Source organism: Pelobates fuscus, chromosome 5, assembly GCF_036172605.1.
Source record: "Pelobates fuscus isolate aPelFus1 chromosome 5, aPelFus1.pri, whole genome shotgun sequence".
Taxonomy (NCBI): Eukaryota; Metazoa; Chordata; class Amphibia; order Anura; family Pelobatidae; genus Pelobates; species Pelobates fuscus.
In genome coordinates, this window is record NC_086321.1 from 153,480,940 (window position 1) to 154,006,555 (window position 525,616).

A 525,616-nucleotide genomic window follows, 5' to 3' on the forward strand; every position below is an offset into this window, starting at 1 on the left:
CGGCTGCTAGTTCCCACTGTTTAGTGAACTCAGGGTTCTCATTGTAGGTTGTTGGAATATTGCGTACTCGAAGACCCCTAGGGATCATTTCTTTTTTTATGTAATTATCTAGTGAGGAAATCTCCCAACATGTTTTTATTTGTTGTTTGTATAGCTTGGTAACTGAATTAAATGAGTGATAGATATCAGTCGATGTCTGGCCTCTTTCAAGGTTTTCATTAGAGAACACATTATCCGCATCCTTACACCAAATATTGAAGTCCTGTTTGTTTGACAAGAAGCCTGCCATTGTGTTAGTCAATTTGTTGATTTTTGATTTTGTAACCCAGGTACTGAAACCTAAAAGACAATATATAGAGAAGAGAGGAATACTATGGAGTGGGTTAAATCCACACCTAGATTCCTGAGGGGTTACAGAGATATCAGGGGGCATGAACCCCAGACATTAAGAGAGAGAAAAGACTAGAGTGGGACAGTTGCACAACTACAGCCAAAGCAGTAGGGTGTCTATTCCACAGGATGATATCTCTAAATATAAGGTAAAAATAATTAATTGTGGGATATACCCTTTATTAAGCCGCTTGCGGACAAAACAGACATACAGTGATGGTGAAACACTCGTGTAAACTAGAAGTGAATTAAAAACTAGGTGGATGCGGTATTGGATATTACCCAGTAGCAGTAAAGTTAGTAGAGAGGGATATCTGAGATATAGTATTAAGTAGATGCGGTGTACCATATGTTCTATATTTGATCAGATATTTCTACCCCCTCATCCATACATGCACGTAGGGTTTAGTAGATATCCTGGCTTTTTAGACTTAGAATGACAGTTCCTATTATTGACTCTGTTTAGAGATACATATAATTAAGAACGGACCCACAGAGTCTCTGTGTGGACGTGTCCGTCCAAAAATGCTACTCTAAATATACAGCAGTATGGTAGTGCGTACGGAACTGTTCAGTCGATGGGGACAAGAGTCAGAATCCATTAGTTTGTATATATCTCTAATGGGTACACAGTAGAAGCCTTAGTATCGGGTAAAGTCAGGTTTAGAGTATCACAGAGGCAGACGTCATATATTGTCTAGTAGCCTCCGGATGGTAGAGGAGTAACCTGGTCCCCACTAGCCTTTATAGTTGTTCAGATCGGAACACAGATTGTGAACCCTGCTGAACAGCTGATGCTACAGGGTATGCCTGGGCAGCTTATACGGAGCACATCTATATACAGTCTCCTTCAAGGAGGTCAGCAATAATATTTGGCAAATAGAGTATATATACATATGTACAGTTGTAGAAAAAATGTAACGCAGCTGGTCCAGTGCTAATGTGCATTAAGTAAAACTGCTGCTTCGAGGCAGCCTGCCGCTAAATTGTGCAAAAAAGCATTCCAGCTAGCTAAAATATCCTCACTCTCCGGTCTGATTCATGGGTATATTAGATTCCACTAAACTGCTGCTTCGAGGCAGCCTAGCGTAAAATAGTCCCCACTGTCTACCTGACTAAGGAGATATGAGCTGCCTCAAAGGTCGTCTAAATATATATATAAAGGCATAAACTGCAAGACCCCCTAGTGCCATGCACTGCCAGGACTGGATATTGCTGTTGCTGATTGAGAGATTACTTATCGCTCTGGTCGAAGTCCAGTCACCCAGTCCAAAACATTAGCAGGCTTCCCCCATTATTAAGTTAGCCAAAAGCATCCCCCAGTATTAAAAACAAAATACGGCAAAAACGCTCGACGCGCGTTTCGGCGTGCTCACACGCCTTTCTCAAGAGCTACTGGCACAGCTGAGGGGAAATGAGTATATACCGAGGCAGAACCCGCCCTCCTACCCGCGTCTTCCAATTAGCATGGTTGCAGGCGGACCGGGGGCGGGGTTACGTCTCGATATGCATACTCGTTACTCAAAGGTCCATTCATTAGGGAATCGAAAGTCTCTAACCTATCAGTTGCGTTTGCGGTCACCATGGCGACATACGTCGCTTTGTGATGTGCGCGCGCAGTGTCTAATAGCTGCATATAGTCCTAGGTTTTAGAGACTCGGTTCCAACCTTCAGTCACCACTAGATTTGTCCTAAGGAGATAGCGAGATAGCTGAACTGACTCTCGATCTTTCTGGGGGAATTAGTTCAAAGAGTCGATTCGCTTGTTTTTAGGGGAATATATAAATTGTGGTTATCCCGATCTAAATAAAAAAGTTAGATCGCTATATCTATTCCAGATAGAATTCATTCCCGATAGGATTCCGCTTACCAGGGCAGTCGCTCTAGTGGAATGCTGATGTGTGTAGATGTACCTTACTCACTATTACTAGTGAGTTTACTAAAGTCTAAGTCTAAAAAGCCAGGATATCTACTAAACCCTACGTGCATGTATGGATGAGGGGGTAGAAATATCTGATCAAATATAGAACATATGGTACACCGCATCTACTTAATACTATATCTCAGATATCCCTCTCTACTAACTTTACTGCTACTGGGTAATATCCAATACCGCATCCACCTAGTTTTTAATTCACTTCTAGTTTACACGAGTGTTTCACCATCACTGTATGTCTGTTTTGTCCGCAAGCGGCTTAATAAAGGGTATATCCCACAATTAATTATTTTTACCTTATATTTAGAGATATCATCCTGTGGAATAGACACCCTACTGCTTTGGCTGTAGTTGTGCAACTGTCCCACTCTAGTCTTTTCTCTCTCTTAATGTCTGGGGTTCATGCCCCCTGATATCTCTGTAACCCCTCAGGAATCTAGGTGTGGATTTAACCCACTCCATAGTATTCCTCTCTTCTCTATATATTGTCTTTTAGGTTTCAGTACCTGGGTTACAAAATCAAAAATCAACAAATTGACTAACACAATGGCAGGCTTCTTGTCAAACAAACAGGACTTCAATATTTGGTGTAAGGATGCGGATAATGTGTTCTCTAATGAAAACCTTGAAAGAGGCCAGACATCGACTGATATCTATCACTCATTTAATTCAGTTACCAAGCTATACAAACAACAAATAAAAACATGTTGGGAGATTTCCTCACTAGATAATTACATAAAAAAAGAAATGATCCCTAGGGGTCTTCGAGTACGCAATATTCCAACAACCTACAATGAGAACCCTGAGTTCACTAAACAGTGGGAACTAGCAGCCGGAACGTGCTCTATGAAATTCATGGAGATAATCTGTACCTTTGAAAAAGAGAAATTAGGTAATGTGAATCAGAAACTAGACGAAGAAATTGACAAGCTTAATCAGTTCAAAAGTGAACTAAATTTTGTAACTCTAGAAAGTAAACTTAAGAACAATCTTGATAGATATCAAGAATCCATCAAAACCAGAAAACACCATAAATTCATGAGGGACCTTAACGACTACCAATCGGGTAATGTGTACAGATTTCCAAATCGACGTCTGAGAACCAACTCTGAGAATAATCTGACGTCAGACTATGACTCTTCCGATACAGACTCTAGTACACAACAGGCATCTGTAGATTCACAACAAACCACCTCAACCCCCAACCCCAATAACCCCCGAGGCATCCTGAAGAAAGGCGTTAATTTTTTAGAGTTGGGCCAACAAGAGGACACCCCCAACTACCAAACACGCTATCAATTCAGGAACCAGAGCAGGGGGGGAGGAGGGAGGGGAAGAGGGAGGACACGCAGGAGACGTTACTAATCAGAAACGTAAAGACCCCACCAACCCCATTACAAAAACAACATGTGATAAATTTGTCTACATTTGAGCTGAATATACATCACATTAGGGTTCTGGAGAGGGGACTGTCATTTGTACCAACGCCCTTTTTCGACAAATTCACTTGGATAAAGGACCTACATTTATTCGTACGTAAATTAGCTTTACACAAATATCACATCATCAACGAAGAGAAAAAAGCAAGAGCCTACGGTCTATCTTGTAAAGACCTAGCACTGGTGAACACACTAGTATCTCTTTTGGACGAAAACGATGTCCATTTACATACCGACTATACCAAATTGAAACCAAAGAGCCGATTCACTCCAAACTTCTCTAGCTTCAGGAACCTGGATCTTTTCTTAGAAGCAGTAAAGAGTGAAATCGAAGGTATAGATAGCAGTAATTTTGAATCCTTTCCCAATGATAATCTCTCCAGAACTGAGTATACAGCTCTGAAGTCACTGAAAGAAAATGACCAGCTGGTTATTAAACCAGCGGACAAGGGAGGTAATGTGGTGGTCATGAATACATCTGATTATGAAAACATGGTGCAGAAAGTGTTGGGAAATGATGACACATATAACCTGCTGAAAACTGACCCTACAAACCTCTTTCTGTCTAAATACAAAGAGATACTGGATGAGGGCCGCAGTGGGGGGTTGCTATCCGGGGACGAATATGGATTCATTTTGAACCGTTGTCCCAGGATAGCAACCTTCTACTGCCTGCCCAAAATCCATAAAAACACTCAATATCCACCGGGCCGTCCTATCGTTTCCGGAGTTGACAACTTAACTCAGAATGGTAGCTTATATATTGAGAAAATACTAAGACCCTTTGTGGAACAACTCCCCTCGTATATCAGGGACACAAAACAGGCATTATCACTATTCTCGACTCTACAACTACCCAACTCAGCAAGACTATGTAGCCTTGACGTTGAGGCATTGTATTCTTCAATTCCTCACGAACGAGGCATCGAGCACACAGAATATTTTCTAGATCAGAGAGGCCCAATCCATACCCTACACACAAGATTTGTATTGAAACTATTAAGGTTTATCTTGTCCCATAATTACTTTTTGTTTCATGATAAATTCTTCCATCAAATAAGGGGGACAGCGATGGGCACGGCGTGTGCACCCTCCTACGCCAATCTCCATCTGGGCTGGTGGGAGTCGCAAATCATGAAATCAGACATCCTCCTAACATACATACCTAAAATACACACATGGCTCAGGTATATAGACGATGTCTTTGTGGTCTGGCTGGGTACAGAGGATGAATTTAATGAGTTCGTCTCCCTCCTGAATATCAACGAGGAGAACCTTAAATTCACAGCAGAATTTGGGGGACAATCACTAAACTTCTTGGACATAACCGTCTCTATTAATACTAATGGCTCTCTAAAAACAACTCTCTATAAGAAGCCAACTGCATCAAATGCATTCTTGAGATGGGACAGCTATCACCCGAGGCCTCTGAAGCAGGGCATACCAGTTGGGCAATATCTAAGGGTACGCAGAAATTGTACAGACCTATCGGATTTTAAAATCAAAGCAGCCCTACTAAGGCAACAATTCCGCGAGAAAGGCTACCCAAATAAATGTCTGAAAAAGGCATATAGACGAGCCCTGGAAATGGATAGAGAGGACCTTATCCTAGACCAACCGAAACATACACCATCTAATACACTCATTCGTATGATTGGTACTTTCGACACAGGTTGGAATACAGTGAAGAACTCTATTGAGAAATTCTGGCCCATCCTTTTGAAGGATGTCCACTTGAAAGACGTCCTCAGCTCTAAAGCAACCATCACAGCGCGTAGAGGCAAAAACCTCCGCGATATGCTAGTACCAAGCCATTTCTCAATAAAACAAAGTAAAACAACATGGTTAGGACGCAATCCCCCATGTGGCTCTTTCGGGTGCGGCAGATGTGTCGCGTGCAAGTATATCTTACGCGATTCAAAGAAAATCCAGGATAGTGATGGACAACAAGAGTTTGAGATTACCCATTTTTTCAACTGCAACACAGCTGGTTTGGTATACCTTCTAGTTTGTAGTTGCAGTATGCTATATGTGGGTAAAACCTTCAGACCTTTCAAGGAACGGATAAAAGAGCATGTAAGGTCCCCAAAAAACCGCATGGAAACCCCAATCTCCAGACATCTGAAGAATTTTCATGAAGGTGTCTCGAGTGGGATTAGGTTTTGCGGATTGGAATGGGTAAAACGCGATCAGAGACGAGGCGATTTTGACAAACTCTTACGCCAAAAGGAGTGTAGGTGGATCTATAAACTCAAGACTCTGAGCCCAAAAGGCTTGAATGAAGGCTTTTCATTCTCCCCTTATATATAACCATCTACACAAGTTCCATCTACCTCCAGCTCTGTGACCTCTCTGATCATGCAACACATATATGTAAAACACCACCTGTCCAGTCAACATGAATAATGATAAAAATAATGGAAAATGAAGGGAACCATTCTGTTTAAGAATTAACCCTCACCTGTATATATTGTCAATGTGTAAATATAATAACCTTTTGATTTGTATATAATAATTTCATATTATATATACCCTATATCTGGCACAGGTTCAAAATACTAAGATAATGATAAGTAGATAGATAGATCAACGTACACTTGGGTCCATTACTGAAAAATGATTCTAGTAAATTCTGGCCAAATCTACCATACCAGTTAACGTATGCAAATGACTGATATAATAATATGTAAAGTTATCTTCTATTTTTCATTTTTTTGAACTTTAGTAAACTCACTAGTAATAGTGAGTAAGGTACATCTACACACATCAGCATTCCACTAGAGCGACTGCCCTGGTAAGCGGAATCCTATCGGGAATGAATTCTATCTGGAATAGATATAGCGATCTAACTTTTTTATTTAGATCGGGATAACCACAATTTATATATTCCCCTAAAAACAAGCGAATCGACTCTTTGAACTAATTCCCCCAGAAAGATCGAGAGTCAGTTCAGCTATCTCGCTATCTCCTTAGGACAAATCTAGTGGTGACTGAAGGTTGGAACCGAGTCTCTAAAACCTAGGACTATATGCAGCTATTAGACACTGCGCGCGCACATCACAAAGCGACGTATGTCGCCATGGTGACCGCAAACGCAACTGATAGGTTAGAGACTTTCGATTCCCTAATGAATGGACCTTTGAGTAACGAGTATGCATATCGAGACGTAACCCCGCCCCCGGTCCGCCTGCAACCATGCTAATTGGAAGACGCGGGTAGGAGGGCGGGTTCTGCCTCGGTATATACTCATTTCCCCTCAGCTGTGCCAGTAGCTCTTGAGAAAGGCGTGTGAGCACGCCGAAACGCGCGTCGAGCGTTTTTGCCGTATTTTGTTTTTAATACTGGGGGATGCTTTTGGCTAACTTAATAATGGGGGAAGCCTGCTAATGTTTTGGACTGGGTGACTGGACTTCGACCAGAGCGATAAGTAATCTCTCAATCAGCAACAGCAATATCCAGTCCTGGCAGTGCATGGCACTAGGGGGTCTTGCAGTTTATGCCTTTATATATATATTTAGACGACCTTTGAGGCAGTTCATATCTCCTTAGTCAGGTAGACAGTGGGGACTATTTTACGCTAGGCTGCCTCGAAGCAGCAGTTTAGTGGAATCTAATATACCCATGAATCAGACCGGAGAGTGAGGATATTTTAGCTAGCTGGAATGCTTTTTTGCACAATTTAGCGGCAGGCTGCCTCGAAGCAGCAGTTTTACTTAATGCACATTAGCACTGGACCAGCTGCGTTACATTTTTTCTACAACTGTACATATGTATATATACTCTATTTGCCAAATATTATTGCTGACCTCCTTGAAGGAGACTGTATATAGATGTGCTCCGTATAAGCTGCCCAGGCATACCCTGTAGCATCAGCTGTTCAGCAGGGTTCACAATCTGTGTTCCGATCTGAACAACTATAAAGGCTAGTGGGGACCAGGTTACTCCTCTACCATCCGGAGGCTACTAGACAATATATGACGTCTGCCTCTGTGATACTCTAAACCTGACTTTACCCGATACTAAGGCTTCTACTGTGTACCCATTAGAGATATATACAAACTAATGGATTCTGACTCTTGTCCCCATCGACTGAACAGTTCCGTACGCACTACCATACTGCTGTATATTTAGAGTAGCATTTTTGGACGGACACGTCCACACAGAGACTCTGTGGGTCCGTTCTTAATTATATGTATCTCTAAACAGAGTCAATAATAGGAACTGTCATTCTAAGTCTAAAAAGCCAGGATATCTACTAAACCCTACGTGCATGTATGGATGAGGGGGTAGAAATATCTGATCAAATATAGAACATATGGTACACCGCATCTACTTAATACTATATCTCAGATATCCCTCTCTACTAACTTTACTGCTACTGGGTAATATCCAATACCGCATCCACCTAGTTTTTAATTCACTTCTAGTTTACACGAGTGTTTCACCATCACTGTATGTCTGTTTTGTCCGCAAGCGGCTTAATAAAGGGTATATCCCACAATTAATTATTTTTACCTTATATTTAGAGATATCATCCTGTGGAATAGACACCCTACTGCTTTGGCTGTAGTTGTGCAACTGTCCCACTCTAGTCTTTTCTCTCTCTTAATGTCTGGGGTTCATGCCCCCTGATATCTCTGTAACCCCTCAGGAATCTAGGTGTGGATTTAACCCACTCCATAGTATTCCTCTCTTCTCTAAGCATACAATTGTGTCTGATTACCTGTTTGGTCCTTGAGACCCAGAACACCAAAGCATCAGTTGGGACAAAAGATGCGATCACAGGAGATGGGACTCCTCATACGTGTTCCCTTATTTGTACTTTGTTTCGTCTGATATCCCCCTGCATTTGAATGGAATCACTACCTGATAAGTGTTCCTTTGTTTTCGGCTATCCATTCCCTTCTGTTCGGTTACCGCACAGACTGTGTGGTCCCCTTGTTAACACCTCGTAATCACCTACCACCCCTGGCTGTTAACCACAAACAAGCAATCACCTCAAGTGCTTCCCTTGGTTGCCGCCATTTGCATATACAAACACACGTGCTATCAGGACTGGCTCATCTTGTCTCCCCAATGCAGGCAGTGGTACATGGTCGTCGACGGAATGCATCTCTGAGTCGGCTACGCAAGCTCGAGAACCCTGCTGAAATGTGTACCCCTGCCCGTGCAACTTCCTGACCAGCTAGGAGAAGGGTGTTCGGGAGTAAGAAACTTCCAAACAGGGGAAGAATAAATAAAAGGGAGGCATTCGTCAGTGTACGCACAGGAACCCACGAAAGTCGACCTGACCAATTCTCTGGAACTGTTTTGGGCTACCACCTCATGGCCGGTCGGTTAAACCTTTGTTCGAACCTAATTCACATTCAACCGAACTGAGTGCTTTTTGTACATGTTGTGCGCTCAGATCGGGGCTATTCAGGAATATAATTTTTGTGGGGTTCCTATGCTGTTTTCATGTATTTTCATGATATGAAAAAATTGTATGCAAGTTTTCCTATTTGAGAGATAATTGAGTTATCTTAATTGGAGCTCAGTTATCTCTCAAACACAATGGCACTGTAGGGGGCACTGTATAAAAAGCAGAGTGTGGCCTAATAAAGCTCAGATTGCTTCTTCTACCCAATACGACTGGTTGCGTCCATTATATTAGGGAAAGTCTACCCAACGATAATATTACCACCATATTCAGCACATCTAGGATTGAAGGAATAACAGCAATAGACTAGCGAACCCGTGCCACCTAGAATGGAGCTACAACACCCTCTTTTGCAGATTGTGTACCTTATATTTTCCTGCTTGGTGGATCCTGTATCTGGACTCTTACTGTTCATAATGTGTTGTATCAATACCTGCCATGTAGTGCCCTCACGAGTCACCACGTGGGAGAACAGCCAGAGACAGATTTCCTACTTACATCATTGTCATGACCTCAGGGTGACAACCAATGATGTATGATTCTCCTTTAAATTGAGCCAGTCCAGTTGTACTGAGGCCATACATGGAAAGAAAGGGAACTGATTGGGGAGCTGTGACTGTGGAACCTCCCTACTTCGGAATTGGCTGTGTGACCTGAAGAATATATCTTTCTCACACAACAAGAAATATCTTTTGCCGGAATATGCACTCAGAGAGTGTTATAAGGCATATGCAAATGGAGAGGAAGATGAAAATATGCAATGGATTGAAGGAAACAGGAGGAGATGAATGTGGGAATCAATTTTGATCAGAATATGTAAAATTATTGTAATGGAGAGGAAAACTAAGGGAAAAGAACACGGAGACCGGACATTATGGTATTATGGTAGTAGCGGAAAATTGGGAGGAAAGACATGGCTACAGAAGAACAAATTGAGGAAATATGATTATAGTGGTGTAATTGGTAAAATAAAGATTTTTAAACACTAGTGATTGAAAGGACAACCAGATGAGGAAAAATATCCTCACAAGTAAAACAAGGGGCACAAGAGAGATGTAGGTAAAGGATTAAGTCACAAGAAATAAGAAACAAAGAAATGGCATAGGACACATTGACAGAGGATTTGACTGACAGGTTTGGTATTCACCAAAATGGGAGTTCGAGGTGAACTTCAACTTTGAGGCTGCTGTACACAAACTGAAAGCACAGCCGACTTAAATTTGAAATTCCATTTGAGTTCACTTTGAATTGTTACTTTCATAAACAGCTCTGAAAGGAAAAAGAGGGGAGCAAAACTCAAACAAATCACATCTGTTACTGTGCTATAAAAAAGTATAAATGGTACGCAAGTAGTATAAAAAAAAAAAAAATCATATTCTTATACACTTCCACAGACACCGGAGGAAGCCTCAGGAGGATGGGGAAAACTAGTGCCGTCAGTCTCCGGCAGCATGAGATAGCCTGTCCATTTGATGCAGTGCACAAACTCTGCAATGGATACATAGTAGTGGGCAAGTTGACAAGAATTACATAACCGCTTTGCAACATGGTTACTTTTAAATTGTAAGATTGCGGACAATATTTTTTTCGGCTGAGGACTGTACACCTTCAACTTGGCTGTTTTTTTTTATTTATATTGGTTTTAAAATAAAGCTTGTTACTAACTGCATTCTGCCAATTTTGTCATCTATTTTTGGGGATGTTTTCTTTGGATCCAACAATCTCCAGGGCGTGATCCTCCCTGTGCTCAGCTGTTTGAGTGTCACTCAATCCTTTTGTGAGATGATCCATATGTGTTAGCAGGGCACATACTGTTAATTATATTGTACTATATATCTGTTTTAGGTTAACAGAATATTCTGATCAGTGTATAAGTATCTGTTTTTTATATTACTTGCACACCATTTATAAAAAAGAAAACCACTTGTGATATTCACTTGTTGTTGTAAAGTACGGTTGGTTGCTTCATGTTATTGCAAAAACTTTCTTTTCTGTAACAAGATTTATCTACAGTATTTGCACTAATCGTATAATTAGCACTTTAAATATTGAGCACATAGCACTTTACATAATAGTAAGTGCACTTTAAGTCAGCACCCTTTTTTCACTTAGTTTAGTACTTAATTAGTAACTATCCTATTGTCCAGGGCTAGGCAACCTTTGGCACTCCAGATGTTGTGGACTACATCACAACTGATTATTTGCCATCATTATTGCTGCCAGAGCATTTTGGGAGATGTAGTTTACATCATCTAGAGTAGACTAACCTTGCTATAATCTCTGAGGTTGCATACTATTAACAAAGGTATTTCTTAACATTACAGGTTTATATTTAACAAGGCAAAACTGGGCTAATTCTACATATCTACAGCAACCACCTGTCAGGATTACTATATGATCCAGCACGTAGAATTGTGTTACACAGATGACTAATAGGTAACGTATTACTGGGCCTTAGAATGGCCGGACTAACGTACCAAAGAATAGTCAGGGTGCTAGCCGAGGTCAGGGGACACAGAAAGGGACACAATGATACAGGAAAGCCAGAGGTCGGGGATACCAGAATACAGGGAAGTCAAAATCAAAGCCAAAGTAAAAAAACAGAATAAACTTGAATAAGGAATGTGCTCTCGGACAACCACTAGGGAAACCATGACCTGCTTTACCTTTCTGATTGGCCGGGATCGATCTTTGACCCCAAAAACGTGCACGTGGTGCGTTCGTGTGTGCATGCGTGACGCCACGTGCACGTGCACTCTGACGTCATTAGTCACGTGAGCGGATGTGGGGGTAAAAATAGCCGTGGATCCGCAGCAGCCGGCGTCCATTAACATGCCGCAAGTGTTAGTCATGCAGATGCACGGCCACTGACCGCAAGGTGAGAATGAATGTTACACCACCATAAAAATCATCTTGTAAATAAAGAACTCCACTTTGAGTAATCGTTTATAATATTAGATTTTCGCATATAGATTATTTTAAAATATCTGTATATGCTGGTATTATTATGGCATCATCATTTTATGCGAGTACAAAAATAGGGCACCGATTCTCGCAGGATACCAACGCCATGACACAGCATTGCAAATTATTAAATAGTTACATAAGCAATTAAAATATACAGGCAGAGCAAAGTCATTAGATTAAATACTATGTTATCTAATATATGTCTATACTGATGCAGTATAGTTAATAACTGCATCATATATGCAGCATATATAGCCTAATAAAGATAAAAATAGGGCATAGTAGTGCTTGTAGATATGCTGTATATACTAGTTACTGTCAGTAAACACAGATAATCTTCAACTATATCATAGTTTATGATAATAATTTAGTATTTTACTGTCATTTACAATTAACTTTGCATAATCATGTATGCTGTATATTGTACTATGAGGATAAAGTGATAAACTTTACAAAGTGTGTGATACTTTATTATGGTAATTATGTATTTTAGTGTCATTACCTATATAATAAGTAGGGAGTTGGTAAATCCATTCTTCCTGTCCCAGTTTTAATGCACTGTGCTATAAATGAGATTTAATCAGGGGCTATTAATAGGGTTTTACACTATAGTATCATAAACCTCCATTATTCAACTGCACACAGGGGTTTGGGATTTTGCACTAGCAACTTTTTTTTGTCTTAGCATTTGGGCTCATGATCATAATAACCATTGTTACCCAAGAGTAGTGGGAGTTTAATTGCAGGGCTTATTTGCTTTTATGTTAAACTGATTTGTTACAGTGCTACTGGCCACCCAATGGGTTTGTAGGAGTTCTTCAGAACACACTATTCTGTCTCATTAGAGATTTTGAAGCAACAAGGTCAATTGTTAGTCAAAGAGGTTTGCCGTGATGCAGCAAGAGAGCTAACACTTTACCATTGCATTGGTACTAAAAACATCTGTTTTTTTAAATGTGTATAGGGATTTGGGATAGTAAGCATGTAACCTTTTTTTTTTTTTTTAATTCTTTATTTTTGCACACGATAGGTAAGGCAAGAGGAATACAACTGTGAGGCTTGCGCAGAAGCCGAAATACAAAGAACAATAGTGTAAACATAATAATTAACATCAGCACACCTGACAAGCCACTTTATACTTCCTGTATCACTTGCCTCCCATCGAGGATTTTTAATTTTTATAATTCTTCGTTTTTACACAAGATAGTAACAGCAAGATTTTAGTAATGTTTAGGCTTGCGCAGAAGCCCCCTTTGGAGAGAATCTTACAATGATGTAGTGAACATAAGTACATATAAATAAGCCTCTCTTTGGTTTCCTCATTCCTTGCCACCTATCTAGGGTTTTATAATTATTCCAGGCTACGCAGCTGAATAAGGAGCTCTAACTCTGTATACGCTAGGTCTACCTTTAGGCATCCTCGTTTCTCCGTTTGTTGGAACATGCCCGGGAGGCAAGAAAAAATAATAATAAAAAAAAAATACTAAAAAGAATGAGACCTAAAAAAGAAGTATACCCCTTTATACTAAGGGGCTGCAGCCCATACAGGCCAGGTCATGGCCTGAAATAGGACTAAACTAGAAGAAAGGAGAAAAGACTAGGAAAAGAAGAATAGGGGGAAAAAAAAGAAAAAGAGTAAAAGCAGGTGGAGGCAGGAAAAGAGAAAAGAGGGGGGGGGGGCCCGGGGAGGGCCGGTCAAGGCCGACAGAATCCAGGACACTGTCGGTATCCCGCGGCTCTGGTGTCCAGCTATTCACTCGTTCGTATCCCCTCAATCGCTACTGGAGCCCACCAGACTGTTATCCCATGGTTCCCAGGTCCTCTGAAAAGATATAGCCGTCCCCTTCAATCTTGTGGTCAGGTCATCCATGACCCTGCCTTCCCGTATCCTGGATATGACCCCTCGGAACTCTGGTCCCTCGGGTGAGAGCCATGCCGTAGCTATCGCTCTGCGCGCGCTTAGAGTTATCGTGTGCACCAGTTTCTGTTCTCTCTTCGTCCACCCCTCGATGGACCTGTTGAGTAGGTAGATCCACGGGTTCATGACCAAAGGCTTACCGAACGTTTGTTTCAATAGGTCTTCTACTGATTTCCAAAAGCCTTGTATTTTCGGGCATTCCCACCACATGTGGATGTAAGTGCCTCTTAATCCGCATCCCCTCCAACAGTCGTCCGTGTCTAAGCATGTAACCTTTTGATTTTGTTCTGTTTATCATATACCTTGTTATTTTTTTCAGTAATTGCCACTGAGGCTTTGATAAGGATGTCAGTCAAAAAATGACCACATCCTCTTTGAAATACTTCACAATCTATCAAGGAATAATTCCAGTTCAAAATGCTGTAGCTTGGTTAGATACAAATAATATTAACCAAATCATTTTGGGAAATCATTTTTCAAGTAACACTGATACTTTCAAAACTGAGGCTAACATGACTTATTGCAGCTCAGTAATGGAGCTCACTTTCAAGGGAAGAAACTAAAGTTAAGCACTGACTGGTCTGTCCATTTTTCTGTCCATGCAATCGGCAAGAACTCACAGAGCTACAATTAGGAAAAGCAGGCCATTAAAAGCAGAAGTGGGACCAAGTCATTGGTTTGCAAGTCAAAAGTAAGTCATGAGCCATGAAAGGTAATCCAAGACAAGTCACAAATCGGGGCAGGGCTTGGTAGCCAACTGAGCAAGAAGCAAGCTGGACACGTTTCTCAGCAAAACAGCTGTCTTGGCATTTTAACAATCAGGACTAATTAGTGAATCTAGTTTGAGGTAGTTTTCTCTTTTTGCACTTGGTGTGTATAAATTATTAAATGTAAAACTGAGAATGAAAATATATATATTTTATTCCTATTCCTATTTTATGTATACATAAGGGGTATCAAAAGAATGCTCTATTGCTCCTTAAAAAAAATGCATGGGTGCACTTAAACAGAAAGGGGAAAATTGTAGTTGAATTAACACATGGCAAAAGTATCAAAAAAGCCTTGGTCCTTAAGGGGTTAAAACAAAATAATTGTCAAGTTAAACACTTGCTCACTTTGTGCTTTATGGGATCTTTTCTCTTGTGCTGCCAGAAGCAGGACACCAGAGTTAAAATGATGGGGCATAGGTCCCAAATTAGGACTGTCACACCTGATCCAGGACAGTTGGGAAGTATAGTAACCAACATTATTCTTAGAAACACACTATATATTGACATATCTACAGTAATCCAAAGTCTCAATTTTCAAAGTATATTGGCAATTGACCTCACATTTGCATTTATCTGGTAAAAAGTATTAAAGGATCACTATAGGGTCAGGAACACAAACATGTATTCCTGACCCTATAGTGTTAACACCACCATCTAGCCCCCCTGGACCCCTCATGCCTCCATAAATATAGCAAAATCTTACTGTATTCAAGCCTGAAGCTGTAACTCTGCATGCTGTTAGACTCAGAAAAACAAGCAGTCTGCTGACATCAGCAGAAGTGGTAGCCTGATCCAATCACAATGCTTCCCCATAGGATTGGCTGAGACTGACAAAGAGGCAGATCAGGGGCAGAGCCAGCATGATTCAAACACAGCCCTGGCCAATCAGCATCTCCTCATAGAGATGAATTGAATCCATGAATCTCTATGTGGAAAGTTCAGTGTCTGCATGCAGAGGGAGGAGATACTGAATGTTTGGATGCATTTTAGGCAGCCATGACCCAGGAAGGATCTGAGGAGTGGCCAGTGAAGTTATCACTAGGCTGTAATGTAAACACTGCATTTTCTCTGAAAAAAACAGTATTTACAGCAAAAAGCCTGAAGGTAATGATTCTACTCACCAGAACAAATTCAATAAGCTCTAGTTGTTCTGGTGATTATAGTGTCCCTTTAACTAGGTATTAGGTACTAACTTATTGTTTGTATTTGTAACACTGCGGCTTTTGTGAACTCTTATTCTAACTTATTGTTTGCCAGTAAAATGTATTTAACTTTATCTAATTTACAAGCATGTCCAGGGATGAACATGATATTATCAGCCAACTATTTGTTCTCAACATTATTGGCTGATGTTTAACCCCTTAAGGACCAAACTTCTGGAATAAAAGGGAATCATGACGTGTCACACACGTCATGTGTCCTTAAGGGGTTAAGCAGTTGATAGAGAGTTGGAGCATTGGTCATTGAGCTGACCTCTGATGTCACAATGATGCTGACGTCCTAGTACAGAAAATACTTTTCTTGTAATCATTTGCTTGTTTCCCTTTATAACCATACACAACACATCATTACATTAGGGTTTGCACACAGAGAAAAATAACATTGAAACATAGCTTTTTTTTTTTTAAATGTATTTAAAAAAAGATACAAAATGTAGTTTGTTTTGTTTGTGTTTTTTTTGTTTGTTTATTTATTTATTTTGTGGGGGAATTTTGCACAGGGATATTCATGATTTATTTTTCTTCAAAATCCAAAAAATAACCCAAGCCCACGCGACAGCACAAAAAGACATAAATAGGGGATGCTGAGGACAGTCTGGCCTTGCAATAGGGTCTGCTTTGGCACACCTATCATTTGGATGCACACTTTATTTCACTTCCTGAGTATCATGAAAAACAGTCACATATATCTTAGGATCCAAGTGTCCATCCTCACTTTGCTTCAGGATTTCCTCTGAAATGAAACTTTTAATATAAGCATGTCAGTTGTGTTAATTGAACAATTATTGCTTATTATTATATTTATTTATAAAGGGACTCAGTATTCTGATCATTGCACTATGCATCTTGGGCAAATGTGAACCAACTTTAAGTAAAAAAAACAAAAAAACTGAAAAAAACATTCCTGGGGTTATTTACTAAAGTGAGAATTTAAAGTGACTTTGAAATTTAAGGTCACAATAGGCAGGCAGGAAAATGCTCTGTCAGCTATGCTTTGAGTTTGGCTACTCTGGCCTTAAATTAGAAATTCACTTTGAATTCTAACTTTAGTACATAACCCTGTCAGAGAACCTGAGGAACAAAATGTATATCTCTGAAAGAGTTAAACTTAAAGGAACATACAGAGATAATGTTTAGACAGGTACAACAGCTTATGTAGAAAATTATTGGTGCTGCAGCAATTAGCCAAAACCAGGTATCGATTTTAACTGGAGACCAAATCGCTGAATGCCTCTACGTTTTTGTTTACGTGGCTTAACCCATATTATATTGTAAACATTCTATTAAGAACATTAGTACAATGCGACGTATACCCTAAAATGGTCCAGTTTCCCTCCCGGAGGCCATAAAGAGAATAATCAAATAATGTTTATGAGCTGAGATAATAGAAAATCTGAGTTATTTTTTCCACTGTAATATGGATGGGAGATCCAATTTTAATGGTTGCTCTGCAAATTATGCAGCTGTAAGGAAGAAGTAATTGACTCTGTCGTTCGTAATGAGATTTCAGAACAGCTTTGTTCTCACTTTATAGGGCCTTTTATTTAATTTTGGCAAAAGTTTCTTTGGAATGATGTTTTGAGTTAATGTCAACGATTTGTCATGCAAACTCCCACAGCCAATGGAACAGAACCCAGTGCTTAAAATGAACAAACATATTGCAAGTGTGTTTATATAATATAAAGTATAATTCTTCAGTATTGCTTATAAAAGAAAATACTTCTGTACAACTTCAAAGAGGGGTGTAATGGGCTTAATTTGTATTTGCAATGGTGCACACACTATGACATGTTAAATGACTTAAGTGTTATATATTGACATATACGTGTGTGAGTTCTGCTGGTGGTATATACCTTGTGATAAATATGTAGAAAGGCCTATGCAAGGGGTTTATTCACTAAACATTGAACTGTGGACATTTGAAAAACAAACTTAAAAATGTAACTCAATAAAGCCAGTTTGGAAATAATTTGGCAAACCAGCTCGTTTCCTAATGTCGTCTAAAGTTTGCAATCTAGTTTCATTTCACTTTATTTTAGTAAGTACACCCCCATGTTAGGGATAAAAAGGTTCTTTTTATATATTATGGTACAGAATATTACCAAATGCACTGAAACACACATTATAAAATAGGTCTGTATTAATTTTACCTAACACTACTAGAATAAGCCATAGTTTTTTGTTTTTGTTTTTTTTAATAGAACATTCTGATGTAGGATAGCTACATTAGCATCAATTGCAAGGCATGTTCCGATTGAGGGATTTATTCATTAAGCTCCATATTGTAGTCAACAGATAATGTAAGCTAAAATAGCCAAAAGCTGAGACTATAGTTGAGTTGGGATTTTTTTATACCAAATCAGATATTGTTTGATAGAAAGCTACTGTGTTTCCCCGAAAATACACTCTACCCCGAAAATAATCCCTAGCTGAATTTTCGGGGTGGGCTGCAATATAAGCCCTACCCCGAAAATAAGACCTAGGCATTGCACCTTTGTGGCCCGGCGGGACTTCCTTCTTCTATGAGGAGGAGGGGGAGGAGCGTTGCGGGCCGCGGCATCGCGCAACGTGATGACGACGTGCGCAGCGCCGTCAGTCTGCCTTCACAGATCTTCAGCGCAAGGATCCATTTCCGGGCGGTGAGGCACCCAGTGGTCGGACTCGGCGGGCAAGGAAGGCATCTTTGAAATGTGAGTAGATATTTTATGTCTGGGACTGAATTAATTAAAGGGGGGGTGAATTATTTAAAGGGGGGGCTGGATTAATTAGAGGGGGGGTGGATTAATTAAAGGGGGGGTGGATTAATTAAAGGGGGGTGGATTAATTAAAGGGGGGTGGATTAATTAGAGGGGGTGGATTAATTAAAGGGAGGTGGATTAATTAGAGGGGGGATGGATTAATTAAAGGGGGGTGGATTAATTAAAGGGGGGTGGATTAATTAAAGGGGGGTGGATTAATTAAAGGGGGGTGGATTAATTAGAGGGGGTGGATTAATTAGAGGGGGTGGATTAATTAGAGGGGGTGGATTAATTAGAGGGGGTGGATTAATTAGAGGGGGGTGGATTTATTAAAGGGGGGTGGATTTATTAAAGGGGGGTGGATTTATTAAAGGGGGTGGATTTATTAAAGGGGGTGGATTTATTAAAGGGGGTGGATTTATTAAAGGGGGTGGATTTATTAAAGGGCGTGGATTTATTAAAGGGGGTGGATTAATTGGAGGGGGTGGATTAATTAGAGGGGGTGGATTTATTAAAGGGGGGTGGATTAATTAGAGGGGGTGGATTAATTAGAGGGGGTGGATTAATTAGAGGGGGGTAGATTAATTAGAGGGGGGGTGGATTAATTAAAGGAGGGGTGGATTTATTAAAGGGGGGGTGGATTAATTAGAGGGGGTGGATTAATTAAAGGGGGTGGATTCATTAAAGGGGGGTGGATTAATTAAAGGGGGGTTCAATTTACATACCGGTACCGTAAATAAATAAGCCCTACCCTGAAAATAAGCCCTAGTGTGTTTTTTGTGACTAAAATTAATATAAGACCCGGTCTTATTTTCGGAGAAACACGGTACTAAACAGTGATCATGCGGGCTGACATGTCCTGAAATAGTTCTACTCTGCATTGCATGCATTTAGTAACATACTTGCACTACAATTTAAGGCAACTTTTTTCCTGTCTTCAGGAGTAAGATACCAGATTGAAAACACAGGAAATTAGGGCAGTGGTCCGAAAGTGATACTTCATTGGGTTTGTGGAGAACTGACAAGGGAATGGCCAATTTAAGTCACATTAAAAAAATCAGCATTTTTTTTTCTGGCAACACTAAAGTTTGTTTCAACATTGTACTCCCCTAATTACACTAGCCATCTCTCCCTTGCCTTCTCTCCCTTGCCTTCTCTTGTCATGTTCAAAGCTGTTACCCTGGGGAGAGGGAATGTTTAGAGTTATTCTTCTCTTCTTTAAATTATATATTGAAAGACAATAAATGGTGGTGAGTTGAAAACAGAATTTGCAAAGTTCATGCTAAAATAGCAGATTTGGGAAATTTATTGCTATAGTTACATCTTGGCTATTTAAGCCTAAATGTAAAAACGCATTGTTTAGTGAATTATCTCAAATGAATTGTCAGTGTTTGATGAAGAAAATTAGCATTTTTGGCCAATTGGAAAAATTCACCCATTCAGCAATTTTTTTTTAATATATATATATTTTTTTACCTCCACTATTTTGTACTCACATTTCATATCCCCTGATGAATTCTTACTGTTCTATGTTTACTGACAAACCCTATACATGTTGTGTTTGAGCATAAGGATTGTGTAGTGATTGTTTGTAAGATTTTGCACGTTACAAAAGCCTCTATTTGTAACCTTTCTCATTAGTTGACAAAGAAGAAATTCTAAGTCAAATTTTGTTTATTTGCATATGATTATTAACGGTGATTATGAGGAAATTTTGTGTATTTTGGTCACTGGCGCTGAATATAAAGCACATTGGCACATTGAGTTTCAGAAAATGTTCTTATTTCTTTTTTTGGACACAGAGCTGAAAATCTTATCACATATTTTTATTTCACTTGGTTTGCTTTTTGTGTAGTAACACAAGTAATTTGCATAAATTATTTGACTGAAGGGAAACTGAAAACATAATTGATAGGAAAAATCACTTATCTTTAGAACCCAAATTTTTTTGCTTTATAGATTTTGATATTGAAAGAGACATCTAATTCCCAAGAATTTGCCATCATGAGCTAGGACAAACGTCCATCACTGTAATTTGGTATCATAGTATAATTAAAGGAAAAAAAATGGACACAATTAAAGTAACACAAAACAGTCAAAACAAAATTTAAAAAAAATGTTGAAATGTCAGATCTAAGTGTTTATGTTTCTGTAAGTGAGTAAAATAATTAAAGTTCCATTACATAAGTACAATTTAGGGATGTTACAAGAGTACGGGGAATTATACATATAGTTGCAAGAAAAAGTATGTGAACCTTTTGGAATGATATGGATTTCTGCACAAATTGGTCATAAAATGTGATCTGATCACCTAAGTCACAACAATAGACACTCACAGTCTGCTTAAACTAATAACACACAAAGAATGAAATATTGCCATGTTTTTATTGAACACACCATGTAAACATTCACAGTGCAGGTGGAAAATGTATGTGAACCCTTGGATTGAATAACTGGTTGAACCTCCTTTGGCAGCAATAACTTCAACCAAACATTTCCTGTAGTTGCAGATCAGCAATATTCTTGGGATGTCTGGTGTGAATCGCTTTCTTGAGGTCATGCCACAGCATCTGAATCAGGTTGAGGTCAGAACTCTGACTGGGCCACTTCAGAAGGCATATTTTTTTTCTGTTTAAGCCATTCTGTTGTTGATTTACTTCTATGCTTTGGGTCATTGTCCTGTTGCAACACCCATCTTCTGTTGAGCTTCAGCTGGTAGACAGATGGCCTTAAGTTCTCCTGCAAAATGTCTTGATAAACTTGGGAATTCATTTTTCCTTCGATGATAGCAATCCGTCCAGGCCCTGACGCAGCAAAGCAGCCCCAAATCATGATGCCCCCACCACCATACTTCACAGTTGGGATGATTTTTTGATGTTGGTGTGCTGTGCCTCTTTTTCACCACACATAGTGTTGTGTGTTTATTCCAAACAACTCAACTTTGGTTTCATCTGTCCACAGAAAATTTTGCCAGTACTGCTGTTAAACATCCAAGTGCTCTTGTGCAAACTGTAAACGTGCAGCAATGTTTTGTTTGGACAGCAGTGGCTTCCTCTGTGGTATCCTCCCATGAAATCCATTCTTGTTTAGTGTTTTACGTATTGTAGATTCACTAACAAAGATGTTGGCATTTGCCAGTGACTTTTGTAAGTCTTTAGCTGACACTCTAGGATTCTTCTTCACCTCATTGAGCAGTCTGCGCTGTGCTCTTGCAGTCATCTTTACAGGACGGACACTCCTAGGGAGAGTAGCAGCAGTACTGAACTTTCTCCATTTATAGACAATTTGTCTTACCGTGGACTGATGAACAGCAAGGCTTTTGGAGATACTTTTATAACCCTTTGCAGCTTTATGCAAGTCAACAGTTCTTAATCGTAGGTCTTCTGAGAGCTCTTTTGTGCGAGGCATCATTCACATCAGGCAATGCTTCTTGTGAAAAGCAAACCCAGAACTGGTGTGTGTTTTTTATAGGGCAGGGCAGCTGTAACCAACACCTCCACTCTCATCTCATTGATTGGACTCCAGTTGACTGGCATCTCACTCCAATTAGCTCTTGGAGATGTCATTAGTCTAGGGGTTCACATACTTTTTCCACCTGTACTGTGAATGTTTACATGGTGTGTTCAATAAAAACATGGCAACATTTCATTCTTTGTGTGTTATTAGTTTAAGCAGACTGTGATTGTCTATTGTTGTGACTTAGATGATGATGATCAGATCACATTTTATGACCGATTTGTGCAGAAATCCATATAATTCCAAAGGGTTCACATACTTTTACTCTTGCAACTGTATAGAATAAAGGTTTTAGTAAGAAAGATGGAAGGTGTAGAAGTAAAGAGAAGTGGGAAAGAAAGAGGAAATGGGGACAGCGGACAGAGAGAAGAAGAAGGGGGTGGGGGACTGGATGGACTTAATAGACTTACAGGTTAGTTACTAAAGTGAGATTTCAATGTTAATTCTAAGATTTAAGGTCAGAGTAGCGTAAAGGGAAAATTTAGGGTCAGGAAAACAAAGTTGTTTTTCTGGCTCTATTGCTCCCTATAGTGCCCCCTCCGTTGCGGTTAAAAACAACGTCTGTCACGTACTTGATTCCAATCTTTTCCTGGCACTAAAGTTTCTTACAGTGCCCCCCTCCGTCGCTTCCCACCTCCCGTGGTACTGAAGGGGTTAAAACCTTTTCAGTCACTTACTCGAATCTAGTGCCGATGTCCCTTGGCGCTGGGTCAGGCTCCGCCCTTGCTCTTCCTCCGCCAACGTCAGCCGGAGGGGGAAACCTAATGCACATGCGTGGCAATGGCTCTGCTCGGATTAGGATTTCCCCATAGAAAAACACTATTTAATGCTTTCCTATGGGGATTCTGGTGACGCTGGAAATCCTCATGCAGAGCGTGAGGACGTCCACCGTCATTTAGATGACCAAAAGTCGTCTTAAGCGCCCAGAAGTCCCTCTAGTGGCTGTCTGGCAGACCCCAGTAGTCGTCCCCAAAATGACCCAATTCCTCTGTAAATTGGGGTGGAACCCTCACAAGGGTCTGGATAAAGATAAACATCTGGACATATTTGGTCTCTTGTCAAAATTGTTCGACCTGGCTGAAGAAGCCAGAGCTGAGAACAGGCAGGTTGACCCAGAAGAACTCCGTGGCTGGGTACAGAGAGCAATCTGCATAGCGGGCAGTGTTAACACCTCCCTGTCCATAGAATGGCGCAAAGCCATTCTCTTTAAAATAGAGCCAAAATTGTCCAATCCCGCCCTCACCGAGGCAGGCAAGGACGCCCAGGACCTCTTGTTTGGGGACTCCTTTATAAAGGACCTGGGGCGTTTTGTAGGAGCTTTCACAGCCCTGAATAAAGCAGGCGATAAAGTAAGTTACATCTGATTGAAAGTGAAACCAATTTTTTGACGCAGCCTGTGTGACTCACAGCCAGGGAAGGTATGACTAGGACTGCATAAATAGAAAAAAAATTTAATTAACCTAAATGGCAGAAAATGGAGCAATGAGATTCCAGGGGGATTAATCTATACAGTATAACTCCTTCATTAAGCTAAAGTTGTTTTGGTGACTATAGTGTCTCTTTAAGTTTGAAATTCACTTTGACAAAATCAGCATAAAGAATCAGTATGAATGTGCAGTGCAAAGCATCTAGCATGTGGTTAAAAATAGACCCTATGTTTTTTGTTTGTCAAATTTTAAATATTCTTTTTAATGGCACTCACTTATGGGAGTTAGACAAATTATCAAGCTGGGGGCTTCTCTCTGTCACTCACAGAGCTTAATAATACTCTCTTCGAATCACTATCACAACTTGGTAATTTCTCACTCTAGTTTAGGTATAGGCAACCTTCGGTAGTCCAGATGTTGTGGATTACATCTCTAATAATGCTCTTACAGCCATAGTACTGGCAAAGCATCAGGGAAGATATAGTACTGGAGTACTGAAGGTTGCCTCTGCTCTAGAGACAGTCGTGGATCCTTCCGAGCTACTAAAAAAAAAAAAGGCAAACACTGTCCTCGCTCATATATTGCAATGCCATTGAATATCACCCACAACACTTAATCCATGGTGTTAATGAATGTATCAAGGAAACATAGAACATCTACAACATTCTGTTAAAGGAACACTATCTCTCTGTCTCCGTGGCCCCCCACCCAGTGATTAAATGATTAAATAACCTTTTTTTTTCAACTTACCTCTTCCTTCTGAGCAGGATCGATCTCAGTATCCCACAACGTCACAAACATGCAATTCCTTTTTTTTTTTTATTAATTTTTTTTTTTATTAATATATATATATATTTTTTTTTAAATTAATATATATATATATATATATATATATATATATATATATTTTATTATACATTTTTGTTTTCCTAATTATTATTATTTTTTTTTTAATGCAGTGGGAATGAGAGATGTACTTCCTCATCCTCTTGTGATATCCTGCTGAATTTGAAACATGGTATAATATCTATTTCTGCATGTAAAACATAAAACATGTAGCAATTCTGTAGTGCGTCAATTTACATTCAGTTTACAAAAAAAAGTGAATGGACCACACCCAGCAAAAAACATCATGCACCTCACACTCTGTTGCTCAAGATAAGGGCTTTACTCATCCCCTATTTTTCCAGTTATAGAAAGTAATGGAAAGTAGTAGTAACTCTCTTACTGTTTAGCAGATTGTAATGTAAGGCAAAACAAAGCATTTCAGACAGCAGAAGGAATGATAAAGACTGAAAACCTGCTTTACCGCTTAATAATGAATAAATTATGGAGTACATGAATGAATGAGAGCACTCCAGCTGTGTATTGAAACCAAAACAAAGGATCAACGTTTCGACCAACCGGTCTTTATGAAGATATCTTGATAAATACTGGTTGGTCGAAACGTTGATCCTTTGTTTTGGTTTCAATACACAGCTGGAGTGCTTTGGTTTTACACTGTTTGAAAAATCCAACGAGTGCTCTCATTCATACATCTATTACATATCCTGCGCTGAGCAACACCGTGGTCATTGTTTACTATTTTTCTATATATTTGGGCAGAGTGCAAGACTTTATATATATATATATATATATATATATATATATATATATATATATATATCCCTGATAATGAGAACTATATATACATTCTCGTTACCAGAGGCCTGGGATTCTGAGGGTTCTGCGCAGTATCTTACCTGCTCCTTGAACTGCACTCTTCTGGACTGCTATCTCAGATGTCCCACTTGGAGTCTACTGAATCCACTCCTGGAACTTGGGTGGTTACAGCCTCGAGTGCACTTATTATGACTGAGAAAACTACTGCCTTCAGTTTCCACTTCCTTTCTAGCTCCTTTTTCAGTCCTTTGTATTTGTCCATCTTCTTATGTTCCTACTTCTTGATGTTATGGCCATTGGGTAATAGACATGTTCAATTCGTACATGGCCTTTGACCCAAAAATGTGCGTGTGTGTCGACATTGTGACATTCCAGCGCACTCCCATATCTACTAAACAGCTACTGAGGTGCTGACAGATTTTGCTAGTTTTATTAAAAACACCTAATCTAATCTGGGGGTTTAGTTACATTACATGATCATACATTGCATAAGCCTGCCACAACGTCAATGTACCCCATCTTTGGCAGCTCCTACTCTCACTGCCAACTGTCTGAATGAGCTACTCACTTGACGAAATCCTTCCATCTCGAGTTCTCTGCAGTACAAGGCTAAATAGGGTCCTGAGATGAGGCACCTGTGACAGAGGGGTGCAAAAGCAAGGAGCTAGCTAGACTCCTAAATGTATATATGGGCAAGCAAGGGGCTGGCTACACTCACCTGAACATGCTTAAATGGTGTACTGCTGGGGGCCAATAAGTACAGTAAAAATGAAAATCCAGCGCACTCCCTTATCTACTAAACAGCTACTTTGGTGCTGACAGATTTGGCTAGTTTTATTAAAAACACCTAATCTAAGCAAAAAATAATGGAGGTTTAGTTACATTATATGATCATACATTGCATAAGCCTGCCACAACGTCAATGTACCCCATCTTTGGCAGGTCCTACTCTAACAACCGTCTACTAAATGAGCTACTCACTTGGGGAAATCCTGGCCCATATTCTGTGCAGATATTTTGGTACACAATCCTAGCAACTTAGTTGGGCTTATCAGTGCATGCTGTCCCTGATAACATATTGTACCTGGCTACTTTGTGCTGGGTTGTCTCAGAGGCCTCTTTGCACAGTCTGCATCTTTGGTAGGATCCCGCTTCCATCGATCTGGTGCTGAGTGCCTGTTCCTGTGCTAATAGGATTAGTGCCTCAGTGCTGTCTTTCAGTCCTGCAGTTTCCAACAACTGGTAGGATTTTTTAATGTGTGCCACATCCACTATCTGCTGGTTTTACACCCCATGGAGAGGTTTGTCTAGCCATGTAGTCCCCTCCTTTTCTGCATCATCTATGTCTTGGATTTCCGGGGGAATCCTCAATTCATATTGAATAGTCTTGACATCTATGGTTACCAACTCTTCTCTTGTCAAGGTTATTATTCCAGCTGGGTTCCTGATGACTGATAGGGCATATGTATTTTGGATTGGGTCTTTTTCTTGTTATTGAGCTGGGACTTAAGGACCTGTCTGACTCTCTAGAGGTACTTGCATTTTGCTATCCTCCTTGCCTCCACCTCATGGTTGCCATGTGTTTGTGAAACCCCCACATCTATTCTCTACATCTCCTATCTGACCTTCTAGTACTTGAACTCCTTCCATCCTGATCGCCTTCACTTATTTTGCCATCATCCTCCCACACTTACCTAGTCCGAATGCCATTCTGATGTCCTTTTTGTATATTCTAGTTAGGTGGATCAGTGAGTCAATATCCTGCTCACTCTTGGCATACAGCTTGATGTCGTCCCTGTAGAGTAGGTGGTTGATGATAGCTCCACTCTTAAACTTCTACCCGTATATATACGCTTCATGATGATCTGGCTATAGGGGTTAAGGCCTATGCAGAACAGTGAAACAATTAAAATAATTCACACCCACTTAGAAAAATATACAGAGTAAAAAGGATATACCACCTATTGCAGATATAGATATGGTGGTTACATCTGTAAAACAAATGAGACATACATAGTGTTTTCCATATAGGTAAAAACAAACAATTGTATCATATGAGGATTGAACTCACAAGGATGGAGCCTCTTAGGCTCTATGTACTTCGCTCTCGGGTGCCTATTCAGGCTTTCGATAATTTTCAGTTGAAGACCCAGACTCCACGAATTCAAGAGTAAATAAGGGTTTATTAATTGATAAAATATTATATTAAAATATTAATAATATAGGACAAAAATAGGCAGATATATGTATAAAATACAGCGTGGTATGGTACTGCAATAATGGCCAAAATTAAAAGCAGCAAAGCACCACAGCATATACACAAAATAACAATACCGCCAAATGAAAGTCCCAGTAAAGTGCAAACGCGTTTCAGCCCTAGATAGGGCCTTCCTCAGTGCTAAATTCCTGGAGAACCTTCAGGGCTTAAATAGCCCCCTTGATAAGTCCAACTGCATCCAGCTGTGCTTGAGAAATCCCGCCAGCCATATCACTTCCGGTTTTGGAAAAAAAAAAAAAAAAAAAATTTCCTTTTTTTTTTTTTTTTTTTTTTTTTTTTTTTTACTTAAAAAACATGTGACTTCCGGTTGGATGCGGTCATGTGATGTATTTGTGTTCCACCATGCGTTCCACACTCGGGCATGGTGGAATTGACTACAGAAAATGTTCATATTGAAAGAGGGCATTTGCCCAAACAAATAATACAATAATATAGTAGAGTAAATAAACAAATTGAGTAAGCTGTGAATAAATAAATCGGAATAGAAATATAAAATACAAAATATTTGTTAATATAGGTACATATAAAACATCATATATAAAATAGAAGAAATGTAACTCAGGGGGATGTGGAAGGGAGAGGAAACATCCTAGAAGAAAAGATATTAATATAAAAATGTAAATATAATATTTAAAAAATATTTTAAAAATATTTTAAAAATATATAAAATATTATATTATAAAAAATGTACTAACTCAAAATCTATGTTGAGACCTTTAGGGCACATAGTGTCCAAAGTGAAAATCCATTTACCCTCTAACTTACTAAGTTCTCGGACATTATCCTCTCCTCTCCAATTCATCCGCTTCTTCCCAATAACCATAAAACTTAAGAGAGAAGTGTCACCATTATGAAATTCAATAAAATGTGCTGACACACTATGTTTAGTGTATCCCCTCCGTATGTTCCCCATGTGCTCCATAATGCGAGTTTTTAGGCTTCTAGTGGTCATGCCGACATACTGGAGCCCACAGGGACACCAGAGGAGATACACCACATTAGTGGAGTGGCATGTGACAACATCACGTATTTTGAAACTAGTTCCTGTAACATTGGATTTAAACGTGCTCTGTGTATCTTTCTTAAAAGTAGTATTCTTGCACGGTAAGCACATTTTACATGGATAAAAACCTGGTCTTTGGTTAAAAACATTCTTGTCTCCCTGTTTGCAATTAATAAAGCTTTTAACCAAGTGATCTTTAATATTTTTAGCCCCTTTAAAAATAACCTTCGGTTTCTCACCTATGATATCTTTAAGATCCCCATCCGTTTTTAAAATATGCCAGTGTTTATTCACTATGTGTTTAATTTGTTTAGAGTTGATATTATAATCTAAAATTAAAGGTACATACTCTTTATCCCTACTTATTGTATCTTTCTTTGGTTTAGGTTTTAATACCTCAACTCTATCCATGTTCTTCACTTGTTGAATCTGTTCTTTCAGGACTGTAGGATCATAATGTTTCTCTTTAAAAAATGACGTCAATGTGTTTGCTTGGTTATCAAATTGATGGGGATCTGTACAGTTCCTCAGCATTCTTATATATTGTCCTTTTGGCATGTTGTTGATCCAAGGGGCATAATGGCAACTGGTTGTGTCAATGTAACTATTGACGTCAACCAGTTTAAAAAACGTTTTGGTTTTAATACAAGAATCCTCTATATAGATAACCAGGTCTAAAAAATTTACATGGGAGGTACTATATTCACTGGTGAGAGTGATATTTCTAGAATTGTTATTTAAAAATTGAAAAAATGAAGTAAGGTGCTGTTCTCCCCCCCTCCAAATAAAAAAAATATCATCTATGTACCTGCGATAGAGGACCAAGTTCGCACTCCAAGGTACATCCTCTGAGAGGAAAGATTCCTCCCAGAAGGACATAAACAAATTTGCATAACCCGGTGCGAACTTGGTCCCCATCGCAGTCCCAATCAGTTGTGGTCACAACTGATTGGGACTGCGATGGGGACCAAGTTCGCACCGGGTTATGCAAATTTGTTTATGTCCTTCTGGGAGGAATCTTTCCTCTCAGAGGATGTACCTTGGAGTGCGAACTTGGTCCTCTATCGCAGGTACATAGATGATATTTTTTTTATTTGGAGGGGGGGAGAACAGCACCTTACTTCATTTTTTCAATTTTTAAATAACAATTCTAGAAATATCACTCTCACCAGTGAATATAGTACCTCCCATGTAAATTTTTTAGACCTGGTTATCTATATAGAGGATTCTTGTATTAAAACCAAAACGTTTTTTAAACTGGTTGACGTCAATAGTTACATTGACACAACCAGTTGCCATTATGCCCCTTGGATCAACAACATGCCAAAAGGACAATATATAAGAATGCTGAGGAACTGTACAGATCCCCATCAATTTGATAACCAAGCAAACACATTGACGTCATTTTTTAAAGAGAAACATTATGATCCTACAGTCCTGAAAGAACAGATTCAACAAGTGAAGAACATGGATAGAGTTGAGGTATTAAAACCTAAACCAAAGAAAGATACAATAAGTAGGGATAAAGAGTATGTACCTTTAATTTTAGATTATAATATCAACTCTAAACAAATTAAACACATAGTGAATAAACACTGGCATATTTTAAAAACGGATGGGGATCTTAAAGATATCATAGGTGAGAAACCGAAGGTTATTTTTAAAGGGGCTAAAAATATTAAAGATCACTTGGTTAAAAGCTTTATTAATTGCAAACAGGGAGACAAGAATGTTTTTAACCAAAGACCAGGTTTTTATCCATGTAAAATGTGCTTACCGTGCAAGAATACTACTTTTAAGAAAGATACACAGAGCACGTTTAAATCCAATGTTACAGGAACTAGTTTCAAAATACGTGATGTTGTCACATGCCACTCCACTAATGTGGTGTATCTCCTCTGGTGTCCCTGTGGGCTCCAGTATGTCGGCATGACCACTAGAAGCCTAAAAACTCGCATTATGGAGCACATGGGGAACATACGGAGGGGATACACTAAACATAGTGTGTCAGCACATTTTATTGAATTTCATAATGGTGACACTTCTCTCTTAAGTTTTATGGTTATTGGGAAGAAGCGGATGAATTGGAGAGGAGAGGATAATGTCCGAGAACTTAGTAAGTTAGAGGGTAAATGGATTTTCACTTTGGACACTATGTGCCCTAAAGGTCTCAACATAGATTTTGAGTTAGTACATTTTTTATAATATAATATTTTATATATTTTTAAAATATTTTTTAAATATTTTTTAAATATTATATTTACATTTTTATATTAATATCTTTTCTTCTAGGATGTTTCCTCTCCCTTCCACATCCCCCTGAGTTACATTTCTTCTATTTTATATATGATGTTTTATATGTACCTATATTAACAAATATTTTGTATTTTATATTTCTATTCCGATTTATTTATTCACAGCTTACTCAATTTGTTTATTTACTCTACTATATTATTGTATTATTTGTTTGGGCAAATGCCCTCTTTCAATATGAACATTTTCTGTAGTCAATTCCACCATGCCCGAGTGTGGAACGCATGGTGGAACACAAATACATCACATGACCGCATCCAACCGGAAGTCACATGTTTTTTAAGTAAAAAAAAAAAAAAAAAAAAAAAAAAAAAAAGGAAATTTTTTTTTTTTTTTTTTTTTTTTTTTTTTCCAAAACCGGAAGTGATATGGCTGGCGGGATTTCTCAAGCACAGCTGGATGCAGTTGGACTTATCAAGGGGGCTATTTAAGCCCTGAAGGTTCTCCAGGAATTTAGCACTGAGGAAGGCCCTATCTAGGGCTGAAACGCGTTTGCACTTTACTGGGACTTTCATTTGGCGGTATTGTTATTTTGTGTATATGCTGTGGTGCTTTGCTGCTTTTAATTTTGGCCATTATTGCAGTACCATACCACGCTGTATTTTATACATATATCTGCCTATTTTTGTCCTATATTATTAATATTTTAATATAATATTTTATCAATTAATAAACCCTTATTTACTCTTGAATTCGTGGAGTCTGGGTCTTCAACTGAAAATTATCGAAAGCCTGAATAGGCACCCGAGAGCGAAGTACATAGAGCCTAAGAGGCTCCATCCTTGTGAGTTCAATCCTCATATGATACAATTGTTTGTTTTTACCTATATGGAAAACACTATGTATGTCTCATTTGTTTTACAGATGTAACCACCATATCTATATCTGCAATAGGTGGTATATCCTTTTTACTCTGTATATTTTTCTAAGTGGGTGTGAATTATTTTAATTGTTTCACTTTACCTTTAGGTGTTAAGGGATTACACCTTTCTGTCACACTTACTTTTATTGTCTATTTTAAGTTGGAAGCGCCTACACAACTATACACCTTGTGTATATTTTGTTTGCTATGCAGAACAGTATTAGTGATAGCGCAACACCTTGGTATATGCCACATTTAATGTTTACTTGTGTTACCTGAAACTGGCTTCTAGAGTTGTTTTCCACTTGCCTATCGAGTTCTTGATGAAGGTTCTTAGTTGCTCTTTGGTCTCTCTGGTCTCAGAATCCTTTGTGACTGCTTTGTCTACCAGCAGTTGGTGTTTTGATCCTAGATTAAACAAAGAGATGGACTACACAAAAACATATACATATTTGTGTGTGCATGTATGCATATGTATATATGTGTATGAATATATATATATATTTTCATTGTTAATACATCTCATCAGCGCGAGGTTGGTTACTGGCTTGCTATTAAGGCTTAGCGTTACTTGAGGAGCACAAACCAAGAAAGTTATGGTGGGGGGAAAAAAGTGATTGAAAACCCCTTCCACCTGAAGTCAGTGAGTAGTCAATACATTGTTAAGCACAGATCTGCACACCAGTCAAGCCATAAGACTTGCTTTTCCCACAGAACTCTTAAACTTGCAGTGATGTTACTACTGCAAGGGATTCTGGGTGGGCATATGCAAATTAGTTCAACACAGAATTACATTTTTGCCTCATTATTCCATTTTAAACATGGATTCCTTTAAGTTTATAATTGCTATATAAAACAGCTTTGAAGAACAACTCAGGAATAGATGCAAAATCAGCGAATCACTCACGGACAGCTGTTTCATTGTTAATCAGCATGAAGCTGGTTGCAGGCTTGCTATTGAGGCTTGGCGTTATCTGCAGGGCACAAACCAAAAACATGATTATTTGTTGAACTAATTTGTAAATGCCCACCCAGATTTAATCAATGTAATTTACTTCACCTGTCAGTGGCTTTAACCCCTTAAGACCACAGGGCGTTCTATGCCGTCCCCATTTTGGTGGCTCTAAACGCCGCAGGGCGGCATAGAACGCCCTGCGATCTTTTCTACTTACCCGGTCTCCGGTGATCCCATGCCGGCGATCGCGGTATGGGGGACTTACCTGGGAGCCCAGGGAGTCCCCCTCCGTCCTCTTCAGCCCCCCAGGGCCATGTGATCGCGAGGTCCTTGCGAGGACCGATCACATGGACGGCATAGCCGTCCATGTCAATGCCAGCAGGGGGAGTGCCTGTAATGACAGGTACTCCCCCTGCTGTCTGAAAAAAATCAATAAAATGTTAAAACAGTGTAAAAATAAGATTATATATACTTAGATCATATATATATTTATTATATATATGATCTAAGTATATAGATGCACATATACACACATACACATAAATATACATACACTGTCTACGTGTATTTTAATATTAATATATACATAATTATATATATATATATTAATATCAAAATACACGTACAATGATATTGATTAAATATATATATAATTTTCATTATATATATATTTATATATAATAAAAAATAAATAAATATATAAATACGTAAAAAAATAAAATGAAAAAAATAATAAAAAATAAATAGATAAAAAGTATATAAACATGCGTAGTTTTGTTCTAACTGTATTTTAAAATTAATATATATATATATTGATATCAAAATACATGTAGAACAAAATAATATATATATCTATATACATAAGTATATACGTATATATATACCTATATATAAACAAAAATTATTTAAAAAAATTATATAATAATTCTACGTATATATATTTATGTAATAATTTTACATAATTGGGTCATTTTATTAATTACAATTTGCAGGACCTGCCTGACAACCCAGGCCGAAAGTTCAGGGAATTTAATTTGCTAGCACTATATTTAAAAATTAGGAGATAATGAGTAGGCGCTTCTCAAGATGGAGCAGAGGTAAATATAAAACAGGGATTGATACAACAGTGTTTCCCAGACACTAAATCAGAGTGAATATTAGTAAAGAGTGTGTATCAAAACCACATAGGAAGGGATAGTCCCAAAAACAAGTGTAGTGGTAGACAGTAATCATAAAATACAACCTGAACATAGGCGGATGTCAGAGTCTTATCTACAAAATATAAGTATAAAACATAACATAGTGTATACTGTATAGTACAAATATGTATTGAATAAGAATGGACTACCACTCACATTTCACAGAGCCGTACCAGGCTCTGTATTGCAGGCTCAAAGGTGCCAATTCAGGCTAACGAAACTCCAAGGAAAAGATTCCGTAGTAAAAAAGTGTATTTATTTAAATGAAGATAAGTAAATAAATAAATATATTTGTCTTATACCACACCTATGGTTAACATTGTCTGGGTAAGTGGATACCTTTTTTTTATATTACCTGTATTTGGGTTCCACCCCCTTATAACCAGGAGTTTGTTTATTTTATCTTATCTTCATTTAAATAAATACACTTTTTTACTACGGAATCTTTTCCTTGGAGTTTCGTTAGCCTGAATTGGCACCTTTGAGCCTGCAATACAGAGCCTGGTACGGCTCTGTGAAATGTGAGTGGTAGTCCATTCTTATTCAATACATATTTGTACTATACAGTATACACTATGTTATGTTTTATACTTATATTTTGTAGATAACACTCTGACATCCGCCTATGTTCAAGCACTATATTTAACGCTGTAACTTTCCAAGACACCATAAAACCTGTACATGGGGGGTACTGTTTTACTCGGAAGACTTTGCTGAACACAAATATTAGTGTTTCAAAACAGTAAAATATATTACAACGACGATATCGTCAGTGACAGTGAAATTTTTTGCATTTTTCGCCAGGTTGCCTTTGAGACCGTATGGTAGCCCAGGAATGAAAATAATCCCCATGATGGCATACCATTTGCAATAGTAGACAACCCAGGGTATTGCAAATAGGGTATGTTCAGTTTTTTTAGTAGCCACTTAGTCACAAACACTGGCCAAAATTTGCGTTCAAATTAGTTTTTTGCATTTTCAAATATTTACACTAACTTTGGCCAGTGTTTGTGACCAAGTGGCTTCTAAAAAAGACTGGACATACTCCATTTGCAATACCTTGGGTTGTCTACTTTTGCAAATGGTATGCCATCATGGGGATAATTCTTATTCCTGGGCTACCATATAGTCTCAAAGGCAACGTAACCAATCTGGCGAATTTCAATGTGAAAAAACTGAAATATGTAACACACTATATTTGACCCTGTAACTTCCCAAAACACCATAAAACCTGTACATAGGGGGTACTGTTTTACACGTGAGACATCGATGAATACAAATATGTGTATTATATTGCAGTAAAAGCAAACAGTATTTTAACATTCACAGTTAAAATGTCACGTAGAACTACAATTCTTATTTTCTCCCATTTTTTAAAATATTTTTTTCATATTAAATTATGTTCCATACCTAAATATTTGATGTTAAACGAAAGCCCTGTTTCCCCTGAATAAAATGATATATAATAAGTGTAGGTGCATTTAATATGAAATAGGTGAACTACGGTTGGACAGACATATAGCGCAAATGCCAGGTTTTGTTTACGTTTTTTTGGATCACAACTTGTACATTTGGCTGCAGTCTTAAGGGGTTAATGTTGTGTCTGATCATTGTATGTATATAAACAAAAAGAAAGCATTTTGAAGTTTGCCAGACTGTCAGTAAGCCTGGCTACCATATTCAGGGGCAGACCCATTGAGCACAATGCACTGTACAACCTGCTGTTGAAAGGTGGGCAGGCAAGATTAGCAGGTATGCTTTTAGAAACATAAATTTGCATATGTAAAATGTATTTTTCTTGCTCTTGAAAGTGCTTAAAGCATATGGGACTGACAATTATATTATAATCTTTATAGTTTTTAGTCACTACTCAACGTTTTGACGAGGTGGACTTGATATTTATAATTATTTGAAATAATCTCAACTTGCAAATTGAGAGAGTGGAAGTGCTTAGTTGATAGCACCCACCTCTTGATCTTTGGGGTAACCTGAGAGCCGCATGGGTGCAGTCTACGGGCTATGGGAAATCCTCCCCTTCTGTAGAAACCCATCTTCACCCTTCACCAGCCTTCATGGGTTGAAAGAAAGGAAATAAACATCTGACAGTGAGTCCTAATTGCAGTGAGGAAATGTCCCAGCACCATGGAGAATATGGAATGAGATATTACGCTCACAACAGTCGGTCCTCTTTAAACTGTTGAATGCCTGGAAATGTATGCAACTCAATACGTATGCCGTCCCATGCACTGCCCTATGACTTTGGGACAATGGCTTCAAGTCATTCTTAATGTCACGCAATCTGAGATGACCTGTGGATACCTCTCCACTATTTTCACATCTCTCAAGAATTACTATAAAATGGCCTGGTGTATGATGTCCGGGGCTCAGCATCTCCTCAGCCATTAACATACATTGCCCCTGCCATGGTCTGAAACATTTAGTTTTATTACTGAGAATGGTGGGGGCTTAGGGTGGTTTGTAACGCAACACATGCCCAGCAGTGACAGAACTACTGCCAGGCACCGCAGGCTTTCTGGGCTCATTGGGTACCCATACACTTATGGTAAAGCCCCTAGGCAGGCTGGTCTGATCAGTGGCCACATCGGCTGCTGTGGCCCTTTAGCAGCAGAACTGGGCCCCTTTAATGTCTGCAGCCAGTGCTGGGATGAAGTGAATTCCTGTCACTTCCTCCCAGTTTAGAGATTGCTTGGAGGCCAACAGTACATGCAGTCACACTGTCGCATATAAACACACTGTTGCAATCAAACGCCAACACCTCATACAAACACACCCCTGTATTAAAACCGCAACATTGTATACAAACACACCCCTACATTCAAACACCAAAACTACACACAAATGCAACCTTTCATTCAAACACCAACACCTCGTAGAAACACACCCATGCATTCAAACACACTACGCACAAGTATGCTACTGCTTTCAAAAAAACTGCCCACAAATAAAACCCTGCAAAGATGGTCAAATTGTAGATTCCCAACTTTGGGAGATCTATGACAGATGGGAATCTAGCTTTTGGCCGCCCTTGTGCTGGGGAGAGACAAAAAATGTCTTGCTCCAGGACGCTCTCTACATTAGTTCTGTCACTGCTGCCCAGTCAATACTCTTCAATAATAGTGAGCAGCTACTAGATGCTCACTGTTTAATCGGCAATGGCATGCCTTCATTGTTTTGTAGACATGCTTTCACAGTTTAGGTGACATGCCCCCCACCCCCATTTAGGCGACGTGAACTCCGTGTTTAGGTAACATGCCTACACTGTTAAGTGGATTTTTAAAATGTTTTTATGAATGAACCCATCTATCAACAGTGCTTTGTTGATGAATTAGATAAACCCATTTCAGGGTCGGTAAATACTTGATAAATTATATTAACTAACTCAATAAGATACTTTTACTGGAAAAGATGCAAATGGTTTAGAATGTTTTTGAAAATCACCCAAAAAATTTAAGTCACTTAAACATTAATTTATTGGCTACCAATACTACTAAAAGTACTTATATTAAATCACTATGAATCATTAAAAGGCTTTTTGGCAACTGAAAATCCAACATAATCACTGATGGCTTGATATAAAATACAACCCATTAGTCACTAAGAGAAAGAATTCAGGTTCAATCCAGCATACCATCCAACTGTCCTATTTAGGATGGACAGTCCTTTTCTGAACACTAAGTCCACTAATAGCATTAGCCTTTTTGAAAGGTCCAAGCAAAATGCACCAATGCATCTTCAATATTATAAATACCAGGCATGGATTCAACTGAGCCAAAAATACCAGCACCGCATTGTGGTACCTTTTCTGCCCATCAAGATTATTTTCAAGAAAGACTGCAATTTAACAATGTTTGTTACATACCAAAATTTCCCACAAACATCTAGAATGAAAAAAATCTTGGCATTAACCCGAGAACATGAGGAAAACACTTTAAAATAAGCAAAGAATATATTTACAACATTATATTGATAGAGTGTGAAATTGTTGCATCAGTAATGCCTTAATATGGTGTTTATATGAAAGTACACAATAGGAGCAGTTCAAGTATGCACAGTATGCAAAAGTTAGGGGATTTTACGGTTTTGTTTACTGCTACGCAAACTCTGCGGGCTAGAGAGACGATAATAAAAATGAGGTAGAGACACAGTCAAGTGAAAATTCAAATTTAAAGCGTAATTCTTAGTGGCTGTATTATGTATTTAGACAATATAATACAATAACAGCATTTGAAATCAATCATGATTGTTGGGAAATAAAAGAACAGTGAGCATGAAATATCCAGTGGAGGTAAATATACTTACTGCTGCTGCACTTCTGGACATGGAGGACCCAACTGATCCATGATGCTCCAGTTGCTCTCATGGGCACTTGGGCATCTGCAGAGTTAACATTAACAGGATGGTTCACTAAAGTGAGAATTCAAAGTCATAATATCTGGGCCGGAAAAAAATATTTGAGTCAAATTCACTTTAAATTCTAACTTTAGTAAATAAACTTGTGAATAAGAGAAAACGAATGCAGAGAAATGCCAGAAGCTAACGCACGGTGTGCAGTAGCTACTACGGTCATGCATTGCTCCCTGCATGGTCCTGGAGGCTGGTCAGGCAGCCTGTCAGTAGGCTCACCTTCTATTGACAAATTACTTAGGGAGTATTCGCTTTAGATGGACCATATGGAATTCAAACCTTTGTATTATGTAAGTGATAGGTAAGGGGTTTCACTGTTGGCATCAACATACAGGGGGAAAATGTTAGTGAGCTAAATCCAGATGACAACTTTGAGGCTAAAATAATGACAATGACTTTAGCTGAGCTGGAGAATACTTTTGAATAAGCTACTTTAACCGGGACTTTACCATTTCAATTTCTCAGTAAAATTTGGTGTTTAGAGAATAATCTAATGTTTGCTACTTGGCAATTTTAGTCATAACGTTGCAGTCTCTCTGCCCTCAACTCATTGCGGCTTGTTGTTAAGCATATGTACCCCAAAGGTTTGTGTTGGTTTCCCCCTCCCCTCCCCCCCCCCCCCCCATAAATATTTTTTCCTCCTCCCAATGGGAGATGTCACTAAAGCATTTATGGTTAACCTCGAAGACTGTTTGTTTTTTATAGATCAAATTGACATAAATAAATGAAGTAAAATGTGCAGATGATGACTCCCTATTTTATAAAAATAGTCATATTGCTGTAAAAATATGAAACAGCTGTGAATTCTGTTTAAGTAAAAAAATAAATTGCAGTTCTTCCCCTTTAACCACTTAAGGACACATGACATGTGTGACAAGTCATGATTCCCTTTTATTCTAGAAGTTTGATCCTTAAGGGGTTAAAAGTATTTTTTAATGTTCTGTATCCACTACGCAGAGCTTGTGAATATGTTAGCACGCTAAATAAATTATAATAGCATTAGCTGCACAGAGTTCTAAGAACACATTGATTTCAACTGTTTATGTGCCTATCTAATCTTATTTAATTATAGCATTGCAGTAAAAAATTACATTAGCCAATAGAACTTACAAACTACATCCATATATGTAGATATGTAGCATTTCTTACAAATCGAGTCGATGGTACGTTCACCTTTATGTTGGTATAGGTTATATCTATTGTGATAGCAAGTTGATTGAAAGACACACTTGGCTTAACAAAAATATTTTTCTCAATTCTTCACAGTTGCCAGTCTAGTGAGTAATTTAGTGGGTGGTAGGACCAGCGGTAGAACTACCACCGATGTAACACCGGGGATCGCACACTTGGTGGGCCCATCGGGTGGCCCATGCTTTTAGGGCCACCTGACGAACATATGTTGTCATGGGCTCGGTTGCACAGCACAAACAGGCCTCTTTAATATCGTCATGAGGCAGCTCTGAGAGGAAGTGAGAGCCTGTCACTTCCTCCCAGAAAACACATACCGAGCCACATGGGAAGGAAGACAGGAGGAAAAGACAGAGAGGTGGGGGACACAAACACCTACTGCCAGGTTCTAACTCTCAATAGCCTCAGCCAGCAGAAGCCAGCCTCCTGCACAAAAGTATGTGTGTATGTATGTGTGTTTCTGTGTCTCATTGTGTGTCTGTCAGTGTGTTTCTGTGTTTAAATGTATGTATCTGTGTCCTTTTATGTTTCTGTGTATGTGTCAGTATGTGTACCTGTTGTCAGGATCGGGACAGGGATCCAACACGCAGAGTACAAACAGTAGCCAGATACGTATACCGGACCTTAGAATGGCCGGACTAACGTAAGTAGTACAGTATAGAATGGTCAAAGACAAGCCGAGGTCGAGGGTAACAGAAGACAGGTAAGCGAGAGACAAGCCGAATCAAGGGTAACAGAGATAAGCAGAGTAAGGTAAACAAGCCGGGTCAAAACCAAAAGGGATAATAGAATACACAAGCACTGAGTGACTAGAACAAGCTAGAACCACGACAGGGCAATGAGCTAATGAAAGAAGCTCTGTTAAATACCCTGTTCAGAGCAGTAACCACGCCTCCGAGGCGTCCTGATTGGTCCTGCAGCAATTGACTGACAGATCGTTCCGGGGGAGTGTCCTGATGACTACTTCCTGCCTAGATGCTGTAAAAGGCAGTCACTCCCTCGCGGCCGGCCTAGCATGACCGGATAGACCGCGGGGAAGGGAGCCATCAGACCGTCTGGATGAAGGAACAGCTAAGTCTCTACCTCTTTCGGAGGTAGAGACCACAGGTACCCTGACAGTACCCCCCCTCTCAGATACGCCCACCGGGCGGAATGAACTGGGACGAGATGGGAAGCGAGAGTGATACGCCCTGCGGAGACGGGGAGCATGAACATCCTCCTGAGGTACCCAACTCCTCTCCTCAGGACCATATCCCTTCCAATCAACCAGATATTGTACTCTCCCCCGGGAGATTCGAGAATCAATAATAGAGTTAACCTCATACTCCTCCTGACCCTCCACCTGAACGGAGCGAGGAGGGGCTATTGTGGAGGAAAATCTGTTACATATGAGTGGTTTCAGCAATGAAACGTGAAACGAGTTCGGGATGCGTAAGGTATTAGGAAGAGCTAAACGATACGCAACTGGATTGATACGGGTCAGCACCCTGTAGGGTCCAATATAACGAGGAGCGAACTTCATGGAGGGCACTTTTAAACGGATGTTCCTCGTGCTCAGCCATACCCTATCACCTGGAACAAAGATCAGAGCCGCCCTTCTACGTTTATCAGCGTGTTTCTTGACCAACATAGAGTTGTGCACAAGGATTTGTCGAGTTTGATCCCACAACTTCCTCAAATTGGCAACATGAACATCAACCGACGGCACCCCCTGGGAAGGAGAATCCGAAGGAAGAATAGACGAATGAAAACCATAATTCATGAAGAAGGGGCTTGAATGAGTAGAATCGCAAACGAGATTGTTGTGTGCAAACTCCGCCCAAGGAATCAAACCGACCCAATCATCCTGGTGTTCAGAAACAAAGCATCGTAAATATTGTTCAATTTTCTGGTTGGTACGTTCAGCAGCTCCGTTAGACTGAGGATGATAGGCAGAAGCAAAGTTTAATTTAATACCAAGTTGAGAGCAGAAGGACCTCCAAAAGCGGGAAACAAATTGGGAGCCTCTGTCCGATACAATTTGAGAGGGTATCCCATGTAGGCGAAAAATCTCCTTAGCGAATATCTCTGCCAATTCGGGAGAAGACGGGAGTTTAGGCAGGGGAATGAAGTGTGCCATCTTAGTAAACCTGTCAACCACGGTGAGGATAACAGTCTGTCTTTTAGAGATAGGTAGATCGACAATAAAGTCCATGGCCAAACAGGACCATGGTTTTTCTGGAACCTCCAAGGGTTGCAGGAATCCACATGGAAGCGTATGGGGTTGTTTGGTTTTAGTACAAACTTCACATGCAGCGATGAACTCCTCAATATCCCTCCGTAAAGCAGGCCACCAGAAGTCCTTAGAGATCAACGCGTAAGTTTTGCGAATACCAGGATGTCCCGCCATCTTGCTATTATGTAAACACTGTAAAAGTTCCAGTTGAAGAGCAGGAGGAACGAAATGACGTCCCGCAGGAGTCTGTTTAGGTGCTAGATGTTGCAACTTAATGATCTCGGCCAGTAATGGAGAATGAATCCTGAGATTCGTATTAGCAATGATATTGCATTTCGGAACTATAGAAGAAAGAACTGGTTCAGGTACAGTAGAAGGTTCATATTGGCGAGATAATGCATCGGCTTTAGAGTTTTTAGAACCAGGTCTGTAAGTCAGTACATAATTGAAGTGAGTCAGGAATAAGGACCAACGAGCTTGTCTAGAGGATAAGCGCTTAGCCTCCCCAATATAGGACAAGTTTTTGTGGTCCGTCAAAATCGTAATAGGGTGTAGGGTCCCCTCCAACAAATGTCTCCACTCCTTTAAGGCTTTAATGACTGCTAACAGTTCCCTTTCCCCGATGTCATATCTACTCTCAGGCCCAGAAAATTTCTTAGAGAAGAAACCACAAGGGTGTAACGGTTTATCCACCCCTAACCTTTGAGACAGAACAGCCCCAACTGCTGTCTCAGAGGCATCGACCTCGAGCAAGAAAGGCAGAGTCGTATCAGGATGGACTAGAATGGGAGCCGAGGCAAAAGGTTCCTTGAGAGTCTTGAAAGCACCAAGAGCTTCCTTAGACCAGAACTTAGTATCAGCCCCTTGTTTGGTCATATTGGTAATAGGCGCAATGATAGAGGAGTATCCTTTAATGAAGCGCCTATAGTAGTTGGAAAAACCAATAAACCTTTGGATAGCCTTGAGTCCTTTGGGCAAGGGCCAGTCTAAAATAGATTGGAGTTTTACAGGATCCATTTTAAAACCTTCCCCAGAAATCACGTATCCAAGAAAGTCTACCTGAGACTGATCAAAACTGCACTTCTCCAATTTGCAATATAGACCATGTTGCAGCAGCTTGTGTAATACCTTTCTGACCTGTCTATGATGAGTCTCAATCTCCTTAGAGTGTATTAGTATGTCGTCCAGGTAAACAATAACACAATCATGCTGAAACTCCCTAAGTACCTCATTAATCAAATCTTGAAATACTGCAGGAGCATTGCATAGTCCAAATGGCATAACAGTGTATTCGTAATGGCCATACCGGGTATTGAATGCCGTCATCCACTCGTGACCTTGCTGGATTCTCACCAAATTGTAAGCCCCTCTGAGATCTAACTTGGTGAAGATTTTGGAGCCCTTAAGACGATCAAATAACTCGGTAATCAGTGGGATAGGATAGGCATTTCTGACAGTTATTTTATTCAAGCCTCGGTAATCGATACAAGGTCTCAGCGTGCCATCCTTCTTCTTAATGAAAAAGAACCCAGCCCCGGCCGGAGAAGAAGACCTCCTGATGAATCCCTTTTCTAAATTCTCCCGAATATACTCCTCTAGAACCGAGTTTTCCTGAACAGACAAAGGATATACATGGCCCCTCGGAGGCATAGTGCCGGGTAGAAGCTTAATCTTACAGTCAAATGACCTGTGTGGAGGCAAAGAATCGGCATTCTTCTTGTCAAACACTGCCCTTAAGTCTAGGTAAAGGTCTGGTATTTGTCTTTCTGTGGACTGAGTAGGATTCTCCGGTATGTTAATATTAGCTAATGGAGAAACCTTGCACAAACACCGATCCTGGCAGCCCATGCCCCACGAGAGTATCTCTCCTAACTCCCAATCGATAATAGGGTTATGTTTTTTCAACCATGGGTACCCCAGAACTATGGGAACGGAATGAGACGAAATGAGCATAAGAGATAAATTCTCCACGTGTAGGATACCAACATTTAAATCAATGGGTATGGTCTCACGAAAGATAACAGGGTCTAGTAGTGGTCTACCATCTATGGCCTCAACGGCCAAAGGTGTCTCCCTTAGCTGGGATGGGAAATTGTTCTTACTAGCAAAGGCTTGGTCGATAAAATTCTCAGCAGCACCGGAATCTATCAATGCCATAGCCCTTACTACTTCCTTCCCCCAAGTTAAGGAAACTGGTAGCAGAAGCCTGTGATCTTTATAATCGGGAGTAGAGGACAAAATAGAAACACCCAAGGCCTGTCCTCTAGAGAGACTTAGGTGCGAGCGTTTCCCGGGCGGTTAGAACAGTTCGAGAGTAAATGACCCTTGGCTCCACAATACATACACAAACCCTCTCTTCTCCTGTGCTGTCTTTCCTCCTCAGAGAGCCGGGTATACCCTATCTGCATAGGTTCAGTAAGCAAAGATATCGTGGAGTCAGGACTTGGAACAGCGGGAGCTAACCTAAAAGAAGGTCTCTGGTTTCTCTCTCGAGTGTTCTGTCTCTCTCTTAGACGTTCATCTATACGAGAGATGAACGAAATTAAATCCTCTAAATTCTCAGGGAGTTCTCTGGTAGCAACCTCATCAAGGATTACATCAGATAGGCCATTCAAAAATACATCCATATACGCCTGCTCATTCCACTTGATTTCTGCCGCCAGAGACCTGAACTCTAGTGCATAATCCACCAGTGTTTGGTTCTCCTGTCTCAGGCGCAACAGTAATCTGGCTGCATTAACCCTTCTACCTGGAGGGTCAAATGTTCTTCTAAAAGCAGCTACAAATGCGTTATAGTTATAAACTAATGGGTTATCGTTCTCCCATAGTGGGTTGGCCCATCTCAGAGCTTTCTCAATGAGTAGGGTGATAATAAATCCTACTTTTGCCCTATCTGTAGGATAAGAGCGAGGTTGCAATTCAAAGTGGATACTAATTTGGTTTAAAAAACCACGACACTTCTCAGGAGCCCCACCATAGCGTACTGGGGGGGTAATGCGAGAAGAAGCACCCACTGTGGCTACCTCTAGACCTGAACCGACAGGAGAAACAGGGGTATTACGTATCTCCTCTGGTGGGTTATTGGCACAAGCTAATAGAGCCTGTAGCGGAAGCGCCATCTGATCCATCCTGTGATCCATGGCTTCAAACCTAGGATCAGGAGCAGCCAGCTGACTGTTTGTACTTGCAGGATCCATTGGCCCTGTCGTAATGTCAGAATCGGGACAGGGATCCAACACGCAGAGTACAAACAGTAGCCAGATACGTATACCGGACCTTAGAATGGCCGGACTAACGTAAGTAGTACAGTATAGAATGGTCAAAGACAAGCCGAGGTCGAGGGTAACAGAAGACAGGTAAGCGAGAGACAAGCCGAATCAAGGGTAACAGAGATAAGCAGAGTAAGGTAAACAAGCCGGGTCAAAACCAAAAGGGATAATAGAATACACAAGCACTGAGTGACTAGAACAAGCTAGAACCACAACAGGGCAATGAGCTAATGAAAGAAGCTCTGTTAAATACCCTGTTCAGAGCAGTAACCACGCCTCCGAGGCGTCCTGATTGGTCCTGCAGCAATTGACTGACAGATCGTTCCGGGGGAGTGTCCTGATGACTACTTCCTGCCTAGATGCTGTAAAAGGCAGTCACTCCCTCGCGGCCGGCCTAGCATGACCGGATAGACCGCGGGGAAGGGAGCCATCAGACCGTCTGGATGAAGGAACAGCTAAGTCTCTACCTCTTTCGGAGGTAGAGACCACAGGTACCCTGACACCTGTGTGCCTGTGTATCTGTATGTGTGTCATTATGCATACCTGAGTGTCTTTGTATGTGTGTCAGTGTATGTATCTATATGTATTTCGGTGTATCTGTATGTGTGTCTGTGTTTGTATATGTGTGTGTGTATGAGCATGTGTGTCAGTGTGTTTCTGTGTGTCGTATGTCATTGTGAGTTTCTCAGTGTGTGCCTGTGTGTCTGTGTATCTGTATGTTTGTCAGTGTGTGCATGTGTGTATCTGTATGTGTGTCTGTGTATCTTTATGTGTTTCATTGTGTTTCTGTGTGTCTGTGTATCATTGTGTGTTGCTGTTTGTATGTGTGTCTGTGTATCTATGTGTCTGTATTCATTTCAGTGTGTATATGGGATGTCAGTATGTGTACCTGTGTGTCAGTGTGTGTATCTGTGTGTTTATCAATGTTTCTACCTGTGTATCTGTATGTGTGTCAGTGTTTATATATATATATATATATATATATATACATACACACATATGCACACATATATATGTGCATATATATATATATATATATATATATATATATGTGTGCATACATATATATATATATATATATATATATATATGTGTGCATACATATATATATATATATATATATATATATATGTGTGCATACATATATATATATATATATATATATATATATATATATATAGATGTGTATCTGTATGTGTTATTGTTTGTATACGTGTGTCTGTGTATCTTCATGTGTGTCAATGTGTGTGTGACAAACTCACTACTTCTCACCGTCTATGTACAGTTCCCCCTCGTTAATTTTCCCAATTTCCCTAAAACCAAGTACTTTTCTCCATTCGGTACACCAACCACCCCCCTGGCTCATTAACTACAAAGTAACCATCGCCATCTTTTCTCAAAAACACAGGCAGCGACACTTGTTCGTCGAGCGTCTGGAACTCGAAGTCGAATACATACACGTGCGAACCTCGGTGACTTTGTGTTGATGCCTGCTTCTGTTCATTCGCTACCTATGAGCCAGGGAAAACATTTGTTTGTTTTCGAATGGGAACTCCTAAAATATGACCGACCAAAGTACCAAACGCCCTGGAACTGTTTTGGGCATGGGACCATTTGCGCGGCCGGTCAAGATTTGACCCCGGTGGCGATTTGGCTACAAACCATGGATCTGAGCACTATTTTGACAACGTGTGCATTCAGATCGTAGCTATACGGGGATATATTACTTGTGGGGGTTCCAACTGATATTCTGTGTATTTTGGGGTGATGTATTGTAAAATTCTGTACCTCTAGTGCCTTGGATATAATTAGGTTAAGCAAAAGCAAGCTCACTTATCTCCCAGACACAGACACGCCTGGGCAGGCTTACTGTACAAATGAATGGAGACTCCATGCTGGGGATCTGTGTATATAAACCGGTCACTGGGCCATAATACAACATTCTTCTTGTACTCTTCATCAAGTTTTGGCTGATGTTTGGGTAGCTCAGAGCTATGATTACTACTTTACTTCAGGTCTTGGGAGATTGACAATGGATATACTCAGTCGGAGTATAGGGGATCCGTTACAGTGTGTTTCTGTGTTTCTCTGTGTGTATATATATATATATATGTGTGTCAGTGTTTGTAACTGTGTGTTAATTTATCTTCATGTGTGTCGTTGTATGTTTGTATGTCATTGTATGTTTCTATTTGTATGTGGTGTCAGTGTGTGTATCTATGGGTCAGTATATTTGTAAGTGTTTCAGCGTGTATATCAGTTTGTCAGTGTGTGTACCCGTGTGTCTGTATATCAGTGTTTTTTACCTGTGTATCTGTATGTGTGTCAGTGTTTATATCTGTATATGTGTATATATATATATATATATATATATATATATATATATATATGTGTGTGTGTGTGTGTATCTCTATGTGTTAGTATTTGTAAAATCAAGATTAGAAACGCACAGGGCCGGCGCTTCATATAAGGCGAACTAGGCAGCTGCCTAGGGCGCCATATAGGAGGGGGCGCCCTGCGCCCCCATCGCCGGCCCTTTAAATGCTGCAGCCACCTGAGCGCTCTACAAAGAGCGCTCAGGCGGCTGCCGCTCTGCCTCTCCTCCCCTCTCCTGTAGCGTGGCCGAGCTCCTCTCCGGTCCGCGGTCCCGGCCGGACTGACAGGAAGTGCACACTCAGTGCACAATCAGTCCGGCCGGGTACAGGAAACAGAAACTACTGAACCGCGGACTGAAGAGGAGCTCGGCCACGCTACAGGAAGGGGAGGTGAGGAGAAAAGGGGGGGGGGAGAGAAGAAGAGATTACAGGGAGGGGGGAGGGGGAAAGAAGAGATTACAGGGAGGGAGGGGGAAAGAAGAGATTACAGGGAGGGAGGGAGGGGGAAAGAAGAGATTACAGGGAGGGAGGGAGGGGGAAAGAAGAGATTACAGGGAGGGAGGGAGGGGGGAAGAAGAGATTACAGGGAGGGAGGGAGGGGGAAAGAAGAGATTACAGGGAGGGAGGGAGGGGGAAAGAAGAGATTACAGGGAGGGAGGGAGGGAGGGGGAAAGAAGAGATTACAGGGAGGGAGGGAGGGAGGGGGAAAGAAGAGATTACAGGGAGGGAGGGAGGGAGGGGGAAAGAAGAGATTACAGGGAGGGAGGGAGGGAGGGGGAAAGAAGAGATTACAGGGAGGGAGGGAGGGAGGGGGAAAGAAGAGATTACAGGGAGGGAGGGAGGGAGGGAGGGGGAAAGAAGAGATTACAGGGAGGGAGGGAGGGAGGGGGAAAGAAGAGATTACAGGGAGGGAGGGAGGGAGGGGGAAAGAAGAGATTACAGGGAGGGAGGGAGGGAGGGGGAAAGAAGAGATTACAGGGAGGGAGGGAGGGAGGGGGAAAGAAGAGATTACAGGGAGGGAGGGGGAAAGAAGAGATTACAGGGAGGGAGGGGGGGGAAAGAAGAGATTACAGGGAGGGAGGGGGGGGAAAGAAGAGATTACAGGGGGGGCGAGATTACAGGGAGGGGGGAGAAGAGATTACAGGGAGGGGGGAGAAGAGATTACAGGGAGGGAGGGGGAAGAATAAGAAGAGATTACAGGGAGGGAGGGGGGAGAGAGAATATTATGGGGGGAGAAGAGGAGAACATGGGGGAAGAAGAAGAGAACAAGAGGAGAGGGGGAGGAGAACACAGGGAGGGGGGTTGAGAAGAACGTGGGGGAGGGAGAGACCACTAAAGGAGGGAGGGGGTGGTGGAGAGACCACTAGGGGAGGGGGTGAGGAGAGACTGATAAGGGAGGGTGGGGGTCGAGCAGAGAACACTAAGGGAGGGAGGGGGGGGTGTGGAGGATAGACCACTAGGGGAGGGTGGGGGGAGAGTAGAGACCACTAAGGGACAGGGGAGGGGAGGAGATGAGAGACCACTAAGGGGCAGGGGAGATCTCTAAGGGACGGAAGGGAGAGCTTTATAGGACAGGGGGCAGGACAGGGAGCTCTTTCACACTACGCACACACACACACACAATGCATCCCTATACATACTCAGAAACACACAATGCATCCCTACACACACAGAAACACAACATGCTTCCCTTACACACAGAGAAACACACAATGCATCCATCACACATACACACACACACACAATGCAACCCTTACACATAAAGACAATGCATCCTTTGCACACATACACAGAAACACACAATGCATCCCTTACACACACATGCATAAACACATTGCTTCTCTTACACACACACAGAAACACAGTGCATCTCTTACACACACTCAACGCACCCCTTACAGACACACACACTGCACCCCTTACAGACACACACACTGCATCCCTTACATACACAGAAACACACTTTGCATCCCTTATGCATGCAAACACAGATTCACACAATGCATTCCTTACACACAACGAGAAACACACAATACATCCCTTATACACAAACACACACTGCTTTCTATCCCTTACACAAAAACAAACTGCTTCCACTACACACAAACACACTGTATCACCAACACAAACTGGTATCCCTATACACTACATTCCATAAGCACACACATTAGATCCTCTACCATAACACATCCCCTACACACTCCACTTCTTGTGAGCGAACATATAGGTGGACTTATGGGTGGGGATTATGGGCATACTCACCGTCAGGCCCTGGGGCCCAGACCTTGAGCTGTGTAAGGGGCCCCAAAAAATGGAGCTGCTTGCCGTTCTCCCAGAACATTGAATTTTGTTATCACAGTTATAAACAGCCTCCAGAGATCCTGTTCTACACCAGACCAGTGGAGCCAGACTGCAGCCAGAGCACATCACCATCCTCATCTGGTTGTAAGTAGGCAATCTAGTATATTATTAGTGACACTAATCTCTAATGTACCTCACTTTAAAGGGACACTTTAGTCCCCAGAACCACTTCAGCTTAATGAAGTGGTTCTGGTGTCTATAGTTTGTCCCTGCAGGCTTTTTAATGTAAACACACACTGTGTGCAGCACTGGCGTTATTTCATATGGCAGATCATATGGGTAGGGCATTGTGATGTCACCTGGGGGGGCGGCAAATCTTTATTTTGCCTAGGGCGGCAAAAATCCGTGCACCGGCCCTGGGAACGCACTCTCGGATAACCATACGCATGAAACCACGACAGGGCACTGAGCAAGAGGAGAATTGGGTTTAAATACCCCTCCTGTGGATCCGATTGGCTGTAACCGGCTTTTGACCCCAAAGGCAATTACCAGTTTTCCATGTGCATGATTGCTGCTCGGCACAACTTTTTCTGTCAGGACAGTAAATGCCATTAACCACATTTTTATGTGCGGATGAATACGTAACATTAATGTCCTTTGAGCCCCAAAGCCATATGAACAGCTCTGGATTGCTGAAAACATGAGCAATGTAATAAGTAATATGGGCTTGATATCGTTAGTGTATTCAACCAAGCAGGACCTCCCAGGTGTGCATTCTGACCAGACCTCAGGAACATTGCTTCCAACCCTTATTTACCAGTCCCAAACTCTTGCACAACCCAACCACTGGCCCATCACCACTCCAAATCTAACACCTCACCTAATGTCAAGATTTACCACCTCAACATGCAAACAATAAGGTGAATAATATCTTATACTAATAAAGTTTGTATTACCGAACCTTTGCGTACACAAGCTTGCCTTGACGTATAGGAGTATAGAATTCAGTCTCTAGAGAAAGAGACAAGAATAATTAGAAAAAGACCAAGAGACATAAGAATAGTACACCGGGGGCGGAGCCTAACAGCGGAGAGAAGCAGACGCACATCTTAGGAGCTCCGAACCAAACGAAAGAAAATTAACATAAAACCGACAGAAAATACCCCAACACCCATTAACCGAAAGCGGGAAACCCTCCAGCCCTGATGGGACGAAAACACAAGAAGCAGATGCCGGATAAACCGGCCCCAGGGCTCACGATAGGGGAAATGTGGCGGCAAGCGTGCGGCCCGAGCGGATCCAATATGGCGGCGCTCCACGGAGGCTGCTCAGATTTTTCAGATGATTACTCCGAGGGTGCTGGAGATGAATACCTCCCAACCCCGGACCCAAAGCCGAAGGCAAAACCCAGCGGACCAAGGAAGGACCCAGACGCCGACCTGGTGACCACTGGGGTGTTAAAAACCCTGCTAGCAGACCTCCAAAAAAACATCCTCGCAGACGTCACTGCGCTAAGGGGAGAGCTGCAGGGCCTGACAAGTCGCATTACAGTACTGGAAGCCTCTTCCCAAGAACAGCAGAGTACCATCGCCTCACTGCGAAGCGACATACAGGGCCTACGCGAACAAAATACGCTATATGAACGGCGCTTCGCAACCCAGGAAGACGCAAGACGGAGACTCAATATCAAGGTCAGGGTACTCCCAGAGGGGTTTGACGGAGACGGACCTACCACACATGGTCAAGCGCCTGCTAACCACCATACTGCCCACAGACCAAGCCAACGCCATAACACCCACAGAGCTCTTTCGGATTCCGAAACCGGCTGGGGCCCCAGAAGTGGCCACAAGGGACACCATACTCGCCTTTAAAAACGGGTCTGACAAATCGAAGGTCCTCACGGCCGTCCGAGGTAAAGCCCCCATACAATTTGAAAATACCAAACTAACCTTTTATGCCGACCTGTCCAGTGGAACTCTGGCGTGGCGCAGGTCTCTTCGGCCTCTCGCCTCCACACTCCAGCGCAACAACGTACCTTATCGCTGGCGATCCTCGCACACGCTCCTGATACAACAGGGTGAAACAACGCACCAAATCCACAGCATGCATGAGGCAGCGGCCCTTCTCCGAACCCTGGGCCTACCACAGGACTTACCCCCCCAAGCAGGACCCGGTACCCCCGCCACCCCGAGCCACAGCTGGGATCCAGCAAACACCGCCCCTTTCAGACCACGGAGCACCACGCCGGTTACCTACGCCTCGGTTACCACATAGATGGAGCCGAAGGGCGCACCCTCCAAGCTCCGCAATACCACGACCGACAACAAGACACAGGCTCTGGAACAGGCCTGGGGTGGGGGGGAGAACCTCGCTCTCGACAAGCGACAGGGACCACCGAAAAGGACAACACAAGTATGTTAAACAGAAGCCCAGCCAGGGCACCGGTTAACTTTCTTTAACTTCCTAACTTTCTCACTCTGGGATATGGCTGCAGGCCAAAACAAGCCGCTGAACAGAGCCTCAAAATCAAGACGGCTGACCCAGCGACATAAAAGCGTAAAGACATGATAGTGTGAAAGCGAGTCTGTTTTGTTAAAAGTCCAAGTTGTAGACCAGTTTTTACCACAAGTAATAGATAGCCTTTTGAACTATTAAAACATGTCTTAGCTAAAGTTACATTACCTACTATATAGCTACATAATTAACTAAGCCTGTTTACGTTACAAGCTCCAGGTTAGAGTTGATGTTCTAGAAATAACTGTCCAAGCCGGTTTACAGCTTATACCCACTTTTGGTGATAACGCCTTTATTACATGTATATTGAGGTCATGCCACTCAGGAGCAATAGATGCTACATATCTAAAGTCGGCTAACCACAAGAGTACCATAGCTATAGACATCACCCTGCTCGTACTTAATGTGTTTTATTCATTTTCACGCAACAGATTATACCCAACGTAAAGGCGACTTATAATAATTTTTAGTATACAAATGATTACTATTTGCTCTGAGGACATGCTAGAGGCCGTCTGTGACTCGCCGTGCCCTTATAGCGATTGCCATATGCGCCCCCGTTTAAAGTGGCAACTATTTTGTTATGTTCTGCAGTTGTAATGCACTTAAGTCTTACATGTATACCACTCACGACTCCTACATCAGATAATGTGCGCAGTTTGGCGTACATGCCACTACTATAGAGTTTAGGGTTAAACTTTGACTCAATGCCGCCGTTGTGGCAAAGTGAGAGGGCTCATGACTAGCACTTACCCCTCTTACCTGTGAGACGGCGATATGTTCCATTCTTTTAACGTGCTGTGCTCCTAGACAGCCCGCTATGTATACTGTAACCGCACTATGTTACTAGCTAGCCCTATCTACACCTAAGCCCAACTAGCAATGTTTTATAGACGTATAGCCTAGCATGATGTACTCTAAAAATTGATGTCAAGCATATCCTAACACAAACAGTAAGTTCTGTCCAGCCTGTTATTATTGACAGTGTTAATGTCGAAAATGTGCATACATCCTTAATAACATACCTGTCCCTGTACCTCAAGCAATGCATAAAAATGTGCTGTATAATAAGCCACATGTTGAACTGATGACAAACCGCTTGCAGCAGCTGTTGTGGCGCTGTACGCTTTACTGTTACTCCATGCACGAATAAAAATAAAGAATTAAAAAAAAAAAAAAAAAAGACCAAGGTCAAGAATTTGAGAAAATCGTATTATTGCATAAGCAGTAACAGTGTCAAGGATTCCAAAAAACGGCATCAGGTAAGTACTGTTAGGTGTAGAGGACTTAGATTGGGTGGATGCCCACTTATGGTGTGGCTTTAGTGTGTGCAAATATAGGATTTGCAGCACAGCGCTCTGCCGATGCCCGAAAGCCTGATGTCATTGCGCACACTGTGAACATACAAATAGCAAGAAGTGCACGATGGTGCCTGGTCTGAAACCCACCAACCAACACAACTCCTCAGCAATGGATGAGTAGTGTTGGTCTGTGTGAGTGCATTGAGACTCTACCCATCAGTGTCCGATGGAGATTGAAAAAATGTATTTTAATGGGGGATACGTGCTACTGCACAGAGTGGCAGAGAAGTAAGGATCAGCCCTGCAACCAACTTCTGGAAAATGTGTGGACAAATAAAACCTATGGCAAATCAAGTAACAAAACATGTGTAAAGTTTGATTTTGATACCCAACTCAGTAAAACTGCCTGCGGTATCATTGTTATTAAAGGCTTATTTTTTAATCTCGAATTACAATCATTATTTGTTTAATTATTTCCCATTACTGAATGTTTCTTCTCCAGAGTCCAGTATCAGAGCTCCCACACCTGACCTCATGTACTTTCAGGAAGCCAACATTTTCTTTATAAGGGTTGGCCGTGTCCCAAACAGCCATTTGCATCCTGAATTATTCTGATATATATGGCCCGCCTCCGGATAACAAACAGAAACTTATCTTCTCTTCACAATGAAATGCTAAGAACATTTTTCCGCAGTATTCAATAAGATTTAGTTTGATCCAGCTATTTAATTAAAGGGCTGATAAAATATGATTATAAACACTGGGCATGTTTATGTAAGTTCTGCCTGAAAGGACATTGTTGGTTACAATTTGTCCAGCAGTTAAAGGGTGCAATAAGCCTTAGCCCTCCAGTGCAGAGACTATGGAAAGCATTGAATATATAATTACCCAATGTGGGATAAAGGGTTAACCATGGCATTGGCTCCCAAAAATGTTTTTGCATTTGGATATTTTGATTACTACATGTAAGCACAGAGATGTAAGCCAGCTCCCCACCCTACACTCCACCGGTAGCCAGGAGTAATTATGATGTACTAAAGAATTACACAACTTTATATTGCTAAACAAATACAATTAGTTTAACCCTGCAATAAGGGTGACTTAGGTATTCCCCGTCCTTACAGAGCGATACTGGCATTCCATTGTGAACAGCGACACACATACAAGATCCCAAAGAATGAGCTGTTGCTGTTATCCAGGTCATGAATAGTGGATGCTGCCTGCTATGTAGACCGCTAAAGGCAACCAGACCACTTAATCTCAATGAAGTAGTTTTGGTGCAGTGGCCCTGTAGTTTGGACCCAGCAATGTAAAACACTGTAGACTGCAGAGGCATAATCTATCCACCCAAACTGCTTCATTAAGCTAAAGTTGTTTTGGAGCCTTTAGTGTTCCTTTAACATACCTAGCAGATGAACAAATAACCTCTTGTTCTCCGTTCACAGGCTTTGGGGTAGGAATTATTTAATAATGCAGGGGCCCCTATGGTCTGGTGTCAACCATTGGCAACTCCTTTATCATTCCCAGTCAGAACGTTCAATAAACTTTTTCTATCTCTTTTATGTGCAATTAGTACGGCTGCAACAATTTGCAAAACATTGCTGAAGATATATACATTCCCTTTACTCTGTAAAGTCATAGGGAAGAAAAGCTTGACTTGGCTCTGTACAAGACCTTGTATGGTGTATGCCTGAATCCAGTGGCACATGCCGGACAAATCCTAAGTAACACGAATGAGCCCACACTGTAAATTGATAGGGGTGGCCAAGTGGCTTCTTCTAACTTGCTAAGTACAGTTGTTCATGAATGAAAATGCTCTTCTAGAACTGCCACAAATTGCACAACTTTTAGATGAATGCTGGTATCTGAACTAAATATCCCATAATCCCTTTCCGGCATGGGTGCATACACAGCACTCACTTTTAAAGAAAGTGGCTGGCCTGTTTCCTGGTTACTTGTTATTTTCCATAACAGAGGGAAATGCAGAAGCATATTTTATGTTTTGTTTTTTTGTGTTTTATACATGATCTCTACTTTGCATTAAATAGGGGCGAACATCTAGTTTAGACTCCCATAGACCTATAATAACCAGAAGGATGCCTTTGGTGCCCTCCTCTTTGGACAACATGGTATCCTCCATAGATAGAGCCAATTCCCTTCGTCTCAATATGTCATTCTATTATTCCATTATGAAATTCTAAAACAGTCAATATGAGTATTTCATATAAGATTCTCTCTTTAATAAATACTCAATTTGCGGGGGAGGAGGGGGGTGGGGGGAGGAGAGAGTAACAGTGATTCTTTAAAGGAGGGTCTGGTTGGCTTAAGCAAAAGATACCTTGGCTGGGAGCCCAAGGATCTATGTGACAGGCCTGCTTCAAATTGAATTGTCTCAAAATGTAAACTTGTGCAAACATTTTAGCTAGCACAATGTATATATGATATTTTTAGCTATTTTAATAAAGCAGAGGTCAGAGTATCCATGGAAAGCATAATTTAATACATTTCATTTACATCATTGCAAGTCATGTAAATAGCCATTCTTTTATTTTTAGTAACTGTATGGAATTTACTTACCAGATTTTACTATACACATGATGTAAAGTCATGATTTTATTAACGACACGGAGGCGAGTATTATGCTGCACTTTTTCTTTATTTCCCTCAGCAGCAAAGAAAAACTTTAACAATGAAATGAACACAGGAAACAGTAACATATATCTTCCATGGCAACCAACAGCCAATCAGGTTCCACTCTCCAGCATAATAAGCGATATTCACTAAACTATTTCCTCTTTCTAGCGATCCTGAACTTGTACCGCCATCCAAACGAAAAAGGAACTCCAATAAGAGAATAATTCCAACCGCAAATGGGTTTCCAAGTCAAGCTGTAAGACATAGTAGAATATGGTAATATCCAAGTATAAAACTGTATTCATGCATAAAATAACACAGTGTAAGTGACTAGGCAATGTCTGAATTAAAGTAGTATTCAGTCAACATGTATGAGCAAACCTGAGCCAAAGAAACTTACTGTAAGTAACTTACCCAGGTGAAACCACCATCCAGGGAAGGATGGGAGGGATAATACTGGCCTCCATGTCGTTTATAAAATCACATCATGTGAATAGTAAAATCTGGTAAGTTTATTAAGACATGGAAGCTCCTATTATGCTGCTTTAAAGCTGTGACATAGCTGTTCCCGCAAAGTGTTCAATCGGTTTGAAGTAAAAATCACAAAATGTGGATACCGAAGACCAATCGGCAGCTCGTAAAATATAATCTAGTCGGCATCCTACCGCAGAGGCTTTAGAAGCCATAGCTCGTCGAACAGAATGTGGAGAGAATACGGAAGTAGCAATGCCTGCCAACGTCATAATTTGACCCATCTGGCCAAAGTTGGAGAGGATACTGGAACTTGTGGTTTGCGGAAAGAGATAAATATTTGAGGTCTCATAGGATTCCGGAGCGAAGCCGTACGGCATTCGTATTCCCGTAGGCATGCCACTGGGCACAGGAGAGGCTTCTGTGGAAACGCCGGGTATAGTACAGACTTTTTTGAGGTTTTGGTCCTTCTGGAGATATCGAAGAGGACGCCTTCTGGTGTAAAGGACCAAACGTCTGTGTCCAAAGCTCGTACATCAGAGACTCTCTTGCATGAGATGAGGCAGAGAAACATGACCAGTTTTGCTGACAGTTGTTTGAGGGATAACAAAGCATTTTCCGGCCATGACGCAAAAAAATGGAGGACAAGAGAAACATCCCAGAGTGAAAAGTAACTAGGTAACGGAGGGCGAGAAAATCGTACTACGCGCAGTCGGCAACAGACAAAGGGATGTCGTCTGATGGGGGCACCATCGATGCTTTGATGTCCAGCAGAGAGCGCCGAACAGTAAAGGTTAACCATGCGGTGCGCTTTCCCTGCTTCAAAAAGGGTAGTCAAAAATTGTAAGATGGCTGTTAGAGGAGCCGATAAGGGATCCAGATTTTTTCCCAAGCAATTCTATTGTCCATCTTCAATAGAATTGTGCATTGAGAGTGAGTCGGAAATAGGCTGCCTACTGCAAAGGATCCGGCCAGAAGCTCCAAGCAATTGATATGCAGCGTCATTTCCAGTTCTGACCATCTGCCTCCTGTAGAGGTATCTCCACAACGCGCACCCCAACCATGCAAGCTTGCATCTGATTCTATGATCAGGTCTGGGGTTGTTCCGAAGATGGCGTGTCCATTCCACGCTTCCATGTGGAGAAGCCACCAGTGAAATTCGTCTTTTGCCTCTTTGTCTAATGTCACCATGTCCTCGTATGATGCCCCGCCTCTGAGGTAAGAGGCTTGTAACCGTTTGAGAGCTCGGTAGTGGAGCGGGCCTGGGAATATGGTCTGGATGGAAGCTGTCAGGAGCCCGATGACTCGTGCCAAGTGTTTGAGGGAGAGTCGGGAAACGGCCAATGTGCGTTTGATTTCTTTTTCAATGTTTAGCAATTTTAATGCTGGGAAATGTAACGTCTGTGAGGTTGACTTGATCACTAGTCCTAGGAATTCGATATTTTGAGCCAGCGTCAAAATGGATTTTTCCCAATTGATAAGGAAGCCCAGGTTTTGCAGTAACGCCAGAGTCCATGTCAGATGTGTGTGGAGAAGGTCAGCAGACTGGGCTAGAAGGAGGATATCATCCAGATAAATGATTAGCCGCAAGCCTTGACTTCGTAGCAGAGCAACCACGGGTTTCCTGACTTTGGTGAAACACCACGGGGCCGATGACAGGCCGAACGGGAGGCATGTGAAACTCCATTTCCTTCCTTGCCACGTGAATTGGAGAAAATTTTGGTGTTGTTCCGTTATAGGGATCATGAGATACGTGTCTTGTAAGTTCATGCAAAACACACTAACGGTGAAAGTACCGAACGTGGCTCGCATGAAAAAAGAAGGTACATAAAACCAACGAACAGCAAAACTACCGAACGGTACTTATGCCCGAACACACGAGCAGAGAAAAAAACGTTAAAACAACGAAAGAAAAGGGCGCGAAAACGCAGTGAAGACAATAAAATAGCTGTAGGTTAGAATTTTAAGGATTTAACCGGAGATAAGGGAAATGTCCTCCCTGTATACCATAAAATTAACTACAGGGGACCTGGAGGGGAAAGGTACCATAGGAACTTATGCACAAAGATATAAATATAACATAAATGAAATAAAATGAAAATAAACAAATACAAATACCAAACTAATAAAACCAATTATAAGATAACATTATAAATATATAACTAAATATCAGTATATAAGTAAAATAAAATTAAAATGTAGGTATAAATATATAAGATAACAATCCCACAGTTAAGAAACAATGCTGGAGAGTGGAACCTGATTGGCTGTTGGTTGCCATGGAAGATATATGTTACTGTTTCCTGTGTTCATTTCATTGTTAAAGTTTTTCTTTGCTGCTGAGGGAAATAAAGAAAAAGTGCAGCATAATACTCGCCTCCATGTCTTAATTAAATCATTGAGTGTTTTCCTCTCCTATGGTACAGACAAATAGGTGGAGCTCTCCTATCCTCTTTTCGTTTGCTGATCAGTTCTTCAGTGATTAGTAGAAAATAGAAACAATTGTAACCAGCGCTTATTAATACTAATAATTCAATAAATCAATGTCACAGCAATTAAAATTTAGCCGCTATACATTCAGGTGTTCCTTTCAATAACACCGTAACAGAAAATGCACAGAAAAAAGAATGTAGCGCTTATTTTAATACAGATGAAAAAAAATTTCAAATGAATCACCTTTTTATTTTGTGATTCCGAGTGGAGTTTTCTCTTTTAAAAGGACGAAAGATATGTTGATTTCTATAGAGAATATACAAACATAGTGCAGATTATGCAAAATAAATTTTAGAATCCTAATATTGAGGAAATATTGCACTCACAAACAGAGAGCTGTTAACTCAGCTCTAGTTGGAATCGCTTCCAGGTCCGTTTAGGCGACCTACCCCTATTAGCGATGAAATTTTTCTTTCTATGTGGGAAAATAGAAATACACAAAAATTGCGCAGTATTGCTGATACAGTGCCCAAAATTATAAAGGAAATCCCAAGTGGGTACTTACAAGATTAGAGTCATTAAGTAATGACTCAGTTTTCAAGCGATATGCAGACTGAGGGCTGCACTCCCTTCTTCTTTTTTTTTTTTTTTTTTTTAAATTCTTTATTTTTGAGTGCATAAAGAAGGGTAACATTCACATTTGCGTGTGCCTTGCCCCAACGGCAGGCACCCGCTATACAGCAGTAAGCAACATTGCTGTGTGGCATAACATAGAAATACAATGCACATTTTATTTTTTGTTGTAAGGGACTCTTGGGAAAGACATGGTACAATGAGCAAAGATGCAGAACAAGGTCATGGTTCTATGGATATATAGTGGTAACTCGGATTGTTAAAATTGCAAAATAACTAAATTTGTCAACAGTTATATATTAAAGACAGCTTCTAAAAATGAAACGTTCTGAGCTTTAACAGGACATTCATACACGTGGATTCGGGCTGTGCTTTAAACACCTCATGGAGCAGTGTACTGCAGTGCTCTCGTGTGGTGTATGGCTAATGGCTAAGTGGAGCGGTCAAACAACCATATCATTGTATTCACATTCCGTCATAAATGCTTGGCGCGATGCCACATATCGGTCTAAATATTGCATTAGGGTAGGTGTGAGGGTCTAAAATTTAGAACTAGTTAGGTATAATTAAATGCAGTTTGCATAGGGCAGGTGATGTGGCGAGGTTACTTGAAACTGTTGTATTCGTTCTGAATTAAAGGATAGGGCTATCGCCCCAGCTACCTATCTGCCGTAAACAACATTGGGCGAGACGAGAGGTTCAAGGTGCCCCATTCGGTATATTGCATCACCCAGTATTGCAACGATTAAGAGCACTGCAGATCCACATTGGGAGTGCGGGAAGAGTCCAGCCCCAGCAGGGATGTGGCAGGAGGTTTACCTGATCTTAAACAACAAAAGTACAAATATAAGATATATACATAAGTATGAACCCTTTCTCGATATGCGAGAGAGCAACCGAAAACATTCGTATAAAGCTCCCACTGGCCCAAACTAAGTGGAAACAGTATAGCCCAGAAGCGACAGCCCCTTATAATATGAGGCAGTGGTAAGTGTTTCGTGGGATGAAACATGTAAGGAGATGGGAATAAGATGAGCTTGTAAGAAGCCATGAGATGTAGACCGAGTGGCTAAATGTGAATCTCATGGAGTGATTAGGAGGACCATCGGGGTCTATAGGGTATGTCGGAGGAAGTATTAGGGATTTAACTGTGAAGGCATGGGAGACATTATTGGGTGTGGTTGCATGCCACTTCGTGTGATGTGTCGTTAAAGGCCAGAGTATTCGGGAGCCTTACACTAGTTCCCTTCCTTTTCACTACGTGAGCGACATAAGACGTACCTCCCCCGCCATCTCAAGGTACAAGTTAACAAGGCGTTTAGGGTGGTTCCCCTTCTCTTAAATCTCAAGTTAACTACATGAAAGAGAGGTGCTACACCTGCTTCAACTAGTGATACCATGATTCTTACGGGATGCTGTTACACCCCTAGTATCCCTCGTGTAAAACTAACTATGTCCAGCAACACATTCTCATTTGGTACGGACGATTTTAAACCCCTTCACTGCCCGAGAGGGCCCCGCAACCTTGGATCTCCATGGCAGAGAAGGGAGCACATGTCAGGGAACGAAAACATTAATTAGTAGAGTACTTGAGCGGGTGATATACATCTGGCCGTACTTGCAGCCCGAAAAAGTATGGCAGATTTAGTCACTGTCCCGTATCCTGCGGCAAATGTCAGCAGCGAAGTCGAGGCATGTGGTCATGTCTCCCAAGGCATTAAGATGTGGGCCCCGCTCTAGCGTTTAACGCTTTGTCTCTGGGCACAAAGATGCGGGTAGCCCCTGGGTCCCATCCGTGAGGGTTAGTTGGGCTCAGCGAGTCCGGTGAGAGTCCCAGTGCTTGCAGGTGGCTTGATGCATCCGTTAGGTCTCGTATGGTAATGACTGTGTCTCCGCGTGGGATCTGTAGGGATCGAGACTGGCTCCATCTGTAACTGATGGTCTTCGTGCGTAGGAGGGAGGTAAGTGGTCGGAGCGACCGTCGCCAAGCAAGGGTTCCCCCTGACAGGTCCGCAAAGAAGGTTAATGACATGCCCTCGAAGTTATAGGGAGTTTGTCCCCTGACTGCCGCCATCACTGCCGCCTTGTCCCTGAGGTTCTGGAACTGCATCACGATGTCCCCGGCGGCTGCGGCCGGGGCCTTAATAGGCTTCTGCAAGCGGAAAATGCCTTCCAGAGATATTGATTTAGCCTGCTTTGGTGGAAGTATGGCTGTCAGGAGACGCCTTGCGAGGTGTGGGAGTTCTTCTGGTGGCACTGTCTCCCCGACTCCCCTTAGTTTTATATTCCTATGTCTCCTCTTATCCTCTAGGGTGTCGAACCTGCTCTCGTAAGTTGCGCCCTGTTTCATGAGCTCCTCTACCTGCCCTGTCAGGACAGTGATTTGTTGTGAGTGGGCTTGTGTCTTGTGCTCTATTTCTCCGAGGCGGCCTGTCAGGCCCCGCAGGTCCTCACGGATCAAGGCCATGTCCGCTGAGATTTTAGTGTGGAGATCCGCCATGATCTCCCGGATAGCCGTTAAGGTTACCGGGGCGGTATCTGGTGATCCTTGCGGAGGTGCTGCTCGTGGTGCCGGCTGCCGCGCCATTGCAAGCATTTGGTCGTCGTCTCCTTCCTCCGACATTCCATCGGAGAAGTCGGAACAGCCTCCGTGGAGAGACGCCATTGCAGGCTCCTGGGCGCCATGTGCCTGCCGCCATAGGTCCCCTATGCTTCTCCCCTGCTGGGGTCGGTCCGGCTTCAGTTTTTTCGTTTTCTTACCCATTGGTAAGTGTAAAGCAACTTATAGGTGCCTTTCGTTTGCGGGTCACCCCTAGATTTTGGGTTATTTTTCTCCGTTTAGCAGGAGCTCAAAGGCCGTGCGACTGTCCGCTTCGGTGGTTAGGCCACGCCCCCGCACTCCCTTCTTTTGAAGTATAAAAGGTGGGAACCAGGATACTGAATAAAAAGTAATACATTTATTATAAATAAAATACACAAATAAAATTGCAATGTTTATTTTATGATTCATTTTAATTTTTTTTTCATCTGTATTAAAATAAGCGCTACATTCTTTTTTCTGTGCATCTTCAGTGATTAGGGCACTTTATCTCTAGGGGACAGCAGCACCTTTAAAAAACACTTATTTTTAGAAATATATTATGCAATTCAGTTTTTTCTAAATAACTATGCAATACAAAATACAACATTCTGCATAATCACTTAATGACCACGCGACGGTCTGTGCCATCATTCAGTGCAGGGCTTTAATGACCAGTGACGGCACAGTCCGAGCTTAGGTCTTTTGATAGCGGGGGTCCCCTCAGTCAGCTGGGGCCACTATTAACACCACAGCGGAACAGTCTCGCTCAAGCTCTGTATTTCTATCCCTGTCCCAGCCTCCTGCACCAATAAAAGGTGACCCGCAGGTATATTTCGATACCTGTGGATCTCCTCAGTAGGGACCACAGTTAGTTCACTTTGAGCTCTGCCCACAGCCCTTTAAATGCTGCAGTAGTGCGATTGTGCTTCCACAGTAATTTAAAAAATCACAGTCAGGGAGACCCCTATGGTCTGAAAAGATCCTGGGGAGGTCTCCTTGCATGTCCCATGCTGCAGGATCGGTGCTGGGCTCTGCCAGCTACCAAGCACCAATCTCTGTGTGCCGCAGCTGCATTGTGAGAGTGAGCTCTCCCTCGCATGTTGTGCAATCTTGCTAACCTCTGTACTGTGTGAGCTAGGATATCCTTCTGCAGTCGTCAAGACAGTCAGGGGGTAAGATTGGGACTGGGATTATAGGTAGGATTATGGGTGTGATTAGGGTTAGATTGTAGGTAGAATTAGAGTTGGATTATGGGTAGGAAAAGGGGTTAGATTATGAGTAAGATTGTGATGAAGCCTGCTCTGATCACCCTTCAAATGGCACAGGACTCAAAGTCTAACCCCCCACTAATAGAGCTTAATCACTCTCCCTGTGTCTTTCCCCTGTTCCGTACACCCCCACGCACCATAGCACTATATTTTCCATCCCTGTGACTGTTCAATAGGACCGAGACAGCCTCAAGTCCTCCAGCAGGAGGCTGTAACCCTAAATTGGAGTACGGGGCGGCTGCCTGGTACAATTAACACCTATTGCCACTCAGTTACCCAGTCCCCAGGAGAGTGCTAATTGGATGGGAGGTAGAGAAAATGAAGAACAATCAAAGCACTCTGAGAGCCAGGTGGTCCCACTTCTCCAGAGTCAGGAGAAGATTATTTTCTGTGGACCTGTCATTAACCAGAGGCAGCCTGAATCTCTGCCCTGGATTTGAGAATGGCCACAGCATGGCTAAATTCCAGTCGAGGATTACTCTTGATGAGAACATCCGATCCAGGGACTTTTTGGACATTTTACTCATGGGAATTAGCCCTGTCCAGTTCTCAGTATACTGTTAAAGAAAATGATGTTTTGGAGTTACTGTTGTAAGGCGTCCTGTTGTCTGGAAGTTAATGAAACCATTCCCAGTTAATTGAATTATCCACCAAGCACAGCGGCGCCAGGGAGGGAACCTTTTGTCACAGTTGATGACCCCCCTTTGTGACTGTCCCTATAAATGTGTGCCTGTTCTCCCAATAATGTGTGTTTGTTGTTTACCCCTTTCACCAAGTTTTGACTGGTGTTTGGGGAAAAATTATAATCACTAAGCAAATCTCTTTTCCAGCGACAGGTACTCTGTCAGAGTACAGGAGCTTCTTTCCAAGGATTAGAGTTTAGGTTATCAATAGGATTGAGTTGGATTAGGGACATTATTAGGGGAAGGACTAAGGTAAAAGGTTTACATGTAGGGTATCAATGTAATTCAGAACAGTAGCTGAATACAAATATGATGTATTTGTAGTTAATAAGACAAGTGTGGTCTGTGAATATACCAAAATACTTGAGGGGGGAAAAGCAAACTAGTTTGTTGAATTTCCTCGTCACCAGGATTTTTTTTTTTTTAAACTATTTGTATACATAGTATAGTTTAAAAATCCTGTCGAGGAGGAAATTATATTTACCAAATAGGCTAAGAAGAGATGAAGTAGGTACCGTATATACTCGAGTATAAGTCGACCCGAATATAAGTCGAGACCCCTAATTTACCCCCAAAAACTGGGAAAACTTTTTGACTCGAGTATAAGACTAGGGTGGGAAATGCAGCAAATGGGAAATGTGGGCTGTCAGGCAGTCCTCCCGAAGAGGATCGCGGTGGAGGTAAGTACCGCGGACCTCCTGGGGGCCTAAGCCGTTATGGTGTTCTATGCCGCCGCAACGGCTTTAAAGCCCATTAAAATGGGGACGGTAGCTCCTCCCTATCCCTAATTAGACAGGAACTAATTAAAATAAATATAAAAGTACCTCCTCCTATCCCCTCCTCCCTCAGTCTTTTTGTTCCTGTCCTATCCCTATAGGACGTGTTTTTTCCTTGGAACTATTATTTTTCTTTTATGGCTTACCTGGGAATTTGTTCCCCTGGTCCCTTGGGAGTTCAGCCTCTCTCCCTTGTGAAGTCTCCAGTTACACTGCCTTGCATAAAGGTGACCCCCTGGAGAGTACCTCTTTAGTGACCGGGGGTATCGTACTTGCTGTAACCCATGGGGTAGCAAGCTATTATGCCTGGTTCCCTAATGCTGCAGTGACCCTAGGGGTAGCAGTGGGCAGGTGAATATGGACCTGGACGTGAACCTTGCTGGTCTGGACTTCTCCCTGTTTCCGGCTTTCTGCCTTTCCCGCCGTACTTCTGAAAGGGTAAGTCCCTGTGGTTTCTTTCATTTTCACTTGGCGTTCCTTTTTTCGAACGCACATGCGGTCGTATGGTTTGCTGATTGTTTTTGTGTCCATTTGTGCTTTTAGCCATTCGCCTAAAATTTTGCAGTTCGCTTGAATTTTGGCTGTTCGCATGAATTCTGGTGAACGTTAGTTTGTTCACACAAATCGTTTGTTCGCCTGATTCACTGGTTCACACACTTGTGGGAATTGTTCTGGCGAATGCTTTATTGCTTCCTCCTATCTCCTGTTTGATTTTCGTTTAGTCTGCTTTTCATTAAGGATAAATTTATTTTTATTCTTTTAAAGTGGTATCCTTCAATTTGTTCTGAATTTCAATTTGAGATTCTTTCTTGAATGTGGTTCTGCAGATGGATATGGAAGCCTCAGATTCCTCTAATTCTGATTCTTCCCCACCAAACAAAAGGTCACAACCTAAGTCTTATAGGTATGCCATGTTTTATACTGGTTTGTTTTCTCTAACATTTAAAAAGAGTGTGGATCACTGATACACTGTTCTGTCCCTGTTTCTGCAGTTCTAAGGGGAAAAGAGCTTCAGTGTTTTTCAAAGGGAAGTCGCCCAAAACGACGCAATGTGAATCCTGTGAAAACAGAGCCCTGGAGGGGAAACATCTCTGTTTTTCTTACCTATCTGTGGCTGCAGGCCCATCTCAAAGGCAGTCCTCCATCCAACCTGCTCCTGACATATTGCTGTATATTTCACAAGCAGTCGCTCTCGGCATTCAGGAAGCTGTGAAGTCCCGCAAGCGACCAAGGTGTTTGGAACCTTCTGAGTGTTCTCCAGACATCTCTTATGTCTATGGAATCCCTGAGAGATCTGGGTTCTTCTTCTGAGGATGTGGTGCTTCCAGCTCTAGATTTCCTGGAACCTGCTGAAATTGACCATTTGTTATCCAGGGTACGCAAGACTCTCAGTTTGAAGTAACCTTCTAAGAATGGGCCTTCCACATCCAGTCACCACTTCCACTTCTCTGACCTTAGGAGGAAGAGGGCGACTTTTCCAGTCCATGTGACTATAAAATACCTCATCAAAGAGGAATGGTCCAGATCGGACATAAAATCCTCTGCAAAAGGAAAATTTTCCAGACTGTATCCTTTTGAGGACACTGACGCTGAAACATGGGATTCCGCTCCCAAGGTACATGCAGCCGTGGTTAGATAGGCCAAACGTACCACTTTACCTGTTGATGATGCTGGTTTCTTCAAAGACCCTATGGACAGAAAGATGGGCTTCAGTCTTTCCGTAGCATATGTGGCTTTAGGTACTGGCCTGCACCCGGCGGTATCCAGGGCGCTTAAGGTTTGGATGGAGAATTTGGAGGAGGATATTAAGATCGTCAGGAGCCGGCCCTCCATACTGGACAGCCTAAAAGATTTGAAATTGGCTGTTGATTTCTCATCTGAGGCTGCGGTGGATCTGGTGAGGTCCTTAGCCAGAAATATGGCTCTCTCAGTTTCGGCCAGGAGAGCGCTATGGCTCAGATCATGGTCTGCTGATGATTCCTCCAAAGGCAGCTTGTGCTCCCTTCCTTTTCATGGTGACATGTTATTCGGCAAGAATCTGGATGATTGTATTAAACGAGCAGCCGAATGTAAAAAGGCCTTTTTGCCTCAAGACAACAGGCCCAAAGGTTCCTTTCGTGCGAAAAGGGATTATTACCCATTTTGTGATAGCAGATCCTAGAGCCCGGGTAAAGAATATGGGAGAAATCAATCCTAGAGGAGTGGTGAACATGGTGCTAGAGGCGGCAAGTCCCGAGGTTCTGCACCCTCCAAGAACCCCAGGAATCTGTGACTGGCTCATCTTCCTGTCAGGCGTTGTTGGAGCTCGCTTGCTCAAATTCCGTGTGGCATTGGAGGGATCCGTAAGCAACAACTGGGTTCTGGATATCATCAGAAGGGGATATCTTCTAGCATTTTGCACACACCCTCCTTCCAAGTCACAAGGTGGCCAGGAAACGAAGTAAAAAGGCTTGCTCTTCAGGTCTTCATTTCTTCTCTGCAAGAAAAGGGAGTCATTGTACCAGTCCCGGAGTCAGAAAAGATTCACGGCTTCTATTAACATCTATTTCTGACCGAAAAGTCCTTGGGAGGGTAGAGACCCATCCTAAATTTACAGACTGAATCTATACTTGCATATCCGCAGATTCAAGATGGAGTCCCTTTAATCTATAGTGAAGGCTGTCTTTCCCAATCAGTGGATGTTATCAATAAACTTGTTGGATGCGTATTTCCACATCCCTATAGCCCTAGCACATCAGAAATACTTTTACGAAGTGCTTGTTGTTCTCAGAACTGAGAAAACAGGGCATATCCATCTTCCATTACCTGGACGACACGCTGATCGTTGCGGAAGACAAGGATACTGTGTCCTCCCATGCAGCTGTTTGCCTTATGTTCCAACAACATCACGGTTGGAGGATCAATGTCAAAAAGACTAATCTCTGCCCGAGTCAGTCCATGACATACCTGGGTGCTCTGGTCGACACTTCAGCTGGGACGGTTAAACTCTCCCCAGAGAGGATCCTGAGAATACAGAAACAGGTTCTGTAGATGTTGGCATGCATGGTGACTTCAGCGAAAAAGGCGATGAGTCTCCTGGGTTCCATGTCCTCCACGATAGGACTGACAAGGTGGGCACAATGGAGAATGAGGAGCTTTCAAACAAATTTCCTTCTCCAATTCTTCTCCAAGAGTCTACTCCAGCCCATCAAGATTCCGTTGTCAGTTCACAATTCCCTGGTTTGGTGTCTGAACAGTGGCTCCTTAGCCAAGGGCTTCCCTTTGGGAGACGTTCCGTGGATAGTAATAGCGACGGATGCCAGCCATTGGGGTTAGGGAGTCCATTGTCAACGCGACTTCGCGCAAGAGGAGGGGAAGTTCCCTGCGGACAGCTTGCCTTCCAATCTGTCAGGGTTTCTTTGCTGTTTTAAACAGCAACCCTTTCTGTTTCAGTGATTGAGTTTTCAGCTGCAATTACTATGAGCTGCTTCTGCTTGTTGCCACGGTTACTCACCTGTGAGTAGTAATCAACCCTGCTGCTAATCAGTTCTGCCTATTTAAGCAGCTAAGCCCAGAACCTCCTTGCCCTTGCGTGGTTTCCTGTTTCCCAGAAGTCTCCTTGTTCCTGTGTTTCCTGTTTGCTCCTGGTTCCTGACTCCGGCCTTGTTCCTGACTCCGCTGCTCTCCGTGCTCCTGATCCTGGCTTGTCTGACTACCCGCTCTGGTGACTGACCCCTGCTTGATTTCTGGACTTTGCTTTTGTTATTTATTTGTTATTTATTAATAAAGGTGTGTTTGCATCTACTTCTGTCTCTGTCTGGTTCCTGGTCCCTGACATTACGCAAGGGCCATGAATACAGATGGTACAGGCAAGACACCTATACCTAACCTGCTTACCCAGTGGGACCAGCAGAACCACCATTTGGACCAGTATGCCCATCTGGATCCAGTACCCGGCCAGCCTGCGATTGCGGCCGCCTCTGCCTCTTCCTTACCCGCTGAGTACCAAGAATTCCAAGATGTATTTGACAAGGGTCAAGCCAGCGTTCTGCCACCACACCGTCCGTATGACTGTGGTATCGAACTCCAACCGGGTACCAATCCTCCCCGGGGCCGGATTTACCCACTGTCTGTAGCAGAGAATCGAGCCATGGAGGAGTATGTTACCGATGCACTGTCTAAGGGTTTTATTCGGAAGTCATCTTCTCCTGCCGGGGCCGGCTTTTTCTTTGTAAAGAAAAAAGATGGCGAGTTGAGACCCTGTATTGACTATAGGGGTCTCAATCGCATTACTATTAAGAATGCCTACCCCATTCCATTAATCACGGAATTATTTGACCGCCTCAAGGGAGCAACGGTCTTCACCAAACTTGATCTGAGAGGGGCATATAATCTCGTCCGGATAAAAGAGGACCACGAATGGAAAACAGCATTTAACACCAGGAGCGGCCATTACGAATACCTAGTAATGCCCTTTGGTCTTTGCAATGCTCCGGCGGTTTTCCAAGAATTTATAAATGACGTCCTGCGAGATATGCTGCAGCAATGTGTGGTGGTTTATCTTGATGATATTCTGATCCATTCCACATCTCTCGAGAACCATCACGCAGACGTTTCTCGTGTATTACAGAGACTTAGAGAAAATAATCTGTTCTGCAAATTGGAGAAATGTGAGTTTCACTGCAAACAGGTTACATTCTTGGGATATGTTATCTCAGATGCTGGATTCTCTATGGATCCGGAGAAACTTTCGGCTGTACTAAAATGGCCTCGACCTACGGGTCTTCGCTCTATACAACGGTTTCTGGGCTTCGCCAATTATTATCGGAAGTTCATACGCAACTTTTCTTCCTTGGTTAAACCTCTCACGGACATGACCAGGAGAGATGCTGATCCACAGCATTGGTCACAGGAAGCCATTACTGCCTTTGAGTCTCTCAAAGTCGCCTTTGCTGCTGCTCCTATACTGTTGGTACCGTTGGTTTGTAATCGCTACACCACCTCTGTGCCACGTCCACGTCCTGTTCTGATTGACAATCATGAGGAATATGAAATACGCAGCATCATTGACTCACGGGTCTTCAGAGGACAGATCCAATACTTGGTGCACTGGAAAGGTTACGGTCCAGAGGAACGCTCCTGGGTTCCAGCCTCTGATGTCCATGCACCATCCCTCCTTCGTTCCTATCACGCCCGCTTCCCCATGAAGCCCGGACCCACCAACAGAGATGGGGGGAGTCGTTGAGGGGGAGGTACTGTCAGGGTTTCTTTGCTGTTTTAAACAGCAACCCTTTCTGTTTCAGTGATTGAGTTTTCAGCTGCAATTACTATGAGCTGCTTCTGCTTGTTGCCACGGTTACTCACCTGTGAGTAGTAATCAACCCTGCTGCTAATCAGTTCTGCCTATTTAAGCAGCTAAGCCCAGAACCTCCTTGCCCTTGCGTGGTTTCCTGTTTCCCAGAAGTCTCCTTGTTCCTGTGTTTCCTGTTTGCTCCTGGTTCCTGACTCCGGCCTTGTTCCTGACTCCGCTGCTCTCCGTGCTCCTGATCCTGGCTTGATTTCTGGACTTTGCTTTTGTTATTTATTTGTTATTTATTAATAAAGGTGTGTTTGCATCTACTTCTGTCTCTGTCTGGTTCCTGGTCCCTGACACAATCTCCTGGAACTCTTTGCTGTTCTCGAAGCCCTGAAACATTTCTCTCCGCTAATTCGTCACCGTTGGGTGAAGATTCGGTCAGACAGTGCTGCGGTGGTAGCCTACATCAACCATCAGGGTGGCACCAGGAGCTGCAGGATGATGGTGTTTATGCATCAGTTGATGTCATGGTCTTAACGACACCTGGCAGGCCTCACAGCAGTTCATCTCCCAGGGAAACAGAATCAGATAGTGGATTTCCTCAGCAGATCCAAAATCGATCCGGGAGAGTGGTCTTTGTCGGACAATGTGTTTCGAATGATAGTGGACAGATGGGGCCTTCCTCAAGTGGACTTGTTTGTGACATGAAAGAAGCGGAAGGTGGAGTGTTTCTTCACGAAGGACAAGGATCCTCTAGCCATGGGGAGGGACTCCCTTTCCAGCAACTGGCGATTTCGAGAGGGGTATGCTTTCCCCCTTTTCCCCTCATTTTTCCCATTCTAAGGAGAATGAGGATGGTTCGCGTCTCCCTCATACTCATGGCCCCGTTTTGGCCGTGCAGACTCTGGTTTCCTCTCCTGCAGAGCCTTTGTGTAGAGCCACCTTGGAGTCTTCCGAGAATCCCAGACCTTCTGTGTCAAGGTCCTGTTCTCCACCCAGACCCGTCCTCCCTCAACCTGATGGCATGGAGGTTGAAAGGGAAAGGCTGTTGAATAAGGGCTTCTCTCATGCGGTGGTTGACACCCTGCTCAGGGCTAGGAAACGTTCCACTTCTAACGCATACTATGAAATCTGGGGCATTTTCTATTCCTGGGCTTCCTCGAGGGATGTCTCAATCCAGAGTCCTTCCACAGTGAACATCTTAGACTTTCTTCAGTCCGGCCTCGAGAAGGGTCTGAGCTACAACACCTTGAAGGTTCACATATCTGCCTTGACAGCTTTAACTAACCACAAATTGGCCTTTGATTTGGACGTGGCCAGATTTCTTAAACCTAAAAATCAGACCTCCGATTAGGCCGTTCGCTCCACCTTGGGACTTGCCTCTGGTTCTCCAAGCTCTAAAGTCTCACCCCTTTGAACCTTTGGATTCAGTGCCTTTCCATTTCCTCTCTGTTAAAACTGCCTTACTGGTGGCTTTGGCCTCAGGCAGAAGGGTCTCGGAACTTCATGCTCTGTCGGTCAAGGAGCCTTTCACAGTCGTCCATAACGACAGGGTCGTCCTTCATACTATCCCAGAATTTCAGCCTAAGGTCACCTTCGCCTTTCATATTAATGAGGAAATTGTTCTCCCAGCTCTGCATCCGGTTCCACAAGTAGATGGTGATGACAGATCTTTCCTCTTTGGATTTGGGGAGATACCTCAGAATCTACATTGACAGAACTACCCCTTGGCATTCATCTCCAGGCCTCTTTGTCCTTTTATAACGGATGTAGAAAGGGCAGTCAGGCTCCTAAATCTACCATTAGCAGATCGATTGTATCAGCCATCATCCAAGCTTATCAGGCCTCGAAAGCTCCAGTCCCTCATGGACTCAAAGCTCATTCCACGAGATCCCTTTCCTCCTCTGCCAAGGTCTCTCATGAGCTGCTTTGTAGAGCTGCCACTTGGTCCTCTGCCAATACTTTCATCAGACATTACCAAGTAAATGTCAAAGCCGGGTTATTCGGACCAATTTGCTAAAAGTGTCCTTTCTGTGTGAAACCCTTGATTCCTGAAGACTTAGTGTTTGTCACTTGGTTTGTGGTACCAATACACTTTGCAAATGATATTTCGAAGTCTGTGGTTTTTTTTTTATTTCTTCTTCCCTCGCTTGATTATTGCTTGGGTATTGCCCATCATTGTGCTGCCATGGATATGGCCAGGAAAAAGGAAAATGTATCCATACTCACCGTAAATTTATTTTCCTGGTCATATGCCATGGCAGCACAAAGGTCCCGCCATGAGATATTGCTAGTAACAAGACTGAGGGAGGAGGGAATAGGAGGAGATACTTATACATTTATTTTAATTAGTTCCTGTCTAATTAGGGATAGGGAGGAGCTTCCCATCGTTGTACTGCCATGGCATATGACCAGGAAAAGAAAATTACGGTAAGTATGGATACATTTTCCTTTATATATTTTGTATTTTGATGCAACTTCTGGGACACTTAATTTTTTCGTGATTTTCGTCAGATATAATGTTTAGGTGATATACCAGAAAGTTGTGGACTGGGGGGCGTGGCCTGACAGCCGATGAGACCGGTCGTGCTTCACTAGAGCTCCGCTCCACCGGCACCATAAACTACTAAAGCGACCTTTTTTCAGTCAATTCCCTCTTCCCTAACACTGAATTATGGAGAGAAGACCCCCCAAGAAACAGGCCAAGAGGGTTACGGAATCCGGGAGCTCCGTTCTGGACCTCCTACCGCGCCCCGGCATGGCAGGGTTGGCAGCCAAGATGGCGACGGGGGATCCGCGCATTCCTCACCTGGCGCTGACAGGGTACCCTCATCCGCAGACCAGCACACTGTCCTGGCCAAGCTGGCGGAGGTGAAAACCTTCCTCGCGGGGGAAATCGCCAAATCCACAGCCGTACTGCAGGCCGACATAAGCGCCCTGGGAGAGCGCACGGCCAAACTAGAAGACCGCATGGAGGCGACCACTCAGGCCCACAATGGGGTAACTGATAGAGTTACCCGCCTGACTACCCACGTGGTCGACATGGACCTGGCCCTGGAGGACATCACCAACCGCTCTAGGAGGAACAACCTCCGTCTGAGGGGCTTACCTGAAGGCCCGGACGAAAACCTGCTCGAGCTCCTACTTTCGATCCTTAAGCCTCTCCTTCCAGATATCCCGGAAGAACAGTGGCACATCGAGAGGGCTCATAGAGCGATGAAAACGCAAAGGACTGACGCCAACACCCCGAGGGACGTTATAATAAACTTCCTCTATTTCAGGACGAAAGAAGCCTTGATGAAGGGCAGAGATGGGCCTATCCGGCACGACGGAGCCCTGATTTCTCTTTATCAGCACCTAGCACCCTCAACGCTTCAGAGGAGGAGGGACTGGCGGCCCATCACTGGGGCTCTGCGAGGTGCAGGCCTGAAATATGCCTGGGGTTTCCCATTTAAACTAATGGTCTTCCGCGACGGCAGAACCCACATCTTGACACCGGGAGGTGACCCGAAGCGCCTGTTCCAGGGACTGAGAATACCACCACCCCCAGACCTACCAGACCTGGCAATGGGACCGGAGGAGCTTCCACACCTTCAGAAGGAATGGCGTGGTGCGGGGACCAGGAGCCAGCGTTGATTTCTTGTGGTATCGTATACCTTCCTGTCTCTACGTTCCCCTTTTTTTTCTCTCCTTGGCTGGTAGAAGATCCTGCGGTTTGTTGGGCGGGGGGCACGGGCCTGGGGTTTTTTAATGGTTATGCTACGCCTGGGATTTTTCTTTAATTGTTCTTTAATTTTTTATCATCCGCTTTGAAGGCCTTCTGCCCTCGAGTATTCGGAGTGGGACCCTTTTTGTTAGGGGTTACATTAGCAGTGGATTTGTTTGGGCGGGGGTCCGGGATCGCGGGGTTTGACACTGAGTCTCCTTTTATAATCAGTCATTCTGTGGGCTCCCCTTTGTGAACTGTACCCCCGTATCCGATTGTTCCCTTTGCCTCCATTTTCTGGCTTTCGCTACGAGACGGTGGCCCACGATTAGGCCCCCTGGAGGCCCTCGTCTCCCCCAGCCAGACTGCCCTGATGGATGGCAGCTTTTTCCTAAAGGAGTCAAGGCTCCTACACCCAGGGCTGGGCCTCTGGCGCTTGGGGTTTCCTCCAGATGGGGACTGATCTAGGGGTCGGCCTGCGGAACGTGGGAGGCCCGGGACATTCTCCGCTGTTCACGGACTCTAACATCTCGTTATGGTATTTGTAATACATGTTTTTGTTACTACCTGGTGATCGTAGGGCAAGTCACCCGTTTGTCCATTCCCTAAGGGTTAATCTTCATTACAAAAAAAAAATCATTATAAAAAAGGGAAAAACACACCCAAAAATAACTAAAAAACACCCCCCAAAATAAGACTTAAAAATATAAACAACTACTTAACAATACTGGAAAACAAGGTACTGTAGTAAATATATTGACAAAATTGAGATACCACAAAAAGTAATTAAAACTAAACTAACATACAACAAAACGTTAAACAAAACAAAAAATAAAAATAAAAACAATGTAAAATTAACAACTCTAATTAAGAGTCTTGTAGGGTGCCGTGGTAATGAGTGGGGGGAGGGACAGTTTGTTATTGCTTTCATAGGGGGGAATGGTAAGCTGGGGACGCAGGGGTAATGGGCGAGGAAATCATGTACAACCCATGATAGATACTGCTACTACACTACTCCTGTTGGATAACCCACACCGTTGTGGCTAGTTTGAGAAGGGAGGCATGTCGTTTGCAGATTTTGAGCCAACGTACACCACTAAGCGATAGCATCTAGAATGGAACACTGTTGATCCTGTGTAATTTCCCACGGGTGGGGCTTACCCCGGGTGGTTCGATGTCCGCGGGGTCGCTTCCTGTGCGGTTGCTTGCTTCCTGTGCGGTTGCTTGCCCCCGTCGCAACCTGTGCGGTTGCTTGCCCCCGCCGGCCGGTCCGGGGTCTGTCCCATGGTATACCCGGGAGGCGCAGCCGTGAGTGAGTGGCGCGATTAGTTATGTATATTTGTATTTTGCATAGTCTCTTTTTTTATCTCCTGGGCTATATGATAGAGGATATGGGTGGATTTGGCGGCTATCTTCCCGCAAACATGTCAGCCTACCCCCCCCCCCTTACAAAACCTACGACCGCAGGTAGTGGGCAGAGAAAGCCACATGCTCCGTGTGGTTAGACTGCCCCTGTTGGGAATGTTGAGCCGTCTTTAGATACGGATAGGATTTAACTGAAGGGTGGATGTGGAGGTGGATTGGGGACGTGGGCGGGGCTGTATATATCCCAGACAGCGAGGAAGGTTGTTGAAATCAAACCAGTAATTTATCATTACACGTTTAAAGGTTTAGAAATTTGTAACAAACGTATTACGATGTCAAACAACAAGGGAATGTGAAAAACAAAAACAAAAAAAAAGGAAAAAACAAAAATTATTATTAAAAAACACAAAAACAAACAACAAACCCCCCCCCCCAAAAACTCCCAAAAAAACAAAAACGAAAAAAAAAAAAAGACCAAAACCAATAAAGCACGAATAAGGGGATAGGGCTACTTAGTGGGACCTCCCATGACCCGCATAAGTTTTCTAATGGTTACACGCTTAAAATAACACGACTACAGCTGTAGAACGTCTACATATGTAAATGTAGTTTAAAGCATACAGATGCAACCATCTTTGACAAACTGTTGCTTTTCTTTTATTGAGAGTTCCGTACCGAATGTTTTGGGAGCAATGTCCTAACGCTATATAGCAATTACCTGTTTGAGACATGTTGTGAATTGTTCAAGGTTTTCCACACGAGGTTGCGGAGGGGAGAAGGGCATGTCTAGAAGGGCGGTAATGTAATGCCGAAGGGCAGCCGGGGTAGACATCTATTGACCCATTTTTGGGCCCAGAGGAGGTGGCGGTATGGCGCTGAGGCACCAGACTAGAGCTAAAAATGGTGGAAGGGGAGAAGGGGATACTTACAGACCGATTAATACGATTGCATTACCTGCTGATATAGAGGTCCAAATATCACGTAAGCGGTGCCTAGGTGGTGGAGCTCGGGAATCCATTGTTCCTCCCAACGTTGATCGTGGCAGGGAAATGGGACGACGTTCCCCATATCGTTCTGGCATTTGATAAGACCAGAATCTCTGTGCATCGGACTGTGTCCAGATGCAGTCTTCTTCCTATACTTTACCTTCTCTTTACCCCTCTCTCCATTCCATTTCTTCTTCTCCGGAGGGCGGCAAGGGCGGGGGTCTAACAAAAGGTCTCTCACGGAGCCCTGGCAGGGGACGTGCCACGACGAGAGGCATCGGGGGTTTCCATATGGCCCTAAACAGACGGCATGATGGAGATTAAGATACTCTCTCTGAACGTTAAGCGCTTGAATGCCCCAAGGAAGCGCAGACTCCTATTCAAAGAACTGAGACGAACGAAATCGGACATTGCATTTATACAGGAGACTCATTTGCCCAAACAGGCCAAGTTCAGGTTGAAAGACCATGCTTTTGCCGGTTCCTATGAAGCTAGGACCCTTCACAAACGCAATGGGGTGGCGATACTTATTAGAAGTAGTTGCCCCTTCCACGAAACGCATTACGAGGCGGACACGGAAGGACGGTTCGTTTTTGTCTCAGGCGTCCTACATTCCCATAACATACATTTGATCAACATCTACGCACCTAATCAGCCGGATAAAGAGTTCTGGAGAGGGATCAAGGAGAAAATATCAGCGCTACCTCACAGAATGGTATTTATGGGAGGCGACTTCAACGCAGCACCGTGCCCTGCCGTAGATAGGAGTTCGCGGACGGGCATTCCTAGGTCGCAGGGTAGGGGCGGTCCGGACCGTCTGCTTCAGGACTTCATGGCTGACACGGGTCTGGTGGACATATGGAGAGGTCATCACCCAGGGGTTAAGGACTACACTTTTTACTCGGCTCCCCATGGGACATACTCTAGGATAGACCTTTTCCTGACTAATGCAGCTGGCATGTCCCGAACAGCCAGATCGCAGGTGGGCAACATCTCTTGGTCAGACCACGCAGACGTTTCCATCACGCTGGGAAACCTATGCGTTGCTTCACCGTGGACGTGGAAACTAAACACGTCCCTGCTTCAGGACCCGGAGATTTTGGAAAAGACTAGGCAAGGAATCGTTGAATACTTTGCATTGAACACCACCCCTGATGTGAGCGCAAGTACAGTTTGGGCGGCACATAAAGTGGTCATTAGGGGGACCTTAATTAAATTGGCCACCAGGAAAAAGAAAATGAAACACCTGGCACTTGAATCTCTGCTGGGTCACCTTAGAACCCTTGAACACAAACATCAAATGGCGCCATCGGCTAGCGTCTTTGCACAATTGGAAGCAGTAAGAAGGGACATCTGCACTTTAATGCTGGATGATGCGGCTAAGGCCATGACCTGGTCAAAACTGACCTTTTTCGAAAAGGCGAATAAAATGGACACCCTCTTAGCGAGGACGCTTCGGCCGAGGCAAGGAAGGTCCCATATAACAGCGTTAAAACATACTGACGGCACGACGAGAACGGGACCTGCAGAGATTGCTAAGATCTTTGAAGAGTTCTACGAGAGGCTATACAATCGCACTCCGGAGGGAAGTCTGCACGGGGTGCACGAAGAGGAACATATTCTACGATACCTGGACGGGCTAGGGTTGGCTAAACTGAGTGGAGAGGCAGCACGTACCCTGGCGGCCAACATCTCGGAAGAGGAAGTGGACAGGGCTATTTCAAATCTACACGGCAATAAGGCACCGGGACCGGATGGTTTCGATGGCTCTTATTACAAAGCATTCAGGGAGGAGCTCACACCACAACTGGTCCGACTATTTGACGGCTTACAGCAGGGCGGACAGCTGGAACCTGACATGTCGCTGGCGACTATAGTACTCTTGCCTAAACCCGGAAAAGACCCTCTTTACCCGGAAAACTACAGGCCCATCTCGCTGATCAACCACGACCTGAAGATCTTGGCGAAAATACAGGCCGACAGACTCAACCCACTGTTGGTCTCTCTCATCCATGCAGATCAAGTTGGGTTTATCCCTACTAGACAATTGTTTGATGTCACCTGTTTCCATATTAGATCCACATTCCTCCTGGTATTTTCAAAGATCCCAACGTTAGTGGTGTCCTTAGACACTGAAAAAGCTTTCGATAGAGTCCGGTGGCAATTTCTATTTCCAGTTCTCAAGTGCATGGGCTTCCCTGAAGAATACATAACTACAACGAAAGCAATGTATAACAACGTGCGGGCGCAGATACGGATATCGGGTGCCCCATTACACCCTTTCAAACTGTATAATGGAACGAGACAGGGCTGCCCGCTCTCGCCCCTTTTGTTCGTCTTGGCATTGGAACCCCTGCTTCACGCGATACGTCAACATCCGAATATTGCGGGAGTCAGAGTGGGAGACAAAAACTTTAAGGTATCAGCTTATGCAGATGACGTCCTCTTAACCATCACGACTCCGCTAGCATCGATGTCGGCGCTTCAAGAAGTCATTTTAGAATACGGCAGGTTATCGGGATATAAAGCGAACATTCAAAAGTCCAGTGCGCTCCCGATCTGCATGTCACAAGATGACGCGGCTAGGTTGCGCGCGGTATACCAAATTCGTATGGAAACAGACTCCCTGAAATACCTAGGGATTAATATAACGGCTGACCCGGAGCGCTTATTTGAAGCTAACTATGCCCCTATGCTTAGAGTGCTGATGAGGGATCTGGACAAATGGACAGATATACCCATCTCCTGGATCGGGAGGATACACTCGGTAAAAATGAACATCCTCCCGCGCCTATTGTTCCTTTTTCAGGCGTTACCCATCAGAGTCACGAAGACGCAATTGCTCCCCTTGCAAAGGTCAATAGGGAATTTTGTATGGCAGAACAAGAGGCACAGAACTTCCAGACAGATTTTATACAGACGTAAAGATAGAGGGGGCCTGGGCCTGCCAAACCTCTTCTTCTATTACCTAGCGGCGCAATTGTCGCAGATAGCCATGTGGCACTCTGCTCCTGAGTGGGTGGACATAGAATCCATGATGGTGGAAGGCATCATCCCCCAGTTTACGATGTGGGTCCCTAGGGAACACAGACCGGAGATACGGAGTACAAGCCCAGCGATTCTCAATTCGATTAGGATATGGGACTTGTGTAACACCAAATATAAGCTGGCATCGTCCCCATCCCCCTTGACCCCACTTTTTGGAAACAAAGAATTCCCGCCTGGTATGACCCCCAGGGACTTCCGCAACATCGAACGAACTGGATTGCAACGGTTGCATCAGTTGTTTCATAATGGAGAGGTCGTCCAATTTGCGGATCTTCAGTCGGGTAACCACCTAACGCCGGCGGATTTCTTCCGGTACATCCAATTGAGGGACTTCGCTCAAAAGCCACATATTAAAAAGGCTGCCTTGGAGACACGCACCTTCTACGAGAGGATATGTTCTGACGGATTAGCCCCCAAGGGGTTGATCACGCTATTTTATGCTCATCTCAGTGAAGAAAATAGAGAATGGGGGGGATTGACATATACTGTTCAATGGGAGAGTGACCTCGGGGAGACACTGGAGGGGATAGAGTGGCAGGAGATATGGGAGGCTAATTCTAAGGTCTCAATGTGCGTCACTTTACAGGAGCAGGCTTGGAAAACTATGTTCCGCTGGTATACTACCCCGATCCAATTACATAGGATGCACAAACTGGAGAACGACGATTGCTGGAGGGGATGCGGAACCCAAGGTACGTATATACACATGTGGTGGGAATGCGCTAAGATACACGGATTCTGGAAGTCAGTAGAAGACCTAATGCAGCAGTTATTTGGTAGGCCTCTGCGATTAAGATCCATGGATCTACTTATTAAACAGATCTGTGGAAGGATGGACAACACAGGAACAGAAATTAGTACACAAGATTACTTTGTGTGCACGCCGAGCGATAGCGACAGCATGGCTCACTCCGGAGGGCCCAGTGTTCACTGGAGTTATATCCAGAATTAAAGAATGTAGAATTATGGATGATCTGACGGCAAGGGTGAGAGGGACGACCGTGACATTCCAGAAACTCTGGGAGCCTTGGGACAATAGCGCTACAGGCTCGAGAGGCAATTGAAGGCGTACCTCTGTGGTTACGGACCAGTATGTTATCCCGCTGGAATAGGCTCCGCTGCAAATGGAGATTGTGGACCTGCTTTTACTATTTTATACCATACAGTATTATACTATATTTTTTTCCCCTTTTTCTCTCTTTTATGCATTATGTTCCTACATATCCCTGGAAGGATTTAGGAGATTATTAGTAAGTTTCTCTAGTAGACTTATCACTTTATGAACTTGTGAATTTGCACACTTCTTTAATTGATTGATTTTGTTTTGCTGGCATTATATTGTGCATTGCACTGACACTTTCACTGTGTTGCACTTTTCAGGTGCACATTATGTAGTATTTTAAAAGTATAGCGCACCTTTTTTAAAAAAAAAAAATTAATGCTTAAGGTTGTTTGGGTGTTTTTGAGCTATTTTACTGGGAAGGTGCAGCTCTACCTTTTTGACATTTATACATTTTATCATTGCATTCTGAATTTTAGCGCCTTTTTGCTTGTTCTTTTTTTGTATAATTCAAGGAAGGAAGATCAACCTGGCGGCAGCATCCATTGCAGATTGTAGAGTTGCAGTATGGTTTCTGGGGAGACCTATTATGAGAGAATGACAGTAATCCATGCAAGAGATTATCAGAGCATGGACAGCATCTTGCGTAAAAAAGGGGCATGTGCAGGCAATGTTTTTAAGGTTGAATCAAAAGGTTTTTAGGAACAGACTAAATATGTGGTGCAAAGGTGAGGCCAGGATCAAAGATAACACCAAGACAGCGAGCTTGCAAGGATGGGCTGATGCAGTTACCATCAACTTGCAGGCAAAGTGAAAGGGGAGGATCAATATTATGAGGAGGAAAAATAAGAAACCGTTTTAGGGAGATCGAGTTTCAGTAGGCGGGAGGACATCCAACCAAGGATTGAAGAAAGGCAACTAGTGACCTGTTGTAGGACAGTGGGGGAGAGATATATCTGGGTGTCATCTGTGTACAGGTGTTAGCGGAATCCAAAAGAATTAACAAGTTTGCAAAGAGAGGTCGTATAATCAGAGTACAAAAGGGGACCAAGAAAAGAGCCTTGGGGGACTCCGACTGAGACAGGACAAAGGGAGAAGGTGTCATTGGAAAAAGAGACATTAAATGAGCACTGGGAGAGATAGGAGAACCATGAGAGGACGGTATCACAGAGACCAGGGTAGTATTGAAGAGTTTGGAGAGGGAGGACAAGATAAACAGTGTCAAAGGCGACAGAGCGGTCAAGAAGAACTAGTGTGGAGTAGTGGCCTTTGGATTTAGCTGTGGTTAGGTAATTTGTGACCTTAGTCAGAGTTGTCTAAGTAGAGTAGAGGTGGCAGAAGCCAGATTGATAAGGGTCAAGGAGAGAGTTGGAATTGAGGAAGCAAGCCAAAACATGTATTTTTAGAAGGTTGTGATGAAGAAGGGAGCAGGGATATGGAACGTTAATTGGAAGGGGAAGATGGATCAAGTGATGGCTTTTTTTTTTAGGATTTTTAGCATATTTAAGAGGAGCAGGGACAACACTAGAGGAAAGAGCAGCTGAAGATGTGTGTTAAGGATGATACAAGGGGAAAGAGATCGGATACAGTGAGAAGGGACGGGATCAAATGGACAAGTGGTGGGACGAGAGGAGAAGCGCATACACATCCCGTTCAGTAGTAAGGAAAAAGGCCTGATGGGTTAAGAGAGAGGAGCAAAGGGGGAGAATTATTTCCTTAACGATCTAATCTTGGCCATAAAGTAGCATGCAAAGCGATCAGGTGAAAGGTGGGTTTGGGGGGGGGTGGCTTCAGCAGAAAGAGAGAGAGTTGAAGGAATCTGAGAGATGCCTGGCATTGCAGGAGCATGAACTAATCAGAGAGGAAAAGTATGATTGTTTAGCAAGCGTGAGGGCTGCACTGTACGAACACAAGATTAATTTAGAATGGAGAAAGTCTGACAACGTGTGAGACTTACTCCAATACCGTTTAGCTGAACAGGAGCATCTCTGCAGATAGCTGGTCAACTTAGTGTGCCACAGTTCGAAGAGTGTCTTGCTTGAGGTGCAGGTTTGCAGAGGGAAGCACTATATGATATAGCCAGAGAGGGACAGGGGAAGGTAGGGATGGATGAGAGTTCGGAATGGACATCTGCTGAGAGTTGCTGGGGTCAAGAAAATTCTGGTTTCTTAGTTAAGGGGGTTCTCAAGAGCAAATAATAAGAGGTGGTGATCTGAGAGAGGAAATGGAGTGTAACAGACATTCAAAACCGCGCATGCATCAGAAAAATTAAGATTGAGGATATTGCTAGCTACACAGCAACATTAGCCCACTATAATATCCCAAGGGAAGTGTTAATATAAATAAGTTTTGGGGTTACTAAAGTCAAAGGTGGGTAAATGGGAATGTTGAAATCCCCTAGAATTAGGGATGGAACATTACTTGAAAGAAAAATTATCAAAGAAGAGAAGAGGGGAACCAGCGGGGGAGGGGAGAGGAAGCGATATATAACAGCAATTTTTGATGGATTTGAATCGACGAAGTGAGTGAATTACATATGAAGAGAGAGAGGGTGGGTAGAGGTTTGAAGGAGCAGAGGGGTGAAAGCACCTTTACTGTCAGACTGTCTTGGTTGTGTGTAAAGTGAAGACCACCAAAGGACAGTGAGGCAAGGATTACAGTATAAATGGGAGAGAGACACGTTTCAGTTAGGGAAAGTAAGATGAATAAGTCATGGATTGAAGTTGATTTAATGATGTTGCACACAGAGCGTGCATTTCGGAGGGCAGTGTGAAAGGAGGATTTAAAGGGAGAGTTACATGGGATGCATATCAGATTGTTGTTTCTTGTTCGCACAAGGTAGGTTAGTGGAGGAGAGACCAGGGTTTGGAGAGATATCGCCAGCTGCCAGGAGCAGAAGGATAGAAAGGAAGAGAAGGTGGGAGTAAGATTTAAATGTTTGGTGGGAGAGCATGTGCTTGGAAGGCTTAAGAGGAGTTTGTGGAGAAAAGCTGGTATGAGTCAAGTGCATGGGATGAACAGAGACAGAAGGCAAGTAAAGAGGGAGCAATGAAGGTGGTGTCAGCAGGAACAGGTAAGCAGAAAGATTGTGATATTTTAGTACATAGAAGTGAGGGTGAAAATAAAAAAATAGAAGGGAGAACATGAAGAAAATCTGGATTTTCTTTTGGTTTAGGGCGATTATATAAGCAATTAAAACCATAGGAGAGATTGGAGGGGTGAAGGGGTAGAAAGCATGCAGTGTGGGAATTGAGGTACTTCAAGTGAGGAGAGGTGGATGGTCATGATTGGTGTGTTTGGAAAACCAGGTATATATAAATGTAGTAAGTATCCTTGGGAGGGTGGGTGGCAATTCATTTTCTAGAAATGCTACCTCTGCTGTAGGGTTTAGCTGCAGTGCTTTGGAGTAAACTTACATAGGCTGCAAGAAAATGTCTGGGGTGAAATAAAACAGCAATTATGGGTGGGCACACATGTAGATATTGACGTGAGAAAGGTCAATGAAAGAAAAAGCATTTGAGATTTAAATAGTGAACATAAATTAACAAGACCCTGAATGCAATAACAAACAAAACTAAACATTTAACAACGCAAGAGTTGAGGATGGAAGGTACAATAGTTATCAATTAAGCAGTAATCCTGTAGGGTAAGGAGGTAAATAGGAAAACGACTTAAAATTCAGAAATGGAGGAAAAATAAGTAGTATAGGTATTCTTAAATAAATCTTCCAGATATGCTGCCTCTGCTCAAGGCTTTAGCTGCAGTACGTTAGCTGTGAGTTCTGGGAGTAAATTTATGAATGCCGTTATATACACACACACACGTATGTATGTGTGCACTTAAACAGAAAGGGGGAAAATTGTGGAAAACTAAGCGCATGGCAAAAGTTAAAACCCCTTCAGCCAATTACCTCCCCCTCCTGACGTCAGCTCCGAATGCACATCAAGAGCCGCACGCGCATTCAAACCACCCATAGGAAAGCATTACTCAATGCTTTCCTATGGACGTCCAGCGTCATTCAGTGTGATTTTTACACTGAGATTTGCGGAAGCGGCCTCTAATGGCTCTCAGGTAGACAGCCACTAGAGGCTGGATTAACCCTCAATGTAAACATAGCAGTTTGTTTACAGCTGCAGGGTTAAAACTAGGGGAACCTGGCACCAAGACCACTTAATTGAGCTGAAGTGGACTGGGTGCATATAGTGGTCCATTAATACAACCTCTAGCTTGCAAGCTCGTTTGAGCAGGGTCCTCAACCTATTGTTCCTGTAACATTTTATAATTGAAATTGATCCCGTTACAATATTGTGAAGCACTGCAGAATCAGTTGGCTCTATATAAATACAGATAATTAGAATCCAATTTTTTTGTAAGCTTTCCTAGAATATTGGTTCTTGCTCTGATATACATTTACAGCTATGAGACCTTTATATAGACAATTTTTTGCCTTTTCATTATGGAATAGAGTGTTGATTGATATTTTTTTTTGGGGGGGGGGGGGAGAGAAAGAGGAAGATTGACAAATTAATTTAAACAACTATAGCCTAAAGCTGCTACATCAATGTGAAAGGGTCTAAACTTTTTGAATGCACTGTATACACAATGTTAGTATTATTCTACTGTACGATAAGACTTTGTTCAATATGGCTCTTTTTAGACTGGATGGAGTCCTCTGTTCTATGCATCTGCTGTTTGCCTAGATGTTCTTCCTCCAATTTTCCAAACATTTGACCCTTTGGCCTTTTTTATTCTTTATTTTTGGTGCGCAGAGAGTACATACAATAAGCCTGCGTCGCCACAATAGCAGAGCAAACCATGCTTTTTTAAACAGTTGATAACAGTGGTATGGCTTTTATATATCATGCACACATTTTTGTTTTAGTTGAGTAAAACTTGCTATTCAGTTACTTTTAAGTGAGTAGAGAAGGTACAATATAGTATGCAGTATCAAGCAATAAATGATTTTTCTTTGCGTTTGCAAACGAGTTGTGTCTATTGTGAGTGCCTTCCACTGTGGCCTGTGCTTGGCAGTTTAGGAAGACAGACAGTTAGATGTGTTGAACGAGTAAACTAACTTGTAGGGTGCTTTAAGTTCTACATGTTAAGTTAGGCTAAAATAAAATGTAAACATAAGCATAAACAAACAGATAGGTGGGTAGCTGTGTTGCCCTCTGTGGACGGGGGGGGCGCCTTGGAGGCAGCCAACTAAGTTGTCAAGTCCCCTAGAGTCCCACAATACCTTTGCCTCTGCCAGTGCCACTCCCGGTCACCACCCCCCCCCCCCCCCCCCAGCTTGCAATTTGCCAATCATCTAGGGGCTTTATTGGTCGGTGACCTGAACACAGTCAGCCAATTCCTGAGTCAGGAAAACGGAACCCCTGGAAGTATGGGTTTGTGGAGGTCCACCAGGTGAGCCGGGGGTGAGGGTAGGTCTGGTGTCTTACCGAGGTTCTTTCCCCGTCGGTCCGCGAGGGGGGGCCCTCTGCCTGTTTCGCTCAAAGCATATAACTCTGACGTGGCCCGGTCAGAAGCACGGCGAGCATCACTAATTCTGCTGTGTGGGGTTGCACTCTGCTGGTCGATGGTTGTCTGGGCCCCTGAGCGGTGAGCAGGTCATGCATGCTGGCGGGTCCCGCTCTGATGTGTGGGAGCGCGGGTGCTGGTGCCCGAGGTTTCCTGCCATTGCTGGTGTCGGTGCTTGCGTGGCAGGATGGCCTCCTTGAAGGCCTGCAGGGGAAGTCCATAATGGCGTCAGCGGGTCTCGGGACGGATTCACGAGGCCACCATTCAAGCCGCTTGAGGGTACGGCACTCCCATGTCACACAGTGCCGTGTAGAAGCTCGCGCTGAGCCGGTCTAGGGCTGCCAGTGTTCTCCCTCCCTGGCCCCTGCTGGGCGGCCATCTTGGATGTGCTCCGGCAAGTCCGTGCTTCTGCAGGCTGTATCGCCGTAATCTCTCGCTTTTGGTTTTAGTCTGCTTGTCTAGTGTAGACCGGGATAACCCCCACCGGTCCAGGGGGGGGGAGGGGGTGGTGGGAGATCAGGAACGATTCTGGAGGGATCCAGTGTCTGAGAGAACGGCCGCCTCTCCCCGGCTCCAGCTCCCGCAGGCTGCGTTTCGGACTCTGGTCTCCGGCAGGCTGCAGCAAGGTAGCTGTCGATTCAGTGGTGCACCCCCTACGTGGGTAGTGCACCCTGGTGTGTCTGAGGGCTTTGTAGTCTCCGATTTAGCCTTAAATCTTTCCCACCCGACAGGAGCTCTTTCCCTGCATGTCTGTTCAGCTTGGCGGTCAGACTCCGCCCCCCGACCCTTTGGCCTTTTACCTAACATTTCCACTGATTTCTGATACATTTCTTGGCTTCTTTTGTGTCTTTTCTTTTCCTTCCTCTCCACAAAATCCAATCTGAACCACCATTGTTTCTTTGATGGTTTTCTAGATGTGATAATCTATCCACGTAACTAACTTATACAATATTGGGTGGGAAGACACCATATATACAACAGCTGAATACACACAAAAGCTCATTCGAAGTCATATCTTTGTTTTAGTTTTAGAAAAGAGAGTGGTTTATGCTTCTGGCACAGAGTGTTAAAGGAAACAGATCAAAAGTTTGGAGTACATTAGAAGGGTGAATTGAGGTCATGCAGTAAAATGCACTACATCCATACTGCCTTTCGATTGAGGTTCTTTTCTACAGAAACATACTAAACTATTACAATAGTTTCTGTATGTTTATGTTTTTATGCTGTATAGCTGGCAACCAAGATAAGGACAACAGATAAACATGTTTTCCATTAAAATAAAAGAAAACAAAATAAAGCAAACCAAAGCTTTATTTATTAATTTATAAAATGCCCATTTGCATTGTAAAGCAAATGCATATTATATAATATTTATACTGTGAATAATAAGTAATAAAACATTGCTTAGTATTGAATAGTGCCATAAAGCACACAACTCTTTTTAAGGGCAACACATTTTACAGTCCCTTTAATACAGATTGTTAATCACAATCACATGGCACCTTCTAGGCTCCCAAAGGAATGAGTTTGCTCATCCTAAGTAATGCTGGGATTAAAATGGTTTAGCTTTCTCCAAAGAACAAGGATAATTGATTGACCGGCAAAATAGTTGAAAAATCACTTAGAAATCGTAATATCCAGTTGTTAGTCAAAACATTACTCTTGTCTAGATGCAAGTCAATCAGGTGGCAGCTATAGCTTAACAATATCTACAGGGCGGGTAAAGAACAATTTCAAAAACCACACAATAAAATAAAATAAACATGTCACGTCTGCCACACCTGGGACTGCAGCTTGATTGGATTTTACAATTTCTTTACTTCCCTAATGGATGCCCTACATGCAAGATGAGCATAGCGCTTTAGAGTCATAATTCCTTTGCTGATGTCAATTGGGAGTTAAAATGACGATTAAAGAAAGATTAGCTGATTTCTTCAGTCTTGTATTTTTCGGTATATATATATATATATATATATATATATATATTATTTTACCACATGGGCTACTCTATTTTTCACAAGTAATAGTAGACAGACTCAGACAAGCAATGGCCAGATGATTGGCTAGAGAAGCACATGGAGAAATAATGGCAGTTCTGTGCAAGGTTTTAACTTGAGTGATCCTCTCACTAAACAGCTTTTTGTTCTTGAATGTAAGCCAATAAAAAAAAATAAAAATAAAAAAAATGTAGAATTATACTGACCAACACAAAAAAAGAAGATTCACACACAGTGGCCGGTGGCATATACATACACCTTTCTTTGAATCAGAGAAAAATAAAGCATTTTGTAACTCGGAAAGGTCTATTTACATTAATTCTATTTTTCTGCTGAAGCTCAACACAAAACTGAAGGAATCAGTTCAACTTTCAAAACAATTTATCAGTATTTTAGAACACATTTACTAGTCTGAATTATGTTGCTTCAAGTGAAGACATTAGTGTTTTCTGCTTTTAAATGTAACACACATATATTATGTAGATTATATTGCAGAGAATAAAGCGATTCAATAAAAAAAAGTTTGGCAAACTTTACATGTTTCACAACTGCATTTAAAAAATAAACATTATATAGGAACAAAATAAATAGAGCAGAACATTCTACAAAATAGAATTGTTTGAAGTTGTTAGTGATTGAAAATGTTACTTATCAATGAATGCCCAATATATAAATGACCTTCTCTTACACCCCAGAACCTGGCACAAAAAAAACTAAATTGATCATTCCCCAGATTTAACCACTCTGAGACAAGGGGTGAATTGAGTCTTAATTGTTCATATGTAACAGCAGTGAAGAAAAGCAGATAATGGTCACACTTTATTACAGTAAAGCAGCAGGTAGGAGTCTTCTTGGCAGAAAGGTGAGGCTCTTTTGCTTAAGGAGTGCTTGATAAGCAGCAGAATCTATTCAATGGGGTTATGGAAAATGCACCCACAAAGTCAGCTCTTTTTGCCCAGTGCAATATGGCTCACAAGCAACCAACAGGAGCCCTGCTGTACATATTCTGTATGTCTATGGGGATCCTGTGCAAGAGCTTAAAGCATTGTGAGATTTCAGAATCCCTAAATTCTTTGCTTGCTGTGGTGCTAATTAAAACCATATTTGTGCTGTTCTATTAGAAAGACATACTTTGCGAGAAAGTCTTTTAAAGCAGTGTGTGCTGGCATTTAGCAGAGCAATGGACAAGAGATGTACAGTCATATTGGGCTGGCAGCCCTGTATTGCAATTGTCATATATGGGATAGGAATGTCTGATGAGCCCTTTTTCTCAGCTTTCCAATAACTTTCAACCATAAGGCAGGCAAGAAAGGGCTTGTGCTGACAATCCCATAGTGGACAGCCTCAGCATGTAATTCTCAATGAGATTATTCAGGTAGGGTTTTAGAATGTCTTGGAATGAAACACACATTGTCTTTAATAAGCTATCATACCACCACAGCATGGCAGAGATAAATATAAATCTTCACAACATTTGGTCCCTCCTCTAGCAGCACCCATCCAGAAAGTGTCTCTTCAGAGCTAGCACACAATATGTGAACGTGTGTGAATTACACCATTGAAAGAGGCCAATACTTGTACAGAAAGTGACCTGAGGACATTTATAGATGGTAGCACAGTTGAAGCCTTTGACACTGTGCAATGTATTCTGTGTATTCCTTGGTGTTTGAGAGATCTGTTCACACTTCTAACAGGCCAGCAGCCAGGTGAAGCTTAACATTCAAATGGATCTTCAGATAGTGTTCTAGGCACAAAGAGCAAGAGACAATCAGGAGTCAGAAGGCAGCAGCTAAGAGCTTGTCACAAGATGTACGTTATTACATGGCCATCACTTCTATTCATTGTACTTCTTGGGAACAGTTAATCATTCCTAGTGGAGTTTGAGAGCGGTGTATAAGCAGCAGCTGTAAGGCGCACACCTTGCTAAGGCACTAGCGTCAGGGTAATGAAAGCATGACTCAAAGCCAGCTTCGGTCCAACCGTTTTACACTGTTCTTGCACCAGTAGGGAACTGCATTAGATAAGAAAATGAAATGGTCTGTGCTTCACGTTTCATGTGCTGTGAATGAGGCACGGACACATATCGCATAATGTAAGTTACAAACAGAACTTTAAATTTGTAAATGCCTGTAACACATCATCAGGAACATGTGTGAATCTTGACAGTTGATGATGAGCATATCCACAAGTCCAAATAAAAGCACAAGGTGTGCCATGCAGCAGATGGTATGGTAGGTTTTAGATCAACTGCAGTTCAGGTTTCAAAATATTTGTAGATGGAGGTAACATATGTCATGAGACACTGCCAGTCTGGACGCTCTGTGCGCACCATCTCATTAATGTCCTGTAGAAGATTAAAATACCAGTTAACGTTTACACAGACTTCCACAGGAAACATAAGAGACTCAGCAAGTTCTATTAAGCAAAAAAGTAAAAACTGTGCTTGAGATTCCCCGAAACTTACCAAGGTAGATTTTATCCCCACACTTTCAGCTGCTTGAAAAGCCAATGTAAAGTTTCTCCTCTGTACAGAAAATATAAAAAGAAATATATTTACAATGGCAACACCCAAATGTCTTCAGTCGTTGCGCCAGGCAGTAAAGTAAATGTGGACATGGCAGCAAAAGGCAAACAGCAAGTGTTTGATTCCTTAAATGCTGGCTAAGCATCAAATAATGGAAGTCCTATAACACTGGGATGGACTCCATAGCCCAACCCTATAGGAGAGAGGTTGATGGGAAAGTGTATATGTGTACAGTATGTTACCTTGTCCTGGTTGCCGAGCTCTTGGTAGGGGATGTGCGCTGGTAGGTAGGTGTGGAGTAATGCGCAAAATGCCAACCCATCATTCCAACTGCTGCTGAAATTTGTGATATCAATGTTCTGACAAACAAAAAAAATACATGTGACAATAACCAAATGAGAAACATACACAAATGTATTAAGACAAACATTTTTATGTAGGGTAGTAATATGTATCCAGTGTAGTGATTTGGGGCGAGAGGTACCAGATTTCTAAAGTATGTCAATCATAAAGAACAGGCCTACAAGACACTAATGTGGTAGTACCACACAACACCCTAAAACTTAAACAGATGGGGCTCTCTACATCAGACAGCTGCTGGAAGGGATGCGGACAAAAGGGGACATACTACCACCTTTGGTGGGTATGCCAACACATAACACAAATCAGACATAGTGATCCTAGCATCGAAAATCCTACACAACACCATCCCAAGGGACCCCTGGTTGTGGCTGCTCTCCAAACCACAGAGAGACACACCCAGAGCACAAAACAAATTACTGGCCAAACTAGCCATAGCAACCAGGAGATCCATAGCTACTCACTGGGGCGTAGCCACAGTCCCGTCTATAGAAGACGTTTAAAAAAAAAAAAAAAAAAAAAAACGTGCGGCCCCAGAGAACCCGAAACTACCCGCCCAACTCCACCACTCCCCCTCGCATTCCCCCCTACCAACCCACCAATGCAGATACAGCATCACTACTCACAATAACTCCACAATACTTCTACTAACAGAAGAGTGGAGAACAACCCCATTCGACCAGCTCCCAGAGCATTGAAACACCTCCACCCATGCCCCACCCCATTCCCCACATAGGGGAGACCCAGTGCAACCACTAACCCTTACAGCGCACCACATACATGAAAACACAAAGCCCGCAAAAAGCCTAAAACAGCCCTAGAGCAGATATCACAAGTACCAGGTGAACGGAACTCAACTCGCCCTAACCTAAAATGGGAGAACTGGCGAACATCAAGAGATCACACTTCCGACGACCTCCACCAAACCCCCCAATAGCTTGCTTCTGCACCAAGCCAACGACAAGGGCAATGAACAACACCTTAACAGCACTACATACGATCATCGGCCCAATATCCAAGGCAAGGTGGGTACATAAGGCTCTTGCCCAGAAATAGGACGCTGACGACAATGTCTGTGTTCTGTAACACTTCTGTTCCCACCTCTCTTTTTTTCTGCACCCAACAATTTTTACGGTGCGTATCCACCGATAACATGCAATATATGTGACATTTGTAAAACTTAAAAAATCTACTTAAGTTTTGTTGGAGGATTACAGGTTTTTTTATAAGCAAATTTCCCGTGAAAATCCAAAATTCAGATTTAAAGATTAAACTTTTTTGCATTAGGAGTGGGAAAATAATATTTCCCCCCCCCCCCCCAAAACGACTACACAGGTAACATAGATCAGTAGGCTTTCACAAGTTATGTTTTTTTTTCTAAAATACACTCTTGCTTGCTAGTTGATAAAACCTTATATAAAGTTATCATCCCTGGGAGAATATACAATTTTAAGAGGAATTGTTACATTTATAATTCTAAGATAAGGTTATTAAGATAAGGTTAAATGTTATGTGTGAAACTTCTAAAAAGATAAGACCTATATAAAACTGATATCTCAGTCTAAAACTCAGAGATACGTCTATTCTGTCTGCAACTTATCTAACTGTGTGTGACTCTCCAAGTCAGAAAGAATCCTCCTTACTTCACATCAGGAAGTGCCCTCCCACAAGTTTTGTTCACTCCTTCTCCTCCCCCTCCTCCTACCCCCCCCCCCCCCACCCCCCACAATCCTGGGGTCAGATTCATTTCTGGGAAGAAACTAAAATAATACCAATAATAATAAAGAATTCATTTCCTGCCACTTGTACAGCTCTACGTGCTGAGACACACATACAAACCGTCCACTGTCTGTCTGGGGGTCTCAACTTAGAGATCACATTAACGAACATGAGGCTGCATGTCGTCCAGGAAGACAGGTTTTTTTTTTTTGGTTTTTTTTTTTTTAGGGGAGAGATTCAGAGTCGCACGTATGATGACTTTTCAAAGTCTTAGCTAATTTAAATTAAGCCAGGATAGTCAGTGATTTGTACAAGTAGACATTGATCTTGCGTTTTCCCTTTAATCACTTGCTCTGCACTTTAACACAATTAGCCATGCTCATTGCAGGATACACAAAGACTTTGAGGTTTCAGGTAGTTCTAATGAGAAGTTTCAATTTCAAAATCAGTTCTGGTCAGTTTTACATGAAAGCTCTATTCTTGTATTGTGGAAGGCAGTGCTTCTTGGTATTAAGAAGAGTACTTTGCATTGCGTTCATTTAAAAATCTATATACAGCCCTTTGCTATAAGGGGACTTTACCCACTTGGTACATACTGTAAAATTTGATAACTGATAAATAGAGGCCCTCTTATAACAATGTATGCCCACCCCCCTAAGGTCTGTAAAACTTAAGATGAATCGGTTTTAAAACACTTCATTTCCAAAGCTGAGCTTCCTCCACTGCAGCCTTTAGCTCTGCCTTCATTGCTGTTAGCAACTATTCTCAATCTCAGACAAGCATTGGGGACTAGAACAAGCACAGTACAACGCCACACTCTGTCAATCAAATGTGGCTATCAAAAAGCATTTGATTGAAGAAGTGGGTTTTACTCTGTTATAGAGGCGGAAGCGCCTATAGTGCCAGTCAGGAAGACAGCAACGAGAGATGTGCTTAACCCCTTAAAGTAGAAATTACCGTTTTTACTGCATGAATGTAATGGTGCATCATTCATTTATGGCTAATACGGTTTGTGATAGAATGTCTCTTAAAATGGTTAAAATGTGAGGTGAACAATGATTGCATTTATAGCCCCTCCAATACTGGAATATATGGTACCATAATAGGGTTTTCCTCTTAAAGGGACACTCCAAAGCCCTTATCCAAAAAATATAAATAAAAACCTGTTTAGTAGGTATTCCCCCAATGAAAACGTGTGCAGAAAGAGCTTGTACATGCTGCAGATCTCGTGATTAAGCATTTGCAAACCCTCCCCTTCTTCCCTAGCCCAGACTTCCTGTAGCTGTCCAATCACAGACTTCCCAATGCAGCTCAGTGTGAAGTATTTCCAAGGCAGGTGCTCTGGGCAAACAAACCAGGAAGGGCTGGTTTACGGACTGATAGACAGGGAGGTGTAACAAAGTTAATTCATAAAAGTACCAATTTCTATTGAAATCTGCACTTTTGTTAAAAAAAAAAAAAAAAAAAAAAAAAAATAAGGACAAACATCACAAATTGTTTCAGCAAGCTAAACTACTTTTAGAGTTAGGGGTTAAACAAATCAAGCCATGACATGTCAGTAATCATTACTGGGTTAATATGTAAAACATCTGCTATGGTAAACAGTAAGGACTCTGTTTTGCTCATTGGGCAATGTTATTGTACATTCCACTAGCCTCTTGTCAAAGTAAAAAACAAAAAAAAACAAAAAAGGGGGGGGGGCCCTAAAGAAACTTCATAGGAAGATTCATACGCACTTCAACAAAATTGACATAAACACTGTCTTCCTCAGAAAGTATTGCTGTATTATACTACTTATCTGTTGAAAACCAATCATGTGACTTAACTCTGCTTTACACCTGCTTCAAAAAAAAAAAAAAATACAGCACTGACCTTTGTCACTTTATTGTGCCTCAGTGAAAGTTCTTAAAGCATGAACAAGTGAAGCATCTATTATTTCTTGGGCCTATAAACCATACACAAAGCCAAACCCCAAAACAATTACAATTCATCAGGGCACTAAACAGGCAAAGGGAGGAGCTAGGAAAAGGGAGGAGCTATTGGCAAGCTGGGAATTTATGACCAGAATTGTTTGTTTGTTAATTCCTTCCTGACTGTGGACAGATGGAGCTACAGGTATCCCCAGTAACAATCCTTCATTCGCTCCCAGGAGGGAGAGTGCTGCCTAATAACCCAGGATCTAATTAGCTCACCTAACGATCATCCTACGCCTACCAAGGGTCAAATCCACTCTTGTGTAATAACCCTTGCAGTGCCAAGTGCAGTTTTGCAACAGAACCCAATTATTTCTTGCTCTGAACTCCTAATTCCTCACATGCTCCCCCCGCACTCACCGGGTATCCTTCGGTCTTCTTTTGACACCACTTCAGTAGGGCATTCCTCTTAGAGCCTCCATACTCCCGAGCAAGGGCTGACAAAGGGTCCTTCCTCTCCTCTCTACAGGGTACAATGTGCAACAAGTCACACATTTGTCGGTCACCCTGAAGGAAGGAGTTGGGTGGCGTGCTGGGGGTGGCAAACACACTTAATGGGTCAATAATGGAAAGTGGACTTGGAAGAAACAGTAAATGGGTCTCCGTCATTGTCGTAGTTGGAGACCAAAACAATACAAAAAACAAAACAAAAGCTAGCAGTTGGAGATTGAGCAAGGAAGCTCAGACAGTTCCTGTCAATCAGTGATAAAAGGTATATAAAAACAAAGTTTAAGCACTTCTGTATATGCATTTTCATTCACAAAAAGACAATCAATAATAGGGTTAAAATGCGAGGACTAAAACATAACTGGCCTCATTCATTTTCCTTGTTGATGAGAATATACAAAAAGCCTGGTATTTCTATTTATCAGATTAATTATAGAACTTGTCAGTGTCTTTTTGACTCTACTATAGACCTTTGTTCTGGAGACCATGGTAAAAATTTTGGTTAGCAGAGTCTGAAGAAACGCAGGCAACACTCCAATAGTACGGATGGTATATTTACTGATAGGTGAACCACCCCATAGAAAGTGCGACTTTTCGGCTCAACGGAGCCTTAATCATGGATGATGATTGCTGAGCTGAAACTTCGCACTTTCTATGGGGTGGTTCACCTATCAATAAATATACCATCCGTACTATTGGAGTGTTGCCTGCGTTTATTCCTTTTGAAGACTGGTGGGTCCAGCAATGTCCGCTTGACACTGAGCACCTCCACTGTGGATGGGCGGAGCATTTACACGGTATCAGTGTGCAGGCTTCTTTGTTTATTTCAGAGTCTGAAGAAATCAGTGTGGTTTTATTTGGATAAGAACAGATCAAGATCAGACTGTTCACGGTCATCAACTCAGATAGATAAAAAAAAGTTAGTTCAAACTGGCACATATTACATATAGGTGACATGTCCCTGATTCTTTTGTACCTGATACGACTTCGAGCAGTAGGAGTAACAGAAGCAGTGGGGGAGGATGACGAGAGAGACAACTGTGGTGAAGGTGAGGTCATGGCCATCAGAGGAGAAGCAGAGCCTCCATCAGGCACTGTGATATCCCGTTTCAGCTCCTCACTGCTGCGACGTGACACTGAGGGGACAGAAATACACAAAATCTACTTATAAAGAATAATACAATAATGGCATACCAGGTACTTCAAATGTTATCAGAGCAGATCCTCTCTTTCCCAACTGTGCTTTCTGACAGCTATAAGAGGAGAGATTATGAAACCCTCTCCAAACCTGTTAAGTTGTGTGATACTTAAAAATATCACAATTTAAACTAAAAATAAAAAATCACCATCCTGTGCTCATTTTGGTATTTCACTGGACTTTCAAAGCCATCTCAGCAGATTCCAGACATGGGCAGGAAGTGGACAGGATGCGCCTGTTGGAGCTCAGGTCAGACACTTCCGTTTAGAAGAGTGGTATTGTATCTATTCCAAAGAGAGGAAGTATATTCTCATATTCTCAGAGCAGAATTCAGTGGTGAGTGTAAAAGATGGTTTCCCCATCATCAATTTACAGAGAGCAACCAACAATTCTCATTGTACATCTATACACTAAAGTTAATGTAATAATTTTATGAAGTAAGATTTTGTTTTATAGAACATACATACAAAAAATAGTGAGCGCTCAGGGGGCGTGGCCTGACCGCTGAGCCGAGAGGACGCTTACCTCGACGGCTCCTGCAAACTGGGGCAACAAAACGGAGGAAAACATCCCTAACAAGGCATCAAATCACACACAAAAGTCCTCCCGGCGAAGGGGGGGGGGGGACGACACCGGGGCGCACAAAACGACACCCGATAACCGACATCAGCTCCGGTACGTACCGATAACCCCAGAGAGGCCTACCAGCATGGAGGAGAAGGCCGCTCTCCCGCCGCCAAATACGGATGAAACCCCACATCGGAACCCATGCCCCCTTCCCCCCCCGGCCCCGGGTCACCCCCACAAGATCCCCACACCAAAAGACACCCAAGCACCAAGCCCACAGGGCCCAGAGAGAACCAGTACAGCTCTCAAAATGGCGGATGGCTCACGCGACGCAACCCTAAGCACAGCATGGCGGGTTACAGAGCAACGACTTAACCACATATTCAGCGCCTTCTGGGGAAAAATGGAGGCCCTCACTTGGCCCACAAAGCAGGAACCCCCACCGGACCACACAACACGGTGCCTGCCGCGGGCAGATCCAGACCGGGACACAGCAACCCCAAGGCACTTCTTCCCCAAGCCGAGCAGACACAAAAAAACAAACCACTCTGCAAGCAGGGACCGGGCACCGCAACAAGAATAGGAGCAGCCAACAAAAAGCAACCAAAGTTAAAGGGGCACCCACAGCCATGTGCCAAAAGTCACTTCACCCAAGCGCAGAGATCCAGCGCGGACCCAGGACCGGTGCAACCTACGGAGCTAGTGGGGAAAGACGGCGCACCGAGACCCCTACATCAACGGCAATGGCTGCTCACCTACACCGGCTCAACAACAGACCGCGAACGCACCGACCACTGAGACAGCTAAACGGGTCCACACAAAGCCCGCCAACGGGACTGCCTCCCCGCAAAGGCACCGCTCACCTCACCACCATCTGTCCACAGAGGACGAAGCACCATCCAACGCAATGGGAGACCAACACGAGCCCACAGGGCATAGGATGACTCATTACTGGGACAGCCGCACAGAGGCCAGGACCACGGCCACACACATATTAAAGATTCACCACGTATAACACCACAGACCTAACATTGTACACAGCCACCCTCCACGCACACACGCACCTGGCCTCAGCACGAACCCACATGCAATCTAACACAGGGGAACAGAGGGGGGTAACACTCTTATGCCACTCACATGATGAACCTTCCAATATCACTAACAATAGACCCAAACAGTGTAAACAGAATGTAATGCCTACTATACCCGGTCGCACCTAATAGCTAGCGCAACACTCCACGTAAACTGTTTACTTAGCATCGAAAGACTCTTATACCTGCTGTATTCCTGTCTAATAATGTTCTCAAACTAGCGACACACAATTTGTTACCTAATCTAGACCATACTGTACAGCATGAAGTACACATAAAATATAATAATTGTGCACGTACTCTCAACGCCATGTTACCGTTAACACATGTATGAAACTGCTTTGTTTGCCCCGCTGTTGTGGCGATGCAAGCCGAATATGTTTATTCTTTGCATAACAAAAATAAAGAATACAAAAAAAAAAAAATAGTGAGCGCTCTACTCCTTGACAAAGGCAGGGGCCAAAACGTTGGGGAAACTTGTTTACCAGCCCTGGGGTCACATTTATGGGTATCCTTGGTGCACTTTATTAATGTATATTTAAGGTGTACGTAGCAGCTACATTTTTGTACATTATTTGTATAGTGTTGGCTATATTGAATGTATTCAAGTAATAATAAAAATAAATAATTTTGCATGAATTGGTGTGCTGTGGGTTTTTTGCGATTTGTTTTATAGAATACAGACAATCTAGAAGTTATTGTTATCTCAGATATAATATCTTTACATCTTGTCAAAAAGACACTGGTCAGCCCTCCCAAAATGGTATAATACAGACCTGTATCATCCATTACCAATAAATCAGTCTGCCTTTACTGATCAAACCCTGAACTTCTATCAAAACCTATAAAAGAGACCTCCCAGGCTAAAAGTAAATCTAGTGTTTTAAATTTATTATATAGGTAGATCAATAATACTGAAAAATGTCTACCCTCTAAGTTATTAGAAGAGGACACCTCCCAGGCCAGGAAGAGAATCCACCAATCAGAAGCTTTTAGGTATAAACCAGGGTTTATAGGTGTCATTTAGCCCGAATTACGCAGCTGCTATTAGTTAGAGAAGAACATGATGGCATTAAGATTGCAAACATGCATTCCCAACCCTCACCATGTATATTATCTAGCCCCTCTGACAAGTGTGTAAAAAAAAAAAAAATATATCTCGATGGCACTGGTCTCCATGCTGCTGGTCCCACCTCCTTGGCTAAGATCTCAGCAAACCCAAAGCTTCCCTATAGGGAAGTATTGGAAGGATAGGGCACATGTGCAGTAAAAGGAGTATGGAAAGTGTTTAATGTCTCCATGCAAAGCGTGAAGACACTGAACATAGTCCCTCTAAAATCCCTCTAGTGGCTGTCAGAGTGTGCATAAAGTGTGTGCTCAGTGCTACTGCAATCTATTTGTGGGGGGAAAAAATGTTCAGACACTTTCTGGTTGATGGCAAGTTGGGGGCTGATATCCAGCCTTGAGAGCTGCTTGGCTAACAGTGAACATTTCTGATCACTCTATCCTAAGGTGGCACCTGAGTAACTTAAAGGGACAACAATCGCCCTTCAAACTATTTTATCTTAATGTGGTTGATTTGAGGGCAGAAGTCACAAACAATACCGTAAGCGGTTAAACCATTTTTCAATAGTTTCACACCAAATATGCTATCAGAGCTCCTGTCCATGCTCTTCTGTCTTTTCTCTGCTTGGCCACCATACTGAGCAGAGAAGGTATTCACAGAGAAGCATTAGTTGCCAGTGACTGGTTGAGAGTATCAGCTGACGGTATAAGTCTTTCACTGGCCACCTACTGTGAGTAACAATACTAAATCTTTCAGCGGGTGGCTGGTGATTTTCAACTAAAATCATGTAAACCTCAGATAACATTTGGCTAGTACCAGCTTTTAACAAAAGCTTGAGACCTTCCTGTTCTAAGCAGTATTGCTGCTTCAATAGCTGTCAGACACATTTGTACACATCTATTGGATTGAAGACAGAAATGCATTCTAACGAAACTCATCACATCCATGTAACTAGCAGTTCTTATTTCTAATTACAATCACTGGAAGTGATGTAGGACTGGTAAATCTCTTCAAAAAGACTGTGGTTTCCATTAAACACCAGAAACTGGGTATAGTGACCTAAAGATATTGGTAGCCCCACTGGTTTAACTACGAAAATCTGTCATGGATTTGCACATATTTGGGAGAAGGCAGACTGGCTGCAGAAGCAGGATTTGAAACATTTAAAAATTACAGTATATTTAAAGGTACCAAACCAGCACACATTGTCAACATGTCATATTCCTTACAAAATAGTTTGGGTGGTGGAGGCAAATCAAACTCTTACCTACATTAGTAAGAAAATGGAAAGGATATGCTTGGTAACAGTCTTCTTTATTAATTAAAAGGAGGGAGCAATATAATGAAAGATATACGAGAGAGAACACCGTTCATAATTGGTACAGGGCAGACTTTAATTGTCTGGTCAGACTAATATAATCAGAGGAAGATCTCCTTCTTTAAATGTTCAACCATTTCCTATTTTAGAATTCCCAAATACCGGTTCTACTTTCCTACTCAAGATAGTTTGGTACATACACCCTGAATGTATATGTGCTATTGGTGCGGGAAGCCCAGACTTTACCAGAAATTGATTTGGAACTGTCCATAGATGGTACCCTGGGTAAAGATCCAGCACCTCTACCACTGGATGATGTCCTCAGGAGATGCTCTGCATAAAGGGAGTAGAAAAAAATATATGTCAACATATTTTAGCTCCCTCTTTAGAACACAATGTATCTTCGTGGCAGTTTCGGGTCCTCTTATTACATACCCTGCACTGGGATCTCAGCATAGCTTGGTCTCTTTTCTGACAGTCCTGGTATGGATTTGGCAGATGATATTGGTCCACTGATGGAATGTCTCTGCAAGGGGTGGAAAGAGAAATGAAGTTATTATTTTAAGCACATTCTGACAAAAATGTAGCAATAATAAAAAAATAAAAAGTTGAGATCACACGTTAAATGTAAGTGCATAAAAATATACAGATGTACAAACAGTTGTTCAAATGCCAGTATAAGAAAACAAAAACCTTGTTACCTGCATTGGGGAAACTGCGGCAGCAGGAGGGGTCTTCATTGGGCTAGGGCTTAGAGGGGTTCGGGGAATGGATGTTGCTGCTGTTGTGGGTGCTGTTGGAGATGGACTTGGGGCTGAAGAGCAAAATACAATCATGATTATGAGACTATAGGACTACAAAAGAAACCATTACTTCAGTGAGGTTCTCAGGGTATAACTTTGCATATTTACCGGTTGAGGATGCATTGTCAAAGGATTTAATAAGGGTCTTGACAGTAGGTGTGGGCTCAGATGAGGTAGATGATCTGCGGCTAAGACCCATCCCTTGCCGTAGAGCTGCCAAATCCCTTTCCACTGCATTCATATAATTGTAGACCCGGCCACGTTCCTCCTCCTGCCTGAAGAGACATGAGAGAGAGTGTTAGCATATACGTGTAGTTCTTTACTCATTAGATTGCTAGAGTTTGTACATACAGGTCCCTTATTCATATTCACTTCTTCTGTTAGTGCCCTTACTTGCGAGAGGCAGCATTTTCCAGCTCCTTTGTAAGCTTTTCATTTTTCTCCAGAGCTTCCTGTAGCCGCCGTTTGAGTTCCCCAATTTCCTCCTGCGCTTCTGATTTAATGTCATTAGCGATCACCACAGCAGTCTGCAAATCAGCCTGAAATTGGCGCCACTCAGCAGACTCCTCCTGTAAGGAGCAGCAAAAATGGACTGGTTAGTCTGGCAATATTCTACATAAGAATAAATTATATATATACCACAGATCTTGACGCGTAATTATCCTCTGTAATCAGTAATTAATAAAGCAATAATACATCGATCACCTTCACGCAGTCTGAGCGCCTGTTTCATACATACTTCCTATTCGAAGATTATTGGGAGTTACACTACTGAGCAGTGCTGGCACTATTTTACTGATAGCCACCTGGTAAAGTAACTCCCACCAGGTGAGACTGAAACATAGCCTTCACGGATAATCCTTTTTGTCAAAATCACATACCGGAAGTAAAAGACCAGAAAGGCACGGTCCCACATGGAGGAGTAATCGGCTTTTGTTATTACTGGCATTTCAGGTCTTTCGTGCCTTAATTATATATTGTATAACTTACAACAATGCCTTAGACTTGTCACAAAAGTAAACTTAAACAGTTCTATAGCATCACCACCCTGTAGATATAAAGGACAGGAACAATTTGTGGGATGTAGGCCTAAGATGCATTTTAGTTTTGCCCACAGGTTTTAAATTCACATGAAGCAGCATTCACCTTTCCATACAGAATGTAGTGACTGTCAGCACATTACATGCTCTGTACTTACACGCAACTTTCGGTTTAGAATTTTGATCTCCCGTTCCATATCGTGTTTCTGATCCTGCAGTTTCTTAACTGTGTCTGGAACAAAGACAGAGATATGGCATAAGAGTTAGCAGAAAGAACGCTGACTGAAGAGTGGTAAAAAGAATGCCCAGGTTGCTTCCCAATAATTCCAAGAAGTGAGTTCATTGCAGAAGTGAAACCCAAGGGGCAGATTTGTAAAGCTATAAGGTTTAGACGGAAATGTGAGAAATATGCAGATGTAATTTAAAGCTCTCACACCCAGACTCCATGTGAGACGTGTCCCCTGAAACAGCACTACCCTAACACCTCCTTTGAGGATGATTTATGGCTGCGAAGGAAAGGCCTTGCTTAAGCTGTAGCCTTATTGTTTAAGGCAGGAAGACAGAGTAGCTTGCAGGCGACCGGCACGTAGAGTACAGGATGCCACCTCCAGGCTCTTTGTAACCATGACAATTAAAGCGCCTCTGGCTCTGCAGTTGTGACATTCTGTAATTAGGACATAGAGCCAAAGTTCACATTTTGCCACAGATATAATTTAAAGTATGCTTGCAATGATAATACCAGATTTAAAAAAAAAAAAAAAAAGATAAAAACAACAGTATGTGTCCAGGGCAATGACATTGTTACAGCTCTTTAATAGCCATTAATAGCGGACAGTGGGATCTGGCTGGATTTGTTAGAAAATTAAGACATGACACAATAATTGTAGTTGAAATGAAGAAAATAAACAAAACCAAAATTATTTATAAAAAAAAAAAAAAAAAAAACAGACCACACCGCAAAAATAAAATAAAAAATACATAACAAGAGAGAAGAGAAGGAGGAACGTGCATAGAAAGTAAAGAAAGGCAAAATCAAAAATGAAAGTTTTTTAAAAGGTGGTACAAAGGGGGCTACAACAAGAACATAATAGTTTACTCCAGAAACACTGAGGGAAGTTTAAAAACAGGAAAAAAATTAGCTTACATTTGTTCTGAACTCACTGGTTAATGCTTCTATACGGGTTTATTTACTAAACAGAAGTGAAAATCAGGGACGGATAAAATGGCGGATAAGACATGAATGAGAAATTAGATACATGAGATGCAACACTGGAAATAATTAATGTTTTTCTGAAACACTTTCTCGCTTTGTTCTGAGTGTTAATACTACTACCAACAATTCCAGCAAGAAACATTCTGTGCTGTACCATCTATACAATTTCAAAACTGGTACCAATATTTCCTCTTACAGACAATTTTCTATATTAGGCTGTCAAACATGCACAACCTCTACCATAAGCTTTTCCACCCACACAAATAGTAGCGTTTAGGCAGTTGCTATAATCTACAGTTTCTTTCAGAGAATGGACAGAACGTTGTCGGCGTAACAGTGCCCTCTGCTGGCAAATGAGAAAAGGTTGCTTACTCTCAAGGTCTGATATTATGAGGTTGTCATGTAGTTTAACGGCTCTGTGTTGCTCAACTTCATCCTCCAGCTCAAATATGGTTTCCTTCATGTCACTGCGTTCAGTCTCTTTCTCCTCCAGTTCAGACCTCACCTTTTCCAATGTCATGGTCAAATCGGACACCTGCTTCTGGGCCTCATCTCGGAAAGCTCTGTACTCATCCTCCATCTAAATTGAAAAATACCCAAATAAGAAACAGATCTAACTGTCTATACACAGACCTTATCAACTGTAATGGGACCCTCCACACAAAAGAGTCACAGTGTAGTAGATATACCCCCAATAAAAATATGCAGACATCTCTTGTCTGCTGCCTTTGCAAGTCCTCCCCGATTTTCTGTGGACGTCCAATTACAGACTTCCCACTCAATGGGACATCTTTGCCTCAAGATTACCTCCACTGAGCTAACCAAACCAGGAAGTAAAAGGACTTCTTGTCTGACAGCCAGGTGATGTAACCAGGTTAATTTCTAAAAGTGCCAATTTCTATTGAAATCTCCACGGTTTGTAAAATGAAAAAGAGAACAGAGGAACACTTTTCACACATAAAGCACTTCATCAAGCTAGCATTCTAAGCGTTTGGAGTGTCCCTTTAAAATGCATTCATTATCATATGAGCAAGGTCTTCCCACATTGTTTAAGCTCACCTTTCCGAAGGCATCCTGCATGCGGCTGACATCACTTTGAGCATGTGACAGCTCCTCCTGTAGGGTCACAGCTAGACTTTCTGCTTTCTCTTTGTCAGATCGCACACTTTCCAGAAGATTCTGAATGTGAGAAGAGTCACCAGAACTGTGTATGGAGTAAAGCTCTGCTACTCTTTGTATCTCCTGCTCTAGCTGTGCTTTCAATCGACCACATTCAGCCTGTTCCGCACTGAGTGTGGCTTTGTATTCCTCAAGTGTGACAGCCAGAGTTTGCTTCCCAAGTTGCTCAACCTCAGCAATGCGTTCCAGGTGGTGGTTCCGCTCTTTAAGTGCGCGGATAACGTCCTGGGCATCCTTGTTGTCCTGTTCTGCCATTTTTAGAGTGTTGCTCAGGTGCTGCTGTACTCCCAGAAGCTGCTCCCGTTCAAAACGACCACTGTCTGCTAATTCCATATAACGCTGCTCGAGATCCAGGTAGCGGCTGCTCTTTAGGTCTTCGTCCAAGGAATAGGAAATATGATGTTCATCCAGAAGTGCCCGTGCATACTCTAGCTGGCGGCTGAATAGCTCTAGTTTGTCACTTTGCTGGCACAATGAATCCATCAGAATGACCTTTTCTTCACCTAACCGCTCATTCTCACTGTTTAGCTCTTGTGTGATCTGTTGCAGGTCGGCCAACTCCTGGAGTGTGGCCTGAAGCTCCTCCGATGTGCTGTGTTGGTTCTCTTCCATCTGATGGATGCGTTCAGTCAGACAAGCAACGGACACCTCGCTAGCATTACCGCTGCTTCCCTTTCTGGATCGTTCATTACTTGGAAGGCCTTCTGACTCTGAGGATGACGAGGGAGCATCCAGGGCATCATCACTAGAGGTGAGTGGCTGGTAAACTTCACTGCACTCACTGTCCAAGTTATCAGCAGAACTGCTCCTCCTTTCTCCAGTTAGCGTATTCTCATCCTGGCTCAAAAGATCCTCCATTGAACCAGGTGCTGAACCTTCCACAGAGGACGCCAGAGTGCCTCCTCCACAATCACTGTGGCTCCCTGCAGTAATGCTCATGGACTGGTAGCCATAGAGCTTCTCTGTGACATCTGGCTGCTGACCCAGTGAAAAGCCCAATGCGTTCAGGCGATCCTTTAGCATTCGATTCTCGCTCTTCAACTGTTGCAATTCTTCTCGTACAACAGCATTTTGCTCCTGCAATTGCATTAAAGGAGGCTGCTCTGTATTCTTGTCAGGGATATCCTGACCCAACTGTAGCCGGGTGTCCCTCAGCTCTGTACGGAGTACCAAGATCTCTGCATCTTTACTACTGGCAAGGCTCAGCAAGTCCTTTACTTTTGCCTCCAGAGCTGCACGATCATTAATTTGGTTGTCAGATTTGGACTTGCTCATGCGGAGCATGTCTGATTCTGTTCTACCTCGGGATCTCTTGGTTGGGGCTGAAACATCTCCTGTGCCAAAACCAAAACCCTGTGGCTTCTTACTGGCACTTAGACGAGAACGTTCACGTGCCCTCTCCCGTGATGATCCAGCCTCTTTAGCTCCCGTTGAGCCACTTCTTTTCGTGTTGGTGCTGTTCCCTGTTAGGAAACAATAAATTGATTTGAAAATAATAGCATGGAAAGGGTGGGGCTTCAATGAATGTGTGTTCAATTCTACTTAAAGTTATATTTCATAAAGCTGTATTCCTTGATGTCATCATGGTAAAAAAGGAAAAACCTGCAAAATGACATAGTAAGACCTTAAACTGGTCTTGCCTTCTGTAAAACCTCTTTACATCAATCAATAGAACACAGCAAACCGTGTATATGCTGTGTTCACCACTTTCAAAATGTCTCAGTGGTACTCTTTAATAATATATTTCCACTTATCGAACTAGAAGCTTTTTGTACTGCTGGAGTTTGCACAATTCCAATCATGTAATATTCAGCAGCATGCATTGGATGTCTACTTTGTGACAAGATGTCATTTTCCTTTTTTAGGTCAATTTACTAAACCCAAAGCCCAGATTGATAATGGTCACATAAATATCTGACAAATACAAATTCACTAAAGTAGACTGTCCTGCCCCACTCCAGAGTTTGAAGTTGAACGCAGCAGGATCACTGGATGGTAAAGATGAAAGACATAGCCTAGAGAAAAACGTTAGAATTTATAGGTAATAGAGGACTCTGCATGAAAAAGGGTTTTGTCAGACTTGATAAATGTCAGATCTGCAGAGAAATAAAAGCAGAGATCTGCTCAATCTCCATTCTGTTATGATGGATATAGCGAACTCAAAACTTATTTTAACTTGGACTGTGAACCAAGAAGATTATCTTGCCAGTGACACCAGGTAATCCTATGGCAGGTAGGTTGAAGGTTTTAAAAATATTTTATTAGGATTAATTTAATTTTTTTGATGACTTAAAATGTGTGTATCAGAGTCTATATGAACACTTATATTTGGCAACATGCTATGCAGTTTTGGAGTAGATGCATATTGCTATTCATTCACAGACTTCTAGACTATCATGCAAAGAATGTATGCTCAAAACCCTGCACACAGTTGCAGACTTTTCCTGGTGCATCATTGTAAAGGTGTGAAAGGACTGTCTGCTTTCTGGTAGAAGTGAAAGGGTTAGAAACTGAATTTGTGAAGCTTGGTTTTATTTAACTGTGTGTGTGAATTCTAATATCTTTGTGAACGGATATGCAAAATATGGACAAGGTGTGATAATGACATAATCAAAAGTGCCTGTAGCACAACGGTTTACTATGAAAATGCCAAAATTAAAATGTCTCTGAGTATCTCCTGTCATATGTGTACTGCAGACAATTGCTGGTGGTTTGGTATTAGGTCTCATACTCTTTTCTAAAAAAACGGTAAAGTATTTTAAATGAAGATCTATGAGGGGGATAAATCTCATGACTTTTTAATATCTCACAAGAGCTCTTACTTCATTCTCTCACCTGTCACGGTGCCTGACCGCCAGAGTCTTTCCCTCCATGCAGCTTGTGGATCAGCGACCAAGTCCAGCATTGGGAGGGACGCCGCAAGACGGCGCTAAAGAACACCGCCCACAGTGACGTGAATATGCGTACAGCTTCGCGTTTTCGCTATGCACGCACGTTCTGGGGTCATGGTACCAAAATTGGCCAATAGCAGGATTTACTGGGTTATTTAAACCCAAATCTGCAGTTGTTTAGTGCCCTGTTGTGGTTTCCATCCTGTTGGTTATCCGAGAGCGCATTCCTGATTCTGATTATTGGTTTTTGATCTTGGCTTGGCTTGATTTCCCGTATTTCTGGTATCCCTGACCCTTTGGCTTTGTTCTTTCTGTATTCCTGACATCGACTCGTTACGGTTTGTTCTATTAAGTTAATTCCGGCCATTCTACAGCCCGGTGATTGTTACTGTTTGTATTTGTTATGTGTTTTACTTAAAGGGACACTATAGTCACCTGAACAACTTTAGCTTAATGAAGCAGTTTTGGTGTGTAGAACATGCCCCTGCAGCCTCACTGCTCAATTCTCTGCCATTTAGGAGTTAAATCCCTTTGTTTATGAACCCTAGTCACACCTCCCTGCATGAGACTTGCACAGCCTTCCATAAACACTTCCTGTAAAGAGCCCAATTTAGGCTTTCTTTATTGCAAGTTCTGTTTAATTAAGATTTTCTTATCCCCTGCTATGTTAATAGCTTTCTAGACCCTGCAAGAGACTCCTGTATGTGATTAAAGTTCAATTTAGAGATCGAGATACAATTATTTAAGGTAAATTACATCTGTTTGAAAGTGAAACCAGTTTTTTTTTTTTCATGCAGGCTCTGTCAATCATAGCCAGGGGAGGTGTGGCTAGGGCTGCATAAACAGAAAAACAGAAACAAAGTGATTTAACTCCTAAATGACAGTGAATTGAGCAGTGAAATTGCAGGGGAATGATCTATACACTAAAACTACTTTATTTAGCTAAAGTAATTTAGGTGACTATAGTGTTCCTTTAATTCTGCGTGTTGGGTCACTGGTCCGTCCTGACATCCCTCTCTTTGGAACATATTTTTGTAGAAATAAAAATGCAGAGAAACATCTGTAGTGTTCATTTTATTAGCCACGGACATGAATTGTTATTTTGTATACTTCTTGTCCATTGTGTTTATCTTGAGAAAAATAGCACTGGAGGTCTGTTGAGCAGAGCAGCATTGTTACTGCTCTCAGCACAGATTTAAAACAAACTCCATATGAATGTTAATGATTGAGATTATACAAGCATTATGGGCGATAATGACTCGGACAAGCATATTATAGCATTCCAACTGATTGGAATACATGGTATGTAGCAGAGCTTGATGGGAATTGCAGTCACAGTAGCAACGGTGAGCAATTTACACTATTCCCACAGTTGTTGATGGCAACATTCATGATGTTTCAGGGCTGCTTGTGTTTTATGTCAAATTTAATCTACAGCAGCTTAATGGTAAATTTGTGGCAAAGCTTGATTTGAGTTGTGGTGCACATACATTGTGGCAGGAAAAAGAAGCATCTGGGACTTTGGCTGGAGTTATTTACAACTCCCATGATGAATTAATACAGCAGTGCCTCCATGTTACAACACCAAAAAAAAAAAAATGCATGCCATGTGTTTGTAAATGAGTACCATTATTTTACAATCCACCATGCATGCAACTAGAGGGATTTACTATCCCACTGATGAACCCCATAGCTCTAAGAATGAAATGATATCTCTCAGCTTTCCATGGCTGGCTGGGGCCTCAGGATAAGTCAGTATTAGGGCTGAGGGTTAGTGAATCATTCCACCCCTGCACAGTATTTTTTTAGCCAGTCACCACAGGACCTTGTGCAGCCAACTAATGGTGGTTTGGTACTCCTAGGTCTCATACTCTCTTTAAAAATGTTAAAGTATTTTAAAAGGAGATCTATCAGGGTGATATATCACATGACTCTTTAATATCTCACAAGAGCTTAATGTATTACTTCATTCTCTCCTCTTTGCATTTTTATTTCCACAAAAAGATGTCCCAGAGAAACATCTCTATTGTTTATTTTATTAGCCCAGGACATTAATTATTATTATTATTTTATAATCCACATGACATTCTAGTACCGACTCATTAATTTATCCAGTTAGTCATTGGCTTTTACAATGTTTCCTTTTCAAACATTTGAACACAGTTGTGCTATGACATTAAAGTAGGTTATGAGTTACACACTTAAGTAAACTGTATTTGGTTTCAAAGTACTCAGGAGATATGGCATGCTTTTTTGTGAAAAAGCAAATACAACTCTACCCTTTCAGACTAAATTTACTGTAATCTGGTTTACTGCGCATACCCTTGAAAGTTTTGAAAATTCTAGTGTGTTCTATAAAATGTATGCTTTTACAAGTAACTTTAGATTTTGACAAGTTTTTACTTTACGAAAAACTATTGGGGATTCGATTGCAAGCTCTTTCAAACAGGGGTATTATATTATTTTTCCTGTAAAATGTCTAATTTATTGTTAAAAGCCCCCATTTATAATAATGTAAACTGCAATAATAGAGAGGTAGAAACAATTATAAATGCATTAAATAAAATTTGGCCAAAATAAATAGTCATGTGGGATCTGCTCATCATGTCTACCAACCTAAAAATAGGTCATCAGTTTGGAGTGTCCACTTGCTACCGTGGGCAGAGGAAGGACAGGAGCCTACTTAATTGTAGAGTGGTCATAAAGTCCAGGGGGGACCCCATTATAAATAAATGTGAAAAAAAGCTAGGTATGCAACCTAGAAGGGCTCTGAACTCATTTCACATATACCCTGATGTTTTATCAACATGTGTTAATAAAGTGTCAGGATAGAAGTGAAACTCGTTCAGAGTCAATATTTTTGCAAGTGTTGCTATATTTATTGTGGTGTGGCTGGCCTCCCGAGCTGCACAACATTTAACAGCGTGTCAGCCGGTGTTCTATCAAATTTTCCTACCCGTGAAAATCCCATACCCTTGTCACTTCCGGTGAGGGGAATCAGCTAGAGCCTGTGCTGCACATGTGTGCTAGCACTCCTGCTACTCCTCCACAGTGAGGTCCTGGAAGGTAAGTAAAACTAGTTTTACACTTTCATTATAGTTCGTGCATTCACTAAGCTTAAGACATGGGACATTTAGGGTTATTGTTAGGGTTCAAACCGGCAGCCCTGATCACTAATTCATGCTGAGCAGGATTAGAGAGGGTGTCTCTAACTGCCCTCTCCCTGCTGCGAGGCAGGAAGGATTAAAGAGTCATGCTTCTTGCTACAGATGATCAAGGCAGCATTTAAAAAATAAATAAATAAATACCGGTATATGATCCGTTTTGCCATAAATGGGCTGGTCTGGCAGGTGACTGATGTTCTCTTCCAGTTTGCCCTATTTGGTATGGCACCAATCCTGCAGCAGCATAATATAGTGGTGTGTACTTTACTTGCAGTAAGGGGGACTGTGAAAGTGTAAGAGTTTGGTGTTTTCGAGTAAGTGTGTAAATCTGAATGCCTGTAAGTCTGAGCATCTATATGTGATTTTGTAAGTGTGCCTCTGTGTGGACAAGGTCTAGAGCACACTGTAGGCAGGGCCATTCCTAACTCTTAACTCCTATGCACAGTAATGCCATTTAGTGTTCAACCATTAAATCATCATTATTACCATTTACTATTAAAGGGGATTTTATAGGTTTTATTAATTTACTGACAGTCCCTCTTAAAATGAGATGGTTACCGTTTATTACAGAAGTGCCCTTTTTAGTAAATGTCATTTTAAATTGGTACCTAAAGGCTTTTGATGAAACCCAAGACTGACATTTAATGGTATGACTCAATATTATTTTAGCATGTTAGTAATGGAACCCAAATAAAATTGTGTGTGGATAGGGGGATCTTATCTTTGAAGGTGCATTTAAGTGGTTTTATATATAAATAAATAAAAGATAGGTTTTGTCATTTGACAAATTCAAGTAAGAAAATTTGATTTGATAATATGTTTATAGATTCCCCTCAATGTAAAACTGTTATTATTTTGCTTGCGACTGTTCAGCTTTTCCTCACTCCAGTAAATGTTACTCTACTATTTACTAGTTACAAATGAGCAGTGGAAGGAAGTACAAACAAACACAGTTTCCTCTGCGGTACTACCTGGAGTTAAACCTTTACATGATTTTGCACATGCAGAGCACCAGCTTCCTGTGATTACTTGTGAGCACTCATGCTCTCAAGCAGACAATCATGGAAATCAATCATTTGTATAGCATGCCTGGCTGTGCCAAAAGTCTCGCATTTCTAAAAAAAAAAAAAAAAAAATTAAGAAAATAAAAATTAATTTAATAAATTAAATGAAATTAAAAAAATACAAAAATAAAAAAACGGGATGCACTCACAGGTCTTCATATGGGTGAAAAATAGTGCTTTATTAATACACAAGGTGTATACAAAAATTGACCGACGTTTCGACCCTGCCGGGTCTTTTTCAAGAATATATACTATTTTTTTTTTTTTTTTTTAAATGGCATAACTTAGAGTATTCAGCTAGCTACTAGAATGTGCCATTAACTTGGATTAGACCGTTTGCCTTTTAACTGAAGCAGCCATGTTCCTGATTATAGTATTCGAATACTTGGGTCAGGTCGGTGTAACATACTAGGGTTTTGATCACCCTCGTCCAGGGTCAGCATATTTACCTGCACTACTTCTTGCTCTCCCTTCCTGGCCACTCATCACTGCCCCGGAGTTAGGGTTAGATGTGGTGCTGCTTTTCTTTATCTTCACACCGTTGCTTGTGGGTGGTCCGCCAGCCATCCCTGCTAAGAGGTCATCGTTGCTTTTAGCCTTGAGAGAGAGACATGCCAGGTTAATGAAAGGAAAGACATCCTATTTTCACACCCAATTTTCTATTGCCATTGGATATCCTATGACCTTGGGACACACAGACATCAGTGTAAATATGTACCTCTGCTGCCATGTTCTATCACTGTGAAAATGTATCTACAAAGTGGGGTTATGATATAAATAATTAAAGGACCACTATAGTGCCAGCAAAACATACTCGTTTTCCTGGCTCTATAGGCTCTTTGGGTCCCCCTCACCCTCAGGGCCCCCCTCCCGCAGGGCTCTAGGGTGAGGAAGGGGTTAATCCCTTAAGTTTTTTCCAGCGCCGAGCTCTCCCGGCGCTGGGGACTCTCCTCCTCCTTTCCTAGTGCGCGGCATGAGCCGCAAGCACATTCAGCCAGTCCACAGGAAAGCATTCTCAATGCTTTCCTATGGACGCTGGCGTCTTCTCACTGTGAAAATCACAGTGAGAAGCGCGGAAGAACCTCTAGCGGCTGTCAATGAGACAGCCACTAGAGGCTGGATTAACCCATATGTAAACATAGTTTCTCTGAGACTGCTATGTTTACAGCAGAAAGTGTTAATCCTAGATGGACCCGGCACCCAGACCACTTCATTAAGCCGAAGTGATCTGGGTGCCTATAGTGGTCCTTTAAAGAAATGCTCTATTGTTTTGTATTTTCACAGTGTAACTTTCAGAACTATGCCCACAACAGCACTTTATAAAATAACGCAATATGTGCTCACAGAACAACATACACATTTTTTTTTCATAATTTCTCTAGGGCAAGAAACCCCCCCCCCCCCCCCCCCCCCCCCCCCCCCCCCCCCCCCCCAAAAAAAAAACAACAGGAAGTCCTATGCTGTGCATGCAACCAGCTACACATACGGGTATTGCTATATATAAAAAAAAAATCTCAGTCAGTTCTAATTAAATTAAGATTCCCTTAATTTGTCTGCTATGGCAAAAACACATTTGTATATATAGTTACTGGACAAGCGTACATTTCATCACAGGAAGCTCAATTTCATGTTCTGTAAGATTTTATGTGGAATATCTTTTTTAAAATAGTGTGTAAATGTACATAAATCCTCTGCGAGGGTGGGTGCAGTGATTCGAATGTTAATATATGAATAGTTTGTTTTAAGTGTAGCCCTTATAACCTGTCTGTGTTCTCTTTCTTTCTAACGTTACAGTAAAAGTACAGTCAGTAATTTTCATTCCATCTCCTCATGGGGCCCTTCTATTTTGACAATTCCATATTAGCTCTTTAAACTAATGCAGTCTCGAAGATATCGTTCACATGGAGATTGATTCCATTTTACAAGCATGGAGTTGCTTTTATTGCTTGAGAAAACGCAGTAGTAATAAAGAGTTTGCTTTGAGAGCTGTAGTGAAATGGTCTGAATGGAATGTAAAGATACAAAGTCTGTGTATCTCACCTTTGCCAAGGATGATCCTGGCCGTGAGGTCTTCGATGCTGTGCACGTGCTGATGCTTTCTGATTTCGCCTTCTCTGTGCCCAAGGATTTGTTATTAGCAGGTACCTTTGCAGCTGAGCCTGCACTCCTGTTTGCTTTCCTCATCCTGTGCTACCTGTTTATGATGCATTTACGGCTGAATCTGAAAAAAAAAAAAAAAAAGGAAGATTCAGTTAGACGAATAGATATTAAAACCATTTCTTTCAACTTGCAAGCCAGGAACATACAAAAGAATATTTGACTAGTCATCTGAAATCAGCTCATTAAATAGAAGCTGCAGGGTATTTCTGAATCTGGGTATTGATAAATGTATTATTTTCTATATTGTTCAGCTCTAAGGATTGTAGTGATTATGGTGCAACGAGTCAGTTTCATATAACAGTTTCTTTTGTCAAACTCTTTTAGAGTGGCTTAGGTTTGAAACTGACATTAAACCAAATAAGGGCACTGTACGAGTTGTGGTGACTAAAGAGCTTAAAGTGACTCATTTTCACTCTATATTTGTTAACCCTCTGTGGTTACAGGATTCTAGTTCATTTGATTTTGATGCAAAAATAGCGTAAAAAAAAATGGAATGATTCCCTACTGAAGTCAATCTGTATTTATCTCCTTGTGCTAACACAACTGAAGGAACGTGACAAGTAATAGCAGAATCATGCTAAATGTAAATAGGTATGCATAATGTATTCTTAAAAATGGCACAACGCATACTATTCAATTTTATTCATTAGACAAAAACACTGTACACTGCAGTGTTCTAGGTTCAGGATCTCCTTACAAGAACACCTTCACTAGTCTTAATGAGACATCTGTACTTCATGCATGGATTCTAAAGACTTGCTCTGTTGTATTCTTTAAAGTGGACTGGGGTTCCAAGCAATAGTACACATAAATGTATACAAGTCATAACTATGTGCAAACACAAGCCCTCTTTTCTGAATTATGATGGGTAACTGAAAGGAATCTGACATTTAATTACAATCAAAATGTATTTGCTAAACAGTGAAATAAACAGAAAAACTAATTGCAACAATCAAGCTAAAGTAGCGAAGCCACATCTAAGTTGGAAATTGTTCCCAAATGAGCTACTTTGTAGGGATCGACCGATTATCGATCTGGCTGATTTTATCGGACGATATTCTGTATTTTCAGCAATGATACCGATAATGGAGACCAGGGCCGCCTCAGGGTCCTGGGCGGCCCGCAGCACACTCTTACTTACCTTCCCAGCAGCTCCCTTCGGCTCCCCTGTCTAAATCTTGCGAGTTCTGTGGCTGTTAGAGCGTTGCCACGGGTTACCATGGCAACGCTCGGTGCAGCACAGGCCGCGAGAGTTAGGCAGGGGAGCTGCTGGGAAGGGAAGTAAGAGTATTGCTGGACCCACCAGGACCACCGTGGGCCCCCCAGGAAATGCCATCCCTCCTCCCTGGCCAGGTAAGAAGCAGGGAGGGGGAACTAAAACAAAATGTAATTTTTTTTATATATATATTTAAAAAAATAACAAAAATAAAAATGCTCCCCCCCCCATATTTTACACACATTACATACCTACACAAACACTCACTGCGCACACACACACTGCATTCACTATACACACACACTACACAAACATACACTGCATCCACCAAGCAAATACTCTCACTGCATCCACCACACACACACACATTCTTGAAAACAAAAAATCCAGACTGGCATGTATATTTTGTGAATTTACCGTAATAATAAAAAAAATGTAAAAAAAAAAAAAAGACTTGCAAAAAAAAATTACAATAAATAGTAAGCATGTTCAGTTAACAGTAGATTTGTGTAGAAACCGTACAGAATATCGGTATTGGTAAGTTATCGGCTATCGGCCTGAAAGTTCAGATAATCGGCTCTAAAAAAAAAATCAATATCAGTCTATCCCTACTACTTTGACCTAAAAATTGCATGTCAATGTGATTCAGTGCACTCTTTAGTGGATAAAGCTATAATAGACTGGAATTAATGTGCATCTTACAAAGTTCCTACAATTATGCTGTGTTTAATGATGCAGTAAACAGATTCTAGGAGCACCTTACATACAAGGCTAATTATAGGATTTCATGGCATAAAAATCAGATTAAATATATATGGAAAACTCGTAGGATCCAGACAGCACAGAGATTCATAAAGACGATAAAAAGCGTTATTACATGTACATAACGTGTAGATAGCTCAAACACACTTGATCAGCAAACACTGGCAAAAAGCAGGTTCTATGCTATGTACATGAGAGACAAGACTAAATGAAAAGATTTTATATCAGATTTAATATCACACAAACACCTTTCATGACAAAGTATAACACCCATAATTAACCTGTCACTTCCTGACACTGTCTCATCCTCATTTCACATACAGAAATCACACTGCAGGGCTATGTTTATTGTGTATCTGGCTTTCAATGGCGTTTAGCGCATTACAAATCATACCCAGTGTGAATCTGTGTTTTAGTTGCATCCTTACCCCAACGCCCTGCTCACCTGTTGAAATATAAGAGCAGCCCAACGGTTTCTGTTACTGGACACTATTCGGTTCCTCCAGAGAAAGTCCTCTCAATGATTTACACTGATGTGGACGGATCAGAGCATAAAGCACACATCTGAAGCTGAAATATTAAGGAACGATCTTCCTTATTTGGAATATCACCTAACACTGCAGGGATCCTGACAGACGTTAAACGGCTCCTAATATTTGGCATTCTTTGGAAGTGACAGACAAGAGTTGTGTCTTGTGTTCCTTCCCCCTACAGTGCATCCATCCAATAGTAAACATGCTTCATACACATCTGGATAACCAGAGTGGAAGAACAGAGGCTTTTCAAACTAGTAACAAAGGCCGAGACATAAACACATTCTCACTTGTCGCTTCATGCTTTTATGAAAGTATGTAACCTGTCCCCTTCCCCCACTTTAAAAGGACTAAGGTCCTAACTGATACTCTGCAGTCCACAAGGAATGCTCCCTAGCCCAAATGTGCTGTAACCAGTATTTTAAACACAGTGATCAAGTTCATTGGACAGTGAAAGGGTATGGGAATTCCCATAAAAGCACGGCACTGTTAGAGTAGCACACCACTGACAAAGTACTTTGAAATTTGAGCTTAACCGTTATATTACTCAACAATGTAAACCAAACTCAGCAGAGCCCCAGTCAATGTTTGTTCTCATGTGTTAAACTTTTGGTCACAGTTACTTGTATATTTAAAGACAATTGCAGAATTGCTCAGTGCGCTCTCTTCTTTATACAACCAGGGCCTGCTTTAGGCTTTTAGGCACCCTGTGCGAAAAATCTTCACAGCAGCTCCCCCTCCCCAGTGGATATGCTGATCTCTGGTCCAGTGTGCTGGGAATCTGGTCGGCACCTCCTCTGGGTGCAGACCACAAAAAACTGTATCACAAGCTCAGGCACCTCAAGTGTCAGAGCTTTCCTGTGGTAATTCACGGCAACATTCTGACTGGCCGGAGCTTGGAAGACAGCTACATATGGCATTTTGTATGACAGAGCTCCGCTGTAATTAATCGCATAATAACATGATGTAATGTGGGTGTGCGATAAGCATGCTATGTGACTGTGTGTGTATTGGATGTGTGTGATATTTGTAATGGGTTTATTGGTGGTGTGTGATTGGTATTTAATTTAGATAAAAATATGTAAACACAGGTGGAGGGAGCAGGGTAGTGTGGAGATGGATGTGGAAGCAGGGGGCATAGTAGGGGTAGGTGGGGGAGCTGGGGCAGTGTAGTGGTAGGTGGGGGAGCTGGGGCAGTGTAGTGGTAGGTGGGGGAGCAGGGTCTTCTTCCTGCTTTAACCCACTTACCAGTCAGAGGGTTCGGCCGCATTTAGCCCCTCCTCTGCTGTGCTCTCTGATAGACCCGAGGGGAGGATAATGAAATCCTCCACCCGGGTGCCGTGCAGCCATGCTGCACAGCGCGCCCTGCATTATAGGAGTGCTCAGAGTACCCCTCACACCTGTCACACGGGGCATGTGTAAGCTGTGTCGGCTACATGGTGGCCTGTGCACCGCTCCATTCTGAGACTGCTCTAATTAAAGTAAGCAACAATCCAATTGCAACTAAACCCAAAGGCCACTTCTCCATACTAATTCTTTTAGACCATTCTGCTGCCTTTGACACTGTTAATCATGTTCTCCTTCTCTAAACATTTCACTCCATTGGTCTCTGTGACAGAAACAATAGGTGCACAGCCGAGTTTACAAACTATTCCACAGTAAATGGGATCCTTCTTAAATTTACATTTTTTTCCTGCAAGAAGCTTCTAGACTTTCCACTTCCTTCCCCTCACAACCAGACAAATACACAAGCCTTATGGTCTTCATTTTAGGCTCCCTTGCAGACTTGATATAAAACCTTGTATACGAGCAGATTCTGATGTCAAGGTGCCTTAGACTTTTCGCTTGATGCAGGTTTACTGTTTAACTATATAGGTATGCCTATCTTGTATAACTCAAATTGCAATCAAAACTGTAATTCAACTGCAATAAAACCAAGCTCTTGTCTAAAATTATTGACTATAATCGATTTAAAGGGACATTACAGGAGTGCATTTTTTTTATATATATATTTTTAAAAAACATTTTAGGAACTTGTGTCGGGTCATTTAGACAAATTAAAATAGCCCATTATGTACCTGAATCCTACATTCAGAAAGCCTAATTTCCATCAAGTTTTGTCCAATTAATTGCTTCTCACAGAAAAGCATTGTTGACTTAAGGTGAAATTGCCGCAATGTGCCAATCAAATGCTTCTCAGAGAGAAGCACATAATACAATGTTTCTCTATGAGACGTACTAACGCATTGACTCGGCTTTGGAAGCATCACCTAGTGGCTGTCAGAGTGACAGCATTACCTCATCGCCAAAACAGCAATGGTTTTAATTTGTGGGAGTGAAACGACAAGGCCACTGCACCCACACCACTTTGAGATGAATTGATCTGGGTGCCTATTGTGATCCTTTAATATGCTTACTCTAAAAATTGTTGTTGATTTGTATGCTATAGTGTAGACTACTCTTGACATTAGACCTATATATTTGGCCAGCATAATTAGCATTTTTATTGTCTCTTATTTTGTATGTCAACCACTTGTCAATTATCCCTATTCTAGGGATTTTGTTGCTATACAAATAATAATCCATGAGAACTGCAAGCGTCAGATTTTTCCCCTATAGGAAAGTATTGATTTAATGCTTTCCAATGGGGAGGTCTAATACGCTCACGCTGTTTGCCGCGCATGCACATTAGACCCTGCTCATCGCAGAGTGTCAGAGGGGGCGGGGCTTCGACCCAGCACCGAGGGACATCAGCGCTAGGATAAGGTAAGTAAACAAAGGGTTTTTAATCCTTTATTTACCCGGGAGGGGGGCGTGAGGAAGGGAAGAGGCATAGGCAATATTTACCAGAACCTTTATCTAGGGTTCACTGTGGGGACTGAAATATGGTCTTCCTGTGTTGGTAAACAAAGTCCCTTTTGAAACTACTTTCTGAGAAGCTTGAGAAGTCTGCTATTAAGAGAACACTCCATAAATTAAAAATGTGTGTATGCATGCATAATAATTTGAGATAGATATCTCAAAACAAGATTATATTGGATACAGAACTAGTAGCTCCTCCTCTTCTCGTCCTTACTGAGAATTCTCATTAGAAATTGTGTATGCATTCAGGACTGGCCAATTATACTGGCCATTATACATGTATTACAGCTCATTAAGGAATGAATGAAAGGCAAATGCGGAGATTAGAACAATTCTTCATTTCTAGCTGTCTGGCACAAGGTGTGACAAAGGTTTTATAAAATGTGCGGATTTTATAGAATGGGCCTGCAGGGACACCAAATTTAAACCTAGCTGGACTGCTTTAACTACTTACATAGCTTGCTTGCCCAGTGTACAACATTTTTGGATAATACTGAGCAGCCCTTCTAAAAGAAAAACAAATATGCTCCTCTTTTTATCCCATAGTAAGCAGAACTGCCACACAACATGCATTCCTAAACACCACTCTTGTGGAGAAGAAATTCTAGAATTCTGGGAGATTTTTTTCCCCGTGCATTCATGCTCTGCTAAACACTTCATAAATCATAAGGTCTAGTGACACATTTCTAATAACTAGAAACAGAAAATGCGCATCCAGTATTATTAGCGGATGTTGATATTTGCGTTATTAACCACGGTCTCTGAGAGATGGAAAATAGTGAGAGAAATTGCACCGACGTCTACAAGTGATGATAGTGCAGATCCCTACATTGTTTGCAAACAATAAAAAAACTGCATAATGTAGCAGACAGGCTACTAGCTAAAGAGTAATTAGAATTCTGAAGAAATCAGTTACAGCTGTGTGAAACTAATCAAATGCCAGTTAATGTATAAAAGAAAGCGATTTGTTAGTCAATCCCTAAACCAAGCCTCAACAAATTTTTGTCCTGCCGCCTGGGTGTTGGTTAGCTCATTCAGCCCCCAAGGTGATCAACTGAAGGAAAGCGGAACAGGAGGCAAAACGGAGGCGGGAGAGCTGTAATCTTCTTGCTCTGCTCCCTCACACACTGTGCTGTGATACGGAGATCCAGAATATGACGCCATTCTTGCCCAAGCATCACTAAACAGCACGTGAGGGAGCAGAACAAGAAGACCATAAAGAGCAGCCCCACTGGACCCAAGGGAAAGGTACTTTCAAAATTAGGGCGAGCTAGATTGGATTGGATTAAATTAAGTGGAGTGGATTAAATGAAAACAATTTGTGACTGTGTGGGAAGGTGTGAGTGTCTGTCAGTGTGTATCAAAATGAGTGTGTGCGAGTGTCAGTGTGCGTTTAGGTGACCAGCCAATCCCATGGTGTTTTTATTCATCTTTTTTCCCCCCACACTGTGCCAATCAATCTTGATGATCTCATCCCGTAGGAAAGCATTGGGAGACTATTGCGCATAAACTGCAAAATGCCACGCTGCTCAAATCAGCATCACCTCAGATGCATTGAATCAATTTCAGTTCCTCCATACAGAGTGTTGAGGTGCTGCACACAGTGCAGCAGTGGACGAGGAAGCACCTGTAATGGCCGTCTAAGTGACTGTCACTAGAGGTGTTCCCAAGCAGCAATGTAAACACTGCCTTTTTCCTGAAAAGTCAGTGTTTACATTGAAAAGAATGCAGGGACAGGCTATAGACTCCAGAACAACTACATTAAGCTGTAGTGGTTCTGGTGACAATAGTACAATAGTGTACATTTAAGAACCAGGCTCCTAACTTTTTTTTAGCTGGCTCCTAGATTCCAAGAAAAATTTGTCTAGTCCTGCCTTAACCCCTTAAGGACCAAACTTCTGGAATAAAAGGGAATCATGACATGTCAAACATGGCATGTGTCCTTAAGGGGTTAAACTAATCAATTATTTTTTCATTAATTTGACAGGCATTTAATTTGTTTACTTTTCCTTCTTTAACTCCTTAAGGACGGCAGGCGTTCTATGCCGTCCTTTTTGGGGCGGTCCTAAACGCCTGTGGGCAGCATAGAACATCCCTGTCGTCCTTTGTACTTAACGGGTCCCCGCCTTTCTTCCGACGGCGGTAGTGATCCTGGGGTCTGCCTGGGAGCACAGGCAGACCCCCTCTGCCTGATCCGACCACTCGACTGGCCATGTAATCGCGGGGTCCTTGCGATCACATGGCCAGACTAGCTGGCTTATGCAGTGCCTGCAGGGGGCCTGCCTGAGCTCTTAGGCAGTCCCCCTAATGCCTGCAAAAAAAGTTAACAAAGTTTAGCAACACCCATAGTAATACTTGGATGGCAAGGTGGCCGCATACAGGTAGTACGTGACTTATTGGATGTATTTGTAGATAGAGTGCGGATTCAGTGTTTACTGTACAGATGTGTGGTACGCACACCCAAGTAAGCAGAATAGTAATTGAACTTAATGCACTAAGGAGGGGCTGAGATATGTCTTAGTACTGTCTGGATGTCGTGTGGATAGTTTAAGCATGAATACGGAACGATCAATTATTAAAGGACCACTCTAGGCACCCAGACCACTTCAGCTTAATGAAGTGGTCTGGGTGCCAGGTCCAGCTAGGGTTAACCCATTTTTTTTATAAACATAGCAGTTTCAGAGAAACTGCTATGTTTATTAATGGGTTAAGCCTTCCCCCAAATCCTCTAGTGGCTGTCTCATTGACAGCCGCTAGAGGCGCTTGCGTGATTCTCACTGTGAAAATCACAGTGAGAGCACGCAAGCGTCCATAGGAAAGCATTGTAAATGCTTTCCTATGCGACCGGTTGAATGTGCGCGCAGCTCTTGACGCTCGTGCGCATTCAGCCGACGGGCGGAATGGAGGAGGATCGGAGGCAGAGATCTCCCCGCCCAGCGCTGGAAAAAGGTAAGTTTTACCCCTTTTCCCCTTTCCAGAGCCGGGCGGGAGAGGGACCCTGAAGGTGGGGGCACCCTCAGGGCACTATAGTGCCAGAAAAACGAGTATGTTTTCCTGGCACTAGAGTGGTCCTTTAAGTGAGATATTATGGGATTCGAGAGATTGCAAAGTAACCAGTTGAGTGACTCCATAAGCACCTAGTGTACTAACCAGCGGGCACAAAAGAATGCACGTGTTAATGTAGGACTGTATATTGTACATATCCATGTGCAACCAGAATCTAACAAAGCCGAGGCTCCAAAACCCAGACATGCATATGGTGGCCGAACATAAGTGTGAACCTAGCGGCCTTATTGTGCATATTTGGAAAGCGCTAACCTAGTAAAGTCGCAATAGTCAAGCGATGCGCATTTGTAGGAGGATATTTAGCGCGTTGTTTAGGAAAAAGAACCCTCCAATTGGGAAGTGGATTAACATATACCTATATGAAACCACAGAATATGCGAATGAGTTAAAGCTAATTAAGAAACTTGCTGTGTGGGTACAACGTCACTGTAAATTTGACTGAACACGACTAAGTAAATAGCAACCCTTATTGTAAACTAAGGGACACAATCATGCAATGTACAATGAATGACGAGGCTGTTATGCCTGGCTGTCTGTCAGGGGGCAGTATGCAAAGAACACTGAATGTCGATATGTAATGTGTGGCTGAATTGGCTAAGGTGGTCAAATCGTGGACCGAATGTAAAGAAGTTACTGACCGACTGGAATGTATTCGGTGGTTTAAATAAGTTTGGTCAGTACCTAGTGAATGAACCAGTAACAAGAGAGGCTGTACGTAGTAATTTAGGACGAGGTTAAAAAAGACGAGGTTTAAAATCATGGAATGCAAATGGAAACAGAACGTAAGTGTGAACATAACGACTATCCTAAGCGTGTTTGGAAAGCATTAGTACTGTAATGTCGTATGACAACAAGCAACGAGTATGTGTTGGAGGAGAGATAGCACTTTGTCTAAGAAAAGAACTCGCCTAATTGTGGTGTAGAAAGACCTAAACAGTTATGAAACCACTGAATATGTTATATTTTGCTTCATTTTACTAATTTATATTATGTTTTACATTTATAATTGACAAGATTGTCATGCCTGGCTGTCCGTGAGGGTAACAAGGGGTGTGAATATGTAACATGTGGCTAACTGGCTGAAAGGTGGTTGAATCGTGGACCGACTATAAGGTAAGAGACTGACCGACTAGAATGTATGTGGTAGATAAATGAGTCAAGGTCGCCCCCGTTCGACTGTCAAATGCATAATGTGTGTAATGCCCAGCATGGTCAAACTCACGATTTGCGGGGCGAATGACCGGACTCAGGAAGCAAGAAGCAGAGACCCGGGAGCTGAAGGGAAGGTTGGAGATCGGCGTGACCAGAGTACTGGCGGTGACTAGGAGCGGTAACGAGTAAGTTGGCCATCTATCCGTAGGGAGTTAAGAGGCCGGGGGCTCAGTGGGAGTTGAGCCAGATGCCAGGAGTTGAGGAGAGCCGCGCTGATCTAAGGGTACTCACGTTACCGTTGGAACTCACGGCCTGAATGTAACACCATAAAGCGGCAGCGGGGGCAGAACGCAGCAGTTTGATTGCGGTTGGCTGTCTTGATCGCCTGTGGGGAAGTGTGCCCTCCGTGAGGCTGGAAGTTACCCATGGCTGCGGGTGAGGGGTGGTAGTCTCCCAGGATTAAGTCAGTGTGGTACTTAGTTTCTGGTGGGAGCAACGCTGAGGCAAACCGGAAGTGGTCGCAAAGGAGTCTGGATCAGTGTCGGCCCTGAGTGGAGGTAAGTCTGGGTATAAATAGGCCAGTAAACCCCTCCCACAACTACAGGCTCCGCCTTAACATATCCACGTACTTTTATCTACTTTATTAAATATAAATTATTAAAAAAGTACTAATATATATATATATATATATATATATATATTTTTTTTATATTCTAAGTACTTTTATATCCACAAACATACATAAACCATTAATAAGTAATTTAATATATATGTATAAATATAATTATTTATCAATATTAAAATACACATAGAATGACACACACACACACACACACACGGGATCGACCGATTATCGGTTTTACCGATATAATCGTCCGATATTCGGTATTTTCGGCAATATCGGTATCGGCCAATAGGGATACCGATATTGCCGATAATACCTCCCAGGACCGCCAAGCTCATTACAAGCCCGGCGGTCCTGGGGAGAGCGGGCAGCAAGCGTTTACTCACCTCCCAGCCGCTCCTCCAGCTCCCCAGTGTAAATCTCGCGAGACCCGCGGCCAGCTCTGACGGCCGCTGGTCTCGCGAGATTACACTGGGGAGCTGGAGGAGCTGCTGGGAGGTGAGTAAACGCTTGCTGCCCCCCCCTCCCACAGCTAAGCCAATGCCACTGGACCACCAGGGATTAACATATCCCCCCTCCCTGGCAAGGCAACAAGCAGGGAGGGGGGACAACAAAAAACAAATAATAATAATTAAATATATATATATAAAAAACATTTTTTTATATAAAAAAAAAAAAATTTTAATAAAACAAAATGCTCCCTCACACATACACTCTATTATACACATACACTACACAAACACACTGTGTATATAATTCAATAGTGTGTGTGTGTATAATAATGGAGTGTGTGTGTGTATATATAATTCAGTGTGTGTGTATAATAATGCAGTGTGTGTTTGTATAGTGTGTGTATATATAATTCAGTGTGTGTGTGTGTGTGTGTATAATAATGCAGTGTGTGTTTGTATAGTGTGTGTGTGTATAATGCACACTATACAAACACTGCAATATACACACACACACACACACTATACAAACACACTGCATTATACACACACTACAAACACACACTATACAAACACACTGCATTATATACACACACTATACAAACACACTGCATTATATACACACACATTATACAAACACACTGCATTATATACACACATTATACAAACACACTGCATTATATACACACATTATACAAACACACTGCATTATATACACACACATTATACAAACACACTGCATTATATACACACACATTATACAAACACACTGCATTATATACACACACATTATACAAACACACTGCATTATATACACACACATTATACAAACACACTGCATTATATACACAGTGTGTTTGTGTAGTGTGTTTATATAATTCAGTGTGTTTATATAATTCAGTGTGTCACTACACACACACTCTGCATTATATACATACACTATACAAACACACACTCTGCATTATATAAAGACACTACATTCACTATACACACACACACACTACACAAATACACACACTCTGCATTCCTTATATACACACACACTACACAAACACACACACACACTTTGCATTTAGTATATACAGCATTCACTTTACGCACACTACCTACACACTACACAAACACTCTGCTTTCATTATATACACACTAGACAAATACACACTGCATCCACTACACACACTAGACAAATACACTGTATCCACTACACAAACACACACTGCATCCACAACACTCAGACTGCATCCACTACACTGCATCCACTACACACACACTGCATTCACTACACGTGGCATGTATATTTTGTGCATTTACCTTTAGAAATAGTTTTTATTTTCCAAAATGGTAAATGTACAGAATATCGGCAAATTATATCGGCTATCGGCCTAAAAGTTCACAGAATATCGGTATCGGTATCGGCTTTAAAAAATCAATATCGGTCGATCCCTAACACACACACACACACACACACATACATACACACACACACACACACACACAAATAAATAACTTTCCACGTGTCCCGCACTCACTGCTCCCGGTCTTGTTAATGCCTCGGTGCAAACTCCGACCATAAGTATATATAGGTTCTTGTTGAAGTGCACTCACAGGACTCAATAATATTTCTAATCGTGCTGTTTATTCAAGCATCAAGTACTACAAAGAAGTGTCGACGTTTCAGTCCTTGCCAGACTTTTTTCAAGACCTTATATTATTGAGTCCTGTGAGTGCACTTCAACAAGAACACACACTAAATATTAAAAAATGAAAAAAATTATACACCAGTTTTAATTTGTTATAACTTTATTTTGATATAAATACATTTAGAATGACATTATAAATACATATATATTTTTAAATTCTACAAATATATTTTTATTTTTACATAATCAAGTAAATTTTATTAATTATAATTTGAGGGACCTGTCCGACAACCCAGGCTTTAAGTCCAGAGAATTTGGCCCACAAGCCCTATATTTAATCGTGGAACTTTCTAGGATACCATAAAACCTGTACATGGGGGATACCGTTTTACTCGGGAGACTTCGCTGAACACAAATATTAGCGTTCAAAAACATCGTCGGTAAAAATTATTTTTTTTTTTGCACTTTTCACACACAAACAGTACTTCCACTGATGATATAATTATTGTGATACGTTTTTCTATTTTGAAACACTAATATTTGTGTTCGGCGAAGTCTCCCAAATAGAACAGTAACCCCCATGTACAGGTTTTATGGAGTTTTTAAAAGTTACTGAGTCAAATATAAAGCTTGAGTATCCTTTTTTTCCCACACTGAAATTTGCCCAATATGGTTATGTTGCTTTTGAGACCGTATGGTAGTCCAGGAAGGAGAATTACTCCCATTATTATTTATACTGTATAGTGCCAACAAATTCTGCAGCGCTTTACAGTGGGTCGCCGAAAAAACATGTAGTTGTAACCAGACAAGTTGGACACACAGGAACAGAGGGGTTGAGGGCCATCCTCAATGAGCTTACATGCTAGAGGGAGCAGGGTAAAGTGACAAAAGGTAAGGATAGTATTAGTCTAATGACAGTTGCAACAGAGGAATCAGTCGGGAGCTATTAACAGTGTGGCGGAACCAGCCTCGCCACTGGGCATTGGAGAAGACTGATTGCCAGCCTCCTGCCCTGTGACTATGGCCCCATGTTGAAATGCTTCATTTTGCCCTGCAGGGACCCAAGAGCCGGGTCGTTCGGTGCTTTCCTGTGTGAGCAGTGTTACCCCAGATAGCTATGCCATGGAGCCCATTTGTATAACAAAAGACTATGTGAAAGACTTTGGCTCCATGGCAATTGAACTGTATGTATGTGATCTGAGCGCCATTCAGTAATAATGCTCAGATCTAAGCTATCTGGGGAAGTGTTGAATGTGCCTGTTTTGTGCAGTGGCTGCACAGTTATATACTTTTATGTATTTTGTTGTATTTTGCTACCATGTGGCTAATGGAGTTTTGCCTCTGTCCTCGGAGATAATTGGATTACTTCCCAATTATCTTCAGGATAGAAGACTCTGTGGAACTGGTTTTGGGCAGAAAAGCCATGCTTCATTTGGTCACAAAGGACGTTGATCTAACTTTTGACCCACTGGACCAATTTGTATGATTATGATGTATGTTGGTATTTGGAGTATGCAGATTCTGGAAATGTGAAGCATACTTTTAAAGTTATGAATATTGTGTAAAACTGTATTTTCCTGCCTATGATAATTAAGTTAGACCATTGTGTTCAGTAATTATATCACAGGCAGAGTGGAGGATTTTGTGTGGGAGTGTCTGAGATTATTGTACATGTTTATTGGTTGTTTTACAAAACCCTGTGGGTGGTCCTAATGTGTATACAAGAATAATAAACCCACAGCTCTGTCAGTTCTACTTCACCCTCAATTTGGAGTGCCGTCTCTTATTGGGGGAATCTGCTACAAGGGATTGCATACTCCCTTGCTAAATCACTACTAAGCTCTTGTAAGAGCTTGTTCCTGATTTGCTCTCTGGAGGAGTCTATGGTGGTTATTGTGTCTGCTGCAGTGCTTGGAGTCCTCAGGAAGCGCTAGGAGCATCCTTCAACGGAGGTACCCAGTCGGGGTGCCAGGTGATCCGTTACAAACAGTTTAATTGATACGCTTTTATGAAGAAATGGGTTTTTAATGATTTTTTTTTAATGAGGGGAGACTGGGTGAGCATCTAACGGAGGAGAGAAGTGAGTTTCACAGGAACAGTGCAGCCCTCGAAGGCGAGCATCGGAAGTTGGAGTACAGACAGAAGATAGACGCAAATCTTCAGCTGAGCGTAAGGGGCTAGACGGGACATACTTGTGTATTAGGGAGGATAGATAGCTGGGAACAGCATTATGTAGAGATTTGAAAGCAAGAACCGGAATTTTAAAAATTGAGCCCTATATCTTACAGGAAGCCAATGTAGGGACTGACAGAAGGGTGAGGCGTGGGAGGTGGGTCGGACAGGATGAGGAGTCTCGCCACCGCATTCATTATGGACTGTAACGGCGCAAGTTGGGAGCACGCAAGACCACTGAGAAGCAGATTACAGTAGTCAAGGCGAGAAAGGACAGAGGAACGGACCAACACCTAAGTCGCATCTGGCAATGTTTTTGAGATGGAAGCGGCAGGATTTGGCGATAGACTGAACATGAGGCATGAAGGAGAGATTGGAGTCAAAGATAACACCTAGGCAGCGTGGTGGAGCTGAGGGTAGCACTGTTGACTTGGAGGGAGACCGACACAGGAGTAGCAACACTTGAGGGAGGAAAGACCAGAATTTCAGTTTTGGTGAAGTTGAGTTTAAGGAAGTAGGCAGTCATGCAGTTAGAAATAGCAGAGAGCCAGTCAGAGACACTAGTTAAGAGGAACAGGGAGAGATCAGGAGAGGACAGATTTGCGTGTCATCCGCGTAGATATAATGTTGGAGCCAAAGGAGCTAATGAGTTTACCAAGGGAGGCAGCAAAGATGGAGAACAGTAGGGGACCAAGGACTGAACCTTGGAGGACACCAACAGAGAGGAGTTGGGGAGAAGAAGCAGGGCCAGAAAAAGAAACACTGAAAGTGCCCTGGGAGAGGAAAGAGGAGCACCAGGAGAGAGCAAGATCTTGTAGATATATTGCGGAGGATGAGAAGAAGCTGTTGATGATCAGTGTCGAAAGACGCAGAAAGGTCAAGGAGAATTAGGATAGAATAGTGACCATGAGATCTTGCAGCAAGTAGATCATTGGATACTTTGGTCAGTGCAGTTTCCAATAGAGTGCTTAGCGCGGAAACCAGACTGAAGCGGGTCTAGCAGAGAGTTGGACTTGAGTAAGTCTGTCAATCTCGCATACACAACGCTTTCAAGGATCTTGGATGCAAAAGGCAGTAGCGAGATAGGATGGTAGTTGGATGGGGAGTTAGGGTCAAGGTTGGGCTTCTTTAGAATTGGGGTTATAGTTGCATGTTTGAAGGGTGATGGAAATATGCCAGAGGGGAGAGAGATTTTTTAATTTTAGTGAGAGGTAGAGAAAGAAGAAGACAGAGTACGGATGAGATTCAAGGGAATTGGATCTAGAGAGCAGGTGGTGGGGCGGGAGGACTGGAGCAGAGCAGAAACCTCTTCCGCTGTAGCGAGCGCGAATGAACATAGAACAGCAGAGGGAGTGAGGTTAGGGGGAAGTATTGTAAGGGGAAGAAGAACGATGAGAGATCTCTTCCCTGATTGTATAGATCTTGTCAGTGAAGTGAGTTGCAAAGTCTGAGGCGGTCAAGTTAGTAGGTGGAGGAGCAACAACAGGGCAAAGAAGAGAGTTAAATGTGTAAAATAATCATTTGGTTACGCAGGAGAGTGTGGTTATGAGGGTATTGAAGTAATTTACTTTTGCAGAGGAAAGAGCCAAGCTGTATGAGCGCAGCATAAAAGTTATAATGGAGAAAGTCAGACGCACAGTGAGACTTTTTCCAACAACGTTCAACAGTTCTGGAGCATTTTTGGAGGTATCGAGTCATCTTGGTGAGGTTGTTGTTTGGGGCGCTTGCTGCAATTAATTGTAGGAGGTGCCATGATGTATAGTTTAGAGGAGAGGGTAGAATTGTAGAAGGAGGTTGCAAAACTAGGACTGGTGAGGTTTGAGATGGGTAAAAGAAGAGTTTGGAGATTAGTGGAGAAATGCTCTAAGTGAAGACATTGGAGGTTTCTGTGAGATTGAGGTTTAGACGGTGGTGTCAATTGGATCCTAGGTATGCAGATGTCAAAAGTCAGCAGATGGAGGTCCGATAGAGAAAAAAGGAATATTGGAGAGATGAGGGGTGGTACAGAGTTTGGTGAAGGAGAGAACAAGAGTGTTTCCTGCTGTATAGGTTGCTAAATTGGACCATTACGCAAGGCCAAAGGAGGAGGTTACAGAGAGCAGACTAGAGGCATCAGCACAGTTGGGGTTGATTGGGATATTGAAATCTCCAAGTATAAGGGAAGGAAAGCTAGATGAGAGGAAGTGGGGAAGACAGGAAGAAAAGTGCTCAATGAATATCCTAGGATGACCAGGGGGCATACCATTTGAAAAAGTAGACAACCCAAGGTATTGCAAATGGGGTATGTCCAGTATTTTCTAGTAGCCACAAACACTGGCCAAAATTAGCGTCTAGTGTTTAGTTTTTTGCATTTTTCACACCCAAACAAATATGAACGCTAACTTTGGCCAGTGTTTGTGACTAAGTGGCTACTAGAAAAGACTGGACATACCCCATTTGTAATACCTAATTGACATAAGTCAATTCTTTCGGCATCAAGTCTATAGAGAACTGACTGACTGTTGGGGAAGAAAAAAAAAAAAACTATTTTGAAATGGTTTAAAAGCCTTTTGTCCCAAACTATACATATAAATAATGTTTTGGACTAAGAGTGTTTGAAAACGGTCTGTTAAAGAACACCCTTGTGCCCAAAACAACTAAATTTCATCTATGTAAATGTATAAGTTGGGAGAAGAAAAAAAAAAATGAATCATTTAAAAATAGTTTTTCTCCTTTTCTTCTTCTGGACATATTATAGGGACACTATAGTCACCCAGACCACTTCAGCTCAATGAAGTGGTCTGGGTGCCAGGTCCCTCAGGTTTTAACCCTTCAGATGCAAACATAGCAGTTTCAGAGAAACTGCATGGTTTACATTTGGGGTTAAGCCAGCCTCTAGTAGCCGTCTTCCGAACAGCCTCTAGAGGCGCATCTGCAACGCTGGAGGCATATTATGCCTCCATCGCGCAGAGCGTCTATAGGAAAGCATTGAGAAATGCTTTCCTATGGACACTTTCAATGCACGCGCGGCACTTGCTTTTTCTGACACTATAGATCCTTTATGCAATATATGAAGAACAAACAAAAAACAATTTAACCACTGTTAGCCAGAACATACAACACCTACTTATAAAAGTGTGCCCTCTAAACACGAACCAAGAGAAACTAAAACATACAAATATCGGCCAGACCGATAATCGGTGGATCCCTAATTCCTACCCTGGGATTTATCTGTTCGCTCGGACTGGAAAGAACGGAACCCCAACCCCATGTATCTGGCTATGCTTTGCCGCATGCCACGACGAGGTATTGGCTAAAATGTCGATTCTACCGCAAAAAACTCTTGCCTTAAGCTTCTCTCTTGGAATGTGACGGGAGCGAATACGCCTATCAAGAGGAAAAAAATCTTAACATACCTTTCCAAACATCATTCTCAGATTGCCCTACTCCAGGAATCACTGACAACACGCAACTCAAGACTCCATGGATTCAATCCTGCATAGCAGCCAAATACAACTCTAAGGTTAGAGGTGTGGCGATTCTATTACACTCCAGCTTGCAATATGTGATCCACAGCTGTTATTACATAATCAATGTTTATGCCCCAAACTCCTCTACCGCCCCCTTTTTTTACTAAGCTCCTCACATTGCTCACTCAGATAGAGGTTGATCAGATTATAATGGGGGGAGACTTTAACGCGGTCCACCTGCTCTGAGACAGATCCTCAGCAGCATGCCTCCCACAGACAGTGATCGCAGACTCCTTTAATTCACAACTTCCTCTAATTTGCATGACCCCTGGAGGATACTCCATGGTAACAAGAGAGATTACACATTCCACTCTCCAATTCACGACTTCTCTCGAATTGATATGTTCCTGGTTACCCCAACAGTTTTATCACGTCAACTGCTCCACTATTGAGACAATCACTGTCTCTGATCACGCTACTTATCCCCAGACAGCCCTCACACCCAATTGACGCACATTGGCGTTTCCCAGCGTATCTTATTAAAAAATAATCTTTGCAGGGTCACTTACAGACTCGTTGGGCTAGCTTTGTAGATGATAATCTGGAACATGTGGATGACCCTAAATTGCTGTGGGAGACATCCAAGGCGGTTATGAGGGGACAGATACTGTCATATACGGCATCAGTCAAAAAACAATGGAGGAAGGACTTCACTTTACTTGAACAGGTGCTCAAATTAGCTCATAGCCACTACATAGGCAGTCATACCAAGATTCCCAACACACCCTAGATACCTTTACAGCTAACTATGCACAAAATCAAAGCTAGACTTTCAAACACAACATTTATTTTGGTAGGGTGGAAGATCTGTGAGACTGTTGGCTCGAATGCCAACCCCAAGTCCAAATTCAAGCCTATTACAGCAAATCAACTCCCCAGACGGGACTAGATGTACCTCCCATGTGGCCATCAACAAGCTATTCTATGATTACTGCAAAACAATAACTGGAGCACAGCCAGATGATCATGGGCATAGCATGGATTCCCTTAACAGCCTTTACCTTCCCCAGTTGAGTGAGGAGTCCAGGGAACTTCTTAGTGAACCTATTTTGGAAAGCAAAATTCACATAGCGATAAAGACCCTCAAGACTGGGAAAACACCAGGCCCCGAAGGTTTTACCTCAGAGTACTATAAATGATTAAAACAACAGCTTAGTCCCACTCTCAAAAACTTGTTCACTAAAATATATTTAGAAGGCCTGCCAATAGATGAACTTAACCCCTTAAGGACACATGACATGTCATGATTCCATTTTATTCCAGAAGTTTGGTCCTTAAGGGGTTAATCAAGAAATAATAATTCTGATACCCAAACCCAACAGGGATGCTGAGAATTTGGCTTCCTATCGCCCAATATCACTACTTAATCAGGACGTCAAACTCCTTACCAAAATCATTGCTCTGAGGATTCAATCGTTTTTGCCGCAGCCACTCACCTCTCACAAACTGGGCTCTGTGCAGGGCTGGCAGGGAGTGACAGGGGTCAGCAGAGCTCTTGCGGCTTATGCCACACGTGGGGACAGGACTCATGCTCCCCATCCCTTATTAGCCTTGACATAGAGAAGGCTTTTGATCGCATATCCTGGCAGCACCTGATTAGGGTGGTAAAGTTGCAATACTTCGGTCACACATTTGTCCATTTTATTCAAAATTTACAACATCACCCTACTGCCTATAATACCACAAATGGCCTGGACTCACCATACTTTGCCCTGGGGAGGAGTGTGCGCCAGGTTTGCCCGCTCTCGCCTCTCTTTGTTTAATCTTGCTATCGACCCATTATTGAGAGCTATTGAGAAGCTACAGGGGTTTAGGGGCATACCGATGGGTGATGTTACACTGAAAGTCACAGCATTTGCTGATGATCTGTTACTCTTTATAACTGACCCACGGCACTCTCTGCCACCCCTTGATGACTTGCTAGAGACATTCAGCGACATGACAGGCCTCAGGGTCAATTGGGTCAAATCAAGTGCCCTTCACTTGAGTCGGCGCCCTCCGCCGCCACTCCCTCAAAAGGGCTTCCTTTCCGGTGGCAATCGAGGGCCAAAATAGCCTGGCATTGGGGTCCATAGAGATCTCTTCCTTTTATATATATATATATATATATATATATATATATATATATATATATATATATATATATATATATATATATATATATATATATATATTTCGCCAATCTTAACGCCCATCTTTGCAGAGTTTGAACATTGGCACAAGTTGCCTTTATCTTATATTGGAAGGCTCAATCTATACAAATTGGTCGGTTTTCCTAAACTATTATATCCCCTCCAGATGCTCCCAATACTCCTCTCGAAAAGTGACAAGTGTTTGTTAAACAAACATCTTAGACAATTTCGCTGGCAGGGGCGTAGGGCCCACCTAAGCCTTAATAAGCCCTAAATTATACCAACACAGGGGTGATGGTGGTCTAAACCTGCCTAATGCCGGAGAATACAGTTTGGCAGCACAGCTTAGACATGCGCTAGACTGGATTCAATCTCAAAACAGATTTTCTAACTTGTCCTTGGAGTCCTATTTGGCATCACCGAACCCACTCGTGGCTCTCCTTCACAGGCCGCACCACCTACTCCCCAACTATCCTATTTAATCCCCTCCTGGCTACCCCTATCAGGGCCTGGAAACAGTCTCGCTCCAAAGTAGGTGCTGACCCAATACGCACCATTCACCTACCTTTAACTCATAACCCAGACTTTTCTTCAGGTGTTCCTCACCCTTTCACGGTGTGGGCAGAGAGTGGGATCACCACCCTCCGGCCTTTTGTAGATCATGTCGGCCAGAGGTTTCTGTCCCTTGCTAAGCTATGGGAGCGTTACACAGGCCTTCCACTTCCATGGTTCGCTTACTTTCAAATACGACACTACTATAACACAGTTACTCAACTTCACGCCTGTTGACTGGGAGAACCATCTAGACACAATATTCTGCTCTTCTGACTCAAATTCCTATTCCATTTCCAAACTCTATAAGATACTGCGATTTATCCTGGACTGTAGCACCTTACAAACAGACATTTTCCGAACATAAGCCTGGGAGACATGCTCACTGCACACTTTACCCACAGCCAGACACTTCCAATGGTGTCCAATAGGGACATGTTCCTTAAAACTCTACACTATGCTTATTACTCCCCTCACCAACTTCATCTCATGGACAGAAGGGAGACTGACATGTTTCAAATGTACACACACCAAGGCTGACCTGTATCACTGTATGTGGGAGTCCGCTCTAATCCAATCTTTCTAGACCGAGCTAAACGGTTACTTAAGATAGCGGGGGCATGCCTGTCTTACCACTTACCCCTGATTTTTTGCTTTTGGGACCCTTACCAGGACCCCCATTGCCTAACAAACGATTCCTCCTTAACGTAGCAGCGGTGGAACGCAAAACCATCCTGCAGGTCTGGAACCAGCCGCACACCCACCTTGGAGTTATTTCTAACCAAGCTTGCGTTCGTACTTAAAATGGATTGGTTGGACACACTAACTAACAAAGAACCTCTCACAAAAAAAATTCTCTTGACCTGGAGATTATATGTACTCACCCTAGACGAATCTTTCAAGACCAAGGTGAAAACCACTTTGGCATACACGGCACGGTTCTCGGACGAGGTGGTGGCAGGTCGAGATCCCCTGGCAGTAATTCCTTGATGGGCTTATCTCAATTTATTCTCGAACACTGACTTACCACTGTGTTGGAGGGCAGGAGGTTAGGGCAAACCTGCAATTAGTTTACTATGTTCTGTTTAATTTAGTTTGGTCTTTCAATTCATGCTTTGATAACAGAGCACTTGAACCGCAGACCTTCTTTGGTGTACCTTCTCTTGTCTTTTAAAATGCAAACTATTGTATGTTTCATTGCACAGAGCAACAACTGATCCACGCACGTGGTATCTTGGGAGAATTGACAGTGGCTGAACATGTTGGACAACCACATCTAGGTAACTGTCAAAGCTCAACCTCTTATCAACAATGACCTATTTGGTTTTGTAACTCTTATTTGGTTTTGTTTATGTTGAGAAAACAACAAAATAGTAAATGTAACTGACCGAATAACAGCTTAAAAGCAGTCTTGATGGTTGGAAAATGATAACGTCACTCGTGCCATATTCTTTTATCATGCATTCACAATAAAAATGGTTTTGGAAAAAAAAAAAAAACATATAGGTCACCCCGCAATATATAAATTGCACTCACAAGAATTTGGATCATTTCAAGCCCATCATATATGTATACCGTATATACTCAAGTATAAGTCGAGTTTTTCAGCACATATTTTGTGCTGAAAAACCCCCCACTCGACTTATACTCGAGTCAATGTCTGTATTATGGCAACTTACATTGCCATAATACAGACAAGGACCGCCGGGCTCATTACAAGCCCGGCGGTCCTGTTGGGGGCTGGCAGGAAGCTGTTACTTCCCTTTACAGCAGCTCCTGTCAGCTCCATTCTCTCTCCTCTGGTCAGGTCAGCTACCTTTTCCTCCAGTGTAAGTCTCACGAGAGTCGCGGGGTCAGAGCGTTGCTCCGCGCGGCCGCAAGACTTACACTGGAGGAGAAGGGAGCTGACCGGACGAGAGAGAATGGAGCTGACAGGAGCTGCTGTAAAGGTAAGTAACAGCTTCCTGCCAGTCCCCTCCTACACATCCCATGCCACTGGACCACCAGGGAATGAGAGCCCCCCTCCCTGGCCAGCTAACAAGCAGGGAGGGGGGACGAAAAAAAAAAAAAAAATTTAAATAAAATATTTAAAAAATAATAATTTATTTTATTTTTAAATAGTAATATTAAAATAAAATAAAAATGCCCACCCCCCACCAAGGCTCTGCATCACACACACACACACACACCGAATTCATTATATACACACACACACACTGTAAATAAATATTCAATTAATATAATTTTTGGGGGATATAATTTTATTTAGAAATTTACCAGTAGCTGCTGCATTTCCCACCCTAGTCTTCTACTCGAGTCAATACGTTTTCCAGTTTTTTTGGGTAAAATTAGGGGTCTCGGGTTATATTCGGGTTAACTTATACTCGAGTATACACCGTAATTCTTCGTGATGAATCTGTTTCCAATAGAAGATGCTTCCTTGGAACTTGTAATAAAGAAAAAAAATGCAGATTGTATATAAAAAATTAAAAAAAAACAATTAAGATTGCACTTACAGACAAAGTAAAAGCAGGCATATCTCCGAAATATTCAGATCTAGATGGAATGGATACCCAGCCGTGTGTGTAAAATAAAAATACAAAGTCCCAGAACAGAATAAAATAAGTCAAACAGGAACCCAAAAGTTCCCCTAGCTGTGTTCCTGTTTTACTTGTTTTATTCTGTTCTGGGACTTTGTATTTTTATTTAACACACACGGCTGGATATCCGTTTCATCTATATCATCTAGACCCGAATATTTTGGAGATATGCCTGTTATTACTTTGAGTCTGTAAGTGCAATCTTAATAAATCATTTTTTTTATATACAACCTGCACATTTTTCTGTTTTTGTTTTTTTGCTTTATTACAAGCTCCAAGGAACCATCTTCTATTGGAAACAGATTAATCACGAAGAATGATACATAAATGATGGGCTTGAAATTATCCAAATTCTTGTGAGTGCAATTTATATATTGCGGGGTGACCATTATTTGACGCTATTTTTAGTCTCCTCCACAGATCTCTGGAATTATATTTACTGTACCTATTCATTGTGATGTTATCTCCCATTTGTAGAGCTATTATATTTCTCATTTTTCAACCCTACTTATGTGCATGTTTTAATATATGAAGAACGTCATAATCTTAAAGGCTTTTCCATTCATTTTTAACACCTGCATTGTTTTGGTTTATTTTGTCACGTGAGGGGAAAGAACACTAGGGGATGAGAGAGTGGAACATTAAGGGAGGGCACTAAAGTACAGGGAAGGGAAAATGAACACTGGGGTGGGGGCCCACTAAAATATAAGGGGGAGGAGCATTAAGGGAAATGGGGGAGGAAAGTTCCTACTGCACATATTTACACACAAACACTACATAAACACACACACACACACTGCATTTGCTAATCAAATACTCTTACTACATCCAAATGTAAATATTCTTTAAAACATAAAAAAAATCTGACTGGCACGTATTTACTGTGCATTTACCACTTAATAAAAAAAACTGTATAACATTTTTTAAAAATTTAAAAAAAAAATAGGTAAAATAAATTAATTAGGTTTTCTCTCAAAACGGTAAATGTACAGAATATCAGTATGTTATCGGCCTGAAAGTTTGTGCCATATTATTGGTTGATCCCTTAAAAATATGAAAAAAATTCCATTCAATTTCACATAGAAGTGTACTGTAAGGGATTCTGGGTTACACAGCAGTGAGCTCTGTGTGCACATTGGGTGATGCTGTAGGACAACGATGGTGAACCTATGGCACGTGTGCCACAGCTGGCACGCCGAGCCCTCTCTGTGGGCACGCAGCTGCAGCCATAGGTCGCCAGGAGGAGGGGCAGATTTGAGTGACCGGTAGGAGGGAAGCACACAGTGCTCCCTCCTGCCAGTCACTGTGAGTAGCGTGGCTGGGCGGGGATGGAAGAGCAGTGTGTGTGTGTGTGTGAGAGAGATTGCCATGTTGACACTTTGAAGGGAAAACAAATTGGTTTGTATTGCGGTTTGGGCACTCAGGCTCAAAAATGTTCACCATCACTGCTGTAGGACTTCTGCAGATTGGAAGAAATATAGCTGCAACATCTACCTGGCAACACAAATTATAGGAAAGTTGCAGCTTTGTGAGGCTACCTAGCCCGTGTAATGTTTCTACTACTGTCTAAGCAATATAGAAAATCAGTACAGGAAACCAGCAGGGTGTTGGGTTATGCATGAATGAAGAATAATAAAGTGGAAGTATATTAAGGACACTAGTAGTATGTAGACTGCTCGTGGTGGTCTGCTTGTTAATTCCCACTCACTTCCTCCCACCCTTATCCCTGCAGGACAGTATTATTTAGCTTTACCTCACTGTACAGTGTATTTTCTGGAATGCAACATAAATAAATTATGGGGTGTTGAATATCTGAATTAAATATCCAGAATATACAAATCAAAGAAGGTTAAAACAGCACTCCTTGTCTTAAGTAGAAAAAAACGTTTGCATTTATTTAGCTTAACATTTTGACCTCCAGAGTGGACTTTACCAAAAGCAAAAACAAACGATCCAGGAGAACAAGCATTTTTAAAAGAATCTCTGGGCTCACAGAAGAAAGTTAGAGCAGCACACTGGAATGGCACTTTACTTTTTGATTCAAGTTTAAAGGGGCATGCCATGCTGAAAATGACTTATTACAACTATCAATGATAAATGGTTGATTTGATAAGTATGAGCCTCCATATTGGTACAGCCAATATGTTCATAGGAACCACATTCAATGCAGAAAAGCCAAGGGTGCTAAAACTTGACCATGGGCCAGCACAACCCCACCAACTGTAGATACCAGAAATAGGAGGTCCAGGCACTCCAACAAATTTATTCGAACAGAAAGTACACAGCAACATTTTGACCCACAAATGGGTCTTTGACAAGCAGATCATTTTACCCCTAAATTTAATATACATGAAAGTTATTAAGGTACTTAGTGCGTGTCCATATTTATATTTTAATAATGTTTTACTGGAAAAGCTTAAGTTCTGTCTGACACCATGGTGTGGAAGGTATACTCACTCCTTTCTAATATCATAGGTTCAGCAAATGAACTGCAATGGGTTAAATGTCCACCTCACTGGAACATTTGGTCCATCTCAGTTTATAGTTTAACTTGCTGTCCACAATAAACATTTGCCTTATGGATGAAACTATTTTACCTAAAAGAGAAAGTTTTGCCAAGTTGTGAACAGCAGGAGCACAAATGGATGAAAAGTGACAATCTTGGGAACATAGAGAGAAGGAGGTTAAATAGATGGGTGAAACGTTCCCAGGTTTTTTTTTTACTATCCCTTGTCAGGAAGGGGTGGAGAAGCGCTCTGTATGGAAAGTCTTACTAATGCTTAGACCCATGGGAATGACAGAAAATAAAGTAAAATCTGTATTTGCTTTTTTTTTTACACCCATTATATAAAATTCTAGGAATGGCTGCTCCTTTAGGTGTTTCTATTTTTACAGTGAATGCCTGTGCTTAGACATGAATGCATTGCAAGTTATACTATTGTGAGCTTTCTTTTCACCTTTGAAGATCACATGTATTGAATAACTGATGTTGATTCCTGGTCTATTTGCAGATGCTTGTTAGACAGGTTTCGGTGAATCCTAGATATCTGGTCACTAATATGTTGCAATTCCATCACACTTGGTCAACTATTAGATGATAGGTGGGAATTGTATTTTAATATCTGTAGACTTATCAACTGGCTACACCTGCAGCAGAGTTGTACTACTCGAATAGACAAGCTACTGAAATGCAATGCCCTCGCTCAAACAATTGAGGTGCCGCATTGGGTTAATTGTTATAAACACCATAGGTAGGAGGCGCTTAGCACTTTCCCAGCACAAAAATAGGTGCTAAATCAATCCCATTGTCTACATTGGATTCTGCTCATTGAACGTGCAAAGAACTCTGTATTGAGATCAGAGAGTGAGGGGAAAGCCAATCTTAAAGAACAACTTCAAATAGAGCAAAAAACAGGCAGTAAAATACCTAAAAGAAACTAAGGAAATCCAACAACATAAGAACCCACAACAAATGAACGGAGATTCAGAAAAATAGATCAAAACATTATTTATGTCTGAATATCAAAGTCTTAAAGTTAATACATTTACGATCAGGTAAGACAAACAATTAGAGCATCAGTAAACACCACAAAGCTTGCTATACTACAGGTAATCATATCTTTACTTTGCAGTGTCTGTAAACCATTATTTGATGCATTCAATTGCTATTCTTGTCTGCATCCTGTACAAGTACTATTCTAGTAGAACATTCCTCTTGGAGAAGCCTCTAGATCACATCCCAAGAGGCAAGAGGTCTTAAAGTGCGCTAGGCATGCTCAATACGAGTTTAGCGTGTAAGATTGAGCATAATATTTTATCTATACAGTTTTCTAGCAGACTTATAGGATTACGATAAAAGCCTATTTAGAAAATAGTGTTTTCTCCCAGCTGTAAGTCATTACCTCGGCGTGCCGAAGCATTGACTAAAAAAGGGAGAGCAGAAAAGAACCCCCCACAGGAAGTCTGCTCTTCACTCATACCAACCACAGCACATGCTTGGAGTGTAGTGACGGAGTGGCGTAACATCACTCCATTCCAAAGCCAGCGTGCTGACGTCACAGACAGGATTTGCCCTGTTTGGGGATGAGTCTCAAGCAAAGCAAATCAAAGACTACTTCAAGAAGAGCGCAGGTGGAGCAGAGGACGGCCAGGAGGTGGTTGTAACAAGAACAGCAACACCCGCGAAGCAGCGATGGATCGGAGGAAATGTGAATAATTCTTTGTATTTTACATTAAATACACCATGTATATTTGTGATGTATGGTGTATTCAATGAATATGGGAGTTTTAGGTAAGGTTCACTTTAAGAAAGAAATATTCGTACAGACAACAGAAGGTAGGTCACAAGCACTAAGATCTGGAACAATACAAACAGAACAAGGCCATGGCCACTGAAACCAGTTTAGAGTAACTCAAATGAACGAGTCTGGGATAGCATTCCTACCCTTCTATACACTGCAGGTAGTAACATCTAAGCAATCTTATATAACTCACAGCTCGCAGTGTTCCAACGCTCCAACATACCAGGAAGATGTGGTTATGTGCAGCAAATACTTGGCTCTCTTTCTTGACAACTTAAATACATTTAAAGTTTAATTCACAAAAGAAGATATATCAACTTCTCAATTTTCATGTATGACAGGACTAGTGCAGTCAGTCTCTCTGTGTGTTGTTCTCTGGCTGCAATGAGACAGCAGTTAATGTTCCATGTGACCCACATTATTCTGCGGTTGGATCAGTCATGCTTAGCCAGTAGGTAAACTTGTGCAGTAAAAACAGATGAAAGAGAAAAATACTTTCAGAAGAAAATAGATACAGAGCTTGCAGCTAACCTTTTGTTTGTAGCAGGATAAACAGGCAGGACAGATATTTTGGAATACAAACGGTCTTTGGCTCCCCCCTCTCTGCTACTTAACTGTCTGGAGTTGAGCTCTAACAAGTCCTGGCTCCAATCTGGAATGCAAATAGTAGGAAGCTGCTGGTCTATGACTCTTTATAGACCCCCAGAGCAATGACCCTGACCAGGGTGGACACTTCTCATAGGGCAAGCCAAGTTAGCTCATGTGACAGCTATATCTGATGATTCTCTTGGGATTGAGGTAGTCGACATTAGTTAGCCAGTCAGACTACAATACTCATGGTCTTTACCAAGCAAGAGGATAAATAAAAGCACAACCGGAATCTCAGCTGAAAAAGGTCTCCAAATAGTTCTCTATGATGATAAGAAGAGAGTTTCAAACTAGATACAACCATGTAAAATATGGCACTTATTTATATTTCCAGCAAACAGCAAGAGGGTTCATCAGTTTGCAACAAATTAACTCACCTCCTGTATCTGGATAGGGGATCACCAGTAGATAATATTCCATCAATAAAAGATGGCAGTGTTCATTACCTGGCAGTAAAATATAGAGGGGCAAAAATAAATAAATAGAGACCTCCTCTCTGTTCCAGCAGCAGCTATTTGAACTATCATTAAAATTGCAGCAGGTACTACTTAGGAATGTAACTCCCAACAATCTAAGGCAGAGCAGGCCCAGCTTACCCGAGATTAGGGTCACCGCACTACACAGAGGTGATCCATGCATTATTACTTGTTCATAAAGGCGAATGATTGTATAAATGACACCATTGTCCATGCAGTACGGGACTCTAAAACATGAACTGCCAGGTAAAATAACAGGCAGTTCATCTAAAAAGCGGCTCTGTCACCGTCTGGGGTCTATGCATAATTAGCAAAGACCCCTAACAGTGACATCCATGCTGAGAGTTTAGAGGCCATGGGGGGCAGGGGAAAATTATGTTATACTTACCTGAACCTGTCCATCGCAGGTGCTACCATCCTCTTCCGCTCGGTCCTCTTTAGCTCATGACACATCAGCTGCCAGGAGCTGACTTCAGCGCTGTACTTATGTGTATTTGCATGGGTACAGCATTGAGGTTTATGGAGCATCCCTTAACACCTACTGTAGAACAAACGTTTTTTTCCCTACACGAGTAACTGGTGACAGATGGGGGAAGTGACAAGCTTGACAAAAGGTAGTAGACAAAGTAGTAGTACTTTGCATAAGTATACGTTTTGACTGGGTTGGAATTTCAGTGAAATTCCTAAGATGGTCAATGTGAGTATTTAATGAAGATTTTACATATTTATATACAACTGCAACTTTTCAATACTTTTATATTTAAATTATGTCTAGATTATGATGCTCTTAGGGATTTTTGTTAGAACAAGTACAAGAACTTTCAAAGTTATGACACATGACGGTGATAGAGCAGCATGATAAAGCAGCTGATCTTTCCTATAACTGCAATTTTTTTTTTTTTTTTTTTTAAAGGAACATTTGAAACATCATCAACACTACAGCCCACTTGTGTGCACAAGGGGTAAGTAATCAAGCTAAGACCAGTTCTTAACGGGGTCTTGCCTCCCCTGGTGCCAACTGAGCTAAGCACGGCTGGCAGCAGGAGTGATGGCCACCTGGCAGAACTAAGGTAAACTGTCAAGCTGTCATTAAAAGGTTCCACAATTTACTCCGGGATGGCCCAAAGCACTCCTAAACATGGTTAACACATGTAGACCCCTGAACTAACTTGTATATTGCTGCCACCTTTCTGACTCACTGCACATTAATGTCTCCACTTTTTAGATTGACTTGCACAATGTAAAGTTTAAAATATTTTAATACATTACGGTCTACAGGACTGAATTCAGATCCCTGAGAAAACATCAGATAACTAGAACCAAAACCATGCTCACTTAGCTAGATCGCCATAATTATATCCTTTAATGGCTAACAAGATCTCATCATTTGAGGAAATGTGGAAAAACAGCACATAGCAGGGATGCCTTAAAATCAACGAGGCACAGCTGGACACATCAGTGTTGCTATAGTCACAATGCTATTCAATAAATATCTAGAATCCAAAGTGAATTTTAAATTATAGGCAAAGAAGATGAACTGTAAACGCACTCGATTTTATTTTATTTTTTGTGCTATTCTGGCAGTTCGTCTACTTATGCCTTCAAATTTTACATTTACTTCAGAAAATTTCAAAATGTGGTGTGTTGAAAGCTGAATTGCCAAAAATTCTAATTTATCCAACTACATTATCATTACAGCTTGGCTATTTAGCCCGAACTTTTGAAGTAGATCTTAAATTCAATGATATTAGCTATTTAGTGAACAAACTCCTTTGAATTGTGAATTCGTTATTTAGTTAATAACAGCATATTTTTTTCCTATTTAAACTTGTATGTGATCACCAGACCAATTGTATGCATTATTAAAGACAACTAAATGCAATTAAAGGTCCCCCTGACAGGCACTGACATATGTACTGTATAATGTTCATTAGTGACTGACATCAGAAATGTAAATATGTGCCATAATTTATGCAACCATCCCATTCAACCCATCACTTACATAATGTAATACTATCAGTTAGATGCAAATTGCATTACACACAGCTCCACACACACACACACAATGCATTTTACAATTTACTACAAACATTTGAAGAAAAACAAACATACTAAATATTTCTACACGTATTTAGCTGATAGTAAAAGTTATAAACACACACACTGTGAATATACACAGCCTTTATATCTATCTATATTCACACATATAACGTGCCTGTACTATATATTACACTCTGTATCACACGTCATGAACGCACAACCAAACTACACAGAACACGTCATCACCGATCCCTTGTTCTCACCGTGAATCTCCCCCGCTCCTGTCGGTGATGAGCCCAGTGGGCTGCTTCCGGTTCCGGTCTAGCAGATCACGGACTAGAGCAGGGCACAGCGGCGGAGAATTATAATGCGCATGCGCGTCAGTCCGACCACCGAGCAGAAGCTCCGCCCTGCGGCGCATGCGCAGTTAGTAACTGGGATTCCCTAGCGAAGTGATGGGGCCAGAGCCCCCCTGTCGTCAGAGAGAGATATATGTATTTTCATATCTATTGAAAATAGCTTAAAGGGGACACTATAGTCACCCAGACCACTTCAGCTCAAAGAAGTGGTCTGGGTGCCAGGTCCCCCAGGTTTTCACCCTTCAGATGGAAACATAGCAGTTTCATAGAAACTGCTATGTTTACATAGCAGGGTTAATCCAGCCTCTAGTGGCTGCCTTGCTGACAGCCGCTAGAGGCGCTTCTGCGACGCTGGATGCGAAAATCGCATCCAGCGTGCAGAACGTCTATAGGAAAGCGTTGAGAAATGCTTTCCTATGGACTGTTTGAATGCGCATGCGGCTCTTGCCGCGCATGCGCATTCCACTCCTCTCGGGAGCTGACATCGGCGGGGAAGGAGAGGTCACCAGCGCCGAGGGAGCTCGGCGCTGGATTAAGGTAAGTAGCTAAAGGGGTTTTAACCCCTTCAGCGCCAAGGGAGGGGGGGGGGGGGTCCTAAGGAGTATATAGTGTTAGGAAAACGAGTTTGTTTTCCTGACACTATAGCGATCCTTTAATTTTGTTCGACATAGAGTCGATTAATCGTATTTGGCAAATGTGCCCTCATTCATGAATTCTGTGGCTAGCATTCATGATGGATGGCTGTTTAGTATTGTAAGAAGACTTGTGTGGGTTGGTGAGAAAGTATTCTTAACTAACCTACAAACTACTAGAGAATTTAAATGCACGCTAAAATTGTAGAATTGGAGAGATTGTTTACCTTCCATAGTCACTGCTTGGCTATTTTATTCTGGATTTCTCACTTCACTAATATTCTGAGTTTAGTGAATAATCCCCAGAGTCAACAATTTGCAGTTCCCTGGCCAACTCTCCATGGTTCTCGGTATGATGAATAACAATTTCTGCAGAGTTATTAAGGAAACACTATAGCAGCATTTCTAACACACTATAATACCCTACTAACTTTTTAGGTCTCCCCTAGTGCTCACATGAGGGTCCCAGAGATAGTCCGTTTAATCCCTCATGCCATGCATAGTCTTGTGATGGTTAATAATAGAGTGACCCTGAATAATCTATTAACTTCAGCTACATTACACTCTCACTGGGTAAATAAACCCCAGGGTGTATTGACAAGTATTTCACCATAGGAAGAAAAATCTCAATGAAATGGCCTGGGTGCCATGTCCCTCTCATTATAACCCTGCATTGTAAAAGATTGCTGTCTGCAAAAATGGCACTGTTTACATTGCTGGGTTTAAATGCCTTTAGAGGCTGCCACTCTGACAGATACTAGAGGCATTTCCGACAAAATAAATCAGATTAATCGAGACCATATGATTGACGTAGAGTGGCGTTTTGCTGCACATGCGCGCTAACCCCCAATGCTTTCCTTTTGGAAGGCATCGGATTGGCTGAGATCAGATACCGATGATATCAGCCAAGGAGAAGGGGCCAGCTGCAGAGAGAGCAGTGGGAGAAAAGGCAAGTTAACTATTTGTTTACTCCTTACTGGGATACATTTGTATTCCTAACACTACAATGTTCCTTTAAATTCATTTTCCTGGCTCTATAGCTTCCCCTTTGTTTTCCTGGCTCTATAGCTTCCCCTTTTGTCTAAGGCCCACCCCGATGTTGCAGAAGGGGTTACTTACCAGGGTCCAGTGCTGATGTCCCTCGGCAGTGGCTCAGCTCCGCCCACGTGGATGTCGGCGGGGGAGACGTAATGCACAAGCCTGCCAATGGCCACGCTCTCATTAGGGTTTTCCCATAGGAAAGCATTATTCAATAATTTCCTATTGGGATTCCAGTGACGCTGGAAGCCCTCATGCATTGCGTGAGGACGTCCAGCTTCAAAAGGCGACCACAAGTCGCCTTCAAGCCCGGAAGGAGGAGTTAACCCTAGCAGGTAATTATTGCAGGTTATAAAAACTGCAATAATTACCACTTTAGGGTTAAGGGTGATGGGAGTTTTCACCCAGACCACTTCAATGAGCTGAAGTGGTCTGGGTGCCTACAGTGTCCCTTCAATCCTCAAATCACTTTAAACACTGGTCTTAAAATTTTAGCCAAGATCGAGTCCTGCAGCCACTCAAACTGCCTACCATGATGTCAGTCCGACGCTTCTAAAAGTCCAATCCAATACTCTTCATAGAGTAGCATTGTGGACGAAAAACGGGTTATCTGCGAGAACAAAGATTGTTCCCACAGTGGAAGCGCCTACAGCGGGTGTCATGTTTAAAATTTTAGGGTTAAAGCTCATTGAGTAGTCTGCGTGCCATCTGTGGTGCTTTAACCATATTACCAAATATTTATACATTGTTTACTGGGAAGGGAGAGGAAGTTTTAATATAAAGTTTGAGTAACAAGCATCAACCAATGAACCAATATGATGGCTCAGAATATTGTAAGTTGTTAGACAACAAGAATATATTTTGATTACTGTTCAAACGGTATACAACACTATGTGTCATTTGGTATATCCTACAGAATAAAGATTTAAAACCAGTGTTTAAATTAATTTGAGGATTAAGCATTACATTTGTTTTATTTCTGTGCATATATGATGTGTTGGTGTGAGGGTGCACACTTCATTTTTTTTAACATATCAATTTTTATAGAAATATTTTTTAAAGGGAAACTCCAGTGCCAGAAAAACGATTCGTTTTTCTGGCACTGGAGGGACCCTCTCCCTCCCACCCACCAATCCCCGGTTACTGAAGGGGTGAAAACCCCTTCAGTCACTTACCTGGGACAGCAGCGATGTCCCTCGCCGCTGCCTCCGCGACGCTCCTCCTAGTGATTACGTCGGCCGGTGGGCGAGACTAATCTCGCTCACCGGCCGAGGAGACCTAATGCGCATGCGCGGAAATGCCGCGCATGCGCATTACGTCTCCCCATAGGAAAGCATTGAAAAATCATTTCAATGCTTTCCTATGGGGTTTTTTTTTTTTTTTTTTTTTTTTTTTAAATTCTTTATTTTTGTTGTGCATGAATAACAACCGGTTGTCAGCAATGCCACAACAGCATATTACATCATATTGAGCATACAGATTTGTCAACTGTTATATAGCATTTAAATGGAACAAGCACAATTTTTATGTTAAGGCAGGCTTGGTACACATATGTTATTCGCATTAGTTATAGTAAGTTACATCATCGCTCGGTAACAGTAGCTTAGGGTGAACGTTGCTGTTGCATATCTTCGCTTATCAGTAGATTGTATGTTAATGTATGCTTTGCTACGCTTAAGTCTGATGTGTCATGGAGGATTGCACGTGCAGGAGTACATACAGATAGACTTAATGACATATATCGAAATAGTATGGTAACTAGCGTAACTGAATCAGGTATTTAAAGGTATACAATGCCAAAAGTGATTTCGTCTATAAGCAGCCTGAGCGCAATTTAGTGTATATCAATACAGGGCTGAGAAGGTGAGAGGATGAGAAGAGAAGAGAAGGCATATTAGCAGAGACATGTTTCAACATATTCAACTTGCGGTCTAAAATGCCGATATAAGCCAATGCACGTAGGTAAAAAATAAACGCCTATCTGGGAGAGACACAAATAGCGTGGAAAGTTCTAAGAGAGCTAGGTAGCCTATTGGTTTTGCTCAGTGTCATACTATCATGCCATCTAGAGGCAAATGTCCCCAAATGTCCCCTTTTACCCTACGCCCGTGGGCGGCAGGCTGATGGCGTGGGTTTGAAAGCGGTCCGAGGCTTGCCACATGGGGGGCACCACTTGTGTTGGGGTTGTACTTTGCCGGCTGAGAGCGGTCTCTTGAGCTGGCCCCTTAGCTTGTCTGCTTGCTTCGGGATATTGTTGGGGCTGGGTTGTTGCTCGTCCGCAGGCTTTCTTTGCTGGTCGTGGACGCTTGAAAAAGTGAGTGTTGGCGTCTGAGTTGTGAGCCATCGCTGCTTGCTGCTTCGCCTTCTGTCTTTGTCCCTTACCAGAGGCCGCCCTGGGGGCTCGTTGCGGATATTCACACAGGTGCCGCCGGGTAGCTGGTCTGATCCATGCTGCCACCGCTCGAGCTGCCTGTTTGAAGGCCCGGACCTTGTAGCGAAGTTGTGGCCAAAAGCTGGAGCAGATTTGGTCAAAGAACTCCTGGGGGTGTCTGGGTGGGGTGACTAGGGTGTCCCTTGTGCCATGTTTCGTCTCCCTTATCTTCTTCGTTGCGTGTCTGTCAGTGCTGCGTTGTGGTTGCAGCAGGCCACGTGTAGTGGTATTTGGCTTGTCCGCCATCTTGGGCTCTACAGCTTCCATACTGCTTGGGGGAGCATCTGCTTTGATGTCTCCGTTTGGCGTTTCTCGTGCTGGTGCAGACCGGGATATCCCCCACCGGTCCATAGGGGGGGGGGAAGCGGTGCGTGAGTGTCCCCTCTTTAGCCTGAGAACCGGGAGAGCGGCCGTCTCTCCACGGCTCCCACCCGTGCAGGCCGCGGGTTGTGAAGCGGCCGATTCTGAGGCGGGGAGTCCCGAACCGGGTATCTCCAGACTCCGCTTGACCTCCTGGGTGTGAAGGTGGCTGTCCGCCGTGGGCACGTTGCGGTGGTCGGGCGCAATGCCCAGAATCAGGGCCTCAGATGCGGGAGCTCCCGCCATGTGCGACTTACTCGTTCGGCTGGTAAGCTCCGCCCCCCGCTTTCCTATGGGGTTTTAAGCGACGCTGGAGGTCCTCACACAGCGTGAGGACGTCCAGCGACGCTCTAGCACAGGAAACCTGTGCTAGAAACAAGGAAGTGACCTCTAGTGGCTGTCTAATAGACAGCCACTAGAGGTGGAGTTAACCCTGCAATGTAAATATTGCAGTTTATGAAAAACTGCAATAATTACACTTGCAGGGTTAAGGGTAGTGGGAGTTGGCACCCAGACCACTCCAATGAGCAGAAGTGGTCTGGGTGCCTGGAGTGTCCCTTTAAGTACACACATGCACATCATAACAGTAAGGTGACTTTAAAGCCCTGTTGGCGAAACGAGTCTTGGAGAGGACAAGGATAAGGAATAGACTTTTTAATTGTTTTCACCCCATGAATATACTGTTTTTATTTTGTTTTGTTTTATATTGGTAATAAACCCATTTAAAGTCACCTTACTGTCCATCCTTTGAAGCATCCTGGTTTTCCTGGTTCCAAAGAAGTTCCAGCTTAATGAAGTGGTCTGGGTGCCAGGTCCCTCAGGTTTTAACCCTTCACATGTAAACAACAGTTTCAGAGAAACTGCTATGTTTACATTCCGGACAGCCACTAGAGGCACATCTGTGACGCTGGAGGCGAATTTTGCCTCCATCGTGCATAGCGTCTATAGGAAAGCATTCAGAAATGCGCATTCGGCTCTAGTGATGTCGGACAGGGGAGCTGACGTCGGATGGGGAGGAGAGGTCACCAGCGCTAAGGGAGCACGGCGCTTGATTAAGGTAAGTGGCTGAAGGGGTTTTATCCCCTTCAGCACCACATGAGGGGGACCCTAAGGGTGGGGGCACCCTCAGGGCACTTTAGTGTCAGGAAAACCGCTTTGTTTTCCTGACACTATAGTGATTCTTTAATGTTGCCACCTACTTAAAGACACGGAAGCTACACAGTTTAGAGCCTATACCAATAAAAGGCTCTACTGCATGAGAGTTGGATATATATTTAATATTAACCAACTATATACATATTAACAATACTTCACTATATTGTGTTTATCCTATTTTTTACATGTACATGGAATATAATCTTATCTATAAGGGATAAGTCTTTTAACTTTTAAAGCGCTGCACTCACACTTACAAGTTTTAGGTGGTGGGGTAGATCACCTAAATTTTAAGTCACAATTTCTTTTAAGCAATATGATTCGACTATATCCCAAATCTTGCCCTTCCACCTGCTAACCTGTGCCATAAATACAAAAGTCATAGAACCTTAAGTAGTCCCCTCCAGCGAAACAAGTAGAACCAGAAGGTGGGATGTATATAGAAGAGGCATAGAGAGGAGAAAAAGAATAGCAAAGAGTAAGAGATGGACAAGATAGCTAGGATAATGAATTGGAAGATGGGAGGTTAGGGGGGTAACCACAAGCTTGCACACTTCATTTTTATTCATTACTGATCTGGTGTGTAATGTTTTAGGTGTAGTGCACACAAAGCCTCACTTTATGGTTTTGTTTCTTTTTGAGAGATTCTTTTACAACATTTGTTTTGTAATTGAATTATTTCACCATGCAAAAACAAAGCATTAAAGGCACTCAGACCACTTCATCTCATTGAAGTGGTCTGGGTGCACTGTCCCAATCTACCCTAGTCTACCTGCAAGTGAAAACATTGCAGTGTTCCTATTCCCTGTCCTACTGTGTTTTTATACCCCACCTCCTCTAGACTGTATGCTCGTTTGAGCAGGGTCCTCAACTACCTATTGTTCCTGTTACATTTTGTCATTGTCTCATTTGGTAAATTTCCCTCTTATTGTAAAGCGCTGCAGAATAACCTGGTGCTATATAAATGCCAATAATAATAATAATAATAATTGCAGTTTTATAGAAACAGTAATGTTTATATTGCAGGGTTAAGACTGCTTTTAGTGTCTAACAGAGAGCCACTAGAAGCTCTCCCTGCTCTTTCAGGCATGTTTTTAAAGGATTTTTAAACCCTTGAATGCCATGGTGGTGAGGGGAGAGCTGATGGACACTATAGTGTTACGAATACAGGTTTGTATTCCCAACACTATGGTGTTTTTTTTTGTTTTTTTAAATCATCTTTATTTGAAAGAGGACTTGGAAACGATAATCTATAAGTAAGGGCAGTCGTTATACCTTGGGTCTATTTAGTAAATCTACTACTGTGGAAAATCGACCACAGAATTGTAAATATTAGGCCTAGCAGCTGTATTGGAATTCCAGATCAGCTCATTTCCCACTGATAATTTTTCATCTAAAATTTGCAATTTCCTTCTTAGTTCTACCCAATTTCAGTTATATAAGGGTTATTTACAAAATCAGGAATTTCTGGGAATTCACTATTACATTTAACATTTTAGGCACAATAGATGTGAAAACAAAAGTCCAACACAGCTCGTTTTTTTATGCAACCACAAGTCAAGGTATCTATTTCCATTGTGGAACCAGAACTTCTCTCTACAGACTCCATTTTATCACTAACCCTCCCCCTCCTTCTTGTACATCCCTTTAAGATGGCCATGGCTCATTAAGACTACAGTCTCAGTGAAATCTAAAATGTAAACTTTAACATGTGCAAGCATGCACAGTGAAGTATACAGCAGCAATGTAAACAAAGGAAATAGCTAACTTTATAAGCGAAAGGGATAAAATAATATGGTCAGGTAAAAAACCTAGACTAAACCATGAAACAATGTCAAGGAAAAAAGACTAAGGAGGCCTAAGCATTCCAATTATTCAGGATATTGCTCAAGCTAATTTATTGGCACATATTTTAATTGTAAATAAGAAAGACTCTAAGAATGAAAACTGGTATACCAGCGAACAGAACATGACCATAGGTAATAAAGATTATAAGTCCTTTCTATGGTTAATAGATAAAGAAGATACACATTATATTAAAACCTCAAATTCACTGATAATCCAACAAATTTTCCCAACTTGGTTTCTTAAGAAAAAAAATTGGTATAAAATAAAAAATAATACCAGCTTTACAATTAAAAATATTAACAAATTTAATGGTAAACCTAGAAATTTGGATTTATAAAGGTATAAAAAAGATCTCTAACCTAATAAGAGGAAATATTTTTAAATCTTTCGACCAACTCCAAGACGAATATAGCTTACCATCCAGGGAATGGCTCAATTACATAAGATTAATCTCTTTTCTAAGGTATTTAAAATTCAACTTTCTTGAGCCCACAGTTAAAACTTTGAATAACTTGCTTGAAAAAGCAGACTATACCGATCTAGTCAATAAATGTCAAAAACTAATTTATAGAATACAGGTAAAGCCAGCTCCCCTGGCAATCACAAAATGGAACCATGATCTGAATATAAATATTAGTATGGAAGAATGGAACAGTTTTTTTGCAACTTTGTATAAAACTTGTCTGAATATGCATGAAACCCATTATAAGATATTAAACAGGTGGTATAGAACCCCTCAGAAAATTGCAAAAATATATCCCACAGCTTGCTTGGCATGTTGGAGATGCCCAGAACAAATAGCAGATTTTAACATATATGGTGGGATTGCCCGATAATCCAATATCTTTGGGAAGTAACAAGTCCGTATTTGTCTGCTTTATTAACCCCTTAAGGACACATGACATGTGTGACATGTCATGATTCCCTTTTATTCCAGAAGTTTGGTCCTTAAGGGGTTAAAAAAAGAAGCTTGACTCTGAATATGGCTTTGTGTCACTACAGGGCAATGAGTAAAAGAAAAACTGCGTTTAAATAAGCCCTTTACAAATCTCACAGGCCGAAATCGGCCTGTGACCCGAGACGCCGACGTCGTTATCAACTTGAGCGGACATGGGGTTATAATTTGGCGTGGATCCGCAGTGGCCGGCGTTCATCAACATGTTGCAGGAATCATGTACACAGACGCAAGGCCGCTGAGTGCAAATACCGCAAGGTGAGGATGAATATGTCACACTTTGTTACATATGGATATGAAGGCCATCGATAGAAGTCTCGGACCGGTTGCCCTCCATATATTAATGGCTGTCAAATTATCAACAGCCAGGAATAGAAAGTCTCCTTTGGTGGACAGCTGGCCCAAGATTCATTCACAAATTATTATTCAATGTAAGATGGAACAAGCTATTACTAGACGATCCCCTTTGTTGTTCCATCAATATAATTGGACTGGGAAAGATGGATTAAAATATTAACAGCTTAATAATTCTAGGTATCTTTATTAGTCCCTAGCTATAAAATTACTATTATTAATATATATTATTCCTTTGTTGCACCCGTTCCAGCGGCTGCCCCCTATAGCCACAACTTGATTTTGTCATGGTTTTTTTTTTTCTTCTTTTTATTTTTGTTTCCGTACTTTAAATTTGTATGTCCTAATTAATAATTCAAACTGAAATTAAATTAACGAAAAAGAAAAGAAAAGGTTTGAACAACAAATGATGATTTGGTATTGGATTATGCTGACAACGAAGTTTAAGGGCAAACACGTAATAATTAATAACAATTTTTGATGTGAAAAAAAAGAAAGGGATAAAATAATAATAATAACTAGTATTTATATAGTGCCTTTCTCCCAGTGGGACTCAAAGCGCTTTCCAAATTGGCAGCTGAATGTTATCTCTAGAGTGTAAGCTCATTGAGCAGGGCCCTCCACCTCTATGTTCCTGTACGTCCAGTTGTCTAGTTATAATTACATGTCTGATCACCCATTGTACAGCGCTACGAAATCTGATTGCGCTATATAAATAATAAAATAATAATAATTACCCATTTTGATGGTACTCAAATTTTATCGACCTCAGAAGGAGGAAAGGCTGAGTTGACCCTGCCAGGATTTGAACCTGTGACCTTGCATTTTTGAACAGGCTTTGTAGTCACAAATATAAAAAAAAACAAAAAGAGAAAAGCAAATACAGTTGGATTTGGACTTGCATTCCCCCATAATTTGTTTACCTGTGTTTTTGAATGGCATACACTCCAAACTTTCGCAGATCAGAATTTTGTAAAAAGGTTTATCTTGGCCTGCTTGCACACATTATAGTTTGGCATTTTAGATTTAACTTACTATTCACATTTCATACCATTAATATGGTATGTTACATGAATACAAGAGCTTTATGATTTACAAATTACTTCCCCCCCCCCCCCCCCCCCTACACTTATCTATCAAATTGCTGAGTGTTAACACCTTTACTGGTTATACATTACCCATATTCCTATATATTGAAAATGTGAAATATTTTGTCTTCATTATATGTCTGTTTTAAATTATTATACCACTATATTATGATACAGAGTGGTGATACATGCAGTGTTTGGTCAGTGCTCAAAATCTCAAATTTCACACTACTAGCAAGTAGTCTAAATGTTACTTGCCACAGGCAGACTCACCAGGTGTGAATTTTTGCCCACCAGGGCTGAACGTTCACGTGTCAATGGCTAGTGGGAGATTATAAATTTTGAGTCCTGCACGGAGACAGCGTTATCATCAACAACTGTATAGATCAATGCCTTTATTGATCCTCACCTCCTATCTGTTTAGCATGTATCATAATACAGACAACTTTAAAAAATGATAGCACACTAACAATCATTGTCAATTAGCATGATGGTTCTTGCTAATTGAAAATGCAGATGGCTCAGTAGTGCACAGAATCCTACAATACAAATAAATGTGAATACCTAACCATTATTGTTATTAAAACATAACTAGTGATATTGGGCTTAACATATAACAAAGTCTATCCAGTTTGAGAGTGTAGATAACAGAAATAAAATGTCTCCATCAGCATATTACATTAGGTATTTTATTGAACAGCTTGTGTACAAACAGAGGCTAAAAAGGCTTTTGAATATTTTAACAAATACATAATAATTCCCTTTTAAATATTATTTGTCCATTTTAAAAAAAGGTAGAAACAAAAAGCAGTGTTTCTGGGAATCGTTTTGTTGTTCCTGCTGCAGCCATTGAAGTCAATGAAGATTGTATCAGCCAGTGTTATCAGAACAGGAATTACATGCTAAGCAGCTCCCAGAATCCGTTCATGCAAGCCACGATTATTTGATCTCCAGTGTCCCAACCTTGGCAATGCACGTACCAGAAAGTTATCAACTACTCCCAGCTGCTGGTTTACTTTGGAAAGGCATATGGTTTGTTTTTTTTTGTAGTATTTATTCTCTGGTAAGTTTACCTGATCAAAACATATTCAACAGACTTTAAATATACTTTCAAACCTTTCATTTAACCCTCAGTATTCTATGAATATTTGTATTACATACTGGCACCAAGGACGTTACCAACAGTCGGGCAATAATAAGAACTGCCAAGAGTTGAAGACACTAGTAGAAGAACAGAGAATGTTACAATTGTGCACGTTCTACATAAAAAACAGATGTCTTCAATAGTCCAATTTTCAAGGCTGTGTGATAAGATCACTTGTACATGATGATTTAGGTTCCAAATAGCATTGCATGGTTTACGGCATACTGCAACTTGTATGCTCAGCAGCATAACTGCATCATGGCACATTGTGGATTTCAATGACCCCTTAACAATTCCACAGATAAAATACAGAACTTGTCCTATCAGATGAGCATGATGGGAAGAGGAAGTCCATGTTTCTGGCCATATACGGTATCCCTTTTTCCCCCCCAATATGTATTGCACCTGAACACAGAGACCAGCTCCATGTGCAGAGTCTGGCGTGGCCCAAGTCACAAGTCTCTCCAGGAATTAAAATCTTTATAAAAAGTCAATAACTAATTGTTATGGCTTTAGATCTCCTTGCAGTGTTTGAGAGGGTGGGTTGTAATTATGGTCAGAAGCTCTCCACCACTGTTGTGGAGTCACAAAATCTATGGCATCAGTGAGACTATACCATTTTAATGACAGAGTGCAAATATCTCTGCATATGCAGGGATAGCTAGTAAGAGTGATGGTCCAACAGGAGAGGGTCAGTTGGAACAGAAGGCATAAGAGGATTATTTTTTGGTAAACTGAATGAATGCAATAACTTGTATTTAAAATTTAGTAAATAATGCCTACATTTTTTTCCATTATAAAACTTGAATCTGATAAGTTCTGTAATAGAAAGGGCTACATCCTTTGAAACATATAACCCTTTTTAAACATCATGCCAATACCACAGACAACAAATTCTACAAACTATTACATAAATACCTTAAACGATCGCATGGTAAGCCAATTGGCTAGAATTCCATTTTCAGTGCAGCTAGGTCAATCAACTAGTCCAATAAAATAAAAAAAAATAAAAAAAACCTTTCCCTCTAAAAAAAAATCTAGGTGTAGGCTTCCCTGCCACGATTCATTTTTATGAATGCAGCTGCAATCCTATCTTATATATCCAGACATGGAACAATACAAGGCTACAGTGAACTGCTATCTTACGTGATATTAAGTAAATGATTATATTTCTGGTACAGTAATATATATATTAAGGAGATCACTTAGATTAGATCGGTTTACACCACATATTACAGCACCTTTTTTTTTTAAGTTAATTTTACGTATCATTTAGTTTTCTAACTCTTTTCTCCCTTTGCCTTTATTATCATAGTTGATCAGACAAATGCATCGCTTCCCTGTCTGATAGTGAGATTTTATATTTGAAATTGATTAAGGACACCTGCAACAGGCAAGATAATTTTTCAAAGCAGGTAAGTGACCACTGAATAGATTATTTCTTTTTTTCTTTTTAAATGGCTCCTTACAATAAAATCAGATTGAGAGCCGTTGTCACTACAACTGCTCTTGAAAATTCTCCGCACTAGTATGATGGCCAACTAAAGTCAGCCACCCACCTGACATCTAGTGGCTAAGTGAAGAAATGCAATGGCTAAAATCTTTTTCCTTTTTCTTTTCTTTATAACAGAACAGGCTATGTGTGCGAATGAGTTTAAATTAGGCATTTTAGTTGTGAATTGTCTTCTGTCATAGGGGAACATGGCAAAGGACGGTGGGAAACCAGTACACTATGAATTCACTCTGCTCATATGGTGTGTCCAACAATGATAGATTAGCAGGGTACTTCAGTTTGACTGTCATACATTAATGACTAAAATAGATTGTGCAGTTTTTATTTATTTGCATTGCTATATATGGGAGCTAACAAGAAAAAGTATTCTAGTTTTGTTCCCTCATAAAAATACCTCCCTTCATTTTTTTTTTTTTTTTTTTGTCTTTAACTTTTTTCTTTAACACTGTGCAAAAAAAAAGCCAGACTGTGCGCTGTAATAGTGTAGAGTCAGCCATTCTGCACCTACCACATCTACTCGCGATACATAGACTGTGTGGTTTAAATAAACTTGCATGAGAATTGCAAATCTTGGAATGTTAAGCTCAGTTAGATAAATATTAAAAATGTCTATCCTGAGACTTTAAACATAGTGACCTCTAGAAAGTTCCAGCATGGGAAGTACAAGTAGCTATACATACCCTCACAAAGCTACCTGCATTAATATATAATGTTTTGGTCCCTGACAAGATACTGACATGTGAACATTTTACTGCAGTTACCTAGGGTCCGGATCCCAAAAAAGAGACGTCCACGGACCTGCAGCTGCTATACAAATTAATTACTAGCTAATAAATAAATAAATTAAAAAGCACTCCCCTTCAGTCATGATCTAGTACTGGGCCAGACACACCAAAGAGCCCTTTTTAAGACTATATCACCCTGAAAATGCAAGGTATAGGTGCTCCATGTGTCACATTCCACCAACTGAGGCAGAATTCATGGAGTTGAGCAGAATAACCCCCAGAGAGGATGTTGATGGTTACACCTCAGTGGAGAAGAGAATGCTCTGACGCTTGCTGTCTGGAGTGGGGATAGTGTCTAACTGAAGAAAGTACAAGAGTACTTGCACCTGGAAGACAAAAAATAGAAAATAAAGGAATATTATTTATCAACACAAACATCCGTGGTAATAACCCCCTAACCATGTAGTAAAACGTTATCATCCACTTATTGACTTTAGGGAGGTCCTGTAAGTATCAAAGAAATTGCTTTTTTGTCTGTGCAAGAAAAGAAAAAAGACGTGTTGCTCACCTGTGACATCACTTCCAAACTCCAGCTGTCAGCCATGCTGATTGGCTGAGTGGGATTGGTTGGGATCTTACTGTCCTTCTCAGAAGGCCGGAGCAAAGTGGGACCAAATACTGTTGCCAAGTTGTGCAATGACATCTTGTTCTGACTCTCCTTCTCTGCCACCCTAAAAGATGGGAATATCCCTGTTAGAACCACTACAATCCTCATGCAAAAGGCTATACATTCCAAATGTTAGGAAAATCGAGTGACTTGTTTTATATCTACCAAAGGTGGTATAGATAAATGATATGTTCATGGAACAGTTTGAAAAAAGATGGGTTAGTCAAGGTACATATTTGGTGGTGGTGGAAAACTAGAGTAATTTGCACAACATATTGTCCCTTAAAGGAAAATAGGTTACCTCTTGAGGTGGTCAAGTAAAAAGATAAAGGTGAGCAGATTGGGCTCTGGCAGAGACAGCAGCAAGTTCAACATACAGCTCTCCTTGGCTACCGGGTCAGACAGAGCTGCAGGAGGAAAAAAGATCCTGTGTCACTATACAAACCAACAGGCAAATGGTATGGCATGGCATATTTACTTTTCCAATTTAAATGTTATTAAACTCAGTTTTGCCCATATTACAAAATTATGCATTTGGAGTCAAAAGTTTAAAAGTGATACAACAAAGATTAAGTGCAATTACAAACATATAATACAGTAATAAATAATAACATAATTAAAGGCACCTAGATATAAATGGCGTATCATGAGATCCCCTGAGATTGTACTTTTTGGTATTCCTTTTTGTCAAGAGTGTGGGCAGGGGACACAGAAAGCAAAGAATATGTAGTGTAGATTGTATATATACACACATAGAATAAACAAATATATATATATATATATATATATATACACACACACACACATAGTGTAGATTGTATGTATACACACACATAGAACAAATATATATATACATAGTGTAGATTGTATATATACACACAGAGAATAATCAAATATATATATATACACATAGTGTAGATTGTATATATACAGAGTTGTATGTATATTGTATGTATAGTGTAGATTATATATATATATATATACACACATAGAATAAACAAATATATATATATATATATATATAGTGTAGATTGTATATATACACAGAGATTGTATGTATAGTGTAGAAAAAAACAGCTTGCACTCACGGACTTGAAAAAGTGAAAAACAGGAATTTCTTTATTCAATAAGATGTCACACCATCGTCACACCAACGTTTCAGCCCTTGTCCGGGGCTTTCCTCAGTATGAACTGACAATATATATATACACACACACACACACACACACATACATACATATAGAAAATGTTCGACAGAAGGTGTCTCTAAAACAGTTATGGGAAGTATGCAGAATTCAAGGCACCTGCACTCTGGAACTGTGATATAAATTGGCAACAACTCACCAATTCCCTCTGCAAAGTTGGGGTATAGTTCATCTGTGAACAAAGGGGCAGGAAGCTCCCGAAAATACAGCTTCAGAGTCCCAGCAATAGCATTGACGTCCATCTCACTCATCATGACAGATACATCCTTATTATCTAACAAGGGTTAGAAGAAGATGGAAGACATATATAGGGTTAGAGCGACAATCTACTTTGGACTCAAAATAATACTCTGTATCCCTGTAGTTTTATTTCTCCTATTTCTGCAGCTCATAGTACATATAGGTAAACAAATCCATTACCGTATTTATTCGAGTATAACGCGCACACGTGTATAACGCGCACCCCTAATTTTCAGAGCGTCAGAGCTGGCCGCGGGTCTCGCAAGATTTACACTGGGAAGCTGGAGGAGCTGCACGGAGGTGAGTAAACGCTTGCTGCCCGCCCCCCCAGGACCGCCGGGCTTGTAATGAGCCCCGCGGTCCTGGGAGGTATATTTATTCGAGTATAACGCGCACCCCTAATTTTAAATTAAAAATCGGTTTAAAAAAATGCGCGTTATACTCGAATAAATACGGTAGTTACTATATATACACAACCCAGCACACTCACTCATTCACTAAATAGCAAATTCAAAGCTCACAGAATGCAACAGTTATTGAAAAAACAAAACAAAAAAAAAACTAGGCAAAAGTAATAGCAGTTTAGTTACCGTATATGATGATCATACATTGCATAAGCCTGCCTTAACCCCTTAAGGACCAAACGTCTGGAATAAAAGGGAATCATGACATGTCACACATGTCATTTGTCCTTAAGGGGTTAATGCCAATGTACTCCATTCTTGGCAGGTCTTAACCTAGCAACTTATGAGATTTATTCACTTACTTGGAAAATGCTTCCTCCTGGGACTCTCTACAGTGTAAGGTTAAATAGGGCCCTGGAATGAGACACCTGTGACAGGCAGGGGTGCAAAACCAGGGAGTTGGCCTGGACTTTCAAATATATATATGGCACTTTACATATTATAACCAACTGTAGCACTTTTACAGAATGGAATAGTTGTTTTTTTTTTTTTTTTTTTTTTTTGTAAACATCTAACCTAGGCAAAAATAATAGGGGTACAGTATATGATATATATTTCCACCTAACTATGATATACAGCCATGACAATACAATATCATTCAGTGTAGATAAGTGTGAGCGGATGATAGCAAAAAGAGGGAAATGAAAGGGACTGCAGGAGTTTAAATTCCAGAAGGCAAAGTAGGAGACTGAGAACAGCTACGAATACCTGGATACCATAAACACATGGGAACCATGAGGTAGAGGCAAGGAAAACAGCAACATCTAAGTAGCTCCAGAGAGTCAGTCAGGTCCTGAAGTCCCAGCACAATGGGAAGAACAAGATCCATGGCATCAATAGATGTGCCCTATCAGTCATCAGATACCGAGCTGGAATAATAATAACCTGGCCAAGAGAAGAGCTGGACACCATGGATATCAAGACTCTGAACACCATGGAATGAACACCAGCCGGAATGGATGAGATCAGGGCGTGATGAGTGTCAAGGCCACAGTCCTGGATGAAACAGGCTTAGATTACAAAATCCTAACAGTGGCTGGAAAAGCAGGACAGCACTGAGGCATTAATCCCAGCAGCACAGAAACAGGCACTCAGCACCAGATCAACAGAAGTTGTGGTCTATCACATGAGACAGGATCCAAGGTGCAGATTGTGCAAAGAGACATCTAAGACAATCCAGCACATAGTAGCCAGATGCAAGATGTTAGCTGGGACAGCATACACTGAGAGGTGCAAAAAAGTGGCTGGGATTGTGCACGGAAACATCTGCATAGAAATTGGGCTGGCCATGCTTAAAGGGACACTCCAGGCACCCAGACCACTTCTGCTCATTGGAGTGGTCTGGGTGCCAACTCCCACTACCCTTAACCCTGCAAGTGTAATTATTGCAGTTTTTCATAAACTGCAATATTTACATTGCAGGGTTAACTCCACCTCTAGTGGCTGTCTGTTAGACAGCCACTAGAGGTCACTTCCTTGGTTCTAGCACAGGTTTCCTGTGCTAGAGCGTCGCTGGACGTCCTCACGCTGTGTGAGGACCTCCAGCGTCGCTCTATTCCCCATAGGAAAGCATTGAAATGATTTTTCAATGCTTTCCTATGGGGAGACGTAATGCGCATGCGCGGAATTTCCGCGCATGCGCATTAGGTCTCCTCGGCCGGTGAGCGAGATTAGTCTCGCCCACCGGCCGACGTAATCATTAGGAGGAGCGTCGCGGAGGCGGAGACAGCGGCGAGGGACATCGCCGCTGTCCCAGGTAAGTCACTGAAGGGGTTTTCACCCCTTCAGTAACCGGGGATTGGTGGGTGGGAGGGAGAGGGACCCTCCAGTGCCAGAAAAACGGATCGTTTTTCTGGCACTGGAGTTTCCCTTTAAGTCCAGATAGAACCTCTGAGGGTAGTTGAGAATGACAGGGATAATTCAGAAACACAAGTAAGTGCTGGCCAACCAACCAGACATTGTGGTGGTAGACAAGGAACCGAAGACTGCAGGAACATCAAGAAGAAGGAACCTGACAAGGTGGACAATCACCAAGGGCTGAATAGGGAGCTAGAAAGGATGTGGAAAGTAAAGGTAGTAGTTCCAGTTGTGATAGGAGCATTCAGGGCTGTAACCCCAAGCTGAAAGAGTCGCTTCTGCATATTCCATGTGGAACATCTGAGATCTCTGTCCAGAAGAATGCAGTTAGAGAAACAGCTAAGATACTGTGCAGAACCCTCAAACTCACAGGCCTCTGATTGAGAACTGTAAATGAGGAACACACTAAAAATACCACCAAGAAGGGTGAGAAAGTTTCATGTATATATATATATATAATTCTAGAATGTTAATTTGCTATGTACTCATATAATTTCTTTGTATAGATCTCTATTATTCCCATATAGATTTCTCCATTCTTCTTGATTCTGCCCAGTATATCGATCTGTCTTAATTTCCAGGGTATCCAACACATCTCTCTCTGTTTTAGAAACGAACATATTCAGTATAATCCTTTCTTTTCCCAGTATGTACCTGCAATTCAGATTTTTGTCTCTAGCTCAGTGTGTGTTTGCCCCACCGTACTGCAATGTCGCAGTGCCAACTGATCTATACAATGTATACCTTGCTTAATGCATAGTACATCTCTGCCCACCCTTGACTATTTCACTGGCCACTATAAATGCATCAGTAGCCTGTGTACATTTACCACCAATGTATGTCTGTACCCAATGTGTCTCTGTCCACTATTTTATTTTGTGTATTCATCTTAACCCAGTATTTTTCTATATCCCTCAATTTCACTCAATCATCTCCTTCCACAATTTCTGTCTCAGTGCCCAGAGTCTCAGCGTAGCACAACACTGTATTGCAATGCACAGTCTGTCTGCCCACTATACATGAGTATCCGTTCCAACTGTGTCTTGTTAACATATCTTTGTTTTTATGCCAATATGCCTCAACCCACCATGTTTCTGTCTCGGTGCCCAGTACTTTTCCACACTATATCACAGCATCTCAGAGCAGGTGTGTGTCTGCCCACCATATATATCTCTCACTGCCCACCCCCATGTCTCTTCTAGTGCCCAGTGTGTTTATGCCAGCTATATTACTTTCAAAGTACCCTGTGTGTCCATGGCCACCCCATTTATTTCTTTGTCAGTGTCCAAGATGTGTTTCCAGATCACAGGTGTCTCTGCACAATATATCTCAGAGTATCTGCTGGGTCCCTAATCACCACATCACCGTATCAGCATATGTTTGCCCAACATGTTGTTTTGAGTCTTCCTATAGAGGTTTCCTTTAGCTACTTTATTTCCTTACCCACATCATCAGACTCTTGGTATCTTCTTCAATATCTCGGTACCCAGCCTTTCTCTGTCCACCACCATAGCCCTGTCCCAGTTCTAAGTGTACCCCTACTCAAAATGTCCCTGTCTCAATAGCAAGTAGAATTTTGCCCATGAATAATGTGTATCACTAATCCACATCTCCTGGTGCCTCCACTCACTTGAATCAAAGGCATTCTTCAGAGCTTGAATGTCAGTGGCCACTCCAGATACCCGGTAAATACCAACTTCCTCCATACCACGACGCTCAATTTCCTCCACACACTGACGCACAATGTACGGAACTTTAGAACGCTCCCTTCTGCGGATAACAGAAAGACTGCATTGAACGTAAGTAAACATTACAGCATTCCCATTGTTATTTCAAACTCCCTTGCTGTGAGTGTGTCACCATACTATGAGCGTGTGGTGTGTCCATGCAAACATAGTGTAAGTGCTCTGGGTGTTTTTGAGTGTGCAGTAAAAAGTTGCACTTACTTGGTGACAACGCTGATTTTAACTCCAAAGACTCCTGTCTGTTTACGCGATGGGAGACGCTTCAGACTGAACTCGCGACTTGTGAACTTCAGTGACAGCTTGACCTCAATCTGCAGAGAAAGGGGTCAGGATCCTGGGGAATGAGGGGAGGGTCCCAAATATAAGGGGTGGGGATTATGGAGCAAATTAAAGTAAGCTGTGCGTGGGACTTGGAGAATAATGCACAGCAAGAAGTGTCTGTGGGTTTAGGTTACTGAGACTTGGGAGGAAGTGTGAAGCAGTGCAGGGTGACAGAGTTGGAAAATATCAGAGAGGTAACGATCTCTGTTTTCATTATTCCTTAAAGTATTCCAACTCTTATTTACTTACCCCATTCATGGACACAACGGAGCGCTGCCAATCCTTCCCCAAGACAGGTTGAGGCTCAAGCTAGAGTAAATGGCAAAGAGAGATAGTCAGTCTCCTAAGTGGTAAGCAACAGGGTGTAAACTAATTATATATGTTTTATATCTTATGCATGAGAAGTTTCAATATATAAATAATTATTTTAGAAAGTTTACACTGCAGCCTAAGGCCACAGATACACAGCCACTAGAGGGACTTCCTGAGTTAGATCTGGTAATGATTGCAGGACCTCTGTTCTAAGTCTCCACCCTCTGCATGTAGACACTGAATGCCCCCCCCCCCCCCCGAAATGCATTGATTCAATGCATCGCTATAAGGATATGCCGATTGGCTCAGTGCAGAGTTTTGCAGTGCATACGCACAAGCCTCCCAAGCATTGGATTGGTTGAGATCAGCCCTGAAGGTGAGAATGGATGGGGAGAGAGAAGCCAAGCCACAGAGCAAAGATAAGTAAAAGTACTTTTTTTTACTCAGTGGTGTGGGAGGCTGTCCATTAAGTGCTCCACTTTTACATTTTTTTTACTTCATATTATGTTTATTGCATAATTCCTCACTACATCACTTTCATCCACCTCGACTTTTTGTCCAACTTTTTGACTCCCCCATACCTGCACTTGTCCCTTTGCCACCATGCGCTCACTGCTTTCCCCTCCGTCCTCTCGGATGAGTCGATTCTTGTTGTAGCTCTTCTCATAGCAGAGGATGCGGAGAGTCTGGGAACCCTCTAACTCAATCTCAAACTCCTGTGAGAAGGGAGAATACAGAAATGTGCAAGGTGAATTGAGGATCAGGAATAATAAACTGTATGGCAAAGAAGTAATAGGATCCCAGGGAGGGGAAAATCTCAGCACCCCATAAAAGTGTTTAATATATTTGTAAAGAGTATTCAGTGGGTGTGGCGGGGTACTAGCTTTCCCAGTTTCCTATTCTGCTTTCTGTGTAATGGAAAAAAATTGTAATGTGAATGCTGGTAAAAAAAATCATAAAACTAGCATAGGAGTAACAGTTTGCAGGTTATGCATTATGAATGTTTGTAGGAATGGATTGGACACAAAAGTTCCATATAAAGGCAGTTCTGGGTTAAAGTTCGAAATGTGCACTAATCAGCAGATCCATTCCATTGCCCCAGAATTTCTAATTATTTATACACTCCTCTACGTTCTTTCAAAAACACTGTACATTTATGCACGTGTGTAAGGCAATAAGAGTATGCCATCAAAGAGTTAAAAATGAATGACAAAATGTATGATGGTTCAAACCTTAGAATTCTGGAGCTATTAATGCCCAATATTAACCTATTTAATTGGAGCAAACAAAAAGATTATGTAATACACAAGTTATGTGTCAATGACCATCTACACTGCCCTTTGTGGAATTGAGACAGAAACTAGATCTCCCCCACAGAGAAATATTTCATTATCTCCGGGTTCAAAGCTTCCTTAAAGAACATTTGTTGAAAGCAGACAATAATATAGTCAAATTAATTGGGAAAATATTCAACGGTATAATTTTAAAATGACCTAATACTAAGGCAATAGAGCTTTTAAGATTAAAAATGCCAACAGTTAAGCCTTTAGCAGTAAGGCAATGGGACAAGGATTTAGATATCACTATACAACCCAAGGTTTGGGACACATCACTCATAAAACTTAAAAAACATATCCACTGTCTTAATATTCCTGAGACACAAGTAAAAGTTATTCACAGATGGTATATGGTCCCACTAAGGCTTTCTAAGATATCCCCTGCAAACTCCCCGGTATGTTGGAGATGTCTTCAACAAGAGGGCCCTATGAAACACATCTGGTGGATTTGCACAAGAATAGTACAATTCTGGGATTTAGTATTTACATTTATTAGAGAGGTTGTAAACATATCATTGAATAAAAAAACAGAAATCGCCCTACTAAATCTAAACAGCGTAGCACGATCAAAAAAATCAGATATTCTGATTATGCACTGTTTGATGGCAGCCAAAATACTAATTGCAAGGCATTGGAAACAAGTGGTAGTTCCTAATAAAGAACTCTTTAAAAAACAACTGCTCTTCCAGCTGGAAATTGAAAAAATATCTGTATATATAATTACCATCTATAGAGAGCTTATTGAACTGATTTCTCCTTATGATATGGAGGGCTAAGAGTAGTTTTCTTTTTTAGTCCGGCACCATGAAAAGTACAGTGGTTTTGCTCCGTAATCGTAACGTGTGTTTGTCTGATGTCTGATTGCTAAAGTAGTATGGTTTTATGCACTTTATTGAGAGAACAAAAGTCTGCATATATAAGCCTAAGACTTTGTTATATCTTTGTAACGTCCTTTAAATGTTGTGTTTTGTATTGTGTATTTCTGTAAAAATAAAATAAAAAAATCTGAATAAACTAGAAAAGCTACAATTTCTGGGGAAATTGTGTGAAGTGTTCTTGCCTCCACCAGTAGTCTACAACTGGAGTGGGCGGAGTAACTGTTATCATTTATATAGCACATTTAATTGCAACTTTGTTGCACAGTTACATTAAACCATACATTTATAAAAACTCTAGCAGGTGTACAAAAGGCTTTGTCTATGACATCACTTGCTGCTGCAGCCTGGCACAGGTCAGAGTATTTTGGTGGTTGCCATCTTCAAACGGTCGTATTTTAAAATCTATAAATCCTACAGTGAAGAGGTTTATATTGTGAGAATCACAAGACCCATACCTACATTTCGATGCATAGTATGTCTCTGCAATATTAACAATGAAGGCACAGTCGCAGTTTAAAAATTGCCCTTCAAATGTGAGCTTTGCAGAGTGGAGTTTCAATGAATGTCAATGGATGGCGTGAGTTGCAAACAAATGGTCATATTGTGAAAAATATCAGGACTATGGCTTAGCTGTGGCAGCAGGGATAGCTGAATGTTTTGATATAAGATTTGTGTAGGTGGGCCTGAAAATGAGCAGAGTGGTGGCAGTTTAGAAATCATGTCCTGATTTTTCAGCTTTTGCCAGCTCCCACTCTAGCTTTGCCATTCATTCCAATGGGACAAATTTCGCCACAAGAACGACGATATTCCGAGAACCATTCGCCGAAACGTTCCACAAAGTAATAGCAATCCGATCGGGAACAATCTGCACGTTTTGGTATATTTCTGTCTATGTAGTGTAAAAACTGTAGGAGGAGTTAGGGTGGCAAATTTGGCTATAATAATAATAATAATGCCTCCACCAGTAGTATACAACTGGAGTGGGCGTAGTAACTGTTATTATTTATTTATATAGCACATTTAATTGCACAGTTACATTAAAACATACAGTTATAAAAACATTAGCAGGTGCAAATGGCCCTGTCTATGACATCACTTGCTGCTGCAGCCTTGCACAGGTCAGAGTATTTTTGCGGTTGCCATCTTCAAACGGTCGTATTTTAAAAACTATAAATCCTACAGTGAAGAGCTTTATATTGTGAGAATCACAAGACCCAGACCTACATTTTGATGTATAGTATGTCTCTGAGATATTAACAATGAAGGCACAGTCGCAGTTTAGAAATTGCCCTTCAAATGTGAGCTTTGCAGAGTGGCGTTTCAATGAATGTCAATGGACTGCGTGAGTTGCAAACAAATGGTCATATTGCGAAAACAATCAGGACTATGGCTTAGCCGTGGACATTTTTAGTGGCAGCAGGGATAGCTGAACGTTTTGATATAAGATTTGTGTAGGTGGGCTTGAAAATGAGGGAGTAGTGGCAGTTTAGAAATCATGTCCTGATTTTTCAGCTTTTGCCAGCTCCCACTCTAGCTTTGCCATTCATTCCTATGGGACAAATTTCGCCACAAGAATGACGATATTCCGAGAACCATTCAGAGAAACGTTCCACAAAGTAATAGCAACGCGATCGGGAACAATCTGCACGTTTTGGTAAATTTTTGTCTATGTAGTGTAAAAACTGTGGGAGGAGTTAGGGTGGCAAATTTGGCTATAATAAGAATAATAATAACTAGAAAAGCTACAATTTCTGGGGAAATTGTGTGAAGTGTTCTTGCCTCCATCAGTAGTCTACAACTAGAGTGGGCGGAGTAACTGTTAGTATTTATTTATATAGCACATTTCATTGCAATGTTGTTGCCCAAAGTGCTTCACAGTTACATTAAAACATACAGTTATAAAAAATTAGCAGGTGTAAAAGGCTTTGTCTATGACATCACTTGCTGCTGCAGCCTTGCACAGGTCAGAGTATTTTGGCGGTTGCCATCTTCAAATGGTTTTATTTTAAAAACTATAATTCCTACAGTGAAGAGCTTTATATTGTGAGAATCACAAGACCCAGACCTACATTTTGATGTATAGTATGTCTCTGAGATATTAACAATGAAGGTACAGTCGCAGTTTAGAAATTGCCCTTCAAATGTGAGCTTTGCAGAGTGGAGTTTCAATGAATGTCAATGGAAGGCGTGAGTTGCAAACAAATGGTCATATTGTGAAAACTATCAGGACTATGGCTTAGCCGTGGACATTTCTAGTGGCAGCAGGGATAGCTGAACGTTTTGATATAAGATTTGTGTAGGTGGGCCTGAAAATGAGGGAGTGGTGGCAGTTTAGAAATCATGTCCTGATTTTTCAGCTTTTGCCAGCTCCCACTCTAGCTTTGCCATTCATTCCTATGGGACAAATTTCGCCACAAGAACGACGATATTCCGTGAACCATTCGGCGAAACGTTCCACAAAGTAATAGCAATCCGATCGGGAACAATCTGCACAATTTGGTATATTTTTGTCTATGTAGTGTAAAAACTGTGGGAGGAGTTAGGGTGGCAAATTTGGCTATAATAAGAATAATAAGAATAATAATAATAATATATATGTGAGATAACATTAAGTGGTCTTGCTATGCAAGAACACTTAATAATATATATGTGAGATAACATTAAGTGGTCTTGCTATGCAAGAACACTTAATAATAATATATATGTGAGATAACATTAAGTGGTCTTGCTATGCAAGAACACTTAATTACAATTAAAAAAATATCTTTCCAAAAAAAAAAAAAAGTATGCCATCAGTGCCTGTGAGTGTAAATAAATAATATACGATCTCAGCTAGTGTGTTGAGAAGTCCATGTGTTTATAATATACTGGGAGCTCTGGTAACAGAGGTTAGTAATGAAGGAGACTAAGAATGTTCATGTCTTCTTACCTCATTCCAGCTGGGCTCAGTAGTGTTACGATATACACGTGTTTTCGCCTTGTTAACAAAATAACCAAAAGAATCCACCTCCAGTGTGCAGAACAAATCTGGAGAAGGAAAACCAGACACATATTGAGAGTTTGTATAGAAAGTACTCATGATTCAAAGTTATTAGAGTGGTGTAATCACCATGGAAACCAATCTTGATGTACTCCAAGCATTCCTCTTTATCCATAGCCAGCCACCAATGTGTACTCTACACAACAAAAAGTACACGCTTTGTAAATCATGGTAATTTTTCACTTCTTCTACCAACACACACTCACTTGAACTTTGCTGGAATCCAGTAGCTGAGTGTACAATCACATTTAGAAACCCGTAGAGTCCAGAAGATTCATCATCTGTAAGAAATCAAGATACACAAATCAAGGTACATTGGAATATGCATGCAGTCGGCAGTACCCCAGTATTGGTGGCGCGGTCTCTCTGTGCAGATGTCTATTTAACTTGTGTTCTTCTCATCCCAAACTACTCACCTTCTTTGCTGATAGTAAAGGGGACTCTGTGTACCGTCTGTAATTTCACACAGGAGTTTGTTAGCATTTGGATTTCCAGCGAGGTCAGAGAGAAACTTTTAAAACCTAGTGGGAAATACAAGGAGTTAACAGTCAGGCTTATTAGTTTAAGTGAGAATTCAAAGTGAATCTCAAATTTAGGGTCAAAATAGCAAACAAAGGCAACATTCTCTAAGTCAGCTAAACTATTAGTTTGGCTACTCTGGCCTTAAATTTGAAATTCGCTTTGAATTCTCATATTAGTAAATATCCCTGCGTATGTCACACCACAGGTGCTCGTGCCCACATTTCACAGCACAGAATTTACACCATGTACATTTTACTCCATCACATGGAATGCTCAAACTATATTTTACCAACATGATTAAACAATACACACACATTTCATATCAAAGCATTGACACATGGTATGCTCACTCCTAGGTGTCATAACATACCAAATACCCTCATTATTGTTATTATTATTGCCATTTATATAGCGCCAACAGATTCCGTAGCGCTTCACAATATTATGAGAGGGGGGATTTAACTATAAATAGGACAATTACAAGAAAACTTACAGGAACAATAGGTTGAAGAGGACCCTGCTCAAACGAGCTTAAAGTCTATAGGATGTGTATATCTTACATTTCTTCTGCTGTTCTCGGATGTGTTCCCCCCACTCTGCTCGTTCATAATCTGACCATGTAAGAAATATATAACCCTGAGAGAAGAATAAGAAAATAATTTCAGACACTGGGCAATAAAAAAAAGTGAAGTGATGGCAGTAGCAGTATTGTAAAGAACCTGTCACCTTGCCATTGCGGTTCTGCACTCTGAAGGCCATGCTGGGCGACAGGAGAAGTAACACCGATTCCTGTTCTGACAGTTTCTTGCGCAGACGTTCCATACCCTTCCCTCCCTTATTAGCTTTCTAAGAATAGGGAGAATAGTTTTAACATCCCACTCCAATTTACAAGCAGCAACCAAGAAACACATGCACGCATACAGATGCATACAATAAGCACACTGCGTACCTTCTCCCTCTGAATGTCACTCTTTAGTTGGGATATCTTAACTTTGATGGCTTCCAGCTCTTCGTCTGGGATAAGAGGGATGTTAGTGGTTTCCGTCTCATCCACGGGCTGGAAGTTTAGGTCAGTGAGAGGGATGTACCACTTGCAATCATACTGCTGGCTTTTCCTGGGGGAATGGATGTCAACAGTCAACCATTTATACGGGCTACGTCTCCTTCACAAATGCATGACTTAAAGGGACAGTTTGAACTTAAATTTAGTTTATAAAAAGAGCCCTTTTACGGACACTGAAATATGTATATACAAATTCTAACACACGTCTTATTGTACTATCGCATCTGTGGAAAGAGTCAGAGTGCCTGCCATTACTCTCACCTGTGCATTTTGGATTTATAATATATGACTGCTCCATTTAACTCTTTACTGTCACCATACAGATAAAACGCCAGAGCCTCTGAAATGGATGTGAATGCTCATATTATTGTGGCAGTCATCTTGGCAGAGGCACTTGCAAAGCTCATGTCATTATATATTTTTAAAGCAGCTCTGTCACATGTCGGCTGTTTCTACAAAAAATGAGCTATAGGATGTGATTTTTGTAAAATCCCGAACTTTGTTTCTTATATTATATCTTATGCTAGCCTGTCCATCACAACTAGATCGTACAATGCAAATAATTTAACCCACAAAATGAAAAGTATGGCACAGTGAGGGAGCATGTACGCCAATTTGGTAATAGTGTCTGAGGCACCTGAAGCATCAAAGAGAAATGATGCTTTCTGGACATAAAAGTGCAGTCAAATAATACGACCATATGAGTGAGGCTACTACTCTAACATGTGATGTGTGGCTCTTTAATCAAACTACTGCGTTACTGGTTGTGACCTGTTAACTAATCATTTTCAATCTCTGTATTATCTGTGATACTGTACATTTCTCTCTTCTCCCAAGGACACAAAAATGTGAAACTGAAATAAAGATTGGCAAAAAAAAAAAAAAAAAGTGCGCTCAAGGCAAGCATGTGTGGTTTATACCGCAACTGCAATCCTCACCCAAATTAGCTCTTCAAAGGCATTTACTGAGGTGATGGAATGAGGAACTGTGGAATTGCAATTCTCTTTAATTCCTATATTTGCCAGCAATTTCTTTAAAGCAATATATAGATTATCATTTTATACCGACCTGAAGGTTACATGCCATACTTTACTCAGTAGATTATCTGCTTTAATGTGATTGTTATTTGTATTACATTGCAATAACGTCTTACCCTCCTATCTGCTTTTTCAGCTTGGCACACAGAAACAGATCTGTGAAAAGGAAGACATGACGTAACTTCCGAGTACCTTCAACCAGTTCCACCATGAAACTATCCTTTAAGAGTTGGCGATGCTGGAGAGAAACAGAGACAGAACTTCATATAAATAAAATGCAAATGTGTAATACAAAAAAGTACATGAATATATAATATAATGGATCACTGTTTCCAAGGTGTAAAAACTATCACCTACTTCTCCTTTCCGTACAGTCATAGATTGCCGGCGAGGAGTGATTTCCTCATTAATGCTGGAGAGGAAGTTCTGAGAAATTCGAAGAGCATCTTGCAGTAAAGAGTGGTCTGGATGTCCAATTGGTGTGTGCTTCAGCAGGTCCTGTGAATCAGAGAACAGGAGAAGCTTGCAAGACCAGGACAATACTTAAACAGCAGTGGAATAACACCAGAGACCTATGTCACTTACATGAAGAACCAATGTACTGCGTGTTACTCGATCCACTGGTTTGTACAGCAATGCTGTAGAAAAAAAGGGAATATAGTGTTATGTATCTATACAGTAGTGCTCTTTAAAGGAACACTCTACATAAATATATATATTTTTTAATTTATTTATTTTAAAAACCACAAACCACCTCAATGAATACATGCATATTTTTGCTGCATGTTTTTATTGGGGTTATATCTTAAAAACAGCTTGCAAAAGCTGCAGATCACTTGTTTGCAGCTTTTGCAGGCCCTACCCTTTTTTTTCCCAGTCCAGACTTTCAGCCTCTGACTCTGAGTCACAAGTGTGCATGCACTTTTATAATGTGCAATTAAAATCGGATACTTTATGTGTGTGGAGTGGTCCTTAAACTCTTCACCATCTTATAATGTACCTTCTGATCCCACCTTTCAAAGTCATAATATAAACAAACGTATGTATGTCTTCTATCAGTCACAGCCCCCTGATTCATACTTGTTGCACTTTTTTTCCCCAAGCTACTGCCACACTTACCCTCCAGTGAGGTCTTAGCTGTTGATTCCTTAGATTCTCGCGTGTTTCTGGCTTTTAGATTCTGAAACCAATAAACAATAGTTATTGTTCTCCTCTAACTTAAAGCTTTATTTGATGACAGCCGTGTCTCTCCATTAACACATTAGTTTAATTATACAATTTCAGAATAAAGTAATGATTATATGTAATCTATTGAGAATGGGTAACCAGCACCCAGAATTCCTACTATAAAGATACTTCTGCAAACAGAAACCTAATCTTTATTATACACTCATTTTACTTCTCAGGTATTGTTCTCTTGCTGTTTTCTGTTTGTCTGTTTTGTCCACTATTCCTCTGAATGGATAATATTGTTTAGAACATATCAATTATATTTTATTTTGCAAATTATAATTTTATATTGTAGATTGTATAACTGCCTCACCCCATGTTATTTACCCGAGTGCAGGCATAGGCACTGTAGATGTTTTGGGCTACACCTCCCATGATGCTTTGCAAGCATTATGGGTGTAAGAGCATTATGGGGGATGTAGTCCACAATATCATGAGTGCCGAAGGTTGCCTATCCCTGCCCTAGTGTATAAGTCTTCCCATACATATCAATAGCTGCCAGCATAGGGAAAGATTATGTTATCTATACGCATACATAGGTATAATATGGAAATCATTATTTTTTTTTTCCTCTAAATTCTTTATTTTTGTTGCGCATGTTATTACAGTGAAGCTTGCTTAATGCCACGACAGCTAAACAAAGCCCTGGTGATGTCATATGGAAATATATTTTAATCCGAATTGCGATATATTCCAAATAAAAAAAAATTCAGCATAAATAGGTGTTTTTGTATACAAATGCATATCATTTGATTATAATGCAACATTTGTGCTGCAGTAACAGTTGCATAAGTGTTGATGGCCACACTTTAACAAGTCCATATAAGTAGGATAAACTCACATACTGATCTATAAATATGTTACGGTGGAGGAGAAAGGGTATGTAAAATTATGAAACAGAGAGCAGGCACCCAAATCTTATATATTTCAAGTGATTATTTTAGCACAGTTTCTTCCAAATAGTGTGATTTTAATCACTTTCTGATAACACTTTTTTTAAGGTGCGAAGAGAGGAAAGGAATAAAAACTCACGTGTGATTAACAAGGAATAAAATGTGTTATTTATAAAACAGTGAGTTAACAAGTGACTTGATTTGTAAGTCGAGGACAGATGATTTATTTCATTTGACTAGTTTGATCTAATAGTAAATTGGTTGTCACTTTCAGATTACTAAATAAAAATCAGTGTTCAAAGTATTTTTTGAGTGGAAAAAAAGATTTAACTGCACTTATTTTTATTTTACTAGATAGAAGTAAAGATCAATAAGAATTCAGGTAACATTTTGTTACAGTATTTTCTATAACAATAATCCCTTATAAGTAAAAATGCCATTCAGAGAAAATCACAGGCATAGACTGTCAAATTTCCTTGTGAACATTTCTCTGTTTGTATTTAAAACATGATGACCTTCTCTTGGGTCCTAGAACTCTGGATGTGTATTAAGGATTGTCGCTGGAACTGATGAAAATTGATTTTACCTCGGATATTTCTGCAAACTGAGCATTGGCCTGGCAACATTTCTCTGCCATTTCCATGGCGACCTCATAGTTGTCGACAAATGCACGGTACACGCCAAGCTGGCTAGCCTGAAACAAAGAAAAAGAAAGTCACTTGGTCGAGAAAAAAAATAAACATTAAAAGAGACGGAAGAAAAAAGTGAGACAACAAGAAAGAAGCACATGAGATAACCCACTCACCGGTGTTTACGTCAACAAAGTACTTTGCAGGCTAAAGAAAATGTTTTGATTTATTTCAAAAATAAAATTGCATTTTATGTAGAAATCCAAAAGAAGGCAGTAGCTCACTGATTGCCAGCGTATCAGTTCTCTCACAGAAAAACTTATAGGATTGGCATCAAGCATGCCTCCAATTAATAGATCATAGATATGCATGGTACCATTCTTGACTTCATATTCACATATTTAAAAATTTAAATGCACCTTCAAAGAACTGAAGCATGAGCAGTGGCACTTAAATAGCTTGCAATGACATCAATTAAGTTATTACTGCATATAGCAATACCTGGGAAGGTTTTACCTGCAGAATTCATTTATTTATAATTGATTGATAAAGGCAGCTGTCTTAAATTACATTCAATACTCCAAGCAATCAGTCGCTCTCCCAGTGTAATTTGTCGATCCGTTTTAGAATAGTTTGACAATTTACCTGTATCTCGCCGGGTGCAGTGGCTCCAGCTGGGCTACCGAGCTAAGCAGGGCCTCACTCATTGACTGAATGTGTCAACTGAGCATTCTCAGTCAATGACCATGGCCCTGTATAGGCTGTACTTATGCTTCAGACAGCCATAAAACTTCTCCTGTAGGATAACACAGATTGTGGAGTGGGTGCCTGTGGGAGCCAGGTAAGTTTTCAAACTGTTGTAAAAACAGTTTGGCAAATTACACTTGGATAGTGCAAGGGCACGCCTGGCAAGTGGGCTGTAATGGTTATGATGCACAGAGTGTTCCTTTAATTTAAATGTAAGTTGTGCTTGCAGTCACCCTTGAGGCATAATAGTGTAATATAGTAACAAGAGCAAGCATTATATAAAAATAACAAAACTATCTATCACCAATCATAATAGGCTTAACTTCCCTGTTCCAGATCTAGCAAGATTTTGGGAAGATGGATGGACCTTGTGGTCAAGCAAAATAAACATTGACATCTTTCTGGCCTTCTATTTGGGCATTCCACATTGACCTAGCTATGGAGGTGTACTAAATTTCACATAACTACCCTGCTCATCTCTTATTATATCCATCCCAGGTCTCTCTCTGTGGGAGGAAATGGAGGGGGGGGGGATGTTTTGTTTTTTGTTACTTAGCTTTATACTTTCTTTTATGTTATTATATAGGAAAACAATGCTTATCCGAACCACCTGTAAAATGTGACATCTTTGATGGCCTTCTCTGATACCTTACTATATGATTTGCAGCTGTCCTGTTACTTGACATTCTTAATAAAAAATTTTTAAAAAAATCTTATTTTGTACAATGCTAGATGTCAGCAATGGCACTCAAAGGAAAATGAGACTAGACACCAGGAATTCTACAACTGTTCTACTGAGTCTTATGGAAAATTATCCAATGGTTGACAGGTTTTAGCCATTTCCTGGTTTTAGCAGATGTCACATGGGAAACAACAGAACATGGGAATTTGCTGACATTTAGAGATAAGCATCCTTGTTTATTTCTATATTAATGCATTTATCTCTGTAATACATTGAAAAGCCAAAAATTACACCACCATGTCCCTTTCATAAAAGATAATTTTTTTTCCAAATAACTGTACATTTAAGGCTGACCTTTATGGACGCATCTCTCTCTTCAGTATGTAATTTTGTCTGATCGGGTATTATGTTAACAAATACTTTTTCCGCTTGTTGAGCAAGACAACATATACTACATCAATGGCTTTATAACCACATTCCTGTCAGACAGGCTATTTTAGTATGTCAGTGCACAAATAAACTACACTAGTAGGTACTAAAAAAAAGTCCTCTAGTGAAATATTAAGTACATGATAGCAAGCTGGTAGGCACACAGTCAAAAATGGTGTGACTGCCACACAACTCATAATTAAGTGGACATATTGACACATTACCCACCAGTTTCTGAAATAAGTCTCCCACACGTTGTTGGTGGCTCCATTTCTGTACCCTTGGGAACAAAGCATCATAGAATTCTTTGTGAATTTCATACAACTCAGGAACCTTGAAGAAGATGGTTTCAATCTGCTGCACAGTCAGCACTGGCTGGGATGTAGTGGCGGCAGCTTTCAGAGGCTTCATGGGCTGCAGGAGACACATACTCATGTTGTCATGCTCACAAAACAAACACACATTTGGGGACATTCAATGCATACTCCCTCTCTTACCAGCAGCAGGGCCTCAAGGTGGCTCAGGTACTTCTCTTCGCTGGCCAGAATTGCAGATAGCACCCATTTTCTCATCTCCAAGCCCTTCTCCAAGTCCAGCTCATTCTAGAAAGGACCAAGAGAGATCATACACACCGTCAGTACCTAAACCCTTACAAAAATATCTAATTATTCTCCTTATTCAGAAGGAGCAAATATATATTTTTCTTTGCAATCCACTATTGAAATTTCACATATTTCAGAACCCTGGTGTAATGACATTTAACCTTGCTTCTTGTTTTGGAACAATAATTCTTTTACATTTATTAGTTTCCACTAATATTTTTATGTAACACATGTAGTGTATACAATTATTTACACTCCACATCCCTACTCACAGATTTACTGGACTCCAGAGACCCAGAGGATATAGTATCTCTGCTGCCACGGCTCTTAGCACTAAGCTGTGGAGAGGAGGAAGGTGAATCATCAATGTAGGGCATCAGTTCATGTTGTGTCCGGTGCTCATCTGATCCACCAGGTGGCGTCCGGCAGAGGGGAGCATCTAAGGGATACAGGCAAGGCAGTTCATACAATTAGTGCATCAGCCAGAAGAAAAAAGAAAATCCTTCTTACAATTTAGTCAATCAAAAAATCTCAACATATCATCACATCAGCATAATCATCAATTTGACTAAATTAACAGGAATAGTCAGATAAGTATATCCAGGTGACCAAAAAAAGCTAAAAGCAATTAAAACAGGAGCAAGTGCCAGTGTAATACGGACTTATCCTTGCCATTCCAAGACATGAAAGTCCAGGTTCTACCCAAAATTAGGGCTCAAGGACTAAATGCAGGTTATTACTAACCATTCATTACAGGAAACAGTTGCACAGATGACATCACCATCCTTGTAAAATAAGTCCATGTTAAAATACGTGCAGCACTTAACAAAATGGTGGGCCTAACATGGAATTAGAGCCTAAACACTGGAAAAGGCTCTTGTAAATGTGAGTGAATCTCAACTCACAATTATTTTTTTTTTAAATCACTTTTGGTTTATACATACAATATTGTACCATTAATAGTATCTTTTCTTTGTTTTCTATGTACGCCCCCCAATAAGTTCACAAAGAGGGGTGAGTTGTACATACATATATATAAGCACATATCTTTCATATATTGACACAGCGCTGCACTCTAACTGGGAGTTTGGCAGGTGGAAACACCAACCAGATCCCAAGTTATTTGTTTTTCTTGGTGTTTACTATTTTGTGGTGGGATATCGGGAGTACCCACAGAGTGTATTCAGCAGCTAAAAGGTTACATGTCTTAATACAATAGTAAATAAGCGCCACCATTTCCCACACCTATTTGTGTTTGTATATCCTAACATGGAATGACCATATGACGTAACCAAATCCTCATATGTGTTTGCTAAGATATGTCATTTTAAGTAGCCTTGTAAGATTTAAAACTGTATTTTTTGTGTTTGTGTGTGCATGCTGTTTACATAATCTTTATTTTGAAATTCTTTATTTTTGCAGTGCATAGTAACATACAAGTGTAGAAAGACATCACACCAAAATCAATGTATGGAAAGAAAAGCTTAGTATTTTTTTAAATAATAGTAAAACCTTAATCTGTATTTTGCATATGTATTGGGCTTTACAGCAGCACCACTGCAAAAATAATAATAATAAATCATGCTTTGGGTGTGCCCTCCCATGCCCTTATTTTTCCCCAATAAATCTAAAAAAAACATTATAAATATCCTATTAAAGATTGATCTTCTTTAGGACAGGAAAACATGTCATCCTTTAGCTTTAGAGAGGAATGCAACTCCTATCATTCTCAGCACATGCTCATTAGATCAAGTGATTAGGGTAACAGTACAGAAAAAAAGTTGTATATTAAGGTTTGCAAGTTGTGCAACTCTGTTTACCATCCCCCTTCTCTTGTCTGGTTTCAGTCTAAGCCGATAACAGTGGGATGGACCAGTTTGTTTTTCCTGTCTGACAGGTGAGTTGGGAAACTATTACATCATTACAAAGATTTAATCTCCGTGTGAAACACGCACAGTCACGGATGCTTGTGTACTAGAAATGCACATGATGGCACTTACAGAAGAAGTTACAATAAGGAAAGACATGAAATAGTGCCTTTCACATGTACGCAACAGCACATGCAAAAATCATGACACACAAAATGAGCCTGGCCTATTCTCGGAGTTCCCATACTGTGCAGACAGGAAACATTGGGAGTAGACCAGGAAACTGAACATATCATGGAAACACTGGGTGTACAGCCAAAACTGAACACCAGGTTTTAGCATCGACACCAGCCTTTTGGAACATAAACACTAAAAACACCATCCCTAAGAAAAAATACTAACCACGACCATTTACCAACATTGGAGAGACAAACAAACCATCATCAGCTCAAAGCACATAACCAAGACATAAACGCAAACCATTGATATGCACAACCACTCACCATAAAGACGGTGTAGACGCACAGAACACAAACACTGAAATGGGAAATGCACAAGCACAGACACTCTTCAGGAACACTAATCAACACAATTCACAACAAAGCATGAGCTGATAAAAAAATAACACAAAAATTAACACTAAACAAAAACCCCATATAGGACCTACAAAACACACATTAAAAGAATCTGTGTGCCATCCGTGATCATAAATACAACCAAGCACACCAAAACAAAAGTAAACCACAGGTAAAGTATAGCTGAGCAGAAAGGGGGTTCACAAACTGTCCCCCATCCCTTTAAATTGTGTCATTATAGGTTAATTGCATTAATTATGGGCAAGGGTACCCCTCTATGCTCCCTCAATATTTTAAGTACAATAATCTCTTTTGTTTCATAAATAAATTGCATTTCTATATAAATCAGTAAATCAAGGCCAAATGTATGCCAACCAGGCAATGGGGCCCTAAAGTGGCACTATCACCTCAAACTTACCTTTCTCCTATTTTCCTCTTTGCTTCCCCTTTCAGATTCTGTTCTTCTTTTCTTCATTTATGATCTAGTTATCTTTAAACAATACAACAAAGAAAGTAGGGATTCCTTTGTCCTATGTATTTTTCCTACCCTTGGAAAAGGTAGAGGAGCAGAATATATCAGAAAAAAAATATATCAGAAATAAAGAAAAGAAGAATAGATTTAAAAAAAAAAAATTGTAAGTTTGAGGTGACCGAGCCACTTTATTGAAGTACTGGGGACTAGATGGAAATGAGTGCAATTTTCTTTAACTCAACTAATCACAATATGTCAAATGTTTAGGCACTATAAGGAAACTTGTAAAACGTGGAGAGAATTTAATTGCCCTTGCATTTCTGGAATATGGCATTGTTTGTCCTTGAGGCAGCATATGTTTGTTGGCAGATTAAGTTTCTTTTTCTAAAAGTTTTTGGATTGCATATGCCTTTACTCAGAAACCTTTATTATGCCTCCTGACACTGCAGGTTAGGTGGGAGGGATAGAAAGAGAATACATCATATACCAGCCACAGTGATCAGCAGAAACAATATTTGTATTTAGAGGTAGTAAGCTTTAGTAGTAACATCTATTTTTATAATGGTATTTGGGTACTGGTCATGACATACATAATTAAATATTTCTCTATTAACATACGTAACACACCAGGAATTGAGTTTAGTAAGATTTCACTTACCTCTAGCGGCTTTATTTGATAAAATCGTATGGGAATTTTGGATCTACATATAGAATCTTTGCTTTATTCCGCCTTTGAGGAATTATAACCCCTGGGAGTTGATTTTGTTGCATCCACATTAGAAAACCGCTTTTGTTGCACTTTTTCCAAGTAAATCCAGTTAACAATGAACAATCTACAAGCACTGAGCACAGACACTAATCAGTATAATCTACAAGCACTGAGCACAGACACTAACCAGTATAATCTACAGGCACTGAGCACAGACACTAATCAGTATAATCTACAAGCACTGAGCACAGACACTAATCAGTATAATCTACAAGCACTGAGCACAGACACTAACCAGTATAATCTACAAGCACTGAGCACAGACACTAATCAGTATAATCTACAAGCACTGAGCACAGACACTAATCAGTATAATCTACAAGCACTGAGCACAGACACTAACCAGTAAAATCTACAAGCACTGAGCACAGACACTAATCAGTATAATCTACAAGCACTGAGCACAGACACTAACCAGTATAATCTACAAGCACTGAGCACAGACACTAACCAGTAAAATCTACAAGCACTGAGCACAGACACTAACCAGTATAATCTACAAGCACTGAGCACAGACACTAACCAGTATAATCTACAGGCACTGAGCACAGACACTAACCAGTATAATCTACAAGCACTGAGCACAGACACTAACCAGTATAATCTACAAGCACTGAGCACAGACAATAACCAGTATAATCTACAAGCACTGAGCACAGACACTAATCAGTATAATCTACAAGCACTGAGCACAGACACTAACCAGTATAATCTACAAGCACTGAGCACAGACACTAACCAGTATAATCTACAAGCACTGAGCACAGACACTAACCAGTAAAATCGACAAGCACTGAGCACAGACACTAACCAGTATAATCTACAAGCACTGAGCACAGACACTAACCAGTATAATCTACAGGCACTGAGCACAGACACTAACCAGTAAAATCTACAAGCACTGAGCACAGACAATAACCAGTAAAATCTACAAGCACTGAGCACAGACACTAACCAGTATAATCTACAAGCACTGAGCACAGACACTAACCAGTAAAATCGACAAGCACTGAGCACAGACACTAACCAGTATAATCTACAAGCACTGAGCACAGACACTAACCAGTATAATCTACAGGCACTGAGCACAGACACTAACCAGTAAAATCTACAAGCACTGAGCACAGACACTAACCAGTAAAATCTACAAGCACTGAGCACAGACAATAACCAGTGTATTCTACAAGCACTGAGCACAGACACTAACCAGTAAAATCTACAAGCACTGAGCACAGACACTAACCAGTATAATCTACAGGCACTGAGCACAGACACTAACCAGTATAATCTACAGGCACTGAGCACAGACACTAACCAGTATAATCTACAAGCACTGAGCACAGACAATAACCAGTATAATCTACAAGCACTGAGCACAGACACTAACCAGTATAATCTACAAGCACTGAGCACAGACACTAACCAGTATAATCTACAAGCACTGAGCACAGACACTAACCAGTATAATCTACAAGCACTGAGCACAGACACTAACCAGTAAAATCTACAAGCACTGAGCACAGACACTAACCAGTATAATCTACAGGCACTGAGCACAGACACTAACCAGTATAATCTACAAGCACTGAGCACAGACACTAACAAGTATAATCTACAAGCACTGAGCACAGACACTAACCAGTATAATCTACAGGCACTGAGCACAGACACTAATCAGTATAATCTACAAGCACTGAGCACAGACAATAACCAGTATAATCTACAAGCACTGAGCACAGACAATAACCAGTATAATCTACAAGCACTGAGCACAGACACTAACCAGTATAATCTACAAGCACTGAGCACAGACACTAACCAGTAAAATCGACAAGCACTGAGCACAGACACTAACCAGTATAATCTACAAGCACTGAGCACAGACACTAACCAGTATAATCTACAGGCACTGAGCACAGACACTAACCAGTAAAATCTACAAGCACTGAGCACAGACTCTAACCAACACAATGTATGTATAAGGGAGCACAGACTCTAATAAACACACACTCTAGCCAACACGATGTACAATCGCTTCCAAATCTTCCAGCTCAAATATTAAACCTGAGGAAGAAATTTAAATCTCTTAAATTTACAGACACTATCTATGCAGTATCAAGGACTTGTGAAAACCCTTATGAGAAAAGTAATAAGGCAGGTTCCATTCTGGTATATTGTCTAAAAAATAGGATTGTTGTCTCAAATACCTTTCCTTTCATACTTATAGATCCCTCATCAGATCTGGGTTCACACATAATTATTAGATCATTTTACTGGCACTTTTTGGACTCTCCCCTAGGGCATTTCATGGGGTCGCATAGATGTCTCCAATCACCTCTTCCCAGTCCTCTCTCTCATGTTTTTTGGCCTCACCCTCAGGTCTGCTTTGGGCTCCTAAATCCAAGCTCAATTATACTTCTATTACTTTTTTATGTTGATCAGAATTCTCACTTTACTGAATAACCCTGAACCAAGTTAAAAAAACAAAACAAACCACAAACACAATGAACACAGACACTAACAAAAACAATGTACAAGACCTGAGCACAAACACACTGACAAACACAACATACAAGACAAGCAACAATCTAATAATACAAAATGTAGAATTCTAGCATTAAGCACACGCCGAGAAGAAAACATCTGGGTGTATGAATGACTCTCCACCTCCTAGCTAGCTCTTTGACTGGAAAAATATTTTTAGGCAGCTGGAGGTTCATATTTTACTATGAAAACCATACAGCATTCCCTTATGAGTATGTTTCTAATGCACGGCTGGTTTATGATTCCACATTGCCATTCAGAAACATGCCCAGGGATCCTGCTGAAAGGACACTAAGCATTGTCAAGAGACAACTCCACGTTGCTGCATGTAGCTCTAGCTTTGGCTATAACTGCCATTCGTGGTAAGATATTCTCTGGATTCTTTGAAAGAAACATCTGGCATTCCCTTGTACATCACAAGGCTTTACAAATAATGTCACAATACTTCATCCCCCTCTCATGTTTCTGTGTTGGGAGCGGTTTACCCCGTATGCAACCAATGTTTGTTTACTGCATATAATCCTGTTGATCGAGACTTTTAATATGATACATACATGTTATTCTGTATAAAGCTACCGTCTCGCAATATATAATACTCACGCTGTAAACGTTATGCTGGATAGCTATTCTTATCATACCCGGAGACCCGCGGGTCTCTCTATTGAAATGTATGTTGAATTCTACTTGCTTCACTATCTTAACATTGCCTACAGAGAACAGAAACCTGCGAGTTTCTTACTGTTTGCCAATTGAGTGCCTTTCTCAACATGAAAATATCATAATAAAAAGATTTCCAATAAATACTTCATCCCCCTGCTTATTAGATATATTGATGTGATTTCCTAAAATTATATTTCCCCTGTCTCAGATTCACATTTAAAGAGGAACTGTCACTTCCCCAATTTAGCAAACCCTAACAGCCAACTAAAGATTAGCTATAGGTTGTATTAAAATAAAATATAGTTTATTTTAATTTCATCTGCATGATTTGCCAGGCAGTATGTAAAACATTTAACCCTTTGCAGTGCCATACATACAGCGCATGCAACCATATAGCACCACTGGAGAAAATGCAAAATGTCACAGATTTTCTGTTAAAAATGTTTATCTCGAGAACATGTAAAAACGAATACTCATATGGGAGAACTTTATAGAGAGGGATTGGTTCATTATCTTTTTGCCCACCTCCTCAAAGAGTGCTGTCATGGTGACGTATCCAGGGTTCCATGATGTATAATGGAGGTCACTCTCACTCACGATGCATTGACTATGATGATACACTATTATAAACATCCATGGACATCCCTGCTTTCTTAGTGTGAATAGCCCATAAACACAGAATACAGGATTTTTTTTTAGGCAAAAGAAGTAGTCTATGAGAAGGCCTGGAAAGCAAACATACACAAACTCACAGAGGAACAGAGGAAATTCATATACTAGAGGCTACCCACAAACATTCCCAGAACTTGACTGCCTTCCAACAATTAATGGAACAGACAGGCAAACTACCTAAACTACTATACACCCTCAACCAGACGTCCCTCACCCTCACCCTCACCAAAGCCTATTTTATGCAAATAGTGGCAAGTGCGGCAAGCTGCTTGCTCCACCACCCCATAGACTCTGGTATACTAAAATGGAGGATGTAAGACAGCTGGAGGAATTAATCCTCACAGCTCAGGGTCGGTCACACAGTTAATGATTGTATCACATATTGCAAACTTCCAGCAACTCCTAATGTAAAGGTGCTCAGCATGGGGTTCCTAACAGAGAGGGGAAATCCTAAAGGAGATGAGTGGGAGGTAGGTACACTAACATCCCGAGTCATCAGGTGACATAGTGAGTGGGATCTGGGAGGGACTTGGTAGAGGACACCCACACCTGGCTTGGATGACCTGGAGAGGTTCTGGGTCAGAGGTATTGGGGAGGAGGGAGGGTTCATGCTGAGCAGTACCAACCAGCTACATGAGAGCCACCTGAAAGCTTATGTAGCTTAATGTATGTTATTTTGTTTTGTTATATTTATACTTGAAAAGTTTTTTCATTAACTAACTCTTACAGTTGAGCCTTATCACTCACCTATGCAGGGACCCACATCTCTCAGCTATATGGCCAGGTATTCGGCCCTGTGAGACCAGAGACAATTGTCAAAACTAGGGACCTGCGTGTCCCATTGTTAACTCTTGAAAACTCCATACAAAAGAACAATAAAAAGGATATTTACAAAAAATACTCACCACACCTACGGTCCAGCACCGAACATCTCCTCAGCTTCGTGGGAGTTGCATATGGGAGTTACATTGCTTGGGGCGAGCCTATTCCATGATGTCAACACTCTGGATTAACTCCTAGCATGCCCAGGTATGAACAGTTATATAAGTCACTTCAAGCTAATACTCCCTAGCCAGCGATAGCGGCGTCGGCTAGTGAGTTACCACAGCAACCACAGCATCTGCTCTGTTTTTACTATGTTTGGATAGCGGGGAACTGCCTGTCGAGGGACTCTACCTTTCAGTCAGATCTTTGACAAAGGAGTCTATGACAAAGAATTGATTGACAGGAGGGAGAAAGACCTAACAGTATTTTTTCCCACAACGTATACATCCTGCTAGCAATTCCGCTAGCACAATGCACGGATCGAACATTACACAGTTTAATATGACAATGTTGTGTGTTTCATGACAGGTACACGTAACCCCTTAAGGACACATGACATGTCATGATTCCCTTTTATTCCAGAAGTTTGGTCCTTAAGGGGTTAAAAAGGTGAGGTGGAACAAGGACGATCCCAAAGAAGTTGTCTTGATCCTAGAGTCTTTGGGCACCGTTTTACCTTAAGGTATTAATACCTACGTTGGGCCTCCCTCGCCCATCCGCACTGTATTCTGCCTCCTCTGCTTGGCTCCCATGGGAGAAGGAAGGGCATAATTGGTTGCCGGTGGCAGGCTGAGAGCTTCACGTGGCACTCTCAGACTATCACTGGCCTCCCCTTGCAAGTAACACTATAAACTACTGAAATTCATTGTCTACTTAAACTATATTGCCACATTAAATAGATGCCTTAAAAACATGTTTTGAAAAAAGCAGCTAGGTAACAGATGACAAAGATACTATGAAAAATATCTTACTTGTCTAAAAATTTAAGGTATTTTTTGAAGGGGAGAGGGTAAGAAGGAATGTCTTCTTTTGAGTCAACAGCAGCAACAAGATTGTGTAAAAGGTTGAAATTTAGTCTTTCAATCAAAATCATTGAATTACTATAGAACACAGAGAACAAGAACTATGCATAAAACACACAAAAAATCTGCACATTCTAGTTATGAGAACCCTTTACAATCCAAAGTAACAAAAACGTTAACATGGAGAACATGACATGCAAGCAATTAGCACAAACACTAATACACAACATTAAAAAGAGTCGGTTTCAAGGGTGATCAGAAATACTAACATACACGGTTATTAACTAAAGTAAAAATCACTGTGAATTCAAAGAGAATTTCGAAATTTAGGTCAAAATAGGGCTGAGCAAAATCATGAGCAAAAGTCCTCAGCACAGTCGCAAAATAGTCCCATACTGGACCCGCATTCACATGACAATACTGGAGGTGCTTGATTCTGATCTCCCATTTCAATGCCTCCCAATGCTTTCGCACCACACAAAGATGCCACTTTCACAGTACAAAAAGTCCCTGACGAAACATTTACTAAACATGGCCAAGGTCCTAATCCCATTGTACTGGCATAAACCGGATGCACCTTCTCTTCAGTGGTGGATATCCAAGGTGGAGGAATTATACGAGATGGAGACCCTGACAGCAGTCCATAAAGAGAACACTGAATGGTGCGCACAAACATGAGGCCTATGGCTGGCTTCGTGACTAGGAGGGAAACACTGAATACGTAAGGTAGCCGAACACAAGGTCAGCCATTTCTGTGAACTCCCCTGTCTTTCACCACCTTTTTTCTCTCTCTTTCTTCTCTCACCTTCTCCCACTGCTAAGTTCCTCTTTCTCTCCCTCTCGCGGGTACCGATGGGAGGTGGCATGGGATGGTTTTTAAAAGTAAAGTAGTTTGCATATCTTATCTACGAAGCACAGGCACTCTACATCACGAAGCTTAGCACTTTTGAGGTGGGAACATAGAGGTGGGTGAAGCATTCGGGCACAGGCACTCTACATCACGAAGGTGAGCACCTTTGAGGTGGGAACATAGAGGCAGGTTGCGTAATAACCAAAACGCAGTACGAAAATCAAAGCACGTATTACCGAACCTTAGAAGTGTCAGGTTTAACGTAGGTAGAAAAGAGTAGTCAAGGAACAGCCAAAAGTCAGGATATCAGAGATCAGTAAAACGATACAAGAATAGTCGGGTCAGGATACCAGAAAGGAGAAAAGTCAAGATACAAGCCAAGTCAGGGAACCAAAGAACAGAGAAGTCAAAAGCCAAGCCGAGTCAAAACACAAAATAGTCTTGTGAGCACAGAGAATATCAATAGCACTAAAGGGAACACAAGGAACCCCAATAGAGAAATGAACAAAGCAAAAGCGACCCTTTTTTATAAGGGAGCGTCTTTTGCTTTAAGGCCACGCCCCCAAAATGACACAGGGCCGCTTCATTGACGTCATGATGTCGGCGCGTATGCGTCGAGTCATTAAAAGGGGCATGACTCCATCGTCCGGCCTGGGACATGCCGAACAAGCTGCGAGAGGAACCAGCTTTGGGTACTGCACCATGTGAGTGCGATAGAGAGAGGTAAGAGATCGTAACAGGTTTCCCAGAGGGTTCACAAGACTGCTTGACTTGCAGAGTGCCTTTCGTATCAAACTCTGAACCCTCAACACTAGGTTGTGTGGAGTAATAACCCAAGCCTTGGCCCACTCACCTACCAGTATGTAATGGACACTAGACACTAAAGTTATTTTTTTTTTTTTTTTTTTTTTTTTTTTTTTTTCAAATAATTTTTATTAAAGTTTTACATATTTGTATAACAACAAGAATATAAACATTGTATTGGGGGTAGGAAGGGAAGGGAAACTTGGAAATGGAAAAGAGTAACCATCCAGTATTACAATAGGCATGACAGTGTATATGGCAAAAAATAAAAAAAACATGTTTTTACATCAATGCACTGTAATAATAAATATGTCAAAGACCATATGCAGTTTTGATTTTTTCTTCCCACTTATCCCAATTGTATTTTAATATTGGGAAACCACGCATATTAGCTCTATGTGATAATTCGTGTGCCTTGTTTTCTAGAATCAAATTAAAAACTTCCCTGAGAGATGGCACATCTTGGGACTTCCAATGTCTAGGTAAACAGGATGTAGCAGCGATCAAAATGTGACCTATGATTATTTTGTCTGTTCTAGTAATGGACTCCGGGAGTTTTTTAAATAAGGCTAGTTCCGAGGTTAAAATGCTAATGGTTCTGTCCACTTTAATAATTAGGTCGTGAATCAATTTCCAATATTTAGTTAATTTAGGACAGAACCACCAAATATGGGCCATATTGCCCACACCCCCACAATCCCTCCAACACCGGTCAGAATACATATTGTTCATGTTGTGCAATCTAGACGGGGCCAGGTACCAACGATATAAAATTTTATAATGATTTTCAAAGTGGTCGGTGCAATACGAAATGCCTTTTAAAGCTTTAAAAAAACCGAACCATTCTTCTAGATCGTACTGGGCACCCAACTCCGTCTCCCATGACAACATGTGTTTTAATTTAACTAGGGGCTTGGCGTTATAAAACGAGTAGCATAAGGATATCATGCCTTTACTAGTGGGGCTGCATAAAAAAGCTTTCTCTAATGGAGACATCTCAAGCGTTTTATAGTTTTTATCAAATTCAGGTACCTACCTTATATAGTTCTTTCAATTTGTCAATGATTACCTTACAATCCAACTCACATACATTCGTTAATCCATACTTAAGTTTCAATTTTTCCAAAGAAAGAATAGCATTGCCGTGAAAAAAATTGTCAAGATTAGTTATAGAGCATTCCTTCAACAGTTCTATTTTTAAGGATGGAATATAATCTTTCAATAACTCAATAGGCATTGCTCTATATAGGCTGGGAGAGTGATCATTTTTAAAAACAATATCCCAGGCCTTAAGTGTAGTCTTGGTAGATAAAAATAACTTAGTAATTCCAGGTCTTTTCTTAGAATTTAACCAGGGTAATTCCGACAGTCTAACCGGTAAAATTTTTGATTCTTCTATTTCCATCCATCTGGGTTTTAAAGTTATTTTTTGTCCTCAACTGCGTAATAACAGTACTCAATGTTGTTCAGTTATAAAATGCTGTATTTCTGCAATTTTCACACCTTGAATGATGTGCTTCTGCTATCTACGATATCACTTCGCGCCTGTTTTACTATTGTGACAAAACTGATAAAAGAAAATAAAGAATGTAAAATAAATAAATAAAAGTGCTGAGCACAAGCATAATGTACAAGTTGTGAACACCAACACAATGCACAAGCACTGAGCACAAACATTAACAGAGTTTAAATGCGCAACTGAAAATCAACAATTTGTAGAAGCCTTGATTCTTTGGATTTAGCATGATTAATGCGCCAAATACAACTTGGGTAAAAAAAAAAATAATAATTACATTTGCAACTATTGAACACTCTATGATTAGACATCCGGGGCATTCATGGAGGTAATTCCTGACAACATCCACCAGCCAAAAGAGTGGCCCATGCCACAAAGCACAAATCTTACTGCTCCTAATATGACCAGGCTGTCCAGGCTATGAAGCTGAACATGTCCTGGCTTCCTGTTTGTCATTATTAAACTGGGACTTGCGCAATAACCATATTCCCTTTCTAGCAGGTGGATTTATGTGATTGTATCACTTTGCAATGTTCTGTTGACACTCGGGGGATTTACTAGTGTCAGTAACCAATCACCATACTTCATTCGGGCAACATTAACAGGTGTAGCAAGCATGTGGCTTGCAGAACAGTGTCTTGGATACAGAACACCTGTTACCACATCACCAGCTGGAATGCATAGTACTTCCATTCTCATAGTCTGCAAACAGCACGTTCAGTCAGATGCACAGACCAATGCTCTATCCTGTACAATCGCACAAACAAGTACCATACACAACATTTACAAGTCCAGGCAGCCGTCTCAAGGAGGCTGTCATTTTTCATATACCAATCAACTCTCTGTTGTGTTTGTGCTCACGCAGCATACCTCTCTTACAAGTTCAATCAAACATAGACCTTATAATACACCAGTGGTCTGTTCACCAATAATTAATGGCTCAAACTATAGAATACATTTTCCTCATCCAAGCTCTTTTAGAGCACATCACAAGCCACTCACACCCTCAAATCCCAACAAACTCACTCTCAAATACCTCTCAATCATGTTCACACTCCCTTATATCCCCTGGCTGCCATGTTCAAACATGCTTTCAGAATCCCCCCAACATCTTCAAATACACTCTGAAACTCCCTCTCTGCCATTAACATACACACTTACGTCCCCTTTAGCCATATTCATAAATTCACAGATACCTCTTAGGCACAAACTCACACACGCACTGATTTCCTCTCGGATATAATTAAACACACAAAGAGATCCCCTCTCAGCCATGTTCTCACACACTCACAGACCCCTCAGCCACTTTCAGACACACTCAGATCTCCTCTCCTCACAAACACTCAGATTGCATTACAGTCATGCCAACACTTACACTTAGATCACCTATTTGTATTTTTCAAATGTAATGCAAATATCACCAGATTACAATTTCAAAACACTCTGTTGTTGTTTTAATAATTAATCAGCAGGCGTTCTACGCACAGACATTGACAAGTCACACTTTTTGTCATTTTCTGACGGAAAATAAAAAGACTCCGGTGCAGAAAAATGGTTCAGTTAAATTAATGTCTACAGGTTTGCTTTCTTTCTCGCATATGCAGGCTAGTAAATGCAAGCAAATAAGTATCAGCTACGTATTAACACAAAGAAGATTTAACTGCCTTGCCCATTAGCTGAGGTGCTCAAAGCCTGATAAGGTTGAGTGGACACAATGGGATTAAGCTGTAAATATCCTGCAGTGAAGCAGGAGAAGATCACATGACCTCCTTTTGACCACTATAGTCATCGCTGCCTTTCCTATGTCAGCTGACCTTCCATTTTCCCCATATTCCTCTTATCACTAAGCTTCACACTCCTAGATAGCCCTTCTCCAATCCTCAATTACAATTATTTATATAGCGTCAACATATTCCACAGCGCTGTACCACAGGTAAACAAAACAAACGCTAAATTCTAACAACTCATGATTGGCATACTGGAACAGTAGGTGAAGAGGGCTGATCTGTGTTTCTGTGTCACAGAGAGCATGTGTCTTTTTTTCCAGATGCTTTAAATAACAATACCCAAATCCCAGAAGCGGAAAGTGATGCAATGTCACACCAGTAAGAAGGTATCTGACAGATAGATGACAAAAAGTCTACTTCCCCCATTATGCAAGTCAGAAAAATTAAACAGAGCCACAGAGCTCTAAGTTCTAATGTATTGTTACATTAAATAAGTGGCATGTGACTTAATCAGGAAATGGTGATAAATGTCTCGAATTTCTCTGCAGCAATCTTAATAGAAAATGAATGTGGCTGGCTGAGCAACAAAGGAGTTGTAGTTCTCAACAACCTAAGATGTGCATGCTGGGAATAGCTATCCTATGAAATATTTGACTAATCTTGTAGTCCTATCTTTTGTAAAGAATGTAACAAAACAAAACAAAAACAAGTCAGTACAGTGAGAATGAGGGATTTGTCTGGAAACTAACCAATCACATTGGGAATCAGAGTGGATTTACCATTCACAAGGCGTGTAAACTATACATGGCGGTGGCAAAATCACTAGCAGATGTACAGATTTAACTGATATGGTTAACTGAAGCCAACTTCCTCATTGTACAAAATAGCTGCTTTAATATATGTGGAATTTGCTACACTCCCGAATACAGTAATAACAAACTATGCATTCAGTAGCAAAATGAATAGATGGAATCGTATTATCTGTGAATATATATATATACATATAGCAGCCATGGTTGCCTTATATCTGAGACACATAAGCATCTTTTAGTCTGTGACATACAGAATTTGGTGGAGTATGGAACTGTGAAGACACATTCCAAATCAGAACATTAGTAGGGATAATACCCATTCTCTCATTCAAAATCTACACAGACCTCAGTCTCACCCTGTCCTGCCACATGTTTATTGTACACATCATTAAAGCCTGCCAACGATAAATTCAGCTTTGCTACATTTAGCCATAAGATGATGAAATAGTATAATTGCCTCTTAATGGCAGCCATTAAGTTAGACATGAAAAGACAAGGAGAATACACTTAGTTTTCTTGTTCTGGGTGCTGTGAGAATAGCAGGTGCCACATGGCTATTGTTCATTGCTAGCATTACTGGACCCTCTGTAGAGGAAGGACAGATGGTCTGTACAAGATGCGGCTGATTAACAGCTGCCCTCCTCCTTTCCCCTCCACCATTTTCTGGATATGTCCTGGTGCTGTTCTCTCAAGGGGGAGACTAACAGGGAGGAGGGGGATGGGAGGAGTGGAAGACTATACTTTGGAGTCAGAACAGCAGCATTTAATACACAACTATGAAGTAATAAGAGATGATTTTATGGTTCACAAGAAAAGCAACTTCTGTGTGCTCAGCACAAATAGCACTAATTATACATGAATGTTGACATAAAGGGCCCTGCTCTGTTTGGAATCACACGTAATAAAACAATAAACATTTACCTATGCATCTGTAAGATGTAAAGAAATGTCCTACCACAAAAAAAATGGAAAAGTAGGAAAATGAATGCTACAGAGCACTCTCTTCTAATTCAATATTTCATCCCAGCATAGCAGAGAGAAGGCAAATGCCCTTCCTGTAATTTAAGTGGTGTAAAAGACAGTAACTATTATTCCCTAGAATTGTCTGTGGACACCTGTGCCATTTCAGGTTGTCCTCTAAGGTTGGTACGAACACATCAAATGCATCAGACCTAAGGCAACTACCCACAAACTGACTGTAGCCGTCTAAGTAAAATGGACGCTTCTCAAACTACGGGAAGACGCTTATGAAAGTGCTTGGAAGAAATCATTGTGCTATGTATCACACATTAGGCAAAGAATGTGTGGTAATTTTAATATTGAAGAATGTGTTGCCAAGCTAATGCAATGGATGTACTTTTGTATCCTATCAAAAAAGTTAAGAACCACTGTTATAAAGTACATATAAAGCTAGGAAGTGTGTCAGAGAAAGATTAGAGGACATGTACCTATTATTATTATTATTATTTGCCATTTATGTAGCGCCAACATATTCCGTAGCGCTTTACAATATTATGAGAGGGGGGATTTAACTATAAATAGGACAATTACAAGAAAACTTACAGGAACAATAGGTTGAAGAGGACCCTGCTCAATCGAGCTTACATTCTATAGGAGGTGGGGTGTAAAACAAATTAGGACAGGAATTTACAATCAAATAAGGTGGGCTGCCCTTTAGGAGAGGGCAAGAGACAGGTATGTGAGGTAGGGGTTAGTCTTGGAGGCCATAAGCTTTCCTAAAGAGATGGGTTTTAAGGCACTTCTTAAAAGATGCAAGACTAGGGGAGAGTCTGATGGCGGTAGGCAGGCTATTCCATAGGAAGGGAGCCGCCCGCGAGAAGTCGGACATAGGAAAGGAAAACAGGAGACGATTTGAAGAGTCAAGGTATTTGGTCAGGTAAAGTGGTATGATGAAGAAACGTTAGAGGAATAGCATTATGTAAAGATTGGAGATGTTTATGGAGAGAGGTTGTGTGCAGCTAAGTAATGGAGACATTTTGAAGTGAAGCTTGAATAGGAAGAGACTGGCAGATTTATAACCACCAGAGGCTACACGTGAAAGAGATTGGAGAATTTCTTATTAGAGGCTATAAGTAAAAGAGACTGAATGATTTATTATTAGTGGCTTTAAGTAAAAGATTGTAGGAATTATTATTTGGGGCTTTTAGTGAAAGTGACTGAAAGAGTTATTTTTCAAGATAACAGATAAACTGTAGTAGTTAAGGATTGGTAAAACAAGAATAAATATGGCAATATTATGGTAAGAGGCCTTCCAGAGAAATTAAAGTGATGTAGGGAGTGCTTTTTAGAGTTATAGTTAGAGATTATTACAGAAAAAAGTTTCAGTAATGGATAATGGTTTGGATTGAATAAAATCTGATGGCAAATGTAGATATATCCTAGCACTACTTGAACAGAATACTTTTGAGCATTTAATGTAAAACATTCCATTTTTTCCATTCAGTTTAAATCCTATAGACTGCTTTATTTTGCTCACTTGTTTAATATGAAGGTATTAAAGCAGGTATCTTGGCAAGCATAATAGGGATTATTAGAATAAACACCTACAAATGCTATAATAAGCGATATATATAGAGAGAGAGAGAGAGAGAGAGAGAGAGAGAGAGAGAGAGAGAGAGAGAGCTCTGTAAGTATACATACAATAATACCATAAAAATCTCCCAAATCAAAGTCTATGTTAACTCCTTCCTCCCCACACTGGTCTTTTTAATCTCTCTACCCACTAATATTCTCTTCATACTTTATTGTACTCTTACTTTTAATCTCAATAAGAGAAATGCAATCAGTTATGCTATGTATAGTGCACTTTTATTTTAAAATATTGGACGGATGGAAGGTATAAGGATGTGAATACTAATGTATTCGAATAGGTTGTATTTTTTGCCAGCTAACTAAAAATGGTGGAAAAAAGGTTAACTCCTCCCATAAATGACACGGCTATAAATGAATAGCAACCGTCACCTCACTCTCTATTCCATGACGATATCAACACAGAGCAGAACCTAGCAATGTCCCCAGTAAAAGTCGATGGGGTTTTAAAGGGTATTATTTGGAATAACAGGAAATATTGGAAGTTACTGTAGGCGCAATGAGAGGATATACAGGGGATTGTTATATGCAGAAGTGCATGGCATTGCATACGGTTGGGTTAAAAATTCTCTAAAAATCAAAGCTATATGAAGAACAAGAGGGATTGTATTTGAGTCTACAAGGATTGTAAAAACAGTATAATTTGTTAAATAGTTTTGTGCTTTTCAAATGAAGAATGAGCAACATATGGTCCTTTTCTATTGCCCATGGCCCTTTTATGATTTAATATTAAATTACTTCTTTAATAGTAATTGAAATAGCCACATTAATAAAATGCTGAAACAGCTCTCATGAAGAACATCTGAAATCACAGAGTGAGAGAGCGATTATTGTTCGAAGAAAGAAAGAAAAAAAGTCATAGGAAGCAATAGTAAGGGTCAAGCACAGTTCATACAGCATAATAATGCGCCTATAAGGCTTGCTCCAGGAGTTTCACGCTCACTGAAAACAAACAGAAAAATGTGATATTGATGTGAAACTCTGTACTCATAATAGTCAATGTGTGAGAGATTTTTGGAAGGAATTAAAGGAAGTCAGAAAATGATCTTCCTCAATGTCAGTATGACTGTGTGCCCTGGGGAGTCTTGATCAAGGCACAGATGTATCTGTCATTGAAACCTAACAATGGCCTGTATGGGAAAACATATATATTCAAAGATAAAGTAAGATGCTGAGGCCATCTATCTAAATAAAAGAGGAGTTTTGATACCCCACATTTATATAAATCTTTCTTTTTTTCCCCATCAAGGTCATTAGATTTACCAGTTTGACTAAGTGAATGGAGAGCAAACCATAGAAAGCCAAACGAATGTTCCCAACGTTTCTTGAGAGCTTACATGAGTATTACTATGAGTGCTTGAAGTCTCTAAATGCTTCTGATTTGGACATGATCAAGAGCACATCTAACTATTTAGACTGAGGGCTCCGTACACGGTGTGGCCTATTACAGCATTCACCCAAATCCAACTTTGTATAGATAAACAATCGCGAAGACAGCTCAAACTATAATGTATTATTATTTTACGATGTTCTAATACCTAGACCTAGTGATATTTGTTACATGATAAAATGGTCGTGAAGAAAAAAAATGTTCTCTGGCAAAATAACGCACCATTTTGATTCAGTATTGCTTAGTCCATAAACAGAGTTAAGGTCGCAATATGATGTCCATTATTATTTTATTATTTATAAAACACCAACAAACTTTGCACCGCTGTATCAAAATTAATTTACAACAGCTCTATTTAAGCAGGCATTAATGCGCTAACGTGACTGCTACACAGAAGTACATACTTATTGGCAATGACTGTGTAGCAGTCACGTTAGCGCATTAATAGCAGTCACGTTAGCGCATTAATGCCTGCTTAAATAGAGCTGTTGTAAATTAATTTTGATACAGCGGTGCAAAGTTTGTTGGTGTTTTATAAATAATAAAATAATAATGGACATCATATTGCGACCTTAACTCTGTTGAGTGATCTTAAAGCAAATATAAATTGTACGTAAGTGTATGAGTAATAAGATATGTAGAGTTATGGAAATTATAAGGAAACCTGTGAATGATATGCCCACCTATGAAGTTCTCACCTCCATCACCATGGTAACCTCCATCCCTTCCAACAGACTCTGCACAGCTTGGCCAAATCTGTCCACTCCTCCGCACTCCAACTATGGCGGCCTCAGATACCCTGAGCTGGCAGTGTCGTGCAGGTGCCTGAGGGGTGGGTGGGCTGGCACTGCCAGGAGAAGGAGGGGAGCGGCCCCAGAGCCCCCTTGGGGACACTCTTCCAGATGGACCTGAGGAGAGTTCCTCTTCGCTGGATGTCAGATTTTCATTGGAGCTGCAGTCTGGCGTGTATCCACCCCCAAGGTCCTCAAAGCTTCGTGGTGAAAAGGAACGTCGGGGCCAGGCCTCTCCCCAATGGCCACCAGGACCAGGTAGTACGTTATCCCGCAGAAAACGTGGATTCAGCTCTGCTTCCTCATACTCTCCATCCCACCCACAGCTGCTATCTGAAGATCGACCACGTCGAGGCTCTACAGACTGGGGGCCTCGTGGGCCCGGACTCCCTTCAGGATGGGATGATGCCCTCCTAAGTTTATCTGAGCGTGGCTCTACTCCATCCCTTTCTACCAAACTGAGTAAGCGGCGGGGGCCTCGTGTCATATCACCAGGGGATAAATCAGGAGCCCCAACAGGTGGTTCCCTTCTCCCTGGAAGCCTTGGTCTTTCTTCTGGGCTCTTTTCCTCTTTTCCAGGACCTCTAGCTCTCTCCTCTACACTAGGAACTCGTTCTCCTCCCGGAAGCCGTTCCTCAAAGCCCCAGCGTTGACGGTCATACCCTCTCCGTTCTTTGGCCAGCAAGGTCTGCAAATAGATCATACGAAAACGCTCCCGATTGAGTTCCCGTTCCAGTCTGCGAACTGATGCACGACATCGCTCTAGCTCTTGCTCCATATCCCGTACTGTGCGCAACTCCATATGGGGTGGCTCTGCATCTGGAAACTGCGCCCGCCACGCCTCTGCAAAACCTGCGGGCTCCAGCATCCTGCTCTGTGGCCCCAAAACCAACAGGGATTTAAACAAGGGAGACTCAGCATTTGGGTGCAAACATGACGGGACAATTACCCCAAACCCACCTATCAGTCCTGTAGGAAAACGTGTCCAATGTCCTGATGGTCTTAGTCTCTATATCTGAGATAGGAGCAATGTCCCTTTGTAAGAGGGCTCTTTGAGTATATTAGTAGGATTCAAGTACCCAGGACTTGGCTATACATAGTCTCTATACCCCAGGCACACTTTTTGGGTGGATCTCGATTTATGCATGTTCCTTGTATTAATCAAACAGGTCACTGTCTCCATATCCTGGATATTATAGTGTCTCTCTCTCTCTCCATGTGCCGGATATTAAAGGGTATCTGTCTCCATACCGGGATGACTATAGACATCCATTCCTGATTTATAACCGGGTCTCTTTCTGTATGGAGCTCAGTATTGCTCTGTTCTGGGTACCCCGTGCTCCCCACACTGTGCCTCCCTCTCTCCGGGGCGTCTCACTGCCCCACGCGGTGTCCCTGGCTCTCTCTCTCTCTCGGCTGTCTCGCAGCTCCCTGTTCCGGGGGCTCTCTCCTGTGTTATTCTCGGCCTCTCTATTGTGTGTCAGTCCGTGCTGAGTGTGCTGTGGGCGGACACTGGCCGGCTCCTCCCCTCTGTGTGTGTCACTCTGTTTTGTGTAGTGTTAGGTGTGTGTGCAGTGACACCAGCAGGGAGCTGGCACTGTGTGAGTGTGAGCAGACACTCCTACAATATATAATACACTGTATGTGTGTGTAATAATATGTATAGGGTCCATGGGCAGCAATATACTGCCCTCTATGCACACACTGTGCTCATACGGTATTAAAATGACTGGGAACATTAACACTATACCTGCCATACTGCTATACAGTACTGCTCACCTGGCACTCAAATACTTTATTATAATTATTATTAATACAATTATTATTATTAATAATAATAAAATGATTATAGTTATTGTTATTATTTGTAGTAGTATTACTAGTATTGTAGTTATTTTCATTTATTTAGAGCCCACTAATTCCAAAGCATTAAATGCAGCGAGAAGGATGGCAATATAAGACTTAATTGGGCAGATATCCCCAATAACCATCCAGTAGGTATTCAGAGTCCAGTCTGCAAGCTTACAATCTATTTTTGCAGCATTATGTACATAACGTTTTATTTTCCAGCTCAATATGCAAATATCTGTGTCAGGCAGATTGTGTCTCATCATTTTATAGTTTTTTTTTTTTTGGTGGATTTATTTTTTCGTTGTTTTTCCCAATTAAGAAGCTGGGGGGGGGGGGGGGGGGGCACAGGGAGGAATAAGCATTAAAAACCAAGCTACTGCTAGTGGAAAACTAGTTGTATTACAATACAATACAACTAGTTCAACAGAATGCATGTTAATTACAAGTCCCCACTGTAATGATGAGCTGCTCACAATATTTGTAATTACATTGCTTTCAAGAGTTGATCTGATAGCTGTAATCTTGGGGACAGTTAATACATGTTTGAGGAACACTATATTTAACTATATATAAACAATTAATTACAATGTGACTTTCACCACCCAAAGACATTTTGAGATTGTTACTGGAATTTTTAGTATAGATGCTACTATATCCCTTTATTTAAAGAAAAATGTGTTTCCTTGTCCATAGGTAACAATCTCCTATAAAACGTGTTTATTGCTGCATTATACTGATAGTATGTCAGTAACGTTTTACACTAACAGGGTCATTCAGTAACGGAATTTCCAATTTAAGGCCCAGGTATCTGAATTTAGATAATGTTTCCAGTCTGGTTCAGTATTGACCTTGAATTTGAAATTCCCTTTAAATTCTCCTCCTAGTGATTTACCCTATAAAACATGAAGGGTTACTCCTTATAGTGAGAATGTGAAGTTAATTCGAAGTGAATTCCGAATTTAAGGTTAAAATAGCCCAACTGGAAATATTCTCTAAGTCAGACAGCTATGTATTTAGTTTGGCTACTCTGTCATTAAATTTGAAATTCACTTAGAATTTTCACTTTAGCAAACAATACTGATGCACGTTTACATTTACAAAGACTGACAGAGAGCTACTTGTCATTGCGTTCTCTCCCGACACACATGCCCAGCACTGTTAATTTTGGCGGCATATTTCAATTTAGTTTTACTCATAGTCTTTTAGTCATCTGAAGTGTTTTAGTTTTAGTCGACTAAATCTTAACTGTAAGTCAACAAAAATCGGGCTAAAATTGTTAGTCGACAAAATTAACACTGATGCCCAGTTTACTGAGATTGGCTCACAGTTACATATTAAGTGGGGCCTTTTCAGTGCTCGGATGGTAGAGGTGTATATGCAGTGACATAATAGACCTGGGCTTTGCACATGCCCAGTGTAGTCAGCATCAGACAATGAAATGCTAGGCATGGCACATGCTCAGTACCTGAAGCTTGTAGAATGATTGCCATGCATCAATATTGTGCATGCTCTGTCTTGTTAGATTTCCCCAGTAGCCAGTTATATGCTTCATCGTTATTGTTCAGTACGCAAGGCTGGATTTTCAGAGATATTTCATGTGTATTAGTGTATTACATACAGACACATTCTGCATTCATAATTGAATATGTCGATTTAGGCAAAGCAAAAGCTGATTAGCAGAGAGATATTTTCATCCAGGCATGTAAAATTGAGTCCAGGAAGGCCGCATTCTTGGCAGTCACTTTGGTAATTCCTGCACTAACATGTAATCAAACAATCAATACTGAGCAAAGCTGACTAATTGTCCAGGTATTATTCTGAAACAATGATTTGCCTTGCATTACTGCCACCAGGTCCAAATGGATCAGCTTGCTTCAGTTGCTGAAATACTCAATTGCAGAAACGTTACTTCACTTGCACAAAGTGATTTTGGTAATGACCATCTATGCGTGGGTGGACACCGTGACTTCATTGGGCATCATCACCTTGTTAGGTGTGCTTTGAGGCATTGTCAGTAACATGAAGTATATATCTGCATAGACAGTCACAGCCTCAGTCTGTTTAAACAAACCCAACAGCAGGGCCTCTGTTGTAATGTCTGGATGTCCTGACTAATATCCTAAATTTCCAAGTTGTTTTGAAAATCTACAAGAGGACAGCTGTGATTATGCAGTGCTCATCTACCAGACAAACTACTGAAGGACAGGAATTATCTCTACAAAGACACATAAAGCCCCATTGCTGCTGCCTGGACTAATGTCCTCACCACCATCTCTCACCACAATGGCTTATCAAGCCACTTGCCTCCAAGAGACTGAGTCAGGTTCATATAACATACTGTGGTCTGCCATCAGAGTGCCACCAGATATGGCACCCATATGCTATATCTCCATCTAGTAGTAGATAAACTGATCCTAACTGATAATGTTATTCAGACCAGCTAGTCACTGATCCTCAATACTCTGAGTCATTCTGGAGCATGTAATCAATTTATTGCAGTTTAGCAGCATACATATAACCCCTGGTTATAGGCAGCATCTGATGCTCTTCCCCCTTACCTTATCATCCTTTTCAAGGCTCTGTGTTCATGCCCTATATATTAACTACAGCCGGATAAATTCTGAGGTGTATAGGGATATATTGTCTACTCAGATTCAGCCGAATTCAGCGAAGATGATTGGACGGCGCTTCACTTTACAGATGAACAATGACTCAAAACATATTGCAAAAAAGCTACCCAGGTGTTTTTCAAGTTAAAGAAGTGTAATATTCTGCAATGGCTGAGTCAATCACCTGATCTCAGCCCGATTGAGCATGCATTTCCCTTGCTGAAGAGAAAACTCAAGGCAGAAAGACCCACGAACCACCAACTGAAGACAACTGCAGTAAATGCCTGGCAAAGCATCACAAAAGAGGAAACCCAGCGTTTGGTGACGTCCATGCGTTCCAGACTTCACGCAGTCATTGCCTGCAAAGGATTCTCAACAAAGAATAAAAAATTATCATTTTATTTATGACAGTGTTAATTTGTCCAAATTCATTTGAGCCCCTGAAATAAGGTGACTGTGTATGAAAATTGTTGCAATTCCTAAACATTTCATACAATATTTCTGTTCAACCCATTAAATTAAAGCTGAAAGCTTCTATTGCATCTCAGTTGTTTTAATTCAAATTCCATTGTGATGGCGTACGTTATTTTCAAATGTGTGCTAGAGGCTAGTTGCACACACAGTACACAAGACATTGGCAACCTAGAACTCTGGGCAGTTCAATGTCCTTTCTATGCATAAAATAAGTCTGTTGGCATCTGCAAGGGAAAGCTAGTTCTCCCCTTCCAACCTCCGTCCCTGTAGGAGCTCCCTCCCATTGTTCAAGAAGTGGGAGAAATATGCGCAGCAATGCCATGCGCGCATTAGAACTCTCCATAGGAAAGCATTGAAAATGCTTTCAATGCTTCCCTACGGGGAATTGAGCAACGCTGGAGGTCCAAAACCTGTGCTAGAAACCAGGAAGTGCCCTCTAGTGGCTGTCTAGTAGACAGCCACTAGTAGACAGCCACTAGAGGAGGAGTTAACCCTGCAATGTAATTATTGCAGTTTATGAAAACTGCAATATTTACAGCTGCAGGGTTAAGGGTAGTGGGAGTTGGCACCCAGACCACTCCAATGGGCAGAAGTGGTCTGGGTGCCTGGAGTGTCCCTTTAAGCACTATTGGGACCAGACAGGAACCACAAGATGATGGGATGGACTGGGGTATATATATGTTTTGACACATGGCATAAACAAAAAACTGAGATGTTTAGCATCAGAAATTACATCAGAAGAATGTGGGGCATCAGCAAGGACATGAAAATGATGTGCACTTAGAGACGTTGTGATGCCACATAAGGTAACCTTACAGTAAAGCTGAAGAAAATTAGAGATAAGAACGATTTGTTTGGGGGGCAGACCACCGAGACGCATGGACGCTACTTTACAGAGCTCGTAACCTTACAGTGAAGCTGAAGAAAATTAGAGATAAGAACGATTTGTTTGGGGGGCAGACCACCGAGCCGCATGGACGCTACTCTACAGAGCTCCTCTGGGTTACCGGCAAATCCACAGCCATTCAGTGTCCCACTGGGTCCATTCTAGCGAACAGCACACCTAACTTATCCAGACACAATGGCCTACCCACTGATGCCCTTTTTATTCACCCAAAAGGGCAGAAAAACCCACCATAAAAGTCAGGCCTACACTGCCCCCCTAACGATAGAGGCCTCAAGGCTGTCATGGAACCTACTCCAAGACCTTGCACACCTATCACCTCCTGCAAGCGATCAGACGACCCCTGCCAACAGCATAATAGGGAAAAAAGCACAAAAACAGTCAGAGGGTACTCCCAAGGATACCCGGGACATCGGGGCCCTGTCCCACGGGCCACGAAATGGCGGCCGAGCCCGACCCAGAAACCGTCTCTAACTGCTCAGAAATGAGCCTGGAGGACCAGGGGGATTACCTACTGTCCCAACCACCACACTCCGGCTCCTACAACACCGCTACCCATACACACCTGGCATCCAAGCAGGACTGTCCCGTTCACCCCACGAAGGAAAAGGAGGAAGGTGGCAGTTACAATAACACTGCAATGCAACAGAGTCTTCCAGCATCTTCTCACTTTGGTTTACTTTTGTTTATGATAAGGGGCACCACCTCCCTCACTTGCAGCTCTAGCCCGAGCATCTTAACCCTCCCCCCGTGATCCCCCTTGGTTAGGGATCCAAAATAGTTAGTTAGACAGCATGTTTCCCAAACTACATACACCCTGGCTTGGTAGGCAGAAGGTAAGGGCTTCCTCTTCTGCCCCACACAGAAAGTATCCTATCTAGACCAAGTCAGACTGGGATAACTTGCAAATCTCTGAGATACCAGTTGCCACAGCCCCCCACCAAAGCGGCCCAAGCTCCGTCAGCCACGTTCCACAGGAATGCAGGGTGCTATTTACAATAAGAGACGATACTCACCCAACACGTATGTCACAACCAGTCTTACTATAACACTAGACACGACATTACTACTACACAGTTTAATTGCTCATCTAGAAAAAAAAAAATGCCACCCCTAAAGGTGTCCCAAGATGTGGCTTGATGGCCACCTGATGGACCCCCCATGGCGGGCGGCTGTCTCCCTGTCAGACGCGGCGAGGGACCTGTGTTCTTCCAGCTCTGCTCCCTCATGCGCCGTTTGCTGATGCCGGGATCCAGAATATGTAGTCATATTTCGGCTCCCGGCATTAGTAGACAGCCCGCGCGGCGATAGGGAGCAGAGCTGGGAGAACATAGCGTCTGACAGGGAGACAGGTGCTGCCGCGCTGAAGCCCCACTGGACCCCAGGGACAGGTACACCGTCACGCCAGCTCTCCAGGTTGGAAGGCTGGGTGGACATTTTTAAATTAAAAAAAAAGTTAATTTGTGTGTGTGTCTGTGAGTGTATAGATGTGTGTGTGTGTGTGAGTGTATGTCTGTGTGTGACTGACTATGTGTGTGTGTCTGTGAGTGTATGTGTGTGTCTGAGTATGTGTATGTATCTGATTATGCGTGTGTGTCTGTGAGTGTGTCTCGGTATGTGTGTGTGTCTGTGAGTGTATGTGTCTGAGTGTTTGTCTGTGTGTGTATGTGTGTGTCTGAGTATATGTATGTATCTGATTATGCGTGTGTCTGTGAGTGTGTGTGCGTGTCTGTAAGTGTGTATGTATCTGATTATGCGTGTGTGTCTCGGCGTGTCTGTGAGTGTATGTCTGTGAGTGTGTGTCTGACTATGTGTGTGTCTGTGTGTGTGTCTTTGAGTGTATGTGTGTACCTGATTATGCGTGTGTGTCTGTTAGTGTATGTGTCTGTGAGTATTTGTCTTTGTGTGTCTGTATGTGTGTGTGTCTGTATGTGTGTGTCTGAGTGTATGCGTGTGTCTGTCTGAGTGTGTGTGTCTGTGTGTGTGTGTATGTGTGTATGTGTGTGGGTCTGTGTTTCTGAGTATGTGTGTGTCTGTGAGTGTATGCGTGTGTCTGTCTGAGTATGTGTATGTGTGTGTATGCACCTGTCAGTGTGTGTGCACGCATTTATATATGCATACGAGTGTATATTATTATTATTTTTGGGGGGGGGAGAAGGAGGGGGGCGGTGGATCATGGGTGAGTACCCACACTTTATACCCCAGGACTTGACCCCTGAGTAACAGGATCAGTTTTCTGATTGACAGCCAGTGGGGTGCAACAAGACAGCCACCCACAGCATGGAGGGGGCATAAGGGAGGTATTATACATCTCTTCTACTAAGGCTTTTTTAATTTTAATTTACAATTTGTTTAAATCATTTTATATGGATGAAATCTGAACCAGATTTTTTTTTCAGTTGAATTGATTTAGAATGATGAACCAAATTTGTATTTGCCGTGGACAAGTCTACTCCTCATGTGTCGTAAATTAATATTATTTTGGTATGGCATTACTTGCTCCACTGTATAATTGCATAGCACTGCACACAATGTTGGAACTATATAAATGATAATAACTCCCATTGGGCCATATTATAAAGTGGAATCCATGTGCTAAATGTGGAGCACTCAGCAGAAACGTTTCATTGGTTTCTATGTGGATTGCTGCACATTTAGCAGTATGGCCTAGAAATGCACTTTATACTTACAACCCACTGCCTTTTAATACAGCGATGGCTTTGTCAATGCCCTCCATACAGATCTCTGAGTCACCGGACATCTCAACAAGCTTATAAATGACCTGGAGGTCAGATTTGAAAAACAGACAATGATTCACTGCAAACAAACTAGAAAATATGTATAAAGGAGAATTGGAAGGAATAGGATTTGGGAAAACAAAAGACCATTGTGTTTATTTAATAAAAACACAAAACAGAAGTAAAATGCATCTTTTATTAACCAATCAGTTACTTATTAAGGTAATGTAAAGATTTCTCTTGCATTGTGGTCCCTTTATTCAGGTGTACATATTTAATATAAAATACATAATTAAAATTACATTTGTATTCTCACATCCCGTACATCAGTTAGTGCACTGATACATACAATGTAGGCCAAAGTCTTTTGAAATGACACTACAAGCCATAGCAACTGCATTTCATTGATTGATTATTTTCAGCCTATCCTTGGTGATGTTTAATCAGCCAGAAAGACATGGCCAGTGACCTGATAAACTGTCTGTGTCAGGAGGAAGAGTAACACTTTATAACATTGAGGATGTTACACAAAGAGGGAGAGATATGCTAACCTATACAGAGTAAGGCTTCTCTCAAACCAATAAATGAACCCTGCCAATGAGGCAGTTTACAGTCAAAAGAGAAATAGAAGCTGGGAAGTCTCTGTCGCTGAATTGAAATCAACTTGACATATTAAGACAGTTCGTCTTGCACAAAAACAAAATGATGATTTGTATAAATGACGAAGGTGGAAGCAGTTAGAGACTTTGTCAACAGCTGTGCGAAAACAGGAGAGCTTAGTACAGACAGATGGTTTGGAGCAAATGGAACAAATATAGGAAGGTGGTGACCGACATAATCACATTTCAATAACAAGGCATTTAGTGTCATGATTAATGTACACATATAGACAAAAAATGCAAATCAGCAATTTTCCTATGAAAGATATTTATGATATTTATGTGTGTAGTTGTTTATGTGCTTTGTTACAGTTTTTAGTAGTCTCAGTTTGTGGATACAGGATTATAAATTTCCAGTTTGAGTGGAGGATCAAGCTGATTAGCAAGGTAAATCCTAATTATCTTCATGTTTTGGGCAGTGAAAGAATATCCCATCTCTCAGCTTAACACTACAGCCCAAATGTCTAGAGACTCAAACTAGGTTGAAAACGCTACAAGGCAACATCAGAAAGGACACTCAAAAAACCAAAGAGTGAGTTACTGGTGGCATCTGGACACTATCCATGAGTGGACGAGTGGCTAAGATGGTGCTTTAATTGCAAGATTAGATCACTTTAGTCTAACAGCAGGCATGCTGGCTTTCATTTTCCTTTTTCTCTGCTGAATTTCCTTCAAGATCTGAAAAAAATTCAATTACAATGCTTATTAAAATGACAGTTTTGCACTTTATTCTATATTTGCATTAACTTTTTGCCATTTCATCTATTTGTGTATTTGTCTTTCTGTATAATGAATTCAAATGAACGGATAGCTGTTTTCCGCAGTACAATGATAATATGGCTTTGGATCGACCCAACACATTGCATAATAGTTAGTCTAGATTTGTCAAAGTTTGCCATTTAAAAATGTTAATATTTAACGAGTGTTAAACCGCAGATCAATATATAACGAAGAGAAATTAGTCAGTAAATACAATAATAAAATTATCTGTAAAATGGGATGGTCAGGAAGATTACTTGAGGAATTCATTTATTAAGGATTCTGCAGCAAAGAAACAATGGCGGGAATATAGGCTATTTAAATGTAATTATATCACATTTTAGGTTCAGTGCACATCCCGCCATGTGTTTAATTATTAATCTCAGAGCAAGCAGCCTTCATTGTCACTGTAAACATTCCACAGATTACAAGCTCTCTTGTATGACATCATGAAATACTCACTAATGAGGGTCCCATTCCCAATCTGAGTTGGGCTGTCTTTGCTCCTTTCCAGTTGACTCATCATTGACTGTTCAAAGGCCAGAGCTGCAACTCGGAAAAAGAAATCCTTCACATGTTCCCCTGGGACAGAGCAAAGCAGAAATATAATATAGGACTAGGTAGCATACAGTCATTTCTTTATCAAGGGCTTTTCCACTGGAAGACCAACACATTCTATTATAATGAATAATTGATTTGACCCTTGAGTGTCTTAGGACTAAGCAACGCAAATATTACTTATCCGGCACTTATAGGGTTAACAGTGTCATACATGGGTTAATGTTCCAAGAAAGGAACCATAGATGTTGGAGCAACCCTTAAGGATTGAGCTTTATAGAATAAAGGTGAAACTAAACAAAAAAATCCCAAAAATAATTACAACACGAAAATAGGGTATGTGTAATAAAAACAAAAGAAAGATTCTTTAAAAGACAATACCATAACTTAGCCAATGCTTATCTTGTGGAATTTATTTATGGAATTTCTTTATTATTTCTAGGACAAATGTTGCATGGTATGTCCACTAAATGTCTAAAAGAGGGGGAGGGAAGAAAGAATATTGAATACAACCATTTACTAGAAGGATATATACAGTGGCAAGAAAAAGTATGTGAACCCTTTGGAATGATATGGATTTCTGCACAAATTGGTCATAAAATGTGATCTGATCATCATCTAAGTCACAACAATAGACAATCACAGTCTGCTTAAACTAATAACACACAAAGAATGAAATGTTGCCATGTTTTTATTGAACACACCATGTAAACATTCACAGTGCAGGTGGAAAAAGTATGTGAACCCCTAGACTAATGACATCTCCAAGAGCTAATTGGAGTGAGATGTCAGCCAACTGGAGTCCAATCAATGCGATGAGATTGGAGGTGTTGGTTACAGCTGCCCTGCCCTATAAACACAAAAAGCACAAAAAGCATTGCCTGATGTGAATGATGCCTCGCACAAAAGAGCTCTCAGAAGACCTACGATTAAGAATTGTTGACTTGCATAAAGCTGCAAAGGGTTATAAAAGTATCTCCAAAAGCCATGCTGTTCATCAGTCCACGGTAAGACAAATTGTCTATAAATGGAGAAAGTTCAGCACTGCTGCTACTCTCCCTAGGAGTGGCCGTCCTGTAAAGATGACTGCAAGAGCACAGCGCAGACTGCTCAATGAGGTGAAGAAGAATCCTAGAGTGTCAGCTAAAGACTTACAAAAGTCAATGGCAAATGCTAACATCCCTGTTAGCGAATCTACAATATGTAAAACACTAAACAAGAATGGATTTCATGGGAGGATACCACAGAGGAAGCCACTGCTGTCCAAACAAAACATTGCTGCGCGTTTACAGTTTGCACAAGAGCACCTGGATGTTCCACAGCAGTACTGGCAAAATATTCTGTGGACAGATGAAACCAAAGTTGAGTTGTTTGGAAGAAACACACAACACTATGTGTGGCGAAAAAGAGGCACAGCACACCAACATCAAAACCTCATCCCAACTGTGAAGTATGGTGGTGGCGGCGGCATCATGGTTTGGGGCTGCTTTGCTGCACCAGGGCCTGGACGGATTGCTATCATCGAAGGAAAAATGAATTCCCAAGTTTATCAAGACATTTTGCAGGAGAACTTAAGGCCATCTGTCTACCAGCTGAAGCTCAACAGAAGATGGGTGTTGCAACAGGACAATGACCCAAAGCATAGAAGTAAATCAACAACAGAATGGCTTAAACAGAAGAAAATACGCCTTCTGAAGTGGCCCAGTCAGAGTCCTGCCCTCAACCCGATTGAGATGCTGTGGCATGACCTCAAGAAAGCGATTCACACAAGACATCCCAAGAATATTGCTGAACTGAAACAGTTCTGTAAATAATATTAACAAAGTATTTAACCAGGAAAGGTACATTCAGATTACTCTGGTTTCCAAGTACGTCCTGGGGATGTTACCTTAGCCCAACATCCAGGGGTTGTTACTATCACCCAATTTAAAGAGGAATGGTCAAGAATTACTCCTGACCGTTGTGCACGTCTGATCTGCAACTACAGGAAACGTTTGGTTGAAGTTATTGCTGCCAAAGGAGGTTCAACCAGTTATTAAATCCAAGGGTTCACATGCTTTTTCCACCTGCACCGTGAATGTTTACATGGTGTGTTCAATAAAAACATGGCAACATTTCATTCTTTGTGTGTTATTAGTTTAAGCAGACTGTGATTGTCTATTGTTGTGACTTAGATGATGATCAGATCACATTTTATGACCAATTTGTGCAGAAATCCAAATCATTCCAAAGGGTTCACATACTTTTTTTTGCAACTGTATGACCTAAAATGTACTTCAATGTGAGTACTCAATAGAGCTTCTCGTAATAAAGAACATAAAAAGAATGTTTCAACTTGTATAATGATACAATAACATTACCTGCTAACAGAGTGGCGAAACAGTAGTAGTATAAAATTACCTGGATAATGAATAGAAGATGAATAGTGGGACTGTAGTCTAATGTAATTAAGTGTGGATCCCCAGACCCTACACAATACCAGTGAACCCCAACCTCTCCCTGTAATTAACTAGGTACAGTATGGGTAAAATTGCTGAAAACATTCGGTCCGCTAGTATTCCGTAGTTAAAGATTGAACCAACTATAACAGCAGATACAGTCGCTATGGCTACTAAGCCCTTAAATCCAGTATGACCTTAAAAGGGTCAATCAATAGGTGAAGTATAAGGCTACGACCCTAAAAACACTCCCATAGATAGAGAGTCCCATAAAAAACAGCTAGCAACAGAACTTATAGTTAAGTTTCCTCAGTGGCGTGAAAATAATCGTTAAGTACTGGAACTGCAAATCGTTGCTGACAGGCGGTCGTACTAACACACTTGCGAAGCTTAAAATAGAAATATCTGTGGATTGTCGTATAATAGCCAATCTACCTAAAAATAAAACTACTAAACTAAATCGCTACCTGTACTCCCCCATAATCCTAAACTTCAATCAAGAAGCACAATGACTCCATAACCCTAAAGCCCCAAAACACCAAAATTAAACAAAAGAATAAAAGAAGCGTAAAAAACGCCCGACGCGCGTTTCGGCGCTAATGAAATGCGCCTTCGTCTAGGGCTAGTGAGAAGTCGCCCCTGATTTGCCATATTTAAATGTCCACGCCAATCTTATGGTCCCGCCTCTATGGACGATTCATCTAATCAAAATGAAGTAGGGGCGTGGAAAAAGGATAAGCGCCCTCCCCTTAACAACTCTGTGAGAAATCTGCTAGGAAATGAAACCGGCTTTTGTATTTTAAAGTCAGGCATACTAGTCATAATCATATCCTACAGATATTGCTTGCTTATCACCTCTACTGACAGAAAAAATGTCTGTCAGTGACAATTATACTAATGTCATCAATTTCCAAATGGGAATAAAAACAGTAGTCATTTCCTGGATGTCTGAATTACATAATGGAGGTTGAAAGTACCAAAAAAGGTGCAAAAAACACTCTCTAGGTCAAAAAGGGTTAAGTGAGTACAAATGAAAAAACACATCAAAAGACACTGGATGGGTAATTCATATTCATCAGTTCATATTACCCCAATTGGTGTGTATTAAATTTATGTTTTAATAAATGTTTCACTCATTCCCATAATTTTACGGACAGTCGCTTTCTTGTCCATTACGAGGTGTAGACTTTGAAGAGTCTCATGGAACAGTGAAGTAAAATACTAGGGGACAACAAACTAAAATAATCAAGTGAATATACAGGATTTAGTGAAAATACTCAATTGAACATGCTCTATATTTGTGATGTCATAAAAGACTTTATTGGATTAATTATTTTACTTATGACAGGATCAAGAAAATTAGAATCAACGTAAGAGGTAATACTAGGATTACATTTCTTATAGTTATAATCAATAATTGTAAAAGTAACCATCTATATCAGTCTCTAGATAATCTGGAAATGGTTACATGAATTACAAAGGGACTATATTTCCCAAATAAATGTTTCATGAATGGGGTTAGGTACCCCCTTCATTCAGGCCCAGGGGTGCTAGGGTCTTTAATTTATAGATCCAATAGGACTCCCTTTGTTTTAATAGGCGGTCGAAATCTCCACCTCTTTGGTCCAGTGATATCCCCATAGATGTCTCTGTCATTTTTGTATCTCTTACTGAACGAATGTGTTACACAATATGAAGTTTAAATTGTCTGAAGGTTTTCCCAACATTTTTCTTTCCACAGGAGCAGCTAAGAAGATAAACTACTCCTGTGGTTTTGCAATTGAAGAAATCCTTAACTGGGAGTTTAACCCCTTAAGGACACATGACATGTGTGACATGTCATGATTCCCTTTTATTCCAGAAGTTTGGTCCTTAAGGGGTTAATATTCTTAGTACTATCTTCAATCACTTTGGAGTCCCGTAAGATGAATTTACAAGCCGTACACTTGCCACGTTGATAGGACCCTATCAAACAATTCTTTAGCCATGTGTATGAGGATTTTTTAGAAGAGAGGTGTCTGGGTACCAAGAGGGTTTTTACCCCTCCTAGCTGTTAATAATGCATTAGAAGTCAGTACATTCTTGAGGTGCGTATCCTGTGTAAGTATGGGCCAGAAACGATTTAAAATAGATTTGGCCGATTCCCGCCCCAGATCAAAATCAGCAATGTATCTAAACTGCTGGTCATCAGAATCCTTATGGACATTTTTTAACATGATCTCCCTGTCCATATCCAAAGCTCTCTTATACGCTATTTTTAGACATTGGTTAGAATATCCACGTTCTTTGAAGTGTGTGCGGAGCTCCTTAACTTTAGACTTGAAGTCCTCCAGTGTTGAGCAATTCCTACATACTCTAAGATACTGTCCTATCGGAATACCCTTTTTAAGGGGTCTCGGGTGGTAGCTATCCCATTCCAGAACACTATTTGTGGCTGTAGATTTCCTAAATAGTATTGTTTGGAGGTGGTTAATTTTATTCTTAGACCTCGTGGTATCATTTCTTTTTGTATGTAGTTTTGTAATGAGGATATTTCCTAACCTACCCTAAGTTGTTGTTTAACCCCTTAAGGACACATGACATGTGTGACATGTCATGATTCCCTTTTATTCCAGAAGTTTGGTCCTTAAGAGGTTAAACAACTTGGATAGTTCCTTAAATCCTGTTTGTATATTATCTGTTGTAGGGTTAGGTTCTAATGGATTATCCGAAAAGACAGTGTCTGCTTCAGCACACCAACTTGTATAGTCCTGTTTTTGAGACAAAAAAAACTGTCATTTTATTTCTAAGTTTAATCAAAGTATGAAACCTTAAAATGGTGGTATTGAAGCCAATAATATAACAACAAAGAAGAAAGGAATAAGGTCCCTTAAGTAGTGTCCTCCAACTTAAAAGGGCCTGGCCCTTAATTGAAGCAATACAAATATTACTTATCTGGCACTTATAGGGTTAATAGCATCATACACCTATGCTTTAAATTGACACTAGGACAGCAAAGAGACATTTCGTTCATTCTTACATAAATCTGTGAATGCAAAGCTCTGCAGCAAAACATAGACAAAATAAATATACCCTTTCATTCACCATCATTGAAGTAAATGTAAGGAAAATGCACCTTGGGATGTAAACACTGACACTGACCATACCTGCACTGCTAATATACACAGCTATTCTGATTTATTACAATGACACAAGTCATTTCTTTTCCTGTAGGTTCTAACCTGTTTTTGCTGATACGGACCAATATTCGGCTTTAAACTCTGTAGCGAATTGTATAGCGTCACGTTCTGTCCGCTCACACTCTGCTAGAGTCTGTAAAAAAACAATGAAAGAAATTTCAAAAACACTGAAAAAAAAAAGAATACAGAAACCTAGACAGAGCACAGCGATGACAGGCATTGAAGACTGCACTCAGAATGTCAACACATGGATACCATTATGACAAAGAGAAAACCTACAAAATAAGATTGTTTTTGCTTTTCCCGTTATATTGCCCATTGCTTTTTATTAGGTGAAACCCTCTTGTTCAATGTATATAAAACTGAAAAGAAATCAGGACCTACATAAAAAGCATAGAAGAACCGAGTGTGCTCTCTTCTCTTTCCACAACCCCCATGTTCTCATGCAGACAATGTGTGGAGAGTTCAATAACCAACAAAAGGCATCAGCAATCTGCATCTACCCACCCATAGGACACATGCAAGGAGATGCTATGCTTTGGGATGAAAATTGATCTAGTATTGACAATCCATACATTACATACACATTATACAATTCATTGCTTAAATGTAGTTTTATTATTATTATATTATTTATATAGCGCCAGCAAATTACGTAGCACTGTACAATGGGTGGACTAACAGACACGTAATTGTAACCAGACAATTGGATGCACAGGAACAGAGGGGTTGAGGGCCCAGCTCAATGAGCTTACATGCTAGAGGGAGTGGGGTATAGTGACACAAAGGATATAAGTAGGGGTAATGAAATAAGTTGCTAGAAAAGTTGTCACTGAGAACTTAGTAGGTTATTTTTGACAGTTGACAGTCATGGGGGGCAAGGGGGATAAAAAGCCACTAACAGTTTAAACGATATGCTTTCCTGAAGAAGTGTGTTTTCAAAGATTTTTTTGAAGGAGTGAAGACTGGGTGAAAGTCTAATGGAGAAGGCAAGGGAGTTCCACAGAAAAGGTGCAGCTCTGGAAAATTCTTGAAGGCGAGCATCAGATGTAGGAGTATGGACAGAGGATAGGCCTAGGTCTTCGGGAGAGCGCAGGGGCCTCGGCGGGACATATAAAAGACAGGTGAGTGCCCAATGACACTAGTTCCTCTCACCATGAAATACAGGGCCAGCAGACGCAGTGCCCAATCTACCTGGTCCTATATCTTCTCTCCAATTATCAATAACTCTGATACGGACCTGACGAACTTTAACTACGACTGGAGACAAGACCATATAAAGTTCCTAGGGGTTAACTTCATGCCCACACCCAATACACAATTCAAGGCAAACTATGTCAAACTGCTTAGTGAAGTCCGAACCGTCTCGCAGGGGTGGAAAGGGAAATATATCTTATGGGCAGGACAGAAAGCCTCAGTGAAGATGGTGATCCTACCAAAAATTCAATACCTATTTCGAACAATGGCCTTGTGACGGTATAATCCTGTGACCCGTCAATCATTCCCTTTTTCCCATAGAATAGAATAGCCAAGTAATCCACAGAGTAATAAATCGCAGGTATCGCCGAATAATCCACAGATGAGCCAAAGCTTAATGCTGGAACAAGACTGATTAACTGGGAACAAGGGTGCTCAATTTATGCAACACATAACTCCTCCTCTGGGCCAAGCTAGATAATTGAGTTTAAGCAGCTTATCAAACACAATTATCTACTGGCCAGAAAAGTTTCACAATTCTTAAAAATATACTTTATACATAACATATTAATATAAAATTTGTGAAAATCCGTTCGGTAGTTTTAGAGTTATACCGTGTGAAAGTTTGACCGGCTCTTCACCCTCAGGGTCCCACTCCCGTGGCGCTGAATGGAGAGGAAGGGGGTAAAACACTCCCCTTTCTCCAGCACCGGACTCCCTCGGCACTGGGGACTCTCCTCCTCCTTTGGCCGTCATCGGCTGAATGCGCATGCGTGGCAAGAGCCACGCGCGCATTTAGCCAGTCCAGAGGAAAGCATTCTCAATGCTTTCCTATGGATGGCAGCGTCTTTTCACTGTGAAAATCACAGTGAGAAGCGCCTCTAGCGGCTGTCAATGAGACAGCCACTAGAGGCTGGATTAACCCTAAAGTAAACATAGCAGTTTCTCTGAAACTGCTATGTTTACAGCAGGCAGGGTTAATCCTAGTTGGACCTGGCACCCGTGGCCTGGGTGCCTATAGTGGACCTGGCACCCAGACCACTTCATTGAGTTGAAGTGGCCTGGGTGCCTATAGTGGTCCTTTAAAGAGACACTATAGTCACCAGAACCACTACAGCTTAATGTAGTGGTTCTGGTGTCTGTAGCCTATGCCTGCAGGCTTTTTAATGTAAACACATTGGCTTTTCAGAGAAAATACACTGTGTGCAGAACTGGCGTTGGCTCGTATGGCAGATCATATGGGTGGTGCATTGTGATATCACATGGTAGGCAGAGCATATGGGGGGCGGCCAATTTTTGTTTGCCTAGGGCGGCAAAAATCCTTGCACCGGCCTTGATCCAGTTCCACCCGCCTCTGTAAGACACAGTCACAATAAGTCTCCACCCCTCCACCAAAAAGTGTTTACCTGTGGACATTACTACCACACTACGTGCCCCTGTTCCTGAACATCTACCATCACAAGTCATTGGGCCTCCCAGCCTGTGCCCTCCAGGACCTTCCCTGGCTCCACCTCCCATTGGTCTGTGTATTGAAGCCTACCCCAGTCTGGTGCATTGGAGCTCAGTTGAGAATATTGCAATGTGATAATGCCCTTCTGGTGTGATTTTTCTAGACATAGTCTCTCAAAAAAAGTAATCTGTTAATGTGCCGCTTCTTTAATATGTGCTTGTTTCACAAAGTCTCCAAATTGTCTGTTTCTAAAAAAATATGAAGGGGTCATTGTTCTGCCTTGCAGGTCCTCAAATGGCACTACAACTCCCCCGTCATACGACTGATGTATCCTATGCAATCCAGCATATTCAATACCCCTAAACTCCTGTGCCTTTATTCCTGGGAGGAAAGCTCTGTTTCTCAGTATGACGTCAGACCAAACTTTGTTGCACGCGTATCCCAGACCCAGATGGAGTTCTGTGAGTAGTAGCGTACTGTGTTCCTTTGGGACCCAGATATAGAACTGAGAAAGGCCCACTCCCATCATCTAGGACTCCAGATCCACCCAAATTTTGCCAATTTCTGGCAAACCTATGTTCTTCTGGCTTCCAGATTATGTTCATAATAAAGAGCATGGGCCAACACTCCATACAATAAATAGCGTTTATGAGTGGGAATATACTGGTCTTAAAATTTTAGAAAAATCCAATTGTTGACATTTATGTCTTCGAGTACCTTTATAGTGTGGTATTTATTGTCATGAGTGCTAGACCATTCTCTTTATTTATTTTTATATAAGAATGGTTTTGGTGGGACCATGATCCGTGCACCTTCCAGAAGTAAGTGTTCACTTGATGTGATATTTTGTTTTTCATCTGAAATCCTATTGATTATTACTATTTTCTCTTGTTATTGCTTCCTAAAAAACTTTTTGGCTTACCACTGTATCTTTCTTGGTTCCAACTAGGAAAATTGAGCAAGCCTCTGGATCATTCTCCCTTAGAGCATCCTGCACCCACCGTCTGAGGAAAGAAATAGAATAATATAAGAACAGGCAATGTCCAAACACACTAAGCATCAATCTTTCGCCTTTTGGCCGACTCAGTCATCTCCACACCTTTACAGGTTTGGTTGCATACAGCTAAGATACGTGTCCTGTAACTTACTTTGTATTCTCCAGGGTTTGGATGTCACCCAAATCAAATGCAGTGATAATAACTGCAAGACATAACAAACAGAAGTTATATATACAGGACCATTGTAATGATTTTCAAAGCCAAAATAATGCATCTACTTTTACACAGAGGGGTCACATGCAAACATAAGGAGTATTGCTGTGAAGCTTTTTGATACTTATTAATGCCATACAATACTGTGAGCGCTGTGTTTTCCTCATTTAAATTATTTGAGATATTTTAATCTCCTTAGGTGGCATTTTATGAAAGTCTCGGACCACCACAGCAAAATGCTCACAGTAATGTGCAGTGTGAACCAATTTAACACAGCAATTGACAACAATAAATCTTGCAGTAATGTGCATTGTGTATGAGTGTGTCAAAGGGACTGCTTAGAGGCTGCTTGTGGAATTATGTGTGTGTGTAGAGTGGACTGCTGTGTGTGTAAATAGAGTAGTGTGTGTAAATAGATTTGTTTGCGGTGAGTTTGTGGTGGAGTATCTGTAGATGGGGCTGCAGATACTGTTTGTCGATGGGCTCTGTGTGTAGCGACTGTAGTACTCGGGTGTATATCACATCTAGTGCATGTGTGTATATAGGAGATATAGTGCATGTGTGTGTGTAAAGCATGTAGTGAGTGTGTGTTTATATTGAATATGTAGTGAGTGTGTGTATAGGAGATTTAGTGTGTGTGTGTGTGTGTGTGTAGGGGATGTAGTATATGGGGGATGCAGTATGTGTGAGTGTGAAATAGAGTATGTGAATGTTTAGGATGTAGGGGCGCTTGTATCCTTGATGGTACAGTGCTGAGCTCTTCTGTTTTGCACCTTCGTCAGGAAAAACCTTGTATAGTCTTGTTGCAAGCTTCTGCTCTCTGGTCGTATCAGAAAGTTGCCACAGGTTACTATGGCAATGCTTCAATACTATCAGTGATAGTGCCGGAGTTTGCGAGAGGAATATGCAAGCTTTGCACCCTATGAAGGTGGAAACCAGGTCTCTGGAAACTTGTGTTCACCAGCCTATGAAGGGACATGGGTCGCCAGCTGGGGCATATTTTGTCTGTCCCCCCCCCCAGCGGTGAGACCTAAGGCTGTCTAAGGCTACCTTAAGGTAGCACAAGCCAATTATCTAGAAAGGTTGATCATGACAGATTTACATCTCCTTTCAGTGTTAACTATTACGGCCTTAATGTAATATTTTCGGATAAGATTTTTAACCCCTTAAGGACCAAACTTCTGGAATAAAAGGGAATCATGACGTGTCACACACGTCATGTGTCCTTAAGGGGTTAAAAGATTTTATATTTTTGATAAACTTTTACAAATATTTAAAAAATATGAAAAAATATATATCAATGTATCAAAAAAGATCAAAATATTTGTCAAATTATTATATTATTTTACAAATGTATCCAAAAATATTAAATAATTTAAAATACATAACCAAAAATATTAAATCAAGACCTATGTGGTATAAAGTATAAAGGTTGAATCCTTTTACATTGTAATACATGTTATCTCACTACCAACCCTGTGCTCCTCTGTAATATGTTGAGGCAATACATTTGAACTTCTCTTGTCCCGCTGTGTCCCATCTGCAGTTTAGAGAGAAGCAAAATCAAAATATCATGAAAGCAACTGCAGCATACATCTTTTAAAATGAAAAATAAATAATGTATGATTTAATCAGTTCGTTATTAACCCCTCGATCGATTATATCTCATGGTGTCATCGTAATCTTTCCATAAGGACCCATTGCCTGAATATAATTTTGTTTTTATTTAGCATTTGGACCTGTATACAGATTTGCCCCATTAAATGAGTACAACATCCCATCCGATACATCTTTAAAGGCTTGTTTGCAATGAGAGTCTTGTTCCCTCACTGATCTTCAAAGGGTTAAGTTCTATGTGGTAGAGATCTCTAAAATAGATATATATCATACCGAAATGTTAGCATTATAAAAAATATATGCACAGACACTTGATGTGTTTCAAATCAAACACTCTGTTCATTTTGCCAGATAGCAGCAACTTGCTACAATAACTATTTTCCTAAAAGTAAAAAGGAGGCTGTATTGTAGTCTATGATTACTCCCAGCCTTGTAGGCTTGTGTGCCATTTGCGTAGGGAGATCATTATAATACAATGCAGAACAAAATGAGCATCATCTATGAAAGAAATAGCAAATACAAATGGAATATAGCACCATTAATTCCAAACAGGACAGACAGTATCAGATGCCTCTTTATAATAAAATCATATGAAAGTTGTGTAGTAAGTCGCCTACATTTGGAGGTTGAATGGTATCCCCAGGATCTCAAATTTCTCAATCTCAAAATCTACACCGATTGTTGCTTTGTAATCCCGATCAAATACGTTCTTACAGAACCTACAATAAAAACAGCAGAAGTGAGGCAGTTTTACCTGAAAGTGGGCAGAATAAATAATTATAATAATAAAAGAAAAACATTTGTAAAGTTAAAAATCATTGATTAGGGCAAATAACTCTTCCCTGGCAAATCATAGAGTGAAGTTCCATATTGGAAGTTTTTTGCCTGTCTGGGAGTGCAATATCATCAGGGTTATTTACTAAACTGCAATTGTCAAGAAATTCAAGATAAATTTCAAATTTAAGACCAAAGTAGCCAAACTGGAAAAATTATCCTAGACAGATATTCTTTCCACTTTTGGCTATTTGGGCCTTAAATTTGAAATTAATTTGAAATTCACTTTAAAATGCCCAACAACGTTTATGAATAACCTTGCTTGCAAAATAATGATTATATCAACGATAGACCATGAGTAAATACAAAGGGCATAGTAGAAATGGAGATTGAACATGAACCGGGAATTTGGTGGAATTGAAGGCTGTATAGCCATAAAGCTGAAGAGGATATTGGCTCAGGATCAATGCATAAAGTTTTTTCGTGAGAAACACAAATGTTGATGATTAACAAGGACATACAGAAATACTAACAAGGCTTAAACGTTACATTATCATGAATCTCAGTTTACAGGTTACCTGTTTATCAAACTTGTCTTCCCAACATAAAGATCCCCCAACATCACAACCTTTGACATCTTCAGCCTGTGAGGTACCATATTTAAAATGAAAAAAAAATGTATAAACAGTTTGAAAAGAGTAAAGATACTTATTAAATTATAGATTGCATAGTAAAACTAAGTTTCTAGGAATACCACTGTGTTTAAGGGGAAAAGGCAACTGATGTATTTCTATTTTTATGATAAAAGTAGTTATTAGGTTTTCATTTTTACTGTATTTTGCATTTAGCGTTCAAGATCATAAAAAGCAGCATAATCTTGGGCACCTATAAACTATACGAATATTAATACAAAATGCCAATATGTACACACATAATCTGCATTATTATAGAAAATGTCCAACATACATGAATGATGCTTTGAACGGTCTGGATCCGCTGTAGGTTAAAGGGATATACAATTATGTACAAAGAGAATACACAAAGAAGAGGGAAGAAGAATGGGAACAGGTGAGAATTTTTGTTTTAGAATTTATAAGAATAATTTATAATTCTGATATCGATGCCCCCATTACAGCCTAAGACATAATGCAACATTCAGTGACAAGCCAATGCCTCTATGCCTCAGTGTAGTTAAAGACACATAGTTGCATTAGTGGAGTAAGGGATGAGAAACCATTTATCCATTTGGGAGTAGATATGAGTAGTGGTTATGGGCTTGTTTTCAGTTGCTGACAAAAGATTATCTCCAGCAGAAAATGTATAACATGATTAGATAATTATCTCTGTGTCAGTTCATGTTTCTTAATAGCCACTGTAAAAACCAGTCAAGGGGTTATAAATCAGATCCATATTTAGCAGTGAACCTATGTTTTGGAACATAGCTGTCAGGATACAGTAAATACCCAATGTCCAATTATAGACTAGACAATAACCAGAAAGAAAGAAAAAAGTAATAGAGACAGAAAGACGTGTTACTGACCCTAAGAGCCAACAGACTTAATTGAAAATGTTTCTGCAAGCAGACAAGCAAAGTAACTAAACCAGCAGAGGTCAGGACACATAAACATAGACTAGCTGAGATCAGGGGATATAGATATCAGAATGCTGAGTAACAAATGAGTCATAACTAACAATACAATGAAGAAAACAATCTTAAGGACCACAGCTTAAATAGTCTTAGCAGTCAGTATCATTTTGTCTGTTCTGGAATTTTCATTGTTGCAACAACATTAAAACACCAATGAAGTGGTTTTGGTGTATAGATCATGGTTCTATAGTCTATTGTTTCTCAAATATGAATAGTTCATGTGAAATTAAAGCCCAGTTTCTCCTGAACAAAATGATATATAATAAGTTCGGGTGCACTTAATATGAAAGAGGTGAATTACGGTTGTACAGACATATAGCGCAAATTCCAGTTTTTGTTTACATTTTGTTTTGATCAGAACGTGTACTATTGACTCCATCCTGAAGGGGTTAACCCCTTCAGGACGGAGTCAATAGTACACGTTCTGATCAAAACGTGTAAGTGTATATATGTATATATATATATATATACACACACATATATACACACACACATTTAATTTATTTTTACATGTTAATTATCATTTTATTTTACTCTTCCCACCAGCAAGGGGACTGTCTGACAGCACAGACAGTCCCCCTGCAGGCAGATCCACAGCCAGCTATAGGGGGCCATGTGATCACTCTTTGAGATTTGCCGGGGGAGAGCTGCCTGGGCTTTCAGGCAGTCCTCCCGAAGAGGATCGCGGTGGAGGTAAGTAGCTGGAGGCTCCTGGGGGGCTTAAGCCTTTATGGCGTTCTATGCCGCCGCAACGGCTTTAAAGACCATTATAACGGGGACGGCATAGAGCGCTGTAAGTCAAGGGGTTAAGGAGATATATATTTTTTCAGTCCAACTACCTTGACATATTAAGAAAGGTTTGGTAATGGGACTGAAATGGTAAATGTATGCTGTAGTACAGCTGTAAAAAACAAATGGCGTTATCTTGTTGATTTTGAAGTCCTATGAGTGTGTTCGATCTCAGCCAATCCAATGCTTTCCCGTATGAAAGCATTGGAAGGCTATTGCATGTGTGGCAAATAGCTGCGCAGCCAATCAGCATCTCCGTGGAGAGCGTTCAGCACCTCCATGCAGACCCAATCTAATACACCACCAACCTTCCCCATTCTAATACACTGTCCACAAATCCAATAAACTACCCCCCTCCCTCAACTCTAATACACTGCACCCTCCACCCAATTTAATACACTGCCTGTAACGGACCGTTTCACTTACAAGAGGATAAAACCCAGTTTAGGCGATAATCCCCTTTTTGAGAGACAGGCACAGCTACTGCAGAACACCAAACTCCCGAACTGGATACAAGATAACACTCCGAACTGGAACAGCTGAACAAGAAAAGCATACAATCCGCTTACACTCCTGGCAGTCAGCTTACAATCCAATTCCCCCCAAGAACGAGACGACACTTCATTTTGAGGGTTAAACAGGAACTCCCAACTGGCTCACCCAGCCTGGCTTTTATTTCCAACTCACACATACAGGCCACACCCAGGGGGAGGCATAAAAGAACCAATGACATAGATGTTACCTCCCACACATCCCCTCCCCTTAGTGTGACACATAATCCCATTATGCATACAGTTCAAAATATACTTTTACACAACTTTCATAACTTTAGAACCATACATCACATTCACATAAAAATACATATCCACAATCAATCCATTCAGGGGAACAACATATTAAAAAATGGCATGAATCCGACCAGGGGTTCAAAAGTTACTAAAAGTATCTTTTGTTCCTTTCTGGCTGGCAGAAAAACATCCCCACAATGCACCCTGGTTTCCTCCCTTCTGCCCTGGAGTTAATTGGAGAAGTAATCCAATTATCCAGGACTAGAGGCAGACTCCATTAACCACATGGTTGCAAAACGACATAAAACACTTTAAAATAAATAAAGTCACATTTACACATAACACACAGACATTTCACCTATCCCCAGATAGCTGGGATCTGCGCGCACAAAACTACCGAATAGCGCGCAGATCCTACTCACACAGTACAATTGCCATGGAGCTAAAGTCTTTCCCATAGTCTTTCATTATATGAATAGGCTCCATGGTATGGCTATCTGGGGTATCACATTCCCATAAAGTCTGGTCCATAGTCCAAAGGCAAGAGGCGGGCAATCAGCCCCCTCCAAGGACACGTGGCGAGGTCGGTTTCGCCACACTGCCCTCCCCCCAATTTAATACACTGCCCCCCTCCCACCACTCTAATACTCCAAATTAATACATTGCCTCCTCCCCACCACTCTAATACACTGCCCCACTCCCTCCCCCAATTTAATATACTGCCCCCTCCCTCAAATTAATACACTGCCCACTTCCTCCCTCAAATTAATATAGTGCTTCCTCCCTCCCCCAATTGAATACACTGCCCCACACTCCAATTTAACACACTACACAGGAAGATCCCCAAAACCTCTCTTCTCCTACCTTAAAGGACCACTATAGGCACCCAGACCTCTTCAACTCAATGAAGTGGTCTGGGTGCCAAGTCCATCTAGGGCTTACCCTGCAGCTGTAAACATAGCAGTTTAAATGAAACTGCTATGTTTACAATAGGGTTAATTCAGCCTCTAGTGGCTGTCTCATTGACAGCCGCTAGAGGCGCTTCAGCGTTTCTAACTGTGATTTTCACAGTGAGAAGACGCTGCCGTCCATCGGAAAGCATTGAGAAATGCTTTCCTATGGACTGATTGAATGCACCTCCGGCTCTTGCCGCGCATGCGCATTCAGCGGATGACGTCGGAAGAGGGAGGAGAAAAATAGAAATAGGGTCGCACTCAGTCACAACAATTACACACAGGGTGCTACTGAGCATGGGTCAGCAAAAGACCCCAAGAGACATATTTAAATAAAAAGAATCTCAGGCACTCACTGTGATTGTTCTTCAAGCAGGTTTATTGCAACGTTTCGACCTCAATGAGGTCTTTTTCAAGCGGGAAAAAGAGGGAAGGAGAGTCACCAGCGCCGAGGGAGCCCGGCGCTGGAGAAAGGTAAGAATTTAACCCCTTCCTCCCCCTTCAGTCCGGCGAGAGTTGGACCCAGAGGGTGGGGGGGACCCAAAGACCCTATAGTGCCAGGAAAACGAGCTTGTTTTCCTGGCACTATAGTGGTCCTTTAAGATAAGCCACCCGTCCTCCAGTTCCAGCCCTGCTTTTCTCTGCTCAAGCAGGCCAGACGCTTCTCTGGCACTGCGAGCAGGAGTGGCTGGCCTGCAGGAGCACGCAATCGGGCGTGGGAGGGAAGACAAGAATCAGACAGGAAATATCTTTCCTGTATTGTGGCTGGTTGCAGCCACAACTCAAAGTGGCCCCAGGGCAGGTGGGCTGCAAATATATCCATTGTGGGCCGCATTCGTCCCGCGGGCCGCAAGTTTGACATGCTTGCTGTAAGACCATTCATTTCTATTCTCTATCTGGTTTGTAATCAGTGTCATATCTAATCAGATTTCTCCTCCTCCCCTTTGCCTCATCTTAAGTTTTGATTTATTAATGTTTTACTTTAAAGTCCATTCATCCATGTAACTGCAACAATTATTTCAAGTTCTTAACTTAATTGATCATTTACTGAGTCAATGTAATAATTTCTTGCATTGCCTTAATATTTATAAATGAGTAAAAAGTTGTAAAATGCTGCAGTATCTCTATACATGTAACCTAAAAAAGTCACTCCATTGCCCCAATGAAACATGCATGCATGTAATTATGCATCTTTTCATTTGTGTATTTTTTTATTTTTTTAAAGAGCTAGCAAAAGCTGCAAATCTCTTGTCTGACACTTTTGCAAGCCCTCCCATTCTAACCCAGCCCAGACTTTCTGTCCAATCATAGACTTCCCAATGCATCTCAATGATATGGCTTTGCAAGACTGGTGCTCTGGGCAACTGCCTGTCTCTTGAGTTTAGCTCCACTGAACTAAACAACGAGGAAGTAACAGGACGGGTTGTCTGAGTCAGTGGTGGGGGGTTATGCAACAAGGTTAATTTATAAAACTGCCAATTTCTTTTTTACTTTTTGCTAAATAAAAAAAAGAGTGTACATACTACCTACTTACAGCAATTCAGCAAGATTATCGTATTGCTTTTGTATTAACTTTTTTTATTTGATTACTGTGAACCATTACGGCATAATAAATTAATCAGTGGGTAACAGCTGGCAGGTGTTGGGATTTAACTTACTGATTAATTTATAATTACAACCAAACAACAAAGTAATGGTCTACACATCCTGCAAATCATAAAACACCAAACAAATAAAAGCGGTTTTATCTACTTCCTTTCTTAAAAGATCATTAACATTTATCTTGGTGACATGTGAAATGAATAGTGGGCACAAAGAACAAAAAAGGAAACAAAAAGAATATTGTTATATTTTTCTGATGAAATCTCAGAATTAAAGAGACTCTCCAGTGCCAGGAAAATAAACCGTTATCCTGGCACTGCAGGTCCCTTCTCCCTCTCACCCCTCATCCCATGTTGCTGAAGTGGTTAAAACCCCTTCAGTGTCTTACCTGTATCCAGCGCCGATGTCCCTCGGCACAGGGTCAGGCTCCACCTACGCTCCCCCCCCACCGATGTCAGCCGGCGGGGGAGACATATTGCGCATGCGGGGCCGGCAGTGAGGGAGAAGGGACCTGCAGTGCCAGGATAACGGTTTATTTTCCTGGCACTGGAGAGTCTCTTTAATTCTGAGATTTCATCAGAAAAATATAACAATATTCTTTTGGTTTCCTTTTTTGTTCTTTGTGCCCACTATTCATTTCACATGTCACCAAGATAAATGTTAATGATCTTTTAAGAAAGGAAGTAGATAAAACCGCTTTTATTTGTTTGGTGTTTTATGATTTGCAGGATGACCTCCCCATAGGAAAGCATTGAATAATGCTTTCAATGCTTTCCTATGGGGATTTTGGCGATGCTGGAGGTCCTCACATAGCGTGAGGATGTCCAACGTCGTTATAACACACTTTTCATGTTCTATGAACACGGAAGTGCCCTCTAGTGGCTGTCTAGTAGACAGTCACTAGAGGAGGAGTTAACCCTGCAAGGTAAATATTGCAGTTTATGAGAACTGCAATAATAACCCTGTAAGTGTAAAGGGTAGTGGGAGTTGGCACCCAAAACCCTCCAATGGGCAAAAGTGGTCTGGGTGCCTGGAGTGTCCCTTTAAGTCCTATTCCACGCTGATAGCTAATACAAAATATGTAAGCAGACAGTATCTGAAGTTATACACAAAAAGGGAATCTACAAAAATAGAATGAAAATGCAAACATAAGGTAATATTGGACTTAACCCTGCAATATAAACATTGCAGTTTCTCAAGGTTTTTCATTGCAGTGCCATAGGACTGTAACAATGCACCCAGGCCACTTCATAGAGATGAAGTTATCTGGGTGACAATAGTGTTTCTTTAAATACACGGATGTGAACCGTAGCTGCCAAGGAATAAAAATACTGTTGCTTATGAGTATCAGAATAATTGCAGTATCACCAGATGTTTAAAGGGACACCATAGTCACCAGACCCACAACAGCTTAATGTAGTGATTCTGGTGTCTAACGCATGTCCCTGCTAGAGAAAAGGCAGTCTTTACATTGCTCCTGAGTAACACCTCTAGTGGCAGTCACTCAGACAGCCACTAGAGGTGCTTCCTAGTCCCGTGCTGCACGGGGATTCAATCCATCTCTGTGAGGAGATGCTTATTGGCGCAATAGCCTGCCAATGCTTTCCTATGAGTAAGTAAAGACACCTTTTCACTCCACAGAGAGGGGGCGGCGGTCCAAACATGTATTCCAGAACTATAGTGTTAGGAATACATGTTTTATTCCTATAGAGTTCCTTTAACCCCTTAATGACACAACTTCTGGAATAAAAGGGAATCATGACGGAATATATCCGTCGTCTGTCCTTAAGGGGTTAAAGCAGGGGTTCCCAACCCAGTGTCAAGTACACCCTACCAGTCTAGGATTTAGGGACTACCCTGTTGTGTCTAAAGTGTTTTTTTTTTTTTCTTTCTAAAAACAACTTACACAACTGGGTAATCACTAAATCCTGGACTGTTAGGGGGTACTTGAGGACTAGGTTGGGAACCACTGCTTTAAAGTGATTACTAATCTGAAACAAATTGTAAAATGTTGGCAGACAGGACTGGGATGTCAAGGGTGAGATGATTTACAAAGTGTTGTAAAAGTGTATATAGTACTAAATGTGCTATAAGTAAACAGAAATCAGTCATAGCAGGAGTGGATAAGCTATCTTGGAGCTACTGATTTCATCTGCCTAAAGAGGAACTGTTGTGTCCTTCATTTTAACACAGTCCTAATAGCTAACTACTGTATTAATAATAGTTAAAAATTAACTATCAGTTGCATATCTCCTAAGTGTCCCTATTTAGGAGGGACAGTCACTATTTAGGGCCCAAATCCCTCTTGTAGCTCTTTTCTGTCCTAACGTACCTCTTTTCTATATTTGAGTGCATAACAGAGCTCCACAACAATACGACTCACAGTAACATGGCATTAATCTACCATAAATGTGATTAGAAATCAGTCTGAGTCAATAACATCCGTGGTGTACTAAGGTGGGGTGGACTGCCCTGGGTGACAAGCGGCAGGGGGCACCTTGGTTACGGGTGTGCAGTACAACAGGTGTCTGCTCTGCAGCCATGCTGTGAGTGCTTGAGGTGCTGGCAATGGGGGGCTGCTGGTTTTGCAGTTCCTCTCATGCCCTATATTTTTGCTTGAGCTAGGTTATGACATCATTTCAGCCCCAGTAACAGTACAGTGCAGCAGGAAACTGGGAAATCATTGCACAGAGGCTGATTCTGATTCCATCGCCATCCCACTCTGATAAAAATACATAGTTCTTGTTCTAAATGGAATTTTGGTTGCATACACTTATTAGTAAGTCACCTAAAATTTATCAGAACAACCCTGCCCCTGGCTATGCCCACACCCCTATAATTAGTGTCCCTATTTGTCCATTGAAATGCTGGGAGATATGTAGTTGTGCTAAAACTGCTCTACAATTCTTCATAGATTAATTAATTTATTTTATTTTTAATTCTTTATTTTTGCAGTGCATATGGTGGTAACATTCAGGCACGTGGTACCCCAAAGGCAATCCGCATGCATATTCAAAACAGAGAGTGTGTAACATGGAAAGCATTAGGGTATGGTAGTACAATGCACTATTTTTATAATTATGAACAGGCTTAAATCATGCTATTTAGGATTAAGACATTAAATTTTCAACGTAATTCTGATAGCTTAGAAAACAGGCTTATAGTACAATCTTATAGAACAGGTGTATAAAGCAGGCTTGTAAAACTGTTTTATAAAACAGACTTATAATAGGTGAACATATCCACCTGCATTGTCGCGACATCTAAGGCAGGGACAAGCAAAATTCACATTAGAACATATTGTATACGAGATTGATCTTGAGAGTTAGTACGGTGCTCCAAGTTGCTGCGTCTGCACATTTTTGTTAAGGTTATGGTACAAGAGGGAGCTACACAGCTTTTCCCTGAAATGGTTAGGGCATGAGTGACACATGCATGTCCTATGTGTACAGGCGTGTGGTTGCAGCGGTAATTGTGAGACCCTCTTATATGTGTGCTTATGTAATGTAAATCTTAGATATATGGCATGTTTTACTGTAGAAAACACGGGTGGAAAATACCAAGAGGTTGCCAGGCAGACAGGCATATGAGTATGAGAGTAGGTTACCGGCCATCAGGGAAAGCATTCTACGTGTGTAACACAACAGTATATAATCATTATGGCATTGTTATACAGCTGTCAAGCACAAATTAGAGAAAACAAGCAAAGCGATCAGGCATATAGGTTATCTTAAGTGTTCTCTGGTTGTAACAAGTCACGGGTAAGGAGGCCGTTTTGCGTTCTGAGCTTGGACCTCTGCACTCTCCTAGGGTGTGCGTTCCCATTCAGCCTATGCCCATCGTGGGAAATAACTGTGAGGTTGTGTGGGAGTCCTGATCAGGCTGCAGGGGTGGTATTGGACTGTGGGATTGTCCGTCGTCTGTACTCGACCGGCAGATCCGGAATTCCCTCCAGCCCTGGTTGGTATAGGAAGCCGGCCCCCGTGTCCCACTAACCTGGAGGCCCTGTGGTGTCAAATTTGTCCCCTGTTTGGGGTTGCTGTGGCGTCCGACAGGTGTTCGCCTTTTGTAGGGTCTTTTCAGCCTGCTTGGTCGGTGAGTGGAGGCTATGCCTCGGAGTGCTCTTGGCCCAGGCAAGGTGGACGCTTGTGATGGCTGTTTCTCCCGAGGGAGTCCGCTCTGCCCCGTCTTTTGCGGGTGTGGTAGGTGAGCTGTGGTGCGGTCTTGTATTTTGCGCCAGAAGGCTTGGAAGATGTCATCCAGCCGCTGTGAAATGTTTGGGATGGCGTTGTGTGGATTTTGCCCGGGCGGGCCATGGTCCTCTGTGGTAGTTTGGCGTTCATCCACCATTTTGGAGCGTGGCAGCAGCTTGGGAGCGAGTGGTATGCAGCGATGGATATATGTCGAGTTAATTTGCTTGTTAACCCGTTCAAGCTAGGGTGGACCGGGATAACCCCCACCTGTCCGGAGGGGGGGGGGGAAACAGGGCAGTATTACAGGCTTGGGAGGGCACTAGGTCGCACAGAGCAGGGGATCGGCCGCCTCACCCGTCCGGCGATACTACTAGGCCTCGCTCCCTGGACCCTCGACAGATGCTCCACGTACCCGCGGGCGGCAGACCCGGGGCACCTCGGCTGGCTCCTGAGGTAGGTATGTCCTGGTTACAGGCTTTTGTGGTGGTCCTGGCTGGCTGGTGTGCGGTTTTTCAGGCTTAGGAAGATGATTGAGCTCGGAGCTCACACAAGGCACGTCCAGCCGCCATGATGTCCAGGCCCCCTCCTTCATAGATTAATTTTATTTTCATTTACAAGCTTTGCAGGGCAAGTATGTAAATGGATTGTCTTATGGACAGAGATAAACGCATATAGCACTGCTGGGGAAAATGTAAAGCCCACATGTATGCATACAGCATTTCTTCGTTAGACGCCTGAGTGACCCTGAGGCACCATGTAAAAGTGAATCTATGCAATACTTTAGTGCAGTGGAGGTATTTTTACCTCCACAAGAACTGGTGATAAACACTATACATTTTCAGCTCAAGCAGACTTGGGAAACAGAGATATAGCAAAACTGTAGTACATGATTTCCATAACACATAAAAATCTAAGAGAGAGACGCCAATATAGCGTTAAAACGTTAAAATATATTAATATGCAACCTTGTGTTTTTTTAGATATCTTAATTATTTCATAACTAAATTGTAAATGAATAATGGAATTTAACAAACTCCTTGTCCCGGAGGGCATTAAATGCAATAACGGATGGTATATCTGCTTTTAAATGATTAGTTACTGTTTTGTCTCACTCACTCAAGTAAGTACATTGGGTCATACTTATAATTGACTCACCCAAGGTCCACTGCATGGCGCTGTTTGCAAGCATTTTTCACCTGCTGATTAAATTGGGATTTGTATTGAATGGACGATTCTGGTCTATAACACTGTGAAATGAAATGGGAAACAAACAGGCACAATAAAATATGAAAATTAATAAGACCTACACATTAAGGTGGAAGCTTATGAAAACAAGTGATACTGTTGAGGAAGAATACGTGAAAAATTGAAGAGAACACAGAGAAAAAATAATGCATGGTACTGAACAGATGCTTCAAAGTATTAGGTTATATTGCTTTGTCTGCGTACAGGATTCAGCCAGGTGTGACAATCCAAATACACAGACTACAAAGTAAATAATTGAAAACCTGATTACATTTTAACTTTTTAGTCATTGTAAGAGGAAGCCAAGCTCTACTGATAGCAAGGCATACACTGATCATGCACTTAAACTAGGATAGGGGGACATATTTATAGCAAAGCTAAAACATTCTGGGCCAAAGTGCCAATTAAGGAACAATCACTGTAGAAACCAATAAAATGTCTCTCAGCAGGCGGTGTTCTGTCCAAGAATGAAACTTATTTGGCCATGAAAATGTGGCCATATTAGTGGTAAATGATTTCGCACAAATGATCATCACCTGCAGCTAAAATGATGCAAAGGCTCGATCAAAGCACTTGTTTTCCACAATGTATTGTATTTCTATGTTTATTTAATTTTGTCATATTGGATAGTTCTCAATCCTCCCGACAGTCAGTTTTCTCCATATGTACGTTCATAAATCATAAATCATAAATGTGAATTAGCAAATAGGCATTTTGCACAGAACTTAACCAGGATTTATATTTTGATTTTCCGTGACATCACCAAAAGAACAGATTGGCTGATTCACCATTTTTTTTATTCTTGGTATGTAATGAAAGGTGTACAGAGTTTGCCCAAGCATTAGGCAATGTAACTTCTTAATTCAAATCCACTGGCACATGTGGCATATAATATGGGTGTGGAGGGGATGCAGCAATTGCCCACTTGTCCCCGTTGATGGCTTCAACCATGGAAACTTTTCTCTGAATGGTTTATATTATTACTCATACAGCAGGGTAGCTAACATACTTTATGAGTTAACAGAATCAGAGGTCACTGTCAGCAGCTGGTTAATACCTATAACTCACAGTGCAGTCTCTCCATGACACAGAAATACCATGACCCCAGCCCTGCCAGCACCCAGGGTGTATATACACCCAGTGCCAGGCTGTGTGATAGTGTGTATACACCCAGTGCCAGGCTGTGTGATAGTGTGTATACACCCAGTGCCAGGCTGTGTAATAGTGTGTATACACCCAGTGCCAGGCTGTGTGATAGTGTGTATACACCCAGTGCCAGGCTGTGTGATAGTGTGTGTATACACCCAGTGCCAGGCTGTGTGATAGTGTGTATATACACCCAGTGCCAGGCTGTGTGATAGTGTGTATATATACCCAGTGCCAGGCTGTGTGATAGTGTATTATATACAGCCAGTGCCAGGCTGTGTGATAGTGTATATACCCAGTGCCAGGCTGTGTGATAGTGTATATACCCAGTGCCAGGCTGTGTGATAGTGTGTATATACACCCAGTGCCAGGCTGTGTGATAGTGTGTATACACCCAGTGCCAGGCTGTGTGACAGTGTGTATATATACCCAGTGCCAGGCTGTGTGATAGTGTATATATACCCAGTGCCAGGCTGTGTGATAGTGTATATACCCAGTGCCAGGCTGTGTGATAGTGTGTATAATACACCCAGTGCCAGGCTGTGTGATAGTGTGTATACACCCAGTGCCAGGCTGTGTGACAGTGTGTATACACCCAGTGCCAGGCTGTGTGATAGTGTGTATATATACCCAGTGCCAGGCTGTGTGATAGTGTATATATACCCAGTGCCAGGCTGTGTGATAGTGTGTATACACCCAGTGCCAGGCTGTGTGATAGTGTGTATATATACCCAGTGCCAGGCTGTGTGATAGTGTGTATATATACCCAGTGCCAGGCTGTGTGATAGTGTATATATACCCAGTGCCAGGCTGTGTGATAGTGTATATATACCCAGTGCCAGGCTGTGTGATAGTGTGTATACACCCAGTGCCAGGCTGTGTGATAGTGTGTATATATACCCAGTGCCAGGCTGTGTGATAGTGTATATACCCAGTGCCAGGCTGTGTGGTAGTGTGTATACACCCAGTGCCAGGCTGTGTGGTAGTGTGTATATACCCAGTGCCAGGCTGTGTGATAGTGTGTATATACCCAGTGCCAGGCTGTGATGAGGCTGGTCATTATGACTAACCTGTGGCATCTTGGAGATCACTCTGTCTTTGGTTACATGGAGTCCCTGCTGGCCCAGCATTGCTGCCATCCTGCTCACACGGGCTGCTCCGGGGGCTCTGTATGGGGACAAGATGGCATTAATCAGGGCAGGACGATGGAGGAGGAGGGGTGAGCGGACCCCGGGATGCGGTAAGTGTCCGCACAGCACACGGAGGATGGAGGCAGTCCGGGGCGCAGAGCTCACACAGGTGGGAGGTGCAGTATTAGAGCTGCTGATGGAAGGAGAGGACGGATGAAACGGCTGCTGTTACCGGCTCGCTATCCCGGTACTGACACAGCGCTGCCCGTTACACTGTCACCATGGCAACGAGTCAGCACGCCGAGGGCGGAGCTATTTGCGAGGTCAGGCAGAGAAAGCTAGAGGGGGCGGTCTGAAAGTGGGCGTGGTCAACGCGGAGTGGGCGTGTCCCAAAGAGCATGACCACCAGAGAGCGTTATAACAGGGTGCTAGGGATCCAGTCTGCCTCTAGGGGAGCGTTATAACAGGGTGCTAGGGATTCAGTCTGCCTTTTGGCGAGAGTTATAACAGGGTGCTAGGGATTCAGTCTTCCTCAAGGAGAGAGTTAAACAGGGCTAGGACTTCAGTCTGCCTCTAGGAGAGCGTTATAACAGGGTGGTAGGGATTCAGTCTGCCTCTAGGAGATGGTTATAACAGGGTGGTAGGAATTCAGTCTGCCTCTAGGAGAGCTTTATAACAGGGTGCTAGGGATTCAGTCTGCCTCAAGGAGAGAGTTAAACAGGGCTAGGACTTCAGTCTGCCTCTAGGAGAGCGTTATAACAGGGTGGTAGGGATTCAGTCTGCCTCTAGGAGATGGTTATAACAGGGTGGTAGGAATTCAGTCTTCCTCTAGGAGAGCGTTATAACAGGGTGGTAGGGATTCAGTCTGCCTCTAGGAGAGCGTTATAACAGGGACTCAGTCTGCCCTAGGAGAGCTTTATAACAGGGCTAGGGACTCAGTCTGCTTCTAGGACAAAAATTGTTTTGGGGTCCCCCTATTGCAAGGATGGGAAAAACTCTCACAATGTATTGCCAGCTGGGGATGTACTGTTTGCCCATCCTTGCATGGTTGTATTTAACACAATGTTTGTTGAATGGAAGTTTTTGTATAGAGTATATGTGCTCTCTCCTGGTGCTCCTCCTGCCTCTCCCTGTGTTCTCTCAGTGATTCATTCTCTGGTTTGCGGCCTAGGTGTTCTCTTTGACTCTGACCTCTCCACCATTCATGTCCACTCATTCGCCAAATCCGGCTACTTGCATCTCAAAAACATAGTGGAATCTGCCCCTAGTTAAAGGGACACTCCAGGCACCAGTGGCAGATCCAGAGCCTGATCTTGGGAGGGGCACTTGTAGATTATTTAAAGAAATAATCCAGCCACAATAACCACTACAGCTCAGTGTAGTGGTTATGGTGTCAATAGTGCCGGGACCCCCTCCCAGAGTAAGTAGTCAAACCGTTTAAGAACAGTTTGACAACTTACCTGAGGTCTGCTGGGAAATGGGGCTGTAGTAGGGCATAGGAGCAGTGGTGTGTGTGTGAGTGGTGCAGTGTGTGTGTGAGCAGTGTGTTAGTGAGGGCGGCAGTGTATGTGTGTGTGTGTAACTATTGCAGTGTATGTGTGAGTGTGGGCAATGTGTGTGTATGGGGGGCAGTGTGTGTGTATCGGGAGCAGTATGGGGGCAGTGTGTGTGTGTAGAGTGTGTGATAAGGGTAGGGGGCTTTTTTTTAATAATATATAGATATTTTTTTATTTAATTAAAATAAATATTTATGTCCCCCCTCCCTTCTTACCTTTACTGGGAGGAGGGGGGTCACTTCTTAGTCCCTGATGGTCTCAGTGGTGGTGAGAGTGAACTCTAGCCCGCGCTCCAGGGGTAGAGTTCACTCTCTGGAGATTTGGAGCGTTGCCGTGGTAACCGCAGCAACGCTCCGTGCTTGCGAGAGTAGGACCCGGAGGAGCTGCAAGCTGAGCTCCCCTCTGGTCCACAGGCACATTGCAGGGCTGGCGCCTGCATGTGCTGGCAGGGGAGAGGGAGACTGTCAGTTTTCTCGGGGGGGAGGAAGGGGAGGGGGCAATTGCCCCATTGAACCCCCCCGATCCGCCACTGCCAGGCACCCAGACCACTTCTGCTCATTGGAGTGGTCTGGGTGCCAACTCCACTCCCCTTAACCCTGCAACTGTAAATATTGCTGTTTTCATAAACTGCAATATTTACCTTGCAGGGTTAACTCCTCCTCTAGTGGCTGTCACTAAGACAGCCACTAAAGGGCACTTCCTGGTCTATAGCACAGGTTTTTTGTGCAATAGCGTCGCTGAACGTCCTCACGCTATGTGAGGACCTCCAGCGTCGCTAAAATCCCCCTAGGAAAGCATTGAAAGCATTTTCAATGCTTTCCTATGGGGAGGTCTAATGTGCGTGCGTGGCATTGCTGCGCATGCGCATTAGGTCTCATCCCGCCGGCAGCCGCACATGCACAATCGGTCTCCCCCGCCGGATGACGTCAGCGGGGAAGGAGCGTGGGCGGACCCACGAGGGACATTGGCGGTGGTCTCAGGTAAGTCACTGAAGGGGTTTTCACCACTTCAGCAACATGAGGTGGGAGGGAGAGGGGACCTGCAGTGCCAGGAAATGATTTGTTTTCCTGGCACTGGAGTGTCCCTTTAATGCCAGATATGGCTAAGGTGCTGGTCCAAGCTGTTCTCTCTCACCTTGACTACTGCAATCCCCTTCTTAGTGGTCTTACATGTTCCCAGCTTGCAATCTAGAATGAATGCAGCAGCGAGGCTCATCTTCCTGTCTGCCCTCACCTGCCATGCCTCCCCCCTCTGTCAGTTCCTACATTGGCTTCCCGTAAGATATAGGGCAAAATGTATGATTCTGGTGCTTGCTTACAAGTCTCTACATAATGCTGCTCCAGCCTACCTATCCTCCCTAATACTCAAGTATGTCCCGTCTAGGCCTCTGCGCTCTGCCGAAGACCTATGTCTATCTTCTGTCCGTACTCCCACCTCACCTTCAAGACTTCTCCAGGACTGCACCTTTTATAAGAACCCCGCACTGGCTGGGCACCGTCGGGGATGAGGATCGAGTGCCAATCTGCCGCTGTCCAGGTAAGTTATTCCCCTTTATGGCATGAACACTCTGCTCAAATGCCGCCGCACCGACCAGGAGTGGGTGCAGAAACAATATCGGCGCGGCCACATTGGCACAGCTGCACTAATCCAATGTGGCCGCGCCAATATTGTTTCTGCGCCCACTCCCGGTCGGCGTGGCCGCATTTGAGCAGAGTGTTCGTGCCATAAAGGGGAATAACTTACATAGACAGCGGCAGATTGACACTCGATCCTCATCCCCGACGGTGCCCAGCCAGTGTAGAGATCTTAGGACAGCCGGCCGCTGCGGTCCCGAAATTTATAATAATAAACCTATTGCCCTTAACAAAAATGGTGCCCACGTGCGTGTGACGTCACATTACCGAAGCACACGCACGTTTTGGGGTCAAAAGTCATGTTTAAACCAAGCAATGCTTGGCATATTTAAAGCCTGAATAGCCTTTTCTCAGTGCCCTGTCGTGGTTTCAACTTGTTGGTTGTCAGAGATCATATTTTTGGTTAATATTTTCTGGAAATTGATTTTGGCTTGTATTCAACTTTTCCTACCTCTGGTATTTTGACTTTTGGCTAGTATTACGTCTAGTGTCTCTTTCTGTACCCTTCAGATTGTTTATTGACTATTCTCTTACATTAAGTCCGGCCATGCTAAGGCCAGTATACGTTATTTATGTTTACATAGTTCTGTGTGTTGGGTCATATAGTGGTCATGACTAGACATGTGCAATTCATTTTGTTCCGAATGTCAATTCGGACATTCGGAGACTTCCAAATGTCCGAATTGCTGAATTGCCGAAGTTCTGAATTGCCAAAATTCCGAAGTTGCCAAAGTTCCGTAGTGCCGAAGTTCCGAAGCACAGTACTGCCAAAGTACTAATATACCTAACAAGTGGAAGAATGAAGAATGTTACAAGTTTAAATAAAAAGTATGCAAACATAGCCAGAATTCAGCTAGCCTATTCCCCCCACCCCTGAGCGGCAGGTGGGGGCCCTAAATTAAAATAAGGGGAGAAGACCCATTATCCTCCCCCTGGTCCCCACCCCTTAGTGGCAGGTGGGGGTCCTAAAGTAAAATAAGGGGGGGACCTATTGTCCTCCCCCCGCCCGGCCCCCACCTCTGAGCGGCAGGTGGGGGCCCTAATTTAGAATAAGGGGGGCACATATTGTCGTCGTCCCCAGCCCCCAGCCCTGTACCAATAAGGTCACAGCACTCTGATTGGTTAGCTTGAAATCCAGCCAATCAGAGTGCTCTGTATCATTTTACACAGCGGAGGAAAGTTCTTTGGAATTTTCCCACACTGCAATTTGACTCATAAGTCTGCGTGGAGCCCTTCATGGGTGAAGATGGATTATTTATTTTGCTCTCTGGTTTTTTATTTTTTTCAAAGTGCAACGGTTATTATGTTTTTTTTGGCCTTTTTTGGGGCTGAAAAAAGACTTCAAATGGTAAGGTTTTTTTTACAGGTACCTAGTAAATGGTCCCCCCTCACTATTTTTAGGGTGAGGGGGTAGGTAGGGGTTAATTTTGTTGGGAGCGGTGGGGGCCGGGGGCGCCGCTCACGGGTGGGGGCCGGGGTGAAGGACAACAGGTCCCCCCCTTATTGGTATTTAGGTCCCCCACCCGCCGCTCAGGGGTGGGGGCTAGGGGGGAGGACAATAGGTCCCCCCTTATTCTAATTTAGGGCCCCCACCCGCCGCTCAGGGGTGGGGGCTGGGGGGAGGACAATATGTCCGCCACCTTATTCTAATTTAGGGCCCCCACCCACCGCTCATGGGTGGGGGCTGGGGGGAGGACAATAGGTCCGCCCCCATTATTTTACTTTAGGGCCCCCAGCCGCTGCTCACGGGTGGGGGCTAGGGGGGAGGACAATAGGTCTGCCCCCATTATTTTACTTTAGGGCCCCCACCCGCCGCTCAGGGGTGGGGGCTGGGGGGGAGGACAATAGGTCTGTCCCCATTATTTTACTTAAGGGCCCCCACCCACCGCTTAGGGGTGGGGGCCGGGGGGGATGACGACAATAGGTCTGTCCCCATTATTGTTCTTTTGGGCCCCCACCCGCCGCTCGTGGGTGGGGGCCTGGGGGAGGACAGTAGCCCCCCCTGTTGAAGTGATTTAGGCCCCCCCCAGTTTTTATGATATAGGGCGCCCAACCACCGCTCAGGGGTGGGGGCCAGGGGGGGCAATAGGTCCCCCCTTTAGTGTAAAAGCCCCCACTTGCACGGCACCGGTGGGGGCTCGGGAGGGTGGCCCCATTTTTTGTTGTTGTTTTTTTAACATGCTGCGGTATAGCGAGTAGGGGCAGATTATTTACTAATGCTAAGTAATTTTTACTTAGTATTAGTAAATTTGACTGAAAGACCAATTCAGGTCTATCAGCCTTTTGGTAGATAACTCCCTAATACCGTGGGAATTAGGGAGTTATCTACTAAGCGGCTGCAAGAGAAGTCCCAAAGTTCAGAAATTCCGAAGTGCCGAAGTTCTGAAGTTGGCAAAGTTCCGAAGTACCAAAGTTCCGAAGTGTCGAAGTGCCGAACCGAACTGAAGTGCCAAAGTCCCGAATTTCGGAATGCCAAACCGAACTGAATATTTTCCCCATGCACATCCCTAGTCGTGACATATTTGCATTTACAACACAGCTATATACCCTGTATTCACAGCATAAGAAGTTCCCACAAATTTTACAAAAATGTAAATCACAACTCACTAAACTCTGAGCACCCCTCATTTAAACAAGAAAAGGTATGGGAACCCTTTAGAAATTACTGCAGGCTAGAGTTTACTCACCACTGGACCACCAGGGATGGCAGCAGCATGGTCCCCCCTCCCTACAAAAGGTAAGAAGGGAGGGGGCTATTAACTAAACGGTCCCCCCCCACGCCATGTGGGGATATTTATGGGATAATAATAGTAAACAGTTGAGAATTGCCCACTATTTCCATTCTCAGATCCCAAAGATCGTTATCGTGTAAGTGAAATGTATGAAATGTATAAATAAAATCACAATTTGTTATAAAAATAGATACAATTTATTGTGACATTTTAAATATTAATAATAAGTAACATGCGTGACAATAATCAATGAAAATTCAGTATAACATAGTATGCAATACAATATGGTAATGTAACAACATCTTCCAATGGCTAAGACAAGATTTATGACTGTCTTTCACAGAGAAACGAAAGTTTCACACAGACACATAAAACTTTAGCTGACAGTTAGAATAACCCTTTCAATGCTGGCTAGACCTCCTAGGTAATTAAGATCTATTCTCATGTGAGAATAAAATAACATTTAAACCAGTTCATTAGTCACTTCCTGGAACCATCCAATAAGAGAAATCTACCATGTTCTATAAGTAGAATTTTAACTTGCCTAAACAGATATTTTATCTTATTGTAGAGCAAATCAATACACCTGGATAAATATCACGATATGCTAACATGTGATATGTCACATTAAATACATAATTAATCTTTTCCCATCTGCAGATTGGGATGTCATAATTATATATTCTTTAGTAACTAAGATTTCTAAATATCGAAATCTGATTGTGATTTATCCAGTCATATATTATGCTATTAGAAAATTTTAATTAATTTAGATTAATTAAATGAAGCCAGTATATTTACCAATTAAAGAGATTTTCTCATCAGATGTTCTTGGGTAGCTAAGTGTCCAGGAATGTTTCTTTCTCGCTCTCTGCTTTTCTTTCTTAGCCTACTTTCGCCTGCCTTGCCCCCTTTTGCTTTCTCTGCATACCTCTCTCTTCCCTTTGTCTTAACTTTTAAAGGAAAAATTCACTAGGTGATAGACCAATAGAAACACTAGAGGTGTGGTTACCTTCCAGGTAGCAATTTAAGTATTTGGTCTATAGAGGGCAGTCTCGTCCCACTAAACATTCCTATCCAGGAAAGAGTTAACTTTTCCTGGTGGCTATTTTGATGTCATTTACCTTATCTTTATGGTTGTCTATAACTTAAGTTTTCTGTAAGTTCAAAGAGTTTTTTTAGGCTTTCTTCAGACTATGTGTCTGGCAAATTCTGCTATAATTTCTAATATGACAGTTATAACTAAGTATGACCCCTAAACTTACAATGGGACTCTATACAATATCGAAAGTAAAATTAAATTATTTAATCTTCTCTGTCACAAATGTCTGGGTTTTAGAATTAATTATATTCCGTTAGCATTTAGGTAACAGTCTGTCCATTCCCCGTTCTCATTTCTTATCAACAGGTTTGTATATACTAAGCATTCCTTAGCTTCTGGCAAAGTGGTTAGTTTTACAGAAGGGATAGAAATCTTGTGTCTTTTGTTAGTCTGAAAATAACAAAATGGAGTCTGCTCTGTTTAGAGTGACTCAGAATATACACTTTTAATTTCTATCATAGCACAAAATGTCTGCCGATATAAATACCCTGACAACCCACACAATACACACAAACAGCACCCACACACACAGCACCCTTACACAGCACATACACTAACATCACCCTTACACACACAGCTCTCTTACACATACACACACACAGCACACACACACACACACACACACACACACTAACTGCACCCTGACTCTAACAGCACCCTCACACATACAGCACCCTCACACACAGCACCCTTACACATACACACACACAGGGCTGCCATCAGAAATTTTGGGGCCCCTGACAAAGCACAAGGTCTGGGCCCCCCCTCCCTCCCGGGCCCGCCCATGCCCTACCTAGTCCGTTGACAATGATGCAGGACTGAATGTGGTGTGTATGGTGGAAGTAAATTAGAATGTGTGTAATGGATGCAGTGTTTGTGTGTATTAGATACTGTTTGTGCAGTGAATGCAGAGTGTGTGTTTGTGTAGCGGATGCAGTGTGTATAGTGAACATAGAGTGTGTTTGAGTAGTGGATGTAGTGTGTGTTTGTGTAGTGGATGTAGTGTTTGTATGTACTATATGAAATGTGTTTAGTGGATGTAGTGTGTGTATTAGACGCAGTGTCTGTGTATAGTGAATGCAGAGTGTTTCAATTTATGGTGGATGTAGTGTGTGTATTAGACGCAGTGTCTGTGTATAGTGAATGCAGAGTGTTTCAATTTATGGTGGATGTAGTGTGTGTACTGTGAATACAGGATGTTTGTGTAGTGGATGCTGTGTGTACAGTTAATGCAGAGTGTATGTTAGTGTAGTGAATGCAGAGTGTGTGTCAGTATAGTGAATCCAGAGTGTGTGCATAGTTTAGTGAATGCAGAGTGTGTGTTAGTGTGTAATAAATGCAGAGTGTGTGTTAGGGTGTAATAAATGCAGAGTGTGTGTTAGGGTGTAGTGAATGCAGAGTGTGTCAGTGTAATGAATGTAGTGTGTGTAAATTTGTAGTGAATGCAGAGTGTGTGTTAATGTGTAGCGGATGCAGAGTGTGTGTTAATGTGTAGCGGATGCAGAGTGTGTGTTAATGTGTAGCGGATGCAGAGTGTGTGTTAGTGTAGTGAATGCAGAGTGTGTGTCAGTATAGTGGATGCAGTGAGTGTGTTAGTGTGTAGTGTATGCAGAGTGCATCTTGTATTAGTGAATGCAGTGTGTGTATTGTATTAGTGTATGCAGTGTGTGTGTGTTAGTGTATGCAGTGTGTGTGTGTTAGTGTATGCAGTGTGTGTGTGTTGTATTCGTGTATGCAGTGTGTGTTGTGTCAGTGTTTGCAGAGTGTGTGTTGTGTCAGTGTTGGCAGAGTGTGTGTTGTGTCAGTGTATGCAGAGTGTGTTGTGTCAGTGTATGCAGAGTGTGTTGTATTAGTGTATGCAGTGTGTGTTGTGTTAGTGTATGCAGAGTGTGTGTTGTGTCAGTGTATGCAGTGTGTGTGTTGTGTCAGTGTATGCAGTGTGTGTGTGCAGGGCCGTCTTTAATAACGACTGGACCCTGGGCAAGCGCTTGCTTGGGCCCCCTGGGCCCTGCCGCCGTCGCCCCTCACTCCCTGGTATGCAATCACGGCATCCATCCCAATGCAGTGGCGGCATTAAATAGAATGAATTTTATTAGGACACCCAATTGCAAGATTGGACTAAAGGTAGAACCCCATCTGTCGTGCAACTCCAACAATGCTTTGACAGGTGGGGCTCTACCAATTTCCCATGCTTGCAGGGTTGTATTTAGCACTGTTTTGTGTGTTTGAATGTAAGCATGTGTTTGTATGAAGTATGTTTGTGTCAATGTGTTTGTATGTGGTACTGGAGTTTGAATGCAAGTGTGCATTTATGTGTAGTGTTTGTTTTTGAATGTAGGAGTGTGCTTGTATGTAGTGTTGAAGTTTAAATGGAGGGGTGTATTTGTATATAAAGCTGCGGCTCAGACGCACAGGTACATACTCTGACACACAAGCAGATACACAGATACATACACTGACTACATACAGATAAGCAGGCACATACACTGACAGACATACTGACACACAGGTACATATATATTGACACACACAGACACATACACTGGTAGACGTACTGACAGACACACACAGGCTCATATACAGACATACTGACACACACACTGATCAACATACTGACACACATACACTGACAGAAATACTGACACCCACACACAGGCACATACACTGACCGAGATACTGACACACACACACACACACACTGACAGACACACTGACACCCATATACACTGAGAAATACTAACACACATCCAGGCACACATACTGACACACACAAATATTTTGACACACAGATAGACCTACTGACACACACAGATATATTGACACACAGACACACAGACAAACAGACATACTGACACACAGACAAACAGACATATACAGACACACAGACAGATATATTGACACACAGACAAACAGATATACTGACACACAGACATACTGACACACATGTAAAATGTACATTTTTAAACCCACCCTCCAGTTTCCTACCTTTTGCTGGAGGGTGGATTCCCTGGGGTCCAGTGTGGTGCCTGAGGATGATGGGAGTGAGGATCCCCCATCCTCACTCCCTCCCAGCCGGCTGCCAGAAAGCAAGGGGCCCGGTCGTGGGGGGAAAGAGCGCCCGACCGGGCCCCTGCTGATACAAGCCCTCCGGGTGGCCCTAAGTGCATGGGCCACCCGGTGGGACTCAGAGGAAGGGGGAAATTTTTTTTACATAATTTTTTTTTATTATTTTTATTAAATGGTTTCTCCCCCCTCCCTGCTTACCTTGCCCAGGGAGGGGGGAGATTCCATGATCCCTGGTGGTCCGGTGAGGGCCCCCCCGGCTCCCCTTTACCGCAGAGGGGGCCCAGGCAGCATACAGCCTCTCTTCTCTCCTCTGTTCCAATAACTCTCGCGAGACCCGCGGAGCGTTGCCATGGCAACCGGGTCTCGCGAGAGTTATTACAAGAGAGAAGAAGCTGTGTGCTGCCTGGGCCCCCTCTGCGGTAACAGGGAGCCGGGGGCCCGCGGCTGCACACCTAGATAGCGATATTCGCTATCTATGTGTGCAGGGAGGGAAAGTGGGGCCCAGGACTGCCAGAGCAGTCCGGGCCCCCCAGGGCCGCCGGGCCCGTGACAACCGTCATGGTTGTCACCCCCTGATGGCGGCCCTGCACACACAGCACCCTTACACACACATAGCACTCTCGCACACAGCACCCTTACACATGCACACACACACACACTAACAGCACCCTCACACACACAGCACCCTTACACACACACACACCACCCTCACAAACACACACACACACCACCCTTACACATACAGACACACACACACACTAACTGCACCCTGACTCTAACAGCACCCTCACACATACAGCACCCTCACACACAGCACCCTTACACATACACACACAGCACCCTTACACACACATAGCACTCTCGCACACAGCACCCTTACACATGCACACACACACACACACACTAACAGCACCCTCACACACACACAGCACCCTCACACACCGCACTCTCACACACACACCGCACTCTCACACAGGGCCCACACACACAGCGCCCACACACACACACAGCAGTGCATTTGTGTATGTATATATATATATATATATATATATAAGCAGCGTGTGTGTTTGTGCTTTAGGGTGCACCTGAAGTTTGCCATAGACCACCTCGACAATCCACAACGCTACAGGGAAAATGTTTTGTGGACTGATCAAACTAAGGTTGAGTTGTTTGGGAAGATCACACAGCACTATGTATTGCGTAAAAAGGACACCGCATACAAACATAAAAACATCATCCCAACCGTTAAATACAGTGGAGGACTCATCATAAATTGGGGCTGCTTTGGTACCTGGACACCTTGCCATCATTGAGGGAAATATGAATTCCCAAGTTTATCAGGATATGCTGCAGGATAATACCAGGATGGCTGTGCGTCAGCTGAAGCTTAGTAGAAGTTGGGTGATGCAACAGGACAATGATCTTAAACATCGAAGTAAATACTCTACAGAATGGTAAAAAAAAAAAAAAAAGAAAATCTGCTTTTTGGAGAAAACCAGACAGAGTCTAGATTTTAATTTTTAATTTTTCCAAAGCACTATGAATGTTTAATACCGGGTGTGGGGATCATCCAGCCCGCGCCATATAAAGCCCGCAAAATAATTTGGAGGACCGTGGACGGCAGGCTCTGCTGTCTGCCTTTTTTCGGGCCGGTGGGGAGATCAAAGATCTCCCTCACTGGTCTCCAGGCAGTTTGTTAAACGAGAGGGAGGGAGCTAGGACCCAGGAGCCTGCTGGACAGAAGTAGGACCCAGGAGGCGGTTTTCCTCCCGCAAACAGGCAGGTCGGAGCGTTGCTGCTCGTTACCATGGCAACGCTCAGACAGCGCTGTGCTCGCGACAAGAAAATGGTGAAGTCAGCCTGTAGCCGGAGTAGCTGCAGGCTAAGGTGCATGTGAAACCACTGGACCACCAGGGATTGCAGTGATATGTCCCTTCCTTCAAGGCCAGAGGTTAGAAGACGCGGATGTAGTTAAACATCGCTGACCTAATAATAGTTATATTCTGTGCAATGATGCAATTTATTTTTCTATTCTATATTTGTATGGTGATGAATTGACACAAACATAAAAAGCCCTGTGCTGTGAAGGCAAATACTATTATTAAATATCATTGTTCTTTGTAGCTTCTCCAAGTCATAAGTAGGCTCCATACAATTTCAGTGTCTCTGAAATAAATACTTACTGTACAAAGATTACCGATCCATGGCATAAAATGATGGTGTGCACGAAAAAAACCCCAAGCTTTAAACATAAAAAAAACTTATAACAGAAAATAGATGTTTAAATTTGTGACTCTTACTAGAGTTTTTAAGTTAAAAAAAAATACCCCTGGCACACACTACACCACCTCACACACATACTGCACCACTCGCACACACACAGAACCACTCACAAACACACTGCACCCCTCATACTTACTCTGGACCCCTCACGCAAACACACATTCCCCACACACAGACACACAGCACCCCTCACACACACAGAACCCCACACACAAACACACTACACCCCCTCACACTAACACACTGCACCCCATCACACACACACAGCACCACTCACACACAGAACACCTAACACACACAGCACCCCTCACATACACACACTGCACTCCTCACACAGCACCCCTCACAAATACAGAAGCCCTCACACACATCACACCTCACACCTCACCCCTCACTCACACACACTCTGAACCCCTCAATCACACACACTGCACCCCTCACATACACACATGCACTACACCTCTCTCTCACATACACACACTGAACCCCTCACACACACACACTACACCCCCCTCTCTCTCTCTCTCTCTCTCTCTCTCTCACACACACACTGCAAGTAGCAACATCATCAATACCAGCTAACATCACACTAAAGAGAAGCAGTTCCAGCCATCACATTAGGAGAGAGGTAATTAAATGTTTGACCAAATACAGCAGGCTAATTTTTAAGTTGATCATTTTGTATGGCCGGCGAATGATGTTTTACATATCCAAATGGCCCTTGGCAGATAAAAGGTTCCCCACCGCCGGTTTAATGGAATGTGTTCAATAACAACATACAAGATTATAATTGCTTGTGTGCTTTTAGCTTAAAGGGTCACTCCAAACCCCTAATTAACTTTAAGTTGCTGAAAAGCTTTATGTGTGAAGAGTGTGTCCTATTTATTTCATTTTGCAAAAAGTGCAGATTTCAATAGAAACTGACACTTAGAAATTAAGCTGGTTACACCCCCTGTCTTTTATAATTTTATTTTGTGGTTTTGTTAGTTCAGTGGAGCTAAACTCAAGAGGCAACAATTACTCAGAGCTTCTGCCTTGCAGTGACTTCTCATTGAGCGTCTGTGATTGGACAGCCACAGAAAGCCTGGGTGAAGTTAAAAGGGGAGGGATTGCAAATCCAAAAAGCAATAGAAATGCATTTTTTTTTTCAAACTGTTTTTAGAGACACCGCCAATGAAAAAAATGCAAGCAAGTTTTCATTTAGAGTACATCTATTAAACAGTGATTTTTTTTTTTTATTTATTTTGTATTTGCGTAGCAGAGTGGCTCTTTAAGTATTTGATGTTTGTTTTTTAATTCTTTATGTTTAATTTGCTAACAGGTACACTAAGTTATGTGGACGGTATATGTAGGAGCAGATTGTTCATATGCTAGTCAGGATATTTGCAACTATCTACTGACTGTTAGTAAAAACAATGGCTTCCAGAAGATTTTTAACATTGGAAATTCATTTTATGAGCTCCTCTTGTAAAGGTTCTGCCAGATGTCTGTTCCTGCCAGATGCCAACAAAAGTATTTTTTTTTTTAAATTTAAATACACGAAAAGAATGTTATGATCGCTAGTATCCGGATAATTCCCCATACAGGTATCATGCTGGAGATTCTCTATACTCTTGGTTCCATCCAGCTCCGCTAGGGGGCGGTGTATATATCTGCCTGGAAGTGGTTGCTGCGGTAAAGGTGTATATGCGGCTGCTGGATAATGCGCGTGTTACCCGTGTCATGTGGTGCATACACAGCGTGTCCATGTAGTGCTGGGCAGTGGGTCCGTACATTGCTCACAGTCCGTCCCACCTCGCCAGCACTCTCTGAGCCACACACACTACCCTGCCCGGGTCTCTTTACTGCTGTCACCATAGCAACCGGCGGGCTACTGCTGCTTCTTATTCGTAGTCTACGATGTTTGCGCAACAGGTAGGGAATGTGACTCAGCGCGTGGCGTAAGTCGCTATTCACGGCCCCGTTCCGTACGCTGTGCCTGGTGTTGCCTGGTAACCGAAACACTACAGCTCTGCAGGCCGAGGAAGCACGGAGACCACCCGCCAGCTGCTACCTACCTGCCAGGTGTGACTCTCTCCAGCACCCAGCCCTGACACACACTGACCTGGGTCCAGCAATGGCACTCCACGCAAAGTTAGCCGTCACTGGCTGGCTTCATAATACTGCTGACACTAAAACACATAATAATCCCATTATCCCTGCTGTATTATGGCTATTGGCATACAGGGCATGACATCTAATACCCTGAGCCAACACACAAACCCTGCAACCTTCTCCACCCTGGGACTATGATCACCCAGCTCCCATACTAACACCCACATGTTGTACTGCCATTGAATTTCACCCTAGGAATGTATGGGCATTGGGTAACTCTGTGGTTATTGAGGGCTGGCACAGCAATCCTTGGTACGATGCCAAGCTGGGTACAGGAGCCATGGCGTATCTAACCTCTATTGCCCCCTAACCAACACCATGATCTACTACCGGCCAATGCACAAAAGTATCACTTTAATAACAAAAATATGTGTGTGACTCCACAGCAGCATCTTATTATTTAAGCGTTGGCACACATGACACTGAATAATTGATTGGGATACTGGTTGCGAACCAAATCACACATCCTGTATGCCCATTCTGAGTCCTTGTGCTTAATTTATTTGTAATATTTATTCACATATAAGTTGTTGACTAATGCAAAGGGAAGGCTATTAATGTTTCCTTATTTTTTTTTTTTTTTCTGCAAAGTGGTTTAAAAACTTACATATCAATTTTGTCCGTCCAGTCTTCAAATTTAATTTAAGTGCTGATGTTCTTGTATGTAGGCTTTAACTGGTAATGCTTACTCCTTTCAATTTAGAATTCTTTTCTGATATGTGGTGTTAATGAGCTAATGTGGATTAAGTCCCTCAATCGAGAATTGTGGAAAGATGACAAGGGAATTGCAATTGTTAAGATGAAATAGCCGGGCTGTCCTTCACATTTACTCTGTACAAAGATATATATATATATATTTCACAAGTATATAGACCTTTCCCAAATGCACTGAGGCATGACGTATCAACATATAAGTGAAATTATAACATTGGAAATGTATCAAAGTGTTCTGTTCTAAAAAATGGTGAAAGCTGTAAAAGTGGAGGGGTCGCCAATGGCATATGCTTACTGGTTCAGCAGGTTTTAGTTCTGTAGACCTTAAAAATACAGATGGTGAGAGCACTCAGATAAAATTAAAAAAAAAAAAAAAAAGTACACTTGTAATATCACCCAAAACTTGATCACAATCTGGAAATAAACACAGATGAAAAATATATTTTCCAGATTGTGATCAAGTTTTGGGTGATATTACAAGTGTACTTTTTATTTTTTTTTATTTTATTTTATCTGAGTGCTCTCACCATCTGTATTTTTATTGTCACTTGTATTTATTTTAGTGGTTTCTGTGGCTCCACTAAGGTGATTGTTGCACCGCTATCCCTTTTAGGATTCTTTCACCAGTGTATTTTATTGTTATTAGTTCTGTAGACCTGTTTGCTTTTAGAAGTGGTCATGGAGAAAGGAATCTGTATGTTCAGCTTTTAAGGGACACTATAGTCACAAGAACAACTAGAAAAGCTACAATTTCTGGGGAAATTGTGTGAAGTGTTCTTGCCTCCATCAGTAGTCTACAACTGGAGTGGGCGGAGTAACTGTTATTATTTATTTATATAGCACATTTAATTGCAACGTTGTTGCCCAAAGTGCTTCACAGTTACATTAAAACATACAGTTATAAAAACATTAGCAGGTGTAAAAGGCTTTGTCTATGACATCACTTGCTGCTGCAGCCTTGCACAGGTCAGAGTATTTTTGCGGTTGCCATCTTCAAACGGTCGTATTTTAAAAACTATAATTCCTACAGTGAAGAGCTTTATATTGTGAGAATCACAAGACCCAGACCTACATTTTGATGTATAGTATGTCTCTGAGATATTAACAATGAAGGCACAGTCGCAGTTTAGAAATTGCACTTCAAATGTGAGCTTTGCAGAGTTGATTTTCAATGAATGTCAATGGACGGCATGAGTTGCAACAAATGGTCATATTGTGAAAACTATTCGGACTATGGCTTAGCCGTGGACATTTCTAGTGGCAGCATGGATAGCTGAACGTTTTGATATAAGATTTGTGTAGGTGGGCCTGAAAATGAGGGAGTGGTGGCAGTTTAGAAATCATGTCCTGATTTTTCAGCTTTTGCCAGCTCCCACTCTAGCTTTGCCATTCATTCCTACGGGACAAATTTCGCCACAAGAACGACGATATTCCGTGAACCATTCGGCGAAACGTTCCACAAAGTAATAGCAATCCGATCGGGAACAATCTGCACGTTTTGGTATATTTTTGTCTATGTAGTGTAAAAACTGTGGGAGGAGTTAGGGTGGCAAATTTGGCTATAATAAGAATAATAAGAATAATAATAATAATATATATGTGAGATAACATTAAGTGGTCTTGCTATGCAAGAACACTTAACTACAGCTTATTGTAGTTGTGGTGAGTATAATAGCTCCCTGCAGGCCTTTTAATGTAAGCACTGCCTTTTTACAGAAAATTCATTGTTTACATTGCACCCTGGTGACACCTACAGTGGCAGTCACTCAGATGACCACCAGAGTTGTTTCCTATGTCTGTGCAGCATTGATATTCAGTGTCTCTAAACATTCCCTATAGAGATGCATTGATTAAAGGACCACTCTAGGCACCCAGACCACTTCAGCTTAATGAAGTGGTATGGGTGCCAGGTCCAGCTAGGGTTAACTAATTTTTTTATAAACATAGCAGTTTCAGAGAAACTGCTATGTTTATCAATTAGTTAAGCCTTCCCCTTTTTCTTCTAGTGGCTGTCTCACTGACAGCCGCTAGAGGCGCTTGCGTGATTCTCACTGTGAAAATCACAGTGAGAGCACGCAAGCGTCCATAGGAAAGCATTATGAATGCTTTCCTATGCGACCGGCTGAATGCGCGCGCAGCTCTTGCCGCGCGTGCGCATTCAGCCGACGGGGAGGAGAAGAGGAGGATCGGAGGAGGAGAGCTCCCCGCCCAGCGCTGGAAAAAGGTAAGTTTTAACCCTTTTCCCCTTTCCAGAGCCGGGCGGGAGGGGGTCCCTGAGGGTGGGGGCACCCTCAGGGCACTCTAGTGCCAGGAAAACGAGTATGCTTTCCTGGCACTAGAGTGGTCCTTTAAGTGCATCCCTACATGGTAATGTTAATTTTTTTTTTTGCTCCGCCCCACCCCGCCTCCTTGGCTGAGTCATCAGAATTGACGATTTCAGCCAATTGGATTGACTGCAATAGTCAATTCTGATTATGTTAGCTATGGAGGCGGAACAGAGGATTTAGGCATGCGCATCGCTGGAATAAAGGTGAGGGGAGGGTGGGGGCAAAAAGTATATTTTTAACATACAACAATTGTGTATTCCTGACATATAGTGTTTCTTTAAGATTGAAACACTGCATATAAAGAGATATTTGCACTTTTGTGTTGTAGTCTAGTTGCATCACTGGCACACATGACTTAGGAACCCCGGATCTCTGTTCTTGACTGCCTAATGTTAAATCTGTGCAAAATTACATCTGTCATCCTCTAGAATGTGAGCTCATTGAGCAGGGCCCTCCACCTTTCTGTTCCTGTACGTCCAATTGTCTGGTTAAAATTACATGTCTGTTAGTCAACCCAATGTACAGCGCTACGGAATGTGATGGCGCTATATAAATAATTAAATAATATTAATAATAATAATCAGCATGCACAGCACACTGGTGACAGATGTAATAAGCTTCTACCTTTGCAGGCAGTGCTGGGAACGTACATCTCCCTTCCCTCTCTCATTTGAGTTCTCCCAGACGCCTTACATTTCCAATATGCGTCCATTTTTTCTTTGCTTTCCAACCCCCTACCCCTCCCTGGTTCAGAGAGCATGCATGCGCTCTGAGTAGGTGAGAATGGTCCAATCAAATGCTTTTTCATGAGAAGAATTTGATTGGACCACTGAGAAGGAAGCAGTGACGTTGGACAGGACATGGAAACCAGTGAGTAGAGCTTTGCCCAGCGCTTGATTCCAGGTAATGGGGGATATGGGCTAATTACTAATTAATTAACTAATTTAAAAAATAAATAAAAAGGGTTGAATTAACCTTTTAAGGCACTAAATTATTTATGTCCATACATTGGTGACACTGGCTATTTTGGCCTAATATTTGCAGTTCTCATGCCATTTCTTCACAATATCTGGTGTAGTTGATAAACAAATTATGAAATCTATCAAAATGTTATCTTCTTAGCAAGGCTGTAAACACTTACCTATTATCTTACACCAGGGGTCAAGTCCTGGGGAAAAAAGTGTGGGAACTCACCCAAGATCCATCGCCCCCCCAAATCTTTTTTGGGGGAATGCATTTATATATATATTGCAGAAAATTCAGTGCAACATTTACTGTAAAGTGCCAGTTTACACAAACAACTGCAAAATTCACATGCAATAAACAAACCTTAGGGTGCTGGCTGGCCGGAGGGTGCTGGCTGGCCTCAGGGTGCTGACAAGGCCTCAGGGAGGGTGCTGGCTGGCCATAGGGTTCTGACTGGCCTCAGGGAGGGTGCTGTATTAGGGTGCTGACCTGGCATCAGGGTGCTGGCTGGCCATAGGGTTCTGACTGGCCTCAGGGTTCTGACTGGCCTCAGGGAGGGTGCTGTATTAGGGTGCTGACCTGGCCTTAGGGTGCTGACCTGGCTTAGGGAGGGTGCTGGCTGGCCTTAGGCTCCTGCCTGGCCTCAGGGTGCTGGCTGGGCTGGCCTGGCCTCAGGGGTGCTGACAAGGCCTCAGGGAGGGTGCTGGCTGGCCTTAGGGTGCTTACCTGGCTTAGGGAGGGTGCTGATCTGGCCTCAGGGTGCTGGCTGGGCTGGCCTGGCCTCAGGGGTGCTGTGGTCTCAGGCAGGGTGCTGGCTGGCGGGGCAGAAGGAGTGTGGGGACCGTGTGTGAGACTGAGGCCTTTTTTCTTCATTCTATCTTCAGTCTCACGTCACGGTCTCACCCTAGCGTTGCCGACGCGACGCTGTGACTCCGCCTCCGTGTGATGTCACGGCACTTGCGTAGCCGCTTACACAAAGGGCAGGGAAGGTCGGAGGAGGAGCAACCGGGGAGGTTGGAGCAGGAGCAACCCGGATCAAGTAAGTCCTCCTGAGTCCTGACTCTTTCACTATGCGGCGATGCCGCTTGCATAGTGAAGGATCGGCTCAGGAGGAGCACCAGCCGGGCTCAAGAGGCAGCTGCCCTGGTACTGCAGGAGCAAAGGGAACGGCGTTCCTGCTATGAAAAAAGTGCAGGAACGCCGTTCCCACGCCTTCCTGCAGGACTCGAGCCCTGTCTTACACAGATTCAGTGTGAAAACAATTGTTTTTCTTTTGCATGTACTTATTATGCAACCAGTCAAGTATAATGAATTTATATAAAACTGCAATACATGTTTGTTTATCTTGCAGATTACTTAAACTTTGGCCTAAAATTATGGCTCAAGCCAGGACATCTAGTTACTTACCACCTGATATTGATCCTACAAAAACTTCACTTGCCTTTGGAGAAAGGGCATTGCCAAAACTTAAAGAGGAGCTACAAGACCCTCAGCTTATTACACGACAAAGAGCACTGATGGCACTGTGTGATCTTGTACACGACCCCGAGAATGTCTATCAGGCTGCAAACTTGGGTAAGTTCTTTCTTCACGTGTTCATTAAAGGGACACTATAGTTACCAGAAAAACTGCAGCTTAAAGGAACACCAAAAAAGACCCTATAGGGGTCAAAACGTTGATCAGGAATTATTTGATTTTGCACATGTAATTTGCACAACTAAATAAAAGAATCATTGGTACAAGACCTATGAGTGCACCTATTACCTTTTTGGAGATATATATATTTTTTTTAAACCAGAATAAGCAATCTCTGCCATATCCTCCAAAATGCCCAAACCATAACAAATACGTGGCAAAATATATGGATCCACATATAGACATGTGCTATAGGAACATTCTCTGTCAATAATAAATGTACATATAACACATTTCTGTATGCGACATGTGCTATGTGAACATTCATTTATTGACAGAGAATGTAAATTTTCTTAAATTAAGATTTAAGGGAATAACGTGTCAATCACCATGGCTACACCCAAGATTTCTCTTCCTGTTTGACACAACTATAGTTTCATTTTGACAGATGATAATACTGCTGAAATCCTGGAAAAATATATCAGTTACAGAAATCAGAGCTGTTAGGGCAGATGGTATAATAAATATAGCCCGGGCTCAGTCAGAATTGTGATTTTGAATAAATCTTGGTCAGGGCAGAATTACATAGTGGTGAAATTGTTTAGACACAAAACAATCCAAATCACCCTTATGTGGTCACACTCGGCTTTGCTCTATTTGACAGAACTAAGTGGGTTTTTTTTCTTTCTTCAAAGAATACACAATATTTTGTGTTAACAATTGGACATGTGACCTGATATCCCTTAATAATATGAAAGGCAGATATAGTGAACACACATTGGTCGCATTTTGGGATTTATCGAGTTAAAACATTCACAAAAGGAAGACATTCAGTGCTTGACATTACATGCTGCACACAAAATGGTTTCACTGCACATTGCTCAGACTTTGGAATTAATTTCATGCACTATGTATAGCTGCAGAAATATGGACATAGGCTGATTCTATTTATTGTCGGATAATGCTGGCATTTTATTGTTCTATCTCTGTAACTTTATGCTTTCTTGAACTTGTGTACTATTTTCCAATGGAGTATATGGAACAGTCGGTAACAATGCCTCTTAAAAGTCATTATAATAACGGATAATACTAATTTCATGGTTCAGTGATTCTTAAGATAGATGTGGACATAGTGTACTTCGTGTACCATATTCTATGTTTTGACAATTCAATGTTTATATAATTTTCTAGCATGAACTGCTCTAGGCTTGCTAAATTGACATTTTAATGAGTGATGGTTATGAAAATAACTTAATTATTCAATAAACAGTGTGAATTGTAGTGAATTGAAAAACCAAATTGCAAAATGTAGTCTAAAATAGCTGAACTGTAAAATGTCTTCAACTTCGCTATGGTCACAGTTGATCTGTTTTTAGCCTAGTTTGTTTTTTAGTGAATAAACCCCATAAAGTTAAATCTATATTTTTTTCCATTTATTGCTTTTTTAAATTCTTTATTTTTCTCATGCCACGCAAAAATTGTACAGAAAGGTATAGTACATAGGTCACAGACAGTAAGCATCAAGTTGTTAACGATATGGAGCACACCGCAGTATGGTAGAGACAAAGAAATGTGCACACTGTGCCATGTGTGGAAGTGTGGGATGAGATTTTTTATTATAAGGGAAAGTAAGCGCCTGAAAGGTATCCCAGAAGTGGTATGGTGAACTAAGGTGAGAGCTAATAAGGTAGAGCCAACACTTATGGGGTCCCCCTCTCCCCTCTGTAGGGGCAGGATTGGGGGTATGCCATGGACCCGGTAGGGTAATACAAGAGAGGGGTTGTTTGTTTATGTGTCATGCATGGCGAAGAGTATCAGAGCGTTAGGGACCAGTATGGTCAGTTCTCCGAGCTGGTTAAACACCTTTGTAGGGTGTGGGGGCGCTCTCCCCGGTATGTGACTATGTGTCATTGTTGTTGTGAGTGTGTATATGCGTCATTAGGACAAAGGAAACAGTACATATTAGAAAGTAAAGTAAGCAAAAAACAATATAATAAAGCAATAATAGGCAAAAGGGTCTATTTAGGTGGTATCGTTAGGTAAGTCCCGATATAGTGAGGGGCTGTCATATCCAAGCTGACTGCTGCTCGGACGGCCTCAGATTGTGTGGTCAGGTTGTAGGTCTACCAGCTCTTTCGCGGGTAGTAAGTGCGAGCCGTTGTGGGAATTAGAGGGATTCCATGCTCTGCTGCGTTCTTCTATGTTCGGGGATATTTCCCCAAACATAGACGAACGCAACAGAGCAGGGAATCCCTCTAATCTATGTTCGGGAAAATTTCCCTGAGCATATTTCCCCGAGCATAGATTAGAGGGATTCCCTGCTCTTGTGCGTTCGTCTATGTTCAGGGAAATGTCCCTGAACCTAGACATGCGCATCAGAGCGGGGAATCTCTTAATCTATGTTCGGGCAAATTAGAGGGATTCCTTGCTCTGTTGCGTTTGTTTATGTCCAGGGACATTTCCCCGAACATAGAAGAACGCAGCAGAGCAGGGAATCCCTTAACTCCTCACTTACTGACCAATTTGTTCTTACGACCGGGTCGTAGGAACGGAACCCGGTCGGTAAGTGAGGAGTGTCTGTATATATTCAGATCAATTTGCTTTGAGGCAATCCAAAATGGATGGCCATTTAATTATGTTGCCATAGGGGCTAATTATTAGCAACTAAATAATTAATATTCCCATGGACCACATCAAAATTACAAGATCGTTTGTGATCACTTACTCCATGATCCTTTGTGGTCGCTTACCACATGAGTGCTGATTGGTAGCCACAACCTTTGAATGGACAAAAGAAAGTTAGGTTGTGAAAAAATTAATGTAGACAGCATAGTACACAGCACGTTGGGTGTTACTGCACTTAGTATCATTGCAAATTACATGGTGTTGAGAGCAGCGGGATATATCAGTAGCGATTTTTCAGATTTTTTTTTTTACAAATCTGTTTCTATAAGCTTAGACATGAACAGTGCATTATGCTAGGAAGTGCACCCAGAGACCTTGAAGGGTCACTATAGTCACCAAAACAACTTTAGTTCAATAAAGCTGCTTTGTTGTATAGATCCTGTTACTGCAGTCTTACTGCTCAATTCTCTGCCAATAACTTTGTTTATGTACCCTAATCACACCACCCTCCATGTGACTTGCACAGCCTTCCTAAACAGTTCCTATAAAGGGTCATCTTATTTTTACACTTACTTCATTGCATATTCTGTTCAATTTAGAATTTCCTATCTCCTGCTCTGGTAATAGCTTTCTAGACCTTGCAGGAGCCTCCTGTGTGTGATTAAAGTTCAATTTACAGAGCAGGGGCTGAACACATCTGGAGTAAGTTAACATCTGATTAACCCCTTGAGGACCAATGACGGTTCAGGACCGTCATCAGAAACATCCCCTTGAGGACTGATGATGTCCTGAACCGTCATAACGTTAATTATTACTTGAACAAGAAAAAGGTGATAGCGCCACCCTTTTCTTTTCACAACATTGTACATAGATTACAACAGTACACACTATGTTGTTTTTTGTATATATTGTATACAGGGTCCACAGTCAATACTATTACTGAAAATAGGACCTATATATCAGAACTAAAAGGTAAAATATATCACTGGGTTTTGCGCTATAACCTTTTTCTTGTTCATTTTTTTTCTTATATTTAGTGTATAAAGTGGCTATACACTGAGGTGATTATAAGCTGCACCGGTGGTATTATTTTTTAAGTATAGCGCCCTCTTTCCTTCTATTGTATATTTTCTCTGTTAATTATTACTTACCCGATCGCCACTGTTCCCCTGCTGGTGATCAATATTGCTCCTGGTCTGGGGGACTTCCTGACAGCCCAGACAGTCTCCCCTCTGCAAATTAGGCCTCTGCGGGCCATGTGATCCGCAATAGGCGTCCAGGCATTATAAAATACACTTATAATTAAATTATCCGTGTATCATATATACTCGAGTATAAGACGAGTTTTTCGGCACATTTTTTGTGCTGAAAAAGCCCCACTCGTCTTCTACTCGAGTCAGTGTCTGTATTATGGCAACTTACATTGCCATAATACAGACCAGGACCGCCGGGCTCATTACAAGCCTGGCGGTCCTGTTGGGGGCTAGGAGCAAGCTGTTACTTACCTTTACAGTAGCTCTGCTCAGCTCCCTTCTCCTCCGTGCCGTTCTGCTCCAGTGTAAGTCTCGCGAAAGCCGCAGCCGTCAGAGCGTTGCCACGGGTTACAGTGGCAACGCTCCGCGCGGCACGCAACCCGCAAGATTTACACTGGAGCTGAACGGCACAGAGGAGAAGGGAGCAGAACGGAGCTGCTGTAAAGGTAAGTAACAGCTTGCTCCCAGCCCCCCTCCTGCACAGCCCATCCACTGGACCACCGGGGAATAATATAGCCCCCCTCCCTGGCCATGTATCAAGCAGGGAGGGCGGGACGAAAAAAATAAAATAAATTTTTTAATAATATTAAAAGAAAATAGAAATGTAATAATATTAAAATAAAAATAAAATGTAATATTAAAATAAAATAATAAAAATGCCCACCCCCCACCAAGGTTACACACTCTGCATCACATACACAAACACACTCTGCATCATACACACACACACTGCATTATATACACACACACAGACACACACACTCTGCATTCATTATATACACACACTGTAAATAAATATTCAATTAATATAATTTTTTGGGGATCTAATTTTATTTAGAAATTTACCAGTAGCTGCTGCATTTCCCACCCTAGTCTTATACTTGAGTTAATACGTTTTTCCCCATTTTTTTGCGATAAAATTAGGGGCCTCGACTTATACTCGAATGTATATATATAATATATATAATAACTATATATATTGTGTGTGTGTGTATATATATATATATATATATATATATATATATATATATTATTATTATTATAAATAAATACAAATATGTAAAAATAATAAAACATAAAAAAAAAAAATATATATATATATATACATATATATCAAACAAATAGAAGACCTCTTGCACTCCAACTTTAAATATATTGAATACCTGGTGCCAAGTCCCAAACAATATAAGATATAAAAAAAAAAAAACGGCACTCTAGGATTAGTTCATCCGTTTTAATTCATGCTAACCAATGGTCACTCACCTAATCAGCTGCAATCTATCAACCCTGATATCTGGTGTATACTCATCGCTAGTCTGCACGTCTGACTTCCATCACACAGCTCCCGCATTATGGAACAGCGTTTGCCAATCGTCTGTAACGGCTACGTCAAAGTTCTAAGGCAGCCAATCCTCGGCCGCCCCTGTGGTTACGGAAGCTGCAAGGAGACAAACTCCTATTTCGGCGATTGGCCCACCCTTTGCCTGACGTGGGTTTGTTTTGCGTTGTCATGGCAACAAATTCAGACTGGACCTATGGGGATATTGAAATGAGTCCATACTGTGTATGGTCCTCCAATAAACCAGTCTACTATAAAAAAAATCTTATCCCCTGTTAAACATGAAACAGAAGATATTTTAAGTAGTCATTAACCCCAATATTGGAATTTCACCAAGGAACAACACAGACTAGTTCGGAATTTAGCATCAGATCCTTCATTGTCATCCGCCCCTCTGATAAAGGCGGGGGGATTGTCATTTTGAATTATACAAACTATGCTAATGAAATTTATAAGCAACTGGAAACACAAGAAACCTATCTACCCTTGGAGAATGTTCCAACCAATAAGATTGTCCAAAAAATTGAAGAGGTATTATTTTTTGGTTTGGAAGCTGGCTATATTGATAGAGAGTTGTTTGAATTCTTACAGAAGAAACATCCTCGAACCCCAATCTTATACACGTTGCCAAAGATCCATAAAAGTCTAAATGACCCCCCAGGCAGACCAATTGTGTCCGCGATAGATGGCATTTTAGAACCTATAGCTAAGTACTTGGATTATTTGTTTAAACAACCAGTCATGGCTATACCAATGTGTATTAAGGATACTAATAGCCTCCTACGTGACCTTGAACAAATCAAGGAATTCAATGAACTACTTATCACTATGGACGTAAACAGTTTATATTCTGTTATACCGCACGAAGAGGGCATCGAAGCGATGATGAAACTACTTTCTACCTCTGTACATTATCGTGGACCACCAATTGAGTATACTATGGAGTTATTATCATTAGCTTTACAAAACAATTATTTTTGTTTCGAAACCAAGTGGTTTATGCAAGTCTCAGGTACATCCATGGGGGCGGCTATGGCCCCCATGTACGCCAACACTTTTATGTTTGAGTTTGAACAGCAACATATTTTGACACCATATCAAGATCAGATTACTAAATATTATCGATTCATAGATGACATCCTGATATTGTGGAGTGGAACAAAAGAAGAGGCTGAGGCACTCATTAAACATATCAACGAGTTGGGGGGCGGGGCCGGGCCGCCAAGCCGAGCGGTCGCAGGGAAGACCAGCTCCTGCAGAATGAGAACCATATACGCTATAACCCGCGATTTACAAGGCACCCGGCGACCAACAACCTTGATCCGTAACGTATGCGGCCTACCGGAGTCGGGGTGAGGCTCGCTCCTGGAGTTCCAGTCCCCCGGAGGCGGGATCCCTGCAGCACCAAGCGGGACCCGACCTGGCGGTGAGTGAGGTGGACGGCCGCCACCTCGCTATCCTGCCCGACGGAGCCGAACATGCGCATAGCACATCGGCTGGTCCGGTCCTGTTCCCCCCCCACCGGACCGGGGGGGTGATCCCGGTCCAAGCCTCATGACCACACTCGGAGGCACTACTTGACCACCAAGAAGGCCTGAGACCCGCAGTCAAGATGGCGGCTGCCACGTGTACGGGGCCAGACCGGCAGACCCTGAGGCAGACCGCAGACAGGACCCAGCATGGAATACAATGCTGCAAACCTGTAGTGACCCTTACCGTACAGCAACACTTAAATCCGGTAACACACCGAAACGCATCACTCTACTCCCGTAGACGGAGCTACCTGTGGGACCACACACCCCTCTTCTGGGCTGGGCGCTCACCAAGAGGATCTCCTCTACAGCCTGCCATATCCCCCGGGGACAGACCGCAATCCGGCGGAACCTGGGGGCCACGATCCTGTTGATGGGATCAATGGCGCAAGGGCACGAGCGCCTGCGAAGGCCTCAGGCCGAAGGCTGGTGACCCATGGTGCTGGCACTGTCACAACGCCGGGAAATCCTACGACCAAGCAGCTAAGGCATCACGGCACACCCGGCGGGCGATATGAACGAGATGACCGGACACACCGACCACCATCAATGGACTCCCTAAAAGCTTACCCATGTCCTGGGCCACACAACCCTGATATAATACAACTGTCTTAATACTGCTGTCTCAGTTTAACGTGTTGCTATCTTGGCCTCCAAGGCTCAGTCTTAGCTTGAATCACCTACCTTAACGATGCTCCACATGATAATACTCTTAATGTAAAGCTTTTATTCGCTGTATTGCATCTCTTTCTAGCTTGCTTAAAATCGTCTCCACTGAACGACTCATAAAAATAAAAACAAGGCATCACCTTCCTAGAAATGTAACTAACAATGTCGTAATGTAATCACGTTAAAGATATGTACTACATATGCATTTCCCTCTCCTTATCTTGTACCCCTCATAAATGCCTTAATAAAAGAAAGATTTACAAAAAAAAAAAACATATCAACGAGTTGCCCACCCCAATAAAAGTAACCCCTAAAATCGACACCAAGAGTATCCAATTTCTTGATGTCGAATTGACAGTTAGAAACCAGAAACTTGAGTATAGTCTCTACACCAAACCTACCGATCGAAATACGATTTTACACTTCGAAAGTTTTCATCCACAACATCTGAAGAACTCGCTCCCCTTATCACAGTTTTTAAGGGTATACTGTAACAACTCCCAGGAAGATCAGCGCGAGGAAAAATTGAAGACCATGTATTCAAAGTTTATGAAGAGGGGATATAAACGACCGGTATTGGAAAATGCTTTGCTCAGAGCTAAAGAGCAATATAACAATAAAAAGACAATATCTCGGAAAACATTGGAAACAAGAATGGTATTCCCAATGAGATTAAATTCAGCAACCAAGCAAATAACGGAGTCAGTCACTCGAAATTGGAATACATTAAAACAGGATCCGACACTTCCTAAAGAACTAACATCAAAACCGATATTCTGTTACAAAAGGAACAAAAACCTAAGGGACTTATTGGTAAAAATGGACCCTGTCCATTGTTATAGACCATCAATAACAGAAAAGAAAAATACTGGCTGTGTCAGATGTTTAGGGTGTGTAACCTGTGGTCACATAATTCCCTCCAAGACTTTCTCCCACCCCCACACGGGCAAGGTGTACAAGATTGCCCATAGGATACATTGCCGCACAGAGTTTGTCATATATAAACTCACATGCTCTTCTGGATTGAGTTATATAGGCAAAACAGAAACAGCACTGTGTGAGAGAATTAGGGGCCACAGGTCAAGTATCCGCCTGGCCTATCGTGATGGCAAGTCGGATAAACATGTGGCTAGACATTTCCTGGAGAAACAACACCAACTCTCTTCTTTGAGGCGTGTGGCCATAGACCATATTCCGGATTGGCTGCCTTAGAAGTGTGACGTAGCCGTTACAGACGATTGGCAAAGGCTGTTCCCTAATGCAGGAGCTGTGTCATGGAAGTCAGACGTGCAGACTAGCGATGAGTATACGCCAGATATCAGGGTTGATAGATTACAGCTGATTAGGTGAGTGACCATTGGTTAGCATGTTGTCAGGATATTTATATCGGAAGACATTTTGTACTAAAATAGAAATTAAAAGTGTATATTGCCAGAGTCACTCAGAACAGAGCAGACTCCATTTTGCTATTTTAAGGCTAACAAAGATACATAAAATTTCTATCCCTTCTGTAACCAGCCACTGAGCCTGAGCTAAGGAATGTATTATATAAACAAGCCAAGTGATAAGCAATAGGATGAAATGCTCTGTTTAAATGTTAATGGAATAGAAATAATTCTAAACACAGACATTAGTGACAGAGAAGATTAAGTAATTAATTTTACTTTCTAAATTTTACAAGGTCCCATTGTAAGTAGGGGTGAAATTTAGTTTAGAACTGTCAGTTTTAGAAATTACGATCAAAATCGTTGCCACAAAGACGGAGGCAAACGCTTTGAACTGACAAGTAAATTTAAATCATGGTAGTCATATAGATAAGCCAAATTACGTCAAAATCGTCATCAGGAAAAAGTTAACTCTTTCCTGGATAGGAAGGTTTAGTGAGGCGAGACTGCCCTCTATAGACCAAATACCTAAATTGCAATCTGCAGGTTGACCACACCTTCAGTTTCCTATTGGCTTTATCAACTGATGACGTACAGAGAATCTGGCCCTTTAAAACTTAGGACAAAGGGAAGAGAGAGGTTGGAGAAAGTTTGGGCTTTCAGATTCGGACATGCAGAGAGATCCATGACAGATATTCACTCTGGGACCAACACTCAAGAAACACTCCTGGACACTTAGAATTTTACTCTTACTTTCTAAGCAACAGTTACTTTTTACTATTACTTACATACCTCCATACAACCAATCATACACGCATTCAAGTTCCTGGGACTACCTATTCATCTGATGAGAACATCTACTTAACTGGTAATTATGCTCGTTTTATTTAATTAATCTAAATTAATTAAAAATCTAATAGCATGATATATGACTGGATAAATCACGGTCAGATTTCTATATTTAGAAATCTTCGTTAACTAAAGAATATATAGTTATGAACATTCCATTCTGCAGGTGGAATTAAGAATAATTATATATTAATGTGATATTATCACTTGTTAGCATACCGATGTTTTTATCCAGGTGTATTGATTTGCTGTAAATAAGATAAGATATCTTTTAGGAAAATTAAAATTCGGTTTACAGAATCTGGTAGATTATTCTTATTGGATGGGTCCAGGAAATGATTAATGAGCTGGTTTAAATGTTATTTTAATTGAAAATTACATGAGAATAGGATATTAAATGCCTAGGAGGATCTAGCCAGCATTGAAAGGGTTACTCAGTTGATTTAACTGTTAGCCAAGGTTTTATGGCTATTCGCTGGATGTTTTGCTTTTTCTGTCTGTGAAGTACCCTCATAAATCTTGTCTTGACAGTTGATGCTGTAGCTTTGTACTGTGGATTGTTTTAACATTGCCATTGTATTGCATACTTATGTTATACTAAATATTCACTGATTAATATCATGCATGCTGCCTAATATTATTATTATTTTATTTGTCACAATAAATTATATCTATTTTTATAACAAATTGTGATTTTATTTGTATGGAATACATTTCACTTACATGATAACGATCTCTAAGATCTAAGAGAATTGAAATAGTGGGCAATTCTCGACTGTTTAATATTATCATCCCATAAATATCCGCACAATGTCTTATATATGTTTGTCATTTTATGTATATCTTTTATTGTGTCCTGATAAAAACTCAGATCGGGAGCTGAAACGTTGACATCTTTTGGATCAACTGAGAATTAAAACGGATGAACTAATCCTAGAGTGCCGGTATTTTTTAATTTCTTATATATGTGTAATTTAATTCTAACTGTATTTTGATATTGTATATTTATATCAAAATACACTTAAGGGATTATACCCGACAATCGACACTCACAGACTGCAGCCGAAACTGCTCTTACTCGGGAGTGAATGCTGATTCAGACAGTACCTCTCTCGGGCCTCTATGCCGTCGGATTGACACAACGAGGCTTGCGGTCTCAAGAAACCGAGTCACGGAGAGGCGGCCGCTCTCCGGACTCTTAAGCAAAAGCTGGAACCCCTGTGAAGCTGGCTCCCTCTTGGACCGGTGGGGGTCATCCCAGTCCGCATAAAGAAGCTCCACTTACCTTGCTGACGGCGGGCACTTCTTCTCGCACAAAACCGAGACCCGGCACTCATACTCAAAATGGCGGACACGCCTTCTTCAAGCGACACACAGCACAAGCCGGCTGAGCATGACGGGTGCACCACGCTGGATCAGATGCTGCAGCATTTAGATTAGATTTTTGCCCGGTTCTAGGAGCGGTTGGAGGTGCGTGCAGCTGCGGCAACAGGGGGACAGGGGAGCAAACAGAGGCAAGCGGGAGATGGGGTGCAGGAGGCCCCGTTGCGCACAACCTCCTACCAAACAACCTAGCCACACACGCTTCGCCCACCTGCGCAGAGAGCCAAAAGGGATTCCCTCCCTAAGCATCCCCCAAAAAGGCAGAAGCAAAGACCCCACAAGAAATGACCGTCTACCCAGGGCTTCTGTCCCCTTTCAGAGAGGAAGGACTCGGGCACAGAGATGAGGCCCCTGGCCCGGGGTACAAAGATGCAGGCCCTCAGCAAAGCCAGGGGCAAGCTGGAGGGCAAGTGCAACATCAGCCCAGACTTGACACTGGTGAGCCCCCGGGAACAGAACTCCGTTCCAGACTCGCAACCACGGCCTCCAGAGCAGGTATCGGCTAAGTGCATGTGGACTGCCTCGTCAACCGGCTTCCAGCCATAGCCCATGCTCACACGATGAGAACTTTGTATCTGCCCAGATGTTACCTTACCTGTGAGCTGAATTCTGGTGTCACGTAGCACTCTATGCACAGCTTGCAGAATTCCCCACCCATCAAACAGTTCCTAATTTTAAGCCTCTACTACTCACATACATTACCAATGTTGTCTTGCAATTTGTTCCTGAGTATTTTATTTAGAGATGTTGCCTTAGCCGGAATCACAAAACTTACTTACTTTCATCTCTATGTCTAGACATAAATCAATGCTTACTGTACCTAAGGTTAAGAAACTCCCTAGCCATGGAGATTTAGCATGCCATTATACCTCCACTCTGGGTGATTTTCCTGTTATAAAAAGTGCATTATGATTATCGGTCATATAGCCAGCAGCATCTGCATACATGTAGTCAGAGTACCTAACTACACATTACCTAACCTTGTATGTTTGCATAGCTACATAGATTATATAAGTTAATTCTCTATTTCTCTGCGACATCTATGCCTTGCTAGCTTACTTAAACAAAAAGAGAAATATAACTGTTGAATACTTGCTTCTACTAAACACAATTGTGCCTGACTAATGTCACAACTTGTATTACATACTGTACTTCTATATACCTTGACACCGCTGTTGTGGCATACCAAGGCTGTTTGTTAATTTTGTGCAAAAAAAATATAAATAAAAGGATTCATTAAAAAAAAATAATACACTTAGAATTAAATTATATATATCTATGTATATAAAAATAATACGAAATATACATATGTCCATATTCATAATTACATAAATAATTTCATAAATATACACGTAGACTTCAAATATATAAATATGTATATATATTTAAATTCTATGTGCATATTTATGTGATATTTTTACATAATTAAGTAATTTTATCGATTGCAATTTGGGGAACCTGCATGACAACCCAGGCCAAAAGTCCAGAGAATTTAATTTGCTCGGACTATATTTAACCCTGTATCTTTTTAAGACACCCTAAAGCCTGTACATGGGGGTACTGTTTTACTTGGGAGACTTCACTGAACATAAATATTAGTGTTTCAAAACAGTAAAACATATCGCAGCGATGATCTTGTCAGTGAAAGTGAAGTTTTTTACATTTTTCTTACACAAACTGCACTTTCACTGATGATATCGTTGTTGTGATATGTTTTATTGTCTTGAAACACTAATATTTGTGTTCAGCGAAGTCTTCCGAGTACAACAGTACTCCCCATGTACAGGTTTTACAGTGGTTTTGAAAGTTACAGGGTCAAATGTAAGGCTTGATTTTCCATTTTTTCACATTGAAATTTGCCAGATTGGTTATGTTGCCTTTCAGAGCGTATGGTAGCCCAGGAATGAAAGTTATCCCCATGATGGCATACCATTTGCAAAAGAAGGCAACCCAAGGTATTGCAAATGGCGTATGTTTAGTCTTTTTTAGTAGCCACTTGGTCACAAACACTGGCCAAAGTTAGCGTTCATAATAGTTTTTTGCATTTTTAACACACAAACAAATATAAATGCTAAATTTGGTCAGTGTTTGTGACTAAGTGGCTACTAAAAAAGTCTTGACATCCCCTATATTGAATACCCTGGGTTGTCTACTTTAAAAAAAAATATGTACATGTGAGGTGTGATTGAGATTTATGACAGATAACAGTGTTACAATGTCACTATTGGTACATTTAAAAAATATATATATATTGAAACTGCAATGTCTTACTTGTACTTATAGCCCTATAACTTGCAAAAAAAAAAGCATGTAAACACTGGGTGTTTTTAAACACAGGACAACATTTTGAATCTATTTAGCAGCTTTCTTCATTAGCTTTTGTAGATGAGTAAAATATTTTTCAAGTAAAGGGCAAAAAACTAGTTATTTTTTCATTTGTTCACCATATTTTTAATTATTATTTTTTTAAAGTAAATTATATGACATGATACAAATAATGGCATGCACAGAAAGCCCTTCTTGTCCTGAAAAAAACAATATATAATTTGTATGGGAACAGTAAATGAGAGAGAGGCACATTACAGCTAAACACAAACACCACAAAAGTGTTAAAACAGCCCTGGTCCTTAACATACAACATGGCCAAAACAGTCCGGTCCTTAAGGGGTTAAAATTAAACCAGCTTACTGGGGCTGTCAGTTTCACTTTATTTCAGGCTTTCTAATGGAAACACAATTTAGCTGCTCAGTTTGGAGCAGTTGAACTTTTCAGTTTGGAGCTTATTCCATAAATCCATGCTTGGAAGAGGATTATGAGATTTGTTCAGGCCCCACAAACCAGAAGGAGATGCAACTGATTGGATTGTCTCATCCTGGTGTGAGAGCTGCAGACAGACCCACTAAACAGTGCACTGAGTAACTTATCTTATTTAAAGTTAAGATCAGAAGACATTAGCCCCAAATTTGTTAGATCAATAAGGAACCAAATGGCACAAGCAGCAATTGTCTACCACTGTCTTCCGATGATTATATCATAGTTTATTTTTATTTGTTTCTGTGTTCTTTCAATATATTTAAAAAAATAAAAAGTGGTGTGGTTAATTGTCAATTACATCAGTTTGTCTCCTGTTTACAGGTTTTTTGGAGAGTCTGAAAAATTTGCTATATGACCAAGACTCAACTATAAGAGAGAAAACAACAGAAATTTTCTACACCATGGCCGGCCACTCCATAGGAAGGTAGGTGTCATTGTATATAGCAGAATGTGTTGATTTCAGGTCAACCTATAGTAAAAAGCACTAAAAATGACTTCCTTGTGATAGATGTATTGCCAGGTTGTAAGTTTCATACCTGGAATTTATAGATCAGTAAAGGAATTCAGTTATGTTGAACTGAAGTCGTGCACGCTGCGAGGAGATTGTTGAGAGATGTGTTAGACATTTGCTTTGCAATACGGTTTACTTCTTACGTATTTTAGCACACAGTGTTTAGTGGGATACTCTAAGCAATTTAACCTCTATAGCTCACTTTACTGGTTATGGTTCAAGCAATGTTTGGGTACCATAAATGATATGGCTGTCTGTTCTAGTGGTTCCTGACTCTTGGTGAGTCCCCATGATATTTTGAGTTTCACAGATGGCATAATATATATATGACAGGGCTCAGGTAAACTGTAGCAGCACTACTTTCACCTGTGCAGGAGTCATTGTTCTATTTAAAACCTGGCAAAGGGCCATGAAGCAAATTTAATGCATGTAAATTCGGTTTCTGTGTAAATCAGGCGTATTCATACTTGATGAAAAGTCAGAATTCTTCTGAAAAATACAGTTAGGTCTGGAAATATTTGGGCACTGATCCAATTTTTATAATTTTGGCTCTGTACATCACCACAGTGAGTTTTAAATGAAACAACCGAGATGCAATTGAAGTGCAGACTTTCAGCTTTAATTTAAAGGGTTGAACAAAAATGTCATAGGAAACATTTAGGAATTACAACCATTTTCATGCACAGTGATCAGGTGATTTACTTGGCCATTGCAGAATATTCCACTTCTTTGTTGTAAAAAACTCCTGGGTAGGGGCGGGGCTTGACCGCCATAGTGGTCAGAAGCACGGGGCGCAAGCTCCTGCCAAACATCGCGATTTCAGTGTGTTTATCGGGGTTAAATACTGTACCTATCACCATCCTGACTCCACTGCCAATGTCTGGCAAACTCCAGACACGTTGGGTGCTGTCCCTGAGATTTGCTACTACGGAAATCTAGCGGCTACAACCTCCTGCTCCTTTCGGCCTGGTGTATACTTGTGACGGGAGAAACGGACGAATTCTCCATCTGGGTCTGCCAGGGCATCCTTGTGAGAATGCAGAGCCCCGTACTCCTCCCCTCCCCCCCCCCCCCCGGACCGGTGGAGGTTATCCCGGTCCCCACTGGGCAACATATGCTCCTGTACAAAAGCCTGAAAGTGTGGAACCTCTACACCGCGTGGCATACCTAAGATGGCCGTCGCATCGTAACCTCAACTAAGCCAAAAGGACCAGAGCTGGATGGACGTCTTTAATGCCAAGTTTGAAGCAATCTGCCAGAGATTCTGGCTGCATACCCGCGACTGGTCTGCACAACGTACTCCTCCAGCTGCTAAGTCCCATGCTGCAGACTCTTCTACCCACCCTTCTTCTGGGCTGGGGGCCCGCTTGGAGTAACCTTCCAGCCGCCGTCCATACACCCAAAAGGTCGCCCGCGGGTCGGTAACCCCGCGGCTCTGGATCCTGCCACTTTGAAGTGGAAGATTCATTCTGGGGCCAAAGGTATGGGGACAAGTGGCGCTGCAACCTCCTTTCTGTCAGTCAAGGGGAAACCCGACGACGCTTGCTACAAGATGTGAAGGAGAGTAAGGAAGATAAACCTGGTGTGGAGCGGGATTCTTGCTTCTGGCCCATATGCGGCATAGTGTGACTTCTGGCAGTTGAACCCTCAGAATATCATGATCTTTGCCATATCAGCATAACAGCAATATACACTGAACAAAATTATAAACGCAACACTTTTGTTTTTGCACCCGTTTTTCATGAGCTGAACTCAAAGATCTAAGGCTTTTTCTATGTACACAAAAGGCCTATTTCTCTCAAATATTGTTCACAAATCTGTCCAAATCTGTGTTAGTGAGCACTTCTCCTTTGCCGAAATAATCCATCCACCCTCACAGGTGTGGCATATCAAGATGCTGATTAGACAGCATGATTATTACACAGGTGTGCCTTAGGTTGGCCACAATAAAAGGCCACTCTAAAATGTGCAGTTTTACTGTATTGGGGTATTCCGGGGGGGGGGGGTCTGAAAACCAGTCAGTATCTGGTGTGACCACCATTTGCCTCACGCAGTTCAACACATGTCTTTCGCATAGAGTTGATCAGGTTGTTGATTGTGGTCCGTGGAATGTTGGTCCACTCCTCTTCAATGGCTGTGCGAAGTTGCTGGATATTGTCAGGACCTGGAACACGCTGTCGTATACACCGATCTAGAGCATCCCAAACATGCTCAATGGGCGACATGTCTGGTGAGTATGTTGGCCATGCAAGAACTGGGATGTTTTCAACTTCCAGGAATTGTGTACAGATCCTTGCAACATTTGGCCATGTATTATCATGCTGCAACATGAGGTGATGGTCGTGGATGAATAGTACAACAATTGACCTCAGGATCTCATCACGGTATCTCTGTGCATTCAAAATACCATCAATAAAATTCACCTGTGTTCATTGTCCATAACATACGCCTGCCCATACCATAACCCCACCGCCACCATGGGCCACTCGATCCACAACATTGACATCAGCAAACCGCTCACCCACACAACGCCATACACGCTGTCTGCCATCTGCCCTGTACAGTGAAAACCGGGATTCATCCGTAAAGAGAGAACACTTCTCCAAGTCGATTACGACGATGAACTGCAGTCAGGTCGAGAACCCGATGAGGAGACGGTTTCTGACAGTTTGTGCAGAAGTTATTTGGTTATGCAAACCGATTGTTGCAGCAGCTGTCCGGGTGGCTGGTCTCAGACGATCTTGGCGGTGAAGATGCTGGATGTAGAGGTCCCGGGCTGGTGTGGTCTGCGGCTATGAGGCCGGTTGGATGTACTGCCAAATTCTCTGAAACGCCTTTGGAGACGGCTTATGGTAGAGATATGAACATTCAATTTACAGCAACAGTTCTGGTGGACATTCCTGCAGTCAGCATGCCAATTGCACGCTCCTTCAAAACCTGCGAAATCTGTGTCATTGTGCTGTGTGATAGAACTGCACATTTTAGAGTGGCCTTTTATTGTGGCCAGCCTAAAGCACACCTTTGCCATAATCATGCGGTCTAATCAGCATCTTGATATGCCACACCTGTGAGGTGGATGGATTATTTTGGCAAAGGAGAAGTGCTCACTAAATCAGATTTAGACAGATTTGTGAACAATATTTGAGATAAATAGGCTTTTATGTACATAGAAAAAGTCTTAGATCTTTGAGTTCAGCTCATGAAAAATGGGGGCAAAAACAAAAGTGTTGCATTTATAATTTTGTTCAGTGTATGATGTTCTACTTTAAGTCTCCCTTTTACTCTGCTTCTTTCGGTTGCGTTCTAACCCAGTGGTATAAGAGATCTGATATTTAGGTATATGTCTAACGTGCTTTCCTTTATAAGCCCCAGTGGTTATTTCTCAGGTGCATGGCTGGTGTGTTTTTGGTCTGGCATGTTTTGAATTTAATGGTACCCTTCAGGTTTAGCTAGTAATGCTTGATTTATGCCTACTGGTTCACTCTACTCCCCCTCTGTCTACTTTTACAAGGTTCAACTCCGTGTTCCTATTCAAAAACAACAAGCATAGCATTGCTATTTTCTTGCATTCTATACCAGTCTATACTAATCTGTATAACCGAACAGATGTAGTTGGAATTGTTAAGCCTAATAAGCCAGATGTTTGTTTACTGACTTGGGGCCTCCTATGTGTAATAAAATTTTAAAACTGCATGCCTAGAAGTTTCCATCTACTAGTTTATTTTGAGTAAAACGATTAGACATGCAAGATTAGCCTGAATAGTATATACCTTAAAATGTACAATATCTTCAAACTGTCCAATTGTTATGATTTGTTTTATCTTGACCTTACCTATGTTGTTTGGACATTGTAAGTTATGTTGTTATACTTCCATGCTCAACCAAAAAAAAAAAAATAATAAAAAAAAACATAACTCCTGGGTAGCTTTCGCAGTATGTTTTGGGTCATTGTCCATCTGTAAAGTGAAGTAATTACCTTGCAGGGTTAAGTCCTCCTCTTGTGGCTGTCTTAGAACATGAAAAGTGTTTTAAATGACGCTGGACGCCCTCACGCTATGCATGAGGACCTCCAGCGTCACTGAAATCCTCATAGGAAAGCATTGAATAGGGACATCGGCGCTGGATTCAGGTAAGTGTCTGAATGGGTTTTAGGGGAGATGTGTTAGACATTGGCGCTGGATTCAGGTAAGTGTCTGAATGGGTTTTAGGGGAGATGTGTTAGACATTGGCGCTGGATTCAGGTAAGTGTCTGAAGGGGTTTTAGGGGAGATGTGTTAGACATTTGCTTTGCAATATTGTTTACTTCTTACGTCTTTTAGTACACAGTGTTTAGTGGGATACTCTAAGCAATTTAACCTCTTTAGCTCATTTTACTGGTTATGGTTCAAGCAGTTTTGGGTACCATAAATCACATGGCTCTCTGTTCTAGTGGTTCCTGAATCTTGGTGAGTCCCCATGATATTTTGAGTTTCACAGATGGCATATTATATATGACAGGGCTCAGGCAACTGGCAGCAAAGCATGCTTACTGTAGCAGCACTACTTTCATATGGGATGGGGGGTGGGAGGGAGAGCGGCACTGCAGGGTCCTGCAGTGCTAGGAAAATGGATATGTTTTGCTGGCACTGGAAATGTAACTTTAAATTATTTTGGCAAACAGACAAAAGAACAAACAGTGTCCAAATATTCCTGGACCCAACTATATATTTCAAACCCATTTTAAACGAACATCTTAAGCACCATAATCACTAAGCCAGTGCTCCCAGCTTAATTTGTCAAACTGTTTTAGAACAGTTTGCAACTTACTTGGGTCTCCATGTGCCAGCATCACTGGTCTTCTCCAGCAGGAGAAGCTGCATGTTTTTACTGAACTGAGTAGGTCCAAAACAGGAACCCAACTCATTGAAAGCCCAGCTGATAATCTCTAAGCCTACAAGCACGTAGATATAGACATCCAGTGGGACCCAGGAAAGGTTCCACAGATTACTCTAAGTGGGTACCAGGGGACATTAGCTGACATAACCACCATAGTGTGCTGTTGTGGTCATGGTTTAGCATGTTACTTTAAATTGTACTTGTAATGGTAGAAAAAGAATGTATTTAACCCCTTAAGGACTAAACTTCTGGAATAAAAGAGAATCATAACATGTCACACATGTCATGTGTCCTTAAGGGGTTAAACATCTATACATTTCCTTTTAAGTTAAAGAGAACCTCTTATGACTAGTTCAATTAATGTGTTATGATGTGAAAAGCCTTCTGTCCCTTTAAAAAAACAAAACCAATAATACATACAGCTGAAGCCTTAGACTTTACAATCCATAGTAGTGCATATCCTACGATATATATCCTAACAGGTCCATAAGAGCAATGCATCGTGGAATCCATGTAACAAAAGAAGGCATTGTTGTATTTTAGGGAAGGCATCTTGCGAAGTGACATTATCATTGCCCTATCCCATCTCCTGGATGATCCTGTTGATATCTGTAGAAGGAACATGCACCAAACTTTTGAGATGCTGTCTGAGCTCCCAGCAGGTAAGAGACCCACAGGACAGTTTCTTACTGTAGTACTTATGATTGTCATAGTAGGAGCCTTCTGTTTTACTACATTCATTCTTTGTTGAAGCTAATTTGTAACCCATCACCAAATACTATGTATCTAATGCAATATATGTGAAAATGTCCTATGTATCACTGCAAGTTAATAACTGCAAGAGGAAGGAAGTTTGGACATAGGATAGGTTATAGAGGAAAGTAACGAAATTGAGATCAATTGAACCCTGGATGGAACACAAGAGATGGAATACATCAAAGTATTGGAAGTAGGATAGAAGAAACATGGAACAGTATGAAGAAAGAGGAAAAGAGGGATAAAAGGGTCAGGATAGTGAAAACAGAAATAAAAGTAGCAATGTAGAGATGTGTTGAAAAAAACAAGATCGCCGTGAGATGAAGAGAAGGAATAGTGTTGAGTAAACAAATGAAAAAAACATGATGCAGATAAAAATAATGTTTAAGGAAGCAATATGTAATTGGAAATTAAATGATCAACTACGACAGAAGAGTACCGAGAAACAAGGGCATAGACCAAATAAGGAACGGAGAAAATAAAGACAAAAGAAAATTCAGAAGGTATGTGAAAGGACATTTCTTGGCTAGTATTTTGTTTCAAATACGTATCCTTTCCAGTGCAGAGGAATAAGTAATGCATTGCTGGTAATATGATTTTGTTGATTATGTTGTTTTTTTGTTTTTTAAATGTACATTTGAGCTTCCATGCAGCACTGAACTCCATAATTCTGCCCAGACCGAGGTTTCCCCTATCCATGGTTAAAGGGTTACAATACTTATTATACTGTTTTGCTCAATTTTTAAAGATACTTTATTTTCTCTTATCAAGTGTAATTCTTAAACTTATACTCCAAGACTAGAAACAACTCTAGCTTAATGTAGCAGCTTCGGTGTATAGATCATGTCCCTACTATATCACCACTCACTTCTCTGCCAATTAGGAGTTACATCACTTTGTTTATGCAACCCTTACCACTCCTCCCCTGCCTGTTATTTACACAGTATCCTTACACACTATCTATCTAAAGATTTAATTTTCCCTAATGCATTTAATTTAGAATTTATTATCTATTTAGTGTATTTATGGGGTATTTAATTTAAAATGTATTATCTCCTGCTCTGGTAATTGTCTGCTAGAACCTGCAGAAGCCTCCTGTGTGTGATTAAATTCAATTACTAGAGGCAGGTGATAAGCACTAATAATATAAACATACTGAGCTGTAAGATCTGATTGAAAATGGTGGCTGTGTCAGTCACAGCCAGATGAAGTGTGTCTTGGGCTGCGTAAACTGAAATACAAGTGATTTAACTTATAAATGGCAGAGAATTGTGCAGTAAGAATGCCGGGGCCTGATCTATACACCAAAACTGTTTAATTAAACTAGTCATTTTGGTGCTTAAAATGTAAATTTCAATCAAATTCATTATCCTCCTTTAATTATAGATTATGCTAATGTAGGGTACATATAATCTTAATTTTCATAATGACAGAAGGCGAGTATTTTGCATAACGTTCTTTACTTATGCCTCCAGCAGCACAAGTCAATCAAAAAAACGTTTAAACCAATCAGAAACAAGCATCACATCTATATAAAGCCCTGACAGGCATATCCCTTCCTTTTTCTTTGGTGCGAAAACAGTCTATGAGAACGTCAGGAAACATGACGAAAACTTGAATAACTCGGATAAGCGAAACTTGGGCCGGATCGTGAAATGATCCTGTTTGTCCAATTCCGGATCCATGAATGACAATTACACTGCAAAGAACAGAAACAAGTGAAAGGTGGTGGAAAGCAACGTTTGTCCACATATTAAACTTAATTCACTTTAGTCGTTTTAATAATTTACAATATAATCTAACTGATATGAAATTCCTAGACTACATAACCACAATATAAAGGTATTAACATGCAAGACATCTGATTATAAAACCATTAATACTATACAAAGAACCATCCTTTTAGTAGAAATCGTAGTAATATGAGAAATGTAAACAATGCATGTAATAATATCACAAGAGTATAGGGAGGGAAACCCAGGGAGGGAAAATACTCGCCTCCTGTCATTATTAAGATTATAGGTACACTACGTTAGCATAATCTACAGTTTTATTACATGACAGGAGCATTTCTATTTTGCATTTTTATCGCTATGGCAAAAACGAAAAGGACACGTGCAAAGTCTGGCAGACATAAAAGACTCTGAAGGTATCTTCTCTGGTCCAATCCGCCGTCTGTAGAATATCAGCTAGGGAGGCCCCCGCCGTGAAGGCACGAGAAGCGGCTACCCCCGAACAGAGTGAGCCCCGAAACATGACTCCACCCCCGCTATGGATAAAAGCCAACTTACCCATCTAGCCAATGCGGTCGTAGTGACTGACTTGTACGGTTTGGTATAAGAGACCAAAAGTTGACCTGATCGTGACGACCGAATGGGAATAGTAACTTCTACGTAGTGAAGCAAAGTGTGCACGACAGAGAGAGGGGGAATCCCTGGGAAAAACTGGTATGATGCGGATGATGAATCCGTCTGGGGATACCGAAAATCTGTCCACATCGAATGCTCGAACGTCCGAAATATGACGAAAAGACACCAGAAATAAGAGCAATGTGAGTTTGGCTGATAGTTGTCAGAGCGAGAAGTCCGAGTTATCCGGTCAAATGAGAAGAAAGCGAATAACCAAATCTACGTCCCACAATCGATTATACTTTGGAGCCGGGGGTCTGGATAGTTTGATACCCTGTAATAAGCGGCACATCAAAGGATCCTGTCCGATCAGAATGCCGTTAATCGGAACGTGTGCCGCCGAAATAGCCGAACGTATCACATTAATGGAACGATACGACCGCCCTGTTGTAAAAAGGGTTGATACAAAATTCAGCACTGCGGTAACAGGTGCTGTAAAGGGATCGTAGTCCCTCTACATACCAGCAATTCCAGGTATTCGATGCGGATATGTAGCTTCATCTGCTAACTGGTGCCCATGAGTCTGATAGTAAATCTCTAGTCGCTTGCGATAGCCCCGGGACAGACCAGGCTCCCTGGAAAGACTCCAGGTCACTAATTACAGACGTTCTTGTAGAATTAGTGGGTGAGGTTCCCCTTACAGGTTCATTAGAAGGAGTGGAAACCATGGTAAGAGTAGTGGGTGATCCTGAGCTAGTGCCAACAGGTCCGGGAACCATGCTTGAGTCTTCCATAATGGTATGATCAGTATCATCGAAGTCCTGGATACTCAGAGACAAAGTAGAACCCTTGCCAACATCGAGAATGGTGGGGACGCATATACTCCTATCGGGGGCCATGCTTGTAGAAACGCATTCACTGCTTTGCACTGGGGATCTAGGAGTCAGCTGTAGTACATCGGCAGTTGAGAGTTTGTCCGTGACGCGAAGAGATCTATGGGTAGTGATCCTCTGATCGCTCTCACTATGGCGAATACCAATGCGTCTAGGCGCCAGTCACTGCTGTCTCGTCAGTGGTGAGAGAACCAATCTGCACTGAGGTTGTTGATCCCCAGTAGATATTCCGCTTTGATTGTAATGTTGCGGGGAAGACAGAAATGGTATATGACCCTCGTTGCCTCCGTCAGGGTCTGAGACCGGGCTCCGCCCAAGTGGTTTATGTATTGGACTGCTGATATATTGTCCATGCGTAGGAGTATGCAACAATTGGACATGTCCTTGGCCAGACTGCGGATCAAAAAACAGCCCGTAATCAGTTCCAGTCAGTTGATGTGGAGGAGCTTCTCCTCCTCCGAACATGGGCCTCCTGTGGAAGCTTGTGTGCAGTGGGCTCCCCAGCCCCAGAGGCTGGCGTCCGGTTCCAAGACGAAATCCGGGGTTGGTCCGAATATGGCCCTGCCGTTCCAGTCTTCCATGTGAAGGAGCCACCAGCTAAGTTCCGTCCGTACCTTTGCGGGAATTGGTGCCCAGTGGCAAGGAGGCGAAGGGGGATGGTGTCTTTCCGGAGTACACGTCGTATCTCCTTTCGAATCGCAGCTATCTTCATAGTGGGGAGTCGTAAGACACATGTTCTTGAGTCTATTTCGAATCCGAGGAATTGAACCACTCGGGATGGAGATAGTGCCAACTTTTCTCTGTTCACTATGAAGCCCAAAGATTCCAGAAATCGCACTGTAAACCTTGTTTAAGATTGTAGTCTGTGCTTTCGCAAAATATCAACATGTCGTCCAGATAGATGAGCCAGCAGATTCCCTTTGCCCTCAGATGCACCATGACTGGCTTCAGAAGCTTCATGAAGCACCACAGGGCCGAACTGAGTCTGAACGGTAGACCTGTGAACTGGCATGGCCGATCTTCCCAAGTGAATCGTAGGAATGGTCGACTCATGTGCTATGAGGACGGACAGGTAAGCGTCCTTCAAGTCCAAGTGCGCGAACCAGTCGTATTTGAGAAGCAGATCTCGTAGGAGGTGGATACCTTCTATCTTGTCGGTACGTTACGAAACCATTGAGTTGGTGTAGGTTGATGATGGGTCAGTAGTCGCCCATCTTCTTTTTGACCACGAAGATATTGCTGAAAAAACCCGTATCGTCCGGAGTGAATTCCACCGCTCCTTTGTTGAATAGAGCTCAAATCTCTTCGTCTGTGAGCGTTTTGTGGTCTTTCGACGCCTGATGAGGCCTAATTGCAGTATTTTGGGGTCCATTTTTAGCAGTGCCGGCTTGCGTCTTTCTGCGCACATGGCCATGTTCTTGTTGCCCAGCATGCATGTGGCCCATTTAATCCATTGCCTCACGTCATGGGCATCCAGGGGAATGCCTTGGGTGAGAGCCAGGTTGGCGAAGTATAAAATCTTTGCCAGAGGACCGAGCATATCCAGAAGCTTATCCTGTGAGGCTTTTAGTACTTTCTCTATGCCTTTACGTAGGTCCCGGCCCGAACGTGACATATACATCACCACTGTGGTGTCAAACTCCGGGGTATGGGCATTCAGCCTGGAGCCGGGCACGTACTTCCTTCTCCTTGGATTTCCTCAACCAGAAGTGGATAAACTGTGCCAGGTGTTCTGGCAATCCCCACCCAGACGATCTTGGGTGTCGTATCGTGCAGGGGTAAAACATGGGCGTGCCCTGCATGTCGAGGAAGGCACCGTCCTCCAGTATATCTGATGATTTGTGAGAGCCCCTTCTATCAAAATGACCGTCTCAAGCTGTTTCTTGGACGTAGTCCATGTCTTCCAGTGGCCAGTCGTCCTCCTCTGATGGAGATTCCTCTGCCTTCCATTCGTCAATAATCTCGAGGGAGGGGGGAGGTATTGAGTCCTCGTCCTCCAAGGATGGGATATAAAGGGGAGAAGGGTCCTGGCGTTCTGCTTGGCGGCTGCGTTTGAGTGGGGCCTTGCCCCTCAATTTAAGAGGGCCCTTGGTGGTGCCCTTCCAGTGCCTCTTGGACGCTGAGGTGTCTATTTTGGAGTTGTTGCGGTGTCAATACCCGCCATGTCGGGAGAGTTGTGCACCAGCATCTTGGTGATAGCTTTCTCTACTGAGGCTGCCACCGCCACATTTATCATCGACTGGAAGTCTGGAGAGGGTGGTTGAGGTGAGTCGCTAATTGTGGTTAATTGAATCTTCCCGTCAGTGGAAGACAGAACAGGTTCAGGTGCAGAAGTACAGGTGTTGTTACACAGTGGACCTTCACATACAACTGGCGGTCACCCAGTGTTGTCCGTCAATCAGAACCACTTGGTTTAGGCAATGGTAGTAGGTGGTCTGTGGAGGGGGTCACCCTCTATAAGACTGGGATGAGCGATCAATTGGAATCGGGTTTGAGCCCATGTAAGGTGAGTCGCAGGAAGCCTCTTTATCGACCAACGGATTCACCCTTGTATGTCTCTGTGAGCTCTCCCTCCTGTATCCGGTAAGGAGGTGAACTGATCACCCCAGTTGTAACATGGAGGTGCTGTATTAAATATAAAGGTATGACCTGTGGTCTGCGTATGGCAAAGTGTGTAGAGCCTTGGTAGGGTGTGGGGGGTCGCCCCAGCCGTAAGGGGGGTCACCCCTATAGTATGCTGGCCTCTGAAGGGTCTGTGCAAGTCTCGCTTGGGGGTCACCCAGCATAGGGGGGTCACCCCTGTTATTGCAGTGGTAGTAACACTGATATATGCCTCTGTTTGAATGTGGGGGTCACCCGGTGGAGAGGGGGATCACCCCAGGTTAGATACATGTTTGGAGTGTATAATGTAAATTGGCCAGTTGATCCAGAGCATTGCCAAAACAGAAATCAGATCTGGCATTAATAGCCTAGTCAGTACCTCAGTACACATATCACCGTTGTAAAACAGTTAATTGCCATAAAATAGGTGTTAGAGTGAAAGAAAAGACAGGCCAGATCATGGGAATCAAAATCTGGTTGTAAAAATGGCCGACGTGAATCTTGCAGGACCGCGAGATCCAAGATGGCTGCCGTACGCACGCAACTTTATCCGGCGCTGCCTGCAATCGCGGTCCACCGGTATGATAAAACAGATCCCCACATTCCCTCCCATCCCCAGTACCCTGTCTGCTAGCCCCAGACCCTGTCAAAATCGGCACAGTCGTGGCGAAAAAGCTACGATGGTGTTACAATAAGGAGTGACAGGAAGGTAAAGGGAAGGGACAGCAGAGTGTGAAAATATTTCAAGACAATTAACAATAAGACAGTTGGAGCAGAGGGGAATGAAGTAAGAATAATAAGAGTAAACATAAGAATAAATACTGCAGTACAATCCAACTACATAAACATAGTCAGTGATCTGAGAACAAAATACTCTGACCTGTGCCTGGCTGGAGCAGCAAAGAAAGAGAAGGTGATATGCCTGTCTGAGCTTTATATAGATATGATGCTTGTTTCTGATTGGTTTAAAAGTTTATTGATTGACTTGTGCTGCTGGAGGCATAAGTAAAGAAAGTTATGCAAAATAGGAAGCCTCCTGTCATGTAATAAAATTACCAGATTTTACTAATTACATGACGTAAAGTCATGATTTTATAAAGGACACGGAGGCGAATATTATGCTTATCTCTTTCTTTATTATACCTCAGCAGCAAAGAGAAGGTATAAGATATTCATAGAAAAAAACTCAATAAGAACAGGTTCTCAAAGGGTTAACATAACATTCCACCCTTAACCAATAGGAACAGTCCTCTTGTCCATAACCACCCATGTGACCTTTCCTCTCCCTCTTTCTTTGGTCATGCCGAAGCTGGATCATCATAACTTGAGAAGAACGATTTGGAAACTTTATCCCTTGTAACGAACTCTTCTATGCAACTGGACTGTAGAAGTTATCCGTTTGAACTGTGCTGACAACTGGTCATCTGAAGGTTTCGATATTAGATCTTCAAGCTGAAATGGGATAGAGAAAAGAGGTGGTAAAATATGGTCTCGCAACTGTTTGCCACATTGGTATTGTTTAACTCTATGTATTCGTTATCTGCACAGATTAACTTGTCTGTAGTATGTGCTATGTTATTTAATAAAACTTATGGTACATAATCGACTCGTATTTCGACAAACTCAACCTTACCTGCAATGTCAGGATCTATCGGGTGGGCATACAATTCTGTCTTACAATTGTTGAAATGACATACTTACCGGGTGGGCGAATATTCGCCTCCGTGTCCTTTATAAAATCATGACTTTACGTCATGTAATTAGTAAAATCTGGTAATTTTATTAAAGGACACGGAGGCTCATATTATGCTAGTTCAAAGCTGTGCAATGACCGTCGATGATATGTGGTCTGTAGGGTGAAAATAGTAATCCTTAAAGGTGGACTCACGGGACCAATCCGCTGTCCGCAATAGGTCTTCCAACCTGCATCCCAAAGTGAACGCTTTGGACGCCATAGCTCCCCTGGTGGAGTGTGCGCCATATATGGACGTGTCTATATTAGCGGTGGTCATTATCCACTTCACCCATCGGGCTATTGTTACCGAGGATACTGGTTGGTGTGGCGTGTTGATGGCCAAAAACAGCTCGTGGTGTCTCGGATTTCTAAATGCCTGTGTCCGTTTTTGTATTCCTTCAGGCAGGCTATTGGACATAGGTTTACGTTATGAGGGAATGCAGGGTATGATATTGATGAAATTGTTGTTTTGGTACGTCTGGATATGTTGAATGTTACTCCCGTTGGGGTGAACGAGCGTGCATCAACGTCTAGTGCCCGAACATCCGAAACTCGTTTGCATGAGATCAGGCAGAAGAGCATGGCCAGTTTTGCTGATAGTTGTTTCAGTGTGAGAGAAGAGTTCTGTGGCCATCTTTCTAATAAGTTTAAGACTAGGTTCACGTCCCACACTGATGTGTATCGTGGTTGTGGGGGTCTGGAAAATCGAACCCCACGTAGGAGTCTGCATACCAGAAGGTGTTTGCCCGCTGGGGATCCTTCCCAGCCTTTGTGTCCAGCGGAGATCGCTGATCTGTAAACGTTGATCGTCCGATACGCCAGGCCTTGGTCGTATAGGAGTGTGAGGAAACGTAACATATAGTTCACAGAGGCACATACGGGATCCACTTGTTGTTCCATGCACCAACCACTCCAGGCGTTCCAGGCCGTCTTGTAGGATCTCCGTGTTCCTGGAGCCCAGGCTCCCGCCAGTAGTTCGAGAGTCGTCTGTGGAACATCTGGTATGACCCAGGGTCCCCTGAGAGGAGCCACGCTAGCAATTTGAGTTGACCCTGCATCACCAGTGGATGTGGATTCCCTTCGGGATCTGAAATGAGGTGTAGATGCTCTGGTAGCAATCTGGGCACATCTATGGACATCTCCATGAGTGAAGGGAACCAAGGCTGTGTTGTCCAGAATGGTGTTATGAGGACCATGGACGACCGCGAGCGGTCGAGGTGTACCAATGTTCGTGCCAGTAGAGCGAATGGGGGGAAAGCGTATAGTCTTCCGACCGGCCATGGGTGTAGGAATGCATCCGTAGCTATTGCTTCTGGGTCCGGTCTCCAACTGAAGAATTTCGGAAGTTGAGTATTCAATCTCGACGCGAACAGGTCCATGTACATCGGGCCCCATAATGTCTGAAGTTTTAAGAACGTTGCGCGGTTCAGGTGCCAGTCGCTGGCATCCCGTAGGTATCTGGAGTTCCAGTCTGCTACGGTGTTCGAAAGTCCCGGAATGTATTCGGCTTGAACCGATATGTTGCGTTCCAAGCAAAATTGCCAGAAGTCTGTGGCTAAGTCTGCCAGGATTTTGGACCTGGTGCCGCCGAGGCGGTTGATGTATTGGACTGCTGATATGTTGTCCATCCGCAGAATGATGGAGCAGTGCGTTTTGGGGCCCAGGAGGCTCTTCAGCGCGAAGGAGCCTGCCATAAGTTCCAGGCTGTTGATGTGTAGTGCCTTTTCCGGTTGGGACCATCTTCCTCCTGTGGAGATAGGACCACAACGCGCTCCCCAGCCCCGCGTGCTGGCATTGGATTCTATTATGCAATCTGGGGTGGTGCCGAAGATTGCTCTGCCATTCCATGCTTCCATGTGCTGGAGCCACCACCTGAGCTCCTCTTTGGCTGTGCGATCGAGTGGCACGGAGTCTGAATAGGAGTGACCCGATTGTAGTTGTGCTGTTTTCAGTCTCTGCAGGGCTCTGTAATGTAGGGGGCCCGGGAAGATTGCCTGTATGGAGGCTGAAAGGAGTCCGATTATTCTGGCTAGTTGTCTCACGGTGAGCGTTGGACGAGCCAGTGTCCTGCGGATCTCCTTCTTGATAGTCTTGATCTTTGAAGGTGGTAGGCTTAGGGTCCCCTGGACTGCCTCTATAGTGAATCCTAGGAATTCCATGGACTGGGAGGGGATTAAAACTGATTTCTCCCAGTTGATTAGGAATCCCAGGTTGTGAAGGAGGGATAGTGCCCAGGATAGATGTTGTTGAAGTATAAGGGCATCTTGCGCCATGATCAGCATATCGTCCAGATATATGATCATGCGCACCCCTCTGCTGCGCAGCAGTGCCACTACCGGTTTTAGCAGTTTCGTAAAGCACCATGGTGCTGACGAGAGGCCAAATGGTAGGCAGCGGAACCTCCATGTCTGATGGTTCCATATAAACTGGAGGAGGTGGTGACACTCCTCTGCGATGGGGATGGTGAGGTAGGCATCTTGGAGGTCCAGTTTGACCATCCAATCCCCCAGCCGGAGAAGATCTCGTAGGCAATGGATCCCTTCCATTTTGAAGTGGTGGTATCGTACGAATGTATTGAGAGGGCGTAGGTTGATCACCGGCCTCACGCCGCCGCCCTTTTTGGGAACCAAGAACAGGTTGCTCAGGAAGCCTGGGGAGTGAGGCGCGACCTGGTAGATCGCGCCCTTCTCCGTCAGTGTATCGATTTCCTTCGATACTAGTTCCCTGTCTTGGGGGGCAAACACCATCCGCCTTGGTAGAGTGTATTGTATCGGGTTTTGCACAAACTCTATGTGGTACCCTAGTACTGTGTTGAGGACCCAGGCATCGGACGTGAGTCTTTGCCATGCCTCGAAAAATTGGGATAATCTGCCTCCCACATGTGTTATACCAGAATAAGGTAGGGGAAGAGTACTTACCATAAGGCCGTCGGCCGTATGTGGCACCTCTGTGTCCTCTGGACTGCCATGATCTGCCCCTGACAGGAAAGAAGGTAGGATTCCTGGCTTCTGTCTGTGGGAACCTGGATGTAGTGGAGCCTCGGTAGCCCCGGTAGGAGCCCCGTGAAGAGCGGCTGGACAGACGGCCCCGATGTCTGCCAGCCCCCCCAAAAACCTTTGGGGAGAACACTCGTTTGAGATTTGTTTGCGCCTTGTCCAGGGCTGTAAATGTACTCACATAGGTACCCAACTCTTTCACAAAATTGTCTCCAAAAAGGAGGCCTTTTGCCTGTGTGCCAGGCTCAGTTATGGCCATGTTGACCAGTTTCGGGTCGATCTTCATGAGGATCGCCTTACGTCTCTCTGTGCTTAGAGCAGCGTTGGAATTGCCGATGAGGCAAATAGAGCGCTGTGCCCATTCTCGAATAGCCAGGAGGTCTACAGGTGTGTCACCTGAAAGTGCCGCTTCGACCATGTCGAAGATTTTTGCGCTGGGGCCCAAGGAGTCAAGCACCTTGTCCTGGCAGTGGCGCAGCGAATAATCCAAACCCTTTTTGGCCTTCCAGCCAGTTTTGCCCAGGAATTGGGCGATTTTTGGGTCCACTTCTGGTGTGGCACAGGCCATATCAGGGACCGTCGGGCGTGGGCATTCTGCCCTTAGTTTGTTCCTGGTATGTTTATCCAGGGGTTTCCTAATCCTGGCCGCAATATACTGGGCCACATGGTCAGCCGGAAACCATTCGGTAGACCTAGGGTGTTGTAGGTCGTCCGGGTTAAAGAGGGGCTCGCCCTGAGGGTCCAGGATGATGGAGTCATCCTTAGCCGCCTTGCCCGTGATAGTAGGGTTTGCTGCCAGGCTGCGCTCCGGAGAGGAGTTCTCCGATTCAAAAGAGTCTATGTCTTCAGACTCGTTCAGTACCTCCTCCAGTTCCGAATCAGAGTCGGATGTCTCAGTTTGGGCCTTAGCCCGTTTCCATTTCCTCACCGTTTTTGCCCGGTGGGAGGCTCGTTTACGTGGGGGCCCCACGTCCTCATTAGTGACAGGGCGCAACCTGTCCGTCATATGTGTTTTGGAGGTTTGTCTGCCCACGTGGTGGGTCTTTTCAGTGGCCTTGCGACCGGTAAGGGAAGCAGGCTTGTCATCTTGGGCCTTGGGGTGGAGGCCGCCAGGGTTGGTATTAGACGCCATGATGGCGTTACTAATGGATAGTGTCAGGTTGTCTGACATCGCCCCTATAGCCGTGTAAATGGCCTGTGTGACCGATTTGGTCATGGTCGCGTCCAGGAGCGTATGGAACTCCTCCGAGTTCAGTCGCTCCATGGAGGCCGCGTCTTCTCTCTGTGGAGAGAGTGGGCGCGTGGCAGGGGACACCTGGAGCTTGGTGTTCTTGCTGGCAGTAGTAGGAGTGCCAGTCTCCTGGGTTCTGGGGTTTAGCATGCTAGATAAATAGGCTGAAGTGAGTGAGAGAAATTTGTGTAATATTCGGTTTGCCGAAGCAACTGAATAACTACAGAAGTATGTGAAACTATTGTGAATGTACACTGATAATGTGGTTGGCTGGGAGTAATAGGACAAGGCCCAAGCAAAAGACTGTTAGCTTACCGAGTGTTCCCTCCGGAATGGCCGCAAGGGAGCACTGGTAAGCTGCAAGTCCCAGCCAGCAGCCAATCCGCGTATTGCCGCCCGCCCCTCAGATCACAGAGGGTGTCGGGAAAAAGGCGGGAAAATCCTGTCAGCCGTTAGAGGTAATGGCTGTCGCTCTGTGCGGCTGCCAGTGCGCGTGCGCAAGCGTTTACCGGCCGCGAAACCCTCGCGCCGGGGAAAACGGTCGCGGGAAGCGCTCAGGGGGAAGGATGGGATATGGAACGGGTAATAAACTACCCGGAGCAGGGAGGGAGGGTTGGGTTTACCGCCGGAGGCGGTAAACTGCTGAGTGAGGAAAAACCCCAAAGCGTGTGGACACGCTGGGTAAAGGGGTATACCTAATGAGGGAAACTGTGGAAAAAATACATAAACAGTACATAAATTCAAGCAAATACTCAATAAAATTCCTCTGACTAGAGAGAAGAAAATTAGGTGTTACTTAGCTGAGGCAGCAGCAAAGAAAGAGGAAGAGGAAAGGTCACATGGGTGGTTATGGACAAGAGGACTGTTCCTATTGGTTAAGGGTGGAATGTTATGTTAACCCTTTGAGAACCTGTTCTTATTGAGTTTTTTTCTATGAATATCTTATACCTTCTCTTTGCTGCTGAGGTATAATAAAGAAAGAGATAAGCATAATATGAGCCTCCGTGTCCTTTAATAAAATCAAAGTTTGACATTTAAAGCCATCATTTTGCTCTCTACAATATAAGACAAGGTTGGACAGTGGCCAAAACTATAAAATATGTTTGTCACTAGGATGATATTTTTTCAATGAGGGTGTTGGCACAAGATCTATGCAGCAATCTCTGATTTTCCCCACTAGGTGGCATAGTTGCCTGACAGCATCTGTCTTTCTCTTTCGCTTAGTCTTTGGAGACGTGTCCATTCAGTGGCTTATGATTTATTAGTAATAATATTCCATCTGTTTCTCTGTGACATGGGTGACAAAGGGGCACTGGGAAAAATGCCAGAATTGGCAGTGGTGCACGCTTGCCTGAGTGCTTTGAAAACTAATAAAGCATATATTTGTACATATAAATTCGCTCTTTACTTTTAATCTTATTGGACAAAAGCAATCTTCACTTCCTTGGCCTAGTTGTCAATTACTGCCACCGCAACAGATTCTTGCATTACACGTATTGCAGTTATATCTGGGGCTCAGGAGGTTTAATGCCACACAAATGTACTTGAGATTGGATCATGGCTAACAAAAATCTTTATCAAAATCTCCCAAACATCAGTAATGTGAAACAAAATTACCTGCCTTGCCTGACATAATGGATGATCTCACAGTTAAATATATCTTGTTCCCTGTACTACAAACTGTCCAGCCATTTCATAGCGTGAGGTAGTGCTTACTTTATATTTATGTACTCTAAGGTCAGTCACTATTAAAACAATTATACAACAAAGTACTAGGAAACTGCTTGGAGTTGATGGGACTATACATTCCAAATGCCTATGCTGGACACCAGATCCTAGTACAGGATCAGTAATGGATCATGACAAGTGAACAATTTATTATATTAAATTGGAAATATTCAAGGATGGCCTTTCGCTTACGGATGCCTCCATCTAGTGTCCAGTCGCCTATTATTATTTATTGTCACCATTTAATGTATATAGATGTAAAAGCCACTACTGTCAATCTCTCAATCATTATGAATGCATCTCTGTGTAATATAATTGTGTAAATATCAATGTGTGTTTTCTGTAATTGCTCCTGTGTCTGCACAACTGTACATATGTCTGTGTACTGTGTGTTGTTTTTGCATTGTCTGAATATGTGTATGTTGATGTTCATATGTGTGTGCAATGCAAGTGCAAAATTAGGGCATGAGCTCCCATGACTAATTTAAAGTGCAGTTGTGAAGAGCAGTGGCTATGATTTTCAGCCAGCCTTAAAGGCGTGCTGTAGGCACTGTAACTGCTTCATCTCATCGAAGTATCTGCTGGCACCGACCTTCCGTTCACCGAACAAGTCCTCAGTAACCCATTCTATCTGTTCTGTTTGGAACACAGATGTTCCTTTTTCAAGCTGTTTTTATAAATAGGGAGCTACTGATTCACATAGATCACCAGCTGACAGCTCTAAGCCAGTCTACTGTGGCCGGTGACTTCTTCAGTCTTCCATTCTGAAGATTTTGACAAAGCAGTTGTGCAGTGGGCATAGATAATTGGTGGTAATCCAACAACATAGTTTCAATGGCCAGCCTTGGCAATGTTGTTACTAGGTTGTGTGCAAAATGTGCCTTTTCTTTTATGTCTGTAATATGACTCAACTCTGCTCTAACAGATGGGCAAATATTCTTCATTCTTCTCTATTTAAGAGAAGTTTGTGTAGCCCAAACTTAATTTAGAAAATTACATATATTAGTATATGCTGTCTGACCACATAACTGTTTGACTATCTTTGCTACTGTTTCAAAGATCAGCAGGTTGGGATATTTACCCACAGCTTTAGGAAGCAGACACAAGCGTGCTGTTCTTAAATATATTTTGTTTTAGAATAGAACTCGTTGATTGTAAGTCAGGCTAGGTCTTATAAACATTGTCATTGGCTTCACTCAGCCCAAGGACCATAATTTGGACATCCATTTATCCATTTATGTTCTACAGGTCATGTTCAGTCATTGCAAACCATTGGTTTCCATTTAGTCTGTCTTACACCTTTATTACAGTTTCAGAAATATAGGTCCTTTGTATATGGCTTTCCTTGAAGTGATGCCTGGACTGTTTCCTCCACTAGATAGAGGTTCTAATTGACCTGAAAGAAAATATAATCAATAAAACACACAAAGAACCATTCAGAATCTTTATTTCTCTTTCGCCAGTAGAGTTTCAATCTGAAAATGTAGTGTCATCAAACTTCAAGCCTAAGGCAGCCTGCAAAACACTGTGAACACTGCAATTTAGCAGGAACACGGTGCACTGCAACTAGCTTGGGTCCTTGAAGAATTAAGCCCTTGGCAGAGGAATCATACATGGGTTTTAGGGGCAATGTGATTTCAGGAGGGCACTGTGTGGCTGGGATTACACATGAAGCTCGAGGGCTAGAATTTACATACCAAGTGGATGTGCTTTACACGGCCTCAACTTATTTACACACAGACTTCACACAGACATCCAGAATTAGCGACTGTTTTCCAGAAAAATAAAATACAAATTAGCTATCACTTGCTTCCTCAGGGTATTTCATTGAAAGTATTATGAGACAGTACCTTTCAGTGCCCTTAAACCCCAAACTTACTTTACGGCAATTCTTAAAGCAAAGTGTGATGGTATTGTTCATATTGCTCCATTGAAGGCCTCTGTAGTACCACACTGCTCCAGTTTAAAATAAAATTTTGGGAGGCCCACCTCACCTCAAAGTTTATCAAGTCAGAAAGTCTTTCTTTCTCAGTGTAAATAATCAGGAGCTGTAAGCCTCTTCCCCCCCGACCCCTTTTTTTTTTTTGCAAAATAAATAGCCAGTGTATTTTCCAGTGATATATTATTATTTTTTTTTGCATTTTCTTTTTTACAAATAAGAATACTTGAACACCTCATAAAAAGGTCCTGCTTTTTCTTTGTGCGAAAAACCATACAGGCTTGGCAGGAAAAACAAAACTAAACAAAACAAAAAGAAAAACCCAAAGTTCTCATTAATGGAAACAACCCATGTTACATTGGTGTAAACAAAATCTGCAGCAGGAGCCTACTCTTTACCGGTACTCTTCATATCTGATGGTGATGGATTGTTGAGAAACAGGCACCTTAAAGACAATCTTTTAGCAAGCATGGATGCTGTTAGGAAGGCTGGTAGGGTGCAGATAATTTGGGTTTACCTTTAAATTGCATAAAGAACTCTTGGGTCATGGAAACACTCATAGAGAGTGCCTATGGTTTTTAGTGACAGACTGTTGTTCAGTTGCAACAGTTGGCTGCAAAACAGGTCAACAACCTGAAAAATGGAGGCTGCGTTTGCTGTGGCGAAGTCTCTTTTATGTTTTCTGATAAGGTTTGGAATGTACTTGGAGATCGACCTATCCATTTACAAAATGTCTGTGTATGTATATGTATTATATATACACATATATATATATATATACTGTGAGTTCACCAATAAAGGTATTGCTATTTTAGCACTCTGAGATCAGCGTAGATAAAGAGATTTGGTATCTCCAAAGGGATACCTGGTTTGAAAGTGAGGATCATATTAGAAAATAATAAATGAATTTAAAATATATCAGCTGCTGAATGGCCTCTTTGGAAACGGAGTTTCTTACTATCAGTTTGGTTCTCATAGAAATAACCCATTATTGTTGCTATATGCGGAACAATTTAAGGAGAAAACACATTCAGCTTAAATGCATTTGATTGGTTTTGGCCTCATTCAACCTGTGGTTTTCTCCCTGTGCAAATACATTTCATTTTGCTAAAAAAAAAAAAAAAAAAAAAAAAAAAAAAGAATAAAATAAAATTAAAAATGATTTGCAGCTTTCTTAAAGTTACCACCACCCTCTTAGCCATGCCTTTTCTTTTCGCAAAATGTCTATTTGATTGGTAAGTACTCAGTGTAGCTAAACCAATGAGAGATCAGTGTGAGCTGAGCTGCTGACTAGATACTACCACACAATCAATCACTGTCCTCTTCTTAACTGCATAGTATTATTTAAAAAGGGGGGGAGAGAGGGGGGAACAGATAAGATGGCAGTGAGTGATTGTGGGCTGGAGTCATGTCGGCAACTTGACTAACACCAATCTCTCGTTGACTGGACACATACTCAGAGTACCTTTAATAAGGAAGTTACATTGTGAAAAGACAATGTGTGTTTAAACATCTAAACAGTTTTGAACGTGGAGAAAAAACACTATCACGTAGATGAGTCCAAAACCTATCAAATTGGTTGGTGTCTGGAGTGTCCTAATACAGAACAGTTTAAGAATTTACAGCAGAATACGTATAATTAGTATACCGGGATATTTGGAAAATGTCCCTTAAAGCACAGGTCAAACCTTATTTTGGCCTAAAGTGCCTTCTAAATACACAACATTCCTGTTTTAATAATCTGCTAGAGTTGCAATTGGACAATGGCTGGATAGCTAGATTGAACCCTGTAATCTTTAGTTATGGCACATAAAATAGGTGCCTCAGATAGTTGGAACTATCCTTTTTTTAATTTTATTTTTATAGTTTGTTCAATGCTAAGAAAGAGCTGATTGCAGGTCCCTCTGACAGAGCTCCAGCAAAAAATAGAGAGCCAGCATGGATCAACCTGGACAATCAGAAAAATCTCACCTCAAGTTAGAAGAAAATCTCCCATGGTTTAACAATCCAGACAGCAGTCAGACACAGACAGATCCACACACAAACACACACACTCACATATTCACACACATCTGACGCAGGGAGCAGAAAACATACAGCATCTTCTTGGTCAGACACCAATAATTTTACAGGCACCTTTTTCAACCTGCTGAAAATCAAGCTCAGTCTTCATTCCCTGTTAAAATGTACAGTTTGTGCAGGTAAGGAGGTGAGGGGTTCTGTTGGGGATCTCAGTGCTGTCTGTGTTTACTTTGAACCCTGGGCGCATGTGGTCTTAGGTTTAGAAAGACACCCATTCTCTGAAAATGCTCTGGGAGGAACTTAGCAGAGTCCAATATATTTGAGATTGTTTTGGATAATGACGTCTGTCACTGCGTCAAACACAAACTGAATGTTGCTGGTGTCCGTGGCGCAGGTGAAGTGTGAGTAAATCTCCTTGGTTTCCTTGTTGCGGTTCAAGTCTTCAAACTGGCGCTGAATGTAAACAGCTGCCTCCTCATATGTGTTTTGTCCCTTATAGTCTGGGAAACAAACAGTAAGTGGAATGCGTCGTATCTTCTCCGCTAGGAGGTCCTTCTTGTTGAGGAAAAGGATAAGTGAGGTGTTAATGAACCAATTGTTGTTGCAGATGGAATCGAAGAGACGAAGACTTTCTGCCATCCGGCTCTGTAAGAGAAAGAAGACAGTCTTAAGCAAAATGTCTGAACTGCATTCAGTAGACTAAGGCCATCTCCTCAGCTTAGGCAAAATAAATCAAAACGCTAATTAGGCAACCAATTATGTATTCCAGATATTAAATCAAATGAAATAACAGCATATTATTAGGAAAGGCTAAGAGTTGTGGGATAGATCCTTATTTATGTAATTACATGGTGAGATTGAGAACTGACTTATTCTGATTTATATGGTAACATGGCAAGGTGAACAGCTTGTTTTTACAGCTATATGTGTATAAATGCAATGGATTATACCTGACTTGTTCCGATGTATGTATGTGAATGCAGTGGATTAGACCTGACGCATTCTGATATATGTATGTGAATGCAGTGGGTTATACCTGTCGTATTGAGATATGCGTGTGAATGATACTTGATGACTGTGTTTGTTGATATATCTGTGCAATAATAGAAGCACACCAGACTTTTTATATTTGTGAGTGTTTGACAAACGCTCCTTGCCCTGGACGTTTGCCACAAACTCGTGGAGGAGTGTAGAAGCTGGCCTCCTGCCCACCGACTATTGGCTATATACAAAGACCCTATTTGGAAGTTAAATCTCCCCAACCGTCATTAGTAGCTTGCCCTGGGTGCCCCTGGTTCGGCACTTTCCCTTCATGCGGATGGAACCGAAAGCTGTCTCTCTGGCGGCCGTTCGCCTGAACCAAACCCACGAATAGTCCCAGCGGTAATTAGCCGCGACCGCTAAGCAACTAGTTTCAGCGTGAGGATTTTGTGGGTTTCCGGTCACGTCAGCAGGACTTAGCCACGAATGTTATGGCACGGTTTTCGGCATGAGGTGACCGTGCGGTTCCCCAACAACTTGGTTCGCAGTTTTGAACCACTTTGAAATTCACCAGGAGAGCGCTTTTTGGAGGGAAGGTGCCTGAGACTAAGGGGAACAAAGGCTACCTAAGAGCCAGGCAAAGCACCCCGTATTGCAGCCACAGGAGCTCCCTAAAGTTGACAAAAGCACCAAACGCTCTGGAACTGTTTTGGGCATAGGACACGGTGGTGTTTCCCCTACACTGCATGGATCTGAGCGCTATTTGGACAACTTGGGAGCTCAGATCAGGGCTATTTAAGGATGTAATATTCTATTATATATTTTTATGATGTTTTGGGGCATCTTTATGTTTTTTGCTAAGTCATTCTGACTCAGAAATTCATGGGCGTGTTGTGGGAGTGTTCTAGGCGTGTTGTAGGAGTGTTGTGGGAGTGTTCTGGGCGTTTTGCCTGTATCCCTGATGTGTATAAAAGCAGGCCATTTGGCCAGAATAAAATGATTCCTGTTGTACCCTTCATCAAGTTTAGGCTGAAGTTTGGGTAGCTCAGAGCATTAATCACTGCTTCACTTGGGATTTGGGAGAACTACAGTGGATATACTCAATCGGAGTATAGGGGATCCGTTACAGAGTGTAACTATTTTAGTGCTCCAGAACAATGTCATGGTTATTCTCTAAAGTGAGCACTATCAGGAAGTCAAAGTAAAATTTGAATACAAGGCAACATAGCCACTTTAGAAAGATTTTTCAAGTCAGCTCTGCTTCCAGTTTGACTATTTTAGTCTTAATTTTTAAATTCACTTTGGGTTGCTGACAATTCTCACTTCAGTAACTAACCCAGTAAATGTACAATATGTTAACAAAATGCCCTTCTGACAAATCTCTGAGGCATGACTGAATTTGGAAAGGTAAAAGTTGTTCAAGTTGTTTTATAAAAAATAATAACATGAAGATCATAGATTATGATGAGAGAGACCAGAGGAACCAAGGATTGTGCCTGAAACCTAAAGGGACACTATAATCACCAGAACAACTACAGCTTAATGTAGTTGTTCTGGTGAGTATAATCCTTGCCTTCAGGCATTTTCATGTAAACACTGCCTTTTCAGAGAAAAGGCAATGTATACATTGCCCCTAGGGACACCGTGGCCATGCCTTAGATGGCCACTGGAGGTGCTTCCTGGCTCAGGGCTGCACAGTAAGCAGCCCTGCTGTTCAGCGTCCCCACGCTCTGCATGGGGACGCTGAATTTCCCTCATACAGATGCATTGATTCGGCATTTGGCCCTGCACCCTCGCCGATTTTAGCCAATCCAATGCTTTCTTTTAAGGAACCACTAAATGCACCCAGCCATTTCATCTCAATGCACTGGCCCTTTACTTTAAACCTTGAAATGTACAACATTGCAGTTTTTGCTAACACCTCTAGTAGTTGTCTTCCTGACAGCCACTAGCGGCACTTTTACAGCAACAGCCAAGTGAAACTCAGTCATGTGTTCAATTGCTTTTCATAGGAATTCAATGCTTTCCCATGACAATTGATTGGACGCGCCGCTCCTCAATCACAATATACGCGATGCTCCTTAAGAGGAGCATTGGATTGGACATGGCAGTGGCAACGTGGCAGTGATGTATTCACAATGATGTTGTGAGAGGAGCGAGCAGCAGCACCACCAAGAGAGTCTCGGCACTAATAAAACTTTTTTTTTTCTTTTAATAGGAATTTGTACTTTGCCTAAGGTAGGCTTCTGAATCTAAATAGAGACTAGTGCACTGGGGAATATGTAGTCTTAACACTATAGTGCTCCTTTAAATGTATTTAAAGCATTGAAAGTGGTTACTATCAGCCAGCCACAGTGTACCTAGAAGGCACGCTTAACAGCAGCAGCAAAAGGAAGAAATTCAGCAGAGGGAATGGGAGGTGACTAGCTGTGGGTAATAAATGCATTACCAGGTTCTCTGATAAAGGCACCCTTTACACTCACAGTACACAGACGTCTGGCAAGACTTTCCTTAAAGGAAAGGGTAGCAGAGATTTGTTTACATCATCCCATGGGTCATGTTACGATATTTCAATTTCCCAATCTGGGACATAAATATGGCTGCATGGTTTCACTTGTAGGCAATATCTTTATCTCTGTGTGCAGCTGTTAATAAAATAAATAAATTCTGCATTAGGGAATCACTCTGCAGCATGATGATAAGGAGGGGGACTACTGGCCAGTTGGGCCTGGCAGAAAAACTAATTTTCTCTCCAAGGAGAATTAAAAAAGATATGTCCATCTTCCTTTCCTTCCAATTCGAAACTACCAGATTCAATGTGTCATTGGGTAGGAACAGATATGAGGGGGGATCAACTGTATGCCATGTGACATGCAAATAGCACCCCAACTACTAGCATAGGTTATGAACGACTTTCAGTATTCAATTGGCCCTGAACCACTAAAATAGATGATTTTTTTCCTATTTTTTTAATTAACCCTGAAGTATTATTACCATATTATTACGCAGCTAAACGAAGATAAAAGGTCCTGTTAAAAACATGTATTTTTGGCTGCTCTATTCACAACACTAGCAGGTTTATTTAATAAGCTGGGAATTGATGAGAATTAGCAATGGTTGATGCAGATTTTAGTGCAAAAGAACAGAATTTGAAAACGTTTCCTGCTCAGCTATTCTAGCCTAAATTATGGCAGTCTTACATTATTCACAGTGTATTAAATAAACACCTTAAAGGGAAACTCCAGTGCCAGGAAAACAATCCGTTTTCCTGGCACTGCAGGTCCCCTCTCCCTCCCACCTCCCAATCCCCGGTTGCTGAACGGGTGAAAACCCCTTCAGTCACTTACCAGAGGCAGCGACATGTCCCACGTCGCTGCTTCTTCCTCTGCCGCCGCTCCTCCTCTGCATTACATCGGCCGGTGGGCGAGACTGATCTTGCCCACTGGCCGTGGAGACCTAATGCGCATGCGCAGCAATTAAAAATGCTTTCATATGGGGAATTGAGCGACACTGGAGGTCCACACACAGCGTGAGGACGTCCAGTGACGCTCTAGCACAGGTTTTCTGTGCTATAGAGCAGGAAGTGCCCTCTAGTGGCTGTCTAGTAGGGTTAAGCGTAGTGGGAGTTGGCACCCAGACCACTATAATTGGCAGAAGTGGTCTGGGTGCCTGGAATGTCCTTTTAAAATAAAATAAACTTGCACTGGCTTATGGTAAATGTGAAAACATAAAGTTAAAGGGACACTCTAGGCACCTATGGGGAGCTCTAATGCGCATGCGCGGCCTTGCCGCACATGCACATTAGGTCTCCCCGGCCGGTGGGCGGGATCAGTCTCGCTCACCGGCCGACGTAATCACTGGGAGGAGCGGCGGCGAGCAGAAACCACTGCCGAGGGACATCGGCGGGGTCTCAGGTAGGTGAACTGAAGGGGTTTTCAACCCTTCAGCAACCGGGGATAGGGGGTGGGAGGGAGAGGGGACCTGCAGTGCCAGGAAAATGTATTGTTTTCCTGGCACTGGAGAATCCCTTTAAGTGATCTGACATACAAGGAATAGTCCATTAATCGTAGTTCCCTGCATGAAGATTCTTGGTAGCAGTGATTGGCTCATCGCTTAAAGGAATGTTCCAAACACCAGTTAAACGAACACTACAGCCCACTGTAGTGGTTATGGTGCCATGAGTGTCCTGGTGATTTCCCACCAAAAGTTATTGGACCATTTTAGTGTGGTGTGACAACTTACCTGGGTCCCATGAGCATCAGCAAGAGTAGCCAGATATCTCTATAGCTGAAGGAGCCCAACTGACAGTCAACCAATGTACGTGGCCCTGCAGGAGTCTACAAGCAGGGGCTAAGGCCATGGGTGCCCAACAATACCGACGTAAGCTGTGAAACTGTGCTAAAACATTTTAACTATTTACTGTGGAATGGCTCTAGGGCACTCCTGGCATCATAGTCTCTACATGTGTGCTGTATTGGTTATGGTGCTTGGAGTGTTCCTTTAAATTTGTAAAATTGCCAAAGCAAAATGTTTACTGCGACTTTTTTTTTTCCTTTTATAGCCGTTCTCAGACATCCACTGTACAGATCTTACCAATGCTTTGTGCATGTACATGTGCAATATTATGCTTAAATCTTTAGTAGTGTCACCAGGGACTTAAACATCACCCAATTGCTGCCTCTACAATCTGGTCCCATAGTTTGTCTACACTAACCAATCCTCTTCATTTCTATTTTGCCTTGTAAAACCATATCACATCTATTGAATGACACAGGAAGCTGTCAAGTACACCTCTATCGTATTAAAAAATACAGGAGGGCACTCTAAGCAGCTCACATGTAATGCTTTAAAGGAACTTAACGCACCATGCTCCAACCCAGAAGACTATGTTTCCAAAGGAGCACACAAGTGAGCAATATATAATAAAGTTTGAAACTACATTTTTATTAAGTCTATTTTAAAATATTAATCACAAAAAAAAAGTCAAATGAGTACGTAAAAGTCAATATTATTATGTCACACAATTCTGTCTAGTAGAAAAATCACTAGCATCAAAGATTGCACTTTAAAAAAAACTACATATATGTACAAGTGGAAGAACCTGTGTCAAATAAATTGACCTGTTTAATCCGTATGAAATTGAAAAAGTGCCTAAAATACCAAAAAACTACCCCCTACCCCAACATTTCACCAATAAGTGCCAGTTGGAAGTCAGAAAACATTAATGACAAGGTAATGCTGGATTGTAAGTTACTCCAGTATTTGAAAAGTCAGAGTTAAAGGGGCACTATAGGCACCCAAACCACTTCATCTTATTGAAGTGGTCTGGCTGCAGTGTCCATGTCCCCATTCAGAGAAGCTGCAATGTTTCCATTGTACGATTAAGACTGGTTGACAGATATACAGTTGTCTGCCTTACAATCTGTTGAAATCCCCCATAGGAAAGCAATGGATCAATGTTTTACTATGGGGTAGGCCTAATGCGCATGCAGTGCATTAGTTTCCTATGGATGTTGATGTCAGAGGATCTCGGCAGTGGAATCAGGTGAGTGTCTTCAAACTTTACGTCGGGGGTGGTGGTGGTGGTGGCAATCATTTTAGTGCATAGGGACGCTGTAGCGTTAGGAATACACCGTTGTAATCCGAAAGCTATAGTGTTTCTTTAATCAGATAAACACTGGTTACGTTTACTGTTTTGCTATATTTGTTACAATCTTTCATACTTCTATTCTCAGGAGAAAGTTGGGGCCAATGTAACGGCTGCAGGCCTTTTCATTATAAATGAATTCTCTTTTACTGATATATATTTTATTACACTAATAGCACCCCTACTGTTATCTAGGAATGTGTCGCTCTGACCACTAATTTATAGACGCCAATTAACCACTGTATCTAGCCTTCCTTCCTTTTCCTTCTACCTATTTTCAACCAATTATCATGTGTACTTTTATTATATTTAAATATTTCACATTTGTTGTTTAATATATGCTTATGCCATAAATATACTAGTTATGAAAGTAATTTCCGGAGTTACGCTGAAATAGTACATACTTACTGGTATGTATATTCAGGAAGACAATATGCACTGTGTGGACATGTGTGCAAGTTATGTATCACCCAGGCAAAGACTATCATTCTGTGACATCACTAGGCCACAGAAGAGAGTAAACACATTCTTTATTTTTCTGACAAGCAAGAACAGTGCAATACAAACCACTATCTTGTAACAATAGCCAGACATTAGAAAATGCTCCCGTCATTTTTTTTTTTTTTTCAAAAATAGACCATACAGGCACCGGAAACTACAAATTATAAGCCACTTGACCTGGAGCACCTGTATGCCCAGCTACACAATTATACTAAAGTTGCTTATGATAATACAAACATGAATAGAACAGATAATAGTTTTAAAAAAATAAATAAAGAAGGGAAGAAAGAGAGATGGGAAAGTTGGGGCACAACCGCAAGATGCAAAGATCATTCATCTCAACAAACGACCCTGACCTAGAAAAGTTGTCCCAAGTATATCCCCATGGTATCCTATAGATTGTAAGCTCATGGGCCATTTAGCCAAGCACTTCGTATAAAATAGCTCCAATGACTAGATATCAGCTTACGGGCAGTGCTCTCTCTACCTCTTGTATTTGTCTGTGTATATTGTACGTTTCTCCACTAATTGTATAGTGCTGCGGAATCTGTTGGCGCTTTATAAATAGCAGTAATAAATAAATAAAACCCCAATCTTTATGGATGGTTGTTGTAAACAATGGCGGTCAATGTATTAATTTAAACAATTATTGTCTATTTTGACTTCTATCTCGAAGCTTCCCCTTTAAGCTTTTTACAACGTAGCAGAGATATCGGCTGTTTAACGAACATAACAAAGAGTTCAAGATGTTGCCTTGGCCTCCAAATTCCCCCGGATCTCTATCTAAGTGAGCATCTTTGGGATGTGCTGGGAAACAAATCCAATTCGTGGAGGTCTAAAAGTCCAACTTGCAGGACTTAAAAGATATGCCGCTAATTTCTTGGTGCCAAATACCACAGGACATGTTCAGAGGTCGTGTGGAGTACATGCTTCAATGCATCAGCGCTGTTTTGGCAAAACGAGGGGAACTACACAATATTAGGCAGGTGGTTTAATGTAGACTATAGGTAAATATGATAAGTGTGGGCCGAAATCTGTACTGATAGCAAGTGCAGGAGAATGTTAGATGAAGAACACTTGCTAGACATTAAAAAATTTATATTTGAGTAAACAACCGATGCAATGGGGCGATCTTTAAAAAAAATAAAAATATGTGACGAAAGTAAAAAATTGCAATACTTCTGTATAAAATAATTATGATATATTATTTTATTTGCCCCAAGTATGATGTAAATTATGTATACAGCAGTTGTTTCACAGCACCAGTGTCCATATATAGGTTAAAGTCCAAAAAACAAATATTCATAACACTAAAGTATTTAAGGTTTCACTTACACTACAACTCTACACACTGTTCTACCCACCTGGACGCTTCTCCCCTTCATAGACATTTAACATTGACTTTAGAGTGTTCCTAGACTGCCCACTTTCCTGCTTCTTCAATCTTTGCCAAAACTGTTCTAAAAGCATCACATCTCCTCTCCCCCCCACACCAAAATAAAAAGCATCTCTATCAATGGACTAAATACATTTTATATGAATGATGCAATCACAACCAATGTTTCTATGATTTAAAATACATTAAAAAAATCAAAGAACAATGTAACAGTCCAATCAAGATAGTGACATGACTCTGAGCTGCCATAAGAATAAATGGCAGACCTCAGAGAAGAACATGTGTCATGACTGCTGCCATCTGAACACCCCAAGCTGGTGACATTGTAACCATTTTAATTAGCCCACATACCAATATTAATTAACAGAAGGCAAATGTGCTGCAGAGGCCTGAGGACAGAATGAGATAGGAACATGTATTGTGAGAGAGAAGCAGCAGTATGCAATCTAGGTGTGCATCTCCCGTTGTTAATCCTACCTACATCTTGCTCTTGGCTGGGTTTCAGATACAGTAATTGGATTCATCCTGAATATGGATTCCAGGTTGAGATATAGGGTGTTGCTGCAGTTCTCTCCATACATTGTTATGCATGTCAAGGTTTTTTTTAATATGCACACCATTCCATTTGTCTTACTGTGTGAAGGGGCTATGTCTGTTTCAGAGGTGCTTAGACAAAGGCAGGCCTGACTAGAGGGGTAGTTGGCATTGCAACCCTTGTGAATGTGTGTTTAGATCAGTGTACTCTTAATGAAATTGTACGGGTCTCAAGGAATTGTGCTTATCAGGGCAGAAACCAACATTTAAAGAAAGAAAAAAAAAAGAAACACAACACGGCTTATGGATAAACAGAATAAAGATGCCAGAGGGTACGATCCATTCTCTGTAGATTTTTCAGGGGTCAATGGAAAGAAAAAGCACTTTATTTTAATAATTACCAAAGAGATTCATAATTCCTATATCTGAATCTTAGCTCTGCTTAAATATGAGCCCTCTGGAATAGCATTCTACAACAGGCATTGTCTCCTGTACAACTGAATTTAGTACACTGATCATTAAGACAACATATCCCATGACGTACTTGAAAACGGGAGAAATCTCAATGTATCCATCCTGGTAAAATATTTTATACATAAATATATATAACCCATAGGCTAATGGCCATTCGGGTTTGCCACTGTCCATGGTGCTGAAGTTCCCGCATTGCACGGTACTTCCCTTTCTGAAAAATGTAGCACACCTTCTAGTACAATGATATAATGGTAGTATTAACAGGATACATTAAATCACTAATGTAACAAGGTTCAGGAGCATCCCCATCCTCGTGTTTATTCATAAGTCCTTGTCTATGAAGAAAAAATCAGGGAAGTCTATTCTTACAATTGCACAGACCTTGTGTCGTCTGTTCCCGGATATAGTGCAGTGTGTGGCCTATGAGTAAACAGTGGAGTAAAGATGTGAACTGTACAGAAAAGGACGACAGACATTAATTTTGCAATCTCAATTTCCACATTTAAAGTGACTAGATGTCCTTTTTTAAGTTAACGATTGACAAGTTAAAGGCCCCAGGATGTCCTTTATTATTATTTATTATGAAACTTGGTATTCCAAACTTTGTAACTCATGTGTTCAGCCCCATTTTATATCTAGTAGAAAAATGCAAGTAATTTGCTTGCTCCGGAAATGTAACTCACGGAGCTGCATCACCAATGTGACTATCACTGTGGGTCTTTAGCTTGTTCTCAATGTATAGAGTTGATGGTTTCTACCTAGCAGAACTACACTGGGGACTAGAATATCAAGAATATATGCGCAGTCTTAGAATTTTACAACAGATCTGAGCTTTAAACGATTACATGGGAGTTATATGCAATTTAGTTACTGGTAAAAAAAAAAAAAAAAAGCCTGTGACGGTTGCAGATCTTTTCAGATGAGATCCTTGTCTTTTGCTCATTACACGAGAAAATTGTTGTCAAGAAATTATGGAAGACATTTTTACTTAAATTGTGAGGCACGTAAAAGCCAACATAAAGTCAATGCTTTTTTTTGGCTTTTGCACATACCATGCTTTTTTGCAATTTGATGAAAAAATGTGAGTTTATAAAACACTGCCTTTTTGTGGAAAAATTAGATCTTCATTCAGAATTAGTGGGGACATATGTAAACAGATGTAAAAACAGCCATATTTAGAAGCAGAAAACTCCATGTATGTATGTATGCTAAGCCAACATAAATTTTGGTTGGGGCTGAAATGGCCTTGTGTACTAAAAATGGCATTGCAGTTCCAAAAAACTAATGTATAGTGTGTTCAAAAGCAGACTATTGGTCATGGAAAATGCAATGATATGACTATTACCGTGACCCTATATGATGCATTTTTACCAAATCTGTCCATCTTAATTTATATATCACACTAACTTAATTTGTTTCCCAGTCAGAGATGTAAACACAGCCAACTGTGCAATCTCAAATAACTTCATAATTATTTTTTTTAATTTTTTTTTTAAATTCTTTATTTTAGTAGTGCAGATAATCACAATATTTCGACAAGTGCCACAACAGCGTAGTTCAAGTGTTTTACATGGTATACAGTGGCATGAAAAATTTGCACAATTTTTTATATATAACAGCTTAATAAACAGGCTTATGAGGGATCTAGTTACGGTAAAATTATGTAGAGTATAAGGTATTACATGCCTGAGAGGAACTAACAGTCATACATATGCCAGGATTATATTTGTTGAGATTCTTGCTTAAGTGCAAAAACAAGTAAGGTAAAAGGTAACGTTTAAACAGGCTTATGGCATAGGCAGTAACTGCAAGCATTGTTAAGGTGAGTGTTGAGGTAGCCTATGTGTACTTATTAGGATTTAGTATGCAGAGGTGTGACTGAGGGTACACACAAGACACATGCAATCTTATTTTTGCAAAGCCATGCAATTAGGTTCGTGCTGAGAGAAAACATGTCTATTGAAACAGGCGTCCGAAACAGGATTCTAAAACAGGCTTATATAAAGAAATGTCTAATAAAGGAAAGCAAAGTATATGAAACGTTATGTTTGACGTCTGAGCCTCGTTTTAAAACATGCTAGGCTATAATCGTATAAAACATTGCTTTGTGGAGAAGGAGGTCGTTCACGTTAGCCCGGACCGGCTGGCAAATTATAACAACCTACTATGTGTGCTGCCATTAGCTACATTAACTAGCATTAATGCATTAATACAGAATATGCTTAAGTTAGGTTTCTGAAATGTCCCAGGAGGCTCTCAGATCAAGTCCTGGAAACAGGGAGACCACCATGACAGAGCTATAAAAAAAAAAACGGTAGACACAACAAAGAAAAGGCAAAGAAAGTAAAGCCGTGGGGTTTCATAATACTAAAAGTCCATGTTGTTACTGAAAGTCCATGTTGTTACTCAGGACCTTTTCCTCTGCTTGGGCGAGGTGTCTCGGCCCCAGTCCATCGTGGTGACCGTAGTCAGCCAACACCTCTTCTGCTTGTTCGCTGGGGTTGTGTGTAGGCCCCTTGGTCTTGTATGGTCCTCGCCTCGTCGGAGGCCTGAGGTGGTACTTCCAGGCCTCTAGGTCTCCTGGCTGACCTCAGTCCCAGTGGGTTTGTGGGCCGTTTAGGACCTATGTGCACTTTTCGTACCCTTCTGCCCTGGTACCTCTTGAGAGCTGATGCCCTTGTGCCACGAGCTCGGGGTCCTTTGTGGCCCGAGTTCTCCCCTGTCGGGGTTGCGCGGTGGGTTATATTCTGTGTTCGCCGTCGCTGAGGTTCTGCCACCCTCCGCCGGTGTGGCTGGCACCTGTGGGGTACATCCCCTCTTGCTCTCGGACCAGGAGGGCCTCCGGTTTGGGAGGATGTGGTTCGGGAGTCTCCAGCCCTAAAAGGCGATGGTCTAGAGCCCCTCTTTGCCGGGGCCACACTCGTTGCGGGCTTCTTGTGACTCGGCCCAGCAGCTTGCATGCGGTTGGTTAGTTGGGTCCAAAAGTTCTCAAAGATTACGTCTATCGGGTCCTTCTCGGTTTCTCCAGCGCCCGGCTGGGTAGATTGAGGTTTGTCCCGCTGTGTTCGAGGCGCTTTATCCGCCATTTTGGAGGTGCCGCTCCCCACATTGCTTGTATACGTCGCTTGCTGGATCGGGGGTTGTGGGGTGGAAGGCACTCCGCCTGGTGGGGACTGGGATCTCCCCCACCGGTCCATAGGGGGGGGGAAAGCCGTACACATACTTGTGTTGTCGTTTGCGGCTGGCGGGAAAGCGGCCGCCATTCCCCGCCGCCTCTCGCGGTAGGCCTCACTTCGCCATTGCGTTTCCCTGCGGTCCCGGGTGTCGGTTTTGGCATCGCCAGGTTCAGGTAATGCTTCTTAACGCAGTGGTGCAATTTGCCAAGAGTTAGTGTCGCTTTAGATCGGGTTAAACCGAGGATTGTGCGGTCTTCGGCGGGAGCTCAGGCAAAACACGACCTGGCCGCTCGCTGGTTAGGCTCCGCCCCAACTTCATAATTATTTTAACAGATTGTAAGTTATAAGGTAATCTGCATACGCCTTGTCAAAAATCAGGGCATGCTTAGTTTACTGCTAGTTAGTTCTAGTTGGCATACTATAATGTTTCTTATCAATATATATTTCAGCTTTATGGGAAGGGAAAAAAAGATGGTTTTCCTTTAATAGATGGGATTACATATATATTTTTTTATTTAATGTTACCAGAATTCCAGTTAAGGAGCAATGTGTGTAAAAGAACAAAAAAAAAAAAAAAAACAGGTATTGAGAAGGTAAGCCATCCAGTTATTGAAAGTACTTGCTTTGGCAAGTCATCATAGGACTTCTTGTTCTGGTCAGGGTTGGCAAAGTATCTTGTGAGCTGTAGCTCTCCAACAGATGTTGGTGTATTTTTTTTGCCTACACTGGCTTCATAGAACAGGATTGTTTAAATACACATTCCTCATACTTCTTCTCCCACAAGGGCACATCAGGCCACCCTTGGTTTAATACATTGCTGGCATTTGAAATATAATGGGTGACATTCTTGCACAATATCTTCACAACAGTGATTACTTGGCCGAGGGTTCTGTTTTACTGTAATTTCATGCTGTAAAGCAGTGACGCGGTTACTGTTTTACTGTAATTTCATGCTGTAAAGCAGTGACACGGGTACTGTTTTACTGTAATATGCTGTAAAGCAGTGACGCGGGTACTGTTTTACTGTAATATCATCCTGGAAGCAGTGACGCGGATACTGTTTTACTGTAATATCATCCTGGAAGCAGTGACGCGGGTACTGTTTTACTGTAATTTCATGCTGTAAAGCAGTGAAGCGGGTACTGTTTTACTGTAACATCATCCTGGAAGCAGTGACGCGGGTACTGTTTTACTGTAATATCATCCTGGAAGCAGTGACGCGGGTACTGTTTTAGTGTAATTTCATGCTGTAAAGCAGTGACGCGGGTACTGTTTTACTGTAATTTCATGCTGTAAAGCAGTGACGCGGATACTGTTTTACTGTAATTTCATGCTGTAAAGCAGTGAAGCGGGTACTGTTTTACTGTAACATCATCCTGGAAGCAGTGACGCGGGTACTGTTTTACTGTAATATCATCCTGGAAGCAGTGACGCGGGTACTGTTTTAGTGTAATTTCATGCTGTAAAGCAGTGACGCGGGTACTGTTTTACTGTAACATCATCCTAGAAGCAGTGACGCGGGTACTGTTTTACTGTAATATCATCCTGGAAGCAGTGATGCGGGTACTGTTTTACTGTAACATCATCCTGGAAGCAGTGACGCGGGTACTGTTTTACTGTAATATCATCCTGGAAGCAGTGACGCGGGTACTGTTTTACTGTAATATCATCCTGGAAGCAGTGACGCGGTTACTGTTTTACTGTAATATCATCCTGGAAGCAGTGACGCGGGTACTGTTTTACTGTAATATCATGCTGTAAAGCAGTGACGCGGGTACTGTTTTACTGTAATATCATGCTGTAAAGCAGTGACGCGGATACTGTTTTACTGTAATATCATCCTGGAAGCAGTGGCGCGGATACTGTTTTACTGTAATATCATCCTGGAAGCAGTGACGCGGGTACTGTTTTACTGTAATTTCATGCTGTAAAGCAGTGAAGCGGGTACTGTTTTACTGTAACATCATCCTGGAAGCAGTGACGCGGGTACTGTTTTACTGTAATATCCTGGAAGCAGTGACGCGGGTACTGTTTTAGTGTAATTTCATGCTGTAAAGCAGTGACGCGGGTACTGTTTTACTGTAATTTCATGCTGTAAAGCAGTGAAGCGGGTACTGTTTTACTGTAATATCATGCTGTAAAGCAGTAACGCGGGTACTGTTTTACTGTAACATCATCCTGGAAGCAGTGACGCGTGTACTGTTTTACTGTAATATCATCCTGGAAGCAGTGACGCGGGTACTGTTTTACTGTAATATCATGCTGTAAAGCAGTAACGCGGGTACTGTTTTACTGTAACATCATCCTGGAAGCAGTGACGCGGGTACTGTTTTTTTCTGTAATATCATGCTGTAAAGCAGTGACGCGGGTACTGTTTTACTGTAATATCATCCTGGAAGCAGTGACGCGGGTACTGTTTTACTGTAATATCATCCTGGAAGCAGTGACGCGGGTACTGTTTTACTGTAATATCATCCTGGAAGCAGTGACGCGGGTACTGTTTTACTGTAATATCATCCTGGAAGCAGTGACGCGGGTACTGTTTTACTGTAATATCATCCTGGAAGCAGTGACGCGGGTACTGTTTTACTGTAATATCATGCTGTAAAGCAGTGACGCGGATACTGTTTTACTGTAATTTCATGCTGTAAAGCAGTGACGCGGGTACTGTTTTACTGTAATATCATCCTGGAAGCAGTGACGCGGGTACTGTTTTACTGTAATATCATCCTGGAAGCAGTGACGCGGGTACTGTTTTACTGTAATTTCATGCTGTAAAGCAGTGACGCGGATACTGTTTTACTGTAATATCATCCTGGAAGCAGTGACGCGGGTACTGTTTTACTGTAATATCATGCTGTAAAGCAGTGACGCGGGTACTGTTTTACTGTAATATCATCCTGGAAGCAGTGGTGTGGGTACTGTTTTACTGTAATATCATCCTGGAAGCAGTAACGCGGGTACTGTTTTACTGTAATATCATCCTGGAAGCAGTGACGCGGATACTGTTTTACTGTAATATCATCCTGGAAGCAGTGACGCGGGTACTGTTTTACTGTAATTTCATGCTGTAAAGTAGTGACGAGGGTACTGTTTTACTGTAATATCATCCTGGAAGCAGTGACGCGGGTACTGTTTTACTGTAATATCATGCTGTAAAGCAGTAACGCGGGTACTGTTTTACTGTAATATGCTGTAAAGCAGTGACGCGGGTACTGTTTTACTGTAATTTCATGCTGTAAAGCAGTGACGCGGATACTGTTTTACTGTAATATGCTGTAAAGCAGTGACGCGGATACTGTTTTACTGTAATTTCATGCTGTAAAGCAGTGACGCGGGTGCTGTTTTACTGTAATATGCTTTAAAGCAGTGACGCGGGTACTGTTTTACTGTAATATGCTGTAAAGCAGTGACGCGGGTTCTGTTTTACTGTAATTTCATGTTGTAAAGCAGTGACGCGGGTACTGTTTTACTGTAATATGCTGTAAAGCAGTGACGCGGGTACTGTTTTACTGTAATATCATGCTGTAAAGCAGTGACGCGGGTACTGTTTTACTGTAATATGCTGTAAAGCAGTGACGCGGGTTCTGTTTTACTGTAATTTCATACTGTAAAGCAGTGACGCGGGTACTGTTTTACTGTAACATCATCCTGGAAGCAGTGACGCGGATACTGTTTTACTGTAATATCATCCTGGAAGCAGTGATGCGGGTACTGTTTTACTGTAACATCATCCTGGAAGCAGTGACGCGGGTACTGTTTTACTGTAATATCATCCTGGAAGCAGTGACGCGGGTACTGTTTTACTGTAATTTCATGCTGTAAAGCAGTGAAGCGGGTACTGTTTTACTGTAATATCATGCTGTAAAGCAGTGACGCGGGTACTGTTTTACTGTAATTTCATGCTGTAAAGCAGTGAAGCGGGTACTGTTTTACTGTAATATCATGCTGTAAAGCAGTGACGCGGGTACTGTTTTACTGTAATATCATGCTGTAAAGCAGTGACGCGGGTACTGTTTTACTGTAATATCATCCTGGAAGCAGTGACGCGGGTACTGTTTTACTGTAATATCATCCTGGAAGCAGTGACGCGGGTACTGTTTTACTGTAATATCATCCTGGAAGCAGTGACGCGGGTACTGTTTTAGTGTAATTTCATGCTGTAAAGCAGTGACGCGGGTACTGTTTTACTGTAATTTCATGCTGTAAAGCAGTGAAGCGGGTACTGTTTTACTGTAATATCATGCTGTAAAGCAGTGGCGCGGGTACTGTTTTACTGTAATATCATCCTGGAAGCAGTGACGCGGGTACTGTTTTACTGTAATATCATCCTGGAAGCAGTGACGCGTGTACTGTTTTACTGTAATATCATCCTGGAAGCAGTGACGTGGGTACTGTCTTACTGCAATATCATCCTGGAAGCAGTGACGCGGGTACTGTTTTACTGTAATATCATCCTGGAAGCAGTGACGCGGGTACTGTTTTACTGTAATTTCATGCTGTAAAGCAGTGAAGCGGGTACTGTTTTACTGTAACATCATCCTGGAAGCAGTGACGCGGGTACTGTTTTACTGTAATATCATCCTGGAAGCAGTGACGCGGGTACTGTTTTAGTGTAATTTCATGCTGTAAAGCAGTGACGCGGGTACTGTTTTACTGTAATTTCATGCTGTAAAGCAGTGACGTGGATACTGTTTTACTGTAATTTCATGCTGTAAAGCAGTGAAGCGGGTGCTGTTTTACTGTAACATCATCCTGGAAGCAGTGACGCGGGTACTGTTTTACTGTAATATCATCCTGGAAGCAGTGACGCGGGTACTGTTTTAGTGTAATTTCATACTGTAAAGCAGTGACGCGGGTACTGTTTTACTGTAACATCATCCTGGAAGCAGTGACGCGGATACTGTTTTACTGTAATATCATCCTGGAAGCAGTGATGCGGGTACTGTTTTACTGTAACATCATCCTGGAAGCAGTGACGCGGGTACTGTTTTACTGTAATATCATCCTGGAAGCAGTGACGCGGGTACTGTTTTACTGTAATTTCATGCTGTAAAGCAGTGAAGCGGGTACTGTTTTACTGTAATATCATGCTGTAAAGCAGTGACGCGGGTACTGTTTTACTGTAATTTCATGCTGTAAAGCAGTGAAGCGGGTACTGTTTTACTGTAATATCATGCTGTAAAGCAGTGACGCGGGTACTGTTTTACTGTAATATCATCCTGGAAGCAGTGACGCGGTTACTGTTTTACTGTAATATCATCCTGGAAGCAGTGACGCGGGTACTGTTTTACTGTAATATCATGCTGTAAAGCAGTGACGCGGATACTGTTTTACTGTAATATCATCCTGGAAGCAGTGACGCGGATACTGTTTTACTGTAATATCATCCTGGAAGCAGTGACGCGGGTACTGTTTTACTGTAATTTCATGCTGTAAAGCAGTGAAGCGGGTACTGTTTTACTGTAACATCATCCTGGAAGCAGTGACGCGGGTACTGTTTTACTGTAATATCCTGGAAGCAGTGACGCGGGTACTGTTTTAGTGTAATTTCATGCTGTAAAGCAGCGACGCGGGTACTGTTTTACTGTAACATCATCCTGGAAGCAGTGACGCGGGTACTGTTTTACTGTAATATCCTGGAAGCAGTGACGCGGGTACTGTTTTAGTGTAATTTCATGCTGTAAAGCAGCGACGCGGGTACTGTTTTACTGTAATTTCATGCTGTAAAGCAGTGAAGCGGGTACTGTTTTACTGTAATATCATGCTGTAAAGCAGTAACGCGGGTACTGTTTTACTGTAACATCATCCTGGAAGCAGTGACGCGGGTACTGTTTTACTGTAATATCATCCTGGAAGCAGTGACGCGGGTACTGTTTTACTGTAATATCATGCTGTAAAGCAGTAACGCGGGTAATGTTTTACTGTAATATCATCCTGGAAGCAGTGACGCGGGTACTGTTTTACTGTAATATCATCCTGGAAGCAGTGACGCGGGTACTGTTTTACTGTAATATCATCCTGGAAGCAGTGACGCGGGTACTGTTTTACTGTAATTTCATGCTGTAAAGCAGTGACGCGGATACTGTTTTACTGTAATATCATCCTGGAAGCAGTGACGCGGGTACTGTTTTACTGTAATATCATCCTGGAAGCAGTGACGCAGGTACTGTTTTACTGTAATTTCATGCTGTAAAGCAGTGACGCGGATACTGTTTTACTGTAATATCATCCTGGAAGCAGTGACGCGGGTACTGTTTTACTGTAATATCATCCTGGAAGCAGTGACGCGGGTACGGTTTTACTGTAATATCATCCTGGAAGCAGTGACGCGGGTACTGTTTTACTGTAATTTCATGCTGTAAAGCAGTGACGCGGATACTGTTTTACTGTAATTTCATGCTGTAAAGCAGTGATGCGGGTACTGTTTTACTGTAATATCATCCTGGAAGCAGTGACGCGGGTACTGTTTTACTGTAATATCATCCTGGAAGCAGTGACGCGGGTACTGTTTTACTGTAATTTCATGCTGTAAAGCAGTGACGCGGATACTGTTTTACTGTAATATCATCCTGGAAGCAGTGACGTGGGTACTGTTTTACTGTAATATCATCCTGGAAGCAGTGACGCGGGTACTGTTTTACTGTAATATCATCCTGGAAGCAGTGACGCGGGTACTGATTTACTGTAATTTCATGCTGTAAAGCAGTGACGCGGATACTGTTTTACTGTAATTTCATGCTGTAAAGCAGTGACGCGGGTACTGTTTTACTGTAATATCATCCTGGAAGCAGTGACGCGGGTACTGTTTTACTGTAATATCATCCTGGAAGCAGTGACGCGGGTACTGTTTTACTGTAATTTCATGCTGTAAAGCAGTGACGCGGATACTGTTTTACTGTAATATCATCCTGGAAGCAGTGACGCGGGTACTGTTTTACTGTAATATCATGCTGTAAAGCAGTGACGCGGGTACTGTTTTACTGTAATATCATCCTGGAAGCAGTGGTGTGGGTACTGTTTTACTGTAATATCATCCTGGAAGCAGTAACGCGGGTACTGTTTTACTGTAATATCATCCTGGAAGCAGTGACGCGGATACTGTTTTACTGTAATATCATCCTGGAAGCAGTGACGCGGGTACTGTTTTACTGTAATTTCATGATGTAAAGTAGTGACGAGGGTACTGTTTTACTGTAATATCATCCTGGAAGCAGTGACGCGGGTACGGTTTTACTGTAATATCATGCTGTAAAGCAGTAACGCGGGTACTGTTTTACTGTAATATGCTGTAAAGCAGTGACGCGGGTACTGTTTTACTGTAATTTCATGCTGTAAAGCAGTGACGCGGATACTGTTTTACTGTAATATGCTGTAAAGCAGTGACGCGGATACTGTTTTACTGTAATTTCATGCTGTAAAGCAGTGACGCGGGTGCTGTTTTACTGTAATATGCTGTAAAGCAGTGACGCGGGTACTGTTTTACTGTAATATGCTGTAAAGCAGTGACGCGGGTTCTGTTTTACTGTAATTTCATGTTGTAAAGCAGTGACGCGGGTACTGTTTTACTGTAATATGCTGTAAAGCAGTGACGCGGGTACTGTTTTACTGTAATATCATGCTGTAAAGCAGTGACGCGGGTACTGTTTTACTGTAATATGCTGTAAAGCAGTGACGCGGGTTCTGTTTTACTGTAATTTCATGTTGTAAAGCAGTGACGCGGGTACTGTTTTACTGTAATATGCTGTAAAGCAGTGACGCGGGTACTGTTTTACTGTAATTTCATGCTGTAAAGCAGTGACGCGGGTACTGTTTTACTGTAATATGCTGTAAAGCAGTGACGCGGGTTCTGTTTTACTGTAATTTCATGTTGTAAAGCAGTGACGCGGGTACTGTTTTACTGTAATATGCTGTAAAGCAGTGACGCGGGTACTGTTTTACTGTAATATCATCCTGGAAGCAGTGACGCGGGTACTGTTTTACTGTAATATCATCCTGGAAGCAGTGACGCGGGTACTGTTTTACTGTAATTTCATGCTGTAACGCGGGTACTGTTTTACTGTAATATGCTGTAAAGCAGTGACGCGGGTACTGTTTTACTGTAATTTCATGCTGTAAAGCAGTAACGTGGGTACTGTTTTACTGTAATATCATGCTGTAAAGCAGTAACGCGGTTACTGTTTTACTGTAATATGCTGTAAAGCAGTGACGCGGGTACTGTTTTACTGTAATTTCATGCTGTAAAGCAGTGACGCGGGTACTGTTTTACTGTAATATGCTGTAAAGCAGTGACGCGGGTACTGTTTTACTGTAATATCATGCTGTAAAGCAGTAACGCGGGTACTGTTTTACTGTAATATGCTGTAAAGCAGTGACGCGGGTACTGTTTTACTGTAATATCATGCTGTAAAGCAGTGACGAGGGTACTGTTTTACTGTAATATCATGTTGTAAAGCAGTGACGCGGGTACTGTTTTACTGTAATATCAAGCTGTAAAGCAGTGACGAGGGTACTGTTTTACTGTAATATCATGTTGTAAAGCAGTGACGCGGGTACTGTTTTATTGTAATATCATCCTGGAAGCAGTGACGCGGGTACTGTTTTACTGTAATATCATCCTGGAAGCAGTGACGCGGGTACTGTCTTACTGCAATATCATCCTGGAAGCAGTGACGCGGGTACTGTTTTACTGTAATATCATGCTGTAAAGCAGTGACGCGGATACTGTTTTACTGTAGCAAGACCATAACCCTGCAAACCTTACTCTGCGCAAGGAATTATTATCCACATTTATCTATGTTAAAACTCAGAATAGATATAGTGAGGTCATTGATTGCAGCAGGATCAAAAGGTGCATCTTCAACAACTAAAGGCTCAACAAAATGATTTCATCCGTCAATACAAAAAGAACATTCTTGGCAGGTTAACCTTTACTTGCTACTCTCTATAGAGCGATTTGTATCTTTGACTCACTCCAATTCTTTTGTGTGTGGGAAAAATACAATTTTATTCCTTCTGATTCCCTCATTTTATTAGGTTACATTTTTACTGCTTGGATTGTAACATTTTTAATCTCTTAAATCTCTTCGAACTCATTATGATAACTGATAATAACTGTTATATTAACTACAACTTAACACTTCCTCCACCCATTATATCTCAACAATTGTCCCACCCAGTTCTCCAGGGGTGGGGAACGGGGGGGAGGACAGTAGGTCCCCCCTTATTGTTTTTTAGGGCCCCCACCCACCCACCGCTCAGGGGTGGGGGTCAGGGGGGGAGGACAGTAGGTCCCCCCCCCACCATTCTTATATAGGGCCCCCACCCACTGCTCAGGGGGAGGACAGTAGGTCCCCCCCTTATTGTTTTTTAGGGCCCCCACCCACCGCTCAGGGGTGGGGGCCAGGGGGGAGGACAGTAGGTGTCCCCCCTCACCATTCTTATATAGGGCCCCCACCCAGCGCTCAGGGGTGGGGGTCAGGGGGGGAGGACAGTAGGTCCCCCCCCCACCATTCTTATATAGGGCCCCCACCCACTGCTCAGGGGGAGGACAGTAGGTCCCCCCCTTATTGTTTTTTAGGGCCCCCACCCACCGCTCAGGGGTGGGGGCCAGGGGGGAGGACAGTAGGTGTCCCCCCTCACCATTCTTATATAGGGCCCCCACCCAGCGCTCAGGGGTGGGGGCCGGGGGGAGGACAGTAGGTCCCATCCCCTTATTGTTTTTTAGGGCCCCCACCCACCGCTCAGGCTGCTCACTGTTTAATAGACATGCCCCTACTCGCGGTATAGTGAGTAGGGGCTGAATTTACTAATACTAAGTAATCTTTACTTAGTATTAGTAAATGTGGCTGAAAGACCAATTTAGGTCTTTCAGCCTTTTAGTAGATAACTCCGTAATACCGTGGGAATTAGGGAGTTATCTACTAAGCGGCTGCAAGATGCAGCCACAGCACGAATAGGATCGGAGTTTCATTCATTCGAATGAAATTGCGATCCAAACAAAGTCCCAAATTGCATCCTTACACGAGTGGAGAAACTGTTCTCATTCTGTTAGGATGCAATTCGGCAGTTTTGCCGGTGTTCTGTCTAAGTGACAGGACGTTCGGCAATAATGACAGGAAGCATTGTGGGAACAGGGAGGAAAGGTGAGAATTGTGGGAAAATTGCTCAGACCAGAGGAAATGAAGCACACTTTGCTCCTCCGCTGGTCAGAGCTGGTCAAGCGGAGGAAACCTCCATAAGGCAAAGAGTCCCTACTTTGTCTTATGATTTTAAAGAAAACTAAAGAAGACAGGAAGAAAAGAAGAACAGATCCTGAGAGAGGGGGAGAAGAGGAAGAGATTGAGGAAAGGTAAGTTCGGCATGACAGTGCCGCTTTAAAACAGAACTTATACAGGCTTTAAAGGAACACACCAGACATGTAAACCATTTCAGCTTGTGTATGGAGTCTGTCAATTTGTTGACCTATGATAAAAGTACAAATTTCAATAAAAACCTCTCTGGCTGTTTTCTTCTGCTTCTAGAGAGCTAATGGAAGTGGCAGACACGCTGGTTATAGTGCATCAGCTTTCAGCACCCCTTCTCAGTTAGCTGTAGTATAACTCATTGACAAGCATTGGAAAGCCATAATAAGAAGTGAGAGTCCACGATTGTGGCACCAACACAGAGGCTTTTCTCACTGACTGACTATATCTCTGATACAGACTTAAAAACGGGGTAGGCTTGCAAAGGCTGTCAGAGGCTTCTGACTGGCCATTTCCCTGACAAGGGCACCCCAGCACCAGGGTTGTATCTTCTAAACAGTTAAACTTAATATAACCTGTTCCTCTACGATTTAGATACAAATATCTAAATCTCAAATAATACATGCATTAAAAAACGTGTCCCCAGCTATTACAGCCTCTACCTACACTCCAAGTTTGGACAAATTTATGTGGGAAGTAACTCTGCATTACCTGAGTAGCTGCAGATGCTGGGGAAAGGCCAAGGTTTTGTTAAAGTGCTCTTAAGTAGATTGACACAATATTTGGGTGGAACGGAACCTCAGGAGTCACAGCACCATAACCACTGCAATGAACTGTAGTTGTTACGGTGCTTAGTGTGGGCACTAAGCTTAATTAAGCATAGCAATCCTTACCTCATGTTGCTTAATTCACACATTTTGTTATCATATTTTACTTGTGCGCACTATTTATCCATTGCACAGCCCTGCAGAGTATGTTATAAATAAAACAACTATATACTGTATACTATATACTATATACTGGTTTTATCAATGTGTTTGTAAATTCATTAAATGTTCTCTCAGGTTTGTCTTCTGTATGGACAATTAAATTCTAAGTACATTAAAGGGATACTATAGGCAACAAAACAATTTTAGCGTAAAGCAGTTTTGGTGTATAGATCATGCCCCTGCAGTCTCACTGCTCAATTATTTGCTGTTTAGGAGTTAAATCACTTTTATTTCTGTCCATACAGCGACACCTCCTGTGACTCACACAGCCTGCATGGAAAAACGGACTTAATTTTCAATCAGACGTTAACTTGCTGTAGAAGCGTTTACCTCCTGCTCTGTAAAGTGAACTTTAATTACGCATAGGAGGCTCCAGCAGGCTCTGGCAAGGCATTAACGGAGCAGGAGATAAGAAATTCTAAACTACACCGACTGTGTAATAAATTAAGTTTAAACACTAGATCTTTCTTTATAGGAAGTGTTGAGAAAGAAGGTACAAGTCACATGTATGGAGGCGTGGCTAGAGCTTTAGTAAGCTAAAGTTGTTTTGGTGCCTATAGTGTCCTTTTAAGTCTTCCTCAATTCAACTTCATCAAAGTGTCTGCCTGGAGCAAAACACTGATAGGCTTTGCTGGAACTCTACTGCGCATTCTGTATCAACTTTAACTCCTAAAACTGCAAAAAGCTCTCCAGTTTATGTTAAATAAACTGGAGATTCCATTCTATTCACAGTGGCTCCTCTTGCAATGTGGCTCTTCATGAAATAAGACTATTGCAGTTACCAGTCAGGGATGAAGTTTTGGTGCATTTGTCACTGTCGGCAGCTAAAAACATTCTTCTCTCTGCACATGGGCTGTACTGACATAATCTCCCTAGCCATGGGCTAGACTGTGCATGAGGCCGCAGATTACTGCATCTCCTCAAAGCACTTTGTGAACAACAGCTTTTCCTCCCCAGAACACAGGCGATAAAGGTTGTGTCCTGGTGGAGACGGATAAATACAAGCTGTCGTAGCGCAGCTGGAATGTAAAGTCAGGCTTGCTGAGCAGGGGGCACCCAAGTGAGCCTGCTAACAGATCACAGCAAAAATTTCACATTGCATCAAAGACTGAATGAAATGCAGAGCATAGCGTATGGTTACATTGTCAAGTCTGTCCTTCTAAACTGTGTACGTCAGTGAATAGCAAATGCAAGGCTTGCTCACTCAGACTTGTGACCTACAGCCAAAGGGATGTCATTGTCTTTTCAAAGACCACTAACCACAGGAAAGCATGACACTTATCAGCAGCTTTTAGACTGATGACTCAAGCCACTCAATGGCTAGTAGTCATACATACCTAATAGCTGGCAGCCACAAACAGAACATTTTCAGTGTCTGCAATTGCAAATTACAAGGATGACTTTTTTTTCCTCCAGTTGCCAGGGTTTACAGACGAAAGGCACTGGCTATTGGTCACAAGTCACAGACATGATGTTGTTTCAGTGACTAGCAGTAATATTTTCTAGATATGTTGTATGTTCTGTTTTCCAGAGATCAAGAGGGTACCAGCTATAGTTTTGCTCTGTCTGGGGACCATTAAACTTGGCATGGTCAGCAGCTACACAGTTGCTCATTAGTCATGCGACCACTAAATGCAGGTTTATTATTTTCATAGTGCACTGACATATTCTGCATTACTGTATAATAAGTAGATTAAACAAGAGAACAATCAAAAATTCAGGTGAAAGAGAGGGCCTTGCTCAGTTCAGCAATCTTGTGTGCTGGAAGAAAGCCTACGGCTTTTGAATATGTTTAACCCCTTAAGGGAATCATGACATGTCACACATGTCATGTGTCCTTAAGGGGTTAAAGAACAGCAGAGTGCCTCCAGACGGGTTTGCTGCTGATTGATTTAGAGCAGTCAGCTGACGTTCTCAGCCAATCAGTGACTTACCATCCATAAAACTGGCGTGAATCGAGACGTACCTTTTTCAAGCTAGTTTTATGAATGGGGAGTAACTGATTGGCTGAGAGCATCAGCTCACCACCCTACGCCCCTGCCCAGTGGGACTCTGCGCTTCCTGAAACTGAAATTCAAAAGCCACGTGCCATCTGTGGTACTTGCAGATCGACCCTGGAGGCACACTTTCGGGTTAAACTGTTCAAGAACGGTTTTACCCCTTAAGGTAAGAGGGGCCCAAATCAGGACTGTGCCGTAGGATCTGGGAAATTGTGCAGTAATGGATAAAAAGCTGTGTAACTTAGTTTATCCGTAGAACAGTTTTAGTGGCAAGTTCCAACCAAAGATGACTATAGGAATGGTAAAGTGCCTCCGTATACCGCACTATCCTCAAATAATATATGCATTGTGGGATGATATATGTAATATGGGACAGGTAGTTGTGCTGTCAGGTACTCACAACTATCTTTGAGAAGGCATACTCAATTTTCAGGTAAATATATCTTTTAATTATCATGTGATGCAGCTGACATATTTATGGATTATGGAGTCCTCGAGCAGCTGGTACATCCCACAATTACAAACATGCAAGCGCTGCTCCTGACTTCGATATTTGCAATTTTTTTCTGCTATGGTAAAGTCTGGGAAGTCTGTAAGTATAATTATAATAATTTAGATTTGTTAAGAACATGGATATCAGAATGAAAAATTAAAATGCATGCTCATTAAAGCAACACTCCAGGCACCAGTGCAACTTAAAGGATCACGCCACATCCATAAAGCACTTGAGCTTTTTAATGGCACTTTATAAAGTGCAGATTTCTATCAGTAACTGGCCCTTTTATAATAAAAATAATCAAACAGCCAGGGAGGTTTCTTCCTGCTTACGTTAGCATACCTGAGCTAACAGAAGTGGCATGCACACTCTACTTGATTGCGCCTGCCTCCCTGCGGCATACCTTTAACCTCATATCAGAATGCTGTGCAGATCACGTGCATGAGCTGATGCGCGTGTACAGCAGACGTGCTCGCACAATCATGCACGGACAGAGAGCTTCAAAGGCTTCTCAATGAGAAGCCTCTGATAGACTACCTTCCCTGTGAGGAGACTGTTAATCTCTCCCAGTGAAAAAGGGAGGGATTGTAAAGGTTACGGTTTAGAAGAACCGCAGCTTTGGCAAGATCTTTTAAGATATAACCAAAATTAATACAGGTATGAAAAATATTTAATTAAAAATTAACTATTAAACAATCTTTAATTTACCTTAAATTTCAATATCTCTGTATGAGCAGCGTTTCATACAGAAACGCTGTGCATACAGATTCCTACTACCATGACCACTTTTTAAAGCAGAAGAGATCATGGTGGTTGGAGTAACCCTTTAACGTAACAGTAATTCTTGCATTTTACCCCACCCCCTCATTCATGACTACATGCTCTTCTATGTCAATGTTACACCATTGACTGCGATACTAAATTCAAATATTTTATCTAGCACTACATAAGTTCCCAAAATCTGCCATGGTATTGCATTGGTAATATCAAGAATGTATCTGAACGGTTTCCAAACAATTGTGGAAGTCAGGCTAACTTAAAATCAATACTGTGCAATAAACATACAGTGCTGCATGGCCAAGGGCATGGTTCACAATATCACTAGCTCTTTGATGTTGCATTATTGACTCTTATCTGTCACACTCAAGGTTTACCTGTGAGCCACAATGTGTTTTCTAAAATGTTCTCTGTTTTAAGGTTGGGTTTTTCAGTTTATAGCACGCTATGACTTTATGTGCACAGAACTGTCTTTAAAATATAATAGGCCCTGTGCAACTCTTACCATCTGTCTCTTTTACCTTTAAATGACACATATTCATGCATAAAAAAGCACACATGCCTGTAACACACACAGACCCGTAGGACAGCACAGACACACAGTGTCATAGTAAAGCATAGGCCACTATACACACAAATACAGTACAGTTGAAGACATAAGCACACACATAAAAATCCAAAGAAACATATATCAAAAGCACACACACAAGCACATTGACACACAATTGTAGGGGAGCAAAAATAATTTGCTTTTGGCCACTTAAGTATGGCTATGATCTTGTAATTACCCCTTTTACCCTGCATTAACTTTGCAGAATTCGCAAAGACCCCCAATGGTGACACTGCTGTTGGGGGTCTGGTGGCCGGGAGGAAGTTAAAGGTGAGATTTACTTACCTGAACCTTTCCTTCGCGGGTGATGCCATCTTGATCCAACGTGTCATTTTTGGAGCCGACGTCACTGCTGCACTGCATTGAGTTCTATGGAGGATCCCACAAGACACAGCCAATTCCCTTCAGCCATTACTGGTAACGGCTGTCGGGATTAACACTTAGACTCCGCCCTGAGTCTAAGAAAGTCAGGAGGACTTGAAACAAAGTAGTCCCTACTTTGTCTTTATATCTTCTGACTGGGTTGGAATTTATAAAATACAGAGTTTTCACGAGGGAGTGAGAGTGCCACTTTAAAGATGACTTGTACATTCCTCCTAGCCACTTAAATATAATAAATTATTTACAATCTAGTGTCCCTTATTTGGATGGACATTTTCTCTTTTGGACCCACGCTGCTTGTCTTTTACACCATTGTGCCTTTTTATGAGCTAAGAGTGTTTTATGGATTCACAGAGATTCACAGCAATAAAACTGTTTGAATGTTTTTGCAAAGTAACACAAATAAAATGCTTGCAATAATTATTTATTTGAAATAACATGCCCAATTACATGAAGAGCTATCTATTGACCAAATATTCTAGGAAATGTCCTATTCGCTAACCATTTCAGACCTGCTCCAGGCCATATGAGATATTGAGAGGTATGATTTTACATTATTACACTGATTAAAAAGGATTTAGTAGTAAACTATATGATTAATATAAAGTCTATCACAGTTTTAAGAGTTTCTGCAAATTATTGACGGCATTTTCATTTCAATAAAATTCAGTAGAGTCCTTAGAGGCATATATAGTTGCTAGTCTTGAAAGTAGGAAAATTTGGTGTTAGTTAAACATTTTTCCTCAGTTCCTTTTTTTATTTCATCTGACCCCAGTCTATACAAAATCTCTTTGCTGCATTAATCTAATTCACTTCACTTCTCTTGTCACTGTACTATAGCACAAATCCTTTCACTGGCTTCCCATCTCAATAATCAAATATAAAATCCTTACTCTTTTTATTTAAATCCTCATAAATCTCATCCTTCATTTATGAATAGTGGACCTAGCATAATTTACATCTTTACTAACATCACAGAATCATTATTTAGCAGTTTCCTACTGCTCCAGCTTAGACTCTAAAGGGAAATGTAAACATAACATAGCAATGGGATACTTACTAGGTGTTCTATATTTGCTGACAGTTTTATTGTAAGACAGGAAGTTATAGGAGAAGATTCAAAATGGCAGCACTCAAGTTCACTAAGAATTTAGTTGTATATGCACTTCTGCTTACTGTTTGACCAAATTATATACATCAGAAGTATTCACAGGAATAAGTGCATATATAAAAGACCAAACATACAAATATAACAGTTTCTCTTTAAATGGCTACACACGCTTTGCTTTAGGGGCAGCACTAGACTGTTAAAAGAGAAGTACAATAAAACCAGAATGGACAGAAATATATAGCTTTCTGGGATTTATGGCTTCCACCGTTTTTGTAAATGTTTTTTATAAAATGCAAAACCTATCCATCTGCAAGAATACATTGGGAGCACATATTGGGAGCACCTTGCCCTGTTGATAGAGCAGATTCATTTATAAATAGGCCGGTGAAATAACTTAGTGGGCTAATGCATCAGCAGAATCTGTTCTAACCCTTGGGTCGCAGGTTCAAATCCTGGCAGACTCAGCCCTTCATCCTTCCGAGGTAGATAAAATGAGTACCATTATATTGGGCGATAGTAACAACCCCTGGATGTTGGGCTAAGGTAACTTGGAAACCAGAGTAATCTTGTTATACTCTGTTGTTATTATTTAGGAAATATGCTTGGAGCAGAGGGCTGGAATGTAAGTGCTTTGGTAATGCTACAGAAACGGTATAAAATCTGGACGGTTAAACAAAGCACAAAAAATTTACTTTGATGATCATTGAAATAGACTCTATACTATTCCAACTGGCACATCTCATTTCTATTCAAGTTGGCAGCAAAACTATGAACAGATTACCAAAGGGATAATTTTGTCAAAGGATTATTAATCTTACTTGTAACACAGGGAAAGAACATACACTTACCTGTGGACACACAAAGCAGTACAAATGCATTCAATATTACCTCCTGTAAGAAGGAACAGAATGCGCCTCTCTCTCTCTCAGTATAAATGAGAATAGCGTGGAGCTCCACAACAATAAAATACATACAGGGTTATTTAATGAAGTAAAAATTCATTGTGAATTCAAAGTGAAGGCCAAATAGAAATATTATCTAAGTCAGCTATGATTCTAGTTCAGTTATTCTGGTCTTAAATTTGAAATTCCCTAAGAATTCTCATTTTAGTAAATAATAAACCCTGACCGTTTTCTAAACTATTTTTAAATTATGTAAATGACAACCGGTAGGTCACAAATTCACATACACGTTTCTATCTTCCCTAAGCTACTTATAAACAAAATTAAGTAAGTTGTGCAGTAAGTTTGTAGATATATTCTGATGCTTAATAAACAGAACTGAGCACACTGTATGTGTACAGTAGCACTGCCAACATCCATGGGTGCATGTTTAAGAGACATGAATCTTTTTTTACTAGTAGTCTAAAGTGGCTTCGTCACAAGAAATGTTCTGTTAATTTCATGCATGTCTCAATATACCTCATGGGAAATAACATATGGCCATTAATGTTTTCAATTTCTATGCCATGATGGAGTCGTGTGTGTATTGTTTCTATTAAAAAAAAAGCAAACAGAAGACATGACAGGACAGTCTTTCAAACCTGAAAAATAATAATTTCATACTCTAAACAGCAATACACCTCTCCTATCCCACAATGGCCTTCCCTGTTTTTAACCAGCCATTCATTTTTTTTCTCTACACACTGAGTTAAAGGAACACTATAGGGTCAGGAACACAAACGTGTATCCCTCACCTCACCCTAGAGTATTTAATCCACCATTGAGGTGGCTTGCCACCCCTTAGAAAAGGTGCACACTCACCTCTTCCAGCGCCGCGCGGGTCTGCCGACGCTGGCCCTGCCTCGATCCGCCTCCTCAGGGAAAGCATTGGATTGGCTGAAATCAGCAAGGAGCCGGGAATCAATGCATCTCTATGAGGAAAATTCTGCGTCTCCATGCAGAGAATGGAGACGCTGAACGTCAGTGCTACCTACTGTGCAGGAGTGGCCACTTGGAGGTGTCCTTAGGGGGCAAGGTAAACACTACCTTTTCTCTAAAAAAGGCAGTATTTGCGTGCAAATGCCTGAAGGCAATGATTATACTCACCAGAGCAACTACATTAAACTGTAGTTGTTCGGGTGACTATAGTGTCCCTTTAACCAAACCAATACACCACACCTCTCTCCACACCCAATTATCCTACCATTACTTGATTACGTGATTATGTTACACTTTTCATCTGCAAAACATATATGTACAGCAACAGTTCAAAACTCTAGCATTATAACGCTGAACCGTTTCTTTAATATTTGAGTTTGACAATTTATTCTTGCACAACCGAAGCATATGATGCTGCATAAACAAAGTGATTACCTTCTAAATCGCAGAGAGTTTAGCAGTGAGACTGCAGGGGCATGATCTACACACCAAAACTGCTCCATTGAGCTAAACATGTTTTGGTGCCTATAGTGTCCCTTAAACCCTGATGATTGGGCCAAGAGAGTGGGGCTGTGAGAGTGCCTACACAATTACAATCTAGGAGTACTAAAACATACACTTATGATTTTTTGCTGCATATTCTGTACATTACCTTGTGGGTACATACATTTTCACACAAAGATTAGAAGCTGGAAGATTTCACGTATCCTCCTTTTATGTCATTGTTATGCATAAGTCCTTTTTAATATGGACCACATCTAATCTCCGCATGTATTTATCAATGTCAGCTGCACCACAATGTACTTGTGTGGTTCTATCTGAGCACTAACTATTGTGGTTTCTGGGTTCCTGTTACCTTGAATTTTTAATATTTGGTCTCCTTGTTGGCTAGTGTGTGTTTTGCTCCTAACTTGTTGTCCTACGTTTCAGTTTCCCATTTTAACCTTTGTTAATCACATTAATGCTGAGGACTGGGGAAGTATCTTTTTCACTTTTATGAACGATATTTATCTCAAGAATTCCACTCTCACTGATCAAACCATAACACTGTTTTAGATCAGCTAAATCTCATCAAATGTAACCACACTGATACTTGTTTAGCCACCCCTGATTTCAATCATAAAATAAGTAAGAAAATGAAAAGAAAAGAGGTGGCCCTGGATCACTTGAAAAAAGGGTAGTTTCGTTCAAGAAAAAGACAGATCCCTTGGAAAAGCATTGGTTTAGTCCAAAAATGAGCAGGTAAATGTCACTGCTCTATCTTACCAGAGAAAAATGGTTTGACCCAGAGACAGTTTGTCAGTCCCAGAGGCACTTGAGGGTTCTCAGCTATTGGTACATAAATTACATTGCTGTTTAGTCGATCCGAGAAGGTTTTTATTGCGTTTTATACTGAATTTGTCACGATCGAGGGTTGAGAATATTTTCCCAGAGCTACCAACACCTTAGACATGATTACTTTTTTTATTATTTATTTTATCCTCAGATAAAAAATTATATTTAGGTATATTCTCGGGTGAACTTAGCTTTTGGAGAAAAGAAATGCCTTGTTGATGTTTATTAATAGATAACACAAAAATGAACTCTCAGAAAATTAAAAAACTAACCTAACATTTTCGAGTTTCATCTACTATTATACAGATAGTGCATTGTGAAGTAGGACTGGCTTCCTTAAACTTCAACAACAGAACTAATGCGAACATCAAAGGTTTATGCACTGCCTCCCTTAAAAGTATCTGTTGTATTTATTTAATATTGGTTGTTCTTCTCAGTTGAAACCTAATGGCAGTTATTGAGTTATATATGACAATCCTCATTAACAAGGTGTGCTGAGACATTGACAGAAATGTTTCTATATTTTACTATAACCACCACATCTCATGAGTTATGGTAAATGACAAATAATTTTAACTTCAACTTTGCCCTATATTGCAAATCCATGCTAAATGACTTACACAGCTTTATGTCTCTTGCTTCACTTAGAGAAAAAAAAAAATAGATTTTATTTGCTGTGTTAAAAAACAAATCTTGCAAGCTTGGCCTAATAATGTCCAGCTGCTCCCCCCTCCTCCAGTCTTGTACTGATCTCTTAAAGCTCAAGGCAGTATGCTCATTCTACAAGAAGCAGAGAGGGGCCCATTCTGTCTGCCCTTTCCATTCTCTTGGAATCCTTCTGACTGAGCTTTTCCGGTTTCCATGGAAATAACTGTATTCTAAAATATTCAGAGAGAGAGAGCAGGAGCTCTGAAGATCACACGGCAGATGCTACACTGCTGAGGCAGACAGAGCTCTGTACGCAAGCACTGCTCCTACGCACATTATCAAACTGGAAATGTGCCCCATGCAGGCATACCCTCCCCCATGCATGCGTTGTATACTTATTTTTCTTGTACACCTACATACTGACAAAACTCATACGTGAATATTACACATCCACTTAGATTTAAAGCCACCAAAACACTAAGTAAACAGACATGTAATGGAAGATGGTATATTAGCTACACACAAAACAATCAGGCCACCCTACACCCCATACTGACCATTATTCCACAATCTAATATCCCTTCCTTGTGATCTTGTAAATAGTACTCTTTTGCCCTGCTTCCTCACTGTTTAGCACTTTAGATGATGATTCCACATCTTGGTATATTCATTAATTTATGAAGAAATAGGGGAGGACAGTTCAATAATACTAATGGGAAACAATTATAAGGGCTACATAAAGATAATTGTAAGGAATCCTGGAAGAACAATGGAATGTACCCCATCTATACAAGTCTTTAAATTATCTTTAAGGCAAAATAGTGACTGAGCAAAGAGAATGTAAAGTCTAGTTCCCTTGGTGTGGCGGTGGCATGTTTGTCCATACTGTTTACCTATGAAGAAGTGACTCTGTTTATCCAGCAAGCACATTTGTTAGACTTTATTGATTTCTATTCATAGCTTTGTTTTTGTTTTCCGCTTAATACTATTTTCTTCTCATTGTTCAGGGGGAGGCAATTTTTATGGTCATTATAGAGGGCTTTGACATTAAACGAGGAGGTAGAGTTCAAGATCTTATCAACTATACACATTCTCTTTTACCACAGACCTTACAGTCTTTTACAGCATTGTGTGTTAATGCCATTCAAAAACTTGGACGGATAAAAAAAGAAATGAAACTTCCTTAATATCATGTCTGAGGGGGGCTTGAGGTGCTAAAGTGTTTCCGGCGTCTGTCAACTTGCTTGACCTTAATCTCCAAGTGCCATAAAATATTTTTGTAGTGGGTATGGTGCTTAAAGTGTCCTTTTAAGTTAATCTGTTGAGATGTAGAAATGCAGGACAAAATATGATAAATGGATTGCTTGACAGAAATGTAAAACATATCTCAAGGGTGCTTTTTCTGTAGAAAGAGGGTAGATGGAGAAAGAGAGCATAGCCTAAGGTTGGAGGGAGTGAAACTGGGAGTAATTTAACGATTATATTCATGCATGTAGTTGAGAATGAGTTAGCCTACTAGCAATGGTAGTTGACTAGCACGGTGAGGACTTTGTAGAAAGCTTTGTATAGAAACACTGCTGTCCTAAGTAGGAAATCCAGAACATGTTTGTTTGTTTTTAGCTAGCGAATGGGTGGAGAAGACAGGCTATTGACTTTTATCTTCTTTCAAAATCTTTGTTTCTATGTAAACAATGTTTTTAAAATGAATAATAAATTTACCAAGCAGTGTCGCATTCATAGAATTCTCAGCTTAATGGCATGCAGAGCAATCCTGCTAGCCTACATGGGATGCTTGCAGAGGTCCATGGCACATTGCCCAGTGGGGAGATTCTTGTCAATTTGATTATCTTGCTATGTAAAAGAATGGATTACTGATATTCATATGGTGTTAAGTTAAAACCCCTTAAGGTCTTACTAGAATTGCCAAATAATTCACATAATATGAACTATAGTGACATCAGCGTATGCCACTCTCCAAATGAAATCCCTGCTAATAAATATTTAACAGCAAAAGATCCCACAATTCCGTGATATAGATGAACAAATATAGAATTGTACTTTGCAAAGAGGAGTATGCATTTTTCCCACTTAAAATATGTGTTTATATTCATTGAAAGAACATATATTTTTAATCGCATTGTTGATTCTATTTTGTGCACATTTTTACAAAAATAAGATCCACCACCCTTTGTAATTATTAGGTTTTAGAACTGAATGATAAAACAGCCGGTGTATTTGAAGTAACTAGCAATCTCCATTTGAATAAATGCATCTTCTGATGTCACAGGAGACCTTTTCTGCTACTAAGCAAAGGACCAAAGTGCTGTGTTGCTAGATGATCATTAGTGATTCATATGCTGGAAATACTGTTGAAGAGCAAGGAATGTTTAAATCCTGCACGATTATTTGAAAGCAGGGAGTGAGATTATCTGGGGGCTGTATAAGGGCTTCACCCTGAGTTGAATCTGCTCAGGATCCTAACTTGGGGCAAACTATAAAAGCTTGTGTTGCTAATCTTAGCGATGCTGTTAATTTTTATATATATATGGATATTATACCATAAATGAAAATCATCTATAACTTATGTTAACCTTTTTTGATGAGCAACTATATTTTCTTTAAAAAATTTTTTTTAAAGGGACACTATAATTACAAGAACCACTACAGCTTAACCCCTTAAAGACATATGACATGTGTGACATGTCATGATTCCCTTTTATTCCAGAAGTTTGGTCACTAAGGGGTTAAAGGACCACTATAGTGCCAGGAAAACATACTTGTTTTCCTGGCACTATAGTGCCCTGAGGGTGCCCCCACCCTCAGGATCCCCCTCCCGCCCCGCTCTAGGGGGTGGAAGGGGTTAAAATTACCTCTTTCTCCAGCGCCGGGCGGGGGACTCTCCTCCTCCTCGGCTGCATGCGCGGCAGGAGCCGCTCACGCATTCAGCCAGTCCATAGGAAAGCACACAATGCTTTCCTATGGATGCTGGCGTCTTCTCACTGTGAAAATCACAGTGAGAAGCGCGGAAGCGCCTCTAGCGGCTGTCAATGAGACAGCCACTAGAGGCTGGATTAACCCTATTATAAACATAGCAGTTTCTCTGAAACTTCTATGTTTATAGACAAAAGGGTTAAACCTAGCTGAACCTGGCACCCAGACCACTTCATTAAGCTGAAGTGGTCTGGGTGCCTTTAGTGGTCCTTTAATGTTGTGGTTCTGATATCTATAACATGTCCCTGCAGGCTTTTCAATGTAAATGCTGCCTTTACAGCATTTACATCGCTGCCCAGTAACACCTTTAGGGGCAGTCACTGAGACGGCCACTAGAAGTGCTTCCTATTTAAGTGCTGCACAGTGTTATTATTATTTACATTTATTTTTTTAATTTCTTTTTTTTTGAGTCGACACTGAATGCGGCATAGTGATATACAGTGGCTCACGCAGGGGCCGCTTACCAATAAGTTTTACATGGTATGTAACAGTAGATAGGTGGTTTTTCAGATTATATGACATTTGTATTTTGCCGTTCTGTGTCGTTTTTAACTGTGGAGGGCATTTCTTGCCCGTTCATAAAGTAAAAAGAACACAACAATACAATAAAATACATTAAACTGTAAGAGTACAATATGTGATTCGAGACACTTTCCAACCGATTCATAGTGGTTACATACAATCATTTTTCTGCGTAAAGCAGTTCAGACTTTTGTGCTGTCGGCTATGTGCTATGTGCAATGCTGTGTATTAGTTGGAGTCATGTCGTAGTGGATTTTACAGTCGTGTAGGTTCGAGTCAGTTGCGACTAGTGTAGACCCGTCCCATGAGCCATCCTATCCTGGGTTATTTTTTGGTCGCGGGTTGTGGTGCCCGGTCAGGTTCTTTTTTGTGGCCGTGGGGATTATCCTAGGTAGGCCCTAGTGCCGGGTCGTGTGCTTAGGGTGGTCACAGTGCTTTTCTTACATTTCTTGATACCAGTTTAGTGGTGTGGTGTTACCTTTGGTTTGCTGTCTGTGTGGATCCTTCATATTGACTTGCTTGTGGTTCTAAGGGGTTTTATATGAAGTGTTCGCTGTCGTCATCCAGTCTCCCTTTGGTTGGAGGGAGGAAGGGGGGGGAGGATGGGGCCAGGCTGTGGGGCGGGAGGGGGGGTACACTGTTCGTTGGGGCGCACGGCGGATCAAGGCCCCTTCTGGAGCCTCTGTCTTTGTCTAGCTTGTGTGGGTTTATTCGTCAAGATTCGTCAAGATAGTCTTCCCATGGTTGCCATATTTTATGGAATGATTTCTCTGTGTTCCTAATTTGGGCTGTGAGTTTGTCCATCAAATATTATTATTTCCATTTATATAGCGCCAAAAGATTCCGTAGCGCTTTACAATATTATGAGAGGGGGGATTTAACTATAAATAGGACAATTACAAGAAAACTTACAGGAACGATAGGTTGAAGAGGACCCTGCTCAAACAAGCTTAGTCTATAGGAGGTGGGGTATAAAACACATTAGGACAGAAAATAGCAACCAAAAAAGGTGGGAGTGAAGCAGACCTGGAGGAGAGAGTAAAGTGTTGCCCTTTAGGAGAGAGCAAGAGACAGGTATGTGAGGTAGAGGTTACTCTGGGAGGCCATAAGCTTTCCGAAAGAGATGGGTATTAAGGCACTTCATAAACGATTGAAGACTAGGGGAGAGTCTGATGGCAGTAGGCAGGCTATTCCATAGGAAGGTAGCCGCCCACGAGAAGTCCTACAAGCGTGAGTTAGCTGTATGGGTGCAAGCAGCGGACAGGAAAAGGTCACGGGCAGAGCGGAAAGACCGAGAAGGAGCATACCTATGGATCTGTGAAGAGATATAAGAGGGGCTAGCATTGTTCAGTACTTTATAGGTATGGGTTAGCACTTTGAATTAACTTCTATAGGATACAGGAAGCCTGTGTAAGGACTGACAGAGGGGTGAGGTGTGAGAGGACCGACTAGAGAAGAAAATCAGTCTGGATGCAGCATTCATTACGGACTGCAGCAGGGCAATACAGCTTTTGGGAAGACCAGTTAGGAGAGGGTTACAATAATGCAGGCGGTAAATTACTAGAGCATGGACAAGCTCCTTGGTAGCATCTTGCGTAAGAAAGGGGCGGATGCGGGTTATGTTTTTTAAGATGCAATCGACAGGATTTGGCAACATACTGGATGTGAGGTTCAAAGGTGAGGCCAGAATCAAGTATGACACCAAGACAGCGCGCTTGCAAGTATGGACTTATGTGGATACCACTAACTTGAAGGGAGAGTGAAAGAGGAGGATCAGTATTAGGAGGAGGATAGACAAAGAGCTCAGTTTTAGAAAGATTGAGTTTTTAGAAAGCAGGAGGACATCCAGTTAGAGATGGAAGACAGGCAAGCAGTGACATGTTGCAGGACGGCAGGGAAGAGCTCCGGAGAGGAGTGATATATCTGGGTGTCATCAGCGTACAGGTGGTAGTGGACTCCAAATGAGGTAATAAGTTTGCCAAGAGAGGCAGTATAAAGAGAAAATAGAAGGGGACCAAGGACAGAGCCTTGGGGGACTCCAACTGAGACAGGACGAGGGGAGGAGTTATCATTAGAAAAGGAGACGCTGAATGAGCATTGGGAGAGATAAGAGGAAAACCACGAAAGGACAGAGTCACAGAGACCAAGTGATTGAAGAAGGAAAGCATGATTAATGGTGTCAAAGGCAGCAGAGAGGTTAAGAAGAATTAGTATGGAGTAGTGGCCTTTGGATTTAGCTGCGATTAGGTCGTTAGTAACTTTGATAAGAGCAGTCTCAGTAGAGTGGAGAGGGCGGAAGTTAGATTGAAGAGGGTCAAGGAGAGAGTTGAAATTGAGGAAGTGAGACATACGGGTAAAGAAAAGCTTGGATTAAAAAGGGAGCAGATATATTGGATGATAGTTAGAGGGGAAGGACCGGTCAAGAGATTTTTTTTTTCAGGATAGGTACTACAGTGGCATGTTTAAGATCAGCATGGACAATGCCAGAAAGAGAGCCGTTGAAGAAGTATGTTAAGGAAGGCACAAGACAAGGGGAGAGAGATCTGATAAGGTGAGATGGGACAGGATCGAGCGGGCAAGTGGTAGGGCGAGAGGAAAGGAGAAGTGTAGCCACCTCTTGTTCAGTAGCTGGGGAAAACGTGTGAAGGGTAGGAAAGGCATAATCTACGGGTGGTTGAGAAAGAGAACGGCAAGGTGGGGAGAATTGTTTCCTTAGCTGTTCAATCTTGTTGATAAAGTATCATGCAAAGCTTTTGGCTATAAGGTTAGTTTGGGGGGTGGCCACAGCAGGGCGAAGAAGAGAGTTAAAGGTGTCCAAGAGACGCCTTGGATTGCGGGAGCATTAACTAATGAGATAGGAAAAGTATGGCGGGGGGGCAGGGCCTGCCAACGGAGCTACGTTAGCCTCATGACGTTAGCCTCATGAGCTCCTGCACCAAGCTTAAAAAACAACAGTCTCACACGACCCAAATGGCGACTAATCTTGCCACAAAGGCCAGAAAACGTGAGGGAATACTGAACGGAGCATAATGACACCCCTTAAGTGACAATACGAGACCTACTCACCCGACAAGCACACCTGAGGCCTACTCACATGGCAGGCGCGGGAGGGACGGCCACTCTCCCGCCACCACAACTAGCAGCCTCTGTGTATACGGGCGCTTGTCCCCCCCCCCCGCCTATGGACCGGCGGGGGTCATCCCGGTCCGCCTGCTCTCTGGGAACCGACCGACAGGACACACAAGGCCCAGCCAAGAAGGCCAATGGCGGTGCTGCTCACCCAGAGCAAAGGAACACTAGTGACTGGGCAGCAGCCTTTCGGGTCAAATTTGACGCTGTATGCAAGCGATTCTGGGAGCGAATGGAAGAGAGGAGTCAACTCCCTGCTCCGGCACTAGCCAAACCGGCGGCTCCACAACCTGCGCCTTGTCACACCCAGCTGTGTCACCCAGACACACCCACAACACTGCGGATGCGGGCAAACGCTGGGACTGAGGCTCGGCGGAGACCTCAACGACCACAAGGTCGTCCGCACACGCGGCCCCAACACGCTACAGCAAGCAGGCAGCACAGAGGGGTCCGCCAACCGGCAATGCAGAGGCCACCCAGGAAGGCCAAAACAAAGGCTTACCGGACACCCCGGAGAACACCTCACGGATCCGCCACAACCCAAGCAAGGTACCCAAGACGCGACAGAGCAAGACACAGACAACGAGACGAAGGTCTGCAGAGGTCTCCAACCCCTCGCACAGCCGATCCTGACTTGACAGGCCTGGGGGACCGGGGTATGCCACTACCCACCCGGCTCGCAGACCACAACAGCTCGTCACGTCGACCCAGGCATGAGACACCACAACCAACCGAACCCTATCTACATGAAACACAGTTCCTGCCGCAGGTCAGTGAGAGAGCGCAAAGGGACACCACCACGCATCCTGACCACGAGCTGGGCCAACCAAGCGCTGGAGTTCGACTGAAACTCCAATCGGAGAAACACAGAGACTGGCTCCTATGACCACTGCATTTTTTTACTGCATTATATTTCTGTTGCTCTATTATTTATTTTCTTTTTTTCATACATAGGAAATGTATGACTGTTTGGCGAGGGCAAGGGCTGCGCTGTATGAACACAATATGAATCTATAATTGAGATAGTCTGCCTGGGAGCGTTCAGCACAACGGGAGCATCTTTGCAGGTGGCGTGTTGATTTAGTATGCCATGGTTGGGGATGTGTCCTCCTCGAGATGTATGTTTGGAGCGGGGCTGCAGTGTTCAAGGCAGAGGTGAGGGTAGTGTTATATGTGGAGATGGCGAGTGAGGGACAGGAGAGGGAAGGGATGGATAGCAGTTGTGAATCAATATCAGCTGACCGCTGCTGGAGGTCAATAGAATTAAGCTTCCTCCTGAGTTGAGGGGGGTTAGGCTGAGGTTGTTAGGTGAGGGGGTAATTGAGAGCAAACAATTAGAGGTGGTGATCAGGGAGAGGAAATAGTGTTGCAGATATTAGATACTGTACATGCATAAGAGAAAATAAGGTTTGACTGACATCAGTAAGATTGATGGTCTAGCCATGGAGGCAGGGCCAGCCATAGCAAGACATCACAGCGATGGAGAAAAGGTAAATAAATCTCACCCTTTCCTGCAGTTTTACGGTGGTCGGGTACCTAAACATTGAACTAGTAACTCTAGTGTTGAGAAACCATATTTGTACTCCTAACACTATAGTGTTAAGTTAAGGATTTAACAAATTACATCACAATCCAGTTCAGTTTAGGCACAGCCAGACTTTTATCATGGATTTGTTTAGGATACAATATCTCTTTAACTTTACTGTACACAAAGACAACTACTCGAGATCCTTTCCAATATAAGAAATATGGTATTTTAGCTGTGCCTTTTAAAATGTTTGACGCTGCACGTTTTACCCATTTTCTCTGTATACTCTACTTTTTTCATGTCATAAAAAACATCGTATCACATAAGTCATGGTCTAAATGTTGGTTCCCCAGTGAGAGTGCTCATGTTTTCTATATTGGCAATTGTGCACTGAATATCCAGAATAAAAAAAGGTTTAAAAAATGCCAAGGTTTAATTGTTACAGAGGTCTGACTACTCTAATTGCATTATAAATAAAGGCATTGTTTAAACTATGTAAGCTATCACAGAAAGTGTTGAGCATGTGACTGTGAGCTAGGAGTGTGTAGTGGTAGTCATATCACTAAAGGAGGTGCTGATAAGTCAGCTGTAAAGACAGCACCTGCATGTTTGGGTATAACTGTCAACGGATTTCTTTAATTGGGAAGGATTTGGAGGAAGCCCAAGGACACAGTAAGGTGCCGTAATCAGCTGTTGGTAAATCAGAAGAGTTAAGTGAATAGGGCTCTGTAAAACTGAAACCTTTGATTAAGGTTGTCAGATCTGCCATTTTTTTTGCAAGTCCCATGCTGTTGGTCTGTAGATGAACAGCACTGGAAAGCAGCAGCATGTAGCATTCATTTGCAACTGTAATTGAAGGAATCAATGAATTAATTATGCTTATAACCCCGCAGAATGCACTGTAACAACTGATTTTCCTGATTCTGATTATACACGAATGCTTCATACTTTCCAAGACCATTCATAATTGGGGCTGTCATGGTTGGTCTGAGTTGTCTTGAGAGGCTAGCAAGATAGATAGCTTGCATTTCCATGAGAGATTATATTTGAGTTGTCTAATTTGCATAGGGGAGTTCAGTTTGTACATGAGCTATCTATGTAATTTATAGCAGAAATCTTCATTGTAAGTAAGACATAACTTTTACTCATTCCTCTGGTGTAGTCCAGTAATCCAGTTATGTTGAATCATGGCCCTTGTGGATTACATTGTCACAGGGCTGATAGCCACAGTGCACTAGCATGTCCTTTGTATGTGTCTATACATTGTCAGAGCATGAATGAAGACTCACCATTAACTCACCTATGGAAAAGTGCAGTAGATCAATTTGATTTGTCCTTTAGTTACTGATCATGATTTTTAATAATATGTTTACTCATCCCTGTATTTAATAAATATGTAGGAGGCGTAAGAAATTCATTGCATTTCACACCATAAGAGATAAGGCATACATAGAAGAGAAGAAATTAAACAATGTTTCTATTTCTCTTCATTTGCAAGTGTCTCCCCCTATAAAGATTCCCTGCCCATCACATCTGATAATTCTAAACTCTTAAAGGAATAGTAGCATACCATAAATGTAATACTATTTAATGATAATCAGCGATTATGATGTTGTTGGCTTAATCCGTAATATAAATATCCATTATTAATCACACTCCCATTTTTAACATATAGTAGATGTTTTATATTATTCTCAGTCTTTTCTTCCTAAACTATAAAAATGAAGGTTTTCTGTCTGTTAGTGGGTGTGTATGTGTGTTTGTCAGTGTGTATCTGTCAGTGAGTCTATATGTGCCTCGGTGTGTGTGTGTGTGACACTGAATGAGTGTGCGTCTGTCAGTGAGTATGCATGCGTGTCTTGTCCCTGAATGTGTATGTGTGTCTGTCGGTGAATGTGAGTGTGTGTGTAACTGTGAATGAGTGAGTGTGTATGTTTCAGTGAAAGTGTGTGTTGGGTAAACAGTGTGTGTGACAATGACTGTGTATCAGTAAAGGCGTGTGTTTGTCAGGAAGAGGAATTTGGAAGCAGGGGGGAGGTGCCTGAGTTTTGTCATGCCTAGGGCAGCACAAAACCAGAATACACCACTGCTTCTACCCACTATTTGAAATTCATTCATGTTTTGCAGTACATGTAGGAAGACCTCCATCAATCTACAAGTGTGAAAAATACATTAAAACCTTTACTGCGGGGGCGGGGCCGAACCGCAGAGCTGGACGGCAGCAATTCATGTCAGCTCCTGCACTCAACGCCTAAAAAAGCGAGAAAACCCTACCAAAACGGCACCTGAGAACCAGATTAAGGCCACCAAGCGTGCAGGGAAACCGGGACACACAATATGTTACCTTCCAAGAGACGACCGACCCGCTTTACACCCCACGAGCCGGTGAGGCCTACTGGCGCGGTAGGCGCGGGAGAGCCTGCCGCCTTCCCGCCGCCGAAAACGAAGGAAACACAGGCATGGATCCCCCGTTCCCCCCCTCTGGACCGGCGGGGGATATCCCGGTCCTACTATACGAGACTAATTGGCCACGCAAGGCCCAAGCGATAAACCCACAAAGTCCAGAGACGGCGGACGAAACTCACAAAATGGCGGCCAGCCAGTGCTCCGAGGCCGAGCTCATGATCCAGAGGGAAACGAAACTCAGGTATGACCACATATTCCAGACACTCTGGGAGAAGGTGGAGGCTTTACTGATGCCCCCACAAGCTGAACCTTCACCCAGCGATGTGTTGCAGGGTCGGAAGCTCAAGAGCAAGGAAAAAAGCGGGATGACCCCCCCCTCATATCATGAACACTCACAAGAAAGGGTCCATCTTGACATCGCCTAAACGGCGCAACACTGCCTCTGGACACAGCCCATACAAAGCTAAAACACCAAAGAGGATTCCTGCGGTGCAGAGCTACAGGCAGCCCCGCCGGAGAGCTTCCACCCGATGCAGGCCCAAACACGGAAAAGCCCAGCCTGGCAGAAGGAGAAGATGGCGGATTGTTCAGTCTGAACCGACGGAAGCCACTACTATGCCGCAGGCGAGCCACTTCTCCGCCACAGGGACAGTCTCACAGACGCTCCATACCTGCACACAATCGACTGCAAGGACCTCCCGGCAAAATCAGACAGCCTGGAAGCAATGCCCAACGGCGCCACCAACAGACCCGCTAGACTCAGACTCACGTAAGGGCATCGGATAGGCAGAATCACCCAGATCAACACGCAGCCCCATGTAAGGGGACAGGCGGAAACCGGACTCTCTGGTCGACGACACCCTGCTCACACCAATGTAGAACCCACTGCTTACACTTCTTCCTATTTGCTTTGGTGCCCCTCTCTCTCAGGACAGTTCCCCATATGTTTCAAGATGGCAACCAAGTACCTTTTGTTTATGTTTATTATTTTGTTTATAATAACTTTTCTGGGGACATCCTTTCGATGCGCTAGATAGACAACTAGCGAAATATAGCAAAGGTCCACCAGTAGCTACCAGTAATATATTTTACTTGCTCTATAACCAAGTACTCCTGCTTTAACTTTATATGCTTATTACTTAACCTTGTTGAATAATATGTGGTGTAATATGCGCCGAGCTACGCATTACGGTTTGCTCATCTCTTTAGCAAACAATTCTATGCATGAGCCTCCTTATAATCGTGCTACCGCACCATGACCGTGGCTAATAGCGCAAACCAACTGCAGTTTTATGACGCATCGCTCTACCTAATCGTGTACCCCACCTGTCCTGTTAACTGAGCAGGGAAAGGTGCCTGTAATAGCGATGCAGCTATGCATTCTAGAATACCTATGTAATATGACACCATACTATAGTGACCACCCACCCAAGCACTGTTAGCATTATGAGCCTGAAACCAACGCTTTAACCTTTAGGCCTACTGTTATTTTAGTTGATGTTTATTAATTCGTTAAATCTTGCATACCTCTAGCTCAAACATTCGGCAATCTGCATGTCTATACCAACATACTGTTCATATATTGCCTCGGCAATCTGCATATCTTTACCAACCTACTGTTCATATACTGCCTCACAACGTATAAGCTTGTTTTCACTAAAAATATAATGCTTCTAACTAATGCTTCGCTTTCCAAACGCTGTTGTGGCGAGGAAAGCTGTCTGTTACCTTTCATGCACGCAAAAATAAAGAATTAACCCCCCCCCCCAAAAAAACCCTTTACTTCTAGATGTATATTTGATTTTGCGCATATTCTATATAACACGGAAAGCACATACTTTTTTTTTTGCCTCTTAACTATTACTACTAGCAATGCGTAGGAATTAAGAAACAAAACAATATCTGCCAACAATGTGACAATGGTTTACATCATAATTGCTTGTTTACTTCAAAGCTCAACATAACAAATAAGACTTAGATTTTACCCAATGGCAATTAAACAATGGGGGGTCAACTATATGGCTTCCAGAATAATCATACATTTACAATGTTGGGGTAACATTTGCTGGGAATATAAAATATTTCATAAACAGAGGTTGGAGATTTAGGATGGATTCAATTACTTGGCATAAATATATCTCTAGTAATAGAATCAAACCATTAGTGCATTTGGGTAAATTCATCTGAATCAATTTATTTAAGTGCCTTTTAAATAGCAGAAAAACTTCCTAGTTTAATGACTCCTATATTCTTCTTTTATTTTGATTCTCAAAATGCATTTTCCCTAGTAGATGAGATTGGTCTGTAGTTACCACAATTCATCAATTATGTAATTGTCCATTAACATGTCAACATTATAAATGAGTTTTATAGCATCTGCAAAAATGTATACTTTCAAAATACTAAAATATCTTTGATGAATACCTCCCAAATTTTAGCAGCCACGTGTCCTTGTTTATGAGCTGTGAAGATTTCTAGATATTACTAATATTTTTTCTACTGCGCCTGCAGGTTGACATATGGTAATAATTACAAGACATATTGCGTTGTATACGTACAGAAGGATTGAGTAAAACTTTGAGGGAAATTGAGAGAGGGTTTCAGGGAAAGTTCAATCAGTTTGTGATTGAAGTCTAAGTGGAGTTAAACACATCTCAATAAAGGTCTGGGTGCTAGGTCCCCCAATTTTAACCCTGTAACTGAAAACATTGCTGTCTGCAGGAATGGCAATGCTTTCATTACGGGGTCAACCTGCCTCTTGTGGCCGTCTACTCTGCTATTTCTACCAGATGGTGTTGGAGAGACCATTTGACTGGCGCTGCTTTGCGGTTTGCCACGCACACGAGACTAGCCTCACAATGCTTTCCTATGGGAAAGCAGTGGATTGGCTGAAATTATTGATCTTGATGATCTCAGCCAAAGAGGAGATGCTTCCTCAAGGAGACTGGGGTACTGCGCGGGAGCCACACAGCAGATTATTGGGGGGTAGGAATACAGATTTGTATTTCTCACACTATAGTGTTCATTTAATACTAGGTATGCAGCTTGAGAGGAATGCTGCTGAAAATACACACCAGGGTTTATATCGGGCAGAAAATGAGTGCGGTTTATAGTGATAGACACTAGGGGTGAGATAAGACAGTGGTGACATACGTGGGAGTGATTGAAAGAAACAATAGTGTCAAGTTGGGGCTGTGAAACAAGAGGGGATCATAAACCCCTGTGTACATACACAAACACTGTAAGAAAACAAAATGCTCTGTGCAAAAAAAGTGCTTCAATTCCATCCCTACATTCACTTACAGACTCTCCATACTAATGCACACCAGCATTCACATACCTAAGCTTCACTGTATTCAGGGCCAGCGCTTCCTATAAGGCGGCCTAGGCAGCCGCCCAGGGCACCTCTAAGGAGGGGGCGCCCTGCGCCCTCATCTCCAGCCCCTCTCATGCTGCAGCCGCCTGAGCGCTCTATAAAGAGCCTCAGGTGGCTGCAGCACTTCCCAGGCCGGCGCGTCCATTAAGGGGCACAAAGGGGCTGGTAGCCCCTATTCTAAACCAAAAACTCTCTCTTTCACACTACACACACACACACACACACACAATGCATCCCTATACATACAGAGAAACACACAATGCATCCCTAAACACACAGAAACACAACATGCTTCCCTTACACACAGAGAAACACATAATGCATCCATTACACACACAATGCAACCCTTACACACACACGCAAAAACACACTGCATCCCTTACATACACAGAAACACACCTTGCATCCATTACACATACAAACACAGATTCACCCATTGCATCCCTTACACACAACTAGAAACACACAATACATCCCTTATACACAAACACCCACTGCTTTCTGTCCCTTACACAAAAACACACTGCTCCCACTACACACACGCACACACAACACAAACTGGTATCCCTGTACACTACATTCCATAAGCACACACATTAGATCCTCTAAATTAACATATAACACATCCACTACACACTCATGGTTGGAACATGTAGGTGGACTTATGGGTGGCCCTTATGGGCACACTCGCCGTCATACTGATACTACTGTACATACAAGTACACATAACAGATTCATACTGGTAAAAATATATTTAAAAAAAGTACATGTATTACCCAAATATGCAAGTTAAAGTCAGTGTGGGCACTGTAAGAAGTACTTTAGTAAGCACTGGTCCAGACACACTAGAATAGTGTAGGCAACTTTTTTGCTCTTACAGCCATAATGCTGGCAAAGCTTCATGGAAGATGTAGTCCACAACATCTGAAGTGCTGGGGGGGAGGGGGGCCGGACCAGACCGCCATGCTGACCGGTCACACGCAGGAGAAGCTCCTGCAGGGACCAACTTTTTAAGCTGCATCCAGCGGCTCACAGGCTTCCTCTGAGCCTGAAACAAACGATAAATCCTGCAGGAGGCTGTTGGTGTAGTGGCAGACCCCAAAATCTGGAGTTTTGGTGCTGCTGGGGGCAATGCGAAGCTTCAGAGTCTGCGGCCTACTGGAGAGGGTAGCCGGGCAGATGGCCGCTGCCCTGCTCTCATCTCCAGCTGTCATGCACCAGTACACAGTCACTCCAACTGGTCCCGTTACTCCCACCCTTTGGACCGATGGGGGTCCAGCTCCATCTCTGTCTGGTGGGAACGACTCCAGCAGCTGCTTACTTGGAACTCGAACCTTGAGGGGTCGAACCACACATCACTCCAGGGACACTGACGACGTCTCGCAGGAACGCCGGATCCGACCGCACAAGATGCGGGCAAGCATACTGGAAGAAGCTGGGCCTGTTGTAACGCCAGGACTTCCTTCCCAGATAAGCCCTTGGTGGGAGTAGACCAAGGATCCATTACATATAGTTTGCATGCCTAAGAATAGCAGCCTTGTAACCAATATGCCAGGGAGTACCTGAAGTTGATCATATGGGGCCCCAGTGGTTTTTACTCGTAGTAATTTCTTGCTGAGCATTTGAAAACCTATTGGCATCTTGATTAACTCACCTATGTACTTGATTGTTCACAGCTTAGTTACCATTCCTTCTTATCCTTTTTAATTCATATGATGCCATACCTAGCATTTATTTTTTCTCTTTTAAAAACAAAAAAACAGTGCAGCATATCCTGACTTCTCATACCTACATCTTGTTTTCATATCTCATGCTATATGTCATTACTAATACAATAAATACAGTATGGAGAGACTTAAATTATTATTACAGGCTATAGGCACCTGGGTGCTAATTCTCGCTGGTATTCCCTCAAATACCAATATGAATGTCATTACTAAAGCATGTACTTGGCTCTGCTTTTCGAAAATAAAGACTATCAGAAAACAAAAACAAAAAAAACAACCCATCTGAAGTGCTGAAGATTGCCTATTCTTGCCCTAGAACAATGAGTGATAGCATGCAGGCCGGCTGAGCGGCATGAAAAGACAGCTGGCAAACTTCGGACAGGCAGATTAGCTGTTACTGCCCTAAAATTTATTTCACATTCTGTCTACAGTACATCCAGTGCATCTAAGTAAAACACAAATTTACAATTCTTAGTGTGAAGAGATGTTATGATGGTTCTCAAATTTGGAGTAAGAGGAATACTATAACATGTGGTGGCAAGTAATAACACTCAACAATAGAGCTGTAGGAATGTGGTATGAAGTCCAAACATAAAAGTATAAAAAAGACAAGGCAAAATCCACAACAGAGGCCAATAAGAGAACACAACAGGACTAATCCACAAATAAACAAAACCCGAAAGACAAAACCAGATCCTACCGGTTATAAATATGAACTTCGATAACACTTGAGAACACAGTATTAATATTGCATGGTGAAAGTAATAAAATATTGGCACTGAATGCATCAAAACCTGTGTCATCCTATGCAGTGTCTCTACTTCAATCTCCTGAATGAAGAAGCAAAAGTTCTGTACAAACATAATCTGGATAGAAACAATCCATGCCATCACCAAAATCTAGCCCTTGAAGGAACATTTTAAGCACCATACCACTGTAGTTTGCTGTAGTGGTAATGGTGAAGTCAAACTATTTTGTGTCTGTATGAATGTGTGTCAGTATTTGTCAATATAGTACCTGTACATATGTATTAGTGTGTCTGTGTTTATGCTAGTGTGTGTCTGTATGCATGTCAGTATGTGTCTATGTGAGTTTGTGTATTATTGTATTTATATATGACTGTGTGTCTGTGTGAGTGTGCTAGTGTATATTGACAAAATATTATTCATATGCAATGAACGTACTAAATCTGGCTGACGATCTTAAGTGGGGCTTTTTTTGGGGGGGTAGGGCTTATTTTGGGGGAAATACGGTATGCATGCTATTGTGTTTATCTGTCCTATGGTGTTTCTTTGTATGTGAGTGTGTTGCTAATTAGCTTGACTGGTTGTGTGTGGCTGGTTATGAATGTCAGTGTTATCATGTACGTGTTTGTGTGGAATGTGTAAATAATTTTTTTTTTTTTAAATCATGCCGTGAAATATCAAAAAATTTAAAAAATCAAATCGTATTATAACTAATTTTTGGTGCTCTCGATAATACCTTTTAAACGGCCTCTCTAAGCATCATAAGCAGTAAAGCTCACTGTGGTTGCTATTGCCCTACAAGTCTATGGGTTTCTTCTTTTGTTTTCCTCAAAATCATTGAATTCATAGCAAAGAGGGGGAGAATTATTACTATTATTAAGATGCAATTTTGAATTTAAAGAATAAAGTAAACTACTATGACATGTTTCTTTTTCCAAGAATGTCTTGTTTCCCCTCTACTTCCACTGACATCACGATTGCCCCATAACGAAGTGACCATCAGTATGACATCTGGTTGTATGAAGGCTGCTCACTTGACATGTTTAATTTCCGGCTTTTGCTAAGATATCTGCATTAATCTTGCCAATGAATGATGCATTTAATCCCAAACTGAACAGAGCTTTTCTAATTTGTTGTAAGTATGATCTGGCATTGTTCCTTTCTAGTAACACTAGCACAAAGTACAGTCTGTGTGATTTCCAGGTAGAAGAGAATCTAATTTTACATTTTCTGGAGCAGTAAGATGCCTGCTACATAATTACTGTATAATGTTTATGAATCAATGTGGACTGTGATTTCACCTGTATCACAACAAATAAGTGCAAAATAAATCTTTCATCTAAAAAAACAAGAACACTGTTCGTAACTGTTAACTGCTGATCACATTTGGGTACACAGATTTGTAATGGATTAAGAACCTAGCTGGCTTGAAGCATGCCAGATGTTTAGTGCAAGTCAGATATTTAATTTGGAAATATATAGTTATCTAAGCAAACAGGTGATTAAACGTCTTGGGCCCAGCGGTGTATTTACCGCGAGGCTGGCAAGGCATTTGCCTTGGGCGGCACCCAAATGCCCTGGCAAATGCCTTGCCAGCCTCTTGCCTGGATAACCACCTCAGAGACCCCCAAGGCTGGCATGTACTCATGTAGCAGGCGGGCAGCGAGGGAGCGCTCTCTCCTGAGCTCTTCTTGCTCAGTTCCCTCTTATGCACCGCAGTGATGCCGGAGCCATAATATGACGTCACTCCGGCTCCGGCATTACTAAGAGGCACGCGAGGGAGCTGAGCAGGATGATCAGAGCTCCTCGCTGCCAGCCTGAACTGCTCATTGCGTACATGTTAGTGGAGATGGCTAAGATATATTTATGAATTCATTTTGTATTTGTTTGTGGGAGTGGGATGGATTTTATAGAATTGAATAGAGTTATAGCTTTTATTTTAATTTTTCTAGAGGTTATAGATTTGCCTCCTCCTATGCACTAAACACATTATAGAAAATATAGAGAATTATGACCACAAGGAGGAGGCATTATCCTTGAAACTTTGAAATTTAGTTTTGGAGATGTTTTATAAATGCTGAATCAAGCTTACCCCGCGTAAATCTCTCTCCTAGGGAGGATTATTCATTTTCTAGATTATTATACCAAAGGGCTGTGTGTTCTCTGAGTCATTATTAACTTCAAGAAGGCCTAGAGGATTTAGGAAAGCACGAGGGAAAGAACTGTTACAGTGTGTGTGTGCCTGTTTGAGTGTGTGTGTATGTGTGTGTGTGTCACTGAAAGTGTATATGTTTTTGTCAGTGAGTGTGTATGCGTGTGTCAGTGTGTGTATGAATGTCTGTCAGTAATTGTGTGTCTGTCAGTGAATGTGTGTGTCTGACACTGATTGTATATACGTCTGTCAGTGAGTGTGTATGTGTGTTTATCAGTGTGTATCTGTCAGTGAGTATATGTGTGTCCCAGTGTGTGTGTGTGTGTGTGTGACACTGAGTGAGGGCGTGTGTCTGTCAGGAAGAGAAATTTGGCAGGGGTGGGCGGTTGCCTGAGTTTTGTCATGTCTAGGGCAGTACAAAACCAGTGACTGGGACAATATGTTCTAGCACAGTGTCAATATTGCTAATAATTTAGTATGGTGGGGACGTTCACCTTGCTTAAATGAACCCAACTATACCCTCTCAAGGTGCGAGGAGGCCTCACCCTGCCCTACTTTCTTAAATATTATCAACTCTCCCATTCAATGTGTTGTTGTGTGGCATGGCGCACAAAAAAGCGAAACCCTAGTACTCACTGGAAACGACAGGTCCTTTTTGAGAGTTCATCTCTGTGGCCTGGTAGGAACAGCAGAATGTTCCTGCCCTTTTTATGCCACACCCGCTTGTAGGTGCAATATTGCACATCTGGCATAGTGTGCAGGTCCATTGCGACTTATTCTCAATCCCGAACCTGGGACTCTATTACTCAATAACCAGGCATTCCTGCTTGTGCACACAAGGCTGGCTTCGTGTTTTTGGGAATGGAGAAACTCACAAGCTTTGAGACATTCTGTTAGGAGGGAGAATGATTGTTCTGGGGCATACTATACTACAACAACTATTATTTAACAAACAGTTGCTTAGGACACGGCTCATACGAGAGGAGAGGGAGCTGGGAGTAACCCTATCCGAAGAGCTATGGCAAAAAAGCATGATATTGGCACATCAGAGCACCATATGTTCTCTCTTCCAGGAAATTAATTTTAAGATTCGAGGTATAGGATCCCTGTTTTAATACACACAATTTGCCCAGACCAACCCAATCTGTGTTGGATATGTCAATCAGAGCTAGGCACAATGCTTCACTTCACAAGCCTGATCATTGCAGTATTTTGGAAGGTGATCTACAGACGTATCAAAGACATTACAGAAGAAGCAGTGTCTTTCACTCCAGACATGATATCACAGAACACCACTCTCTCTATGCACATGCAAAAATTCCCTTTTGAAACACCTCCTGACAGCAGGGAGGTGCCTCATCTTGCTCCTCTGGTGTCAACACATTGCCCCAAGTGTCCAACAATAGATGCAGAGGGTAGAGGAGTTTCATATATTGGAACCTATGGTTGCCGTGGCCTCCTTGACTATGGGAAAACACCTGGCCACCTGGTCTTCTTGGGTCCAATATGTAACTCTAAACTGAACTGATAGTGCCCAGTGCCTTAGAGGAGTACATCACATAACTGTGAGGTTACCTCCAGATCCCTAGCCCCCCTCCCCTCCTCAATTGTCCTCCTCCTGTTCCTCCTCATCATGCTTTTCTTTCTTGAAGCTTCCTCTTACTCTTCTCAATTGATCTCTTATTTAACTCTGTCTACTCTTGGAGGCAGGAGCCCTCCTGTGCCCCCGGGGACGCGGTATTTATAGCCACTTTGAGCATTATTATGTTCTGGATTTTAATGAAGAATTGTGGGGCCCATAGCTCACGTGAAGGTGTACCCACCCCATAATTTACCACGTACATTGTAAGTTTATTTTTCCTTAAACATAATTAAATATAATCATGACTAAAAAGCAAAGGGAAAAAAAAGAAACAACATTGGTATTTATTATTGAATGTATTTGGTGTCTGCCCCTTGGGGCATTCAGCCTTGATTCACCAAGATGTTGGCAGTAGCTCTACATGCACTGTCTTCCTTGGCAGCCTAGTTGTGTGTGCTGTGACATTTAGTGGGAATAGAGAGGTGTGTAAACATTAACAAATGTCTTGCTTCTGTTTACACTGCGGGTTAATGAGTAAAAGAAATTGTTCTTACCTCACATCTCGGAATCTGTATGAACAACAAAGAGATAACCAGCAGTCCAATAACACCACATGATTTAGGATTGGTATTGTTACACTTGTGTGGTAAGTCAGGCATAGACCAATGTCTATTGTTTAGGTTTCTGATAAAACAAACTATAAGGTTTATTCACTAAGCAGTAAACTGAAAACCAAACTTCCATATTAAAGGAACACTCTAGTCACCATTACAACTTCATCTAAATGAAGTTGTTATGGTGCCAGGAGGCCCCATGTGCTTTGTAACCTTAAGTGTTAAACCGTTCTCGTACAGTTTAACCCCAAAGGCTGGGATCAGTTGACGCTCTAAGCCAATAAGTAGCTCCATTCATAAAAAGGCACGTACTTTTTCTTTTTATGGGGAGCTACAAATTGGCTTAGACCGTTAGCTGACCATTTTAGCTAATCAGCGGTGCCCCTGCCCAGAGGCACATCCTGAAACTTCAATTTCAGAAGTTGGGTGCTGCTTTGGGGTAACTGCAGATCAATCAGGCACTGGACGCAACCTTTGGGATTAAACCCCTTAAGGTAAAAAAGTGCCCTCATTTAGATGAAGTTGTTATGTTTATGGTGAGTGTTTCCTTTAAGGCTAAGCTATCCAACTTGGGACTATTATTATTATTATCGGTATCTATATAGCGCCAACTTATTCCGCAGTGTTTTACAATTGCAAAATGTTACAGGAACAAAAGATGAGGACCCTGCCTTAAACTAGCTTACAGTCTAGACAGAGGACTATAAATGGTCATTTACTAACTATCAGGAATTCAAATGTTAGGCAAAAAAATACCCCAACTGAAAACACAGTTGACTTGGAATGTTTTCAATATGGATATTTTGGCCTAAAATTTGAAAAACACATTAAATTCACTTTGAATTGCAAACAATTTAAACTTACTAACGTTATTTATGTTACTGACTTTTCCCAAATCAGCAGTTTTGGCCTACATGTTGTAATTTGAATTTCAATTCACTACAATTCACTGTTTAGTGGATGAATCCCATGTCTACACATGCTTTGACGTGGACTGGGTGCCTGGAAATGCTGTTCTGAGCTGGGCCCAGCTCACACTGACATTGGCTGGATCCTGAGTAGCTCACTGCCTTTGGTGCTACATAAACAGTCAGTGAGTCATCCATCTACTTTCACTTCGCTGTAATCCTGCTAGTATGAATCGCACAGATTTTTTTATTTTCTACAAATTGTCTGTTGAGTGAAAACAAAATGAAAATGACATTTCAGACACCTATTTAATGATTCTCACTTTAAGTACATTTTCACAGCAGGGGCTATGTGTCTGAGAACCTCTTCTATATTTAAAGTGAAAGTATATGTGATTCTTAAAGGATCACTCCAATCTAAAGCCCTAACCAGCTTGGTAAAATTGCCTGTCCTCGCAGGTTTATTTTAAAAATAAGAGAATGTTACACTTTTTATAAAACAACCCTCCTGGCTGTCAGTCAAGTAAAGTATGTGGGACTCAGCGCTCGCTACGTTGTTATTGTGGGTGCAGCCTCCCTGACCCCTGCTCCAGACCCAGGTGCAATCCAAGGCTAGTAAATAAATGAGGCAGTAACTCCAAAGAAATTATATGTGCCTTTAATCCATGATCAAAAAAAAAATGGACCTGGCAATGTTTCAGTCAGTCTGGCAAGAAATTTTAAGTTCTAATTGTTGCTTTGTCCATATTTTGATGATGGCTTAAACACACGTTTACATTGCTTTGCAGTTGCATCTTTATTTATTTGTTTGCGCTGTCTGTCTGTCTGTCAGACAGAGGGATTCCCTGCCTCCCTTTGCATTGCACCTTAGTTCAAAGCAGAAGTGAAGCTGACACCTACATGAACTACAAAGAACATGCCTACAATTCTGGGGAGTTTGTGTGTGCTGGCATGAATGGCAAGCTGTGCAACTAACACTGTAGAAATACTGTAATACCACCCCCTGAGAAAGCTTCTTATTGGGAAGCCTCTGATTGGACAATGTCTAGCACAAACCTCCTATCTGTGGGAGGGTTTATAGTAGCTGCAGGAACTAGTTCTGCAGCTATCGTAAGCTAGAATCCCCCCTCCGCGATGTGACATCTCCTTACTGTTGGATACGCTTTTAAAATGATTCAATATTTTTGTACAAGCTCTTTAAATAATTTTTTTTCCAGGATATTAAAAAAAAATATTTTTTATTTCTTTTTAAATTCATTATACCAAAATTATTGGGGAGACAGCTCACCAATAAAATTTGAGGTATGTAGAACATTATAACTTAATGAAGTTACAGCAAACCATACCTTTTTGTAAGAGCACAGTATTCCTGATATAGAAAACATTTTATCTGTGCCAATTATTACCCATGCCATTCATAGATTACAATTTACCAGCCTCAGTCACTGTACAGTGTGCCATTTAAACACAGGAATAAATAGACCCATAGGAGCTACCAATATCAATACATTGTATTTCATTTGGCCCTATAGATTGTTAGGGACACCAAGAAGGCAAATCACTTTTTATTTCTTTTTTTACAATTAGCAGCACAGATCTGGAGCAGAACCTAGGGCTATCTGAATTTTATTGTGATTTATTAAGGATTGCAGGCATGTGCATTTCCAGACAATGATAGATGGCAACATTGTAGAGTAATACTATTATTAAACCATGAATAGAACAAAAAAAGAGTACAAAAAAAGTGCCTTTAAGGAAATTCTCCAACCCTAACATCTGCATGACTTATCTGAGCCGGCTCAGACTTCACTTAAAGGGACAGTGTAAGCACCAAACGGTGCTTGGAATATTCTTTAAATAAAGTTGCCTGTTATTATAATATAAAATAAACTTTATTAGTGTGAAAAATTACAGGGTTTTTTCATTAGAACACTAGCACACTAACATGTTACTTTGCCCTTTGCTATGTGACTGATGTACCCATCTGGTAACCCATGGGTCACATGTCATTCACACTAGATTGTTTTAAGCCTCACTCTCCATATTTTGCTTTCACGACAAAACACAGTGAACTATATGTATGTGTATATATAAACACACCGTGAACTATGTATATGTGTGTGTGTGTGTGTCACTCATGGGCTTTAAAATTCCAAATCTTTATTGAACTATTATTAAAAAAATAAGACCAACATTTCAGTCCCCTCTCGGGACTTTCATCAGATCATGTTAATCATTGGATTATTATATATGTATATATTTGCCTAGATTAGGTATTTTTTTTTTTTTTTTTAAACTAATAAAATCTGCCAACATTGAAGTTGCTGTTTAGTGGATAGGTGAGTGTGCTGGATCTTGTGTATTGTGTGTGTGTGTGTGTGTGTGTGTGTGTGTGTATATATATATATATATATATAACAAAAAAAATAGAGCTCTTGCACTCCAACTTTCAAAAATAGTAATATAACCTGGTGCCAAGTCAAAATAATAACATAAATATGAAAAAATGCCGGCACTCTCTGCTTTCCAAAATCGCTCTTTTATTCTCTGTTAATCCAGGGGGTCAACGTTTCAGCTCCCATTCGGAGCTTTCATCAGGACACATAACTGATGATGACACTTATGATGAAAGCTCCGAACTCGACTTATTTTTATCCACAAACTTCAGTCTCCCTTCTAACTCTCCCCTACTACTTCTTCACGGACACCCACTTACCACTTCAAAATTCCCCATGTTAGAACACTACTGCTAAGATTGGGACATAAACCCGGACGTGTTTTCCGGTCATTCCTTTAAAATTTGGGCAGCCTCCTCAGCGTATAGCACAGACACACCAGTCCATTTCATCAAAAGACTGGGCAGATGGAAATCCTCTGTTTACAGCACTTATATTCCACATCCTGAGAAAGAAATCTGGAAAGCCTTCAAAGGTCTAGCATTGTAAATTATGAATAAAGTGTGTTTTCTGCAATATCTTTTGCCCTCTTTATTACAGGCCTACCCATATGTTGGTTTCGGCACACCACTACCAACTTTCCCTTTCTTCTCTATTTTCATGTACGAATTAACTTCCGACTACAAGTAAAAGGCCATAGGCCTGATTTTGTGGGAGGAGTTTTCCCTATAAAAGCTCTACCCCCCTGCTTACCTATGTTCCCTCTAATAAACTTACTATCATCATTACATTACTTCTGGTGGGCCCTCTTTATTACAGGCCTACCGGTACGTTGGTTTCGGCACACCACTACCAACTTTCCCTTTCTTCTCTATTTTCATATACGAATTAAGTTCCGGCTACAAATAAATATATATATGTTTTCATATACATCTTCCCACCTTTATGTCTTAACATGTATAACGGCTAAACAAAATAGTGAGACCATTATGCTAGATGAGGGGAAAAGGAGATTAAGTGATTTTCTTTCCTTAATTGACATTGACAGCATGGGGAATTAGAGGGAGCTAGCATGCATGCTGTCCTTCTAGTATAGATTGAGTCTTCTGACTCCATTGTAGCATGTCTTCTGCATCAGCTATACTTTAATTTATGGCATGATTTGTTCAAGTGGACCTGTCAATCATTGATGTTAGACAGACAAGGCATGCAAAGCAAATAGAAGAAATATCTCCAGACACTCAGGTTGTTAAAGCCGCAGGCAGGTTTATTGAAACAAAAAAGGACAGCAACGTTTCGTCAAGCTTGACAAAGACCTCCTGTTAGGTCGAAACGTTGCTGTTCTTTTTTGTTTCAATAAACCTGCCTGCGGCTTTAACATCCTGAGTGCCTGGAGATATTTCTTCTATCTGCCTTGCTGTTGTGGGATTGCTGGTCCCGCTCCGGAGCACCGGGTGGCTGCTTAGGTATTGAGTGCGGTTCCTACCTACACTTTTGCAAGACAAGGCAAGCAATGCTTTTTAAAGTCTGCAATATGAGATTGTCTTCCTGTAATGACAATATGGGCTGCAAGTACATTTTGATACTCCCATCATGCTCTCAGGCCAATCCCAGAAAGTGATGCATATAATATATGCATTGTGGCATTGCACATATGAGTGTATACCTTCAAATTGAATTTTTAAAGTGTCTATCTCTTCCAGGACAGATAAAAATCAGAATATATAAGCTACAATAAAATCTCTATATATGCAAACAATTAGGTTACCATAATATATAGATTTATACACTACACTCTTTATAGTATGAGGCCATCACCTCTTTTTTTTTTCTTTTTTTTTCATGACAAGTGCCCATTAACTAGAACACATCAAGATGTTCACAAAACAAGCAAAGTAGCATAAGGGTAATATTGCCAAGCTGCGGCAATAGCAGAGTAGGAGATTTTTTACAAATCAGCAATTTTGGCCTTAGTTCTATTTTTTTTCTATTCTTCTATCTGAGCAGTAAAACTAATTATTTTTGCTTCCATCATATGCATTAACAACACCCAAGTTGACAAAGCATCTTTGGAATTGGAATTGTTCAGGAGTTACCCTTGATCAATACTATTTTCATGGACATTGTGTAGTTTCTATTGAATGATGGGTGCAGGAAGCAATGAATGAGTCAAGAATTTTAACAGACCTATAAGCCATTCCTTCCTCTGTACACTGAGATAAAAGAGGAGCAAACTAACACTACATGAAAAAAAATTAGTTAATGGCAAAAGTTCACCTAGACCAAAAAGCATCCAAGGAGATAAGGACTGTTTGCCTTTATACATTGTTAAAATACTAAGAAATCTACTGATTTTGCAAAAATGCATTTGCCAAGGCTTGGCCCCTGCTCTCTATCCCTTTAAAAGATAAATTTCATTGACAAAATACAATAATCGGGTATTTAATATAGAAGTTTTAGTGTATATCAGTGCAATGTAGCTTTGATTAACCCCTTAAGGACCAAACTTCTGGAATAAAAGGGAATCATGACATGTCACACATGTCATGTGTCGTTAAGGGGTTAAACGAACACTCCAAATACCATAACCACTACAGAACACTGTAGTGGTTTTGTTGCCAGGAGTTTAAATTCTTATCTGGGGTTCGCCTATTCTCTGCAGCCAGTAGAGCTGGAAATTCTTTCTTAGGGACTTATGTTAGCTCTCCTGAGCTAAACTCTGCAGTGTCAGCTGACATGCTCTCTACCAATGTGCTAAGCCCTGCCCAGTTAGGCTTAACTCTGAGTTACAGCTTCTGGCTAGAAAGGAGGTAGGGAGCAGCGCCCATTGGACCCCAGATTTGGTTCACTTACATTAGGGGGAGGGAGTACTCCTGACACTGTAACCAATTACACCCCAAACTGTAGTGACGATGGTTCTTGGGGGTGTTCCTTTTAAGTATTTTTTTGAAAGGGGAACTGTCATTTCTCAAAACATTACACCATTGAATAAAACATTGACAATCATAATATGTCTTAACAGTTTTTTTCATGTGATGTACTGTATTCTTCTACATGTATATTAAAGGGATAGTCTAAGCATCAGAACCACTACATGTTATTGTAATGATTATGGTGCTAGTTGGCTGCAATCACTGTGCCTTATTTCTGAGTCTTCAGTGCACAAGCAGACCAACCTTATCTTACCATACTGCTAATGTGGAAGTTCCACTGCTGAATTAGCAATATCATTTTTGAACAGCAGCGACAAGCTGAGCCCATCCTCTGATCGATCACTGCCGTCCAACTATGGGAGAAACTGATTATTACTAATGCAAAGTGGAATCTAACTGTGCACAATATGCAGAGAGGATGCCCGGCTGTAGATGCAGGTTTTGGTCAAGCCGCTCAAACAGTTTGATCCAAAACCATGGAACGGCACTTACAGTCTATTGTACCACAACCAGTACAACATAGTTACATAGGCTGGAACAAGAGTCTATCGAGTCTATCAAGTTCAGCCTTTCTCACATCTGTTTTTGCTGGTGATCCAAAAGAAGGCAAAAAAGTCAGTGTGAAGCATTTTCCGATTTTTCAACAAACTAAGAAATCATTCCTTCTTGACCTCAGAATGGCAGTCAGATATCTCCCTGGATCAAGAAGCTGTAACTCCACATATTAAAATTATATCCCTGAATATTATGTTTTTGCAAGTATTCATCCTTGTTATTCTTACTGTAAATAAACCCTTTCATTTGCCTTAGACTAAATCTCCTTTCTGCTAGTCTAAATGCGTGACCTTGAATTCTATTTATAGTCCTGTTTATGACTAGATTTCCAGACAATGGTTTGTACTGTCCCTGAATATATTTTGTATAATGCTTTCATATCCCCTTGAGGCGCCATTTTTCTAAACTAAACAGATTTAAATTTGCCAACCTTTCTTCATAACTAAAATGTTCTATTCCTTTTATTAATTTTGTTGCCCTCCTCTGCATTTTTTCTAGTGCCATAATATCGTTCTTTAGAACAAATGCCCAAAATTGCACAGCATATTCAAGATGTGGTCTTACCAATGATTTAAAAGTAGGCAAAATTATAGCTTTATCAAGAGAATAAATGCCCCTTTTTTACATGACAATACTTTACTGACCTTAGCAACTGCTGATTGACATTGCATATGGTCTAGTTTGTTGTATATAACAATTTCCAAATCCTTCTCGTGTGTTGTTATCCTTAATTCACTACCGTTTAGGGTGTAAGTTGCATGTGCGTTCTTTAATTTTCATCTGCTATTTGAGTGCCCAGTCTCCCAATTTAAATCCCTTTGCAGCGAAATAGTATCCTGCTTACATTGTATTACTTTACAGAGTTTTCTGTTAATACTGAAATATGATGTTCAATGCCTATTTCAAGATCATTTATAAATATGTTGAATAAAAGCAGACCCAGAAGAGAACACTGAGGGACATCACTTACCACTTTTTGTCCAGCTTGAAAATGTACCATTAATGACTACTTTCTGTTCTATATCTTTGAGCCAACGGACAATAATTTTCATCTAGACCAATTTCTTTTAGTTTAAACACTAAACTATTATGTGGAACCATATCGAATGCCTTGGCAAAATTCAAGTACTTTTTCGTAGAATGAAATTAGGTTAGTTTGACATGACCCAAGTTTCATAAAAGCATGCTGGTTATTGCTAATAACAATGATCCTCCCAATAAAGTCCTGAAAATTCTCATTTAATTCCCTTCAAATACTTTCTTAGCATGTGGTGGTTATGGTGTTTACACTGTACATTTCAACAACGGATATCTCAATCCAGTTTAAACCAGGATCAGCCAGGGCACGAACTGCATTAAAGTCAAACGAACAGGAAAATTGATTTTCTTCTCCTCTCTCTACACTCTCTCTGTACTGTCTGCCAGGTGCAAAGGGCACAGCTTATAACAATGACTGACAAAGAGCCAGGATGGAGGTGCTCATTGCTGGCATAGCGGTAAATACAGCAGTATTGATTTGTATATATTTTTTTAATTTTCAGAATTTACAAACACATATTTGTTAGCTACAGGAGATAAGAAATTATATCTAAATGTATCTACCGTATATACTCGAGTATAAGCCGACCCGAATATAAGCTGAGGCCCCTAATTTTACCCCAAAAAACTGGGAAAACTTATTGACTCGAGTATAAGACTAGGGTGGGAAATGCAGCAGCTACTGGTAAATTTCTAAATAAAATTAGATCCTAAAAAAATTATATTAATTGAATATTTATTTACAGTGTGTGTATATAATGAATGCAGTGTGTGCGTATGAATGCAGTGTGTGCGTATGAGTGCAGTGCGTGTATGAATGCAGTGTGTGAGTGCAGTGCATGTATGAGTGCAGTGTGTGTGTATGAGTGCAGTGTGTGTGTGTGTGTGTGTGTGTATGAGTGCAGTGTGTGTGCGTACATATTAATTGAATATTTATTTCCAGTGTGTGTGTGTGTGAGTGCAGTGTGTGTGAGTGCAGTGTGTGTGAGTGCAGTGTGTGTATATGAATGAAGTGTGAGTGTGTGTGATGCAGTGTGTGTGAGTGCAGTGTGTGTGAGTGCAGTGTGTGTATGAGTGCAGTGTGTGTATATGAATGAAGTGTGAGTGTGTGTGATGCAGTGTGTGTTTGTGTATGTGTTGGTGGGGGTGGGCATTTAATATATTATTAATTATTATTATTTTTTATTTTTTTATATTATTTTTTTTATTATTATTATTTATTATTTAATTATTATTATTATTATTATTTTTTAATTATATATTTTTTTCGTCCCCCCTCCCTGCTTGATACATAGCAGCGAGGGGGGCTCCTTCCCTGGTGGTCCAGTGTCATTGGTAGTTCAGTGGGGGGAGAGGGAGGCTGGCAGAGCTGTACTTACCTTTCCTGCAGCTCCTGTCAGCTCCCTCCTCCTCCGCGCGGTCTGTGCAGCTCCCTCTGTCAGCTCCCAGTGTAAGTCTCGCGAGAGCCGCGGCTCTCGCGAGACTTACACTGGGAGCTGACCGAGGTGCTGAACGGACGGCGCGGAGGAGGAGAGAGCTGACAGGAGCTGCAGGAAAGGTAAGTACAGCTCTGCCAGCCCCCCTCTCCCCCCAGTCTGTATTATGGCAATGCAAATTGCCATAATACAGACTATGACTCTAGTATAAGCCGAGTTGGGGTTTTTCAGCACAAAAAATTTGCTGAAAAACTCGGCTTATACTCGAGTATATACGGTAATTTATCTATTGAATGACACATCTCCTTTAAGCAAAATTGACCCTCTTGGGCGGGACATCTAGTACAGTTTATTTACTTGTTCACATGACTTGGAAAACCAGTATATTAAAGGACCACTATAGGCACCCAGACCACTTCAGCTCAATGAAGTGGTCTGGGTGCCAGGTCCATCTAGGGTTAACCCTGCAGCTGTAAACATAGCAGTTTCAGAGAAACTGCTATGTTTACAATAGGGTTAATCCAGCCTCTAGCGGCTGTCTCATTGACCGCCGCTAGAGGCGCTTCCGCGCTTCTCACTGTGAAAATCACAGTGAGAAGACACTGACGTCCATAGGAAAGCATTGAGTAACGCCGCTGACGTTGGAAGAGGGAGGAGAGTTCCCCAGCGCTGAGGGAGCCCGGCGCTGGAGAAAGGTAAAAGTTTAACCCCTTCAGCCCGGTGAGAGTGGGATCCTGAGGGTGGGGGGAGACCTAAAGACCCTATAGTGCCAGGAAAACGAGTTTGTTTATGGGGAACTAAGCAGACTTTATGGAAAGCCAGTTGCAGTAAAACTGATACATTTACTGACTATTAAGATTAAAGTACATACGTTTTAGAACATATAGGTATAGTAATCATGCATCCTACAGGAAAAAGTCATTTTACTGCAACACTGTAGTATACATTTGCTAGAAGAGTCCTTATTAAATAGTGAGCATTGTCCTTGGTTCCATAGAATATACTTCTAACGTGGATGTCCTAATACTGTAATTGAGCACGGTGTAGTGTTCACTCCAGGATGTCCCTGCTGAGCTAAGCTTGAAGGAAGCAATGTCTAATTAAACAGATTAAATACATTAGTATTTTCTGTCTGGCTTTTTAGGAAATTACTGCTCTAAATTTCAGGGTTAGGGAGATTGGACTGATGATATGACTAAGATACTATCCTTAATCAATGCTGCTCATATAATTTAACATAATCTTTCTTTAGTAATGGGACATATCATAATTTAATTAGGGATGTTTATAAAGAAAAATAAGTACTTCAGGGCTGTAGTCATTAATACAGTCAGTCTTTACTTAAAGGACCACTCTAGGCACCCAGACCACTTCAGCTTAATGAAGTGGTCTGGGTGCTAGGTCCTTCTAGGGTTAACCCATTTTTTCATAAACATAGCAGTTTCAGAGAAACTGCTATGTTTGTGAATGGGTTAAGCCTTCCCCTATTTCCTCTAGTGGCTGTCTCATTGACAGCCGCTAGAGGCGCTTGCGTGCGCTTGAGAGCACGCAAGCGTCCATAGGAAAGCATTATGAATGCTTTCCTATGTGACCGGCTGAATGCGCGTGCAGCTCTTGCCGCGCGTGCGCATTCAGCCGACGGGGAGGAGAAGAGGAGGATCGGAGGAGGAGAGCTCTCCGCCCACCGCTGGAAAAAGGTACGTTTTAACCCTTTTCCCCTTTCCAGAGCCGGGCGGGAGGGGGTCCCTGAGGGTGGGGGCACCCTCAGGGCACTCTAGTGCCAGGAAAACGATTATGTTGGCACTAGAGTGGTCCTTTAATGCAACCCTGAGGTATGACCTTATTTTAGAATCAACCCTGATTAAATATTATTATGCACTAACCCTACTTACAGATTACCAAATTAGATTATGGAGTCCATTTTCAAATATTTAAATTGGGAAGTTTTCAGCCAGGAGAACCCAGCCATGTTGGGGGAGGGGTTGGAGGTATCTTGGACACCTTAGCTGTGTTGATAGGTAATCACCTTTGAGATTCACTGGGTTCTATACAATCCAGTTTCTGTAGTGTTGTAATTAAAATAAAAACAGCAGGTGTCTGGTAAGTCTGATTTATGCAGATTAATTGGTGTCATTTGATTTAAGGACAATTCTGGGTTAATTTTTGCTACAAGCATTTGCTTCTACCTTTTGTTCCTCCTTAGCATTATTACCATTATTGCTGTAGTTGGGTTTCCAGATTCATTTTGTTTTCCTGAACACAAATCACTTTTACACACTGATGAGTAGCAGATGAAAAGTGCTGGCTTTCTGTATGTAATATTCATATGCTACAGGAAGGAAACCAAAATATTATTTTGAAGTGTTATCCAAAAGTATGGAACACCAGAGGTGCCACTGATTTTTTTTTTTTTTTTTAATGGTGTACATAGTTTGGGTCGGGACCAAACGCCGACTTGGCCAATCAGCACCTCCTCATAGAGATGCATAGGTGTATAAAATTAAGCACCGTGCCATGCAGTGTGCATTTACAAACATTTGTGAGGAAAACAAAGTTGTTCTTAAAAGCTCAGTGAATCCAAGCGTGGTACCGTAACAGGATGCCAGCTTTGCAATAAATCAATTTGTGAAATGTAATACTTACTAAAGATATTCCATGGTGCAAATGTAAGTGGTATTATTGGAAAGTGGAAACTTTTAGGAACAGCAGCAACTCCACCACGAAGTTGAAGATCACATAAAGTCTGAGAAGCATGACTTATAAAAGTCACCAACGCCCTGCTGATTCCATAACTGAAGAGTTCCAAACATCCCCTGGCATTAATATCAGCCCCAAAACTGTGCAGCGGAAGCTGCACAAAATTGGTTTCCATGGCCGAACAGCTGCATAGAAACCTCACATCACACATAGTACAATGCCAAGCATTGGGTTGAGTGGTGTAAAGCATTCCGCCACTGGACTCTGGAGCAGTGGAAACGTGTTCTTTGGAATGACGAATCATGTTTCTTTGTTTAGCACTCTGATGGGTGAGTCTGGGTTTGGCGTATGCCAGGAGAACGTTACCTGCCTGACTGCATTGTGCAGTTTGGTGGAGGAATAATGGTATGGGGCTTTTTTTTCCCCAGAGGTTGGGCTAGTTCCTTTACTTACACTGAAGGGAAATCTTAATGCTTCAGCATACAGAGACAAAAAAAATTCCCATAGAAACACTCCCAAATCTTGTATAAAGCCTTCCCAAAAGAGTGAAAGCTGTTATAGCTGCCAAAAGAGGAACCAACTACATATTGATGTTTATGTATTCAGAATGTCATAAAACTCCCTGTTGTAATGATCAGGTTGTCCATAAAGTGTGTATATATAAGCTGTTGCACTTCCAGAGCTCCATTCAAAAGAAACACATTGGTTACTATAGTCATCAAAACAACTTTAGCTTAAGCTTTAGCTTGAAACAGTTTTGGTGTATAGATCATGCCCCTACAGTCCCGATGCTCAATGGTCTGCCATTTAGGAGTTACATCACTATTGTTTCTAATTATGCAGCCCAAGTTGTACTCCCCTTGTTGTACTTTCATGCACAGCCTGCATTAAAATAAAAGTTTAATTTTTAATCAGATGTTAACTTGTTTTATAAGTTTTTATCTCCTGCTCTATATGAACTTTAATCACACACAGAAGGTTCCAGCAAGGTCTAGCAAGCTTTTAATAGCTAAGAAATTCTAAATGAAACAGGAAGTTTGAACTTTTTAAGTCACAAGCAGGTGGAAAAAAATGAAATATCCAGGCACACCTGAGGTTTCTTCTAAAAGGCAGTCTTTTTATTTGGAACAAGAAAGTGGAGACAACATTTCGGCTCCTCTCTGAGCCTTTATCAAGTCTCACAAGCTGGGAATAGGGCTGTAAATAAGGTGATTTTACTCCTAAACGGCAAATAATTGATCAGTGAGACTGCAGGGACATGATCTATACACCAAAACCGCTTTGTTAAACTAAAGTTGTTTTGGTGACTATAATGTTCATTTAAAGTGGAAATGTCATTTATCCGGATTCTACACAATCACATTTAACATTCAAAATAACCTATTACCTGTGCTAACATTTTTTTTCTTTTGCATAATATGTTTTTTCTTTTGCAAACAGTGTAAATGAGGTGGAGAAATAGAAACATTTCTCCTCTTATCTATATATTTTCTCCATGTTGACTGCAAGGCGCAAAGGACATAGTTTATTCCAATCAAAATATATTGAACCATAAGGTGACTCTAGGCAGCCACCCATGTCTCAGTAGTTAGACAGACCGGAACCATGCATTTGCTTGGCAACATTAACTATCCCTATGTGAAGACTGAAGGGGGGAACAAACTGATAACCAGCTGAGGGCCTCATGGGATCTTAATCATTCTCTGATTACAATGATTGACAGGGAGCTCAACTCACAAATACATATTTGTTAAATAAAAAGACAAGTAAATATAATCTTAAAAAGTATGAAAAAGTGAGTTCCTCTTTAACACATTTCCCTCTTTTCTCATATACATGCTATATACTACATAGAAGCATTTTTCATGTACTGTCCATCAGCATGAAATAGTATTATGTGTCCAGGATGAATCTGACAACCCTAGCGGTACTTAAAGACTTAATTAGAAGTCTATTTTGTCATCAAACACGCATGAAAGAATTGCCCATCAATTCAATGGCAATATAAGACTAATGGTACTTAATAGAGTTGTGTCTTTAAAACTGTGATTTATTTCGTATATAACCCCTTTGTATTGGTAACAGAATGAGCCAAGTGACTCATATGGCTATTTTACCAAAAAGCTTTTAGTACAATTTTTATTTAAGAAACTGAAAAGTATGAAGAATATGCTATGAACGAACACTAAAGCTTTATCCATAACTCCTATATCACAAAGGGTTGGAAGGGTGGGGAGGGGTAGTGATGCCCAGAGCTCTGCAACAGTGTGCTCCCTAAAGGCAGTAATGGAAGACGCTGCTCTAATGCAGCTCTTTATGGGCTGCTGAGCAGAACTGGGGCAGGAGGATATTACGAAATATAGACAATGCACACTGTCAAACCAAGTAATGCAACATTCAATATCATACTAGAAACACGGACTCACTATTCCTTTCAACACACACTACAAAACCAAACCTGGGCACAATCCATTCTACCCATACACTCATTGAAACAAAGCACATTCTACCCACACCCACTGGAAAAAAAGTACATTCTGCCACACCCACTGAGAATAAAAACACATTTGGCCACACAGGCATTAAAAAAAATCACCCATTCTGGCAATACATCCACTGAGCATTCACACATTTTGCTCGGATACCCAATAGCCAAACACCCATTCTACCCACACATCGGATGGAAATCATCCAAACATTCTTACTACTTATCTACTGACAAATCTGGGTGCCATCCATTCTACCCATATACCTGCTGGAACAAACTTTCTACCCACAACCACTGAAAATCACACATTCTGCCCACACACACACACACTAAAAAACACACCCTGCAACACACCTACTGGAAAAACAGAATTCTGCCCACACACCCACTAAAAAAACCCACACACATTCTGCCCCCACACCTACTGAAAAATCACACTTTCTGCCCACACACGCACTGAAAAAAAAAATCACACATTCTGCCCACGCACCTGTAACGAAAATATACCCCAACACGCAGGATTCAACTAAACAGAAGACAACACAGAGGGGAGATACGTCTACCGGACCTTAGAGTGTCCGGACTCGACGTATATAGGAGAAGTACAGAGTCAGGAGCGATCCGAGGTCAAGGGCACAAAGAGACAGCGTAAACTAGGACTAACCGGGGTCTGGTACACAGTAAACAGCAAGCCGGCAAACAGAACAGATAAGGATAAAGAGATAACGTAGTCAGAAAACAAAGCCAAGGTCAAGTACGAAGGAACACAACTGAATACAACAAGCGCTAAAGGGAACTGAAACAGAAACCACGATAGGGCAAGGAACTAAGGGAAAAAGGTGAGTATATATATCTTAACATCTATTTTGTTTGGTCCCTGTCACATCCACGCCCCCAAAAGGTAAGTGTATGGAGAGTGTGGCATGACAGGGACCAATGGGAGGCCTTTGCCAATTTAGGCTCCCACTGTCCCTTTAAGAGCGCGCCCGAGACCCGCGGCGCGCTCTTAGAGTCAGGCGGGACACGGCCTCCCTGCCCGCCTTCCTGTTGCAGCCGTCGGATGAGCCGCGTGCGGCTCGTGCAGCAGCAGGGCTGCGCGCGGCTTGAACAGAGGACCCCGGCCTTTCTACCCACAACCACAGAAAATCACACATTCTGCCCACACACCCACTAACAAAACCACACCCTGCAACACACCTACTGAAAAAATAGAATTCTGCCCACACACCCTCTAAAAAAAACGCACATTCTATGCACACACTTACTGAAAAAAATCATATATTCTACCCACGTACCCAATGAAAAATGTCACCCATTCTTCCAGCACACCTACGGAAAAATCACACTTTCTGCCCACACACGCATTGAAAAAAATCACACATTCTGCCCACGCACCTACTAAAAAGTCACCCATTCTGCCCACACACCTACTGAAAAATCACACTTTCTGCCCACACACCTTCTGAAAAATCACACATCCACTGGGAAATCATGCATTCTGTTAATACAACCACTGGGAAATAACATTCTACTCACACACTCCCTTGAAAAAATAATACATTCAACCCACAGGAAAACCACATATTCTACCCACAGGAAAACCACACATTCTACCCACAGGAAAATCACACATTCTACCCACAAACAAGGGAGTTATACGTTCCTACACAACAGAAAAGTAGCACTTCCCACCTCCAGATTCATTGGAAACAAACAGGTAACCACAGATTATCATGATGTATACATGCTATATGCATATTAACTGACAGAAGAGGGTCCCACTAAAGAATGAGAGATCCAGATATTCTTCTTAACCCACAAAAAAAATCAGCGAGCAACGAAACGCGCTTTACATATTCTACCTAGAAAGCTTCTGAGGGATGCAGCTATTTCTCAAACTGACAAACTAGAAAATGCATAATATACTCACTCACACTGATAAATCAGGCACCCAAACATTCATCTCATACATTAGCTGATATACCAATGGCATGTGCATTCCAGTCCTGTAGAATGTGTTTAAATTATATACCATATACTGCACAATGCACTATAATAACTAAAATACCCTATCATGGGAAGAGAATCAGATATCTGGGCAGTTACTATTTATTACAATAGGTACCACCACAGCTTTCAGTCCAGCTGTATGTACAGTTTTTCCAGTTATTCATATAGCACCAACATATTTCACTGTACACTAAAGAAAAAGACAAACCTTTAATTCTAACATGACGTACAGTTCACAATTTAAAGGTACATACTTGAAAGGTATGTGTATGGTGCTTGTAACATATTCCTCCTCACCTTGCGGTATTTGCGGCCCAGCGGCTATGCATCTGTATGACTGACTCTTGCAACATGTTACTGGAAGCCGGCCACTGCGCACGCACGTTTTGGGGTAAATCAGAAATGTAAAGCACTTATTTAAGCTCAAATCTGCTTTTCTTCATTGCCCTGTCGTGGTTTCCCTAGTGGTTGTCCGAGAGAGTGTTCCTGAGCGTTTATTTCTGGTATTTGACTTTAGCTTCATTTGACTTCCCTGTATTCTGGTATCCCTGACTTCTGGTTTTCCCTTATGGTTGTGTCCTATTTTGTACACCCCCGACCTCAGGAAGTATCCTGACTATTCTTTGGTGCGTTAAGTCCGGCCATTCTAAGGCCTGGTAAGATGTTACCTTTTAGTCCTAGGTGTGACACAATCCTACGTGCTGGCTCAATTAGTAATCCTGACAGTGCTTCCTTTGGAGAATGGCTTCCATGGGGATTACACAGTGTGTGGTGCCTAGCAATGTCAAAATGACCACAACTACACTGGCCCAGTGTGATCCCTCATGGGGGTTATTGAAAAACCATATCTGCTCCTTGATTAATTGATCCAGATTAATGTTATTTGAAATTTGGATGACGATGATAGCAGAATTGACCCAATTTTAATATCAATTTGAGTTCTTTTTCAGCTTGCAAAATGTGATTAAATCCACGATCAACAACTGAATTGTCAGTCAATTTGCATCGCAAGAAGAAACAAATTGTCACATTTGCATTAGCTAAGGATAAAACAATTCAATGCGTAGTCCATAAGTCTAATAATCATCACAAACTGTCATAAAGACATGAAATAAATGATAACCCATGATGGACAGGCTCTCACAGGCATTTCTAGTAACCCAGACACTCATAAAGCAATACTTTTAAAGTCACATACATAGAAGATGCTTGACAGTCAGCACTGGTAATATTTAGAAAGACCATGTAATTGAATACATTTTGTCTGCTCTTCTGATCCACATGGAGACTAAGGAGGAGACTAAGGAGGATTTGCAGAGCTTTACTCCTGCACCCATGTCCCGGGAGAGATTTTCTTTAATGTCACTTTCCTGAAACTGATTAATTGGACAAAACCTCTTTCCTGCATAATTTTTTTCCCAATCCTATTGGTAAAATGGGAAGTGAAATTTGTCTATACTTCTTTCCGGGACTTGATATTTTGCTTAGAGGCCATGTCATGTTTGTTTTTCTTTTAGTTTTCATTTTTTTTTATTCCCCTTGTATATGATTAGGATAGGTATGCTTATGCCTCCGCCTGCCTTAATTTATGTTTATTATCTTTTCTTCCTTGCACCAGATCTCAATATCTGTAGACAGCAACATTTATGTATTTTTGTACTTTCTGGCCTAAGTAATTAATATGTATTTTGTGCAAGCTTAATTTTGTATAGTTCTTGTAAAAAAAAAAATCAAACTAATGTTTTGCAGAAAACTTACATTTTATCCCCATGTCTAATACCCCACATTCCCCATTCTAAAAAAAAATGTCTTACTGATTGCTGTTCCTGGGTACATGATCTATGTGCTCCATAAGCCCAGGTGTGTTTTTTCACTAACACAGTTGTACATATCAAAAAGCACTACAAGGTTTTCAGCTTTTTCTGAAAAATGGTTTACATTTGTCACTTAGTATTTCTCCAGACAACCACAAGAGAAGATCCTTTTAATAATTATCTTTACATTCTGACAGTTCTTCTTATAGAAGAATATTGCTTCCCTATGAGAAACATGTTATTGGCACATAAATTGCTGCACATGCACAGTAGTGCCCAAATGTTTCTCTGTGAGAAGCATTTAATTGGTCTACGATTATCATCATTGATTGTTTCACAGCAGATAGAGCAGCTAACACTGTGTTAAAGGTGACTTTTGATAACTTTTTGTCATTTGCATAGAGGGAGCTTAATTTAACACTTAAAGGGAACATGCTACCGTTATAATTTAATATGATTGCTCATAATGTTCGCATGTTCCTTTAACGTGTTCTTTTAATAGTAATTGTATCAGGGTGTTCTAGATCCTTCCTGTAACGTTTGTAATTAGTATACAAAGCAAGACAATTGAAAAACACTTTCTTAAATCTTTCAACATTCATTTTGATAAAGAACATAAAATAAGAGTCACTCCTGAATGGATTATCAAAAAAAATAATAATAAAAAAGATACATCAAAATAGCATCTGTGTATTTTGCAGAGCGTGGCACAGTAAAATGAGTACTAAATGGCATGCACTAGGGTAGATGTTACTACACTGGTCAATGTAATGGTGTTTTTTCCAAGCTTTTGCCATGTGTTACTTGTTTGAAGTGGCTATTGATATTCCCTGCAATATGATTTAAAAATATACAAAACTGGGAAACTTTCACATGTGAGTTTGACCAATAACAAGGTGTTTTCAATATAAGTTTTTACTATATTACCCTATGGTCTTTTATCTCTTTTTTTTAGGAATATTTCCTATGAAGTATTGGTAATTTTATGCTATTAGAGTGCTCTTTGTCTTCTGTATTTATCCTTCTCTTGACAAAAGGTGGAGCTACTTTTGTTAAGCCTTCAGCCATTACTAATGAAAAAAGCTCTTTCTATGGAAGATCTTGTGGGATCTTCTATAGACCTCTATGTTGTACTCTCACACACGCTTGATAGTATAGCACATAGCACAGACGTAGGCTCTTGGCACAGGATCTCAAGGAAGAAGATGGTGACACCGGTGAGCAACAGGTTCACCTGCCTTCCATGGCCACCAGAATACAAGAAGTCACAATCCAGGTCTTTGCAATATATGCAATGATCCTAGAAGGTGACAGATCTGCTTGAAGCCTGTTCAATCCTACCCTTCATTATGCAGGGATGTTGTCTGGAATGACCTTTCAACTGTTATTATGAGACAGTGTGCTCGATTTCTGTCAATGTGCAAATGGTCTCTTTACATTAAAAAAAACAAAAAAAAACCCTCTTTAATACTAGAATCGTTCTTTTAACTAAACGTTCTCATACGTTCACAACTAAAATATATCAAAGCATAAAATATTTTTTAACACTGACTTTAGTGAGCGAGATCTGACACATAGTACAACAAAACTGTGTACTCCATTGAATGCATTTGACAGATTGTAACACTTTTTTTTTTTTTTAAAACATGCAGGCTTTCCTGCAACATCTTCATCAATTATTAACATATATCACATATCTCTAGTTTATGATGTACACAAGTATTGTATTAACTATGAACTCTCCATAATATCCAACATGAGAAACATTACAAAATATACATTTTAACATTCTGTTGGGCATATTGACTGTTTCCACTTGAAGGATAGCTGTTCTCCCTTTTCTACACATCTTTTATCTTACAACATCATTCCATTACTACTTCTGTATTGATTGTATCCAGTATTTCTAGTCATATCACAAACTGCCCATTCTCCAGTTTTCTCTTGAGATGTTCCCCTCTTTTCCCACTTGCACTCAGGTTTCCTTGCCAACTCCACCTTAACAATATCTATTAAATCCATCCATTCACTGTAGATATCACTAAAATTTAATATTCTCCTTCAATGACTGCTGCAACTGCCCTATAGACCTTCCTAACAACCAACTGATGCAAATGCTGCCTACTTAGAATTCTGCTTCTAAGTTAATCTTCATCCACCAGTACCTTTTTCCTCCTCCACTCTGCAAAGTGCTTCACCCGCTGCCATCTTACAAAGAAAAATAAAGATTTCCTACCCATAATACACAGCTCGGGCTTAAATACATTACTGGTCTCTCCACTATAATCGTGCCCTAAGGCTCCCCGCCTCTCTTATCTAGTTTTCCTTATGGTTCCTTATAATATTTTCCTCAGCCTGCCTTATATCTCTGGAAGTCACCACCATGTTATCTCCAACTCTCTCATTAACCTTTTTCCAATGATACCTCAAAACACAACTCCTACATATCTTTCAGCTAAAGCCACCATTCATAATTGCAAGATATCTACATTTACTTCTCATGTTTTGTCATTTCCCATGGCTAGTTTACCCTACATGGCTGCATAAATAAATGCAAAAAATAAAGTGTACGTTTCCCTACACCTATGACTAGTCTTTCCACAAGTGGAGATAAACACGGTGCCCTGCTCCCTTTAAACATCCCCTCCCAGCACTTACCGGTTCACTTTCAAGCAAAGACACTTGTCCTCACTTTTCTCTGTTACAGAAAATGTTTATGTAAACAGAGAAAAGGTGTGGCATAGTTTCTTTTCATAGGAGACTTAAAAGGACCATTCCACATATCAAAACACGTCAGCTTGTTGGAGTACTTTATGGGTGAGGAGTAGGCTACTTTAACCCCAGTTTATAAAAAAGTGCTGATTTCTATGAGAAATCGCCACTTTTATAAATTAACTAGGGATAAATAAACCCTGAGCTGTAAATCAAACAGCCAGGTAGGTTGCAGCCTCCTTCCGTTAGCTCACCTGAGCTGATAGAGGTGGCAGGTAAACTCTACTTAAGCGTGCCGGCTTCTTCTGACGCAGACCTCAGATCAGCTCCTCAGACTAGACGTGAGTGCGTGCATGTATGCATCAATTCAAGAGCTCTTCAATAAGAAGACTGTGATTGGTTATTTCCCCATTAAGAGACTAAAAGTATCTTCCAGGAAAATAGGGAGGGCTTGCTAAACCTGCAGTTCATAAGATCTGCAGCGTTTGTAAGAACTTTTAAGATATACCCCAAATGAATATATGCATGGTAAATTGAAAAACTGAAAGTGTAAAGGGTTACTGCCACACAACACCCCAGTATGTGTTCAGCAACATCTCCTGAGTACAGTGATACTACCCATGAATAGGTTTGTTGGGTTGTTTGGTGGTAATAGGCCGCATTTGGGGGTGTCCATTTCAGTTTTCCAACATGGACTTTTAATGCCCTTTTGTCCTATTTGGGACATTTCTGAAGCCAGTCAATGTAATTTACTCCAATCGAACCATATATTTTTGAAAAGTAGACACCCTAGGGGATTGGGGATTTTAAACAGTGATATGTTATTACTTTCTGTCCACAAATTCTACCACCAGCCTTAGTTTTGGGTAGTATTTTGTTTTTCTCAAATTCAGTGTATTTAAATCATGAATTCACAGATCATGTTATGTGTTACTGCCAAACAATACACCAATATGTGTTCATCAACATCTTATAGGTACAGGGATAGGGGTACATAGGGGTATTACAGTTTGGGAGCTAAAAGGCCACATTTTTAGTCTCAAAACAGAATAAAAATTTAAACAAGGGCACACTTGTGTAATAATTGTCTAAGTATAAATGATACCATTGATTTAGCAGTGGGTAGATTAAACCCACACTATTTTACCGGAAGCTCCCCATAACTCTGAGCAACCTGGTGGGTTCAGCTGACTGCCTTTACCCTCATAAATCCGAAATGCATGTGTATAACTTGTGGCACTTTCACGCATAAAATTTAAAATTTGATGCCATACATTGCTTTCTTTGATTGGATGTACTGTTTGAATCGAAGTCTACCTTCAAACTGTATCAAGAACTTGTAAATGCTGATGTTTTGGGCATGAGTGTAAACTTCTGAAAATGTATATTGGAAATGGGCAATGAAAAACTAAAATTGATAAAAGCCTATCAAAGTCTGGGTGTTCTCTGGCTAGGCCTTTGTTGTTGCCATGGAAGTGTATAAACTTCAAGATCATCTCATTTGTAGATCTAATCGTGACATGTAAGAAAAGTGGCATTGAACAGCCAAAACTGTCTGTTCTAGTAGGAGTGGATACTAGGCTTTCTTTTTTTTTTTTTTGGCAATATTTTATTAATTTTTTTTTTTTTTGACTATTTATTTTGAGTTTTATGGAAACAGTTGATGGGGTACACAGTAAGAAATCATGGTGTAGCACTGGGATTCTTAGTTAGATGTTGGGCAGCATACAGATTTGTCTCTTGCACATTTTTTTCTTTTTTTGCTATCACCCAGGAATAGCTCCAAAAACGGCAGTGGGTTGAAATTGGTAACAACATTTATTCTAGAGCAGACGGTAAAAGTGGGGACACCTGCTGTATATGTATTTCGAGGTGCTCGTCTCACAATGACAGCATCAGGATTATCTACTTTGGTGACAGCAGAGTCAGTATCGCTCATGGAATAACTGCACACTTCTACATCAAAATTTGACGCAGTGTCTTGCTTTCGAATCAGAGGCAAGAATAATCCGTCCATAGGTCCTCAACGGGCTAAGTACAACAGCGTTAAGGAGCCCTATTGTAATGTATTTGCAGTCAAGCTTCGCAGGAAGCATGAGGTATATTTTAATGAGATGGGGTATATTTGTGGGCTGGCATACTTTAGAGAGTGTAGGTTGCTAGTAGAAGATTTCAAGATAAGCTCCTATTATGCTAAGGGTTAATAGGAAGCTTTTCTTGTTTTAGCCTTCAGTTAATCTATGTTAAACGCTTACCTTAAAGTTACCTTAAAGAAAATAATGTGACTAAGCAGGCTGAGGAATCTACATTCCTGTTCTTGGTTTTTGGATTCTCATGGACCTTATTCTTTATTTTGTTATATGCACATCAATCCATCCACCCACCCAGCCAGTCAGCGGACTACCCATCTATCCGTCCTTCCTTTCATCCCACCAAGGTTTACTTATTTATTTTATTATGGGCACCTTATTTGCTTGTCTTCAACACTGCCTCTTAAAAATTATTCTGCCAGCTGAATTGTATGTTTGTGTTCTTACCAATTTCTACATTTTACATCTAGTTCATAAGATGATTGTGTGCTAAGCCCAGGATAGATAGTGGGTGTGACATGATATAGGAGGGGCCTTTATAAGGGGTATTAATAGTTACATTTCTCTGTCCCCCAGGGACTCTGTCCTTGGTAAAGACCTTCAAAAAGGCCATTGATTTCCCGTCATTTTATTGCACACACAATCATACAAACATCCGATCCCTAGAAATCTATCAACAGCAATTCTATAATGAGTTTACAGAGCCATATGACCTATTATGAGGGCACATGATACACACCAGTAGGCTTTATAGAAGGTCGGACCATCTCCTAGAACCAGGAAACCGTTAACAGCAAAGCTCTTCTACTAAATATCTATGTATGTATCTATCTATCTCTCTTTAACCCCTTAAGGACGGCTCTAGGTCGCGATGGGGGGGACGACGACTTACCTTGCATCCCAGGGAGTCCCCCTGCTGCTGATCCGGCACTCCTGGGCCATGTGATTGGGAGGTCCTTGCGAGGACCTCAGGATCACATGGATGGAATAGCTGTCCATAATGGTGCCAGCAGGGGGAGTGCCTGGAATGACAGGTAGTCCCCCTGCTGCATGAAATAAAATAACGTCAAAACACAGTTTAAAAGTAAATAATGTCGTTCAAATTAGTTTTTTGCAATTTTCACACACAAATATTAACGCTAACTTTGGCCAGTGTTTGTGACTAAGTGGCTACTAAAAAAGACTGGACATACCCCATTTGCAATACCTTGGGTTGTCTACTATTGCAAATGGTATGCCATCATGGGGGTAATTCTCATTCCTGGGCTACCATACGGTCTCAAAGGCAACGTAACCAATCTGGCGAATTTCAATGTGAAAAAAATTGAAAAATGTAACAATCTATATTTGACCCTGTAACTTCCCAAAACACCATAAAACCTGTACATAGGGGGTACTGTTTTTCACATAAGACATCACTGAATACAAATATGTGTATTTTATTGCAGTAAAACAGCAAACAGTATTATGACATTTATAGTTAAAATGTCATGCAGAACCAAAAAAAGAAAAACATTTCTTAATTTCTCAATTTTTTTTTCTATTTTATTCATATTAACTTATGTTTCATAGCTGAATATTTGATGTTAAATAAAAGCCCTATTTCTCCTGAATAAAATTATATATAAGTGTGGGTTCACTTAATATGTAAGAGGTGAATTACAGTTGAAAAGACATATAGTCAAATTCCAAGTTTTCTTTACATTTTATTTTGATCAAAACGTTTACATTTGGCTCAGTGCTTAACCCCTTCACGACGGGTGACGGACGAGGTCCGTCATCCTGGGGATGCCCTTAACGACGGGTGACGGACCTCGTCCGTCACGCGGTAAAATTAACCCCAGATCGCCGCAATCGCGGCGATCGTGGGGTTAATGGTGCTCCGGTCTGCCTCTGCATTAGAGGCAGACCGGGAGCACCGGATCGGGCTGTCCCAGCTCATGTGCCCGCTCTGACAGCATGTCAGAGCGGGCACATGTGCTCTGTATACTCACCTCCGCCTCCCTGCACTTCCGGGTTCACTGTGAAGTGCAGGGAGCCGGATCAGTGATGATCCTGCCCCCTGGTGTTAAAAAAAAAAGTTAAATTAAAATCCCACCCCCCTTTACCCATATTAATAAAAAATTAACCCCTTCCCTGCCAATTGATCACTGACTACAGTGATCAATTGGCAGGGATTACATTTTAATATGATCTGATTTTTTTTTTAACCCCTGAGGGTTAATTCTTTTTTTTTTTAACCCTCAGGGGTTAAATTTATTTTATTAATTAATTTAAATATTTTAAAATGATAAATTTAGCTAGCTGGGGAGGGTGGAAGTTAGTGGGGAATTGGGGGATTTAGTGTTAGGCTAACTAGGGGTTAACGTTAAAAAAAGTTTTAAAATAAGCTTTAAAAAGTTAAAAAATTAAGTAAAAAAAAAGTTTTAATAACGTTTAAGTAAAAAATAAAAAATAAATAAACCCTTTACCCAGTCCAAATAAAAATTAACCCCTTACCTGCCAGTCTATCACTGCCTACAGTGATCAAAATACAGATCACAGTATTATACTGTGATCTAATTTTTTTTTAACCCCTGACGATTAACTTTTATTTATTTTTTAACCCTCAGGGGTTAAATTAATTTAATTAACTAATTTAAATATTGTATAATTAAATATTTTGCTAGCTGGGGTGGGTGGGAGTTATGGGAAAATGGGGAATTTACTGTTAGTGCTGCTTACTGCTAGTTAGGGGTTAACGGTAAAAGAAAAAGCTTAGAAAAATGTTAAATCTGTAAAAAAAAAGTTTTACGAAAGTTTAGGAAACTTTAAAAAAATGAATAAGCAAAACAAAAATTTAAAAAATAGTTTTAAAAAGTAAAAAAAGTTTTAAAAAGTTACAAAATTAATTTAATAACGCTCATTACCACTACACCTGGTACAAGCTAGCGGAAAAATGATCCCACGCTAAGGTTCAAAATATGCCTTTTGAAATACCCTGGGATGTCTTCTTTAAGAAATGGTATGGCTTTATGGGGTATTTGGATTATATAGCCTGGTAAAATACTCTAAAATGGGACATGGGCACAGCGTAAAAATTTAAAGTTTGAAAAAAAATGGAATGGCTGTGTCCCAAATGTGCCCCTCCGATGTCCACATATACCTGGCAAAGGTACATACGGGGGTATTTTTGTACTCAGCCGACATAGCTGAGCAACATATAAAGTATTATAGAGTGGTGGTACACATAAGGTTTGCAAAATATACTGTGCAAACTCACTTTGTGTGTCAAAAAGGCAGAAAAAACGCTTATTACCACTACACCTGGTACAAGCTAGCGGAAAAATTATCCCACGCTAAGGTTCAAAATATGCCTTTTGAAATACCCTGGGGTGTCTACTTTAAGAAATGGTAGGCCTTTGTGGGGTAGTTTGAATTTAAAACTTACGAAGATGCTTGGAAATTGCACATAGGCCCAGCGTCAAAATTCAAAGTTCTGTAAAAACTGATATGGCTTGGTCTCCAATATGCCACTGTAGCTTCACAAAATAGTGCCAAAGACATTCATTGGGGATGTCTTTTTACTCAGAAGACTTAGCTGAGCATAATTTGGGGGGTTTGAACTTAGTGGCACATATGAAATATACAAAATGCCCAGCAAAAATGCAATCCGTATGTAAAAAATGCACAAAATTTTTTTTTACCACATACTTTGGCATGTAATGGTAAAAAAATGGGGGCATGTTAAGGCACAATATGCACCTTATGAGATACCCTGGAGTGTCTACTTTTACAAATGGTAGGCCTTTGTGGGGGTTTTTGAACAGTCAAACTGTTATAATACCCCAAATGGAAGCATAGGCTCATTAAATCCGTCTCTCAAAATTCTACTGTGAATACTGAAAAGGACAGGTCTCCTGTATGGCACTGTAGCTTCACGAAATAGTGCCATAGACATACAATGGGGGTGTCCTTTTACTCAGAAGACTTAGCTGAGCATAATTTGGGGGGTTTGAACTTAGTGGCACATATGAAATATACAAAATGCCCAGCAAAAATGCAATCCGTATGTAAAAAATGCACAAAATTATTTTTTACCACATACTTTGGCATGTAATGGTAAAAAAATGGGGGCATGTTAAGGCACAATATGCACCTTATGAGATACCCTGGAGTGTCTACTTTTACAAATGGTAGGCCTTTGTTGGGGTTTTTGAACAGTCAAACTGTTATAATACCCCAAATGGAAGCATAGGCTCATTAAATCCGTCTCTCAAAATTCTACTGTGAATACTGAAAAGGACAGGTCTCCTATATGGCACTGTAGCTTCACAAAATAGTGCCAAAGACATACAATGGGGGTACCGTTGTACTCAGCAGAAGTAACTGAACACATAATAAAACTTTGTACAGGAATAGCACACACCAACTTTACAAAATACACATGAGAAGTTCTTTGTTATACGTTTGTGTGCGAAAACCCCCCAAAAACACAATTTTACTCCAATATTTAGCAGAGGTTGGCGGTAAAATGGCTACGTAGAAAGTGTCAAAACAACCTTAGGTAAATAGCCTGTGATGTCTACTTTATATAAATATATACTTTTGTGTGGCAATTTTGTTTTATTTTATGGCTATTAGGCTTACAAGACAAACATACCAAATTCTAAAATCGCTCCACATTAAAATTTTATTTTACTCCTTGTGCTTTGTGACCTGTAACTACCAAAAAAAAATTAAAATCCCAGACACATTATATATTCTGTAAATCAGAACAAATAAATGAATTTATTTTTAATTACTTTCCTTAACCTGCACTAATTATGCACACATTATGATTGCAAAAACTGTAAAAAAAAACAATATTTTTCATTTTTTTTGCATTTTTCTGTATTTTTTTTATAATAAGTAAGCATTTATATATATATATGTTATATCAAATTAAAGCCCTTTCTGTCCTTTAAAAAACAGTATATAATATGTGTCGGTGCAATAAATGAGAGAGATGCAAATTGCAGTTGAACGCAAACAGCAAGAAAATGCAAAAATTGCTTGTGTCATTAAGCGTAAGTCAAGCTTCTGAAGCTCTGTCCTTAAGGGGTTAAAGGACCACTAAAGTGCCAGGAAAACATACTCGTTTTCCTGGCTCTATAGGGTCCTTAGGTCCCCCTCACCCTCTGGGCCCCCGTCCCACCAGGCTCTAGGCAGGGCCGGATTAACATAGGGGCTGATGGAGCTGCAGCTCCAGGCCCAGGCCCATGGAATAGGCCCATTTAAAAAAAAAAAAAAAACTTTTTTTTTTTTTTTTTTTTTTTACACACACTACTCTTAGGTTTGCCACCTGACTGGTATTTTACTGGTTTGCCACCTGACTAGTATTTGAGGCTGCCTGGTCGTGCCAGTATTGCAGCAATACAAATGCAGGTACTTTTCTCAGAATAAATGGAGATTACTCTGCAATTATTATTATTATTATTATTTTATTATTTATATAGCGCCAACAAATTCCGTAGCGCTGTACAATGGGTGGACTAACAGACACATAATCAGACCACTGGACGTACAGGAACAGAGGGGGTTGAGGGCCCTGCTCAATGAGCTTACATGCTAGAGGGAGTGGGGTATAGTGACACAAACGGGTTAAAGTAGGGGAATTAAGTAGTTTGTTAGAGAAGGGTTTATTGAGTGCTTGGTAGGTCATTTTTGACAGTTGCAGGAAAGGAGTCATGGGGTGGGGGATGAGAAGCCTGCTGACAGTTTAATTGATACGCTTTAACGAAGAAGTGAGTTTTCAAAGATTTTTTGAAGGAGTGGAGGCTGGGTGAAAGTCTGATTGAGGAGGGAAGGGAGTTCCACAGAATAGGTGCAGCCCTAGAGAAGTCTTGAAGGCGAGCGTCAGAGGTGGGGATCCGGGCAGAGGATAGGCGTAGGTCTTGGGATGAGCGCAGGGGTCTCGATGGGACATACTTGTGTATGAGGGAGGATAGGTATGTTGGAGCAGCATTATGTAGGGATTTGTAAGCAAGTGCCAGAATTTTGAATTGGGCCCTATATCTAACTGGAAGCCAATGCAGGGACTGACAGAGCGTGGAGCAATACCAGCACTGGCCAGTAGGGGTCACTGTGTGTGGAGAGAGGCAGGGATAAGAAGTTACAGCATATCCCTGCCTCTCTCTACTACTTACTGATCCGTGAGGGAGCAGCAGCACAGCAGAGTCCAGACAGCAGCTCTACAGCTCAGGTAAGAGAGGGATGGGGGGAAAGGCAGCAGGGACACATGGGGACACTGATACACTATGGGACACTGAGACACTAAGGGACATATATGGACACTGAGACACTAGGGGACACAGACACTAGGGGACAAATGGGGACACAGACACTAGGGGACACTGACACTAGGACACATGGGGACACAGACACTGGGAGACCTGGAAACACTGAGACACTTGGGGACACTGGAAAACATGGGGACACTGAGACACTCGGGGACACATGGGGATCTGTGAGACATAGGGATATTGGGACACGGAGACACTATGTCCCCATTTCTCCCAGTGTCCCCATGTCCCCCATCCAGTGTCCCATGTCTCTCAGTTTGCCTAGTGTCCCCATGTGTCCCAGTGTCCCTTTATGTCCCAGTGTCCCCATGTCTATGTCCACAACTGTCCCCATGTCTCCCAGTGTCCCCAAGTGTCTGTCTCCCAGCCAGTGTCCCCCTAGTCTCCCAGTGTCCCATAGTCTCCCAGTGTCCCTATGTCACTTTGTCCCTAGTGTCTTAGTGTCCCTAAATGTTTCAGTGTCCCCATGTCTCCCAGTGTCTGTGTTCCTAGTGTCTCAGTGTGCCTAGTGTCTCCATGTCTCCCAGTGTCCCTATATGTCCCAGTGTCCCCAGTGTCCCCATGTCTCCCAGTGTCCCCTAGTCTCCCAGTGTCTGTGTTCCCATGTCTCTGTGTCCCTAGTGTCTTAGTGTCCCCAAATGTTTCAGTGTCCCCATGTCTCCCAGTGTCTGTGTCCCTAGTGTCTCAGTGTCCCCATTTCTCCCAGTTTCCCTAAATGTTTCAGTGTCCCCATGTCTCTGTGTCCACGGGTCTCTCAGTGTCCCCATGTCTCTCAGTGTCCCCATGTCTCAGTGTGTCCCCAGTATCCTAGTGACCTGGGGACACACTGAGACATTGGGACACTGGGAGAAATGGGGACACTGAGAGACTAGGGGATTGGGCGACATGGGGACACTGACCCTGTTATACATAGGGACACTGAGACACTGGGTGACTTGCGAGACTGAGACACTGGGAGCAATCCATCTATACAGCAGAATCAAACTGTGAGTAGTTTGTTGGTGATTTTACAGAATTTTATCTGATGTCACACCTTGTGATTAAACAAATGATTAAGACTGGTATTTTTTTCCAAGAAAGGTGGCAACCCTAACTACTCTTCACATACTCTTGCTTAAAGGAGCACTATAGGGTCAGGAACACAATCATGTATTTCTGACCCTATTATGTTAAAACCACCACGTTGGCCCCTTCTTGCCTCCCTAAGTATAGTAAAATATAACTTGTATTCAAGTCTGCAGCTGCTGGCTCTGCCTCTGAACTGACTGTCTGCTGACATCATCAGAAGTGGTGGTCTGAGCAAATTACAATACTTCCCCATAGGATTGGCTGAGACTGTCAACTAGGCAGATCAGGGGCAGAGCCAGCACAATTCCAATCAGCATCTCCTCATAAAGATAAATTGAATCAATGCATCTTTATGAGGAAAGTTCAGTGTCTGCATGCAGAGGGTGGAGACACTGAATGGCAGTGCTGCACACTAGGCAGTACTGCCCGAGGAAGCACCTCTAGCAGCCATCTAAGGAGTGGCCAGTGGAGTTATTTTCTCTGAAAAGACAGTGTTTACTGCAAAAGGCCTGAATGGAATGATTCTTTCTTACCAGAACAAATACAATAAGCTGTAGTTGTTATGGTGACTATAGTGTTCCTTTAAGTGTGAAAGCTTAAGAGGGATGTATGTATGTAACAAAACTTGTGTGGACTGGCTGACAATAAAATTAGTTTAGGTAATGCAGACGTTGGTCTCTCTAACACTGTGGCATGTCCCCTTTCTTCTACACTCACTACATACACCTTTTCTCTGTCTCAGACTATATACCAGGGACTTCTGCCTGCTAATAAGACAATAATGAGAAAAGTGGACATGTGAGTGCTAGGGGACAGTCCTTAGAAAGCATTGAGCGAGCGCAACATTAGACACATTTATGTCAAGCTTAGGGTGCTGCCTGCATAGTATGCCCTTAGTTGGACAGCCTGCAGGATTGGCGGGCAGCCTGACATGCATTCATGCCAGGCTGTCCTTTAAATTCTTTGGACAGACATGCCCCCTTTTTGGGCATGTTCTCCCCTTTTGGCAGGTCTGGTCACGTGATTCGCACCAGTGGCCCACCTTTTACCCCGCCCATTGACTTCCTGCTTCACTGGACACTGCTGTTAGGGGTTGTGGATTTACTTGAAAGATGAAAGCATAAATTAGAGAGAGATTAGAATAGAGTATGTGTTTTCTTATAGCCGCATCCTATGAGTTTCCCTCCAGCACCATCTCTATCAGATACATGACGCTTGAGAGGTATGACTGTTTTAGTGTTTTTGGTCAATAAGATTCCGTAATTAGGCCCATCATAATTGTCAGCACCAGGCCCAGTGTGCTCTTAATCCGGCCCTGGCTCTAGGGTGAGGAAGGGGTTAAACACTCACCTTTTCTCCAGCGCCGGGCTCCCTCGGCGCTGGGGACTCTCCTCCTCCTCTCCCCGTCATCGGCTGAATGTGCATGCGCGGCATTCAGCCAGTCCAAAGGAAAGCATTCTCAATGCTTTCCTATGGACACTGGCGTCTTCTCATTGTGAAAATCACAGTGAGAAGCGCGGAAGCGCCTCTAGCGGCTGTCAATGAGACAGCCACTAGAGGCTGGATTGACCCAATTGTAAACATAGCAGAAAGGGTTAATCCTAGATGGACCTGGCACCCAGACCACTTCATTAAGCTCAAGTGGTCTGGGTGCCTATAGTGGTCCTTTAAGGGGTTAATATAGAAGCACAGGACTTGTATTGATTTCAAAACAGTAAAACAGCTGCAAGTTTATTACTTAAACAGTATCAGTGTATAAGTAAGGCTCATTCCCATGGCTTATAGGTGGTCATTACACATGACATATCATTGTGATTAAAGTGACAGTCACGCAAGCTATTAGCAAACCACAAATCACTGTTTAGTGAATAAACCCCTAAAATACTCTAAATGTCACTTTCTGGATCGGTAAAGTGAGACTATAGAGAGATTTGCATAGTGCCTGAAAGAGTCCTTAAATATCTCTTAAATCATGTGTGTTCGTTCGATTCTTATAGGAAACCATAACTGAATCAAAATAGCCAGTGCTTATAGTTGATTTTGCTTTTTATCTGGTTTGGTGTTATGTTATTTTGGTACATTAGAGGTTAAAAAAATAAATATTTGTCACAGAAAAGAACTAGCCTTGGCTGAGCATTAAGCTTTTTTTTTTAAAAAAAAAAGAAAATGTTGTGCTTTGCTCACATTAACTCCTAATCTTAGCACTCTGATGTATGGATTAAATAGAAAACAAAATCCTATTTCTTTTCTAGCAGACTAGATTAACATCTAGAAACCACACAAGCCAATCACACATGCTATTTGCACTGCCCCTGGCCATTGACTGAAGCAGACATTTGCCCACTCATCCCGAGGCAGTCGTATTAGCTGAACTCTATTGACCTACAGGGTCATCTATGACGTCCAGTAAAGGTGCTCTGTTTATCACTGCGCTATAGCACAACGCACGTACACAGCTCAGCAAAGGACTGCATAAAAGATAAATGAGTATTAAAATCTTACTTTTACGTCTTTTCAAATGAATATACTAGTATATAATTGGTTGCAACAACTACAGTTAATGAGTGTTTCAAATGTTCAGTGCAGCAAGCCATATTTTGAATACATACATGGTTTTCACAAAAGTGTATATTGCTGGGAATTGAAAGTGATATTGAAGTTATAGGCCATAATAGTCAAATTGAATACGCAGCTGAGATTTTTCCAATTTATTATTTTTGACCTAAATTTTTTAATTCTCAGCTATTCTCACATTAGTGAGGGGGGATGGTCTGCCCTGGGTGCCCCTCATTAAGGGGGTGCCATTTAGGAGCAGACTAGGCGAACACTTCACCCAGCCAAAAAAAGGGGACCCGTCGCTCTTGCCCCTGCTTCCAGTGGCAGGGTTGGTCTCTTTTCCCTCCTGAGCAGGAACCTACTTACAGGCATCTTGCTCTTGTGGGTGCTGGAGTGCTGAGGTCTTTCTAGCCTCTTGACAGGGAGAGCTGGAGTGAAACCTCATCCCTGATGTCCAGTGAGGTGCTGAAGGGATTTCTCTAAACTGATTTCCCAGCTCCCTCACGCACCCTGTACTGATACTAGAGCCGGGATATGATGTTGTCACAGACCCGGCAACAGTACAGAGCTGCAGGGAGCTGGGCAGTCAGTGAAGAGAGATCCCTCCAGCACCCTACTAGACAACAGGGATGAGGTTTCAATCCAGCTCTCCCTGGCAAGAGGCTGGATAGACCTCCATGTTGAAAAAACACACTAATATTTATTAAAACTAAAATTAAGTTTGTGTCAACATATAATTATGAATGTTTATATGTGTATCAGTCAGCCTGTGTGTGTGTGTGTGTGTGTGTGTGTGTATGAGTGTGTGTATATATATATATATATATATATATATATATATATATATATATATATGAATGTGTCTACGTGAATATGTGTGTCTGTTAGTCTGTGTGTGTGTATATGAGTATTTATCTATATCACTCTGTTTGTCTGTGTATATATGTCCATGTGTGCATATCAATGTCTGTGTGAATCTGTGTATGTTTAGTTGCCCATTTGTGTATGTTTATAAATAAATGTATGTGTCTGCATATGTGTGTTCATGAATGTTAGTACGTGTGAATATGAATGTTTATGGATACAAATGTGTAAATGTATATGAATGTCAAATAGGGCGAGCAAGACTTTTATTTTTGTTATTTTTTTTACAGATTGGGGGTGGGGAAGGTCAGAATTTTTTTCCAACCTGGGTGTCATGTAACGTAGTTACGCCTCTGAGTCAGGGACTAGGTACTGCTATGAAAATTGACTCCTATATCCTAAACATTTAGCAAGATATAGATCTGAGCTGCAGTGCAACATGATATGTCTAATATCTGTATATTAACTGATTTACATTACCTTCTTAAAAGGGAAAATCTAAATACCATAGTAATTGCAGGTTGTTGTAATGGTTATGGTGCAAGAACACTTTGAGTGCCATTCCTAGCACTCATGACCTATCTTTGCCATATAAGGTTTAGTGAAACATTGTGGTGCCAGGAGTGTGTTAAATGTTGTTCACTACAATATGCTGTAGCTGTTAGTTACACTAAATGTCCCTTAAAGGGACACTATAGGCACCTACACCACTTCATCTCACTGAAGTAGTCTGGGTGCACTGTCCCTGTTCCATTAACCATGTAATGTAAAATATTGCAGATTCAGAGAAACTGCAATATTTCCATCGCAGGGTTAAGACTGCCTCTATTGGCTGTCCTGCATTTTCACTTTGTTTGACTCCTTGAATCAATGCTGGACAGCCTGAAACTTGAGGACATTCAGTGTTTCGAAAAAATCATGTAGGAAGCACCCATAGGAAAGCATTCAGTCTATACTGTCCTATGTGCTCGCTGTTCATGCACATTAGATTCCCCCTTCAGCTGATGTCGGTGGAGGAGGAGCCTGATCCAGGGCTGAGGGACATCAGCACTGTAATCTGGTAAGTAATGAAAAGGTTATTTAACCTATTACATTGGAGGGGGGTGCAGGGGAAGAGGGACACTATAGTGTTAGGAGTACAGCTTTGTGTTCCTAACACTGTAGTGTTCCTTTAATATACAACATGTATTTGTTTTTACATGAACTTATTTTTCTGCAGCCCGATCCCCAATTGGTAACAAAAACAAATTCTACTAAATCTGTGCAGGTTCAACATGCAGTTTCCCTGTCCTGTTTATACTTACTGTCTGGTTGTCTTCATAAAGCTTCAAGTCATAGCCACTGAGTTCCACACAGAATATTATGGCTGTAACACCCTCAAAGCAGTGAATCCACTTCTTGCGTTCAGATCTCTGGCCCCCAACATCCACCATCTTGAATGTGAGCTCTTTGAAAGTGAACTTGTTCTCCACAATACCCGTGGTCATGTCACGTGAGCGCAAGATGTCCTCAACTGTGGGTATGTATTCAATAGCCGCTATTCTCTCAAGGTCATTGAGGTAGTAAGCAGCATTATCTTCCAAGTGGTACTCATTGGAGCGACAGAAGCAATCCTGTACCCCTGAGTCTGCCCACAAACGCTTCATCACACCTAGCAGTTCGGATGTGATTTCACCCTTGCTTTCTGCTGGCCCTGTCAAGGCAAAGAGTTGTACTGCATCATACGCTCGGTCAGGGTTGTGAAACTCAATTTTGAGAGTGGCAAGAGCCCTGATTATACGAGTTAGTGAGTCGATGGCATTGTATATTATGAGGGGTTTATACTCCTTGCAGGCTTCCAAATTGAACCCACCACTGTGGATGATCTTCATCTGCTTCACAATGGTACTTTTACCAGAATTGCTAGTTCCCAGAAGCAGAAGTTTAATCTCCCGACGTTGGCGCTGGCTCTCAGAGCGCAGGTGGCGATCTATCCTGCGTGAGCGCCGAGCTGCTTCTTTCTCCTCCGCACTTTGCCGACATCCCATGGTAGGTGTTTGCCAGAGAGCTGGAGATTGCCCCGCTCTCTCTCTATCACTATATGTCTCTCTGTTTTTTTGCCTCTCCTATTTTAATAGGGAGCTATGAATTACAATATGTTTGTCAGATGAAATAATAAGAAATAGCCAATACCAACTGGTCCAGTTAGAACCACTCACAAAGCTAAATGCCAGCTGGGATGTGAAAATGGGAACCAATACAAATGCAGGCAGATGGTCTCCTCAGCAGATGTCATGGCACTCCCCTTTCCTGGAGGAAGCGGTGACACATTCCTTTCTTAATGAAAGGATAATTCCCTTCTCCACTGTGTGACCATATCCGTCATATATCCTTTTCTCCTCTGCATAATTGTTTCACTTCCTTCTGTCCAAAGGTAAGGAGCAACCTACTCATCTGCTTCTGCCTCACTTGCCTTTTAATTGTATTTTCTGGTTACCATGGTAATCTTGCTCAGTACAGCAAGAGATTCTGTGACCGCTGTCTTCTTTATTGCAGTGACCTTTTTTGATGTATTTTTTTTCTTTTCTTTCACCTCTTCCTGACAACACACTGTAGTAGAACTGGATCTGCACCTGCCAGAGACAAAGAGAAGTAAATATTAAATTAGTGTGTCTGTGTATCCTGTCTACTCATTTGTAATACAATGTGCACTGAGCCCTTTAATACCCAATTGGTGGGTGGGTTACAGAGCTTCAAAGCTAGCAGGAGCATCATGGACATGAAACCTGTATCCAAAACCGTGAGAAATGTCTTTCTTTAAACCAGCAAATCTAAATGAAGACCACATGCACTCATTCACACATAGCATACAGACAGCATGGGTTATATTTTGGTAGGATCATTTTCTTCTTTATTCTAGTCTCATCAGCCTGATTTCGGCCTCGCTCTCTATGTCTTTCACAACGCCACTCACTATCCTTTTTTCCTTATCTCAGCCACAAGAACAGCGGACGTTTCAAAGAGCATTGATCCTCAGGAGACGGATATTACATAAGAAGGAAAAAAATATTGATTAATGCAACAGACAATAGACTCTCTGAGGTCCTTCCATCCCCCTACCCATGCAGTCATACATATGCAGCCATTCAAACACTCCTTACAGATCACACGCTAACCTTTATTCATAGATTTACAAGGTCCCTTCTCCTTTTTTGTTCCACAATGCTAAATTGTCTTTATATATTTCCTTGATCTCCTCGCACTCCTCATGGTTTGTTTGCTTTTATGTAATGACTTATTTTAGTACATGGACAAGAGGTGTTTTAGTAGGTGCAAAGGATACACACGGATTACGAATAAAAGAACACGTTACCTCTGCTAGTGGGGTTCCTTGAAAGCCAAGCTACAAATTGAGTCCAGCTGATTTGTCACAGGTTTCCAAAGCCTACATTAGCCTAGTCTTTCTGCACAATGGACGCCATAATCATTAAACAGTAGCAGTATGCCACTCACGGTCTTTGCCACAGTCAGAGATAAATATTATCATATAACATAAGTAAAAGGGTAGGCTCCATATGTTGTAGATTTACATCTCCATGACGCTACACCTGACGCTACACCAGTCAAAGATTTATATATTAGGATGTCTTGAATTCTCCAGTCAATTACAACTCTCATAGTGGTAATTATGGCACTACATGACTTTAGGCGCTGTACCCTAATGTTTTGAAGCAGTTTGACAGAAATCAGGCTTCTCCCTGCTACCCAAAGCCCTCTGCTGCCATTAAGATAATGTGGAAGATTCACTTCTACAATATATGCCATAGTCATCATCATTTGAATGGTAATGACAGACTGCGAGTGTTGGGGAGAGTTAGCTCAGCACTTCATAAAGACTCAAAGCACCATAACTACTGCAATGATCTGTACGTACCACAATCACTGTAAGAAAATATCGGATTTCAGGCCAAAAATGTCTCAAACTGCCCTATTTTTCCAGCTTGGCTATACTGGTCTAGAATTTGCAATGCTGTTCTCAAGCCAAAGTAAATGCTAGGCTGAAGATTACAAAATGGAGCTAGACAATGTTAGTTTGTCTGCGTGTACAGCAGAGTTCCACAGCATTAATACTCACATTAATGTGTCTTTAAACTACAATAACTGTGTTTAAAAATCAGCATGTGTAAATAAGATACATTTCTTCTTCAAAATTACATTTTAACTAAATCAATTATTCACCTAATATTTCTCACAACAGCCCCGCACCTAGCCACACATTCTCTTACACCCCTGAAATTAAAGTGTCCCTATTTGTACATTTGAAATCTTGGGAGGTATGCAATAGAGAACTGTGCAAAAAAGAAGATATTTATTATAAAGAGAAGAATATTCGTTATTAGGGGTTTTCCACAAACATGATCCTTATAACTTCATAGAAACATAGAATGTGACGGCAGATAAGAACCATTCGGCCCATCCAGTCTGGCCAATATAGTTTAGAACACCGATATGTATGAATAAATATCCTTTCATTTGACTGCATTGTTTTAGCATTCTAATTTCCCCTTCAGAGCACCTCCACATATGCAGCAAGCAGAATTATCAGTTTCACACTGATTCTTTCACCTTCACACTACAGAATTTTTCCATTGCATCCTAAAGTCGTCAAGTGGCTTCAAGGTCAAAAGGACTTGAGTTTCTTTTGTTAACAGATGCAAAAGTCCAAGGCTCTGGGGTTTTAATAATCATCTTGGGATCCATAAGGACCATGGCAGATCTAGGTACAATTTTCACACACATGGAACATTCATAAAATATAAAGTGCAAATGGCAGCATTTGCCATGAGGCATTAAATTAGAAAATCTACTTACCTCTTCAGTGTCAGTAATAGACAGCGATGACCTACAAATTTCAGGTCAATGCTACCATCTATACAACACTGCGGAGGTCTGAATCAAAATAGAGCTTGAGAATTCTACGGCAGGAAATATTAAAAACAGGAAGACCAGATTTCCCCCCCTTTTAGGAGGAATTGTCACTTCACTAGAATTTATTCTCTGGAATTTACACCATTGAATAAAACATTAACAGGGTTATTTACTAAAATGAGAATTCAAGGTGAATTTCAAGTTTAAGTCCACAGTATTCAAACTGAAAGCATAGCTTACGCAGAGAATTTTCCAGTTCGACTACTTTGACCTTTAATTTAAAATTCACCTTGAATTCTCACTTTAGTAAATAACTTTGCCAAAATTAGAACAAAATCTACCTCTACTAGGAGATAGTAAGTGATACAATAAAGTGCCTAAATTAAAAAGCAGCTCTGCAGACAGTGGAATACCCTTTTCCACAATAAATCTTAGATATACAGGAAATGTATGGTATACTACGTATACCAATTAGTGCAGCACTGTAAAATGAGGCTAGTACAGGGGTTAAACTTACCCCATCAATTCAGTGTGACAACAAGCTTGAAAATGCAAACTATACATATGGAAAAGAAGAAAATATAAAGTTTATAGTGCAGATGGTCTGGGATGAAAGCTCCATGGAGAGCTGAACCGTTGATGTCGTTGTTGGAATAAAATGAAGATTTTATTCTTGGAAATTCCTCGAGTGCCGGTATTTCTTTGGATATATGAAATAGCTACCAGAGCACCAGGAACCACCTTTATTTGGTTGGAGTGCAGGAATTGTCTTTATTTTTATATATATATAGAACACTCACACACCACTTTCAGCTCAGTGTGGTTGTTATGGGAACAGGAATGTCTGGACACCTTCTTACCTTCAGGGGTTAAACAGAATTGAAATAGTTGACTCCTGAAGCTGGTCCTCTAGACACAGCTGTCCCCTGTTTCCTTCCTCTATGTTGCCACAGTATAAGGAAGGTTCTGCAAAGCCTATTAGTGGCTGCCCATTGAGAGAAATTGTATGTACTGCCTCACAATAGATTACCGATAATAGGCTGGAAATGTCATTGGCAGAGAGGAAGAAAACCAGGAAGTAGCTGTGTAGGGGGCAAGAGGACCAACATTTGGGTTGAACCATTGGAAAATTGTGTAATCCCTGATGGTAAGATGGTACCCAGACACTCCTGACCAATCACTCAATGAGTTCAAGTTGTTATGGAGTTGGGAGTGTTCCTCTAAGCATTGCATGTTCTGGGTGTTCCCCCAATTCCATTTTTCTATGTGTACATCATGTTCAGATTCCTGTGGGTTGTACAGTCCACTCTTACACTCCAGATACTCCATTAGAAGTAACGCCTGGAAAACATACATTCGAGGAGAGTCTGTTGAAGTTGAAGCAGTAAATTTAGGTGGGCTTAAATGTGGTATGGCCATATGGTGGTATGGCCATATGGTGTGATTAAATCCCTGAGGTTCTTTGCTATGATAGGTGATTTTAAGTAGCCCTGTAAGATATTTAATTTTTTTGTGTTTCCTATTATTTCATGTGTCATTGTTAGGGTTATTCACTAAAGTGAATTTCAATTTTATGAGACACTCCACTGCAAAAATGCAAAATAGATTTTAAAAAAATCCTATTTACTAGCTATACTCCAAATGCTTGCATGCATTTAGGTATGCATTTTTTTAATTGGAGTTATATCTAAAAACAAATTGCAAAAACTGCAGAACTCTTGTCTGCTGCCTTTGCAAACCCTCATCTTCTAAAGCCAATGCAGCTCAGTGAGAAACCTTTACAAGGCAGGTGTTTTTGGCAATAGCTGCCTCTTGAGTTCAGTGCAACTATGCCAACCAAACCAGGAAGTAGCAGGCCCTTTTGTCTGGTTGAAAAGCAAGGGGGTTATAACCTGTATAATTTATAAAAGTGCCAATTTCTATTGAAATCTACACTTTTTCCAAAATGAAATATATTGGACACACTCCTCACACATAAAGTTTTTCAGGAAGCTAAAGTACTTTATGGATCTGAAGTGTCCCTTTAAGGTCAGAGTAGCATAACTAAAGGGTTCGAAATTAAAAACTGTATTCCTAACACTATAGTGTCCCCTGCCCCCTCGGCTTCCCCCCTCCCCAGGAGGAAGGTGCATGTTGGTGGCACCGAAACATGTGTCTGGCGTTTCTTTATTTCCCTTTTTCACATTATTGCACTTGTGTAACAATATAATGGTGTATTATTAAGCAGTTAGTTTCTTTTGGGTTTTTTTCTTTTCCCCTATTAGTAAGCAGTAATTGTAAGTGATATATCATTTTCTCTCCTAGGGAATTAGTACTTTGCGATTAAGTAGGTCCTAGGTTTCATTCCCTGGTAACCAAGGTACTTTTTGTTCCTTCCCCCTCCTTCATTACACTTTGTTTCTGCAATGTAGGATACCCTCGTTCTTATTGTGGAGGGGGATTTAGAACAAGAGTTCATTTACTTTTAGTTAAATACAACCTATGTATTCTTAGAAAACCAATACTGTGTGATAGCGTATGTTCCAAGCCTTACCGCCTGGTGACCGATGTGTCTAGTATACCCTCTCCATTCTGTTTCTCCAACTCAGGCTAGCACTGGTGAGATGGTAAAGGGATTTTTCAGAACAGATGTTCCTCTTATTTGAGTATAATATATCCAATGGGATATTTGATGTACATAGGAATAAACTAAAGCATGTATTTTTATTGTAACTTAATTATAGTGGTTTTTCTTTAAATACTAATCCTTGATTTGGAATAGAAACTTGTACTGCAGTTCTGTTGGTGTTCAATTAGCAATAATGGAGAAATAGTAGAACACATTATATTCACTTCACTCTGTACTGCCTTATGGTGTAACAAAGTAGCCTTTTCGTGACCAGTGATCTCCCCATAGCATAATTAATTAATAAAGCTTTCAAATAGGGAGATGCACTTTTCATTCTCACATTCTTTTTTTTGTTTGTTTCTTTTTGTTACCTATTGGGCCCCATAAAAAGGGGGATTGGAGTTTGTTACAGTTGAAACTGTGTAAATACTTTGTTTCTTCTGTATATCTAATATTCAACTCTCACTAGACTTTCTGGCCCTGTAGATATAATTTTCTCAGGCGAAACGCGTGTCGGGACTAACTGAGGGGAGGGTGGAGGAGATAGACAGGGAGGACGCTCCTTAGTGATTCATAGAATTCTACATACTCCCCCCCCCCCCCCCCTTCGAGACCTTTGCATTTGATTTGTTTTAAGTTAGGACGAGTTACTCCTACGATAAGGTAGTGATTTCTACCGCTTATTAGTATATTGTAGCTTATAGCTTACAACTTAGAAATCTAGGAATCAGGGATTTCGTCAGTTTTGGGATACCTTTACTCTGGGAAAGGGTGGGAACGCTGGGGGTTTTTGTTTTTGTGTCCAGACTCCCTCTCAACCCCCCCCCCCCCCCTTTATTACTATTTAAGCCACTATCTACACGTGTGGCATTTCTCTCCTGACGATTTACTTACTGTATCTCCTTTTTCCTCATTTCTGTGAGTACTGTCCATAACTGACATTTTCCACACACTTTCTTTTCTTTTAAATTGATTATTAAAAGTTAAATTGTAATTCTTGGAATGCTGACCTATATACCAGTATCCTGCAGGTGTACTATTACAGTATGCATGTACCCTCCAGATTTACTTGTATTCTTTCCTTTCAAATTATAATTTTCTACACACACACAACTATTTTTTCACTTACCTGATTCCCTCTGTCCCTCAGCACTGAATCGCTCACTGCCTTCTCAGATGTCATGTAGATGGGGGGACCTTAATGCACATGCAAGGGCCGTGCTTGCGTTAGGCCTTCACCATTGGAAAATATTGACCCTTATGGGGTTTTCCAAGACTTCTTCATGGAAAGCTTGAGGACGTCCAGCATCCTTTCACAGGATTTCACTCCATGAAACTGCAGGAAGTGTCTTTAGTGACTGTCTGGGAGACAGCCACTAGAGGCAGCCTTAACTGTGCATTGTAAGCATTGCAGTTTTTCTGGGGGAGACAGGGACACTGCAACTAGTGTCCACTATCCACTTTGATTTCCCAACCATTCTCATTTTGGTGAATAAACCTGTATGTTTCTCGTTAATTTTACATTATAGCCCTCTGTCACAAATGTAATGAATTACAAAATGTTGTTGAGTGGATGGGTCATACATTGATACATCTCCCTCTAGATCCAAAACCAACCTTTATTTAGATTAGATAGATCTCCATTCACATCCCGTTATATTTCTTTCCTAGCCTTTTACATAGTTGTCAACTGTGCTGAATTTGCCAGGACAGTCAAATATATTGGGCCTGTTCCACAAAAATGATTCCCGGGACTGGTCCCACATTCCAAGGGAAGACCTACCAGCGGTGCAGCCAGCGTAGCTACCTTAGGGCCCACAGGATGGAAGTGTGTGACTCTATGTATCTGTGTTTATCAGTGTGTGTTTTACTATATTGTATATGTGTGTCTCCCTGTGTGTCTGTGTGTGCTTTATTTTGTGTGTATCTCTTTGAGTGTGTTTGTAAATTTGTGTCCATATTTGCCAAAAACTGGCCCTCAAATTTATTTTCAAATTCTGGCAACTTGCTTTTATTGGACAAATTCACCTGACCTTACTTAAAGCACAATTTGCAGGCTATTAAAGGCATTATTTTGAGTTATATATCTCTGTTTTACTTGCCTAATTCTGCCTTATATGTATCCGTGCCTTTTATATGTTTTGCTAAGCTTTGTTTTGAGATATTATGTTATACTTCATGTATTAATGTTTGCATATTCTCTTTAATACAAAGTTATAAAGCTTCACACTATGCAAATACACAAATAGATGCATGAATAGAATATTTTTTTCCTGCCCCTTGTCAACCCTAAACCTTGTCAAAATGTATGCTGTTCCAGAATTGAAATGCAAGGTGGGAAGTGGTGGGGCATTAATAACCCCCCTCCCTCCCCCATTGCCATACATGTTTTGGCAAATTATGTATGAGCCAGACAAAAATTGTAGAAGCCACTTTAATTGGCAGTATTAGTTACTTATTTCTGAAATTGGCAGTCCCTCTTTAGGGGGCCAGATCCCTGTATGAGACTCATTCCTTCTCTCTATTATCGTAGTTAATGACTGTTATTTAGTTTAAGTGAGGGGTAGACAATGTGGATTATGCCTCTCCCCCAGGTCCTCTTTTGTTAAGATGCATTTGTGCTGCTGGTATTCGGAACCACATTCCCATTTTCTTCTTTATGGCCAGCCCTGATAACAAATCTGAGAAGAATTCAAGCAGAGAATACAAGACATAGAAAAATGCAAAAAAACAGTCCTCATCTGCTCTTTTATTGCTGGCATATACACTTCTATCTACCCACATAGAAATCTTCCTCCAGAGCAGTGAATCTGGGCTCTCTTAATGAGAGCTGCTGGCAGCACAATATCATGCACAAATGGGAATTCAGCCCAGGAAAGTGGATCCTTATTTTTTCCTTGGAGGAGAAAAAAACAAGAGAGAACATAAAAATTGTATTGGGAATCTTTTAAGAGAGATGTTCTATGTGCAGTGACTCCTCACTCTCTCAATAATTCACTCCGGGTACTATAGCTAGACTTCCCCCTGGCTGTAATTTATATATACAGGATCCGAAGGGCTAAACCCGCTGTTTATTGCTGGAACTGGAACTGTTATGACATTGCTGGAAGTTTAGCAATATTCATAGGTAGATGCTAATAATGGACAGTGAGTACAAGAAGATTAAGTGAGCCAGTACGAACAGCGGGGTCCTCATCAACCTATTGTTCCTGTAACATTTTGTAATTGTCTCATTTATTTTACATTTTTCCCCTTTATGATATTGTAAAGTGCTGCGGATTAAGTTAGCGCTATATAAATAATGGCAGTAGCAGGATTCTGGAGAAATCATAAATCATGTAACTCATCATGTATTCGCTAAACACCAGAATTTGTCCGCATGGACAAAATCCGGTAAAAATTAGCAAGTTTCAACAGCAATGGTGATTATCATATTTATGAAAGCCAAATATGGATGGGATTTGGCTGCAGCAATTGCCATTCGAATCCTGTACAAAGTATAGAATGTAGAATACTGACAAAGCACCGGTTTTAATAAACTCTGGAACCAAAAGCATCCGGCACAATGCATATTTACAAATTATCTTTAATTTGCTTCTTTTTTTTTTTTTTTTTTGCAAGTTAATGGTATTATTAAGTACTATTTTCCTACTGGCAGCCGTCCTAGCAAATAAAAAAAGAATAATAATGAATTCATAAAAACACTATGGGGGTTAAACCATATTACTATAAGGGAAGTATAAAACTATAAGGCAGGTGAGTGCCATAATTCTAATATTCAAGAAAAGAGGACCTAGTGTTCAACCCTACCCATTGGGTGGGAGCATTAATCAAAATATTAAAGGGAGAGGACATACTATCCCCATCACCAGCTCCCACCCATGGGTGGCAGCTCTAATGATTATAAAATGGGGGAAGGACATGCCATTGTCTCCAATTATTGTCAGGCCACCCCCTATGTGCCTAGTGTTTTCCAATATCCTAGCCACGACCCATTACAATGAATTAACCATTCTTATCCCCCCCCCCCCCCTCTAATCCTAACCCTAACAATAGTGGGAGGGAAGGGAAGCAATACAACAGATACCTGTACAATTTAAATTGATAATTGATTGATAGAAAAACCGCTATGCAATAAATTTATCTATCTTCGTCTCACAAGGTCTGGCTGCATACTAAAATCCTTATAAAGGCTTTACCCTTCCTACGTCAGCTATTACAATGAATGGGAAAGTTTCCCATGTTATGTGATATCATTAAAGGTGCTCTGATTTGTTGGTTAGTACTCACTTCTCACTAGGTCCTCCCCTGTTTAATATTATAATTAAGGCCCCCTGAATGGGGTCCTTTTATATTATAAGTAGAGCCCCCACCTGCCATTAATGGGGCTGGAGCGGGCCCTACTGATCACGTGTGGGGCAGTAGGTCATTAATGATCTGCCCATCCCCACTATTATTTGGTTGTCCTCCAAACAATGCTAATGGCAGTTGTTAGTTTTAGATATTTAGCAGATATGCTGGGCATCGGGATAATTTAAACCTCCCTTACAGTAATATGGAGGTCTTTATTTTTTTACTTTAGCCATTTAATGTGGCAGCTGGCTAGCAAGCGCTGGCCTGCTTCCACACGATTAACCATGCCGTGACAGGATGAACCCTGCATTGGGTTTTTAACGCATTTGAAGAATTCGGTTCAAATTTCAGTTATCGCTCATTGTTCTGTCTGGCTGAAATCCAAACAAAATTCTAATTACATTTTTAATGTCAAAATCCAGACATTGTTGAATAGCGTGAACAATGTCTGCATTTTCCAGTCCAAATGACCCCCTATGGAGCCTGATGGTTTTGCCCCTTTTGGTATAGGGTATTCTGTTAATCTTGTGGTTGATGATACAGTTGCAAGAAAAAGTATGTGAACCCTTTGGAATGATATGGATTTCTGCACAAATCGGTCATAAAATGTGATCTGATCATCATCTAAGTCACAACAATAGACAATCACAGTCTGCTTAAACTAATAACACACAAAGAATGAAATGTTGCCATGTTTTTATTGAACACACCATGTAAACATTCACAGTGCAGGTGGAAAAAGTATGTGAACCCCTAGACTAATGACATCTCCAAGAGCTAATTGGAGTGAGATGTCAGCCAACTGGAGTCCAATCAATGAGATGAGATTGGAGGTGTTGGTTACAGCTGCCCTGCCCTATGAAAAACACACACCAGTTCTGGGTTTGCTTTTCACAAGAAGCATTGCCAGATGTGAATGATGCCTCACACAAAAGAGCTCTCAGAAGACCTACGATTAAGAATTGTTGACTTGCATGAAGCTGGAAAGGGTTATAAAAGTATTATTTATTTATTTATAAAATATTTTACCAGGAAAGATACATTGAGATTTCTCTCGTTTTCAAGTATGTCCTGGGTCCACAAATCATTGCATTGTTACAGTTAGTGTACAATAAAATACAAAAACAATATTAATATTGAGTATCTCCAAAAGCCTTGCTGTTCATCAGTCCACGGTAAGACAAATTGTCTATAAATGGAGAAAGTTCAGCACTGCTGCTACTCTCCCTAGGAGTGGCCGTCTGTAAAGATGACTGCAAGAGCACAGCGCAGACTGCTCAATGAGGTGAAGAAGAATCCTAGATTGTCAGCTAAAGACTTACAAAAGTCACTGGCAAATGCTAACATCTTTGTTAGTGAATCTACAATACGTAAAACACTAAACAAGAATGGATTTCATGGGAGAATACCACAGAGGAAGCCACTGCTGTCCAAACAAAACATTGCTGCACGTTTACAGTTTGCACAAGAGCACCTGGATGTTCCACAGCAGTACTAGCAAAATATTCTGTGGACAGATGAAACCAAAGTTGAGTTGTTTGGAAGAAACACACAACACTATGTGTGGCGAAAAAGAGGCACAGCACACCAACATCAAAACCTCATCCCAACTGTGAAGTATGGTGGTGGGGGCATCATGGTTTGGGGCTGCTTTGCTGCGTCAGGGCCTGGACGGATTGCTATCATCAAAGGAAAAATGAATTCCCAAGTTTATCAAGACATTTTGCAGGAGAACTTAAGGCCATCTGTCTACCAGCTGAAGCTCAACAGAAGATGGGTGTTGCAACAGGACAATGACCCAAAGCATAGAAGTAAATCAACAACAGAATGGCTTAAACAGAAGAAAATACGCCTTCTGAAGTGGCCCAGTCAGAGTCCTGCCCTCAACCCGATTGAGATGCTGTGGCATGACCTCAAGAAAGCGATTGACACCAGACATCCCAAGAATATTGCTGAACTGAAACAGTTCTGAAAAGAGGAATGGTCAAGAATTACTCCAGACCGTTGTGCACGTCTGGTCTGCAACTACAGGAAACGTTTGGTTGAAGTTATTGCTGCCAAAGGAGGTTCAACCAGTTATTAAATCCAAGGGTTCACATACTTTTTCCACCTGCACTGTGAATGTTTACATGGTGTGTTCAATAAAAACATGGCAACATTTCATTCTTTGTGTGTTATTAGTTTAAGCAGACTGTGATTGTCTATTGTTGTGACTTAGATGATGATGATCAGATCACATTTTATGACCAATTTGTGCAGAAATCCATATCATTCCAAAGGGTTCACATACTTTTTCTTGCAACTGTATGTAGTATCCTTGATTTCTTTATTATTCCATAATACTCTGGAAGCATTGTCACACCATTAAATGTAATTTAATGTATTTATTTCAGTCTGACCAATTAATTTAAAGGAATACTATAGAGGTAGGAATACAAAACTGTATTCCTTACGCTGTAGTATGCCCCTGCCCATAACATTTGCGAGCACAAAAAGAATTAAAAACTTTTTTTTCCCACTTACTTTAATTTCAATGCTGAGGTCCCTCTCCACTGGCTCAGTTTCCATCTCCACGGACGTCATGCCGATGGAGGACCTAATATTAGACCGGCCTCAGAGGAAAACATTAAATGCTTTCCTATGGGGATTTTTTTTAAATGCTGGACGTTCTCATGCAAAGCAATGAGCGGCTTAGCATTTTTGAAGATTCTGGACGTCTTCATGCAAAGACAGACAGTAGAGATTGTTGTAACCCTGCATTGAAACTGCATTGTTTTCACTTCCAGGGTAAAGGAACAGGTGCACTGCACCCAGACCACTTTAATGAGAGAAGCTGTGTGGATGCCTATAGTGTCCCTTTAAATATAAGTGATTCATTGACTCATTGGATGGAATTTAAAAAAATCCGCCCCCCCCAAACGCCCTGGCAAATACCTTGCCAGCCTCTTGCCTGGGGAACCAGAGAGCTGTCTGGATGGCCACCTCAGAGCCCCCCAAGGCAGGCATGTACTCATGTAGCAGGCGGGCGGTGAGGGTGCGCTCTCTCCTGAGCTCTTCCTGCTCAGCTCCCTCGCGCGCACTGCAGTGATGCCGGAGCCGGAATATGACGTCACTCCTGCTCTGGCATTACTAATAGGCGCGCAAGGGAGCTGAGCAGGAGGATCAGGGCTCCCTCGTTGCCCGCCTGAACTGCTCATTGCGTACATGTTAGTGGAGATGGCTAAGATATATTTATGAATTAATTTTGTATTTGTTTGGGGGAGTGGGATGGATTGAATAGATGGAGAGAAGTTATAGCTTTTATTTTATTTTTTCTAGAGGTTATAGATTTGCCCCCACCTAGGCACTAAACACATTATAGAAAATATAGAGAATTATGACCACAAGGATGAGGCATCATCCTTGAAACTTTGAAATTTAGTTTTGGAGAGGTTTTATAAATGCTGAATCAAGCTTACCCCGCGGAAATCTCTCTGCTGGGGAGGAGTTATTCCTTTCCTAGATTATTATACCAAGGGGCTGTGTGTTCTCTGAGTCATTAATATCTTCTAGAAGGCCCGGAGGATATAGGAAAGCACGAGGGAAAGCACTGTTAGAGTGTGTGTGTGTATGTGTGTGTCTGTCAAAGAGTGTGTGTGTTTGTCAGTGAGTGTGTATGTGTGTTTGTCATTGAGAGTATATATGTGTTTGTCAGTGAGTTTTTATGTGTGTGTAACCATGTCTGTCAGTGTGTGTATGTATGTCTGTCAGTGAATGTGTGTGTCTGACACTGAATGTATATATATGTCAGTGAGTGTGTATGTGTGTTTGTCAGTGTGTATCTGTCAGTGAGTGTGTGTGTGTGTGACACTGAGTGAGTGTGCGTCTGTCAGTGAGTATGCATGCGTGTCTTGTCAGTGAGTGTGTATCTGTCAGTTAGTGTATATGTGTGTCTGTCTGTGAATGTGTGTGTGTAACTGTGAATGAGTGAGTGAGTGTGTCTGTCTGTGAATGTGTATGTTTCAGTGAAAGTGTGTGTTGGTTAAACAGTGTGTGTGACAATGACTGTGTATCTGTAAGTGAGTGTATGTCAGTACATGCGTTATTGAGGGTGTGTGTCTGTCAGGAAAATAAATTTGGAAGCGGGAGGGGAGGTGCCTGAGTTTTGTCATGCTTAGGGCAGCACAAAACCAGAATACACCACTGCTCAGGACAGCACCTTTTCCATAAGCAAGAATAAACACTGCCAAATCTTCCTTTTCTTTATGTCTCTATTTATGTCACTTTTAAAATGCAATGGATATATTGCCAGTTTGTGGTCTACTCAAACCCCTGGAAGTGTCTTATGTCTTAAAGTGGCACTGTCACCATCAATGGACCCTGCAGAACTCGCAAAGATTCTACTTACCTGAACCTGTCTGCATGGGCGTGACCATCTACCTCTAGTGGGTCCATGCATGAGAGTACTGCATTGAGTTCTATGGAGGATTACCATCACTGGTGATGGCTGAATTTACACTTTTAGACAGTAGCAGCTCCGCGGAGTGACTAGAAGTGTCAGGCGTAGGAAATATATAGAGAAAAAGTAGTCCCTACTTAGTCTCAGTATATCTTTTGACTGGATTGGAATTTCCGTGAAATTCCAACACAGTCAATTTATGCATTTCATAAAGATTCTATCATTATGAAATACTAATTTTTCGCTTTAACAATAACACAAGCCATGCACTTACCTAGCACAATGGCACTAAAGGCTACATTAGCTGGCTCATTGCCCTAAAACATCTTGTACTTTGTGCCATCAGCAAGTATATGCCGTGAACTAGGAAGCCAGAGTACCACCCGCCTTTCAGAGCCTCAGGCTCTATTTCTTACTTGTGAATGCTGTTTAAAAAAACCTATAGAGCTTGCAGCACACATTAAGTTGCAGTTCTGTTTACTCAGTACAATTTGTTTTTTCATGACTACTTATGTCCCAGTAGTTTCATTTAATGGAATAATCCAAATTTAAGGTGAACTCTATAAACATAACTACTACAGCTCACTGTATGGCTTTTGGCACTATAAGTCATTTCCAATGATGCATGTGGTAAAATATTTCGATAAAGATAGATGCAAAAACTGTGATTAGCCATCAGGGCACTATAACTGGCCTATTAGCCGTCCTGCTTTTGGCGGTACAGACCTTATTCCAGGTATACTTGGGAACTGTTCTCAAGCAGCACAGTGAGAGCGCATCACTAGACGCCACGTGGGATTGCCCATAATGGGCATTATGGCCATTTTCTATGTGAGATTGCCTATTATAGGCATTTTCCACGTGGGATTGCCCATGATGGGCATTGCTGGTTACAAGGTCCATGTCACTGGCAATGCCCCCGCCCATCAAGTCCTAATTCTGCAGGACCGTATGTTGGGAGTTGTGCTATAACTCGCTCACGTGGCCTCTCAATGTAAGAAGTCAAACATCATTGGTAATGCAGGCAGAGAGCGGTAACCGTCAGATCCCAGGTAATAAGTCAAACCATTCAAAAGTGAACAACGAACTTCAACCCTTAACTAGCACCTTCATTTATGTTATCAATACCTTACTCCATCTACATTTCCATTTCATTTTCCTTATTTTTGGACAACTAGAGTGAATATTTAAAATGCATGTTTTACGTCCATGTGCTCTTTTAAATATATACCTTTTTTTACAGCTTAGGTGGTAAAAACATAACATGTTCTCATAACAAATATAAAAATTAAGGTGCGCCAGCAGAAATGGGAAGTGCTTGCTCAAATCCTATTTCTGTTCATACATTTCTAATTAGTGCTACAGTTTTCTCACTGTCAGTATAAGGGATACTCGCACACCTGGCAGCCCTGCGCTATTGCACTGGCTATTGAATATTAATGGGAACGTGACATTTCTAGGGCACCAAGTTCAGGATATTACACAAATGTCCTATTTGTATGTGCCGTTACTATTATAATTGAAGCTACTATTAATGGTATTCAATAGGCCTGTGGATGGTTTCTCAGAAATGCATCAAGGCAACAATGCTGGAGATGGCAACATTTAAAATGTGTGTTTTATTCTATAAACATGAACTCAGAGAAAGTACAAATTCTATAACAGCTGTGGTGAAAGTCTTACGGGTGCATTTTTGATTAACCTCTAAATTGCCATGGCAGAGTAAAAGCTTGGCTTATTCGAGGCATTCTCTATATTTTCTCTCTAGCTCTGATCATGATTGCTGGGAAATAATAAACAACTAATGCATAGTGGTTCTGATGTCACAAAATAGCCCTATACTTGAAAAAAGGATTTATTACAACAAGGCACCATAACAATTTCATCTCAGTTTTAATTTTTTTATACTTCCTGAAGTTTTCCTTTAACGTCCCCTGCTTCATACTTATGCGTTTTTCTCAATTTTTTAATGTTTGTCTTATTCTCTACTTTTCTGCTTTCACCGAGAACAGAGTTCACTGTTCCTCATCTACTATTATATCTTTCGCATACAATGTTTTACTGAGTGCTGTGTAAGAAAGAAATATCCAATTAATGGAAAAGCAATAGTACTTGCCTTATAAGGATTGAAATGGTGATTTCAGAATATTTTCTGAACCACTAGCAATTTTGCATGCTTACTATGAAATATACATTTTCCTAGTATGTTGTCACTGTTACTACTTTGGGAGAGGGTGGGTTACAGAGTTCTATGTGTTGACAAGGGTCACCTATCCCAAAACGGACCATCACTCTACTAAACAAATAGGGAAGATCCACGTGGAATAATGTACATAGATTGTAAGCACATTTAAATAGAACCTCTTTACCTACTGTCTCTCTGTCACTATATTTATGTCAATTACGGGTTGCGAGATATTCCCATTTTATAATTGTTAATGGCTGTGGAATATCTTGGCACTATATAAATTGTTGGAGCCTTGGATACCCAGACTGTATTGACGGACGTACCACTCCTGTATATCTGCTAAGTGGGGATTATACCGCTATACGCCCTCCATCCCAGAGCTGGTATAGCTCTTTTCAATGTGAGTGAATTACCTATATTTATTAAATTTTATCCCTGGATTTTGGCATATTGCACTATTAGTCGTTGTATCTCCCTTTTTGTCTCTCCACATATTTGGATATTTTAACCATCCGGACGGATCAACTCCTGAGGATCTCACCCCCACCCTATCCTGATATTTTAGTGAGACTTTTATTCACGACTACCTATCTCAGTGGATTATACCCTTCTTATTGGAACATTGTTTCTCCTATATTTATCTTTTATTGTTTTATTGGCGCAGCCCTGCCTGTCTTTTTACTATATAAATGCTACTAGTACTACTACTAATAATAACAACAATAATAATACACATTCATAATTAATAAACAATAAATCACCAACATTATTATAATACCATAAAATGGGAATTGCCAAACCATTTTATATGTCTATTATTTTACAGAAATAATTGGTCAGAAAGAAGGTTTAGTTCATTAGAAAAAACTCTACGTATAACAGACTGTACTCAGTGAGAAACAAAATTCCTGTTAAAATATAATAATTGTTACTTAGCATGAATTTAAGCCATTTCCGAGTTGCCCAGACTATGCAAGTTAGGTCTTTCTTTAATAGGTCTGTGCTGACCTCAATGGTACCCACTTGAGTTGCTTTCAAGTTCAGTTACAATATCTGTTACCAAATGGATAGGAGGTGGGTCAGCTCAGTGAATTCACCATACTCACCAATTACTTGGGAGGTAGCTAAATGTTTGGCTCAGCAACTAGACTCACTGGTGAATTGTCTCTCTAACCCTAGACAAGTGCAAGTGCCATGTAAGGCTCTTCTATAGGACAGCCATTTCATTGTATATCAAATAAATAAAAGAGGTTTAGCAGCGAGTTCAACTGTAATATTCAATTGCCAACGTTATTCTAGTTCTCAATGAGCAAACATAGTAGATTTGATCCCTTAACCCCTTAAGACCGCAGGACGTACTATGCCGTCCTTATTTTGGTGGCTCTAAATGCCGCAGGACGGCATAGTACGTCCTGGGCGGTCTTCAGCCCCACGTGGCCGGCGGAACATGGCCGCTGCAGATCGCGGTCGGGGGGCATGCCTGGCCCCCCAGGCAGCCCCCCTGTGCCTGGGGACCGCGGTCTGCAGCTTCCGATCGCAGTGACAGGCTGTCACTGCGATCGGTATTTACCATGTGTCAGCCGATTTGAAATCGGCTGACACATGGAGCCGGCCGCATTCTTCTGCAGCAGATCGCGGTCGGGGGACATGCCTGGCCCCCCAGGCAGCCCCCCTGGGGTCAGTGACCGCGATCTGAACTGTCAGGCTGCAGTCTGATCACACTGACAGGCTGCCATAGCCTGTCAGTGCGATCAGTGTTACTATGTGTCAGCCCATTGGCTGACACATGTAACTGCAGCCATTAGCCCCCTACAGATCGCGGTGGGGGCATGCCTGTACCTCCCAGGCATCCCCCTGTGGCCAATTACCGCGATCTGTAGGAGGTGATCACAGTGACAGCCAGTCACTGTGATCACTGTTAGTATGTGTCAGCCAATGATCTCAGATCACTGGCTGACACATTGTCTCTGCCCCTCTCCTCACCTCACTTCGATCTGAGAGAGAGAGGCAGAGAGATCGTGGTTTTTGCAGCTCCTGTGGAAAAAGAAAGTTTAAATTTTTTTTCAAAGTTTTAAAATTTATATTTTATTTAACCCTTTCAGTGCTGATCACAGCATATTACTGTGATCAACCTGATTAGGGTATTTATTTATTATTATTTTTTTGGATCAAAAAAAAATTATTTCTAATTTTTTTTGATCCTTTGTGTCAGTCGCAGCAACCCAAATCTCCATTACCCTTTCCCCGCTGCCGTGATCACTATACTGTACAGTATATCTGCTGTACAGTACTGTATCAGTGATCACTGTGATCAGAGGGCTCTCTGATCAGACTGACCTTTTTTAGGGTTATTTTTACATATCAAAAAATAACCCTTTCAGTTTTAAAAACTTTTTTGGGTCAAAAAAATTATTTCTAATTTTTTTTGACCCTTTGTGTCAGTCGCAGCAACCCAAATCTCCATTACCCTTTCCCCGCTGCCGTGATCACTATACTGTACAGTATATCTGCTGTACAGTACTGTATCAGTGATCACTGTGATCAGAGGGCTCTCTGATCAGACTGACCTTTTTTAGGGTTATTTTTACAGATCAAAAAATAACCCTTTCAGTTTTAAAAACTTTTTTGGGTCAAAAAAATTATTTCTAATTTTTTTTGACCCTTTGTGTCAGTCGCAGCAACCCAAATCTCCCTTAACCCTTTCCCCGCTGCCGTGATCACTAAACTGTACAGTTTATCTGCTGTACAGTACTGTATCAGTGATCACTGTGATCAGAGGGCTCTCTGATCAGACTGACTTTTTTTTAGGGTTATTTTTATAGATCTGAAAATAACCCTTTCAGTGTACTGATTGCAGCTGCCTATACTGTGATCAGTACATTTATATTATTTTTTGAGGGCGGGTAGTAGGTGTTAGGCAGGTAGATAATTAATTACCCACTTTAGTATATAAATTAATTAATTTGTCCCCCTAGAATGGCACGTCGCTACTCAGCCGAGGAGGCGTATGCCATTCTGGCAGGCAGTGATAGTGACACTCTGCAAGACAGTGACACTATCACTGCCTCTGACATTGAGCCTCTGAGTGAGACCTCAAGTGATGGTGCCCCACCACCACTCACAAGAGGACGCTCAGCAAGCCCAATGCCAGGCGGAGACTGGGTGCCTCCAAATATGATGGCCCCAGAAATACCGCCGTTCACTGTTACACCTGGCATCACTGTAACAGTGGACGACTGCGAGCCAATTCGTTTTTTTGAGCTCTTTATGTCAGACGATATATTTGAGCTCATGGCTCAGCAAACGAATTTGTTTGCTATGCAGTATCTCTCTGCACATCCGGGGTCCCATCATGGTCGCAGGAATATGTGGAGACCCACGGATGTCGCAGAGATGAAGCGGTTTTGGGCTTTAACCCTAATGATGGGTATTGTAAAAAAGCCCAGTATCAGGTCCTACTGGAGCAAGCAACGTATCCTGGCTACACCTCTTTTCCCTGAGGTTATGTTGAGGGATCGCTACCTGCAACTGCTGCGATTCCTTCATTTTAATGATAACTCGCTGTGTCCCCCTAGAAACGACCCACTGTTTGACAGGCTATATAAAATTCGGCCCTTTATTCAACTCCTGTCAGACAAATTTTCTGAAAATTATGTCCCCGATAAAGATATTTCAATTGACGAGTCCCTTATGAAATTTAAAGGTCGACTGCTATTTAAGCAATATATTCCATCGAAGCGGTCCCGATATGGCGTTAAATTTTATAAATTATGTGAATCCTGTACTGGTTACACATGGGCGTTTCGCATTTACCAGGGGAAGGATAGCCATCTTGACCCACCAGGATGCCCTGATTCTGTGGGTACAAGTGGCAAGATTGTTTGGGATCTAATCCTTCCCTTGTTGAATAAGGGATATAGGCTATGGGTTGACAATTATTATACCAGTATAGAATTATTTAAAAATTTATATTGTTTTGAAACCCTAGCCTGTGGCACAGTGAGGAAGAATCGCAGGGGTTTCCCCCAAGCCCTGGCAAGTGGCAGAAGCAGTAGAGGTTCCTCTTCAGCTCTCCGCCAGGATGAGTTGCTTGCTCTTCGCTTCAGAGATAGGAAAGATGTATACATGCTGTCTACGATGCATGACGAAAGTACAGTGCCAGTGTCTGTGAGAGGTAGCACTGAGCATCTGGAAAAGCCGAAGTGCATTGTAGACTACAGCAAGTTTATGGGGGGAGTAGACTTGGCTGACCAATGCATACAGCCCTATCTGGTGAACCGAAAAACTAGGACCTGGTACAAGAAAATTGCAATCTACGTGAGCCAGATTGCAATTTTCAATGCCTATGTCCTCTATACAAAAGAGGTCATAGGTAGGCCCTGCCCTTTCCTCGAATTCACATTAAGCATTTTGTCCCGTATGTTATTTACCCAGCCCCCCAATCCCACTTTGGAATCAGGAGATCTCCAAAGACTTTGTGGCAAACACTTCCCTTCCCGAATCCCATCCACCCCTAGTAAAAAAGCTCCCCCAAAAAAGTGCCGTGTTTGCTACAAGAAAGGAGTCCGAAAGGACTCCAGTTTTTATTGTCCAACCTGCCCATCTCTACCCGCCCTCTGCATAACAGACTGTTTCAAAGTCTACCATACAGAGCTGAATTTCTGAATCACTCTGTATGGGACTTTGGCAGTTTGTTTGCTTGATTTACCTGGATTTCTGACCTCGGCTTGTCCTGACTACGCTCTGTTAGCTGCCTGTACCGACCCATTGGCTTGTTTTACCGACTACTCTGAATTCTGGATTCCCCTGACCTTGGCCTGTCCCTGTTTACGCTAGCCATTCTAAAGTGGCTACACCAAACAACTCAAAATACTACATTTGTAGTACTTGAAATGTGACTTCCCAATAAAAAACTGATCACAGGGTTAATGCTGTGATTAGCACTGAAAGGGTTACAAAAAATAGTTTTTTTTTTTTCGTTTTTTTTACTTCTCAAACTTTTCGCACAGTGACTCTCTATGTGATATCAAAGATCTATCTGCCTCTCTCTGCCTTCAGATCAAAGTGTATGTGGGGTACTGTTCTATTCATGTGATATAATAAAAACCTGGAAACATGGTACATGTAGGTACTGTTATATTCAAAAGACAGTGTTAAATCAAAATACTAAGTCTCTAGTGCACTAACTAATATCAGGATTATGACATTTCCAGTGAAAATGCTATTTATCTGATTAAAAAGACAAAAATCAAAGTAGAAATCACTACATGGGCCCAGCATTTCTGTTAAAATGGCTAGACCTAACATCTCAAATTATGCCATTTGTTATACTCTGGGGTGCCTACTTTTGAAAATGGTTTGCCATAACGGTGGGAATGTTATTACCCAGGCTGCCATACTCTCTGAAAAGCTACATAGGCCCAGAAAATAATATTGGCAACCTTACAAGCTGAAAGGGCATCTAATATATTTCGCCCTGTGACTTATCAGTAAAATCTGAAATAATAGTACGTGGGGGTACCGTTATATTCAGAAGACAGTGTTAAATCAAAATACCAAGTCTCTAGTGCACTAACTAATATCAGGATTATGACATTTCCAGTGAAAATGCTATTTATCTGATTAAAAAGACAAAAATCAAAGTAGAAATCGCTACATGGGCCCAGCATTTCTGTTAAAATGGCTAGACCTAACATCTCAAATTATGCCATTTGTTATACTCTGGGGTGCCTACTTTTGAAAATGGTTTGCCATAACGGTGGGAATGTTATTACCCAGGCTGCCATGCTCTCTCAAAGGCGAGATAGACCCAGAAAATCACTTTGTTAAATTGCCAACTTTGAAAAGGACATCTAATATTTTTGTCCCCATGACTTCCCCCCCAAAACAGAGAATCTAGTACATGGGGGTACTGTTACATTCAGGAGACAATGTTAGATACAAATAGTGAGGCTTTGTTGCAATAACTCATATCAGGAATATGAAATGTCCTGTGAAAATGGAGTTCATGTGCGTGAAAAAGCACAAATAAAGCTATAACCCCTATGTGGGCCCTTCATTTCTGATAAAGTGGTTAGACCAAACATCTTGCAATGCACCATTTCTTATACTCTGGGTTGCCTACTTTTGAAAATGGTATGCCATAATAGTGGAAATGTTATTACCCAGGCTGCCATGCTCTCTCAAATGCGATATAGGCCCAGAAAATCACTTTGCCAAATTTCAATGTAATATAGCCTAAATGGATAAGCCGTATATATGACCGTGTAACTTTCCAAAACACCATAAAACCTATACATGGGGGGTACCATGGCGCTCGTGAGACCTCACTGAGCAGAACTAGGAGTGTTTCAGGGCAGTAAACTATATACTAACAATAATATTATCAGTGAAAGTACAGATTTTATGTGAAAAATGCAAAAAAAACAAACAAACACTAAATTTGGCTAGGGTTTGTGCCCAAGTGGCTACTAGAAAAGACTGGGCATACCCCATTTTGAATACCCCGGGATGTCTACTTTTTCAAATGGTATGCCATGATGGGGGTAATTTTCATTTCTTGGCTGCCATACGGTCTCAAAGGCAGCCTGGACACTGCAAACTAATCTGACAAATTTCAAGGTGAAAAAGCATAAATGGATAAGCCGTATATATGACCCTGAAACTTTCCAAAACCCCATAAAACCTATACATGGGGGGTACCATGGCGCTCGTGAGACCTCACTGGGCAGAACTAGGAGTGTTTCAGGGCAGTAAACTATATACTAACAATAATATTATCAGTGAAAGTACAGATTTTATGTGAAAAATGCAAAAAAAACAAACAAACACTAAATTTGGCTAGGGTTTGTGCCCAAGTGGCTACTAGAAAAGACTGGGCATACCCCATTTTGAATACTCTGGGATGTCTACTTTTTCAAATGGTATGCCATGATGGGGGTAATTTTCATTTCTTGGCTGCCATACGGTCTCAAAGGCAGCCTGGACACTGCAAACTAATCTGACAAATTTCAAGGTGAAAAAGCATAAATGGATAAGCCGTATATATGACCCTGAAACTTTCCAAAACCCCATAAAACCTATACATGGGGGGTACCATGGCGCTCGTGAGACCTCACTGAGCAGAACTAGGAGTGTTTCAGGGCAGTAAACTATATACTAACAATAATATTATCAGTGAAAGTACAGATTTGATGTGAAAAATGCAAAAAAAAAAAACAAACACTAAATTTGGCTAGGGTTTGTGCCCAAGTGGCTACTAGAAAAGACTGGGCATACCCCATTTTGAATACCCTGGGATGTCTACTTTTTCAAATGGTATGCCATGATGGGGGTAATTTTCATTTCTTGGCTGCCATACGGTCTCAAAGGCAGCCTGGACACTGCAAACTAATCTGACAAATTTCAAGGTGAAAAAGCATAAATGGATAAGCCGTATATATGACCCTGAAACTTTCCAAAACCCCATAAAACCTATACATGGGGGGTACCATGGCGCTCGTGAGACCTCACTGAGCAGAACTAGGAGTGTTTCAGGGCAGTAAACTATATACTAACAATAATATTATCAGTGAAAGTACAGATTTTATGTGAAAAATGCAAAAAAAACAAACACTAAATTTGGCTAGGGTTTGTGCCCAAGTGGCTACTAGAAAAGACTGGGCATACCCCATTTTGAATACCCTGGGATGTCTACTTTTTCAAATGGTATGCCATGATGGGGGTAATTTTCATTTCTTGGCTGCCATACGGTCTCAAAGGCAGCCTGGACACTGCAAACTAATCTGACAAATTTCAAGGTGAAAAAGCATAAATGGATAAGCCGTATATATGACCCTGAAACTTTTCAAAACCCCATAAAACCTATACATGGGGGGTACCATGGCGCTCGTGAGACCTCACTGAGCAGAACTAGGAGTGTTTCAGGGCAGTAAACTATATACTAACAATAATATTATCAGTGAAAGTACAGATTTTATGTGAAAAATGCAAAAAAAAAAAACAAACACTAAATTTGGCTAGGGTTTGTGCCCAAGTGGCTACTAGAAAAGACTGGGCATACCCCATTTTGAATACCCTGGGATGTCTACTTTTTCAAATGGTATGCCATGATGGGGGTAATTTTCATTTCTTGGCTGCCATACGGTCTCAAAGGCAGCCTGGACACTGCAAACTAATCTGACAAATTTCAAGGTGAAAAAGCATAAATGGATAAGCCGTATATATGACCCTGAAACTTTCCAAAACCCCATAAAACCTATACATGGGGGGTACCATGGCGCTCGTGAGACCTCACTGAGCAGAACTAGGAGTGTTTCAGGGCAGTAAACTATATACTAACAATAATATTATCAGTGAAAGTACAGATTTTATGTGAAAAATGCAAAAAAAAAAAAAAACACTAAATTTGGCTAGGGTTTGTGCTCAAGTGGCTACTACAAAAGACTGGGCATACCCCATTTTGAATACCCTGGGATGTCTACTTTTTCAAATGGTATGCCATGATGGGGGTAATTTTCATTTCTTGGCTGCCATACGGTCTCAAAGGCAGCCTGGACACTGCAAACTAATCTGACAAATTTCAAGGTGAAAAAGCATAAATGGATAAGCCGTATATATGACCCTGAAACTTTTCAAAACCCCATAAAACCTATACATGGGGGGTACCATGGCGCTCGTGAGACCTCACTGAGCAGAACTAGGAGTGTTTCAGGGCAGTAAACTATATACTAACAATAATATTATCAGTGAAAGTACAGATTTTATGTGAAAAATGCAAAAAAAAAAAACAAACACTAAATTTGGCTAGGGTTTGTGCCCAAGTGGCTACTAGAAAAGACTGGGCATACCCCATTTTGAATACCCTGGGATGTCTACTTTTTCAAATGGTATGCCATGATGGGGGTAATTTTCATTTCTTGGCTGCCATACGGTCTCAAAGGCAGCCTGGACACTGCAAACTAATCTGACAAATTTCAAGGTGAAAAAGCATAAATGGATAAGCCGTATATATGACCCTGAAACTTTCCAAAACCCCATAAAACCTATACATGGGGGGTACCATGGCGCTCGTGAGACATCACTGAGCAGAACTAGGAGTGTTTCAGGGCAGTAAACTATATACTAACAATAATATTATCAGTGAAAGTACAGATTTTATGTAAAAAAAAGAAAACACAAAAAAAAACGCTAACTTTGGCTAGGGTTTGTGCCCAAGTGGCTACTACAAAAGACTGGCCATACCCCATTTTGAATACCCTGGGATGTCTACTTTTTCAAATGGTATGCCATGATGGGGGTAATTTTCATTTCTGGGCTGCCATACGGTCTAAAAGGTAACCTAGGTCACTCAAACCAATCTGTCAAATTTCTATGCAGAAAATAAAATAATGGACAAGTCGTATATTTGACCCTGTAACTTTCCAAAACCCCATAAAACCTATACATGGGGGGTACTGTTTTACTCGTGAGACATTTCTGAATACAAATATGTATGTTTTATTGCAGGAAAACCGAATAGTATTCTGACATTAACAGTTAAATTGCCATGCTGAAATTGAAAAATAACAAGATTTCATAATTTTTTCAAGTTTTTTAGATTTTATTCATATAAAATGGAGTTCCATACATGAATGTTTGATATTAAATGAAAGCCCTGTTTCCCCTGAACAAAATGATATATAATAAGTGTGGGTGCACTTAGTATGAAAGAGGTAAATTATTGTTGAACAGACATATAGTAAAATTCTGTGGTTTGTTTACATTTTTTTTGGATCACAACTTGTACATTTGGCTGCGGTCTTAAGGGGTTAAATAAAGGTCTTTTTTTATTTGTATTTATTTTTTGATCACCTACATCATTGCAGTTCACAAGATGTTTTTTCTGCATATGTCAATATCCTATCAATTTCTTTAAAAAAAAAAAAAGGGGGGGGGGGGGGGCTTGTTTAACCTAAAAAGTCCATGTTTTTTATTGTATAAGAATTATTATTTTAATACCTCTGACCCAAGTAGGCAGTTCCACGTTATTTAAGGAACACTGACCTACTTTACTTTACCAAATGAGAGTGAAACATTAAATTGTATGAAGCAAGTTTTTGATGCAAAGCCCAGCGTCGGATATGACAAGAGTGCTGGGAAATGTCATTCTCTGTTGGCGTCATGATTAGCATCCCATTCTTTTGCATGCTGCCGATCTCTCAGACTGGCTTCAGACCTGAAAGTGGGCGGAATGTTGGGTCCACCACAGGTAGATGAGAGGTTACAAGCATTTTCTGTGCTGCTCAATTTCAGATCCCTTCATGGACAGAGCAGTTTTGTTCCTGTGTGTCACAACTACCAAATGCTTGGATTCTGTAAAACCAAACGACTGCAACATGCTTAGATGCTCCAGCTCCCGAATGGGACTAAATTGCCCTTCCAGCATCTCTGCCACCCATGACCTGAAATCAGTTGATGATTTCAAGCAGGAATTCATGTTGCCGCGCCGAGCTCAAGATAACTGCATGCACAGTATTTAAAGAACAACACGACATTGCTGTGAGATTGCTCAGCGTTCTGTCTGAGTGCAAATGCTGTGACATCAGTCGCCTCCAACAGGAATTAGAGCTATAACAGCCAATATGCAGTGTCAGGATATTATCAGCTCCATGTACGTCACTACACTACTTCTGTTCGTCGGGTTTCACTATCTACAAAACATCTTTGTGACAAAAATATTTCAGGAGTGGGCAGGGAGCTGTTTAGAGAATCCATAAATCTCAAAATACATTAATGTACGTAATGCAAAAAATAGAAAGAAAAAAATAGTTGGAAGGTGGACCACTGTATTACTGAAAAGCTGAAGGATTTAATATAAGACAATACAGAGTTAATCACTAAAGTGATTGGGAAGTCAAACTTCACTTTTTAAGCTAAAGTAGCCAATTGAAAAATTAATTGCATATATTCAGTTTAGCTACAGTTTGTAATTCAATTTAAATTCACTTTGGATTGCTGACAATTGTCACTTTAGTGAACAAGGCTGAATATACAAAAACATCAAACAAATATTAAATACTTGAAAATGATTTGAGATGTAATGTAAGGATAGCAGAGCGATTATCATATCTGCTGCTGTTAGCTATTATTTTTAGTCCACAGGAATCATACTCCCAAGAGCTCTGCCATGTCCTATCCTGTAGTTGGAGTGTGGCTAGGTCAGGGATGGGGGTATGTGATGAAAATAGTTTGGCATTTCAAAGTTATCTAGAAAATAAAACAACAGGAATTGAGGAGCACTGGCAAGAACATGCATTGCTAAATAGTGTTGCTGAAATTACCTCAATTTAAACAAATATAGTAGTAAGGTTCACACGCACGCCAAATATTTAATTTCAAATCTTTCAAGGTTACTTAAGACATCTACCTTAGAGTGGCCTTGTGATTGTTGTCTTTTTTTGGATTCACGTTATGTCCCTGTGTCTTAGTGGTAGCCCTGACCAGGCTTTGGGGAGCACCGCACCTCTCCACACATAGGTGCTCCGTAGCAAGTGCCTACCTCCCTATTTAGGAGGGACACGCACTGTTTTGGGCCCAAATCTTTCTGTCCCTCTTTTTATCATAATGTCCCTCTTTTCTAGGAACTTCATATTGTTGGTGTGTCTGAGTGTATAACAGAGTTCCACAGCAACAGCACTCACAGTAATGTGTCTTTAAACTACAATAATTGTGTCTTAAAATCAGTCTGGGAAAAGAACATTGCTCGTATTTTAATTACATTTCAGTTACAGAAATTGTTATTAGTAAGTCACCCATATTTTCTCAGAACAGCCCCGGTCCTGGCCACACCCCTATACCTACACCCACACCCCTAAAATGAAATTATTCCTCTTTGACCATTTGAAATATTGGGTAGTATATAATGTCATGAAGTGTTTAAAGGAACACTATAGTCACCCAGACCACTTCATCTCCATGAAGTAGTGTTGGTGCAGTGTCCCTGTCCTCTTAACCCTACAATGTAAATGTAAAATGTAGTGCAATGTTTACCTCTGGTGGCTGTAAAATATTTATTACATTTTTACAATTACAGATTTGCATTCCGAACACTATTCCTTTAAATTGTAGGATAATTGAAGATTATGCTAGCGTTAGTGTACTTATAATCTTAATTTTAGTAATGACAGGAGGCGAGTATTTTGCATTAACTCTCTTTACTAACTCACATAGCAGTAAAGAAAAAGGTGAAAACATTAACCAATCAAAAGAAAGTAGGAGGTATGGTATTCACAGTAATGAGGCTCCTCCCCCTCTTTCGAGAGCGACATCAAATACAATAAAAATTTTTTAAAAGAACGGATAAAGTCTTGCAACATGCACCAACGGGTGACTTTTCAAATACGAAGTCCTAGGGTGATCCAAACATGCACCAACAGATGACTTTTCCAATTGCGAAGTCCTGGTTTCTGAAGGAAGGTCCAAACATGTCCATCCTGAGTGTAAGCTGTACTGTCTTGAAGTTATGCTGAAAGAGAGTGTGGAAAAGGTTAGGAACCGGTCTGGCAACTGTTTGCAGTAGTGTAATAAACCCAGCACAAACTCTAACGAAATGTACCTAGTCTAAGTATGACAATAACAGTAACAAAGCTGTAGTTAAATAAGGTACACGTCTTATATATACCAGGTAGCACACGTCTTATATATACCAGGTAGAAAATATGAAGGAAAAAATAGAGTATAGGTATACTTACATGAGATTTCATCCCTCGAGGGTGTGGAGGGTGGGAAAATACTCGCCTCCTGTCATTACTAAAATTAAGATTATAAGTACACTAACGCTAGCATAATCTTCAATTTTACCACATGACAGGAGGCTTCATATTTTGCATTTTTAACGCTGATGAAGGAGAGACGTGGCTGCCCCCGAGTTTGGGCGGAAATAGAAGGTCCGAAAGGTCGCTTCGCGTGACCAATCCGCGGCTCGTAGGATGTCTGACAGTGATGCTCCCGCGGAGAAAGCCGACGAGGCCGCCGCTCCGCGAACGGAGTGGGCACCGAAGGTGTCTTCCACACCTGCTAGAGACAGGATCCAGCGAACCCATCTGGCCAGGGTGGTAGTAGAGACGGGAACGTGAGGTCTAACGTAAGACACCAATAGTTGTCCCGAAGATGAAACCCGAAGGAGGGAAGTGACCTGAACATAACGACGCAGAGCAGAGACCACGCAAAGCAGCGGTTCCGTAGGAAAAAAGGGGTAGAAGACCGACGATGAGTCCGATTTAGTACGACGAGACACTTGGAAGGTAACTCCCTCTGGGGAGACCGAGAAGGCGTCGATGTCGAAAGCCTGCACGTCCGAAACTCTGCGGAACGATACCAGACAAAGTAGGAGTGTTAGTTTGGCCGACAGTTGTCGAAGTGAGAGTCTGTCGTTATCTGGCCAGTCTCGCAGAAACTGTAGGACGACTTCCACGTCCCATAGCCGAGTGTACTTGGGTCTGGGGGGCCTTTGAAGTCTGATGCCCCTGAGGAGGCGGCATACCAGAGGGTGTTTCCCGACGGGTGAACCCAGGACCGGAACGTGGGCCGCTGAGATCGCGGAGCGCACGACGTTGAGGGATCGGTAAGACCTGCCCGCGGAGTATAGGTGGGAGAGAAAATTCAAGATGGCCGTTACAGGTGCCGTAAAGGGATCAAAGTTCCGTTCACTGCACCAAGTGGACCAGGAATTCCATGCTGCGAGATAGCATCGTCTGGTTCCTGGTGCCCACGAATCCCATAAGAGGTCTCTAGCTGTCTGCGATAAGTCCTCGGTCTGCCAGGCACCCCTGAAAGAGTCCAGGCTACTAGAGTGAGGCGGTCTTCCAGAATGAGAGGATGGGGGTTCCCTCTCGGGTCTGTGAGGAGCGTCCGGTAGGACGGTATGAGGAGAGGATCCCTGTAGGATGAAGCTAGAAGGTCCGGGAACCATGGTTGGCTCGGCCATAGGGGAGTGATGAGGAGCAGAGACCCGCGTTGCGTCTTTAAGTATTGTATCGTCCTTGCCACCATGGCAAATGGGGGAAAGGCGTAAGCGCCCCTGGGTGGCCATGGTTGGAGAAAGGCGTCTACTGCTTTGCTGTCCGGATCTGGTAGCCAGCTGAAGTACTCGTCCGTCTGCCTGTTGTTCCGAGATGCGAAGAGGTCCAGGTGGAGTGGGCCTCTCCTGACCGAGAGGCGATGGAAGATTGTAGGGTCCAGTCTCCAGTCGCTGCTGTCCCGCCAATGGCGAGAGAACCAGTCCGCTGTCAGGTTCGTTTCGCCCGGGAGATATTCTGCCATGAGGGAGATTTTCCGGGGAAGGCAAAACTCGAATATTTCTTTCGTAATCTCTGAGAGGAGTCTGGATCGGGCCCCTCCCAGTCTGTTGATGTAACGGACCGCTGACACATTGTCCATCCGGAGGAGGATGCAGCAGTTGGTCCGGTTTCTCGCTAGGCTGCGAATTGCAAACGACCCCGCTAGAAGTTCTAGGCAGTTGATGTGGAGTTTGAGTTCTTGGGAGGTCCAAGCGCCTCCCGTCGAACTGCCTTCGCAGGTGGCGCCCCATCCCCAGAGGCTGGCGTCTGATTCCAGGACCATGTCGGGCGTGTTCCCGAAGATGGCTCGGCCATTCCACGCTTCCATGCTGTCCAGCCACCATCCCAGTTCTTCTTTGACTTCCTCCGTCACCGGAACCGTTTGGTCGTACGAAGGGTTCTGGCGGAGAAAGGAAGCCTTCAAGCGCTGCATCGCTCTGTAGTGGAGTGGACCCGGGAATATCGCCTGGATAGATGCGGATAGCAAGCCCACGATCCGAGCCAGGTTGCGGAGTGGAATGGAGTGGCTGCGAATGGCTCTGCGTATTTCCTTCTTGATGGCTGTGATCTTTGAGGTTGGGAGCCGAAGTGTGCTGGTCTTGGAATCTATCTCGAAGCCCAGGAATTGTATCTTCTGGGCTGGGGATACTTCCGATTTTTGAAAGTTCACCACGAAACCTAGGGACGTGAGGAGTCGGGTGGTATATTGTGTGTGTTGCGTTAGACTGTACCTGTCTGAGGAGAACAGTAGCAGGTCGTCCAGGTAAATAATGCACCGAATTCCTTGAGTGCGTAGTCGAGACACTACTGGCTTCAGGAGTTTGGTGAAGCACCACGGTGCTGAGCTGAGGCCGAAGGGGAGGCATGTAAACTGCCAGGGGCGGCCTTGCCATCGGAATCTGAGGAACTGTCGGCAGGATGTATGGACGGGTACCGATAGGTAGGCGTCCTTGAGGTCCAGTCTTGTGAACCAGTCCCCTTCTTGGAGCAGATCTCTTAGGAGATGGATGCCTTCCATCTTGAAATGTCTGTATGTTACGAAAGCATTGAGCTTCCTTAGGTTTATAACCGGCCGAAAGTCTCCAGATTTCTTTTTCACTAGGAAAATGTTGCTGAAGAAGCCGTTTTGGTCGTGAGCGGGTTCTATCGCTCCTTTGGCCCTGAGTTCCCGTAGTTCGCCATCGATTAGAAGGCGATCTTCCTTGGAGCACTGAATGGGGTACGGAGGGGCGGTCTGGGACGGGGTTTCCACAAAATCTATGATGTAGCCTTGGACCGTCTGGAGGATCCATGCGTCCGTGGAGATGGCTGTCCAGTTCTGAAAAGACAGAGCGATACGACCTGCAGTATACGGGGTTAGTGGACATTGAGGCATAATGATGCTTACCTGTGGGGAAGCGTGCTCTGCCACGGCTACGAGGTCCTCTGCCTCTGTCTGCTCCACGGGTGTAGGAGAAGGGCTGCCTGAAACCCACTTCCGGGTAGAAGGGTTGGGGTCTGTGTGAGCGGGGGCCAGAGGGCCAAAAACGGCTGGCTGCTCGGCCCCTGTAGCGGCCAGCCCGTCCAAAAACACCCCGACTGGGGTAGCCCCTGAATACTCGCTTCATTGAAGTTTGAGCCTTATTGAGCGAGGTGAAAATGTTTACGTGCTTATTAAGCTCTTTGAGGAAGGTTTCCCCAAACAATTTGCCCTGTGCAAGCGGTCCCAACTCCTTGGTGCCCAATTCCACCAGCTTTCCGTCAATACGGAGCAGCGCTGCTTTTCGCCTCTCAGAGGAGAGGGCTACGTTGGTGTTACCAACAAAACAAAAGCACCTCTGTGCCCATTCTCTTATATCGTGTGCCCACTCTTTAACCATACTGGTATCAAATTCGTCAGCCCTTGTAAAAGCATCGTCCGCCAAAAACATGATGCGGGAAAGTGGGCCAATAGAGTCTAGGAGTTTGTCTTGAACTCCGTGAAAGCCCTTCTCCACTCCTCTCCTGGGGTCGCGGCCACCCCTAGACATGAATGTGTTCATGACCTGGTCGAATTCGGGGGTTTGGGCCACGTTGTCGGGAAGGGAAGGGCGAGGGCTTTCCGAACGTAGTCGGTTGCGCACCGTTTTGTCCAGGGGTTTGCGGAGCCAACGGTGCATAAATTTGGAGAGATGGTCGGGGGGGGTCCAGTCCCCCGAACGCGGGTGCCGTATGTTGCGGGGGTCGAATAGACGTTGCCCCGTGGGGTCCAGAATGGCTTCCCCTTCTTCTTGGACCGGTGTGGGGTCGTCCGGTAGTTGGATGTCGTCCAAGAAAGTGCCTTTTAGGAGACCCGTATGGGATCCCGTGTCCGAACCCCAGTCATTGTCTGGATCGGAATCTGCGGCCTGCCACTCATCTAACACAGCCATGGAGCGTGTTTGTTCTTCCCCCTCGTCCGAGGAGTAATGGGCGGGGGTGGGTGGTGCTGGCCTGTGGCGTTTGGCAGGAGCCTTGCCTTTGCCCATGTTGTCATTCCTTTCCTTGCCCTTCCAGTGGCGTTTGCTGGGCCGAGAGTCGGCCTGGGCATGGGATTCTGAAGCCTCAGAATCATAGTCATGGGCTTGGGCTGTTGTGGCTTTTTTAGTCTGATCGGCAGTCGCCGTCATAACCCTGGATAATGCTTTCTCCATAGAGGCGGAGATGGCTTCCGCAATCATGGTTTGGAAGTCTGCAGGGTTTTGAGGTGTATCCATGGTAATAGGAGTTGGGCCGCTGTAATAGCTGAGGCACAGAAAATGTTGGGCTAGGGGTCTGTCCCAGTTAGTGATAAAAAAGGGGGGTACCTGCTGTACCCAGTTAACCCCAGCAGGGTAGGTATAGGTATATATATATAAACCGTGAAATGTAAAAAAGGCAAAACCCCAGCAGGGTGAATATGACAATTCTGGCAGTAAAAAAGCACCAGTTTCCCCAGCAGGGAATATTGGGATTTTCTTCTGGGCCACACCCAGGTATAAATGCTCAAATATATATAGGTGGCACGAAATCCACCTGATAGCAGCGGTATTAAATATAGGGCTTCACCCTGTAAGTGTGCAAAAGCACCAGTAGGCAGTAAATATTTTTCGATTATGGGGCCACACCCCAAGCACAGGTAAATAATTTGACTGACCTGGGGACCCCTGCCTGGTTGTGTCCGGTTACTGTGTGTACGGGCGCCGGAATGAGGAGACCGCAATGCTCCCAAGATGGCGGCCGTGGATCTCGCGAGACGCGAGATCCAAGATGGCCGCCGGAGGAGCGGGAAAAAACGGTTTCCCGCCATGCGGCTACAGTGAAAGCGGCTGTGAAGCCGTGTGGAGGAAAAAGGGGGGTGGAGGGTGAGCGTTACCCTCAGGGAAGTGAGAGACAGTCGGTCCGACGGCGGAGAAGCCGGCGGACCGAGAGGTGAAGAAAAGAAGAGAGACCCTGTGAGGAAAACAGGGAGGGGGAAAAGACTCCCCCAAGAGCGAAAACCCCAAGAGGGCAGATGAAATAAAGGTAGAAAACAACAATAGTAGCAAAAATAAAACTACATATATAAGATAAATACAGTATTATATAAAAAATTACATAAAAAATTACATATACAATAGTGAAAAAGGGAAGAGCCAAAAACTCTGACCTGTCTGCTGATGGAGCAGTAAAGAAAGAGGGGGAGGAGCCTCATTACTGTGAATACCATACCTCCTACTTTCTTTTGATTGGTTAATGTTTTCACCTTTTTCTTTACTGCTATGTGAGTTAGTAAAGAGAGTTAATGCAAAATATGAAGCCTCCTGTCATGTGGTAAAATTGCTTGGAACAGATATGTAGTGATGCAAGTAAGCCAGGTGGATATGAATCAATGATTATTGGTTTTAGCCTTTTTTTTTTTTTTCTTATTCAAAGTGGATTTTTAAAAAATGTTTTATTAATATTGTATTTCTTTTAATAAAATGCTTTGGATGAGAAATCTCTCTAGGATACTTTTCTATTTATGATAGATTATAGTCCAAAGGTTATCCAGTATGAAATAGAGATTAGTTATGAGGCTGTATATTTTTATACAATATTTACATTTTGGGTACATAGATGACATTAATCCAAGTTAACTGAACTTGTGTCTGCAGAGTTAACATGATCTTTTTCATAGCAAAAATGCTATCTAATAAACATACAATGTTCAGAAAAAGACCTCGGTCCCACTGATATTCTGCAATTCTATGCACATACTAATAATGGTAATGGTGCTTGTGTACATACTGAGATGTGTTATCAGTATGATGTTTACACAAACAGAATAATATGTAAGCTATAAAATATTATTTTTAGTTCAATAAAACAATTTAAGTTGTTTTCCAAATATGAGTGATTAGCCTATTGAACTGGAGATCACCTTGCAATAATTTAATTATAATCTATCTATGTATTTCTAATGGTATATATCAAAATCCATTCGGATATAACCTATTCTAAAAACTATTTTGAAAAGTTGATATTTTAAATATAAATTCTTCATTTGGTTGCAAATGTTAATATTATAACAACCAGCAATAATGAGTCTTCACATTTAAAAAAAAGAAAAAACATGATTTAAATAGAGTCTTAAAGCTAGTGATTATTTTTAAATCATTATTTAAATCAACTTCACTTAAAGGACCACTGTAGGCACCCAGACCACTTCAGCTTAATGAAGTGGTCTGGGTGCCTGGTCCAGCTAGGGTTAACCCTTTTTTTTTTTATAAACATAGCAGTTTCATAGAAACTGCTATGTTTATACTGAGGGTTAATCCAGCCTCTAGAGCCTCTAGTGGCTGTCTCATTGACAGCTGCTAGAGGCGCTTGCGTGCTTCTCACTGTGAAAATCACAGTGAGAAGACGCCAGCGTCCATAGGAAAGCATTGTAAATGCTTTCCTATTAACTGGCTGAATGCGCGCGCGCGCGGCTCCTGCCGTGCATGCGCATTCAGCCGATGACGTCGCGAGGAAGGAAGAGAGGAGGAGGAAAGCTCCCCGCCCGGCGCTGTAGAAAGGTAAGATTTTAACCCCTTCCTCTCTCCAGAGCCCGGCGGGAGGGGGACCCTGAGGGTGGGGGCACCCTCGGGGCACTATAGTGCCAGGAAAGCGAGTATGTTTTCCTGGCACTATAGTGGTCCTTTAAATCAAATCCATCCTGCAAGTAAGTGAAGCAGTAAATATTTCTGCAGAGACCCACCAATATGATGGGGGCGTGGTCTGCAGCCGAGCGAGCTGGACGTGTCTGGCTAGAGCTCCGCTGTAACCACAGTGCCAACGGCAAACAAAAGCTGAAATTCGATATTTCTCGATACTTTTTTCGACTTACCAGTACAGGGGACCGGGATGGATAAATGGACCCAAAGAAGACCGGTGAAAAAACCCTTGGAATCGGTGACATCGGTTCCCGATATGTTTGCGGCCACACGAGCTGCGAGGCTATCCACCCAAGATGGCGGTCGGGACGGCATGGGAACACCTACCTCTCCTGCGAGCCCTGGAAGCGGTGCTGCTGCAGGGACATTGGACTCGGATGCCAGCCAAATATTGGCCAAACTATCGGAGGTACGCACCTACTTGGCTACAGAAATCGTCCGCACTACGACGGAAGTGAAGGCCGAGATCCAGGTCCTGGGAACGAGGACGGCGGCACTCGAACAGAGGATGGAGACTACAGTACAGGCCCACAACGAGTCAGCTGCTCAAATAAACTCCCTGACGTCCCAACTGCAGATGGTCGCGACGGAATAATATCCGTCTCCGTGGCCTTCCGGAGCAGGAGGGGGAAGGGTCCCTGGTGGAGGTGGTCTCGAGGATCTTCAAACCGCTTCTCCCCGATGTACCGGAACACCTATGGCACATCGAGCGGGCTCACCGGGCGCTTCGTGCCAGGAGGGCGGACGATAGGAGACCGAGAGACGTTATTATTAAGTTTCTGTCCTTCCAGACAAAGGAGGCCTTAATGAAACGTGGCAGGGGAGGCCCAATTATGTATAACGGGACAGACCTTGCCTTATATCAGGACTTAACTCCTGCTACCCTAAGGAAAAGACGAGAATGGCGTCCTGTTACAGAAATATTACAACAGGAATCCATTAAATACGCATGGGGTCACCCTTTTCGACTACTGGCCTTCAAAAATGGGCGCACGAAAGTTCTCCATGCTGATGGCGATCCGGCTATGTTCCTGTCGGAGCTCGGGATTCGTATACCGGAGGGCTTCGCGGTCCTGAGGTCTTCGGCGGAGGTCCTTCCTGCCTTGCCTCGTGAGTGGTACACGGCGGGCGAATGATTTCGGTCCCTCTAACGCGGCATTGGATGAGCGGTCGGCGGCCCAGAGCGGTGAGCTTTTCCGGGTGGGCCCTTGTTGTTTGGGAGGGGGATTGCGGGGATCCCTCATCCTCCCCACTTTTGTTTTTCACCCGGGATCCGGGGGCCCCTTATGGGGTCGCCCCGAAGCGTTTTTCTTCCTCCTTTTTGTCGGGGGGGCCACTATGTTTGGGGTGGGCTAGGGATTTCTCCCGCTCCCATATGTACGTTGTCACACCCCCATACCGTTCCTCCTACCTTGGCCCTTAATCTATCTGCACCTTTGTGACCCCGGGGAAGGGAGTGATCAAAAGTATGATGGCGAACGGCTCTCCTTGATTGACCCTCGCAAACTTACGGCGGCCGTGGGCATACTCGCTACTTTTGATGGTTATTATTTGTTCTGTTATGATCTGATGTTTTGCACGCGGGACACCTTGACTCTTATTCAGGGGGTGGGGGAGGAGGGAGTTGACTATGTTAGATTTTGCACTTTTATTTTTACACTAAGCGATAATTATGCCGGGATTTCCCTATCGTATATACCATGTTTACGGTGCCTTGGGGGTTAGAGCCGGGACGTGCAGGGGGTATCTCTCCGCCTCTTATTATTAGACCTATGTGGCAACACGGCCCTTATGACCGGTGCTCTCCTCCCTCCTCCCCCCGTTCTATGTAACGAACCACATCCTCCATATTAGGTTCTCGGTTCGTAGCCCTATCGAACCTGTTTCCACCTGGATTTGTACAAGGGGGGCGGTACCCCCTCGGGGTGGCGGGAGGGCTCGAATTTTTTGTTTTCCTCTCAGGCTGTTAGACGCCCCAGGTTTACTGCCTCATATTATCTTTCGTTATATTCTACTACGGGCTATGCCCTGATTCTGACCCGCTAGCAGTTCCGGGTCTTATAACCCCCCCCCCCCTCACCATACACCCCTCACCCTCGGGACCGCCCGTCCTGCTCCGGGATGCAATTTCTTAGCTGTTCCTCCCCTCCCCCCCCCCGCCCACTGATCCCGTCGGTGGGGGTTATCCCTTCTGGGATCAGGGGAGGGGGGGACTACGGGGTCTTTCACGGAAATGGGCGGACGGGACGGGATTGGGAGCTTCTCTGTCGGACCGTGGGTCCGGGCTAGCCTTGGCAGGATCGTGATACATCTCGTCTATTGTTATATCATTTTTCATGCAAAAGTTAATCGTCTAGGCACCCTGTGGGTGCCCGTTTTTTCGTTGGTCTATGTCTGGGCGACTCTGGAGCCTTTTATGGACTTCGGAGGAGCCTATACATGGTCCCCATTTATCCCTGGCTACGAATAAGACCAGGAGTTTGTTATATATGTTGTTCTTTATCTCTGTTTTTACTTTTCTCTTTCCCTCTCCCTCTCACCCTTTTTACCCTTCTCCCCTTCCCTTCCCTCCCCTTCCTTTCTGGTATCCCCACTGGGAGGAGGTGTTGGTACGGTTCGCAGTGACTCAGAGCTTGGCCCTGGCACAGGTGGCATGGACAGACACACTAAGGCAACGCTCTGTATATCACCCGTCTATCACTGGTATTTGGTGAAAATAGCTAGTAGGTTCAGCCTTACCCTCGATCACTATCAATGCCCTTGAAACTACTATCCCTGAACGCCAAAGGCCTAAACGCACCAAATAAACGTTGCTTCATGTTTAGGGAGCTCAAACGTTTAAATCCGGACATAGCACTCCTGCAGGAGACACATATACCGAAAGCGGCGAAGTTCACTCTCAGGGACCATACTTATAGGACTACCCATGAAGCAAGGGCATTAAACAAGAGGAATGGGGTGGCGGTGCTTTTACACCATAGATGCCCGCTTCGGGTAGGGACTGTCACAGCAGACCCGAGTGGCCGTTTTATATTAATATCCGGAACTCTGTACTCTCACACCATCCATATTTTTAATATTTACGCCCCTAACGATCCCTCTGTGGGCTTCTGGGACAACATGACCCAGGTAGTGAACGGTTTGCCTCACGGCATGGTAATCGTGGGGGGCGACCTTAACGCCACCCCATGCCCTGCGGCAGACAGAAGCCTACGAGACGGAATCCCGAGGTCACACGGGAGTGGTCGCCAGGACAAATTGCTCCGCACCTTCCTACACCGCACGGGCCTCATAGATATCTACACATCACCCCGATGGTCGAGACTATACCTTTTACTCAGCACCTCACAAAACCTACTCTAGGATAGACTCATTCCTGATTAACTCCTGTGCCGCGTCCAGGGTTTCGGGTACTGCGATCGGCTCTATCACCTGGTCAGACCACGCGGAGGTCACACTGACTTTGGATAGGTTGTGTGCGGCCTCCCCGTGGTCTTGGAAGTTAAACACTTCTTTACTACAGGACCCGGTCGTAGTGGAGACTGTCCGCAAAGAATTGCTCGAATATTTCGCAAGAAACGCGTGTGCTGGCGTAAGACCGGCTACGGTATGGGCCGCACACAAAGCGGTTATTAGGGGTATATTGATTCGCGAGGCCACAGTAAAGAAAAAATGTAAAACACAACTGCTGTCTGCACAGTTGGAGGCATTGGGGAAAGCTGAAGAAAAGCATAAGGCCCTCCAGTCACCAGACACACTAGCGGACGTGCGGAACTTAAGATCCTCGGTCCGCGACACACTCATAGATGACACCGCCAGGGCCGTGACATGGTCCAGACGGACCCTTTACGAGAAATCCAATAAAATGGATACCTTGTTGGCCAGGTCTCTACGCCCGAGACAGGGACACTCACATATCACAAGTATTAAAGACGCCTCGGGTAAAATCTGTACAGACCCCACTGAGATTGCTGGGGTCTTCACAGAATATTATACCAACTTATACAACCATTCCAACGGAACTGCTTCGGACCCTCAACGAGAAGTGGACGATACCCATACCTTTCTGTCCCGCCTCACTTTGCCAAAACTACAAGCCGGTGAATCGGCGACTCTCGGAGCGCGCATAACTGCTGAGGAGATAAACGTTGCAATTTCAATGCTGAAAGGCAATAAAGCTCCAGGTCCGGACGGTTTCGAGGGCAGTTATTACAAGGCTTTCCGAGAGGAGCTGGTACCTTACTTGGAGTCGTGGTTTAACGACCTCATGGGGGGTGGCGTCCCGGACCGGGACATGTCATTGGCGGACGTGGTATTGATACCTAAACCAGGCAAGGATGATCTCGTCCCGGGCAACTTTCGCCCGATCTCGCTGATCAACCACGACTCCAAGATCTTGGCGAAGGTCTTGGCCAACCGACTAAACCCCTTCTTGACAAAACTGATACACCCTGATCAGGTTGGTTTTGTACCTGGCCGGCAACTTTTTGAAAATACCCGGCGGAACATTGACCTCATTTGGAGACAAACGAATAGGAAGATCCCAACATTGTTATTGTCCCTTGACGCTGAGAAGGCCTTTGATAGGGTTAAATGGCCCTATCTTTTCGAAGTCCTTCGACATTTTGGCCTGCCAGACTCATTTATAACTGTGGTGCAGGCAATGTATACAAATGTTAAGGCACGGGTTCGCATATCGGGGGCAAGGGTGACACCCTTTGGCCTGGGAAACGGCACCAGACAGGGATGCCCTTTGTCTCCCTTGCTGTTTATCCTTTCCCTAGAACCTCTTCTGCAGACAATACGAGACAACCCGGACATCCATGGGATCTCGGTGGGGGGCCATCAGTACGTTGTGTCGGGCTTCGCCGACGACATCTTACTGACCCTGACTGACCCACTTCCGTCTATGAGGGCGTTAGCGGGTGTCCTAGCTGACTATGGTAGACTGGCGGGATACAAAGTAAACATGCCTAAATCTGGAGCACTACCTATTTGCATGCCTGAACCTGACATAACCTCCATAGGCGACACATATCAGATTCGCACAGCTAGGGATCATATCAAATACTTGGGGGTATGGTTAACAGCAGACCCTGCTCGACTATACACACAAAATTATACACCTCTGATCCGCACACTAATGACGGATATGGAGAAATGGCTGGATAAACCGATTTCTTGGATCGGTAGAATCCACTCGGTGAAGATGAACATTCTCCCTAGGATTTTGTTCTTGTTCCAGGCCCTCTCAGTTAAAGTGACCAAATCCGATCTGGGCGCACTCCAACAGGCAATAGGGAAATTCATCTGGCAAAACAGGAGACCCAGGACCTCTCGAAACGTTCTCTATCGGGCGAAGACGAGAGGAGGCCTGGGCCTCCCTAATTTGTACTTCTATTACCAAGCAGCGCAACTTACACAAATAGCCTTATGGCATTCCCCTCCAGAGGAGCGGCGGTGGGTAGACTTAGAATCGTCCCTCACGGGACCAGACTTGCCTCAATTTCTGATGTGGGTCCCTAGGGACCATAGACCATCGACACACATCGAATGCCCGGCTATTGCGAACTCTTTGAGACTTTGGGACGCCACCTCAACCAAATAAGGTTTGTCACCCCGACTTTCCCCCCTAACTCCCTTCTTGAGAAACACAGCATTTCCACCGGGATTAAACGCTAGGGATTTTAGGGGTATCGAAGGCACAGGGGTACAACGTCTCTGCCACCTGTATGAAGGCGGCTCTGTTATTACATTTGAAGAACTTAAATCCAGGGCTACCTTACGCCCCGCCGACTTTTTTCGCTACCTCCAGGTGAGAGACTTCGCCCAGGCCCCTCTGATTAAAACCAGTGCACTGAGCCGGCCAACCTTCTTTGAATCTATGTGCCTCAAAGAACGGTTTCCTAGGAGCCTCATCTCCATCCTGTATACCCACTTGAGTACACACACGACGGAATGGGGTGACCTCACATACATATCTCAGTGGGAAGCTGACCTGGGGGAGGAATTGGAAGGCGTCGACTGGCAGGAAATCTGGGAGGCAGCAGCCTCTTCGTCTATATGTGTCTCCATGCAGGAACAAGCATATAAAACCATCTTTCGGTGGTATACCACCCTGGTGAAGTTATATAAAATGCACAAAACACCCACGGATCTGTGCTGGAGAGGCTGCGGCCGGAAGGGATCCTACATACACATGTGGTGGGAATGCCCTGAAGCACAGAAATGTTGGAAACGGGTGGTGGGACTTTTGAAGGATATCTTTGATAGAGAGCTTAGTTTAGACCCCTGGGTGTTCCTCCTGGCCAGACCTCTTGATGACTGGCCCAGAGGGGAACAAAACCTGTTACACAAAGTGAACTTAGCAGCCAGAAGAGCCCTGGCCCAAGTGTGGCTCCAGAACGAGACCCCCCCAGTCGATGTAGTCATACAAAAGATCAAAGATGCTTTCCTTATGGATAAGCTGACGGCGCGAGTTAGAGGCACCATTAAAAAGTTTGATAGGGTTTGGGCCCCGTGGATAAACAGCGGATTTGGGGACTAGGGGAGGGAAGAAGGGGACCTACCCCGGAACCCCCACCTGTGATATCATCTTCTTTGGGGCCGGTTTTGGCTAGGGGCTTATGCCTGAGGCACCTTGATTTCCACCATGGCCCAATGCCTTATATTATTGAGCTTAATCTATGAGACCTACTTATAGTGATAACGCGCTACTACAGATTGTACCTACTCCTCCCACCCTTCCCCCCCTCTTCCTTCCCCACACTCTCCCCCTCTTCTCACTAAGTTCCTTCATCCTATTTTCTCTAACCTCTTTACGTCCGTCTCCATGTACACCAAGCTAAATCATTACTACTTTCCCTACCTGGATGACACCGCCCAATGAATGCTTTGGACAGTATACCACGTACGTGTCGATCCAATGCTTAGGCGACGCCCACAAGTGATACGAAGTCAAAGATATCATATAAACCAACTAGTCTTGTATATAGAACTGGGATTCATTGGCTTTCTAGACGAGAACCTAGGCCCAATACTCTAATACGCTAGGGATATCTATAGGCCTGAGAGGTGTACAGGGGATGTCCGATATCTTCCTATATTACTAAAATATAAAACAACGAGGTGTAACTCCATACATGTTCATGCATTTATAACAACGGAACTCTCACGAGTTATGAAAACCATGGACTGATTAATATCTCTGCTGTCTTTAACGTAAATGATTTCAATGCCATTATATGTTAATGCTCTAAGTGTTCATATATGTGATACTATTTTACCGCACTTTGTATTTCTTTCTACTGCTTTCACATGCCTGTGGTTACATACCTTGTAAATAAATAAAGAATTTAAAAAAAAAAAAAGAGACCCACCAATATTGGGGTACTTTGTAGACAGTAATGGGTTGAAACAAAGTAAGGCAATTCTGAGTGTCTCAATCCCTTTATTTTTCATATGAAACAGTTTTTTTGTTTTTTTTTAATAGGCTAGAAATATTATTTGTGTGTGTTCGAGGGGTCAGACTGATCCTTGCCCCCAAATGATGGGGGAAATGAATGTGGGCTGATCCTACATAGTTTTCCTGGCTGAGACATGTATATGCAGCAATATGCACATGGCCTAGAACATTTAAAGAATTACTCTTTTTAAGTGTACAGATATGGATTTGCTGGAGATAACAGATATTTCCCCAACTAGTAGTTTGACATTATTTTTTCAATTCATGGTTATGAACAGAATGTGCTGGTCAAGATTGATGTGCTCTGAACTCTGGGTCGCTCATTTGAGAGGCAGGTTTACAAGCTATACATACAGAATGACAAGTGATGTCAGATCAATGCACATCTACTGCTAGTGGTACAACATGGCACACACTAAGTGTGGGAGTAGGTGCAGTAGGAGATGGAGAGTGACAGATGGGGCTAGAAATATGAAGAGACAGATAAAGGATGGGAGAAATTGGGAGAGACTGTTTGAGGGATAAATGAGTAGAAACAATTTAGGGAAAGAAATGAGGAGTGAGAGGTGGGAGGAAAATTGGAGATAAGGGTTGTGAAGTGAAGAAATCATGGAGGCAATGACACAGATAAAGAGGGGATGCAGGGAAAGAATTTTAGGCAACAGTTTAGGTAAGGGTTGAGTGGTAGACACAAGTGAGTAGTAGGATGGCTGAGCAACAAGTTAGAGGAGGAGGGATGAATGACAGAGACAAAATTGTGAGTTGGTACAGAGACAAACATGGAGAGGGAATAGAGAGACACAGGTGGGGAATAATAGGATAGATATGAAGATGAGATGTGGGTAGTGATGGTAGAGAGATGGAGAGATATATGTGGGGAGTAATGAGATAGAGATGGAGTGTAAGATATAGAGTGCCTTGCAAAAGTATTTACCCCCTTGACATTTTTCGTGTTTTGTTGCTTCACAACCTGGAATTGACATGGATTGTTTGAGGATTTGCATAATTTCATTTACAGAACATGCCCACAACTTTGATGTTTTTTTTTTTTTTTTTTTAATTGTGAAGCAAACAACAAATAGGACAAAATAACAGAAAAAGTCAATGTGCATAACTATTCACCCCACTAAAGTCAATACTTTGTAGAGCCACCTTTTGCGGCAATCACAGCTCCAAGTCGCTTTGGATAAGTCTCTATGAGCTTGCCACATTTTACCACTGGGATTTTTGCCCATTCCTCCTTGCAAAACTGCTCCAGCTCCTTCAAGTTGGATGGTTTGCGCTTGTGAACAGCAATCTTTAAGTCTGACCACAGATTTTCTATTGGATTGAGGTCTGGGCTTTGACTAGGCCATTCCAACACATTTACATGTTTCCCCTTAACCACTCAAGTGTTGCTTAAGCAGTGTGTTTGGGGCCATTGTCCTGCTGGAAGGTGAACCTCCATCCTAGCCTCAAATCACGCACAGAGCGGTACAGGTTTTGCTCAAGAATATCCCTCTTTCCCTCAACTCTGACCAGTTTCCCAGTCCCGGCTGATGGTGTTCTTTGGGTGATGTTATGTGTTGGGTTTGTGCCTGACATAGCGTTTTCTTTGATGGACGAGAAGTTAAATTTTAGTCTCATCAGACCAGAGCACCTTCCTCAATACATTTTGGGAGTCTCCCACGTGCCTTTTCACAAACTCAAAACGAGCCATTTTGTTTTTTGCTGAAAGTAATGGCTTTCTTATGGGCACTCTGCCATAAAGCCCAACTCTATGGAGCGTACAGCTTATTGTCGTCCTATGTACAGATACTCCAATCTGTGCTGTGGAACTCTGCAGCTCCTCCCGGGTTATCTTAGGTCTCTGTGCTGCCTCTCTGATTAATGCCCTCCTTGCCCGGTCCGTGAGTTTTGGTGGGCGGCCGTCTCATGGCAGGTTTGTTGTTGTGCCATGTTCTTTCCATTTGGTTCTGATCGATTTGATAGTGCTCCTGGGGATCATCAAAGATTTTGATATTTTTTTATAACCTAACCCTGACTTGTACTTCTCAACAACATTGTCCCTTACTTATCTGGAGAGTTCCTTGGTCTTCATGGCAGTGTTTGGTTAGTGGTGCCTCTTGCTTAGGTGTTGCAGCCTGTGGGGCCTTTTAACCCCTTAAGGACTGGACTTTTTTTGCGATGTTGTACATTTGCGACCAGGCATCTTTTTACACTTTTGTGGTGTTTGTGTTTAGCTGTAATTTTCCGCTCTCTCATTTACTGTTCATATACAAATTATATATTGTTTTTTTCAGGACAAAAGGGGCTTTCTTTACATACCATTATTTATATAATCTCATGTAATTTAATTTTTAAAAAATGAAAAAATATGATGAAAAATTGAAAAAAATACATGTTTTTTGACTTTTATGTGAAAAATCTTTTATTCATCTACAAAAGCGAATGAAAAAAACTGCTAAATAGATTCAAAATTTTGTCCTGAGTTTAAAAATACCCAGTGTTTACATGCTTTTTGCTATTTTTTTGCATGTTATAGGGCTATAAGTACAAGTAGGATATTGCGGTTTCAAAACATATATTTTTAAAATTTATCAATAGTGACATTGTAACACTATTATCTGTCATAAATCGCTGAATAACACCCCACATGTACATATTTTTTTTAAAGTAGACAACCCAGGGTATTCAATATGGGGTATGTCCAGACTTTTTTAGTAGCCACTTCGTCGCAAACACTGGCCAAAGTTAGCGTTCATATTTGTTTGTGTGTGAAAAAAGTAAAAAACTAAATTGAACGCTAATTTTGGCCAGTGTTTGTGACCAAGTGGTTACTAAAAAAGACTGGTCATACCCCATTTGCAATACCTTGGGTTGTCTTCTTTCGCAAATGGTATGCCATCATGGGGGTAATTCTCATTCCTGGGCTACCATACGCTCTCAAAGGCAACGTAACCAACCTGGTCATTTTCAATGTAAAAATATTTGACCCATATATTTGACCCTGTAACTTTCAAAAACGCTATAAAACCTGTACATGGGGGGTACTGTTATACTCAGGAGACTTTGCTGAACACAAATATTAGTGTTTCAAAACTGGAAAATGTATCACAACAATTATATCATCAGTAAGCGTGCTGTTTATGTGTGAAAAATGCAAAAAAAGTCACTTTCACTGACTATCATCGCTGTGATATGTTTTACTGTTTTGAATCACTAATATTTGTGTTCAGCAAAGTCTCCCGAGTAAAACAGTACCCCCCATGTACAGGTTTTAGGGTGTCGTAGAACGTTACAGGGTAAAATACAGTGCTAGCAAATTAAATTCTCTAGACTTTTGGCCTGGGTTGGCAGGCAGGTCCCTTAAATTGCAATCAATAAAATAACTTAATTATGTAAAAATATTACATAAATACGCACGTAGAATTTAAATATATATGCATATGTATATATTTGAAGTCTACGTGTATATTTATATAATTATTTATGTCATTTTGTATATGGACATATGAATAGTTCGTATTCTTTTTATTTATTTATATATACATAGATATATATACAATTTCATTCTAAGTGTATTTTGATATAAATATATATATATTAATATCAAAATACAGTTAGAATAACATTTCGTATAGATATATAATTTTTTTTTTTTTTTTATTATTATTTTTAATTTTTTTAATTTAATTAAAATTATTTATTATTCGTATTTTATAATAATATATATATACAATATATATATAGTTATTATATATATTATATATATACGTGTGTAAATTAATTATAAGTGTATTTTTATATTAATATATGTACATATTAATATAAAAATACACTTAGCATGGCATTATATATATGATATATAGACATATATTATATAGGTATAATATATGTCTATATATCATATATATATACACATATATAATAATATTTTTTTTTTATTACCTTTCACTTTAAATTTTTTTATGATTTTACAGTTGCAGGGAGACTGCCTGTCAGCACAGACAGTCCCCCTGCAGGCAGAGTCTAGGACACCTATTGTGACCATGTGGTCGCCCTGTTGGGCGATCACATGGCCCCAGGGGTCCTAATCCGCCATGGGGAGACTGTCTGGGCTGCAGGCAGTCTCCCCACAACGGGAGCAACGCCGATCGCCGCCGGGGGAACGACGGCGATCGGGTAAGTACATTTTAAATTTAGGACGGTTCAGGACCGTCGTCGGTCGGCAACGCAAAAATGCCGATGACGGTCCTGAACCGTCTTGCGTCCTTAAGGGGTTAAAAAAGGTGTGTATATGTAATGACAGATCATGTGACACTTAGATTGCACACAGGTGGACATAATTTCACTAATTATGTGACTTCTGAAGGTAGCACCAGAGCTTTTTATGGGTTTCATAACAAAGGGGGTGAATACATACACACATGCCAATTTTCTGTTTTCTATTTCTAAAAAATAGTTTTATGTATATATTTTTCTCATTTCACTTCACCAACTTAGACTATTGTGTTCTGATCCATCACATAAAATTCAGATTAATAAAACATTGAACTTAAGGCTGTAATGTAACAAAATAGGTAAAAAGTCAAGGGGGGTGCATACTTTTGCAAGGCACTGTATGTGGAAGCAGATAAAAGAGATGTTAACAGGACGGTGGCTAAAAATATGTGTGTGTGTGTGTGTGTCAGTGTGGTTTTCTTTTGTTTGTCAGTGTGTATATCTCAGTGTGTATCTGTTTGTGTGTCATTGTGTGTCTCAGTGTGCATGTGTATCTGTGTAAATATGTATGTATATGTACAGAAAATAAACAAAGACCAGGATAAACACAAACACACTATAGGTAAGGCTAAACAAATATGGATTGAAAAATAATTCTGAATCTTAAGTGTATTATCTTTTTTCAGTTTAAAGTTTATTTTAGTTTCTAGTAGCTTTTAGAAAAAGATGTATCACAGTACAGCAAATTACATTAGCATGAACAATGCAAAAAGATAAAGGCATGTTATGAGAGCAATACAATACAATACAATATGAACAGAAAGCAAGGTAGGAAGGAAACTCAATATATTACTGGGGAAACATCTTTCACATAAGAAGGAAACATTACTTTTCTACATCTCTGTGTTTTACTCACTAGTTGCTTTTACCTCCTGGTGGCAAGTTTTTTTTTTTTTTAATCCCAACACTTAATTAGTCGCTTTAATCAAATGCATCTCTAGTCTTTTTTCATCTTTTGTTATTATTAAATTTGTTTTATATATTGTTTTATATATTGTAGAAAGTACACGGTGGGAGTACATATGTGTATGGCAAATGTATTTTGTTGAGCATCTTTGGCAACAGGACAGTGGAACTCTATAATGTTATTTACCCAACATTAAATAGTGATATTAATATACCAGAATAAAACCTCTTTTTATTCTGAAATGTATTGTGCTAGAAATAAAGGATATGGCAAACTCATGAGCCATGAGTTTGCCATATCCTTTATTTCTAGAGCAATACACAATGAGCCATGATGATTGCTCCACATTTAGTATTACTAAATTCATATTTTTTTTTACAAATTACAAAATAAGAGTAAAGTGTTCTGTTCTAAAAAAGTAGGCTAAAGTACTAATAGTGATGCAATTATGATGGAAACTTGTGGCACAAGCAGACACATTCCATTGGAGAGTTCTCCACTTATACATTTTTCACCACCTTTTAGAACATAAATCTCCCCCAATGTTCCCAATATGTTAAAGGCCGTTGGTTTTATAGTGTGTTAGGGTTTCCGCAGCAAAGTGGTGTTTCTAGTCACTAAATTGTAAGTTGATGCATGTTGTCAACTAACTTGCAAAATGTAGGCCACAACAGCCATCTTGGAAAATAATCACAAGACCAGCCAAGTTGTACATTTTATGTTATTTGCCTACTTCACTGTAATTTTGCAAATAACTGAATTGAAACAACTTACAGCACGAAGCTTAGGAGTTAATTTTTGGAAGTCAGTTTAAAGATTTGTGATATATACCATCATAGCTCTTTTAGGCTGGCTTCTGAATGTAGCTTAGCTCACCCAGCAGATCTATTTTCCCAGCATACCTTCAGGCATTGCTGGACGCCAGGAAGAAAAAGCTGCAAACAGCAAACACTTTGTAGATGTTCAAAGCTAATAATAGTAAATTCTGTTTTAAAAAATACATTCTGCATGTAATCACAGGCACATTGAGAGATTAACCATTTTGTGCAGTAAAAAACACCAACACTTTTTAGCTTACTTGATTGGTAAAAGCCCATTTGCCAACATGACATTGAAAACTCTACAGGGGTAGGGTCTGACTGCCATTCTGACTAGACGCACTTTTTTATGCTCCATGAAAAAACACGATTATTAGCAAATCAGTGGGCTATCGGTTCCTAATTTTTATTGGCTACTGCTGTTCCAATATAGCTTGCGGGCTTGGCATATAAGAATTTTGGAAGATCACTCAGCTTAGTTGGAGTGAGGTTTGGATAAGGTGGTTGTGTAGTCAACCTACCACTTTCTTGGTGGCGTTGGAGTGAGGAAGGCGGATTATTTTTTTGCCCTCGATCTGCCTGGAGGTTTAAGTACCATCCCTCCCATCCCCCCTGCTGTTAAAGGTTATTCCGGCAGCCATCAATTTAGAGTTCTACCAACTAGAGGATCGGAGTAAGGATCTGTTTGCTGTGCCACCTAAAATGGCAAATATCATCTTCCCACTGAGTTATCACGATCTACAGCCCAAAGGGGTGACTGGGCCAGATAAAATATTTGAAGATTTTGTGTGACGCTAGCCAGGAGACACCCACCCACCACACTGAAGTCACTTACCTTCAACATAGCTCAGTGCTTGTGCCAACATGGACTCTGCATTAGACCAGAAGCCTTCGCAATTTCTCAGTGTGACTACTCCATTCCTGCTATAATAGAAATGACAGATGCCGCTGCACACTATGCATCACTGGTCCAGATATCGCAATGACTCCTAATGCACAGGGAATTGGTACAGTGCCTACCTGGCCGGTTGGGAGTTACAGAGACCTAGCATCGAACATTGTTTGGGGAGCTTGCATGTGTCTGGGCCAGGTACTCTCAAGCCTTTTTCAGCATTGCAGTACTGTGTTATGTCTTTCGCGGGTGTAGGCTGATCTCAATCTTGGGACTGGAAGTACCTCTCCAGCACACTGTATTTCTACACACTTCCAACTCTTACGGTTTCATTTGGGACCCAATAGTCTTTATCTGATTTTGGATGCTATTTTAATTTATGTTATTCATCCTATTGTTTGATTATCAATATGCTCCATTGTCCTGCCTGATAAATTTCTAAAAATGGGTATAATTCTCTAATCGAGTTAATACCTTGTTTATGTATGTGCATTACATGCGAGTAGTTACTTGTTTGCTTATCTGGAACTGCACAACCATTAAAACAAAAAAAAATGAATACAAAAGAAGCTGCCTTCTGCCAAGGGCTTACAGAGTATATTTCCAATCTGAAATGAATACTTTGTACTGAGAGAAACCTAAGTTACATATTTATTGACACGATTCATAATCCATTTTTCACACTAGGGAACCCACCTTCAGATTTACGAAGGTCTTGTACAACATTATGAAGGTCATGTACAACATTAAGCCTGTGAATCTACCACTATGACCATAACTACAAAAGACCTACAGAATATCCACAGAAAATATTTGTTCCAGACAGCACTTAGCAATTTATTTATCATAAACATTGTATGTAATAAAAGAATAGTTTTGCAAAATCATAAGTATATATGCAGCTTTACCCAAAAGACCACTAGTAGCCACATTATGTCCAGGCACATCTTATCCAAACCTGTTAAACAGAAGTGCAAAGTCTTGCACTGCTGAATGCAGACAATTACATCTCTAACATTATATCTGGAGAAAACACATTTTGTTTTATTGGATAATATACAATAGCCCCTGATTTAATGGCAACACACCAAACCGCCATATGGCATTCCAATCAGTGTCAAGCAATGTCAGGTTTTCTGGCCTAATATGAACAGGAGTGGCCAAAGGCAGGTCTCCATCTGTTTTTGCTTAACATTACAAGATTTTGAACTTAGCAGCAGATGTGGATCTTCTTTTTGGTAACCGCTTAAAGCTGGTATCTCAAACTTTGCCCCCCAGATGTTCCTGAACTACAACTCCCATGATTCTCTGACAATGTATTGCTTTTAGAGAATTCTGGGAGTTGTAGGTCATAATAAAATGTATATCCAGTTTGTCTATGTTGTTTGACATTGCATACTTTTCCACTGCAATGGATGTTACAATTGTCACACTGTTGCTACGTAGTGGGTGCCCATTTTTCTCAACAAACCTCCATTGATAGAGTCAGAGCATCTGCACAGTAAAGAGCGATGATGTAGGAGCTCAAGAGCCTCAACCTCTGGATACAACCGTTGCCAAACTCCTGAAAGCAAGAAGGTACTTGGACATCCCTGCCACCAAAACATCTTAAATAAGATTCAGTGTTATGGGGAGGTAAGGGGTGGAAATGTTACTTTAAATGTTTCACACCATATCTAGCAAACTAAATATCCTCCATATTCTATTCTATGCACAGACACTCAGCTGATGCTTTCAGCCACTGAATAATCGTCAATATCAGAATGAAGTTTAATAGCAGTAATGGTTATGAAACTTGGAGTAACCCTTTTTTAGGAACACTCCTACCCCATAAAAACTATTAAGTTGTTATGGTGGCAGAAGTGTCTGGGCACCATTTTAACCTTCAGGTGTTAAACCATTTTCAAACAGTTTAACTCTGAAATTGATCCACCGGCAACAGCTCTCCCTCCTCAGTCTTTTCTCCAACTGCTGTACACTCACAGAATGTTTGCCTGTGATAGGCTAAGATCATCAGCTCAGACTATCACTGATTGCTCATTGCATGTAATATGATGTACTATTATTTGCAAGGGCCAACCAGTGATAGCTGATCCTCTCAAACTATCACCAATCCAAGGCAAACCAACCAGTGTACAGCACCCAAAGGAAGTGACAAGGAACAGGTAGGATAGGTGCCTAGGGGCTAACTTAGAAATTAAACCATACAAAAATAGTTTATAAATGTAATACAATGCCCAGTGACTCCAGCCCCCATAACAATTTTATTAAATAATGGGGCTGGAGTCAGGCAGGAGCCAATTGAAGAGTAAATTGCAGTAAAATAAGTGTCTGAAGAAGTGATGGGATTGTGTCTTATAGTAGAAAAGAAGTATCCTGTATTATAGACAAAGTCCAAATTGACAAAAGTTGACAAAAAATACAGAACGCTTGCATCAACTTTTGTCAATTCCAACAACCGTTGATAGCGACGACTGTGGGAAACATCACAAGCGTTGGTGTATAGGAGATCTTGCAGCCTTGTAGCATCCGCCATAAACACCTGCACATGCGCATGATTAGTGATGCAGGGTCAAGCCGAAGAAAGAAGATGGTGGAGCCCAAAAGGGAAAGCTTCAGGTAAATATAACCACATTCCATCTCAATGCTGATAGCCACACATTGAGTAGTGATGTTACCTTCAGGAGTCTTTGCAAAATATGCAAAGACCCTCAAAAGTGACAGAGCCACATTAAGCCAACATATCAATGCAACATATTATAGAGGTTATGTTACTATGATACTTGGGTGTCATCATCCAGTTTCACTTCTACATTATGTGTCCTAAGCTGTCTAACCACAGCTATGAGCGCTGGGCTTAATGCCCCTGAGCTAACCTGTCCCAGGTGACACACATCCACAGAACATCATTTCTGGGGCAATATTTCATGCGGCAAACTGAGTTTTATGTGATGTCCTATCACTTCCTCCTGGAGCTGTCACTAAGTTTGCAGTACATTATTAAAATAGAAGTTGGTAAAGTATCCCTAGTATTGCATCACGCAGAGACAAACTGCTGCCCCATAAACACAACAGAGTCCTGCAGACCACCCTTCTCCTCTTTCTGCCAGAAGTGATGAGCAGCAAGAGAGGGGATTGGAGAAGAACTGAATTTGCAAGCGTGTCAGGAAGCTGGACTGGGAGAATGCTTTTTGGGTGTCAGATCCTATTTCTGTCACCACAGTGGCCTGGCAACCTGGATTTTTCAAGTCCTATTACAAAGCATTACTCCAACGCATTAAAAATATGCTAATAAAATATACTATTATTATGCAGATTTTCCAGGAAATTGGCTCTGGAGTTCTAAATATGATACATGAGCCAATCCCTGGCATCTAATTCACATTAATAGAAAGATTAGAGATGATGCAACGGTGTATGATAACAGAGACATTAATGGCCTTATTATTGTTGTGAAATAATGCTTACCGCCCAACATTTCACATGGAAAAAGAGGGACATATATAATTATTCTTAATTCGAATGGTGTGAGAGGGGGTGTGGCCAGAGGCGGGCTGTTCTGATAAATTTTAGGTGACTTACTGACGAGTAATTTATGCAACTAAAATGTAATTAAGAGCAAGAACAATGTATCTTATTTACACATTATTACACATTAATGTGACTATTAGTGCTGCAGAGCTCTGGCATAAATTCAGACACACCACGAATACTGATCTCCTACAAAATAAGGACATTAGGACAGAAAATAGAGACAGATGGATTTGGACCAAAATAGATACTATCCCTCCTTATTATGGAAACTATGGAGAGGTATGCTAATGAAATAGCAGGACACTCTCTGAAGATTTTATGTCCTATAGCCTTTATAACATCCAATGCCAGTGTGGTCAACACCTATCTTTTTCTAGAAATTGTTTTTTCATATTTATGACTGTTACATATTACATTCTGTAGAAGACAGGGAGAAATAAGTGAGTACATAGTGCACTGTAAAGGCTACAGGAATCCCTGTGACGTCAACAGTGACACCACTGGGGGTGTCCTCTGTCTCATATAAAAGCAAACAAACATGGGATTTCTGAGTATATCACACTGCATTTTTTTACCATACATAACAGGGTAAATAATATAGAAATTGTAAAAAAAATTATAATTTTGCAACAGTAACTCACACAGCCACTTAAATACAAATAATATTAAGAAAGTCTAAATTAAATTATAAAAAAAAAACCTAACCACTTAACCATTGTAAATAAATAAATAAAAAGTGGCTGTGGTGAAATAGTGAGGAACAATCTGTCCATAGAAGACTCTGTTGCACTTTGCTTCTACTGGTCATGCTGGCTGAAGGTTCTGGTGTATATGGCTAAATAGTAGATTGCCCTTATCACTGTGACTTACAAAACAAAGTAAAGCTGCTGTTCAGGGCAGAGCACTCTGAGTCCGGAAGGGAACAGTGCTGTGTGTGTGCACATCCATTGCACAGCTACTGAAAGTGAAGGAGGTTGACTTGAATAGTGTGAACAGGTAGTATATGCTCACACTGTAGAGACACTGAAACTAGAGTATTCTTTAAACCTCTTTGCTCTTGCCTTTTTTAAGACTTGTGCTCTTTTCCTAAACCCTCATACTTTCTACCCACTAATACCAATTAAGATTTATTCTTTAGCTTTTTTTCTCACGCCATCACACCTAAATCTGTACATGCTCCATTTTCTCCACCCCATGAAAACCATTTGGACCCTACAATGTTTACCAGCTGCATTTCATTTTGTATCCGTGGCCTGCTAAAATGCCCCAAATGGCTTAGCAGTTGGCTAATATAGTGCGCATGTTTTCGATTTTTGCCCTGTAACTTCGAAAATTATTGGAAACCTCAATGGATACTAAATTTAGTAATATGAAAATATAACTGAGCATCTACACAAAAAATGTGCAAGATGTCTAAGCGAACATGGCAAAAAAAACAGTACTGAATACAACTGTCACACAGTTTGGCAAAAGGCACTTAATGAAATGTATGTTGCTATTCTGAGAAAAATATTATTGTATACACTCAAACTTGGAACCTGCAGTGACCATTGTCTTATTGTTTGCCCTGTACTTAAAAAAAAAAAAACCCAAAAAAAACATGAGAAGTTGTTGTTGTTTTTTTTATGTAATTGAAATATGGCTGAAATCATTTTCTTGATATTTATGCTGGGTTGTCTGCCTTTAGAGAAAGATACATTTTATGGGTTTATACAAGTTTTGTGAGCACAATTATACAGACCCAAGATACAAAAATGAATCCTTTCACTTCTACTAAGCAATAAAAAAATGTGAGATACATATCTAGTGCACGATATTAGGACACTGCAAATTGTGTGCATAGTTAGCTCTTCAAAGATCTCTAAAAATTCAAATATTCAAATAATGTGTTTTTTACATGTAATCTGCATAAATGTTGAGGTGTTTTATTTAAACGATATATGGCATCCACTCGCTTGTAAACCTTGTGACTGAAAAATTGACAAAGGCCAGATATTAGGTATGAAGTATACTATAGATGAGACTCAAATAAAAAGGCGGGTATGTGTATGGACTTTGCTGTTGTTTTTAAGAATGCAAATGTCCTAGATGCCAGCAGAATGTGTATTTTTTGTTTGTATGCGACTATAATGCCTTATACAATAAACAGAGGCTTGTCTTAAACCAGACATTGATTTTTCAAAAATAATTAGAGATTGCTCTTGTAATTTGCTGATATATTTTGGAATATGAATATGCTATGAGTTCTACCATCCTTCCTCAATTGTAATTGCTATAACATTGATGTACATTGCGTTTCACAATGTGCATAGGCTTCTATGCATTGTTTGAAAGGGATGTGATATGATTGGATCTCTCTGCACTTGGTGGGGGATTAGCTAGAACAGTGGCAGAAAACAAACTGACCCCCCAAGGTGAGGGCCAGTATTTGAGCTAGTTGTGTGCAAATTAATTTAATCAAGGGAAATATTTTTTATATGATAATATATATATTTTTTTAATTTTATATATATATATATATATATATATATATATATATATATATATATATATATATATATAGAATTATGATCTAAATGAAACCCCATCTGCCCCTAAATATGTGTGTATGCAAAATAAATAAATATCAGTTTATTTTTAGATACAAAATATGAAAGGGAAGCCAATCATTAGCTGTGCTAGGGGCTCTGCCAGGTGTATTTCTCCCCCTCCCATTAGGTCCTTAATGCACTTTTTGTGTCACTTTGTGTTAGCTCATTATCTACTTAAACATAAACAAACAACAGAAAAACAGTCTATCACTACAGAAAGAGAAATAAATGTATTCCTCTTTTGTTGAAGTTATTTTTTGTTAGTAAAGTTTAGGTGGAAATTAAAGTTTTTAAGCTTAATGTCCATAGTTTTGATATTTAAAAAAATGCCTTTAATGATATAAACATGGTACATTACATAAAAACCTCATGGTGCACACCCTAAGGTACATGAGTGAAATATTACATGGTAAAAGCAAACTGGAGGAGGCTCCATTAACACATTTTTCGGGGGGGTGGCGGCGTGATGGGTCCAATCTATTCTGAATATTCCCTTTATCAGTAATGTGTATGTTTGTGAGTAGGGAATGCCAGGCCCTTGATGGTCTATATAAGGAGAACAGGTGCTTTTCCCTGTGAGCACACACCTGTACTATTTAACAGCGCTCCAATAAAGGGATCAGGGGAGAGAATTCAACCAAGTGGAACATTTTTCTTCCTTGCCCTATACTAGCAACATTCGAGGAATCTAGGTGCTCCTAGGACGGGGTGGGATTAGATGACCTCACAGGCCCTCTTTGACTCGGCTCCCAAATTGAGCGCAATGTGCAATTTAATCTGTCGAGAGGGTTAAACTGCAAAAAGTATGTGACATTATTTATTGTAAATGAATGATATACTACGTATTATACTTCTGAATCGTACATTATCATTACCAAATGAAAACCCACATTCCATATAACTTTGTATGAAAGATTGATTTATGTTTCTGTTTTTTTGTAATCACAGTGTGTGTGTGTGTGTGTGTGTGTTCTGCAATGTAAACATCCTTCTCTATAATGTAACTAGCATTAGCAAGGACGTCGTGTAAATTTACACAGCACATTATGCATAGCAGGAATATACAAGGCGAACTCCAACTTCCATTTCTTCCATAAATTACACCCACCTACTACAAATGTCACTAGCCCCCAATGGCTCTGTTACAATGCAGACATCAAACCACATCGCTGCCATGTTGTATTCAGCAAACCATATCTATTATGTTGCAGCCAATGTCCTTCAATGGTGCATACCTAACACCAAATCACTGCCAGTATTTGCTGAACTAATTAATGCTGCTAAAATATACCTGGATAATCAACAATTACTTCAACAAGGAAACGGGTTTCCAGCACATGCATTAGGAATATGAGTATCACATAAAATTGCTGGCAGAGTGCTCCCAGCATGACAAACCGTACATATTTCACTTTATATCCACAAAAACAAACCAACTATGGAAATGGAGGCTTCAGAAAAAAAGGAGAAATAGCAGCAGATGCCGCTACTGTGTAGCATCTCAGGGGAAGGTCATCATGATCTTTCTAGCTATTCTCCCTGTTCTTACCTTACATGCTACATACACACAGACACATGCATGCACACACAGTTACAGTAACATGCACTGCATACATACAGTCAGGCACCCACCCTCTCCTGCTTGGTAGATCGGTGACAGCCCCACCCTGCACCCCTTTTGCCATCTTTATCCCTCCCTCGCCCCTGGTGTGCTTTGAGCAGATTGTGGGTGCAGTGGCAGACCTGTGAGAAGGGTCAGTGAACAACCTTCACTTACCTATTGCGACCTCCACCTCTGGGATGCATCCAGTAGATCTCACAGCAGCACTTTCCACTGCAGCCAGTCGAGCTCAGTGCAAATGCAGCACTGCTTCCCCTGCTTGCTCTCCTTTATTTGGGATTAGCCCTTCATGGTGTAAAGACCCGGTAAGGAGCGTCCTGTCACCCAGCAAGCAAGGGGGGGTGATCTGCCCTGTGATACAGAAGGGGGAGGCTGTCCTGTGACACAAGAGGAGGGAGAAGAATGGAGAGAGGCTGTTCTGTCATAGGGAAGGCAGGGCAGAAAATGCCCTGTTACAGTGAGGGAGGAGGAGTGAGGCTGGTGTGTCAGGCAGGGGAGGGTGAGAGGAGGAACACAGATTGTTCTCATACAGCAAAGGGAAGGAGGGATTTTTCTGTCACTTCGGAAGGAGGAGGAGAGGGGAGAAGGAGCTGGTTTATGATACAGGGTGGGAGGGATGGGAGGCACTTGGTGTGGTATGGCTGTCACTTCCCTGCCACAGCAACATACCTGCTGAGCATCTTTAAGGGCACTGCATTCAGCAATACTGTGCTGTGTAACCACTGTAACAGTGCTAGTGTGCAGCACATATCACCATACAGGGACATGAGAGTACTACTGATACTGACATATCCCATAATGCCAATGCACCCCAACACTGTATCACACTCTCTCACTTAGTACTAGCATTGCAGGGTTGCAGAGTAGTCTGCAGCACACTGGCAGAGCCCGCCCCGGCGCCCTACAGGCAGAAAGTCGGAGAGAGGTGTGAGGCGAATGTGACGTGGCTCCATACTGCTTTATAATACAGAATGAGAGGTTACCATGGCAACCACTACAGCAGTACATCACATGGCAACCAAAGCATGTGACTTATGAAGCCATAGGAACATCGGGGTATACATGTCTTGTAGCCAAGTAATACTAACACTGACATCCCTCTATGCCTCTCATTAACACACTGAGAGCAAAATCTCTGCAGATGCTCAGCAGAACACGCCAGGATCTGGGGGAAGGGGGCTATATGATACCCAGTGCTTTACAATGTCAATTTTCGATCAATGAAGTTTTACATTTATTTATTTGGATAGCACATGCGGGGCTGCAGAGCTTTTTATAACGTTCTAAGTTAATTCATTGTTTACATTCTGGCCATAAAATGAGCATAACATAGTACATTATTCAACGTTTCATAGTTGGATTTACAAAATACATTGGAGATAGTGGGTGTAAACTCCTAATTACAAAAATGGGGATAGTTCCAGTTATCATCTAGTGAACCTGAATGGGCTTCAAACAGATTTCTAGAGCACTGATAATATACTAAGTTAAACTCAGATCGTTGAAGCAATCATTTTGGGATTTGGACAAAGATATGTCTTTACAGAATTGTAACAAAACCAAAAAAAAAAAAAATCACCTGCACACATTGTTACATTCAATACACATTTTTAAGCAACAAAGGTTTTTTAATACCAAATACCATCACAATTTAACATCACTTGCCAATGTCAAGGCAAACCTTCATTTCTGCTTATTTTTCATCAACAGAACCAATATTAGGAACAGTGGAACTCTTTCATTTTGATTTGAAGATAGTTTTGCAGCAAGACATGCACAGGCTTTTCTTATGGCAGCTTTTAAAAAGAAATAAATAGATAGCCCTAAAAAATAAGCACACATTCAAGTATATTGAGTGTACTCCATCACTGTGCAATGTATCTCTATTACCTCCCCTGATGCCAAAATCCACCTAATCATCTAACTAGTTTAGACACCACATAGGTAAACTGATTACTGCAACTCCCACTCGCTTTCCCACCACCAGCAGGTTCTAGGCTCCATACAAGACCATGCAATTGTACAATGTTGTGGAATATGTGTGTGCTTTCTAAATAATAGTAAATAATTCTATAAGAAAAAGGCACACATACTCTGTGAAAGCTCAGATTAGTTAGTGTTTTCTCTACTTTGCATATAATTCTCCCTTGAATAAAATAGTATTACAGCCTGCCCAGGAATATTGTTTTACAGTACTAAGAATTTCCTGCTGTATCTCTTACCATTGCAGGTGTGGTAAAAACCATATGCCTAACTTGCCCACCTGAAAGCCTGACCAATATATATATGAGAGAGTAAAATCACCATAACAGGAGGAGGGTTAGCAAAAACCTGAAGGTGACATCTCCGGTTAGGGTTAGTGGGCAAGTGGGGGAGCTCGTTGGTCTGCACCTATATCGCTTACAGACTACTTATATGATCCAGCATTCAGTAATTCAGAGCTCTTAAAGCCTGCACCTAACATTGGTCTACTCTAGACCATAACACTCACTGGAGTAGGTAAAGGGGGTTTAGGGCTGTGCAGGGAGATCTTTTTGATTTATCTGCTTGCTCTGGGCTCTATTTGAAGCTTGGCCCTAGGCCTTGACTGCCTAATGGGTAATCCAGCTCTGCATAAAGATTATATCTTTATGAAATACTCACAAGTGACAGAGCCACTTTAAAATAGGTCTGTCCATTTTTGCAAAGATACCCCCACACAAAAATAGTCAATACATATTGACTATTCCTATCTCTGTGGGGGGAAAAAAAAAACCCATTAATTAATCAACTCACTTGCCATGCTGACAATGAATTCCGGTAGCTAAGATTTGTATTTCTCCCTGTGGGGCCACAAATGTTTTGATGTATTTAATATTTATTAGGAGTGTTAAAAGAAAACAAAAAACATGAAGCTCAGCATGGCATTGGTTAAATCTTTATCCCATTGAAGTGGTTACAACTTTTATGGTAGTCACAGAGTCTAGAACTACTGCACAAAACTATGTTTGTAGAAAGTACATACCCCAAGCTATTAAACTAAGAGTATTTTGACACTTTTCATTTAACGATTTTATCACAACCCTAGGTCAAAGTATTTAATACCTTATGGTTTATTCCACACTTCATGTGTTTCCTACTACTGTAAACACACCTTTTTTATTCTGCTACTATTTTCGATTAGAGTGATATCCCACATGTAACCTTGTATTCTAATCTTAACCCTTATGCAACCTTACTCCTACCCATAATTCAATCCCTAAGACTACCCATAATCAAACCCCTAATCTTACCCATAATCCTACTTTTAATACTGCCCCTAATCCATCTCCTAGTCCAACCCGGTTATCCAACCTCAGAGGGATTTCCCAGTTTACACAGTACATAGGGCTCTGTGATCTGCAGCATGAGAGGTAGATCTCTTAAAATAACTCAGCTGAGTGGGTTCACTCAGAAGCAGTATTTAAATGAATTTACAGGGCCATGTGCAGCAGTCACTCAGAACATTAAACATAGCTTTTCTGTCAGCCTGGGGCTGCTAACACTCACTTTAAACTGTTTGAAAATTGTTTAACTTTGAATGGAGAGACAATGCCAGGCCCTTTGAGAAATGCAATGAGATGAGAAGGTTATAGGGCCTTTAGTGTCTCTTTAAGTCAGTGTTTTGTGTACTGTACGTATTTCTCTCCCGCATAGCTGCAGGTCCCCCTTCCCCGCCGCCACACACCATGTTTGCAACCCAGCTATAGCATTCTACTAAAACCTGTTTACTTAAAATGCTCAAATACTGATGAGCATCTTGGCAGGAAATCTTGCAGATTTTTTTTTTCATTGCAAGTTCAAGTTTCAGTCATAAATCTTAGTACTACACCTCTCAAAACAAACCTACTTTACTTCCTTTGCATCCTTTCTTGCTCACTATACCAAGCTTTTTCCACTCTTAAAATATCTTCTCTTTTCCCAAGCAACTTCCCTGTACAGAGTCATAGTCCAAGACATGGGGCACCACTGTAAAATTGGCACAACTAGACAAAACAGCTTCCTGAGCAATTCCAACAGTGTTACCCAGTTGTATCCATAGACAAATACACAAAATTGCTCCAGAGTATATTTTTTCTATAATGATCTCACCGCTCCAGCATTGGAGGTGGTTAACTCTAACTGGGTTATTTTCCCTATTGCCAGATTATTATTATTACTACTGGCATTTATAAAGCTCCAACATATTCTGCAGCGCTGTACAATTGGGGTGAAGGGAGGGCGGGCAAGGAGGGCCCTGCCTGTGAACTGATATGTAGCCATTGATGCTCTTTTATACAAAATTCCTAGTTAGATAGCCCATGGACGTAGTACAAGAACTTGTAGGTACAGTGTAGGTATCTGTCTGGTCATGCTCTGGTCATCTGTGCTAAAATATATTGTATGTACCCAAGTTTATAAATGTGCGTTTCCCAATGTATTTATTGGTTTTTAGGTCAGTGACCTCTATTGGTAATATACAGAATTGCAAGTACAATAATATTTAACAAGGAATAGAGGCACCAACACAACTTTAGCTTATTGAAGCAATCTTGATGTATAGATCATGCCCCTGCAGTCTCCCTGCTCAACTCTCTGCCATTAAGGAATCACTTTATTTATGCAGCTCCAGTCACACCTGCATGTGACTTGCACAATTTTCCTAACTAGTTCCAGTAATAGAGATCTAATGTTTAAACCTCCTGATCTGTTAATAATATTTCAGACTTTGCAGGGGCCTCTTGATTGTCATTAAAGTTCAATTTACAGAGCAGGAGACAACAACCTCAAAATTAAGTTAACAACTTATTGAAAACAAAATCATCTCAACCCCAAGGGGCCCTTAAATTACAATACTATGGCCTTTAATTTTCACTTTTGTTAAAGGCATGCCTGAAGGAACACTTCAAGCAATATAACCACTTTAACCTATTTTACTAGTTGTAGTGACAGGCTTGCTCTAGTGCTCTCCCAAAGTATTTAGTTAAACTGTTTGAGAACTTTCCTGGGGTCCAGCTTTGCATCATTGTGATCATTGGTTGAAAGCAGTCAGCAGATAATTTGGTCAAGCTAACAAAAGTTCTATCGTCCAGGGGAGATAGGACGAGCACTTGGTGGCAAGTTGTCGACTATTCTTAAAACCGGTTTGATGGCTCTCTCTGAGAGTGTGTCAAGGCCCAAATGGCACACCTCCATTTCTCTGTGTTAACCTATGGTTTTATCCTCTTCCTGCAACCAACTATACAGTCGAGTAACTGTTATACTTTTGCAACTTTTGTAACCTATTTGATGCTTTTACAAGTTATTTATTTTTAGTAGTGTGTTTAACAGTGTGGAAGTCGATACATCGTTCAGACACTGTTGCAACCTTTGGCATTTTAGCAGCTCAAATATAATTTTGTGTGGAAGTTTGGTTGCAAGTTGAAGACAGCGTTAGTTAGGAAATCTCGTATTCTATTAGAGTCAATATGACAAGTGAGTATCGGTCACTTTGGGCTCCAATATTATCGTCTTTTGAGAGGCATTAGAATTTTTTACTTTCTTAAATGTAGCTTTTGTAAGTTGGAAGTACAGTTTGTTTCAACCATTTTCAATACAGTTTACATTTCTACTTGTAACAGGAAGGGTTTCTTTATCTATTACTTTCTGTTAGATGAATTTTAAAGTTGTACTTGAATGTTGGGGTAATGCCCTGTAGCGATGGACATTTAATTTAACAACCTGTACTTTAAGACCACTAGTTGTATTTTGTGTCTGAGGACAGCTGGTAAAGAGCTGTCTCCTGAGTTAAAGGGGTTCTCTAGTGCAAGTAAAAAAAACAAACCTGTTTTCCTACACTGCTCCCCATCCCACGTAGCTGAAAGAATTAAAACCCCTTCAGTCACTTACCTGAATCCATTGCTGATGTCCCACGATATTGGGTCAGGCTCCGCCCATACGCCTGGCTGTCGTTGGGGGGGGGGGGGTGGGCCCTAATGCGCATGGGCTTCAATGGCCATGCTCTCATTAGGATTTTCCTATAGGAAAGCATTATTCAGTGATTTTCTATGGGGATTCCGATGACGCTGGAAGTCCTCATGCATAGCGTGAGGATATCCAGCGTCGTTTAGACTACCAAAAGTCATCTAAGCACCCAGAAGTCCCTCTAGTGGCTGTCTACAGGTCTTAACCCTGCAAGGTAAGAGTTAACCCTGTAGAGTTAACTTAACCGTGTAGAGCTAAGTGACAAGGGACATTGCACCTAGACCACTTCAATGAGCTGAAGTGGTCTGGGTGTCTACACTGTCCCTTTAAAATGCGACTTTGTACAGGTGCTGCTGGAGGGGCTGGCAGAGGGAATCATGTGCCCAGAAGAAGGAGTGGGTTGAGGGGATATTACCTGTACTTACAGTTTAAAGATTGCTCCAGTGATGACGAGTAGAGGAGGAGAAATAACTGACAATGTAGCAGAACAGTTCTGGATTCCAGAACTGTCATTCCTGTGCCCCTTACAGTCTCTGCTGTTTTCTGCTAGTCTGATGCCACAACTGGTCGTAATAACCTGTTACCTTTCACTTTCTTCCTTCTATTTTACTACAATAACATACATCTTCAACACTTCTCTTACTAATGGCATGTTTCCTGCTTCTTATTATAAAGAAGTCCTCTTCTGATCCTGGTCTAGGGAATGAAGCCCATGGTTCTAGTGTGCCGGACTGACTTGGTCTGCTATTCTGAGCAATAGTAAAAGTGGAGCAATCACCATGGCAACCAGTAAAAGGTTCCTGTTGCTGATAACCTATGTGGTTACTACATGGGCACAGACAATTCATTTATTCATGAATCAAAAATTGTAAGAGTTGTAAAAGCATTAAGAGGGAATGTTGATAAAAAAAGGTGAAAATTCTTGTGAGAAGAGTGGAGGGACTGCTGGGATGTATTTAATTGTAAAGATATATATGAAGGATCAGAAATGTGGATATTTTTTTTTTTATGTTATGTCCTGCATCATTATTGCATTCATGTTCATATTGTTTATGCACTCAGCTAGTAATAGGCAGCAGGTGGAATATCGCCCAAAAATGTGCAAATGACTGAACTGATGATGAAACCAATGAGACAGTGCCCCCTCCTGTTCCTTCCCTGGAGATGCCATGGGAATCTGTTTTTCCCCCTTTGCTAATGGTTAGAAAAATATGTACAGGTTATTTACTAATGTGAGCACTGTTAGGAATTCAAATAGAATTTCAGACATAAGGCCAAATTAGCTGTGTAATGTCCCTTAATGTGCGTTCAGGTGGGTTCCTTATGACATACGCTGTGGACATGCCCTAAATTGAAGTCTTACTGGGATGACATTCTTATTCTGGTTAGACTTATTGATGATTCCATAATTACATTAACACCTGAACTATGCTTGTTCAAAAAGATGCCTGATAATTTACCTAAACATAAACACATAATCCTAGGCCATATTCTAATTTCAGCCACTATCACTGGAAGTCTCCTGTAGTTCTGGATATTATGGAAGCTATTCACCAATTGTTTGAAAATATAAGATGTGAAATTGTGCTTAGGTTACCGTCCCATACACTTAACCTTCTTAGATATGAATGGGATATCAAAGAAAAGACATCAGACAGAAGTACAACTTAAATTTTTGACCCCACCTGACTAAAATGTTATATATACGTTATGATATTTTGTACCATATTATTCTACTTCTGATTTATTAATAATTTACTACTTCCAGATAATTATTTATTACATTATACGCAGTTTGTTGTATTAATATTTTACTTATTTCATATTGATTGTTCCTTTTATTGTAACATTTTAAATCTTTCAATAAAAACTATTTGAAAAGGCCAAATGAGCTGAATTAAAGGCACATTTTGATGTTTTGGCCTTAAATGTGAAATTCACTTTCAATATCTCACAATTTTGTGAATAATTCTGTTAGTGTCTTAAGTTATGCATCTAGGAGGCTTGAAAGATCACACACTTATAGATTTTTTTTAACTGACACTACCTTTACACTGTTTTTTTTGTTTTTGTTTGTTTAATGTTTCTTCAATCCCTTCAGAACTAGAGTTAGTCAAATCTCTTTTTATAGTGACAGTTCTATTATGCTACTCTCTGAGACGAAGGAGTTAGTGTTGATAAAAATGTTTTTACTTGGTCTATTATATTAATCTCCTGCTTCTAACATAAATATCTTCCATATTTGCCAGTCGGTGAGCCACAAGGTAATTATTAGGTGCCGAGTGTATAAATATGTCACAGAGCCCAACAGTGAGGTTCAGAGCAAATTAACGTATCACAGGGTTCCTCTGCATGAATGTGTGTGTGTGGGAGGGTTGGCGTGTGACGTGTGATGTGTGTAGAGTGTATGTGTGGTTGTCTGAATGGGATGTGGTAGGATTGGCTGAGTGTAATGTGTGCATGGGTTTGGCTGAATGCACACACACATACACACACCCACACACACGCATACATAAGGTAAATAATCAGGTAGCATACATGGACTGTAGCAATGTGGCTTCTTCACTCCCCTTGTGAAAGGTGCACTCTTCCTGGCTGCCTTGGTGGCAAGTTGCTTACGAGGAGCCTTCCCTCCTGTGGATTTGTGGGCAGTCTGCTTTGTATGTGCCATGGTCTTTAAATTGCTTCTAAGCGTGCTTTTTTCTTTTCTTCTCACCGACGCAACCAAAGGTCTTCAGTGCGCTTGTTTTATTTTGTTTGCATGTTTGAATGTCAGCATATTTTTGTATAGAGTATATGTGTGTGTGAATGTAGGGGTGCATTCATGTGTAGTGTTGTGTGTTTTTATGTACTGCTGCCATTTGAAAGTAGCAGTTTACTTTGTATAGTGTTTGCATTTAAATGTAGGGGTATGTCTGTATGTAGTGTTGATATTTGAATGCAGGGGTGTATTTGTGTGTAGTGTTGGAGTTTAAATAGTGAGATGTATGAACATATACATAGCAACACAAATCCGCATACATTGATACACAAACAGACACACGTACCAATACACAGATACAGATGCACAGATAAACACGCTGACACACATACAAATACTTCCACAAATACAGATACAGACCCATACAGATACACAGGGACACATATTGACACTTAGGTACACATACAAACACACAGATACACTGACAAACAGACAGATATACTGACATATAGTATCCAATAATTGTTCAAAACAACTATCACATATAGAAGTACTGAAATAGTCGTAAGGTGTGGGTACCCAGGAGGGTATCCCTAAAATAAAGCAAACTACTCGCCAAAATAAAAAAAATACTTTCTACAAGTGGGAGTGACTGTTTTGAACCCTCATCACTGAAAATAAATAGAATTTTTTAAAATTAATTTATTAAAATCTCAACATACTCAAATAACCCATGACGTATAGGTTGCCTTATATATAGGTTAATCAACCAATCTTATCAATCCAAGGGAATGGAATTTCCCCATATAATTAAGCTGACTGATCAGAAGTTGAAAAGGTAGCATGCATCCTTATTTGGGAGTATATAGTCAGAGAATCTAATGTAATTGTTCCAAACACTAAATAGGAATAGACTATTAAAGGACAAATAGATGATCACTAAGAGGAAATTACTTAAATATATAAGCTTCTGACTAATCAGGGCAATTAAGACACTAAGAATCTTTAGAGCTTAGATTACATAAGTATACCTTTAATAATTGGATATAATTTAAAGAAATTGGTTATCATAAAATGAAGATGTTAAGCTGTAATGACAAACGTTTAACTATAAGGTATAAGGTATTTTGTTTGCATGTCAGCATATGTTTGTATAGAGTATATGTGTGTGTGAATGTAGGGGTGCATTCGTGTGTAGTGTTGTGTGTTTTTATGTACTGCTGCCATTTGAAAGTAGCAGTTTACTTTGTATAGTGTTTGCATTTAAATGTAGGGGTATGTCTGTATGCAGTGTTGATATTTGAATGCAGTGCCAAACGCCATGCGAGCTGACTGCAGGTCACACCACCTCCTCAACAAGTTTAACTGGGACTGAAAAATGCCACTAGAGTCTCTTGAGGTGAATAAACTATGAGCTCTGGTTCTACAGACTGGCCCTAGGGTTAGGCATAACGAAGGGTTCATCGTGTGGTAGTGTTACACAACATTTAACAACGATATGGCAATAAAATAATAACACAATTTTCCATTATGTATAGGGCCATAGGTGTGCGCTTGAGTTTAACGTACGGTTTCAGTAAGAGTCCATGTGCATGGGGTATGCCTATCTTCTGCCAGGTGTGTTGTGCGCCTCTGCGCCAGAAATGGTGGAGTCTGTGTACTTCATCTATGTGCAGCAGCACTCTGGTGATGTGTTGTCACTGAGTATCTATGATTAGTGTATTTCTGGCATTTGAGTGTGCCTATATGGTTAGAATTGAGTGCTCGTGTGAGTGTTGTTGTAGTGGTGTAACTGTAAGGAGATAAATATCTATGCGGAATGTAGTCTGGTTAAGGAAAACTGAGATCTTAGGTGTGGGTTATAGACTGCGTTACTTTGTGTCCTGGTGTGCAGTACTGTTGTGTGGCCCTGCAGTTGTGTTCCGGTGTTGCCTCAGCGTGCATGTTGGCGTTGCCGCCTAAGTGGCCGTCAATGAGGCGCAGGGGTAGGAGGTGCGTGCATTGTGAGACCAACCGGTCATTAGTAAATTACATTTCAGGTGGAGGTAAGAGGAAAGATAAGAGGGTCAAGTATACAACTTGAGGAGGCAGACGTGCCGTCTAGTTCATGGAGTTCCCCATGGGTACGGGGTTGGGAACTCTGGCCCAGATTCAGGTTGTCACTGCTGTGTATTGTTCCAGCGTAGGTGTCTGCGGGACGAAGGGGGCTACCCGAGCTGGGTCCCTGTTATGGGTGCGCTGTTTCTCCTGTTTGTTTTGGTCGTGGGAGTCCATAGGAAGTCCCAATGTGTGCAGCAAAGCCGTGGCCTCTTGGAGCTCTTGTATGTGGTGAGTGGCGTCCCCATGGTAGACCTGTAGCGTGCAGGAGGGGCGCCAGTGGTACCGCATTTCATGCTTTTGAAGGAGCGTGATAAGCGGTCTGAGGGATCTGCGCCAGGCCAGTGTGATCCTGGAGAAGTCGGCATAAAAGGTGAGTGTCATTGCTTTAAATTGGTATGGGGTTTTCCCCTTCAGGGCATTTAACACGGCAGCTTTATCCGCCCCGCTTCGGAATCTGAGCACCAGGTTCCTTGGTACCGTACTTGGGGCCCTGTTGGATCTAGGGATGCTGAAGAGTCCCTCCAGTTGCATCATTCTAGCTTGTTTTGGGGGCAGCAAGGTCTCCCACAAACGTCTTGTGAAGTGTGGTAGTTCGGCGTTGTAACAGATCACCTGGCACCCCGACTGGGTACCTCCGCTGAAGGATGCTCCTAGCGCTTCCTGAGGACTCCAAGCACTGCAGCAGACATCACAACCACCGAACCGGAGCAGCATACGAATGGTCTCAAGCATATGAATGCTGTAAACAGCTGAACAGGAAAAGCATACAATCAGCTTACACTCCTGGCAATCAGCATACAATCCAATGCCCCCAATAACAAGACGACACTTCGTTTTGAGGTCAAGCAGAACTGAATTTTAATGGCAAGCATTCTCCTTTGATGTGATGCTGCCCATGCAAGGGAGACACCTACATAATTACCACAGTAACCAATAAAATATAAGGTACAACCCACACATCTCCTCCCCTCAGATAAACCTTTAACATAATTAACAAGGATACATTTTTCCCCTAGTTTTGGATGTACCCCAAATATCTGGGGTACATTCATAAATCCAGTATCCCCAGACAGCCCTGATCTGGGGGAGCAACATATTTAAAAATAATCCCGTTCAGGTAACTTGTTCGGGAGTTATGGAGCTTTAAAAATTTTACCGACCGCACAGGCACACAAGCCAAAAATAGTTCCATGAGTTTTGGCCTTGCGGTCGGTCCTTGTTCGTGCGTTAAAAGTCCCGAACGGCTTGCCATCCGTGGGTATCTTGATGTTCGTCAGAATCCCCATATGCTACTTAGTCTTTCTACCGAATGGCAGGGCGGTCGGTAGTTTTGGCACAAATTTCCGGTACTATGGAGGTTCGCCTACTCGAGTGTCAGATTTTAGTTCCAGACACTCAATGGCAAAACACCGCTGTTCGGGAGTTGAGATGGCCGCGGCCATGTGTAAAAGTCCTGAAATGGCGGCCACCCAGGAACTTAAGCAAAGCGTTCGTGCGTTTCCCATAAAGACTGGATGTGCCGATCAGGGAGGTAAATTACCACATAATTAGGTAGCAGGGTGGTCCGGTGTTCGGTAGTTTGCATTCGTATGATGAATGCTGGGTCCATACCGTCTGGGTCTCACAATTAAGCAAATGTTTTAAAAGTCACGAACTGCTTTAAAGAAGAATCCCCACGAAAGCAGGTAAGCATCTTCAACTTATATCCAGTTTGATATCTTTTACTGAATAAACAATATATTGTTATAATCCTATGTCTCTGTTCCTGTGTAGGTGCCCGGCTGGCTCTTAAAGGGCCGGTAATAGCAGATGTTCCCAGGCATAGGGTAGGGTTTTGTTACAGGCGTATTGGATGGTTTCAGCCACCCCACGCACCTTAAGTTTGTTGTAGCGCCTGTTATCTTCCAGTGCCGCAAAGCGGCGTGTCTGGTTTTGCGCCCAAAAGTCACCAATCTCCTGTAACAAAGTGCAAAAAATTGTAAAGTGCACTAAATATTGTAAAGTGCAATTTATAATAAAGTGCACAGAACTGTAAAGTGCACTAAATATGTGTACTAGTGATACAAAGGAGAGAAAAAAAACACTAATAGTGTAAATCAATTTTAAATATATATTTTAATATATATATGTCACTTTGGAGGGGATGTATAAATATGTATGTATACGTTTTGTTTTACTTTATCACTAGTACACATAATTGGTGCACTTTACAGTTCTTTTCACTTTATTATAAATTGCACTAGAGGCACTTTTTTGTCTTAAAGACACAGCGCACTTTATTTTCAAATATTATATTTGTGTGTGTTGTTTTGAGCTTTACACTTATTTGGTGCAGCTTTTCCTTTTTTTTTTTTAAATCTACTTCCTGGTATTTATTGTTTTTAGACATTGTATTATTAGCGCCTGTTTTTCACTTATTCTTTGTATACATTTTGCCTCTGAAATATCCCTATTTTTGGCAACCCCTGACAACAACCAGAGTTGAAAATTGTGAATCAAAAAATTTATTTTATCCTGTTTATGATGGATGGCACTTTTGAGTCTATAGCTGCGCAAACTAATTTGAATGCCAGCCAATATCTCACTACAGCAGGAAGAATATGTGGCACCCCACTGACCATACTGAAATGAGGAAGCTTTGGGTGTTGAGGTTAGTAATGGTGAAACAAAAACCCAGTATCAGGAATTACTGACATAAGCACCCAGTCCTAGCTACCCCTCTTTTATATGAAGATTATGAAGAGAGATAGATATGAACAGCATCTCCATTTCAGTGATAAAACCAAGTGTCCACCTAGAAATGACCACCAGTATGAACATTTGCACAAAGTCGGGCCCTTAGTTGATCACTTCTCAAAAAAACTTTCAGAAAATTACACCCCTGACCGAAGTATCTCCATAGATGAGTCAATTTAGAAATTCAAGTGAAGACTGCCTTTTGAGCAGCACATTCCATCAAAGCAGGCTCTCTATGGAATAAAATGTGTTGTGTAAATACAAGACTTGGGGATACCTGGTTACTTTGCATTTATGAAGAAAAACATGATCACCTAGATCCACCAGGCTGCCCTGATTATGTGGAAACAAACTGTATTTTTTGTATAGGATCTCATTCTCCGATTAATGAAGAGAGGTATCACCCATGGCTAGATCTTTATACTAGAATAGAATTTTTTTTTTTTTTTTACTTTGATACCCCAGCCTTTGGCACAGTGCGGAAATACTGGAAAGATTTCCCCCCCCCCCCCCCGAAGCTAACAGCTGGCAAAGACCACAAAGGCACAACTGCTTTGTGCCATGATAAGGTGCACAGAGAGAAAAGATGTGTACATGTTGCCCAAACTTCATGATTATAGCACAGAGTACAGTGTCAATACGCAGAAGCAATGCCCAAACCAAGAAAGCAAAGTGCGTTGTTGAATACAACAAGCATATGGGGACAGTAGATTTGGCTGACAAGTGTATTCAGCATATCTGGTTCTCCAGATATGGTATAAAAATTTTACCATCTTCCATGTCCAGATTACAGTAGATAATTCCTATGCACTGTACAAAAAGCAGCCGCGGGGAAGCAATACACTTTCCTGGAGTTCACCCTGAAGCGTTTGTCCGATATTTTATTTTTCCAGCTCCCTAATCCCTCAACAAATATGTGTGTTTATTAAAGTAAAAGCGAACAGTATTATAACATTCACAGCTAAAATGTCATACAGAACTTGAAAAATTACAAAATGTCTTCATTTCTCACACTTTTTTTTCATTTGTGTAAATGTTTATTTTATAAATATTTGATGTGAAATAAAATCCAATTTCTCCTGAACAAAATGATATATAATAAGTGTGGATGCACGTAATATGAAAGAGGTGACTTAAATTCTAGGTTTTGTTTTGGTCAGTCCTTGGACTGCTGCCTCTGTCCTTAAGAGGTTAAAGACACATTACTGCCCAATTCTGGAAACAAACCGTAACACCCCCGCTACTAACCTGGTTTAACCAAATGGAAGACCTTAGGAAAATAGAGGAACTGACGATGACGGCCAACTTGACCCATAAGACTTACTTGGACATATGGACACACTGGATCCTTGAGACAGCAAAAGAAGGATTCCAAAGGAGACTCAGAACTAACGGACACCAAGACACGGACAGATAAGACCAGAACCCACAATACATACGACTGGAGACGACGGACAGCGGACGCACCCGAACCCCCTCCCACCCCCGACGACCCAAGCTACACGCCTGCCCCAGCCCCCATGACCGCACCAACCTTAGGGAGAACAACGGACTCCGAACAGAGGCTTACAAAGCCACTATGGAACCCCAGCTAACAAGACACACAACCCTGGCAACTAACGAGCCAAACGCACCTCTGACTTACCATATCACTCAGCCCTCCAAGGGGATAGACAGGGCCGGATTAACATAGGGGCTGATGGAGCTGCAGCTCCAGGCCCAGGCCCATAGACTAGGCCCATAGACTAGGCCCATTGATTTTGAAAAAAAAAAAACATTGTTTTTTTTACATTTTTATTTTCACACACACTACACTTAGGGATTCCACCTTTCTTTTATTTTATTGGCACAGCCAGTATTTGAGGCTGCCTGGCTGGTGCCAATATTGCAGTGATACTGGCAATACAAATGCTGGTATTTTTCTCAGAATAAACAAGAGATTACTCTGCAATACCAGCACTGGCCAGTTGGGCTCGCTGTATGTGGAGACAGGCAGGGATAGGAAGTTCCAGCATATCCCTCCCTGCCTATCTCTACTCACTGATCTTCAGGGGTGCAGCAACAGAGAGTCCAGACAGCATCACCCACCCTGCAGAGATAGCCTACAGCTCAGCAAAGTAAGGAATGGGGGGAAAGGCTGCAAGGAGACATACACTGAGGCACTAAGGGACACTGGGAGACATTATGGCAGACACTGAGACACTAAGGGACATTGGGAGACATGACACAGACACATGGGGACACAGTGTCCCTAGTCTCCCAGTGCCCACAGTCTGCCAGTGTCTCACTGTCCCCATGTCTCCTAGTGCCTCCATGTCTCCCAGTGCCTCAAGTGTCTCAAGTCTCCAAGCTAGTGTCCCTGGTGTCTCAGTGCCCCCTTGTCTCCCAGTGCCCCCAGTCTGCCAGTGTCTCACTGTCCCCATGTCTCCTAGTGCCTCCATGTCTCTCAGTGCCTCAAGTGTCACAATGTCCCCATGTCTCCAAGCTAGTGTCCCTAGTGTCTGTGGCCCTGGTGTCTCAGTGTCCCCATGTCTCCCAGTGCCCAATGTCCCCATGTCCCCCAGCCAGTGTCTCTAGTGTCGACACATTTGGGCACTGAGTCATGAGAGCAATGGGAGACATAGGGGGCACTGGGAGGAATCCATCTATACAGCAGAATCAAACTAAGTAGTTTTTTGGTGATTTTACAGCATTTTCTCTTATGTCACTCCTTGTGATTTACATCATGTGATGTCACCCATACATATTTAATTATGCAAATTAGTAAGGCCGGTATGTTTTTCCAAGAAAGGTGGCAACCCTAACTACTTTTCACATACTTTTACTTAAGTATGGAAACTTAAGAGGGATGTATGGGAACAAAACTTGTGTGGACTGGCTGACAATGAATATAGTTAAAGGGACACTATAGTCACCAGAACAACTGCAGCTTATTGAATTTGTTCTGGTGAGTAGAATCATTACCGTCAGGCTTTTTGCTGTAAACACTGTCTTTTCAGAGAAAATGCAGTCTTTACATTACAGCCTAGTGATAACTTCACTCGCCACTCCTCAGATGGCTGTTAGAGATCCTTCCTGGGTCATGGCTGCCTAAAATGCATCCACACATTCAGTGTCTCCTCCCTCTGCATGCAGACTCTGAACTTTCCTCATAGAGATTCATTAATTCAATTCATTTCTCTAAGGAGATGCTGATTGACCAGGGCTGTGTTTGAATCATGCTGGCTCTGACCTGCCTCTTTGTCAGTCTCAGCCAATCCTATGGGGAAGCACTGTGATTGGATCAGGCCACCACTTCTAATGATGTCAGCAGACTGATTTTTTCTGAGGCAAACAGCATGCAGAGTTACAGCTTCAGGCTTGAATATAGTAAGATGTTGCTATATTTATGGAGGCATGAGGGCCCAGGGGGGCTAGATGGTGGTGTTAACACTATAGGGTCATAAATTCATGTTTGTGTTCCTGACCCTATAGTGATCCTTTAAGGTAATGCTGACTTTGGTCTCTCTAACACTATGGCATGTTCCCTTTCTTTTACACTCACTACATACAGCTTTTCTCTGTCCGAGACTATATACCAGGAGCTTCTGCCTGCTAGTAAGAAGGTAAGGAGACAAGTGGACCAGCGAGTGCTAGGGGACAGTCCTTAGAAAGCGTTGAGCGAGTGCATCATTAGATGCATTTATGCCAAGCTCAGGGTGCTGTCGCATAGTATGCCCTTAGTTGGCCAGCTGCATGATTGGCAGGCAGCCTGTCATGCATTCATGCCAGGCTGGCCTTCTAATTCTTTGGGCAGACATGTCCTCTTTTTGGGCATGTTCGCACCTTTTGGCAGGTTACGTGATTTGTGTCAGTGGCACACCCTTTTACCGTGCCCATTGACTTCCTGCTTGACTGAACACTGCTGTTAGAGGTTATGGATTTACTTGAAAGATGAAAACATAAATTAGAGAGAGATTAGCCTAGGGTATGTGTTTTCTTATAGCTGCTGTTTTCTTTCTCTCCAGCACCATCTCCATCAGATACATGACGCTTGGGAGTGCTTTACTGTTTTTGGTCGATATGATTCTGTAATTAGGCCTGTCATAATTGTCAGCACCAGGCCCAGTGGGCTCTTAATCTGGCCCTGGGGATAGACACATGAGAGGTGGGCCCTGACATAACAAGGGGTAAAGGGAGACGAGGATGGAAGAAGCTAACTCTCACTTTTGCTAAAGACAGTAACATACGGACTAAGCTCCAACTGCCCTGGAGACTTCCACTCCACCTACCTCCCACGCACACCTAAGAACGCTGGTATTAGGGGTGCTTTCAACCATCTTACACTCGAATACCTGTCCAATCAGAAATATATCTAAACCGACAAAAGGGACCTGCGAGTCCGACAACACTGTGGGCCTGCGAGCCCGAACTGTTACTGATGACTTACCTTGCATTATAATTCGTTACGGAGACCTGCGAGTCTCACAGCTTTTATATGATTGAACGATGAAAGGAGAAACAATAAAAATGATATTTACAAAAAAAAAAGACACATTACTGAAGGAAATATCACTATGGAGCTCTGTTATATGACTGAGATACACCAACAGTATGGAGCTCGTAGAAAAAGAGTGACATTAGGATAGAGAAGAGGGACAGAGGTGTTTGTTTCCCTTTTCGAATACCGGTGGTCTTGATTTTATCTGATGCTATATCACATTAATAAATATTGTTTTTAAAAAGCTAATAAATGATGCTCATTATGCACCTGCTAAACTTTACAATATGTGAAAGGCGCATGGTACAATAGGCTTCCATATAATGTCCTCTGTGTCTGGTTTCAGGTTCCGCTGCCCTCGTGGATTCGGACTTGCTGCCACTGCTGGTGAACAAACTTGAATCTGAACTTGAAGACATTCAGGTTCTCATTCTGGATACCTTACATTATTGTCTGAAGATTGATGTTGTGCAGGCCCTCAACGCTGGAGCCGTGGATATTCTGAAGAGAAAGCTCACCCACCCATCAGTGGACATTAGAAGCAAAGCTGCTTATGCCATCATGCAAATTTGGTGAGCATAATCATTCCAGTCTGTATTTGTAATGATTGGCCACTAGGAGACAGCAAACTTGCACTAATCCTGTTCTGCAGAGCATTTTAAACCTAAGAGAACTATATTATTACGTTCTCCAGCCGCAGTGTCCAGTGGGTATAAAACAAAGTCACATAAATGATAAACAAATTATGGTGAACAAATATAAGGTGTAAAGCAGGCTCTGCTATACAAGCATGCTAATGATTATAATTAATTCCGCCTCTGTCATTGTTTTCAACTGTTATCAGCTGTCCTCTTTAAAATGTTATGTTTATTATGTATGGGGTGGGAATATATTATTAAAGTTTACATGATATCCCTTATCCTGCAATCCATATGCAGGAATAGTGCCTACAACAACCCTTTAATCACCTCCCCTGCCAGCTTTGTAGCACTAATCCTACACCCTGAGGGGGGGGGGGGGGACTTCGGACAGCCTGTGTACTTAGAGCTACCCAATGGATATGGCTGAACAGGGGCCGATGATAACGCTGCAGCCATTTAAGTGCAAGGTTGGGCTCCTATAATATCAGCGATGTTGGGAGAAAGTGAGAGCCTGTCACTTCCACCCAGCTACGTAGAGAGCCGCATGGGGAGGTAGAAATGAGGCACAGTTAAGAAGGATGTGGAAAAAAGCATGGAGAGAGTTTGCTCCTGCTGCACATTCCTATCAGCTTCAGTCAACAGCAGGGCCCCAGGGAAGCCACCCTCCTGCCACAAAAGGTATGTTAACAGGAGCGTGGATAAAAATGTTAAAATAATGACATTTAGGTGTGGATGTATATATGTGTCCGTCTGTGTATCTAGGTGTATGTCAGTGTGTGTATGTTTTAATTTGTGTCCGTATATGTGTCAGCGTGTATCTGAATGTGTGTGTATAGGGGTTGGTGGATTTATATGTGTGTATCAGTGTGTGTTAATGTGTATGGATATTGTGAGTCTGTATGTATGTTTGTCACTGTTTATGAGCATACATCCCAATCAAATGCCAACACTACATGCAAACACACGCCTGCAATCAAACACAAACATTACAAGCAAACACACTACTGTATAAAAACGCCAAAATTATATACAAGCATGCCTTTATTCACACACCACACGCAAAAGCACACCTGCATTTAAAAGCCCACACTACATACAGATACACCATTGCATTCCACTGGCAATGGTAGATACAAGTGGACATTTATTTTCTGTATATTTACTTGAATAGCTACTGTTTACCCATTAAAACTCTTCCCTTACATCTATTTAACTAAGCTATCAATAATGTAGCTATCCTAAGGACTTGGTGGAGACGGGAAAGTCATAGGACAATCATCTAGACTAGTTCCTCCTGAATTTTAAGATTGTAACTCATTAATAAAATAATACAATCTGCTTTATTGTGAATATTTAAATGGGACTGGTGCGATCACCATTGTATTGTCCATGCCACTACAACAAATTTTCTCCACTCGATTTTCCAATTTCTTTCCATAGTCACTTTATAGTTTATTTCCCCCGAGCATCATTGTTGCATTTTCACACACACACAAAAATTTGCTTGCAAACTCCTCGTGGGCAGCTATTGCCTATGTTCTTACCCATTAATGAGAGGGACTATCAGTAAATATGCTATCCATTGACAGCACAAGTTAGCAATTAACAAAGTATTTGAAGCCGCACCACACTACAGCTAATTGTAATGGTTATGGTTCCATAAGTGCTTTAGTGCCGTCCCCGGTTATCTATTTAACTGCAAAAGTGTCTAGTTTACGTTTCTGATGTTGTAAGTGCTTTAACTTCCTGCAACCGACATACTTCTAAAGTGCATTCCTATTCAGGTATTTATCTGCTTGAATAATAATGGCTTCATAATTACTTTGCAAATAAGAAGTAGGAGTTTAGAGGATTGTCAAACACCCATGGTTGCCTGAAAGATAATAAGAAGGATTATCTGGAATATAATTATTTGCTTAAAACGCACTAACAAATTCCATAGCATTGTCTCATAGAACTGGGTCACCAAGGAGGGCTGTACAGTGAAACAGTATATGAAATGTAACATTGCATAGTCATAAACATAGATACTCTAGGCGCAGGGATAGGCAACCTTCGGCACTCCAGATGTTTTGGACTACACCTCCCATAATGCTTTGCCAGCACTATGGGTGTCAGAACATTATGGGGAATGTAGTCTAAAACATCTGTAGTGCCGAAGGTTGCCTATCCCTGCTCTAGGGCTTCCATCTTGCTGCTATCTATTATAAGGCATCACATAAATAATATTCAAGTATCGGATGCACTTGTTAAGCAATAAAGAGCAATACAGTAGCTGTGCTCACATGAATCAGGAAAAATAGTGTACTTAATTATTCTAGGGTTTTATTCTTCCTTCGCAAGACCTGTGAGTGGTGCTCCTTCATTGCTATGTACCTATAAAGAAATCTGGAAAATATATAGTTGAGTTTGCCTCCAGAGAAAAAAAAATATTATGCAGATAAAAAGGTTTTTCAAGAAACTAATTTAGCTTTCTCATAATATGCTAGTAGTGGGCTTGGCAACTGTTCAGTCATTCAGTTACATACAGAATTAGAAATACACCAAAATATAATTAACACTAGCTCTCCTAAAATATTAGGTAACTGTGCAAGGAAATTCATGTCCCCTTTTTTCTTTTCTTTGAAATATTTCGTCCCACAATTAGTCCTATTTCTTGAAAGGCATAACCAACATGTACTGGATGCAAATCTCTTCATATTTACTAAAGCCAAATGCGGTTGGAATTTGGTCGGCCCAAGCAAATCTGCAGCAATTGGCTGGATGTATTCAGTGTCTGGATTAAAATTGGTGCTTTTGAATACAAATCGTATACAAAGTATAGGATTCAGAAGATTTACAAAATACCAGTTTTAATAAAATTCACAGCCGAATATTCGGAAATTATCATTTACTTGCGTTAATGTAAGTGAATAATAATTTTAAGTACTATTTGTACACTGGAAGTGCTACAGCCAGCGGGCAAATAGTTCAAAAGTAACAAAACAAAAAACCTCTGTGGCGCAAGGTTTAATTATGGGGTGGCTGGTCAGCACTTGCTAGCTAGCCAGCCATCACATTAAAAAAAGGTTTAAAAAAATAAAAACCCAACCCAAAGTAACTAAAAAGTCTGTGTGATCAATAAGACCCCCATGTTACTGTAAGGGAGGTTTAAACATTCTATGCCCATAGGAACATGTCTACAAACATGTTAAAACTAGCAACTTGACAGCCATTGCTTCCCAGTTGCTAGAAAATGTCCCATCTGATGGGGATGTAACCTGTGAAATAATGGGGGACAACTTAATCCTCTCCGTTGTGCTCCCACCGGTGCTAAGAAAAGACACAAGAGAGACTTTTCTTGTGACTTGGCTGTCAGAGCGCTCTGATTGGTTGGCTTACTTTCCACTCTTACTCATATTGCATAGCATGGGAAAGCCTATATAAGAACTTTCCCCGATATCAGAGCACAGTCTTCGCAGAGCCCTCCATGAGTGAATATGGATTGTGTATTGTCGCTTGTTTTTAATTTTTTTCTAGCATTATATTTTGTTTCTACGCAATGTTTTATTACCTTTCATTAGTTGCGGTAGGAATTATCGATATTCAGTTGGACATTTTTGGGGCAGATAAACAAAATAATTAGACGACAGAACACTTCTGATGGTAGGATTAGAGCGAGATAGGGTATACTAGTACCCTAGGAGGAGGTAGATTTTATTATCTACAATGTTGTTTGTAAATATTTGTGATGATTTCCAGTTCAATGAGGTAGAATGACGTAGAGAAGGTAAAAGTATGTCAACTTAATGTATGTCAACTCAAGTATATAGAATAGGAACAAGGAGAGAGTGAATATAAGACAAGATCATCTATACAGTGAGTATTGTAGAGTAACTCCGGTAGGTCCTGTTGTGTCTTCTGCAAAAATAATGAACAAAAAAAACAAAACATGCTTTATAAGTACCGTATTTATCGGCGTATAACACGCACTTTTTCCCCCTGAAAATAGGGGAAAAATCGTGGGTGCGTGTTATACGCCGATATCCCATAATTACTTACCTGTCCTGAAGCGTGGGCCGGCTTCACAGCGCGCACCGCGGTGCAGGAACTTTAATTTCAGGTTCCGGTTTCCGGCGGGACTGAAAGGAAGTGTGCACAATAGTGTGCACACTTCCTTTCAGTCCTGCCGGAAACCGGAACCTGAAATTAAAGTTCCTGCACCGCGGTGCGCGATTTCAGGTTCCGGTTTCCGGCGGGACTGAAAGGAAGTGTGCACAATAGTGTGCACACTTCCTTTCAGTCCTGCCGGAAACCGGAACCTGAAATTAAAGTTCCTGCACCGCGGTGCGCGCTGTGAAGCCGGCCCACGCTTCAGGACAGGCAAGTAATTATGGGAGGGGAGGAAAGTACACTATGGGAGGGGAGGGGAGGGGGAGGAAAGTACACTATGGGAGGGGAGGGGAGGGGGAGGAAAGTACACTATGGGAGGGGAGGGGGAAGTACACTATGGGAGGGGAGGGGGAGGAAAGTACACTATGGGAGGGGGAGGAAAGTACACTATGGGAGGGGAGGGGGAGGAAAGTACACTATGGGAGGGGGAGGAAAGTACACTATGGGAGGGGAGGGGAGGGGAGGGGGAGGAAAGTACACTATGGGAGGGGAGGGGAGGAAAGTACACTATGGGAGGGGAGGGGGAGGAAAGTACACTATGGGAGGGGAGGGGGGGAAGTACACTATGGGAGGGGAGGGGGAGGAAAGTACACTATGGGAGGGGAGGGGGAGGAAAGTACACTATGGGAGGGGAGGGGAGGGGAGAGGGAGGAAAGTACACTATGGGAGGGGGAGGAAAGTACACTATGGGAGGGGAGGGGAGGGGGAGGAAAGTACACTATGGGAGGGGAGGGGAGGAAAGTACACTATGGGAGGGGAGGGGAAGGAAAGTACACTATGGGAGGGGAGGGGGGGGAAGTACACTATGGGAGGGGAGGGGGGGGAAGTACACTATGGGAGGGGAGGGGGACGAAAGTACACGAGGGGAGGGGGGGGAAATACTATGGGAGGGGAGGGGGGGAAATACTATGGGAGGGGAGGGGGGGGAAATACTATGGGAGGGGGGGGAATACTATGGGAGGGGAGGGGGGGAAATACTATGGGAGGGGAGGGGGGAAATACTATGGGAGGGGAGGGGGGAAGAATACTATGGGAGGGGAGGGGGGAGAATACTATGGGAGGGGAGGGGGGAGAATACTATGGGAGGGGAGGGGGGGAGAATACTATGGGAGGGGGGAATACTATGGGAGGGGGGGAGAATACTATGGAAAGGGGGGGACACTATGGGATGAGGGGGGAACACTATGGGATGAGGGGGGAATACTATGGGATGAGGGGGGGGAATACTATGGGAGGGGGGGGGGAATTTCCTGGAATTTCTTTCTAAAAATGAGGTGCGTGTTATACGCCGATAAATACGGTAGATTAAATGAGAGGAACCCAACATAATCAATGTAATCAAGTTATAAGGTTATTTAATAGCATGGATTTCCACTATCCTAGAAAACCTTGCTTTGTTTTTTCTTTGCTATTAGGTTTTAGGTATTTGGACACGTTGGACTCATTGGGAGTTATGCATGAAAATTGTTGTGCTCTGAAAAGTGGTTTCATATACTAAAAGTGTGGCAGTGAATAAAAAACCCTTTTTAAATCTTTGCAGCACTTTTCAGAACACAACTTTTCTATATATATTGTGTGTATATGCATAGCGTGCACTGACTCTTTCTTTACCTTGTCCTCACACAGTGTGCCACTAGCAGGGAAGGACAGAGTATGTCAGGAAGAGGTGGTCCCCCTGCTCATTCAGTTACTGGAAGACAGTGATAGCGAAGTGAGAGCTAATGCTGCTGGGTCCTTGATGAACATCACAATCACTACTCGAGGTATGTTTAGTTTGGCAAGACACACACTGCCGTTAAGTGGGTTCTACTTTCTCAAATGCTTTGGGTTTGAATCAACAGCAGCTCTTAAGGCACACAGTTTAGACGTAAAACGAAAAAGCACCAACTCATAAAGAACCATTATCTAATGACTTTTTTTCTGCTGATTGATGAGTGATTGCACTCCAGACAGAGTAGGCATTTTGGTAAGATTTTTTAATGTGACCTCATTATAATCGCTGTGTTGTAACATGATCACAAATTCACATATATGCATATATTCAGAATACACGAAATGCACACATGCAGTAAATGACTTTCGGAGAGCTAACGTTGAATGCCATTGCAGGGAGAACCCAACATCTGCAGTATTTTTGTTTTATGACCCTGCAATTATAAACCCATTTATGATTCTGTGTGTTTTTCCTTCCTCAGGGAAATATGCTGCTTATCATGCTGGTGCCATCCCCAAATTGTTGACTCTGGTGACTGACAGTCAGAGCAGGGTGCGCCTAAACTGCCTTAAATCACTGACTACCCTGTCAGAGGCCCCGGAGGGCCGTAACTTGCTGTTAAAAGATGTAAGTTTAATCCAAGGATGCCTGGCAGACTCTAGCGAAGCTGTCAGAAGGGCAGCTACCATTGCTCTACAAGTAATACAGTGGAAACCTTAACAGATCTAGCATGGTATGATGGGCACACATATGCCTACTTCATTTCTAGCCGTGTATCGTGACACTTCTTGAATGTGAATTCAACCCCATTCATTCCTCATCTATCAGAAACATGTCATGCGTGGATGGACTGGAATGTAACAAAGAATAAATACTCTGTATTGTATATTTTTATCAGTTTTTTTCTTTATAATTTGGGACTACTTATAATAATGTTTTGTTACCTTGTGTAGATTGAGTAAATCTTGAAATGTTGGTGTGTTTCACTAAAATGTACAGGCCAGCTGATTTCTATCAGCGTAAGTGTTGGTCACTGCAGAGTTCATGCAGAGAAGGCGACTATGTGTTTCCCAATATTCCAGCAAGGTTAGTTTTAAAGAAGCTGGATGTGCTGGACAGCAGGATGCCTATTTTTAAAATATGTATTTGTTTTATCAGTGAATGCTACTGCTTCCCAATGTAGCATTCTGCTGTAGCATTTCTAGATGTCGTGTTCCATCTTCTCCCAAGTGGCCACTGGGCATGGCATGATGTTTGTCCCTTAAAGCAGTTGAGTTACCAAAAATTAACTTCTGTATAACTCCCTGTGTCTGAATCTCTTTTTATTCTTTCCAAGTGCTCTAGTTTTCAAACACATAAGGAAATGTAGAGATTATTGTTCCTTATGTATAGCAGTCAAGTTGGCAAAACCTGACAATGGGTGGAGCTCAAACAATGTTCTGTTTCAGTTGCCAATTGTATTTACCCACAATCCATCTGTAAAATCAACCTCACAGCATGGCAAATTGCACACATCATGGGCAAAGAAGAACAAAATGGCTGCATTCAGATATTGAGAAAATATAAATAAAGGCAAGTACAAGGAGGAACTAGATGTATTAAGATACAGGGTGCATATGGAAATGAAAGCCAAAAGAAAACAAAAATTGTGAGGGCTGCTTCAATATGATGCACTGATATCTAGAATAGACATCACCACCAGCTCAAATTGGCATGGTGTCCATTTTCTTCTTCTTCTTCGTGCCAGTACAGCAACCTCCACATCCTCTCATGCTGGAACTTACCATAGTATCAAATTACACATACGCTCATGGCCAATCACATTGTACAGATGCAATCACACAACCACCGCTCTCCTTGCCACTCAAAAATTACATTGCAAATGCATCACATAAACACAGATACACACACACAACCAGTCACTCAAACAGGGTTATTAACTAAAGTGAGAATTCAAAGAGATTTGAAAACTCAAGACCAGAGTAGCTAAACTGAAAGTATAGCTGATTAGGTGAATATTTGCAGTTCGGCTATTGTGACATTAAATTTGAAAGACACTTTGAATTCTCACTTTCGTGTATAGCCCTAAAAGACAACATGGCTGTCCCATCGAAATCACTAATGATATTAAATCATTATGGAAGCTTATCCAACAGTATTAGATCAAAGGCTTAGTTCCCTGGTGTCCCGATTTTGTGGATACCAGGCAACTTTCCCCAACAAGCATAGATCGAGCCCATCTTTATACATGCTCGTGCTCTGCTCAGGGTATTAGGACCATGCATAGAGCACTAAAACTTTATGGGCAAATCTACCCCCTTTGGTTAGTGCCAGTGGCACGATTCCATCTCTCTTTCTCCCACCGAAGTCCCTATTCATAGGACGCCAGCGTCTGGAGACATGTATATATGAGTGTGTGTGTGTGTGTGTGTATATATATATATATATACTCACAAAAATGACACATATTTGCAAGGGGCTTATATAAATGCTGGCAGAACAGGATAGTCAGGGGGCGGTGCAGCAAAGAAAGTATCTCTGGTGGTTTCTGGACATTTCAAAAATGCTAAATACATCACTAACTGGAAGGTAGTATTTTACTTATTTAAACGATAGCCCACAAAGAAACTAAACAATAACATGTAGATGTGGCTTAGCATGGGTCTCTAAAGTGGCTCGGTCACTTTGCAGGTTTTGTTTTAAAATCAATGTTTTTCCTTTTCTCAATTTCTCCTCATTATTAAATAATTTATTAATTGACCATAGGTTTTTTTAAGTTACGCATAAAAATAAATAGGAACTACTTGTTATAGGAAGCATGATTTTTGGCATTAGGCGGGGCTTAAACAAAGTTCCAGTTAAACATTTCACTTGTTAAGCTGCACAATCCACCAGTCACATGAATTCTAACATAAGGGCAAAATGCAGACATCATGGGCAGAAGAAAATGGCTGCTTTTGAGTACTGAGATCTGGCAAAAGGAAAAAAAGATAATAAATATAAAGGCAAGTGATAATAGGAGTAGAAAGGTAAACTAAACATGACAGTGCCTCTTTAAACTGAAAAACATGGAGCCTTCAGCACCAACGTTCATACATGTGCTGACAATTCAGTAACCGAATATCTAATTGTTTTAATGCCTCCTCCTCCCCCCCCCCATTACACTTCAACCCCCAGTGAAATGAAGTGTGTGTTTGTATATGAGTCTGTGTGTGCTTGTGTATGAATGTATGTGTATATCAATGTAAGTATGTGCGCATATGAATATCTATGTGTGTGTACTTTCCATAACCAAAGGGACAAAAGCAGAACTAGCCTCACACCCCTGGCTGTGAATTACACACTTCCTGAAAAAAGGTCTATTTTTTTGCTTTTGCAAAATGTATATATTAATAAAGATTAATGTAATTTTTCAATTGACCAACTCCACAGTAATTCATTAGTGTGTGAGTAGATACAATTACCACACCCACTGAACTCCCCTATGGGCACAGTAACATGTAAAAGATTTACACCGTATCATATGCATACACCCCAACATTGGTGTCCCGTGAAGCATGACATCTGTGAGGTGGTAATAGGAGGAGAGCCAGTGATTTGAATCGCATCACTGGCGTTGCCCGGGAAGGTTGCAGGTGCACCTGAAGAATTGTCAAGTCAAACGGACGTGAGTGCAGGCCAGGCTGCCTGCAAATCAAGCAGGCCAATCCTCTAAGGTTGGATGGGTGGATAATGCAAACATCACTGGCAGTGCCCTTAGCATAGCGTGATAGGACCCTGACATTGGAACTATCCTGATGAAATTGGTATTGTTGGAAAATTTGCATATATACTATACATATCTATCCAGCATCTTTTGTTTTTGTTGTAGCGTGTGTAACCTTTCTGTTATAGAATCACTGTGCTTCTTGAGAAAATTGTACAATCTTTTTCTTTTTTTAATAGACACTTTATCTCCTAATGGCTTGCATATCTTTATTACTGCATTTTAAGCTCACGTAAAGGCACATAGGTCAAAGCGCGTTACTAATTTTTTCTATGGTAGTAACATATTTTTAACCCTTCAAACAAAGCTCTCATGAAAAAAATGTGTTAGCATGAATGACAATTCTAGAACATCATTTAAACTGAATTGATTGTGTAACTGTTGTCCATAGGACTGGAGCAGTCAGTTTACAATGAATCCATAAACAGAATATATGTATACACACAACACACGTGCTCCCCAGTAGGTAAAAAATATATAAAATAAATTTACCAAATGTTAGATTGTAAGAAGAACCTTCAATCTTCTTAATACAAATATACAAAATACAATCTACAGGAAGGAATGAACATAGAGAAATATAGTGTGGTAAAATTAAAACACCATAAATGCACTGAATAAGATTGCACTCACAGGATTAAAATGAAATGTGGGCGTATAAATAATCTCTCAGGCTTGACGGATAACTGCAAACTTCTTTTGGACCTTATTAGAAAAGGAGAGACTCACAAACCATAGTGCACCAATCAAATATAAAGTTATGTAGTTTTATTAGATTGCACTCACACAAAATCGGTTGAAATCCAGCATATCAGTTACTCAGGGAATCACAGTGTCGACATCCTTCTTCCCAAAGTTTGATGTAAAAGAAAGCCGGATAAAAAAACCATAAAAAACTTTAAAATAACACAAAATAAAAAATATTAAATATACAATAAAGTTCAATAAAGTGCTGTTGTGGTCCCTCCGCCCTACGCGTTTCGTCCGAAACCGAACTTCCTCAGGGGCAAAAATAAAGGTCTATAGTTGCAGTGTTCTCCGTCCGTCTTTTAAATCAAATATTGTAGTTCCCGCTTTCTGGGTAGCCAATCGCCTCCGATCACATTACGTCATATCCTTTGTGTTCCATTAGTGAGTTTCAAGCCTCTTTTTCGTGTCCGTTATGTGTACAAACACTTCCGGTGTTGCAATGAATCCATGGCATTTCTGTGCTTGCAGTGCAATGCCCCTCATAGAGAGCCACTGCAAGCCAAGGAGGAGGGCTTGAGAGCCTCGAATGTGGGGCCTATAGCCGCTGATCTTATTTACCCTATCTGCAGGGCTGTCAGTGCTACCTTAAAATGCACCCACACTAGCCCATCAATGGGGTGCCTTTATGGGCCGCTGGGGCTGGAGATATCTCAAGCCGTTGCCCCCCATTCTAGGGTGGAAAGGGGAGCCCATAGAGCCTCTTTTGGTTGCAGAGCTGGTGTATAGCTCCTGTGAGCGCTGGGCAATTTGGGTTACCATGGCAATGCTCTGAATCTAAGAGTGCAGAGCACGCAAGAGCTATTGTAAGAGATATGCTTCCAGCAGAGGGAGATACCTGATGTTCTACACACACACAGACACTGGACCACCAGGGTTGATCGTGATGTCCCCACTGCCCCAAGGTAACCAGAAGGAGGGAGGATTAAAATAAATATAAACTAAAAAGCTCACACATACATACATACAAGCACTGCATGGGCATCATACATACAGTATATTTCATACACACACTGCATTGGCTATCTCATAATACACCTCCACCCCATTCACATTGCAATACCAGCAAACAAACCATGCATTCCTTACACACACACACTACACCCCCTACACATACACGCACTACATCATCAGCAAAAACACACTACACCCTCAATATACACACTACATCCCATACACACACTGCTTCCCCTATACACAGGCACTACATCTGCTACACAAACAATCTGCATCCCCCTACTTACACACTATATACACAGCACACACACGGCATCCTCCTGCACTGTATTCATTATATACATACACTCTCTGTAACCCTAGACACGCATACTACACCACAAACACAAAAAAAAAACATATCTATTTGCACATAGCTGAGGAACTCTGTAATACACAACGCACATTACTGTAAGATTTTATGCTTTGTCTGTGTGTTCATGTCTGTGCCTGTATGGTTGTCTGTCTATGCTTGTGTGTAGCTGTCTGTGCTTTTGTGTACCCGTGTGTTTGCCTGTGCTTTCCTGTTTTTGTGCCTGCCTGTCTGTGCCTGTGTATATCTGTAAGTGTATCTACCTCTTGGTGCCTGTCTGTGTGTGTGTGTTCCTGTCTGTGTGTGTGTCAGTGCCTATCTGTGCTTATGTGTTCTTGTGCATGTGTTGTGTTTCTGTGTGTACCTGTCTGCAGTGGTGTACATACCGCGGTTACAGGGGTCGCAGCTGTGACCGGGCCCGTCACTCCAGGGGTAATAAAGAAAAAAGAGGGTTGGAACAGCGCTATCCAAACTGATCACAACAGGGAGGGGGAGGCTGCGGGTAACCCTCAAAACCCTTCAAAGACTGGAAAAACAGAAGACAACAAGTACAGGGTGTGCCAAGAACAAGGTGAATAAATAAAATAAATAATAGAAAAAAAATGATAAAATAAATAAATACGGGGGGCGGAGCCTAGCGCTAGACCTGAATGGCCGCACTCTTACAGAGCTCCTGACAATCGACGAAAAATCAACACTAATCGACAGCCCCAAAGTGCCATCGATGGGCACAATCACTCCAACAAGCACGCATTTAGGTAGAGCCCCATAGTGATGCCTTTCCTGTTCCCACACACGGGCAGGAAAACCCGGAGGAGGACCGGGGCCTACCTCGAGGCGCAAGCCGCGAAGGCCGCACAAGGCCTGATTGCAAGAGTGGCAGGAATCTCATACGATACCGGTCTGCAGTGCGGTCCCACTACACCAGACACCCACAACATGGGGAGGAGGTCCCAGAAACCTACCTCAGCCACCAGCAGAGATACCCATGACATCGGGGCCTTGCTAAAGCGCCCGACGATGCCCAAGATGGCGACCTCGCCGGACCGCGAGCGGAACCCCCCAGACAGGGAGGGACTCCCCGCAGAACTACCGGAGCCCTCTAGGGCACAACTGACCGCGGAATCACCAGCGGACAGAGACATACAGGGCCCGGCCACCAGACAAGACATTGCCGACCTGCTGCAGGAAATGAGGCGATCCCCGATACCATAGATTCTACTGAGCTACCCCACTACCTTAGGCGCCTCATAGCCACGATCCTACCACACTCCCAAGCGAAAAAAATGGTACTGGATGGCTTCTTTCGTATCCGAAAGCCTAGAACAGCACCCTCTAATGCCTCACAAGATGTCATCATACGATGCCACTCTACAACAGACAAAATCAGGCTTCTTACTGCAGTCCGGGGTAAAACCCCACTCTCCTTTGAATCCTCCAACCTCACCTTTTATCAAGATGTGACAAGGAACACCTATTTGATAGAGTCCTAACCTCAACATCTGAGGAAAGGGATTTAGGGGTGATTATTTCTGATGACTTAAAGGTAGGCAGACAATGTAATAGAGCAGCAGGAAATGCTAGCAGAATGCTTGGTTGTATAGGGAGAGGTATTAGCAGTAGAAAGAGGGAAGTGCTCATGCCATTGTACAGAACACTGGTGAGACCTCACTTGGAGTACTGTACACAGTACTGGAGACCCTTTCTTCAAATTGATATTGACACCTTAGAGATAGTTCAAAGAAGGGCTACTAAACTGGTTCATTGATTGCAGGATAAAACTTACCAGGAAAGGTTAAAGGATCTTAACATGTATAGCTTGGAGGAAAGACGAGACAGGGGGGATATGATAGAAACATTTAAATACATAAAGGGAATCAACACAGTAAAGGAGGAGACTATATTTAAAAGAAGAAAAACTACCACAACAAGAGGACATAGTCTTAAATTAGAGGGACAAAGGTTTAAAAATAATATCAGGAAGTATTACTTTACTGAGAGGGTAGTGGATGCATGGAATAGCCTTCCAGCTGAAGTGGTAGAGGTTAACACAGTAAAGGAGTTTAAGCATGCGTGGGATAGGCATAAGGCTATCCTAACTATAAGATAAGGCCAGGGACTAATGAAAGTATTTAGAAAACTGGGCAGACTAGATGGGCCGAATGGTTCTTATCTGCCGTCACATTCTATGTTTCTATGTTATTATGGCGCAAGTCCCTAAGCCACGTCACTAGCCAACTGCACGCAGCTAACATCGCCTATAGATGGACATTACCAAGATCTCTCACGGTAACTAAAGACGGCACCACAACCAGCCTCACCTCACTACAAAATGCCAAACTATTCCTGCAGAACCTAGGGATTACCACACAACCTAGGCAACAGGCAACCCTTACCGCGACACATTCCTGGGACCCGGGTAGAACAGCACCTTTCGTCCCCAGGGGCGCGGAGAGGACGGGTGCCCCGACATGAACTGTCTATCGATCCAAGCTTCTACCACCTTCTCCTTTTTTGCTTGCTCTACCGTTATTATTATTATTACTGTGATTTTTATAATTTTGTTATGTTTTATAATTTTAATGCTATAGCTTAACTGTTGTTGAAAGTACACCAAGGGCTCTAAAACTACACACACTAGACATAGCGCTGCTAGGCACAGGGACCCCGCATAGGGGCACCTCTGAGCCCTAGCGCAGGCTCTCACTACACCAGAAACTACGACAGACACGCACAAGACCACACTCTTCTCCCCCCCCCCCCCCCCCCCCCGGGCTAGGGGGCACCAACCTAAGAGACCGCACTAAAATGTAAACCACTACTGGCTAGATCCTCACACCGACTTCCTACTCCACTCCCTTATGGCTTAAGACAACCAACTAGGCAAGGGCAAGTCCCTCTATAGCTCACCAAACATAAGGGACGATAGCCAAGGATCGTACGACAGACATGACCACACCAAACGACCGGCAGCTACGTGACTATCTTCAGCCTACACTCAGAAAAGCGTGTTTATTACATTCCAGTTAACGTTGTACTATCACACTTGCATGCCAGCCACGTAACTTAACTTGCCTAAAGGCGTAACTGATTTTAGACTAATACAGTATACCATACATGTCCTGTCCATACAAATACGCCTAGTTGATAAATCATATTGTTCCTCACTAGTTGCCTGCTATCAAAGCTAATGTATATATCGATTATAATATATGTACCCAACGAGACTTTACTAACAAAAAAAAGTGCCGATATTGCATGCCACAAAATGTTTATACTATGTACATTTCTTCGCTTGCATCTGCTATTGTGGCAGCACAAGCGCGTTTGTTCAACTATGCACTGCAAAAATAATAAATATAAAAAATAAAAAAAATAAAATACCCCCGCGTCCAGGTACCAGCCGCCACGTTTTGCCACCGGGGCCGCATGTTAAGGTGCACATTGGGTGGCCCATGCTGTCAGGGCCTCCCGATAGATATGGATTATCCGGGGTCCCGGTCAGCGCTGGGCGCTTTAACAGCGCGACTTGACCCCCTGTGATGAGATCACTGCTGGGAGGAAGTGACTCCCTTGTCACTTCTCCCAGCTATCAGAGCCCGCGCAGGAGGAGGGAGTCCGAGTGGGAACAGGAAACATTTTGTGGATGTGTGTGTGTCTTTGTGTGTGTGTGTCTGTGTCTCTGTATGTGTGTGTGTGTGTGTCTCTGTATGTGTGTATGTCTGTGTGTGTCTCTGTATGTATTTGTCTGTATGTGTGTGTCTGGTGGGGGGGGTGTCTGTATGTATGTATGTGTAGGGGGCCCATGGATCGGGGGGGAGAGAGGGGAGGCAAAGGGAGAGAGGAGGGCCCACAGATCAGTTTCACACCGGGGCCCCATGGATTGTGTGTACGCCACTGCCTGTCTGTGACTGTGCCTGTTTGTGCTTATGTGTTCCTGTCAGTTTGACTGCCTCTCTGTGCCTATGCGTATCTGTAAGTGCCTGTGTCTACCTGTTGGTGACTGTCTGTGTCTGTGTGTGTCAATGCCTGTCTGTGCATGTCTTTATGTTTCTGTGTATGCACATCTGTGTCTATGTGTGAGTATGGGTATCTGTGCTTATGTCTGTTAGTAACTGTGCTTGTGCCAAGAGTCGCGTAAGCAGTGGAATTGGGAAAGGGCAGAGGAGGGATTTGGAGGGGCCAGGATTGGAGCTTTTGGAAGGGATCACCAAATTGTTTTGGGGCTCAAGTTCCAAGTGCTTTTTGACCATTGCAGTGCTCCTGGTGCAAGCACACATTTGCTTTATTATTTCTCATCGCTGCCCACTTGCTACCACTGACCTGGGACAATTGCAGATGGAGTCCCTGAATAAACATTTCCCAGTTCCCTGTGTAACACTGTAGCCAGGAGTTGATGATATGACACCCTAACTTATGATGAAGACTGTAGGAGCCAAACACATTTTCTTTTGGAAAGTGTGGGACCAACTATAATAAGCTTTCCCTTAATATGTCTTCTTAACTGCCCCAAAAGGTAAATAAATCATGTATATAAGGAGCATCAAGGAATATGAGAAATGCATCCAAACACAAATGCATTTCTTCGATTTTATAAACACCCCATTTAGAAAATTAATCCTGTTATTTAAAATATATATATACATTCCTCAGATGGTAGCGTAAAGGACCACTATAGGCACCCAGATCACTTCAGCTCAATTAAGTGGTCTGGGTGCCAGGTCGATCTAGGGTTAACCCTGCCTGCTGTAAACATAGCAGTTTCAGAGAAATTGCTATGTTTACATATGGGTTAATCCAGCCTCTAGTGGCTGTCTCATTGACAGCCGCTAGAGGCGCTTCTGCGCTTCTGCGCTTCTGCGCTTCTGCGCTTCTCACTGTGATTTTCACAGTGAGAAGACGCTTGCGTCCATAGGAAAGCGTTCAGAAATACTTTCCTATGGACTGACTGAATGCGCGGGCGGCTCTTGCCACGCATGCGCATTCGGCGGAAAAGGGAGGAGAGTCCCCAGCGCCGAGTTCGCTTGGCGCTGGAGAAAGGTAAGTCTTTAACCCCTTCCTCCCTCTAGAGCCCAGCGGGTGGGGGGGAAGCTATTAACACTAAAGTGCCAAGAAAACAAGTTTTGTTTTGTTTATCTGGCACTATAGTTGTCCTTTAACGTATCTTAACATATCTGGTAAACTGAGTTTGAATAAACATCAACCAAATTTAAAAATGTTTATTTTTTTCTGCAAATTTGTCACCTGTGGCAAACACATAAAAATTCAAATTTTCAAAGAAAAGAAGCATTATTTTAGGAAATCTTAATTTTTTGAAGGACGTTAAAACGATAACTGTCAAACTTTAAATGCTTGGTTTTTAAAAGTTCATTACATTTAAGCCTAATGATATATGTCTTTTTAATGGATGAACATAGATTGTTTTAAGAAATTTCCATTTAAAAAAAATCTGGATTAGCCACCATGTTGGGTAAAACTCTACTATTATCTTATCAACTGCTGCTCAGTCTAATTTGCCTGCTGTGATTGCTCTGTGTGTTCTTTGTAAAACTGCAGCAGCATCCGTGGGAGATGTACAAGAGATGGGCATCTACTCTTTGGCCACCCTTGCAATAGTGGGGGCCCACAATTGGGCCATCTCTACATTAGTTCCACCATTGGTTTGTACATGTATGCTTTCTGAGGGTCCCACAGAAAACAAAGCATTGATCCAGACCCTAAACATTCACTGGACTATACAACCATGTGCGGGAAGCTGTACTCCTCACCAGGCAACTTACACGATGGCTAGCATTGGGGCACTCTTGTTTGATTTAAAATACGTGCAGGTTTTTTAATGCTATGGGCAGACCTGTTTTCTTATGATATCTTTCTCCGTTATATGAAGTTAAAATTGCATATTTTTTATCCCATTTTCAGTTAATAAAAATACAGTGTATTGTCCCATCCCTCTTTTCCCTGTTTCATGCCCTGTTGATGTTTCTTAGACACTAATTAATACATTTTACTTATTTATTACTTGTATCTGATCCTGTCCAAAGTTAAAAGTTCAATTATATAATAAGCCCTATGTTAAGACAGTTTTATAACTTAATGGAGATATAATTCTCAAGACTCTTTATGGTATGCTTTCATTTTCCTCCTTGTTTTGTCTGTTAAACATTTGCATTTGATTTGATCTGGAATAGTTATTTATGGACACTAAGGGTTTGTTTATTTATTAAACACAGACTTGTGTTGAATTTAAAACCATATTGCAAAAAAATTAGTCTGAAATAGCCATGCTGTGATTATGACGGATGTGACGAATTGAACCTCGTCACGGGTGCTTGGAGGGGCCTGCTGGCCAGCCTCTTTCCAAAAGACGATGGGCCCTTTAAAAAAACTATGTGAACAGACTTGGTTCGTGGGATTTTATATTTGATTCGGAAACTGAACAGCCGCACGAACTGGAGACTACCCTGGAGCTTGTTAAGCCTAATTGCTAGTTTGTGGCAACACTGCAGTGTTCTAAATGTTCGTCTGGGTGGCCGCAATTCCTATGTACAACCACGAGGTGAAAACAGGCAGCGGTGTTTGGTGGTCAGATTTATGGAACTATTTTCGGACACTGAAACTCCTGAACACTGCTGGACTTCCATGATCACCTGTGTTCGGTTTTATAGCACTTAGGAAGACACTGTTCAGTGGAAACGTTCCTACGAACAAGGGGAACAAGCTCCAGGGTAAGACTGTGGAATATGTTCGGTAGTTTGTTTGTTTTTAAGCTACCGAACTAGACCGACCGCAAGCCCTGATTCTCTGGAACTGTTTTGGGTATGGGACCGTGCATGCGGTTCCTGAACCCCTGAACCAATCTGGGTGATTTTTGGATATGTTGGTCACCCAGATCAAGGCTATCAGGGGATGTAACTTTTGTGATATAAATATAAATGTATGTTGGCACTCGAACCTACAGAAGGGTGCTGGTATCCGGGTTACCCACCTATTTTAACCCCAGCAATACAAAAAAAAGAAATGAAACCACACTACAAAATGTTGCTTAAAAAATCTAAAATTATTTAATGGATAGTGTAAACAAAAAATATTAAAGGCAATTGTGACTGTCACAGCAATCAAATACTGCATAATTTCACGTGAAAATTCATCTATATACACAAATATTTCATTGGTCGAAAAAAGTAATAGAGTTCATATTCTGTTCATCATATAGACAATATAGAACCTCTTGCACTCCTACAAAAATAAGTAATACCAGGTGCCAAGTCCCAATAATATAAAAGATCAAAAAATTACCGGCACTCTTGGGTTTGATTCATCTAGTTTATTGTTGGTAGATTCAGACTAGGTCAACGTCTCAGCTCCCGATCGGAGTTTTCATCAGGACACCAAAGGCATAAAGTTTTGCAAAAAACAAACATATATAGGACATCTCTGCCAATAAACACTCACCATATCAGCTGTAACTCATCACCCCTCATGTCCGGCGTGTACTCGGCACCATTGCGCATGTGTATCACCAATCCGAACTTCCGCATCACGTGATGGGAGGGGGCCGAGTCTAAACCTAGGGAGCGTCACAGTTTCTTAGCAACCGCTGATACATTCAGCTTTGGTTGTTACTGTGTAACCTACTGCCGATGGGAGAATATCTCCTTTCACAGAAAAGGCCACCCACTCCGCGGTGTAGCGTTCGGTTACTGTGGCAACGAGTTCCAGCCGTGCATGCAAGGGTGTATGAGAACTAACATTTACAGATCTATCAGCAAGTGAATACAATAAATTCCAAGTGCCTCTTCCATCTATAAAGAATAAAATAAAATAAAATAGCTGTCATATAAGTGATCATCATATACATAAATATAATAGAAAACCTGATAAGGCAATACAATTAAATACCTTGATCAAATAAAGGTGCAGTGTTGTGGAATTCTTTATACCCTAGGTGTAAATATAGCACAATATATTTAAAAAAAATATGAATTAATATGTTCATCATATATATAGATCAAAAAATAACAATAGGGGGGTGGGGCCGGACCACCGAGCGGGAAAGTCGCATGGGAGAGCAGCTCCTGCTAATTTTCAGCCATAACCGCTAATAATCAACGAAAAACAATATTTATGGACCGACAGCAACGGTACTCAGTGCTGAGGAGGTGCTGGATCCAGGGAGAGGCCGGCTTTCCAAGTTTCAGTCCCCTGGAGGGAAGGTCGCCGTCAGACCGGTCGAGGCCTTCGCCGGCTGTGAGTGGGACGGACGGCCGCTGCCCCACTATCCTGCCAGAAAGCACCCGGCCAGAGACCTAGCCCCGGGCGGAACCGGCCCCGTTTCCCCCCCCCCTATGGACCGGGGGGGTGATCCCGGTCCTCACCCAACGGCTAAACGAGCAAGGCCCAGGGATACTACCGCTTCGCATGGGGACCCGGGCGCACTACATAAAATGGCGGACGTCATGTGCACCGCAGCGAGAGAAACAGAGTACCAACATAACGAGCCCTCAGCAATGATTGGCACCTCTGGAAGGAGCCTTGGGGAGGCGGAGAAGCCTGCGACCCTCATACCTCGCACCATAGACCATCGAGTGAGGTCTACACTATCCCGCCACCGAGAAACACCAAGGGTAAGCAGGGCAAGTAGCTCGACAGAACTGCTGACTGCACTTACTTGCCATGGAGAACAGGGACTACTGCACTCAACGACATGCCCCCACAAACCGCCTACAGGCTTACTCGCTGACCACAAGCTCTGCAAAGCGGCAGCTCAAGCGAGGGGACACAGGCGACACCAAGCGACAGACTTTCCTGGACTTAATATGTACCCCAGCGGACTCTGCCATACTGATGCCCGATCCGGGTGGCCCGCAGGACACCAACTACTGGACTCTGCCCGAACCCCCACTCTGGTGGATAATTATACCCAGCAACACTATAAAGTTCAACGAGACATCGGCTGAGCATGAAGCGGCGCATACCGAAGAGGCAGCCTACCCGTCCCACGGACAATTCCCAGGGCCTATACCAGCCCGCGCAAGTCAGACCAGCCTGGGTGACACTACTCATTTAGACCCATCTTAATAACATGTTAAGCCTCAGTACTCTTTAGTTAATTATATCAAGGCAGATCCATCGTTAAATACAGCCCACATAGTTGCAACGTATAGCTTAACCAAACACGCGGCCTTTACATTGGCCTACCACTTATGCCTAGCTTTCCTATTAGGCTGTGACCCAGCTAAGATAGCTTAACTTGTGTCAGAATCGCTAAACCTGCCTTAATTATCTAAATACTCAACTCAACCTGTTTATACACATGTCTAGGTCGTTCCTCCTTTGCAAATTGAAGTCGGCAGCTTAGCTTATATATGTACTGCAAGCATGTTTATGTAATCTTGACTCCAGTAATGCGTTCATTAATATTTGTACAAAAAAAAAAAAAAGTGCATTGCTTATCGACTCCCTGCTGTAACTAATGTAATATAACCTACATATGGAATGCTGTTGGGGTACCATGTGTATGCCTGTAACAAACATACGCACTACAAAAATAAAGAATAAAAAAAAAAAATAACAATAGTTCATCTGAAAGACTTCATCATGAAAAATTATGTACAAAAATCAGAACAAATTCATCAAAAAAAATTTTGGGTGGGTATAGTTCATCAAACCTGGATCCTGTGCATATTATGGATCGAAGTTAAGCGAAATATGCTTGTGATACATCCTACCATACTCCGTACTAATTATAAGGAACATAGTAAGTCCTGCCTAAAATGGTACAAGGTCTCCAAAAAGGACAACAAATAATTAAATACTGCAGGAAACAAAAACGTGGAAAAAATCAGAAAAAAAAAGAGTCTCTATATATAAGTTTTTCTGAGTACTCAAAAAGAAAATAAAGAAAAAAAATGTAAAAAAGATTGGTAGCATCTCACCAAATACAGTTGAAGCAGGGTATTTGATTGTTGCAGTAGCAAGGTAGTGTGTGTCATAAAGACCATTCACTTCAACAAGCTCATAGGAGATCTGCTGGATTCCTCTATCCGTTTGTACGTCAGTAATCCCTCTATGAACGTTGTGTGTTGTATGCAGATTTGCTCCAGGTCCAGTTCACTGGGGTACTGCGCACTCGGAATCGTCCTCCCTTCAAAGGTCTTGTAACTTTTGTGGGATTTTGTGTGTTTAAAGGTATTTTGGGGGTTTTGTAAAAATGTATGTTTTCTGTGCCTGGAGATAATTGGGTTTAATACAGTGCTGACTCAATTATCTCCCAGGCACAGGGGAGGGATTGACCTATATTGTATGGGTGTGTCCTGGACCTGAGAGCCAATGTAATCGTGTGTATTTTTACTGTAGTCTGCTCTCAGGTCCAGGGGGAGTGCCCTTTGCATGGGGACCTGCATATAAGGCCAGCTGTGGCTGCCATTAAACAGATTTGTTTTACCCTTCATGAAGTCTAGGCTCATGTTTGGGGGATTGGAGAACTATATTCACTCTGGGGATTGCTATTATCACTATACTCCCTTGGCTTACAACGATTGCTCTTGTAAGAGCAGCCTGCTTTTCTTTCTGGACTAGGAGAGGTCTACCCACTGGAAACTGGATCCTGGTCTTGGGTCCGGGGTGGGAGGAGGACATCGAGACCCCAACCAAGCTGGGGCACTTTGTGGGGTCTACGGTGATTATGGTGTCCGGTGCGGTGCTCATGGTACTCAAGGATTACTAGGAAGCCGCGATTGATGGAGGTACCAGTCGGCGTGCCAGGCGGTCCGTCACAACAGAGTTTGAATTTTTATTTAGTTTATTTTTCTATTATTTTCTAACCTACTTTTCCTACATTTACAATTCCTTGATCACTAAACACCGAATTGTTCCAGATTGGACACTTTTTCCTGATCAATTAGTTTAGCATCAGTTTTGCAATTTGGATTTCAATCCTGTAAGATTTAGAGTTTGGTGAGTTATCTAGTTAGCGAATAGGTCTGCAAATTCAGATTCTAACATTTTTATTCAGTTTCTGCTTTTTTTGTTATTGGTGGAAACCTATATTTGTTCAACAGGACAATTCAGTGTTGCTGCTTTTTATTTATTTACCTAATGCGGTCTCATTTTCCTATGGATTTACATGTCAGTAAACCCTAAACGGCTCATATTAAATATTCCAATAATAGACAGACTTGAGTTCATTCCAAGTAAAAAAACTTAGAATTAATTCATTTAGTAGGTTTAAGGTTACCCTACTGAGTATTGTTGACACTTTTTCTCACCTATTTTGTAGACTTGAGTCCATGTAGCTCTTGGCCAAGAGCTCCACAGAACAGGATCCCAAAACGTCTGTGGCTTATTTATATGATTTTAAGCATATTGGAGCAGACTTTTCTTGTACCATTGGAGCTGTAGCGATGTACATCTTGGAGTTTTGGCATGGAAACTTTATGCGTTTAGAATGCACCTAACTGTGCTCACCGAAACTTCTGTGCCTCTTGCCAAGTCTTGCTGCAGGTCTTTTGCAGTGACTCCCTTTTTCTGCCTGGCCCAGATAGTGTAACCACTGTTGCTTCAACCTTGAAGTTGCAAATTATGTTTCCAATAGTGTCCCTAGGAGCATTCCGTGCCTTCGCTACTTTTTTTATCATGTTCCTTGCTTCTGAAGGGCGATGATCTCTTCACTTAACTTTGTGGACCATTCTCCCCCCTCTTCCCTGTGTTTCTCTCCCCCTCTCTCTCTTTCGCCCCCTTTCCCTGTGTCTCTCTCTCCACCCTCTGTGTCTCTCTCTCCACCCTCTGTGTCTCTCTCTCCACCCTCTGTGTCTCTCTCTCCACCCTCTGTGTCTCTCTCTCTCCTCCCTCTGTCTCTCTCTCTCCTCCCTCTGTGTCTCTCTCTCTCTCCTCCCTCTGTGTCTCTCTCTCTCCTCCCTCTGTGTCTCTCTCTCTCTCCTCCCTCTGTGTCTCTCTCTCTCTCCTCCCTCTGTGTCTCTCTCTCTCTCCTCCCTCTGTGTCTCTCTCTCTCCTCCCTCTATGTCTCTCTCTCTCCTCCCTCTGTGTCTCTCTCTCTCTCCTCCCTCTGTGTCTCTCTCTCCTCCCTCTGTGTCTCTCCTCCCTCTGTCTCTCTCTTCCCTCTGTCTCTCTCTTCCCTGTGTCTCTCTCCCCTTCTCCTCCCTGTGTCTCTCTCTCCTCCCTCTCTCTCTCTCCTCCCTCTGTCTCTCTCTTCCCTCTGTCTCTCTCTTCCCTCTGTCTCTCTCTTCCCTCTGTCTCCCTCTTCCCTCTGTCTCTCTCCCCTTCTCCTCCCTGTGTCTCTCTCCCCTTCTCCTCCCTGTGTCTCTCTCCCCTTCTCCTCCCTGTGTCTCTCTCCCCTTCTCCTCCCTGTGTCTCTCTCCCCTTCTCCTCCCTGTGTCTCTCTCCCCCTTCCTCCCTGTGTCTCTCTCCCCCCTTCCTCCCTGTGTCTCTCTCCCCCTTCCTCCCTGTGTCTCTCTCCCCCCTTCCTCCCTGTGTCTCTCCCCCCTTCCTCCCTGTGTCTCTCTCCCCCTTCCTCCCTGTGTCTCTCTCCCCCCTTCCTCCCTGTGTCTCTCTCCCCCCTTCCTCCCTGTGTCTCTCTCCCCCCTTCCTCCCTGTGTCTCTCTCCCCCTTCCTCCCTGTGTCTCTCTCCCCCCTCTTTCTCCCCCTCTTTTCCCCGTGTCTCTCTCTCCCCCTCTGTCTCTTTCTCCCCCCTTTCCCTGTGTCACTCTCTCCACCCTCTGTCTCTCTCATCCCCCTGTGTATCTCTCTCCCCCATGTCTCTTTCTCCCCCTGTGTCTCTCTCTTCCCCCTCTGTCTCTTTCTCCCCCTCCCCCTGTATCTCTCTCTCTCTTACCCTTCTGTCTCTTTGCCCCCTCTCCCTGTTTCTCTCTCTTCCCCATCTGTCTCTATCTTATCCCTCTGTCTCTTTGTCCCCTTTCCCCTGGGTCTATGTCTACACTTCACCACCCCCTGATGCTGACCTTGCGTCTGACAGTCTGTCAGACAGCACAGGAGGACTGAGGGGGCAGAGCTGACTATCATGCTTCTCGCGGTTCCCATAATTTCAAGCACACCCACATAATAGAGTTATCACTACTCTATGATGTGACTGTGCTGGGAATTGTAGGAACCATGAGGGAGCATGATAGTCCGCTCTGCCCCCTCCCTCAGTCCTCCTGTGATGACAGCTGTACTGCTGTCAGTATCAGTAAGTGTGCCGCCGGACCGGCTAAGCGGCCACCCGGTCCGTCGGCACCACCATGAGATGGGGCCGCCGGCCGCAAGGTAACTATGTAGCGCGGCTGGCCCCCGGCCCCCTCAGAGTGTGCCACCTGGCGGCACCTTCATGCGGCCGGTGGCCGCGATATTACTGAAAACGGCTGCAGGGCTCCCTCTTAGAGTTGTGTAGCCCCCAGGTGCACGGCCCACCGGAAAATTTCCTGGTATCCCTGTGGGCAAGTCTGGCCCTGCTTGTAGGGATGTGCATTTTTGAGGACATGCTGCTAGTTTTGTTGCATGTTGCATGTTGTATATGTGAATGGGGGGAGTAGTATGTGTGGGCATTTACCTAGGGGCTCTAGGTTATGTATTGGGAGGATATGGCTTTTTTCTGTGTTGAGAAAGACCCAACAAAGTGGGAAATTCCCACGAGACTACCGTTAATTGAAGCCACAATATCAAGGTAAAATGCAAACTTTATTAATTAAAATAAAACCTATATAAACAACCCACCAAAAATAGTGTGCTCTACAAACGTGATTGCATGAAAAAGCTACTGTGGTTAGTAGACTATACTTATTGGATTATGAGATATGACTTAGAGAGATATATAGAGTGTAGCTGTATTATAAATACTAAAAGTATTCCTATATTGGAAGTAAACTAGGAACAAAAAGTAGGAAGGAGAGAATATTAATAAATCTCTTCTTTTAACTAGATCTCCTATAAGTGAATGAAACAGATACACTATCTAAGTGGTAGCCATCTAGTATAATTGATTAGATGTTACAAAAATGTGATGTTATGTAACCAAGCTCAATCCGTGAAACTAGAAAATACCACTTAGAATTCCCATTAAATTGCAAAAAGGGACAATTTACTCGGTATACAGATTGCTTCATGGTAACATTTGGTATGAAAGCAATAATTGAATACAAAACAGCAAGTAGTATAGGAGTAAGAATTAAAGTTTAGAAAAAAGGCAACATTAAAGTGTAGTTAATACAGATATAAAGTATTCTCTGCCTCTATATTCCAAAGATAAATTTTATACCTATAATAATACTATGCTATCCCCCTACTGCTTCGAGACTGTCCCTCAGGTGTTTAAATATAACGCAGGGAGGGGGGGGGGGGCCTGACTGTCATGGAGGGAAGACGTGCCTGACTGAAGCTCTCTACAAATTTCTGAGAAAACGATTCTAAAGGCACCCTTAAACTACAATAAACGACAGAAAATGACCCCACACGACTTACTGGCAATCAGCCCCCCATGGTAAACCGGTAATGCGGACCGTGGGTGGACGACAGACAGCAGGCTGAACCTGCGAGGGCATGAGGCCTGGAGCGCACTGGATGGGAGCGGCGGCCGAGCTCCCAGCCTGGAGCAGCCCGGGGACTGACTGCTGCAAGTGGGTTCCCCGCAACCCCCCCTTTGGGACCTGTGAGGGAGATCACGGTCCACCCCTGGGAGTCCTCACAGATAGGGCAGCAGAGGAAGGGAAATCGGGCGGAGAGTCGAGAGACCAGCCAAAGATGGCAGAGACCATGCGGCCTGACGGCTGCCAAGCAATATGGCTGGGCTCCTTGATTAGCCTGGAGCAAATCCTCACAGACTTCTGGCGCAGAATGGAGCTCAAACTTCAGCAGAGGACACAGATGAGGCCTGCCTCAAGCTGCAAACCCTGCCGCCCACCGCCTGACCCACAGCAAAGACCAACAGCCCTGCAACAACCCAGAAAAGCGGGAAGGCGACGGAGAACCAAACCGCCATCTTACCGGCACAGAACGGCAAAACTGAAAATGCCGCCGAAACCAAGCGCACCCTCCAACTTGAGAGCAGCCATACCCTGGCCCAAAGACCCACCTCAACAACTCCAATCACGTCCAGAGAACCGTCGCACCGAAACACCACCGCATGGGAACACATGGCGGGCCGCTGCACAGCCCCAACGAGGCGTCGGATGATCTGAAGAGACGCACCGCACCCCTGGCACTCTGATCCGGAGACCTGACACGGCACACTGCAACTGGATACCGCGAAACACGTCCCTCCAACCTGCCCAGAGACGGACTTCATCCTAGGGGATCCCAGGGGACTATACAGTATTGTAATAGCCTACTATATAGCACAATCCTGACAGTGGTAGATATCAGATGCCTTAACAACAAAATGTTCTAAATGTTGTGGTATGAATGTATAGACTATAATAGACCTTGTAAGAATAACCTCAGCTTCTAGAGCTTGAATGCACTTATCACTGCTAGGCTGTCCCATAACATGGTAGATATGGTCCTATACCAGCCTGTAACCTAACTGACAGACCTACCCCACTTCAACAGGTATACTAAATATAGCTCAACTATACCAAATGCAGGAATGTCTTACGATCACTAACACATATACTAGCAACCCATGCCTGTTCTGTTCATGCTTTACCAGCAGAGTAGTCAAATCAGACTTCAAAAACCATCGAGACCTGTCTGACACCTCTTGTTCACCTATACTTTCTCTTGTACTCTTACTAATCTCATAACCACTTAACTAAGCATGCATAACTCAGTTATCAAGTTTTATTCACTTGTACCAAGCCTGTTATATCTTAAAAAATTGAAATGTGCTGTCTAACCTGCCATGACATTGTTTGATTGTATGACACTGAAAAGCTTGTACATGCTGTTGTGGCGCTACAAGCATGTTGTAATCACACGCACAAGAAAAATAAAGAATAATAAAAAAAAATATATATATATAACGCAGGGAGTGGTAAAGGAGTTACGATTAGAGTTTAGAACAAAGGCAACATTGACGTGTAGTTCACATAAATATGAAGAATATTTATTCTTCCTAGTTATTCCTAGCTTACTTCCAATACAGGAATACATTTAGTATTTATAGTACAGCTACACTCTATATATCTATCTAAATCATATAGGTATAGTCTACTAACCACAGTAGCTTTTTCACGCAGTCACATTTGTAGAGCACACAATTTTTGGTGGGTTGTTTATATATTTTTTGTTTTTATTTCAATTAATAAAGTTTGCATTTTACCCTGATTTTCCCACTTTGTTGGTTCTTTCTTAAACTCTCTTTCTTGTCTAAATTAGGGTTACCCCCTCTTGAGATTACTTTCAGTAACCAATTTCGGAGACTCCTTCATATATATATTTTTTGTGTGTGTGTGTGTTTGTTGTTGAGGACTGCGGTTATAGTATGCGTTTTTGGAAGAAAAACGGGGCTGCAGAGTGTGTGGAGGGTGTTATTGTATGTGTGTGGTGTGTGCGCGGGGCAATTGGGGTTTTAGAGAATGTTTGCATTAATACTGTAACCGCTGGCGGTTCCCTTATTTACCACTATAATGTCTTAAAGCATAGAACTTAGTAGGGCTAACCATACAGATATCTTAGCCATAATTTTATATAGTTAGTGTAAGAGATCCTCTATTTAACATATATAAATAATTGAGAATACAATATAAGATAAGGATTGTCTTGGAAGCAATAGTTTTGTCTTTTAGATATTTATTATATAAAAATATAAATATAGACATATAAAATCCATTATAGCAGAGTTTATAAGATGAAAGAAATACAACATTTCATTCTAAAACTTGTAATATTTGCATGTGCCCATAACACCCTCTCCATTAAACTGTGGGCATTGTAGAGCATTTCTTCCTTAAATTAGTGAACCAAAGTTCTCCAACAGTCTTTAGTTTTTTTGTGTTCCCAGCATCTTTGATCCTTGTTGTAACAGTAAAATATCCGTAGTGTGATCTTTGCCTGTAAAGGTGGTTGATTAAAATGAGCAAAGCTTTTGTCTGGGAAAGAATTGAAAAGAACACCAAGTTCCAGAGTAATATTTTCTTGGATGGATCCAGATACGAATTGTAATCCAGAGTTAAAAGTTGTAATTGTATCTGTAATCCAAAGTCTGTAAAGGCCTGTAGAAGTTTACATTCCTTAGATACATTGCTGGAGGTTGTGTTTGTAGAATACCCGGGTATTTGTTGTAGAGTATAGATTGTAGAGTCCAGCTTTCCAAATATTTGGCTAGAATTGGTTGCAGATATTGAATCAGCATCATCTGTTATCACCATGGTGATGGCGTTGGTATTTGTCTTTGTCTTTCCTCTTTTTGTTTTGTTTTTTTCCATGAAACATTTTTACACCGTTTATGATGTGTATAGATTGGATACTCTCCGATATTCTTTTACGGAATAAATTAATTGACAGCATTTCCAAGACATTGTCTTAAGTGACATGGATCCCGTTATAGTAAATATTATGTTGATACAGCAATCGAAGTGGATTCTCAAGAACGCCTCTTTTTGCTCTATTGGAATCTTTGTAACATCTGAGTGATAGACATCTCAATGACATCAGGTGCTGTTGTGCTAAAAATGTTAACAGGCAAAATCTGTGGAAAAATCTTTACATTTGTTATACTTTGTATAATAATGATAGATGAAATAGTAACATAGTTAATTTTCTAGTGTTTTGTATTAAAGATAAAAACCCTTGTATATGATTTAGATATATAAGGATAATTTGAAGCAGCAAAGTATTTACCGCCTTTGTTCACAATGGTATATAAAATTACAATCTCTTTAAATGTTAAAAATACTCTTTTATTCAAATTCTCTCAATATATTTAGAATAGTTGCTAATTGGAAATATGACATTAATTATCTTTCTTTGGCCTGTTAGGTAGAAGACAAGTTATTCCCTAAGTTACAATTAGTAAATATAATAACTACAGTTATTAGTGGCTTAAAAAGGGGCCAGAAACACCCAAAAATTGTCTTAAAAACATTTTTTTACCAAGATCTGACAGCCATTTTGGAAAGTTACATTCGTGAGATTGGATGTTTAACAATGAGAATCCTAATTGTTTAAGTATATTTTTCAGCGGCTGTTGGGTGTAGCTTAAGATGATTTGAATGTTTATTATTTCTAAAAGTGAGTTAAGAAAGCACTCAGATACAATATTATAAGGTATTTATATTATAACTCTACCTTTGTATAGGTGGTTTTATGTACCTTAAACCATCACAAACCAAATAACATTTTCTTGGTATTTGAAAAACCGATAAAATATTTGATTACGTGTATTTTAAAATATATATATATATATATATATATATATATATATATATAAAAATAGAAAAAAATCCCAAGCACTCACGCTTTATTATTCCTCATATGCCGGGTGCCAAAGCCTGGACTCCAAAGATACATAGAATGCCAAATAATAGTTGCTCACCGGTCTTGTTAAAATCCAAAAGTTTTATTCAATCATGTTTAAAATCTATGACCAACGTTTCAGTCCCCGCTTGGGACTTTCCTCAGGGTCAGACAAAAAATGATAGGACAACACACAATGCTTGCAATGTATGTCAATATATAGCCATAACAATAATTAAGAGTGACTCACCCAGGTGCATGGTGTCCTCGGCGTTTCCGCCGTGTATACTTCCGGGTGTGCGCATTAGGTGTGAGCCCAGCTCCGCCCCTTTTCCTACGTGTTAAGGAATCTGCTAATCAGCAGAGAGGGGGTGCGGCATATCAACCGCGCCTGTAGCAACGGCTATGCTTCCGGGTGTGCGCGAGCACTCATCCCGAAGCTCCACCCTCAGGAATACACGTGACGCGTGCCGCATGAATACCGGCCAATGGGGCGTTGCTAGGCAACGTAATGCGGACAATCCACTTAATGTGTATTTAGGGAACTCCATGTGTGAGTTATAATAGTGAATATGTGTAGATGATAATAGGTAGGATATTAATAAATATGACATAAGGTGAATAGAAAAACCTATAAAGATTTCTCTTATAAAGACATATAACATAGATATATAGTGCCACTAGGAACACATATAGTTGATGTAACTAGTGTATATAATGTTGAAAGTGCTGTGGAGGATACTACACTAAGTAGTATTAAAGTGGTACCGTGCCATAAATAAAGTGCAAAGGATTGTGCAAAAAACATGCAATAAACTGTTGTGCAATACATATGTAAAGAAAATGTCACAACACTTAACATCATTGCCATAAGGATAACATATTAATGATGCCCTTTAAAAATAAAATATATGTCTATAAGCCCCTTTAGGGGGTAATAGCCTATACGTCTAAAATTAAAAAATAAAATCATACTGGTACTAGTTGGGGGGGCTAAATAAATGAATAATACGGAATGTTTTCATTCAAACCCCTAGGTGCCACCGTGTCTAACTGGTATATCCAGAATGCTTCTTTCTGAAGCAACATTTTGCCTCTATTTCCACCCCTCTTGGGAGGGGGGATGTGGTCTATACTCACAAACTTGAGGGAGGATAGGGGGTGTCCTTTGTCCAAAAAATGTTTGGCCACGGGTTTGTCGGAAAGTCCATCCCTATAGGCCAACCTGATACTGGAACGGTGGCCCCTAATGCGTTCACATAATTGTGTCTCGGTTTTTCCCACGTAGTATAGACCACATGGGCACATCAGTTTGTATATAACGTAGGAAGTTTTGCAGGTAATGGTGTGTTTAATATCATAAACTCTATTGGATGATTGCATTTTTTAGATGGAATCATATGTCCACATGTCACACAACCAAGGCAGCGGATGCATCCTCGTATGTTGCTCTTGGTTGTCTTAGAGTAACTGGCGACCGGATCCGTATGCACCAATATGTCACGAAGATTTCTATTGCGTCTATAGCAGATCATCGGTGGTTCTTTAAAAATCTTCGGGAGCAGGTCGTCAGTGGCCACCATCTTCCAATTTTCTTTAATGACTGTTGCAATCTGATGTGAAGAGTTGTGAAACGTCATGGGGAACACCAGGTTGTACTTTCTCTTTATTCGTCGCTGTCCTAGCCATTCTGAGGGCATCTTGGAGGGCATCCCGGCTTTCATAGCCTCTGTTTGCAAACTTTTGTGTCATGGTATCCAATTGCAATTCCATCTTATCCGGGTTTGAATTGTTGCGGATAACACATTGAAATTGTGCCTTCGGTATCGATTTTTTAAGTGCAATAGGGTGTGCGCTATGAGCGTGCAAGAGGGTATTTCGGTCAGTGGGCTTTGAATATAGAGAATATTCAATCCCATTCGACCCCCTGGTTAACTCCAAATCGAGATATTGTACTCTATCTGCACTTATATTGGCTGTAAGCCTGATAGGTGATGGAAGTTGGTTCAATGCGAATACCATTTGTTGTGCCTCTACTTGTGTACCCCTCCAGATGATGAGAAGGTCGTCTATGTCGCGGTAGTAACCTATTATAGAATCTCCATAGGGCAATAAAATGTGTTCCATTTCATATGCGTACATGTATGCATTTGCATACATTGGGGCTACCGATGACCCCATGGATGTTCCCGCCACCTGGAGGTACCATTGTTCCTCAAATCTAAAATGGTTATTGTAGAGGATTAAAGATAGCAACTCCAAAACGAACTCTATAGGAGGACCATGGTAGACTTGAGAGTTACACAGAACCTGTCGCATGGCCTCTATCCCTTCTGCATGGGGTATGACCGTATACAGGCTGGCCACGTCCATTGTGATGAATACCGGTGTAGAGTGATGCAATTCTAGGCCCTTGATTCTATCCAAAAGTGTCTGTGTGTCTTTGACACAAGTCTGTAATGACTCCACTGGTCTTTTGACAACATGGTCAAGCCATTGTGCAATCGGTTCTAATATTCCGTCAATGGCTGACACTATAGGGCGTCCGGGCGGTTTATTGGCATTCTTATGTATCTTTGGGATACTGTAAATCACCGGGGTGCGTGGATGGGCTTTGTTAAAAAATCGGTAGAGTTCTAATCCTATGTAGCCTGCTCTTAAGGCCATATCTAAGACATCCATAATTTTCCTCTGGATATTTGTAGTTGGATCCCCCGGAAGTGGGCAATATGTGTTTGCATCCTGGAGTTGCTGTCTGAGGTCCGCAGCGTAATCGGCATAGTCCATAAGGACTATGCCTCCTCCCTTGTCCGCCGGGCGGATCACAATAGTGTGATCCTTAGCCAGATTAGCCAACGAGTTTCTTTCTTGTTTAGTGATATTATGTTGTGCTGTAGAATGTCTCATAGCAGTATTTTGTGTCAACTTGGCTGTGGTCGTGAGAAATGTCTTAATGGAATGTTTGTTGCTTGGTGGATCAAATGTCGATTTGACTCTGAATTTATCAATATCCATATCATTGGACCTGGTAGTATCCTTGGCAGCGTGGTGAAAATGATCTTTGAGTCTCATGTGCCTTCCAAATTGGAAAAGTTCGGTGCTCCATTGAAATGGGCTGAGATTACTTGTGGGAACGTATGAAAGTCCTTTGCTGAGAATGGAGATTTCCATGTTGCTTAAGTGTCTATGTGAAAGATTAAAGATGGGCGTTATCTCCTGAGAGGTGGTTTGCCCCTGGGTACTGTTTTGGCCCTTGCCCTCTTTTTAAAGGGCATCATTAATATGTTATCCTTATGGCAATGATGTTAAGTGTTGTGACATTTTCTTTACATATGTATTGCACAACAGTTTTTTGCATGTTTTTTGCACAATCCTTTGCACTTTATTTATGGCACGGTACCACTTTAATACTACTTAGTGTAGTATCCTCCACAGCACTTTCAACATTATATACACTAGTTACATCAACTATATGTGTTCCTAGTGGCACTATATATCTATGTTATATGTCTTTATAAGATAAATCTTTATAGGTTTTTCTATTCACCTTATGTCATATTTATTAATATCCTACCTATTATCATCTACACATATTCACTATTATAACTCACACATGGAGTTCCCTAAATACACATTAAGTGGATTGTCCGCATTACGTTGCCTAGCAACGCCCCATTGGCCGGTATTCATGCGGCACGCGTCACGTGTATTCCCGAGGGTGGAGCTTCGGGATGAGTGCTCGCGCACACCCGGAAGCATAGCCGTTGCTACAGGCGCGGTTGATATGCCGCACCCCCTCTCTGCTGATTAGCAGATTCCTTAACACGTAGGAAAAGGGGCGGAGCTGGGCTCACACCTAATGCGCACACCCGGAAGTATACACGGCGGAAACGCCGAGGACACCATGCACCTGGGTGAGTCACTCTTAATTATTGTTATGGCTATATATTGACATACATTGCAAGTATTGTGTGTTGTCCTATCATTTTTTGTCTGACCCTGAGGAAAGTCCCGAGCGGGGACTGAAACGTTGGTCACAGATTTTAAACATGATTGAATAAAACTTTTGGATTTTAACAAGACCGGTGAGCAGCTATTATTTGGCATTCTATATATATATATATATATATATATATATATATATACAGGGAGTGCAGAATTATTAGGCAAGTTGTATTTTTGAGGATTAATTTTATTATTGAACAACAACCATGTTCTCAATGAACCAAAAAAACTCATTAATATCAAAGCTGAATATTTTTGGAAGTAGTTTTTAGTTTGTTTTTAGTTATAGCTATTTTAGGGGGATATCTGTGTGTGCAGGTGACTATTACTGTGCATAATTATTAGGCAACTTAACAAAAAACAAATATATACCCATTTCAATTATTTATTTTTACCAGTGAAACCAATATAACATCTCAACATTCACAAATATACATTTCTGACATTCAAAAACATAACAAAAACAAATCAGTGACCAATATAGCCACCTTTCTTTGCAAGGACACTCAAAAGCCTGCCATCCATGGATTCTGTCAGTGTTTTGATCTGTTCACCATCAACATTGCGTGCAGCAGCAACCACAGCCTCCCAGACACTGTTCAGAGAGGTGTACTGTTTTCCCTCCTTGTAAATCTCACATTTGATGATGGACCACAGGTTCTCAATGGGGTTCAGATCAGGTGAACAAGGAGGCCATGTCATTAGATTTTCTTCTTTTATACCCTTTCTTGCCAGCCACGCTGTGGAGTACTTGGACGCGTGTGATGGAGCATTGTCCTGCATGAAAATCATGTTTTTCTTGAAGGATGCAGACTTCTTCCTGTACCACTGCTTGAAGAAGGTGTCTTCCAGAAACTGGGAGTTGAGCTTGACTCCATCCTCAACCCGAAAAGGCCCTACAAGCTCATCTTTGATGATACCAGCCCAAACCAGTACTCCACCTCCACCTTGCTGGCGTCTGAGTCGGACTGGAGCTCTCTGCCCTTTACCAATCCATCCATCTGGCCCATCAAGACTCACTCTCATTTCATCAGTCCATAAAACCTTAGAAAAATCAGTCTTGAGATATTTCTTGGCCCAGTCTTGACGTTTCAGCTTGTGTGTCTTGTTCTGTGGTGGTCGTCTTTCAGCCTTTCTTACCTTGGCCATGTCTCTGAGTATTGCACACCTTGTGCTTTTGGGCACTCCAGTGATGTTGCAGCTCTGAAATATGGCCAAACTGGTGGCAAGTGGCATCTTGGCAGCTGCACGCTTGACTTTTCTCAGTTCATGGGCAGTTATTTTGCGCCTTGGTTTCTCCACACGCTTCTTGTGACTTTGTTGACTATTTTGAATGAAACGCTTGATTGTTCGATGATCACGCTTCAGAAGCTTTGCAATTTTAAGAGTGCTGCATCCCTCTGCAAGATATCTCACTATTTATGACTTTTCTGAGCCTGTCAAGTCCTTCTTTTGACCCATTTTGCCAAAGGAAAGGGAGTTGCCTAATAATTATGCACACCTGATATAGGGTGTTGATGTCATTAGACCACACCCCTTCTCATTACAGAGATGCACATCACCTAATATGCTTAATTGGTAGTAGGCTTTCAAGCCTATACAGCTTGGAGTAAGACAACATGCATAAAGAGGATGATGTGGTCAAAATACTCATTTGCCTAATAATTCTGCACACAGTGTATATACATAGAGTGGTATGGATGTTGAATTTATATCTTTGACATCTTTTCACCAGTTTGCAATAGGTGAGCTAAATGATTAATTTCCAAAATCATCATGTATATCACCTGGACGGGTTAATCCATAATACTCTTTTACTTTCCATTGGCTGGCCTTAGCTCTGGCAGACTGAACATGTTTATCATTGTAAATATAGGTTTGTGATAAGTGAAGTAAAGTTTCTGCCTGTCTTCCAGTTAAATTTTAACTGTTGAAGTACTTCGCTTATATTAATTAGATTATATATTAATTATACCACTCTGCAAACTTTAACGAATATTGAGTAGTTTCTGATTTAATAAAAACATTTTGCACTTTCTTCTAAAGTTTAAACATTATTCATAATTGCAGTTGTTATTGCAATCATATGATCTTTAACTATCGTGATTCAATTATTCATCTGCATAATTAGCTGTTATGCTCTTATACTTTATCTGATATATTTGTTTGTAGGCCAGACTGCAGCTGCAAATGGCATTTTAGCAATAATCTTCAGTTACGTTTCAGATATTCACAAAGTCTATCCACCTTTGTAATTAACACATTATGTGTTTATTTTATACCATTAATTATGGTATCTATATTATATTACACATTGTCACTGACACATTTCTGACACAGGGATAAAAAATAGCATGATTGCTTTAGTAATTATAATTTTTCTGTCCATGCACCACATTCCTGGAAGTCCAGAATATAGCAAAAATCCTTTGTCGTTTGATTCTATGGAGCCATTTAACATTTTGATGGGTATAGTTATACCAAAAGAGCAAGGAGTACATCGGTAGATCACATCTGCAACAGAACCATTACAGGTTCCTTGTTGTATCAATGTCTCTGTGTTTATGTTTACAGGAGTTCCTTGCTTTGCAGGTATCTACATAATATGTAGAGTTTAACCCCTTAAGGACCAAACTTCTGGAATAAAAGGGAATCATGACATGTCACACATGTCATGTGTCCTTAAGGGGTTAAGAAAAGCTGCAAATCGTGCTTTAGTACAAGTGTCCCATGATGTCAGGTTTCTGAAAGATTTTGCTGGCCTTTTATATTCCATTCTCTTGGCAGGGCATCTGCTCTTAGTAGGCCGGACTTGTTATTATTTATTAATTGCATCAAGGTTTCTTTCGTTAACCCCTTCAGGACGGAGTCAATAGTACACGTTCTGATCAAAACAAAACGTAAACAAAAACTGGAATTTGCGCTATATGTCTGTTCACCCGTAGTTCCCCTCTTTCATATTAAATGCACCCACACTTATTATATATCATTTTGTTCAGGAGAAACAGGGCTTTCATTTCATATAAAATATTTGTATATGAAACAATTTATTATGAATAAAAAAAAAAAAAAAATTTTTTTTTTAAATTTGTAGTTCCGCCTCACATTTTAGCTGTAAATGTCATAATACTGTTAGGTTTTACTGCAACAAAATGCACATATTTGTAATCAGCGATGTCTCACGAGTACAACAGTACCCCCCATTAACAGGTTTTATGGTGTTTTGGAAAGTTACAGGGTCAAATATAGAACGTTCCATTTTCAAATTGAAATTTGCAGGATTAGTAATGTTACCTTTGAGACGGTGTGGTAGCCCATTTGAAAAAGTAGACAACCCAAGGTATTGAACGTGGGGTATGTTTAGTTTTTTTTAGTAGCCACTTAGTCACAAACACTGGGCAAAGTTAGCGTTCATATTTGTTTTTGTGTGAAAAAAGCAAAAAACGAATATTTGGCCAGTGTTTGTGACTAAGTGGCTACTAAAAATGACTGGACATACCCCATTTGCAATACCATGGGTTGTCTACTTTTGCAAATGGTATGCCATCATGGGGGTAATTCTTATTCCTGGGCTACCATACGGTCTCAAAGGCAACATAACTAATCTGGCAAATTTCAATGTCAAAAAAATGAAATGCAAGCCTTATATGTGACTCTCTAACTTTCCAAAACACCATAAAACCTGTACATGGGGGGTACTGTTATTCTCGGGAGATTTCACTAAACACAAATATTAGTGTTTTAAAACAGTAAAACATATTACAACAATAATATAGTCCATAAAAGTGCCGTTTGTTTGTAAAAAATGCAAAAAACTTCACTTTTACTTAAAATATCATCATTGTAATACAATTTACCAGTTTTAAACACTAATATTTGAGTTCAGCGAAGTCTCCCGAGTAAAACAGTACCCCCTATATACAGGTTTTATGGTGTCTTGGAGAGTTACAGGGTCAAATATAGTGCTTGCAAATTAAATTCTCTGCACTTTCTCCCTGTGTTGTCAGGCATGTCAATCAAATTTTAATTAATCAAATGACATAATTATGTTAAAAATTACTTAAATATACACGTAGAATTTTAATATATATGCATTTATAGGTATATAAATTCTACGTGTATACTAATGTAATCTTTTATGTAATTATATGTATTTATCTCTATATATATATTTGCGGTTATTTGTATTTTATATATAGATAGATATATATAGAATGTCATTCTAAGTGTATTCTGTTTCCAATATATATATATTAATAACAAAATACAGTTAGAATGAAATTACATATGAATATATAATTTATTTTATATTTTGTTTCAATATTTTATTTATTTATTTAATTATTTTATTTATTTATTATTGTAATTATACGTATATATATATATAATAAATATATGTAGATCTATTATATATATAATATATATACATATTATATATATGTAACGTCATTCTAAGTGTATTTTAATACTAATATATATACTAATATTAATATTAAAATACATTACGTATGACGTTACATATATATAATATGTATATATATTATATATATAATATATATACATATTATATATATATAAAAAGGCATTTAATTTATTTTATAACATTTTAATTTTTTTTTTTTTACACCTCCTACCAGCAGGGGGACTGTCTAATATTTTAGACAGTCCCCCTGCTGGCAGATCCATAGCCAGCTATAGGGGGCCATGTGATCGCTCTTTGAGAGCGATCACATGGCCCCCGGGGGCCTCATTTGCCGGAGGGGGGCTGCCTGGGCTCTCAGACAGCCCCCCAGAAGAGGATCGCGGCGGAGGTGAGTACCTCCTAGCTCCAGGGGCTGCAAGCCGTTACGGCATTCTATGCCGCCGCAACGGCTTTAAAGCCCTTTAAAGCCGCGACGGCATAGAACGCCGTAACGGCGTTAAGGGGTTAATGTGTTTCTTTCTAATTCAAATTCATATGCCACCAAATGTCATTGTAAAGTTCATTGTTGCAGAATATTGTTCCAGGATGGTTTTTCACTCCAGTAGGAAATCTATATTCCTCTTCTTCTGCTCCTTCATATTAAGCACTTTTTCTGAGTTGTAGGCAACAATCTGTGTCTTGTACTGTGAGGTGCTTTGATAGTCAATCAGGTTTTCTCAGTACCATGTTCCATCTTGAGAAATAGCTGGGTGTTGACAGTTATCAGCCTTTATTTCTTTTTCCGGTCATCTTCTGTCTGGAAACATATTGTCCAGAATTAGCATAGCACTTCTTTTCAGCATAAGAAGGCTGTTTGCGGTAGTCATTCAATGATAAACTATATGGCAAAGTCTTTTCTTACATCACCTTCATAGGTGCATCCAAAGTCTTTCACAAGCATATGTCCCGTCTTTTTCTGATTTCAGCATGCTTTGCCATCATCGTTGAGTCCATTATTAAGATTTGTAATAGTCCAATCACATCTTTCTCATGTTTAATCGGTTTTTGGAATGATCTCAATAGGTTCCTTGTGAAATACCAGTGTAGGTCACATTAGCAATCATTTCACTGTGAGCTGTGTCTCTCCTTTTGAGATGGTTCTTCGAGGCAGTCCTCACGATCACATAACTTGTATAGTGTGCAGTCCAATTCAGTTCAGGTGCTTCCTGCTTGTTAACATAATCCCAATGCAGTTTTAAAACGACAGCTAGGGTTGATGTTATGATAATGCTGCAGATTGTAAGAAGGAGACACCATAACCAATTTTCTAGCATCCTTTTGTTTGCATCTTTGCATTTCTTTCTTACTGTATAAGATAATTCAGGTTCAGTCTGTTTTCTCCAGAGTCTTTCTTATAATGATGTTGATGATTCATTTTTCATACATTCCATGTTCACTGTGAATGTATCACGTCTGTCTGCAGGGGCGTATTAGCCGCGAGGCAAACAAGGCATTTGCCTTGGGCGGCATTTTCCAGGGGGTGGCAAAAAACGCCGCCCCCAAATGCCCAGGGCAAGTGCCTTGTTAGCCTCGCGGCTAACAGACATGCTGGGCGGTCGGGCGGCGCGGGCGGCGAGGGAGCACTTCCAGAGGTATGTTTCCCTGGTGGTCCAGTGTTTCTGTTAGCTAGTGTATGCGTATCTGTCAGTGAATGTGTGTGTGTATTTAGAATGCGGGGCGGGGGGGAAGGGTTGGGTGGGGTGGCGCGGGGGAAGGGTTGGGTGGGGGGGGGGGCGCCTGAATTTTGTCCTGCCTAGGGCAGCACAAAACCAGGATACACCACTGTCTGTCTGTTCATCCTTCTCCTTCACATTTGCAGGTTCAGATGTCAGATCATGATACAGTCTGTTACGTGGCTATGATTCTGGTGGCATTTCTGTTGTCCTCTGTTTGATTTATCTTGTCATCTTTAACAGCATCCATTGTATCAGTCAGTGGTTCTGTGAACATTCTGGAAGTATTTAGCAGGTTGTAAAATATCAAAACTTACTGTTCTCTGTTGGCTCTGATTGTTCTCTGTAGTAAAAGTTCTCGGAGTCACCCTCTCCAGGACAAACTGGCCAACAGTAAGAAAAAGTTGGTGGTGCATGGTGAGGTGGGCTAAGAAAAAGAAAATTCCCTAAATTTCTCTAATAGAACCAATGGCTCTAAGCTCTCCCTGGTGCAGAAATATGATTGTCAGTGAAAAAACATGTAACATTTCATATGGTGTCTCACCATTTGTATCATCAGGTATGTTGTGAATGCTCATCTGTACCATAGGAATAAATAGATACCACTGTGTGGGGCAAGCAACTAGTAACTTGGTTAATAATCATTTAACCTCAGCATTTTCCCAGACCACAACCCCACTACTTTGGGGGTGACTGGCGCACTGGAATCCCAAAGTAACCCAAATGTGGTTGCCCAGTTTTAGGTTTCCTTTGCAGTAACTGCAGGACCACCATCCAAACGGATGGTCCTGGGATTATCAAATGCATACTAAGGAAGTGAGACTAGAAAACGTGGCATCAGAGGTTGCACTTCGCACAGGATATATCCACGTAAACCTGGTACATGCATCAACACATACAAAAACGTATTTATAACCATGAGATGTTGGCAAACTTCCAATATATAGTAATTCAAAAAGTACGTTAGATATTAATATTTCAATAAACAGTACATCAGTAATATGTGGCAATAAGCAAATGCTAATGATTACTAAACACATGAATTACAGTATTTCCCATATTGGACCACCAATATTCCTTTTCAGGAGTTAGTAGTAGATTACCTCTCTCTATAAGAGCTTGTCCTAGCCATGAAAAAGCTTTTGGGCAAGTCTATCTTTCCTCTATAGCACGGGTGTCAAACACAAGGCTCGCGGGCCGAATACGTGGCCCGTGTAGCCAGTGGCATACATACCAGGGTCGCAGGGGTCGTGGCTGCGACCGGGCCCGGCCCACCAGGGGGCTCGGCCGCCCTGCGACCCGGTATGTACCCACTGTGGCCAGCCTCTTCCCCTGGGGTGTCCAGGAGCCGGCCACCTCAGGGCCCCAGAGGCTGGCTGTGGTATCACCGGGCTGGCGGATGCGCGAGGGAGCACTTTCCCCTGAGTGCTCCCTCTTCAGCTCCCTCGCGCACCGCACTGATACCGGAGCCGGGAGATGACGTCATCTTCCGGCTCCGGTAATAGTACGCGGCGCGCGAGGGAGCTAAAGAGGGAGCACTCAGGGGAAAGTGCTCCCTCGCGTGCCCGCCAGCCAGATAACCCGCCCAGCAGCACCACCACCACTGGACCCCAGGGAATCCCCTCAGCACTTGTAAAGGTAGGGAGGCTGGGGGGATTAAATTAAAAAAAAAAAAACGTGTGTGTGAGTGTTAGTGTGTTAGTGAGCACAGTTAGCTACAGCACAAGACCTAACGCCAGACATCGATGGACTGACCTCAGGAAAACGATGTCAGCCATCTAGTCAGAAAAGTTAAAAAAAAGTTAATGCCTTGTGTTTGCCATATGTGTAATAAACGGTGTTTGGCGATATTTGTATGTTTAAAAAAAAAAAATTACTGTCTGTTACCAAAAATAATTTTTCAATAAATTGTACAATAATTGTACATTTGAATATCTACTTGCCATTATTCTGACTATGTTTCTGCTTTCAGAGCTAGTTATTACTTACATTATTACAAAAAACAGTAATAATTGAATGCAGTGACAATATTTCTTGACATAAGTACTTGTACTTAAATCTGTTTAACAAAGCTGTTTATATTGTGGTAAAAATATATATTTTTTTATTATTATTATTTATTTTATTTTTTAACATTGCTTAATTTTTTTAAGATACCTGCATATTTAATTAAATATCCTTTATATGTCTTTAAGGCATAAAATATCTGCAAATTAAGATTATATACAAAAATGCATGTTCTGGATGTTCCCACAATACCTCTTCTATTATTATAATTTTTATTTTTTAAATTTTTTTTTTTAAAGTGTGAAATCTGATTCCTTTTGGGATGAGCACCCCTCTCAGCCCCCCAGTTTCAGAGGCTTCTGTGGAGGTGACCACAGAAAAGTATAGATTCTATAAAATAGATGTGAGGGGGCTTTGGACAGTAATGTCACCTTAATTATACTTTTCATATAGCAGATATGTGATATGCAATGTGATTTAATATATCAGAGTATTATCACTTTAATTGACACTGCATTTTTTTTATGCATTATTCTTTATGCATTATTCTTTTTTTTTTTTCTTACATTTTAATGTCTGTTTAGAATATTGCAGGCTTTGCAATATCAAATTAATTTTGCATTATTATATTTACCATGCTCTTACAACATATTATTAAAATTGTAGAATATGTGGTGGAACTGAATCCCCATATATGAGATTTGAAACTGTATTGCTGAGTACACAGACAAACAGTCTGCTGAGTACACAGACAGACAGTCTGCTGAGTACACAGACAGACAGTCTGCTGAGTACACAGACAGACAGTCTGCTGAGTACACAGACAGTCTGCTGAGTACACAGACAGTCTGGTGAGTACACAGACAGTCTGCTGAGTACACAGACAGACAGACTGCTGAGTACACAGACAGACAGTCTGCTGAGTACACAGACAGACAGTCTGCTGAGTACACAGACATACAGTCTGCTGAGTACACAGACAGACAGTCTGCTGAGTACACAGACAGACAGTCTGCTGAGTACACAGACAGACAGTCTGCTGAGTACACAGACAGACAGTCTGCTGAGTACACAGACAGACAGTCTGCTGAGTACACAGACAGACAGTCTGCTGAGTACACAGACAGACAGTCTGCTGAGTACACAGACAGACAGTCTGCTGAGTACACAGACAGACAGACTGCTGAGTACACAGACAGACTGCTGAGAACACAGACAGACAGACTGCTGAGTACACAGACAGACAGACTGCTGCGTACACAGACAGACAGACTGCTGCGTACACAGACAGACAGACTGCTGCGTACACGCAGACACGCAGACTGCTGCGTACACGCAGACTGCTGAATACACGCAGACTGCTGAATACACGCACACACACTGCATTGAGGGTTGCTGTGTGTGAGGGGTGCTATGTGTGTGTGTGTGTGAGGGGTGCTGTGTGTGTGTGTGAGGGGTGCTGTGTGTGAGTGTGAGGGGTGCTGTGTGTGTGGGGTGGGGTGGTGGGTGTGGGCTGCTGTGTGTGTGTGAGGGGTGCTGTGTGTGAGAGAGGTGCTGTGCTGTGTGGGGGTGCTGTGCTGTGTGGGGAGGTAGAGGTGCTGGGCGGGGGTAAGGGTGCTGTGTGTGGGGGGGTAGGGGTGCTGTGTGTGGGGGTAGAGGTGCTGTATGTAGGGGGGAGGGGAGGGGTGCCGGGTGTGGGGGAGGGGAGGGGTGCTGGAAGTGGGGGAGGGGAGCTGGGTGTGGGGGAGGGGAGCTGTGTGTGGGGGGTAGGGGTACTGTGGGGGGGTAGGGGTACTGTGGGGGGTAGGAATACTGTGTGTGGGGGGGGGTAGGGGTACTGCTGGGGGATAGGGGTGCTATGTGTGGGGGGGTAGGAGTACTGCTGGGGGGTAGGGGTGCTGTGTGTGTGGGGGGTAGGAGTACTGCTGGGGGGTAGGGGTGCTGTGTGTATGTGGGGAAGGGGTACTGCTGGGGGGTAGGGGTGCTGTGTGTGTGGGGTAGGTGTTCTGCTGGGGGGTAGGGGTACTGTGGGGGGGGTAGGGGTACTGTGTGTGGGGGGGTAGGGGTACTGCTAGGGGGTAGGGGTGCTGTGTGTGTGGGGGGTAGGGGTACTACTGGGGGTAGGGGTGCTGTGTGTGTGGGGGGTAGGGGTACTGCTGGGGGGTAGGGGTTCTGTGTGTGTGGGGGGTAGGGGTACTGCTGGGGTGTAGGGGTTCTGTGTGTGGGGGGGGTAGGGGTACTGCTGGGGGGGGTAGGGGTGCTGTGTGTGTGGGGGGTAGGAGTACTGCCGGGGGGCTAGGGGTGCTGTGTGTGGGGGGGTAGGAGTACTGCTGGGGGGGTAGGAGTGCTGTGTGTGTGGGGGGGGGGTAGGAGTACTGCTGGGGGGTAGGGGTGCTGTGTGTGCAGGGTATGGGTTCTGCTGGGGGGGGTAGGGGTGCTGTGTGTGGGGGGATGGGGTGTGGGGGGGTAAACGTTTAAAAAAAATAAAAAAAAGTACATTAGATTATTATTCCCCCCCCCCCCCCCCTTCTTACCTTTAATGAAGGAGGGGGGGGACACAGTCATCCCTGGTGGTCCGGTGGTGGCAAGTACTGCTTCCGGTTTGGGAGGCAGGGGGAGGCAGGGGAGGGATCTTTGAAGCAGCTCCCCTGTCCTCCCGCGCGATGCTGTGTGGAGCGTTGCCATGGTAACGCGCGGCAACGCTCCACACAGCTTGCTCGCGGGAGGACAGGGGAGCTGCTTCAAAGATCCCTCCCCTGCCTCCCCCTGCCTCCCGAACCGGAAGCAGAGTAGGCGCCTGCCATTTCGGGCAGGCAGGTGCCTACTCTGCAGCGATGGCAAACCTATGGCCGCGTGCCCACAGAAAGGGCCCGGCGTGCCACCTGTGGCACGCGTGCCATAGGTTCGCCATCACTGACTTATACTATTCTAGTGAATTGGGCTGGCTGCTTAACACATCATTTAGTATCTTTTGGTCACATTTAAAGCTGTAAATGTATTTAACATTTTATTTAAATAAGCCTTTAATAATTTCAGTTTAAAAGTTATCAGAGATCCTATATATTTACAATTTTTTTTTTGCTCTGATTAATCTTACATATATATTATTCTTAATTATTTTATAAATATTTATTTCTGCAGGGCATGTATTCCCACCTGTTGTCCTTTTTTCTAGGAGGGTAGTATAATTTCAACTCTGTTTAGGAAAAATATAAGCTAGTTAGCATATAGTATTTAAACTAAATGCTGCAGTGTACTGCATTGTACTGCACTGAATGTATTTAAAAGCCATGTCTTTCTCTTTATGGCTGTATGTAATAATGTTGTTCATAATTTGGAATAAAAAACGACTTCTCAATTCCTTTGAATAGAAGCAATGTTTACATGTCTCTATCTCCGCAACCTTGGCTGCAAACTCCAGACTCCAAAAACAGTTATGCTGTTATAATTCCTGATTTTTAAACTGCTAGCGTAATTGAAAATATGGAAATTATCACTGTTTTATAAAACTTTTCATATATAGTGGACATTAGAATCCAGAATGCAGTAATGCAATAATTAAAAAATCCTGTCTGTCTGTTGCATGAATGTTTTCATTAAGCCATAATGCAATTTTCTTTGCATTCTTGGAATTAGACTTCAAATTTCATCGCTCTGTCTTATCACTTTTCTTTTGACACCATCTTGCATCAATCTTTTTCTTGCGCATGCATACTAAGCAGCTACAAAGAGAACATATCCCCCTGCCTGCAATCCACTGTCCTGGAACTAATGGGCAATGCTGTGCTGGTGTATTAGGCATATCAGGGAGTTTACCAAATATGTATATTTGTTCTCTTATGATATTAAGATCCACAATTTCAGCATTGTATGCTAATTACAATGTACCTGTCACCTGAACTCAAAGTCCCTTGTTCACATTAAAATCATCTCTCCATGATGAAGATCTCTCTCTGAGTCTGGGCTACAAATAGCTCATTAGATTCTTGATATTTCAAGATTTGTGCCATGACAAAGTATTGTGTCTTCTCTTACGTATAAGAGGTTACCTAGGTATTTATTATTTTTTTATTTAACGCTTCCAAGTACAAGTCCCTTCATGGTCGCCAATTGTAACCGCTGGCGGTTCCCTTATTTACCACTATAATGTCTTAAAGCATAGAACTTAGTAGGGCTAACCATACAGATATCTTAGCCATAATTTTATATAGTTAGTGTAAGAGATCCTCTATTTAACATATATAAATAATTGAGAATACAATATAAAATAAGGATTGTCTTGGAAGCAATAGTTTTGTCTTTTAGATATTTATTATATAAAAATATAAATATAGACATATAAAATCCATTATAGCAGAGTTTATAAGATGAAATTAAATGCTTGCAAATATCATTAATAGGTTAACATACCCTTCTGAACATGCCATCATGTCAGCCTCTCTGTCATTTTAAGATGGAGCAGCGTCTGTCTCCAAGTCTCTCCTCTGTGTCTTAACATTTTAAAAGTACACCTATTTATACCTTAAGTGTCTCCATTTTAGGGTTACCGTAGTTCATATATATGAAAAAGTAACACTTCTTTTACTTTATTCATTTTAGGACCTCCCTTAATTTGGCAAAAATACAAGGCCATAACTAAAGGGTGTATACGTCATGGGATATTCCCGGATTTGGGGAAGTTCCATTAAATTGAGACAAGATGGCGTTTTAAAGTCTGAACATCCTTATCTACTAAGGTTACCACAGTATATTGTGTACTGAAAGAGTCGTGGTATAGCCTTGAAGCTTGTTTATGCATTATTGTTATTGTAATTCGTCTGGGACAAAATGGCGCAAACATATTATGCACTGAGGTTATTGCTTAAAGAAACAGTTATGAAAAACAATATGTTCCATTTCTAACACCTTGTCAGTTTGCAATATCTCTTAAAGACAAAGTACACAGTTTAAGAAATACAACATTTCATTTTAAAACTTTTAATATTTGCATTTGCCCATAACAATACTATGTATTAGTCCACTGATAAAGCAATTCCTAGCTGGATCTTTACACTTGTACTCTAGTATGGTATATTTATTGGTGAAAAGGTAGACAGTTCGTAAAGTAGTTGGCCTCTACTGAATGAAGTGGGCAATAGTCCTGCTCTGCCTACACTCTTCACTACGGAGCACTTTTTGATTGAAAAATATTAGCATAATATGTATTTGAAGCAATGGATGCAAAGCTACCATTTAAACATATCATAACACAGCAATTTGTGTATTGATTGCTTTACAGAAAAAAATTCAAAATTCCAATTATGTAAATTTCCACATTTTTTTTTCACTTATTCTTTCATCCTTCATGAAAATATTTGGTAAATGAAAGGCTTTATACAGTATACATTGTCTTTTTCTTGCACTATTTCACACGGGTTCTAAAATGTTAGTATAAAAGCAAAAGTGCTATTTTTCTTACATACAGTTAATGTTTGAGACAAACAAAGTCCTGCAGGTAGTTAACATTGTCAAATATATATAGGAGACAGGGCTCTCATGTCCCTGTGAGTTAAACAATTCCACTCACCATAGATGGGATACTGCTGGGCTGTCAAGAGTCTTGCAATCTGCATACTGAGGTTAGGAAAACTGGGCAAGTGCCAACAGCCAGGGCCGGATTAACATAGGGGCTGATGGAGCTGCAGCTCCAGGCCCAGGCCCATGGAATAGGCCCATTTTTTTTTTTTTTTACACACACTACTCTTAGGTTTGCCACCTGACTGGTATTTTACTGGTTTGCCACCTGACTGGTATTTGAGGCTGCCTGGCCGTGCCAGTATTGCAGTAATACCAGCAATACAAATGCAGGTATTTTTCTCAGAATAAATGGAGATTACTATGCAATACCAGCACCGACCAGTAGGGGTCACTGTGTGTGGAGAGAGGCAGGGATAGGAAGTTACAGCATATCCCTGCCTCTATCTACTACTTACTGATCCGTAAGGGAGCAGCAACACAGCAGAGTCCAGACAGCAGCTCTACAGCTCAGGTAAGAGAGGGATGGGGGGAAAGGCAGCAGGGACACATGGGGACACTGATACACTATGGGAAACTGAGACAATATGGACACTGAGACACTAGGGGACACAGACACTAGGGGACAAATGGGGACACAGACACTAGGGGACACGAACACTAGGAGACATGGGAACACAGACACTGGGAGACCTGGAAACACTGAGACATTTGGGGACACTGGAAAACATGGGGACATGGGGACACTGAGACACTAGGGGACACATGGGGATGCTGTGAAACATAGGGACATTGGGAGACACTGAGACATTGGGACACGGAGACACTATGTCCCCATTTCTCCCAGTGTCCCATGTCTCTCAGTGTGCCTAGTGTCCCCATGTGTCCCAGTGTCCCTTTATGCCCCACAACTGTCCCCATGTCTCCCAGTGTCCCCAAGCGTCTGTCTCCCAGCCAGTGTCCCCCTAGTCTCCCAGTGTCCCATAGTCTCCCAGTGTCCCTATGTCACTTTGTCCCTAAATGTTTCAGTGTCCCCATGTCTCCCAGTGTCTGTGTTCCTAGTGTCTCAGTGTGCCTAGTGTCCCCATGTCTCCCAGTGTCTCTATATGTCCCCATGTCTCCCAGTGTCCCCTAGTCTCCCAGTGTCCCCTAGTCTCCCAGTGTCCCCTAGTCTCCCAGTGTCTGTGTTCCCATGTCTCTGTGTCCCTTGTGTCTTAGTGTCCCCAAATGTTTCAGTGTCCCCATGTCTCCCAGTGTCTGTGTCTCAGTGTCCCCATTTCTCCCAGTTTCCCTAAATGTTTCAGTGTCCCCATGTCTCTCAGTGTCCCCATGTCTCTCAGTGTCCCCAGTATCCTAGTGACATGGGGACACACTAAGACATTGGGACACTGGGAGAAATGGGGACACTGAGAGACTAGGGGACTGGGCGACATGGGGACACTGACACTGTTATACATAGGGACACTGAGACACTGGGTGACTTGCGAGACTGAGACACTGGGAGCAATCCATCTATACAGCAGAATCAAACTGTGAGTAGTTTGTTGGTGATTTTACAGAATTTTCTCTGATGTCACTCCTTGTGATTAAACAAATGATTAAGACTGGTATTTTTTTTCCAAGAAAGGTGGCAACCCTAACTACTCTTCACATCCTCTTGCTTAAAGGAGTACTATAGGGTCAGGAACACAATCATGTATTTCTGACCCTATTATGTTAAAACCACCACGTTGGCCCCTTCTTGCCTCCCTAAGTATAGTAAAATATAACTTGTATTCAAGTCTGCAGCTGCTGGCTCTGCCTCTGAACTGACTGTCTGCTGACATCATCAGAAGTGGTGGTCTGAGCAAATTACAATACTTCACCATAGGATTGGCTGAGACTGTCAACTAGGCAGATCAGGGGCAGAGCCAGCACAATTCCAATCAGCATCTCCTCATAAAGATAAATTGAATCAATGCATCTGTATGAGGATAGTGTTCCTTTAAGTTTGAAAGCTTAAGAGGGATGTATGGGAACAAAACTTGTGTGGACTGGCTGACAATAAAATTAGTTTAGGAAATTCAGACGTTGGTCTCTCTAACACTGTGGCATGTCCCCTTTCTTCTACACTCACTACATACACCTTTTCTCTGTCTCAGACTGTATACCAGGGACTTCTGCCTGCTAATAAGACAATAATGAGAAAAGTGGACATGTGAGTGCTAGGGGACAGTCCTTAGAAAGCATGGAGTGAGCGCAACATTAGACGCATTTATGTCAAGCTTAGGGTGTTGCCTGCATAGTATGCCCTTAGTTGGACAGCCTGCAGGATTGGCGGGCAGCTTGACATGCATTCATGCCAGGCTGTCCTTCAAATTCTTTGGACAGACATGCCCCCTTTTTGGCAGGTCTGGTCACGTGATTCGCACCAGTGGCCCACCTTTTACCCCGCCCATTGACTTCCTGCTTCACTGGACACTGCTGTTAGGGGTTATGGATTTACTTGAAAGATGAAAGCAAAATTAGAGAGAGATTAGAATAGAGCATGTGTTTTCTTAAAGCCGCATCCTATGAGTTTCCCTCCAGCACCATCTCTATCAGATACATGACGCTTGGGAGGTATGACTGTTTTAGTGTTTTTGGTCAATAAGATTCCGTAATTAGGCCCATCTTAATTGTCAGCACCAGGCCCAGTGTGCTCTTAATCCGGCCCTGCCAACAGCAATGGAGGAACAACACCACACACGTGTTTCACAGCTACACATTCCGGTGGAAGAGGTGGGACAACAACCTTATTTACCATGGACATGCACCATGTTCAAAGCACCTCAGGATTATATCTCAACACCCCCACTTGCTGTCACATGTGTTATTCACAACAGACATCTTTTAAGAACCTTACATTCCAAACAAATAACTTCAGAATTTTTCTGAACATTGTTGCATAGTTAGTCATGATATCTGCTATCATCCTGTCGGTTGGGAAGTAATCAAGGACCATGCCACCTTCACTAATCACTGATTGGAGCAATATGTTTACATCTTTGACAACAAACTCGATTCCTTGAAAGAACTATTGCTCCGTGACTGTCTTCTAAGAGTTGTATTGGCTCATCTTGACATTGATTGTCCAATCCACTGAGTTACTGTATCAGATACAAGCTTTTTTGTGTAGTGGAAGCTTAAGCCATGTATTCAGCTTCACATGAAGAAAAAGCTAATGCAGAATGTTTCTTGGACTTCCATGCAATCAGTGGACCTTTCTCTGTTAGACTAAAGTAGAATCCATGTACATTCTTGAGTATTGGTTCACTTCTGGCACCTATGTTAAGATCATCTAGCTACATTATCAGTATCCCTTATTCATCTTTATACTGTGTGGGGTATACACAGTGGACTACAGGATTCTGCTCAAACTCATAATCACTTATAAAGGCCATGTAGCACTTTATTCCAATTTCTACCTGACTGCTTTAAACCATACAATGACCTTCTGGTTGCTCTACACATATTTCACAATCAATTGAAGTGTGTAAGTAAGCGGATTTCACATCCATTTGGTGAAGTAAGTCATATTGTACTGCTGGTTGCATTAATGTGTTATGTTTGAAGTTAGGAATAATATTTTTTTCATATTCAATTAGCTTTGTTTGATTACAAGTGAATGGGTAATTTTCTCTTGGTAAATGTATTTCCTGTTAAATAGCATTAAGCCAGGACTGTGACTGAGGTCAGTTTATGGCATCGTCAAAGGTTTGTGGAACATCAAACACACTGTAAAAAGAATCAATGTTTGTTAATATATGGTCATTAATTTTGAAATCTGAGACGTAGTCATCCAAGTACTGGGGAATTATTTTATCTGTACACTCTATGCCAGCATTATTAGTTTTCGGTACAGATAGCTTATTACTCTCTCTTTGGCAATTCTCTTCATCGTGCAATAGATCAGTTTGAATTTTTCTTTCACCAGCTTTCTTTGTAATAAATTTCAGAAGCCTGTGTTTGCGAACATTTCTGGTCTCAGGAAAATACAATAGATACTTAAGAAAGAATGTTCTTGTCATATCTAACAAAGATCCCTCTTACATTTCAAAATTACATTTTTTCTATAATTTTTATGTGCAAAACACTCTGACCCAAAACTATTTAGAAAGGTTAGGTCTTTTGCCCATTAACAGATATATTGAGTTTATATTAGATGGTTATGAAAGCACCAATTTTGATTCTAGAAAATTATCTGGGTTTTTTTTTTTACCACTTGATTTTCTGATTGCTTGTTTTTGTGTGGGGTCTGTGGATATCACATGTTCTACCTTTCTGACTTGACAGCTGCCAGCAAGCAATAGCCAATCAGGTACAGGGCTTCCTTATTTTTTCTGCCTGCTCTGGGCCCTTTTCTGGTTCCAGAATTCTAATGATCTTTTTTCCTGATCTTGTTTCATTGTTTTTGACTCATATCCTTTGACGATTCTTGATCTCCTATATTTGTGTATCAGACTTGGATCGTACGACTGCTTTGTTCGTGTACCAGACTTGGATTGTCCATCAACCTATTGCAGTCCATAAATCCTGACTTTGGCCTGTTTGACTGCATTTGTTCCTTCCAAAATATATATATTTTGTTCGGTTCACAGTTTTGTTTATTTTAAGGTTTAACATTTTTTTTTTTTTTTTTTTATTCAAATTTTCCTTTATTTTGTTGTGCATAAAAGATTACAACATTGCCTGTATAGCCACAACAGCTTCAACAGGTGCGATGGTCGCAGAGTTTTGAACAAAATTATGGCATGAAAACAACTTACGTATGTTTTAGTCATATAAACGTTTCCTAGTATAGTTAACAGGTTTAACTGTAGCCTTATATCATTAAAGAGACAGCAGCCTAAGGTCGAGTGAGGTTGTAGCGAGTGTGAGCCGTGGGGAACAGTGCCCTGGTTGCGTATTTGTACATACATTAGTGAGGGCAGAAGGTTTAACATTTTTTTAAACAAAATTTGTGTTCCTCTCTTGTCTGAAATTTGTTTAATTTAGTTTTATTATTTCCTAGTTCCTATGTTACGTTAAGATCGGCCGCTCTAATGTCCGATCTCTTCTATCCTTCTGTCTTTCCCTTTGTTCTCACCTTCCTAAGGGTCATCTGGCCAACCCTGACACTATGCCCATAATTCCTCTGACAATTTACTTTCAGACAACAAACATCTTGCCATTTTGAATAATGTTTTCCAGTTTCTTTCAGCAGTGCTATTTTTTGGGGGTGAGTAATGAACTCACCATTCTCAGATCTTATACACTTGCTTCCATGAAGAGCTGTGTCAGCAATGAACCTTTCAGTAGCTAACACTGCATCTCTCTCATTTTTCATGAAGTATTTAAACACTGCTCCTGAATAGTCATCAGGGAATGCTTTAAGATCTTCTTTAACTTGTGGTTCTATGGGACCTGAGAAGTCTGTAAGTACCAGTCCTAGAGCTGCGGTGGCTTTGTGCTTCAAATCAGAACAAAGTTTTTTCTTGAGTCCAAATTTTACAGTTTAGGCCGAACCTAAAAATTTTACCCTTAATCCTCATTCCTTCTTCAACATTGTGTAACTTTACAATGTCATCATAATTACAGTGACCTAGAATTGCATGCCAAGTTTCAAAACCATATCATCCATGACAGCTGTCTTCATTTTCAGCTAAAGTATTTAGATAATACAGTCTATTTATGGATTATGAATGTGGTGTCATTCGTGCATATTAGTTAATTTCTACCTTTTTTTTTTTTTTTATTCTTTATTTTTGTTTGTGTACGAGAAAAGAACATTCAGGTCTGCTACGCCACAATAGCTGCAGAAGACCATTCAACAACAGGTAGTAACATGGCATAAAGATTACTGTGCACAATTTTTTTTTTTTTAAGTATAGTACACGTTAAGACAAAGTGTGTCCTAGGATGAAAACAAATAAGGATTACTGATAGCTTGCTAAACATCATAAACAGTCTATTTCAATGTGGAAAGTTACATGCACTGAGTATGCTTGTAGCGATCTGTTAAGATAAAAAAGTACATGAAACATAAAATTAGACACTGTGCCTAGTAAGCTATGTAAACTGCTTGGCTTTAGAGATTAAGGTATAAGCACTGTGTATGTTGAAGAACCAATGTAGCATGCATGGGTTTGAGCTAGACTATACACAGATATGCTTAGCTTATGGTCGCTTGATCTCGAGTAATACCACAGAGGGGCTGTGGTCCCCTGTTGGAGCAATTGTAAGGGATGTGCAGGGTTAATTGCATGCATACAGTCGGAGTTCATCTGAGTTATGAAAAAATAAAACAAAATAAAGATAAGAAAAGTGAGGGATGATGGACCATTTGTTAGACATTGAGTCCCAGTCCTGTGTGGTTCATCCGATGCCTTGTTGGGGCTGGATGTGCTCCGCCTGTGCTGTCTGGTATATGGCATGTGGATGAGTTAGAGTTTTTACTGTCTACTATCGCAGTATTAAACTTTTTGGACCCACATGTCTGGGAGAAAAACAAGCTTGGTGGGACAGTCGTGGGGTGCATCAGACATGTGGATTGTTAGTTAAGTGGGTTAGGTAAGTATGTGAGTAATCAGGTAAGGTCAAATAGTCAGTAGTATTAACCCCTGGACTGTACTCTCTTAATCAACACTACTTTCTGTAGGGTGTCTCAGGGTTGCTGGCGACAACATCGTCATAAGTTTAATGAAAGGTAATATTAGAGATCGTTAGCGGAACAAAGAAAGAACAAAAAACAAAAAAACAAAAAGCAATGTAACACAAATAGAGGGACAGAGATTACTTTGCGTCTTAATGTCAGGCAAGGTGGTGTCGGAATGGGGGTGGTATGGCCCGATAGTCTAGCATCAGAGTGCTTGTTAATAGAGCCTGCTTTGCATGCAGCATTATATCCCAACATTTAAAGGATGGAATTAATCAAAATAAAATAAAATAAAACAATAGCATAGGGCAAGTATTATCTGTGGCAATTGGCAATAGGAGCGGTAAGGATTAGGCATATCGCCACCATTTTGAAAGCATTATCTGGTGAGCATAGTTCAGTAATTGATTATTAGGTTTTGCCCTGACCGCGTCTTGATGAAAAGTGGGGTGCGACCTGTCTTGTGCAGCGGGTAAGCTGTCGACTCTCCTTCATGTTGTATCCTCATGTCGTGACCGTGGCATAGGCGGTCTCCTGGGTTCTCCGGGGTATGAAGGCTGTGACATTCGCCGGGTCCCAGTTGTGCTGTGTGTTCGTCGGTTGGTGCACGGCTTTGAGGATTGAGTCGGGTGGGAAGCCCAGGTTCCCTAGGATTGCAGCTGTCAGGGTATTTATATCGGCAGACATATTGTGCTATGATATAAATTAAAGTGTATATTGCCTAAATCATTCTGAACAGAGCAGACTCCATTTTGTTATCTTCAAGCTAACAAAAGACACAAAATTTCTATCCCATTCTGTAAACTAACCACTTTGCCAGAAGCTAAGGAATGCTTAGTATATACAAACCAAATTGATAAGAAATGAGAACGGGGTATGGACAGACTGTCTAAATGCTAATGGAATATAATTCATTCTAAACCCAGACATTTATGACAGAGAAGATTAAATAATTTAATTTTACTTTCGATATTGTATAAGATCCCATTGTAAGTTTAGGGGTCATATTTAGTTATAACTGTCATATTAGAAATTATAGCAGAATTTGCCAGACACATAGTCTGAAGAAAGCCCAAAGAAACTCTTTGAACTGACAGAAAACTTAAGTTATAGACAACCATAAAGATAAGGTAAGGGGGGCGGGGCCTGACCGCCTAACTGAACGGTCGCATATACCAACAGCTCCTGCATTATTCGAAGTTTAAGCCTCTAAAAGAGCAATTTCTACACCTGATCGACGACCAGCAGCCGTGGTCCGATGCACAGGGGTGCACTAGCAGAGAGGAGAGGCTTGCAACTCGTTGTTTTAGTCCCTCGAAGACGAACCAGTCGTCCCCATGGGATGAGGCCTACTCAGGCGGTGAGGCGGGGTGGACGGCCGCCGCCCCGCTATCCTGCCCGACGGTGTCACGCTGGACCCCCATGGATGTGCAACCAGGGCTCCGTTCCCCCCCCCCGGGCCGGTGGGGGTGATCCCGGCCCACACCCTGCAACCCGTACCGCACCAGACACCGCACTACCCAAACAACGCAGCTCCACCAAAATGGCGGCAAATGCGGACGCCCCAGCCTGCAACGGACACCACGCCACTTACCCCCACTTGATGGCTAAGGCTCTGGCACACACAGGGCAGTTGTCAAATATCTGCACAAAGCAACCTGGCGGGTGGGATCCTCACGGCACACTACTCCAGTGCTCGCCAGCTCAAAACCGCGGCGATGCCCGAGCCCATGTGAGGAGAAGCACACAAGAGGACAGCCGACCAACAGAAATGGCACAGAACTAGACCACCCAAGGCATCATGGAGCAGCCCCTACGCATGCTTATCCAGTCGACAGGAGCTAATCCTGCCATCAACCACACCCGGACTCGGTTGGCGCAAAACACCGGCTTCACAGCACAGCACGGGCCTCAAGACCACCCAGGCAGTCCCGTCAAGCCTCACTATGCCCACTCTGTTCCCGCACTCAAACCGCGGGCCCCTCCGACGGAGAGCTCCTGAACCTGGCAATGAGACACTCCAGGCTGGCAACCCAGAGACAGCGGGCCAGGAGGGCCCTTCAAGTAAAGCCCACTGAGATAAAAGATCCCAGGGACTATACTATGCCCTCATGGGGAGATGGGATGAACGAGGCATATATCTCGCTACAATGGGACTCCCTTACCATGCTTTAATACACAGCACCTGCATTTTACATACTAGTTACAAGTACAGTTGTAGCCTCTGGTTTTTTCTTTTTTTACTTTAATTCCTACAGAGTTTTTGCCTTAGTTTCTTTAATGTGACATACGAAAGGGAATTAGATCACTTGTCAGCACAAAAATGCAGCAACCCAAGCTTGTTTTTCTAAGGAGACACATGCTGGCTCACTCTCTTAACTAAAAAACGCGCTACTACCGAGTTAAGCATAACAGCATACCTCTCTGACAGAAACGCAATGCCACACAACCTAAGCGTAATTAGTCACGTCATACACGTATATAGCATAGCATGGGTTTTATAAAACGCTGATGGCCTAGCAATGGGAGCCTTTCACCAACCAACACTTTATCTCCTTCGGAGTTTCTGCCTTTGTGTTCTTCAAAAGCGAGAATGTCATGTGGGGGTAGGGCGGCCATTTAGACTTCTCAATTCAAGTCCCACACCAATGGTATAGGTGTTGCTACTCTAACTATTTACACACACAAGCATAAGGGCGTATTCGGTATGATAGACTCACTACACTAAACGTGACCTGTCACATTAATCGTACCTCTTAAAGATTAAAGATTAAGCATATTTGCAACTCTAACAAGCATATTTAGTTTAACTTCTGCACGGTGACCGAAGCAAATGTTTCTTATTGATAGTATGCTGTAACCTTGTTTACCTAGTTATGTTAAAAAACATAAAATGTGCCATGATTATCTTCACTGCCATGTGACTAAGCATGTATACAATTCAGATTGCACTAGCTGCTGTGGCAGTGCCAATCCGCATGTATGATCTTCGCACGAAAAAATAAAGAATTAAAAAAAAAAAGATAAGGTAAATAACGTCAAAATAGCCACCAGGAAAAGTTAACTCTTTCCTGGATAGGAATGTTTAGTGGGACGAGACTGCCCTCTATAGACCAAATACTTAAATTGCTATCTGGAAGGTAACCACACCTCCAGTTTTCTATTGGTCTATCACCTAGTGAATTTTCCCTTTAAAAAGTTAAGACAAAGGGAAGAGAGAGGTATGCAAAGGAAGCAAAGGAGGAAGGAGAAGGGGTTTCAGATTCAGTTATGCAGAGGAATCCATAACAGATATCCACTCCAGGGCACTCAGAATTTCTTACACACCATCACACATCCATTCAGTTCCTGAGACTACCTACTCATCTGATGAGAATGTCTACTCAACTGGTAATTATACTGGTTTTAGTTAATTAATCTAAATTAATTAAAATTTTCTAATAGCATGATATATGACTGGATAAATCACGATCAGATTTCGATATTTAGAAATCTTAGTTACTAAAGAATATATAGTTATAACATCCCAATCTGCAGATGGGAAAAGAATAATTATGTATTAATGTGATATTTATCCAGGTGCATTGATTTGCTCTAAAATAAGATAAAATATCTGTTTAAGCAAGTTAAAATTCTGCTTATAGAACATGGTAGATTACTCTTATTGGATGGTTCCAGGAAATGACTAATGAGCTGGTTTAAATGTTATTTTATTTAAAATTACATGAGAATAGGTCTTAATTACCTAGGAGGTCTAACCAGCATTGAAAGGGATTATTCTAACTGTCAGATAAAGTTTTATGGCCTTAAGCTGCAAGCTCTGTGTGTGTAAGTTTCACTTTCGTTTCTCTGTGAAGTACCGTCATAAATCTTCTTGGCAATTGCTATGTTAACCATTGGATTGTGTATTGCCATTGTATTGCATACCATGTTATACTAAATATTCATTGATTATTGTCACGCATGTTACTTATTATTATTATTTAAATTGTCACAATAAATTGTATCTATTTTTATAACAAATTGTGATTTTATTTATATGGAATACATTTCACTTACACGATAGCGATCTTTGGGATCTGAGAATTGAAATAGTGGGCAATTCTCAACTGTTTACTATTATTATCCCATAAATATCCCCACACAGCTGCGTCCTCCAGTTTATGAACGGGTAGGAGTTCCCCTCGTGGGTGATCATCAGGGTTTGGGCTGCCCTCCACCGGTAGGTGATGGTGTGTGAGCGGAGCAGCCTTGTGAGATAAGTCCGCATAGAAAGTGAGGGAAGAGGTTTCAAATATGTAAGGTGAGTGTCCTCGTAAGGCAGTCATTACCGCCGCTTTGTCCTGGTCTGGAAGCAGACTATCAGATCCCTGGGAGCTTCGTTAGGAGCTTTATGGGGTTTAGGTATTCTGAACAGGTTCTCCAGTGTTATCAGTTTTGCCTGTTTCGGGGGCAATATTGAGCACAGGAGGCGTCTCACAAAGTGCGGTAATTCCGCGTCCGGCACCGTCTCCACTACCCCTCTGATCTTTAGGTTCATGGATCGCCTTGCGTCCTCCATGGATGTGACTTTTATTTCCAGGGCGGCATGGTGTTTCCGCAGGGACCGCAGCTCTGATTGCAGGTGAGTTACTTGTTGCTTGGCATTGTGGGAGTCCGTTTCCAGAGCTCCCATGTGGCCTGTCAGGCCTTGGAGGTCGGCGCGGAGTGCGGCAACATCCGCGTGTATGTCTCGTCGGAGGCCTGTCAGCAGCTCTTGCATGTCGGCCTTGGTTACCGGCGATGAGTCCTTTTTGGTTGAGGGTTGCGCTGGGGTCACTATTGGTCGTTGAGGGTCCAGCATGAGGGGGTCTCCAGACTCCAGGGTGTGATCATCCGAGAAGTCGGAGCTGTCGTCGGGGTAAGACGCCATCTTGGCTTGCGAGGCTCCATGTGCCTGCCGCCATAAGTCTCCAATGTTCATGCCCAGGTTTGTTTTTTCAGCTTTCTGTTTCTTAGTTTTGCGCCCCATAACGTTGTGGGTGATCGGGGGTCCTGCAGGGTTGATTTTGCCGGGTTTAGTGCTTATTTCAGGCCGAGTTTGCCGGAGCTCAGAGGAGATGCTACCGTTCAGGTTGGATGCCAGGCTCCGCCCCCATTTCTACCTTTTTTTAAAGTTAACTGATGTGCCATTGTTTATTGCTGCCTCTACTTAGAATATGTCTTGAGGAATTTTAAATGTGGTCATCACAGTCACCTACTTGAACTCTGGTGAGATTTGAAGAATGTGGTTACAGCAGGCAAACCCAAGAATATTACTGAACTGGAGGCCATTGCTCATGAGAACACTCAGAAACACTGCCAGAAGTTGGTGTCTGGCTATGCATCTTGTTTGCAGCAGGTCAGAACAGCAAAAGCGTGCTCTACTAAGTACTAAAGATGCTTACCATGGAGAAGTTGAATAATTTGAGCAGTGATTTGAGCAGTAAGACTGCATTGGGGAATGATCTACACACCAAAACTGCTTCATTAAGCTAAAACTTGTTTTGATGCCTATAGTAATACTTTAAGGATCTTTCCATCAGGAATTACAAGCATGAATTGCAAGCTTATTACATTATTAGGTGTAATTAGGTCATGCAAATTATTTTTGTTCACTGATAAGACAATCAATTACATGCCTAACTTACACATCATCAATCTTGTAATGGGAATATACACGTGACCCATTCAACTGATTTGCCATCATATGAAGTGCAAGTAAACAGTGTTCATTATGCCTTGTTCAGTTCTGTCCCCACTTCATAAGGTTTTATGCTGTAATATATGTTCTTTCGTGAAGCGTAATGTTCATGTGATACAGCTCCCAAATAAATACCCTTTTTTATCTTGTTAATCAGGAAACCTTGATCAGTTCAATTAGAGCTAGTTTGAGACTTAAGAATATTCTCTAGTGTCCATCTCAACACTGGAAGCCTGAAAGTTATAGACATGCATTCTATTCACTAAAGTGAGAATTCAAAGTGAATTTTCAAGTTTGAGTTAAAAATAGACAAAATTAAAAAAAAATCTAACTCTATGCTTCCAGTTTGACTACTTTGGCTTTAAAGGGACACTATAGTCACCAAAACCACTTTAGCTTAATGAATGGGTTATTGTGTATTTATCATGCCTCTGAAATTTCACTGCCAAACTTAGGATCAATGGGCAACACATAGTCAGAGTCAGGATCAAGCCGGGTGTGCACCAGTGTTAATTTTAGACTAAAACTAAAACAATTCAGATGACTTAAATAATACGACTTAAACTAAAATGTCTTTTTTGTCAAAAGACTATATGAACCCTCCCTTTCCAACTCCTTCCCTACACCCCCTCTCCCCCCTTTTTAACTCTTCATTCTTAATTAAAATGTTAATGTTCACAACGTTCAAAGAAATCATACCTTATGGTGTCAATTGTGCAATATGGACACCAAATTCTGTCAAATGTAACTATATACAAGTTGTTTACATCAGGGCCGTCTATAATATGATTAGGACCCTGGGCAAGGCATTTTCTTGGGCCCCCTGGGCCCTGCCCCTCCTATCCCTCCCCCCCAATGCGCAATCACACTGACAGACGTACTAGCACATACAGACATTAAAACATTCAAAGATACACACTGACACACAAATATATACTGGCAGACATACTGACACACACACACAGACACATACACTGGCAGACATACTGACAGATATACTGACACACACAGGCACATACACTGACAGACGTATTGACACACACACAGGCATACTGACATACACATAGACAGACGTACTGGCACATACACACAGACAGACATTAAAACATTCCAAGATACATACTGACACACACATACACTGACACACAAATATATACTGGCAGACATACTGACACACACACAGACATACATACATACACACAGGCACATACACTGACAGATATACTGACACACACAGACACATACACCGACAGACGTATTGACACACACACACACAGACATACATACACACACAGACACATACACTGACAGATATACTGACACACACAGAAACATACACTGACAGACGTATTGACACACACACACAGACATACACACACACAGACACATACACTGACAGATATACTGACACACACAGACACATACACTGACAGACGTATTGACACACACACACACACAGACACATACACTGACAGATATACTGACACACAGACACATACACTGACAGACGTATTGACACACACACACAGACATACACACAGACACATACACTGACAGATATACTGACACACAGACACATACACTGACAGACGTATTGACACACACAGACATACATACACACAGACACATACACTGACAGATATACTGACACACACAGACACATACACTGACAGACGTATTGACACACACACACAGACATACACACACAGACACATACACTGACAGATATACTGACACACACAGACACATACACTGACAGACGTATTGACACACACACACAGACATACACACACACAGACACATACACTGACAGATATACTGACACACAGACACATACACTGACAGACGTATTGACACACACACACAGACATACACACAGACACATACACTGACAGATATACTGACACACAGACACATACACTGACAGACGTATTGACACACACAGACATACATACACACAGACACATACACTGACACACACAGACACATACACTGACAGAAGTATTGACACACACACACAGGCATACTGGCATACACATAGACAGACATACTGACACACACAGGCCTACTGACATACACACACATACATACATACACAGACAGACATACTGACACACACAGACATACTTACACACAAGCATACATTTAGCCACCCTCCAGGTTCTTACCTTTTTCTGGAGGGTGGTTTCCCTGGGGTACAGTGGCAGGCTGAGGCAGATGGGAGTTCTCCTCTGGAACTCCCCTCCCTGCCATTCTCCGCCCGCGCGGCTGTGCTCTCCGTCGGGAGGAAGTGACATCACTTCCTCCCAGCCGGTACAGGAAGGGGCCTGGTCGCGCTGTTTAAGCGTCACAGCGCCAGACCGGGCCCCTGCTCACACATGCTCCCCGGGTGGCCCTTAGTGCATGAGCCACCCGGGGAGCCTCCTCAGCGTGCGGGCCGGTGCGGCTCTGTGCAGCCGCACCGCCGGGTCCAAGGGGGGCTGCGCAAATCGCGGGGCCCACGGGGCAGCTGCTCTGGGCCCCCCAGGAGCAACTGGGCCCGGGGCAGCTGCCCCGTTTGCCCCGCGTTAAAGACGGCCCTGGTTTACATGATCAGCAATGATGTCTTGATGTTATGATCATAATTTTGTCAGTGAACTAAAATTTCATAATAATAATAAAAAAAAAAAAACACAATACTGTATATAAAACTAAATAGAAATTTGCTTCCAAAATTAACACTGCACAGAGGGGCTATGGAAGGGGCAAAAGAGACAGACCAGGGCTTGAGAGAGAGACACCTTGAGGGACTGGGAGGACACAAAGAGACACAGAGGGGCTGGGAAAGGGGCAAAAGAGACAGATAGAGGCTTTAACTAAACCCATTCGATTTTAATTGTGTCGACTAAAATCAACTGGAGATTAATCGACTAAAACTAAAACAATTCAGATGACTAAAAAAACGTCTAAAACCAAAATAGCTTTTTAGTCAAAAGACTATGACTAGAACTAAATTGCAATTTTGCCGCTAAAATTAACACTGGTGTACACATACATTCTGGAATGGCAGTTGCAGTCAAGGGCAAGCTGTATTAGAAACCAAATACCAGGGGGGGCGGGGCCGGACCGCCATGCTGACCGGTCGCATGCAGGAGAGGCTCCAGAGAATTCTGGCCTCTTAGGCAAATCCTGCAGCTCTGATGCCCACAAAGAGCCCATCAATTAAGCACACGGTGGTGGGAAAGGTGGCAGACCCCGAGATCGGGAGTTTTGGGACCTAGAAGGGTCGAATAAAGCTTCGGGGACTGCGGCCTACTCGAGAGGGGAGAGGGGTAGACGGCCGCTGCCCTGTCTCCCTCTGTTGGTCCCGTTTCCCCCCCCTGTGGGCCGGGGGGGTTATCCCAGCCCCCACTGCGGAGAGTTCGGCAGGAGAGAAGGCTGAGAAGCGTGGTACTACCAAAAACCTACCTCCCAAGATGGCGGCAACGTGGAGCCCTACACCAAGGCCCCTGTCTCATGCTACCAAGGGGAAAGAAGTTGCACTGCTCACCAATCCGCCTGACCGCAGAGCTGCTGGAGAGAGCTCTGAAAGCACCAGAATACCGCTGATACCAGCCGAGAACTGTGAGACTTCACCAATCAGACCGGAGTTGCTAACGTTAACTAGACTCACCGTTTCCAGCGACGTCCTCAAGGCACTCCATATCATCACAGAGGCACACGCAACAAGTGTCATGCAGCATATGGGATATCACCTACAGCAACTGAGCGAGGTATCTCTAACGACCCCGGCAGCCATCTTTGGTCCCTGTTCCTGCTCTCGCCTAACCACCTCTCCAACATGGACTCACAAGGACATAAGTACTTGTTTAGCAGTTAGCCCGGCTCAAGTGGTCTCTATTGTACATTATGTCTATCTAGCATGTAACCTAACGCTTAATAATTAACATGTCCCACTCGAGTACAGCCTTGCATGTAATCTACCATACGCTACTCAATGCATCAGTTGCAGTTAAATCTTGCTTGCATTTAATCTTAACATTTTGCCAATCTTTAAGCTTACACTCAACGCTGCAGTCAGCGTACTAGTTGAATGTATTGTTTGATTTGACCTTATCTGATCTAACTTAAATGCCAGCTATCACAGCACCCTAAAGCTTGTAAGCCGAGTTAAACTACACTGCGATAGCGTAACAACCTTGCTTTTTGTAATAATAATTAAAAAAATGTGCCGTTATCTCAAAGCCACAAATGTGACCTTCTATGTTTTTGCCTTACTTACTAATGCTGTTGTGGCATTGTAAGATGTTATGTTATTCCATGCACACAGAAAATAAAGAATTAAAAAAAAAAAAAAAGGAAACCAAATACCAAATTAATCACATAATGTGCTTAAGTACCTAGAGACCATGAAATAGCACTGGTTTTGAATTCAGAAGGATTTGAATAGAACTAGACTCTTGCGTCATAATTGCATCTGTTTTGAGAATTATGTCGCTGATGCATCATTGTTGGTAAGTACCTCGTGTGACAAAATCCCTATTTTGCCTTCCCCAGAGTCATTCCCCTACTCTGTTTGGACATTTAGTTTATATTTTATTCCCCATTTCATTTAAAAGAACTAAGTACCGAACACCAACCACTCCCTGGCTCATTAAGTTCAAACAAACCACAGGAATTCAGTTCTCTCTTTGTGCGACGTATAACCGAATGCCACGTGGTGGAGAAAACGGCGGCTATCTTTTTTCACGAAAGCAGGCAGTGGGACTTGGTCGTCGAGTGCCTGGAACTCTGAGGCCCGAACACCGGTGAAAATGTACGAACACCTGCTTCTAGTCTCCGCAAGCCAGGAGAGCGCTGTTTGACAGATTGTTTGACAAGAACTCCTGAACAAACACCAGGGAACCTTGTTTGCCTTTTTATTCGTACTTTATTTAATTTTGTATGAAACTCTTGAACTAGACCGACCGATATCCCTGAACTTATGGAACTATTTCAGGGTAGATCTCGCCAAAGCGGTCGGTCAATTCTTTCCTCCAGTGGCGATTGGACTATGTTTGTGGGATCTGAACACTTTTTGAATCCAAGCTATCTGGGGATGTGCAGCCTATGGGGGTTCGGTGACACGAAATATGACTTATATTTTAAAGTGTTTTTGTGAAATATTAAAAGAGAGAATATTTTCTGTACTAGAGATAATTGAGTTTAAGCCAGCAACTTAACTCAATTATCTCCAAGATTCAGAGGAGAGATTGTATTGTTTGTACTGGGAGTGTCACACTTTGTAACCTTGCTGTTATTTGTTATTTTATTTGTGTCCATGTCCCCAACAAGGTCCATGTGGGAGTATACCTTGCTTGGGGACTTGCATAAAAGGCCAGCTGTGGCTTCTATTAAACAGAATGCTTTACCTCTTCACGAAGTCTTGGCTCATGTTTGGGGGATTGGGAGTTATAATCACTACAACTTCTTCTATGCTTGGATATCGGGAAATTTTACATGGATATACGTAGTTGGAGTATAGGGGATCCGTTACACCTCGTATTTTTGACATTGGTATCTGGAGTGTTGGTTAACTCCTGGTTTTGATGTGCGTGCGTCAATACTACAATGGGACCTTAGATTACCAGACTTAGATGCAGATGCGTCAGTATTGGATGTGGACCTTAAAGGGACACTCCAGGCACCCAGACCACTTCTGCCCATTGGAGTGGTCTGGGTGCCAACTCCCACTACCATTAACCCTGCAAGTGTAATTATTGCAGTTTTCATAAACTGCAATAATTACCTTGCAGGGTTAACTCCTCCTCTAGTGGCTGTCTACTAGACAGCCACTAGAGGGCACTTCCGGGATTCTAGCACAGGTTTTCTGTGCTATGGCGCCGCTGGACGTCCTCACGCTGTGTGAGCACCTCCAGCGTTGCTAAAATCCCCATAGGAAAGCATTTTCAATGCTTTCCAATGGAGAGGTCTAATGCGGGTGCGCGGCATAGCCTCGCATGCGCATTAGGTCTCCCCCGCCGGCGGGCGTGATCGGTCTCCCCCGCCGGATGACGTGGTGACGGGGAGGAGCATGGGCAGACCCAGAAGCAGCGCCGAGGGACATCGGCGCTGCCTCAGGTAAGTCACTGACAGGGCTTTGACCCCTTCAGCAACCGGGGATGGGAGGTGGGAGGGAGAGGGGACCTGCAGTGCCAGGAAAACTATTTGACTTCCTGGCACTGGAGAGTCCCTTTAATTAACCACTTTGGTGAGATGGGTCTTAAATACTCTTTGGTGGTTTCTGGTACTCACACTGGCATCATCAGAGTGGGCTGCAGCAACTACTGATAACATTGGACATTTACCTCTTCCTGTCTCCCTCGCTTGTGTGTCAGCCAACCTGCTCCACCTTTACAAAGTGGCCACTGGGCTCACAAAATTATATTATCTATGGCCCTGTGTATAATGTCATCCATGCATGTAGGCTTAGCTAACCATCCTCCCAAGGCAATGACATGTTTTGTATATTGCACATATTATATATATTTTAAGCTGTACATAAAAAAGGCCCAGCAAGATTGAAGACTGTGCAATGCACAATTTAATGACATTGACTGCAGGAAACATGCTGTTATGTCTGCAGTCAGCGGAATAAACATACATTACAGCACTTATTGGAAGAATCACCACTTCTTAGACTTGCATCTAAAAAAAATTATTTTTTAATATAAGTATATTTTAAGTACATTTATATAAATAAGACACAGAGATCTAGGTTTATTTTTCTTATTTAAAATTTATTAAAACATTTTTATTTTAAATGGAGTGTAGTAACTTACACTACTTCGAACAGAACTGTGAAACTTGGCGTTAGTTCAGGAGTTTTCTCAAAGGCCTAGGTTGCTGCTAGTCGGCTACTGCTGGATTAAATCTCTAATAATGTTTAAAGAACGGAGGGCTGTCAGCCTCCTCGAATTTATATAGTAGGTATTCAGATACCAGTTTGCTAACTATAATTCCCATGAAGCTTAGCAAGTCAGAAAATAATGTGTGAATTGCAAAGATTTATGGAAGGTGTAGTTTGCTAACTGCTGGATTCCTGATTTTGTATAGCTTGATGTACAGCTAGTGGAATATCTGTCAGCTGTCCATGAAGACTGCAGTTATACAGCCATAGTTTAACACTCTGCGATTACACTGGGGATCTCTCGTTGTTTTGTAAAAATAAATACACCTAAATCAGAGAACAAAATTTAATGAAGGGAATGTCACATTGAAGATCATCATTTTTATCAATGAATACATCTACCTAAACAAGGAGACTAAAGGAGCACAGAGGGTAGCATAATTTATTAATATTGCACTATATGATGAGATTCTATTTTAAAAAGGATCTTATCAGCAGTTAGGCAATAGACAATACAGTCGCTATTTGTTTAGGGTGGATCACAAAGGCATTTACTGTCAGGAACTCAAAGGACA

At 41.8% G+C, this 525,616-nt stretch overlaps 5 protein-coding genes across 7 annotated transcripts; 1 reads left to right on the forward strand and 4 right to left on the reverse strand.

The window, feature by feature from the left end:
* Positions 1-88,402: 88,402 nt before the first annotated feature.
* On the reverse strand, positions 88,403-144,933 carry SPECC1L (sperm antigen with calponin homology and coiled-coil domains 1 like). Of its 2 annotated transcripts, XM_063454525.1 has the most exons (16): positions 144,815-144,933; positions 113,697-113,877; positions 112,106-112,253; positions 104,418-106,000; positions 103,731-103,938; positions 102,304-102,377; positions 101,499-101,674; positions 101,214-101,380; positions 101,004-101,116; positions 100,738-100,828; positions 100,549-100,635; positions 96,039-96,198; positions 94,976-95,147; positions 90,806-90,922; positions 90,504-90,563; positions 88,403-90,383 (listed from the first exon to the last, which is right to left on the reverse strand). In XM_063454525.1, the coding sequence occupies exons 2-16, from the start codon at positions 113,838-113,840 to the stop codon at positions 90,294-90,296; spliced, it is 3,390 nt and encodes a 1,129-aa protein (XP_063310595.1). In that variant the 5' UTR covers positions 113,841-113,877; positions 144,815-144,933; the 3' UTR covers positions 88,403-90,293. The 2 variants fall into 2 exon arrangements, with proteins under 2 accessions (XP_063310595.1, XP_063310596.1); XM_063454526.1 differs by lacking the exons at positions 88,403-90,383; positions 90,504-90,563; positions 90,806-90,922; positions 94,976-95,147 and having other exon boundaries at positions 96,129-96,544.
* A 10,871-nt stretch (positions 144,934-155,804) lies between these two features.
* BCR (BCR activator of RhoGEF and GTPase) lies at positions 155,805-199,474 on the reverse strand. Its single transcript, XM_063454527.1, has 23 exons — positions 197,868-199,474; positions 178,326-178,492; positions 177,949-178,053; positions 177,680-177,865; positions 175,551-175,658; positions 173,961-174,021; positions 173,427-173,479; positions 173,199-173,339; positions 172,958-173,079; positions 171,691-171,856; positions 171,468-171,587; positions 171,302-171,377; positions 170,636-170,740; positions 170,426-170,500; positions 170,109-170,206; positions 165,546-165,680; positions 164,902-164,961; positions 164,533-164,642; positions 164,217-164,356; positions 160,165-160,299; positions 159,122-159,227; positions 158,722-158,884; positions 155,805-158,539 (listed from the first exon to the last, which is right to left on the reverse strand). The coding sequence occupies exons 1-23, from the start codon at positions 198,826-198,828 to the stop codon at positions 158,450-158,452; spliced, it is 3,483 nt and encodes a 1,160-aa protein (XP_063310597.1). The 5' UTR covers positions 198,829-199,474; the 3' UTR covers positions 155,805-158,449.
* Positions 199,475-206,718: 7,244 nt separating this feature from the next.
* Positions 206,719-234,158, reverse strand: RAB36 (RAB36, member RAS oncogene family). Its single transcript, XM_063454531.1, has 10 exons — positions 233,813-234,158; positions 231,507-231,598; positions 220,957-221,022; positions 220,222-220,323; positions 219,463-219,527; positions 217,925-217,976; positions 217,699-217,780; positions 214,172-214,262; positions 208,417-208,536; positions 206,719-207,873 (listed from the first exon to the last, which is right to left on the reverse strand). The coding sequence occupies exons 1-10, from the start codon at positions 233,879-233,881 to the stop codon at positions 207,815-207,817; spliced, it is 798 nt and encodes a 265-aa protein (XP_063310601.1). The 5' UTR covers positions 233,882-234,158; the 3' UTR covers positions 206,719-207,814.
* On the forward strand, positions 220,983-464,796 carry RSPH14 (radial spoke head 14 homolog). 2 transcript variants are annotated; one of them, XM_063454530.1, is made up of 7 exons: positions 220,983-221,029; positions 253,758-253,981; positions 268,212-268,314; positions 273,820-273,938; positions 457,748-457,973; positions 463,821-463,957; positions 464,390-464,796. In XM_063454530.1, exons 2-7 carry the CDS (start codon positions 253,783-253,785, stop codon positions 464,626-464,628), a joined length of 1,023 nt encoding a protein of 340 aa, XP_063310600.1. In that variant the 5' UTR covers positions 220,983-221,029; positions 253,758-253,782; the 3' UTR covers positions 464,629-464,796. The 2 variants fall into 2 exon arrangements, with proteins under 2 accessions (XP_063310600.1, XP_063310599.1); XM_063454529.1 differs by lacking the exon at positions 220,983-221,029 and adding an exon at positions 248,171-248,309.
* Positions 288,995-439,907, reverse strand: GNAZ (G protein subunit alpha z). The gene is made up of 3 exons (XM_063454528.1): positions 439,580-439,907; positions 380,671-381,978; positions 288,995-292,170 (listed from the first exon to the last, which is right to left on the reverse strand). The coding sequence occupies exons 2-3, from the start codon at positions 381,391-381,393 to the stop codon at positions 291,826-291,828; spliced, it is 1,068 nt and encodes a 355-aa protein (XP_063310598.1). The 5' UTR covers positions 381,394-381,978; positions 439,580-439,907; the 3' UTR covers positions 288,995-291,825.
* Positions 464,797-525,616: the final 60,820 nt, after the last annotated feature.

What these genes read in the sequence shown, in the direction of transcription:
- SPECC1L (XM_063454525.1), bottom strand. Translation starts at nt 113,840, where the DNA reads ATGAGGAAAGCAAACAGGAGTGCAGGCTCAGCTGCAAAGGTACCTGCT. An exon ending in TTCTAAACCGAAAGTTGCGT is followed by an intron (nt 101,675 to 102,303) that starts GTAAGTACAGAG and finishes TGCTCCTTACAG; the next exon opens with GAGGAGTCTGCTGAGTGGCG. An exon ending in GAAAATGCTGCCTCTCGCAA is followed by an intron (nt 101,381 to 101,498) that starts GTAAGGGCACTA and finishes ATGTCTCTTCAG; the next exon opens with GCAGGAGGAGGAACGTGGCC.
- BCR (XM_063454527.1), bottom strand. Translation starts at nt 198,828, where the DNA reads ATGCTGGAGCCCGCAGGTTTTGCAGAGGCGTGGCGGGCGCAGTTTCCA. An exon ending in TGACTGTACGGAAAGGAGAA is followed by an intron (nt 173,080 to 173,198) that starts GTAGGTGATAGT and finishes GTTTCTCTCCAG; the next exon opens with CATCGCCAACTCTTAAAGGA. An exon ending in GTGACATTCAGAGGGAGAAG is followed by an intron (nt 171,588 to 171,690) that starts GTACGCAGTGTG and finishes CCCTATTCTTAG; the next exon opens with AAAGCTAATAAGGGAGGGAA.
- RAB36 (XM_063454531.1), bottom strand. Translation starts at nt 233,881, where the DNA reads ATGGCAGCAATGCTGGGCCAGCAGGGACTCCATGTAACCAAAGACAGA. An exon ending in AAGACAAGTTTGATAAACAG is followed by an intron (nt 220,324 to 220,956) that starts GTAACCTGTAAA and finishes TTTTTATTGTAG; the next exon opens with GTTCTGTAAGAACGTATTTG. An exon ending in GAACCAAGAAAGATACAGTG is followed by an intron (nt 214,263 to 217,698) that starts GTAAGCCAAAAA and finishes GTTTTTTTACAG; the next exon opens with ACTCTAGCAGAGTGTGAGCG.
- RSPH14 (XM_063454530.1), top strand. Translation starts at nt 253,783, where the DNA reads ATGGCTCAAGCCAGGACATCTAGTTACTTACCACCTGATATTGATCCT. An exon ending in GCCGGCCACTCCATAGGAAG is followed by an intron (nt 268,315 to 273,819) that starts GTAGGTGTCATT and finishes GTTGTATTTTAG; the next exon opens with GGAAGGCATCTTGCGAAGTG. An exon ending in CATCACAATCACTACTCGAG is followed by an intron (nt 463,958 to 464,389) that starts GTATGTTTAGTT and finishes TTCCTTCCTCAG; the next exon opens with GGAAATATGCTGCTTATCAT.
- GNAZ (XM_063454528.1), bottom strand. Translation starts at nt 381,393, where the DNA reads ATGGGATGTCGGCAAAGTGCGGAGGAGAAAGAAGCAGCTCGGCGCTCA. An exon ending in TTTATGAAGACAACCAGACA is followed by an intron (nt 292,171 to 380,670) that starts GTAAGTATAAAC and finishes TTTCTCTTACAG; the next exon opens with AGCCGGATGGCAGAAAGTCT.